At 45.8% G+C, this 527,136-nt stretch overlaps 1 protein-coding gene across 1 annotated transcript; it reads left to right on the top strand.

Moving 5' to 3' along the window:
- The first annotated feature begins 192,544 nt into the window (after positions 1-192,544).
- Positions 192,545-525,133, top strand: TSKS (testis specific serine kinase substrate). The gene is made up of 8 exons (XM_085614340.1): positions 192,545-192,825; positions 282,512-282,737; positions 414,903-415,001; positions 462,369-462,452; positions 466,398-466,729; positions 467,290-467,484; positions 472,268-472,423; positions 524,990-525,133. Exons 1-8 carry the CDS (start codon positions 192,644-192,646, stop codon positions 525,129-525,131), a joined length of 1,416 nt encoding a protein of 471 aa, XP_085470466.1. The 5' UTR covers positions 192,545-192,643; the 3' UTR covers positions 525,132-525,133.
- The last annotated feature ends 2,003 nt before the right edge of the window (positions 525,134-527,136 follow it).

Raw genomic sequence — 527,136 nt, 5'->3', positions numbered from 1 at the left:
TAATACGACATGCTGATAGAAAAAGAGAGCTACTATTACAGGAAATAGACAAACTAGAGACAGAAATCAAAGGCTTAAACTTAGAGGAAGCAACTGCAAAAAACTATAAAATTTTGAAAGATGTGCTGAATACACATCAACTTTACATCAAAGAGAAGAAATTGAGAAAACTAAAAAGGGACGAGAATGACTACAAAAATGGTAGAGTCTTTACGTTCGCTAAAAAGTTTGACGATATAAAACCTTGACAGCTAACTGCCACCAAACCTACTGAGTCAGCAAACATAGTACCCTCAACTAGCGGGTCAGATGTATTTAGCATACACAGTGAGACCACCAATGAAGACGAAACGGAATCCACTATGATTGGAACACTACCCAAACAAACTCATCTTCTTTTTTAGAAGAAATGGCGCGATACCGCAAAAGGAATCGCACAAACTATGGCCCTCAAAATACAAAAAAACCAGGAGGGGGGGCGCAAAACGCAAATCCAAGGGAGGGAGCTACAACCCGATCTGTAGCACGGAATCTGAAGAACTGAGTCAGTCTCCCAATATGACAGAATGTACATCTAATGTTGCTATTACAGATAATGTCTCAATCATAAATTTGTCTGATTTCCATTTATCTGAAAATGATACTAAAGTACTTAGTAAAGGTTTGAGTTTTTGTCCGACCAAATTACCTGACTTTGCTAATGTTCATGTTGATGTGTTCAAATTTGTTCGTAAATTAAAACTGAAAAAAAAATTTGCAAACCAAACTGTACCTGTTTACTCTACAAAACCAGTTTCAATACCTTGCAACAAAACAATTAAAGAAATACAAGACATACATCTATTGCTATCTCTTGATGACCTCTCCAACACACCCCCCACCATGACTAATGTACTCTCAGATCTAGATATTATGCCTGACTATTCTCTGGACAGTGGACTTAAACAAAAGTCCATATTTACGCCCAACCTTCATGCGGACAATGTGGTAGATACCTTCTATAAAGCGGTAACATCCGATCTTTACAAACTTGAAGATAGATTCAATCGTAACCATGGACGCATTTCTTACAATCTAAGCAAGGAGGAAAATAAGGCTAAAGAACCTGATAGCACTTCCAAATGTCATCTTCAAGGAAGCAGATAAGGGGGGCAATATAGTCATCATGCGCGATGTTGACTATATACAAGAGATTGAAAGACAACTAACTGGAGATCAGTCTTATACAAAAATATTGGGAAATCCCCTCAAAGAAATTACATCGCTCATATGCACAAAACTGACAGGTTGGCGGGAATTGGGCCTAATTTCGGAAATTGAATACAGATATCTCTACAATCCCACGCCGAGGTCACCTTGTATCTACATCCTACCAAAGATACATAAACCAAGTATCTTTCCTCAGGGTCGACCCAAAATATCTGGGATAGGCTCCCCTACGGAACACATCTCAGAATACATAGATATCTTCCTGCAACCCCTAGTACATAATCTTCCCTCTTATATAAGGGACACAGGGGACTTACTTAGAAAATTAGAGGATGTGGAATGGACTAATGATCTCTCATTTGTAACAATGGATGTATGTTCCTTGTATACTTGTATTCCTCTGGAAAAAGGCTTACTAGCCTTGGCAGATTGTCTCTCACATAGGGACGCAACTTTTTTTTAACATACCCAAATGCTTTTGGATTTAACACGTCTCATTTTAGAAAATAAAGTTTTTTTACATCAGGACACCTGGTATAAACAGATGATAGGTGTAGCTATGGGCTCAAAATTTTTGCCTTCATATGCCAACCTATACATGGGCCATTTTGAGCAGAACCATCTATGGAAACTGCCAGACACACGTCTTACAGAACACTTAGTTTATTGGGGTCGTTATATAGACGACATCTTTATTCTTTGGTCTGGTAGTGATGAACATCTCTCAGACTTATTAACACATCTCAATGACAACATTTACAACCTCAAATTTACATATAAGATCAGTAAACGAGAAATAGAATTTTTGGATGTAATTCTGTATGTAAAGGAGAACAAAATCATCTCAAGGATATTCAGGAAACCAACAGCCTGCAATGCGGTACTACACACTAGCAGTGCACACCCCAAGTCTCAAATTAATTCTATCCCTATGGGAGAAATGACTAGATTAAAGAGAAACTGTAGTGAGGGATCAGTATTCCTGACAGAACTGGATAACTTACAACACAGATTTGAAAACAGGGGATATTCCAGGACTACCCTGGATCGTGCTAAAAACAAAGTACAAAAAATACCAAGATCGAAATTACTATCAGCAGGACGGAAAGAAAAAAACAAAAACGGGGAACGCAAAATTGCTATGGTGACAGATTATAACACACACAGTCACCAAATTTACAACATTCTTCGGAAGCACTGGCATATCTTAAAATTAGATAAAGCAATAGAAAAGCATGTGGCCAGTAATCCTATGATATCTCATCGAAGAGGTACCACCCTAAGAGAACTTCTCTGTCCTAGCTACTTGCCTCCTAAAAAGAAAGAAATCACTTGGCTACCCTCTAAACCTACTGGCTTCTATAGATGTGCTAACTGCAACATGTGCCAGTTTGCAGCCAATAAAACAACTGATTTCCAATACAACACCACAGTAAAATATGGCATAAAACAATTTATAAATTGTAATACCAACTTTGTGGTATACTGTATCATCTGCTGTTGTGGGCTAATCTATGTTGGCAGCACAATTCGCCCACTTAGGTTTAGAATTCAAGAACATTTCAGGGCAATACGCAATAATCTGTGTAGTTACCCACTTGTGGTACATTTCAATCACAACCATACGTCAGCAGAGATGGCAAAAATTAGGTTCCATGGAATTTCCCACACTATGACTGGTCCAAGGGGTGGTGATAGGACTCTAAACCTGAGAAGAACAGAGACCCAATGGATTATTAAATTACGAACGGTGGAAATGGGTATCAATTTCGACAAAGAGTTACACGTTTTCCTTGCTTAATCATTTACTTGAGATACGTTTCTGTTGGTAACACACCTCAACTTACCATCACTTCGTAGTAAGGAATATGTACTTTTGTCGAAACAAATATGTTTCATGAGTTTGTTCCCCTTGGTTTCCTACTTCGCCAAACAACTTTGACTATGATGTCAACATGCTGATCTCCTTTTTTGTAACTACGATAACAATTACTCTGAGGTTACATACTATGTATCATGTTTATCCTATCAAATGAATTAAATGTTTTTAAGATGTACAGTTGTGTAAAATATTTTTTGTACACGGTACTTATCTTTGTGCTGTACACGCATCAGACAAGCTCCTTTACTCTTTTTTGTCTTTCTCTCCTACTTACCTTTTCTAATTTCTTCTCATGCTCTTCTCCGTGTTTACTTTGTTTCTATTGTACACACCTTATAAATATTGGTGGTGGATTAATATTATTTCGTATGTTACTCAAATACGAATTCTTCTTTAACTAACAGATAACGATTTCTAACTATTTCTTAGAAATCGAAAAACTAAACAATGATTTTGGAGAACACTTAAATACTGAAAGGTCTATTCTTATTCGGGAAACGAGAGCCTTTCTACTCTTTAAAGATGGCTGCCACGCTCCTCCGTTGCAGCCATAGACCAATACTCTTACTATAATTGGCCCATATAGAGAAGGTGACTGTAATATGGCATCTGTGTCGAAATGATCATACATTATATTATTTCCAAATAGAAATTTTCTCTGCTACACAATCACCAGAATACCTTATCTTAATTTCTTCTAAATTATATTTCGTGGGATTTTATATAACTTGACACAGTATAGTATGACGTATTCCTATTTGGAATACGAGGGCACTTTTACCTTTTCAAGATGGCTGCCTTGTTTTTCTCGGTGTAGCCAATCGTCAACACTCTAACAAAAATCGGCCAATCATAGAGAAACTGACTATTGCCCATTTGTTTCTAAGCATTTCCGGATTTTCTACGCCACCTTATTTGCGCATAAAAGAAACAACCACTCGCTCAGTAGCTGTCTATCGTTGTGCTGAAAACACGGGAGTCACATTTTCGGTTACAACCAACTATATCACGCGGTAAGTCTCTGCTCTCGTGTTAAAACCCCAATGATCGTCCTTTTAGTGGGATGATCACGTCGCAACATATTTTACCTATGGTGACATTTGTTACTCGCTTTCAGTAATTCTCCATGCTGTCATATAAAATGACTTTTTACAACGATCGAGTCAAGGGGAACTAGCTTATTTCAGGACTAATATCTGCTCGTAATGTTATGCCTCAGGAGGCTATATCGCTATTTGTTTTTCTTAAACTCAGACACAAATATAGTTGTGCATCTTCTTTCCTTAAGTTCAATTACCTCTTTGAGTCTTTAAACATCCATCTTCACAATATTAGCGCGTAATACTTTAAACCGCAGATACTTGAAAAAACATAGCTATTTTCATTTAGATTTTGGCAATTGCTTCCTATCTTTACGTTTATCTCTATAAAAATCATGGATTGTATTTTTTTGTAATTAAGTTACGTTTGGCCTGATATGTCCTCTCGAGACTAATTACCTTCGTGAACTTTAAAACACGTGTCTTTTTGATTTATTTCTTTCAGGGCTTACTATAGCCAGTCCTCCGACTTCACTTATCATGGCGGAGCCAGTAATCATACTAAGTAAGAAGGCATTAAGAAGGCATTAACATCTTATTTTAACTCAAATGGATATATCGTTTGGGGATCTTACCTTCCTGAGGAAATTTAACAATACAGCACTTCCTTAACTAAACGAATTAACGAAACACAAGACTATTTGATTATTTGTCTTACTATTTAGGGACCACTATTTAGAAGACCATACGAAGATCGTCACAACGACCAATTACCACAGACAGTATAGCCGAGTACCCTGGGTTACAACAATTTGAAATATGGTCAACCTTTCCTAACCATTTGGTATAGTATTTGATATTTTATACGCCTTCGGACCAACACAGGTTTCCTTTCAAGTGATACTATTTTCTAATGTTTTTTATTGTTTTTTATTAGAACAATTGTTGGAGACTTGTTATTCCTCAACGTAAGCTGTATACATATCAGGACCATTTCTCGTGGTTTAAACATCACTTTCCCACAATTACACGGGCAACAATTACGGGTATTTACCTTATCTATTAAACGTCCAATTTTTTTTTGTTAAGCATATATAATAAATATAAAAAAAGTTTTTCTGTCCGTTGCCTATTCTTAATTTTGCTCTCTTTCACATCTTTTTATAGAATCTTCTTGAATTCGTGAGCGCGGTTTTGAAAATTAAATAATCGAAACATCATTGGCACAAGCTTAAATGCATGACTGATATTCAAACTGTTTCAAGACTGACAAGAAAAGGTCAGTACCTATGCCGTATTTGGGGCATTCGGACTTTGTCTTAGCTATTCTTGCTCAATGATTGACTTTTTAACACTTGGTATGGTGATGGGATAAATAAAACTTTTCTTCACTGCCCTTTCCTTCGTTTGGAGTAACATACACTACTTTCTTTTTCTGCTCTCCGTTAGTACTTTTTCTCCTTTTCCCATTCTTTATCCCGCAATTTTTATTCTTCATCACAACAACTTTTTAACCATTTGAAATAACTAAAAATTAAAATATATAAATCGCAACACATATCCTGTTCAGTCAAAGAAGATCTTGATATTCTTTCTCCAGCCCTGAGGAAGTCACTATACGTGACGAAACACGTGTCGGCTGTCATCCATTTGGATCAAGATTTGGAGACTATGAGTCTCTACTCTACAAACTGATGACTAGAACCAAATGTATTAGGGAACTCTGAATTGTGCTTACGATTGCGACTTTCCTTTTCGTGTAAAATTCTCAATTAAATTATTCTTTGTCATATATTACTGTGAGGACCTAATCTGTTCTGTAGCCAGTTTCTTACTGATAATAGTTTGTTCTCTGCTTTTGTGGCTAATAACCAATACGAACAACAACTGTGATTTTGGAGTGCTGGGATATCTTTGTCTAAACTTTGTTCATCACGGGGATTGCCTTGCATGATCTGTGTATTCTAGCACCTAGGTAGTAGGGTGCTTTCTTATCCCGAGTGGCACCATAAACTGATCTTGCTATTTAAATTATCATTTTTTGACAATTATTACTGTATACCCAATCCGATCATACTAACTGTCTTTGATGTGCGCCCTCTCAAACATTACTACCGTAATAATTTTTTTGATGAAATACTTTACGTCCACTTGCTTGAGGCCAAAGTGATGTGCTCTTACAATGGAGGATCCCCAGACTCCAAGTAATTGTAATTGTAAAACATTTGTAAAGCGCATGGTTACCAAAGGCATCCCAGCTCTAGAGGCCAAAGTTCATGAACTACATATCAGTTTATGGAAACAGGAAGGTTTTTATACGTTTCCGGAAGACCAGATGGTTGGTTTCACACCGAATGGCAAGGGGGAGGGAGTTCCATAGCCTTGCTGCGTTATATGAGAAAAGGCGACCCCCTGTCCGTGCTTTACTAATTCTAGGTACAACTGCCAACTGTTTATTGCCTGATCGCAGGGTTCTCGCATGTGGTAGGAGAAAATGAGGGAACGTATGATAGGTGAACCAGAACCTAACAATACCTTATGTGAAATGGAGAGAGCCTTAAACTGCACTCTCTGCTGAATGGGTTGCCAATGAAGGGCGGCCAGAGCAGCCCCTGCTGACTGTCGGCTGGGAATATTCAAGACAATTTGCAATTTCTTAACCGTGGAGCATGGTGCTCCTAGGTATAGGGCATTAGAGTAGTCGAGCCTGGAAAGAATGAGGGACTGGACCACCACTTTCCTTGCAGAGAATCATCCTCATCAGCCCGAAGCAGCTACTGGCAACTTTCCTTGCTTGCTCCCCAAAATCAAGGTTACGATCCAAGCAAACCCCCAAACTCTTAATATAATCTTTGGTGGATGGGGGAGGGCCAAAGCAACTTGGCCAAGATGGTATTATACTAGGTACGGAGGGTTTACCCAGAAACATCAGCTCCGTTTTAGATCTGTTCAACTTCAAGAATAAGCTCTCCATCCATGCTGAGACCTATCATGAGCTGATTAAAAGAGACAATCAGCTGCGTATCATTGGCATATGTAATGATTTGGATGCCGAAAGGCTCCACAACATCTGCCAAGGGGCTCATGTACACATTAAATAGCGTGGGGGACAGGGAGGATCCGTGAGGGGCCCCACATCGGAGTGGCAGAGGGTCAGAGATGGAGTCTTCATGAAACACTTGAAATGACCGGTCGTCCAGAAAGGAGTGGATCCCTTTAAGGGTCAAATCAGTCACTCCTACATCTTTAAGCCTCTGGATGAGCAGCTGATGATTGACTGTATCGAAGGCTGCGCTAAGATCTAAAAGCACAATGGCAGCGCAGCCCCCGTTATCTAAGATTTTCCTAGTAGCCTCAACCACGACTAAGAGGGCAGTTTCTGTGCCCTGTTGGGGTCTGAATCCAGTTTGAGACGGGTGAAGGCAGTTATTGCTTTCCAAAAACCCGGACAGAGCACTATTCAAATGTTTTTCAGCAATTTTGCTGATCCCTGGCAATAATGAAATGGGACGATAGTTCCCTAACATCTCAGGGTCCAGGTTCGGCTTTTTCAGCAAAGCTTTAACCATTGCTTGCTTCCAAAGGGGAGGGACTATGCCTGTCCGGAATGTCGCATTAATCATATCTAAGATAACAGTGGAGACTGTGTTAAAGATTCGATTTAAAATGAGGGGGGGAACTGTATCCCTGGGGGAACCTGACTTCAACTGGCCAAGAATACCTTGCAAGGTGGGTTGATCCAGGAGAGGAAATTCAGTTAGGATACAGTTATCAATGCCTTGTTTGTTGTTGGTTAAGGGAACATTGATTAAGGCAGTGGCCGGTTGAAAGGAGGCATAAATATCTTGAATGTTATTGAAGAAAAAAGTGGCTAGTTGGTTGCAGCGAGATGATATATCATCGCAAGGAGTAGGTGGGAGGGTTTAATAAGAGATTTCACTATGCAAAATATTTCGCGAGAAGAATTGGGGTCTGAAAGTATTTGGTTTTCATAATAAAAGGACTGTGCACGTACTTCTTACACATGGCTCCCTAGAACTGGGGTCTGTTATTCGTCCCTGCAATTAGCAAACAGTCTTCTCTAACAGAGGATTAACTTTTCTAAAATGCCATGGAGCTCCTTTGCTCCATAACCGGGTACCTGGGATAGCCATCCATCATGACTATGGTGAGCCGTCTGTCGGGGAAGCTCCTAAAGTCAATACTTATCTTGCTCCACGCACCCCATATGCTTCTTTGGTGGCGACTTGGGCCAGGTTGTTGCTTCTCCCATGAGCTGACATGACCGACAATTTCTCACAGTCTGTTTGAGGATGCGTCCAGTCCCTGGAACCACACCTTTGCCCGGATGCAGGACTTGGTCGTCTTCACCTTTTGGTAGCCATTATTTTCCAGTTCAAGTATCCTTTGCTGACGATGGTTCTGGGATCACGATTTGGGACCCCTCATTAGGAGGCTGTCTACATTATACTCAGTTTGTGACACTGCTGAGATAGCACAGCTTTGTGTGCTTGTAATCACTGGTGGGTCTTCTGACGGAAAATCTTCCACCTGTTCTGTTGCAGCAGTTCTATCATTCTCTGGAATCCTTCATCTGCTCGAGTTATGCTCTGCATGTCAGCCATTGACATTGCCTTCAGACAGGCACCTTGAGCCACTGTGTCCTCTGAATCCAGCCATCTGTGATCTGGGGCTGCGGGAATCACAACAGGAGCTGTGCTGCTAGACAGGCTGATTAGCCATTTGTGGTCAGTGACTACTTTAAAGTACCCCCAGTACAGATATAGATGAATTGGTGGCACCTACATTTGATTGCCAAAACTTCCTTCTCAATTCAGGCATAGTATGCTTCAGTGACCATGAGTGCCCTGCTGCTGAATGCAATTGTTTCCTGCTTTTGAAGGAGGACTGCCCCCAGCCCCATCAATCTTGCACACACTATTTGTTCCATTGCCTTCTTGGGGTCAAATTATGCCATAGTCGTGTTGGTCAGCAGAGCTACCTCGATGCTATTGAAGGCGTCCTCCTCTGTGGTTCCCCATTCCCATTATTTGCATGCTGTTTTAGTGAGGGCTCTCAACGGTTCTGACAGGGTCACTAAGTTTGGTTGGAACCACTTGCAATATGTTGCCATTATCAAAAAATTGCGTATTTTTGTTGAATTGCGAGGGGCTTGTGCCAACTTGATTTCATTCAACTTCCAGGTGTCTATCTGTAAGCCGTCTTTCAAAAAGATATACCCAAAGAATTTGATGTGTGGTTCAAAGAATGAACATTTCTCACTACAGTGTGGCCCACAATCGGCGAGAATGGTCAATGGATGTTTTTGAATATATTAGGATGTCATTGCTTGTGTTTATGACTCCCTCCAGCCAGAGAGTTTCTCTCTGATGATGTTCTGGATCACCTCAGTGGCTGAAGTGATCTCAAATTTCAACCTCTTGTATTGCAACCTCAAGTGGGTTGAAAACATAGTTATGTTGCGACTTTCAGGGTGGAACATGAGCTGGTGCTACCCAGCATTTAATTTCAATTTTGAGAACAGCCTCACCACATTTAAGTCAGTTATCATGCCATCCATTGTTGGCATAATATGTTCTTTTTATTTTATCATCCGGTTGGGCCGGTACACGTCAATGCACAGCCTTATTTCCCCATGCTGCTTCGGATTCTCCATGATCACCATAGGGATCACCCACAGCATAGGACCAGATACTTTTTCCATAACTTCTATCTTTTCTAACTCTTCAAGCTACTTTTCCACTAATTGGTGTAGATAGAATTGCACCCTCCTGTGACGAAGTGCTGTTGATTGAATGGTCTTGTCAGTGCAAATTCACAGGATCTCCTTTAGACGTTCTAGGCCTTGCTAGACCCGGGGAAGATGGTCCAGTAGGTGACATACTTGTAGCTCATGTATTCCAATGGCAAAGAATATTAGGCCATGGTCTCTGGTGGTCTGTCATCTGAGGAGCATTCCCTTTCCCTCTATGGTAGCATTGAATTTTGTTTGGGCATCCCTGGCGCCAGGGCACACTGTCATGTCGATTATCCCTTCCAATGTAAGTAGATGCTTCCCTCCATACACCTGTATCTTACTCTGCATTAAAGTAAGCAGAGGTACTGTTTTTTTGTACTTGTTCTGGGTCACATTCAATACGTTCACTGAGGCCCCTGTCCCTATGAGGGCATGTACATTTGTGCCTGCTACCACTATTTCACCCACCGCCTGTAGTCATTACCCCTTCTTCCCTGGCCCGTGAAACCACAAAGGCCTCCTCCTCTTTGGTCTTATCTTCCTCCGGACTTCCATATAGCCACCTTCCATGAGTTCTAGAATCAGGCATCTCCTTTTCTCTGAGGGTCTGTGTCTGCACAGTGTTTGTGACTACCATGTTTTTTACTATGTTCAAAAGTTGCCAGTGCCTTTCTACTTGTGAATTTCCCAGTGTTTGTTTCTGTCATTGTCTGCCTATTCCAGGGTCCTTATCTCGCAGTGTTGATGTCCGTCCAGTGTCAGTGACTGCAATATGCCTTCCCATCGCAGAGACTGGCCAGTGTATTTTCATGATTGTGTTTCCCAGTGCTGGTAGTTACCAATGTCAGTGTCTTGCACTGTCTCTTCAGTGACTTCTTTTGTGTACTTGTGTTTAGGTGCTATTGGTCCTTTCAGTGGGAACAGATGTCAGTGAATACTGTTGGCACTGTGTGCTTGTGCCAATGGGTGCAGGATGCCTTTGAGTATCTTCCCAGTGTCATTATCACATTAGTGTCTCCTTATGTGTGTTTCCTCACGGCCATATTGTCTTTTCATGTATCATGGAGTTTTACAGTCTCCCAAGTGTCTACACATTGGTGCCTCAGTTTTTTCCTGTTGGCATCTCATTTGTCCAAGTATCATTCCATGTCTTTCAGTATATTTTCCTCTATTCTCAGTGTCTTGTAAAATCTCCCTTGCGTCTTGCATTTTTTCACCTGCCTCACATGCCCGCTTGTATCAATCCATTTCTCCTCAGTATATTTCCATATTTTCCTGAAGTACTCTCAACCCCTTGTCTCCTACTGTGCCTCTCCTATGTCATTCCCCTTTCTCTCCTGTGTCTTCCCATGTCTGCTGCTTTAGAGTTAGTCAGAGAGACAATACCTATTGTGTTACGCATTTTAGAAGGTCGTTCTTGAAACTCTCTTTTTTATCTACATATTAATCCACTGTTTATGCAGGCAAATGTCAGACTGAGTAAATAAAAAACACCACTAGCCAGAGCTGTACCTGTCTGTAGGAAATTCAGAAAGTCTGTCAGAAGGCTTGTGTCTTTGACAGACTGGAGGTTGGGGACATTCCTAAGTCTGACGCTCTAAAATGACTGATGTTCCACAGGAACTTCCCTGTCCGGTAAGCCATCTATTTCCTGAATGACCCAGTGCCTCCAAAAATCACTCGGCAAAAGCAAAGTTGGTCACATGCTAGGCAGAACATGTCTGAGATATTTGCTACAGTGGTCTTTGAGAGACCAAAAGGAAGTAGATGGTTGGCAATTTTTAGGTCTCGCTTAGGAAGCGCATGATGTATCTACAATATCGGCTTTGAGCACCGCCCAGCTATTTGATTTGGTTCCTCTTACTGCCCTTCGTAAATTCCAGCTTTTGTTTGGTGAATACACTTACTAGTTCCTTCTTGTTTATTTTGTAACCTCCTATGAGGACTGCCCCGGTTACGTGTGCTGTTTTTGTGTGAGTTCCCAGCGGCTCATTTTCATTCCTCGACAATAACACGCTTCAGGTTTATCTGATCTTTGATCACCGGAAGGGAGTTCAAACATTAAACTAGAATAGGTCATAGTTGTTTTGTCGAGCGCACTTCTTTCGTCATGTGCCACAATTGTAAGGAGATGGCAAGAATGATCAAATTGGTGCTTTCTGGTACAGATGCACCCTACTACCATGGATGCATATAGCACATCAGTATAAGTACCTCCGTGCAAGCATGAAAAACCGTAGTACCAAAGACCTCCTAACAAAAGTCAACAAAGAACAGTTTCCACGCCTTATATTATTTCATATTCACATGATTATTTATTCTACAATTAAAGGCAAAAGCCAGATGGTTGTTGAGTGAAGCATGTATTAGAACCCAGGCGCGGTGCGTCCATTGGGGCGTTGGGGCGTAGCCCCACTAAGCCATATGGACCCACCGGCGCAATAATAATGAATAAATTATAAATATATTATACGCGTGTCCTGGTACAAGTAGTACCGGGACACGCCCGACTGAAAATCCGGACGGAGTGCATACGCTGCTGAAGCCAGGGGGTGGGGCTGGGCTGCAGCAGCTGAGTGACAGTCCAGACTCAGCTGCTGCAGCAGTAGACTGTGCGCATGTGCACTTTTGGGCTTTGACCAGCCCGAACATGCGCGCAACAATCTTCCCATTGAGGGACCCAAGGGGGTGCTGCTTCATACAGCAGCCAGGGCCGCAGCCCCGGATCTCAATCTGGGCGAAGAGTACCTGTGCCCCCCTAGCCAATCCTGGCGCTGCATGCAGTGCCAGGATTGGCTGGTCCACCGCGCAGAAGGGCAGGCAAAATGAGGCAATCCATTTATTGGGTGCCGCGCCGCGGGGTGGTGGCACTGCCGCCGCCGCACTTATGTATGGCCAATCACTGTGTGACTTCATGTGAAGCCGTGCAGTGATTGGCCATTTCGGGCCGCTTCCGATTTGACCAATTGTTAACCTCCTGAAAAACATAAGTCTGTCACGTAACGTTCCCCTGTAAATGCGGAGCCTCTAGGTGACAGCACAGCGCCTGCTGCTGCACAGATTGTCCAGTTCCTGCAGGTAGCTTCAGCCTATACTCCCTGACGGCGAAGAGAGCTCAAGGAGGGTGTCTGCCTCTCACAGACAATAAAGCCGAAAAAATCCTCGCATGACTTCAGCACGGAAGCAAGAGCTCTGCTGTGCTTGAAGCCTCTGCAGGTCCAAGGCCATTTTAATCCGTCCCTTGCTACCCTTGGTTAGTTTTAGCAGACTAGTTGCCAGGGTGATTATGGGTAAACGTAGCCATCATTATCGAGGTACATCATGTATGTTATGTTTGTGCGCGCGTGTTTTAATTGTGAATCATTTCGCCTTTACGGTTCGAGATGAACGTACTTAGTTGTCAGCGTGTCCTGGCGGACTAGAACCCCGACCCTGTGCCTATAACTGTACATTGACATTATGACGTCGACGGGCGCGTCCCTGCTGTTGGAGTAATGAAGTGCACTCAATCACCGCCATTTCCGCTTTTGCATAGGACATTATAGCCCATTTTAAACACTCGCTTAGTCGCTTGTCCCCATGGTGGCTGTCGTGGTGGTGACGTCCAGGCATAGGCTCGCAGGCAGCGCAGCAGGCCGACTCGACTCCCTCACGTGTTTGCCACTACTATATAACATGTAGGTTTTGTTCATTTTCCATTAAAGTGTGTTATAAACACAGCGTTGAAATCGAAGAGATGACTCAAAGCTGTGCGGATGACAGGGCAGGCCTTGAGGCCTAGCGTGAGTCCTACGTTATAGTAAATGTGTCCACTGCCGCATGCCTTACTTTGTGTGCCATTTTGAAAGAGAGGCTTCAAGCGTACTGTAATGCAACCGAGAGAAATGATAATTAATTTAAGTATTATCCAAAGACAATATTATGACTGCATGCATTGGCGATAAAACGTACATCTCAAGCACCCTGTTAGTCGATGCTCAGACTCCCTGGGGAAATGTAGGCCATTGATAAACAGAACACAGACAGGGTTGGGGCATAACAAAGTGCACAGCGCCAAACTAATTGTAAACCCTTCATTATTCAGAATGATGAGATCCACGCCTATTAATAAAACATGTTTCTAAAGATACACCATAGAATTTAAAAAGACATGTATGGTGGCAGTCACGGCTGCAATGCTAAGGCCGTACGATTTTCATTGCCATTTGTCTTTAAATCACGTTTCCTTTAGCACTAGTCTAGATACAATCTGCCATGTAAGCCACCTAGGACATTCCTTCGGCTCATCCTATGCTTCTAATTTAGGCAGCGCATTTTGCTGGGTGATATGCAATGATATCCATAAATATAATACCTAATGGCTCATCAATTAATCAGAATGCTCCTCATGAAATGGGAGATTAACCTAGGCCTGTGCAGATACAGGCAGGCAGAGGCTGCCGAAGGCTCGTCAATAGCGCCTAGAAAAGTCAAAAAAGGGCAAACCAAAAAGAGAACAGCACTGCCGGCCAATTCGGTCTGTTTTTTCAGTCCTAAAATTTATTTGTTGTTGATGTTGTAATTGCAACCATTATCCTGTTTTTTTTTCTGGGGGTGGGGTAATAGCCCTAGTAGCCCTCTGTGCTGGCTGAAGTAAGTTCGGTTATGCTGCTTCAGATTCTTTGACTCAGGTAATTTATGGTGGTCTAAATAATATGGATATTTAAGTGCACGTGATGGGACTGCATTTGGGAGCCAATGTTGCTTTGCTTACGTTTTTAAACTCGATACTCCTTTCATCTGCTGTGTTCTGAGTACACTCTTAAAAACATCAGGGAGGGAGCGCAGGGGAAGGGCGACGACATCACAGATTTCTGCTTAACAAATAGAACGCTAAAGTGAATTTTCCACAACTCATGTTCTTTTCAGACTGTTTGCGAAAAAAACAATGGTTGACTCTTTTTGTTTGCTAATTACGGGGCATATTATCAGGAAACTGCCGCTAAAGCGGCGATAATGGGCTTGATAATATGCCCTTGAGAATTCCAATAGAAGCCCATGTTCTCGACATGGGCTTCTATTGGAATTCTCAAGGGCATATTATCAAGCCCATTATCGCCACTTTAGGGGCAGTTTCCTGCCGCTAAAGCCGCGATAATTTTAACACCGGTCTTGATAATATACCCTAAATGAGCACCTTCGAAACTAGGGAAAGGAGCGCAAGAGCGCGGAAAAATACGATTGTAATTCATTTCTTTTTCCCCCCGCTGCTTTTCCGAAGAACAGGTTGAGGAGGGCTATCAATAGCAATGGTTCCCTGCCCCTTCAAGTAGGGGGCAGCATCCCTCATGGCAGATGGTCTCTGGGAGCAGATTTGAATGCACTGTGCCGAAATCTGTTTTCGACTGGGGGTTATGGATTTCGCGGGCAGATCTATGTACAGAGAGCACAAAGGAGAGAGAGAGAGACGCACAAAGGAGAGAGAGACCTCCCCCACTCCCCCTTAACAAAACACTTCAGCAAATCCCCAACAGGCTCTAGTTTATACACAAATCTGACAGAATCAGGACTTGAAAAACAATTGCATTTTTGTTTATTTTTTCTTTGGCGATGCTTGATGCTGGACTCTGTGGGTGCGACAATACGTGAACGAGGTGCACATGGAAAAGGTGGACTATAGCTATAACTATGCCTGCCGCTGCTGCATGCAGCGCCAGGATTGGACGGTCACCGCGCAGCACAGCAGGGGCAATCCATATTGGATGCCGAGCGTGGGTGGCTCAGCCGCCCTGCACAATGGCCAATCACTGTCTCTGACTTAATGTAGTCTGTGTCATGCAGTGATTGGCCATTTGCGGCGCTGCAGTGTCGTTGGATCCGGTTCAGCCTGGTAACGGTTCACTCGCCTCGTGGACCTCGTGGTGTGTGGAGTGGTGGTGGCCAGTATGCCAGGACGGGCACATTCAGCTGATCGGTGTGGTTTGTAACCGGTTGGGGTCCACATAAATCCAAGTGCGGCTGATGTTAAATACTGCATGTTTTGTATTGCATTCTGCTGAGGAACGAGACCTGTAATTTAAGTTAAATTACAGGTCTCGTTCCTCAGCAGAATGCAATGCAAAACGTGCAGTAATTCATATTTTCGGCTAATAGCATCCGTGATTTGCAACGAGAAACAATTGTTTTAATTCCAAAGAGGAACCCGGGGCTTCCGTACGCCATGCACTCAGTCAGGGTAATGCAGGGCTACTATTTTGTGCTGAATTGACAGGTTATTTGATGAATGAGCGGAGCAGTTAAACAACGGTAAGCTTTGATATGTATGTATGTGGTCACTCTCAAGGCCCTCAAGCAGTGTCTTTCAGTGCCTCCAGCAACCACTATGGCACAGAGAGGCAGGAGGCAGTACGGCTGTATTTTATCAGTCATTTTGTGGGAAGGGGAGCTGTTGGAGATGTATTTGTATTTGCACTGAAATTTCATATTATTGCACTGCACCTTATACGTTGTACTTTGATTATTGACAGGTTTATCAGCAAACAACAAGAGGACCCCAACCTCCTTTGCTGCTCTCTCACCCGACCCCGGCTACAACCCAGCAAACACCAGTGTTAAAGGTAAGGAAACTGATGCTATATATTTTTTTACATGGGAGTTAGGGCTATGTATATATGTGGTCACTCTCAAGGCCCTCAAGCAGTGTCTTTCAGTGCCTCCAGCAACCACTATGGCACAGAGAGGCAGGAGCTGTACAAGAGCTGATTACAAAGTCATTCCAGTCACGGCCACTTGAACAAAAACTACAGATAAAACAATTAGGACCTCATCAGCCTGAAATAAACCTACAGCAAACTACCCAGGACAGAGGAAAAATGTCAAAACGTACATTCTCAAATGCCTGGTACACAAAATCTGATTGGCTTACAGGGTGCCCTATAAGAAATTCTCTGTTCTGCTTCCCCTGCTTGCTGTTTGGCGGTGACTTTTCTTGGACACGGCAAGGAATGGTCGACCTGAAGCACATCACTGAAAAAATAAAGAAGCATGCGCTCACAAGAAATCATCTGGAAAACCTGACAAGACTGGGAATGTTGGGGGAAGACGCACCAATTGAGCAGCAGATAAATGATGCGTATCGCAAATCCATTCAAAAACACAATGAAGCTGTTGATAAGAACAGACAAAATCTATCCAAGATCATTGATTGCATTCGTTTCTGTGGTGCTTTCGAACTGGCATTGCGAGGCCATGACGAATCAGAAACTTCCTCAAAACCTGGGATCTTCCGAGGCCTAGTGGATTTAATGTCAACCATAGACCAGGATTTGGAAAGACATTTAGCACATGCTACAGTCTTTAAGGGCACCTCAAATACAATACAAAATGAACTCCTTGACTGTATTCTCGAAATTATAAGAAGCCATATTGTGCAAGAGTTGCGAAACACAGACTTTGTGGCTATTCAGGCTGATGACACCACTGATGTGTCCACTCAAACACAGTCCGTGTTAGTGTTTCAGTACCTTGACAGTGACAGAAACGTTGTGGAAAGATTTTATGGCTTCACGCATTTAAGTGACTCTAGTGCAGCAACCATCACTGAAGCAATACTGTGTCAACTGGACTTAATTTTCCCGGACCTGCCTCAAAAACAAAAACTTATCGCACAAAGCTATGATGGTGCGTCCGTAATGAGTGGAAGCCTTAGTGGAGTACAGAAACGAATTTGAGATGTGTACCCTCATGCTCATTTTGTGCACTGTTACGCCCACCAACTCAATCTTATTATGCAACAGGCGGTATCAAAGATCAGAGAGACACGAGTTTTCTTTCAGGATATCGGAGGCATAGCAGCATTCTTCACACGTTCCCCCAAAAGAACAGAAGCCCTTCATGAGATTGTGGACAAAAGCGTACCAAGGGGATCCTCAACTCATTGGAACTTTCACATTCGTACAGTCAACTTAATCTTTGAACAGAGGGAGGGCCTTGAGAAATGTTTTGTCGCCAAAGCATCCAGAGCAGACTTTGATCACACAAGTCAGAGTGAAGCCCATGGCTTTATTAGAACACTACAAGACAAAGAGTTTCAGTTCTTACTGTTTTTATTTCATGACATAATGATTCCTGTTGATGTGTTATACGATCAGTTGCAAAGAAAAGACCTAGATACTGTCTCTGTGAAAGCCAATACATCTGCATTTGTACAACAGATTATGAAAGTGAGAGATGGGGTTGAAGATTTAGAGAGCAAACTGCCGGAGCATTCTATTTTTGCAAACCGCAGACAAAACATCACCTCTCTGGTTCGAATTGGAAAGGAGATATGTGACATTGTAATTGTGCAGGCAAAAGAACGTTTTTCATTCACAAAACATTTGGTGAGTGCAACTTTATTGCAAAGTAAAGAGTTTGCACAATATGATGAATCCTTCCCTGAGCGTGCTCTGAATCAGGCTGTGGAAGCATATCCTATGCTCAAAAAAGAGCAGCTGAGAACTGAGTTAACTGTACTCTATGGAATGCCTGTGTACCGGAAGGCCAAAAGCGACTTGACTTTGCTGAGTTTAATTCATAAACTGCATATGGAAAACTCACTTACAGAGATAGTGACTTTACTAAAAATTGTGATTACGACTCCAATGACAACAGTAGAAGCTGAACAATGTTTTTCAGCCTTAAAGCGCATAAAGACATTCCTCAGGAACACCATGCTAGAGGAAAGACTAAATGCTTTGGCGATGCTATCTGTAGAGAGCAAGCTAGTCCAAAAGATACCGGACTTCAACATGAAAGTAATTGACAAGTTTGCTACACTGAAAGACAGACGTGCGGATTTCATTTACAAAAAGTGAATGCTGCTACTTGTTTGTTGAATACAAAAAATTCTGATTGAGGTAAGAAATGCATTGTTATCTCTGTTTTTAAAAGTTTTGTAGTGTTTGTTCTATTTGGAGACTACACAGATTTGCTCACCTTTGTTCACTGGCCGGACCTGTCTCCCGCAGGGTGAACGATTTGTTGCTTGTGTTGCCTATCAAACCTTTCCCCTTGGCAAATTGCGAAAACCTTTATACCATTTATATTTGGGGTACTTGCGTGGACCTATGTGAAGTGTGTGTACAAAGCTCAGCTCAACCAGAATCACGGTAACAGCGCATTGCGCTGCCTCTTTTATATTCAGTATATTGTAAGACTGTTTTTCTTCCCCCGCCTTTCCTTGTTTTGTTTCCCTGTTTTCCCCTTGCTTGCCATTCGTTACTCTAGAGTCTAATATTCAGTATGTTGTAAGACTGTTTTTCTTCCCCCGCCTTTCCTTGTTTTGTTTCCCTGTTTTCCCCTTGCGTGCCATTCGTTACTCTAGAGTCTAATAGAGTCGGAAGGCTGTAGGGGAAGTCTGTAGACTTTTCTTCAAGTTCCTGACGCTCCTGCAGAACGAGCCTGGCAACCATTACACTGCTGTGCAATTTCCATGAGTCTTATAGTCTGAATTCAGCACCTGAGCATAATAGGACAGAATGTATGAAGCTCTGTGGTAATACTGAATAAGCAGCTACCTATGTTATGCCATCTATTAATGTAATAACTGCACTTTCACAATTGCTTTATTAACCTTCCTGCTTTCTCAAATTTGCTTGAAAATGCACGATTTTTCTTCTTTTATTTCAAAATTTTCTTGGGGGGGGGTAACCCCACCAACCCCCCCTTTTGGGGTTCGGGCTCGCTCGCTCGCTACGGTACTGTATGCTAATTCGTTTGCGCCCCACCACTTTAAAATCTCACCCACCGCCCCTGTTAGAACCAGGAAAAATAGCAGACACATGTTTCGTCATGCAGTGGTTTCTTCAAGGCTATAATCACATTTATACAAATACATTACTTGTTGAAATGTTCTAAAGACAAACAGTTTTTTATAAATACAGAAAAAATGTTAGTGCATTTCGGTGTCCAATCTCTAGGAAGGAAGATAAATCTTTAATTGTGTCTTCGTGCGAGAATTATGCTATCTTTTATATAACACCCAGATTATGTGCAAAGAAGTAAATGCCACCAGAACATAAGTGTCATAGTGAGTGCTGGTTGTGCGTGTTCCTGCAGAAAATGGAAGAAGAGAAAATTTGTCATCGAGCCCATAGTGTAAGTGATAAACCGAGAGATGAGCGTAGACCCTTCACCAAAAAATGAGACAAAAAAATTCAAGAGAAAAGAAAGCAAATTCTTGCTGGAGAGTGGGAGGGGGCATGACCGGACGGTGATACACTTCACATATTCCTTGGTGTCAGCAGCATCTTCCATTTCCTGAGCCGTGGCAGCCCTTGGGTGACGTGACAAATAGTCTGCAGGGTTTCGAGACCCTGGTTGATAGTCAACTCGACAATTATAATTCTGTAGCTGCAACATCCACTTCTCGATCCGAGGTGGCGGTTTGGTGGAAGTGCCTGAGAAGAGAGCTACAAGGGGTTTGTGGTCTGTCATTACTACAAACGGCTTGCCATAGACATAGAGGTGAAAGTGACGGCACCCCCAGTGGATGGCGATGGCTTCTTTTTCAATTTGGGAGTAGCGCTGTTCTGTCTCGGTAAGGGATCGGCTGGCAAATGCTACAGGAGCCCTATCCTCCTCCTGGTGTTGCCTCTGCAATAAACGGCACCGAGTCCCATTGGACCAGCGTCTTCGGCTATCGAGGTCATCTTCCTCGGGTCAAAGAAAGCCAGTGTGGTCACCTCTGAAAGTGCATCCTTGATGTCTGCAAATGCCTTGGCTTGGTCCGGGCCCCACTTCCAGGGTGTGGAATCTTTCGTAAGGTCCCGTAGGGGTTGAGTGAGTGTGGTGAGGTCTTGTAAAAATCTCCCACAATAGTTTACCATACCAAGGAAGCTGTGGACCTCGGTAACGTTGGTGGGGGCGACAGCATTTTTTATGGCCTTAACCTTTTCGGGGTCAGGGTTGACTCCTTCAGTGGAGAATGTGTATCCAAAGAAATGTAGCTTTGTTTTCAGGAACTCACACTTCTCACTATGGAGAGTGAGTCCAGCATCCTGCAGTCGGCGAAGGACCTGATTCAGACGTGAATTGTGCTCCGGGATAGTCTTGGCATGTACCATGATGTCATCACTGACATTGATCACCCCGGGAATGTCCATTATCAGTTTGTGTATTATGTTCTGAAAGACCTCCACCGCACTGGACACCCGAAACTCAGGCGAGTGTACCCTCGGAGCCCCACGTTGGTTGAAAAGATTGTGATGTTGCGGGAAGCTTCATCCAGTACCAGCTGGTGATGATCGGACCTTAGATCTAACTTGAAGAACCAACAGGCTCCAGCCATTTCCTCTATCAGATCGTCTATAGTCGGGGTGATGTGGCGTTCCCTCTTAATTGCTGCGTTGGGTAACCTCATGTCCACGCAAATTCTCACAGCCCCTGGTTGTTTGGGCTTCCGGGTGACGACTATCGGGGACACCCACGGAGTGGGCCCTGTTACCTTCTCAATAATTCCGGCAGGTTCTAGTTTTTTAGCTCTTCCTCCACCAAGGTACGCAAGTGAAACGCTATTCGACGGTGGCGTAGAGCCACAGGCTGTACCGTGGGGTCGATGTGAAGATGAACCTTTTTGCCTTTAAATTTTCCAATGCCTTTGGAGACCTCCGAGAATTCAGTCAGATTGTGTTGAATCGACTCCTGGTGCACCCTGAATGCAAAAGTCACCACTCCAAGGTCTTCCGCAGCCCGACACCCTAATAGCATGCCTTGCCCGTCTTCAGTAACATACACATTGGTGTCAAGGGAGTTCGTGCCGTGAGAGATGGCCGCCCTGAACCGGCCTCGTATCTTCAAGGGAGTGTCTTGTCCGTAGGCGAAGACCGTGATTGCAGATGGGTGTAGGGTAGGCGCCGGAGACATCCTTTCGTACAGGGCAGAAGCCATAATGTTAATCGTGGCACCGGTGTCAACCACAGCCATGACATCTTGGTGCCCTACTCGAATGTTGCACTGGGGCAGTCGTCGTGTTTTCCGGGTTGTCGTCCCGATCATGTGCACTTTGTGGACTACCCTCTCTTCTTCCTCGTCATCATCCATGTCGCTGGGCTGTCTCTCTCCCTCTGGAATCGTATTGACTTCTTGCAGAGGCTTCCTATATCGCTTGGATCTGCAAACTTTTTTGAAGTGATTGAATCGCCCACACCCGAGCACCTCTTGCCTTTAGCTGGACATTCTGCCGCTTTGTGGGGTGATCCTCCACAGTATCCACAGCTTCTTCCTTGCCCTGAGGGCGTGGCCCTTGTGTCTTTCTTGTCCCACCTGGCTGGCGGCTTAGTTGTCACCGCATTTACCGGTTCTGTCTTGACCGGTGATTGGAGGGCTGCGCGGGCCTTGGACAGTTCTTTGGTTCCGACTAGGGTCAATATGTCGGTCAGCGACTTTCCTGCCTCTTCCAGGATCCGTTCGTGGAGGTTGGCCGACGCACAGCCCTGGATTATCTGTCCCCTAATCTCTTCCGTTTTGTCGCGGAATCCGCACGTGGAGGCTAGGTTCTTGAGCTGTGCATGGAAGCTATCCAGCGACTCTTCTGGTAGTTGGCGCGCTTGCCTGAATATAAACCGCTCATAATCCTGATTAGCCATTGGTTCGAAATACCCATTGAGAGCGTTTATCAAGGTGTGGCAGGATTTGGGCGTGGCCTCGACGAGCGTTTTGGTGATATTATGAATGTCTTTACCCCCGAGATGTAATAGCATGGCTCTTTTCTGGTCCTTATGGACTTTGGTGGCCTCGAAGAAGATTTTCAGCCGGTCTACCCAGTCTTTCCACTTTGGCGAGTGTTGATGGGGACCCTTCCACTATGAATGGTTCTATCGGGGGAAGCGTTGACATGGTTGCCTGCCCTGTGTTTTATGGTGTATCTGGCTTCCGGCGTCTGTCTCCACCCTGTTCACCTGAACCTGTGGCGCACCCTGCACTCCACACCATGTCTTTGTACTTTTCCTTGTTTATTGAGGATGTGCTGTTATCCGTCACCTCACTTGTGTGGCCCCTCTTCTGGATTTTTGTCTGGTATGACTGCTGCCAGAGTTTGTTTATTAGGGGATGTGCCCTTTTTTCCCTTGTGGCTCTTACAGCTGCCAATGCTTGATGGGTGCTATGGGCTGCCAGGGCTTGTAACTTGCTTGGGGCTGCCAGTGCTTATTTTCACCTTGGGGCTGCCAGTGCTTGGTTTTTTCCTTTGGGCTGCCAGTGCTTGTTTGTCACTAGGGGGCTGCCACTCCCCCTTTATGTTGATCAGCCTCTGGCAGTGCTGTACTCATCCACCAGGCTCCTCACCGGCCCGTTGCTCTGGCAAGCCTGCTTGTCTCCCCCACCGCCAGCTGCAGCAGCGTCTCCAGGGCCTTCAGCGCGTTGGAAGCAGCGATAGACACGCGGTCCTGCACGCTCACGGGCGCACGTCTCTCTGCTCCCGCGTGCAGCCACACAGCAAAGCGCTGGTTAAAAGCGGTGCACCGCAGCGGTGAGCGGATGCCTCCCGCTGACAGGAGATGCTCCGAGGGGACCACCCACCGTCGGGGGATACCAGGGCACAGCGCACCGCGGCACGAGCACCAAGGGGTCGATGGGAGACCATGAGGTCATAACTCTTCAATTCATTCCCAGGATGTCTTATCAAGTTTGTCCTTCCATTGTGCCTTTTAATGGCTTTGAAATGTCACGCAAACCTCATTTGGCACACATCGAGAGAGCGTACTCGTGGTAGTTGGGAAATGCAGATTTAAGTTCCTCAGCCTGCTTCACCATCTCCCAGATGGCTAAAGTTTTGTGCGTAATAAAACTGAGGTGAACAAACCAACTGTCTAAAAGTCGAGATATGCCAACTCAGAGTGACTTTTGTCAGTCAGGTGGCAGAAGACGTTTGCACATGGATCAGATGAAGACATGTGCACCCCTGGCTGGTGTAAATAAATTGGTACGAGGACAATAGAACCGCGCCAGAGAATTGCTTCAAGAACACAATGTGGTTGACTGGTTAACTCTATGAAAGTAAATGAGTGTAGGACATTTCATTCAGTTGGTCATATATAAGCTAACTAAAATGCTTCCGACACTTCTTTATTATAACTTTTCAGCATGCTGCAAACTTCTGCACAACACAGCTTAAAGACATAGGCAAAGTCAATATCTCTGGCTAAACACTTATAAGGTCCCAAAGGTGAGACCTATTGGCTATGCCAATGCTTGTTAATCTTTGCTATGCGGTCATTTAGTACCAGGACACCCCTTTAGCCTGGTGCTCTACCCTCCGCCCTGTAACCTTCCTGCAGTGCCCTCCTTGCGGCTTGTTGGCTTATCCTCCATTGCCCTCTGCTTCCTCCTCTTGGAGGTGGCGTTGCACAGCCTGTCCTCATGTAGTGATTGGCGGCGCTGCGGGAGACCTGGGCCCCAGTGCTTTAGCTTTCCCTGATTAGTTGACCCTGTGGCTTCAGGGCACCGACTGTTCCTGTAGGCCACACACTTCTTCCTTGAGTTTGTCATCCTGCTGTGGGTAATGTTACTGGAGACCCGACCCTCACCCAGCAGTGGGAGTTTCATTACCCCTCAACCCGATTGGCAGCCGAATTTCACTGCAACTTGCTCCCCGTTTGCGTTTCAGCATAAGGATACAAAATAGGCTACCTTTAAATTCTACAACCTAGGCCTAGTGGTGTGGGTGGGTCTACCATGAGCCTTACATGCTATACGCACACCGCATGCTCATTTTGCTTTGAAGTCATGGAAGAACTAAATATTTCAATTAATTGCTTACTGTTAATGGTCTGATTTTATTTCGTAGATCACCTGTTTTGTTCCATCAGTGATTGGTCTTGCGGTATAACCCACACTAAAGTTAATGATAGAGGCTGCCACTTCCATGCCTGCAAGCTTCCTTGGCTGCCCCTACACCAATTCAAGGTACCCGACACTATTCCCAACTCCGCCAGGTTCAGCACATTCCCCACTTCTGCAAGCTTCGCTCAGTCACCCCTACATCACTGCAAGCTCCCGCACTGGCCCTACAGTCTCTGTCTGCCCTCCCTCCTGTGAGATGAAGGAAAGACTACAGCGGGAGTAACCACCATATCACGAGCCCTCCATAAGAGTAAACAAATGTGAATGTTAGGGGACATGTTGTGTTCATTGGGCAGGCTGGGAGGGGGCGGTGTGCTACCACTTTTCAGACACTGCACCCGGGATGTCCCAGACAATGCTGGTTCTCTCTGACTTGATTGGCCTGGGGTGATAACTTCCCTTGGAAACTCCTGTCATGAGAAGGGAGTTAGGCTCGCAAGACAGTTTTACCAGTGTCTGCAAATGCTGCGGATCACTCCTCTCTCCTCCTCGCATCCATCCAACACCCACTTTCCCATCCATCCATCACCTCTGTTCTTCTCTCATCCATCCAACCCTCCTGTCCTACTCTCATCCATTCAACATCCTCCTTCTCCATCCATGCATCACCTCGTCTCTCCTCTATCCAATGAAAAACTCTCCATCCACCCATCAGCTCTCTCCTCATCCTTCCATCCGCTTCAATCGATTCTCCTATCTGCTCCAAACCATCCAATATATCCATGCTTCCTCATCTGTCTGCTCTGTACATCCACCCAACCGATCCACCCACCCATCCATCCATCACTTCTGTCCTCTCATCCATTCAACGCCCACCTCCTATCCATCTATCCCTTCATCTCTCCTCTCATCCAACCAACGTCCGTTCGTCTATCCATCGTCAACCTCATTTCTCCTTCTCTCATCCATCAGTTCTGTTCTCTTCCTCCGCACCGAAACACAATGTGCATTATTACTTTGTTCAGGTATGCTTGTGTTTTAATGCGTGTCCCTTAAGCGTCTGTGAGTTAAAGAGCTGTTGAAATCAAAGCGACCATGCTCAGTGGGAAAAAAATACACTGTTAATAAAACTTTGTACTATAGACCACTGTGTCATGGGCTGCGACCACCCAAACATTCCACATCACTGCCAAGTAATGGGCCATTCAGGAATGTGAATACTGCGACCCTAGAGTGGCCCACCCACTGTTTGGACTAGTAAAGATGGTTCTTGAGTGTGTCTGTGCAGAAGGAAAAAAACATAATATAGGCTCACATAGTGATTAAGCGTAGACCAATAATTATTTTCATTAACAGTTTTAAATACATAAACTCTCCATTTTAAATCAAAGTATTCAAAGGTAGGCTGCTAACAAGGATGTTTTATTTTTGTATAGTACGCTGTGAACTGAATTGCATTCAGACACTTCTGAAGATATAACGAACAATCATTAGAACAGGCAGGAAGTAGTTGCCAGCATTGCAGGAACAAAAAAACTAGAAGACATTTTGGTATGTTAATTCGTTTTTAATATGTTCGTTCACTTGTGCATAATGTTTTCTTGGTTAAAATAAAATTTCTTTTAACACTTTTTCGTGATAACTTTTCAACATGCTGCACACCAGCCACTTTGCTCTACAGCATAGTGTAAATACCTTTGTTAAGCCAATTGGCTCTGGCTAAACACTTAGAAGGTCCGAAAGGTGAGACCTTTTGTCTATGCCAATGCTTGTTATACTTTGAAAAACTATTGGGAGGTCATGTGAATAGCAAACGGGCTTTGAAATGCACTTTTCGGCTCTATTTTTTTCAAAATTTCCGTGAGTGAATATTCTTCCATACCAGCACCCTCTCAAAACAAGCCTCAGAAGGCCTGGGCTTGCTTAGCACCACATGAATTATTGCAATATCAATCAATGAATCAATTAGTTTGTTACAAACGTTTCAGTCCTAAAACACATTATGAAACACCAATTATTAATTATAGAATAAATCCCAAAATGTATACAATTCAGTGAACTAACAAGATATATAACCAAGAACTCTCTGACAGTTAACCAAAAAATAAATAAAACAATGGTGGTGAAAACAAGAAAGCAGATCAAATCCCAAGCGCATCTATGTAGAGTAGCGCTCTAGTGTTCCTGCCGCGTCACGGCAGAGAACGCTGGGAGCGCGAGCGGCCATGTTGGCCAGTTAGAATGCAGAGCCGAGGGGCGAGCGCATGTCGTTCCCGGCGCTCTGATAAATAAATAACTCCTTAAATTTACACTCGGTGTCCGCCTTTAATTACCCAGAGCCTCTTACAAATTGGCGACGAGGTTGGGGAGGCGAACACACCCACGTCTGGCCCCGTTACATGACGTGCACGCTGTACGTGCGGACTGCGGGAGCCGGGTTATCGGAGCGTGACAGAGGAGCAGCTGCGGGGAGGAGATCGTTCGAGGGGAGTAAGCACACCACGCTCCCCAACGGCAGACTGACGACGCCCTTGAGGCCACAGAGGAGCGGGGCATCCATCCTGCCCTGAGTCCAGGAAGCGTCTGAGACACAGTGAGTCCAGCAATACCCCTCACAATTAAATGCAGAGGTGGCGCCCGAAGCCACCAAGGTAGGCGCAGGTGCTCCTGGATACAGCGTGAGGCCTGGGGGGGAGGTCCCAGTCCCTCGAGGCTTTCCTGATATACCCCGACCGGCCAGCCCCGCCCCGGCAACACACAGCGACAGCCCCGGGAGAACAGCAGAGTATTTCCCCGGAGTGGACACACATGGGGGCACTGAGCAGGACAGTGGGCAGAAAAGAAAAAGAAACATAAATAAGGACACAAGGTTAATTAACTCACCTGGTGGGCACAGAGAGGCAGAGTCTATAGCCTCATCACTGGCTCATGCTTCCAGGAGGCGGCATTCAGATCAGGCACCAGAGGCAGCACTGAGAAGTGCACAAAAGTAACGGGTCCCTCCACCCCAGACCATTTCAAGATCTGCCTAGGAGCCACACGCTGCAAGCCACACGTGATAGCTGCTAGGGTACGTTAGGCCCTGGAGGTGAACTGATCCTGGTGCACCAAGGACAAGCAAAGGGGGGAGAGGACCTCACGCTACCAGCGAGGGCGACCAACTCGCGTGAGCTCAGTGCACCAGGGAGTCCCCCACCCAGGACGGACGAAGAGCCACAGCAAAGGCGAGAAGCCATGTGTGCCCAAACCTTCTCCCTCACTAATCCGGTTCCCTTCCTGCCGAAGACATACTTCCTGAACTATCTGTCGGCGCTGGAAGACGAAGGGGACAAGGTCTTTCCAAGTAAGCGGAAAAAGAAGATTCCGCTACACAATTTGGGTCCGGAAGGTATCCGGGTGTACATGAACCTAGTAAAACAGACAAGGCCTGCGGACGATGACGATGGGTTCCAGCACGCCATTGAAGACTTGGAAAGCCACTATAAACCAGTGGTGTGCACGGCGATCGATCGCTACAACTTCTTCCAACAGAAACAGAATGCGGGGGAGTCAGTAGATGACTACGTAGCAGCACAGAAGAGGTTGGCGACCACATGTAAGTTCGGAGAACTCCATGATGACTTTATACGGGACCAAATCATCATGCACACGGTAAATACATCCATACAGGAGAAGTTGTGGGTCAGTGGCGATGGTCAAAAAAGCGGAACTCTCGAAGAGGTGTGCAGAGGCCGCCAAAAAAGACAGTACCAGCAGAACCACAGTCCGCAAGGTCACAGAGACCATGTGACGAGATGCAACTCTCCGGGCTTTGGGGGATATAATGAATGTCCACTCTTATGGTTCCTCAATATGGAATTTATTGGATAACAGGGGCTTCTACACCCATAAGGATAACAGAGTCTTTATCCGGGGTCCTTGGTCTTGTTCCTGGCCGGGGCTGTACTCCTGACTAATCTTCGGGTCAGGGCTATCTTTGCTTCTTACACTCCACGGTGAGGGGGGGGAATCGTTCCGGCGAGGTCCGAACAGCCGTGGAACCATAATCCGGCAAACAAAGGGACACAAAAAGAAACCTTGCGTCAGGTTGGAGCTCTTCGGTCTCCGTCTAGCATGCAAACAGGGAAGCAGGTAGTGTAGGGACACCGGTGTGATACTCTGCGGCAGCGCTAGTGGTGAATAGGTGGAGGGGAAGGAACCATCACCATGCTGGATACGCTAGTCCGACTACCCGTCTGTCTTCCTCCCTCTTACCACCCAACCCGTGACCCGGTCCTGTACCGGGCTCCTCCGGGAACGTGGCTGGGCGGTCCGCTGTACCGGTGGCCTCCTGGCTGTCTTTCCTGCAGCGGTCGTGGGTCTTTCGCCAATCCCCTCGACTCTCCGTCTTCTCCTCCGTCTTCGTACTCCACAACGCGTCTTCCGGGGGCGGTCACCCTTTTCTCGTCTGTGTCCTCCTCCCTGGTTGGTTCCAGTTGATACACGTCAGAGGCGGGGGCGGGCACTTCTCCAACCGCGGCTGAGTTAAAGGGGCAGCGTTCGATTTCGTCAGAAGCTCCGGTCCAAAAGGGATCAGTTTCCTCTCTCCAATCCCCGGGCTGCAAAGTAAGGAGAGATCGTGACCTAGGGAAATAGGACCACCACTCCTTGAAGGCTTTCTTATCGTTAGGTGGTTCCTTTCCAGGGGGGTCCGCCGGAAACTCGTGACAGGCCAGTACCCAGGAGCGGAGGCAGCAAGCACCGGGAGGACCAAGACAGCCCCAGAAACATGTCACAAGAACGGGCACGAACCAGAGACCCCAAGGAGAGGAAAAAAAGAGTTGCTACAGGTGTGGAAGTTGGGCACACGCTGCCAACGACAAGCGATGTCCCGCCTTCAGAGCCAAATGCTTATACTGTGGGGTAATGGGGCACTTTGAGAAAGTATGTAGGCGCAAACCCCGGAAGACATCAGTCTAATACGTGGCACTAGACTCAGAGATCGAGGCAGAGGGGGGGTGAAGAAGAAGAAGACTGTGCGCTGTGCATCGATGACCAAGTCCTGGGCATAGATGGGATCAGGACGCGCAAGCCGCTGTGTGAACTTTCCATAGGCGGGATCCAAGTCTCCATGGTTGCCGACTCAGGGTCCCCATACACAATCATACAACGCAGCGTTTGGGACAGAGACTTTGCAAAGAGCATAGATACTCATCTTCTCCCTCCAGACATCCGTCCGGTCACCTTCACAGGAGAACCCATTCCCATGGTGGGGTATTGCCCGCTACAGTTTGAGTTTAAAGGACGCACAGCTGAAGGAAAACTATACGTGGCAGAGAAGGGACCCTCAGTGCTCGGATGGGTAGATCAAGGTGAATTAGGGATCCAACTAAACCCGGGAGGCATAACGCAAGTTCTGATGACAGATCACACACGAATGGATGAAGCCAACACGTGGAAGACAGGTTTCCCAACAGTCTTTGGAGGCACCATCGGCAAGTTGACAAAGTTCACTCACAAGATATGCCTCAAGGAGGGGGCCCAGCCGGTGAGCCACAAGGTGCGGAATATATAGTTCAACTGTAGGGACGCAGTGCAACAAGAATTACAACGCCTGGCGGACAATAGAGTGATTGAACCAATAGAGAGCGCGGAGTGGCTGGCTCCCCTGGTGGTAGCCCGGAAACCCAACGGGAAGGTCCGCTTATGCATAGACCTGAGGGAGCTTAATAAGAACATAATAGTTGATAAGTTCCCTCTGCCCTGGATAAATGAAATGCTGGCCTTGACGAAAGGCATCAAATGGTTCTCCACCATAGATTTGACCTCGGCGTACCACCAAATAGCACTACACCCTACTTGCAAGAAATTAACCTCGTTCATCACGCCGTTTGGGTGCTACCGATTCCGGCGGATGCCATTTGGCCTAGCCTCCGCGGCGGCGGTATTCCAAAAGTTGATGCATAAGCTCTTCAAAGACACGGAAGGGGTGCAATACTTCCAAGACGATATCCTGGTCATGGGGAGAACCAAATCGGACCATGATGATAAGCTGACTAAAGTTCTGCACATTCTGGAGTGGAACGGTCTCACTGCTGAGTGGGACAAGTGCAAGTTCGGAGTGACATCAGACACGTACCTGGGCCACGAGATTAGCGACAAAGGAGTCACTCCCAAACAAGCGAACGCCAAGGCCATAAAGGACGCCCCTACGCCCAGAAGCAAGGACGACGTCTGTTCTTTCCTTGGAATGGCAGAAATTTATAGCAAATTTGTACCTCATTTTGCCACCAAAACGCATAACCTGCGCCAATTGGTGAAGGAAAAGACGACCTTTGCATGGTCGGAGGCGTCCCAAGAAGAATTTCAACAGATTAAGGAGGACATCTGTGAAATGGTACCCCTGCATGGCTTCGACCAACATGCCCTGTCCATCCTCACCACAGATGCGAGTAACAGAGGGCTGGGGGCAGTCCTTATGCAAAGGTCCGAGGATGGTGAGATGTCAACAGTCAGCTTCGTGTCCAGAACTTTAAGCCCAAGCGAAGAAAAGTTCAGTGTCATTGAAAAGGAGATGCTGGAGGCAATCTGGGCAATGGAAAGATTTCGCCAATTCCTATGGGGCTCCAGGTTCCTACTCAGGACGGATCACAAGCCACTCGTAAAGGTGCTCACATCCAGTGGACATGCAAGTGCCACGCGTCGCATAGCAAAATTAACTGGACTATGTATACGATGTAGAGTATATTCCGGGATCCAAGAACAATGTGGCGGTTTACCTCAGCAGGGCAGCGGCGATGGAGGAGGCGCCAAAACCAACAGGCGAGGAGGAATACACCATAGCCTTCATGGATGACCAGGAGGCTGTCATAAGCGCACAGGAGTGGAGAGAGGCTTATGACAATGACGCGAGTCTCACAACACTTAAACGATTCATAATTTCGGGATGGCCAGAAAAGAAGCATCTGGGGGCAGAACACCGCAAATTCTATGAAGTTCGAGAAGAACTGTCAGTTGGGGACAATGATATATTCATACTGCGAGGAGACAAGATAGTTCCTAACAACTAACAGGAGGTGCTCAGTCTATTCATGAAGAACAGACAACCGCTGAGCGCTGTGAAGAATGCTTAGAAACCTCTTCAGATAATTTGCTCATCACAAGGTAGTTCCACCAAGTCAAGTGATACCGAGACTACTATCAATACTGCATGAAGGACGTCTAGGCATTGTAAAAACTAAGCAGAGAGTAAAGCAGGCATACTGGTGGCCAGCTCTAGACAATCAAGTGCAGAAGCACGTCAGGGATTGTGTCTTGTGCAGCATTGCAGACAAGACGCAGACCACTCTGCGTCCTCCATTGGGGAAGTTCGCCCAGCCAGTAAATCCATGGGAAGAATTGGCAGTAGACATTTTAGGTCCCATATTGGATGAACAGAGTATACCCAAATATGCAATTGTACTGGTAGACAGGTACTCTAAGTGGCTGGAGGTAGAGGTGTGCGAAAATGTGGACACTGACGCAGTACTGACATTCCTCACGGCCACATTCTTCAGAGAAGGAATACCAAGAGTCATCACTTGTGATAATGGGCCTCAATTTACGTCAGACAAATCAAACGCTTTCATGGAGCGGAATGGAATACGTATCAAGCACACCCTGGTATGTCATCCAGCCGGTAATGGCTTAGCAGAAAGATTTAACAGGGTGATCATGGGGTCAGTACAGGCAGCGATCAATGCAGGGAAAAATTGGGAAGCTGAACTTAAAAGTATGGTATGGGCATACCGGATCACGCCCACCAAGACTGGATATAGTCCATTCAAAATACTGAGAGGACGTGACTCTTTCACTACAGACAATGTATCATGGAAAAGACGAACGGTACAGAGTAAATGGTCGCCAGCGTATGGCAATTTGGAAAGGGCACAAAAGATTTACACTAACCACTACAACAGGCGACACAATGTCAAAGAGGCGGCATTGGAAAAGGGAGAATAGGTCAGGGTGAAGTTGGCCCAGCTGAAAAGGAAGGGCGACAGCAAGTATAGCATTCCTATGCAAGTACGCGAAGTATACCCAAGATCAGCACGTTTAAGCGACGGGAAGGTATGGTCCCAAGATAGAATGTCAAGGTGCAACAAGGTGCTGAATTGGACTAGGATAGGGGACACCCAACAGGAAAGAGAAGGCGATGAGAACCTGGAGGGGGTAGAACCTATTACGGAAATGGAAGCAGCCAGTAGCGACAAGAGGAGCACCTATACGGAAGAGACGCACGCTGCTGGCGTACAAACAAATGTTGAAGACAAAGGTACAATGGTGCAAGGGGAAGACCAAGGAGCGAGTGCAAGGGCAAAGGAAAGCAAAACACAAGAGACACAAAACCGGGTCCTACCCAGTAGTGACAGAGATACCCGAGCAGGTACGCTGTGAGATACACCCACACCGGTAGGACAGTAATACTGCCCAAAAGGTATCGAGAGTTCGACATGGAAACATAACCTCCTTTTGCAACACTGTTGTTGGACACTGTACATTTTGGGTTGCTGTTTGTTGCAGTGGTAACAAAGGAGGGAGATATGTAGAGTAGCGCTCTAGTGTTCCTGCCGCGTCATGGCAGAGAAAGCTGGGAGCGCGAGCGACCATGTTGGCCAGTTAGAATGCAGAGCCGAGGGGCGAGCGCATGTCGTTCCCGGCGCTCCAATAAATAAATAAATAACTCCTTAAATTTACACTCGGTGTCCGCCTTTAATTACCCAGAACCTCTTACAATCTATTTGGGCAACAGATGTATCAGGAATCTGAGTGTAAATACCTGGGTTATTTGATGATAAGGGCACCTATCTTCCTCATAAACAGGAGTTGCAATGTAAAGGCACAGTCGTGTTCCAAACTCTAAAGAGAACTGTGGTCTGGCCAAGCCTAGAACTGCTGCTAAAGGATGTTGCAGCCAAGTTAAACCCGCTTGAACATTTGGCAGTGGGGTGCAGCAATCCGTGACATAATTACGTCACAAATGTATAGGCAGTTTTTAAAGTACCAGCAAATACATTACCTGCCCAAATCCAGTAGGAGCTAGGGCTGTTAAAGCAATCCTGTGCCAGAAAGGGGGCATGTCTAAAGGCTTGGTACAAATTGAAGTCTGCTCCTGATAAAACCCTAAGTAAATCCTTGTGGCCAGAAACATCAACACACCACTTCGTCCTGGCCAGGCGATATTTAGAATCTGCCATTGATACCCTGGGTCCAAGTTCCCTTTGGGGCCTTAATGCTACCCGCTGCTTAATTGAGATAATTAACCTCTCAATGAAGAGGCTTTCAGTGGCGGGAGACAGCCGAATTGGCAAAAAGATCCCATGGACGGACAATAACAAACAATTAGAAAGTTCTTAACCCTTCACATAACTTGTCTGTGGGTTGGGCTCCATATGTAAAGGGAAAATGTATGAATGTTCGTGTTTTCTGCCTGCTCAGGCAGTCCCACACGCCACCTTGACTATGATCCTTCACGACAAGCATATGCCGCCTATTTGGGGTAGGCACGGAAGATGTGGCTCATTTTGTTTGCATCTGCCCCAAGCTTTTAGCACAAAGGGGAGCCCTCCTAAAACCACATTTTAAAAGAAAGGGTATCAGAACATGCAGACAGGTAGTAATTGCCTGTTTTAACTCTTGGATACACATTTGAAGTTTTGTTTTACAAACAATTTTAAAAATCTAGCTGACCAAATTCTTAAGGTGTTAGAACCCCCCTTATCATCTGATGACAATATCCTGTTTTAATAAATTCATTTTTTTAAATGATCGGATTTTTCTTTTTGTTGTAAAATGTCGGCTTTGTTTTATGTGCTATACTATACTGGAAAAGTGTCTGTTTTTGGTTGTATTTCAGAACCATGCAGGCATTTACCACACCTGCCTTAACAATCCGACCTGAAACACAAATGAGTCTTTACAACGCATCCCTTTACCATGCAAGTCATTACAACTATTTGCCTTAGGGAAACTGCTAAATTTTGGAATAGTATAATTTACTATTCCAACTACAATCTGCGAAACAGTAGGGAAAGTGTTGGACTTAAAGTCCAACATTAGTCCAACGCTTCCCTTAACGCAAGTAATAGTAACAACTTGTGTGGTAAAGGAATGCGTTGTAAAGACACATTTGTGGTTCAGACAGTGTTAAGGCACAGCGTGGTTCGAGCCACAATACAAAGGCTGTTCCCTCTCTTTCTATGCAATGATTTTAATTAATTAGCATAATAACATAACTATTCCACCTACTCCATAAAGCCAAATCATAAAAAATGACAAGTGCTGTCCAGTTCAAGCCAAAAAGTTCAGATTGCTACAGATCTTTCATTTGTTCAAATTACGTAGCAAGCTAAACAGTAGAAATTAGTCTATCAGTTAAATAAAACTAGTAATAGAAGAGCACATATTATTTTGCACCTTTCAGAATATTATTACTCAATAGGTTAATTCATCATTGCTTGCTTTATGTGCACAGCTTATTTCAAACTTTGCTTAACTAAAAATGAAATGAATATAGCACTCTGTATCAAAAGATTTATAAAAGCTTCTTTGCATGCTCCATGACTTAAAGGGGTGATTAAAGTGTGTAGGAAATTGCCCCTTTTGACATGGCTACCCCCCACTTTTTGCCTGGTATCTAGTGCAACTTTGACTGAAAGTGTACTGGGTTCCTGCTAACTAGTTCCCCAGTATCAGTGTTCTATCCCTAAACTGTGCGATTGTTCCACATTTGGCACCCCTTTATGATCCTTGTAAATCCTTAGTATGTGGTACCCCCGGTACTTAGGGCCTTGGCCCTTAAGAGCTGCATCACAAATTGTGCCACCCTACAAGACCCCTCACCAATCTCACGCAAACTGTCATTGCAGCCTGCGTTTCTTGGTGCAGAGAAAACCAAAGAATCAACATGGCACACATCCCTGTGTGCCCTTCCTTCCAGCACAACCTGTGGTATAGGTAATTCACGCCAACGGCAGGCCTTACAGCCCTATGGCAGGGTGCACTATACCCATGTGTGGGCATATCTGCGGGAATGAATATGTCCCGGTGATATCTAAGTTCACCCTTAGATATTACAAGTGCACAGGGAATCCGTGATTATGATTCCACAGCTACATGATGGCTTCACTGTACCCCAAGGTGTTTGGTACCAAATGACCCATATTGATAAACCCACACTGTTGCCAGTGGTATATTTATCAGACAATGCACCCAGACGGCATCTTAGAGGTGCCCCCATGAAAACCTACTGACTACTAGTGTGTTGACTGGCCAGTCTCGACCAACCAGCCACCATAGACCAGTTTCTGAACTCTTGAGGTAAGAGCCTTCGTTCTCAGAGGTCCGGAACAAAGCATGCTGTGGATGTGCATCTCAGTACGGGAAGCTTCAAAGGCCCTGCCACCTGTGTTATGCGACCCAGGCCTCTCTGGATAGTGGAGATGCCCGCAAGCTGATGTAGACCCCACTTCCCAAATTCCTCCGTCTTGTTTTGGGTGGAATTAGTATTCTAGGGTGAGGGTTATGCTAACTTCCCACAGAAAGTGGTCATATAGGGTGTGTAAACCCCCCAAAGGTAGGTAGCCCATTGGCTACTACCTGTCACTCCCCGTTAACCCTCCTAAATTGGGTATTTAGGTGGCATCCCTGAACCCACAAACTCGGATCCGATGGATCAAGAGAGGAAGGATGAAGAAGAGTCGTTACCTGTCGAAAACTGTGGCAGACCTGTGAAACTTTGACGGGAAACCCTTCCCGTCCTCAGCCCGCTCTTAACATTCGCGACATAGCAACTTGTTCTGTGAGCTGGAGAACTACCAAAGCCTACGGTTGCCAGCCAGCACTTCGAAAATCACCTACAGTCTTCCTTGAAGTAGAGGAGCTAGTCCCCTGCAGTCTGCAGGCACTGACAAGCAGAGTTCGGTCCACTGCCTTGCAGCTCCCCGACCCGACTGCTCCTGCATACGACCAGGAGAAGGTACTTGTGCTCTGGAAGTTCAGATCTGTTGCCCGACCGAGTGTGAAAACACCAGGAGCAACCGGAGCCATGCAGTACCAACACCTGGCGTTCCAGATGCCCGACACCAAATACCAACAATGAGAGTTCAGTGCAGATTCTCGCTGCACCACAACCAGCATCCATCGAGGGACAGCAGCATCATTGAGAGTGGCCAAGCTGCCTTGATTTTTCCTCTGCCAGCTTTTTGTCCCTGACCACAAGGTGCATCCTTGTGCACCCAGCCCAGCTGACCAAATCACTCTGCACCTGAGCCTTTCAGCCCGGGTCATGACGAACCGGCTGTGCCCTCTTACTCCGATATCCCTTGCGACCTAAGCCCCCATTTGGAAGCTCTCTGAGTTGTCATAAGTATTCTTGTGCAGCCATTTTTCAGGTGAGCCCCCTTCATCGTAGCGCACCAGCTACCATCCTCCCCAGCACCCTGGCGGTTCATTAAGAACTGCTGGTGGTACTTTGGACCCTGGCCCACTATAACTCCGAACCTCGAAGGTGAACCCCTGAAGCCAACTGTACCTACCTTTATTGATCTTTGACTTTTCCTTCCGTAGGATTGCATTGTGCATAAAAGTGCACTGGTTTGAACGTTGACTATTGCTATTGAAAACAGTACTTACCTTTGAACAAAGTTCTTGGTTTTAAAAACCTATATAAAAAGATGGGTAATTTTTCAAATTTGGTCTCAGATTTGTTCTTTGAGTGTGTGTCTCATTTATTGCCTCTGTTAGTACAACACATGCTTAGCACTACCCTCTGATAAGCCTATCTGCTTGTCCAAACCTCCACAAAAGAGAGCGTTAGTATTTTCTACTTTTGCCTGTAAATTAATTAGGGACCCACTGGACTCTGCACAGTGTACTTCGTTTTAGTACACTATATAGAGAGCCAGTTTCCTACAATACATATAGAAATTAATTGCTCACGGCAGTAAAACATTTAAAAAACAAAAGAATAATGTATGAAGGCATGTGCAGATATCTCAGCTAAAAGTATGCACATAATAATTGATTTCCGTGCCCCTTGAATTAGGAAAGTTCAATAAACTTGCAAGAAGATCATCTTTAAATCTTGTAAGAAGGTAACAGTCACATGATCCAGGCACCAAAAAAAACAAGGTAAGCTTCCACCCCCTAAGATGTTTTTAATGGTATGAAAGCATGGCATGAAAGCATCTTCTGGACAGTTTCACTATCTCGGCTGCCTTATAGTCAGTTTATAAGGCCAAGAGCAAAGTTGGGAAAGTGCTGACTTTTAGAGAATGACAATCAAGCTGACAGTTAAAAAAAACTTTTATGTAACCCAGGCAACTAGTGGCTTCACAGACATAATTAACCCAAGGTACATAGAATGCATCATTCATGTCAATGTAGCGCCTGTGATTCAATTTTACCTATTGGGTGCAGATGAGGAGGTTACACCAAACCGACATCCACAAGTTTTCCCTACTGCCCATTGGTCCCTTTTCCCTGACTAACTGCCTGCTGCTTTCTGCAACCTCTATGCTTGTCTTGTGGCTTGGTAGATTGCTGCTCATTTTGTCACAGTATCATAGTATTGCTTATACTGTGTGGTAAAGCCTCTGTTATTTGCATTATGTCTGCTGTCTGCCACTGTTTTGCCGCTTCTCTTACGTTTTCTGTTTTTGCCGCTCCTCCTCCTGTGATAGTTTTGCACATATTGTCATAATGTTGCTTACATTGTGCTCTTGGTCCTCTGTTTGGAATTGCATTGTTCCTGATTCTGTTACAGTTTGATTGCTTTTCCTCTGTTGCACAGATTCTGCTCATGCACAGAACTATGCGCAGGAAACCAGGACCTCGGTGTATTGTCGTGTACAAAAAAAGCCACCTCAGTGCCCAGAACCCCAATCCGACTAGCAATAGTGTCTCATTCGTTCTCCGTACTACAGCGAACCTACCAATGATTAGACAACCTAGAACATGCGACTTAGTAAACTCTCAGGAATACTGGGAAACAAGAACACTCTTTCGTTCACACTCATACTTGTCCACAACGTGAGTAATCAGAGACACTGTATAGTTTAAAATGTTTATTTTTAACTAACATGCTCTAAGGTGCAGTACTCTAGCCAATATGAGCTGCATAATGCATAAGAACAATACAATCAGCATTGTTACAATTCCATAAAGCACAAAAGGGGAAATCATATTATAATGACAGTGGAAACAGGACTATTGCGCCTTTTACCACCCTCGCCGTGCTCATGAGCTAGTTTAGAATAATTATAGAAGACCTCTGGGCTTTGTCAGCCATACCCCATACCTACGAGATCAGATGCAATGAATTACATCCCAGGATCAGCACAGCTCTTCTATGTTGGAAAGGTTTTCTCCAAGTGCCTTTTCATGCATGTAATGCCCTATTAAAAAGTACCAGAGTTTCATTTGGGCCGCTGTGCTTCATGTTATGTCTATGTGCGTGGGACTGACCAAAATGAATCAACAGCATACATTGTTATTCGACCTTGAACACACTGTGCAGACAGAGAGCACGGTGCCCAGCTAGATATGTTAACGGTAGACAGTTCTCATGTGAAGCAGCGCCAGCAAAGTATTTCGCGAGAACAGAGCCATGTTGTGTCGTGTGCAAAAGTGGCAGTATGGCAGCCAAGCATATACTACTTATGCTAACTTAGCAATGTCTGCAGTTAACCCCATTTCCTCACTACATCTCCTCTGTTTGTGTGCACCGCTGTCTTGCCCTTTTCTCACTGTTTGCACTCCTACTTCCTGCCTCCCTCATGCCAGCACCCCTCCCTCCTCCCAGGATCTACTTAATGGAGGCCGCAGCGCAGGCGCACTGCCAGCGCGCCAAAGGCGCCCTTAAGGCAAGCAGGTTTGCACCCGTCCATGCTTAGACTGATCCCAGTGCCAGTAACCCTGGCTCTCCCGCTACACTGCTACCAAGCTCCTAGCCCTGGACCCCAGACTCCACATCATCAACTGCTGGCGTACCTCTTCACGATCAACGGTAGGACCTTTCTCCTGACCGCACTGTCTCCTCTCCTGCAGCACCGGAGCAAAAGTGCACACAACGTCCACCACCATGCCAACCACGACCATGTCAGATCAACTACACTGCCTCCTACTCAATGCACGATCACTCTGCAAACATGCCAGTGAGATATGGAACACTATCCCCTTCGTTGCCCCCGATGTCATCTTCCTCATAGAGACTCAATCCTGCATCCACACCCAACATCACCTCAGCAATGCCCGACGGCTACAAGATAGAACATCGAAACAGCACCAACAAACACAGAGGTGGAATCGCCATCATCCACCAAGAGACCATCCACTGCACCACCACAGCTGACTCCACCTGGAGCACCTCAACTTCCAACTCTAAACCAATGGCATAACCACCATCAGGGGCACCCTTGCCTACAGACTTCCAGGGCCACATCCCAGCTTCTGCGACGCCATCCCCAAATTCATTGCCCCACTTGCCATCAACTTCAAACATTACATTTTCCTAAGAGACCTTAATTTTTACTTCGACCTCCACAACACCAACACCGCTAACCTCCTCGAGAACATGACCAACATCGGCCTCACTCAACTGGTCACCAACCCCACACACATCTCAGGGAACAAGCTCAACCCCATCTTCACGGCCAGTGACATAGTCAAGTACAACCACGTCACCGAGCGCACCTGGACAGACCACGCCATCATCCACTTCACCATCTCAGGATCCCCAGACACCCCCAGTAAGGCACCCAGATCTTCCCACCGCAGCTGGAACAAAGTATCAAGGAGCCAGAGGACTGACGCCCTCAACCCCTCCGACGCCAAGACCATAACCAAACTAGAAGAGGCGGTCAAGAACTTCTCTGCCTGAATCACCAGTTGCACCGACAGTCGCCCCCGTCACATCCACCAAACACAGCACCGTCTCCAAACGGGACAGCGTAGTACAGCGTGGAACTGAGAAACACCAGAACGCAATTTCAAGCGACTCGAAAGGAAATGGCGCACCAACAAGAAGTCCACGGACCGAGCCACTTTGAAGACATCCCTCAACCAATACCACCAACTCCTTGAAGAGACAACAATCATTTGCAAAGCAATAGTTCTCGCATTAGCAAGAGTTTCAGCTATTGGCATTGTAGATACCAATGTCTTTTATTTATGTGTCTGTTTTTAAAACAGATAAATAAAAGGTAATATTATTTACAATGCCAATAGCTAAAACTCTCCCAAGATGTGTTGCATTGCAAATGCTTTTTTCTGAGTGGTTGCCATCATGTAGGCGCAGCAGCCATTTTGAAGTATAGAAAATAAAACTTTATATACATTCAGATTTAAAGATGGCTGGATCCTACTTTTGGCTTTACCAATGCTGGTGCAATTTTAAACATATTAGTTACTGGCAAAGCAGAGAGTGGCAGGAGAGGAAAGAGGGGGAGGAGGCGAGCGAGGGCCTGACACCGACTTACAGCTGTGCAATGTCAGAAGGAGCTCCCAACCCAACACGAATGGGGGTGGAAACACAAATTAGAGGGTAGGTTGGGAAATAAAATAATCTGTGCTTGTCCACTATACTGAAGCAGTAACAGTATGTCATTAATTCTGGGGGATTTACCTTTTTATATCGACGTTTATTTTATTAACGTTTAAAAAAAAAAAAAGCCAAAGATGGCTGCTGTAGGGGCAGTGTGTGCTAGGAGGAGGAGGGAGGGCTTATTTTCTTGCAGTTTTATATAGAAAAAATTTACCTGAAGACATCGGTGTGCTTTACATGAGTACACACAGTGTTACAGGCGAATACGTCAGTTTTTACGCACAGAGAGATTAATTGATATGCCCTAAATCACACGAGGCTGTGTACTCTGCCAGAAGACAACAATGAACTCCTTTGCCCAGATTTACCTTCCCAGGCATCGTGCAGCGTCGCTCTGCCCATGTCAGGTAAAGACTATAAAAATGGGAGGGGTAACCCAGTATCCCTCAGAATATGGGCATAAATATTTTAAAAAACAGTGGTTCTGTCGGGTATTGCTATTTCTTTGTAATTGAAAACAATCATATAAACAATAAATCAAATAATGGCGCATAAAAACAAAATTCAACATTCATTTACGGTGACATGAAATGGATGATTTAGCTAGATTTTGAGTTTATCAAAAAAGAAAATGTTAATTTAATACAATAATTGTCATGTAAAGTACACAAGGTTTCATTTATTCCCCTTTTTAATCACGTCCGTGCCTTTTTCGCTTCTCTGTGTTGGCAGCGTTAAGAAAGCACTTTTGATTGACACTTTCGATTTAATACGTTTTACTGCTGCCGGGAGGGCAGGGGGGAGGAAGGAAGTCCACGGAAAGAGTATAAATTAAGAAATTGCAATATTTTGAGCAACAATAATCTTTAAAAATATTTTTTTGGGGTATGCTTTAGAACCTATTCTAGTGCGTGCTCTAGTGTCAGCAGCATATAACCCCTACACGGAACGAATTTGAACCCATTGCCTGCGCGTGCATGACCCGTTCTCAGCTCTGTGCTTCTCCACTATAACGCCGATCTTCACATATTGCACAATATTTTCTATTCCGGGCATGCCCACAGCCTATGTATTGTGAACATTATTTAATTGCTCTTTTAACTGATTCTGGAATGCGACCAGGATATGAAGTAACGGCTGCTTGCAAAACGTTTTGCTCAATTGCGTAACCAAAATAAAGTTAGACGAAAAAAGTGCCTGTGGCCGTGTCTTGGAGTAAAGCTCTTCTGTGAATGTAATCTGTAAATCAGGGGACGAGAAAGGCAGATGAGATTTTTTTAAAAGCAAAAGACGACTGCTGCAGGGGCTGTGTGTGGTAGGACGAGGGGGGGCTTTAAACGCGATTAGAGTGTGGAAGCAGAGGCAGAATGAAAACGGGGCAGGAAAAGCATGAAAACGATAAAGATAAAAAAGAGGAAAAGCATGAAAATGATTAAGATAAAAAAGTTCTGTGAGCAAGCAAGGTACAGTGCTCCTGTGCCTTGGGAGGAAGTGAGCGCTCGGCTTCGGAAACGAGACAGGAGGCAGGAAAGACAAGCAGCAAGCAAACGATCCAGAAAGACAAGCCGCAAGCAAACGATCCAGTCCGGGTGGGCGGGGCCTAATGGAGACAGGGCAGTCACCAAAAAGCTCACTTCCAATTGTAGGCTAGCGTTTACCATAAAGGATGATGCCGGCGAATAGAAGGATGGGCAGAGCTTCTACCCCACTTCCGAAATCGCCTCGACGACAATAGATCACGCAGAGCGAGCAGCGCATGCGCTGCAGCGCTAGGCGAGACCTAAAAAGGAGCACCGTTGCCGAACACATCAAAGCTAGTTCCAACCACAGCAGGAAATAACTCTTCAACATTATTAGAAAGTTCTCTAAGCCTGCAGCCACCAAAAACATCATCACTTCTTCCTAGGAACTCTGCGACACCCTGGCGGACGTCTTCCAATACAAGATCTCCAGAATCTACATAAACTTAGAACCCCAACCCGCCGCCGACAACATCCTCAGCCTTTTGATACCACATAGGCTAACCCTGACTGTCTGTTCACCACCTGGGGCCAGCTCACAAGACACCACACACCACAACTCCGTCCACTCAGGAGCTCCCTCTGACCTCTGTCCCCACCACATGTTTAACCTCAAGAGCAAGGCATTCCGCAACAAGCTCACCGGCGTCCTCAACGCATCCATCTCCACAGCCCATTCCCAGAGGAATGGAAACAAGCAATAGTGAAACTCATTCTCATGAACCCTTCAGCGGGCCCCAGCGAACTCAAGAACTACCGTCCGTCTCTTGCTCCCCTTTCCTGCCAAACACCTTGAACAGGCCATCAACTGCTACTCATGGAACACCTGGAGAACAACCGTCTTCTGGCCACCTCCTAATCTGGATTCCACACCAAACACAGCACCAAAACTGCCCTGATCGCTGCCATCGACGACATCAGCACCTCCCTCGACCGAGGACAACCTCATCCTTCACAACCTCTCAGCAGCATTTGACACCACATCCCGCCACACGCTTATCAAGAAGCTTCACCTTATTGGAATCCATTGAGATGCCCTCAAATGGATCGCCTCCTTCCTCACCAGAAGAACCCAAGGAATCTGCCTTCCACCTCGGACCCTAAAAACATTGTCTGTGGTGCCTCTCAAGGCTCGTCCTTCAGCCCTACACTGTTTCACAACTATATGACCCCCCAGAACAACATTGTCAGAACACATGAACTCTACAGCATATCCTATGCCATCAACACTCAGCTCATCCTCTCGCTATCTGTAGACCCCTCCACCACTTTCGCAGGTACATGACGAGCGTCGACGACTGGATGAAAGACAACTGCCTAAAACAACACAGACAAAACAAAAGTACTGATTGTAGGAAGCTGGCTGTGACGAGGTACCCCTCGAAAGCGGCGCCGACCATTCCAAGATGGCCGCCGCCGAAGCGCAAACCGGAAGCGGTGCCGACCATTTCAAGATGGCCGCCGCCGAAGCGCAAACCGGAAGCGGAGTAGACGCTCTAGCGTCTAGACGAGACCGCGCAAACGGGACTGTTAAGAGTCTCAAAACGCGAGTGAAAGTGTGTCCAGGAGAATCGGAGCAGGAGGAGGACGCGACTGGAGCAGGACAGGAGGGAGAAGCAGAGGAGTTGAGCGCTGGAGGAGCCAACCAAGAGCCAAGCACCAGGGAGACAACGAGGGAAAACAGCTCCAGCAGCACTGCCCCCGGGACCCCTGCACTCCCCGACGAGGAGGAGGCTTGGTCTCCCAACACCACGGCCCCGGAGGGTCGTGGAAGGAGGCAAGTACCAACAGCGCAATCGGGGCTCGTTCAGGGACTGTGGGCTTGTCTAATGGGACGGCACTAAAGGTCACCACTTGTTTCTCCCCCACACGTTAGGCACAAACACTAGGGACTGGTGACGGTACACTTGCCCCCCCCTGTATAATTTGCTTCCGAATTATAGAAGCCTAAACCCAGTATTGTTCTCTTTGTTTTATTTTGGGTCCACGCTCACCTACCACGAAACGGAGGAGCTGGGAGCAGAGCAAGGGAGAGACAAGGAGTCTGACGCGGAGGACCCCACACCTGTGTTGTTGTCACACACTATTGACTGCCTACTGACTAATTTCTTGAACCCATAAATAAACAAGAACGCAAAACTTACACCGTCTGGGACTACTGTAAAACAAGGAGGGGAGGGAGTACCGAACGGCCGAGGGTTCCCGACCACACTGGCTCTTTTTATATAGTATACCAAAAAGAGGTATACTGTGCAAGGAGGCCAGGTATCCCTTATAAGTGGACAGGGCCTTGCTCTAACAATCCAAAGGTGATCTTTTAGGGGGTAACATAACATAACATATATTTGTAAAGCGCACGTTCACCCGAAGGGATCTTGTCGCTGAATAACAATGTTTTTGTTACCCAACTCAATGGTACTCATTTTATCAACCTCAGATGGATGAAAGGCTGAGTGGACCCGCTGAAATTTGAACCTGTGGCCATTAGGTCGAATCTAGGCCCCTGCAGTGGACGCATTAGTCCACTGAGCCACCAGACCCGGGTAGTGTGGTAGAGCAGCTTTAGGCTTAACCAAGAGGAGTGTTGGACATCTGCAATACACACACAGTCAATACATGGTACACACGACTTAATAAGACAATCTATATCAATTCATAAAAATAACTCATATCTTTATATATATCTAGGCACCAGAATCAATACGATCAGGTAGGTACGATTCAAAATAGAATTATTTGCAGTTTTCAAAAGTTGACAAGGTGCAATTTTCAGAGGCACCAATATTATCCTATGGAGGAAAAACAAATACTGCATACAAGTTATTTACAGCGACTTACAACACCGGCCTCCTGGACTTAAGTTAAGTGTGGGGCAAGGTCCAAGGGAGCACCAACAGTTCACCTTGGGTAGCACTGGGGCGGATGGGTACAGAGGTGCAATACAGATTTGGGTGCCCTGTTGAAGCCCTTGGGGATAGGTCTGGTCACAACGAGGCTGCTGGTTTGGACTTGGAGACCAGTCTAGCTAAACCAACAGGGGGGGGGGGCTTAGGTCTCACGATGCTCTGGGACTTGAGGACACTTTTGGTCCTTTTCTCCTCGGGCCTGGGCGGCCGGCTGCAGAGGTGTTTTGAGGTGTTGGGTATCTGTCACCAGAGACACTCGCGTAGTGGGGGCCTGCACAAAGAGGCTGCAGGTGGTGTCAGAAAGTCCACAGCTGGGAAGCCCAAAGAAGGTTTTGAGTCTGGGGACCATGCTGGCACCATTGGCTCACTTCAGCTTGGGCTAGGGTGCAGTGGTGCTTTCCAGTGTTTGCTTTTTAGCAGTCGAGAGTCCTCACAGCTCTGCTGGGGTGCATGCAGGATGCAGGGGGACATCTCCACGGTTTACTGGAGTTCCTGGGTCCAGATGGTAAGTTTGAAGGCTGGAAGCTCTCCCAGGCTTTTGGATGCACATGCAGCTGCAGAACTAGTCATCCTTGGTGTAATTGTAAGGCCTGCTAAAGGGGTGACTTACATATACTGAAATGCATTGTCTGTAGGCATGGCACATGGCTGTGTGTCATGTCATGGTTACACTTTTGTCTGCACCGAGACACTCAGCCTACAATGGCAACCTATATGTGTTTGGTGATGTGTCCCTAAGCATGGGGCACAATATATGCTGCAGCCCTTAGGAACTCTCTTTACCCTCCTTGCCCTATGTACCAGGCATACTATTGAAAGGGGACTTACAGGGATTGTTAAAGGTATTGCCAATCGAGGAAACAATTGTACAGTTCTAGGAAAGAAATTTGGCACTGGGGACCTGGTTAGCAGGAATCTGGTGTACTTCCAGTCAAAATTGCATTTACCAGGCAAAAAGTGGGGTAACCGCGTCAAAAGGGGCACTTTCCTACACAGATCTTCGGGTACAACACCTCCCCTTGGAGCAACGCCTGGTAGTCATCGGAACTAGGACCCGCACCCACTCCCACAGATCACACCAGCAACCGTTGCATCATCCTTGGCAAAAATCTCACCATGAGAAGCCAGGTTAATGCAGTCTTATTTTCCTGCTTCCTCACTCTCCGCATGTTCTGCAAGTTCTTCAAATGGCTCCCCGTCAACATCAGACGGACCATCACTCAAGCCCTAGTCACTAGCCGGCTGGACTATGGCAACACACTCTACGTAGAAATCACCTCGCACCTCCTGAAGAGACTACAGTCCATTCAGAATTCTGTGGCCAGACTCATCCTTGACCTGCCTAAGTGGACCCACGTCAAGGAAATCCACTCGCTCCCCTTTCAAAAGAGATGTCAATTTAAGATGCTAACCCACATCTACAAAGCCTTACACAACCAAAGACCTGCATACATCAGGTACCTACTGAACCTCGACCAACCCTCCAGACACCTGCACTCCACATCACTCTTCCTCGCTCCCCCGCATCCACCGAAGCAACAGTGGGGGGGGGCTCCTCCTCCTACCTCATCCTCTCTGCTGGAATTCAGAATAGGACGCGAGACCTGGCTATTCAACTGAACTTTCCCCTGCAGCATGATTCTCGTCGCCTGGATACTGTTATGGGTGAATAGCCATACTTTATAAGTCCAGAATGAGGATTGATTGACCAGGGTAAAGGTGTCGGATAAATAGAGAAGACTCATAGCTTGAGGTCAAGTCACGAAAGCACAAAATGGTTTAAGAAATTCATTCTCAACCTGTAATTGCTTAATATTAGTGCATCCCACAGGCTGGATCCATAACACGCTGCGGTAATACCACAGTAAAAACATATCATCAACATTGAGGGAACATAGGAGCTACCATGTCTGTGTGCAAAACTAAAATGCAGTAAAACAGGAAGGGATTTGCCATCTGTATTAGGGTAGTCAAAGGAACCACGGCTAGTACCTTACCCAAACCGTTAATGTATAGGATGAACAGAAAGTGGTTTATAACACACACTCCTGTGAAGTAGCTTGGTTTGAACTAAAGGCTGTACTATGTTACCCACTGCGCATTCAAACAACCATGAATGTGCAGTAGAAGGTTCCCCATCTCCTGTTCTACCACCAGTGCATTCTTTATACCCTACAGTTTGGACCCGTCCACCCTGTCAAAAGCAGAATACAGGTTCATGTAAGCCAAAATGGATGACACCCTTTTTCAATCTGGCTTATTTATTTGCAGATGGGCAACAACACAGTTAAATATTGCTCTCAGGTGCCCCAGTCCTCCCAAAAACCAAACTATACATTAGAAATTGCATTTCACATATTCTAAAAGCCTGATTACAAGTGCTCTAAACGTTGGTACAATCTCAGATAACAAAATAAATTGGGACCAATCTGAGGTATTAGCACTCACCCAGAATTGTTATCTCGCTTACAGCTGAACTATGAAATAGCCAAAGGAATAAAGGAAGTACTTAGGAATGCTTCTCCTGGCGATCCTAAGAAAGCACAATAAAAAGAATCTAGACTCTGGACTTGACTTAGAGTTTGGCAGATGGGTTACTCGATCACAAGTATGACAGATATCCAGTCCACTTTATAACAATTGCCATAGAGTATAATGCATGTGTATCAAGGCAGATGGAATATATGTAATTTTTGTATCTAAGTAACTCGTCCACCAAAGACTAAATCAACCCTCTGCTCTTCATGGCGATTGAGTTTGACTGCATTAGAAGATAAATAATTACTTTACCTCTCTCATATATATATACTTTGAAAATGTATATAGTATTAAACACAATCTTCCTCTACCAATTGCATACTTCGATATTATAAAAAAAAAGTATAATTACGGTAGACTTCATATAGCAGTCGGTCAAAAAGCCAACGGTTCCATGGGTAGCATTAAAGAGACAAAAATGGATTTGGGATTTCCATCAATATACAGTATATATTGTTCACACTATATGTGTTTGAAGAAATGATAGAATCTCTTAATGTTGCTACACAATCTCAGCCCAATCATTTTTAACCTGGTCTATATTAAACTGATTTTGATACATTTTCTCAAACATTCTAGCTGCTTTTTGGGGAGTTTAATTTCATTTTAAAAATACTGTTTCTATTCTTCTTGTCTGCAATGAACATGAAGCCTGAGTGGTGTATTACAAGAAACAAAATACCTTCTTCCGCACTCTAAAAGAATATTGCAAGTCACCTTGGAGTTCCATAAGCATATAAAGGAGCTCTATATGGTCACGAAATGTATTGGTGACTTACAATGTAGTTATAATGTTATATGGTATATTATATCCCATATATTATACTTCTTCACTTGATTTCCCATCATCCATCTGCATAGCAAGTGATATAACTGGATTTCCCATTATCCATTTGCACAGGAAGTGACCTCACTTCCTGCCCAATCCCTATTTTATTCAACTCTTAATGGCATTGCCAGCAAAGGGCAGACACAGACAAGAGTACTGCCTGTTTGGACCTGTTAGTATCAGGAAGGGCCTTGGGCCAGAACGATTGTTACACCATAACTTACTAGGTAAGGTATAATCATGTCTCCCCCAGTACCACATACTGGCAATCCCACAACCATGCCCAGGCCTAGGCGACCCTAACACTTGCATAACAATCACACAGATAAGTACTTGTTTTTTCCATCTTCAAGGATATTTGCTTAGTATGTTGTGTGTGTGTATATATAGCTTTTTGAAAGTTATACTGATACACATATAGTTGGCTAATAGATTGTGTATATATTGATGGTGTAAACTGATTAGATAAATGTTTTTTTCTAGAAAAACGTTTCCAGTTTATGGAGTAAACTCATAGATTTGCTTCAAGAATCTTTCTTTACTGTAATACTGTTTTTTGGGTATTTTTGCACTGTTAACATGCTGTCAGTGGCAGCAATGGAATGCTACCTGTTTAGATGCTGTAATCGCTAGTTTTTCACAGTTCGTTTGAAAAATGCACTTCCTGGTGCCCACATCTCACAGGGTCAGCACTTGGGGGCATGTTTTGACCTGCTTGGCAGTGCAGTTTAGGCATAAGCACTCACCTTCGCCCACCTCTGCAGTGACTGCCTTTCCCCGCGGGCTCTCTTTGCACCTAGGGGTGGGCGGAATTTGCGAAATTAACTTTCGCAAATTATCGCGAAAATGTTTAAAATTATCGCAAATTATCGCGAAAATGTTTAAAATTATCGCAAACAAGCGGAAATATCGCGAAGATGCGGACGTTTTTTTCCCGCATGTTCGCAAGATTTTCTGCATGGTTGCGGGTCGCCAACTTACCCATGTGGTTGCTTGCGGGCGCGGCCATCTTGTTTTGAGTTGTCTCGCGGTGCATGATCGCGAGAAGAAAGACGTGATCGCGCAACGCATGACGTCACTGCGGGCGCGAACTGTCGCGAGACAGCGCAAATGGCTAAAAACAATACAACATCTCATGGAGAACGCGACCGGATCAAGAAAACTTGTCGGTGAACGCAGGGATTCAGGTAAGGCGATCGCACGCGCGCGAGAATGTATTATTTTACAGCGCGAGCAAGAAACAAATTATCGCCAAGCTGCGTAAACCGGAAATTTTGACATTTTCGCGCTCTCCGCGGAACGCGAAAATGTCAAATTATCGCCATTTCCGCGAACGGAACGAAATTTTCGCCCAGGCCTATTTGCACCCCGGCCTTGGCAGTGATGACGGGCATTGGGGAAGTGAAAGCGTGAGGCATGGAGAGTGAAAATGAAAAATTTCCAGCCACCATCTTTTCTTAGTCTTACTCCCTGCTTTTGTTGCCTTAGTTACAGCTTTTTGTTTGAAAACAAACGCTTGTTGTGCAACCAATTTGCTCTTATGTCACATTATAATCAGCTGTTTTGTTCCCTGCGCTCCCAATCTTCATTGACTAAAAGCCCATAATGTTTTAGAATTTGGCCTTTTTAACTGCTTTAAAGCCATACTATTTTAGAATTCGGCCTTTTTTAAATGCTTATAAGCCCATAATATTTGGTCTTTCACCAGTTCAAGATGGAGGATACTTTACAGGTAAAAGATTTGTTAGTAAAGCTGGACTTGAAAGGATGCATATTTCATGATCCATGGCCGAGAGTTCACAGAAATACCTCCGATTCAGGTGGAGGAGAGTAGTTTTCCAGTTTTGTTGTCTTCCCTTTGGGCTTTCCTCTCTTCTGTGGTGTTTTACCAAGGCTCTAAGACCAGTGGTGGCCTTCTTGAGAAAAAGAGACATTCGGCTTATAATATATTTGGATGACATCCCGTTGATGAGTCAAATAAAAACAGAGCTGCTGGTACAGCTAGACGTAACGAAGGAACTCTTGGAGAGCCTGGGTTTCATTATCAATGTGGAGAAATCAGTACTGATACCCAGTCAGTCTTTGGAGTTTCTGGGTTTTCAGGTAGATACTCTACAATCCCGGCTTCTTTTGCCCCAGAAGAAGATAAAGAAAATAAGGAAGGATGTGAGCAATATTTTGGGGAAAGCGGTTCTGACTCTCCATGATTTAGCAAGGACCATTGGTCTGCTGTCCTCTTTGATCCAGGCCATTTCTCTAGTTCCCGTACATTACAGGATCCTCCAGAGATTAAAAATAGTTGATTCACGCAGGGGCCTTTGGTATGCAGGCTAGATATGTTTATCAGAGGCTAGTTCGGACCTTGAGTGGTGGCCGAATAGCCTAGAGTGTTAGAACGGCAAAGCAATTTCTGGGAATGTCCCAGAGTTTATCTTAGAAACAGAAGCCATCTCTCTAGGCGGGAGAACCTGCCAGTACAATATAGAGATGGGGGATGATGGTCCGGTCTATAGAGTTAATTGCTCATAAATTGCTTGGAGTTGATGGCCGGGCTCAATGATCTAAAGAGTTTTAGACAGTTGTTGGTGAACAGCGTGGTCTTGATTCGCATGCACAACGTCTCAGCAGTTTCCTATATCAATCGCCTGGGAGGTTCAAAGTCATAGAAGTTAGCAGAAATGGGAAGAAACATATGGTATTTCTGTTGGAAACACAGGATTATTCTAACAACGGGTCACATTCCTGGTGAACAGAATCAGAGGGTAGATTGGAATTCTCGCCACTTTAAGGATTTCAGTGATCAGCAGTTGAATTTGGGGATTTTCAAGAGAAGTCGGGAAGTTTGGGGCCCGATAGATTTAGATCTCTTTGCCAGCAGACTCGCATGTCAGGTGCCAAGGTTTTTCAGTTTGAGACCGGACCCAGAAGCCCTAGTAGTAGAGGACTTCGATAGGGATTGGGTCTCGGGGAGTGGGGGGGGCAATTATACCTACCCGCCATTTGCCATGATTTAGAGGATACTCTGGGAGGTTTCGGAAGGAGAGGTGCAAGCTACTGCTAATCAAGTTTGGTTCCCAGGGTTGATGGAACTTGTAATGCAGAAAGCTTTTCTTATACCTATACATCAGGTTCTGCTGAATAGGCCCAGGTGGGGAAGAACATCCTCTGGTGATAGAAGGAAAGCAGGACCTTCTTGTTTGGAGAATATCAGGGGTTCTGCAAGAATCTCAGGTCTTTCAGGAAAGGCCAAGGCTTTACTGGATGAGTTGTTGACTCCAGGGACTAGAAAGAGATCTAAATGGGCTTGACGTAGATTGTAGTTGTTGGTGCGTGGAATGGTGTCTGGATCCTGTGAAGACCCCTGTGACAGATATGGCTATCTAGCCAAATTGTTTCAGTCAGGTTTATCTTATAGGACTATTAATTGCCATACATCGAGGGTTGCAGCTGGCCACACCCTCATGGGTGACATCACGGTTGTGAACGATCCACTGATATGTAAACTGATGATGGTAATAAGAATTAACAGACCCCCTAGACCATGCTACGCTCTGTTTGAGATGTTAATTTAGTTTTCAATTTTATTTGACGCATTGCTAGGTAATTCTCATCTTTCCTTAAGGCAGATTTCATAGAAATTGCCTACTCTTCTCTGTTTGGTATCATTCATAAGGATTTCGGATGTTAATGTTTTAGAAAATTGCAACAGGGTTTATTTATCAGATGGGGCCAGATATACTAAGGTTTCTGTTTGTATTTCTTAAATAGCTATTCTGTAGGAATTGCTATTTAAGAAATGCAAAAGGATATGTACAAAATTTGCGATTCTCTAATAGCGATTCCTACAGATTAGGAATCAATATTAGGGTATCGCAAATAGGAACTGCCAATGCATTCCCGCCTATGGGCAAAATAGGAAATGGTTTGCATTTCCCAAATTGCGAGTTCCTAATAGGAAATTGTAGTTTAAGAAATGCAAAGCCAAGGGTGCCTCTGGGCACAGCCGACCCTGGAGGCACACTGAATGTCCTAGTGTACATGTAAGTGCACATATGCCATAACAATTGTGTGCTTCATATCACAATACAAAAATGCATTTTGAAAGCATTTTTTTATTTTGCACATGGTTACCATCGACTTGAAGTTGAGGGTAAGGCATTTCCTAAATGCCCTATTAGCATTTAGGAAATGCTTTGTATAAGTGCTTTAGGAATCGCCAATAGATTTTCCTATTTATGATTCGTAATTTTGGCCCTTTGTACATCTGAAAAGGCCATTTAGCATTTCTTAATGGGCTAAAATAGCAATTAGGCCCGTTAAGGAATGCTAAATGGGTCTGTACATCTGGGCCGAGGTGTACACTATGATATCTGGAAAAGGACAAATAATATGTCCGGTCATGTTTTCTACCCATCGTACCAAGATTGTCAGAAACTTTGTGTGGTAAGTTGCATGAGTGTACATGAGCATAGAATACTTAAATTTAGACATGGTGGTTAGAATCAACTTTTAATATCTTATGTTAGGCTGCACAAAGCTGTGTCTACAGCTAATATAGCCAGGTGGGTTAGGACAGTAATGAGTAAGGCTGGTATTGACTTGTCAATTTTTGGTGCTCATTCAGCAAGAGGGCCAATGGCCAGTAAGGTATTCTGGATTGGTTGTTCACTTTCTGGGATCCTCAAGTGGGGAGTTGGTAGAATGCCAGTAGAATGCCAGCACCTTTGCATATTTTTATTTGAGACCAGTAAAGTATGTAAGCTATTTATATGTAAACAGCTTTAAACATGCATAATGATAGCCTCCGGTCTTGTAATGAAATGACAGTTCTTCAATTAACACACAAAGAGAATCAGTCGGTAAGTTCATTCAGGATACGTTTATTGCCAGACAAGACAGGAGTTGCCAGACACCCAACTGTCCAGCTCCCGGATAAACTGTCTCTCCTCCCGCACCTCCTGTTCCAGACTCTTCACAATTGGAACTTCACTGACGCCTTGAGAGGCACAGAAAGCAAAACACAACCTAACACATCTTCCCCCTATACAAATTAACCAAAAATAAAACCAGGAACTAAAATTGAATAAACCATAAGGCATAAAATCATAGCAAAGAAAAACATGGAGGAGAAATGCAAAACATATTAATGCATAACATAGTCATGAAACTTATTGGGTAATTTTGTTAACCTGGAGGAAGGAACACGTTTAATAGTGTCATGACAAACCACACCCTGATTAGCACGAGACACAAAATGACCGGGCATCAAATCAAAATGTGACTTAGGAACCGAGATTTTGTTTTTTACCACCATCTGTCATCCTCTTACAACAGTCTTAAAATCAGAAAACTTGGACTCACCCTTGGGCGAAATCCGTGGACACTTGACCTTGACTAGATCTCCAACTTCCACTCTCAACTCCTTAGTTCTTGGCTGAATATATTTGTTCTGAGCTTCCACTCTTTTCTTGCTTACCTCCTTCATCTTTGCTTCTGGTAACTCAAACACACCATTCCACCTCCTTAATAACTTAGAAGAGGGAAGACGACCTCTCAGTAAAATGAACGGAGAAACCTCAGTATCAGAATTAGGAGTGGTGCGCACTGCCCACAATAGGTTTTTCAGTTCAGTTTTGCAATTCAAACCACTGGCCTTAGACAATTGTATATTTTCTTTGATTACTCTATTGAACCTCTCAACGAGACCATTGCTCCTTGGATGATAAAGCGAGATTTTGATGTGCTTAATTCCATGAAGTTCATAAACTTCTCGAATTGTAAAGAAGTGAATTGACAACCATTGTCTGAAACCATCTCATCAGGGACGCCTTCTCTTGCAAATAGAAATTCAACAAATTCTATTAGACAAACAGTGGTGGGCACCTTTACCTCAAGCCAACGACTATAGTAATCCATCAGAACTATTCCATACTCAGGAACACCGTTGATAGACAACGTCAAAGGACCAATGATGTCAATGGCAAGTTTGGACCAAGCCTTAGAAGGAACGTCTATTGCCTCAACGGGACTGGGAACGGTTACTTGGGATTTATCACTAACAGCACAGCACAAACAATCTCTCACCAAGTGTTCCGCGTGCCTATCTAGGCCAGGCCACCAAAAATGTCCTCTAATTCTTCTTTTCATGGCACACATGCCAATATGACCTTCGTGGACTAACGTAAGAACCTTGTCTCCCATGCCTACAGGAACCACAAGTAGGAAAGAACGATAAAGAAGACCATTGACAACAGATATTTCATCAAAGACATGTTTGAACTTGCTGCTATCATCCTGTGAACATTCTCTTGTCCAACCAGTGCACACCAAATTCATAAGTCTCTTAATGTCTAGGTCTGCTTCATAAGCATCTCTCCATTCATTTTCCAAAATGGCACCATCCAGATGAGACACAGTATAACAAAAAATCTCAGAATCAAAATTCTTATCTTCATAATCACAAACCTCATCTAGACAGCTGGTCAGTCTGGACAATCTGCTAAAATGTTTTTAGTTCCAGGAACGTGCTCAACATTGAAATTGTGCTCTAAAAGTCTATATTGCCACTTAGCAATCCAAGGGGTTACCTTGTCATCCCCATTGGTGGTAAAAAGCTGAACTAAAGGTTTGTGGTCCACTCTTTTATTTTATTTTTTTAAATGTTTTTATTAATTTTATGCATAACAAACCAGAGACAATGACATATCATGCATATCTATGACAATTTCTGTGGTAATCAGAAAGAAGTAGCGCCGTACCATGTCTACATACAAGGAAGAATCCATCAATCATTTGTAGTACCCAAAAAAACCATGTCAATTCCCAATATAGCATCAGCCACCCTCTGAGTACAAAGTGCAGAGCTCACGATGTAGTGGAAGTCTGGCAGTGGGGGCCGGTTACTGCAATGGGCTTCATTGGTCAGGGAATGTGGACCGCAACACCCCAGCGTCAGAGTCCACATTAGGTTTAACCGAGTTCGCCACCCTACTCTTATATAGGGCCCAGAAGTTCTTCAAGCGATTACGAGGTGGAAGCAACTCACTATAGTTTTCCGTCTGGGTGCAGCAGAAAGTCATGTCTTTGGTCCACTGGGCTATCGTAGGCATAGGGCCCTGAAGCCAACATATCACCACACATCTTTTAGCTATTAATAATGCCATATCAATCAAGTGTCGGACAGCCTTAGGAAGAGATTTAGAATATCCAATCAGTGCCAGTAATGGGTCTGATACAAGCGCTAGCTCCGTGATTCGATTGAGTTCTGTGAAGACCAGACCCCAGAAGCGGGCAATCCCCGGGCACGTCCAGGCTAAGTGGAAAAAGTCTGCTACGTGTGCACCACATCTTTTGCATTGAGGTTCATCTCGCAATCCATATCGATGTAATCGTTCCAGCGTATAGTACACCCAATGAAGGCATTTAAAATGGACCAACCTGTGCTGGCCATTCAACAAGACCCGTTTTGTGCTCATGCAGCAATAGGAACACTTATCATCAGTAAGGTCTCTCTATGTCATGTTACCAGGCCAACCTAGACTTCGTGTATCTACTCCCCCTGGCTACCATAGAGATATTTTATATCCTGGAGACCATCCTAGTAGGCGTTTGTGCTTTAATAACCGCTGTCAGGGCCATCACCTCAGGAAGTTCTGCCATATCGTCACCCAACAAGTCCTTTAGGGCATTTCTAAGCCTGTGAAATTGAAATTGTGCGAGGAGAGTGGGGGGGGGGGGGGACTCATCGCCCACTATTTCAGTCCATGTGTGTGCTATCCCATCATTGAAGAGATCCCCCACTACCTGGACTCCAAGAGTCTGTAGTGCAGCTATAACGCCCCTATCTCTGCATGGCGCCAGCCAGTGGCACCATTCCAGGCGGGCCACCGGGGGATACAATAGGTTCCCCGCCTGTAGAGACAGCAAATATTGCCAGGCATGTGCAACCGAGTTAAGGGGCTGCAAAATGCCCGTGGTCTGTCAGGTGTCGTGAATAGCAAGGACGGGAGAGGCCTAGGGTTCGCAACTATCGACTCTATCCGAACATGGGGGATGTCGTCCGGTCCATGTATCCAGTGATATGCATGGGAACTTTGGGCGGCACGGTAATATAATTCCAAATCTGGTGCACCCAGACCTCTGATAGAATATGGGAGCGTCAATGTTTGCCAGGCTACCCGCGGTTGTTTGCCCGCCCAGGCCAGATGGACCATGAGGGATTGAAGACGTTGGAAGACCGCGCGGGGTAATATCATGGGAATATTCAGAAAGAGAAAAAGAAATCGTGGCAGTACAATCATTTTCATAAGGGACACTCTGCCCATCAGCGACAAGGGGAGGCTAATCCAGTGCGCGACGTTCTCTTCCAGTTTAGAAATCGCCACTCCATAATTTTCTTTTAGAACCACCTCGGAATCTGTGTGAAGTTTGATCCCCAGATGTGAGAAGTTGGCCTGGCATATGCTGTCTCCTAGTTATAGGGACACCTTGCACCAGTCCAATTCGACTCTTATTGATGATAGGTTTAAGACAACCTTTAAAGAAAGCTATCCTAGTGGTAGCTGTGGAGAGCAGCCTTCAGGCTAAGTCTTGAAGGAGTGTTAAGCTTATTGTTTTACCATAATAACCTCTTGAATAACCAAATGAAAGAGTAGCCCACACAGGTATATATATAAAGTATATGTATTTATTCTAGACAGAATCCCACAGTCTCTTTATGAGGCTAGTGGCAAAGTTACAATTCAAACAAGCATTTATAAACACAATAAATAGCACAGGAATCACTGGGCCCCAGGGGGGGACCAAACCATATATCAAAAAAGTGGTATAAGAACCATGACAATTCTACAGACAATGCCTAGGGCATTTAGGATCGCTGGCCCCTTAAGAATCCACCCCAGGTTATGAGGAAGGGGACCCACAGGTGGCGCGTGCAGTGGAAATAGCTGCTATCGGGATCTCTATTATAGTCTATGGAGAATGTCGCGGTTGAAATTACACAGATTAAAGTCACTTCTAGCAGGAGTACAAAGTTAAAACTTTAGACTTAAGCTTTTGAGGAGCCCACACTACCACGAGAGTACCGAGGTACCACTGTTACCTGCCCCAGGGAAGCCGGGTGCATAGGTCGTTTCTGATGTCGGGTCGCGGGCAGATTTTCTATAGGAAAATGTTCAAAAGTGCTGCTAGCCAAAAGTGTCGATGATGCCGTGAAGATCAAAGATGTGAAGATTGTAGAGAAGAACCTGAAAGCAGAGGGGACAGAGTCTGGGTCACGGCAAAGTGACCAGGAGGCTCAAAGCAAAGAGCCCTTCGATGTCGGGTGCTTCAGGTGCGAAGTGGTGTAGTTTGGATCTGCAGCCACGGGCTCTGGGAGGCTTCAAGGAAGGGCAGCTTCTGGAGCACGACTGTCCCACGTTAGATGAGGGTCGCTGCGGTGTTAGTGTCCGGATTGGATCCACTAAGCCCTGGCAACCCTAACCCACGAAAGATAAACAAATCTGCTACAGTACAGACCCACGAGATCTGGGAGAGGTCTCCTTTGGGGAGACTGTAGAGCAGGCCTGGAGCAACCAGGGGAACTCTTGATTGTTGAAATAGACCTCCGCTGGGGCCCACAAGTCGAGAGACAAGGGACCGCGGGAGGCGGCAATTTGGAGTGCGTAAAAGGGCACCCACGGGCCACCGGAGGGTGCTAGGGCGCTGGTCTTTGGCACAATTGCTGTAGAGTGGTTGGCTCGAAAACGGGCCAAAGCACAACTTCCCCACTGGTCAGGGTCGTGTGCTATGCAAGAGGTGGCCGGTGTCCTGGGGTATTGGGGATCTCGGCACCCACGCGGTCCACGGTGCCCAAACTCGTTGAGCACACTCACTGGCCTCTGGGATGCGCTGGAAACTCACCTCAAGGGTGCTGGAAGTCATCGAAGTCCGTAGGAGCAGCGAGGTTCCAACCGGGTCACTTGCAGTGTTTCAGGTGCCTGCCAAGCAGGGGGATAACTCCTTTATCCCAAGGGAGATTTCTTCCGTCAGCTTGGCAGCAGCAAGTCGAAGGTCAAGACTGTAAAGTTCAAGATTAATCTAGCACCACCTTACCCAGACTACAGTAGTGGTCTGGTGGTGTCAGTTTGTATGGCTGTCCCAGGGTGGCACATTAAGTGCTGCAGCCCTGGTAGGCCTACTGAGGGACCCATGCCCTGGGTACCTAGGGTACCATCTACAAGGGACTGTCAGGGCACACTCAGCATCCAATTGGTTTGTACCTAGGGTACTTCATATTAGTTTTAGGGAGAAAGCAGATAGGCTGGGGTCCTGGATAGCAGGATCCCAGCCAGACTAGTCAAAAACCACTCAAATACCAGGCAAAAAGTTGGGGGCAACCATTATTCAGATTCCACCTTCCTACACCAGATATCGCTCCACCTCTGTAGTCCACTGCAGGGGATATTCAGGCTCAATGGGCTTCGTGGCAGGTGTTAGGGGGAACATGACGGATTTGTGCCAGTTAACCCGTAGACCGGACAAAGAGCCAAAGAGGACTATCTCACTCAATACCGGTGATAGATTGGTATCCGGATCACAGACATAGAGCAGAGTGTCGTCCGCGTAAGTGGAGACGATCAGACGATAATTCGGGAAACATAAACCTCTGTGGCTCTGGTATTCCCGAAGGGCACACGCCAAGGGCTCCGCAACTAGGGCATAGAGGATAGGTGACAAGGGGCAGCCCTGTCTCATGCCTCTCTTTATTCTTATAGGTTCCGTGACCAGGATGCCTATTTTGATAAGCGCTGTGGGAGAGTGATACAATACCGCGATAAGTTGTAGGAACACCTCACCTACCCCCATACGAGTGAGAACCTGTCGCAGGAAGGGCCACTCGACGGAGTCGAATGCCTTCTCCATGTCTAAAAAAAATGCTATGGCGGGAACTTCCGATCTAGTATGTTGTAAGGCCGCGAAGACCGTGCGGAGGTTGTATGTCAAATTCCGGCTGGGTACGAAGCCGGCCTGCTCCGGTGATACTAAGGTCATGACAAGGGGTAAAAGTCGGTTAGCAAGCAGTTTCACAAAGATTTTGGTGTCCACATTCAACAAGGACAGTGAATGATAAGAGGCGCATTACCCGGCTTAAGGATAACAACTATGACCGCCTCCCGCATCGTAGGAGGCATCGTCCCTGATGTGCACATGTCCTCGAACAGCGTGAGCAGGTGTGGTAACAGCAGGTCAATGAACGCCTTATAAAAGGCAACCGTTAGACCGTCCCTTCCCGGCGCACTGCCGCCCTCATACCAGTGAGTGCCAGCAGTATTTCATCCCGCTCTATCGGTCGCATCAGAAACTCACGATGCCAATTTGACAGCCGCGGAAGCTTGCTATACTCTAAATATTCAAGGACTTGTTCGTCTGGGCTACAACCCCTGGAGGAGTACAAATCGGAATAGTATTGCCTGAACTGCTCCGCTACTTGGGCGTCCGACAGGAGATTATCCTCAGTAGGGGATTTGATTTCCGGGATCGCCAAGGCATCCCTGCTCCGCCACTGGAGTTGCGCAAGTACCATCCCCGGCCGTTCCCCTTCGCCGTATGTGCGAGCAGTGGCATATTTCCAGAGAAGTTTAATTTCCGCATCTGCTTCTTCATTGTATTCCTGCAAAGTCTGCACCAGTTCTACTCGAAGCGCGTCATCTCAACCAGTCAAAAATGCGTTTTCCAACCTTTTGATCTTGCGCTCCAGATCATACAGCCTGGTATGAATCGATTTGAGGACCCCCGCATGTTTAGAAATAGCGACCCCCCCGAATGTACACTTTAAAAGCTTCCCATACTGTTTGGAAAGAATCAACAGACCCCACATTCACCTCGAAGAACGTCTTAATAGCAGTGGCGGTCCGTCCATTGGGGGCGTTGGGGCGTTGCCCCCCTCCCGCGCCCCGCGCCCGAGGGAGAACTGTCAGTCAATATGACGTTGGACCGCCCACCCCCTTCTGAGTCTGAAGGGGGTGGGTGGTCTGGCGTCATGTTGACACAAGTGCGCATGAGTGGGGACGGAGGGCGGTTTTTGCACCGTGCCCAGGCATGCGCACTAGTGTTTCCAAAGGCTGGCGCATGCCCATTAGGAGAGCGAGGGTTGAGCCAAGGCTCAAACCTCGGATCCTATGGGTAGGCGGGCAGAGCGTAAGCCTGCTCTAAGCCAATCCTGGTGCTGCTCCAGCACCAGGATTGGCTGAGACTGAGGGGTCTTGCAATGCCAGCACTGATGGGCTGTTCCAGTGAGTAGGCGCCAGAAGTAACGGACCCCAGGCGGCACGGACCCGGACCTGCTCAGGACTAGTAAGTTACCCTGTTGTACAAAAACAAACGTGTGTTTTAGGGATTTGTGTTTAAAAAATAAAAAATACTAACTGGGGCTGCTGTGACATGCCCGGCTCGTGTTGGCATTGTTGCTGAAAGTGGACCGTCGTGTCGGCATTAGATAAAATTCCAAGGCCACGGGGAATATAACACCTGTGAATCATAGCGCTACAAAGCAGCAATACTGCTAGGGCAAGCACTGTACGAAAAGAAGCATATCAGTTCCCAAAATAAATACAACATTATGCTTTTTAGTATGGTTAACAGTTATCAAGCGAAAGAGTTATAATCGTTTTATTAATTATTGTTGTACCTGGGGTTATTCTTATTGTTTTTGTCAACATTTAAGATTGCGATAGCGTTATTATCGTTAATATTGTCGTTGTTGTTATCCCTTTTGTAATTGTACTTATATAGCACTTACTAACCCTGACGAGGCTTTGAAGCACTTTGCGGCGAGTAGCAGGTTACAATGGAATCCAATGCTAGAGGCGAAAAGCTAGTAGATACGTTAAAAGGGATTTTGTTTCATTGTGGATTAGCTATGGTAAGTGTGCTAAATTTAGTGCTCATTGAGATCTCATGTATTTACTGAAGTGATAAATATGTTATTATTGTGTCTAATGGCAGTCATTAACACCAAGATAATTAACACTTAGTGATCGAAGCGCTCCCTGCTGGTTTGTGCTTCTACCCTGCAGGTCAGAAGTTTGAATCTCAGCAGGGCCCATGCAGGCTTTCATCTTTCAATAAGAATGGAGAATTTGAGTTTGGCAATAGTGAGTAAACCCGGGATAGGAAAAGGCACATAAAAACAGAACTCAAAATCTGAGGTGGGGGCGATCTCTGCTGGACCCGTGGAGGGAAGGCCGGGGGTGTTCTGGCAGCTTGGATTCACACGCCGAGGACTAAGATAGCGCCAAGAAGGGTCCCTTCTACAAAGGGAAGGAAGTTGGAACATTTGCATAATTTATGGGAAAGCGTTTCTGCCCCACAAACCAACCTAAGCTTTTACCTGGACCTAAAAGCAGATCCCCTGGAATTATGTGATTCTGCCACCCTGATTTTTTCCGCATAATTATGATTTGCTGCTTTCGCCACATAATCCATCCTCTGCTGTATAATTAGCGTATTTCTTTAAAAAATGTTTCTAGCACTAACGGGTCAAATGTTAGAAAAATGCTGCAGTGCCTGTTGCCACACATTGTCAGGTGTGAACCCTTTGCCCAAATAAAATTAACATGTGTAAAAAACCACAAAATAGTTTAGTAATACTGTCACAAGATGGGCTGCACAACGGCACATCATTTGCTGTTTGTTGCCACATAATTTGGTCCTCTCCTGCTGCATAAATCCAGCGGCCCTGCTCAAATGGAGCATAATCTGATACGTTCTCCGACATACAATACTTTCTGTCCCCTGAGCTGCAAAACTACTCAACTGACTAAAAAGTGGTCTATTTCTTTAAAAAAACAGTCCACACTTCCTGGGGAGAAAGAATCCTGTGCTTATCACAGGGGGTGTAACAGCAGCCGTTATCAGTCAGGTAATAAAAACTGTGACCTCACTTGTGTGGCAATCAAGCTTTCTAGGGCACCTGTCTACAGGGATATTTCCCAGCACCCTACAGGCCAGTTCTTCTATCGACCTCAGACTGGACCTAAATGCAGATAAAAGCCAGGGCACCCGGTCTCTCCTACAGCCTTTTCACACGTTGTTCGCCTTGTATTGTTTTTCGGTGCTTGCATTTCAATTTATTGTCGAATTTTGATTTGGCAAATTGAAAAGGTGCCAACTGCTGACAACAGCTCCTTGACTTGTAAGCGAGCAGTTACTTCAGAAGTAAAAACTAGGATGATAAGGTTCCTGGCCAAGAAAAAAGAATATTAAAAGAACAGTGAACAAAAAAAACATATACAACAGCAATTTTTACACTTTCTGGGTGCCCCTTTGCTTCGACACATAGGTTTTGCGCATGGATTCCCATTTACTCAAAATATGCAAATTTGATAAAAATTATCAATTAATAGCCTTCCAGCTGTGCAAATAGACGGCAGAGCCAATCACATTCCAGGCCATGCCCCAGATATGGTGCTACAAACAATGTCACAACGTTCACTTCAGGTAAAAGAGATACGAAAAGTTCCAAAGCCCTCCTTGGATGCTTCTTGAACGTTTTAAGCCTTGGAGGGTGAATCTCTTACAGGAAAATGAAAGGCTTTAGGTGGGATTAAAACAGAGGTCGAACTTTTTGAGAGTTCCAAGCACTTCTGCTTGTGCATTAACCCTCTCCTGCCTTCCAGTTTTACAGTCTCTTCCCTTAAAAGTACGACTGCTAAACATGCGCCACCCCGTGCTTTTACGCAGGTGGACGTGCAATTTGTAACTGGAAAAATCTGCAAATCCTGATTATTTAAATCGATATTTCATATTTCTCACGGCAAATGCGAGACATGGTAGGTGCGAACAGGAAAAAAGACACAAACCCCGTCTCGCTGACATGCTTCGCTCGCTCACGATGCAACACACATCTTCAACTTTTACGCCCTACCACTTTCAAATGTCACCAGCCGCCACTGCTGAATAGCTGTAGCCATCTCTTCCGCAAAGGCAGCGTCCATTAGGGAGTAGAGCGGGAAGCGCCACATGAAGGGGGGCACCCGCAGTTTAGGAGCAGCAAGTACCAACAAAAGGGGGAAATGGTCTGAATAGGTACGTGGTAAGATCGTACAAGACTGTATGCGTGATAATAGTAGACGAGAAGCGAACCAATAGTCAATTCTGGTATGGACATTACGATACGCCGAATAATGCGTGTACCCACCTTGTCCTGCATGTCTAGTGCGCCATACGTCGCACATGTCTAATCGAATCAACGTAGTATCCACTACACTAGCTGAAGCGGACACTCGCCTGTCCGGACCATCCGACCTGTCAAAAGCAGGGTGTCTGACAAAGTTGAAGTCTCCCCCCCACAAGAACTGTACCATTGGGTGAGAAATGGAAAGATTGGTCAATTTACGGTAAAAATCCGGATTATCATTATTAGGGCCATAAACATTTAGGATGAACATGTCCAATCCCTTACTGCTGCATTTAGTAAGCACATGTCGCCAGGGGTGGCAGTCAGATTGCTGTCTTGGGGTTAACCCACGTCAGTACCCCTCTAGCATGTGTGGTGAAGCCGGCTATATGTACGTTACCCAGGAACCCTTTTGTACGCAGGACCGGGCTGTCCAGTGGCAGGTGTGTTTCCTGTAGTAGGGCGATGTCAACATTATGTCTATATAAATAACCCAGCGCCTTCCGGGCTTTCCTAAAGTCGTTCAGTCCACGCACATTCCACGTTAGTACTGCAAGCATGTCTGGGCCGTCATCTTTGCATTGGGTAGTGCTATCCGTCATGAGGGGGCTGAGTATACGAACAGTAGGGTACATGTCATAGCAGGCCTGCACTCCAACGGTACTTCCCTCCAGGAATAATTGCAACAGAGAACAATGCATACGTCAGTCTCGATACATTCCCTCCCCTCCACCCACTTCAGGCTGAACCCAACATGGCCTAAACACAATAACTCCCCATCATAAACATGTTGGTATAAAACGTCCGGCACTTTTAGCATCAATTCTCCGCCCAGACGCCCCGCTCCCCCCACCCATGTCAGACCAACCCCAACTTGGCCATGACTCAACCCCACTAACCAATAAGACCCACCCTCCCACACCCCAAAAACAGTAAGAACATTCCCCAGTGTGGTTCACGCGTGGGTGGATGTTGCTCAGCAAACAGACAATAGTGTTCAGCCTATCTAAGGCTACACTCCGTACACCGTCAGCAGGATAGTATGCTACAGCAGCGTATCACTCCCAACAGGTACCAACAGAGATTCCCAATGGGCGATTCTGCACATAAGACATCAGTTCGAGAGATATCAAGTTCCTGAGGGCACCCTGGCCGACCAAGTCGCGCCGTCCAAACCCCTCCCATCTTTGGAGACCAAATGCTCGGGCCGAGGGACAGTGCCACTTCACCCATTAAACATATCGCCTCCAGCACAGGCACTGATTAATTTAATTATGACGCAGAAAAGGCCGTGGTCTAAGAACAGACTTAGCGGCCCCCTATGGGTGAGACCGAGGAAACTAAATTCACAGTCCAATGTTTCTCTTCACAGTCCCCATCTCCTTCCATCCCACCCACCCAGGTATACTTATCACAAAAGGATATTCAATTAGGTCTCAGTCTTGTTCCTCCAACGGGCCACCCATCGCTTCATCCGACAATTGCTTCTCCGGGTTATGTCTCTTATCCTTGGACCATCCTTTCATAACCGACTGCAGGGCCTTTGGGTCCGTAAAGATGTGGGATCGGCCTTGCCTGTTGACGCGAAGTCTCGCCGGGTAGAGCATGGCATAGTCCATCCCCAGATCACGAAGCTGCTTCTTCAGTGGGGCAAACAGTCGATAAGCCTGCTGCACCCTCGCTGTGAAGTCCGGAAACAAAGATATCGTGTTCCCCTCGTGTCGCAGTGGTTGTTTCTCCCGGGCCAGCCGCAGCGCAACGTCCCTGTCTCGGTAGTTGAGTAATTTGGCGATGATCGGCCTAGGAGCTGCACCTGGAGGAGGCCTGGGCCCCAGCGAACGGTGCGCCCTCTCCACCACAAACATCTCAGAAAAGGAAGACTTTCCAAGCAGAGTTTTGAGTAACCGTTCGATGTATAGTTCCATGTTACCCGTTTGGGTGTTTTCCGGAAGGCCTGTGATGCGCAGGTTACAGCGCCTAGAGCGTGCCTCCAAATCTTCACTTTTGTCCTGTAAGAGCTTCAGAACCCCGCCCAGCTGTTTATGTTCCATGTCTAAGGCAGTCTGCGCCTCCTCCGTTTCCGTGAGCCTGCGTTCTGACATGTTCTGCAAGCTTGTCCAGCCTTGTCGCCATGTGGTCCATCCTATAGGATAGCGCATCCATCTTGGAGCCAAGGGTCGTGATCCCCCCCTGCAGATTATTTTCCATAGTCAGTAGTAGACCGCGGATGTTGTGCCTAGTGTCGGTATCCGGTTGGTCCCGCTCTCTGGCGCCGTCTTCGGTGGATGCGTCACTGGATTTAGATTTAGACTGCGTCTGATTGAACGACAGCTTCGGCTGTGCTTTGTACACCCTACCCATCTTGGCCACTCGGGGCACCAACGCACTCGTAGTGCTGTGTCGTATGGTAAGTTGGCTCCAACACAGGTAGGCAGAGGCCAGGTGTCGCGGCTGCAAAGGGACCTCACCGTCAGGACCACTGCACGCCAGCACTCCTCGGCTAGGGCTCCTTCTTCCTGCCTGGGACACAGTGCCCCTGATCTGTCCCCCCACGCCCAGGCGATACTGCAGGACCAGTAGACTGCCAGCCGCCACAGCAGAGGGCCCTGGAGCTGAGCACCCTGGTCAGACGCTAATATCCTGTGTCGCCTCTCTGTCCGCCAGGGCAGTTCTATGTTGGAATTCAGACCTATTCAGGTTCTATCGTCGCTAGGAGGATCAGCACCCCAGCACCCCAGCACAGGAGCACCCCCCTACGGACAGCCCGGGAACCTGCACCGGCGCCACAGTGTCCTGCAAGCATGGAGTATCCTGGCCTCACCTTCAGAGTCACCATGGCAACTCAGTACCCCGCAGTAACCAGGGGCATCTCCGGAGGCACACCTGCTGGAACCGCTGACACAGGGGGCAGTCCGTCTCCAAACCCGATGCAGACTCATCAGTTGACACGCAAGCCAGAGAGGCGAGCGCGCAGCGGACCCGTCTGGCCCAGTCCAGGCTGCACGGGATGTTGTGTAGCAGGGCTAACCGTCAGTAGCAATCTTCGAACTTCCTCCGATTCTCTCTTGTCTAGAGAGCGGTGTCCAGTAATTACCGCAGGTCCCGCTCCTCCGGTTGACTCCTGCAGTGGAGCTCGTTCCGGCTCCCGCAACTGGACCGCCCCCCAGCGGCTCCGCGAGGCTCACAGTGCGGTCGCCAGTGACAGTTCGCCAACAGCAGGGGCCCGCCACAGTGGTGTCGGAGACGTGGGGGCCTCGCACAGCCAACAGGCAGCGTCGCTCGGGAGCCGCCCCCTCACCGACTGCAAGAGGTCCTGTCAATCTCCACCTCCGGCCCGTACGCAAGCCAGGCGTCAGAGGCCCAGCAGGCCGCAGCACGTCAGTCGCTCCAACTTCGGACCAGAGCGGGTGAGATCAGCCGGGAGCTACATCAGCGCAGTAGCAGGATATTTGGATGATAGTTTAACGGTTACATGGAGCCCTCGGCTCAAGCGGCCATCTTGGTCGCGAGCAAGCTCCGCCCCCCCTTGTGGTCCACTCTTACAGTAAATTTGCAGCCCCATAAATATTGTTTAAAATGAACAATGCCCCACCAGCAAGCTAGACCCTCGTGCTCCACCACTGAGTATGTTGCTTCGACGCCCCTAGGACCTCTGGAAGCAAAAGCTACCACCTCATCCTTGCCATTTCTATGTTGCGTGAGAACAGCGCCCAGCCCTTTCTGACTGGCATCAGTCATAATTATCGTGTGATCATTAATGTCAAAGGCTCAAGAGGAATGGCATGAGCAATTTCTTTTTTGATTAACTTAAATTCCTCATGTGAAAAGTTTTGGCAGAACAATTTGGTACGCATCAAATTCAATGAGTCCCATGAAGGATCTCAATTGATCCTTATCACCAGGTGCATTAAAATAATCTATTGCTTTAACAAGGCTAGCCTTAGGTTCAACACACTTGGAAGATAGTTTGTATCCTAAATATTCTACAGAACTCACATTTAATTTACATTTTTCAAGGCTCGGGGTAAAACCTTTGCTCTGTAGAATAGAAAAAACAGAATGCAATCTTTGTGTAGATTCCAATCAGAACCATACACCAACACATCATCTTGGAATGCCATCAATGCCTTTGAACATACTCTCCGCAATCCTCTGGGAGACTGCTGATGCGTACGCAAGTCCGAAAGGCATGCGTTTATATTGGAATAAACCTTGCAGGGTAATGAACGCAGTGTAGTGCCTGGACTCGAGATGCAAATCAATTTGATGATAAGCGGAAGTCCTATCTAATAGACTAAACCACTTAACATCCTTCAAGGTAGTTGTCATTTCTGTGATGTTAGGCAATGGGTGTTGATCAACACAAATGTGGCGATTTAAATTTTCGAAGATCAACACACATGCGCAACGCCCCATTGGCTTTCGTGGCCAAAACAATGGGAGAAACCCAATCGGAAGATTCAATGGGTTCTATGACATCGCTAGAACACAATTTGTCCAATTCTTTTTTTAATGCATCACGCATAGCTAGGGGTACCCTGCGAACTTCGTGCACTAGTGATTTCACACCGTCAACCAGTCTAATCTTGTGCTTGAACCCTTTGAATAGGCCTGATTTTTCCTTTAAAATTTCAGGGTACACAGACTCCCATGCTTCTTCCTTGATGCTTTGTACACAGACCAAATCTTTCTTCAATATGACTTGGTGAGGGTCATTGGGGTCCAGTACAATATCCAAATTACCTTGGTGATGCCACCCCAGCAAACAAGTATCATCCTTGTCTACATACACAACACTTTGAGATTTGCTGCTTTTGAAACATACATTTGCATAGAATTCAGCTAACCCCTCAGTGGGCTTACCACCATAACCAACAGGACGTATTGTTGAATGCTTTAAAGAAAGCCCTTGTGACTGAAACAAATCCTCCTATATCTTATCACTAATGAGTGTAAATGGGGATCCAGAATCAGCTAACATCTTAATGTCCACTCCATTGACATTCAGGACACAGGACACACAAGGGTCGTCTTACTTCTTGTGTAATAGCAGTGACTGCATCAGCACATTGAGATTCTGTTACCATGCAAATTTCGTCTTCTTCACTTGAGGATGACTCTCATGTGAGTTGCTCAACGTTGAGAACTTTCTTGGATGATGAGTCTGTATTGTATACTGATTTGATACCAAACACTGAAGTTCTAAGCTTGCCACCTGCCTCGTGTCCCTATGTGCTAATTTTAGCTGGGGTCCCCACTCTTAAAAGAGAGCAGAAAGAATTGTGGTCTAATCTACGGAATAAAACTATTGATTGGTTAACCAAATGTAAAAAATTTTATCCATTAAATATGAAAGATATCCTTATGGTTCGTAGGGTAGGGTGGCTTGGTGATTCCCCAAAGAATGTAAAAGGTGATTGCGTAGTAATAAATTTTCGACGCAGATGGTTCGAAATTTACTAAAAATGCAGAAGGAGATTTCCCCCCAAATTACCTGTATCTGTGCTCTTCCTTTAGGATACTTTTATAGACCACCACCTGGGAACACTGTCAACGACGAGGGCACCCATGTTGTACTTTCAAATAGGTTCCAGGGGTTATCAGTTTTAGACACTTTGGATTGACAACAAAAAACTTTATACGATGGAAATAAAATTCCGGTCATTACCCAGATAAACGGCAATATGGTCCAGACACGTTCTTTAAATGTTCAGTGTCTAGATTAGTTTCAGAACACTCTAAATGTTGACGGGATACAAGAGTCAAATAAACAGGGGGAAGGGGATATAAATATTTCCCAAGTTACCCTCTTAGAGCCTTCCCTTGATTCTATGACTAAAAGCGTCACGACAAGCACAACTAATTATAATATGGGTAATGGGTTGCAGACAGACGTAGAACCTAACAAACAGTCGGTAGTACGACTCACTTCATGGAATATAGCGGGTCTCAATAGGAATCTTAGAGATATGGAATGGCATGAATACATAGAATTGAGTGATATTTGCGTTCTGCAAGAGACCTGGGCATTAGAAACCCCCCATAGAGTTGGGTTTAAGACTTTTAGTGTGAACGCCAGCTCATCGGTAAGAGGCAGGCCATCAGGGGGCCTTGTCATATGGGTGAGAATTACTCTTGAAATTGTTTTAACCCAACTGTGTATAAAGTCGCAGGACTTGATTGGCGTGAAAATTATCACACTGGATGGAAAAGAACTATATTTAATTAATGTCTATAATAGACCAAGCCCAGCTACAAAAGAATCATTAGTAATAGAACAGCTTGATTCCTTTTTAAATACATTAGAGCCGAAGACAAGGGTAATTGTTGAGGGGGATCTAAATTGCAACTTTGAACCAGTGACGGGCTTTGACAACCTCTTTGAGGACGAAGACATAGCATATAACATTCGTGCACTGTAGCAGTTGCACAAATTATGAAACTAATCTCAGGGCAGGAATTAAGAGCTTGCAATGGTCGCCTACCTTCAGATAGACCAAATGCATACAAATTTTGTAGAGGTAACTCCAAGAGCAATATAGATTATATAATGGTATAGATGGAGTTCTGGCCAAATGTTCTTGATTTAATAATAGACTCCAGAACTGAGAGTGATCATCGACCGTTACAATTGACACTTTCAGCCCAGCTCTTTTTTTCCACCTCCTCGAGCAGCAAAGATAACAGCACCTTCACGGACGATACCTTAGTGACCAACAACCATTGAGCTCTAAAGTGGTCGTATATCTTAGGAAATAGTGTGTCCATGTTACATATTTATAACATATGTGCAGACACTACTTCACCCTACATAGATACACCAGTAGAAAAAATTACAATGCTAGACCTACATAATGCCCTCTTAGATGCTTTGACTCCAATTGCGAGTAATATACCAAAGGAAAGCAAGGGAGAAAGGAAAGACCTAAATAAAGGAGCAAACCCCTGGTATAATAAGGAGTGCCGTGAAGCAAAATCTGAACTCATATTGGCAATAAAAACAACAATATAATTGCCATAAGGGAGAATAGGATCAAATATAAGAGAATTCTTGCTAATACAAAAAAAACATGGGACGATGATATCTGGACAGACCTAATTAGTGCGGCTAAGTCTAAGGACCAGCTAGGCTTTTGGAGACTGATAGCAAAAGGAAACAAGATAGGCAGGGATTCTAAGGACCTCTTTCTTGATGCCAATGCTTGGTCGATCATTTTAGCCGCCTCTATACAGCAGCTGAAAGCAAGCAAACCCCCACTGCTGAAGACTTGGTACTTAACCTAAAGGTTATTAATTTACATTTTAGCTTAAAGGAAACAATTATGGCAGTTGATGCAGTCAAATCAGGGAAAGCTCCCGGTCCTGATAAAATCCCAGGAGACTTATTAAAACACGACATCAGTGTCAGGGGACCATATATAAATTGCTTATGTAATGCAATAGCCTCGGGCACACCAATACCCGAATCTTGGAAAAGGGCAGATATCATTACGATTTTTAAAAAGGTAATCGTTACGACCCTGCAAATTATCCCCCAATTAGTTTAATAGATATTTTACAAAACATTTTTGCTACGCATATTTTAAATAGATTAAACAATTGGATAGAGGAATACAATGTGCTTTCAAAATTCCAAGCAGGATTTAGAATTAAAACCAGTACAATTGATCAGGTCTTTAGATTTATATGCCTATGCTGGAAATATATAAATTTAAGAAAGGGCCATCTGTATATTGCTTTTGTAGACCTAAAGGCAGCATTCAATTTTATACCTCGTAATCTACTTTGGGAATCGCTGAGATGTCAAGGGGTGCCAGGCGGGTTACTCGTGCAAATAATAAGACTAAACGAGGATAATTTTACAAAAGTAAGATGGGGCCCGAAGGGCGAACTCACCAAGGCAATCCCTGTACGAAGGGGTGTACACCAGGGATGCGTTCTGGCACCTACCTTATTCTCACTGTACGTAAATGATATCCCAAATTAGCTACACGGATGCTCAAATGATGCACCTGAGTTGGGGAGAGATCTGGTACCAGCTATTTTATTCGCTGACGACACCATATTAATATCACAAACCCCCGAAGGACTACAATGCTTAATGGACTCTTTCCATACATATTGCACAATGAAAGGCCTTGAAATAAATTCCAGCAAAACTAAGTACATGGCAATATATCCACATAGATCCTACAAAAAGAATTTAGTGTTAAATAACCAAAAATTAGAGCATGTACAAAGTTTTGATTATTTGGGTGTAACCCTTGATACAAAATTATCTTGGAAGCCACAATTAGAAAAAAACAAGATAATTTTGCTCCAAAATTCCTTGCCGATAATAAAGAAATATGGGAGCAGTATCTCGAAAGCGGTGTCCCCCGCTTTGGAGGTATTTAAACATAAAGCACAACCAGCATCTCTTTATGGGGATGAACTATGGGGGCCCTACTGTAGAAAGAACTTTGAATTGGGGGAAAACAAATTTTTCAGAAAATTATTAAACCTCCCAATACGAGCACCGCTAATTCCGATTATTATGGATTTAAATGTCAAACGCACTGATCACTATGCTTTATTAAGAACACTTTTATTTTGGGTGAGACTTTGGTCAACCATAGAACTGTCTCATTACAAGGAAGGCTTAGAGGAGATCCTGAAGATTGATCAGAGCGGGAACATTCCATGGCTAAAGCATGTTTCTTCCTGGTTTATGAAGTTGGGTCTACCTCATTACTGGGAAGACCCAACTCGGGTGTCATTATCTTCGAGGAAACTGCTAAAATCCACTTTTTGGGCTTATATCCAAAATAGTGGGTTACATAGCTCGACTACTGGGTCACTAACAACAAGGTTCCTTCTCTTTAAAGATGTAGCAAGCTTTGAGCCTTTCTTGGATGAGGTGCGCCCTCAGTTAACGAAATCCTTATACATGAAGTTCAGATATGGTGTGCTACAAACAAATGCTTACAAATCAAGATGAGTTAGTAACCATGATGGAAATAGAAATGAATTGTGTACATTGTGCCAAAGTGAGACTAAAGAAAACGATTTGCATGTATTATTTTTCTGTTCTTCATATGCCAAACCCAGGAAGAAATGGATTAAACCAGTTTGTAAAAATATGAATACTAGGTTTTGTCAAGAGGCAGAAAGAATATTGAAAACAGATACATCCCAACCAATTGTTTTCAGTGTAAGTAGATACTTATTTAATGTAAGTCTCATAAGGGCTAAATTCGGGCTGAAATTTTAATAGCTCATGACTACGTTTATTTAAGGCTATGATTGTAATAAACCTTGCACACTCACTTTATGATCTACGGAAGACATGGATAACTGTGATCTTGTATTGCATTAAAAAGAATTTGTAGCATTTTGAAGTCCACATATGACTCATGGAAAAGTATAAACAACGGAAGAAGAGGTTAGGGACACAGTATAAATGATTTTATATATTTATTGAATGCCTAGTTTTAATGTATTTATTGTATTACATATGTTTTAATAGTGATAGCGGGGACAGATTATATTACTGCCATCTCTCTATTAATGCACCTACCACGTCGAACTGTATTTAACACAGCTATATTAACTGTATTCAAATAACTGAAAAGTGATTTTATATGTATCTTCTATGGTTTTAACTGAACCGAAATAAAGATTTTTTGATTTGATTTGATTTGTATTGTATGATGATCTGCCAGCAGATTTACAAACTTTGGCGAAATATCCTCTTTTAAACATTTGGCACAAGTTTTATCAATGGCAGGACAGAATCTGGCATTGCCAAGATGAGAAGTGCTGCCGCAACTGTAGCATTCCCAACACTTTTTAGAGGGTCTGGTGCTTGTTCTCACATTCCCACCAGTTCTTTCTTGGCGTGGCTTGTCTTTTAAAGTTTTGTATTTTCTTTTGAAAGCTAAAACATCTTGTGTTGGAGAACTAGTACTAGAAATTGTCATTTGGTCCAGATAAGAAGTGGTGCTTTCAATCCTTGTGGCAATTTCCAATGCTTTTGGTAAAGTCAAATCTGGTTTAGACAAAAGAGCCTCTTGAACTTTTTTATTATTAGTTTTCTCTACTAGTTGATCTCTGATCATCTCTTCCTCAAATGCTTTATATTCGCATGAAACAGCCAAAATACGTAAAGCACCCACATAGCTAGATGCAGACTCTCCAGGTAACTGCGCCCTTTTGTAGAATTTGTGCCTTTCTAATGTAACATTTTTACATGCTTTGAATCTAGTGTCAAGAGATTTAGTTGCTGTAGTGTATTCGTCTTCAACTCTGTCACCCTCACCTTCAATGAATAGAACTAAGACTTTTGGAACATGTTTTATAATACTGCGGGCTTCAGAACCTAAACAGTGCCTTAAAATGGCAAATTTCTTTTTGTCTGTGAACGAATCACCATCAAGGGTATCCAAGTATGCCTCAAAACTTTCTTTCCATTTTTCCCAATCGGATTCTGGGGAAGCAGCTGCAGTATTGAGAGATATTGGGCTGATTCAGCCAAAAGCAAAATGGCCTCCACGTAAGTTGTGAAGGTGTGTCCCGAAGGCATTAAAGTGAAGCTGAGGCTTAAAATGGCCGCTGCGTGGCACGCGTAAATGCGTGTAGGTCTGGAACCAGTCAGGCAGTATGTCACGGCAAATGTGTAGAAAACACAAAATGGCTGCTGAAGATACGCGCATGGTGCACACGTTGGACCAATCGCAAAGCAAAAGGGTCAGGCAAGGATTAGGTACACGCGCCAGAGCTTTCGATGGAAACTGAATCGCAAGAGCTTGTGAAAAAGCTGAACAGTACCTCAAAGTATGGCGATACTTCAAGAATGTACCGGCAGGATTGAAAATCATGATCCCCTTGGACTCGATACCACTCTTGTTGATGAACGGGGCTGGCACAACACCTTCTTTAATGCTGCTCGGTCTGCACGCGTGGACTTCTTGCTGGCAGGCAGGAAACTCGTCGCTAGTGAAAAGATGCCAGTCGGTAAGTTCATTCAGGATACATTTATTGCCAAACAAGACAGGAGTTGCCAGACAACCAACTGTCCAACTCCAGGATCAACTGTCTCTCCTCCCGCACCTCCCGTTCCAGAACTCTTCACAATTGGAACTTTACTGACACCTCGAGAGGCACAGAAAGCAAAACACAACCCTACAATTTCATTAAAGATAACAGAGGCTATCATTTTCCCATCCACCTCATCCTATATTCTGTTATTAATAAGGTGAGGCGATGTAATGATATTACGAAATTTGGCTTAAAAAAAAGATGAATAAGCAATATGAATTTTGTGCCATGTCCTTAGGAATAAAGTGTTGTTCATATTCTAGTCTTAGAATAGTTGATGAATCTATTCTTTTTTCTTAAGATAAAATTCCTGATTGCATCAGACCATGGGGGTATGTTGGAATTCTTCATGGAGTTGCAAAGCAAGTTGGGAAGTTAGAGCCTTCTCAGTGGCTGCATCCACTCAGACAAGACGGAGGTCCTCATTCTCTGACCCACCCTATCAGCCTGGGACGGCTCTTGGTGGCCCACAGCGCTAGGCACAGCCCCGGAACCCACGGACCACGCACGCAACCTGGGGGTCATCCTCGACTCCACTCTCTCCATGACCAGGCAAGTCAACGCCGTCGCCGCGTCCTGCTTCAACACCCTCCGTATGCTCCACAGGATCTTCAAATGGATCCCCCTCGACACGAGAAAAACCGTCACCCAGGCCCTCATCACCAACAGACTCGACTACGGGAACGCCCTCTACTCAGGAACAACAAACAAGCTCCTGAGACGACTCCAACGTATCCAGAACGCCTCGGCCCGACTCATCCTCGACGTCCCCTGCCGCAGCCACATCACACCCCACCTGAGAGGCCTGCACTGGCTCCCCGTCAACAAAAGGATCACCTTCAAACTCCTCATCCACGCACATAAAGCACTACATAACACCGGACCCACTTACCTCAACAACCGACTCAGCTTCCACACCCCCACCCGAAGCCTCCGCTCAGCCAACCTCGCCCACAGTCCCCCGCATCCGGAAAACCACCGCCGGCAGCAGATCCTTCTCCTACCACGCCGCCAAGACTTGGAACACTCTCCCCACCATCTTACGACAGACACAGGACCTGCTGGCCTTCAGAAGACTCCTCAAGACCTGGCTCTTCGATCAGTAGCGGCCCCCCTCCCCAGCGCCTTGAGACCCTCTCGGGCATGTAGCGCGCTTTACAAATGCAGTGATTGATTGATTGATTGATTGATCCAAGTTTTGAAATTTGCTCCTTCACTCTATCTCCAGTCTCCAATCCCATTTTCCATTTTGTAAGGCCCTTAAAACATGGCTTTTCACCCCTTAGGATAGGTAGGAAGTTTAATCTGTTTTTCTATTTCTTGACGCCTTCAAGCAATTGCTGCACTTTAAAATCTTTTTCATTCATTCATATATGCTGTGCCATTATTCCAGAATGGAATTTTTTTTACTTTATGATGTATGTTTGTTCTTTAACGGGCTGCATGTTGGGGCAGCAATAAAGATTCATGCAGAAAAGATAGCCTTAGTTGCCTTAAATGAAGTCAAGATTCTCTTTGCATGTTAATTAGAGAATTGTCATTCTATAGAACCGCTGATATGCCTGTTCCCTCTCCCAGCAACTCACATCGTCATCTTCATCCCATCTATCGTCCTCCCTGATAGAACAAGTATTTCAATGATGAATTCTCAGATCTCCTCATCACCTAGTCCATCCGTCATGCCCTTATCACCCTCTTGGAGAATACAAGTGCAAGCAAAACAAAAGAAGTCATCCTTAGCTCATCAAGACAGTCAATGTGGTACAGCATGTCATACAACCAGCACACTCCGAAAGATACATCATCAACCTTCTTCATCTCTGCATTACCAACAATATATTGCAAGCCACCCATGTACTGGACCAACCACTTTGCCATCCCTGTCTCCTTACTTAGTATCCTACCAACATACCAAGGATAACCCAAATGAGAAGACCAAACCTTCAGACTCTTCAAAGATGTCTCCATAGAGTGACTAATGCTTGAAGTCAGATCTTGCCCTATCAACTCCACTTCCACCGCCAACATCCTTCTACACAACTTCAGTACTTTTTGGGAACACTATTTAAACATCCACACCACAATTAAGGCTTGTAATTGTAAGCCAAAGCCTTCAGCACCCTGGTAGTCTAGAGACCGTGCTGACAATAAACGATGCATCTGCAGATAGGAAAGGAAATAGAAGAAAAACAGATTTCCCAAGGGACCTCATGATACTGAAGTCCATCCTTGCAACGCAAACCAGCTCATTACATCAGCCAAAGCAAAGTGTTGAATTAACACCATCAATGAAGCCACCAACAGAAGCAGAAAAGGTTTCAAGACAACCGAGCACTACATCATCGCCCTGCCGGACCCATCTATTTCTTACTTGACAGAAAGTTCAATGTCATCAACCTATTCTTTAGTGGAAACAACTGAGTTTATTACAAGAATGGAGACTCATGCCATGCTTGAACTTTTCTTGCATTTATTATATAGCAGCCAAGAAGAAAAAACGACATTACCCAGAAACACTGGGAAAATAACTACTAACATCACAATGGGATTACCAGTAGTACAACGAGCACTTAATAATTATCCTTACTGAGAGCAGCAAATCCTCTTTTCTTGCTGCTTGCAGTCAAGATAAGTACTCTGCTCGCACATTTTATTAATCATATGTGTACAAGTTATTATTTTCGTGATATTTGATTATTATATTTGATTTTATTGCTGTTACATGCATTTGTGAATAGCGCACGCTCGTCCTTGTGTGTGGCACTTGCCTGAAACGTTCACTTAACGTTCTTGCATTCATCCTTAGCGAACGCACTTCATTTCTCTCAGCGCTCAGGCCGCTTTCAATGCCCTCTGGGATTCCCTCACATGTGAGCCCGTTGGTACCTCATCGCTGTAGGCCGCTTTCAACTGCGGGGATTACCTTTGCTTTAGAGCCACTGTGGACCATGTCGCTCCTTCTTGTTGCAGTCTGCTAGTGCCAGTTTGGTTCTCCAGCTTGTAGCCTGTACTTTGAAACACCTCTGCACGCAACCCTGAATAGGTATTTTTCGTTTGTCCGTCTTCTGATTAACCCTTCAGCTTCCTTGTTTTTTACAGTTTAACCCTTGTGGCATACTTTTCAGTGGGTCTTTTTTAAGTCGAGCATAAGCGTACGTCCTCTTGTATACTTTAGTATACATATATTTCTGTGGGCCAAATGCCATTCCCTGCTTCTCATTTGTTTGTTTCAATGTTCTTTAAAAATCCTTGCTTACTAGTGGCCAGTCCTGCCTGTTTGTCCCTTATTTTTCCTCCTAGGAGCAGGGACTTAGTACAATGGCAATAGCTCCAACTCAAACATTTCCAATGCTTGTCTTTAATTGCAATGTCTTAGGACGAGGAATCTCAGGTTCATAAAGGATTCAATGCAACACGCACTTTCTGTCTCTGTTAGATGTTTCTAAAACTTTGAAGATCTCTATTTCTAAAATGTTGCAAATACCCTACTGACGTTCCTACTAAAAAAGGAAAGAAATCTGCTGCACCTCAAAGTGTGCTCTCAACAGGCGTTTGTAACAAAGCTGGTCCTCCTACCGAGAGGTTTCCTTTTCAGGGCTCACATCCTCTCCCCTCAATGTTTTTTTTTGTTTTTTTTTTTGAAAAACCTTTATTAGCATTTCAACCAATAACAAGTATGGGCCTACAACCCCCCGGGGCCGGCCGCTAAGCAGACAAAGCAACAGAGATCCAATGTTGACACAGGCAGAACCTCAGGGAGCCGATTCTCCATGCTAATATATTCTCGGCCAGTGAATGGCGCAAGCAGGACACCAGGATTAAGAAGGCTTTCATTTTATAATAGGGAAAGACGAAAGGATCAGGTGCCAAACAATTTCCCAGCAGCGATAAATGGCAGGCAGAATAACAAACGTAAACATTAAACGGCAATCTATCGAGTCAACGGCGCTAAAACAGGAAGTGCAGGATGTAGAGAAGTATCATGACCAGTTGCGCCTGCAGTCCCATGCCCTAAAGCCCAGAAAACACCCCGGAAATTGTGGCACACATGAAAAAGCAGTGATTCACAACAAAGGAGTTGTACCACGCTGATCCCAGAAAAGAAAAACAAAGAAGAATCAGAGAAGAAAAAGGAGGCCATGGAAAAAAAGGGTAAAGACTAAAGAATCCCCTTCCCCAACCCCCCACCCTGCACCTCTGCAGATGAGTACAGCCCCCCCCCCCCCAGCAGTGTGCCTGTCGCCCTGGAACCAGACCCGAAATATAGAAGAACAGAGAAAAGGGAGTAAGAAAAGAACCCCACCAGACGGGGGGGTAGAGAGAGTATTAATAAACTGGAGGAGGGCCTTCAAAACATGCCCCCGGCTTCTCCCTCCCGCACAGTAAGTTTTCCCCAAGGCAAACAGTAAGCAGCACAAAATCGATCATGTCAAAGAAAGATGGGGAGCATTATGCACCAATTATACTAATAGCTATGCCATGAGAGCACGCAACCCCTGAGCCCGCCCGTCTACTAGATGACCACCCCTGAAGGATCAGCCTTATCCTTGACCACTCTTTGCAAATCTGCCCACGCATACCCCTCGACCCAGCGCCATGTCCAATGTTACAAGGTAAAGGAGTGTCCAAAAACGACCGGGAAGCGACGCACACAGGTGGGGTGGAAGTCTCTGAGTACCAACACAGTCCGCATCATGGAGGGACGTCTTTCCCAGTGTTGCCCCAGGATCTGCACTGCACACAAGGTCCAGGAAGTCAGAATCAGCCAAAGTAGACAACTGGTGCTTGAATTTTCCCTGGGTCGCCGGAGGCCGTGCACGGGACGAGGCCACCACCTCCCACTCAGGTCCAATACCTCCGGAACAGATCAGACCCACAGCCAGCCGATCACACGGAAGCATACTGTCCGGAGTTTCCAGCTGTTCACTAATCTCAGGGGTGGCCGCGGCATTGTCCTCCTGTGTGCAGTGTGGGAAGTCCCTGTGTACCTGAGGACAGGCCGGCCGCAACTGTCCCGACGCTGATGCCACACCATCGAGCTTACTCCCCAAGACCCCGATGCCATGAACCAAAGTGGAATGAAGGGCACCGAGAGCCTCGAGGAGGTCGCCGTACCCCAGCACAGCTCTCTGCGATCGCTCCGCCACACTCCCAAAAGTCACACACTCCCAATCCTGCTGTGACCCGGTGGACAGGATGGTAGGCCTCATCATAACAAGATGGCCGCCGGGTAGGCCCGACCCGTATTGGGACCGGGACCCAGGGACAAGCGCCTCAAGGTCCACGTCACTGGAAACAGGGTTCCGGGGGCAGGCAAAAATTATCCGTTGTGTGGTCACGGGCAACAGTCGTCCCCACCACGGACCAGCGCCCGCGAAAATCCGGGAGCAGCCCGCAAGAATCAGGGCGAGTTACGGGCGGCGTCCGGGCAGCTCACCGTCAAAGGCAGGGGCAATCACCGGAGAATCTCAGAATTGCCACCCCGGGCATGCACTCGGTCCGCTACGCTTAGCGGTAGGAACGACCACGGCGAAATGTAGGCCGAGGTGTGCACCGCTCCGGTGGTCCGACTCCACCCAGTCACCACAGGCCGCTGTTGTTGAACTGCCACCCGGCCAAGGCGTCCACTCGAGGTCCTGGCTCCAGGGCTGCACGGGCCGCAAATTTCAAAGGCACATTTCTCCGGCGGTACAGCCGCCAGAAACTTCGGAGTCAGACGGTCGGTTGCCACTCTCCTTCACAAATACGAGCGCGTAGCGCAGGCTGAGGATCTCAGACAGGATATCCGTGCGGGATGCGGAGGTTCACGGAGCCGGGAGTCTACGCTGCCGTCCCGGTCGCCATCTTGGCTCCTCCCCCTCTCCCCTCAATGTTAATGGTTTACCAGACACTGAGAATGATGATGTCTTGAATGAAGCTAGGGCTACTTTTGATTTAATTTCTGACCTCTCTGTTAGTGGGTCTCCAGAGAAAAGGTGTACAATTTCTCCTTCTGATGGTGTGTCACACCCAGTGTCCAATGATCTGTTGATCATTTAGGTGAACCTATGTAAAATCCTGTTTTAATTCACCACTCAAATTCCACAGAATGGTTCCCATCTGATCATGTGCCAGATTACGTTTCTTTATTTTTTTTTTAAATATTCAAATTTTATTAGGTTTTAACAGACAGTGAAAAGAAACAACAGTACTTGTACATGAATTGCTGATGCTTAACTCAGGGCATGTATGAAATGCCAACCAACATGCCTGCATAAAATTAATTAATACGCATACGTAGCCAGTGGAAGGATCAAGGTTGGGGACCCCTCCGCCACCCCCACCTCCCCTTTTCAACCCAGCAAACCCAGCCACTTGCCCGGCACTCATTTGTACTTCTTTGGGCATCCCCGAGCCAGGTATACTGGCTGTTCCTGCAAGGTACACCAGTCCAAGCCCTTCCTCCATTGGGTAATTGTAGGGGGGTGGAGCTTTTCCATTTGGCGGCAATGTCTCTCTTAGTCACCACAAAGGCCGTACCCAAGAATGTCCTGTCTGCCCTAGAGCCTCCTATGCCCAACATGAGCCATAATAGCACAACCATGGGCATACATGGAACCTCCCATCCCAATGTCACGCTCAGCTCCCCAACCACTGCCGCCCAGTATTTTGATATGGGGCGCAGTACCAAATCATATGGTAAAAGTCTGCAGGCTCCTCCGCACAACGGGGGCATTTCTGGGCAGGCAGATATCCGGCTCGGTGTAACCTGATGGGGGTGAGGTATGTACAATGGAGGTAGTAAAGTTGGATTAGTCTCAGTCTGGCTTAGATGGTGAACACTGGGCGGGGGGCATAAGAGCGTCCCTCGTGTCATCATCCTCCATAGGTCCCAGCCAACCCTCCCATCTGGTCAGTAGGTGGTCCAGCGTGGTGGGGGAGTTAATGATGAGGGATTTGTAGGTTCAGGAGAACCCTCCTTGTTCCAATTACCTCATAAGTATCTTTGCTTCAATGGGTCTGAATTCAGGCAGCGTGGTGTCATTAGGTATATGTGTCGTGAGGGCTGAAGGTATTTGTGGAATTGTGTGGTGTTAAGTGATTATGTGTATTGGAGGTCCCGAAATGTTCAGATTTGACCTCCCCTCCAGACGTCCCTGATTTGGGAGATACCAATAAGGTCCCACTTTTGAAATCCGTCCAGACGTGCCACTTCACCCACCCCCGTGCCCTGCCACAGGGGTATTTGTAGTGTCAATTTGTTCTCCCATTGGGTATAGCGAAGCGCAGAATGCCATGCCAGGAGGACAGATATGGTGGAAGAAGGGATACTCTGAGGGATTCATGGGCCATAAAGCATTACTTGGATCTGTGGGAATCCCAACCCTCCAAATTCCAGTTGGTATGCCGGGTCCGCCCACCCTCCTGACATCTACTCATTGATCACCAACAGACGTGTGGCAATATTATAGAGGTATAGGTTTACCATTACCATGCCCTCAACCTACGGGGCCTTGCAAGCTCTTGAGTTTCCCCAAAGGAGCAAGGTTGACGCTTTGTCTGGGGCACGTAACCAGTGTCTTGGGAGGTGTAGAGGGATATTCTGTAGTATGTATAGGAAACGTGGAAGGATCATCATCTTGTATAGAGTGATTTTCCCCATTGGGTTTAAGGGAAGAGTTTGCCAACTCCACAGCTCTTCTTTGGTCCTCTTGAGTAACAGGGCCACGTTAAGGGACCACGTAGGTTCCGGGTGTAGTGCTACCCAAATCCCCAGATATCAGAAACCCAGACGTCGGATTGTGATGTTCATTTGCCAATCCATGCACTCCCAGGAAGGGTGTAGTGGGACCAGTGTGGATTTAGCAGGGCTAGTTTTCAGTCTTGAGGCTTCATCCGAGAGTTTGAGGATCTGTAAGCATCGGGAACCTGAGCACGCAGGGTCTGCCATGTAGAGGAGTACATCATTCCCGTACAAGGCTATTCGGTCATCATGGGATGTGCTCCACCGCCATCCCTGGATTTGGGCGTTGCATCTAATGAGGCGGGCCAGGGGTTCAATGGCTAGGGTGAAGATGAATGTAGAGAGGGTACAACCCTGCCTTGTGCCGCAGCCTATGTGGAACTCCTCCGATAAGACCCTGTTGGTCATGACCCGGCCAAAAGGTTGGAGTATAGCACCTTCAGTAAAGGCCAAAACCCGTACAGACCAGTATGGCCTCCAAGCATCCCTAGTTCATTGTATCAAAGGCCTTCTCAAAGTCTATCAACAAGAGAGCCAGGTACGGTGGAAGGAGATGCTGGTGAGTCAAAGCCACCTCTAGTTATCTCAAGCAGTGTCTCGTGCTCCTGTGTGGCATGACCCACACTGATCAGGGTGTATTAGGGTTGTGATTATCCTCTTAAGTCGAGTCGCAAGGATAGAGGTGTATAATTTTACCTTGGTGTTGATGAGTGAGATTGGGCGATAGGCCGAGCACTTAGTGGAGGGGGAGTTAGTTTTGGGAATGACCACAATCGTTGCTGCATCAATGTCTCACAGGAAGCCTCCTCTTTCCACCGCCTCCGTATATAGGGCTTGGAGGTGTGGGGTCTGAAGCTCCCTAAATGCCAGGAGGTATCCCAGTGGCTAACAATCGGGCCTAGGGTTTTATTTGTGACCAGTGATGAGATGGCCTGGCCGATCTCTTCCAGCGTCGGGGCCTGATCCAGTGACTGGGAATCTGTCTCGGATGATCTGTGGAGTGGAACATCTCGCAAGAAGTATGATCTAGTGTTTGTAACCGAGGTCTGTGTAGTGGAGTAGAGCTGTTTGTACTAAGATGCGAATGTCTGGGCAATTGCGGCAGACGTCTGTTGCGTGTTGCCGTTCTTGTCCACTATTTTGAGGATATTCCTATTGGCGAGGGGGCAGTTTGCTAGCCAGTAAAGGAACTCCCCACCCATATACCCGTGCTGAGGAGGATCTCCACATTTGCATGGCCGATTCTAGAGAGATGTGTTGGATTTCCTCACGAATGAGGGCAAGTTGGCTGGCCGGGTTATCTCCTGCTGCGGCGCCACCAGCCCTTTCCAGGAGTGCTACACGGGCCTTCAGATGAGCGAGGTGGTCGTCTCCGGTACGTCATTTTAACATAGCTTTTTGTGAAGCCTCTAATCGTCGCCTTACCGGCTGACCAGAGCATGCTCGGGGAGCCAACGATCCCTCATTCCGCAGGAAGTATTGCTTGAGTTCCGCCTTAATTTCTCTTTTGCAGCCTCTGTCTTGTAGAAACCAGGCATTGAGGCGCCAGATGGGGCGAAGGGCACTAGTAGTGCGCCCTATGTCAAAAAGTAGCGGCGAGTTGTCCGAGAGACCTCGGGCAAGCGATTGAACGCTTGCGATCTGTCTGAAGTCGGGGGCAGTCATGAACAGGAAATCAATTTGTGAATGGGTATGGTGGGCGGCAGATGTATGTCTGTATTGGCAGAGGCAAGGGTGCCATCTTCTCCAGTGTCACATAGTCCGAGACAGGAGGTCCATGTCATGAGCTTCTCAGCTGACCCAATCCACTGCGGGGAGGGGGAGCCAGATGCATCCCACTTAGGGTTCATAACTGCATTAAAGTCTCCTACTACCACAGTGACACCCTGGGGTAGAGAAGATAATATGTTTGCGTGTTCATGGAGAGAAGGATCAAGGACTGCTACAGGTATGTAAACTCAAATTGAGAGAGTTCCCTCCCACTGCATCTGAGAGGGCCAGAAAACGCCCCTGGAGGTCACAGACTATTTGGCTAAGAACAAACAGGAAGGATCGACAGAGGAGGATCGCCACTGCAAAGGACCCCCCGCTTGAAACCTGCATGGTATACCTTGTTGCAACCTTGCCTGGTGGGGAATAGGCAATAATCACCAAATAAGTGGGTCTCCTGCAACATTCCTTTCTAGACCCAGAGAGAGGACGCCATAAGCACACGTCCCAGGTATTGATGCCGGGCCCATACTTGGGAGCCCCATCATGGTACATTCGCATTTCTCAATATAAATGATACTGGTTCCCACACATGGAACATTGGGCCCTGATGAAGTTCAACGCGTTGGCTGGAGCCTATGTTATGATACAGTTGAAATAAAGGAAATCAAACACAAAGGACTTTTGGCCATCTATTTCATTTTGAAAAGGCAATCTAGTGGTGCACCTCTCCATTGTCACCCACTTATTGCATAGATCTATATCAGATTCCAGTGCAGCGTCACCTGCCCATCCTCTTAGTTTTCCACAGGAACAATTTATCATACTTCAAAAGGTAGTGCAATCCCTTCTTTCAAAGCAAGCTATCGAACAAACGATGTTCAATCCCTCAGGATTCCTCAGCACCCTTTTCTTTGTCCTCAAAAAGAACACAAAATATCCTCCTGTCCTCAGTCTGAAGGCCTTCAAATACTTTGTGGTTTGCCATCATTTCAAGATGGCGCCTATTATTCACTTCAGCGATTTACTTCTTCAGAACAATTGGTTAGTGTGATTAGAGCTTCAAGACGGTTATCTGACAGTTCCTGTTCACTCATCTTACTGGAAATATCTTCAGTTTCGATGGAGGCAATCCTTTTTCCATTTCCAAAACCCTCCCTTATGGCCTCACTTCAGCCCCTGGGTGCTTCTCCAAGATTCTCAAACCAGTTGTAGCCTATCTCATGCCGTCAAACTCCTTCATGATTTCGGCGCAAGACAAATCTTGTCTCCTTGCTCATCTACATCTGTGCCAAGACCTTTAGTCAAACTAGGTTTCTTCATCAATTTTCAAAAGTCTTCTCTCGTTCCTTCAAAACGCCTGGAATTTCTAGGCTTCATCATAGACACCTCTCTGTCGGTTCTCCAACTCCCACAACAACAGATGGCTTTAATCAAGAAAGAGACATGTCACGCCCTGTATCTATCCCTGTGTTCCCTCAGATCTTTAGCTCGGTTGGTGGGTCTGCTGCCTTTTTCCATTTAGGCCATTTTCCCAGTCCTCTCCATTATCGGGCCTTACGGAGATTTGAAATTTGTCATTTGCGCAAGAGTTTAGCTTATTCAGACCTGGTAGCCCTCGATTCATAGTCCAGAGACATACTCCTTTGGTGGCTGAGCCACTTAGACGCCTGGAACTGGAGAACGATTTTCTCTGCTGCCCCAGATTTTGTCTTAGTATCAGATGCAAGTTTGACAGGATGGGGCGCAAGATGTGGTCATCTGTCGACTGGAGGTACATGATCTATTCAGGAGTCGTCAATGCACATCAACTGTTTAGAGATTAGCAACTGGTGTTTGGACAGGGATTCAGATCCCTTTTTAGCAAATGTGACTTTGTTGATTAATTTCCTGGCTTCTTTGGCTTCACAAAGGAAAGCCTATCAAACCTGCATATCAGCAATTTATGCAGAACATGTCAAAGTGGATAGATGATCTTTCGGAGAGCACCCTCTGGTCTGTCATCTTTTAAAAGGAGTACATTTTGCTTAACCTCCTGTACCAGGTAGGGCGTTAATTTGGTTTTACATTTGTTTATTTCATGGCCAGATAATGCCGATCTATATCTCGAACATTTTTCTGCAAAGTGGTCACTCTTTAGTGCAGACCGCTTTAGCCTTTATTTACATCGATAAGAGTAATGTGAGCAGTGCTGACGTTTGTGGGGCATTTATATCACTTGGGACTTAGTATTTGTATTAAATTGTGTTTGTTACCCCGTTTCTTTACTAATTTTAATCGCGCTGTTTTTTACATCTTAATACTTTCTAAGTGTGCTGCATGATACAGTGTTCTTACTTACTTTACTGTTGTCGCCTGTGTCCCCTGTCCGCCACGGCAAGTGCCGATTGTACGGAGGGACGTTAAGGCGCCTATCTCCATTTCCTGTTACCGGCTTGCTAAACGGAACTGCCGGTTGTGCTCTAGTTGTTCTTTCTGCTCTCCATATAAGGCGGGGCTGGCAGCGGACGCGCGCGGTGGTCACTCTTTAGTGCATACCGCTTTAGCCTTTATTTACATCGCTAAGAGTAATGTGAGCAGTGCTGACGTTTGTAGGGCATTTATATCACTTGGGACTTAGTATTTGTATTAAATTGTGTTTGTTACCCCGTTTCTTTACAAATTTTAATCGCGCCGTTTTTTACATCTTAATACTTTCTAAGTGTGCTGCATGATACAGTGCTCTTACTTACTTTACTGTTGTCGCCTGTGTCCCCAGTCCGCCACGGCAAGTGCCGATTGTGCGGAGGGACGTTAAGGCGCCTATCTCCATTTCCTGTTACCGGCTTGCTAAAAGGAACTGCCGGTTGCGCTCTAGTTGTTCTTTCTGCTCTCCATATAAGGCAAGCCCGTCTGCGCCCGTCCGCGCCTGACCGCTGCCTGCTGCCACGTTTTCTGGTTTGTTTTTATTGTTTCTTCCTCTTTCTTGGTTTTTATCTTGTCAAATTTTTAACTTTGTGAGATTTGGTGGTACCTGTTAGTTCTCATAATGACTATGATTAAATATTCAAGCCAGGAGTTGAGGGACCTCAATTTTCCACTATGTAAACATCCTGATATACCGGCAGCTATTATTTCAAATGGCGTTCGCAAGAGTTCTGGCCCTGAAATACTTGTCCCCTCCTGTGAATTGTGTGTCACCAATTTTTCTAATATCCCCAAATCATTAAAAGCTCTTTATTTTAATGCTCGTTCTATCCCCAAACATGCTGTGGAAATCTGGAGTCTGATTGACTCGGAACATCCCGACATTTGTTTTATTACAGAAACATGGCTGCATAAGTATGCTTCCCCTGATGTTGTCACTGCCTTTCCCCCTCAGTATACTATAACTAGAGTTGATAGGGAACTAAACAGGGGTGGTGCCTTACTTATAGCTGCTACCTCGGATGTAAGTGTCATTTATTTAGAAATTATCTGTACCAATTTAATGGAAATGTGTGTTTTTAGAATTGAGGGTCTATTAGGTGGAACTTAGCGTGGTGCTTTGGTATATAGACCCTCTGGCCCAAAATACGATTTCACTCACAAATTGTTGGAGACAATTGCTCCACATGTACTTGCCTCAGATCACTTTTTCCTGTTGGGGGATTTTAACTATCATGCTGAACTAGCACTTGACTCCGATACGGAGCAGCTAATTTCTAGTACAAGTACTCTGGAATTGGTGCAATTGGTGTCGGGGCCAACACATACGGCCGGACATAAGCTTGATTTGTTGTTTACCAATTTCGACAAAATTAAGGTTGAGCTCCCACAGCCATTACTTTGGTCGGATCACAGCCTATTAAAATTTGTTATTTTTGACCACACTGTTAATCCTGTGGCTATGAAGAAAAATGTATGGCGAAGATCCTGGAGCAAAGTTACTTTACCTCTTTTTACTTCTTATTTTAGTGTGCCTCAATTTAGCCCTAGGGAAACTATCGATCAAAGAGCAGTTCTTTTAGAAAAGACAATAACCAAGGTGTTGGATACTATTGCTCCTTTTTCTAGAGTTAGAGTGGAAACCAGAGAAGCTCCATGGTTTATCGCTCAGTTAAGGTCAATAAAGCTCTCTTGCAGGGCGGCAGAGTGGAAATGGAGGAAAACATCATTTCCTTTGGTTTTTGCTTTGTTCGCCATAAGTTGGCAGGGTATGCTCAGACGTGAGTCCCTTGCTCACTTTGCCACTGGATTTATTTATTTTTACAATTTATTAAGCGCAACGTTTGCCCTTAGGCGTCTTGGCGCTAAGACTTCAGCAAAATCAAGGGGATGAGTAAGACTTCAGCAGTAGTCAAAAGGATGAAATATAGCAAAGACAGTGGGCATCGTTATTGGTTAAATAGCCAAGTTTTCAATAATTTCCTGAACTGAAGAAGAGTTTGACTTAGTTTGATGTGTAGTGGTAACATATTCCACAGTCTAGCTGCTGATACCACAAAACGTTTGTCTCCCCAAGATACAGTTTTTGTGCGCGGGACACTGATTTGTAAACTCATCATCGATCTCAGGGATCTGGTGGGTTGATATAAGGTTAATTGATCTTGAAGAACTTGTGGACCTTGCTTGTTTAGGGCTTTAAAAGTAAGACATAAGGTCTTAAATTTGATCCTATTCCTGATTGTAAGCCAGTGAAAATCCCTAATGGTTTGACTGATAGAATCAAATTTAGGGGTTTTAGAAAGCAGTCTTGCCGCCGCATTCTGGATTGACTGTATTTTCGCTATCACCCGAATTTGAGCATTTGCGAAAAGGCCATTGCAGTAGTCTAAAGATGAGAGAACTAATGTGCTCACTACTGTTTTAGCCGCGTTGTCAGGAAGGAACGGAATTTTTTTTTTGAATAATCCTTAATTTCTGAAATGCAGTTGAGGCCGTCTGATTTGCATGAGAGGCGAAATTAAGTTTATCATCGAAGGTGATACCTAGATTCCTAACTTTAGATACCGGAGTCGGCAGCGTTCCCATAGATGGAGGCCACCAGACGGGTGACCACCCTGGGGAAAGTTTTCCAAAGATGATCACCTCAGTCTTCTCAGAGTTTAATTTCAGGCAATTTGCTGCCATCCACTCTCTGATTGCCAGCATACCATCCTGGAACCTTACCGCTACCTCCTCCCCATCGTTCTTAATGGCAAGCACAAGCTGGGTATCATCCGCATAAGAGGTCAGGCTCATCCGGTGTTGTTTAATAACCCTAGCTAAGTACGACACATAGATATTGAATAGTGTCGGGCTTAGGGATGAGCCCTGCGGAACCCCACAAGGCAATGCCAGGCTAGCAGATTTAAAAGGGCCTAGCGTTACCGCCTGTGTTCTGCCTGATAAGAAGGAGGCAAGCAGGTCCCTGGCTTTTGCTTCAATGCCTAGATTTCCGACACGGTCAATCAAGATGGAATGATTGACCGTGTCGAAAGGTCGAGCAGTATTAATACTGCTGTCCCCCCTTGGTCTTTGATGACTCTGATGTCATCTGCGGCTTTCATCAAGGCCGTTTCCGTGCCATGCAGCTTCCGGAAGCCGAATTGTGTATCATCGAGCAATTTATGTTGTTCTATATATTCTGCCAGTTGGAAATTCATAGCCTTCTCAAGCACTTTTGCCAAGAATGGTAGTCCTGCAATAGGTCTGTAGTTCTTAAGTTCCTCTTTATCCAAAGAGGGTTTCTTAAGAAGAGGTTTAATTGTCGTATTTTTTAGGCTATCTGGGTAGATACCTGTTTTAAATACAGTATTACAGACTAAGGTGACCGTCTCTATAATCGTTTCCAAGACTGGGAGAAGAATCTTTGGAGGGCAGGGATCCAGTACCGATCCCGATTTTATCTGCTGTATGATGGTCCTCATATGTGCAGTATCCATATCTTTAAATTGGTCTAAGGAACAGTGCAACCGCCCGTGATTAGAAATATTGTAGTCTACATTGACCTTAGATGCGAACTCTACATAAATATCGTTTACTTTAGTGAAAAATAATTTTGCTATAGAGTCGCAAAAGCTCTGCGAGGAGGGGGGGGCTAGATCTACCACTTTACCGGCCAACTGCTGTACTACTCCAAACAGTTGTTTACTAGAGTTCTTCGCATTCTCTATTTGTTGTGCATAGAACTTTTTCTTTGCCTCATTGATCATTTTTTTATAGTAATGTAAAGTGTCTTTGTATTTCCTTCTGCCTCAATGTCATAGGATCTACGCCAACAACGTTCCTGCGCTCTGCATTGCTGCTTTTTTTTTCTTAATTCCTCATTAAACCATGGGGCAGATGGTGTGGTCCTATTTTTTGATATAGATTTTATAGGTACAAGGGTGTCGATCGCATTTCCAATCCAGGAGGTATATTGATTGGCTGCTGTATTAGCTTCTGGGGAAATCTTGGGACGTGATCTTTCTAGGTGCTGTTTAAAAGCGACATAGTTTAAATCTTTCCAAATTTTAAAATACTCTTGGTTTCTTGGCACGTGCTTCCTACAATATACAGAGTTGACGACAATCCCGGCCAATATGGCATGGTGGTCGGACCACGCAAGTGGCAGAATATCAGAGACCTTTAGTTCATTGATATTAGAAAAAATGGCATCCAACGTGTGGCCAGCCTCGTGTGTAGATGAGGTAATCTCCGAAGAAAGGCCAAAGGCATCAAGGTCTGCCAATAGCGTTTGCGTGTCTGTATCGTTAATTTTATCTAAATGGAAATTCCAATCCCCTAGTATCATACACGAGTCCTCAATAGCTAGGGTTTCCAGCAATGAACAAAAATTAGACAGAAAATCATTGCGGGGGCCTGGTGGGCGGTATATAAGTATACCTTTGAGATTAAATGTAGGTGTCAGCAAGATGTTAAAATGTAGAGCTTCACAGGACGAGGAGTGAATGGGGTTAGTTCTTATAGGGAACTGAGACCGCGATATTATTGCTACGCCACCCCCATTCTTTCCCAGCCTGTCCATTCTCTGAATAGAGAAATCCGGTGGAACTGCAATCACTAAATCCGGGTCCGAAGAATCGTTCAGCCAAGTTTCTGTCATAAATAAAATATCTATATTATGATCCTGGATTAAATCCGCTATTTCATGTCTATGCCTACCAACTGAACGCGCATTGATTAATGCCACAACAATATTTTTGGTTTCATTTCCCTTCTTTCCATATCTTATATTATTTATGAATGGAGGGACGCACTTACATTCTGGACATATGAGGATAGCATCTCCAATCACAGACTCAGGGTCGTAGTGGGTACATCCATTAGTATATCCTGGTCTGAGCTGGAACAAGGAGTCCGAAGAATAGGTGATCTGGGCCCCTTGCGTGGTTGAACCAGGGGTTCTGGCCCACGGCCCGTACCCGGCGCGGATGGGCGCAGACGGGCGCAGACGGGCTTGCCTTTGGCGCGCCTTCGGCACGCTGCGCGGTCGGGAAGGCATAGGAATTTATACTGTGCAGAGGAGGACGGGAGGCGTCCTAGAGCTAGAGCGCAACCTGTTTAGTCCCGGTAAGATGGCGGCTAGCGCCCTTTGACACCACTGCGTCAGCACCTCAATCGGCTGAGCCGGGAGTGAAGGATCGGGTACCAGGAGCCTCTTAGCGTCTTATATCACGCACACGAGTGTCCGGTCTAAAAAGGCAAATTAAAATATTCACAGGTGTTAAAAGTATTAAAAAGCGCTGCCAACAATTCAATCTTTATGATGCAAAGTGCAAAGTAACAACAGGGAGAATATGGCCCCCGGCTTCCGCCTCAGGGGAGATATCGCTAAAGTCTGCGCGCTGCGAGGTACACGCCCCTTAAGTATCCAGGGAGGACGGGAGGCGTCCTAGAGCTAGAATGCAACCTGTTTAGTCCCGGTAAGATGGCGGCTAGTGCCCTTTGACCCCACTGCGTCAGCACCTCAATCGGCTGAGCCGGGAGTGAAGGATCGGGTACCAGGAGCCTCGTAGCGTCTTCTATCAAGCAAGCCTGGCTGAAGACGGCTGAAATGCCAGAAACCGGTCCTAGGAAGCTTGTTTCCGGTCCAGGGAAGACATGGCTTGGCAGTTCGGGCTGGACTGTTCCCATGAGGCACAGGGTCAGACTGATTTGCATATGGCCATGTCTGAACTGGGGTGGCAGAGTGGGCTAAAGAACGGTGATGGATTAAACCCAGATCGGTTGACTGGGGGTGAGTGCTTGCAATGTTCAACACTCCGTCCATCATTTCCTTTGGTTTTTGCTTTGTTCGCCATAAGTTGGCAGGGTATGCTCAGACGTGAGTCCCTTGCTCACTTTGCCACTGGATTCAAGCAAGCCTGGCTAAAGACGGCTGAAATGCCAGAAACCGGTCCTAGGAAGCTTGTTTCCGGTCCAGGGAAGACATGGCTTGGCAGTTCGGGCTGGACTGTTCCCATGAGGCACAGGGTCAGAGTGATTTGCATATGGCCATGTCTGAACTGGGGTGGCAGAGTGGGCTAAAGAACGGTGATGGATTAAACCCAGATCGGTTGACTGGGGGTGAGTGCTTGCAATGTTCAACACTCCGTCCATCATTTCCTTTGGTTTTTGCTTTGTTCGCCATAAGTTGGCAGGGTATGCTCAGACGTGAGTCCCTTGCTCACTTTGCCACTGGATTCAAGCAAGCCTGGCTAAAGACGGCTGAAATGCCAGAAACCGGTCCTAGGAAGCTTGTTTCCGGTCCAGGGAAGACATGGCTTGGCAGTTCGGGCTGGACTGTTCCCATGAGGCACAGGGTCAGAGTGATTTGCATATGGCCATGTCTGAACTGGGGTGGCAGAGTGGGCTAAAGAACGGTGATGGATTAAACCCAGATCGGTTGACTGGGGGTGAGTGCTTGCAATGTTCAACACTCTGTCCATCATTTCCTTTGGTTTTTGCTTGGAAAACTAAAGACCCCATTAACCGTAAAATATATAAAGATTCTCACCATGAATATATGGAAAACATTAGACAGGCAAAAAAAAACATTTCTTTTAAATCGCATTGAGAAGGCAGTCAATTCCAACAGGGAGCTTCACCAAATTTTAAAGGAATTTTCTACTCCAGCCGTGCAGTTGAATTCTTCTATCTCCCAGGAGCGGATTGACTCTTTGTCTAAATTTTTTCGAGGATAAGATTACGGATATTCACAACTCCTTTTCTTCCCAACAGACTGTGGGTGTTGTTTTGGGGCCTATTTCCCCGATTACCTTTGATCCTCCTCACATTATGGAAGAATTTATTAATTGTAGTTCTGATGAAGTGATGAAGGCTATCACGAAAATTGAATCTGGTTCTCCCACCGATCCTTTACCGGCTAGAATTCTTCCCATCCTGGCCCCTGCTCTATTGGTTTGTCTCACTGACCTATTTAATGAGTCATTGTCTAGGTCTGTAGTTCCTAGAATATGAAAACTGCCAGAATTAGGCCTATATTAAAAAAGCCTACTGCGGATCTTAATCTTCTTTCCAACTACCGCCCAATATCGCTGCTCCCCCACTTTGGTAAAATGCTGGAGTTTCTGGTTAACAAACAGCTTGTTGACCATCTTGATAGCTATGGGCTGCTTGACCCGTCACAGACGGGTTTTAGAGCAGACCATAGTACGGAAATAGCCCTGTTGGAAGTGACAGATAACATCAGACGTGCTCTGGATAGAGGTCAGTCTTCTATTCTTGTTCTGTTGGATCTGTCTGCAGCGTTCGACACCATCTCCCACAGTATTCTTGAACATCGACTGTGGGAGATTGGTGTCCGAGGAAAAGCCCTGCAGTGGCTAAAAAACTATCTTTCCGATCATACTACAATTGTCCAGGTTGATGATACCATCTCTTCTAGCAGATCAGTTAAGATGGGAGTGCCCCAGGGGTCTATTCTGGGAGCTCAACCTCTGGCGGAGGTGATTAGATCCTTTGGTTTCGATGTCGTCTCGTATGCAGACGACACTCAGATTATGATCACCATTGGTCCTAACCCAACAGAAACTAGGCTCCGTTTTAAAAACGGTATGTCTCACATTGAAAATTGGATGTGTGCCAATCACCTGCAGTTGAATGGTGGAAAGACAGAGATAATGCTCTATGGTAGGGCTTTAGAGTTTTTGTCCCATGATTGGTGGCCTTCTAACCTTGGCCCTTGTCCCACTCCAACGTCAACTGTGCGCAATCTTGGTTTTCAAATGGACAATAAATTGTCCATGAAAGACCATGTAAACAAGATAGTGAGCACCTGTTTTGGTGTTATGCGCAACTTGCGTAAAGTTTTTTAATGGATTCCGATTGAGGCAAGAAGGCCCTTAGTTCAGGGACTAATTGTTAGTAGAATGGATTATGGTAATGCCTTACTTGCAGCCATAAATGATAATCTACTGTCAAGGCTTCAGGTTGTACAGAATACTGCAGTCAGGTTGATACTTAATCTTCCACCCAGATCCTCATCGGCCCCCACTCTGAAACTTTTGCATTGGTTGCCTGTTAGGAAGCGTATACAATTTAAGATTCTTTGCCTGACACATAACAACATGTACGTAAAAGGTCCTGGTTTCTGGACTAAAAAGCTTAGCTGGTATCTCCCTGGTAGAACTCTGAGATCCAGCAACACAGCCCTTCTTGTATCTCCAAGAATTCGCACCGCCACTAACGGAGGTAGATCTTTCTCTTTTCTGGCCCCTCTATTTTGAAATAAATTGCCTCTCCAGTTACGCGCTACAATGGACCATAACTGCTTTCGTAGGAATCTGAAGGCATTGCTGTTTGACATCTAATTGCACAAATTCCATCTTATTTTAGAGTTATCCACCAGCACCATGAGACTTTTGTAGTGATATGTGCACTCAATAAATATCCCTTGATTTGATTTGATTTGAAAGCTGACTATGCTTTTGTGTTTGGTTTCCCTCAAATGTGTTTCTAATGGTAAAGCATTAGCTGTATCTTCTATCCATTATTATTCTCTAGGAGTTTATTTATAGGTTACTAGGCACACTAATTCTAACTTGGCATCAGTTAATTATCCCTTTTTCTCCTCTCAACCTAAGTTCTGTTTGCTAATTGTTTGAAAACTTATGTTTCACAAACTGCGGATCTCAGTACTTCCTCCATGTCCCAACTCCTTATTTCCTTTCAGAAACCCCATAAGGCCGTTTCTGCTCCAACCTTGGCCCGATGGGTTAGATGGATCATGACCTTGGCTGGCATTAGCACTGATTCCTTTGGCACCCATTCAACCAGAGGGGCCATGGCCTCAGGGCTTTTTGGGCGGGTGCGAGTTTACATGATATTCTCATATCTGCAGATTGGTCAAACGTTAATACTTTTGGAACTTTTTATCGTAAACCAATTACTCATCCGTCTGAATCGTTATATATCTGCTTTGAACACGCATAATATGAGCTTTCAGTCATGTAATAAAATTGTGATTTTCCTAGCCTTAATGTCTGAAAGGATAGATTTTATTAAAGACACAGAGGCAAGTATTATCCCGCCACTGTTGCATTAACTGTTGAAAGGACTACACAACAATTGAATAATCTTCTGCATGAATTTTAATTGCTGATAACAGCTAGTGTCTGTCAAGCCAAGCACCAGTTAACTATCAAAGTTCCAACTGCCACCCTCCTGATGATCTCACCTATGAAACCCCTTTACATAACTCATGACATACAAAACATTCTTTACTGTGTATGAAAAGCTGGAACGCCCAAGTTCACATTATAACTCTAGCCCACATTATAACACATTCCCTCCCTTTTACATAATTACAATCGAAAAAAATATATATATAGAATACAAAAATAATATCATTAAAAAAAGTACAACACAATACATATATCAACGACTTAAAGGTTATTTTATTAACATAAGGAGAACATGGCGGCCACGTAGAACGCCGGTCGTGGCTCCGAAAGAGCTCTCAGCCCCACATAACATGAATCCGGAAACTATAGTCTAATCCTGTTAAACCCTTCGTGAATTTGCAGAGACAGATCGGGTGTTTACCGCATACCGTTTACCGCTTACCGCTTTTGCCTGAAGTGCTTTGATGTGCCTGGAAACGGAGGTCATCCCCGTCCGTCGGAGTTCGGCCCCGAGCTGCTTTCTCTCGCCTACCGGTCCGCGTTGCATTACAGCCGGCCTGGAGCTCAGTAAGAGCCGCAGGGCAGCAGCACGAGGTCACCTCCGGGTGAGTGTAGGCAGCGTCAGTACATGTGCTGTTTTTGCACATCCTGGGGGTTTAGACGCTGACTGCTTACAGCCAGACAAAGGACGTCGAGGACCACAAATATAAGAGGTGGGGGGGAATGGAGGGGGGTTGTACGGACGGGACCCCCAAGGAGCAAATAATAGGAGGGCTCCGAGAGTGTGAAAAGCCTCAAGATAAACAAGAGGAGTTACCTGGAGGGGTTAAAGACAGTGAAGGGCAGGTTCAATCAGTTTTCCACGAAGGGGCAGTAAAAGAACCACAAAAGCCCTCATATAGGGAGAGACAAAGACTGGAAGTAAAAAATAGAGGCAGAACACTAAAGAAAAAAGTAGAGCCCATAGACCCTAAGCTGAAATTTACCCCATCTCTATGTTCTTTTTTCAAAATTCAACCGCCTTTCCTTAAATTAAAAAGGCCTTCTCTAATGGAAGTAGAAGGGCAGAAAGATGACTCGGTTTATCCGGTCAATAGCAGTGAGGGGGTAGCACCCAGGAACCCCAAATCATTAAAGAAAGGATAGATTTGATGGGCAGTAGCAATGGGAAGGACACAGCAGTAACTTCAGCTAGCCCGGGCTTACTGAACAAAAATATAATTAGTAACATAATCACGCCCAAGGTCAGAAATATAGTAGATCCAACACCTTGCTCTTTGGAGGCAATGATGGTGAAATTAACCACAGAGATCAAGAATGGTTTCTCGGTATCAGAGACAAACCAGCGGGAAATACGGGACTTCTGTGAGACTCTAGATAAAAAACTAGATGCTCTATCCAACCTGACAGAAATCCTTGAAAGGTCAGTAGAGGAATTAAGAAAGGATCTCGACAACAGTAGAGCGGAAATACAAATACTCCGTAAGGATGAACAAGGTTTACAGGAGAAAGTGGAACAACTTGAAAATAACTCGAGGAAAAATAATTTGAGACTACTAAATGTACCGGAAGAAAAAGAAAGAGAAGACCGGAAATGGTTTGTGGTAGCCATTATAAAATCTGCAATTCAGATAGAGGAAAGTGAAGAAGAAATTGCTAAGGATATACAGAGAGTACACAGGGACCCCTTTAGAAAAAACCCAGGAAAAACGAAACCGAGAAAAATCCTTATACATTTCAAGACATATGCAATTAAAGTGAAAATCTTGTTATCTGCACTAAAACTAAAGTCCCTAAAAGGCCCGATTTTTCTTTTGAAATATGGTCGGACTTATCAAGAGCAACTTTGGACAGACAATGGGAGTTAGGAAGACGTATGGATGACTTTAAGAAAATTGGGGCCAACGTCCAATTAAAATTCCCCGCATCATTACGTTTTATGTATAACAACAAAATGTATATGGTCAGAAATGTTAAAGAAGCAGATGACCTGTTGGAAAGTATAAAGGGAAGTGGGGAGGATGTAAGGAAGTAAAGAGGCATTTAAGGCAATAGGGAAATCTGCTTGATGGTTTATATAGTAAAACAGGATTATCAAAAATGGGGCTGAGGGGAGTCGGAGCAAAGACAACTGGGACTGACATCATGTCCAAGAGAAGAAGCAGGGTGGGTTCTCCAGGGTAAGATGGGTGGGGGGGTTAGCCGGGGAGCACACGGTGGGGAGCAAGTGGGAAAAAAAACAAAAAAATCCTTCAGATCCTTAGAGTTAATTAAAATAAAAAATAAAATAAAACAGATATGTCCATTCAGATTATAACCTGGAATGTTAATGGGTTACGAGCAAAGGACCGAAGAGATAAAATACTTCAGTACTTGAGAGATTCATCGGCAGATATTTTAGTTTTGCAGGATACACATTTGTTAAAAAAGGAGTGCATTTACCTCTTTGAGAAACAAAGTTAGGTAGAACAAGTCCTCTGTACAAATCAAAGTTGTAATATAAGAGGCGTCGCAATAATAGGGAAAAAACGAGCAAATGTATGGGCTACTGATACAAGAGTGGACAAAGGGGGAAGGTGGGTTATAGCAAAGGTTAAGGTCAAAGATAAATCATTAACACTTATAGGTTATTATGGTCTAAACCACGACGATTGCGAGCCCCTAACAAATCTCTTGCTAACCTGTTGGATTTCCCTGACCCTATAATCATGGGAGGGGACTTCAATGTGGTGTTAAATCTCAATTTAGATAAGTCAAGCAAAACTAGAACAACGCCAACTCCTAACTCACGTATTCTATTAAAGGCTATGATGACCCAACACACACACTGTGATCTCTGGAGAGAGAGAGCAGGAACCTCACAGGGTACATCCTTTCATAATAAGAAATATGGGACCAGGTCCAGAATTGACTACTTCTTGGTAGATTGGAGTCTGAGACAAAATATCTCTGATATAGAGTATAAGCCGGCCCATCTATCAGACCATTCGGCAGTCTTGCTAACACTGGAAAACAGTAATAAAGACGTAGAGAGAAGGTGGACATTGGATCGTACCGTATTAACAGATAGTGGAATAATGGAAAATCTCATTGAAGAGGTTCGAGAGTTTATTGAGGTTAATAGATACACAGCCTCAAATGGAGTAGTGTGGGACACCTTAAAACGTTTATTAGAGGCAAGATCATAGGATTCACCTGTTATAGAAACAGAATATATAAAAGAGAAATATCACAACTGGAGGAGGAGTTGAAGAGAATAGATGTAAAGATCAAAAGGACAGACTCAGAGTAGGAAAAAACAGAGTTAGTGAAAAAACAGTTACTATCGAAAAATCAGTTAGCGGAGGTCCTCCAAGTACGTATAAAAAAAAGATGGGATGCCAGTAAATTAGCACATTTCGAATATGAGGAGGGGGCAGGCAAACTCCTAACATGGAAAGTTAAGGCAGAACAAAACAAGAACAGAATTAAGGAAATTAGAGAAGATCAGTCTGGGAATTTATTGAGTAATGAAGACAAGATTACTGAGGCCTTTGAAGAATTTTTTTGTGATCTTTCTATGGAGGGGAAAGACGAAGTGGTATATGAAGATACAGAGGGCTGGCTTACAGAATCTACTAAACCTATAAATTTTAATCAAATTAGTCTAAATCAAGAAATATCTCAGGAGGAAGTTGTTAAGACCATCCTAATGAATAAAGGGGGTAAAGCGGCCGGAACTGATGGTAGATCAACGGAGCTATATAACATCTTAGTAGAGGTTTATTGACTGTGTTGATGAACGAGATATTGGGACAGGGTAAAAAATTACCAAAGTCATGGAATGAGGCTACGGTCTCTCTTATTCTGAAACCGGGAAAAGATCCAACAATATGTGAGTCATATCGACCAATCTCTCTTTTAAATTCAGATTATAAAATTTTTACAAAACTTTTATCAAACAGACTAGCAAATATCGCAAATATCACAATTCATGAAGATCAGAGAGGCTTTGTTAAAGAAAGACACTTACATGAACTCACATATGAACTTATAGGGGCCATTGATTTTGCCACAACTTTTAATACCCCTTTAGCCATAATAATATTGGACGCCTCAAAAGCTTTTGACAAGGTGAGATGGTCCTACTTATTTACAGTGCTAGAGAGATATAATTTGGGGATAATTTTTGTAGAGCAATTAGGTTAATCTATGATGTACCAGTTGCGAGAGTACTGGTAAATGGAAGATTATCTGCACCTTTTAAAATTTTTAGGGGTACAAGACAGGGCTGTCCACTCTCCCCTCTTTTATTTAATTTTTATATGGAGCCTTTTAGTTTTAAAATTAGACATGCAATGGACATTCCACCATTCTATCAGGGGGATTGGGTTAGGAAAGTTGCGCTATATGCGGATGATCTTATGGTTTACTCATCTGATTTAGTTATCGCTCTACCAACAATTCTAAGTATAGCAACAAAATTTGGAGAACCCTCGGGCTATGCAGTGAATGAAAATAAGACTGAAGTGATGGTATGGAATCATACAGAGAGCAACCCTCTTATAAAAAAGGAGATACATTATCTAGGGATTAGGATTGTTCAGGAAATTAGCAAAATTGCAGAAAACAATCTAAGGAGGGTATTTAAAGAAGTTGTTAAATTAATGAATTGGGCAGATCTCCCATTGACCATCTTGGGTAGAGTAAGTTTGGTTAAAATGACCATCCTACCAAAGATCACCTTTATTTTTAACTCTATACCACTTTACTTTGAAAAAACGAGTATACAAAAAATCCAACAGGCTATAAATTCATTTATCTGGGCCAATAAAGGGGTTAGAATCTCATGGAAGAAACTGCGGAGGAGAAGGGAGAAGGGAGGTCTGACCTTGCCAGATATTCAATACTCCAGAATGCTCACTAGGACACCTGATGGATCCATGATAGGACTTATGTATATAGCAATGTTAAAAGAATGCCAAATAAACTTGAATGGATTTCTCTTCAAATTTGGGGATCCCACATTTTTCAAAAAAGTCAAACTGAAGATACTTCAGTCAATGGCAAAAACGTGGTATCAAATCAGAAGGTTAATGAAGTTGGACTACTATTCCTACTTTGCTCCAATATGGGAGTCACCAGGCACCCCAGAATGTCTCAAGGATAAATTGGCAAAACCTATTAAAGTCGCTGGCATGGAAGTCTGGGGCGACTTGACAAACGAAGGCAAATTATTACCTTGGTTTAATTTAAATGGGATGATGGCAGGCTCATTATCCAAGTTTAAATATTTACAACTAAAAAGCTGGGAGCAAAGTAAGAAATCGCCATTGGGAATAGGCAATTCGCTAGAAGATCAACTGGTAACTAAATCGCCAGGAGGCAAGGAAATAGCACTATGGTACTGGCACCTACATGATATTATAGATGGAGACTTCAAGTTGCCGGAGGAACTGTGGGGAAATTACTTGCCGAGAGAGAAGCTTCAGAATATCTGGCAAGTATCTATGCGTACACTTTACCACACAGTTAAACCTGCTTTTTTAAGAAGGAACCATCTCTTCTCACTCCATAGGGCATATATATCACCTGAGAAGTTATCCAAGATGGGGAAAGGAGGCCGAACCTGTTGTGCTAAATGCAGGCTTGAAGGTGCTACGGATGTGCACATGTTTTTTCAATCTCCCGCAATCAGCGACTTTTGGAATAAAGTGGAAACGACAACATCAGGTATTCTAGGTCGGCAAATAAAGGTAAGCCTCCCTAGTGATATTTGGGGTTACCGATGAACATACGAGTAACTGTAGAGATATGTTGTTTTACACAATGTTAATAGCCAGGAGGGAAATATGTCGAAAATGGGTGAGCAATATTTCACCACAGCATGCAGAATGGCTGGAATCTCTTACATACATGTCTAGAATGGACCTATCAGGGAAAAAAATCAAAGAAGAAAGCATTCTGGAACTTGTTGCAGCTATGGTTGGATAATACAGAAGGGTAAAAGTCTCTCTATTTTATTTGGAATTTTTTTTTTCTTTTTTCTTTTCAATGGGATCTCAAGAATAAAAAAAAAAAGCTAAAAAAAAACGAATAAAAAAAAACATAAGAATTAGCAGAAAATACCTAACTACATACCTTGCAAGTAAATGCCATCAGAAGTGATGAAATAGGAACATTGTACATGTATATCTCTATACATCGTGCCAAAAATGAACAACAGAACTTAACCTCATACATATCCCCCCCTAACCATGCTGGGGGTCAAGTAATGCAAGCAGAACGGGAACCAGTGCTCTGACCTGCACGTGCTGCATCACCACAAAGTACATCACCACAATCACACACTTGAGGTTTGACAAAATCGCCGTCTTTCATCAACAAGCACCCAAGGAAGCCGCCACCCATTTCATTGGGTTTAAACACTCTTTTTCCTTTCTTCTGGAAGAAAGCTACATGTCTGACCATTTTCTAATTTAACCCAGCTTCCTCCTACCTTTCTTACTTTGTAAGTTCATCAAACCTTGGACAAACCACCACTCACACCACCAGGTCTCCCCAGGCCCAATCACCAACTTCAATGAATTGTTTAGCTCTTGAAGTGTCAGTAACACCCTCTATCAATTTCATTTTACTCTCTCACAACCAAGAAGGAACTAACTTAGTTCCTGTCTGTCTACCATTCATAAATTCAAAAGGTGTTTTGCCAGTACCTGATTTAAAAGTAGTTCAATGTGCACATAACGTATATTTGGTTGCTCTCTGCCAGCTTTGTGCAAAAGTTCCATATTGCCCTTCACTAAACGATTCAATCTTTCAACCTGACCATTGCTCTGTGGGTTGTAAAGGGAAGTACAGGCATGTTTCACTCCCAAATCAGACAACAAAGTTTAATATAAAATTAAGTAAGTTGGGTACCATTGTCCTTATTTAACTTGGGAGGTACACCTTCTCTTCTGAATATTTCTCCTAACACTGCTATTGTAGCAATGTTTCTCATGAAAACAACTTCTAACCATCTGTACTTAACATCAGCCAACACTCCTGCATATCTCTCTTGTTCAGGATGACAAAGGAATGGGTCTATGAAATCCAAATATAGTTTTTCCCATACCGTTTATGCATCAATAACTTTCTGATTATGTTCCATTACCCCTAGACCAACTCTTAGTCTTTTCTCTGAGTTCCTGCATACTTCACACTTTGCAACCCACTCTTTGATTTGCCCATCCATTTTTGGCCACCACTTCTCTTTAAGTCTTTTGATGGTGAGGATTTGCACCAAATGACCTTCAAGGGCTAACTGCATGTAGCACATTAGCTCCAGTAAGAACCATTCTTCCGAAAAGATCACTTCCATCCGCCAAGTGGTTTACGGAAGAATTGAGAAACCACAAACTCAAATGTAAGCGTCTTGAACACAGCTGGCGGAGAGATTATAGAGATGCTGATAAGGAGGTGTATAAAAAGAGCTGCCAAATCTATAAACCACATCTGTTTACTGCTAAACAAACAATATTTTGTAAACAAAGTTGACCTGGCTAGAAGTTCATCAAAATAACTTTTTAGAACTATTTCTAGTCTGGTGTTACCATCTCCAGCAAAAGTTCATTCTAGTCAGGAACTCTGCGATGATCTCGCTAACTTTTTTCTAAACAAAGTTGAGATTATTTTTTCAGCATTTAATGATCCAAGTAAGGTTGGTAGGTCTAAAGCTAGGGAGATTTTAAATCCACCCTCTCCACTTCATCCTTCACTGGACAAGTTTACATCATTATCAGTGGAAACCACTCACAACTTGCTTCTGGCTGCCAGATCTGGTTCTCCGAATGACCCCTGCCCAGTGGCAGTGGCCCAGCTTGCTGCATGGCCGATTTCATGTGCCCTCACATCAATTTTCAATATGATGTTGGAAACTGGTCAATTTCCTAAACCTTGGAAGGTGGCCTCACTTTTTCCCCTCTTGCAAAAGTCCAACTTGGATCCTAAAGATCCAAATAGTTTTCGCCCAATATCGCGACTCCCTCTGCCAGCAAATATGGTAGAGAAGGGCCTAAATACACAGCTCAGTGCTTTTCTCCGAGAGACTAATGCTCTGGATCCCACTCAATATGGCTTTAGAGCGGGACACAGCACTACATCAGCCCTCATAAAGGCAACTGAGGAGATCAGGAAAGCTGTAAACCGGGGTCGTAGAGCGGCCTTGGTCCTACTGGATCTGTCCGCGGCCTTTGATACGGTCCATCATGATCTTCTGATGGACCATTTAAGGGCCTGTGGGATCCAGAACAGAGCGTGGAAACTCCTTCATTCGTTTCTCTCGGACCGAGTTCAGGCGGTGTCTCTGGGCGATTACCAATCTAAACCATTTGTGCTGCCTTGCGGAGTCCCACAGGGGTCTTCGCCTAGTCCAACGTTGTGTAATGTATACGTTTCCTCACTGGCCCCACTTATTAGTGCTTATGGGTTGTGGTGTCCCTGCTACCCGGGCTGGAGAAACGTTTTCAGAATTGCATTAAAGCAGTAGGCAACTGTATGGGGGACAATTGTTTAAAACTTAACTCTCACAAAAGAGAAGTGATTTTATACGGTAATGACCATAATTTTTTTGGGCACCCAACTGGTGGCCGTCATCTATGGGCTCCTTTCCTGCACCTAAGAAGAAGAACCTAATTGTAATTGTAGATGACAAACTTAACTTCGGAGATCAAATAAATGCAGTTTCATCTAAAACAGCATTTGTCCTTAAAACCACTTTTAAAAAATCTGCCTTTTCTGCCTTTGGGCAGTCAACAGACGGTGGTTACTGCTTTGGTCCTATCAAAGCTTGATTATTGTAACAGCTTGTACTTAAACATCAAGGAACGCTTCATGAATAAGCTCCAAACGCTGCAAAATGCTGCAGCTAGGCTTCTTACTGGTATACCAAAGTTTACCTCAATTTCTGGAGGAATAAAAAAACTTAATTGGCTCTCAGTGAGAAATAGAGTTCACTTCAAGGCGTTGTGTACGGTTTATAAAGCTCTACATGGTACAGGTCCAGAATTTTTGATGAAACAATTCACATGGTATACACTGAAAAGGAATCTTCGCTCAAGCTGATCCACAGTGCCAGCCATCAAAAAAGCCACTTGGGGAGGTCAGAGCTTTGTACTCGGGGCAGCCAAAGCCTGGAATGACCTCCCTGACTATCTCAGACATTCCAGTGACTTAATATCTTTTAGAAAGAGTCTGAAAACTTGGCTTTTTGACGAAAAGTCCTGTTTAAGTTATAACACATTCATTCTCCCATTACGTCTGCTGTTTTAGGTAATGGAAAGGTAACTAGCGCCAGGACACCCCAGGGTAATCGTGCGCTATATAAGCTACCATAACATAACTGTATTAGCTTTTCTCCAACCATTGTCGGAGGCACAAATGTTTCTCCTCTCACGACCAATCCATTTCCAACTAGAGATAATTCTCCTTGGAATTTTTACAATGGCTTAATAGCCTCAGAAAAAGTACTCTCTCTTCATCTCACCCCTAAGCATCTTTTTTCACAGCATCCAGAATAAGATCTTCATCCATCACTACCATCCACTCATTCATAGATATACAACCATTCAAACCTTTAGTCGCATCGTCTACGTCCGCGACCACTTTATCAAAATCAAACATAGAATCATCAGCTGCTTTTTCAGGTAATCTCGATAATCTACTACTTTGTTTTTCCACCTTGGTAGGGACTCTTTCACAATCCTAGTCCTGAACTTTTACAGCGAACCTAGCTAATCGACCTGAACATTTATTTGCCCCATTAGGCCCTAAAACATGCAATAGTGACTGATGATCCGTTCTTGAAGTAAACCTTACATCCCAAATGAAGACACAGAAGTAGTTAGTACTTAAGACCTAGGACGCCAGCTGCTCCTGAGGCGGAAGCCGGGAGTTTAGTTAATTTTAACCTTGTAGCGATTGTTGAATTTTACCTTGACCTTTTAATCAAATTTTATTAAATTGAATTTTTACCTGTTTTATTTTCGCTCACGCCCACCGCTCGACACCCTCATAGCGCTGTACCTCTGGGGCCATCCTAGCTCCTCATATCGCTGGTTGTTGGTGCCGGCACGGAGAGGGGCAAACTCATCACAGCGGCCATCTTGGGGAGGACGAGGTTGGCGCGCTAGTTGTTGGGGAGGTAGGGTGGGACACGCAGGCAGAAGGCACATAAATTGATACGGTCCACCTACGCGCTAGCGTACGCGTTTGCGGACGCGCCGTTGAGCGCCGAAGGAGCGCCTAAGGAAAGCCCGTCTGTGCCCGTCCGTGCCAGGCCGGAGCAGGACGGGGCACAGGGCCATCGCAATGGATTCTATCCTTCCCAAAACTATTAGTTATAATGGTGAGCAGTTAAAGGCATTTAGTAAGACGGAGAGGCCCAATTGCCCGATAGAGGCTCTACCTGAAGATATTTGCACTGTCTGCCCCCACTGTAAGCCCATGAATCCTGGGAAAGCTAATAACGTTTGTTATTCATTTGCCCTGCTAAATTGTAGATCCCTGCCGAAGCACGCCCTGGAGATCCATCTTTTGTTAGAGGAATGTGATCCTGACATACTCTTCTTAACAGAGACATGGCTGACAGATTCATCTGACCCAGATGTAGTACAGGCGCTCCCGCCCAACTACTCTATCATCAGACAGGATCGCCTGTCAGGTCGGGGAGGCGGAGTTGCAATCATTCATAAAAATGCCATCAGATGTAGAACCTATGAAAGCCCACTTATTGATTGCGAAAGTCTTGGTTTCTCCATTTCCCTTTCACCTACATGTACCTTTTCTGGGATCTTGGTTTATAGACCACCGGGCGCCCATCATAATTTCTGTTTCAACCTTGTAGACAAAATCTCGCACTCTATCAGTAACTCTCCCAACTTCTCCATTCTGGGTGACCTTAACATCCACCTTGATGACAGTGATGCTGCTGCTTCGCAATGCCTGCTTGATTCTTTGGGATTAGTACACTTGAAACAAATTGTGACAGAGCCTACACATATTGCTGGTCACTTATTAGACCATTGTTTCACTAATCTCTCGAACTTGGCATGTGAACAGCCCCTCTTTGTCCCCTGGTCAGACCACGCCCTACTTTCTTTTAGGTGGTTGCCAGATACACCATACCACAGAGTCACCCTCTCTAAGAAAGTTAGTCGAGTGTGGTCCAGACTCCCAGTTGGGGAGTGGGAGACTGCATTGAAGAGCTGTCCGCCTTCTCCGCACGAGGATCCAGTGGTTGCGAATGAAGCCTTTGACAACTGGCTCAATTCCACCCTTGACACCACTCTCCCTAAGAAAGAGATACATCATCGGAAAGGCCAAAACAAACAACCTTGGTACTCCGATAAACTCAAGGAACTTAAGCGGGTGTGTAAACGTGCGGAAAGGAAGTGGAGAAAGGATTTTGCACCAGATTTGAAAACCCAATATAAAGCCTCTCTTAGATCCTATAAAAACTTATTAAAATCTACTCAAGCAGCATACTATCAGGGTAAAATCTCAGAAGCAGCTAATGCTCCTAGAGAGATTTTTAAAATCTTCCAATCTCTGGTGACTACTCAGAGACCTACTAATCCTGCTTTGGATCCCCAAAAACATTGTGAGGATCTAGCCGCTTTTTTTGCATCTAAAGTCTCCAATATCTACTCGAGTTTTGCAACAACTTCACATAGTCTAGATGACTTGGAGATTAGCCCTGATACGCCGGCTGTGGCTACCACTAATTCAGCTGGAGCTCTCCAGATCTTTCCGCTGCTTGATTTGGCCAAGGTAGAAAGGCTCCTTAACCACCTCAAATCGGGCTCTCCACAGGACGTTGCCCCCCCAACGGTTCTCAAACAGGTCTCTGAAACAGTATGCCCGGTGATAATGCAGGTCATCAATGCCTCTTTAGCTTCAGGAGTTGTGCCCCCCAATTGGAAGAAGGCAAAGGTTCGTGCCCTTTTGAAAAAACCTAACTTAGACCCTGAAGATCTGGCGAATTACAGACCTATCTCGCTTCTCCCGAGCCTTGGTAAAATTGCCGAAAAACACGTTAACCAGGTTCTTTCCTCATTTGCTGAGGCCTCTGATGCATTACATTCATCCCAGACTGGATTCAGAGCGAAGCAAGGAACAGAAACTGCACTGGTGGCGGTAGTGGAGGCGACCAGGACTATTGTAGATGCGGGAGGCTGCGCTGCGGTGGTCCTATTGGACCTCAGCGCAGCCTTTGATACTGTAAACCACTCTCTTCTGCTGCATAGGCTTCGTCTGGCAGGGATTTCTGGTTTGGCTCTTAAATGGCTTCAATCCTTTCTGTCAGATAGATACTTTTCTGTCTTTGAGGATGAGGTGGCATCAAGCCAGCTGCAACTGAGTCACGGCGTTCCCCAGGGTTCATCCCTCAGCCCTACCCTGTTTAACATCTATATGAGACCTTTGGCTGAGGTGGTGCTTCCTTGGGGAATTCAGCTGGTCACCTACGCCGATGACACGCAGCTGGTTGTTTCCCTGGTGAGAGATGATATCTCACATCAGGGGATTAACAATCTTACCCCTTGTCTCTCTAATGTACTTGACTGGATGACCTCGTCTTGTTTGAAGCTGAATGGAGCCAAGACAGACATCATGCTGCTGGGCTATAAAGCCCCAATCAACCTGGACCCTTGGTGGCCGCAGTGTCTTGGATCCCCTCCGAAGCCCAAGACCAAAATAAAAAGTCTAGGGGTCTGGCTGGACTCTGCCCTGAATTTCCAGCATCAGGCTAATAAAGTAGCCTCGACTTGCTATGGGCTCATGAGAGTTCTTAAAAAAATCCTAGACCTGCTCCCTTTTGAAGCCAGACGCATATTAGTACAGTCGCTGGTCCTCTCGCGACTGGACTATGCGAATGCTATCTATCTGGGGGCCCCTGCTACTACAATAAAAACTTTGCAAGCTGTACAGAATTGTGCAGCTCGCCTACTCATGAAAATCCCTAAACGTTCATCAGCTAAACCCTCAATCAGACTGCTACATTGGCTTCCAGTCCATGAAAGGATTGTGTTTAAGACTATGTGTTTGTCACATAAGTCCATTCACAACCTTGGCCCATCCATTTTGGATCCTCTCTTTCGGCGCTATCATTCGGTCAGATCCCTTAGATCTAACCAACGCAACCTGCTGGTTGTGTCAAAGGTTAGACTGGCCCGCATGGGTGGTCGTCGACTTTCGGTCCTAGCAGCTAAAGAATGGAATAAACTCCCTGACAACATCAGGCATGAACTAAATCATACTGCCTTTAGGAAGCAACTGAAGACATTCTTGTTTAAGAACATCCTCTAATGCCTGACAGTGTCCTCGGTCTTTAACAGCGCTGGGATGCTCTAGGGTAGCCATGCGCTATATAAGTGGGTATTCATTCATTCATTCATTAGTAGCCCAGGCAGCTCCAAATTCTTCTCGCTCAATGACCAAATATTTTTTTTCTGTGTCAAACAAATGAGTGATACACAGATGTTACAGTTTTTTCTGTTCTACAATGCATTTGTATCAGTACAGCGCCTATCCCAATTTCACTTGCATCAATTGTGAGAATTGTTTCTAAACCAAATTGGAAAGGAACCAATTTTTAGCTTGTGCAATATCCATATTTAATTTCTCAGCGGCTTCTTTCTGTGTCTCTCCCCATTCAATATTTTTCCTTTCTTTAGTGGAACTCTGATTGGACCTGATTTGGTTGTAAAGTCTTTTTTTTAATTACTTTTGTTTATTTCATGTTCCATAGTACAAAAGAAAATATATACACAGAGACCAATCGGGAAAAACAAACATACAGGGATATTCAGTTTGTGAACAAACAACAGCATTAGGAAGAATAATGTCATATACAGCACAGTTGAGACCGTTCTTAATACAGGCGCCATTCAATTATATTCCAGGTAGGGACAGTATCCTTACCACACAAGTACACAGGGTAACCCTGTGTTACATATTGATTTATATTCATTCCGTCTCTTCATGGTGTAAAAGCAGATAAGAGCGGAATGGTTGCCAAATTTTTTTAGGCCTTGATGTGAGTGGTTGCATGGAGGCATGAATGTCACTAGTGGTATCACAATGTATTAGATCCCTCATCCAGGCCTTAACGGCTGGAGCCATGGGGCAACTCCAGTGTTTGGAAACTTGCCATTTGGCAAGAAGGAAGGCAATAGCTGAAAAGCGGCACACACCAGATTTAAGTGGTTTCACATAGCCCAGCAATAATGGGGAGGAGGAGTGGGTCAGTTCGGAGTCAATCATCATAGCGAGGTAGCGAAAGACTTCACTCCAATATGTTAGGATTGGCGCACAATTCAACGCCAAGTGGGAGAAGCCTGCAGACTCCATCGCACATCTAGAGCAGCTATGGGATTTAATGGTGTCCATTTTTGCCAACAGCTTAGGTGTAATGTACGCTCTATGTATGTATTTGAAGTGCAAAATCTTATGGCGATGATTGCACAAGATGAACAGAGTCTGTCCGCAACAGTAGGTCCAGGTTTTATCAGGTATGGGGTGTCCCAGGTCGTTTTCCCAAGCCGCACGCGCCCCCAGGCCCACCTGTGGTCGAAGTGTGAGAGCCAAATGGAGAGAACAGATGGGCACTTGAAGTGAAAGTAATGAGTGAAAGTGGGAGAAACGCTGATGGCTCTGTAGTAGATGTTTGCAGCACTGTTTGCAAAGTCTTTAACACATTTTGCATAGTATTCCAAAAGTCCCATGAATGACCTCAACTTCTCTTTGTCATTCGGAATTTATGCATTTACTATTGCACTGACTAAGTCCATCTTAGGCCTTATTCTTTCCCCAGTGAACACATGACCCAAGTACTCAACCTCCTTGACTAGAACTTTGCACTTGTTTATTTGTAAAGTCATGCCTGCCTCCGCGATCCTAATCAAAACTTCCGGTAGTGTCTCATTGTGATCTTCTACATAAACTAAAATGTCATCTTGGAAGAAGACCGCATTATTGATTGCTGCCAATAAATTAGTCCTAAGTATTTGAAAAACGCTGGCAGAAGAGGAGAGACCAAATGGTAACCTTTTGAACTGATAAACACTTTTGGTAGTAAAAAACGCTGTCAAGTGTGTTGAATCCTTATGCAATTTTACCTGATGGTATGCACTTCTAAGATCTCATTTGGAAAAATTCTTACAATTTGACAATTGAAAAATAAGATCTTTAGTATTTGACAGAGGAAAACAATCCATAATCACAGCTTGGTTTAAACTGCGTAGATCCACACAGAAACAAAGGGAATCCGCAGCTTTCTTTGTGTTTACAACTGGGGGCAACCATTGCGTCGCATCCACTGGTTCGATGATTTGATCCTTGATCATTTGCTCTGGAATAGATTTCACTTCTTTACGAGCGGCCAAAGGAACTTTTCTTACACTATGTTTCACTGGGATAGCATCTTTCTCTAAGATTATTTTATATTGGTAGTGTTTTTGCTTCACCTACCCTATCTTCAAAAACGTTATCATCTTCTTTGAATTATCCTCCCAATTCCCCATCACCAACTACTGAGACTTGTTCTGTAGCACGAGAATTAACAATTATGTGCAAGTCATACTGATGGGACCGACGTCCTATCAGAGGGCCTTCAGCTGCCACATAGACCTTTATTTTTGTAATGCGTGTTTATAATCCAATTCCTGCAGTGAAATACCCCATCACACCAATATCTGCTCCCTGATATCCTTTTGAAATTACATCAGATGCTTTCAGTGTTTCCATAGGCTATACAGCATCAAACATATGTTTTGGGATAATGGTGTACAAAGATACTGTGTCTACCATCAAGATGACTACTTTATCATTAATTCTAAACTCTGCTTTAGGGCATGTCTTTCTGTTCACATGCTTATGTTCTTGATCATCAATTATCAATACTCTATGATCCACACAATCCTTAGCTTCTTCCAGAACTGAAATGCTTTTGTTATGTGCTCTATGGACACAAGCAAAATGACCTTTTTTCCACAAAGATGACACTCTTTGCCGATAGCAAAATTACTCGGCCATGTGCAAATAACTACCACATCTGTGGCGTGAATGGGATCCTTGAATTTCCTTCACATTGGGCAGTGAATTAGACTTCTCAGTACTTTTGTTTTGATTGGTGTTTGACATATAAAGTTGTTTCTTCACAGCATTAAACAATTCTGATTCATTATTAACTTTTGCTACTGATTTAACTTCTAACTTTAACGTAACTTTCATGCATTTCTCCGACTCCTCCTCAATTTGGCAATTTTAATAGCATCTTTCAGTGAAGAATCACTTGCAGCCCAAAGTTTCACTTGTATCTTTTTACTACTCCATTGAACGATCAATCGATCTCTGATTATCTCCTCTGCCAGCAAACCAAACATGCATTTTGCAGCCTGTTCCTTAAATCTAGCCACAAAAGCATCGACAGATTCATTTTTTGAATTTTTATTGAGTGGATTAAAACATAATTCCAATTAATGCAATGCAACAATAAATACATTTAAAAAAATTAAACGGCCAATCATCAAACAAAACTGTCCTATCGAACAATCAATACATGGCATGAAGATAAAGGAATCCCAATAAAGAGCTAGTGCAATAAGGTGCTAAGATTCCAGCAAACAATACAGTATAGATACATCAGAGATGAGCATAAAAAGCCATCATACATTACATCAATAGCAGCATCTTAAGCATTTTTTTTTTTAAATGGACAAAGGCAGTAGGGCTGTAGGACAGTTGCACTAGTACTCATCAGTATTTATTTATTAACTGGACCCAGACACCCAACTGTTTGTGATCCAACTGCCACTGAACCACTACAAGAAAGCTTCTTAACACCTAAAAGACCGAGTACCTATTATCCCAAAAATATAGTCTCTTTAATAGTAAAGGGTTATGCCATAATATCCCTAATCGCTTTTATACTTTACATTTCCATTTTTGAGAAAAATTGATATACAACACATGTATAAATCATTTGACCAAAATCATGTGAATATTCATTAGTGATACACGGGAGTCACGTAATCTTGATGTAACAAATCTTGATTTATTTCTGTTCTTTTGTAGATGCAAACAAACAATCAGCCCAGCCAATGCGTTTCATCCTTGCAGACTTCATCAGGGCTAAAAAACGTATAAAACATATAAAAATAATGCTATCAGATATATATATACACACATATTTACAATCTTAATCATACACACCATACATTAATGAACAAATAATCAATATAAACTAAACACGACTCCATCTGCATTGCCACATCCTATATACATTTTGTTTTTAAAGTTCAGAATTCTACATTACATAATACATAAATTATAGACAAGATTTTGATATATCTTAAAGACAAAACCTCAATCAGTTAGCTTTCGAGAGGTTTTGATATAATAAAGAATCAATTGAAAATACATCAAATACTGTGGCTTAAAGGAATCCATGAAACTCAGATTGACTTGTCATGTTTAGTTGATCACCTCACGTTCCTAAATCCAAATAATCCCTTTGATATCCTCCAGAATGCCCACAATATCAAGTAGGTAGGATTTATTCAGAATTCAATAAAGCTAGGATTAAAGGATATAACAAAAGTAATGGTGCTATAAACAGCTTCTATCGATCGTTGATCAGTTTTTATAGCCACAAAGAGTTCATACTCTTTTTTCCTAAAAACTCACTTGTTAGTATATGCTCTGTACCAGGAGTATCTTCTCTAGCTGAACCTTGCGTTGATAATAAATGGAACCCAGACAATAGTCTGTATTAAATTTAAAACGTAACGTTTAGGATCCCCACAATATTATTTTAATAAATTACAAAAAAATTACACAATCCTAACATATATGAGCCACTTACATCCAAAGTACGTCCTCCATTTTATTGTGTTCAACTTCACTGTATATGTTCTAGACATCCTTCCTCCAAATTGAAAGAGAATTCATTTTTGGGCAACTTAAAAAAAACAGTTTTTTCCAAAGTGAACAAAACCCAGTCCACAACATCCATTGATTAAATTATATACACTCAAGTCTACCTACATAGCACTTATAACCAAATACTATCAATCGCTAGCTTGTGAAGAAAGAAAAAACAAGAAAACTAAGCCATGATCATATAGTTGGGTTAGATTCCTTGATGCTGAATTATTGACCATACCATAATTTGATCTTAAAAAGCTGGTTATTTGATTAAAGCTAAAATAAAGGGCAGAAATCCTAAAACCCATCTGCTCAGTCAACGACTCACAAGTAATCAAGTTTGATAGATTATAAAAATCCCCCAATCATTCAAACCCTGCCTCCTTCCATAATTCCAGGGTTCCCTGGGAGAACTGTAAGCCAAAACCCTGACAATCTGCTATTTTTATATATGGATGATAGCTAGGAATTTTAAGTGATAGAAAAAATAATTGCATGCGATAAGCTAGATTTAATATTGTCTTATATCTAGATTTTTTTCAGCAATTTCGAAAAGCGAAGACAAAACAGGTAATTTAATTGCACTCTCTGCCAACGTGTTTAGCATACATTTTTCAAATTCAGAAGATGTCATTGGGAGCTGAGTCTCCTGGCTACGGGAGATGAAAGCACACTGAAGATATTGTCTTGGAATATCAGGGGCTTGGGAGATTCAAGGAAGCGTAGGCAAATATTGGCGTACCTGGATCGGCAGCAGATACAAGTGATGTTTTTACAGGAAACGCATCTTAACCCGAAAACCTCTACCATGTTTGTGAATAAGTGGGCGGATACGAGATTGTTTGCTTCCTATTCCACATACGCACGGGGTGTTGCTATACTGATATATATGAAAAGAAGGTCCCAAAACATTCAGCAAGGCTGCATGATAATAAAGTTCAAAATTTGGAAGGGCAAGCCCCCCCCCCCGAGTTAGATCTAATTTCAGTCCAATTCTCCCATTCAATGGGTGGATCACCATGTTGCATAAGAAAATGAGGTGGCACAGTAACTGACTGACTTATATTCATGCTGCACTGAAATTACTGATAATATAGGAGATATGCCCAAAAAATAAATACGATTATCAACAGTATAGGGGGCGCTAGGTGGCGTGCGTGCAGAATGGCCGCCATTCAGTGAGGCTCCCGCAGTCCGGCTAAAATCCTTCAATTATCCTGGTCCAATTTATTCGATCTGCCCGGGAATGCATGAGAGGCAGCAGAAGAACTAAGGCGGCGATGGTTTAGCTGAGCGGAGCGGTGCAGGCGGTGTTATTCTGCGGTGATCTGTGGGAGACGGCCATGGCCGGGCGGCACTCCTGGCCTGACTGGAGCAGTGAGCCGGGAGGAGCGTACGCTGTCATGGCGGCGTTGCGGCAGATACTCGTCCCGGTGGCGGGCAGGTGTGACTGCAGAGGCGCCCTTTATTTACTGGCCATACGGTATTGTAATGCTGCTCGACTGAGGCGGTGATTTCCCCCTGCATGCGCACCTGGACTGGGGGACGGTCATGTGTGCTTCCCTGGATGACTTGAGCATTGATGTGGGCACTGATTACAACGGGCACTTTTACAGGATTATGGGCAGATTGAAGCGGCGGCCGTCTGCTTGTGCTTGATACTGCCACTCGCTACGACGCTTGCTGCCCCAATCAACGCAGGATAGTGGCAGCTTCAGCAGTGGAGGTGCATCGCTTGCCTCATATTTCTCACCAGGGAGGTTCAGAGTGCCATTGTTGTGAGGCAGAGTGAAAGCGCGACTAGCTGCAGGCAGACACCGGACGGAGGCACGTCTCTCCCCGCGGAGCCGGTAGTGATCACCGGGACCCGTTTGGGTGGCGGCAAGGCAGGCCGAGAGTTGGAGGGTCCTGGTGGCGGCTGAGCAGTGATCGAGTGTGGGCCAGGGCATAGCAGCTGACTCATATGCACTGGACATAACAGGCTGAACAGGCTCTCTCGTCATTATAGCATTGCGCAGACAACAATAAGAGTGAGCTGCACAGAGCGTCTGTCCTGCTTCCTTTACCCTTGCGCAGTGCCACTGGATGGTTATTCTGTGGTAGAACTTCATCATGGGGAAAACAGACACCCGCCAACCGCGCCTCACGTTTGAGGCGAAAGAGGGCGCCCGGCAGCACTCGGTGGATGATGACAGCGGGGCAGAATGGATACAGCAAGATCACCCTATGGCATCGGGCGCGGATTTTAAATCGGTGCTGGCGGAGGTCCGACAAGGATTTGCAACTATCGCAGACAAGATGGACACGCTGACAACTCATATGGATGCCAACGCTAGTAAAATCGAGGGGCATGACGCTCGCATAAAAGATGCCGAACAACGAATATCTGAGACGGAAGATACTACAGCTCGCATGCAAACCACAGTTACGCAAATGGATAAGCTGTTAAAAATCATTGCCGCAAAGAATGAGGACATAGAGGCGCGCAGTAGGAGAAATAATATCCGCATTTTAGGAATACCGGAAAGTACGAACACAGGAAAGCTCGAGGAGTATGTTGAAAAGCTCATTAGAGCGGCGGTGGGCACAGAACTTCTCTCTGCACATTTTATTGTGGAGCGGGCGCATCGCTCGCTCGGACCTCGGCCGCCCCCGGGGAGCGTGCCCAGGCCTATCATTGCACGCCTCTTAAATTATAGAGACAGAGATACCGCCTTAAGGGTGGCTAGGGAGAAAAAACAGTTGCAATATGAGGGAATGTCCTTCACCATGTACCCGGATTTCACGCTGCACGTGCAAGAACAACGGCGGAAATTTCTCGTGGTGAAACATAAATTGAGACAAGTGAATCTGGACTATGCATTACTCTACCCGGCGCGTCTTCGCATCACCCATCAGGGAACCCACACGATCTGCACTACACCTCAGCAAGCGGAAGACTTTCTTAAAAAGTTCAAGAACCACAAGCGAATGTCTCCCGCACGGGATGAATCTTTGAGCACGCAGACATCGGATGTGGAATGAATACTCCCGGGGTGTGGGGGTGGAGCGTGGGTGTGCATCACCAATGGGCACCATGTGCGGCAGCATAATACTGTGGTAGGAGATCACAATATTAAGGTCTGGTCTCCCAGAGACACCCCGTGCTTCAAGTTCAGCTACGCTTGATTAGAACACACTGTGTATTCAAGCCGGACACCCTAGAAGCTTCCTGGGACACTGGTCAGTGACATCAGTTACCTGGTGAGGCAAGAGGTCTACGTGGGCCACCTGGTGACAAATCCCCAAAAGGGTGTACCCCACTAAGTTTCCTTTGAAATATTTGATTACCTATGTTATCTTCTCCCTCGTAGAGCTCATTCGGGTTCAGACGGAGGCTTGTATTGTACTAGTAGGATTTTGGGGAGTTGGGGAAGGGGGTGGGCTGGATTAACCTGGCATAATTTGGATGCTTCAGTGGGGGTGGGGGGGGGAGGGACAGGGGGAAGTTACAGGTTGTGTTCTCTATGGCGGGTACAGCATGTTCAGGCACAATGGAGGGTTTGCATATCTGTTGCGGAATATTGTCGCACTTGTATGGCATATATATCGAACTGGGTGGTGGCGGGATGGCTACGGGAGATGAAAGCACATTGAAGATATTGTCTTGGAATATCAGGGGCTTGGGAGATTCAAGGAAGCGTAGGCAAATATTGGCGTACCTGGATCAGCAGCAGATACAAGTGGTGTTTTTACAGGAAACGCATCTTAACCCGAAAACCTCTACCATGTTTGTGAATAAGTGGGCGGATACGAGATGGTTTGCTTCCTATTCCACATACGCACGGGGTGTTGCTATACTGATAAAAAAGAAGGTCCCGTATCTGCTGGCGGGGGTAATGGAGGACCCCAATGGGCGATATGTAATAGCTTGGGGGCGGCTGGGGAGGGAGTCGGTTACCTTGGCAAATTGCTATGGCCCCAATGTGGATACGCCTGAATTCTTTACCATGGTATGGGGGAAAATACTCAACGTTGGCTCCACTCATAGTATGGGGAGGTGACTTTAATGAGGCCTTGCACCCGCACTGTGACCGGTCTAACCCTGCACTGCACCATTACAACCACTCTCAGGGGGTGATGCAGGGCATCATGGAGGAGGGAGGATTGATTCACAGTAGGCGCTACCATCACCCACAGGGGAAAGAGGGGACGCACTTTACATCATACATAGGAACATGGGTGCGTATTGACAATTGCCTGTTGTCACGAGGCCTGGGCCCCACTATCCGTAATGTTATTCATCCTGCCAGGACGCTCTCCGATCATTGTCCCGTGAAGCTAACGTTGGCTATGCCGGGATATGCTTGGCCTCGCCCATGTTGGAGATTACAGCCGCAAGCTTTGCTAGATGCAGTCTTTCAGGCTGAATTGGGGGAAGAAATAAAAGATTTCTTCATTAGGAATAAAGGGTCTGTGGAAAGTGTGGAGGTTATATGGGAAGCGTTTAAGGTTACCATCAGGGGGTACTGTATATCCAAGAGCTTTGGAGTCCTCCGGGACATACAGAGAACGATCTATAAATTACACCGAGAACTGAAGATACTTGAGGGGAGGATGGGGGAGCTGGATCGGGGCAGGCACAGAAGGAGTTTAGAGAAAAGCTCTCGGAATATGAAGAGGCCGCGATGAGAGAAGTGAAATTCAAAGGACGGTATTGGGTGGCTCGTAAATATGGTGAGGGGGAACGACCGGGGAAAACGTTGGCAGAAGTAACGAGATGTCCCAGATGTCAGACTCACATACTGGAGATAGATGGACCGGGGGAGATTATTTATCGCGACACACCTGACATACTGGAAGTCTTCACTACACATTATAAGGGGCTATATACGTCACAAAGTCATGGCGCTGTAGAGCTTGATGACTTCCTAGGGGATGTGACGCTTTGGTGGTTAAGCGATACGCAACGGGGGTTTCTTAGTTTACCTTTTGAAATCGATAAAATTAGGGAGGCTATTATACAGCTCCAAAATGGGAAGGCTCCGGGGTCAGACGGGATCCCCGCTGAATTCTATAAGAACTATATAGATATAATGGCTCCGGTCCACAAAGTGGTATATGAGGAGTCACTCGAAATCGGGAAACTCCCCCCTACGATGAGGGAGGCACTGGTTACTTCCCTGTTAAAACCCGGAAAACCCCCCAACTCCTGTGACTCATATTGCCCGTTGTCACTAATTAATTGTGACACCAAAATATTGACCAAGGTGCTGGCTAACCGCCTCGCCCTTCTCATGGACAAGCTTATACTCCCTGACCAATCAGGATGTGTTCCTGGCAGAGCTACCTCCCATAACCTCCGCACTCTATTCTCTCTGCTTCAGACAGTGGCACCAGATTTCCTGGTGGCCGCGGTTTTCTTGGACGCGCCACTAAGGCGTTTGACTCCGTGGAATGGGTGTACCTCTTTGGAGTGCTGCGGCATATGAGCTTCCCACCGCTGTTCATATCCTGGATTCAATTATTATATCGTCAGCCTACAGCTAAAATATTGATCAACGGGCATACGTCGCCAGCGCTTCCCATCTCGAGAGGCACCCGTCAGGGATGTCCATTATCCCCCCTCTTGTTTGCCATAGCAGTTGAACCGCTGGCCTCTAGGCTATGACAGCGCCACCAGGATAAGGCTTTCCGATGCTGCCTACGCCCAATCTTAATCTCCTTATATACGGATGATATAACATTATATATTAGGGACCCCCAACATAATATAAACCCGGTGCTGAGGGAGTTTCTAGTGTTCAGTAAATTGTCTGGTATCAATATTAATTGGGGGAAGTCCCAAGATTTTCCTCTCACGCCAGCGGTCTCCGAATTCCCACTGGACTTTCCGTTGGAGTGGTGTGATGCAGACCTTAGATATTTGGGTATACAGGTGACCAGGGAGAGGGAGGAGACGGTCCGGCTCAACTATGGTACAGCTATCACCAAGCTTCAAAACAATGTTACGTGCTGGATCTCCTTGCCTCTGTCCCTGGCAGGACGGGCCTCCCTTATAAAAATTATCGTGCTACCGCAATTCTTATATCTTTTTTTAAATATTTCATATAATCCTGGGCCTTTCTTTTTTTAAAACCCTACGTGCTGAATTTAGCAGGCTCCTATGTGGAGGGAAACAGCCCAGGCTTCGCTGGACCATTCTCACTAGGCCATACGAACATGGTGGGTTTGATATTCCAGATTTTGAAGTCTATTATTTAAGCACGCAAGCCCACTATGAATATTATTGGATCTATCCCCCCCGTTACATGCCACAGATAGCTACCGAAGACTGGCTTGCAGAGCCGATCCCATTAAATGGCATAATTTATGGTCCCAGGCGCACGAGAGCAACGCCGCCCACTACAGTTACTAGTACAGTTGATGCTTGGCATCGTATAGCGGATATGCTATCTACGTCATTCTTATATTCCTCACGGTTGCCGTTTACTTACCATCCCGAGGTGTCCCTGCTGCAGGAAACGGGGTTCCAAAACTTATGCAAACGTCTAGATGTCACTACATGGGGAGATCTATTTTGTGAGGGAACGTTCCCCTCTTCGGATCATTTATTTCAGGGATTGCAACTCACTCCTCTGGATCTCTTCCTCTATGTGCGGCTGCGACAGGGGATGAGGGCGCTCCTCCCAGAATTTCCTAATGAACCATCTGCGCTCAGCAGGTAATGGCCTCTGTTCCTGCCCGTAGGCGCTGGGATGAAGCGATGGGGCGGGTGCTGACTGATGAACAATGGGACTACTGTTGTGCACAAACATCGGCTAGCTGCCGACTGCGAGTGATACATTACAAATTCCTGCAAAGAAATATCGCTTCAAATTGCAAGATCATGATAGGTGTCATCGCTGTGGAACGGAGGGGGCGGGTTTTTTGCACCTGGCATGGGAGTGTCCAGCGATACAGGACTATTGCAAACAGGTTTTTAATGCACTAGGGAACATGATCAATATTCTGCTGGAGGGCGACCCCAAGGTGGCCCTCCTAGGCTATACTGCACAGATTCCCAAACCACACCGGAAACTGATAGCCATATCTCTGCTACCAGCCAAACGAAGGGTGGTCTGCAGATGGGGTAGAGGGCTGGCCCCTAAGTTTAAGGATTGGATGGCTGATTTGTTATATTGTCAGGAACAAACTACTACCTATGCGGAAGTGCTCCCGAGAGCGTCCAGACCCAAAGATATATGGGGGCCCCTGCAGAACTATATCCTCCAGTGTGCTGTGGACGACAGGGCAGTTGATCCTCCTTCAGATGCATGATAGTTCGATGGGGTCATACACTCCCGTTGCAATGCTGGAAATGTATTTGGACTAGGATTGTATTGTATGCCTGATGTTTTTAATGTGCCTGTAGCCTCTGCTCCCGTAATAGCAGTTGGTTTCACATGTATGTTATGCTTAGCCGGATATGCTTTATATCCTCCATGTGCGATTTCTTCGTCATTGATTACTCTCATATATTAAGATGTACCTGCCATATGTTCAAAATGTACTGTCGTGCTATATGTTGAAAATCAAAAATAAAAGTTAAAAAAAAAAATGTAAAAAAAGATTATCAGCACTAGATGGCCACTAGTAGACACTGTAACTCAACCACAGAACGCCTGAACAACTCTTGAAACTGCTCATGCTTATAACAAGTGATATGAGCCCTAGAAGTCAGAAATCAGTGACTCCCAGCTTCTGTGAACTGTTGAGGAAAGACACGTGACAGCCTAAAACGGTAAGATTTGCTCTTGTCAGTATTTTCCCTGCCAGCAACAGTTTTACTCTTGAAATGGTGCCAACGTTCCCTTTTTAACTTGCTGCAGACATTGGCTTTGCGCAGCCGCCAGCCTATACGTAGACAAGCGCTCCTCCTCCTAACAGCAGTGCGGCACATGAACACAAGCACAGCGGACGTTTTTTGTTTCCCGCAGTCGGCTGGCCTTGCTCTTACTTACAACCGACTGTGTGAACGCTCTCTTAGAAAACATGCTCTCCTAACAGTGGCAGCATTGCATGCACACAGATGCTCTCTTCTCAGAGAGCTTTCCTCGTATGCGTCACCAGATCACAGCAGGTGCTCTCCTCACACGCTCCTGCTGCACACGTGTCTGATGCCAGCAACGGAGGGCTAGGGCTCGCCTCGCACGCTTCACCGGACAGAGGCAGGCGCTGCCCTTATGTGCTCCTGCTGCCAGAGACAAAGGGCCGGCGCTCTCCTCACACGCCATTAAATCTCTCAGCACTTGAAGAGGGGCAAGAGCTGCTTTACTTACTGGAATGGAAGCAGTAGTTTGAAGGAAATACTTTTTGTGAAGGAATCACTTAGCGGCTCCAGTTGTCGATACACCAGGGTGACACAGGTCGTTCTAGCAAACTATCTCACGTCCACCTGATACCTGACGTATATCTCATCATCACATCATCAGAAAAAGTGTTGTAAGGATTAAACAACACTTGAATAATCATCCTCATGAACTTTAATGGCAGATAACAACCTGTGTTTGTCAAGCCAGGCACCAGTTAACTAACAACATTCCAACTGCCACCCTTCTAATGCCCTCACCTATCGAACCCCTTTACATAACTCATGACTTACACAACATTCTTTACTGTGTATGAAAAGCTGGAACGCCCAAGCTCACATTATAACACGAGCCCACATCATAACATTAACTCTCCCTGGGTTTCATTTTTCTGCAGTTCCAGTGCCTTCAGCTAATTTGACTATGTCTACTTAGCTCGCCCAGAGCTTCCCCTGCTCTGGATTATTCCTTTCAGATTTCATATCTTGCGCCTGGATTTTGGAATACGCTCTTTTTTCTCCTCGTGGACATCTTCAAGGATTTGGTGACTGTTATACTAACTTTGAGTTCTGTTTTGCTCTCGGGACCTTATCTTGATTGACTCTCACAAGAAAATAGGATTTGGTGCTTTTAGTCAGGATAATTATTAATGGTGCGCGACATCCTATTGGCTATCCAATGTTTGTAATAGTTTTCCCAGGGTTTCTGGGTAATGTAGTTTTTTTTCTTGGCGGCTATATAATAAATGCAAGAAAAGTTCAAGCATAATAGTCGCCTCCGTGTCTTAAATAAAATCTAGACTTTCAGACACCAAGGCTAGGAAAATGTCAATTTGGCAGCACATTGACAACACCAGGCTTGCTTACTTTCTTACACCCACTCCTTCCCATAGACATCCCAGAATAATTATCCTTGAAAGCCCTACCTCTCACAGATCTCACCAAGATACTCAACTCCCTCAAAGAAATCTCTCTCTCTCTCTCTCGCTCTCTCACTCTCTCTCTCTCCTCTCAAGATAGACTAGATAGGGGGCGTGGCCAAGATGGCGGGGTGAGCGGACGCTTCCTCCCGTAGCTCCTCCGGCCCGGCCAAGCTAAAGCCTTTTTGTTATGCTTTTCTCCCCCCGCTGAGGCTCAGCGCGGGAGAGGAGCGTGGCGGAACATCAGGGGCACACATCGGTGCTGTTTTGGTCCGGATCGCCCCGGGGGAACCCCCCCAAAAGTTCGTCTGAGATCAGGGGACGACGGCGGTGAGCCCGAGGGGCGGAGCGTATTGGAGAGCTGTCCGGGCGCCTCGGTTGGGCCTGGTGCTGAAAGCTGCGGTCTGGAGGGGATCTGGCCCGCCGCTCGACGGTGACTGAAGGAGCCTGGCGGGAAGGGGCCCGACGGTGTGGAGGGCTTGGGACGGGTGCCCCGGCACTCGGACTGGTGACGGCGACACCTGGCACTGCGGAGGCCCTGACCCCTAGCCGAGGTACGGCGGACTCCTTGTTGGGGCCGGATCATCTGGCCCCCTGTGCGTGACTAACGGGGGCCGGTGGTGGAACTTATTTCACGGCGGGGCACCTCGGAGGCCCCGGGGGTGTCGCCGGGCCTAGTCGGTGTGGCTTGCTCCGCCCGGCCGCCATTTTGTCCCCGAAGGAGCAGTGGTGGCGACCTCCGCTGAGCCCTGGATGCTGGCTGCACACGACCTCCCGATATTGCTGTCTTGACTACCGGAGGGATGAGCTGTTGGGACCCCCTCGCTGCGGCCCCCTTGGTTGTCTCACGCTAGCTCTTGCGGCTGACGGTGACCGGGCTCGGCCGCCATTTTGTCACCTGTGACGCAGCGACCTCACTTGTGGGGGATCCCCCGGCCCGAGTGCTTGCCGGCGGCTGAGCATCTCTGGGGCGCCTGGATCGGGGCCCGACTGCGGAGCTGACGATGGCTGGGAAAGGAGGCCCGAAGAAAGGGGACCGTACTCTGCCGGACATGCTTGGCAGGGCCCAGCACTTGCGGGACAGGACACAGCCCTCGCCGGGGCCCTCCCGGGCTCCGGCGGATGTGACTGGAGGGGAGCCACCCGTCACGAGGGCCTTCATGGAGGAACTGTTTAGCTCCCTCAGGGAGGACTTCCAGACACTGAAGCGGGAGGTGGCCAGCGAGGTCCGAGAAGTGCGCAGAGAGGTGGAGGGCCTAGGTGAGCGTGTGGAGGCGGTGGAGACGGAGGGCCAACAGCGAGCGGAGGAGATAGTCCACCTCCAGCAGGACGTTCTTCGCCTCCGGGAACAGTGTGTGGAGCTCCAGGCCCACTCTGAGGACCTCGAGAACAGATCTCGGAGGAACAACATCCGAGTGCGTGGCGTGCCGACTGCGGATGAGGGGTCCGATCTGGGGGGCTATCTGCGGGCCCTGTTCCGAGAAATCCTGGGGGAGGCCGCGGACTTTCCCATCAGCATCGACAGGGCGCATAGGGTTGGCCGCCAGCGCCAGCCATCGGCACCCCCACCGGACATTCTGGCCTTCCTGCCCGACTTTCCACTAAAGGAGCGTATCATGGCTGAAGCCCGCAGGAAACAGCCCCTGACCTTTCGGGATCGGCCGGTGGCGCTGTACCAGGACCTCTCTGCCATCACTCTACAGAAACGCAGGTCCTTTAGGATTGCCACTGACTTTTTGCGCGAGCATGAGACGCCGTACTCTTGGGGTCACCCCTTCCGCTTGATTTTTCGGTGGAACGGGGTATTGCATCAGCTACGCTCCTTGCAAGACATTTGTGGTGTCCTGGGGCTCACGGCAGCGGAGGAAGAGGGAGCTACGCCGTCGTGGAGGTCCTCGGAGGGACGGAATCGGCGGAGGTCATCGAGGCGGCGCTCAGCGACCAGTGCAGGGCGCCCGGACTCCCCGACCATTAGGGCGGACATGGCAGACGCCCTGAGGGCGGCGGCCGGGGACTCGATCGGCTCCTCTAGCGTGGCCTTGACGGCCTAACATACACTCCGGGGGGAGATGTCTTTAGCTTCTTAACATGCTTGGCACGGGGCGGGGGGGTTGGGGGGGAGCGGGCGGAGGTGAGTGGCTGGACGTCCACTTTGCTATTTTCTACGGACTTGCCCGTTTTGGGGCTTGACTGAGACTATGGGGTGTTTGAGTTTGGGGATGGCTAGTTGCCAAGGTTGTGTTTTGGGTGGGGGAGGGGGTTGTTTTGGGGTTGGGAAGGTCCCGTCCGATGCTGTCTTTGCCCGCTTTGTCTTGGCTTGTCCCGCGCTGCGGCCCCGCGCGCCCCACCCGCTGATTCCCTACCCATTGCATGGCGCTCCCGATCCCTGCGAGGAATGCCGGGCCTAAAGGTAGTGACCCTTAATGTTCAGGGTCTGAATAACCCGGTGAAGCGCAGGGCGATCCTGTCGTTGCTGGAGGGGACGCAGGCGGACATTTGCCTTTTGCAGGAGACACACTTATTGCCCCGAGACTGCCACAGGATGCGCTCTGCTAAGTTCCCCACCCAGTTCTTTTCCTCGGCAGCGAACAAGACGGCAGGGGTAGCCATTCTCCTAGCGAGCTCCTTTCGGGGGGAGGTGTTGCATAAGTGTGCTGAACAGAAGGGGAGGCTCCTTGCGTATCGCATGAGCCTGGGAGGCATAGCATTTACGGTTGGCTCCGTTTATAGCCCAAACGAGCACCAGGAGCGCTTCCTAGACTCCGCGCTGGTGGATGTCACTGCTTCCCCGGACCGACACGTTATCTTGGGCGGAGACCTCAACATTGTCTTTGACTCTGGGATGGACAGATCGGCGCAGCGCTTCCCGCAGACGGGGGAACTGTCCCAGGCTGGGAAGGCCCGAATTGCGGACATGGACTTGCATGATCTCTGGCGCTCCCTGCACCCCACGGATAGGGACTACTCTTTCTTCTCGCACGCACACCGCACTTACTCACGGCTGGACTACCTCCTGGTGAGTGGACCGATGCGTGCCGCTGCCACGGCGGCGGACATCGGGGTCCTGACCCTGTCTGACCACTCTCCAGTTATCGGCGTTTTCCAGTGGCCAGCGGCCTCCCCCTCTCGGGGGGTGTGGCGCCTCCGGGACACACTTCTACACAAAAAATCGGTGGTGCAACGCATCGGGGAGGTCATACAGGACTATCTCACTCACAATAGCAACACTGACACCTCGCAGGCGACACAGTGGGCGGCATTGAAGGCCGTCCTACGGGGGGAATTCATCTCTATCTCTGCAGCCGAGAATAAGGAGCGACAACTGAAGAGGGATGAGTTGACGGCTCAAGTTCGGGAGCTTGAGCAGGTCCACCGCCGCACGGGAGCGCCGAGGGTCTGGAGGCAGTTGAAGGCAGCGAGGAAGCTCCTCTCGGCTCTGGATCTTGATAGGGCGGAGTACGCCGCCTTACGTTTGAAACATGCCTACTACACTGGGGGGGACAGATGTGGCAAGCTCCTGGCACACCGGCTCCGGGTCGCGCAACAGCGCAGCGTCGTGAAAGAATTGGTGGGCGCGGACGGGGGGGTTGTCTCCGGGGACGCGGAAGTAGCGGAGTCTTTCCGCGGCTTCTACGAGGCGCTGTATGCTGAGGAGCCCTCCCCGCCACGGGAGACCGATAGCTATTTGGAGTCGGTGACCCTCCCGGTACTGGACCCGGCTCAGGCTGACCACCTGGAGCGGGACATCCATGTGGAGGAAGTGATTTCAGCTATTGCGCGGCTGAAACATGGCAAGGCCCCGGGCCCGGACGGGTTCACGTCGCTATTCTACAAGACTTTTTGCACGGCCGTGGCCCCTGTCCTTACGCGGCTGTTTAACTCTTTCTCCGCACCGGGAGCCATCCCTCCGGATCTCCTGAGGGCGACGGTCGCGGTAATCCCGAAGCCTGGGAAGGACCGGGCCCTTTGCGGCTCATACCGGCCCATCTCTCTCCTAAATGTCGACCTCAAGTTGTACACGGGGATTCTCGCAGCCAGGCTGGGTCCACACCTCCCCGACCTGGTGGAGGCGGACCAGGCTGGTTTTGTGCCCGGTAGACAGACGGTTGACAACACCAAGAGGGTGACACATGTTCTGGAGAAGGCCTCAAGGATCTCGGGGGAGCGGATGTTGTTGTCCGTTGATGCAGAGAAGGCCTTCGACAGAGTTCACTGGCCGTATCTTGAGCGGGTCCTTAAGAAACTGGGAATCGGCGATAAGTTCCGCACCATGGTATTTAATTGCTATAAGCATCCTTCAGCGTCGGTGCGGGTAAACGGGTGTAGCTCTGGTAGCTTTGCCATCGAGCGCGGCACGCGGCAGGGCTGCCCTCTCTCGCCGCTCCTGTTTGCCCTCTACATGGAGCCGTTTGCTCAGAGGATTCGTGACAACCCGGATGCTGTCGGGGTCCGGATGGGCCAGTACGTCCACACCGTCAGTCTCTATGCGGACGATGTCCTGCTGACTTTGGACGACCCTAGGAGGTCGCTGCCTACTTGCCTCCGAGAGTTGGACGCCTTCGCGGGGGTGGCCGGCTTCAAAATGAATATGAGCAAGTCGATGGCACTGGACGTGTCCCTGGCTGCGGAAACCAGGAGGGATCTTCAACGGCTCTTCCCCATGCAGTGGTCCTCGTCCACGGTGCCGTATCTGGGGATTCTGCTGGCGCCTACACTGTCGGAGATGGTTACGGCCAATTATGCCTCCCTCAGCAGGAAGATCAAGGACGAGCTTGGCCGCTGGAACAAGGGCCTGCTGTCCTGGCTGGGACGAATCGCGGCGGTCAAAATGACGGTGCTGCCCCAGATACTATATCTTTTCCGGGCCCTTCCACTCCAACCCCCGGTGGGCTGGATACGACAAATGCAGGCTGACATCTCCCGCTTTGTCTGGCAGGGCCGCAGGCCACGCATGAAGAGGGTCCTCTCCACGCTTGCTCCGGAAGCGGGGGGTCTCGGCATTCCGGACCTCCGTAAGTACTTTCAGGCGGCACAGCTCCGCTATCTGGTGGAGTGGAGCAGGTGGGAGTCCGACAAACATTGGCTCTTCCAAGACCAGGCAGTGGCGGGCCGCACCTTACAAGAGGTTCCATTCCTGCGCCGCGCGCACCGCCCCGCTAATCTTTACGCTTCCTTTGTTACGCGGGTCCCCCTGCGTGTGTGGGACGCGGTCTGTGAGGCCCGGGGCCTTACCACCTTCCCTTCGCCGCTCACGCCCATTGCGGGCAACCCGGACTTCTCCCCTGGGATGGAGCCGGGGGTTTTCTCCCACTGGGTGCAGGCGGGCTGCAGGGCACTCTTCCAGATCTATGGCCCGGAAGGAGTGGTTCCTTTTCAGCAACTCCGCCAGGAGTTCGGCCTGACGGAGCTGGACAGATTGCGCTACATGCAAGTTCGGCATTGGGCCCTCCAGCCTCAGGTGCGTGCCGCCGCTGCCCGTCCAATTACACCGTATGAGCGGTGGTTGGCTACTCGGACCTCCGACGCTAAACTGATCACTGATCTGTACAAACACCTACAACCCCCGCCGTTTCACTACTACAATCCGGGGAGGGAGCGTTGGCACAGGGAATTGGGTAGGACACTCAGCCACAAGGAATGGGACAAAATTGCGTATCGGGCGCGGCACTCTGCATACCACACGGGCCTTACGGAAACCTTCACTAAAGTGTCCACATACTGGTACTACACCCCGGAGAGACTGTATGAAATGCATAGACACACTGACAAGGGGTGCTGGCGGAGCTGCGGGCAGGAAGGTACCCTTACACACATCCTATGGGATTGCCCAGTGCTGACCGCCTACTGGAAGGAAGTTCTGGACGAGGTGGATGAGCACTTTGGCATAGAGCTGCCGCGCCTCCCGGCGTATGTCCTGCTGGGCCTCCCCAATGACCTAATGTACCCACTGAAGTCCCGCAGGGGTAGGCAGATTGCGATAGCGCTGGGGTCTGCGGTTCAGAACATTCTGATCCACTGGCGCACATCCACCGCCCCCTCCATCACCGGTTGGTTGCACAGACTCTGGCATGTGCTGGGGATGGAGAAGCTGTCGCTTACGGTTGCGGGGGAGATAGACCAATTTGAGGAGCTATGGCAACCCTTTCTAGCGCTGCTGTCCACTGAATTCCGGGAGCTCACCTGCCCGAGGTATCTTAGGCTTCTCAGGCTGCGGCCGCCGGTGACCCCGGCGGACTAGCTTACATGTGAGATGGGGACCCCCGGCCGGGGGGGGGGGGGGGCTGTGCGGGGCTTCCTGGTTAGGGCTACTTTGCTGCGGGACCATAGGACGGGGGGAGGGGGGAGTGTTGTTGTTTTTGTACTGGGAGGATGGGGGATGGGAGGGGGGGGACTGTGTTCTGTTGAGGGGTTGATTGGGGGGGGTTTTATTGCTCTGCTTTTGGGTGTCGGATACGCGCGTGGGATTCCACAGCTTGTAATTCTAGCGTTCATTTACTGTGTTCTTCCCTCTGAGCCAACGCTTCACCTATTGCCAACCCTCTGGAGATGCATCCCTTCTTCTTTGACTGTATTCCACGTATCCTGCCTCCTGTCCCCCTCCCCCATGGTTTGTTTTGTCTCAATAAAAACGTTTTAAACATAAAGATAGACTAGATACCCCCAGTCCTACCAAAGAAACCTATGGTGGAGCCTGTGGCCAACTAGGGGCCCATTATTTATGTACCAATCATAAGCAAGGTCAATAAAATAGCAGTCTATGTTCAATTCCAAAATCACATTAATGCTTACCATGTCGTGCATGGCTACCAGTCTGGTTTAAGATCATGCTGCAACACAGAGACTACAACCGTACACTTATAAATGATGCCTTCTTGCCCGGACCTCTTAATATTGATTGACCTTTCAGATACTTTGACGCAGTCGATCATCTCACCCTCATGCACCCTGGAGTCGTGAATGGAATTCACTGGCAATGTCCTTCACTGGTTCACCTACTACCTTTCCAACTTACACATGTTGTTCACATGGGCACCCTAAGCTCCCAAAAGATCCCTATTACCTGTGGAATCGGCCAGGGTTTCAAACTGCCCTGGGTCACCTTTAATTTCTGCACGGAGCTGCTTGGTGTTCTAATCATAGATAACAGCATCACGATTCACCAATACGCCGATGATGCACAGCTCTAATTTAAAATCGTCTGTACTTCAGACATCTGGTGCTCCAGTTAGTACTTAATTTGTGAAAGAAAGCGTGCTGGGGCCCGAAGCTCTGCTCAGAAGCCAGAAGTCAAAACATTTACCCGTCAGCACACCAAATACCAAGGCCGGTAGTGTTTAATCTACTACTAGTCACTCCCTGACCCTTTTCTCGTTCTTGCAGGGTCGTGTTTTCTGTTTGTGATGATTTTGCCATGTTTTTTCTTCCTCTATTTTTGCAAACTATGTTTTTGTTCTCTTGCACTATGTAAATAACTCCTACAGAAAAATAAGTGGCGGTGCTCCCCCAACTGCAACCACCGGCTCAAATTAAGCACTGCCTGCATGTCACCCTTACCTGTATGTTCAGCAGCTTCCTGTAGCTCAACACAACCAAGACATAATTTACCAAGAACACAAACTAGAAACAGCACAAACTTGTTTAATAACATGAACCTTGATTGTTTTAAAGCCCACCTTTCACGAAATGCCAAGTCACTGGAATCCACCATGGACACCAGCCTTATCCTCAAAGAACACATTGCCAAAAAACAAAGATGGCCTGGTCCCAGGTCTCTCCTCTAAAGAAAGTGAAACAGTTTCTTCCAGAAAACAGCTTATAGATCTGCTATTCATGCCCCAGTACTCTTGCATTTGGATGGTGGTAACGCCCTGCTCCATTCAATTTAGATTTGTAAAGCGCAGCTGATCACCCCGGGGGTATCCAGGCGATGGGGATGGGCAGGTCCGTCGAACAGCCAGGTCTTGAGTGCTCTTCTGAAATCTGCGAGGGTTGTGGAGGTCTGGAGGTGGAGGAGAAGCTTGTTTCAGGACTTGGCAGCGAGGTAGGAGAAGGAACGGCTCCATCTTTGGGCTAGGCGAATGCATGGGACGTGTGCGAGGGCCAGATGGGGTGAGCGGATTGGGTGGTGGCTGGTCAGTCGGTGGTTGATGTAGGCTGGTCCTATGTTGTGGAGGGCCTTGAACGCATGAGTGAGTAGTTTGAAGTGGCATCTCTTCTTGATTGGGAACCAGTGTAGGTTGGGGTTTATGTTTGAACGTTTTTGGAGATGCAGTATGAGTCTTGCTGCTGTACTCTTGGTGGTATGGAGTTGTGTCAGTAGTTGGTCTGTGATTTCGGCATTGAGTGCGTAATCCAGTCGATTGGTGATGAGGGCATGTGTTACTATTTTCCTGGTACCGGGTGGGATCCACCTGAAGAACTTACAGAGCATGCGGAAGCTTGAGGAGGTAACTGCGTTCACCTGGCACTTCATGGAGAGCTCGCTGTCCAGTATGATGCCTAGTTTCCTGGCGTGGGTCGGGGGCGGGGATGGGTTGGTGCAGTTCCTAGGGCCACTAGAAGTTGTCCCAGGGGATGAGGGTTCGACCAAAGATGAGTACTTCCATTTTGTCCGTGTTCAGTTTCAGGCAGTCAGACTTCATCCAGTCAGCGACGCGGGTCATGGCATTCTGGAAGTTTGCTCTAGTGGTGGAGGGGTCTTTGATGAGCGAGAGGATGAGTTTGGTGTCGGCGTATGAGATGATGTTGAGTCCGTGGCTGTGGATGATGTTGGCCAACGGAGTCACGTAGATGATGAAGAGGGTAGGACTGAGTGAGGAAACTTGGGGGACACCTCAGATTGTCATTTTGGGTTCAGAGGTGAACAGTGGGGGGTATATTCTTTGAGTGCATCCTGAGGGAAACAAGATGATGAGTTTGAGTGCTCTGTGGCTGATGCCGATATGATGTCTGTTGACTAGGATGTGGTGGGAGACGGTGTTGAAGGCTGGGGAGACGTTGAGGAGGATGAGGGCAGTTGAATCTCCGACAGGATTGTCCTGATGTCGTCCATTGTGGCTATGAGGGCTGTTTTTGTGCTGTGGTTCAAGCAAAAGTCTCATTGGGAGGTGTCCAGCAGGTTGTTTCTCTCAAGGTGGTCTGTGAGCTGGTGGTTGATGGCTTTCTCAAGGACCTTCGCTGTGAATGAGAGGAGAGAGATTGGGCGCTATTTCTTAAGGTCATTGGGGTCTGCGGTGAGTTTCTTCAGCAGGGGGTCTTATTTCTGCATGTTTCCAGGTTTACTGGAAGGTGGCGGAGTTGATGGTTGACTTGAGGATGTGCACGAGTGAAGGGTAGATCTACGTTTGTCCTAGGTTGAAGGCGTGATGTGGGCAGGGGTCCATCAGTGCGCCAGAGTGTAATGAGGTCATGATGGTCGCAGTGGTGAGGAGTTTCCAGTTGATTAGGTGGTTGTGCTGGGTTTCCAAGAGGGGGGCATGGGTTTTGGGTAGAAATTGCCATAGAGGTCTGCTATCTTGTTGTGGAAGTAATTAGAAAGGGTGTCACGGAGGTCCTGGTGGGGACAGGTTGTGTTTTCAATGGCTCTCGTTGTGGAGAATTCCCTGATGTTAAAAAGTTCTTTCGCATGGTTGCTGCTGTTCTGGAGGTGAGTGGCTAGGGTGGCTTTTTTGGCTTCAATCAATCAGGGAATTGTAAAGCACGCTGCTCAACCGTGATGGTCTCAAGGCGCTAGGGGAGGAGTGCATCTCTGGTCAGTCGAAGAGCCTGGTCTTGATGGTCTTCCTGAAGATGTGCAGAGTGGGTGCACATCTGATGTTTATCAGGAGCTCGTTTCAGGTCTTTGCTGCACTGTAGGAGAAGGCTCTTCCACCCGTTCTGGCTCTGCGGATGCGCGGTGTTTCATCGAGGGCGAGGTCAGCGGATCAGAGGTTTCTCTTGGGTGCGTGGAAGTGTTGAAGATTGCATTAATCTCTTAGCATGAGCTGAAAGCCATTTTGTACTTGGCAGCCATTTTAGTTCAGATGGGCCTAGCTAGTAGAGTGCACCTGTTCCTAATATAGAACTAACAGATGTCAGCAACTTATTACTCCTCCTACTTGTTGACTGTGCAGTTTCTGTATGACCATCTATGTGCATAACTCTTCTCATGTGTCCTTGTACCGCCTTCGTTTTAGCCCCTGTGTGGGTATATAAGGCCCCTGTTCTCTGTACTCCTTAGAAAATGTCTCATACAGTGATTTGAGAATACTGTATGACGCATTTTTTCCCTCTTCAGAGGTTAAATAAAAGATGTCTTTTATATTACAGCTTCTGTGCCAATCTCTTCTTTGTTGGTTTCAAAGGACCAGGTGTATCAGTGAAGCCCCTGAGAAGGTTTTGATTTCTACAATTGGTGCCCTCTGTGAGGCTCATCAGAGAAGTGGCTATCCAAGGGAGTGATCTGTATGGGAGACAGGAATCTACTGAGGAGGACAGAACAGGATTCTAGTAAAAAGGTACCCTAAAACTAAGATTCTGTCTCTGCAGCCCAGTATATTTCTGGTCTTCCTGATTTGACTCCTCCAACTGCTTACCACTCCTGACTGAGAACATTTTTGGCGTGAGTATTCTAAAAATGACCCTTTGGTCACTCAGAACTTGGCACTGAGGTTAGAGATTTTTGCGCTTGGTACGGTCGTTTGTTGCGATTTGAATGGAAATTGGCCAATATTTGGAATTTGGAAATATGTACACTGCAGTTTATGTAGGCAGGTAATGAGAAACGTTTGTAAACTTGTACAGCACACTTTGAGTTAAGTGCTACTTTGTGTATAATATTGTATATGCTGCAATATTTTTAGCATGCCTGTTCTTAGCACACATCGTAGAATGTGTTGCTTTCTTGAAGGTACCCTTTTGGAACTTGTATAGAATTAGCCGGCTCCCCTAGAGGGGATACCTAACTAGGTTTAGGTATAGAAACTTATTTCTTCCTTGGTGACTAGTACTCCGAGGAACTAAATATGTACGTAGAAAGGATCCTGGTCTGTGCACTTAGTAACATTCATAAGTGGTGATATGCAGAGCGTTTTTTTCCTGGTGTTCTGCCAGCCAAATCTAGTGAATATGACTTACAACTAGTATTTACAAATGGTTTGGTTTAAGTACAGTCTGTGGGCTGTCTTTTGTTTCTGTCTTAAGTGTTGATCTGTGGGTTAAATGTGTGTTTAACCCCTTCGATGCTCATGACGGAACGGTTCCGTCATGAGCATCGGTTGAGCTGTGCTCATGACGGAACCGTTCCGTCATGACCACGCCCGCGCTAGAACCCTTCAGCACCGCGGGGGAATCCGCGCAGCGCTGAAGGGGTTAAATGTCTGTGGTTTGTCATTAGTGGTACTTGTGTGAGTAAGTAGCGATTGCGCTCTTGGTGCAAGAATGGCTAGCCTTAAGTGCCCTGTATTATGTGTATGACACCGTTTTGAACATGTCTGGAATGAGCTCAATGTTTTTTTTTGTCATCATTCTGTTATGCAAAATATCACTAAAATAAAATATATTTTAAAATAATCCAGCAATGAATTATATAATATATGCTAAATAGCTGCACGCTATCATTAAATTGACAGAGTAAGACACTATACATGTGTGCAAATTGCCACAATGTTAAAGATAAAATTAGAATCCACATTGAATAGGAATAAAAAAGCTTCAAAAAAACGAAATTGTGTGTTTTGCAATAGATAAAATTAAGATACAGAAGGATAAATGCTGTAACATTTTGTATTACGTATTAAAAGGCATTCACATTATCTGAGTGAGTTGGTTGTTGCTGAACTGAATACACATTACAGAACAACAGATTTGTGCTGGCTCGAAAGGCTGACTTGAAAGGTGTGTGAATTCGACACCTTTACGTGTCAAAGCGGTACAAAAGGGGGTGGTGATGGACGGAGCATCGGAACCAATCAAACACTCACACCCAGTCAACAGATCTGGGTTTGATCCATCACCGTTCTTTAGCCCACTCTGCCACCCCAGTTCAGACATGGCCATATGCCAATCAGTCTGACCCTGTGCCTCATGGGAACAGTCCAGCCCGAACTGCCAAGCCATGCCTTCCCTGGACCGGAAACAAGCTTCCTAGGACCAGTTTCTGGCATTTCAGCCGTCTTCAGCCAGGCTTGCTTGAAACCACTGGCAAAGTGAGCAAGGGACTCACGTCTGAGCATACCCTGCCAACTTATGGCGAACAAAGCGGTACAAAAGGGGGTGGTGATAGACGGAGCATCAGAACCAATCAAACACTCACACCCAGTCAACAGATCTGGGTTTGATCCATCACCGTTCTTTAGCCCACTCTGCCACCCCAGTTCAGACATGGCCATATGCAAATCAGTCTGACCCTGTGCCTCATGGGAACAGTCCAGCCCGAACTGCCAAGCCATGCCTTCCCTGGACCGGAAACAAGCTTCCTAGGACCAGTTTCTGGCATTTCAGCGGTCTTCAGCCAGGCTTGCTTGAATCCAGTGGCAAAGTGAGCAAGGGACTCACGTCTGAGCATACCCTGCCAACTTATGGTGAACAAAGCGGTACAAAAGGGGGTGGTGATGGACAGAGCATCAGAACCAATCAAACACTCACACCCAGTCAACAGATCTGGGTTTGATCCATCACCGTTCTTTAGCCCACTCCGCCACCCCAGTTCAGACATGGCCATATGCAAATCAGTCTGACCCTGTGCCTCATGGGAACAGTCCAGCCCGAACTGTCAAGCCATGCCTTCCCTGGACCGGAAACAAGCTTCCTAGGACCGGTTTTTGGCATTTCAGCCGTCTTCAGCCAGGCTTGCTTGAATCCAGTGGCAAAGTGAGCAAGGGGCTCACGTCTGAGCATACCCTGCCAACTTATGGCGAACAAAGTGGTACAAAAGGGGGTGGTGATGGATGGAGCATAAGAACCAATCAAACACTCACACCCAGTCAACAGATCTGGGTTTGATCCATCACCGTTCTTTAGCCCACTCTGCCACCCCAGTTCAGACATGGCCATATGCAAATCAGTCTGACCCTATGCCTCATGGGAACAGTCCAGCCCGAACTGCCAAGCCATGCCTTCCCTGGACCAGAAACAAGCTTCCTAGGACTGGTTTCTGGCATTTCAGCCGTCTTCAGCCAGGCTTGCTTGAATCCAGTGGCAAAGTGAGCAAGGGACTCACGTCTGAGCATACCCTGCCAACTTATGGCGAACAAAGCGGTACAAAAGGGGGTGGTGATGGACGGAGCATCAGAACCAATCAAACACTCACACCCAGTCAACAGATCTGGGTTTGATCCATCACCGTTCTTTAGCCCACTCTGCCACCCCAGTTCAAACATGGCCATATGCAAATCAGTCTGACCCTGTGCCTCATGGGAACAGTCCAGCCCGAACTGCCAAGCCATGCCTTCCCTGGACCGGAAACAAGCTTCCTAGGACCGGTTTCTGGCATTTCAGCCGTCTTCAGCCAGGCTTGCTTGAATCCAGTGGCAAAGTGAGCAAGGGACTCACGTCTGAGCATACCCTGCCAACTTATGGCGAACAAAGCGGTACAAAAGGAGGTGGTGATGGACGGAGCATCAGAACCAATCAAACACTCACACCCAGTCAACAGATCTGGGTTTGATCCATCACCGCTCTTTAGCCCACTCTGCCACCCCAGTTCAGACATGGCCATATGCAAATCAGTCTGACCCTGTGCCTCATGTGAACAGTCCAGCCCGAACTGCCAAGCCATGCCTTCCCTGGACCGGAAACAAGCTTCCTGGGACCGGTTTCTGGCATTTCAGCCGTCTTCAGCCAGGCTTGCTTGAATCCAGTGGCAAAGTGAGCAAGGGACTCACGTCTGAGCATACCCTGCCAACTTATGGCGAACAAAGCGGTACAAAAGGGGGTGGTGATGGACGGAGCATCAGAACCAATCAAACACTCACACCCAGTCAACAGATCTGGGTTTGATCCATCACCGTTCTTTAGCCCACTCTGCCACCCCAGTTCAGACATGGCCATATGCAAATCAGTCTGACCCTGTGCCTCATGTGAACAGTCCAGCCCGAACTGCCAAGCCATGCCTTCCCTGGACCGGAAACAAGCTTCCTGGGACCGGTTTCTGGCATTTCAGCCGTCTTCAGCCAGGCTTGCTTGAATCCAGTGGCAAAGTGAGCAAGGGACTCACGTCTGAGCATACCCTGCCAACTTATGGCGAACAAAGCGGTACAAAAGGGGGTGGTGATGGACGGAGCATCAGAACCAATCAAACACTCACACCCAGTCAACAGATCTGGGTTTGATCCATCACCGTTCTTTAGCCCACTCTGCCACCCCAGTTCAGACATGGCCATATGCAAATCAGTCTGACCCTGTGCCTCATGGGAACAGTCCAGCCCGAACTGCCAAGCCATGCCTTCCCTGGACCGGAAACAAGCTTCCTAGGACCGGTTTCTGGCATTTCAGCCGTCTTCAGCCAGGCTTGCTTGAATCCAGTGGCAAAGTGAGCAAGGGACTCACGTCTGAGCATACCCTGCCAACTTATGGCGAACAAAGCGGTACAAAAGGGGGTGGTGATGGACGGAGCATAAGAACCAATCAAACACTCACACCCAGTCAACAGATCTGGGTTTGATCCATCACCGTTCTTTAGCCCACTCTGCCACCCCAGTTCAGACATGGCCATATGCAAATCAGTCTGACCCTGTGCCTTATGGGAACAGTCCAGCCCGAACTGCCAAGCCATGCCTTCCCTGGACCGGAAACAAGCTTCCTAGGACCGGTTTCTGGCATTTCAGCCGTCTTCAGCCAGGCTTGCTTGAATCCAGTGGCAAAGTGAGCAAGGGACTCACGTCTGAGCATACCCTGCCAACTTATGGTGAACAAAGCGGTACAAAAGGGGGTGGTGATGGACGGAGCATCAGAACCAATCAAACACTCACACCCAGTCAACAGATCTGGGTTTGATCCATCACCGTTCTTTAGCCCACTCTGCCACCCCAGTTCAGACATGGCCATATGCAAATCAGTCTGACCCTGTGCCTCATGGGAACAGTCCAGCCCGAACTGCCAAGCCATGCCTTCCCTGGACCGGAAACAAGCTTCCTAGGACCGGTTTCTGGCATTTCAGCCGTCTTCAGCCAGGCTTGCTTGAATCCAGTGGCAAAGTGAGCAAGGGACTCACGTCTGAGCATACCCTGCCAACTTATGGCGAACAAAGTGGTACAAAAGGGGGTGGTGATGGATGGAGCATAAGAACCAATCAAACACTCACACCCAGTCAACAGATCTGGGTTTGATCCATCACCGTTCTTTAGCCCACTCTGCCACCCCAGTTCAGACATGGCCATATGCAAATCAGTCTGACCCTGTGCCTCATGGGAACAGTCCAGCCCGAACTGCCAAGCCATGCCTTCCCTGGACCGGAAACAAGCTTCCTAGGACTGGTTTCTGGCATTTCAGCCGTCTTCAGCCAGGCTTGCTTGAATCCAGTGGCAAAGTGAGCAAGGGACTCACGTCTGAGCATACCCTGCCAACTTATGGCGAACAAAGCGGTACAAAAGGGGGTGATGATGGACGGAGCATCAGAACCAATCAAACACTCGCACCCAGTCAACAGATCTGGGTTTGATCCATCACCGTTCTTTAGCCCACTCTGCCACCCCAGTTCAGACATGGCCATATGCAAATCAGTCTGACCCTGTGCCTCATGGGAACAGTCCAGCCCGAACTGCCAAGCCATGCCTTCCCTGGACCGGAAACAAGCTTCCTAGGACCGGTTTCTGGCATTTCAGCCGTCTTCAGCCAGGCTTGCTTGAATCCAGTGGCAAAGTGAGCAAGGGACTCACGTCTGAGCATACCCTGCCAACTTATGGCGAACAAAGCGGTACAAAAGGAGGTGGTGATGGACGGAGCATCAGAACCAATCAAACACTCACACCCAGTCAACAGATCTGGGTTTGATCCATCACCGCTCTATAGCCCACTCTGCCACCCCAGTTCAGACATGGCCATATGCAAATCAGTCTGACCCTGTGCCTCATGGGAACAGTCCAGCCCGAACTGCCAAGCCATGCCTTCCCTGGACCGGAAACAAGCTTCCTAGGACCGGTTTCTGGCATTTCATCCGTCTTCAGCCAGGCTTGCTTGAATCCAGTGGCAAAGTGAGCAAGGGACTCACGTCTGAGCATACCCTGCCAACTTATGGCGAACAAAGCGGTACAAAAGGGGGTGGTGATGGACGGAGCCTCAGAACCAATCAAACACTCACACCCAGTCAACAGATCTGGGTTTGATCCATCACCGTTCTTTAGTCCACTCTGCCACCCCAGTTCAGACATGGCCATATGCAAATCAGTCTGACCCTGTGCCTCCTGGGAACAGTCCAGCCCGAACTGCCAAGCCATGCCTTCCCTGGACCGGAAACAAGCTTCCTAGGACCGGTTTCTGGCATTTCAGCCGTCTTCAGCCAGGCTTGCTTGAATCCAGTGGCAAAGTGAGCAAGGGACTCACGCCGGAGCATACCCTGCCAACTTATGGCGAACAAAGCGGTACAAAAGGGGGTGGTGATGGATGGAGCATCAGAACCAATCAAACACTCACACCCAGTCAACAGATCTGGGTTTGATCCATCACCGTTCTTTAGCCCACTCTGCCACCCCAGTTCAGACATGGCCATATGCAAATCAGTCTGACCCTGTGCCTCATGGGAACAGTCCAGCCCGAACTGCCAAGCCATGCCTTCCCTGGACCGGAAACAAGCTTCCTAGAACCGGTTTCTGGCATTACAGCCGTCTTCAGCCAGGCTTGCTTGAATCCAGTGATAAAGTGAGCAAGGGACTCATATCTGAGCATACCCTGCCAACTTATGGCGAACAAAGCGGTACAAAAGGGGGTGGTGATGGACGGAGCATCAGAACCAATCAAACACTCACACCCAGTCAACAGATCTGGGTTTGATCCATCACCGTTCTTTAGCCCACTCTGCCACCCCAGTTCAGACATGGCCATATGCAAATCAGTCTGACCCTGTGCCTCATGGGATCAGTCCAGCTCGAACTGCCAAGCCATGCCTTCCCAGGACCGGAAACAAGCTTCCTAGGACCGGTTTCTGGCATTTCAGCCATCTTCAGCCAGGCTTGCTTGAATTGGCTGAAGACGGCTGAAATGCCAGAAACCGGTCCTAGGAAGCTTGTTTCCGGTCCAGGGAAGGCATGGCTTGGCAGTTCGGGCTGGACTGTTCCCATGAGGCACAGGGTCAGACTGATTTGCTTATGGCCATGTCTGAACTGGGGTGGCAGAGTGGGCTAAAGAACGGTGCTGGATCAAACCCAGATCTGTTGACTGGGTGTGAGTGTTTGATTGGTCCTGATGCTCCGTCCATCACCACCCCCTTTTGTACCGCTTTGTTCGCCATAAGTTGGCAGGGTATGCTCAGACGTGAGTCCCTTGCTCACTTTGCCACTGGATTCAAGCAAGCCTGTCTGAAGACGGCTGAAATGCCAGAAACCGGTCCTAGGAAGCTTGTTTCCGGTCCAGGGAAGGCATGGCTTGGCAGTTCGGGCTGGACTGTTCCCATGAGGCACAGGGTCAGACTGATTTGCATATGGCCATGTCTGAGCTGGGGTGGCAGAGTAGGCTAAAGAACGGTGATGGATCAAACCCAGATCTGTTGACTGGGTGTGAGTGTTTGATTGGTTCTGATGCTCCGTCCATCACCACCCCCTTTTGTACCGCCTTTACGTGTCAAGCAGCTGTGTAAGCACGTGGGTATTTCTGACTCCAGGCCACACAAAGAAAACAGCTGAAGTCGACTACCCCTTAAGTCAGTGCAAACACGGTGTAAAATCCTGCATTTCAGACTGCTGTTTTAAAAGTTAGAAATATAGTTTCATTAATTTTGATAAACAGAGGACAGATTGACAGTAGGGATTTATTTTCTTAATGCCTTTTTAAATAAGGATAAGAGTGGTTTTTGATGTTAAATAATGACTGTCCTTTAAAAGTGGCGCAGACTTTCAAATTAGGTTTCTGTGCTTAGGGCTATGAATGAATGCGTTTAAATATGATAGGCAAGGGATGCAGCTTGCTTTTCATATGTGGACTCATCAAAATGATTAGATTTATTTAAAAATATATATATATTTTGATTATATAAAAAAGTTATTTAAAATAGGCGCATTAAATTCGTTTTTTAATATTTATAATGCCTAATAATGATGCTGTGACCTCCTAGCATCCAAATTGAATTTAAGCCGTGCTATACAGCAATAGGGGGTCACTTACATGTGAAATGTCACTTTACCCAGGCGTACAAAACTTATTTTTATAAGGGTATACATTATACATTTCTGATGCCACATCTCTGGAATATGTAGAGGACATTTTGGGGATGACTATTATGCAAAAACATTGTAGGATATGCATTTTTAAGTGCCCCAAACATCAAAGTCGAAATTGAGTAAAATTCACTATTTAAATGAGGTTATTCCAATATGAGCAGCTTTTAAACTGCCTTAGGCTCCAGTAAATGCACATATGTAAGTATAGAATGAATAGCTGGCATCTATACTGCTAGGCAAGCATTCAGCACACTGCTTACAAATATAAATATGTACAAAAAAAGAAGTTATTAAGCTTACCTCTGAATCGCTGGTAGACAGGAATAGAGTGGGTTGCTGTTGCGCTCTCAGTCTCCAGGGTCACTTTGAATTGGTAAAACTGCATGAAAAACCTTGCACACAAGATGGAACATCTGCGAATAGGTTAAAGGTCGAAGTTCTACATTTAGAAGCCTAGCAGGGCTCAGTGCAACATTTGCTTTGACATTTCGACATTTGAAAGACGAAATGGCAGGGCAGGGACAGAAAGAGGTTTTGCTTACTTTTTTTGCCAAAAGCAAGTTTTTGTTCACTCATATGAACAGATTGAATAATAATGGTATATGTGAGGTCTTATTAAGACAATGGCTCTGCCGTATATATAGCACTAATGCTTTTAGGGCTGAATTAAGGAAGCAATGGGATTTAGTTTGAATTCTTGTGCCCTCGTGTTACACTTGTACATTTGCTAAAGGAATACGTTCTTTAGCTAGCTCAATGTGCTATTTAGCTCCTCAGAGTTTGTTTATGCCCAGTTGCTACAAATAGGTGTTGATAGTGTTGACAGAATGAAACCTGTTACAGGTTTCCTACTGTCAAAAATGGGGGGAGGAGGCTAGCTCCTCTACAAATTAAGGGTAGGCAAATTTATGTTTTCTCTCTCTTTTTCTCAATTTCTTTTGAGCCTGTCTGAACTGTTTGTGAAATAGCCATGAGACATTTAATTGGCTATTCAGTAATACTGTTTTAAACATTATTAGCATTAATAAAATGAATAAATAAATTTGCTATGTTACTGCCCATCCTGTCTGATGAAATTATGAAAGGATGAGTAGTCTAGATTGCTGTTTCCTTATTTGATCTTTAAGGGGAACTAGCTGTGGGTAGTTTTTGTTCTAAAATTTGCAGGTGATAACACCACTATTGTTTGTTATTCTCATGCTACATACAGTTTTGCAAGGGCATTGCTAGTTTTTATTAGCTAGTCTGTGTAAATAATCTGACAGTCCTTACTAGAGCTGATGTTGCATAGTTTGGATTGTGAAAAATAGAATGCAGGGAAGATGCCCATGTGATACTTAGCAAACATTTTTGAGGAAAATATTGTTTTATAGGAGTCTGTTTGTTACAAGATGTTCTGCTGGAGAAAATGTACCCATTATGTTGAAGTTTTTAGTTCTTTATGTAATAGGAATCCCTGCTAAATTAGCAGTTTTAGATTTTCCTGTTGCTCCTATAACATGAGAGCATGGTCCTAAGCATACAATGTAGGTGCTTTTAAGAGAAATCATTTTAGAAGTGTCTGCAGTCCTGTACAAGTAATGCAAAGTCTATGAGTAAAAGTGTAGAACATTTCCTTTTTTCTTGATGGTCTTTAGATGATTAAGATAGGAATATACAGATGTAAGGATTTGGAGTATGTCTGTATTGTTTTTCTCTTTCCCTCAGAATTTAGTAAATGAACACAGACTTCCTTGGCTGCTTGGGATTGGGTGACGTATTACTCTTGTCAGTTCACCAAAGAGTTCCTTTTATACTTGCCAATAGGTCGAGGCTGTTTTTTTTTTACTCTCACATAGATGAAAGTGGTTCTTGGGTGCCTTGCTAATATATGGGGCGTTCCTAGACTAGGAAGTATTCTGAGACTAACCTCTCTGTTGATAGATTATTTCTGTGCCTTGTCTATAGACCTTTTGTTCTGTCCACCAATAGATATTTGCTGCCTTACAACCATTGCCAGAGGGGCGCGGACGTCAGATCTAGCTTGAGGAGTCAGCACCAGTCCAGCTTGAAGTCAAAGTGAAGGTAACCAGCACAGGCATTGCTGGCAACCAGGACCTCAGTGAAGGTAGAAGGCCAGAAGCACTGGGATGTGAAGTGTGTACCCCTGCCACTATCTTGGGCGAAAGACGGGGTCACAAATCAGAAAGGAGAAATCGTGGATCAAATTTTTGATGCCCAGCCGAGAGTCACAGACCGACCAGGAAGGCGAGAAAGTTTTTGCTTGAGGTAACCCCCTTTGAAACAAGGGTTGCTTAAGAGATCCTAGCATCAGGCCTCTGAATCCTGGTCCCAAAGTGGCTGTAAAGTCCTCACCTTTGTTGTTCAAGAGATACCTGTGCACCCTGAATGCAATCTATGGCCCCAACGAAAGAGCAGTGTGCCAGCAGAGCAATACAGGAGTTAGGGAAGGACTTGAGTTCAGGGTACAGGTGCTGTGTCTCTGGTGCCTGTTAGATTAAAGTGAAGAAAACTGGTGCACTGCCTGAGACACTGGACAGGATCGCTAAGAGCATGTGCCCTGGTGGGTGATTGCCCTATCCTGAAAGAAGAAACTTTTCCCTTGAAACTGGGCCGTGATTCCTGAGTTGCGAGTTGTGCAGCTCCACCGTGGGAACAACAAGAGCCTGCCTGTGAGGCTCAAACGGACACAGGGAGAAGACTCCCCTCTGGCTGGTTGTACAGCGGCTTTAATTTCCCAAGGACTTCTTTTTCTTTTTTGTTGAAAATGTACCCCATTGGTCGTCCCATTTTTGAGGAGGAGCAGCCCTTTGCGGCTCCTCATCCTAATTCTCATGGTCCTGTTTGTATTAGGAATAATGTTTATTCTGCGAGAGAAAAGATCATCTGAGCAGTTGACAAATGTTACTTTACCATTTCCTTGATAATAATTGATACTCTAACCCTCATAAAGAAAACACTGGAAAAGTCTAGTGAAAATGTTTTTATTAGATATGTGCTATTGGCTATTTTGAAGTTGAAATTGATGGTCACTGAAATGCATAGGAGCCTTGAAAATGTTTTTACTGGATGGTTCTAGGATTTGCTTAGGACTAGAAAGCTAATAGTTCTGTTTCTGATAATAGTAATTACTCTCTCCTGCTATCTGTATGACCCAATGCTCTGTTCCCTTTGTACTCCTGCTTATACCTTATACATACCCGCTTATCAATATTTAGAATGAGAAATGCACACCTAGCAATGAATTAGGATATTGATAAATTTATGAAAAAAATCTAATGTGCATATTTTCTGTTTTCCTACTGGATTATGGGAAATGTCTTTAGCTCATGCTAAAAGGACCATCTGTTGAAAATTGCATTAATCTCTTAGCATGAGCTGAAATCCATTTTGTACTTGGCAGGCATTTTAGTTAGCTATGTGCTGGCCATTTGCTGTTTCCCTCTCCCAGAGTCTTGCACATGCTCAGGTGGGCCTAGCTAGTAGAGTGCACCTGTTCCTAATATAGAACTGTCAGTCTGTTCTAACAGATGTCAGCAACTTATTACTCCTCCTACTTGTTGACTGTGCAGTTTCTGTATGACCATCTATGTGCATAACTCTTCTCATAGGAGTGACTTGTACCTCCTTCGTTTCAGCCCATGTGTGGGTATCTAAGGCCCCTGTTTTCTGTACTCCTTAGAAAATGTCTCATTTTTTTTTTTTGTTGAAACATTTTTATTGTTTTCCAAATCAATAATCCAACGTTCTGTCCAACTTCCCCATCCCCCCCCCAGGAGTACTGTGCATTACTCAGCGATTCCCCGTGTCCAAGAGAAGTACCGTCCCTCCCAACCCCAACTCGTTCCCTCCCCTCCCCACCCCATGTCAGTGCGCCCCCATCTCCTACCTCTCCCCCGATGTGCCCCCCCTTCCAAGTAAATTATGTACGGGTGCTCAACCCCTCCCTGAGCAAGCAGACCTTCCCTCTTGTCCAGGCCTCTTGTATGTGTCCAGGGACCGCCTCCATTCCCATCTCACTCCCCAGTCCCCCCCGCCTCTTGCCTATCCGACGTGCTCCCTCCTTCCCCAACCTCAGATATCAGCCCCTGGAGTTCCACCACCAACGCTTCCCATGCCCTGGCCGTCGCTAGTGCTTTCTCATCGTCTCTCCGAAAAGCCAACTGCACTCGGAGCGTATCCTCCGCCCCCGCCCATCTCACTAACGCTGCCCTCCACCGCAAAAAGCTAGGCCCCCCCCGGGACTTCCAGTGCATGGTCAATTCTCTCTTGGCAATTATCAACCCCAAATCATAGAACTTGCTAGTGACCTTCGTGCGACGGGTGTGGGGAAACCAAAGCAACAAGCAAGCCCCCATCTCCGGGGCAATAGAGCGGTCCATCACCTGATTCAAGCAGTCCACTACCTCAGCCCAATAGTCACCCAACTGTGAACAGGCCCAAAACATGTGGCGAAAATCCGCCCCCTCTCCCCCACACCGCGGACACGGAGAGTGTGCCCCTCCAAAATATTGCAAGACCTTGGCCGGCGTCAGATACGCCCTATGTAACGTGAAAAACTGGACTAACTGAAACCGTGCGTTCCTCGTTCCCTTCCAGGCCCTCCGCACCAGCGTGGACCACGTGGTCTCAGGGATCGCTTTCCCGAGGTCCGCTTCCCACTTTTCCCTCAGGGCGGCCAGAGGGTGCAAGCCCTCCGTCGACAATCGCCGATATAGGCAAGTAATGGCCTTGGTCGTCCCCGCCGCCATCACTACATATTGACAACCCGCTGCGGTCGGCAGTTCCGACAGCCCCATATTCCAATGTTTCTGGAGGCTCACCACCAGGGCCGCATGAAGCAGGAAGTCCCCCCGCGGGAGCCCGTAGGCGTCCTGCAAGTCCTGGAAGGGCAACAGCACACCTTCACAGAATAGGTAGAAAATGTCTCATACAGTAATTTGAGAATACTGTATGATGCATTTTTCCCTCTTCAGAGGTTAAATAAAAGATGTCTTTTATATTACAGCTTCTGTGCCAATCACTTCTTTGTTGGTTTAAAAGGACCAGGTGTATCAGTGAAGCCCCTGAGAAGGTTTTGATTTCTACAGAAGGAGATTCTTTCGTTGAGATATTGGGGTCCGGTGTTGTGGAGGCATTTGTAGGCGTGGGTGAGTAACTTGAAGGTTGAAGGCTACTCTCTTCTCGATGGTTAGCCAGTGGAGATCTTGCAGGTGGGGGGTGGTGTGTTCATGTCAAGGGATGACGAGGACGAGTGTGGCGGCAGTATTCTGTATTGTCTGGAGCTTGTAGAGCAGATATTTGTTGATCCTGGCTTAGAGGGCGTCTCCGGAGTCCAGTCTGCTGGTTATGAGGGCGTGGGTGACAGACTTTCTTGATTCGTGGGGATCTATTTAAAGGTTTTGTGAAGGATGCAGAGGGTGTTGAAGCAGGTGGAGGCAACGGTGTTGACCTGTCGGGTCATGGAGCAGTAGGAGTCTAGTATGATGCCGAGGTTCCGGGCTTGGTCAGTGGGGGTGGGGAGCTGCAGAGGGCGGTGAGCCACCAGGTGTTGTCCCATGCAGATGTGGAGGGTCCGAGGACGAGGACTTCGGTCTTCTCCAAGTTGAGCTTAAGGCAGCTGCTGCTCATCCAGGATGCAACGTCCTTCATTCCTTCCTGGAAGCTGAGTCTGGTGGTGAGTGGGTCCTTAGTGAGGGAGAGGATGAGCTGGGTGTCGTCGGCAGAGGATACTATGATGAGTGCGTGCTGTCTGACGATGGCGGTGAGGGAGGCCATGTAGATGTAGGCTTCTTTGAGGAACTGGTAATAATTCCTGGGGGTGGAAATTAGCGCTGAATGGTCTGTAGGGTTTCTGCTGGAATGCCATTATATTTCTAGTCATTTGCATTATCTTTTTTCTGGGGTGAACCAGGTGGCATGTTTGTTGGACCTCTTGGTGTTGGGTTGTTTGATGGGGGAGATGCTGGCAGCGCTGGAGGTGTTCCAGTCGGAGACATTTTCGGTGATCTGATTCACTTTGTCCATGGTGTAGGAGTGTAGTGGTGCTAAGGGCGGTTGTCCATTGGTCTTGCAGAACTTTCTTCAAGCTGCATTGCGCAGGGCCGTGTGGTGTGTCTGTGTGTTGGAGTGTTTCTGTGATGATGAAATGAACGATGCAGTGGTCTGACCAGGTGACTTCTGAGGTGTGGCTGAAACAGATTCTGTCACTGGTGGTGAAAATGGCGTTGAGGGTGTGTCCAGCGATGTGGGTGGGGCTCTTAACGATTTGCGTTGGGCCAATGTTGTGCATGTGCTCTAGGAGATTAAGTGGGTGGGTGTCAGTTGGGTCGTCAAGGTGGATGCTGAGGTCTGCCAGCAAGAGGTACTGATTGTATTCAGTGGCCAGGAGAGCGATGATTTGGGTGATGGAGTAACAAAGCTGGGTGGGGGATGAGGGTCTGTAGGCGAGGGTTGTGCTGGCGTTCACGTGCAATTGGAAGGTGAGATGATCCATAATGGTGGTCAGGGTGTCCTCTGTGGTGGTGAGTCTGATGGAGTCTTTGTGGATGATGGCTTTCCTCCTCCGGGTTTGAGTGGGTGGTCTTTGTGGATCATTTTGTAAATGTTGGGGGTTGCTATGGCTATGTCCGGGGCAGAGGCTTGCTTGAGCCAGGGTTCGGTGCTGAAGACTGCGTCTGGTTTGGCAGTGGTGATGATGCCCAAAATTTCCATGGCATGCTTGCAGAGGGATCTGGCATTTATTAGCATGCAGTGTAGCTGATTCTGGGGTTCAGTGGTTGTTGGTGTTGTTTTGGAGGTGTGGGATGAGAAGCTGCAGGATTTGCAGACAAAGGGACCTTCCGTGTTTTTCCTGGTGTCTGGGAGCAGCATGCAGTGTTGGGTCCTTCGAGGTTCAGGGATTTGAGTGCGGTGCTGGAGTAGCTGTTTCTCTGGCGAGGTCCAGGTGTCCCTGTGCTGGGCATGGTTCAGGTGCAGATGGGCTTGCCTTTGGTGCACCAGCGATGCGGCCATGTAGCGCACTTCATTTTATGGAGGAACGGCTGGTCGGGTGGTGAGAGGGGCCTTGTGGGGGGCGGGAAAGGGGGAGTGAGTCCGAGCAACGCTGAAGGCTCGGGCGTGAATCGCTAGGCAACGTGGGCGAACCGCTACGCTAGAGTCAGGGATCAGCTGGCAGAAGAATCATGCTGTTTGGACTGAAGATAACAAAATCCGACAGTCAGGCTTTGGGACGGCAGAGAGCAATCACGGGAAGTGGCTGCTTGGTACTGCAAAGAGTGGGAGTGCTCACTGACGCCAAGCAGCAAGCTTCATTACATGAAGGGCGGGCTAGTCTCGGAGGTGGGCGGAGCCTGGTAGGGGGGCAGGAAACCGCTGAAGGATTTAGCATGAGTCGCTAGGCAACATCGGCGAACCGCTACGCCAGAGTCAGGGATTAGGTGGCAGAAGAATCGGGCTACTGGGGCTGAAGAAAACACAATCCGGCAGTCAGGCTTGAGGGTGGTGGCAGTAGAGAGCAATCTGGAGAAGTGGCTTTTCGGTCCTGCAGGGAGTGGGAGTGCCTCCATGGCCTCCAAAACTACACACTGGCACCTCATAAGTATGTTCGACATGCAGCAGCAATTTCACCCACGGTCTGAAGAAATATTATTACATCAATCCCATCCTGATGGAACGTTATTGACTCCCCTTGCTGACTTGTCCCGTCTTCAAAACCAGCTTCATCATTTACAGCGCCATTATGACCAGCACCCTCGAAGCACTTTGACATTAGAAAGGGGCTATTTCTGTACTTGTGCACAAAACTCCATGAAACATTTGAGTTCCTAACAGCATTGCCAGGCCTAGCTCACTCATACAATTTGGCAGAGGTGTGGATGAGATGATTAGGGACCAATTAATTGTAAATACCAATGCCAAAAGAATTGAAGAGCATTTGTGTATTCTGGTGTATCCCAAATTAGATAAAGTGATCAAAAACTGCTAATGCCAATCAAACAATCTGTATTGCCGGTGAAAGAAGTGAATGAAGATAGAGGAGAGAAGAAAAGTTCTGATATTTGTAGTGCTAATAAACATGCTGTGAGGAGAGAGGGCGGTATAGAAAAAAAACATTAAGTCAAATATATTTGTTGCCAATATGCTAGTCTTTTCATGTGGCTTCACTGAAAGAGTATCCAGATGTCAATAAAGAGTGGAAAGTGTGTGGTAGACCGGGCATCTTGCAAAAGTGTGTAAGAACAGTAATAAATGAAGTAAGCACAGGGTGGCAAAGGTGAGTGCAGCAAGATGGCGCAGGTAGTTCTTGTAGTAAGACGTGTGAACACTGTATCTGATGAGCAAGGAAGGGATCTCTTAGTGTGCATCATTGAAACATGAGACAAAAGCTTAAAGGTTATGGCTGATTCTGGATCACCTTATACTATCAGAACCGAAGAATTATACAGTGAAGTAATACGTGATGAGGTGAATGTGTTGCAGGAGGCTGTTAGTGCAGTGTCATTTGAGGGCAATGTCATTGAATGTATTGGTCATTTTGCATGAGAAGTAGACTAATGGAAGAGTTGCATGTATTAAGATCTATGTGGCTCATAAGATTGTGTGTGTTTTGGGTGGCATGACCAATGCGGATCATAATGAACCCATGTCATCCAGAACAGGTGTTGGTAGTATGTGTCAGTCTGGGCCACGGTATGTACACTAACCTGCAAGATCGTCCAGCAGGGCTGATGGAAAGCTGCTTGATCCCTGATTCCTCTAGGCACTACCACACCGAGCGTGTACCAAAACACAACTGCTCCGTCTGTAAGCACTCCAGGGAAAAAACAGGGAAAGGGAGAAAACAAAAAGCACTGCCTACTGACACGGCAGCCACGTCCAGAAACCCTCTGGCGGAAGCAGGTCACCAATGTGCGGGGAGGGAGCCTCAGCGTCGTGCCTGATGGCCTGTATACAACAAAGGAGGCAGGTTAATAATAGCCTACACGCTTATCCCCTCCCTTTACTTGCACACCCCTAGATAGGAGTACTCACATGCACCTAGCTGCGCACTGCTAGCAGACCACAGGCATACCACTGAGACACTTGGCAGGGAATTGAGGGTAAGAATGTGTGCAGTCGCACACCAGAAAATGGTATGCTCACAAACGTAAGTCACTACTCTTCTTCAGGAGAGTACTCTCGCAATTCAGACAAATAAACTCTGGAGCGATGACATATAGGGAACGCTCCGCAGTCCAACAGAAAATAAATGTACTTCAAATTCCCACCTCACTGGGATAGAACAGATAAGGAAGCTCCTTGTTACCTCACAGGAGCTGTAGAGGCGACGGGGGCCGCCTCCAGAGCTGTGGAGGAGTTACAGGGCGATCTGGAAGCAGGATGGGTACAGAATACCTCTGCATGAGCACAATAGGGGTGCCAGAGCCAAACCTACATGAACCTCAGGAGAGGGTCCTGGAACAATGACGTTGGCACCCCGCTAGTCCGGGGGCTTGCCTTGCTACGCTCCGCCCTGAAAGGGGCGTGAGTAATATGGGACCAATGTGTCACGTGATCCAGTAAGGGGATCACTCCGATAAGGGTAGTACTGGTTGGGGGGGTATTCCCACAGTGCTTGGCTCATCAGGCGGGCAGGGCAGCATAGGTCTAGCTGCCTGCCCTTGGATCGCCCGTAAGTTAACCCACTGTATGTTGCATACTTTGTATGTAATAAACCTGCAGCAATATCTTGTCCAATCCAAAAAATGTGTGGTGTGTTTTATTTATACATGTTATTCTGCCATGTTATGCTGCCTTTGCATGAGGGGGGGTCTGGGCCCATAATGGAACTATGCGGCAGCCCTCGGCCCCCGCAGGGGGCCACCTCGGAGGGCGGCGACCCTTAGTTGCATTTGGGCTCCTCCCCCCGCCTCGCTTCCACGGGACTCGGGGAGGAGTCCCATTACAGGGGGGCGCGCCGGACACGTCATGTCCGGCGGGCCCGGGGGGTCGGAGAAAGGTATTTAGGCCTCTCCCCTCCATCTTGGACCCTCTTTGCTGCCCCACTCTCACGCCGTTCCCTACCCTACCGCTTACCCGGCTTGGGGCAGACAGGGGGAGGGCGCAAGAAGTTGTAATATTTTCTTTGTCGTTGCAGGAGGAGTTACAGGGCGATCTGGAAGCAGGATGGGTACAGAATACCTCTGCATGAGCACAATAGGGGTGCCAGAGCCAAACCCACATGAACCTCAGGAGAGGGTCCTGGAACAATGACGTTGGCGCCCCGCTAGTCCCTAGGGCGGTTGTGGGCCTGAACAACCGGGGGCTTGCCTTGCTACGCTCCGCCCTGAAAGGGGCGTGAGTAATATGGGACCAATGTGTCACGTGATCCAGTAAGGGGATCACTCCGATAAGGGTAGTACTGGTTGGGGGGGTATTCCCACAGTGCTTGGCTCATCAGGCGGGCAGGGCAGCATAGGTCTAGCTGCCTGCCCTTGGATCGCCCGAAAGTTAACCCACCGTATGTTGCATACTTTGTATGTAATAAACCTGCAGCAATATCTTGTCCAATCAAAAAAATGTGTGGTGTGTTTTATTTATACATGTTATTCTGCCATGTTATGCTGCCTTTGCATGAGGGGGGGTCTGGGCCCATAATGGAACTATAAATGTACTTCAAATTCCCACCTCACTGGGATAGAACAGATAAGGAAGCTCCTTGTTACCTCACAGGAGCTGTAGTCCGATGGCAAGGGAAATCCCAGGAGTCTCCACTCAGCACTCGACCGCCTCTGCAGGAAGAGGGGATCCGCAGTGAAGAAGGGAAAATGCAGCTTACCAGAAGCCGCTCACGAACCCAGCGCACAAGAAACTCCGCGTAATGCTGAATATTCCTTTTGGCAGTTAGGCAGGGTCGCACTGTGAGCAAAGAAGCTGTGGGCAGATCCGCACCACAGGAGCAGGCTGAAAACCGGAGACTCCGCCAACGGAGACACACCCTTGAAAGCAAAGCTGAAAGGCGCTCCCTGAACGAGCGCGGGAAGGAACGTCTGTAAAGACTGGAACAGGAGCATAGAAAACAAGGATGTCCTGCTGGAATCACTGGCTGACAACAGTGATTGGCAAGCACCGGGGAAGCGTGCAGGAGGAGCTTATATCCTCCCCCTCCTCCAGGTGTGTCAGCATGCTTCCTATGATTGTCCTAAGGGATTCTGGGGCATGTAGTCTAGTAAACACATTCGCCTGCCAGTCATACTGCATTAGCGCAGAGAGGGATGGGCTAACTTGTATATCCCTCGCACATGCCTGACCTTGCCTTGGGATACCACGTGACAGTAGGAAGAGATTGGCACAAACGTTTGTGCAGTTGCTTCCTAGAGTGTTTTGTGATACTTTAGGAAATGTCAAGGTTTCTGTTGTGAACAGATGAAAGTCCAGTCCATGCAGTTTTCATGTAGGTTTATTTAAGATCAGATGTTACAGGGTTGAGACCCACCAGGAGCAGCCTTCCTGCTGCTCAGCCCATACACCAACTGACATCCTCACTCATCCAACATTCCACAGTCACCTCTCACACCAACATTCCACGCCACAGTCACACTGGCTGAGCAGCAGGTATAACACATCACCCTTTCTCTATACAAATGAGATTCAATTCCAAAAGGATCACAAAATAAATGGTGCATGCAAAAGATGACAATGAAGTAATTACATGCAACCCGGGGCATCAGAGTAAAAGCAATATCATACATGTACAGATGACGAGATACATGCAAGAAAGATGACAATGAATATATACTTGAAAGAAGTAAACACAGCACGCAATCCAGCAATTCTACACATACCACTTCTCCCTTTCCACTAAGCAAAATAACAAATCACACGCTCCCCTTAAACCAGACCAAGACAACACAGACGTTACCACGCCACAAAACACAAACTAATCCCCAACACCAAAACAAGCTGGCTGGCCAGGCCAACAAGAGGTAGAAAGAGTACAGACTAGAAGACGTGGTAGGAAACCATTCTAAGACCTTAGAAGTTGTGGAAGATCATTCCACAGGAAACATACGGCAGAAACATTGCCCTCCACCCTTACCCGTAGTAATGGTAGTAAGTGTGGCATAACATCCACACGAAACCAGAACAGAACAAAGATAGTTCAACCTCGCAGTAAAGAAACATCAATTACATTCAATACCTTCAGCCCTTCCCCCAACAAAAGATGGGGTGGAATGTGTAGAAAACACTCTACACTGAACCTATGCAAGCGCACCACGCAAAACTCAACAACATCAGCACTCAGAAGGAAAAGTACATTCCACACAGAACATGTGCAACACTGCAGGGTTAGCCGACTCACAAACGCACACCCCCAGGTGAAACAACAACAAGGAGTACAGGATCCCTGAACGCACAGCCCTAAGTAAAATACATCACAGGGTACTCATATGTAAACAATCCCCATACATGACCAAAGAAAAGAGTGTACAAAACATCACATCCTTGATAAGCAAACCCATGCAGCACACCAGAAAGATGAAAACACTAGAACATGTTAAGTGCAATGCAAAGGACATTAGCCCACAGTAACACTCTAGAACACTGGTGAGCGACAACTCACCCAAAACTCCTCATGAAAAGCAGAAAAAACACAACACATAACAAGGGGTACAAACCACAACAAGAAAACAAATCCCTGGAAAACAGGGAGAAGCAAAGAGATAAGCATACACATTTTACAATGTGTCACCATTAAAACGTTCATTTTAAAACAGGAGAGAACAAGAAATATAGCACAGACCAATGAAAATTACAGTAACAATTTTGAAGACAATTTTGCCTCCGAAGTCCCAAACAGCCACCCCGAGATGCTGCACAATCACCAATCCATACAGCAGCCCAAAGTGTATATCAAGAGTACCCAGCGCAGCGCAAGAATACAATAATGAGAGTGGTAGTCCGGCAACAAAAAAAACAAAGATACAACACCCCACAACCAGGACATCTTCAAAAACGGCAAACCAGGTTTAACTGTTCATCCCTTGAGTTCTGAGTAGCCCATGGCTGCAACAACACAGCTCCACGAAGATCTGCACAATAACATTAGGAATACAAAAAAACGGCACCAACGTATCTGCAGCGCTTTCACTTAATGTAGGAGAGTAGGATCTGCACTTATGTTGCCCCCACTTTTTTTCTGATATTAACACAGGTATCTGGCTATAGTCAGGCTGGGTCCCTCCTAATCAGGGCCCCAGTCTCTCTGTTCTCTCTAAACGACTTGGAGTGCATATTAGATGCACTAGTGATTGGATACTGTGGTACCTTATGAGCCCCTAGTATATGGTACCTTAGGTACCAAGGGCATAGGTACTTCACAGGCCTACCAGGGGCTGAAGCATGTATTATGCCACCCCTGAGAAGCAGACTAAAGCTAACACCTCAGGCCCTCTAATGCAGCCTGGGTGAGGTGGTGTTAGCACTGCTCACAGAGGTATAGGTTCCTATATCTCACCATACACACACATATAAACCTATCAGTCACCCCTATGGCAGACCCTATCAATCCTGGGGTCAGGGTGCTTGGTTTACAATGTGAGGGGGTGCCTCTGCCTGAGCAGGGCCCCTCTACAACTGGCAGGGTCTATTCCCTGTGGCTGTTTGTGGATGCGGTTAAACCATATACTCTTAAGTGCATTATAACCTCCCAGTTAATGCTAACTTTGGAATGACTGCATCAAAACATGTCGTGTTTGGTGTCAAACATCTTGGAATCATTCCCCCACACCAGTAACTAGTGTGGGAGTATGATCCCACCCTTCTAGAGGGGATGACATGTACCTACTGTGGTAACACGGTAGAAATCTGAAAGAGCCCTGGCATCACAAAATGGATGCCACCAGCACAGACACTGGGCTGCCCTCCTGCTGCTGACTGAAACTCGCAGTGGAGGAGGCCCAACAAAAGGCATCCTGTCACAGGTAGGTGTCACCACCTTCCAGACAACAGGATTTAGTGTATTGGAGCTGGGTGGGTGCACTCTTAGAGTGCTTTGAAGTCCTGCACTGGGGGAGCAGTAGGCTCCTCTGTGCATATGCCAGCTCAAACCGGTTCAGGGGCTACCAGCCCCTGCTCTGGCGTGAATCTGGACAAAGGGAAGTGGGTGTAACCACCCACCCCCCTGACCCTCCTAGAGGAGTGGTCATAGAGCTAGTCCCTCACTTTCTTTCACTATAAGATAGGTACACCTTGCCATTGCAAGTTAGATAACCCTGGACGACGCTTTACAAGAAGAATCCTGGTCCTTCGATGTTCCACTACCTTTGGAAGATGGAAGAATCTCCCTTGGAGTCAAGGAGTGACTCCCCTGCTTGGCAGGCACCAAAACTTGAAACAACAGTTGCAAACTTTCCCGCTCCCGCCGGAGTCCGAAGTCCCTGCAGCCCCGGAAGTGGATTTCCTGACCTCTCGTCGGCCATTATGAGTCCCCAGCGAAGCTGTGGCGTCTGGACCCCACGAGTGACGAGGAACCGCAATACCTGGGAACCGTGCGCTATTGTCGAGTGCAACCCCTTCACGACGTTCTACAAACTTGTGCTTTGGACCACGTGTGGCCCAAGCCTCCAGCAGGTTTTGCAGCGAAAATCAGAGGCCTACCCCGTCCGAGTGACCGTGGGCTCCTGTGAAGCATTTCCTCAAGAGGTGTCTTTGCGATCCCTTGCCCGTTGGCTTGTGGGTCCCCCAAAGACTTTCTTATCAACTCAAAGGGCTCCCCTGGTTGCTCCAGGCCTGCCCTCACTCACCCTCACTGGGTGAGTCCTTCAGACCTTGCTGGTCTGCACCATCGACTTTATTCACTTTCCACAAGACTTGCTGTTGCCAAGGCTTGTTGGCTCCGATCCTGTTGCCGACACTGCAGTCAGCTGCAGACGTCGTGGGACACTCCGAATCCAGCTGCTGGTCATCATCGATCTCTCCTGGACCTCGTGAGCAAAGAGTCAAAACACCCTTGATCACCTGAAATCGCCTGACATCCGTGAGCATCCATCTTCCTGGCCCCGGGTCACTGGCAAGTGACTGTGAACACTGTCCCTTCAATTTTCAGGTCATCTGCATCTTGAATCTAGCCTTGGATTCCACCGGACACTTCTTTAGTCTTCGCAAGCAGCAAATCTTCTTGGGCTTCAATAGAAAACAGCGACGCGACCCGACACCAAAAGACACCTATGCACCCGGCTTCCCTGGGTGAGGTAACTCGTGCACTCCGGTGCCCTAGTGTGTGTTGGCCCTCGAATTACTTACCTTGTAAGTGGTTTGCTTGTAGACTTCCTCGAAGTACCCTAAAACTTTAAAAATCTAACCGCGACTTCCTCTATTGTAATCAATAGGGAACCCGCGGCTGTGTTCTCACACTGCATGCGTCTCCCGTGGGTCTGTTACTTACCTGCTTATACGGCATTAGTGAAGCCCCAGCGATTCTACAGGCCCTAGGTCTTGTCATTCTGCAAGTCGACTTTCCTAAACCTCTTTTTTAGTATATGGTCCGGTACGCCCCTAGGGCCCCAGCCATATTTGTGCTTAACTTATTGTGAAACGTTGATATTTGAATGTGTTCCTGGCTTCTAATCTCATAAAGAGATTAGTAGAGTGTGTCTAGAAATAAATGTATATATATTTGATATATATACCTGTGTGGTGCCCTTTCATTTGGTAATTCAAGAGATTATAAGGTAAAACAAGCTGTTTTACATTCCTCTGAGACTTAGCCTGAAAGCTGCTCTCCACAGCTACCACTAGGATAGCTTTCTTTAAAATGTTGTCTTAAACCTATCTACCATAAGAGTCGAATTGGACTGGTGCAAGGTGGCCACTATAACTAGTCACCAGCATATGCCAGGCCAACTTCTCACACTTAAGAAGATGACTTGAGGGTGAAGGAAAGAGAAGATTTACCGATTAGCCAATCCAGAAGTAACATTCCGCAGAGAGGTCCAGGAAACTGCGTCTGTCTCGGTTACCAAAAAACATAATAGAGGCATGCAGTTTGACGTAGAGCCGGGTGGCTCTCGGCAATGTGGAGGCTGCAGGGAGCTGCGCGAGCTTAAGGAAGAGCTTGTGAAATCCAAAAAGAAGGCGAAGGGAACGTTGGAGGTAAGAAACGGTTGCCATTTGAAGAATTTAAAATAATAAGGCACAGCAATCGGGGGGTGAACACAGGAAAGTAGCAAAACAGTACACAAGAGTTTTCCAAACCTCCTGCTCGTTAAACCAGACAAGAAGCTCTTCTGCACAACCCTCCTCCTTTTAACACAGCGCCGCTCCCAAAAGTTGAAGTGTGAGGAGTGCTGGTATGAAACTGAGCTCTGCTGGTTTACAAAACTGTTAATTACCTCCTCTCGTGGTGGCATGAAGGTTGTAGGCTTGCCTTAAATTTCAAACAAGTAGATCCATCAGTTTACATTTTTACAATACAAAGAGGAAATCCAATGCAATCCCCAAGAGTCGAACGCTCTTCCCAACGAAACTCCTTCTCCACAGTTGTTAGGCAGGGAAAAAAAATAATAAAGGAAATTGTCAACTCCTCTACACAGGTACCTTTTCTAACAGGAACCGGCACGCCTGGGTTGGTAGGCTGTGCCCATGGCCACACAATTAAACCCGTGAAGAAACACAGTTATACACACAAGGTCTTCAGCTTGCTTCAGATAACGCCAGATGACAACAGGCTTCACAGTAGATTGTTTCTTCAGACTTGAATTGACTTCAAGGCACTCACTGACATTTCAGAAGACCACCAAATCCAATTAGTGGTAGGAAAGCCTGCACTCATGGGACATGCTTCAGTGTCGCCATGCGCTCATGGGGATCCTTCAGCGCCGCCATGCACTCATGGGGATGCTTCAGTATCACCATGCACTCATGGGCATGCTTCAGTGCCACCATGCACTCATGGGCATGCTTCAGTGCCACCATGCACTCATGGGGCATGCTTCGGTGTCACCATGCACTCATGGGACATGATTCGGTGCCACCAGGCACTCATGGGACATGCTTCAGCGCCACCATGCACTTATGGAGGATGCTTCAGTGCCACCATGCACTCATGGGCATGCTTCAGTGCCACCATGCACACATGGGACATGCTTGGCTGAAACCCACCCTGCAGTACCTGTAGCTCATGCACCTTAATCACTGACTTTGAAACAGGCCAAACAATACAAATGTTGACAAAGGCATAATACATTCCTGAATATACATTATGGAAGACCCTACAGACTTTATTGTTGCCATGATATTAGTTCAATGCCCTGAGTATGAGGTTTCAGCTGTGAGTTCCCACACATGGTTAAACTCAACCATCCTTTCAAAGCTGGTGTGTCTTTGTGCAATTGCATCTTTTCTCTGGAGAAGGCTCGCGCACTAAAAAAACCTTTGCTCCAGAGGCACCTTTTCATTTTTGCTGTGCTTCGTTGGTCACCATGCATCAGCTTACCATTTACATCAAGTAATCACTTTACTACTGCCCACACGGACAAATCCTGACTTTCAGACCCATTCACTATCATCACATAACAAAGAACGCCATCATGTCATAGGGATTTCTTCCACCAATATGATAGGCATTCCATGGCCATTTAAAAAATGCTTACAATATGCCAAGCATGGGCAATAGTGCGCAAAGCTAACATTATGCCATGGATACCCACCGATAGGTCACAGGGTTCTAACATATCGAGATGCACACAAATATTTTCAGACCACCTAAATATATCAAGGAAGGTCATTATTAGCTTCTGCTCAGCACCATCAACCTGGGTACCACGCTAACTCTAAGGATGCGTTTGGTTGGAAGCATGTTTCTTTGGTGTTGTGTGTGAGGACCGGAATGGTACTTTTATCCTGAAAGAGTAACTGTAATTACACATGTAGTAGAGTAATTTATTGTAGGGCCTGGGAGTAAGGATGTGCGATATGAGTGAAGTTTGTGTTTTGTGAATCATGGGTAATGGAATGCACTTCTTGTGTCGCACTTATGCCTAGAATGGAACAAAGTAATGTGAGAGTTAGTTGCAGATGATGTTGTGTCTATCATTCCTAAAAAGAACTGGTTTCAATTCTTGGGTGGTTATAGTCCATAGTCATCAGATATCTGTACTAATATTTTGTTTACAGATTGGTGTGATTTTGCCTTATTAGTGCAATGCACTTTTGTTTCTTCTGTAATGCAGGCCTGTTTATGTTGGCACAAGAGCTCTCTTCCAAATTTTATATATCTCATGCGTCAAGCCATACATTAAAGTTGCTTCTTTGGAGTTATAAGGCCAACTTTTCAGAATTCTCCAGAAAGTCTGTATTATAGCCCAGGTTGCAAATGTTTGGTACCAATAATAATAGACAAAGTAAGGGTAACATACCTCAAGGAACTATTTATTTGAATGTTGTTCTTGCGATGCCTACATTTTATGTGTTAAAGAGCATGCCACAATGGATCGTTGCTAATCTATGACCGAAAACATTCCCTGCAATCATTACAAATGTATACAAATATCCATCAAAAAACCACACCCACACGCACACACACACTCCTCTCATTCTCACTGTCACTCTCACTGTCACTCTCTCTATCCATCCATAGGTGGTAAAAATAACCTGCCAGGACCAACCTCACAAGGCTGTGACTGGCCCACACCTCCATAAGTGGTCAAAAATAACCTGACAGGGGGACGCGCGAGGCGCCTTTCAAGATAGCCGTCTGAGCTCGGAGCTCCGCGCTATGTCGGGAGATGGTCAGAGTATTTTGTCGGTTCCAGCGCAGTTTTCTGGATTCCATGGGGAGGTTTCCGTTGCGGAACGTCCCCTGATCATGAGGCTGTCTTTTGGACCCTTCTTCCTACCTCTGGACATGTAAAACGTCGTGAGACACCTTCTCCTGCCTTCCGGCCGCCATTTTGTTTCTTCTCCTGACTGGAATATTTCCTTTCAACTCTGCTTCTCGCATAAGGTACCGTGTTTGCGCATTGGCTTTTGAGACTTACTTCTTTTAATTCTTGGTAACTTGCTCCAGCTATTCTCAAAAAGGCCTTTTTCACGCCACAGGTCTTTTTATTTTTTATTTCTCATTAAAGGGAGAACTTATTTATTTATCTGTTCTATGCTGGTTCTACTGAAACTTTGTATTTCATGGGCAGATCTAAACCGCTGTTGCATACTAGAAAAAAGTCTACTACTGGTTTGCCTGTGTCGCACTCCGCTTCCTTGGCACCCTCTATGGATGACTTGCGTAACCCAGTCAATATGGCTCATTCTAATTCTTCCAGAGCAGTTCCTTCATCCATTGTGCCTTCAAAATTAAATTTGCCCCCATCTACTAACAAAAGACTCAAACAAGATCCTCCTTCTCCACCGAAACCTGCTTCCCCTCTGTCTGTTCTTGAGGAAATACGTGCTTTCCTCCAATTTATAGAGGAAAACAATATACACCTACAGGTATTGGACAATAAAGTGTTTACGCTTGATTCCAGGCTATCCATGGTCGAACAACATGTCAGTGACCTTCAAGATACCTCTACGAAAATGTCATCTTTGGAGAGGGAGGTGGTACTCTTGAAGAAATCTGCTGAGGATCTTGAAACCAGAAACAATCTCAATAATCTGCATCTGTATGGTCTTCCTGAGGGTATCGAGGGAGATAACCCTGTGACTTTTTTCACCTCTTTTCTTCCGAAGCTTTTGGACCTCCCTGCTTCGACTTCTCTGAATATCCAGCGTGTCATTAGGCTGGGCCCTCGCCTTTCTTCCACATCTGCTCCCTCAAGACCTCGTGGCGTGATCCTTCTTTTTTTGTAATTAACGGACCTTTTGCAAGTCCTGAATGTGGCCAAACTTAAGAATCAACTAATTTGGTCAGGATCTAAAGTATTCATATCCCAAGACGTCTCTACAGTAACACCTAAACAACGGAAGGAATTTCTAGACCTTAGACCAGCTTTACGTTCCATTGGTGCCCAATATGGTTTATTCCATCCATGCTTGTTCAAAGTAACTTTTCAAGACAACAACTGTACTTTTGAAGACCCTACAGACCTTCAAAAATATCTTCATTCACACTCTTCGACTACCATGGATACAGCTGGTCCTCCTTCCATAACGTGGCCTTTCTGTGAAAGTCTCTCAGATTTTTGAAAGGCTCATGTAATGCCCACTCTAACCCTCATTCATCATTTCCTTTGAAGGTTATGTTTTGGTAATTATATCTGTTTATATTCACCCATGTTGTGTCTTTTACTTTTATCTTTATTACAGATCATCGGGATTACCAACATATCCATTTCCTTCCTTTTTGATTTCCCGACATGGTTTGGTCCCCTTCGTCGGGTGTGCCTTCTTTATTGTCTGTTGCCAGTCCTAGTTTTTGCCTGTTTCCCCTTCAGGTATGTAGTTCAGTCATCATTTTGTGTATGACATGTACTGCCTTCTCTTATTATCTAACTTATTCCTTCTCTTGTTTCCCTTCTCTTTTTCTCTTTCATTTTTCTTAGTGATTTAATTGGAAATTTTTCTCTATAATTCTTTTTTCTCAAGACTCTTCTTCTTTCTGCACATCGATGTTGATCATGTGAGTCTTATATTTAATCCGTTTTACTTACATTCAAAGTTGTTTCGTGGAATGTGAAAGGTTTTATTAACCCTATAAAGAGGCAGAGAATACTATTAGCCTCATATAATCCTGACTTAGTTTTATTGCAAGAGACTCATTTGACAGAGACAGAGACTTTGAAGTTTAAAAGGCAGTGGGTGGTTTTAGTCTTGGTGTCTCCTACGACCACTAAGAAAAATTGGGTAATTATTCTGGTTCATAAACGTTTGAAATGTTCTATTATTTCTAAAGAAATTGATTTAGAAAGTAGATGGATATTAGTTAAACTGCTCATTAACAATATTTCTCTTACAGTTTGGTCCGACTCAACCGGATTATTCCTTTTGGCCAAATATCACAAAAATATTCGTTCAACATAAAGACGAATTCTTTATTTTAGGAGGTGACTGTAACCAAGTGATTGATCTTTCATTGATCGACAATCCCAAGTCCGTTTCATCCCTCATAAGACCCACAAACAATTTCAAAGTACAATATCCCAGACACACCTTGTGGATGCCTGGAGGCTCTGTAATCCTGACAACACAGAATTCTCCCTTTTCTCTCTCCCACATGGCACTCTGACCCGATTAGACTACATTTCTCTTTCTCCTGCTTTAAAACAGAACCTTATTTCCTGCTCAATTGAACCCATTGTCATTTCTGACCATGCCCCGGTTGTTGCTGACTTTGACTTGCTCCGTTCACACCCTAAATCTTCTAGATGGAGGTTTAATAATTCTCTCTGGCAAGATCCACTTTTTTTTTCTTCTTTCATTTCCTTTACGGAGGAATTCTCTACTTTGAATACGTCTTAAGATACCTCTCCTTCACTACTTTGAGACTCTTTTAAAGCTATAGGACATGGTTTCATTATAGACTTTGTTTCCAGGAAAAAGAAACAATTGCTTCATCAGCAGATAATTTTGATAGGCAATATCAATTGTTTAGAACACCAATTTTATACATCCTCATCTGAACCTGCCTTACAGGAGCTTGTTCGTGCAAAACTTGACTTTAAGAAAACATCAACTGATAATGCGTCATCTATTCTTCTCCGAACGAGTGCTCGGTATTATGGTGGACGGAATAAAGCTGGCAAGCTCCTTGCTAATTACATCTTAGTCTCTGAACGAACGTGTTTTGATAGATTCTAATCATTCATCAGATGGAAAACTCCTCTTTAAAGACCAAGACATCTTAAATGAATTCATGGAATTTTATAAAAATCTATATACCCCGGAGTCCTCCTTACATCCCTCTTCTATCGATACATATCTTAACCACGTCCCACCTTCATCTCATGTAAACCTGGAATTTGCTCCTCTGGAATCTAATCTATCCATCCTGGAAATATCTCAATCTTTAAGTCTTCTTAAGAAAAATAAAACTCTAGGCCCAGATGGTTTCACTGCAGAATTTTAATTACATTTCTCAAATCTTCTTTTTACAAAACGTTTACAGCTCTTTCAATATTTTCATACTTCTGGTATGGCAAAGGGTTCTTTTTTAGAAGCTACAATCTGTTCAATCCATAAAGATGGTCGGGATCCCAAACAATGTAAAAATTACCCTCCTATTTCCCTAGTGAATGTGGACTACAAAAGCTTCGCCAAATTGCCTGCGTTACGCCTTAAACCTCTTCTACCGAAACTAATTGGTTTAGAGCAATGTGGTTTAGTTAAAGGTAGATTAACATCAGACACCTCTTGTTTATTATTTAATGTTTTGAATAAGGCCTCAACTCTTCCATATCCTCTAGCTGCAGTCTCCATCGATGCAGAAAAGGCTTTTGATAGAGTAAACTGGCCCTTTTTATTTAAAGCTCTTCATTGGCATGGCGTTGGTCCTAAATTCATTTCTCTAATTTCTCTGTTATACTCCGCTCCTAAAGCTTCTGTTGTAGTTATTGGTCTTGTCTCTAAATTTTTTAATTTACAGTGTGGTGTACGTCAAGGTTGCCCTCTCTCAGCCCTTCTTTTTATTCTATCACTTGAACCCTTTTCATCTCATATGCGTCAAAATACATCTATTTCTGGTTTTGTTTATGGTGATCAACATTTGAAGTTATCTGTTTAAGTGGACGACATCTTACTCTTTATATCTCATCCCGAAACTTCTATCCCTCCCCTTATGCAAGGAATCTAAGACTTCTCCCTTGTTCGAAGTATACAATTAATTCTGACAAAACAGAAATTCTCCCCATTACCAAATTTTGTTTTAAACAACATTTTGATGCCACCGGGTTCCGTTGGAACGGTTCTAAAATCAAATATTTAGGCATTTGGTTTAGTAATCCATATTAAAATCAATATGAAGGAAGTGATTGATCGTATTTCTAAACTTATCTCCTCCTGGAATCCTCTCTTTCTCTCTTGGTAGGGGACGTCTTGATTCTATTAAAATGATGATTACTCCTATTTTATTATATATTTTTTCGATGATTCCCATTCACATCCCGAACGTTTATTTTAAAAAACTTGATTCCCTTCTCTCTAAATTTTGTGGAACAATAAAAAATTTAGAATTTTTCTGTCACATTTCGCACACCTAAATCTGTGGGAGGAGGGAACTTTCCACATTTCCGATTATACCTTAAGGCCTGTTGTCTTCAACTGGCTTCTAAATGGCTTCTTACTGAAGTCTCCCCTTTTACACCTTTGTGTGTCACAATTGAACGTTCCTTACTTGCACCTTTTACTGTTAAGGAAGTCCTCGCCTTCACAACAAAGGTCAATGTTACCTCTCTTCCGTTGTTTAAACATACTTGTTCATTATTAAAACCTCATTATCAATTGGAAATTATCTCTAGGGATGCTTTCCTTCAGTCTCCCCTTTGGTACAATTGTCTCATTACCATTAATAATAGGCCTCTTTTTTGGAAATCCTGGAGACTTAAGAGAATTATCTGGGTTTGGGATATGTTTGATCGTCTATCTCCATGTTCCTTTCCTCAATTTCAGAACACCTTTAAATGCCCACGCTCGTTCTGGCACAAATGTTCAACCCTCATGGGAATAATTCTTGACATGTTTTATTCTCTCCCCTCTATTAAACCTACTCCCGTAGTAGAGCCACTACTCAGAGTCTTAACTGGATTTCCTAAAGCTTCCTTGATCTATAACTATCTTCTTAGCCATGATGTTGTTCGAGCTAAATCTAAGATAGAAACTGCTTGGGAGATGGATCTGGATTGTGATTGGAGCATAGATTTTTGGAACAAACTATGGGCTAGGTCTTTAGGGATTTCTAGATCTGCCCCCACTACTCAATCCTAGTTCTTTCTCTTCCATAGATTATATTATACACCCTCATCCATAGCTAATTTACACATACTAATGTTAAGGATTGTTGGTCCTGTCTTTCTCTAATGCCTGATTTGATGCACCTACTATTTTATTGTTCCGATGTCTCTTCCTTTTGGTAGGATCTTTGGGAGCACCTTTCAGCTATTTTTAACCTACGTGCGCCTTTATCAAATATTATTCTTTTTACAGGAAGTTTATCAGATTCATTGATATTGTCTTTACATGAAAAAGGTTTATTTGACTTTATGTTGGCCTTAGCTTTTCAGCAAATCTCACTTAACTGGAAATGCTCAACTAAACTTTCAGTGAAGTCCTGGTGGAATAATGTCTGTCATCATCATAGATTAGATGTTGCATTTGCCTCCTTTGTTAAACCATATGTGAATAGAGATTTATTTTGATCATCATTAACCAATTATTTAACTAAGATTTCAATGCAGGTGCTGAGAATTTTCAACTTCCATAAATCATTATTGTCTCTGCTTTCTCCTCTACCTTACATTCCCCCTGTTTCCTTTCACTATTGGCTTGCATTTCTGATGTTTTGAGTATTTGCTTCTTCTTTAATAGGTTTACAATTTGTTCCCATGATCTTCAATTATAGAATTGTATTATATTCCCTTTTTCTTTCCCCCTCCCCTTTACCCTATGTTATTGATAAAATTAAAACAGCTTTCTACTCTGTTTACTGCCTGTTTCTCAATTGCTATTATATTACAGATATATTGTTTTTCATGGCCTATCTTTTATGTAACAGTTATTTACTTAATAAAGCTTATTAAACATAAACAAATAACCTGCCAAGTTGCTGCAATTTGTCCCTTACAACGGTGCTTTGAAAATCATTTAAGAGCACCACATTCCTTCTCACTCCTAAGTGACCAGCTTCCAACTGTACAGATAAACACACCACTTTAGACACTTACAAAAGACCTATTAAAGTTTGTTAGACCTGTCAGCCCTTTGGGTGGTCCCTCCTCATCATTATTTATTTTGTCCCACTTTTGCCTCAAACCCTGTTATAATTTTCCTTTTTGGTAACCACCAGACTTTTTAGTGTTGATGCAGGGTCAGGGAGCCATTTTCCCTACCCCTGGAACTTCTGTCTGAGGGCCTGAGACACAAAATGGTGGCCACCCATTGTCACCTGTGACATCACCAGAACCCACTGGAGGTTTCCAGAACATTCTAGAACCCTGTGACAGAGGGAGGCAGTTTAGAATGTTGGGAGGCCATCTCAGAGTGGCAGTTGGCATCTGACTAGAGAGGAGAGAGGACCAGTTCAGAAGGAGGTCGGAGTAAGGCAGCAGGGTTGGAAACCAGTGCTTGGAGTGGGGTCCAGAAACCCACCCTTGATGCTAGTCCCTACTGACCAAGCCCAGCCTAGAGCCCTGTGTGGGACCAAGACCAGAAAAACCATCTTAAGGACCTAAATATTGTGAAGAGGCCTTAAAGAAGAAGACCAGTAAGCTCCTGACCTGTTTAGCGGTGTCCTCCTGGAGTCCTGACGTCGAGAAGCCTGGAGACCTGAGGCCTGAGGTGAAGAAGCGACGCTGACAGAAAGCAGACGTTGTACCCGGAGCCGTCAGAGGTCGAGAGAGGGCGCCGACGGAGGTCGTGTAGAGGCACCGGAGGTCGAGTAAGGAGTCACCTGAGGTCGAGGTGAAGCGCGCCGGAGGTCGGGAGTGGAGATCGCACTCCGGAGTCGCCGGAGATCGAGGTGAAGCGCGCCGGAGGTCGGGAGTGGAGATCGCACTCCGGAGATGCCGGAATCTGAGGTGAAGCGCGCCGGAGGTCGGGAGTGGAGGTCGCACTCCGGAGACACCCGGAAGCGGGGAGACCGTGACCCTGCGACGCCGGAAGGCGACATCGAGCCGGAGCAGCCCAGCGGCATCGAGCCGAAGCCGCCCAGCGACACCGAGCCGAGGCCGCCCAGCGACACCGAGCCGAGGCCGCCCAGCGACATCGATCCGGAACCGCCAGCGACACCGATCCGAAGCCGCCCAGCGACACCGAACCAGAGCCGCCCAGCGACATCGAGCCGGAGCCGCCTCACGACATCGACACGGCGCCGAGCGGAGCCGATCATCGTGAAAAGGGCAGTAAGTGGTAGAAAGGGCATCTGAGGCCCTGTGGAGCCCTAAAAGACCATTCTAGGGGCTAGAGGGGTGTTAGAACCAGCCTGGGAGTGCCAGGGGTGAACTGAGACTGGCGCAGTGACCTCTGTGAGGGGTTGTGTATTTTGGGAGAGCCAGATCCCTAGGTTACCCTTATTCTAACTCAGTTCAGGCCCGGCCTTGACCAATCTAGGTGGGACACCCCCCATGTCATCCAAATGACCACAAGCTGTACTTGGGCATAGTAAAACCAAACTACCTCAGGAAAGTGATGTGAACTGTAATTGTCATTAATTGTGTTATTTAAGTTATTGAAGGTGCTTTATTTATTGACTGTATTTATTGTCTGACTGTATTTATTCCTGCATTGTATTTATTGTCTGACAGTATTTATTAGCCATTTGTATTTATTGTACCCCTATTTATTCCTTGCTTATTTATGACCTGATCCTATTTATTGAAACCCCACTGTGGTATTATTTATTTGACCTGCCCTTTTAAAGGAGAATCTTATGGTACTGTATTTATTTTATGAACCCTGCAACTAAGAGAAAATAAGATAAAGACAAACTACTTTCTTTCATAATTTTTATGGTGTAGTGTCGTTTTTGGAACGGATGAACGCATGGTTATTGTGAGGGTGTGACGTACGCTTAACACGGTGCCTGACCCCCAACCGCTCGAGCCAAGCTACCATTGTGCTGGGAACCTGGTGACTGCTAACCCGGTTGCCCGGTTTCCAACATAAAATTGGTGTTCAGCGGTGGGATAGAGCTGTGCTTGCGTCTACTCGACAATAACTGTGGGTAGTCCATAGGCCTACACCGGGAGTTTTCTCCAAGCGGACTTCCTAATTTTGAGTTTTGTTTTTTCTAAATTTACTTCTGGTGGTGGGAGGAGGTATTACAAAAGGTGCCCCCCTGCATAGCTTCTGTAAGCAACTGTCTTCTATCCTGAGTGGGCAAAATGGAGTTTGTATTGGAAGATGTGGAAACTTACACTGTGGCCCAACTCAGAGAGTTTTGTGAGCGAGAGGGGGTGTTTTGTCCCCAAGGTGCAAAGAAGGGTGAGCTCCAGACCAGCTTAAGGCTTGGGGGGGGGCACGACGAGAAAGTAAGGTTATGAAGGAGGACAGGGATGGAGAGCCTGACAGCGAGGAGGCTGGTTTGTACCAACCTGAGGTGGGGAACCTAGTAGCAGGGCCCAGAACACTTTCAACGAAGGGCAGCAGTGTCTCTAGCAACGGCTTATTAGAAGCAGAATTCACTGACGGGAGGGAGAAAAGACAGCTCACATGGGATTTGGGGAAGCTGGAGAAAGAAAAGGAGGAACGGAGGATGGCTCACGAGTTGAGGCTCAGGGAGATAGATCTCCAGATCCTACGGGTCGGGGCACACCCTGTTCCTCGTGGTGGCAGCGAAGAAAGAGAAAACACCAGGGAACCCAAACCCTATTTGCCGAAAGACATAGTAGCTAGCTATAGTGCGGGTGATGATATCGCCAAGTGGCTAGCGGCTTATGAGATCTCATTAAGAGTCCATGGGGTTCCAGAGAAATATTGGGGAGGGGGATTGTATAAATACATGCCTCCAGCTGGTAGGGATACATTATTGGCCCTGGAGCAGGATGAGCAGACCCACTATTCCACCATGAAAGTGGCGCTCGTGAGGAAGTTTGGACTAACACCTGAGAAGTATAGACAGAAGTTCCGGGGTAGCCACAAACTGGGCACACAGAATTGGGTGGATTTCCTGGACTATGCGAAGAAAGCATTAGAGGGTTGGATACAAGGCAGTGAGGTGAGGGACTACGAGGGGTTGTTTGATTTGATGTTGAAGGAACACCTGCTCGAAAAATGTTTCCCTGAACTGCGTCAACACCTGGTGGATAGCAAGCTGACCAATCCCCGGAAGCTTGCTGAGGAAGCGGACATTTGGGCTAGTACCCGGGTGTCCACAAGGGGGACTGGAGGGGACTCTCAAAAGACCGGACAGGGCGCCCCCCAGAAGAAAGAGGGAGGGGAAAAGAAAACGGAGTTCTCTAAAGGCCCCCAAAATAGTTCCCAAGGGAAGGGAACAGGATTCACCCCTAGGGCTAACCCACCCAGAAACCCTAATCCTGGCCAGAGTCAGCAGCCAAGGGTTGTCCATTGCTACGAGTGCGGTGGTGTCGGACACTATAAGGGAGATGTGAAGTGCCCGAAAAGACCACCCCCTCCCATCGGAGGAAAGGCCCCCGGAGTAGCTAGTGTAGTGCTCGGGGAGGAGATGCCCTTAGGTAAGGGAAGGGAGTGGGCGGGTGTCACTTTAGTGTCCCTGGGAGAACGGGAGATGGTTCCTAAGATCCAGGTGCCCACAAATACCACAAAGTATGGGCAGTGGGTCACCATCAACGGCCAAAGAGGGGAGGCTCTGAGAGACACAAGAGCCAGTATGACTATGGTACGTAGCCAACTGGTGTCTCCAGAGCAGGTGATTCCCCATGTACTCCACCCTGCCGCGATGGCTGACGGCAGAATGGGCCACTATACGGTGGCCGAGGTTCCATTTGAATGGGAAGGGGTTGCAGGGTCACTTCGAGTTGCCGTAAGCCCTGCCGTGCCAGTCGATTGTCTGCTGGGGAATGACATGGAGCATAATGCTTGGAAGGAGGTGGAATACCGGACTCATGCTGAGATGCTGGGTACACCTGACTGGGCCTGTGTCAGCACAAGGTCTGCGACTACCCGGAGGGGGAGTTCGTTTAGGCGGGAGCCTGGAACAAAGGCAACGCCGGCTGCCAATCAAGGGAAGAACCGAGGACAGGAGGAGCCTGCCTCGGCATCCGCGCCCCCTGTGACGGATAGGCCACCAGAGGTGGTGGACCAGGAGTCCGCGGAGGGGGATGTTACTGAACTGGAGGACCTACCCATCCCGGCCGAGTGGCACGTGGAGGGAGGGCCGACCAGGGAGGAATTCTGCAAGGGCCAGAAGGAGTGTCCTACCCTTGAGGGACTGAGGCGTTAGGCCGAAGCCCAGGCAGCAGGGAACGTTGAGGGGAACTATAATATTTACTGGGAGGATGGCCTCCTCTACAGTGAACCCAAGGCACCCATGCACGGATCGTCACGGGCCTTGGTTGTCCCTCAACGTTACCGAGCCTTCCTTCTGGAACTGGCTCATGAGATCCCCTCTGCAGGACACCTGGGGCAAGACAAGACCTTTGCCCGGCTTGTCCCGCACTTTTATTGGCCTCAGATGAAAGTGTCGTCTGACACCTACTGCCGGACGTGTGTGTCTTGTCAAGCCAGTGTGAAAACAGGGGTGAAGCTGAAAGCTCCCCTGGAACCACTTCCTGTCGTTAGCACCCCCTTTGAAAGGGTGGACATCGACATTGTGGGTCCGTTAGATCCGCCTACTACAGCTGGTCACCGGTTTATCCTGGTTTTGGTGGATCATGCCACACGGTACCCAGAGGCTATACCTCTGAGGACCATTACTGCACCTGTTGTGGCTAGGGCCCTGATGGGAATCTTTACCCGAGTGGGTTTTCCCAAGGAAGTTGTGTCCGACAGGGGGACCAACTTCATGTCAGCATACATGCGGGCGATGTGGAAGGAGTGTGGAGTGACCTACCGGTTCACCACTCCTTACCACCCCCAGACCAATGGTTCAATAAAACCTTGAAAGGCATGATCAGAAGTCTGCCTGAAAGCCTGCGGAGGAAATGGGACGTCCTCCTACCCTGTCTATTGTTTTCTTACAGGGAAGTGCCACAGAAGGGAGTGGGCTTCAGCCCCTTCGAGCTTTTGTATGGGCACCCTGTGCGTGGACCTCTCAGCCTGGTGAGAGACGGATGGGAAAGAACTCCCAGAAAGCTTCCCCAGGGCGTGGTGAGCTACATGCTGGCCTTCCGGAGCCAAATGGCTAAGTTGTGGAAGCAAGCTTCTGACAACTTGGAAGCCAGCCAAGCAGTGATGAAGGCGTGGTATGACCACAATGCTCACCCGGTGGAGTTGGAGCCTGGCCAGAAGGTGTGGGTGATCGAACAGGAGAGCTTAGCGCCCTCCAGGATCGCTGGTCAGGACCCTTTGAGGTGTTGGAGAAGAAGGGTAAGGCTACCTACTTGGTGGATCTGAAGACCCCTCATCAGCCCCTACGGGTGCTGCATGCCAACCGCCTCAACCCCCACCATGAGAGGCCCGAAGTCATATTGTTAATGGTGACTGACGGAGCAGAGGACGTGGAAAGCGAGCCTCTCCCCGACTTATTTGCGTCTCAAGAGAAGGATGGGTTGGTGGAGGGAGTGATTCTCTCCCCGTCCCTAACTCCTGAACAGCAGGAGGACTGCCGCCAGGTCCCGGTGCAGAACTCTTCGTTGTTCTCCCTTGTTCCGGGTAGGACTCACCTGTGCGTCCATGACGTGGACACAGGAGACAGCCCACCTGTGAAGTCAAAGATCTACCGGATGACAGACAAGGTGAAGGCCAGCATTCACAGTGAAGTCACTAAGATGCTGGAGCTAGGAGTGATTGAACCTTCCAGCAGCCCCTGGTCCAGTCCGGTGGTATTAGTACCAAAAGCTGCACCACCGGGTGCCCAACCGGAACTGAGGTTCTGTGTGGACTACCGGGGACTGAATTCAGTAACCAAGACTGATGCTCATCCGATCCCGAGGGCGGATGAACTGATTGACCGGCTGGGAGCTGCCCAATATTTGAGTACCTTTGACCTTACATCCGGGTACTGGCAGATCTCTCTGACTGATGGAGCTAAGGAAAGGTCAGCCTTCTCCACGCCCAAGGGCCACTACCAGTTCTGCGTGATGCCCTTTGGGCTCAAGAACGCACCTGCCACGTTTCAGCGTCTGGTGAACCAGATCCTCACTGGAATGGAGAGTTTCTCTGCTGCTTATCTGGACGACATTGCTGTCTTCAGTAACAGCTGGGAGGATCACTTGCGTCACCTGCAAACTGTTCTCCAGGCCCTGAAACACGCTGGTTTAACGATCAAGGCCAGTAAATGCCAGATCGGGCATGGGTCGGTAGTGTACCTTGGACACTTGGTGGGTAGGGGAGCGGTGCAGCCCCTCCAGGCGAAAATCGAGGCAATCATGGCCTGGGAACCCCCCAAGACTCAGACTGAGGTCCGAGCTTTTCTGGGCCTCACAGGATATTACCGCCGCTTCGTGAAGGGGTACGGGACCATTGTGGCCCCCCTCACGGAGCTTACGTCCAGGAAGCAACCTCGACGGGTAGTCTGGACGGAGGCTTGTCAGCAGGCCTTTGTGAAACTGAAGCAAGCCATGTGCGAGGCCCCGGTCTTAAGGGCCCCAGACTTTTCCAAGGAGTTCATTGTCCAGACGGATGCATCGGAACATGGCATTGGGGCAGTGTTATCGCAACTCAATGAAGAGGGTCTGGATCAACCCGTGGTCTTCCTATCCCGGAGACTACTTCCCAGGGAACAGAAGTGGAGTGCAATAGAGCGTGAAGCCTTTGCAGTGGTATGGGCTCTGAAGAAGTTGCGGCCATACCTGTTTGGCTCGCACTTCCTAGTTCAGACCGACCACAGACCCCTTTGTTGGCTGATGCAGATGAAGGGGGAGAATCCCAAGTTGCTAAGGTGGTCTATCTCCCTACAGGGAATGGACTTTCAGGTGGAACATCGGCCTGGAGTGGACCACGCCAATGCAGACGGTCTCTCAAGGTATTTCCGCCTTAGTGATGAGAACTCCCAAGGCGTTGGGTAGCTCTCCCCACTTTCAGCTGGGGGGGACGCGTGTTAGACCTGTCAGCCCTTTGGGTGGTCCCTCCTCATCATTATTTATTTTGTCCCACTTTTGCCTCAAACCCTGTTATAATTTTTCCTTTTTGGGAACCACCAGACTTTTTAGTGTTGATGCAGGGTCAGGGAGCCATTTTCCCTACCCCTGGAACTTCTGTCTGAGGGCCTGAGACACAAAATGGTGGCCACCCATTGTCACCTGTGACATCACCAGAACCCACTGGAGGTTTCCAGAACATTCTAGAACCCTGTGACAGAGGGAGGCAGTTTAGAATGTTGGGAGGCCATCTCAGAGTGGCAGTTGGCATCTGACTAGAGAGGAGAGAGGACCAGTTCAGAAGGAGGTCGGAGTAAGGCAGCAGGGGTGGAAACCAGTGCTTGGAGTGGGGTCCAGAAACCCACCCTTGATGCTAGTCCCTACTGACCAAGCCCAGCCTAGAGCCCTGTGTGGGACCAAGACCAGAAAAACCATCTTAAGGACCTAAATATTGTGAAGAGGCCTTAAAGAAGAAGACCAGTAAGCTCCTGACCTGTTTAGCGGTGTCCTCCTGGAGTCCTGACGTCGAGAAGCCTGGAGACCTGAGGCCTGAGGTGAAGAAGCGGCGCTGACAGAAAGCAGACGTCGTACCCGGAGCCGTCAGAGGTCAAGAGAGGGCGCCGACGGAGGTCGTGGAGAGGCACCGGAGGTCGAGTAAGGAGTCACCTGAGGTCGAGGTGAAGCGCGCCGGAGGTCGGGAGTGGAGATCGCACTCCGGAGTCGCCGGAGATCGAGGTGAAGTGCGCTGGAGGTCGGGAGTGGAGATCGCACTCCGGAGACGCCGGAATCTGAGGTGAAGCGCGCCGGAGGTTGGGAGTGGAGGTCGCACTCCGGAGACACCCGGAAGCGGGGAGACCGTGACCCTGCGACGCCGGAAGGCGACATCGAGCCGGAGCAGCCCAGCGACATCGAGCCGAAGCCGCCCAGCGACACCGAGCCGAGGCCGCCCAGCGACATCGATCCGGAACCGCCAGCGACACCGATCCGAAGCCGCCCAGCGACACCGAACCGGAGCCGCCCAGTGACATCGAGCCGGAGCCGCCTCACGACATCGACACGGCGCCGAGCGGAGCCGATCATCGTGAAAAGGGCAGTAAGTGGTAGAAAGGGCATCTGAGGCCCTGTGGAGCCCTAAAAGACCATTCTAGGGGCTAGAGGGGTGTTAGAACCAGCCTGGGAGTGCCAGGGGTGAACTGAGACTGGTGCAGTGACCTCTGTGAGGGGTTGTGTATTTTGGGAGAGCCAGATCCCTAGGTTACCCTTATTCTACCTCAGTTCAGGCCCGGCCTTGACCAATCTAGGTTGGACACCCCCCATGTCATCCAAATGACCACAAGCTGTACTTGGGCATAGTAAAACCAAACTACCTCAGGAAAGTGATGTGCACTGTAATTGTCATTAATTGTGTTATTTAAGTTATTGAAGGTGCTTTATTTATTGACTGTATTTATTGTCTGACTGTATTTATTCCTGCATTGTATTTATTGTCTGACAGTATTTATTAGCCATTTGTATTTATTGTACCCCTATTTATTCCTTGCTTATTTATGACCTGATCCTATTTATTGAAACCCCACTGTGGTATTATTTATTTGACCTGCCCTTTTAAAGGAGAATCTTATGGTACTGTATTTATTTTATGAACCCTGCAACTAAGAGAAAATAAGATAAAGACAAACTACTTTCTTTCATAATTTTTATGGTGTAGTGTCGTTTTTGGAACGGATGAACGCATGGTTATTGTGAGGGTGTGACGTACGCTTAACACGGTGCCTGACCCCCAACCGCTCGAGCCAAGCTACCATTGTGCTGGGAACCTGGTGACTGCTAACCCGGTTGCCCGGTTTCCAACAAAGTTGAACTCCACTTAGACCTTCTCATGTCTTTTAGCATGACCCAAGAAGACCCCACACACATCCTTCATGCCCACTCACTTGTCATGATAAGATCCCATTCTCATCTGGGCTTCACTGACTTTTGACCCAATACTTTTCAAATCCACCACCTCCCCAAATTTACTGGAAGACTTTTCACACAACCAGGTAGGAAGCAATTCTGAGCGAGACTGTCTGCCCCTAACAAGGAGAAGCGTGACATACTTGTCAAGATGTAAGGTGTGTTATGGTATGCCCAAACTTTGTCCTGAACAAGTTTCTCCCCACACGTCAAAGCTGTTTGACTACCTTCCTTAAGCAGCCGGCTAGCCTACTCAACAGCACCATTAGACTGTAGTGAATACAATGCCACATTATAGTGCTTAATGCCTGTATTACTCAAAAACGATTCCATACTCTCAGACACAGGTTGAACTCTGTTATTAGTGGTCAATTCTTCAGGGTACCCTTACAAAGCAAAAACTGTATAACGACATGAATGGAAGTTTCAGCCAAAAAATCATAGGAAATTCACTTTGAGAACTAATTAATCATAACAACTAAATACTTAGAGCTGCTAGATAACGGCGCAATAGGGCCAGCCAAATCTAAAGCCAATTTCCGCCACTGTCCATGAGGCAATGGTGTGGCAACAATGGGGGTATCCTGTGACTTCCAATGTTGTTGGACATGATACATTCCTTACAAGCCTTAACAAAACTGGGGGGCACTAAAGAGCCTGGCTGCAAGATGACCGCATTCATCTGTGGCTCTGCGGCCAGAGATAATCCGCTATTTATCCCAACAAATTGGGGGCATCGGGTACCTCCGGACCATATTGTAGCTCGCATCTTTGGGCTAAATCTGTCCATTGCTGTGGCTTCTGGACTAGCACAAAAGATTCCACGTGGGGATCATAGCATGGTGCGTCTCAGGCGTGGGCCAGCTCTGCTGCTGCAGCCCCTTGCAACACTGCCGGGGCCAGAATTGCTACCGCCGGGGTACATATGCGGCTTGACTGGCTGTTACTCCCTGTGGAACCAAAGGGGAAGTTGGCCCAAGCATGTGTGACCAGCAGGAGGCCAGGCTGATGCAGTTTCGTTATAGATGCAGACTGCGGCTGCCATCCTGCTGCGAGGGCCGCAAGCACTTTGTGGCATGTAGGTGGGCGCTGGGTGCCTGGACCCACCTAGACCTGTGGAACAGCATGGAGGTGCTGATCCACAGCAGCAGGATTGATCTGGACTGTGTCCTGCCTTGGATTACACTGCCGTACCCTGCAGAGCCTTCAGCTTGCATTGAATCACTAGTGAGTGGCTGGGGAGGCCTGGGCAGTTTGCGTGGAGGAGCTGGGGCCTAGCCGGATTGTGGTGAGACGGGCGGCCTGCATGGCTTAGTAGATCTGGCAACAATAACGTTCCCTGCATTCTGGCTGTAAAAATGAGCAAGCAGCACTGTCTTTGGGAGGGGACTGAGATGCCTTGCCTAACTGGGCCCCAAGCAACGTAACCTTGTTGCACCCTCTAGGCCCAAAGCACACAATTCAGCCACAGTATGTACTCCCTCCCACTTGGCTGATTTCTCCACAACTGTGCAGGCACTCTGTCCATTACTGGCCTGGTCTCAATGCTGCAGAGAGACACTTGTAGACCTACTCATGCCATCCTGATATTGGGAAGTCGCAGGGTCTAGACCGAGAACGCGACTCCCCAGGATAACTTCGTGTTCGTGACCCACTTGGGCTATACACTGTAAGACGCTACCTCACCTTCCAGATCTGTATTGTCCCCACCCCATCTGTGATGTGCCCCCTACAAACCTTAAAGGTGGGGCAGGGTCGGAACGTTGCCCTGGACATGGGAAACACGGTGTTGTTACAATGCAAGCTATTAAATCACAAGTCGTTTCTACGACTTGCTGTAGGGGGCACACTCAACTAAGGAATAGTATAATTTACTATTTCAACACCTTCCCTACTGTTGCACACCCTGGAGTTGGAATAGTAAATTATAATAATCCGAAGTCCAGCGCACCCCCTACAGCAAGACTTGCGATGTAATGGTTTGTGTTGTAACAACACGGTCGTTGTAGCGACTGCGTTGGAATCGCATGCGTTGTAGGGCATGCGCTGTAACATCGCATATTCCCTGGACATACATGATGTACTGCTGTAAGTAAGTTGTTATTGAGTGGTCCCCATGTCCCTGCTGGAGGCAGCGCAGTAGCTGTAGCCCCATTCCACAATACTAGCCTATATTCTGTGGCAACCACTGATGTCCCATTGATACTGGTGTTTTAACTGTGACACTGCACCCAAGCATTTTGTTGGGCTTCTTTGCATCCAGTATGTCTCCCCTGAGAGGATGAGGAAAGGTGACACTAAACAGTCCAAACTCTTATTCGACAAACATCAACAGACACGTGCCATGGAACTGCCCTCGGGAGACACACAGGGAGCGCTAACATTAATGGAGGGCTCATCTTGGACCTTAACATCCGTACAATGTTCTTGGACTTGAAGCAGAGCCTAACAGCAATCAATACCATAATTGATTTTCTCTCTGACAGGTTTGATCAGCTGAAAGAGAAGGTCGATAAACACAACGATCACATTGATCGGCTGGAACGCCGCATGACCGATGCCGAAGATTAACGATTTGGGAACAGGGAAAAGCTCCTGTATATGGAAAAGGGACTTGAGGTGATATGTAACAAGAATGAAGAATTGGAAGCTCGATCCAGATGGAACAATCTACTAATAATTGGTGTGCTGGAGTTGACAGAATTGGGAAGAATGGAAGACTTTGTGGAGGACATGCTGCGTACACTCTTCGGTCCTGAACTATCCCCCATGCTTACAATCGAAAGAGCCCACAGGTCTCTTGGCCCTAGACTAATTCCTGGTACTCTGCCTCGGCCAATCATTGCCAGAGTATCAAATTACCGGGATCAGGACACTGCCCTGCGCCTTGCGATGGAGAGGATACATTGTAATGGAACTGAGATTTGTGTTCCCGGATTTCCTGTTCTCAGTGCAGGCTGCGCGCAGAGACTTCCTGTCTGGTCTGAGAAGCTAAGACAGTTGATCATACAGAAGCCTTGCCTAATCGCGCTGCTTCTGGCTGGATCTTGACTTCAGTCGCTGATGCCACCTGGCACGACTCTTAACACCCGGGGGATCTGCAGTGTCTTCCTCATCATATCTCTGGCCACCCACCCACCACAGTTTGGGTAGTGTGCCGGTCTCCTAGTTCGCCCCTATTGGATGATTCCCAGAAATGTACATTGGGGCTTCCTGGTAGGTTGGGGTGGTGCATTTGGCCCATTTGTTGGGCCAAAGTGGGTGGTGGGTGTTTTGTCTTTATTATGGGTGTTAGATGTAACCTCTTGCTAAATGTTTATGTTGCTTTCTTTCTGAATGTCATTCAGTCTGTACTCCGAATAGCCATCACATACGATCCAAAAGTAGGCCCTCATCGCTTCTTTATCTAGGTACTGAACCACCATGCACTCAATTAAAGCTGTAACCTGGAATATCCGGGGCCTTAGAGAGAGTCGTAAGGCGTGCCAAGTCTTTTCTTACTTACAGAGACACTCCATCAATATCTGCTTTCTACAGTTGCGACACCTCACTGAGGGGACTCTTGTACGACTGAGATCCAAATGGGTTGGGGAACAGCACATGGCTATTTATTCTAGCTTTTGCCGCGGAGTGGCAATCCTCATTAGAAGGGGGCTACCATGACGCATGCGTTATGTCATATGCAATACTCAGGGCAGATTTGTTCTCATCTCTGGTGTTCTACAAGACCACTCTGTCACACTTCTCCCCGTATATGGCCTCACCACTGATGACCCCCAGTCCTTTGCAGAAGAATGGCAACTGGCTGTGACGCTAAGTCCTTGGGCAATTCTATGGGGAGGGGATTTCAATGTTTTGCTTAATCCGGAGATAAACAGATGTAGCTACTCTAGACGGCCTAACCATCATGCAGCGGCTCAGCAGTGACTCATCATGGATAATTTTGCGCTGACTGACCTTTGGCGCTTCCACATGGAGGGTACTTGCATAACAATGGCTCATGCTTCGTGGTCCTGAATAAATTGTTGGTGGGCGTCGCGGGTTGTGCTGGCTTTTATGGACCAGATCTCCCATTTACTAAGGATGCTGTTGGATCATGCTCGTGTTCTACTGGAGTTATTACTTCCGGACAGCCCCCGTGCTTTCACATGGAAATTTCCAAATGGAGCTCTGCAATATCAGGTGTTTCAAGAAGCTATCAGGACTGCAGTAGTGGAATACTTTGAACACAACGACAATGCCAAGATATCGCGGTCTTCCCACTGGGAAGCTTTCAAGGTAGTCATTAGAGGAGCATGAATAGCAAAGCACGCAATGGTGCTACGCGTCTTACGGGGTGACCTTGCACGTCTAGAGAAGAAATTAGGGAACTTAAACTTATGTTTTTTGCTGATCAAGACTTCTCCAAACTTGCATCCCTTTGGAGCAAGTTATCCGAATACGAGGAGGCTGCACAGAGGGAGATGCATTTCCTCGATAGGGAGCCACAAGCCCGACACTTTGAAGAGGGCAATAGACTGGGCAAGTCTCTTGCTCAATTAATTTGGAAACCATGGATGAGCGCTTACATCTCCAAGATATATGACGACTGCTCCTGTGTACACACTGGTACGCAGGCTGTACAAGAAACTATGGTTGATTTGTTTTCATCCACTACAGCCTACTTTGACTCAATTCAACTTCTATGGCTAGATGATGGGCACGGATGATATCTGGAAAAACCTTTCACAGCCGCGGAGATTATCAGGCTTATCAGTGCATTGCCTGCAGATTAGGGCACCTGGCCTCACAGCTCTGTTTTATAAGGAATATGCCCTCCTGCTTTCCCCGCACCTGCTCGCTATGTATGAAGAATCTCCCTCCTCTAGAGTCCTGCCTTTCACCCTGCGCAAAGCCCTTATTGTAACATTTCTTAAATCCTGCAAAGATCCCCACCATTGCGATTCAATTCAATTCAATTCAACTTTATTCGGTACAAGTTAATGACCATAAAAGCATACACAATCACAAAATCAGAATATACAAAATATGAACAACTTATAGCAGACATAATAATACATTTAGAACACTATGATTAGTTAAAACAATGATCTCATTTACACACTAAAATTACATTTCAACAGCTAAAAACACATGTTTTTCCTAGAATTGATGCATTTATTTAAAAAAGTGGCGGTATAAAAACAGACATCCGCAGATTGTAAGTTAAAAATCAATTTCATTGCATGCTCAACCGTACGTGTTCCGTATTTAACAAACATTGGTTTAAGCAAGACAATACGAAAATTAGAGTACAGCTTACAAAATAGTAAAAAGTGCATTGTGCTCTGCTTGGAAATCCCGTCACATCTACAAGGCCCTAATGGATGTTTTTTCATTATCGGATGGGCCACCAGGTAGTGCACTATTCCAAATCTAAGTCTGGTTAGCACAAATGTGTGTGTCGGCCTGGTGACAAGGGTTAAGTAGACAGGAAATCCATCCATAGATAAATATCTGTTATAAAACATAACAGTGGACAAAGTACCAGAAATAATAGTTCTCTTCCTCTCAGCATAAGCTAGGAAGACCCTTTTTAACTCAACTTTGGGGATCAATAAAACAGCGTTCGGATCAGTTACAATATTCAGGTTAAAAATATCTGAGAAACACACAATAATGTATTTAATCCAGGGTATTGCTATGGCTTTGTCTAATCGCAAACAGTCCTGGATAATAGACCTAGTAAAGGACTTCTCCTCATTCAACCAAATAGACCGCCAAATCATCAGAGGTCTAAGTGACAAAAGGTCAAGTAGATAATTCACAGATAGTTCCTGATGGCTCAGAGCATTAGAGGCCGATGTGGGTAAACATAAAAGTTTTTTAAGGAAAAAATTCTCTTCCAGTTGCAATTTATATGCGCAGCAATAACCACAAATTCCTGCCCCATACAATGCAATTGATACACATCTCGCCTGATAAATTTTTATCATGTCTCTGGTCCTACGATCCCCAATTTTCTGAGCAAATCTAAAAATTCCGTGTGCATTTCTAGCCATTTTATTGCATATGTTATTAAATTCATGTGTCCACTTTTTGTCACTAGAAAAGGTTATACCTAGATAACTTGCTGTACTTTTGCATTGTCAATAAAAAACCCTTTCATTGTATGTTTAGATCTCTTTGGGCCACAGGTCATAGTGTACGTTTTGCTTTTGTTAATAACTAATTTTTTGTCGTCAATAAAGGAGACAAAACTATCCATCAGTCGTTGCAATCCTATCGGAGTTCTTGACAACAACACAGCATCATCGGCGTATAGTAACACCGGCACTGATACACCATTTATCATGGGAGCATCTGCATTAACTTCCTTTAAAATAGCATCAATTCCATTAATAAATAAAATAAATAAAAGAGGAGCTAAAACACAACCCTGCCTTATACCTCGTTTTACGCGAAAGTTCGGGGTACATTCTCCCTTCCTACCAAAACGTACACATGTTTTTAATCTCTCATACATCCTGGCAAGGAAATAAATTATGCCCTCTGGCGCACCCAATTTCAACAGGGTTGACCACAAAATTGAGTGGTCAACCATGTCGAAAGCGCTGCTTAAATCAGCAAAGCACAAATATATAAGGCCAGGTTTGGCTTCACTATACTTCCCGATCAATAATTCTAAATTAATGCATTGATCGAGCGTACCCCTGCCTTTCCTAAAGCCATATTGGCTATCTGCCAAAATACCATCCTGTTCTGCCCATTCCTCCAGTCTTCCCAGCATAATCCTGCTCATAACTTTTACGGAAGAATCCAGTAATGAAACTGGTCGGTAGTTTTTAGCATCAGACCTGGAACCTTTTTTGTATATTGGCACAATAATAGACTCCTCCCAGGTCGACGGAGGTTCTGTACAAACCGCGGCATTGAAAACTGCAGCCAACAAGGGGCCCCATACTTCCGGTGCTTCCTTGTACACATCACTTGGAACCCCATCCGGGCCTTGGGCCTTTCCTCCCTTGCTTGCCCTAATCCCCCTTTCAACTTCTTCCACAGAGATTTCAAGTGTTAATATTGGTCATCTATATGAGCCAGCATTAATATTTTTACCTGAATCAAAGATAGTTGAAAAATGGGTAATCCAACCTTCACAGGAGACATTTGCTGTTAACTCAGGTGTGTTTGTCTCCTTAAGGAATGGAGAGTTGACTGTTGCCCAAAATAACGTGCCATTAGAGAGTTCCGCCGCTTGGTTAAGAGAATCCCAGGCCTGATGCTGAAGAACCGTCTTCCTAGCTTTAATGGCATTTTTATACTCTAACCTCAGTATTATTACTAATTTTTTATCCCTAGGCCTTATTGCTAGGGCCTGCTTAAGGTTAGTCAGAGCAGCAGAACAGGTTGGTTCAAACCAAACAAATCCAGGTTTTGTACCACCCCTGTTACCACCTGTGAACTTTGCGTTAATGGCATTGTTGATTCCTTTAAAACTAGATAAGACCCGCTCATGATCCAATCTATTTTCTAAAATAAAAACAATGTCTACTAAATTCATCATTATGATGGATGTGGTCAATTCGGATGCTTTTGCGCCTATCCACCTAAGCCTTACCCCATTAGCCCGGTGGGCTTCTATATTTTCAACTGTGGTCCCTGCCTCTCTATCATTCTCCTCCCACAGAGTCATGGTCACAATAATACAGTTGTGGTCACTAGTATCCATTATTTCCATTTCCAGTGGGGCAAAACAGTCGACAATACTAGAAGATACCAACACATGGTCAATCACAGAATTAGAGCGCCAATTCCTGAATGTGGGGACAGGTAAACCATTACTGTCCCTACAGCAATCCAAAATTTCCAAGTCAAGGCACCCCATTAATGTGTTCACATTTTCCCCATACATATCGTGACCAAAGTGTGGAACCTCCCATCCAGCATTATTAGTAACCCCACAGGCCTTTGTAGATAATAATTCGCATAATGAGGTATTAAAATCCCCACACCAAATAATATCAAATACAACATTGGAATCCAAACTCAGGGTATCAATAGCATTGGCCAAATCGGTTATTATTCTGCCCCTGGTGCTATCAAAAATATTGTTATAATAATTGATCAGAAGGATATTACGGCTTTTGCCTTCACGAATCCAGAGCATCTGGACTAGATCACCCACCGGTACATATTTTCTCACCAGTATTTGTCGGTGGACCGATACAAGGGTGAGTAAGCCCCCCTTAGCTCTTCCCGGGCCCTCTCCATATGCTGGTAAATTATATGAAACAAATCCTTCGTAGTCAATATTACTTTTGCACCAGGTTTCCTGGAAACATAAAATATCGTACCTATTAATAAAAGTTTCCCAACCAGGGTCTCTGCTCTTAGATTTCAGACCAGCTACATTCCAGCACACCAGTCTGGAACATGTACCTATTCTGGCGGTAGTCCCAATGGCAGAACCTCGGACATTTCCCTCAGCGTTGCCAACCCCACTTGTTTGGCCCATATTGCATATATTCACAATTCCCTCGTAAATATTCTCTGCCTCAATCTGATTAGGCGCATATCCTGAGTCCCTAGATATTATTTCGGGAACACAGTCAAGCATATGTTCATCCCCGTCGGGTTCTTCCTCCCTTACTGGACATATCTCCGTCTCTTGTATGCGTCAATCATTAGAGTCCAGGGAACTAAGTGCATGAAATCTGTTCTGTGTGGGAGTATCAAAATAAGGTTTAGAGGTGGGCGGGTAAGTAGAGATTCTAGTATTGTCCCTTCGGTTGGCATTAAGATGATTATAAAAGTAACCTAGTGCTCGGGCACATACATTGCCATCGGAAATTGGGAGAGATGCAGCTCTTAGGAGGACTGTAGTAACATGCTGTGGATGTTTAAAATTTATGATTACACAGTCCCCCTTTGAGCTTTTCCTAGCACTCCCTATCCAATTAACTCTCCTGGTAGTCAAAACATTATCAGAGAAATTCAATGGGAAACCACACTGTCTATTTAGCCAAGATAGACATTTATTTTTTAAGGAATCGTGTGTTTCTTGATGACCCCTATTATCAAGCGGCGGTACATTTGTTAGTACCACCACATAGGGAGCACACTCAGGTGGGAGATTAACAGCATGCTTTTTGTTAGTTTCTTCCCATCTATTTATATTTCCTATGGCAGGCATAGCCTGACTGCCTAAGTGCATGCTCCCTTGAGGTATTATGGTGTTAACACTACCATTCCCTTTATTTCCTATGGCCTCCTTAGAAGGGTCTCCCTGTACATAGTGCTTACATTGATTGCTAGTTGAGTCAGTTGCAGCAGTTGTGACAATGGTTACCTCTCCTGGTTTGTCCAAGGCCTTACTAAGCAATCCACCCAATCTTGCAACCTCTTTTGTTAATTCCTCGATTTTTGATACCAGCGGGTCTATAATGCCTCTAATCTTTAAGTCAATAATCTCCTCTAGGTTATTTACTATATCATCATCTACACCAACCTTGTTAGATTTACTCATTACATTTGCTTCAAGAACTTTAACTGGTGAGGCTGCTCGTTTCCGCACACTACGCAATCCCCCCTTCTTGATAGGAAATTTCCTACATGTTCTAACTGCCCGAGCTACGGGGGTCGGTAAACATTGTTCTACCATATCAGGACAATCTCCTATTTCTGACTCATTGGGGGTGGTTTGTTCAGAATCGAGCTGTCCCATCTCTACGACATCCGGAATAATAATGTTAGAATGATTGTTCGCATCCTCTAAACTAAAAGCTGATGAACCCCTTACAGGGCTCTCTGATTGCGGGGAACTAATTTTCCCTAGCGACTGTCGCCTTTCAGAATTTATCTTGCTGACCTTCTGGACCAAGTAATTATCCAAAGCCCAGAAGGGGGCTTAGATTTCGACATATTATCAACAGGCACAGCCCCCTCTAAAGCTTACTGAATTGTTATAACGTTTACACCGTCTACTATTTGTATTATATTAGAAAACACTTTAAAACAATAGCCAAGTCCTGGCAACCTACTAATGTGTGCCACACCCGGTGCTTTATGTACCATGTATGTTCATGAGCAGCGTCTCTGGCCCAGCCCAGTCTCTTCTGGCCTCTGAGGGCCACAGAGGGCCCGCCCTTTGCCCGGGCTTCGTCCGGCACGTCCCGCACGCGTCCTGCGAAGCGGGCCTCGGTGCAATTTGAAGGCGCCTCCTGGCGCTGGCGCTGCGTGTGCTGACGTCGCGCCGCCGCTGGGGCAGCCGGGAGATGAAGTCCCGGGGCTGCGACGCGGGAAAGTGCCGATTTCAGGAGCAAACTATCCCCCCGTGACTCTTGGCGGTGGCGGCGTGCTGCTCAGCAGGTAAGATTTGAATTAGTTTTCCTCCCCCTGCTCCGCCGGCCTCGGTGCAATTTGAAGGCGCCTCCTGGCGCTGGCGCTGCGTGTGCTGATGTCGCGCCGCCGCTGGGGCAGCCGGGAGATGAAGTCCCGGGGCGGCGACGCGGGAAAGTGACGATTTCAGGAGCAAACTATCCCCCCGTGACTCTTGGCGGTGGCGGCATGCTGCTCAGCAGATAAGATTTGAATTAGTTTTCCTCCCCCCTATCCCCTATTGCGATTCATATTACCCGCTCTCCATGATTAATACAGACAACAAACTCCTTGCCAAAAGTATCGCCTCACACTTTCTCCCACTATTGCCAGCCATGGTGAGGCCCGCTGGTGGAAAAGACAGGGTCGAGCGTGTGTCCCAATGCGTGGGTCGGAGCGGTGACTAGCTGCTTGAGTCCAATGTTGGTGAGGTGCTCCAAAAGGGATGCAGTGTTCTGGTCACCGGGGTTGTCCTGGTGAAAGTTGAGGTCGCCAAGTAGGATGTAATCTGTGAATGTGAGAGCCTGGGATCCGATGAGGTTGACTATGGCATCAGTGAACGGCGGGCAGGGGCCGGGAGGCCTGTAGACGAGGGTGCACCGAAAGGTGATGTTGAGGTTGGTCTGGATTTGGAAGTGGAGGTGTTCCAATGGTTGGCGTTGGGTCATGAGTGTCAGGTGGAGGGTGTTCTCGTCGATGATGGAGATGCCTCCTCCTGGTCGTATGGCGCGATCTTTGCAGGTGATTTTGTAGCCATCGCGGTTGGCGGTGGCGATGTCTGGGCCAGAGCTGGGGTTAGTCCAGGTTTCTGTGAGGAAGGCAATGTCGGGAGAGGCGGTGTCTAGGAGGTTCCAGATTTCACTGGCGTGTTTGTGGAGGGAGAGCATGTTGAGGAAGATGCAGCTGAGCCGGTCGAATGCGCTGTTGGTCGGCTGGGTGGCGAGAGGAGCTGCTGTTTTGAGGTGGGCGAGGGTGTAGCTGCAGTTTCAGCATGAGAATGGTTCTCGGGTGTCCTTCGGTGATACGAGGTGGTAGACGGCATGGTGTCCTGTGTTGAGGGCGAGGAGGGTGCTGACTATGTATCAGTGGGTGGTCCGAGAACCAGGGTCCGTGGCACAGGGCATGGTCCAGGCACAGAAGGTCGCAGACGGGCTTGCATTTGGCGCACCTTCTGCATGCCAGCGATGCAGCTGCCATTAAGTAGTGTGCGGGGGCTGGACAGCTGGGAGGCGATAAATGCAGGTAGTGGGAATGAGTCACTTGAGGGGGCAGGGCCGCAGGGGCAAGGGCGGCAAAGCAAAAGAGCGAAGGAAAATAAAAATGTGCAAAAAGGGATAGAAAAAAGGCAAAAATTAGAAAAAGGAGAGACAGAAGGGCAGCCCAGCAGCAGAGCAGTGACGCTCTACTTCTAGACCACCAGGGATGAGGTGCAGGTGGGAGCCTGCAGGTGGAGGAGGGCCTCAAACTCCTGACCAGAGAGTCAGGAGCAGCAACGGGGGCAGCAGCTACCAGGTGGATCTGTGCAGGGAAGGGAGCAGTCCACTAGTAAGGTCAGTGCTTCTTCCCTACTCATTTTCATGCAGTGCCGTGCAATCATCAAATGGCAATGCTTATGACCCTCAAGCTTTCGTAAGGGCAGATTGATACTGTGGCTAGTACAGTTTGGGCTTGGAACGAGCTTAGGCACAGGCCTGTATTGAGAATCTCTTTGCTCCATCCGTGCCGTTCATTGGACACCACGTTTTCCCCCTCACATTCGACCCCGGCACGTGCTCCAGACAACGCAAACTATACCTATACGAGTGCAATTTACCCTGACAGCACCTTTCTCTCACTGCCGCAAGCCCTAGACAGTGATGATATTAATTTGCTTGGCACATTTACCTATTACCAACTACGCGCTGCGACCCCTGTGATCCATGCATCATTCCCAGAGGCTCTGCCTACATTTCAATTGCTCAAGGCGTCCCATCTCCTATCAAACTCATAACGCGCTAGTACGCTGGGATGCAGAATTCGCCGCCCATTCACGCTCTGAGGATTCAGACTTGACACCTCCACTCACAGATGAACAGTGACGCTACTGCTGCACCCAGGCATGCACGCTCTCCCCCAACTATCACTTCCACCTTATTCATTTTAACTTCATCCACCAACTCTACTGCACTCCTGAGAAACTGTTCAGGATGGGGCTGGGTACAGATGCAAGATGTATGCATTGCTCCTCCCCCACCACCGGTTTCATGCACCTTGCTTTGGATTGCCCAGGAATCTCCGATTATTGGGCTGCAATATTTGCAATAATTGATGAAATCATGGGACAACCAGTCAAACACTCCCCCAGAGTTGCGCTGCTGGGATATATCAGGGAGGTGCCGCCTACGATGTGTAATTTTGATGGAAATCGGGATTGCAATGCGCTTGGGTCGACATGCAGTGCCGCATGCAACTGATAGGCTTAAAGATGCAGCATATTACCAGGAACAGCTCACTGCCTTATGGGAACTCAGGCCTATACGCTCCCGCCTAAAGGTATCGAGTATGTCAATGCTCGAGTGGACGCAGAGGAACACGGGAGAGTTGATGAAGAGGCTGAGACTTCAGCTTAATTAGATGCTGTGTAACAATGACCTATCTTAAGCTGCCCAATAATTATTGTACTCTGATACTCATTGCATGTTTTGGGCCTCACTATATAGCCACCTTGATCATGAAAGCTGTCATGACTCACTGAGTGGCTGTTTCTCACTTTACTCCCTGTTACCCCCCCCTTCTTTGCTCTTTATCTATGCAGCGGACTATTGAGGGCAATGTCTATATCCACATGTTCTGATGTGTGTAACTTGTTATCACTGTGCTCTATGGTTACTGTATGCTGTATTTCCGTTCACTGTTTGAAACTTAATATACTGAATTTTTAAAAAAAGCATACACAACTATCCACGTTCTAATCCATGTATTGCCACCAAAAATAGCATCTAAGGTTTTTTTTGTGGATGTAGAACCTAAATGCCTCTTGTGAACAACCTCCATAACTCTAGATCTCAACCCATTAGGGACTATTCATTTCCCAGCTCTCAGTAAAATATCATTTTCAAAAGAGAGCCGATTTGCTAATTGACAAAACACATACAACTCCCGCTTGAAATGTTTTACAGGAGGCCATCCCTGCTGAACAAACTGTCTGACTTTCCAAACAATGATATTACCACAGGCTGCATTCCATTCTGATTCAGTCACAGCACCAGCACACTGTTTACCAAGTCACTGCTAGCAACCTCGCACCCCACCGCCTGCTCCTTGATCGGAAGTCTGGACAAGCAATCTGCCAGGATGTGTGTTGGTGCTAGCAGGTATGTACATCTCAGCAAAATTGTACTCTTGTAATTTAGACAGGATCCTGATATGGCTTGAAGAAGCTGATGAGGAGCACTTATCACCCAGCAAACACATAAAGGGCTGGAGATCAGTACAAAAGGTGAAAAGTGTGCTCCATACATATGTCCTACATTTGTGTATAGCCCACGCACAGGCAAACGCCTCCATCTCGATGATACTGTACTTTCTTTCAGTGGATGATAGAAGTCAGGAAGCAAAAGCCACTGTAACTTCTGCATCATCCACCCTTTGACACAGAACTACACTCAAGCCTACAGCACTGGCATTTACTGTTATGGTGCATTAGTGACTCTTAACGCAGGGACGTTGATCAAAATATTCTCAATGCTTAGGAATTGTTTTTGTTCTACTGTACCCCAGCAAAATGTCTTAGTCCCAGAAACGATCCTAATTATGCTCCATGACGTTTTCAGCAAAAAACAGGCTACCGTCCTGGAAAGCTAGCACACCAGATACATCCCTAAGCAATGTGAATATGAGCTTTTGAAATCATTGCCACTGATGCAAGACAACACGGCAAGGGCAGATACTTATAACCTCCAAAAGTAATCCTGGTGCACAGTGGAACTTCCTGTGCTCTGTGTTTAACAGCACCGCATATGGCTTCAAAACTATGTCATGCCCAAATCCTTTGAACGTGCTCAATTCTACCCAGATCACTCTCAATCATCAAAACAGGAACAGTGGTCCCTGGTCTCAACGCAATGCCCATTCTTCCTTGATCCACCCAACGCATTATGTCACGGCCATTAACTGCCACGTATATCTTTGTAAATATTGACCTGTCAGAAAATTGCAAACCATCCTCAAAGTACCCTGTTGTTACAATTTCTGATTCTGCATATGCAACGGCTCGAATATCAGGTGCAGAGCTGTACTCCAGTGCAACTTAAAGGATTCCTCAGACAGCATGGTTACTGGTGACCGTGAATCCACCAGAATTTGTAAATCCACCTTGCCTGTTCCTACCTTACAGAACGGTCCATTTCTTTTAGCAGTCAGACCAGCATAATGGCAAACAGTTTGCGTACACTTATCGGGCTGATCCACACACACAGTTAATATGGTAACAGTATGAACTCTCTCCTCATCCTCATTCAAATACTGTTGTACAACATCAGGAACGCAATTGACCTTAACAGCACTAGTATTTTTGCAGACTTTCAGGAAACGCCCAACTTTTTTGCACTTATTCCTTGTGCAGGACATCTTGGACTGTTAATATGGCTGTACGATCTGCACTTATGGCATGTAATAGAGTTATTGAATCTACCACGCTTAAAGTTCTTTACAGCATTCACACTGGTGTTATCCACAATGCTGGACACACCGCCAGACGCCCCGGCTAACACTTTTACCGAAAGAGTAGATCGCTCAATACCCTTAGCAGTTTTGTCTGTTTCCTCCAATGTGGGCTTAGTGCAACAGAGTAGATCCTCTAGAATAACAATTCAATATTATCTGATCTCCCAAGTAACTGGTCCTTTGCATTCTAAAAATAACAAGTGGTGGCTAAAATTCTGAGGGCACTTACATACTGATCAGTGTTTTCCTCAGAAGACTGTTTCCTAGAATAAACATTAAACAATTCTAAAACACTTGATTCTTTAGAAAAGTTCCTCAGAAGACTGTTTCCTAGAAAAAAAAATGAAATTGTTATAAATCAACATTTGGTTCTCCAAAAAAGTGTTGCATACTAGTCTCTTTTCTGCCTCTACACACACGTTCCTTCCAGTAGCATCCCCAGCTGCCTCTACAGGAAGCTGAACTTCTGGTAAGTTGTCAAAAATGTTTTGCCCCACACAATTGTACAAACTTGCAAATTACTTTTCAGGCCTATATCCCACTCCACCAATATCCACCTAGTAGTTCTTGAAAAAAACGCGTACCCAATGTTTCATTCTAACTTGAGTTTGCCTGGAATATCTCAAACATGTGGAGGTTACTACACATTACCACCACCACCCGACATCGTCAAAATTAGCTACTAAATGCCCAATCAACATGAATAATAGTCAGGAGAATAGCTTCAGAGTTGCAGACATAGATACAGTAAGGTATGAACACCAGCAAAAGTTTGCAGAAATGCCATTAATCTGCCCTGCTTAAAAGCAGACTTTACTCTAAACCCCTCGTCTGATGCCTTCATGTCGGAACAGCTGGTAAACAATATGGCGGCACGCACAGCATACACGTACTGACGTGTACCACGAATTCTACAGGCAGGCACGTCAGCAACGATAGAGACAAGCCTGAATGATGCATCAAAAGAATGCTGCTTGGTGATTGGCCAAATGACGGTGAGGCCAATTCCTAATTGGCATCAGCATGGACACAGTTATAGGTACCAATACATTAAATTCCAGAACTTTTTTCGGTGTACCTGTTCTCCGAATACAGCAGCCGGAATCCTGCTAGGAGCAGCTAGACAAATTCCACGATGACCATCCAACGTTGACCAGGAACTGCAGTTTCCTTTGCTTAAGAAAGATCAAAAACCATCTCGTCTCCAAATATGTTGTGGATAGCGCCGGGGATAAATAAAGCAGATCCAAAGGTAAATAATGTACAGTGTAGTTTATACGCAGTTAGGCTCATCGATGGAGCCCATCTTCCAGCGTCCCTCCAACTCTTCCATTCTGCAACTGACTGGCCAAACTGGCAACTGTGTGTCAGCCAATAGGAGAACAGAACTTGGAATGGCGCTCAGAAGATGCACATGGTACACAGAATGAATATCGCCCGCATACAACAAAGCACTGCAACATCGGCGTGCAACATCACACTAAGAATGCCCGAATTACAAAACCCAAGATACAACAGTCTATCCACCTGAAGAAGGCAGGACTCAAAACGTTGCAGTGTCAGTATATAGATTTTTGTCCTGTATCGCATGTGTCTGTTTGACTCATTTCATTATTTCTTTCTGTTAATCATGGGTATACAGTGAATGTCTTAATGCACATACCTAGGTTTCCTGGAAGAAGTACATTTGTGTACTGTAGCTTTGGCAGCCCAGTCAGTGGAGGTGATGTCATGGAACACATGTCTTAGAATTGGAATACATAAGGTCAGCCTTCAGTCCGCCAGATCATTTGTATTCCAACTATGATATCATCTTCTGTGACATCACAAGAATTCTGCTTGGAACTTCCAAGAGAAGTTCACCTGTGCACAGATGAGGCTGGAAGGGATAAATAGAGGCCTTTATTTTTGTGTTTGTTCGCAGAAGAGTGGACTCTGCCTTGTTTAAAATGAAACCATGAATGCTGTTTACCTGAAAACCATTTGGCAGTCTAAGGAGATTAATATTGGGGGCATCCACATACCTGATGACTACCCCACTCCCAAGGCAGAAGAAATACTGATAGTGCACGAAGAGGAACAGAAAATGGAATCTCCAAAGACGTTCTCCAAGAGGAAGAAAGCTGTTTCGTTCCATGGGTAAGTGTCTTAAAATTTTGTGGGGGGGGGGGGGGGGGGTGGGAGAGGAGTCGCAGGTTCTTTCCTATCTTTTTTAGGAGAGAGTGCCTTATGGAGGACGGTTTGGTTGATCTGACCTGAACTGAGGAGGCCAGAGTTACTTGCATATTTTGAGGGATAGCACATGGACCTCAATCAGGAGTATCCATAAGTAGGAAGTGCCATCGTTCACTTGCTGTTTGGTACAGTTTGTAAGGATGATCACACTCCGCTGAAGGCGAGTATGTCGTTTATTAGGGGAACAGGCAGGAAGTATCTACACACCACAGAGGTGACTTCCAATTGTCACTCCTCCGTTCCACCACCCATCTCCATATTCCAGAACCCACAGGTACCCTAGCTACCACATCTTCCTCCTTTAACAATATTTGATTGAAACTACAATCAATAACAGTGTACTAAGCACTATAATATAGTGACATATAGAATAATGGGAAGTTCCCTCAGCTTAAACATGCAATGGTGACAAGGCTGCATAATCTTACATGATACCCACAAATCTAATGAACTGAAACTGCTCTTTAATTCCATGAGCAAAACGCACATCCATACAAAGCGTGGCAGGTTAGATCGTTGATTACCAACCAACACCATGCACCCCCTATATATACAGTCCACATCATTTGAAAATACCCATTATCACAACCCATGAGGGTGCGAGCCCAACAGTGAAGACCCCTTTGAAAGGAAACACCAGCGCACTCCCAATGTGGCGGAGGTGTCCCGCACAACAGTAAGATATACACATACAAAAACACACACACACATATGCACAAACACAGTTGCTTTAGTGCTTGCACGTATGCAACACACCATACCCCTATATTTATTAATTTTGTATTAGTCCAGTACATAATCCTGGAGTCTTACAGGTAAGCATCTTACTCCATTCCTGGGAATGCTGCTGGCATTGCTAGACCCAGCAGACTCCCAATTCTCACCACACTCTACATCCTTTACATCTAAAAACACATTACTTCCAGAATTATCCAAACTCCTCATTTTGCCCTCAAATAAAGAAACTCTGTTAAGGTTCCAAACACTTCCTCCCTCAATGCGCACAGCATTTCTAAAGACTTGAATAACACAAATAGGATCTGACCAGATGCTGCATCCTTTACCATCTGGCCTAGACCTTTTGATCCGTACTACATCTCCAACTTCTACTTCCTGCTTACTTACAAGCCCTTTTTTTCTCCTGTAATCCTGTTTCATTTTAAATGTATATTCTTCCATTCTGTGTCGAATCCCTTTGAAATCCACTTCAGTATCATCACCCATTTTGTCCCGTTTCATTTTTAACCACCACGGTACTAACCTCAACCCCGGTTTCCCTCCCCTCAATAATTCAAAAGGACTTACTGAAGTAACAGAATTAAGTGAGGTTCTATATGCTAACAACATAGACTCTAATGCATTTCTCCAATTAATAACTCCCTTGATAGACAACTGAATTTCTTCTTTAACCACTCTATTAAACCCTTCTACGTGACCATTGGCTTCTGGGTGGAGAAAAGCAATCGTCTTATGTTTCACTGCACACCTGGCAAGACAATCCTCCATACACTTACTGATAAATTGGGGACCATTGTCAGTAACCACTTCTTGGGGAATTCCTTCTTTGCAAAAAACTTCATCAAAAAACTTGATCACCCCTTTCAACGTCACCTCCTTCAACATCTTGAACTCCGGCCACTTAAAATAGTAATCAATAAGTACCAACCCTTACAACTCCTGCCTAGGCAAGACATCAAAAGGGCCAATAATGTCCAACCCTAACTTATGACACGGACACTCAGGAAACTCACTAGGTTGCGGGTCAGTACATAAGGCTCTGGCTGATTTGTCACTGAATGCACACTGATCACAAGTTCTTACCTGGCGTTCAACAAACACATCAACACCAGGCCACCCAAAACTTTCCTTGACTCTCCTTCTAGTACCTGAAATGCCCATATAATCTTCATGAGCCATATCAACAATTTTTTCCCTCAAATTGAATGGGGATGAGGGAATAAATGTAACCCATGTAACCACAATGCCATTCTCCACAGCCAACTCTTCTCGCACTTTGAAATAACCCATGAGATCACCTGTCATCTTCCTTTCCTCAGGCCACCCACGCAATATACAATTCAAAGCTCTCCTAAGCTCAGCATCTCTTTCCATTTCTTCAATCCATTTCTTCTCCTGAACAATAGTGTAGTGAAGACAGGGCTCTGCCTGCACACATTAGCATGAGCGTTTTAGAAGTTAAACGCCATCTTGCCACTTTGCCGCTTTTGCACACAACACCACAGGTAACTGTTAATATAAGTAAAACTGCTTGCTTGCATTTTCTTTACATTAGAATGATCTGTTTTTCACATCCCTAGACTTACACCGCGACCTTAGTCTGAACACTGTGTGCAGAAGCCTTCAAGGTCAAATAACAATGTATGCTGTTGAATTCAGGTTGATCAGCCCATGCTCTAGACACAACAAGCCCACAGCTGTAAATATCTGAAACTCGGGTGCCTATAATATTGCATTGCATGCATGATACTGGCACTTGGAGAAACCCTTTCCATCTACAGAGAGCGTTACTGATCCTGTGATGTGATTCACCTAAGCTGATCTTGGAGGTATGGGGTTCCCCATTCAAACCTAGAGACCTTCTATTATTATAAAACTAGCTTCTAGCCAGGGGAGGGTGGTACACAAGGCGCTATAATACCTGTTTCCACTATCATTATAATATGATTTCTCCCTTTGTGTTTTATGGAATTGTAACAATGCCGATTGTTTAATTTCTAATCATTTGCCTGCTTATGTTAGCCAAAATGCTGCATCTTAGCGCACGTAGACAAAAAGAAACATTTTAAACTTTTCCTTGTCTCTGATTTCTCACGTCGTGGACTGATATGAGAATAAAAACAAAAGAGTGTTCTTGATTCCCACCATTTCCGAGAGTAACCTAAGTCGCTTGTTCTGGGTTGTCTAATGATTGGTAGCTTCGCTGTAGTACGGAGAATGAATGAGACATTGATGCTAGTCGGATAGGGGTTCTGGGTACTGAGGTGAGTTTTTTGGTACACCACAATTCACTGAGGTCCTGGTTCCCTGCGCATAGTTCTGTGCATGAGCAGAATCCCCGCAACATGGCGCACCTAACGTTTGGTCTTTTATTCGAGACGCTTTAGTAGTAGTGCTTATATTTATCAACAACACCCTCACTCCTGTTTCCGGTTGACAGAAGTGACGGATTACCTACCTATAGGAATAAATTATAGGTTCATTCAAGCTTGGCAATTAAAAAGGTTTCATTTCGAATTACTGCCCCTTTTTTGTGCTACAGTTTAGTATAGATTGTTTTTCTTCTCTGCGTCCTTATGGCTGAAGTTAATATAGCAGCGCATAGTCGCACACCACTCTGGCGTCATCTGACGCAGTTTGGGGTGCCCGGCGATGGAGTGTCAGTGATTTTTGTAGTGAGTGCCGATGCATCATTCCCCTATGAGCTTTTCTACTCTTGGGTTACATTTCCTGAAGTGGATGCGGATGATAACACATTCCACTCTTACACTCCTACGGCAGTTCCTGCGAATTACACACCATATAGGACACAGGAGATTTCGATTTCCGCATGGCAGCATCGTATTTGGTTCAATGGCGCCCTCCCCCACACTGTAACTCCGGTTCTGTTACGTCCCTTGTCCATCCCTGGGGCCACTTGGCCAGTCTTGGCCGGGTTCACACCTCATCCAAGTTATTTACTAGCCCCGGTGGATGACTTACATCAGCTACATACCGCCTTGATAGTGGTGCATAGGGCTTTGGTGCAATACGTCTCACGCAATCTCCAGGTGGGGGCACCTGGAGTTGCGACGTAACCAGTTGGACCGGCCTGGATTTCTGTTAGTCCCGTCATGGTTAATTCGGTAATGGGCAAGCGCCCCCAGAATAAGGACGATATGCCTTATTGGCTTGCTGAGAAATTTGACCAGCTGGAAGCAGTATTCCTTAATACGACTCCTGTGGAGAAACACATGATTCTTACGATTAGTTTGCAGAAAGACTTAGTACCTGAGGTGACCGATTGTGAGAACTGGGGTAAAGTATTTGCAGCAGTCTACGCGAAGTGCTTCGCCACTCCGTCTATGACTGTACTGCCCTCCGTCTATGACTGTACTGCCCTCCTTGATTAAGCGTGTTCAGGATGAGCACGGTCCGGAGGTGGCGGTCAAGTTGGGAATGAGGCTTGTCGGCGTGTTTGACATAGTTGCTGATCTCATCCTTGCTAACGTCAAGGGAGATGCAGTTAACTTTCAAGTGTTGAATGAGCTGCGCCTCTACGCCGATAAACCCCGGCAGTTACCGAAGATTATTGCGGAGGCTTATAAGACCACTGGCCGCAATAGTTTGGGTGTTAAGCCTTTTGCTAAAATAACAGCGTAACCGCAAACTCCGACTGTTAAGTCTGCTAAAGACGACCGTCCTGTTTTTCCTAAACAAAATTGGAAAACTAAAAAACAGGGGAAGCAGCAACAGAAACAAGGGTCACATCCTGCCTCACCAATACCAGTGTCTACTGAACGCACATATGAGTTGCGCGATCACGCGAGAATGAGGTCTCCTGATAGATTTCAGGTACCTGATCAACGTTCTCCTCGTTTTTCACAGGAAACATCGGTCTCATAAGCCGGTGGAGGTGAACGCGGCAGAGGCCGGGGTGCCCCTCAAGGATGTGGGCAGCCCCTCCCGGCTGATGGTAAAGGCAAGCAGGATGACTTTCCACGTCAACGACCTCAGTTTCAGAAAAAGAAAGTTGCTGCACTAACAGCGAGGTATGCCACAGATAGTGAGAACACAGCTTTGGAACCTGACATGAGCACTAACGCTGCTAGTCAGCGCAGTGGAGGTTATATTAGTGCGGCAAGCACTGCGTCCGTATCTGAAGGCGACAGCAACTGACACGTTTATTACTGTAGAAACTGCTGACACTGGAGTGGCTCCCCCTGACAGACTATATGATATAGTCCTTTTAAATGAAGGTGACATACAACATACAATAAAAGGGATTTTTTGGGAAAATCTGACCTCTACATATGACATTTTGTTAGCAGAGGCGGACCGGCCCCCACTTTTTGTTTTGGCAGCTCCGAGAGGGGAGGAGGTAATCCTCCCATCTTTCGCGCACACTGTGCCGAAGGAGTAGGCTCAGAACTTTGCAGAAGAATGGGCTCAGGTGCTTGCACCGGCGTTGTACCATACTCAGGTTGGTTGGAACAAACTATCGCCATGCCATGAGATTCCATTGCGGTCAATGCCACAACCACAACCCCAATAGCCCATGCGCCGAGAAGCGAGAGCCCACGTCGCGGAAATCCTTGAACAATTGGAATATCAAGGTGTAGTTGAAACGTGTGCCACCCTTGAATAATCCTTTTTTCACTGTAACCAAACCTGATGGGTCGTACCGCCTAGTTTTGGATTATCGGCATTTGAACTCTCATTGTCGGACGTACACGGTACAGATTACCCACAGTTCTGCCCTCGTTGATAGTCTTGTGAGAAAAAGGCCACACTTGACATTTCATATGGCTTTTATAGTCATAACCTGTCCTCTATTTGTAGTCAATGGACAGCTTTTACTTCTGCCGGCAAACAAAAGCCGTTTAAAATGTTAGCCATGGGCTATAAAAACAGTCCAGGCGTCTTTGCCGCACGTGTTGTCTCTCTGTTAGAGAGCATTGACCCTGATGCGTACTCGTATGTTGATGATATTTATCTCACAGACGAATTATGGCCGCATCTGTGTCGCGTTGACCGCGTCATTGTTATGTTTGCGGACTTCGGTTATAAATTTAACTTTGCGAAATCACACATTGCAGAGTATACAGTGTTGTTTTTGGGCTATGAACTCAACAACGAAGAACGTGGTTTAGCACCTCACTTCCTGGAGAAATGCGCATGTTTGCGCACTCCAACAACTCTGAAAAACCTACAATTCTTGCTGGTTTTTTTTAATTTCGGGCGTACTTACATTCCCGATTATGCCCAGCGATTCAAACCGCTATATGCCTTGGTACAACCTACTTTTACCAAATCTTGCTGGCTGTCAGAACATTCAGCTATACTGCACTCTTTGCAGACTGATCTTCCTGCATCTAAATACTTATTGACACGTGATAACCACACAAACCTTGTAATAAGAATTGTGCCTGGTACAGTGGGTTTCACGTACTTAACATTTAATGAGGGAGACACAGTCCCTATTGCTTACAAGTCACACTTGTACACTTCGGCTGAAATGCGCTTTTACACACTCGAAAAGGTTTTGACTGCTGTACAAATGGCAATTCTAAAGGAGAGAGTGCTATCGCAAGGGAAACGCATGTTGGTTGTCACACCGTATCCTGCCCTTGAGGCAGTAACGAAGGCCAGTGTACCTAATTCTAAAGCTTTGCATCCACGTTGGATAAAATGGGCTACTTCCTTGACGTCTCCGGATGTCACATTGATCTTTGATTCCTCATTGCAAACTCAGGAGTATTTGCAGTATGAATTTGTTCATCCAGCTCTTCAGTCCATGTGCCCGCTTGAGGATTACAATTGTATCATTTACACTGACGGTTCGGCGCAACCGGCGACGGAATCTAAGCATGCCTATTCAGCGGCCTGCGCAATAGTGGCTGGTACCATTGTGAATGGAGAATTCAAGTCCAATGTCATGCACACGCAGACATTAGGGGACTGTACCGCCCAGTTGGCAGAGCTACATGCTCTGGTGCTTGCACTGGAGTTTGCTGATCCCCGTGTGACTACTCTTATTGTAAGTGACTCTTACTACTGTGTTCAGTCTTTCAACGACAATTTATTCTTTTGGATTCAGAATGAATATTGAGATATCAAAGGTAGCACAATCAAACATAAAATGCTTTGGGTTCGAGTCGCAGAACTTAAAGAACGTCTGCCTCTCGTGAATGTAATTCATACTCTTGGTCACCAGCGCGTAGGAGTACACGCTGTTGGTAACAGTTTCACTGATGAAGCAGCGAAAACAGCAGTGGCGACATATCTAGTAGCAGCAGTTACAAGATCCAGAAGTAAGATTGATGATGACATCTTGGCAGCTATTGCTGCAACCGAAAAGGAAGGTAATAACCCTAGAGGTTTCCCTTTTTAAATACTCTTATCATTTAAGTCCTGATAAAGTTCCCTATGTGAGAATTAACGACATTGGTGACAGACTGACTCCCAACGCAGACCGCAGGCTTTCTTTGATAAGAGACGCTCACGAAGGTATGGCCTCGGCTCATGCAGGCGTCTCAGCGACTGTCACTATCTTGCAACAACGATACTGGTGGCACAGATTGTATAAACAAACTCATGACTATGTCCTTACTTGTGACATTTGTCAGCAGATTAAACCTTCGACTGCTGCGCGTCCACCTCAAACACAGTTGTACATGTCTAATAAACCACTTGGGTGTGTTTATTTAGATCACTGCGGTCCTTGTTTCTCTGATACTGCGTATAAGTTCATCTTAGTTGCAGTGGATTCGTGCACAAGTTTTGTATGGGTTTGGCCACAAAGGAGTGCTGATGCTCGAACTGTCATCAGGAATTTGCGTGTCTTTGTCGGAATTTTTGCATGTGGTACCCTCCATTCGGACCAGGGTCTGGTGTTCGCCTCTAAGGCGTACAAAGAAGCCATGAGGTCTTTGGGGGTCCAAGTAAAATTTCCGTGTCCATACCAGACTGAGGGCAATTCTGTTGTGGAACGAATGAACCATGACTTAAAGAAATCCTTGACAGCTAGGGTTTTAGGTACTGGCAGAAACTGGTTGGCCCATTGTATAGCGTACAACGTGCACTTAATAATCTCCCTAGAAGGTCTCTGGGTGCGCAGACCCCATACGAAATGCTCTTTGGCATAAAAATGTTTGTCCCGGACCTTGATAGTCTAGACATGGCGGCGGCCGCCGCACCCTTTGACGTAGATGATCATTACAGAATCTACAGGAGGCTCGAGACAGTCTTGCAAAAGAACGCTTGCCCTCCACAACTGATGCTGCACTTCAGATTCCGGTAGTTGGCTGGCTACCTCGAGTCGATGAGCTGGTCTGTGAGAAGGTGGAGAACAAGAAAGAGTTTGGCCCCTCTTATCGTGCACCTGTTCCAGTGCTTGGCGTGCAGGGTAGAAGAACACTCATTTTACCTCCACTTCCTGGTCACAAGGATAACAGGTACATCTCCATTGACAATGTCAAACTACAACGAGTGGCCGATTCTTCTTAGTTTGACTCCAGGGGTCTCTTGTCCAGCAATGCTGAGAAATTCTGTTTTGGCTCCGGCAAATACGAACAGGCCTGACATTACCATCAAGATGTATACAGTTACTAATCCTTTATTGACTCCACCAGCTGGTGGTCCCCATGAAGATACTGAGTATACCTATCCAACAGATGTGTCGTTGCCTGGTGTGCAGTCAACCAGTCACGTTTTTCATTTGACACTAACTCTACAACATCGAGTGCCCCAATGAAAATTTATATTTTTGCTGTTTGGTTTAAAAGAAAATTTTTAATTCCCCCTTGGACATTTGGCTGGTGCTCATATCTATTTTTTTGTTTATGTTGTTTGGATTTGTGGTTGTCTTTTTTCGTCTAGTGAATGGACATTATCTTACCGAAAGATTTGCAATTAGATTAATTGATGGAACTTTGGCACCCCACTCCTCATCACACATCATGAAGAGGGACCAGACTTTTGTTAATATTACTGCCTGTCCAGTGTTTGATGGGATTGTATGGGATGCTGTAAAATTTCAAATTCATGGCCCTACAGAGGTGATTAATGTCCCCAATGTACTTCGTGTTTCTATGGGGGATGTTGTGAAACAAAACATATGCTCTGATGATTGGGATGTCCAACCCGTGAGGCTCTTTTTTCTGATTTGAAATATTATGCTGCTTTTGATGCTGAAGATTTGTACTTAGACTCAGGGAATTATGGACAGTTGTTTTGTTACCAGCACTATGGCAATCATCTCCTGCATAAAGCAAACACATTTAGAAATATCGTTAATTATACATAATGGGAACATTGCCCAGCTCCCATTGAAGGTAGTTCGAAAACTCTATTGAAAAAATGTACATATTTTACAGATTTCAGTGAATCCAATCCTGAAGCCTTTTATTTCAAAATATCTGCTAAATCAACTTCCAAAGTTAGACTTACACACACTAAATTACTGTATTCAAAGTCCTTTCTGGATGAATTGGCTATAGGGGGCTATGAGCTGTGGAAGGATACCATTGATCTTAAATCTCTTTGGGGTTCTAAAGGCTGGCAAGTGCAGGGCACCGAAGCTTTGCATCGTGCATGCCTTATCCCGAACCACATTTTGTTTTTGAATTCTACTATTTTTTAAACCACTTGCTTTGGATTGGCTACTTCAAAAAAAAAATGAATTCCCCTACCATTCCTGATCTAGGTGCTTATCCTTCCTGGGACAATCACACAGATGTGTCCCTTGATGAATTACAGTCACTAATTACTAATACATACTTCAATATTTCCAACTTAGATCCCCAAGGATGGTTATTATGGCAAAAAACTTCAGATTCATGCCAACATCATTTTCTGGGTCTGAGATGAGGCTATACACAGGTTAGGGTGGACCCCCGGTTTGAAACCTCCCATTCTGTTACTGCCTATTCAGGAGGCAAATTATGTCCAAACTGGCTTAAACATTCCACCTTAGTGTCAGTTAAACTTCATTTGTCCCAATTGACTGACGATGTTGATTTGAATGATAGGAGGCAGGTCCAAGAGATGGGTATATGCTGTTTACAACGAAGTTTGGAAATTATCTCAAATTGAAGCTGCTTCTAGATTCAGGGCTTTGATCAAGCTAATTTGGAAAAAGTGCTTGCTGTCATTGATAATAGCATTAATACTCTTTCTTCCCGAATTTACACATTAGATAATATTGTTTCATCTGTTGTGGATATTGTACAGGATGACATGTCTGTTTTATACCATGGTCAAAATCAATTGTGTTCTATAATGTAGTTTGCATGGACTTTACAAACATTGAATGCTGGGAAAGTTCCCTGGAACTACATAAATACATCATCTTTGTTTTTACTGTTTAATCTGACTGATAAACAACAATTCATGTCCATGAAGGATGCTACATATTCGCTATTGCATATTGAAAAGTTGGAACCTTTACCATTATCTGTGGCCGAATCGAACTCGGCTGTGTGGCTTATTCGTGGGTTAATCACACTACCTTTTCCTTTGTTTAAGTTTAGTTCATGTATGAAACACTATGCCTTAGGCAGGTATGAACCATTGGGTAGCGCTTTTCTCCATGAGGTTTGGTCGCTCCCATTCATATACAGGTGCCTGAGAGAGGGTAAAGAGGTTTATTTAAAAGGAGAGGAGTGCACTTCTACACCTGATCACTCATTAGTTTGCAAGAATATACAATTGCATGGCGCGTGCAACTTTCACGCACCAAATTTAGCTTGCATTTTAAAGGGAAATCCTGTGCCAGCTATTACACCAACTTTCACATTACTAGCTAACGGTAGTTATTTGCTTTTAAATAATGAGGCGAGTTGCGGGATGCTAGCAGGGATTCCGTACATTGTGACTGTCTCACAACTTGTAGTCTGTTTTAAGAATGTGCTTTTCCCCACCCCCGCATGGGCGACTCGATACATCCATCTGGCCTTCCATACCAACCTTGAAAGCAGAGTTCAACAAGATGAGCAGAATAAGGGCTCTATTGTCCCAAAAAGAAGTTGCCCTAGCTTCCTCTCGTGATACATTTCTCCTTCACGTAGCTAACACCTGTACCGAGGTGCATTCGCTTTTGAATACTGATCTCCCACTTCATTTCGGGGCTCTGATTCTCACTATATTCAACGGCTCGTCAACAACTGGCTTGGTGAATTTTTTCAAAGTTGTGGGCTCTGGCCTTGTTCCAAACTATATTTGGTGTGATACCAGAATTTTTTCATTCTATTTTTTCCAGCGTGTTCGGCAGGCTCCCATTAATCCTCGCCTTGACTGCTGGTGTGCTGCTGTTGATTTGTTTGCTTCGCAATGGCTGCATAAACTGTGTCACACGACAGCCGGCCCCGGCTGCTCCAACTTCGCAACCGGATGCTTGAATACTATGGAACACTACCTCTGGCCACTTTGAGTGTAGCCTATGGATTGTCCTTCTGGTTCTCATACTTTACTTGCATGCAAACTGTTTTCCATTGCCTAGATTGTTCGTTTGAATGGGCCCTGGATTTGTGCCACTCAAACACGGCGTCTCCTGCCCCAGATTATGATCGACTGATGAGTCCCATAGTGACTCTTGAGTTGGACTATTCTAGTATCGGGATTATGGCCTGTGCGGCTGCGCATGGAATCCTAGGAAATTGGGATATATGTGCAGCAGCCCATGACTTCCTGGCACGAAGTTATATCGAAGAACGCGCAAGTTTACCTTTGATGGTGCTAGAGGCTCCGGCTATCGAAGAACATGTATGTTCATTTACTTTATTAGATTGGATGGCTGAATCCTTTACTGATGATTACAATGACTTCCTCTTGGAGGCTGTTGCAACATACTGTGCCTATACACTGATGGATTAACTTGGCAATTGTCCATCTTCAACACGTACTAACTCAAATATATTTTTTTTAACTAATTTTTGCTCCAGAATGGGCTGTATACCGCCCCTGCTTGGTCTTTTTTTTTTTTTTTAACCTCACAACTTCGAACTTGTCACTACCAATTATTCGGTTTGGCAAAATATGAACTTGATTCTGTCTCACTCGAACTTGAACTCTGCGTTCCTACATTTGCTTACCTATGTTGTTCGTGGTCCGATCAAGGGAGGGTGTAGTGAAGACAGGGTTCTGCCTGCACACATTGCTATGTTAGCATAAGCGTTTTAGAAGTTAAATGCCATCTTGCCACTTTGCCGCTTTTGCACACGACACCAGAGGTAACTGTTATTATAAGTAAAACTGCTTGCTTGCTCTCCACATGAGAACGGTCTGTTTTTCACATCCCTAGACTTACACCGCAACCTTAGTCTGAACACCGTGTGCAGAAGCCTTCAAGGTCAAATAACAATGTATGCTGTTCAATTCAGGTTGATCGGCCCACGCTTTAGACACAACAAGCACACAGCTGCAAATATCTGAAACTCGGGTGCCTATAATATTGCATTGCATGCATGATACTGGCACTTGGAGAAAACCTTTCCATCTACAGAGAGCGTTGCTGATCCTGTGATGTGGTTCACCTAAGCTGATCTTGGAGGTATGGTGTGCCCCATTCAAACCTAGAGACCTTCTATTATTATAAAACTAGCTTCTAGCCAGGGGAGGGTGGTACACAAGGCGCTATAAGACCTGTTTCCACTATCATTATAATATGATTTCTCCCTTTGTGTTTTATGGAATTGTAACAATGCTGATTGTTTTATTTCTAATCATTTGCCTGCTTATGTTAGACAAAATACTGCATCTTAGAGCACGTAGTTAAAAATAAACATTTTAAACTTTTCCGTGTCTCTGATTACTCACATCGTGGACTGATATGATAATAAAAACTAAAGAGTGTTCTTGATTCCCACCATTCCTGAGAGTAACCTAAGTCGCCTGTTCTGGGTTGTCTAATCATTGGTAGCTTCGCTGTAGTACGGAGAACGAATGAGACACTGATGCTAGTTGGATAGGGGTTCTGGGTACTGAGGTGAGTTTTTTGGTACACCGCAATTCACTGAGGTCCTGGTTTCCTGTGCATAGTTCTGTGCATGAGCAGAATCCCCGCAGCAATAGGACATGTGTTACCAATCAATTCAATTCAATTCAAATTACGCTTTATTCGATTAAAAAAGTTAAATCATAAAAGCCCAGTACATAAAAAGAAATAAAACAACATATCATATGTGTAGGTTTAACAATTCATTAAAAACAAATAACATGTATTACCATTAAAAAAGAGGTGTGTCAAACTCATCCATAGCATAAATAAATTTAATAAAATTAAGAAATAAGGTGGCCTTGCATGATTTCCTGCATCTAACCACCCCTTTCAGGTATTTGGCTATATAATCAGTAAAAATTGCTTCATCTAACAATTATAGCTTAATGACTGCAGGTCGACGTTTTCTCAAACCTTGAGCCTTTAAAATAGGCAGAATCCAGCTTTTCCTAATCAATGAATAAAACTTACAGAAAAAGATGGTATGAACAGTGGACTGTACAGATACATCGTCACATAGACATAGTATGCGTGACCAGTCGTTCATCTTTGGAAAGATAACCATGTTATGAAAGTTGCCTAGACGTAAACTGGTCAGAAGCTACCTATCATAGTTCCCTGGTCCATTTGTTAAATAGGGTTGTATCCACAGTTGTGTCAAGAGCAGTTGATTTTTCTCTGACAGACGGTTTCATGATGTTTGTGGAAAATCTAAGCGCCTCCAGGTGATTAATGCAAGATAACTTTAATTCCTTCCTTGTAACAGAAATCAAGCTGGCAGGATTGGCAAAGTACTCTGGACAGCCTAGATCGTCCATAACATTTTTGACATATTTAAGCCAAGGAATGCAGAGTACCCGTTGCAGGTTCAGGCAATCGTTTATCACATCCCTATTGAGGCCGGTCGCAGTACTTGTTCATACCTTATGCCATAGTAAGACCGACTGGATTTTGATTACATCCGATAGATATGACAGTCCCAATTCGGCGTGGCAGATGTACGGAGCTGTGCTGCTCGGAACAGCTAAGAGGTATCTTAAAAACCTATTCTCAACTTGCTGTATGGGCTCTACATTTGCGTGGCCCCAGATGCTGGCTGCATTCCTTGCTACAGAGGTGCATTTAGCTTTATACATTTTTTAGCAGATCGTCAATAGGACGCTTTCCTAGTTTCCTGGCAAAGTTTATCAAAACTCCTAAGGCTTTAGAAAATAGGAGTTTTCTGGTGTCAATGGCTTTAACCCATGATCCCCTTCTTTCAAAGACGATCCCCAGAGATGAATAGTGGGTTGCAAATTCTAGTTTTTTGTTGTTTATAAAGATACCCCGACACTTAACGTTGACCCTACTGCATTTCATAACAAATGTTTTGGTGATATTTACATCAAGGTCTAGGCTTGACATAAAGGATACTAAGCTCCCCAAAAATTTTGCAAGCCTATTTGCGTACGAGATAAAAGAATGGCGTCATCTGCATATAACAATGCTCCGATTGGCTGTTTACCAATACTAGGTAGATCCTGGCATTCTCTCGATAGGGTAGCACCCAAGCTGTTTATGTAGAGGGTAAAAAGGAGGGGGGCTAACAAGCACCCCTGCCTTATCCCCTTCCTTACAGTGAAATTATGACTGCGTTCACCTGCTTTCCCGTCGCAGATGCTTGCCTGTGCGTCTTGATAGGACTGTCGTAAAAAAATGAGTGGCGTTTCCACCCCCATAGACTCTAATATACTCCATAGTTTTTGGTGGCTAACACAACCGAAGGCCAAATTCAGGTCAACAAAACACAAGAAAAGACTCCCCTTTTTAAATTGTGTATTTTCCCCATACTATGCTCAAGTTTAGGCCCTGCTCCACAGTACCTAAACCATGATGGAATCCATACTGTAGCCACGAGATTACACCAGTGTCCTCTGCCCACATCTGCAATCTGTTTAAAATAACTCGCCCGGCCACTTTCACAAAGGAATCCAAAAGTGATATAGGTCTATAACAGGCCGGGTCGTTGCGTTCACCTTTTTTTAAAATGGGGACAAGTATGGATTCCGTCCAGGTCGGGATGAAACCTTGAGTACAGCTTGCTTTTAGAACCAGGGTTAATAATGGGCCCCACAACAAGGGGCAAGATTTGTATAAATCCACCAGAATACTATCGGGTCTGGGGGCTTTTATGGCTAAAATCACCTCATTCACATTAAAATCAATACCAATTGGGAGGTAACTCGTGGGGCCTGTTCTAGGGACCTCACGACAATTATTGTCTACATTGTCACAGTATACCCTGGAAAAGTGAGTCACACATTGGTCCTCCCCAGTCATAATCTCAACACTGAGAGTGTTTTTGGCGGCCAGAAACGGGGCGTTCACAGCCTTCCAAAAGCCTTTAATATCTTTTGTGTCTGACGCTTGTTTAAGAGCCCACCATAATTCAGTTCTTATGGCCTCTTTTCGTTCTCTAATTTATACGCTGTTCTAGCCTTTTTTATATCTGCCTGATCTCTCATAGGCTTATGTAAGGCAGTTTTTAGTGCTACATGAGCTTTGCTGCAATTGGTGTCAAACCAGCCCGACTTGCTGATAGGGGGCTTTTTAGATTCTATTAGTAAGGTCTATTGAATAGCCTGTGTAATCTTTTCAAAAGAATTCAAAATAACAGAGTCTGCGGCAGTCTCATCAAGGCAGATTAGAAGCGATTTAGTTAGCTTTAGTGTGTCCACACCCTGCCATTTAATAGTGTATCTATTAGTTCTATTTATGGCAATATCTTGTACAGGTTGGGTGGCCGTGTGTCTTTTGGATACCACTTTAGCTGGCAGATCTAAGGTTACACTAATGGGAAAGTGATCACTAGAACCAGGAGTATGAGTTTTAAAATTGTGTACTCTGTCCGCATATCTATTTGAGATTAGTGCATAATCTATGATTGAGCACAACCCACGACCGTTAAATGTACTGCTGAATGGTATGGGTGGTAAACATAGGTCCTTGGCAAAACCCAAGTCCATGGTGTATTTAATCTGATTTAGTTGGTCCCCAAGAGGGGAGTGCTTGAAATGTGAAGTGTCATTCTCGTTATCTGATATTAAACCACAAATACCTCCTTCAGCATGAGTACAAGAGCCATGCAGGGTTCAAACGTTTAGTAATTAGACCGGACACATTCCAAAATAAGATTTTGGTTAGGCTAGACCTGTTTTTACCCTGGGTGTTACTGTTGTTATTGGATTTAACAGTGGGTACATTGGAGTGGACAACAGTACTGTTTAATAGTTATGGATGTGGAATATTTATATTTGTCAGATCTATTACCTTCTCGTTGTTACAATGCACAGTGGTGTTTCCCACGGCATCGCCATTAACCTGAACAACATCATGTGGCCTTGAATGATGATGACTAGGACTAATATATAAATCTTTTGTAATTCTTTGATCGCTGTGATGGATTTCCTTGTGATCAATAGATGTCGGTTCGCAACCCAAAAGATGGTTGGCATTAATCCGGCTTTGGTCTACGTGACTATATGTGGTATTAAGTCAATCTATATCTTCCAGTGTTGGAAGCAAATTGAATCTGTTCTGTATAGGTAAGCTTAAATGGTGTAAAATATTGGGATTAGTAGATCTATGCTGTATGAGATGCTGAGTTTGGGTCATTGGAGGATAGAAATAGCCAAGCGGCAATACATTTATTCCTCTATTTGATACGTAATCACTACCAAGTCTATGAAGAATCTCTCGTGTCGACCTAGGTGTTCTGAATGTTAGAACTATGCAGTCGCCAGGAAGTGTTTTATCCCTTCTCCCCACCCATCCCACTCTTCTCACCATCTTGAACTCACCAAACAGGACCTCTGTGAGCCCGGTTTTTGTACCGAGCCAGGAGAGAGCCTTGTTTCTCAGTGCGTACCATGTTTCAACCACCTGGGAAAAAAGATGCGGCACATTCGCTAATATTATAGTATATGGGGTGGACTCTGGTGGTAGGTTCAACCTCGAGCCCTCCTTGTCCAAAGATCATGCACTGGCTAAGGGTGATGGCTGGTTTACTCTGGGTTCGTTGTAGGACAAAGCATTATTGTGATTTATATTGGTTTTACTCTTGTGTCCTGCAAGTGTTTTAGCTGTGGTTTGGATGGTGTCGACCTGGGAGGACAGGACGGCTGTTCCCAGGTCTGCTGTGGTGTTTGTAGGGTTATTCGGAGGATTAATAGAGCGTACACCGTAACTTTTTCTTAATAAATCCTCTATAGCTGTTATCCCGGCAAGCAATTTCTCTAAAGTGCTACATTTGCATTATGAAGGGCATCAAGTCTGAGGCAGATTTCTCCATAATACTCATTCTGACAGTTATTGTCAGGAATCGAATTTAGGGGCCCTGTTGGTCCCTTATCAACTTTTTTAGGTTTAGCTTTGGTGATTATTTTCTTTTTCTTTCTCCCTTTTGCCTTTGGATTGAAGTAAGATACGTCAGAATCCAGGGACACAACTTTTGTCTCTGGATTTCTGGGGCGCTTGGTGGGTGGTTGATTCTCTCTTTCTTGATCAGACGCATATATATTGTCTAACATATCCCGCACACACCCATTTACCTTTGTGGTCAGATCTTGAGTGGGGTCCTGTATCGAGTGAGGGGGTTGAGAGTCTCCCTATACAGGGTTTATGGGTCCTGTGGGCTCCTCGTTTGTCCTAATCCCCTGATTTAATGTTACTTCCACTGTGTGTATTTGTTTCTCAATGGTTCCTATGGCCCCAGAGAGATATTTCATGAGCGATTTTTGTGTCCCCCCCTCCTGCCCTGAATGAGGTTTTGGCTTTCCTTTTTCCCATTTATACTTCCTCCCCAAGACCAGTCTACCTCAGTGTTACCTGAGATCCCACCCCTAGGTCGTACAATTATAGCCCCCTAGGCTCAATATCTATAGGCAAAGAGTGATCAAATAAATGGTAACAGTTATTAAGCAGATATTTAGAGCACAATCCAGAGAATTGAAGCCCACTGCCAAACACAGTAGAGAAAAGGGTTAATAAAAGATAAAGCAAAGAAATTGTGCTCCTTAAATTAGTAATGAGTAATACGGTCGAACAAGTTAAAACATAATAATAGCACAATAGCTACGCGATTCTAAAACAGCATGCCAGGATAGACTGCTCCCAAGGCTTTTCGCTTATGTCCAAGAAAAAAACGGTACACTTATGTTTGGGGTTTTTGGGCCCGATTCACAGAACTAACTTAAGACAAAATTCTAAACTTACTACCATTTTGGGATTCACAGAAGGCACTTACTCATTTTGGTATTCACAGAAGGCACTTACTCATAGTAAGTGCACTTACTCATTTTGGTATTCACAGAAGGCACTCACTCATCAATGAGTAAGTGCCTTCTGTGAATACCAAAATGAGTAAGTGCGCTTACTCATTTTGGTATTCACAGAAGGCACTCACTCATCAATGAGTAAGTGCTTTCTGTGAATACCAAAATGAGCAAGTGCCTTCTGTGAATACCAAAATGAGTAAATGGTAGCAAGTTTAGGATTTTGTCTTAAGTTAGTTCTGTGAATCGGGCTCATAGTTTGTAGCAGTCCAAGGTTGTACAAGACACGTCAGAGGTTTGGGGAACTCACCCAAGAGTGCGACTGTCCTTCCTGAAGATGCTAGTGATATGTCCCAGCCTGGCCTCATCTGGTCTGGGACAAGCGCAGACAGGCCCGCCCTTAGGCCGGGCACGCCCACGTGCATCCCGTGCTGCGGTAGCACACCCTGGAATTTGTAGCGCCTCCTGGCGCTACTGATGATGTGGAGGCTGCAGTCCGCCCGGTGTTTCTGGGTCTTGTTGTCCTGAACCCTGTGGCGGCAACAAAGAAAGCGTGGACACTAGCTGAAAACGGGCTTCCCACGCTGTGGAAGCCGGCACTAGAATTTGTAGTGTCTCCTGGTGCTACCGATGACATGGAGGCTGCAGTCCGCCTGGCGTTTCTGGGTCCTGTTGTCCTGACCCCTGTGGCAGCAACAAAGAAAGCGTGGACACAAGCTGAAAACGGGCTTCCAATCAAATTGATTTCCCTTAAGTTGAAAGCTATTTCACAATTCTCCTGATAATCTTCCTCATGATCCACAGAAGGTAAGGACAATCTTGACATGCAATTGGCATCTTGATTACACTTCCCATTCACTAATTCCAACTGATACTGAAAACTTTGTAATCTAGTGGCCAATCTAGCCGACGTGATGCGACCACCACCCGGTGCCATCATATAAACCAAACGCTTATGATCCGTTTTAATTATGAATTTAAATAAAAAGGTTCTGAAATGCTCCATACCCCAAACACAAGCCAATAATTCCCTTTCAATCACAGAATAGTTCCTCTCTGCATACCTCAGGCGTTTGACGCATATGCAATGATCCACTCTCTACCGCTATCTCTCTGCATCTACACCCCCCCAACCCACTGTTGCTGGCATCCACCATTACCACACATTGCTTGCCAATCACAAAAGGTTTCAAACAAGGGTCATTCACCACACACTACTACAGCTGCCTAAAAGCTATACTCATAACTTCAGTTCAAACAAATACTACATTCTTCTTTAGTAGACGTCTACTTTAGATGCGTAATTAGAAATGAACTTTGCATAGAAATCTGTCAGGCCAAGAAACACCACCAATTGCTCCTTTGAACTAGGTACAGGAGTGTTAATGATACTATCAACATGGTTTTTCTTTGGTTAGATACCTTTCCCACTAATGTTGTGCCCTTAATATTCCATCTCCAACTTTTTGAATCTACATTTGTCAACTCACAATGTAAGAACCTTCAATGATAAAGCAGCAAGCACCCCTCTTAAATTGTGATCATGCTATTCATCATTCTTCCCAAAGACCAGGATCTCATTTTGGAATGCTACAGCTCCTGACAATCCTTCAAGTGTTCCCTTCATGAGTCTCTGCAATACAGAGGCTGCGCTGGCGAGACCAAAAGGCATACAACTGATTTTGAATAAGCCTTTAGGAGTTCTAAAGGCAGTCAAATGTTTAGACTCATCATCCAAAACGACCTGGTGATAGGCGTTGACAAGATCAATACATGAAAATACTCTCGCCCCAGCCAACATAGTGACTGTTTCGAGCAAATTGGGAAGAGGATGACCATCCGCCTATTTGGCATTATTGAGGCTGCGCAAGTCTACACACAATCTCAATTCACCAGAATGTTTGACCGAAATTACTACTGGAGAAACCCATAGAGATGATTTTACAGGCTCAATAATGTTTTTGTTACAAAGATCATGCAACATATCCTTAAATTTGCCTCTATATGGTAAAGGCACGTTCCTAACTCTCTGTCAAATCAGAACAGCAACATGAACACGGACGCTTCAGATTCAGATTGCTGCTGGCCACCCTTCCTATTCTTGTTATTTCTTTATGAACATCCAATTCAGCCCTGAAGAAGTCTCGACAGAGACGAAACGTGTTGGCTAAAAGAGTCATTTGTATGATCTTTAGATTTTAAACATTTGAATATATTACATGAATAAAGAACAATTATTTCGACCACAAGCAAATTTTGGACCTGCTTCTTCTACTACTTGCTATGGACATTTCATATTTCAATGAATTTTATGAGATTTCTTAAATGATGGGTGCTAATTCCATTCGATGTTTTTGATTGTATTTGGGTTTACCCAATAGGAAGTGGAGAGGGGTGCACTTCCTGGTTTTTCAAGCATCATCGCTATACTATTAGGCCACTATAAGTAATAGGTGCAGGATCTTTGCCTCAACCCTCTGTGTGCTGTGTTAACCGCCACATCTACAACATACATTAACCCCTCCTGTTCTCTTGTCTCATTTCCCTGAACTTGCCATAATTTCTCTGTTTAACACAATTTTTAGGTGGGAAGAATTGTCTTGTTTTTTCACCCTCCTCTGAAACCACATGTACATCATTTTTCTCTGTACCTCTTATTTCCTGTACAATTTTTTCAGACTGTTCAATAGATTTTACAATGTCAATGGCTGCACTGAAAAACACATCCGAGGTTGTCCATAACTTTCCCTGAACTTTTTTATTATTTGTTCTCATTAAAATCTGGTCCCTTAAAACGTGTTCATGTAAAATATGTTCAAAATCACAAGTGACCGCACAAGATCTCAATGTAGAAACATAATCCTCAATAGGTTAATTTATATGTTGTTTCCTAGAATAAAATATAAACCTTTCCAATTTTGGTTTTCTTACCATATCTCAGACTCAATTGTTTGGAGGCATACTGGTATATGTTAATATTTCTAGGATTAACTAAAGCTGGAAGATTCTTGAATTCCTTCAGTCCCATACCACCCAAACAATGTTTTAATAATGCCAATTTTCTTTCTGGTTCTCATTCTTTCCCTTCTAATACCTCTGCATAGGCTAAAAATACAGGTTCCCAAATTTCCCTGTCCACGGGTAGTTCTCCAAAAATTGTGAGACACGAAGGCGGTGGCACAATTCCTGACATAATGTCAACTCAATATCCTCAACACTGAATATAATAATTTCCAAAATAAATCACAATAGCATTCAATTTATGGTAGTCAAAATAAGAAGATTAGCAACGGTTGTCATAGTAGGTAACGATACAACAGGTGTTCGCATCACAGTGTTATAGATACACACTATACGTGAACAAATTGAACAATGAGTCCTTTGGAGAAACACAAGTCACAGTCAAAAATAAAGTGTATATTTATGTAAAAGTACCAGTACAGAAGTACTACCTTCCTTTTATGATGAACACTCAGAACTACAGCTTTCCTTGCACATGAGGCATACATGACTCCGTATGAGCTGTAATTGCTGTTGACAACTCAGGGGCTCAATTGAAGCAAACTGTGTGAATCAGGTGCTTGCAATGCTCAATGCTCCTCGGTTTGAACGAGATGAGAAGTAAATTCAAACTGCCAGTGGAAAACAGGCGAATACATTGACAAATTACAGACGGTGTCAGAGGTTGTATCTTGCCGCACCCACTCCAAGTGAACCAATTATCAAAGTCGCTTATCCAATTGTGCAGCAGTACAAATGAACAGCACTCCGCAATTACTATTTCACTGCAGCAATTGTAATCCTCAAATTAAACCGCGTGTAACTTTTCCCGCTCATGGCCAGTGTGTGAAAAACGCAGGTATTAGGAAACTTCATAACGGCAAGACTCATAGGAGACTCCAGTGACATTGATCCTGCTTCCTAATTCCATGAGCGAAATGCACATCCATACAAAGCGTGGCAGGTAGGATTGTTGAATGCCACCCGACACCCCGCACCCGCAATCTATACAATCCACATAATTTAAAAATACCCATCATCACAACCCACGGGGTGATCCAGCGGGTTACCAACCTCAGGTACTCAACTACCATATACTCACCTGCGCCCATAAACACACACACATTCACATAGGCTAGTAGATACCGCTGGTGTCAATTTGTTGTACTAATACCTGTAAGATGAATTTATCTTATCATTTCTTACCAAACCTTCTGACCGAATGTACTTTCCTCTGGTCAATGGACCTTTTAGTTAACTGTTGTAGGCGGAAATTTACACAGAATAAAACCTTCTTCAAATAACCACAGACTCGGGAGAGTTTTAAATGTTTATCTAGTTAAATTCATGTGAGCCAAGAACCTAAATACAAGTTGTACACCGTTTTCTCCAAGGAAGGAAATCAGATTTAAACAGGAAACCATTAAACAATGTTATTACGATGACAGTACCTGAATAGGGAGAAAATAGAGAGAGCAGTACAATGACATACTGCACAAAATTATAGTTACCTAGGATGGTGTGGAAACCAACCCCTTGGCCAAGGAGTTGGAAATGGATCCCCTGGGACAGATCAGGTGACAAAGGTTCAGGACAGGATTCAGGGACAGGATAGATGACCTCTTCTAGATACGACACCTGCGTCGCATCGCTCTCTGGCACTATCTTCCTCCTCGATTCTTCCACGATCTTCTTCTATTATGTACCTCCTTGATTCTTCAGCGATCTTCTTCTAATTAATTAGGGTTTTGGCTCTGAGTCTGCAAATCGAGTCTTCATCAGCAATTATTCAATTCTCGGACAGCATCTCGGTCTCTCATCATCTCCGTCTCTCTTGGTGTATTCTAACTTACTAAACTACCTCAATTATACCCTTCCAATGGCATGTACCACCCCTAAATGTTTCAAATTTATGAAATTCATAATTCTGATTGGACAGGGAAGGGGGGATGATAATCACACCATGCTAAATTTTAACAATTTTCTTTAGTCTTATTGTTCAGCTTTCCCGCCCCTTAGATTTAGTTTCCCAAGCTTAATTTCCCACCCGCATTTCACATTTTATCAATAAATGTACACATTTAATAATTTTCTGATTCATCAGTCTGGAAGACAACTTCTTTTCCCAGAACATGTTGCGTTCGTGGCCTTGGCTGAAGTTCAAGAACGTCATTGTGGTTCCTGGCGGGTTACAAGTGCGCATGCGTTGGGTATCACATGGCACATAGACCTTAATATCGATCTGAGGCCCAAATACGAACTAAATAGAAAGAGTCAAAGAAACATGTTAGAAATCAAAATAAAATGATTTCACTGTATACCACCTAACTCTACTCTAATCCCATTTACCTATAAAAATCTTTCCCATTAGCATTTTAATAAAGTTGCGGGGTTTAGTTTCAGCAAAAGCATGCGCTTTAACATGTGAGTTTCAAGCGGCCATCTTGAAAGCGATTGCGCAGCTGCAAAGATTTCCCTCCAAGCACAGACTCGTCATTACTACGTAGATGTAGTTGACGCATGCGCAGAATACAATTCTGTGTTAGCAGCCATTTTAGTCGCACTTGGGTTACTTGTTAGTACGACACATATGCAAGCTTCCCCTAAACTTAAATGTGTGAACTGTAATGCACATTAGTATTCACAGACACAATTATTACGATATTACGAGTGATTTTGAGAAGATTGCATCCGAGTAAGTCTCTTTTATACGAGTCCTTGCTCCATCAGGGGAGCGAGCCCAATAGTGAAGAAAGGAAACACCAGCGCACTTTCAATGTGGCGCATATGTCCCCTCACAACAGTAAATATAAACCATCTTTATTCGGCAGTAAATACAGCCAAAAAAGATATAATAGATTAAAAACAATGGCAAGTCAATTAAAACCATATTTCATCATAATATGAATCACAGATGTCCCTATCTTTCTCAATTGTGTCTATAATTACTTGAGCTTAGTATTGCTCTCTAACAAACATAGCAACAAACGATGTGCAGGCATGTAAGATATCCTGTGGCATAAACATGGCCATACAACATGACCAATTCATTAAAACCATATATCATCACAAAACAGATCATAAATGTCCCTCTCCTATCTCCGTCATGTCCAGATTTTCTTGATCTTAACATTGCTTACAAAACGTGCGTAACAACAAACAGTGTGCGGTCATTCTGCGAAAGTTCAATACGAGCCTGCCTGAATCCCATTTCTTTTAAATAAGGTTTAAGATGCAGTCGCCTAGGGTGCGTATAATATTTACTTACAAAAACAAATTGTAAAATATCCTGTGGAGACCTATTGTCGCAGCCACAGGGCCCTCTATCCTCGGCTCGTGAGGCAAAGCCTGGAGGAGAGGCCACTAGGTGATGACACGTATTTAATCTAAAACGAGTAATTAAGAATCGATCATAGGCTCTGGTTACAATGGTAAGATAGGTCTCCATTCCCTGCACTGATTTGACTAAAGCATGTGCTCTTACCATAGGTTTACTGAGCTCCATGCCCTCACTCTCCGCACTAGCTGTTTTAAAGAACAAATCCTTGATCAATTGTTGATCCTGTCTCTTCACTGTGTTTTATTTCGTAAAGATGATTGATTTTCCAGGGGCACAGAATGTTTCCTTAATATATCTTAACCAAGGAATAAAAACATGGTCCAGTGAAAGACAGTTCAAAATTACTGCTCGATTAAAAGATTCCTCCTTGTTAGACCGAACAGTCACCCAGCACAGTAGAGGCCGTAACTGCAACTAAATCGGTGATATACTTAGCCACAAGTTCCTCATGTACAGAGTATGCGGGGGATCCCTGTGGGACTTTTAAAATCCATCTTACAAATGTATTTTGCACTGTCTGTAATTTGGCAGCTGCCTTGTACCCCAAAATCTCACTCCTGTACAAGACCTTGGAAATACAGAAGGACTGGTATAGGTTTTGTGCTCAATCTGTGTGCATAATTTGCAATAGCTTCCAGGGATTTTTTCATGTCCCTTAGCTTCTCTGCCTTCAGATTATTCCAATTTAATTTGGTGTCAAATAGAACACCAAGATATGTGAAAGCCGGGACTTTGGCTAAGTTAAAAGTGCCTAACTTATAAGTTCTTTAACTAGTCCCAATAGTAAGATATACACAAAGCAAAAGCACACACACACACATGTGCGAGCGCAGTTGCTTAAGCGCTCGCGTGTATGCAACAGAAACCTATACATAAATATATCATTGAACGGAAGCCTACGCATAAATATCGCACTCCTTTTTTTCAATAAATTTGAGTCATACAGCTATTCCACAGAATGTAAAAAAATACACAAAGATGTAAGTATCAACACACTACAAAATAATTAAGCTTAGCCTGTAGTATCACTGATTTACCCGTGCGGGTAGACTTGCTTCCACAACTGGGTCCAGGAGTATTTCTGTCTGAAAATTGAACTATCTCACCCCTTTCCAAAAGTGCACCATTAAAATCTCCTACACCTGGATTAGCTGCACATTCCTCCTACAACATTTATAAGATTCAGAAGAATTCACCATACCCTTATTCTGGCTCCAACTTCGTACCTTGTTGCACCTTGACATCCTGCTGAAGTTCCAAACCTTCCTATCACTCAACCGTGCTGATCTAGAATAGACATCGAGGGTTCAGAAAATGTGCTATTCCCGTTCCTACCTTGCAACCCATTTTCCCCTTTACCCAATCGCCAGGTTCCAAGTACACTTCCTTTACCCCATGTTTCTTGTTATAATATTCCTTATACAACCTTTGCATTTTCAATAGATTTATTTTACAACCTCAGGGGACAGGGGACCATCTACTGCACAGCTTTAAATTCACCCAGGCTCTGTTATCTTTTGTGAAGAGTTCTCTTCCTCTTGGGATTGCTATGGATGCAGAAACATTTGCAAGGAACTGTCATTGACAGTTCCTTGCTAACTTTTTTGCATCCATATCAATCCCTGGCCACCAATACCATAATTTTACCTTTTTCTTGAATTTAAAAATACCCAGGTGTCCTTCATGACTAATTTCCCAAAACTTCTCTCTCAATTGCTTGGAGGTAAAACCCTTTCTCCTCTTCGGATACACCCTGTTTCACTAAGTGATAATTCATCTTTGATCTCCATAACTTTTTTGACTCTTTTTGCAACTTATTTTTAGCTGACCACCCATTAGTGATGTACCTTTTGACCCCACTCAATTCTTCATCCTCCAAGTAACCTGTGTCCCGATCTTCCTTGGATATAGGAATATCCCCTTCGCTGATTACTGCTACTCTGTACTCATCCTAAGTGTTCCCAATGTGCTAAAATGTAAAGGTAAAGGAGAGCAACTCAAATAATCAGCCACTTTGTTCTTACTGCCCAACTCCCCATTCCAGAACCCACAGGTATCCAAGATGCCACACTGGTGCCATTGCCACACCGTTGCTATTGCTCTTGCTATGGGCAAGTGTTGCATGAGGCAGGTGCATGAACTGGAAAAAACACAGGCCTTAAACTTCCTTTTTAGGTCTCGCTGAGCCAGCGCATGCGCTGCTCTGCGAGAAATTTAGTGAGTGGCTTTTGAAAGTGCTACCACAGGCTTTTCCTGGCCTCAAGCTTGGGTGCACGTGCGCGTGCACGCGCGCAGCCGCCATGTGGGTTTCTGTCAAGGCTCATTAAGCCTTGCGTGCCTCTCTCCGCGCTTCAATTCCCTCCCCCTCCCCATCACAGATCGTGTCACTCTGCTGGCCTCAACTCCCCCCCTCACACCCGCTGCCACACCATCCCATCCTCTGTCCTGCTTTGATTACCACCAACATTCCTCCCTCAACCCTTGCGTTGCTTGTTTTATACATGAAGCACTTCCATGCCAATGTGACTAGTATGCTCTGCTCTGTATACGCATCTGTAAAAATGCATAGATCTTTGGGGCATAGATGAAACTGAGTGCACTTGAACTGAGCTAATTAGATTTTGATCATGTTAAACTACAAGCGTGCCTGTGAATACAACCCTTTATTCTTCATTCACAATGAATCTGGTAGATATATTGAGTGTTGCATAGAATAATGTCACTCCGCTGCAATATAGAGAGCACAATTCCCATTTACACAACTCTCCCACCGTACACACTGGTGTTTTGTGTAGCTCTCCTACACTGAGTACCAGCCTGCTGAGAAAGTAGAAATCAGAAAAGAAGATTTCTTACCATGAATTTGAAGCTAAATATAGTGTGTCGAGCAACACGGAAGCAACCCGGAAATGGGAGGTCCAGCACCCCGAAAGCCAGGGGCCAGCACTCGGAATAGAAGATGAAGAACGTCTGGTCTAGAAAACCAGTTACAGAAACGCAACCTTCAGTCACCTACACTACCTACTAGAATAGGGCAACGAGCACCGAGCTACATACACGTCATTGTAATTTACAATCAACTGTTGTGTGCATACACTGTGGGCCTGTTTATTGCGGCACTCAGCTGGTAAGAATTCCACAAACATTTCCCATCACTATGCGCAGAGGGGAGTCATTTAATTAAAAGAACTATGTGGTCACGTGCTTAGTGCATCATCGGACTGTAATGCTTTTATTGAACTTACCTTACAAGTGGCCAGTTTTGGCATTATTCTATCTACTTTGCTGGTCGGGTATGGATGTCCGCTTGTAAGGTTGCCCTACTACGTCCTTTTATACTTCTAAACAGAGGCGTGCCCCATCAAAAGAGAAAATTCTAAAAGGGGGCAAAAGCTTGCAAATCTCCTCAAGAGGCGTTTCAGTCCCGCATCAGGTATCTTACCTGCCTGATAGCTCAAAGGCTGCGGCCCATCAGAGTTTGCCCTAAGCCCCATCGGACGTTTAACAAATGTCATGCTTTTTACTGTAACCCAGGACCCTAACTGATTAGGAAGGAGGCATTGGCTGACATGATCATCAGTAAGGCCAACTGAGACTTGTGCCGAAAAAAGATCCTTTCGTTGTGATGCTGTCTGGTGGTGCTATTTGTATTGTCATATAAAATCACTCCTCCTCGCCATCTTCACGCCTTCTAGCTCCTTCCTATTTGAAACCTCCTTCTGTATGCTATGAAATATCATAATGGGCTGAATGCATTACAAAAACATAGGCCCTTAACGGAACGTCATATTGGGCTGAATGCATAATTAAAACGCGGCCCCCGACCTTGCAGCCCAGCTGAACACAGCCAGCTCAAAGGCCTCGGCAGCATCAAGATCTGAGGACCCACACAGTGCATTCCAGGACTCAGTGTGGTGAGCCTTATTCCAAACCATCCCATCCCATTCCTCACTCTGTGGTTTGCTGTTGTGCTCATTTACAATCTGTAAAGGACACAGGTGTTTTCCCTCCTCATCATGCGTCTTAGGCATTTAGTAGGAATTCTGAAGTAATTGGGTCGGAATTGCTACACCCCGGAATTATGTTGTTGGTATCTGCAATTCTGGGGTGCAGGAATTTTTGACCGATTACAAGTTATTATTCCCCAAGTAAGAAATAAGATCAGGAATATGTATTCCCACACAGTTTATCCCCGAATACCAGTCACTTTTCCCCAACTGACATTTCGCCAGGTTTTTCATGGCAATATATCAATGGGGAAACCTGGGAGCCACTAGCATCCACGCATAACTTATACATTTGCTCCTTACTTACCTGGGCTCCCCCCCACCTGATGAATTTAAAAATGCCGCCTCTCCATCAATTAATGTCTAAGGCATATGCAAACTTTTAAACCTACATATATACAGGACCATCCTCTCCAGCACTTTGGCTACATCTAACGTGTGGGCCATGGTACCTGCAGCAGTCAGAGTGCTCAACCTGTCCCTATATACAGGGGTTGTTCCAGATTCTTCAACAAAGGTAACAAGAACTCTAGTATTAACACAAGCATTGGCATAGCCAATAGGTCTCGCCTTTGGGACCTTATAAGTGTTTAGTTATCCAGCACAATATCCTTGGTGCAACAACATCAAGTGTTGCATGGCTAAACACTTATAAGGTCCCAAAGGTGAGACCTATTGGCTATGCCAATGCTTTTTGGTTTATGTAGTGTTGGCTCTTTTCTCTTGCACTAGCCGCCTAACCCCAAATACGTGATGAACTCTTCTATGTGATCAGACGTCAACTGGTATGTAAAGTCACTTCCACTAATGCTGGCATTTTGGTGAATTGATGTCTGTGGGAAACATCTTTGCCTTAAGACCAAACACTTACTTATACAGGCAAGAACTGACATCCATGGAAAAACAGCTCAGCTTTAAAAACAAAGTAAGAAGCATGTAGCAGCACTGGGCTTCTAAGGGGCAGGTCTTAGTCCAGAGTCTTGGTAGATAATAAATACAGCTCGCCCTGTTCATATTGTTGACAAATTAATTAAGAAAATAATATACATAGAATGGGTTTGCATATTTGACAACAGTAAGAAGTAGATTATGGAAACAGAAAGCACCATGAGGGAAAGAAGGTAAAGCACTGGAAGGACGATACAAGGCAAACAACTGATGATCGAGTGACCACCATTCATTCATTATCTGTGTGTAGCTACGTGACATCAAAGTCAATAGCTACGGTTAGCAGCAGATTTAGAAGAGGTGTTATATGATTTATTTGTACTGAACTTATACATAGTCTTTGAACCTTCAAGGCAAACGTCTTTGTCACCCCACACTCACCTCAAACATCTCAGTTGTCCCAAGTGCTCCCGGAGTTTGTTGCTCCACAGCAGATGTTCTACTCTCTCAGGTTTACCCAAGATCTCCCTGGCACCCTTAAAAGCCTGCCTTAATGCTGCCGCCAGACTTCTTACAAGCTCAAAAAATTTGACCATATCTCTCCACACCTGAAAGCTTTGAACTGGCTTCCCCTCAAGGCCAGAATACAATTCAAACTGGCTTGCATCACTGTGAGAAGTTTGCCTGGCATATGCTGGTCACTAGTTATAGTGGCCACCTTGCACCAGTCCAATTCGACTGTTATGGTAGATAGGTTTAAGACAACCTTTTAAAGAAAGCTATCCTAGTGGTAGCTGTGGAGTGCAGCCTTCAGGCTAAGTCTCAGAGGAATGTAAAGCAGCTTGTTTTACCTTATAATCTCTTGAATTACCAAATGAAAGGACACCACACAGGTATATATATCAAATATATATGTATTTATTTCTAGACACACTCTAATAATCTCTTTATGAGATTAGAAGTCAGTAACATATGCACAAATCAACGTTTCACAATAAGTTAAGCACAAATATGGCTGGGGCCCTAGGGGCGTACCAGACCATATACTAAAAAAGAGGTTTAGGAAAGTCGATTTGCAAAGAGACAAGGCCTAGGGCCTGTGGAATCGCTGGGGCTTCACTAATCCACCCAAGGCAGGTAAGTAAAGGACCTACGGGAGACACGTGCAGTGTGAGAACACAGCCGCGGGTTCCCTATTGATTTCAATGGAGCAAGTCGCGGTTGGATTTTTAAAGTTTAAGGGTACTTCTAGGAAGTCTACAAGCAAGTCACTTACAAGGTAAGTAGTTTGTGGGCCAACACCCACAGGGGCACCGGAGTGCACGAGTTACCTCACCCAGGGAAGCCGGGTGCACAGGTGTCTTTTGGTGTTGGATCGCGTCGTCGTTTTCTATGGAAGCCGAAGAAGTTTTGCTGCTTGCGAAGACTGAAGAAGTGTCCGGGTGAATCCAAGGCTGGATTCAAGATAAAGATGATCTGAAAGCAAAAGGGACAGTGTTCACAATCACTTGCCAGTGACCCGGGGCCAGGAAGATGGATGCCCACGGAAGTCGGGTGATTTCTGGTGATCAAGGGTATTTTGACTCTTCCACCACGAGGTCCAGGAGGCGTCGATGACAGCCAGGATCTGGATTCGGAGTGTCCCACAAAGTCTGCAGCTTACTGAGGTGTTGGCAACCAGATTGGAGCCAACACGCCTTGGCAACAGCAAGTCTCGTGAAATGTGAAGAAAGTCAGCGGTGCAGACCAGCAAGGTCTGAGGGACTCACCCAGCGAGGGTAAGTCAGGGCAGGCCTGGAGCAACCAGGGGAGCCCTATGGTTTGATGTAGAAGTCTTCGGCGGACCCACAAGCCAGCCGGCAAGGGATTGCGAGGACGCCTCGTGAGGATTCACTTCACAGGAGCCAACGGTCACTCGGGACGCGGTAGTCCTCTGATTATCAAGGGAAATCCTGCTGGAGGCTTGGACCACACGTGGTCCAAAGCACAAGTTCCTAGAACGTCGTGAAGGGGTTGCACTCAACAATAGTGCACGGTTCCCAGGTATTGCGGTTCCTCGTCACTCGTGGGGTCCACTCGCCTCAGCTCTGCTGGGGACTCACAATGGCCGTCGAGAAGTCAGGAAATCCACTTCCGGGGCTGCAGGGACTTCGGACTCCGGCGGAAGCGGGAAAGTTTGCAACCGTTGATTCAAGTTTTTGGTACCTGCCAAGCAGGGGAGTCACTCCTTGACTCCAAGGGAGATTCTTCCGTCTTCCAAAGGTAGTGGAACGTCAAAGGGCCAGGATTCTTCTTGTAAAGCGTCATCCAGGGATATCTAACTTGCAATGGCAAGGGTTCCCTAACTTATACTAAAAGGAAGGGAGGGACTAGCTCTATGACCACTCCTCTGGGAGGGTCAGGGGAGTGGGTGGTTACACCCACTTCCCTTTGTCCAGTTTCGTGCCAGAGCAGGGGCAGGTAGTCCCTGAACCGGTTTGAGCTGGCATATGCACAGAGGAGCATACTGCTCCCCCAGTGCAGGACTTCAAAGCACTCTAAGAGTGCACCCACCCAGCCCCAATACACTATATCCTGTCTGGAAGGTGGTGACACCTCCCTGTGACAGGATGCCTATTGTTGGGCCTCCTCCACTGCGAGTTTCAGTCAGCAGCAGGAGGGCAGCCCAGTGTCTGTGCTGGTGGCATCCATTTTGTGATGCCAGGCTCTTTCAGATTTCTACCGTGTTTCCACAGTAGGTACATGTCGTCCCCTCTAGAAGGGTGGGATCATACTCCCACACCAGTTACTGGTGTGGGGGTATGATTCCAAGTTGTTTGACACCAAACACGACATGTTTTGATGCAGTCATTCCAAAGTTAGCATTTACTGCTAGGTTATAATGCACTTAAGAGTATATGGTTTAACCACATCCACAAACAGCCACAGAGAATAGACTCTCCTAGCTGCAGAGGGGCCCTGCTCAGGCAGAGGCACCCCCTCACATTGTAAACCAAGCACCCTGCCCTCAGGATTGATAGGGCCTGCCTTAGGGGTGACTGATAGGTTTATATGTGTGTGTAAGGTGAGATATAGGAACCTATACCTCAGTGAGGAGTGCTAACACTACGTCACCCAGGCTGCAGTAGCAGGCCTGTGGTGTCAGATTTAGTCTGCTTCCCAGGGGTGGCATAATACATGCTTCAGCCCCTGGTAGGTCTGTGAAGTACATATGCCCTTGGTACCTAAGGTACCATATACTAGGGGCTCATAAGGTACCACAGTATCCAATCACTAGTGCATCTAATATGCACACCAGTCATTTAAGGGAGTAAGCAGATAGGCTGGGGTCCTGGATAGCAGGATCCCAGCCAGACTAGTCAAAAACCATTCAAACACCAGGAAAAAAGTGGGGGCACCCATGCAGTCAGATTCCACCTTCCTACAATCACACACATTCTTTATACTCAAACTCCCCTGCTTATCTCGCACAGAAACTTGTGGTATCCGGTGGAATGAGAAACTCCCGGTCCGCCAGAGACCTCTTACTCCAACCTGCACGGTTCCATTAAAAAAAAAAACTTTTAACCGGGCTTTCTCTGAAGCCGCCCCAAGAATATGGAACTCTCTCCCACCCGCCATTTGAAGAATCCCTTCTCTGGCACGTTTCAAAAAGGAGGCCAAAACCTTCTTCATGGGTAAATTCCTCTCATAAATGCTGCCTCCTACCAACACAGAGACCCTGACCAACTACCGATTAGCTCCTCCCTTCGGAGTACAGAGCTACCTCATCAAGAAATCTGGGGCCTTATCTTGAGTAACTTAAATGTAAACTGTACATACGTGTCCTCTACCCTTAATGTGATTCCTTGCCTATTGTACACTGCTATGATCCCCTGTAAAGCGCTCTGATACCCTAACGGGTCAAGTTTGCGCTCTATAAAACAATAATAATAAAATAAAAAATAAAAATGTCAGTGTTACAGAACCCCCATTCCTGACACTGGTTGCACTTCTCTCTTCTGAGGCCAGTCAAACCATTCACAATGGTCACTGCTATCAACTCTACGTTTCAATATGATCTCAGCATGGGAACTAGTCATCTTAACCAGAGACCTTTTATTCCACCATCCTTTGTTATGAGGAGAGCTGACCCTTTCCTCACCTGTATCATAGCCACTGGTGAGGAAAATCTAGACTTACCCCTCATTACTTTCTTTGAATTCTTAATAAGTACCCAGTCTCCTTTTTGCAAAGGTTGATTTTCAAAAAGTTTTCCTGCATCGAAGCGTGTTTTCATACCTGCCTGCTTCTGCTGTAGATAGGATCTAGGTGTGTCCAAGAATTCCACATTTTGCTCACCACCTTTTTCAATCAATCAGTTAGTGTGTGCTTTTCTGCCTCTGAGAAGGGCAAAATGTGGAACACCTGTTGTAGAATGCGGAGTTGTGTTGGAAGACCAAACTTTTTCTTAAACTTTATTTTATTATTTTACAACTCTGTGTTAAATTTTTTATATAAAACATTCCTTCCCTGCATTTTAGTATGTATAGCATGATAAATAAATCAATAGTTGCCATTATGTACAACAGTGCGTTCGAAGTCATAGTGGTTAAGGTAAAACTAATTATCAATTGCAGAATATTGACATTAACATAGCACAGTGATGAGTTTGCTCTATACATATTGCCACCTATCCGCTGCCGTGGGTACACTCACATGTTCCTGATGGACCGGTGTCCCGTAATATTACTGGGTTCCCTCTTCACAAAGAGTCCTACGTAAATAGTCTCTTAGGGGCTGCCAAATATCTTTGGGTCGTGACGTAGGAGGCTGCAACATAGCATACAGTTCACTAGTAGTATCACAGTTAGTTAAAGTTTTGATCCACTGTGCCGCCGTTGGCATGCTTTTACGTCCCCATTGTATAGCCATTTCCCTCTTTGCCATGAGTAAAGCCATTGCTACATAGCTACGTGATACCTTGGGGATGTCGGCGACATATCCTAGCAGGGCCAGTAGGGGAGATGGTTTAATCTTTTGTTGCGTCATGTGTTCTAGTTCAACAAATATTTGGCTCCAGTGTTCTGCTATCTTACTGCAGGTCCAGGTCATGTGGATAAAGTCAGCTGTGGAGGCCTTGCATTTAGGGTATCGGGATGTGTGGAAGGGATCTAGGCGGGCCATGGTTAACGGCGTCATATAGATTCTAAGTAGATATTTGTAATGAATCAGTTTGTGTCGATGGTTGCAAGACACTGTGCGGGTGTGTTTACAATAGTTTGCCACATTTTATCTTTAAGTGGGTATCCTAGGTCTGCCTCTGATGCGGCTCTTACTTTGGTGTCATGTGTAGGCATTAAGTCTACGCTTGCAGGGTACAGTTTCGAGATCAGTCTATCTCCCTCACTGTCTGTGATAAGTAGCTTGAGTGGTGTGAAATTGTCAAGCTCCAGCGGGTAAGTGGGTAGTCGACTCCTAAGTGTGTTCTGGAGCCTAGCCAATACAAAGTGTTCTAGGTGGGGGGGGTGCCTACTAAGCGGTGTCTTCCATGCGTTAGAATATGTGGCCTCCGGGAAAAACATCCCTGAATGTATTTAAAGCATATCGCTAAAGAGTGCGCTTCACTAATGGTTCTTTCGTAATGGGTAACCATGGGTTGTCTACCAAGGGAACTGGTGATGCATATAGCGTTGTGCCCCTTGTGATTCGCAACAGTCTCCTCCAGGCCCAGCAAGCGGTGGACACAGTTTGGATGTCGTTTCTGTTCTGCGGTAGTCCTGCCGGTAGGATGGCCTGTAGCGGCGCTGGAGATGCCAAGTCAGTATCCGGTTTGGAATATGGTATGGGTGCATCTGGATGATACCAGTGCCATGCATAGCTACATTGTGGTGCTTAGTAATATAGTTGTATATTTGGGGCTCCAAACACTTTTTTTTCATATGGGAGAACCATGGTGTTTCATCCAGTTCGCGGTTGCCTCCCTCCCCAAATGAGACGTGTCAATTGTGTGCGCAGTTGGGTAAAGAATACATTTGTGAGGGTAATTGGGATATTATTGAACAGGTAAAGTAGCTGCAGTAGTACTACCATTTTAATAATGGCTATCCGCCCCACCATTGAAAGTGGCAGCTTAATCCATCTATCTATTTTGGCATTCAATTTATCACCGGCCCATAGTTAAGTCGCAATATTTGCTCTTTATTCTTATGTAAGGTAACCCCCCAAATGTCATGTTTTTGACTCACACCAGGTCAGTGGGAACCCATCACATGTGCAATCAACCACCTCCATTAGCGCGAAGACCTCAGACTTATGCCAATTAATATGTAGTTTCGGCAAATCCCCAGAACGCACAATTTTGTCCAGGAGTGGTGCTAAGTTTTCAGCAATGTGTCTGACATATGGCCTAGTTTGAACTGTAGCCCCGATGGAGATGGTTTCTGTGCAGTTGTCTCACCAGGGGTCCATTGCTATAATAAAAAGAAGCGATGATGGCGGACAGCCTTGTCCAGTGCCTCGAGTTATATTAATCGGTTCTGTTATCGTGCCGTTTACTGTGATGCGCAGTTGGTTAGGTATACAATAAGTTGATGAATAATATGAATTCTGCCAGGCAACCCAATTTCCGCAGCACTGCTTGCAGGAAGGGCCATTCTAAGGAGTCCAAGACCTTTTCGGCGTCCAGCAGTTCCGCCACTGCTGGAACTGTTGGTGCTATTCGATGAAGAACTGGTTGGTTCTCACCGGCTTGCCCACGTTTTTCATTAACGGGATCTCTCTCACCAATTGAAAAAAGTAAACAGAAAAGTGTGCAGTGTTCAGGAAGAAGGTGCTAAACAAAGATGTGTATGTCATAGATAGATCAGAAAAAGTGCAAAATGGGAAGAAATCTTTCTTCCCAAATAAAATTGAGTTACGGTTCACACACACCAAGTTTCAATTTTAATCGCAATTGTGAACCTCACTCAACATTACAATCAAAATCATGCAATATTGATTTTAATGTTGAGTGAGGTTCACCTTCTTCCTACACACTGGACACTTTTCTGTTTACTTTTTTTCATTGGTGAGAGAGATCCCGATGATGAAAAACGTGGGCAAGCCGGTGAGAACCAACCAGTAGCCCCTCTGGTGGTGCGCACGTGAGGGACTCTCTCACTGTCAAACAATTTTTTGTTTTCACATACTTCTCAATTTAGGGGGATGTTTGTTGAGTGAGGACTGATAAACAATTTTACTAATTCATGGGGGTGGGTGATACTGGATGAAGATTATCTGTATATTTAACAGAGGATTGAAGTACATAAAGTCAATATACTTCTCCTTTCCAGTATCATAAAAGGAAATAGGATAGTATCGACCCCTGTTTGTGTCAGGTCTTTTGTTGTTTTTGCTGTATAGGCTGGTTGACAGGAGTGCATTAGGCGCCGTGCATCGCATACGTTTCATACATTTCATGCAGTGCAATGCGGGAGCGGGGTTTATTAAATGGGGCTGCTGCTGTGCTATCTAAAGCTGGCTCTAGAAGGATGTTAAGGTCCCCCCCCCCCATTAAAATATGGCCAGTGTCAATGAAGTCAATTTGGTTTGTAAATGATGATAGAATTCGAATTGCCCACGTTAGGGGAGTATACATTAACTAACAGTATGCGTTGTCCCAAGAGTAGTCCTAGTACTAACAGGTAACGTTCCTCTGGGTCTGCGGTCGTGGATAAGTACCATAAAGGCAGGGTTTTATGCATCAAAATAGATACTCCGCGTGAGTAAGAGCTCTAGTTGGAAAATAATCAATGGGTTCCCCATGTGGAGGCAAATGAAGATGGATGAGTGGGCGCGAAGTGCGTTTCCTGCAATAATACCAGATCTACTGCGTGTCTGTGTATATATTGCAACACCTGTCTAAATTTTCATGAATTGTTTAATCCCCTGATGTTCCAGGACATGAACACAATGTCCCCATATGCTTTGACATTAGCCTGCATTGCTATATATTATCCATGCTTTCAGCATTCTAATGCAGGAATTTACTTGGAATTGTTGTACACCGAGAGGGTAAAACAATTGTGCCCTACATAGAAAAAACATCCTGTCATTAGCCCCTCCACCCCCCTGGGCTAGGCGACTGTTCACTGGGCATATGCCTTAACCATCAAACACAGCAATTGTAGAACTTTCCATGGCCAACCATGGCTATCTTCTATCTGCAAAGCGAACATCCCTGGGGGGTGGGGGCGGGGAGTGGGACACCCTGTCGACCCCAGCATCCTGTAGGACGTACCTACGAACAAATTAACCGCAGCTACGTCCCAACACACTGCCCCCAACATCACATTCTGAATCATCCTTATTCACATGTATGAAATGCCTTGCTATTAACTCCAGCGGTCACGTTGGGAGTTTGTAGTTATATTACTGTCAGCCAAACGAGAAAAGGTCCATGCTAGCACTGGAATGAATCTCTGGCTGCGATCCCCGCTGGTTATTCTGTTGAGTCTCAGAGAAAGTTTTGCAAAAGTTCTGCACTTCTGTGGGGTTTTCAAAAATGTGCACCTTTCCATTGGCATTCACCCGTAGCCGGGCCGGGTAGAGCATGCCATATCGTAGGCCAAGATTTCGTAGTGTGGCTTTCACACCCATGTATTTGCGCCAGGCCTCCTGCAAAAGGATAGTAAAGGCTGGGAATATGGATAGCGGGTGTGCCTTGCGAGTTAAGGGGGCCCTTTTCCCTTGCCAATCTCAAGGCAGTGTCCCGGTCTTTAAAATTCAGTAGTCTAGCAATTAATAGCCATGGGCGCAGCCCGGATTAGGACGCGGCCCAAGTGCTCAATGGGCTTGATCCACCACAAATGTGGATGTGAAGGATTCCTCGCCCAACAAATCTGCCTGCAGCCGCTCAACAAATCGGTCCATATGCCCTGTATTCGTAGGCTCAGGTAACCCAAGAATGCGTAGGTTATTGCTTCTGCTTCTCACCTCCAAGACTTCACTTCACTCTGCTTCACATGTCTGTCCAGCCTCTTTGCCGTATGGGCCACTCCATCTCCCAGGTCCAATACTCTGCCCTCCGCTGCGCCGAGCCTGTTTTCGTGGCTATCTATGCGCTCATTCAGTTTGCCCAGTCACTTATCTAGCGCATCGAATTGTCCGTCAAGCGCCATGAAGCCATCGCGCAATTCTACTATGAGCGCTTCAGTGCCTGATTGCAAGGTTTCCCCATCTGGTGCCATATCGTCAGCCCTGTCGTTATTTGCTGTCACAGTTGTGTCTTTGACTGCATTGAAGGGCAGCTTGTGTTGCTTAGGATCTTCACGTGCCATGTCTGTCTGCGCCTGTACATGGGCCTCCTTGCCGCCCAGCCAGCCACCGTTTCATAGCACTGCAGTATCACACCACCTGCTCCAGAGCCGACTATAATCAAGCAGTGAGAGCTGACACCGTTGTTCTAGTGCATACCTTTACTGGGAGCAGACCGGGGTGCTAGCCAGCACAGGGGGGGGAGGGGGCAGGCAGCCACCGGGTTCAGGTAAGCTCCCCGGCTCCGGGGGGGAAAAGGGAAGCTGCCTCCAGGTTACGCCACCCGCAGCAACAGTGTGGGTTCAAAGGCTCCACACCTCCCTGGAGGAGCACAGTGCGGTGGTTTGGCTGCGATGTGTGCCTATTCTTTAGATCTTCTAGGGCCTCCGCCCGGGCAGAAAGTATGCTGGATCAAGGTAAGGGGTAGCCGCAGCAAGATGATCATGCATAGGGGCGGCCGGCCTGGCCAGCGAACCGACACAGGAAACCATGGCCGGCCCGCAGACTCCACCCCCGCCAGCCGCCCTCACCTCACTGTTGTGCACAGACACCAGCGGGTCTATGTTTTTTCTTGGCGTTACTCCGCTCTCGGGTAGCCGCACCTCTCAGCAGATATCCGCACAGGCCCGCAACACCCGACCATCGGCCTCCCCCAGCCATGAGACTCGCACTTGGCCACCAGCACTCCTCATCGGCAGCAGCACAGGTCCAGTCGCTCAGGCTGTTTGTTCTACTCAAGTTTCATCTTTGGCATTAGGTTGATTTGTCCCGCTCTACAACATTCCCCGGTACTGTCAATCTAGGCCCAATGTAGGTCCCTGGTCAGGCTCGCCTCTCCCTTCTGGGTCTTTTCCCCTCCACAATCGTTGGGTTCTATATAGGAGGCATCGGGAAGATAATCGCTGGGCTTGTATGCCAGTACAGCTGCATTTCAAGCCCACATGAGCCCCGATTCATGGGGATGCCGATGGAGCTTCAGCTCCGCGTGTCCAAATGCCAGTGGCTTGGCCATACCCCTTGTAAGACCAAACTTTATTGTGTATAAATTCTAAACCGTCTTGTCCAGATGAGATTGCAGTCTAAAATACCCTCCTTCAAAATAATGTTTCCCCTCTCTACCAGGCCATTGGAAGAGGGGGAATATAATGCCACCTTCAAATTACGGATATCATGTTGTTTAAGAAATGAAGACATGGGTTGTGACACAAAATGTGTACCATTATCGGTGATGATGACCTTAGGAGAACCTTCCACAACAAACACATTACTCAAGAATTCAAAAACATTATTAGTAATCGACTCCTCACAAAAACAATAGTACATCCATTTAGTATATTAGACAACAACGAGGAACAATACTATGGGGCAAAATTTCACATGGACCAGAAAAATCTAAACCCACGTTGTCCCATGGATTCTGGGGAAATGGGACAGAATGAAGTGGAGTAGATAATGTTCTCCAGTGCTTGCCTGACAGCAAATATTCTGCACACTTTTCAATCATAGACCTAGCCTGAGATTCTAGTGATGGAGCAAGGACTTGTATAAAAGAGACTTGCTCGGATGCAATCCTCTCAAATAAATTGTAATACCATAATAATTATGTCTTTAAATACTAAACATGCATTACAGTTCATACATTCAAGCTTAAGGGAAGCTTGCATATGTGTCGTACTAACAAGTAACCAGAGTGTGACTTAAAATGTCTGCTGACGCAGAATTCTTTACTGCGCATGCGTCAACTACATCTACGTAGTAATGACGAGTCTTTGCTTGGAGGGAAATCTTTGCAGCTGCACAATCGCTTCTAAGATGGCTACTTGGAACTCACATGTTAAAGCGCATGCTTTTGCTGAAAATAAACCATGCAACTTTATTAAAATGCTAATGTGAAAGATTTTTATAAGTAAATGGGATTAGAGTAGAGATAGGTGGTATACAGTGAAATCATTTTATTTTGATTTCTAACATGTTTCTTTGTCTCTTTCTATTTATTTCGTATTTGGGCCTCAGAGCAATACTAAAGTCTATATACTATGTGATACCCTATGCACGCGCATTCGTAACCCGCCAGGAACCATGATGATGTTCTTGAACCTCAGCCAAGGCCACGATCGCAACATGTCTTGATAAAGCAGTGGACATCCTGAATGATGAATGAGAACATTTTAAATGGGATTCTTTTTATTGATAAAGATGTGACATGCGGTTGGGAAATAAAGCTTGGGAAAATAAATTAAGGGGCGGGAACACTGAACAATAGACTAAAGAAAATTATTAAAATTTAGCATGGTGTGATGATCATCCTCCCTTTCATGCCCAATCAGAATTAGGAGTTTCATAAATTTGAAACATTTAGGGGTGGTACATGCCATTAGAAAAGTATATTTGAGGTAGTTTAGTTAGTTAGAAAGGAGAGATGCTGATGGTGTAGCGGATGCTGCAGAGCTCGTGTTGCTGAGATGCAGAGAGACCGGGATGCTGTCCGAGAACTGAGCAAATATTGAAGAAGACTCAAATTGCAGACTTAGAGCCTAAACCATAATTGATTAGAAGAACATCACGGAAGAATCGAGGAGGGAAAGGTAAAGATCTAGAAGAAGATCGCGGAAGAATCGAGGAGGAAGATAGTGTCAGAGAGGGGTGCGACGCAGGTGTCGGATCTAGAAGCGGCCATCTATCCTGTCCCTGAACCCTGTCCTGAACCTTTGTCACCTGATCTGTCCCAGGGGACTCTTTCCAGCTCCTTGGCCAAGGGGTTGGTTTCCACACCATCCTAGATAACTATAATTCTGTGTAGTATGTCATTGTATTGCTCTCTCTATTTCTCCCTATTCAGGTACTGTCATCGTAATACCATTGTTTAACGATTTTTTCTAACTTAAACTTGATTCCCTTCCTTAGAGAAAACGGTGTACGAATTGTATTTGGGTTCTTGGCTCACATGAATTTAACTAGATAAACATTTAAAACTCTTCCGAGTCTGTGATTATTTAAAGTAATTTTATTCTATGTCAATTTTAGCCTACATAGTTAACTAAAAGGTCCATTGACCAGAGGAAAGTACATTCAGTCGGAAAGGTTTAGTAAGAAATGATAAGATAAATTCATTTTACAGGTATTAGTTCACCAAATTGACCCCAGCTGTACTTTACTAGCTCATATGAATGTGTGTTTAATGGGCCCAGGTGAGTATGTGGTTTGTGAATATCTCTAGCTGGTAACCCGCTGGATTACTAGGGAAGGCCACCAATAATACTGCTTTAAACGTTGACAAGTTTTAGTAACCCATATATGTCCCTGATGAGCCGCCTGAATGATTGCGCTGTGCAAGGTCTATGGAGGAACAAAGAGGTCATGACGCATGACCATATCCTGAACGACAGACAACTCATCAGCCACGTTTGCAAAATTCCTTAACTCTGCAGAAAGAGTTCTGCGTTCAGTCCGACTGCTTGTAATAAATTCCTTGACCTGAGAGTGTCACATCCATAGTATAGGTAGTATTCCATTTAGTTTCCGAAATAGGTGCACATTCTAGCACAGCATCACAGCTGCCACCACACACTCAACATCTTCAGTCTCATTCTGTTCTTCATCCAGCACCATTCTTGACAGACAATCTGCCCTGAAATTCTTTCCACCAGGTATGTGCTTGATGATAAAATGATACTTCTGAAGTTAGGATAACAAGCTAACCAATCTGGCAGAAGCTTTGTGTGCACCACTGTTACTAAGCATGTGCATGAGTGGTTTGTGATCACTATATAACTCAAACTCACGACCCCAAAGGTATGACCTAAATTTCTGAATGGGCCACACACACGCAAGACCTTCACACTAGATGGTACTATAACATGTTTCTACTGGCTGAGGAGTCTTGGAGGCAAAGGCAACAGTGTGTTTCCTACTTGGTACCCACTACCCCAAACCAGCTCCAAAGCCAGTAAGACTGGCATTAACTGTCAGAAAACATTTCTGGCCATCCTGAAATGAGCGTAAAGCTGGAGACTCTTCAATAAGTTTCTTGACTTGTTCAAAGACAAGATGGAGGTCGTCTTGCCAAACAAATTGTACACTTTTTCTAAAAAGTGCCCACAGGGGTTCAATTTGTGCATAACCCTGCCTAATGGGAATATTATTCTGCAAGCCCTAGAAAGGAACGAAGATCTTCCCTATATTTAGGTGGTACGGAATCCAAAAGGGTAGCCTGAGATATTTATCCATGCCAAATGAAGTCACGAAAGTAGTGAGTTTTTGTGACTTAACTTAACCTGAGGTCTATTATGGAAAACCCACATTAGCCAACAGATCATGAATTTTGGGCAGAAGATGGCAATCCACCAAGATGCTACGATTGAGTGAGCACAAGTCTGCCACTAATCTGACCTCTCCTGACCATTTATGTGCCAAAACTATGGGAGAAAACCACTCATAGGACTCACAAGGTGTGATAATGCCCTGATAACACAAGTTTTTCAGTACAATTTTCAACTCCGCCCTGGCACTTAACGGTAAAGGAAAAACTTTATGCATGACTGATTGAGCATTAGGTTTGAGGTGAATCAGATGTTCAAAAACCAATGACACTACCAACTTTGTTGCTGAAGACTGAAGGACATTGACTAAGAATGCCATCGACATGAGAGTCTGAAAAGGAAAGGATATCCACATTCACATTGCATTCATTATTGTAATTGTAATAGTCAGCTGGAAGATTGACAACAACAGGCTGATTTGCACCTGGTTTAAGGTAGAGACCCATTTTGGCTAAATCTTGCAAACCTACAATATTTCTACCTCTAAGAACAACATATACTTTGCTGAATGTATTGCTGCTTAGACATTCTAATCTGCAGGGGAAATTCCTCAGCATGTCAATCTCTGTTTCTCCAAAGCTTTTGGATTAACGTCAGACTGAGTGAGAACACCACTATCACTCCAATTTGCATAAAATGTGACATCTGAAACAATGGTGATCAGCGATCCAGAGTCAGCCATGTCCCGAATGGGATCAATACCAATAATCATCTCTCACCAAGGACCTTTGGCTTTACATACATCAGCTAAATTACATTTGATGGTCAAAACAACATTGTTCAGCTTTTCAGAACAGATGTCTGTATCCTCTGTAATCTCAGCGCGGTTGACTTTTGTGAATCTCTTGCCTCCTCTGCATATCACATGAAAAAGGCCCACTTTCTTGCAGGACGTGCACCATTTACCAACAGCTTCCTGAAAGGTTACTTGGAAGACTTGCTCCCAATGTTCACTGCACACAGAAAGTTGTCTTCGACCAAGTATATGTAATGAGATGCTTGGCTTTCTTGAAGCACTTTAGAAGAAATCATGGCATGTTCTATTCTTTTCGTAATGTCAACAGTTTCCAGTGGTGGAGCAGGTAAAACAAAATTTTGTATACCTTCTCTATTTTGCATGAAAATACTAAATTACGTAATTATTCTAAATATTAACCTATACTAATTGTTTAGAGAGTCGGTATTAATCAACCTTACACCTTAATAAACACGAATTACACGCGGGGCTAAATGCAAATTGCATGGCAAATAACCCTAATGAAGAACTGTGGTACGCATAGTAATGGTAGATTGTGTTGATATAGGAAATTGCATGGTTTATGTTGCTTTGTAATGGTTGCGTTCCTGGAGTGGTGACATGGTGAGTATTATTGCTTTAAATGTTGCTATAAGCTAGGAGAATACTAATATATAAAGGGATTAGTGTGGGTTTAAACATTAGAATCTTAATTATTCTTTGTTTGTTTCGCTTAAGTTGGCATTCGGGCCTACTAGGCCGTAATATCCAAAATGGAGTTCGGAAGTGGCCACCGTCGTGTGAGCGCGATGTTTACTGCGCAGACTCGGATGGCTCTGAAGATCTCCAGGCGTCCTCTGACCGGGTCACAGTGTTCTTCACCAAGGATAGGAACGTAGAGGACTGCCAAAACTCAACTAGTGTGACTGACAGAGAATACAAAGGACACCTGTCCTTAGAGGCCTGCATATTGATACTTCGGACCCTTTCGCATGAGAACTGTCCAAACCATGGGATGACATCTTCGGTCGCATGAGAAACAAGGAACTTTTTGAATAGAGTCCAATTTTGCAAATTTTGATGGCTTAGCCAATCAGAGCCATTCCCAATGTAGCAAATATAGGATGTTACCCAAAATTTATTATAAAAGGGGGGTTAGTAGAGGGGTGTGAGGTTGTTGCGTTCCAGGAGTGTGATCCGATTCCCCGTTGACCGATTTGCTTGCACGAGTATCGGGTCCCCGGAAATCTATGGGACTGTGCCGTGCTGAGCGAAAAGAACCTTTCTCCGGACCGATTGGGGTTGTAGCCTGCATTCGATTGGAGGGTTACATCGGAAGAGATTTGATTTATGCAGGGCTGATAGGTTGTGGGAGAATGGTCGCCAAAATCAGAGATTAGGTCAATATAATTGTCATACTGCTTTATGCCAATGTTATTAATATTCTGATTGATTATAATGCTGATTATGCTAATGAGGGTGAATTGAATTAGATAAACTAAACATTTATTAACGGAGAACGAGTTTGTGATTCTTTAAGGGGTATTGATTGAAGATTCTGAGACTTTAAATGTGTTTTAGCTGGTTCTAAATCACCATCAACCAGTCCAACTAATTGGTCTATCGACCAAGTGGTGGAGTGCCTTGATGTTAAAGTTTGGATTCTATAAGTGCAGATGTATAATATGTAAATACTGTAAATATTTATTTCTATAGGTAATAAGTTACCCCCCCCCCCCACATGTCCAGCGCTTCTCCTCCTCCTGTGTGCAGATTCAAGTGAGACGTATGAGTGTTGGTGTTATGGGCCCCACCTATGAATGTGTGCGTGAATGAGTAAGTGTGATGACGGATCTGTGACGCAGGGAGGATATGTAAATTTGCCCTTTCCCGCTGGAGCACCAGTAAACTAGGATTTCAGCAGCTTAGCAATATTTCCTGAATTCTTTTAGAGAAACAAGAGAAAATAAATTGATCTCTAATGCACACGTCTGTAGTTGCGCCAAAATCACAAGGTGCAGCTAAGATCCTAAATTCTGCAATGCATTCTTCCATGCCCTCATCAGCACTTTGCTTGCATTAAAAAGAATTGTGGCACTCGGGTACGATGCTAGGTTCTTCAGAATATTGCTTGCCTATGTGCCCCAAAGCTTCCTTATAGACATCCCAATCATCAGCTGAACCACATGGTGCTGGAATGCGAGGAAGATTGTCAAACACTTGTTGTGTGGCTGTTCTAATGCAACTGTTCAAAATGGCTTCTTTGCGCACTGGAGTTAATCTCACTGCGTCAATTGCAAAAAAGATGGTTTTCAATTCCTCTTTTAACCACTAATGCCATTTAATTGGAGGTTTACCAGGAGTCTGTAGAAATGAAGGGGGCTGCTAAAATTGCTGTGCGGAAGCCATAAAACTAAAGGTTGAAAATAATTAGTGATAACTTCCTGTGCTGAAAATCCGTACCAGGAGCTCACTGTATCAAAATGTGGACAAAAGTTGAAAATAGAAAATAAAAAATAAATAACTTTCCTTTGGTAAAGATCTGTGACCAAAACTCACTGTGGAGTTAAATATAATGTATTTGCAAGTATATGAAAATATATGGAAAAGTTATTGAGCCAGGTGGTACTTTGTCTTTAGTACTTGGAAACAGGTGCTGTACCTTTAAGAAATCCTTCCTTTCTGCTCCCCCGTGAGCGGCGGCAGGATTAAAGCTGAAATAAGCACAGCGTTGCTGGTTGGTATGGCAACGCGTGTGACTTAGCGCGAGTGTCATGCTTAAGTACGTCGCTTTCAACAGGGGTGCGGTAACATAAAACAGTACCTTGAATTCCTTCTGGGGGGCCGGGCCGCAGACCAGCAAAGCGGATGCTGAGGCGCATGGAAAGCAAACTCCGAACGGGTGGATTGATGGAAGACAAAGCAACGGATCAGCAGGCGGACTGAAAACGTGTCTCCTTAGGGAAAATAAATCCTCAGCAGTGGGTGCCAACAAGTTTGGTTCCTGCTCGTCGCCAAGTTGAAATGAGATGGACGGGAAATGGGTTGAAGAGTAGAAGGTGATTTATTTGCACCCACGACCGTGACCAGGCGCGCAACACCCATTAGACTCAAAGTCATTTCCTTAGTCGGGGAGACACATAAGTCACTCCGGTACGCATTCCATCCGCTCCACTTCTTATCCCACTTCTTCGGACACCCTCTAGATTTGAACACCTCCTTCTCTACAATCATACACTTATCTAGGTCGCGTGACCAAGGTCCTATTAGTGGCCTCTCTGTGACTCCCCACTTTATTGCTATTGCCCGCTTCACCAAGGTATACCCCAATGTGACCAGTTGCTGTTCTACTTCTGTTAAGTCCGTGGCCTCCCAGATGTTGAGGATCCCCAGCTGTGGTGTAAGAGTTATCTGTTTTCCTAGGGCGTTCAGCATGTGTGTGGTCGCTCTGTCCCACAGTGATCTCACTAGTGGACAATCCCATATGGTATGGTAGCAGGTTGCCTCTTGGTGACAGCTGCGTATACATAATGTATCCTGTCTGGCACCCATCTTCGCTAGCGTCACCCCAGTAGGATAAGTCCTTTGTAGGATTTTTAACTGAATCAAATGGAGGCGCAGAGTGATAGCAGCCTCTTTTGGGGACATGAGCGCTGTTTGCCAATCCTCATCTTCGATGTGTCCTACATCTTCCTGTCACCTGTTTCGGAGAGTGTAAAACGGGTCTGGTAAGTGATTGCATAGTTTATGATACGTTAAAGAGATAGCCTTGTTCAAGATCGGTTCGGAAAGCAATCTGTCCTCTAAAGGGGTATGTCACTTAAGTCCGGGAGTGCTGTCGTCAGAGCATGACGAACCTGCAGATAACGAAAAACCTCTCCTTGGGCTAATTCGTACTTCTCCTGTAACTCCTTAAAAGTAAGGATTTTGCCCTTTTTCATTAGGTGGACTATAGTCGATACTCCAATCATTTCCCATTTGTCAAACCCTGGTTGATGACACAGGCTTCCCAGCCTTTGAGTGGACCACTATGGCGTGGCTTGGGTCAGCACACATGTCCAGCCAAGACGTCTAGTCGCCAATCGCCAAATCTCCACCGTGTGAGTTGTCGGGCCCAGGTATCTCCCTTTCTTGGCTTTCGTGTATAGTGCTCCCAAGCATCCCTCCCTACCCATCTGATATCTGTCTAACATGTATGCAGGGTGTATCGGAGAGCCATACACCCAGTGATTGACTACCACCAGCTGTGAGGTCCAATAATACAGTTGTATATCAGGGAGGGCTATCCCTCCATCATACCATCCCTTGGTTAATTTAGTTAGCGCTATACGGGGCGCACCCCCATTCCACAATAGTGTCCTGATTTCACTCTCCACATTCCTGAAGTAGGAATTGGGAACTCAGTCGGGACAGTTTTGAAGGTTGTACAAACAAGCATTTACAATGCAATGGTCTCGGCATTGGTAAAGTTAGAGCTATTGACATTGCTCATGACATTATTTTTGTTTGTTTTTGTTTTTAAAACATTTAAAGAAACGGCATTGTCATGAGCAATGCCAATAGCTCTAACTTTAACAATGCCGAGACCGTTGCATTGTAAATGCTTGTTATCAATAAGCCTGGGTTACCATGCAGAAACTCTTGTAACATGTTAAGCGTATCATCATTTTTGAGCAGCCTTTTTAGTGCTTTTCTCATTTTGCAAACGTAGTTGCTCTGACTTGTACCCAAATCTAACAGACACTGCCTAGCTATACGTACATTCCCCTCTTTAGTTAGCAAAAATTAAAAAAAGTTTAAGCCAACTTCCATTTAAAGTGCTGGGGCCTCTGAATGTTGTTTTGAGACTGATGCACTGGACAGGCCTAAGACTTGGCAAAGTACCCTTTATCCATACCATATATTTTAAAATCGGATGCTTTACCCAGTATTATTCCTGCATTACCGTAATTAAGAATGGAATTTATTTTAGAAGAATAATCTTAAAAATGGAACAACCATTTGCCTGCATAGTGTTGGTTAAATCGGAAAAGACCATAACGGGATATTTTTTCTTGATTCAAAGCAGCGGACTGCTACCTATTAGCCAACTGCAAACTGTAAGACTAAAATATTCCTCTACCACCATCTAAAATGTGAATGACACTTTCTTCAAGCACTTACTGATGGCAGCTGACCAAAACCAACTAATGGCTGAGGTGGGTTGACTCAAAGCCCTCAAGGGTGATTGCCTAGCTCTTTTTCATTACACACACTGTTTCCAGACCCTGACTTTGCTATCATAATCTAAAGCCTTCTGGGTATTGTAGTTGTTTTACTTCAATTGAACTAATTGGACTAACACCTGAAAGGATTGGTTTGATGCGGAACAATTCAGGACTGGAGACAGACTCCGCATGGACTTGGAGAGAAATTATGCCACAAGTCTGTGTATGGCGTCGGTGAGGAACACAAGCAACCAGACCTAAACATGGTGGTGGGCAGAGATGCAGCTTCATATTGCCTAGAATAAAATGCTTTACTCCTTTCCCACATTGTTTCAGGAGTCCACCTCGTTTTGGTCAGGGGAAGCAGCTGACCAGCACACCCAAAAACATGTTTCAACACCACAACGCACACGACTGGCTTAGGCTCAAATCACAAACATTTTCAGGGAGTCCGCCTACCTAGGAGTAATTTGTTAATGAGATTAAAAGTGTGAGGAATTTTGGTGGGTGGGCTTTGTGACTACGACTCTCGACTCCAGGTGCGGAATTCAGAGTCAACTGACAGACTGCTGTTCGCGCACATACGCTTACCACCAGTATGACGCAATTCATTTGAAATATTGTCTCTTTTGAAAGATAGCATCTCCTGGTTTACAGGTTTTATTATAAATACAAAGCAGAGGACCATGAAAAACCTGCAAGCAGCAGCGTCTGTCATTGAACAGATAAGCGCTGCAGGGGAGTGACCTGCCGTTTGAAGAACCGTAGTGAACGACACCCTTGAACACTTCGGGGCTTGGTGGGGAGGGGTAAGTCGTAAGGAACCACACCAGAGTGAGAAAGAAAGAAAGCTACGCGGGGGGGCACGGATTGCACGCCAGGTGACGGTGGGGCGTTGAAATGCAACATGGAGGATTCAGGCGGGAAGGATACCTCTGAACCTAGGACATGTACTGGACAAACAAACATAACACCAAGCTGGCCCATGCCATCATTGTAGCTTTTTACTAGCTCTGGTTTCAGTCCCATACTTTTAATGTGAAAAACGAAACTACGAGTATCCGAGTGCTTCGGTGCTTAATGTAGAAACAGCCCCACACGGGTTCCCTCGTGATATGGGGCTGAACCCCCCTATAAAACAGACCGGAACGAATTAAGCGATGGCATTAGCCTATAGTAAGCCGAGATTCTTAAACACCTCAATAAAGTCTTCTCGGATTGAACTCAGTTTAAGAAGGCACATTGCATACAAAACACCGTCCTCTGTGACAGTTCGGTGTTGCTACCATAAGTGAGCACTTTGCGAGAGCAGTTGCGTGTAAAGTAAGAGAAAGGAATGGAATTCGCCTGCTTTTCCCCTCATATTGACCTGCTCCCGACCACTCACCTGACTAGCGGCCCGCTCCGCTCCAGACCCCCGCAGCCGAGCTCCCATGGGTGCTTCTCGCCGCGCGCCGTCCCTGCACGCGCACTTATCGGGAACTGCTAATGCCGAGCACCTGCTTCCTCCCTTCTACCTGGCCACCGGCCAGCGAACCCCGGGGAAAACAAAGGCCACATACCAAGTGTATTTGCGTAAAAGGACAACAATCAACTAGGGCGGGGCGTGTAGTGGAGAAAGTACACAGATCTCTGCGTGTGCCTAGACGGAGAGCGGGCAGGTAAACAACAAACTCGTTGTTCCGAATCACTACAGCCGAGTAAACATTTCCAGGCTCCTGACTTGCATTGTATTTAAATTGAGCAACGATAGTGGTTGTTCCAAATCTCTACTTATTTTAACTATCGCCTAGACGAGTCAAGCACAAACCACCAGGAAGTAAAACAAGTAAAGAGGAACAAGCCGAGGGCACCGGAAGACACCACCGCCTTTCTCCGAGGCAGAGCAGAAATGCCTCGGAGAAACGCAGCGTCCTTTTCGGATTCGGGGGCGTGTTTTGCTGTTATCTCCTCCAGCCGTTGGCTGGAGGAGATAATTAGACTTTCTGCAAAAAACAAGCCCCCCGATCCGAAAAGGACGGGGCATGATCGGAGTGACGGGACCTCTTCTCCAATGGCTGTCCAGCATTGAAGAGGCCAGCCAATGGAGAACAGGGGAGAAGAGGGGCGGGTTCAAGCCCCTCTTCTCCAAGTCATTAAATCTCGGATCGAGACTGCGCAAGCGCAGCCTTCGAGCCGAGACCTAAAAACGTGGGATGGCCAACATCTTAAATAGGACTGCTAGACCCAACAGAGAAAGGAGCGGGGACCTCCAGTGTTTGACATCCCTACATTGTCTATTCAAAGGAGCGGCTATGTTTTTGTCATGGTAGAGTTGGGTGTCTGGGCTTATAAAAACCCCAAGGTAACGGAATCCATCACGGGCTATTCCCACCTTGCATCCCGGGGGAAGTTACGGATCAGGACCCCGAAGGACAAAAAGCACCGACTGACTTGCATTCTTGACTTTGCCAAAATATTTACCAATAACTTTGTGAACAAATTTTTGGAACAGTGCATGCTATATATACTCTAATAATATTTCATCACATTCCCTAATCAATTAGTCTAAATCCTACCTAAGTTACTAATCGCTATGCTATATTTACTACCTACATGCTGAGTCATGTTTAGCTTCTGCATACCTTGTTGCTATTTACTATGATGTTGGAGACTAGTCTTTCAGCATCCCTCTAGCAACCAGTCTATCTGCCTTGCCCTGTCCCTGTCACTTTGGTCTTTTAATACTTTTTTCACATACAATTGTCTATGGAGCGAGTATAAACTCTCCCTTCTTGGGGTCTATATTTATTATACAGGACAGTTAAACAAAGCCTCCTTTCTGCTTTCAGGATGCTGATGAAGCTGCTGTTTATCTCTCTAGTTCCTTATCAGAGAACCCACACAAGGTCATATTCACTCATAAAGTACCATTGTGTAATGCTTGGAGGGGGAAAACAACTTAAAATGGCCCTTTTATTGTGAGCAACAGAAACATGTGCAATTGAGCACAAAATACTGACAAGCTCACATAGCAAGAAACATGCCTCTTTTCGTAGGCCCTCCAATGCACTAGTCAAGTCAAGTCAGTTTATTCATGCATAGTTAATTAAAACCTTTACGTGTACATATAAAACATGTACAAATATTATTATGATACTTCAATATAGCCACTAAACATGTTCTCAAGTCTGAATGAATACAGTCTGACTTTGTGAATACTATCAATTAATGCTGCACGCTGTATGATAAGAATTGACTAAGGCCTGCTTCATGGGGACACCCCTCCGTCAAGTAATAATAGCATGCCAGCGTGCTGTGCAAACATATTGCCATAAGGTGCTTTTCTGCTGCTTTATGATATGCTAAGTACATTGCTGTTTTACTGACTGGAGAATCTAAGGAAATTAAGGGGTTTGATGTTTGTTGTATAGTAGTCACCGGCCTGGAAGTGTAGGTCTACTAAAATGTTTAAAATACTGACCAGTCCCAAAGTTTACAAGTGCTGTGTGCCTGCTACCTCCAAGATGAGTCACTGATCTAACATTTGGCTGGGAACGCAAGTTAGAGTCAGGTGGTAGATTTTTCCAGCTCGTTAGCAGCTAGGTTCAAGAATTTCACTGTCTTACATGGCCGTTGCACAAAAGCCCCCTCCAATAAAGAAATAACAGCTGGTCGGCATGACCTGATTTGCAGAACTCACAGATGGATGTGAGAGTCTTTGTGTTAACAAACGCACAGCAGATGAAGCAACGATTCATTGTTTTGGCCACATAGCCTGCACACTGAAGTGGCCCAGTGCACTTTCCAGGGAAAGGGGGGCATAAGATCCTTCGGCACACACACGCCAAGAACGTATTCGCATGAGATCATGTTTCTTGGCCTCTGAGAAGAGCGCAAATAGACATGGCTGAGAACCTCAAGCTGCGTATGATGGCTTGATCGCCCACGCATGCCCTTTGCTTGCTCCAATAGTCTGATCGATGACAAATGATGACAATTTGGCAGCTTTGTTTGTGATATGTTTAAAAGTGGCATAATCCATAGGGGTGTGGCAGAGTTCATGTAGGCCTCCCTTTCTATTTCTACCTATTGCAAAAAGAACAGATGATGGACCGAATGCTGTACAAATCAAACAGTCACAGATCTGGGTTAAATCCATCGTTTTTTTGCACGCCATGCCATTCCAGTTTAGACCCAGCCATATGCAAATCAGTCTTGACCCTGCGCCCCATGGGAACATCATACATGAAAAAAGATGAGTATGGAGGAATTAATATCTAATTTATGTTCAGTGTAGGGCACAATTAATTACCCTAACATGAGTATACAATTCTACACAGACCATTTATCAAAATTGATTCAGCACACATACATGTCATGGGACCGATCTTTGACCATAAATCATTCCAGAATACGTAAATACAAAAACATACAACAATACATGTACATATAACAACAAGAAAAAATATATATATACAAAACTCTTGATAACCACTACCCCAACAGGTTATTTGATGGCTGGTGTTCACACATTAAATCTGGGTGATACACTCACAGGTAGTCCTTATAGCACCTTAGGTATAACACCTCTCTATCCTTTCCACTCTATGTGCTGCCGTTATTCCAATAACATTTTTTAATTTTAATAGAGACTCCTCTACAACAAGCTGTCGACGCGGACGCGTTTCAGCTGTCAATTTCTTCTGGCCTCCTCAGGACAAGGGCAGTGAAACCAATCTACAATACTGGAATATGCAACTAAAGTCGCACATAAAGCGCCTTCCTCTGTCGGGTTACAATCCCTGAATACAGACACCCTTACTCGGGTTGAACCTCAACCCGTGGTGAAGTCCCCTCTTCCGATGGTGACCATCTGCTCCTAACGAGCCTTCGTCTCCCGTATAACAGCACCCTTTCCAATTGGTGAAGCAGGCTGCAGCAACAGAAGCCCCGGTCCTCTCCTTAATGGCGTATCCACGTGTCCAGCCCAAACTGCCAGGCCAGGTCCTCCCTGGACCAGAAACAAACATTCTGGGACCGGTTTTGGGGTATCACCCCCATCAGCCAGGTTAGCTTGAATCTGGTGGCATAGTGAGCACGGGACCAATGTTTGGGCATACCCTTCCCACTTAGGACAACAATTGCAACAAGCATTGGCATAGCCAATAGGTCTCGTCTTTGGGACCTTATAAGTGTTTAGCTACGCAACAGTTGCACAACTAAATACTCATAAGGTCCCAAAAGCGAGACCTATTGGCTATGCAAAGCGGTGCGGCTGCGAAAGTGAAAGTGATCGCGATCAAACATCAAAGCGGCCGTGCGGCCGCGAAAGTGAAAGTAATCGCGGTAAAGTGCGGCGCGCGCGCCCTTGCTCATGCACTGTAGCTCTATGCTGGCCTGGTAGCACTTTTTGGAGCCCTCTCAATAAGTCTTGCCAGACCAGCGCATGCGCTGGGTCAGGCGAGACCTAAAAAGGACGGATGATGGACAGAATGCTGAACAAATCAAACATTCATCTCCAGACACAGATCTGGGTTAAAACCATCGTTTTTTTGCACGCCATACCATTCCACTTGTGACCCAGCCATATGCAAATCAGTCTTGACACTGCTCCCCATGGGTACAGTCCAGCTCGAACTGCCAGGCCAGGTCCTCCCGGGGCCAGTAACAAGCATCCTGGGACCGGTTTCGGTTATCATCCCTCTTCAGCCAAGTTTGCTTGAATCTGGTGGAATAGCGAGCACAGGACCCACGTCTGGGCATGCCATTCCCACTTAAGGCGACAATTGCAAAAAGAACAGATGATGGACAGAATGCAGAACAAATCAAGCTTTCACCCTCAGTCACAGATCTTGGCTGAATCCATTGTTTTTGCATGCCATGCCATTCCAGTTTAGACCCAGTCATATGCAAATCAGTCTTGACCCTGCACCCCATGGGAACAGTCCAGCTGACACTTCCAGGCCAGGTCCTCCCTGGACCAGAAACAAGCATCCTGGGACCGGTTTTGGGGTAGCACTGCTCAACAGCCAGGCTAGCTTGAATCAGGTGGCATAGCGAGCACAGAACCCACATCTCGGCATACCCTTCCCACTTAGGGCAACAATTGCACAAAAAAAAACGAATGATGGACAGGCATGGGTCCCAGGCTCACTGTGCCACTGGATTCAAGCTAGCCTGGCTGATGAAGGGTGCTACCCTGAAACTGGTCCCAGGATGCTGGCTTCTTGGGGGACCTGGCTTGGCAGTTCGGGCTGGACTGTTTCCATGAGGAACAGGGTCAAGACTGATTTGCATATGGCTGCGTCTAAACTGGGGTGGCATGGTGAGCAAAAGAACGATGGATTTAGCCCACATCTCTTGACTGGGGGTGAATTTTTGATTTGTTCCACATTCCATCCATCATTTGTGTGTCTTTTGCTTTCCCTAAATGCGCCGGGTATGTCCAGCTGTTGCTCCCAGGCTCACTGTGCCACTGGATTCAAGCCAGCCTGGAATGATGAAGGACAATACCCTGAAACCGGTACAAGGATGCTTGTTTCTGGTCCAGGGAGGATCTGGCTTGGCAGTTCGGACTGGACCATGAAGAACAGGGTCAAGACTGATTTGGATATGGCTGAGTCTAAACTGGATTGGCATGGTGAGCAAAAGAACAATGGAGAAAATTTATTTTTGACTCCCAACAGTTTTGCCGGCGCACCCCATTCTACCTTTTTATTCCATAGCTGGACCCTCAGAACTTTGTCGAAGGCGGCTTTGAAGTCAATAAAACAGGAGAATAGTTTAATGGATTTGGCAAATGCTTGTTCAGCCAAGAGGGTGACAAACAATAAGTTTTGTTAGTGTGCTCATTCCTGCTCTGTAGCCAGTCTGGGTTTTCAAGCTTATGTTTGAGCAGTAGGCCCAGGCCTCCAAATCAATTAGCAAATTTGAGGCTTAGATCTTGGCTTCTACATCTGTTAAGGCGATTAGTCTATAGTTGGATGGATTTGAGCGTTCACCTGATTTGTAGATATGTTGAAAGAGACTGCGATGCCAGGATTCCGGGATAGTGTTTTATACCATGGCATAATTGATTTGTACAGCATCTGATAGATCAAAATAGCATTTATCACAACTCTTCAGGGTACAGTTTGCTTTACAGGTCTTCAGGACTTCAGGTCAGACCACCAGTGTCCCATTTTAGTTCTATGTCGCTTCTTTTCAAAATGGTCCATCTGACGTTAGGTCTACCCATCTGATTGGTGGGTGAGACACATATATTACTTCTATGAGCATTCCATTTACCCCATATCTGTTCTCACTTCCTGGACGACCCTCTCTGCTATCATGCACCAGTCCACGTCCCTTTCCCACTCCCCCAGCGTTGGCACCCCACTGGCTCCCCATCTTTGGCAATGTTCCGTTTTGCAATTCTCACTCCATGAGTGACCCAGAGCTGCTCCATGCGGCTTAAGTCTGTGGTTTCCCATATGTTAAGAAGACATCATTTGGGTGTGGGTCGAAGGCCCCTCCTGCACACTCTTAGCAATTGAGGTGTTCTATACTCCCAATATATTTTAACAGCTGGGCAGTCCTACAGTATGTGATAAAATATACTCTCCTGTTCGCAAAGTCTTCTACACCTAGAATCCTCTTCCTTCTCATTTTTGTTAGAGTACCACAGGTGAGGTAGGATCTGTGGAGCATTCTACGTTGGACTAGCTTTAAGTTTATGTTATGGCTACTTCTCTTGGGGAGGCTAATGCTTCCTGCCAGTCCTCATCTTCTAGGTACCCCAGATCTTCCTGCCAACGCTTGTGAAGACGCAGGAGAGGGTCAGGTAAGTTATTGAGTAGCTTTTGGTATGTCATGGAGATTCCTCTCGGCCATATGATCCATCAGAAGTCTATCTTCCAGTGGAGATACCTCCGGCAGTCCGGTGGGATGGTGGCACGTCTAATTCGTAAGTATCTAAATGCTTCCATATCGCTTCCATATCATATTCTCGCTGTAAGTCTGAGAACAGGATTACCTCTCCCTTTGACCATGTGTCGCCCACCTTCAAGATACCCATGATGTCCCATTTATCAAAGCCTGGGCAGCTACTTAGCCTACCTAACTTCTCCGACTCCCATAGGGACAGATACCATGACATAATTGAAAAGACGAGTTAAAATGGACAAGAAGCAGACATCCTTTTTAAATAAGGCATTTGGAAGGCTGTTGGACCCTGGGGGCCCCTGTGACCTGAACCTATTTAGCATTTGGGAACCTGTTGGTCACTGATGAGCAGGTGATCCGCCTCTGGCTGGAACAGGCTTTGTTGCTTCTCCAAAGCTAAATAATCCAGACTCTGTGTGTGGTATTGGGGAGGAGGGTCTTGGTCTGCTAAATTGTAATCTGTGATGATGTGTGTTGACCAGGCTGCTTCCTAAATGTCGGCGTTGTGGTGCCTATTCTGCCCATTGACCAGTTTGTTTATTTTGTCACTTTGGAACTCGTTTGCTTGCTTGCATGTAATAGTTTGATCCAAAGGCTCATATTGAAGCTATGTTTTGCCGCCCAGACCGCTTTCTTGTAGGTTTGTTTCATTTTGGTTGCTTTGGATAGTAATTCCTGGGAGGGTTTTTTTTTTTTTTTGCATCTTTTATATAGCGCAAACTAGACCCGAAGGTATTGGAGTGCTGTACATGAGCATCGTATTTACATTACATATTCAGGCACGGGGAGATTAAGTGATTTGCCTGGAATCACAGGATGTGGACACGACCTCGAGGCTCGAACCCTGGTTTCCTGCACCAAAGTCGGCAGCGCAGCCGACGGACCACATCCCCTCCCCACAAACCAAGGGTTGACTACCCCACAAACGGGTGCTCCCGAGCTCTCTATTGAGTTGCTTCTTCATGGTGTATAATTGCACTGTCAACCACTCTTACCCACTCTGACATATACCTTGATGCTCTAGAGGATTTGTTGGAAAGAGAGCAGAAGTGGAGATCAGCGTTTCCTGTGAGAGGTGGTCAGTGTTGAAATTCAGGATGTTCTCTGTTGTCAAATCCTTCCATATAAAGTGCCTCAAGTTGAATGTCCTTAGGCCTTTTGCATCTGGGAACCAAGGTGGAGCGAGCTCCAGAGTAAACGTATGAACAAAATGAACACTATCTGATCTTACTTTTATAGAAAAATTGGTAAGTCGCTTGAATAGATTAGGGTCCGCTAGAGTATAGTCTAAAGTGGATCCTGACCTGTCTGTAACTGTAATGAAGGCTGCTGAATTATCCAATGGACTTCACCCATTAAGTGTGTAAAAACCCAAGGCTTCTAGGGCTGTTATGCATGACTTTCCTTGTAGATCCCTTCTAGTTTGATTTCCAGTGATTATTGGGATATGATTTGGAGGTTTAACATCTGAGCCTTGCAATAGATTCATATTAAAATCACCCAATAGTAATATGAAAGCTTGTGGATACATGGCATTCAAAGCTTTTAGTAGACCAATAAGGGTCTGGATCTTGTCAAGTTTGTGCTTATGGGCTGGGTGGATGTACAGGTTTACAATTAATAGTGTGGTATGCAGATTCACTACAATCTTAACACACTAAATCCGTGAGAGGCCAACGTCCACTTCCTCATGAGCCCACAAGACGTCTGTCGAGATGTACATCACCATGCCCCCTTTGGCCCTTTCCAACTTCTCTTTTGTTGCTGCATTGAAATATTTCTTGAATCCCATGATTGAAGTTGACAACTGCTGCCAGGTTTCTTGCAAGAGTACAATCTCATAGTCAAGTAGAAATTATAGGAAATCGTCCTCCCCCACCATTGTGCCAAGTCTGTTTACGTTCCAGGCGTAAATGCTGCAAGATTGCTCCTTGTGGGGTGGGCATTTGGCTATCCCTCATATGACTCTGAAGGGTCTGCTATTTGTGACCCTGCCTTGCTGGAGACTGTCAGGATTGACCTGCTGTTGAACTACTTTAAGTGGAATTATTGACTTTGTTATTTGTAGACCTTTCCTGACTACTGTGGGGTGCTCTGGCCCAATCGCCCCCTTCAACATACCTGTTGTTGGCGGAGGCAGAAGCAAGGGGCTCAGATAGCGAGCTGTCACAAGTTTCCTCAAGTCCATGCCATAAGCTATTAATTTGTCCCTGTACTGCCAGACTTGGGATGCTATGATTTCATCTGACCAGGTAATGGTGTTATTGTCATTCCCTAGTTGCTGAGGATTAGGTCTGAATTCGACCACTTCTATGTTATTAGACTTAATGTGCTGCAGACTTTTTAATGCTTTGAGCAACCTTAGAACTGCGCACCAATTTAAAATCTATTAGAAGCCCCTTGATTTATATTGGGGGATTAACTCGGTCTTTGCGCTTTCTTGATTTGCAATGCCCCACCCCTGACAGTGTTCCTGAATCGTGGAAATTGCCTCCAGTTGAAGAACCGGGCTCATTAAGCCTGGCGGCCCAGGGTACGCCTGAAATCTTCTGAGTTCGCCTTCCAAGTTACAGAGACACGGAACACTCTGTTAGCATAGGAACTTCGATTTATTTAACTGCAGCTAGGTACAGTTGTCCCAGAAGTACATCGTAAGTAGGTTCTTAGGAGACTGCCACTTCAATCTGTGGCTCACAATCTTTTGTAGCGCTGGAATCCCCTAAAGCAACAACCCCCCTGCATGTGCAATAAAAATACAAATCATCCACAAGGACACATTCTTCGTACAAGATGCTGGATAATGGGCAATACACATTCTTTTCCTAAGGTCGTGTTCTCTACCCGACCCGACAGGTCAGGTTGCTTAGCCATTCCTTAGTTAAATTACTTTACGACAGGGCGCGTGTGCATGCTGGAGATGATGATTTGTAAAACAGCTGTAGGGGCCGGAGAACGGTCACCAAGGGTCAATAGATGCTTATCTCGAGAATTGGTTGTTTCGAACCGAAGTTCACGAGGTTCAGGATGGGTTTAGCTCGAGTGAAGAGGAGAGGTCGTGTAATATGTACAACAGCTTAAAATACGAAAGAAACGCTATAGAGGTTTAAGGTGCCTGAGTGAGGGCAACAGCGCAACGATGTTACCAAAACGGGATGGGGTCCAATTTGAATTTCCTCAGACCCTCCTTTTGCTATTACTCAGGCAAAGGAAACAGAGGCTGTTGTTAATGTGAATCGACTTCAATGGCCATGAAATCTACAAGCTGTTGTTGCAACATTATTTTTGCATTCCCTGCTTTCTGGGACACAGGATGTGGAAGACACAGGGTGGCGCAGAGCCCGCATATAGCGGGACCACATTGTAGGCAAAGGCAACATGAGAAGAGAATAGCCAAAATCGCTCCGACAAAGGTAAGGATCTTCCATCCCCATATAGACAGTATTTCCCCAAACCATCCCATCAAAGACCAGTTTCCTTCATCCTGGTGAACGGACTCCGCGATCTTATGTAGCTTAGAGATGGCTTGGTATACTGTAGGGGCGTGGTCTGGAATATAAATGCAGCAGCTTGATCCGATCAATTTGCATACGCCCCCACGGTCAGCAAGAATAATATCTAATACCATTCTGTTCTGAAGCGTGACGAGACGGTCAGCAACGAGTTCTGCAGTGAGATTACTCAAAGCTCTAGCTGTTTCATTGATAGTGGCTTCTACAACTCGAATTAGTTGCCTTATGTCCCTACTGTTAGCTTGCAGGCCCCAGAATGGGAGGAGTCCTTTCAAGACATCCCCGGCTTCCTGTCCTGACGTATCCTGGTCAGATGCCACCCCTCTTTTCTGTAAATGATGTTTGGCATCAGCTATGTATGTAGGGGGCAACAACCAAGCGATATAATAAGTGCCTCTCCAACTACCAGGTAGGGAAATATAAGCCTTATTTCCACATACGAAGTATGTATTACGCGAGGGAACCATGCGAGGCCAGTCTGTCCCATTCAATGTCACAATATGTTGGCATCTGCTTGTACCCTTATATTCTGACCCCCCTTTTCTAATACAGAATGGTGCTAGTCCGGGTACCACTAGAAAAGTTTGTCCTTTTCGAGAGGTTTTATTGGAGGGCAGAAAGTACAAGTCTGTAGATCTGGTTTGGCGATCGGCATATTCTGATTTCTCATTACTCGTCCCATATATCCTTTTTCTGTCCCGCCAACATAAGTGATACAGATGTACTCCCAAGCTTCTTACGTCTTTGGTATCACCATCTCCAGAAAATACCCAACTGGCACTCAGTTCCCACCATGCACTACAAGAACCATTAAATGAAAAAGGAAGGGTAATATATGGCATTCCAGTGTTCACTGAACTTGGCAGGAGGCCACAAACACAACAGTTTGTTGCATTAGTCGCCAATTGATGTTGGTGTAGCATAGAAACAAATGTGTTGTTACGGAATTCACCCCTTCTTGACTCGACCTGAGGTGGTAGAGTGACATATGTATGCATTTCAACGGTAACTTTGGTAACAGGCTGCGTAAAAATTGCATGTAGTCCCCATCCTATGCAAGACAATATAATACACATTACAATCAATACTATTAAGACTACTACAAAACGGTTATGCAATAATTTACAATGCTTCGTGTTCATTGTTCGTGTTTTATCCATTCCCTTTTTAACAGTCATTTCCATCTCTAAAGGTTGCCCGTGACGGGAGGTTGCTTCACTCAGCTGTGATTGTCTGTGATTGTCTGTAGTTTTCTTTGCTTTCCTACAAGTCTCACAGGCCTAGTGCCACAACTTGGGTCACAAGTCTGAGACTTCAGTCACGGCCCTGCAACATGTGGAAATCGGGATAAAAGACAAAGTCAATGAGGTACTATTGAGGAATTTCTATTCAACCTGGGCCTCAAATCGTATCTCTGGGAACCAGGTACAGTTTGTTCTTGGAAAAGGAGATGTGGTCCAGTAGTGCCCAATTTCGATGTCGGTGCTACGGTTGCTTGGAAGGCCTCGCCGTCGTTTTTCTGTGATCTGGCAGAGTCTAGGTGTGCATCGCTAAACAGTCAAATCTTGGTATTCTTTCACTTTCAGAATCGCCAATTGGGTTACGAACCCACTGATCATAAGGCAAAGGTAAGGGCACTTTCTTGCAATGCACCCCATGTACCCAGTTCTTTTTGCCGACGACCTTCACTGCAGTGCGCGTTGTCAGAAGTACTTCGCGGGTTTCTCTCCAGCGAGGTTCCAAGTTCTGCGACCTCTGGAAGTTTTTAACGCAGACCCAGTCTCCCGGCCGTATGGTATGACCTGGATCAGTTGAAGCCTGAGGCAAAGTATCTTGTACCTGTTGGTGAAGGACACGTAGCTTAGTGGTGAGTTCATACAAATAATCAATTAACAATGGATTCTCTATCTCGGAGTATTTCTTGGGCCTTGGGACTCCCCAAACATTTGCCGGGCGTCCGAACACAACCTCATAGGGACTAAGCCCCATACGGGAATGTGTGGTTGTTCTGGTAGATAAGAGAGCCAAGGGCAAGGCATCAGGCCAAGCCAGACCCGTGCTGGCTTGAATTTTCGCTAACTTAAGCTTGAGAGTGCCATTATAGCATTCCACCAAACCTGCTGACTGGGGATGGTTTGCTGCGTGGAACTTTTGCTTGATGCCAAGACCAGCACATACTTTCTGCATGATCTGGCCCACAAATTCACTCCCGTTGTCACTCCAAATAATTCTAGGTAACCCAAATCTCGGCAGAAATTCCTTTAAGAGGACTTTCGCCGTTGATAGAGCAGTATTATCTTTCAGAGGATAGGCCTCTATCCATCGGGAGAAGGCACATACCACAACAAGAACGTACTTCAAATTGTTACATCGTTCCATGTGAATGTAATCTATTTGTAATACCTCAAAAGGGTACGTTGGGGGAGCAAAGTGGCCTGCCGGTGTTGGTGTTCCCTTCCCCGGATTATGCATCAAACATACAATACAGTGTTTAACCAGATTGTCTGCGCATTTAGGTATCCCCACATTTTGCCATACTGGGGCCAGAAGTTTGCATATACCTTTTGCGCTGATGTGGGCTGGACCATGTGCCATGGTCACTATTAGTAGCACGTAAGCATCTGGTAACAACCAGCGTTGATGCTCTGACAAATCTGTCCAGCACCCTGTCACATCCAACCTTCCCATACTTTCTTTCCACGTACTTAATTCCTTCTCTGTGGCTTCCGCCTGGATCATTTTCACACTGTCCACAGTATTCTCACACATCCCACCTTGTGCAACCCATCTAGCGGAGTCCACAACGTACATGCGGCTAGTGGTGTCCTTAGCTGTCTCTTTCGCTGTCTGGTCTGCAAAAGCATTTCCTTGACCTACATCATCAGTAATCTTCCTATGTGCGCTACACTTTACAATTGCTATCTGAGTGGGGAATGTAAGCGATTCAAGAAGTTCATTTACCAATTGGCCATGCTGTATCTTAGTGCCATGGGATGTGAGAAAACCTCTTTCCTTCCACAGGCGGCCAAAACTATGGGCCACTCCAAACGCATACTGACTATCAGTGAACACATTCACCCTTTTTCCTTCAGCCAACACATACGCTCTAGTCAGTGCTATCAATTCAGCTGCCTGGGCTGAATTATGCATAATCCGTGCTGTTTCCACAACAGTGTACAAGGTAGTGACTGCATAGGCTGCAGTTGTTTCGCCATTGGGAAGCTTAAAACAGGAACCGTCCACCCATAGAGTCCCATCCGTGTCCGGGAGTGGAGTATCCTTCAAATCAACTCTACCTCTTGTCTCTTCCTCCGTGCGGAGGAAACAATCATGTTGCTCCGGTGTACTATTTTCTACTGGAATCGGCAGCAATGTTGCCGGGTTCAGGACATTACATCGTTTAATGTGTATGTGGCTAGCCAAGAGTGTCGGTTCATACCCCGAAAGGCGGGCACTCGTAAGGTGTTGCGTCTTTGTTCTGTTTAGGAGGGTGTCTACTGCGTGTGGCACCATGACAATGAGGGTATTATCTAATACCAATCCGGCAGACTGGCGAATGGAAACTGCTGCTGCTGCTGCTGCTCTTAAACAGCTAGGTAAAGCCTTGGCCACTGGATCTAATGTGGCAGAGAAATAGGCACAGGGACGTTGCCTGTCCCTAAATCGTTGCGTTAAAACTGATAATGCGCAACCTTCTTTCTCATGAACATAGAGTGTGAAAGGTTTACTGTAATCAGGAGTACCTTACACAGGAGCAGAGCACAAGGCAGTACGTAAATCAGTGAAACTTTTCTGGCATTCCGCTGACCATGGGAGAGGGTGTGGTGTGTCTTTAAGAGTCAGTGCCAACAAGGGTTTTGCCAGAAGGGAGAAATTGGGGATCCATTGTCTACAGTAAGAGGTAATACCTAAAAAGGCACGCACCTCTTTTTGCGTACATGGAATAGGCATTTGGGCAATTGCTTGGATACGTTCTGGGGTCAATCGTCGTCCCTCCTTTGACAAGAGATGACCTAGATAGGTAACCTCTTGGCAACAATATTGCAAATTAGACGGTGAAACCTTGTGGTGGTGGTCAGATAAGTGGCGTAACAATGAAACAGTGGCCTTTTTACAAGTGTCCTCCGAATCTGCTGCAACCAACAGGTCATCCACATATTGAATAAGAGTGGCACCTGGTGGTAAAGGCATAGTGTCGAGCTGTGATTTTAATGCTTGACTGTAAATGGAGGGGCTCTCGCAATACCCTTGGGGAGCCCTCTTGAACCGGAAGCTTCGGCCTGCTCAGGAGAAGCCAAAAATATCCCTACTCTCCTCAGCAATAGGTATGCTGAAAAAAGCATTTTTGAGGTCAATGACAGAAAACCAGGAAGCTGAGGCAGGTATCATTGTCAATATGGCATTAATGTCTGGGACAACAGGGAATTGAGGTACTATAATCTTATTGACTTCTCTGAGATCAATCACAAAACGATAAACAGGTGGCTGGGAGGGGTCGGTCCGTTTAAAAACGGGCAGAACAGGGCTGTTGCATACATTTCCCCTCGTCTCTTCGACCACACCATTTTGTACCAAATCGTGAACTATAGTTAAAAGAGCCTTTTCGCCGTCACTGGAAATTTTATATTGTGGAATGCGAGGGAATTTAACATTGGGCTTAATGGTTACAATATAGGGTGGAATTTGTAAGAGGCCCACATCATTGGGGCCCGTGGCCCAGAGGGTGGCAGAAAGAGACTGTAATTCAGGAGGAAGCTGGTCTGTGGACAAATACATCGATGACGTCAATTTCTTACCTAGGTTAAGACGCACACCAGAAGGAGAACAGTGCAATGTCGCATACAATTTTTTCAATAAATCCAAACCCAACAAATTTTTACCACAACCAGTTGTTAAAAGAAGCGGGGCCTCCAATTTGTAAGGACCTATTGAAATGGGCAAAGGGCGTGAAACTGGGCTCTGAACTGGGGCGCCAGAAAAACCCACAGAAACATTCGTACAGCCAGACAAAGGTGCCCCAGGGAGTTTAGAGTGAATCATAGAGCTCTTTGTCGCACCAGTGTCTAATAGGAATGGCTCTGTAACACCTAGTGCTTCCACATCAACATAAGGCCCGTTTTGGTCCACTGGAATTGATACTACTCCCTTACTTTGTCCAAGGCTGTCCTAACTAGATTGCCAATTCTGGCTCTCATCCTCGGTATAGTAATCATCATTGTAATAGTTGGTAGACTGAACATTGCGCTGATCAAAATAGTTCGTGGAGTTTTCAGGGGGCATGGAACGTGGGTTATTAGGCTGTGTGCCCCGCCCTCTACCTCTTGATGCTGACTGATAACCACCCGGGCCTCGCGACCCGGGGATGCCACTCGTACGCTGTAACAAAACTGGGTAATTATATTTTAAATGGCCGTCTTCTTTACAATAGGCGCATTGATTCTGGCCCAGCGCCGGTCGGGGAATAAAAGGCCCAGACCTCTGCAACGGTCTCTGAAATTGTGGAGGCGGCTGATATTCCTGTTGGGCAGGGCGAGGAGGATAAGCCTGTTGCAAGAGAACTTTCGTTTTCAGTTCTTTCGTCTTTTTATCTAGTTTCTCTTTTTCCTCTTTATCCCTATTCTCATAATACTGAGCAGTGGCCAGTATCTGGGCAGAAGATGACACGGCCCACGCACTTTCGGAATTCTTTAATTTATTTGATATTTCCAGAACCAAATTAGACACAAATTTATCTACAAACAGTCGTTGGCCACCTTCCGTGCTCATATCCTGACCACTATGATCGATGAACGTCTCCTCAAAACGAGTGAAGAAATCAGAGACATTTTCGTCCGCTTTTTGCTTACAAGCTGCTAGTTTATCCCAATTAACTCACAGAGGGGGCATCATAGTTTTCAGTAAGGCAATAATTCTAGGTGGGAGTTCCGTAACTAACGGCTCCGGTTTAGCACCACCCACTTGGAGTCTGTCTGCGGCAAGTATGGCAGTCCAATTACCCCCCAATTCCGCAGGGTGGTCTTCCTTCTGAATTCTGGCCCATAATGTTTGTGGTACTACATTACCCATGAGCATGTTTATGTCGGCCAAATTCATAACACATGCGTCGACAGTTTGGGACAACTCTTTATAATACCCAGCAGGATTTTTACGGGGGTCCGGTAACGACTGCTTAAGGGCCAATACTTCGGAACGTTTCCAAGGAACGTGCACCCACACACGCTGGAAGTGAGCAGGTATAAGAGGATTGTTTACCTGAGCTGCGACCTCCTCTCTCCACACTGGGGGAACCTCCCTCATAGGGTAGTGCTTTAATTTTCGCCTAAAAGAAGAATCGCGTTTCGGCAAAGACCGGCAAGCAAACATTATTCTGAACGTGACGAGCGTCCCTACCGCGTCCTCGACCTCAGCGCCCACAATCAATCCTTTATCAAACTCGGCCTGCACATCTAGCAGGCCCTGGGGAACTGGCCCCAAACCCAGATCTTCCTATTCTTGACTTAAAACATTACACATCACATCAAAAACGTATCTTTGTGTCGGCGCTTCCCACTGGTTAAAGGTAATCATAATATCCTGCAAATTATACTGGGAGCCCTTCGTGGCCCACCGTCGGGCAAGGAGGTCTAGCACTTCCCGTTCGTCAGGACCGGGGAGCTGGCTACGAGTTTGCCTGCGAGGAGGTACGGGGGTAGTTTGCAAAGTCCCAAAGAGAGGGGACAAAAGGCCGGAAACGGTATCGATCATCCGCTTCCGAGCGGAGGGGGAATTCGTCATTAGGACAGGAAACATAATATTAGGCGGAGCAGGTGAGGGGGTAGCATTTACGAGGGGAGCCGAAGGCAATGGAGAGCTCGGTAATACCGGAAGAGGCTGTAATGGGGGTGCAGGAACCAATTGGGGAGCGACGGGTGGAACAACAGGTGGGGCAGGTACTAACAATAAGGGTGCATTCCCTCCCGGGGGAGGCGGCAGTACGGGAGGTACATTAGTCCCTTGCTCATAGGGCGGTGGTAGTCTCAACAGGTGGGACATTAAGAGATCCTTCTCAGGGTCCGCATTTTTCTCTGCAGGGGGTGTTGGCAACACTGCATAACATCTATTGACTGCCACGATGTTGCCTATCTAAAACCTCAATCGCACGATCGGTCTCGTCAATTTTAAATTGCTGAGCAGCTTGTACAATAGTCATATTTCTCCTATCTTTTTTAGCTTGTTTCATTTCTTTCTGTTTGGCCTCCTTGCGCCATAAGCGAAAGGAGTCAAACATAGCCGGCCGGGCTTTCCGTTTAAACAGGGCGTCTTCCAAATTATCTAAGATATTGAGCTCATAACTGCCGTGCTGCGGCCACCGTAAAACACCATCTTTCCTAGTATAGCGGACCCACGCCTCATTAAAGGCTATGGGCCCGATACCATGTTTCGAGTATACTTCATAAGTGGGAGTCCCGGCCGGAGGAATTGGACAAGAGTCCTCCAGTCGGGAATCCCTATTGCAACCAAAACCAAACCAATTACCAAACTTATTGAAACCAGGCATCGCTAGCTCACTAGTTTCTTACAAACGTCAAGGGGATTAATTAGTCACTTTACGGTACACAAACTGCACTCACCCCTCGGTTTCGGCTTTTGCAAAAGTCGAACCAAACAAAACAAAGACAAAGGAGTGGCCACTATACTTAACTTAACCAGATGTGTCCCACGCCAACAGAGGTCTGTTCTAACGTCTCGCCATACCAAAACCAAGAGGGCCAAAGCGTGGCGGCAGTCAGGGCAGCAGGTCTTCGCAGCCGTCGGAAGGGAGAAGCCACGCTGTAAAAACCTTCGGTCCACTTACGACATGCAGGGGTCGATCACGTGGTGCGCGTCCTCCGGAATTTCCTGGCGGGGCTCCTCACGATCCTCGGGCTGGACCCACGTCCTCTGAAGCCGCCTCACAGAGGGCACCATTTGAAGAACCGGGCTCATTAAGCCTGGCGGCGCAGGTTACGCCTGAAATCTTCTGAGTTCGCCTTCCAAGTTACAGAGACACGGAACACTCTGTTAGCATAGGAACTTCGATTTATTTAGCTGCAGCTAGGTACAGTTGTCCTAGAAGTACATCGTAAGTCGGTTCTTAGGAGACTGCCACTTCAATCTGTGGCTCACAATCTTTTGTAGCGCTGGAATCCCCTAAAGCAACAACCCCCCTGCATTTGAAATAAAAATACAAATCATCCACAAGGACACATTCTTCGTACAAGATGCTGGATAATGGGCAATACACATTCTTTCCCTAAGGTCGTGTTCTCTACCCGACCGACAGGTCAGGTGGCTTAGCCATTCCTTAGTTAAATTACTTTACGACAGGGCGCGTGTGCATGCTGGAGATGATGATTTGTAAAACAGCTGTAGGGGCCGGAGAACGGTCACCAAGGGTCAATAGATGCTTATCTCGAGAATTGGTTGTTTTGAACCGAGGTTCATGAGGTTCAGGATGGGTTTAGCTCGAGTGAAGAGGAGAGGTCGTGTAATATGTACAACAGCATCAAATACGAAAGAAACGCTATAGAGGTTTAAGGTGCCTGAGTGAGGGCAACAGCGCAACGATGTTACCAACACGGGATGGGTTCGAATTTGAATTTCCTCACGGTTCCGCCGCCAGCTGCGCCTGGGGTTGAAAGGCATGAATAACAAATGGGCATGGCTGGGATGCTCTTTGAATTTCAAGGTGACAATCCACTCTCCTGAATGCTAGTCTGTAAATTGGTGATTGTGAAAGGTATTTCTGGGGTGCCGTCAAAACCCCAATGTGACTCTGGTAGGCTTATGAGGCCTACAGAGGAGACCTGTGTGTGGATTTGTCACTCGGGCGTTTTTGAGGCTTTTGGCCCAGCTTGGTGCAGTAGCCACGGCATGGTTCAAGCCTTCTGGGCAATCTGGCGTTGTTGGTGCTAGTGGCCCAGACGACCACTTGACACAGGAGCGGTGTCAGAATCCAAGGCTTCCAAGCGCTCCTCTGGTCGCTGGAATATCATCTATGGAGAGGTAAAAGAATCAGCATTTTGATTCAGCATTGTGGCTATCCTATCTGGAAGGCGTTAATGTTTGTTTTTGAGTTATGCTGTGGGTCAATTTTTTGCTTTTCTTTTTTTCTTGATTTTATTAATCGCTTATGTTCCCTCTTTGGAAGTGAGGGTTGTGGGCTTGTAGGTGTTGTGGCCTCTACCAGGTCATTTTGTGTGGCTGGATGTGTTGACAGGATGATGACTAATTTGTTCATTAGTGGCACCTCTGTTTGCAAGGCTAAATTTATATCTTGCTCCTCCTGCATAGAGTTGGAGTGATGTTCCTATTGTTGTTGGGCTATCTAGACAGCCCTGTTCAGTGATAACACACTGATTGCCGGAAAAGAATCTTGTTTGAGACGCCTTAACTTCTTCCAGTACTTCTGAGAGTATTCTAGGGACTGTGGCAATAGACTCCATAGTGGTGGAGCATTGACAAGTGTGATAAGCAATAGCTGAATCGTGCTGTACTTTTATCATTATAGTGTTTAACTCCTGCAGTGCAAGATCAATACCCTGGACATGCATGTCAAGTGCTTTGAGTAGATCAACTTGAGTATCTAACAGCCTTCGGGACTTTGACAAAACAAATTCAATCTGATCTCACAATCACTGGCAGGAACAATCGCCAGAAGGCTGCGAGATGGTTTGATAGAGCATGCTCAGCAACTCATATGAAGCTTATATTGGCTCCAAACAATACTCCTAGAGATAAAACAGAAATTAGGGACAAAAGAAAGGCCTATATGATAGCAGTCCATAATAGGAAGAAGGATTTAAGGGAACAAGCATGGAATGCTCTACAACAGGCTAGCATATTAAAAGACAGCTCGAACTTTTGGAGGGTAGTCAATAGCCCCTTTCTTTCCGAAACCCCAAATTCCAACTCTGACTGTTTAATTCCAGCAGACAAATGGGTATCGCATTTTGGAAACATTTTTAGTGATGTAAACTTGCAAGCATAGGGAAGGGGGGCATACTAGCACACCACTCCACTTCGGTGTAGAGGAGGTTTATGAAGCACTTGCAATAACATCTGGCGGAAAGGCCCCAGGCCCCGATGGGCTACCAGCCGATCTATATAAAGCAGATCCAAATGTATGGGCTAGCATTTTGACTAATGTTTTTAATGTTGCATATGTACATGGATTCCCAACATCCTGGTGGAAGGCAGTCATTGTTCCCATTTTTAAAAAGGGCGCAAGGGATGAGCCTATATGTTATAGGCCGATCTCTTTTTTAGATTCGGCAGCCAAAATTATGGGAAAAGTCGTACTTAATCGGTGAACGACATGGCTGGATGACCGAAATGTTATCTCTAACCTGCAATATGGTTTCAGGCCAGGCAAAGGAACCTTGGACCAATGCTTAAATTTACACTTAGCGATAGGGAAGTACACCATCGCCAAGAAGGGCATAATACATCTGGCGTTAATGGACCTGACACAAGCTTATGACTGTGTTAATAGATCAAAGCTGTGGTTCACCTTAAATGACATGGATCTTGAACCAGAGCTCGTACATTTTTTACAAGCTATTCACCAAAATAACACAACAGCTGTCAGATACAACAGTAATGGTGATTTGACAACCGCCTGGGATGTCAGAAGAGGGGTACGCCAAGATTGTATCCTCGCCCCCCTCTTATTTACACTGTACATAAATAAATTGGGAAATCTTTTTAATAGCTAGCTGCAAAGACATCCCTAGATTCGGACAAGCGGATCCCCGCACTTTTATATGCGGATGACACAGTCATACTAGCCAGAACAGCAGTGGGCCTCCAATCACTTTTAGATGCTTTTATAACTTTTATGGACTCCTTAGATCTCTCAACAAATTTTAAGAAATCGCACACTATGTCTATTGTCCCTGGTAAGTCCCAAAAAAAGTTCAAATGTTATTGTAAAGGGACAGAATTAACAAAGGTTCCAACCTTCCCTTATTTGTGGGTACTTTTTGACGAGCGTGCGCCATGGTGCCCACAAATTACACAAAAAAAGAATACTCTTGCTAGAGCCACAGGGGCAACACTAAATTTCGCTAAAAGACTGGGGTCAAAACCCATTGAGGCCCTGATGAAGATATATAAAGAAAAATGTATCCCCATGGTAACCTACGGCAGTGACATCTGGGGATATAAAGAAGGAAAGGAGATTCAGCATGAGGAAGACCGGTTCCTACGTAAGATTTTAGCAGTCCCGCATTCCACCCCTGCATATGTAACACACGAAGAACTAGGGGTGGGTCACATATCAGACCAGATTGCAGCGGCTCCTTTAATGCGCTGGCTGAGAGTATGGGCAAGTCCCACTGAAGCAATAAACCAAATAATAATTACTGATTGTCTAGTGCTGGATAGAGCCGAACTTATCCCCTGGTTAAAGTACTTAAGGGAACTGACAATTTGGCTAGGTTGCCCTGATCTATTCCTAAGCCCCAAACCCATGGATAAATTCAAAATTAGAAATATTAAACATCAGTTTTTAACTAAGCGCCAGGGACTAAGGGAAGAAAAGGAGTTGACGAAACCAACGGTAAGACGCCATGTAACATTATCGATGCAAAACCAAGTTCAACCGTATCTTATCAATTGTCAGTAATCACTTCCATCGCTTTGTTTTAACAAGATTTCGTTTACAAATGGCTCCCTGTTTTTTGTCAGTTCCTCAGGGTTTTTCTAAACCTGGCACCTTAGAACCTTGTCCATGTGGTAATTTCTCGGAACAGGATACCCTCCACTGTATCTTTTTGTGTGATTATTGTCTCTTTACGTAAGAAATCTATATTACCATTACTCAGAGATTGTCACTTTGTGCAAGTTATGCCAGCCTTACTGTACCTTCAAATGCTATCCTCCCCTATGGTTTGTTTTGGGGTTGCAAGTTTTTTAACAGGAGCCATTAGGTGCAGGAAAAAAATGTTTTTTTAATTGTTAAAATGCTTTTATAGAATTTATTTAGAGGCCCACTATGTGTCTGAAATTGGGGATTATCTTATTTGATAGAGTTCGCCCTCTTGCACTTTGTACTTTACTTAATGTTATGTGCTGTAGGTATAGCGGGACTTGGTCCTCTGACTGACACCATGAATGCTACAAACGTGGACAATCTAATTTCGAATCTGCTCTTTTCTGCACTTTTGCAGTTTATAAAATGTCCCTGAATTATATGCATCCCAGGGCTTGATTTCTTAGGCTGACTACTGTGAGAAGTTTGCCTCGTATATGCTGTCCACTAGTTATAGTGGGCACCTTGTATCAGTCCAAACAACCCCTTATTGGTTATAGGTTAAAGACAACCTTTATTGAAAGCTATAATAGTGGTAGCTATGGAGAGCAGCCTTCAGGCTAAGTCTTGAAGGAATGTAAAGCAGCTTGTTTTACAGTCTATAATCTCTTGAGTCACTAAATGAAAGCTATCCACACCAGGTATATATATCTAAAATATATGTATTCATTACTAAACATACCCTCCTAGTCTCTTTATGAGGCTTGAGGTCAAAACACATAAGTTACACTTCAATAATCACAGTAAAATAGCACAAATACACGTCAGGCCCTAGGGGCGAGCCAAATCATATACTAAAATAGTGGTATAAGAACCACAACTTCACTAGACACAAGGCCTAGAGCTTGTAGAATCGCTGGGACCCCAAGGAACCATCCAAGGTAGTGACACAGGGGACCCACGGGGTCGTGTGCAGTGTGTGAACACAGCCGCGAGCTCCCGTTAGCTTCTATGGGGAAAGTCGCGTTTACATTTTTAAAGATTAGACACACTTAGAAATGAGGCAGGACCAAACCCTCTAGGACTTAGAAAGTTCTAGGGCTAGCACCCACGGGAGTACTCGTGTTACCTCACCCAGGGAAGCCGGGTGCATAGGCGTCTTTTGGTGTCGGGTCGCGTCGTCGATTTCAATGGGAGCTGGCGAAGAAGTGCTGCTGCCGTGAAGATGCGAAGTGTCCGAAGAGATCCAAGCCTGGATCGAAGATTAGAAGAACCTGAAAGCAGAGGTGACAGAGTCTGGGTCACTAGCCAGTGACCAGGTAGGCGATTAGCAGATGCCCACCGATGTTGGGTGATTTCAGGCGAAGGAGGTGAAGCTTGACTCTTCAGCCACGAGGACCAGGAGGCGTCGAGGACAACCAGGAGCTGGATTTGAACTGTCCCAAGAAGGATGTCGAGTGCTGCAGCGTCGGTGCCCGGATTGGACACAACAAGCCTTGGCAACAGCAACCCACGCAGAAACGAGAAAGATGTTTCGATGCAGACCAGCAAGGTCTGTGGGACTCACCACTTGGTTGGGAGTCAGGGCACATCTGGAGCAACCAGGGAAGCCCAAGGAAATACAAAGTTACCCCCTCAGGGACCCACCAGTCACCGGACCAGGGATCACGAAGGGACCTCGAGACGAAACACAAAATGGCGGCCCACGGGTCACTCGGAATGACCAGGCCGACAATCTTCAGTGGATTCAGCGCTCGAGGTGGGGGCTACAAGTCAGCCCAAGCACAACTTCAAGAGACGTCGAGAAGTCAATGCACTTGCAGAAATGCACGGTGACCAGGAGTTCCGGTTCCACGCTACTCACGAGGGCTGCGGGTCTCAGCTTTGCTGGGGACTCGGGTCGGCCTCTGAGATGTCTGGAAATCCTCTTCCTGGGCTGCAAATACTTCGGAGTCCGACGGGAGCTTCGATAATGCAGACCGGCAAATTGCTTCATTGGTGCCTGCCAAGCAGGGGAGTCACTCCTTGACCCCAAAGGAGATTTCTTCAGTCCTCTGGTCTTGAGCAGAGTGTCGAAGGTCCAGGATTCGGCTTCAGAGGACTGGGGTCCCATACTTATACTAAGGTAGGGGGTTGGACACACTCTGGGCACCCACCTATGGGAGGGTTTGGAAAGAGGGGTGGCTACACCCATTTCCTTTGTCCAGTTTCGCGCCAGAGCAGTGGCTGGAAGACCCTGAACCGGTTTGAGCTGGACTATGCACAGGGACACCAAATGTGCCCCCAGTGCAGGACTTTAAAGCACTCAGAGAGTGCTCCCACTCAGCCCCAATACACATAAGCCTGTCTGGGAGGTGGTTACACCGCCCTGTGACAGGAAACCTATTGTCCAGGCCTCCCCTGCCAGAGTTTCGGCGAACAGCAGGATGCCAGACCCCTGTCTGTGGCTGCAGCATCTATTTTGTGATTCCAGGGCTCTATTAAGTTTCTACCGGGTATACCAGTGCTGTCATGTCTGTCCCTCTAGAAGGGTGGGATCATATTCCCACACCAGTTACTTGTGAGGGGGTATGATTCCAAGGTGTTTGACACCAAACACGACATGTTTCCGTGCAGCCAGTCCAAAGTTAGCATTTATCGTTTGGTTATAATGCACTTAAGAGTATATGGTCAGGCTGCACTACAAACAGCATCAGAGAAGGGTCTACGAACACTGCAGAGGGGCTCTGCTCATGCAGGGGCACCCTCTCACATAAGAACCAAGCACTCTGCCTTCAGGATTGATAAGGCCTGCCATAGGAGTGACTTATAGGTTTATATGTGTGTATATATATAGTGATATAGGTAACCTATATCACAGTAAGGGGTGCATGCACACCTTACCCAGGCTGCAGTAGCAGAGCTCTGGTGTCATTTTGGGTGACTTTCCAGGGGTGGCATAAACCATGCTTCAGCCCCTGGTAGGCATCTGGGGTACCTATGCCCTGGGTACATAGTATACCATATACTAGGGACTTATAAGGGCACCTCAGATCCAATCTGAACTGTACGTAAAGTACATGGAATCATTTTAGAGAGGAATCCGCTAGGCTGGGGCCCTGAATAGCAGGGTCACAGCCAGACTAAAGTAGAAAAACAGTGAAACACCAGCAAAAAGTGGGGGTAAACATGTGAAGCAGATCCTACTCTCCTACAACTACTTAAACAACATAAATGAAGTATTTGTACTTGACTATGTTTTGCCTGTCTGCACTTTGCACCTTTTAAAAGGTTTCTGTGCCGCATGTATTTTAAACTTTGGTTATCTGGTTGATATTAGGAATGCTTTTTAAAAAACCTTTGAAATAATTTTTAAATGTGTTAATGAAATGCATTGTTGTATGACATGTTTACTTTTATGACATTAAGTTGTCGAATAAAGCATTCTTGACTCTTGACTGATTGAGTATCTAACTTGCTGGCGTGATATGTTGGTGCTGAAGAAATCACCTCCATAGTGCTCATTAGCTGAGGCCAAGTGGATGGGCCTGAGGGCTGGTTTGTGGTGGCCGTGGACAACCAATCTGATGAGACAGAGGCTAAATCATTTTGGGCCCTGTTGTCTTTAAAAGCAAATGCAGATGGATCAGTTCGTCCCATGATCTACTCCTCAGTGATTCTCCTGACATGGGAGCCTTCCTCCTCCTCCGATGTGTGTGCCCCTATTGATAATTTGATCGGAGAGAGCAAAGAGTTCTAGTTGTGTTTTGGGGCAAAGGAGGGAGAAGAGCAGAGTTGGTGTGTGGGTGATAAATGTGAATGTTCAAAAGTGCTTAAGAGCGTCTCACGCCAGACTGAGGAGTCTTCATTGACCCCCCCCCCCTCCAATATGACATGGTTTAAGCTATTGTGAGCCTGGTTTGGGCAGGGCATCCCAGGTATATGCTAATCTGCGTGCTGGGGGCTTGTGTGTGTTAGATTCTCATCCAGTTGGAGATCCTGGTCCTGTGTGTACTGAGTGGCTGCACAGGCCATCAGGGAGCTTAAACTATGTGGCCACTGATTTGTTCTGTGTACTAGTACCTCCACCAGAAGATGGCTGTCCGGTTGTGCCGTTATGTGGTCGGCAAGATGCGATGGAGAAAGTGTCTCTGAGATCCTTACCTGAGTTCCTGCATCTCCTGCTTAGCATGGCATTGGCTGTGCTTGCTGTTTGTCCTTGACTATAGTGGGTGGTGGCTCCTTCGCTGGAGGTGGTTCGCTGTCACCACTAGACCCTTACCTGAACGGTAGAGCTGTACGTTTACAGGTGGCTGTTAAATAGTCTCTTATCTTGGCTTTTCTTGGGTTCGGTAGCTTAGAACACTGTGCTGTTGATACAGGAGTCCTCCCTGCAGATCATCCATAAGTCGGGAGATGTAGTTGGGGCCAATGAGTTTAGGTGGAGCGTTATCTTCTGCTTCGCCCTGCCCTGTGTTTTTTATTGACCTGGGGCTTGGGTACCCTATGTATCTTTCCTGATCTCATGGTGCCTGGCAGCAAGTTGGGCTAGTTGGTCGAGGTTCAGCAGCCCTGATTTATTAAGCTAAGGATGAGAGAGAGGTATACAGCTGAAATCGAGGTGGGGAGGTTCTCAGAAGGCACAAGTCACACCTGAACCTAGTCAGACCGCTTCCGCCACAATCTCGACCCTACCCTTGCCAGCAGCATCCAAAGCTGCGTCACGCCATCCAAAGCCAGTCTGCGGGGTAGGTCCTTCTTGTTAGCCTCTCACTCCAGCGCATCTTCTGTGCTTTCTGCACTTGCACCACATTTTATTCTGTGCTGCTATTTGCTCTCTTGGCTTCTTCTAGCCCCTACAAGTTCCTGCTGCTCCACCGGTGGCTCATGGGGGGTGGGCTGGATCTAGCAACTAGGCTATGACCTGAGGGCTGAGGCGCTGCCGCCAAAGAGGAAAGGCCATCTAAAAGAGAGAACCCCTGACACTCATCACTTGCTCATGTCAAGTGGCCACAGGCTCTCAGGCTGTAACTCTCTCAGGCTGTAACTCCCTCAGGCTGTAACTCTCTCAGGCTGTAACTCTCTCAGGCAGGAACTCTGGAACTCTCTCAGGCAGTTCCTTAGCTTGATGGATGACTAACGTGGCCTCTGAGGGTAGTGCTGGGACATTCTTGGGGCAGTGCTGGCAGAACAGGGCGGATAGTAGCAGGCTCCAAGCACCCGGCGGTTTGGCTCCCTCACCACCGTTCCCCGTAATCACTTGTCCACTATTCCATATCTCTGAGACCCCCGAACTCCAGCCGAGCTCCTGCTGCCTTACGGAGTGAGGGAGCTGGCTATCACAGTCCTGCCCCCACTGACGAGGAGTTAGGGGCGAGGGCAAGCGGGTGTCATGGATCTCTTCTTCCATGGAAGGCTCCTACCCATAATGGTGGGCCCCGGGGGAAGCAGAGTCGCAGACTAGTCTTCCCCCGGGGTCTTTCATGCAGGAGGGCCAGGCTGGGGGTCAAGGGGTGGGGTATAAGAATTCAGGGGAGGAAGGAGACTCCCTCTTCCTGCATTCTGGCACCATCAGGAGGGTTCTGTTAGAAAAGGCCACCCGCCCGTCCTACAGTTTAATAGGGTTCAGGAGCTGGGCAGGCTGAGCGTGTCAGTTTAGGACAGGTTGCAGGGTCAGCGGTACTTGGATGCGGTGGGGGAGTCACTGACGGGCGCACCCATCCTTCGGGGAGGGAAGAGTGAATGATGGGGGGGCTGGAGGCATGAGTGTAATGCCAGGTGATGCAGGGGAGGATGCTAGAAGAGAAGTGAAGAAGTGGATGAAGAACGGAACATGTCATGGATTGGAATGAGAGGTGAGTTAGGAGTGGTGTGAAGGGAGTGAGTGGATGAAAAGGTTGATTTGGGGGGTTTGTTATTGGTTACTTGATGTTATTGTTATTTAATATGTTGTGCAGGCTGGTCCTAATAAATGACCTTTTACGCTTAACATCAGCATGGACTGGTTATTGTGCGAAGACCCGCTGAGTAATCCGAGCAGTCCAGAGGCCGCGGCTGACAACGGCTGCTCCCATCTCCCAAACCTATGATAGCCGTGGGCTTACCCGGGGCTCCCGCAGCCCTCCTCGTTACTACGATCTCAGACCTCGCACAGGATTCTGGCGCCTCATGCACCGATACATTAAATGCAGAATACATGATAATTTTAAAATTCAGCAAAAGCTTTGAAGTATGTAACATCAACAAAACATATAAAAGGCCACTCTGAATTCTACCATATGGTGTGCCTATGCTCGATGCTGTGACAATCCACTTAACCGACCTAGAGGGCAAGCAGGTATCCACAGAGGAAGATCCCACACTGACGAAAAGCACAAAATCCCCCGAAAGCATGCACAGATTCCTGGACCTCGCCGTATTACTCGCCAAACAGTGTAAAGCAATGAGCTGGAAATCCCACCTTGCCTCTTCGTTGGCCAGCTGACTCAGGGACCTGATTAGAGGAATGTATGCTGCGCTGGATGCTCTATAATACAAAACAGGGCCCTAGACACAAATGCAGCCAATCAAATGGTTATTTATTCACACCAATAAACATGAGAATATTTCTTTGTAAAAACAATGTAAAGCTGCGCAGTTGCTGTGGGTGAAACAAACATACTCGGTGCTCTCTCAACAGAGATACCCACGTGATGATGGTAATTTAAGGTGCATATGTAAAAAAGCAAGAACAGCACAGCCGATTCATGGTTATCAAACAATATAGAAAAGGGTCAGTACATACAGTTGATGTTTCGATCCCTCAGAAAATGAATGGGCCATCATCAGGACACTCACTCTGAGCCCGAGATTCCTGCTGAAATAGAAAGAAAATAGAAATAGTAAGAAAATAACATACAGAGAAAGTTGTGTAAGGTACAGGAAGTATATAAACTGGTCACAGTACAGAAGGGCCTTTATAGACACTAGGGCGAAGAAAAAAAGAGTGAAATTATAGAGCAAACGTGTACCTCTCGTGAAAAGTAATTGGCATAGGAGCATGCCAAAAATATCTGTGACCGTGGCTCACCTCTGCGAGAATGGCGAGATGGAAAATCCAAGGAATAACTTTGTTAAACAAGCATTAGAAATGCAATAGGTCTCGCCTTTTATTAAGTTAAAGCCATTTGCTTTGGTATACAATACCATTAGCAAAGCAAATGGCTTTAACTTAGTCAAAGGCGAGAACTATTGCATTTTCAACGCTTGTTATTCCCTTACAGCAGCAGATTAGAATTCTGTGTTAAAGTGGACAGTAAGCAGGACAAGGAACGTTCATAAATCATGCACCTTTAGCACAGCACTCAATGTTTTAATAGAAGTTTGCTTGCTGCAGAGGAATACTGCTCCTGGGTACACCGAAATGTTGAGATATATAAAGAGCTCCTCTTCGGGGCTGTTCGTAATACCCACGGCTTTTAAGCCGGTACATTTTGAGAACCTTGCAGTAAAAAACAAATCATAGTCTAGCCGGTTTTGTAAAAAACAATATTTTGCGACCCCGAACCCCTATGGATTACGTAGGGGCTGCGTTCATTGTGCTCGCACTTTTGGGGGCAGCATTAACTTAAGCAGTTTCCATGCCCCCGTGGAAGTTTCGGTAGGACGCCCGCCACCGTAGGATTAATAAATCGACAAACGACCCTAACAGCTGTGAACATGGAGTCTCTGGTGATGGTCAATACCCTACCCCTCTCCCCCTCATTAGGACGTCAGTTTTCCCATCTCCCCTAAATCCATGAAAAGCTAACTTTCAGAACAAAACCGTCATTTCCATATAGCTGTAACTAGCTGGACAGAAGAATTGTGACCAGATACATTATGTAAATTAGCCTGTGTTTTCCCGAACTTTTAGCTTGCCCTCTCTGACCTCGACCTACTGAATGTACCCTGTCTGGGTCACAATAAATGAGCGACCACCAGGAAAAGTGCTCTCTAGGGTGCGAACCCCGCCTCCCTCACCCAGGCACACTGAAGGCTTGTCTGAAAACCGGAGCCCAGCCTCGACGACCGTGAACCCCAAAGCCTTCTCTTGACAGGCCTCCTGGCCTCAGTCAGCTCCACGACCCCCTGGACATCAGTGACAATGAATCCCGCCAGGAGAGGGGCAGGTAAACAAAGCACTGACAATAGCTTTCAATATCCTGCAGTCCGTTCTCGTGCATGCAGTTAGGTGAGGGGCTCAAAATAACCAAATATTTTTTCTGTAATTAACACAGCGCCTGCTTCGTGCAGCGTCTGTGCATTGAATGGAGGGGGGGGCGGGGTATATTTAAAAGTTAAGCTGACGTGCTATGTGTTTGAGGGAGAGAAAGCGAAAGCACACCGCCATGCACGCGCAAGGGAGGGAAAGTGAAAGCATGCCGCCATGCGGGCTGTCCACATGCGCATGCATTTTTTTGTCCCTCCGTGTGTGTTGCCATGACAATACAAAGCTATTTGGTTTGTTTAGCTTTGGCAGAATGGCGAGAGCAGCCATCTTTGTCCATTCGTACGTGTGCATGTAAAGCTTTGGAAGAATCGATTACAAAAGGCACTTGCATGGAGTGAGCAGCGTATGCGCGCTGCTAACGCCAGGCGAGACCTAAAAATGAAACAACAAGGTGATGGGTGGTATGCTTGAATTATTCTCAGCCAGTGGCAATCACTCTGGCTGCATTCCAGTACATCATTCATTTACCTACCATGGCACTCTAGACAGAGGTCGAAGCAATTACCAGTGGCTGAGCATTCAAGCACTGCGTCCATCACTTCTTGTATACCGAAGTACCACAGGCATGCCCATATGTGGCTCCCGTGCTCACTGTGCCACTGGAACCAAACTGCACCTGACTAATGAGACCCAACCATGGTGAAACCAGTCTTTGGTTGCTTGGGTTATGGTTCAGAGAGGACATGGCCTGGCAATTGCAGCTGGGCTGTAGCACCCTACCCTGGAACCCAAAAAGGACTAGTGGTAGATTAGTATAGGGAAATGGAAGGTCATTTGAGCAGTGGACATACTTGGATCAGGGTCAGGACTGATTTGAGTATGGATAGGTCCAAACTGATATGGCATGGTGTGCAAAACAATGATGGACTGAGATGCAGCACCAAGTAATTACCAGTGGCTGAGATTAATTCAAGCAATCCATCCATCACTTTTCTGTATACTTCTGTGTGACGGGTATGCCCAGACATGGGTCCTGTGCTCACTGTTCCACTGGAACAGAGATGCACCTGATTAACAAGCCCTAAACAAGGCGAACATGTCTTGAGTTGCTTGCTGTTCTGGTTCAGGGATACCTGGCCCGGTAATCTCGAATGAACTGTTCCTACCAAAGCAGGGTCAAGACTGATTTGGATATGGCTAGGTTTAAACTGAGGTGGCGTGGTGTGTGAAATAACGATGGACTGAGATGACGTCGTGAATAATTACCAGTGGATGAGATTATTTCAAGCATTACATTCATCATTTTTTTGCATACTTCAGAGCGATCCCTTAGCAAAAGGTAGCCCTGGTAACGTCCATAAATATAGGTTCATTAGCTGGGAAAATAAAATTATCCTATTAGGTTAGAAATCCAACGAGAATTGGATTCTGTTAGGCCATAAATTAATAACATAAAATAAGAATGTTGTCCACGAAAGAAGAGAAGGGCAGCTGCATTCTGAAAACAATACTAATTGAGAATTTTCACCATTCTTTAAAGCTGTCTAAATGGATATGGCAAGGGGAAGAGAATTTACAATAATAAAATAATTTTGGAACTGGAACACTGAAGAAACAGATGTACAACAGGGAGGCATGGGAACAACATCACCTGGTGACACGGCCATAAAATATGCTAGCAGAGAAGTAGAGGCCAAAAAGATATCCCAGCGTGTAATACATCATCAACAGAGATGCATAGTCCGAAAAATATATCTCAGGGTATAATGCACTATCAGTAGGGAAACGCATACCAATAAGATATCTCAGGCTGTAATGCACCCTCAACTGTGATACGCACTCCAGTAAGATATCACAGGCTGTAATGCACCTTCAACTGTGAAACACACACCAATCAGATATCTCCGGGTATAAGGCACCTACAACTGTGAAGCTCACACCAATCAGATATCTCCGGGTGTAAGGCACCATCAACTGTGATACACACGCCAATAAGATATCTCAGGGTGTAATGCATCCTCAACTGCGATACACGCCAATCAGATATCTCAGGGTGTAATGCACCTTCAACTGCGATACACACGCCAAAAAGGTATATCCCAGTGAGAAATGCACCTTCAACAGAGATTGTTTCTTTGCAGGTCACGGGTTGGAGTCAAAGTGGGACAGCGGTTCACTTTTCAGAGGTCCATACGACGTCTGCTTGTTGAACAAACAAAGTTCTACACTTAAATACCTCTAAATATTTTTTAATGAAATTGACCATCTCTGTCGATCTCCCAGGGGATGGAGGCCAGGGGTTAGAAGCCAAGGAATCCATCCTGTGCTGATTCTCCATTTCTAAAGCTTTCTCACCTAATGCCCCTTCGTCCGTATCCATCAGAATAATTAACTTTCAAGCAGATGGACGATCCCTGAAAATGCACCTTCTACAGAAATAACTATTTTCTCACGACTCATATTCCTCTAATGTTATCTGATAATCTGCTTTAAAAATGACCATGTGAACCTTTAAAGTAAAGCCATTTCAAAAGGTCTGGAGCATGAAATAATTTTTGAAGTGAAAACCTACTAACCAGCGAGCTTTTACTTGTCAATTGTACCCACACGACTAGGTTATCGTTGTTGTAAATTGCATTAAAATGTCTGGAAACGTTGTGAAGCGCCAGGGCACTTTCGCTGGCTTTGTTAAAGCAAATATAAAACATGAAACACAAAGTTTTGCACACTAGCACAGCCTGTTAGTTACACCTCAATGAAATAGCACATAAATCAGCAGTTGCAAGTGCTCCGTGAAAAGATTAGCAGTACATTGGAAAACCACAATTAAATAAAAGGGTCCAGGCTGTTCCTATTAGCAGCAAGCTTCGGAATAACCGAGACAGCATGGCATGGTCTCCACACGTCTGCTTCCCGTGCGAAACACGATAAGCACATTTCAGAAGACTGCTCACCCACGCAAGCAAATGCACCACTAATCACACCGGACAGGCTATCATAGTCAGTCTTGTGGAAAACGTGTGGGGCGAGTTTGCTTCTGCAGATACACAAAAGGCCTGTTTGGACAGTCCCTGCCAGACACTCTATCGCTTTCAAAACTGCAGCATCACAAATTCTGCACTCAGTGGCGACTGACTGGGCACTGAGGGCTCATGTTTATCTGAAGACTGTGCACCCACGCCCATCCTCCCCTCGAAGGTGCAGCATGCCTCTGCAGATAACCATTTTATACAATAGGGACCAGATTTACAAATCGCTACTTTTGTGTCACTTTTCCCATGTTAAAAGTGATGCAAAAGTGGCGCAAGGGGCTTGTAAATCTGCCCATAGGCATTTAGTGTGGGTGCGAGTTAAAGATTCGGACGGATCTCAGTGGCACTCAGTTTATGGCTTTCACACATATAGAGCCTGTTGCCTGGCCAGTTCAGCTCACTGAGCTGCCTCACCCTCTGCCACAAGCCACTAAGGGGGTGCGTTTAGACATCTGCTGTGCTTAGAAAGGATGGTCTTGTTTCATTAAATACATGCCATGATACCGAGCGGTGTTTAAAGCTGCGTTGGCTTCACCTCGCTATCCAGGGCTCCGCATACACAATGCTTCACTGAAGTGGTCGGGCGGGGCTGAAGTGTGACTACAGAATGAATGGTGACATCGGTTCGCAAAATGCACAAAGGCTCAAAACTGCAAGTGAAGCAGAATCAAAAAAAGAGAAAAAAAGTCCGACTTGTACAAAAACAGTACTAAAAAGCGGATCTATTAGAACAATACATGGACAGAACATTGTTAACAGCAGGTTAGGCAGGTTCAAACACCGATAAGAAACCTAAACATTATGCTAGGGTCACAGTCCTTAACTGATAAAAGGCGAACTGACCTGGCAGGGTTCATAATCCGAGACCCGCACCCCCACCTCCCAAACTGGCCCCTCGAAGCTGAACCACGGCGCTGATATCAACTAAATTACAAGCGCGTGTCTGCCTTGTATAGTTGCAGCGCGCAGTGAAACTAAAAGCTTGGAACGTGTGAGCGCGCGGTGGGAGCGTGTGAGGCAGAGGAGACGCCATGCTCATGCACATTGCCTGTCCATGCGCACTCATGGTTTGTCTCCCTACGTGCACCAAACTGTCAACAATAGTCTCGCCAAGGCAATGCAGCGCATGCGCTGCGTTCGCTAGGCGAGACCTAAAAAGGGCTGCTAAATAAATTGTGTGTCTAATGCGGGCCTGAAAAATTTAAAGTCAATATGGAGGAAGTAACTGGTAGGGAGATGGTTCATGTGCAAAAACTAAGCATGAAGTACAGGACCGCACAGAGATGTCCTGGCAGAATGAAAGAATGCTTTGATGCTGGTGAAAAAAGCCCCTGCACTGCTTAGGCATAGGAGGATGACAGGAACTGGAGGACTGGGCGCGGCACGATGGGAGCAGCATCCTGGTATCAAGCTGGATGCTCTAATAACAAGCGTTTGCAATGCAATAGGTCTCGCATTTATGAGAGTTTGAGCTATTGGCAATGCAATAGCTTAAACTCTTGCAAATGTGAGACCTAATGCATTGCAAATTACTGCGGCCATGCAGCGCTTTCACATTCATGGAGGCCATAGTGCAGCATGGGGCGCTTTGACAAACAAAACTATCTGTTTGTCAAGTTGACTAACAGATGTTTTTTTTGGGGTGTAAAAGCGCCCATGCCGCGCTTTCACTTAAATAACAGCTGCCCCCCTTTCTTTAGATATGGCTTGTCTAAAGAATGGGGCGCATGGGCTCTAGTTAACAAAAAACAAAAAAACAAAATAAGTAAGCGCGGCTGCTATTCTTAAAGCGGACTGCGCTGCTACAATAAATACATAACTAAATAAACGTGGCCGCGATAGGTGAAGGTGATTGACATTAGTAATAATAATTAAAATAAAAGCATGCAGCGTGCGGCGTGCTGCGACATAGTGGGTGGTATGGGGCAAACCATTAAACAAAATAGTGCTCACAGTAAAGCAGACCATGTAACAAGACAAGTAAAAGGTCCAGTCGTTTTGGGAGGTAACAAATGCAGATAAGACTGTACCAGGGAGGGACTAACAACCCTAAAATCGTCTCGGAAGCCAGCCTTTACGAAGTACAATGACACAAGCCAATTAAACATATGGGCGGAGAGTGTGCGGGGCTTCAAAGCCCTACTCCAATACTGCATGCCTCGCAGAAGCGCATGCGCTGCCCAGGCTCAACCTAAAAAGCACCCATTATGATGTGAAGTCCTCACAGCCAATTAAATGGGAGGGGTATATTAGAGAAGTTGAGGCTAAATCAGATGAAAAGTCACAATATTTCAAACCAGGAGCAACGTGGTATCAGTGCAGCGAAGATGGGTGTCTGAGTCGAAAGTGCGCTGGCAAAGCTAAGTTATTAGCATGCACCTTGCACCTCCCCTCCCTCGTATAGGGTTACCCTCAATCGCAACAGGCATAGTCTGACTTTCTTTCTCACCAGCTGTTTCTTGGTTGGATACCGGTTGCTCTGATCTGGCTTGTTTTGAGGTATGTTTCGTTTTTATTTTTGCAAATCCCCAGTGCTCCCTTTCATTGGCATTTATTTAGATGCTTTACTTTGTATTGTATATCAGGACAATGGGTTGTAACCTCTGTGATGTGTGTATATATATATATATATATATGTCATATTGTAAAGCTATCGTACAGTTGTTGAAAATCAGTAAAGCACAACTATGGGGAAAAAACACCGAAAAACCCATGCAACACTTGTCAGTCCCACTACATCTATTGCCATGGCACTGATATGTTTACCTCTGGCCTTTATCTAAGTCTTCCCAAATTTTTCACATCTTGTATCCAACTCCTCACACACTCACCATCCTAGGAGACATCAATCTATAGTTTAATTTACCCAATATTCCTGTAATTCTGCCATAACCACTCCCATTCCAATTCTCTAGACTTCCTCTAAACTCTAAAGTAGCTTACATTACACAATCCCTTTTCTTTACTTATAATAGAGCTGTTCTTACCCAGAACATATAGCTAGATCAATACGTCAGAATCACCGTTATGTTGGTCTTGTTCTAAACATACTGAGTAATTACTACGCATGGTATATAATTGTTCTTATGTTCATAATTTTTGAGATTGTATATCAGTTTGGACTAAATGCTTACAAATTTTACAGTGGGATATTCCTCTCTCTTTACAAATTCTTTTTCGATTCTTTATGCATTGATTCTATGACTAATAGACCTTTATTCTTGGATCGTTTTTATTGCTCTTGCCTTTAGATGAATACTTTCATGTGGGAAAGATTTAACCAAACTATCTGTAACCAATTGGTGGTAATCTATTTGCGATGAGCATAGAATCTACATTGTATCATCTCTTACTCCATTCCATGATATTAAGCGCCCGAATATGATGCAGGCAGTTGGACCGATGCATGCTCTTCGGCGGTCTCCCGACCGCCGCATGCACGTCGGTGGTCTCCCGGGCGCCACAATGATGGTACAATCGCCGTTATCGTAATCAAGCTCAAAGTCCGATTAATACTGGCTACCTTGCACTAATTTTCTCTCCTTCCACTCATAATTCTCTTAGTTTCTTTTTTTTTATTCTCTCCTCTCCTTTTTTATCCCCATTTCTTCTCCTTTTTCTTTCTTTCCCTTTTGCTTCCTATCCTATTCCTCTCTTTCTATAAATCAAAAATTCTTCTATTTATCATCTTATTTACACTGGATTACTGCAATCTTGTGTCAATTTCTCTGGTTGTAATTAATTCTCTGTATTGCTTTATGAAATTGAATTACAAAGTATTAAATAAAAAAAAGACTTTCCCAGCACATCAATACTCCAACAGAATCACTTGAACAGTCCTGCCACCAGATATTCTTCCACAGTTACTTCTTCAAGATGGAAATATTGTACATTTCTGACTGGAGCAATAGTCTCATTTTGTTTAACCACCTCCAATCAGCAACCAACCTCCACACTATTGCTCCACTCACAAAACCGACACGCAACATCAAAACACTAATCTCACATCTCAAGTTTATTCAAGGCCAGGTTCGGGCTTTAAACTACATCTTTTCCACAATGAATTGCCAAAGCACTCCAAAGTCAAGTTCAGAAATGTAACCGCATGGTAGTCACTGGAAGCCAGGCACTACCACTGACTTGACCGATTAATCAAGAGAGAGGTGCAGCATCTGCAATCCTTCTCGTTGTCCAAAATAACTAACAGAACCCATTAAACAACTGCAGCAACATCCCCGCAGCTACCAACCTTCCATTCCTATGAATTGCAGGTCACACACTTTTCAGCAATTCCAGTGCAGAATGCCCATGGATGCATGGATGCCATTTACGGGTCGCATGGGGTCACTGCTTTCGAACCCTGGCATTGCCCTTGTGACCCCTGGCACTGCCTTTGTGACCCCTAGCGTCAGCAGTGGCAAAATCTGTGCCAGGATCAGAAGCAGCTCGTCCACATGGATGTCGGTGGGGGCTTCACTCGCCTTGTTTTTTGTCAATTTTTCATTATACTAATAGTGAATAATATTACATTATTCGCTATTAGCTTAATACAAAATGAAGTGCAGATAGCTGGAATATAACTTTCCCTGGCAGCTGAAGTAAGTAAAAAGATGCTTTTAAATGTATGTATGTTGTGTGCATGTTTGCAGTTTTGAGTGTGTTTATGTAGGAGTGTGTATGTGTGAATGTGTGTGTTTGTGTGGCTGTGTGAAAGTGAAGGTCAAGGGGCATGTAAAGGCCCTTCCGCTACCCCTGGCATTTTGGTGAATTGACGTCCATGAGTATGTCCCTTATGTAAGCATACCTACACTGCCTACTATGGCCATACAATTATTTATACTTGTTGATAACTCCATCATCACTTGCTCTCTCTAACTAAATCACTGAATAAAGCATTTGTGATCAGTTCTTCGTACAATCTCCAGACATAAGTATATCAACTGTGGAGTTGACTTCTTCAGAATGGACACCTCAAGCCTCTAATCGCTTTTTCCTCACTCTTCGGGAGCACAGCATGCCTACTGTATGCTGAGCACTAACCACCACCTGCCAACATCTTATCATACAGTTTTCCATCCCAGCAGTAGGTCAACTAGAGTAATGAACACTAAATCCACACAAAATAGTAATTGTACAATCCCCTCCAGACATTGTCAAACCAAAGTGTTGTCCAAGCTAAAGCCTCAGTCTTCCCAGACAAGGTGCCGGCCTCTCACACCGCCTTATGCAACCTGTCTGCCAATTTTAAAGACCACTGCATGTTTTGTACTATCGCTAACTCCACCATTTGTGCTACAGATAAGTGTGGCACCTTTAAATCTATCTCGCACATCATTAAAATGGTAGTGCCGACCACAGACCGTCGGCACAGCTCATGTGCGACAAATGGAATACCATGCTATGTTATGTGTATTTGTAAAGCACACTATCACCCGCTTCGGTATCCTGGCGCTGAGCAGGTGTGTGTTCCCAGCCCAGCCAATAGTAAGTTGCTTCATTGAAAAGCCAGGTCTTCAGATTCTTGCAAAATTCAAGAAGAGAGGCTGTTCCACGCTTCAGGAGCTATGTAAGAGAACGCCTGTCTTCCTGATCTGGTACTGTGTATGGGTGCGAGTACATTGTAAGGCAGATATTGTAAGGCATGGGAGGAGCATGAAATATTTTAGGGTTGCTCTCGTCTCACGATTGCCAAAACTGTGTATAACAGGCTGCTGCCACACAAGAGGCTCTAGGTATATCTCCCTCTGGTACCAACATAGATTGAGGCCTGCTGAGGCACATAGCTTATAGTCCCCTTCAGTATATCATATACTTACATTCACGCCATACTATACTCAGACTGCACTCAAACTAAGTGCTACTGGTTTCATAGCCAATCCCACCACTCTTAAATGGTTTCTCACTGCAGTCACATTGCAGCTCACACTTCATTACACTGCCCCCAATGCAGTATTGTCTCTTCCTGGCCTCTCTACACCCTTTCTGCAACTCTTTCTTTTTCATTTCTTGAACTCAATTTCTGTAAACATAGAGGAATATGTCACCTGACCATTGATGGGTTTTAACCTAAGAGGAAATGATATATAACACAGTTATCAAAGCAGTTCTTGAGGCCTTGTGGCTTAATTCAGGGAAGGCCAGCAGCCTGGCAGGAAATGAAGCCTGACAGAGGACTGAATGTACACACACAAGCAAAACATTTTACAAAGAAAGAAATGGATTCTCAAAAATAAGAGGAAGGAAATTCCTGCCTCTAACAAAGATGGACCTCCTAAACACAGGGGAAATGGTTTACTCCACCGTTGGGGCATGTACACATCTAGTGTTTTCTCTCGAGAGTGTTAGGTAAGGCAGAGAACTAAGATATATTGAATCATAGGTCCTGCCAACTTTTTCCTCAGGGTGGAGCCATCCAAGGCCGATGCCTGCATGGAATGGGGTCTGGCACTGAAGCGTTCCTCTGCCTGCACCAATGTGTCCATTATGAACCTCACGGACATGGATAACGACGAATCGACGGAGAGTGAACACACTGAGGAAGAGGCATTGGAGCGCACAGTGGAGGAACCAGAGATCATCCTTGGAGAAGCTGACTCCGAGACAGACCTAGAAAGCCTCCCCTCACTGGTAAGAGTCTGGTCTCAAAGTGATGTCATGTTTAAGAGATCCTCTTGATCAGAGGGAGCTATTGCTGTATTCTGTAAATGCATAGTTTCAGTGAACACAGTAGTTGTCATCACCAATTTTTATTGCTGAATAAGCTTCACTTGTTGAAGATCTGTGCCGGGACAAAGGGGTGCCGGTAAGTGGCTTGTGGGACTTTTTCTGTATTATATATCTAGTGGGCGCCTCTTTCACTTAGGATGAATGTGTCCGCCTTAGATGCCACCGGTCACTGTTGGAAATACTAGGCTTCATGGCCTTTCTTGCTCTCAGGTATGGATGCAGTCAACTCTCCAAAAATACAGCACCCCTAAGCTCTCCCCACCCCAAATTGTGTGAGCCACAGGGATTCCAGAAATTTCTAAAGATAGGCATATTTTTTATTTTATCCAGCTTTTTGAGCGGAACATACAACATGCATGAAGCATGCCAAGTATGTTGGAGTTAGTCATTGTGTTGTGGACTGGTTCTAGTCAACTAGACAATGACGTTTTCGATTGTTGAGGGTAATCAAATGAATTCTGTGTCATTGCTGGTTAGTGAGATATAATTTTATTTCCATCACTAGTGTATACATTTTTAATGTTGAGCCACTGCTGAGTAAATCATCATTTGATCAGATCTCATCCTGAACCTATTAATTATTTTCTTTTATTGCGAGGACCTTATTGCCGCTTTTTCCACTTCATCAATCGCAGGGGTAGTCCACCGTTTGAAAACTGATGCAATGTATTTTTGTCTATAGTAATGACTTATATTATGTAGGTCTAACTGAAAAGAGCTTTTTGTTTAAGTGTGGACCCATTGTGGGAATCTGGAAAAGTGCTGCATGGAATGACAACTCCCCTTCTCCCCCCGCCCAAGGATGCCTTCCACCTGGGCATTCCAGGGATTTGTAAAGATGGGCATCTTTTTATTTTAGACAGCCATATGAGTGGTACCTGCAACATGCATGAAGCACGCTAAGTGTATTGTCATTGATCCATTGTGCGGTGGGCTGGTTCTAGCCAACCAGACAATTAAATTTTCGATCAGGGAGGGAAATCTAATTTATTCTGTGGCATTGCTGGTTAGTGAGTTATGATTGTATTTACATCACTAGTATATACCTTTTTATTGTTGAACCACTGCTGAGTGAATAATTTTTGACAGATTTTTTTCAGATGAAATGTGAACATATTACATATTTTCTTTTATTCCCGAAACATCTTTTTTCCACTTCTTTGATCCCAGGTGTAGTCCAACCTTTGAAAACTGCTGCATCATATTTTTGTTTTTAGTTATGATCAATATTTTGAAAATCAAACTGAAAAGGGCGTTTGGTTTGCGTGTGGACCTATTGGGGGAATTTAGAAGAGTGCTACACGGCATGACTACAAGCAGAGTTACTCCTCATTCTTGACATAATGATCAAAAACAAGTGCAGCATTTTCATTTGTGGTTCGTCCATTTGAGCAGTCCTGGCCTCACATTTCTACATTTTAGTGAAGCTCCAGCCCTCTTGTAGACGCCTCTTAGCTACATCTATGAGCACACTGAGGAAGATGTTTAGCAATAATTTATGATTGGTGAGATGACAGCCACTTTTAGAATATAAAATGCTTTTTCAAAATCCACGGATGCTACTGAGGAATCTTGATCAGTTCCTGGGGAGGCTCTCATCAGTGCAGCAGTCTCCTCAAGTTAGGGGATGTACTCCCCTTGGTACAAATCAGTTTTGAAAGAGATATACAAGCGTAGTGCTTATTGAAAAGATCCTATTTGCTAATTCCTTCGTCAAGATTTTTTTATCTAGTTTTGGCATACAGAATGGTGCATATGAGGTCTTATCTAAACTACCATGATCAGACCTTGATATTTTCACCCAAATTTTGCATGTGAGCGGATGGTGTCTACTTAGGGGCCGATTCTGATCTCGCTCGGAAGGGCTCCGATGGCGATCCGGCCATAAAAAGTATGAGCCGTACGCGTGTTTACCGACCGACTCGTACAGCTGTACAAGCGAGCAAGTACGATGGGAGCAACACGAAATTCGCCGACCGACTCGTTTCCGGGTCCGAACCGCTCCGTACGCCTCGTCCGTAAGAAAACCGTGCCGTGCAATGGAGCCGAATTCCGACCGAGCCAGTACGATGCATGTGTCGGACAGCCGTATCGAGTCGAAGTTTCCTGCTCGCAAAACGTCCGGGAAACTGCCCTTGGGGGTCTGCGTCGGACCACCCCCCTGTCACCCGCAGCCTTACGACTTGGACACAGGAGGTGACCCAAGGGTCTCCCCAACACAGGCATGTACGGTACGGATGGCACCGACGCGAATCCACTGTAGGGGGCGCCCTTGTGTGAGACGTACCCATTCAGTCAATGGGAGCCCATGTACGCGTCGTACGACCGGCTCCCATTGACTTCTATAGGAGTCCGACCGAATCAAGTCCGGCAGCATGCGGCCGCATCATACTCTCTCGGTCGGACTGCAGGAGTCCGGCTCGGTCGGAAAACACTCCGGATCTGGCTTGGTAGGAGAGCTTTCCGACCCAGATCGGAATCGGCCCCTTAGTGTTTGAGCTGAGATATAGTCTTCTAGTCACCCATGGGTGAGTATTTATTCATATTTCATATACAATTCAGCCATATCATCATCATAAACTCGAATATTATTTGTGGCCATCAACCCGATAGCATGTTGGATCTCTATCCGAGTTTTTTGTGCCTCTATCAAAGATCTCTGTTCCTTGGGCAACAGCGGAGAATGTGTTTCCAGTAAAAAAGAAAAATGTGCAATGGAACAGCTAGCAAAGCACTGCACCTAATGTTGCTTGGCTGGTACAGCTATTCACCTTACATTACGGGTCATAAACTTTCATTGTGATCTGGATGCCACCTTACACCAAAATATACTCATAGCCACGGATAACAGTTGCCCCCAATCTCAGTGTGGACTTACTACCCATTTTGCTTCCATAGTTTTAAGCATGACTCCCAAAAATAGAACAAACGAAAGAACACAGAGAACTGCCCTCGTCCCTAGGGCAGAATAGAAAGATCAGCCCACATACTGACAAGATGTATAAGTCATTTGTTTTTCTCCTTCATGGTATCGTTTGTCTAAGAAGGATCAAGTATATGAGAAATGCAAGGGAAGAAAACATTAACAAGGGTGTGGGGCTCTTCTTCAACTCACCCCAAAAGTGGCTAATGGTTTTAGTGTCCATCTTCAATTCTTATACTGGCACTTATAAATACATAATAGAAAGCCTGCTATACTGGAAATCGGCCATCTAAGTCATCTTATTTGAGTTCTGCCGCAATAAAACGAGAGCCTGTTCATACATTACATTGCTGGAAGTCATTGGTTGACCATTGGGCCCATCTGGAGTGGAGGGGGACCTCCAGAATGCCTGTAACATAACAGAACATGTGTATTTGTAAAGCCCACGTTCACCCCTAACGGGGTATCTTGTCGCTAATAACAGATGAATCATCCATTGTTGTTGATCTACCATCAGCAAAGCTCTAACCATGGTAGAGTTTCCAGTTTCATTAAACACTTCTAAAGCTACTCTATCTGCAATTCTCTGCAGAGGTGTAGCTCTATTAGATCCATGAGTTTTTCTCCTTGGCCCTGACCTAGGCTTTGGGCCACCAGGTTGAGGTCACCTGTGTGGGTCCACAGAGTTCCTAAGTGTCGTAGAGAGCTACAATGCCACTGTTACATCAGTAAAAAAGTGGAAACTGCCATTCTTTCATTGTCCAAATAATTCTTTGTTGTTGTACTACAAAGGTAGGCAGGGTTAGTATTTGTGCTTCCTCAATCAAGTATTGATCAGTCTGCCTAACCCACTGGTGGATGATGTCCACCAGTGGGTTAGGGACACCCCCGCGCCGCACGGCCACCAGCTGCTGCGTGTGCCCCTTGCCTGCCCTCTGCCTCGCTGCTGCCTCGTTTTGCCGATCGCCGGCGGGCGCCGCTGCGGTTGTTTTTGCCCTTGTTTTGTCCAACATTTGTGCCTGTTTGATATAACTTTGGTTTTTTTTCCTTGTTTTCCCTTGTTTTGCTGAGAATTTGTGCCCGTTCTGTATAATTTTTATTTCCCCCGTGTTGTGGTTTCCTTCCTTGTTGTCCGCCCTCCGCCCTCCCTTCCCGCCACCGCCGCTTTTCCCCGCCCCTTTTCTATTCTGTACCCTCCCCGCTCCCGCCTCCCAGCTGCTCCGCCCACCCGCGCACTTAGCCTTAAATGGCGACCGTGCGAACGCGCAGCGGTCACGCGCAGCGGGCGCGTCGATTGTGCGCCGAAGGCGCGCCAAAGGTAAGCCCGTCTACGCCCGTCCGCGCCTGGACCGCGCCCAGTGCCAGGACCCCTGGACCTCGAAGACCCCGACCGACCCGCCTGACGTACTCCGCCGCCACCCTCACCGCTCTCAACACCGGCCGACTCCCAGAATGCCATCAAGCCTCTCCACGACGTACCCACGGACCCTTCAGCTGCCACGCCTGCAAGTTCACCTGCATCCGGACCTGCCTCGCACCAGCACCCACCAAGCCGAACACCAGCAGCACCCACCTCAAGTGCATCCTGATCAACACACGCTCCGTCCACAGACATGCCATCGAACTCTGGAACCTCCTCGACACCACAGCTCCAGACGTTGCCTTCCTCACGGAGACCTGGATGAACGCCTCCTCAGCTCCCGACATCGCCATCGCCATCCCAGAGGGCTACAAGATCGTCCGGAGGGACCGAAACGCCAACCAGATGGGAGGAGGCATCGCCATCATCCACAGGAGCACCATCCGTCTCACGACCAGCACCGACAACTCCCTGACCACCGCCGAACACCTGCATTTCCAGATCCACACCAACCCGAACACCACCCTCAGAGGCACCCTGATCTACCGACCCCCTGGACCACGCACACAATTCGGCGAGGACATCGCCGACTTCGTCAGCCCGCATGCCCTCCCCTCCGCTGACTACATCCTCCTGGGAGACCTCAACTTCCATCTGGAGAACAACAACGACCGCAACACCAGCACCCTGCTCGACAACCTCGCCAACCTGGGACTCAAGCAACTGGTGTCCACCCCCACCCACCTCGCCGGACACACACTCGACGCTGTCTTCTCATCCAGCAAGGACATCGACTTCAGCCACGCCACAGAGCTTCAATGGACGGACCACAGCTGCGTCCACTTCACCTTCAAGAAAACAACGACCCACCACCACCAGCAACAGGCCGCCCGCAGAAGCTGGAACAAGATCACAGCAGACCAGCTCGCCACCTCCCTGAGCCAGCACCCTCCTGCCAGCTCAGCGAACCCCAGCCAGGCCGCCGACAACCTCACGAAGTGGATCAGCAACTGCGCGGACGAACTCGCCCCACTGAGGACCCCGCCCAGCAGACCCGGCAGCAAGAAAGCCCCATGGTTCACCGACGAACTCAAGAGCTCCAAGAAGAACTGCCGAGCCCTCGAGAAAGTCTGGAGAAGGGAACCGACACCGGACAACAGGACCTCCTTCAAACTTGCCACCCGGAAACACCACCAGCTGATCCGCGCCGCCAAGAAAACAGCATTCAAGGACCGGTTGGACAACAACGCACACAACTGCAAGGAACTCTTCAACATCGTCAAAGAGCTTTCCAACCCCAGCGCAGGAAACAACGACATCACCCCATCGCAAGACCTCTGCAACTCCCTGGCTTCATACTTCCACAACAAGATCACGGACATACACAACAGCTTCAACAACCAACCAACGCACACCATGACCGAACAACCACCCCCCACCACCACCCTCCACGCCTGGACCCCGATCAGCACCGAAGACACCATCCGCACGATGAACTCCATCCACTCCGGATCACCGACCGACCCCTGCCCTCACCACGTCTTCAACAAGGCCGACGCTGTCATCGCACCCCACCTGCGTGACATCATCAACACATCCTTCGACACCACCATCTTCCCCGAGAGCTGGAAACACGCCGAACTCAGCGCTCTACTCAAGAAACCAACAGCGGACCCCACCGACCTCAAGAATTACCGCCCCATCTCGCTCCTCCCGTTTCCAGCCAAAGTCATCGAGAAGACCGTCAACAAGCAGATGGCCGCTTTCCTCGAGACGAACGGATCCCTCGACCCCTCACAGTCCGGCTTCCGAGCCAACCACAGCACCGAGACCGCCCTCATCGCCGCCACCGATGACATCCGAGCCCTGATGGACAACGGAGAAACAGCGGCCCTCATCCTCCTGGACCTCTCCGCGGCATTCGACACGGTCTGCCACCGCACCCTAGTACGGCGCCTCAGCAACGTCGGAATCCAGGACAAGGCGCTGGAATGGATCATCTCCTTCCTCGACGGGAGAACACAGAGAGTCCGCCTACCACCGTACAAGTCAGAGGCCACCGAAGTCATCTGCGGCGTCCCCCAAGGATCATCTCTGAGCCCCACCCTCTTCAACGTCTACATGAGCCCCCTCGCGGCCATCGTACGCAAACACAACCTCAGCATAATCTCCTACGCCGACGACACCCAGCTGATCCTCTCCCTGACCAACGACCCCGCCGCCGCCAGAGCCAACCTGCACGAAGGGATGAAAGAGGTAGCCGAGTGGATGACGACCAGCCGCCTGAAACTGAACTCGGACAAGACGGAGGTCCTCATCCTGGGCTCCTCTCCCTCCGCCTGGGACGACTCCTGGTGGCCTCCCGCCCTGGGCACCGCACCCAAACCGACAGACCATGCACGCAACCTGGGCTTCATCCTGGACTCCTCCCTCTCCATGACCAGGCAAGTCAACAACGTCTCCTCGGCATGCTTCAACATCCTACGCATGCTACGGAAGATCTTCTGGTGGATCCCCACCGAGACTAGGAAGACCGTCACCCAGGCCCTCGTCACCAGCCGACTGGACTACGGCAACGCCCTCTACGCCGGTACCACCGCCAAACTCCAGAAGAGACTCCAGCGGATCCAGAACGCCTCAGCCAGACTCATCCTCGACATCCCACGAACCAGCCACATCTCCGGACATCTGAGAGACCTTCACTGGCTCCCCGTCAACAAAAGAATCACCTTCCGCCTCCTCACCCACGCACACAAAGCCCTACACGACCAAGGCCCGAGCTACCTCAACAGCCGGATCAACTTCTACGCTCCCAAACGCCACCTCCGATCAGCCAACCACGCCCTCGCCGCCGTCCCCCGCATCCGAAGAGCGACTACAGGAGGAAGGTCCTTCTCCTACCTGGCCGCCAAGACCTGGAACTCCCTCCCGACCGACCTGCGCCTGACCCAAGACCACCTCTCCTTCAGGAAGAAGCTGAAGACCTGGCTGTTCGAGCAGTAGCGGCTCCCCCCCCCCCAGCGCCTTGAGACCCTACGGGTATGTAGCGCGCTTTATAAGTGTCACTGATTGATTGATTGATTGGTCTCTGTCACAGTAGTTTAGTAATTGGGCAATTATAAGACTAGTGGGCCGATTATATTGTCGGTCGGAAAACCATAGGTCAGAGGCTTTCTGACTGACATCGTCGGTTTCAATTCCAACTGGCTGATTACAAAACAGCCTCTCAAAATTGAAACCAGCCCGTCATTCTGGTTGGATTTCGATGGGCTCAAGGAGCCCGTCAGCCAGTCAGCCCGTAATGCATATGGACGGCGTTTTATGCCATCTGGATTAGAAAGCACGTTTTCCGACATGGAAAGCCTGTCGTAAACCGTGTTTGGAGGCCCCTAGCAGGGCCCCCTTCTGTTTGTGGCTTCCGGATGGAGGCCAAGGGGGTACGATACTTGTATAGCGCACTACTCACCCACAAGGGTCTCAAGGCGCTTGTACGAATACCGCTGTGGAACCCATCCTGGCTTTCCCTGTGGGGCATCCACTCCTGGGCACCCCAAGGTGGAGGCCAGGCATCCTTAGCGTTGTGGGGGCCGTTGTGGAGATTAAGCAAGCTATTGCCCAGAGTTGCAGAGTGGGACTCCATGATTGGAATAGGCACCAAGGCGAGAATTATCAGGTCCGTGGAATTTTTGAGCCCAAGACCCGTCGAGGCGGGGAATTGAACCCTGGACCCGGGCTAGATCTCTGCATCAGGGTCTGCTGCTCTAATCATTGAGCCACACTTCTCCACACTTCTACGATCCCTGCACCTTGTGGCAGGCACCTTGAGGTGCCTGCCACGGGGTGCAGGGATTAACACAATCCCCCCATTTCCCCATGGGAACTTGTGCCACAGCCGTAAACTGGCTGTAACATAATTTCCCATAGGGAAATGTGAGTATGCAACCGTACCATGTGCGGTCACATTTTAATTAGGCGGTCGGGACCGCCAAACTGGAGTTTGGTCGGTCCCGACCGACATCATAATGAGGCCGTAGGTGGTGTCGAAGTCAACGACAGGGACTGGGGCCATGACTACCCTGTTGATTGAAAAAAACGTTGTCAATACCTTTGGCACTACTGTTCTACTTAGGCAGTCCTCCAGGAATAGCTAAACATTTAGGCTTTTGGCTCAGAGTGGTACCCCAACAATTTGGATGTTACGTCTTCTGGCCCTTCTTTTGTGTCTTCGGATCTATACTTTAGGAATTTAATTCTTTCTTGCTGATCAGCAAATTGCTTCAAGTTCCACAACATATGGCCTATTCGTGAAAGCTATGCTTCTACCTCAAATACCTTGGCTGCTTTTTGCTTCTAGTCTGCACAAAGCAAATTTACGTATTTCGCTATTGTATCTGTTTTCTTTTCCAAACTATGAGTGTCCTCCTTAGCTAGACAAATGAAGTTCCATGCTGTCTTTCACAGGTGTGTCCCCATCTCCCATCCACCTGTTATGGCCACTGGGAATGGGCAGCACTCACACAGTTGCCAGTGTTTTACTAATTTCTGCGATATTTGGTCGAAATATTCAATAAAAAATATCGTAAAACAAAAATATTGTGTCAAGAATATTCGGATGTCAAAGATATAGTTGACAGGAATATCGAAGATAAAAAAAATCATTTAAAGTGTTGTGTTTAATATCGTAAAAAAATGTTGTTAAGGAAAGTATTGTATATAATATTGCTTTTATGTGTTATTTTATATGTAATTTATTGTAGTGTTTTATTTAAGCTAATTGGAATTTTTTTGTTTGTGTGTTTTGTATATAATTTTATTTATGTCAAATTTCAAATATTTTTATTTTATTAAAGTATGTATAATTATTATTTATGGTACTATGTTATAGGAGCGGGATTTGGGGATTTTAGGTGATGAGGTTTGGGAGAGTTGTGAAAATCTTATTTTGATATGTTACATCTTTATAAATATGCAATTTTTTAGAAATTTAGATTTAGTAAATGATGGTTTTCATTTATTAATGTAAGTAAATAATTAAAAAAAATATTAAACATGTTAATTTTGTGACAATCTGCTACATCAATTGGAAAATAAATGTAATGCATATTTGTGTGTTTTCAATGTCAATTTTATTACAACAATTATGGTTAATTTTAGAAATATTTGGAGATAATTCATTTTGAATTTAAAATATTGAACTTTTTTATTGTTTAATATCATTGTTTATATAATGTACATGAGTATCATTAGTTTAAAAAAATAAAATTGATAAAATTGTATTAATTTTTTTTTAAAGTACATTATATATGTTTTGGTTTCCTTTTAGAAAAGTGGATTCATTTAGTATTAAGTTGTGTATAAAAGAATTGTTATATTTTAAATGTCAATATTATACATTTATAATTAGTATTTTTATGTTAAATTATTTTAATGAAAGTATAATAAATCTGTCTGAAAGTTGATGTATTTATAGAAATTGATATTCATAAATATTTTATATGTATGGTTTGCAAATAAATAAGTTTTATTATTAATAAAACATTAAATCGGGGAGGAGCCAAGATGGCGGACGGACAGGACGTCTGAGCTCCCGGCTCCGCAGCCCGTCTGCTGTTTACATGACATCCTGATCTTTAATCCTGCCTACGGCGCGAGCAAATGTAACCACGAATGCGCTGATACTTCCCGCATTCCTCCGATGTTCCCGCCGGCTTTTTTGGTCGAGGATTCATAGAGTTTGCCGACTTTGGACTTTGCCCACGCATTCTGGCCCGACCACCACCGCCGGACACCGCTTATCACGTACGGTGAGACGACCTGGGGCTGGACCGGCGCCGGGGGAAATGTGACCGGACGTGGAGTGGGCGGCCTGGCGGAGCCTTCTTCGCGACGGAGAGAATTCCTGTACGATTGGGTCCGGGCTGGCGAATCTTCCTTTGTCCTCCTACCAGCGGTCAGAGCGGTGACCGTTTGAGAGCGCCCACCACCCGCATTGCAACACAGCCGAGGGCTCTCCCATCGTGTGAGCCCCGTATAGCGAGCAGCAACTCCTCTTGCCCTCACTATTGTTCCTCCGTCCTATGGAGTCGCCCTCACCCCTCCGAGGTGGGCTGGCGGCGGAAATGGTGTCGGCGCCGGTCTGCTTCGCCGGAGAGGCGGAGGCCGCCATGTCCCTGACGCAGGCTTCACTGCCTGCTGTCGAGCTGGAGTGTGTCCCGGTGGCGCCTTTACATACAGTCGGCATGCTGCAGCAGGGAGCAGACCTGACCTATGGTGATATCCTTCTAGCCCTGGGGGACTTGCGGGCGACATGGTGCCAACGCACTCGAGAACTGGAGTGGAAGATCGATGCTGCTATGCCATCCAGGGAACTACTGCGGTTGTCTGACCCCCCAATGCCTCTCATTCCCTTTGAGGCGGATACAAATTGGCGACAGGGGGGTACTATGGATCGTCCTCTCCCTGGTTACAGTGTCGAGGGTTTGTCTAATGATCAAGTTGCAGATACAAAGCTCCCTTCCACTTTACAAGCTGAGACTCTGCCTCTGCGGGTGTTGCCGTGTCTGCCTCAACATCGCCGGAGTGTGTGCCGTTCGGTGGGGAAAACTGTGTTTGTCACTATCGATGTGGTGATGGTCTATGACTGGGAACTCTCGCTTCTTCTCCCTCTGCGTCTTCTTTGCCGTGAGCGGCCATCTTGCTCCTTTGTTCTGCCTGAGGTACACTCCCAGCGGCGGCCATGTTTGGTGGGGTCTCCGCGTTCAGGCCAGGGTTGATGTTGCCTCCCTTGATGATCCTGCTTGACCGCCTGGCATGACCCGGACTAGAATATTTGCTTATGTATCGGTTGTGCCGCATGTGTGTAAATTGCTACTGTTTACCGCGGGGGTGGATCTGTGGGGCCGCTCAGGATCGGGCCGGGGCTGGGCGATTTTCTTTAGTTTGCTGTACGTATTGGCGGGCGGGGACTAGGATGAGGCTGCTAATTATCTGCTTTGCTCGCACATTTGAAATGGAGTCTCCCCACCTGCCGCTTTGCTTGCTTCTTCAGTTGTGCTGATGATTTTCAGGGTGGGGGATGCTTAATGGGCTGTGGTGACCGGGAGTATGTAACATTTCCTCCTCCTGCCTTCTCTGGGAGTCGGAGACTGGGAGGTTATTTCCCACTCTCCGGACTCTCTTTCCTACTTGGGGTTCATTTGGGGCGACAGGCATGCCTATTGGGGGGGGGTGGGCCATGGCCTTCCGCTGGTATGCAGGGTGGGGGGATGGGATGTGTTCTATGTCTTCTTCGTCTCTATGGCCCTCTCTCTCTTTCTTTCTCCCTTCCTCTTTGGTTTCCTTTTCTTTTATGTTTCTTTGTTTCTTCGGGGTCGGGGTTCAGTGTTAGTAAGGAGCTTATTGTGTTTTATCATTCTGTGGTATAGTGTATGCTCTTCGTCCCTGGATGGTGGCCACCTGTCTCCTTACCAATGCCTTCCTATATAACGCTTCCTTCTGGGTGCTCCGTGAACGGTGATGTCTCTCCTGGTCAGTGATTAGCTTCGACTCTGTTCGAAGTACACTACGTTGTACTCGACAAAACCATAAAATTAAACCTTTTCTTATCCTGACATTATTGTTCTATGTTCTCCAATGTCATAGCGGCCGGCCCCGAGGGGGTTGTAGGCAGACGCTGTGTATTGTGCATCTATCGAAATAAAGGTTTTTAAAAAAAAAAAAAAAAAAAAAAAAAAAAAAAAAAAACATTAAATCTTTATTTATTTCTTATAAAATAGGTAATTGTAAATATAATTAATATTTTATTTTTTTCATTTTTTTACTGGTTATAGTTTTAAATTGTTAAATTCTAAACGTTTATTTTTTATAATGTTAAAATATTTTTATTTTTTTGTATATATTTATTTAAATTGTGGTATATTAATAAATAGTATGTGCAGCTTATTGCATTATTTACAAAATTGGTTAATAAGTCACTGTTTAATTTTAAATATATAGAACTTTTTTTATTTGGTAGCGGTGTGCTATAAGTAATGTTTTTATTTATTTTAAAAATACAAATTTATTGTGTTTGACTATGGAGCATGTATAGCATGGGTACTCACAAACCTTTTGTTGGGGGCCAAAACTACAGTGTGGTTTGTGGCCGAGGGCCACACAGGTAGGGGTGGGGCCAGTGGCGGGTGGGGTCAGTGGGGGGGTGGGGCTTCCCTAGATGTCCACTGACCCCGGGGCCAAAAACACATGGGACCACCCTTGCAAAACCAGGTTGTTTTGTGATAGGTAATTTTGATGTCGCCTCAATAAGTTTTGGGCCCTTGCCTGTCGCGGGTACTTGACCCACCCACACAAATGAGATACCATTTTTCTCTGAAAACTCTAGGGAATGCGGGGAGGGTGGAATTTTGTGGATCCACACAGATTCCAGAACTTTCCACCACATAATGTGAGGAAAATGTGTTTTTTGTTTTACAAATGTTGAGGTTTGCAAGGGATTCTGGGTAACAGAACCTGGTGAGAGCCAGACAATTCACCCCATCCCGGATTCCCCTGGGTGTGTAGTTTTCAGAAATGTATAGGCTGCTAGGTTTTCCTAGGTGCCGGCAGAGCTAAGGTTCAAAATCTACAGCTAGGCACTTTGCAAAAAAAGGACAGTTTTCACTGTGAAAATGTGGTTTGTCCATGGAGTGTTTTGGGTCATTTCCTGTTGCGGGCACTAGGCCTACCCACATAAGTGAGGTACCGTTTTTCTCTGAAGACTTTGGGGAATGCGGGGTGGGTGGAGTTTTGTGGATCCACGCGGATTCCAGAACTTTCTACCACAGAAATGTGAGGAAAATGTGGGTTTTTTGACAACTTTTGAGGTTTGCAAGGGATTCTGGGTAACAGAACCTGGTTGAGAGCAAGACAAGTCACCCCATCCTGGATTCCCCATGGTATCTAGTTTTCAAAAATGTATAAGTTTGCTATATTTCCCTAGGTGCCGGCTGCGCTATGACCCAAAATCCACAGGTAGGCACATCCTGAAAAAAAGTCAGTGCCTAGTGGGCTTTCTGCCACCCTGGGGAGGGGGGAAATCGGGCTATTGCTCTGATATGCCCCCAAGGGGGGCAGAAAGACTGTAGCTATTATTTTGGGGTGTGGGGGTATTGGGATGCCCATTCCGGGAAGCCCCCACCCCTACTAATAGAAAAGCCAGCATAATCGCTGACGCCTAGTGGACTTTCTGCCCCCCCCGGGGGGCAGATCAGGGGCTACTGCCCTCATCTGCCTCCTGTGGGGGCAGAAAGGCTGTGGAATCTCTTTTGGTGGATGGGGGCATTGGTATGCCCATTCCGGGCAACACCCACCCCGAACTTTGGAAAAAGAAATCCCTGTTGGCTAGTGGGCTTTCTGTCCCACCCCGGAGGGGGGGCAGAAAAGGGGCTATTGCCCCATCTGCCTCCCGGGGGGGCAGAAATACTATGTAATATTTTTGGGGTGTGGGTGCCTTGACATGCCCATTCTGGGCAGCCCATACTCCTACCTATATAAAAAAAAAATCCCTGGCGCTTAGTGGGCTTTCTACCCACCCCCCCCAGGGGGGGGGCAGCAGGGCTGGGGCCAGGGCCGGAGGGACCGAAGACCAACAACAGCAGCGACCGGTGAGGAAGTCACAGAGGCGCCGTGGGCGCAGGCGGGGGACCAGGAGACCGACTGACTCCCAGATGGAGGACGGCAGAAGGGCTGCATTGCAGGCGGTGATGGACTTATCGGGCGCGGCATTGGCTCCGTCGGGACGGGCCTCTGGCTCGGAAGACCAAGGCACGGACTCGGAGTCGGGACACTCAGGTGCTGATTCCGATCCTGGAAAAACCGGGTACGAACCGTCGGTCGGAGCGTTTTCTCCGTCCGACTCGTACCGGGAAAAAAACATTACAAACATGGAAGTACGATTCGCACGGAAACACCATTTCCGTACGAGTCGTACAAAACACCGACCGACGAAAATATACATACAAATGTGATCCGGGAAAGCGCCGACGTGACGTCGGGACGCTTTCAGGCAGCGTTTCACGAACCAGGAAGTACGATTCGAACCGACAGCAGTCCGGACGGCAATATTTTTACGGCACCCAAAAAGTGCCGGAAAAGCGAAGTACGCCGCGAAACGACCAGATTGGGGGCCCGGTACGTGCCGTACCCCCCCCCAGCCCCCGTGAGTACGCGCCGAACCCCCCCAGCCCCCGTGAGTACGTGCTGACCCCCCCCCAGCCCCCGTGAGTACGTGCTGACCCCCCCCCAGCCCCCGTGAGTACGCGCCGAACCCCCCCAGCCCCCGTGAGTACGCGCCGAACCCCCCCCAGCCCCCGTGAGTACGCGCCGACCCCTCCAGCCCCTGTGAGTACGCGCGAACCCCCCCCAGCCCCCGTGAGTACGCGCCAAACCCCCCCGTGTATGTACACCCGTGTACGTACGAGTCATACACCCCCGTGTATGTACACCCGTGTACGTACGAGTCGTACCCCCCCGTGTATGTACACCCGTGTACGTACGAGTCGTACCCCGACCCGTGTATATACGGTGCGTACCCACAGCGCTATGCGTATGTGGGCACATGTCTCCATGGTTGCTAGGGGAGTTCGGTGCGGACGGTGTTTTTTCCATACGGTTGTAACATCGGACGCACGGGATGGATCGTACTTGCGCGGTCGGACTTCACTTTTCACATTTGTACGGTAAATCGTCCGGGGACGTGTCGGACACATTTTCCGACCCGAGGACGTGTGGGGAATTATTCCTAATGCGATTCGTATGGACTTTTTCCCATGCGAATCGTACTTGGCAGTTTGTACGGCACTTTTACGATTCGTACGGTAAAAAGACCGGATACGAGTCGTACGGGGACATTTTTTCCAGGATCGGAATCGGCACCTTAGTCTCCAGCAGCACGAAAGGCCCGGTGGTCACACCACAGACGTCGGAGGAAATAGTCGAGGGCTGAGCGTTGAACAAGAGACTCCTGATGTGCAACGGCGGCCGGGGCTCGCCACTACAGACACCTGAGCAGGATACAGTAAGACTGGACTTTCGTGAGTTTCATGAGTATTGTGGGGCGGGAGGGATGAGACGATGGCTGGGATTTTGTGACTAGTCAACGCCCCACAGGGCCCATAAGGCCTCCGTAGTGTAGACTGCGGACTAGCTGGATTGTGAGAGCGCGGTTGCTCGAGCACAGTTTTGATGGGAACAGCTCTTGAGAAGTTAGGTCCTGTTCTGGGGGGGGGCCTGGAGTAGTTGGGGGGGCTCGAGGCGAAGTGAGGGGTGGAGAGGTAGGGGTTGTGTTGAGGGGGGGGGGGAATAGTGCCACCATATGCGCCTGGGGACGGATTGTCTGTGTTAAATGCCGTACAATGTGGGACAATGGCTAATGCGGGGTCGATAAAATGTGTGACTTGGAATGTGAGGGGGCTTCACTCCATGGCAAGACGACACAAGGTGCATGATTATTTGGTCCACAGGGGAGTGCTGATAGCGTTTCTGCAGGAAACTCACCTCACAAAGAAGGAGGGCATAGCCCTGCAGCGTAGATGGAGGGGCCAACTGTTTTACACCACGTACTCTGCCTTTGCTAGAGGGGTATTAATTTGGATACGGGCGGGCACTCCTTTTCAGGTAACCAGACACATAGCGGACCCTGAGGGATGGTACGTAGCGGTGGAGGGCAAGCTCAGGGGCAAGCATATCGCTCTAGGAAGCATCTATGCGCCTAATGTGGACCAGGCGACCTACTTTGCACGGCTCTCTGGTGTGCTGGCTGGCTACCTCGCGGGCCCAGTGCTCTTAGGGGGAGACTTCAATTCCATAGCAGACATTACACTGGATAGATCACACCCGCCGCTGCCCGCGTCCCCGGTGCACCAGTTGGCGAAAACTAGATCGGATTGGCAGGACAAATGGGCTCTGACTGACGCTTGGGGCGCTCAGCATCCAGAGGAGCGGGACTATTCGTTCTACTCCGGCCTCCATGACCTCCATGTCCGACTGGACGCCTTCCTGTGCTCTCCATTAGTCCTCCCTGCGGCGGCCAAAACGGAATATCTGGCGTGTACCATTTCCGACCATAATCCCCTGCTACTAACGCTAGGCTGGATGAACGAAGTATCACAGATCCCGACGTGGCGACTGAGGCCGGACACATTAGATGACCCACCGTTCCGGGAGTCACTAGATGAAAGGATTGGGCACTACTTTGTAGAGAATGACGGTACCGCGACCTCTAGGGCTGCGGAATGGGATGCCTTTAAGATCGTAGTGAGGGGCCATTGCATAGGGAAATATGCGGGGATACGAAAGACCCTGCTGGACGACTTAGACAGAGCCGAACGCGCGCTGAGAGAGGCCGAAGTGGCGCGCCCCAACCGACCCGAGCTGCAGGACAGGGTCTGCGAGGCGCGGGAGGCGGTTGCGGTGGCGGTGGAGCGTCTTCGCAGCTTCGACTACAGAACGTACCTGACTAAATCGCACGCCGAGGGGGATAAGGCTGGGACACTGCTGGCCTGGTTAGCGAACCCTACTAGAAACAGTCATCCTATCTTGGCCATACGGGGCGGGGAGGGCCGCATAGGCACCACACAACCGGCCATTTTGGACGGCTTTCGGTCCTATTACGTGCACTTGTACAAAAGTGCATTACTGGCACAGGGTGAGGAAATAGAGGCATTCCTTGACGAGCTGTAACTACCACGGTTGGAACAGGAGCACGCAGATGCCCTGGGTGGCCAAATAGACCTAGCGGAAATTAAGGGTGCCGTGAAGCAGATGGCCCGCAATAAAACCCCGGGCCTGGATGGCCTGCCCATAGGGTTTTACGGCCGATACCTGGAGCAACTGGCTCCCCGGCTCCAAATTGTCTATAATGAGGCCAGGAACAGCGGACGGCTCCCGTGCTCCATGCGTGAGGCCATAATGATTCCCTTACTAAAGCCACGCAGAGAAAGTACTGACCCTGCGTCCTACCGACCCCTGTCAATGCTAACTGCAGATTACAAGATCCTCAGCACCATACTGGCGACCAGGCTGTTGCGCCACATGCAAGAATTGATCCATAAGGATCAGTCTGGGTTTATACCCACCCGCAACACCACCCACAACATTCGGCGGTTGATCAGGCTTGTAAATGACCCACCGCCCGAGGCGCGGACGCCCCTAGTGTTGTCGGTCGACATTGAAAAGGCTTTCGATAGCCTGGAATGGGAATACCTGTTCACAGTGATGCGGAGATTCGGCCTGGGCGACAACTACATACATTGGACCAAAGTGCTATATTCCTCGGCGAAGGCATGAGTGAAAGTGGGCACTCTGGTGTCACAGCAGTTTGAGGTGTGTCGCGGCACCAGGCAGGGTTGTGCATTGTCCCCCCTGCTGTTTGCATTGGCGATAGAGCCTGTGGCGGCCATGGCTAGAATGGGCAACCACTACGGTGGTCTGGATTTCAGAGGGCGCCGCCATTACATATCGCTATACGCGGACGACCTCCTCCTCTTTCTGGAGAACTCCGACAGCGCGGTGGAGGGCGCGCAAAGGCTCCTGGAGCGCTTCGGCAGGGTGTCTGGCCTCAGGGTTAATTGGAATAAGACCTGTCTGTTCCCCTTGCGGCGAGAGGAGGTGCAGCCCCCCGCCTGCCAATTGACTAGATGGGAGCCTCGTTGTCTGGACTACCTGGGAGTGCACGTATATCATGACGCCTCGGCCTTGCTGGAGGGCAACATAGGGCGTTGCATCCGCGCCCTACAAGGTAGCATGTCTTTCTGGGCCACCCTGCCACTGTCGGTAACGGGCCGCATATCCCTCCTGAAGATGATCGCCTTGCCCCGATTATTATATCTCTTCAGGACACTCCCAGTGTGGGTGCCTGGAGCGACCTTTAAGCACCTTAAGTCGTTGATAACATCCTTCCTGTGGGGTTCGGGCAGATGCAGAATAGCGCTAACGACGTTGACCCGTCCGAAAGACGAAGGGGGCCTGGCGGTCCCGAACTTCCAGCTCTATTATTTAGCAGCACAACTGCAGTCCTTCACGCAGGAAGTAGCGAGAGTATACCGTGGCCCGGAAAGGGAGAGGGACACTGGCACTCCCCGCCATGTGTTGGCTTACATCACCCTTCAACAGAGGTTGGCACTTGGGGACCTGACCCAGGAGGAGCGCACGTTCCGCCTATGCTGGAACAGTACGCAGAGACGAGCAGGAGTCAGACACCCATACGCGCCCGAAATCCCACTGGGCATGGTGACAGCACTCCCTCATGGGGGTGATTGGTCGAGGCTGCAGTTGTGGGAGGAGGCGGGTCTGCAGATGGTGGGGGACCTGTATGATGACGGCGTGCTGTCCCCGTTCCAGACTCTGCAAGATCGCTACGACCTCCCCAGAGGGGATTACCTATTGCATGCGGCGGTAGTGAGAGCCATACAGGCACACTGGGGTGAGGGTCTAATTGAGCCCGCAACGACGCAGGCGTGCCAATACACAATGATGTCGGCTGGTACCTTCAAGGCAGTGACGTGTCTTTACTCACGGATGGTAAAGGAGACCCTTCAGCCCCTGTCTGCGTTAAAAAACAAGTGGGAGCTGGACTTGCAGGTGGACATCCCTGACTATTCTACCAAAAGGTACTCCCCACCACTAACTCACAGGTGAGATTATGAGTTAAATTAGAACAGACCTAGAGTTTTCAGATGTTCCGACCCCTAAATGAAGATTGGAACTAGACACCACTATTCAGGGGGGAAGGAGGCAACTCCTTTTGTTTTATATTCCCTCACACATCCTAGTGGTGTCATGCTTCATCATCGGGACACCTCGACCCCTATAAGTCGAGGTGGGCTCGACCATATCTCAGGGAGCTCTTATGAAGATGTTTTTTGGCCAGGGGGATAAAGATTGAAAGCCACAGCAGTTCCCAGTATCCCTTTTATTCTTGGAACTGTCAGTGGTGAAAATAAAATACAATGTTAGGGTCAAGATGGGATATTATGGTCCTAAGACCCTATAGCCAACATGTTTCAGTCCTGCTAGGCCCCATAAAGGGTGCTGGACTTTCTTCAGGGCGGAAAAAATGCCCCCTGGATTAGTTAAAGGCAGAAGAATTCCCTGCGCTATTCAAGATGAGGGCGACTAACACTCCTCATTTATTCTCATAGACTGTTTGATCTTGTATTTCACTCCCTCTAGGTAGAGAAACAAGGAGACAAAACAAGGAAGAGAAAAAAAAAAAAAAGAGAAAAAAAAGGGGGGGGGGGGAAAGAGACACCACATATAGTTACATATGGAGTTCCAGGTAAGTTCATGTCTGCAGGCGTGCTTTTCAACTTAATCAAGGTGAAAACACCAGACAGTTCCGGGTGATGGGTGAAAAAACACTCTGATTTTCTCACACGTACTTATTTTTGTGTTACCCGGTTTTTTGTGGCGGCTATATGCCGCATCCTAACTCCTTTTATTCCTAGGTGTAGGACTATGGATAACGTACTAACACCCGTGTAATCCTCTTGTGAACAAACACTATAAAATGTGCCAAAAAAACGCCGTGGTTATTTATAAAGATCTATATATATATCTCTCTCTGTACATGTAACATAATCGCGTAATGACATGCTCACCATTCGCGCTCTTACATACATATATGCTTTCTCACTTTCTCATACATGCATTCTTACCCCGTTTTTTGAGGGGTATCGGCTCCAAGTGGAAGACTACCGTAATTGGGGTAGCCCTGTAGTCAAACACTTCGTGATCGTAAGCGTAAATATCAAAGCCCCAATGAGATGTAAGTATCCCCGTTAGTCATGGAGGGATGGTCATCAAGTGAGCGTACATATAGAAAGACACACAAAAACAAACAAACAGGCAGAGTCTATTTAGAGTCATGTTCGGCCCTGGATCCCGCAAGGGGACCAGCTCTCTTCTCATACCTTAGCGTTGTGGTCACTCGGCAGCATTTACTCACGCCATCAAGGGTCCTGCCCCTCGTAACAACCTAGTCGGTGCTGGTTCCACTGCTTGGAGTGCTGTTCAGGTTCTTTTGGACGCTTTTAATCACCACTTCGCTACTGACTGTTGCCCCGCCTACTTCCGTATCCTGTCTCCAAATCCGTCGATTCTACTGGAGACTCATGGGAAATGTAGTTGTGGGCTTGGTGCGTGTCTGTTGATATTTACTTAAAGAGTTTTTTTTCTTTCAAAAAAACGAAACTTTATCACTCTACTGACGTGTGTTTGCCGATTTCTGATGTCGATACAGATTTAACCAAAGTGCATCAGAGGCGGTATGGGTGGCAAAATAGCCGGCGCAATTACCGGTTATAACTACAGATGATCAGTATGAATCCATGTGCCTGGACTCTCTGACGAGAGTGTGTAATCTCGATATGTCTCGAGCTACATTAAAAGTACGGAAATATGTCTCATGGGATACCCGTAGGGGGCCACCACCTGGTTTTTCAATGGTCCAGTTAAGAGGCTAGTTGTTAGATCAATGTTAGTATATATCTCTAATACTTGACCACCCAAGGCACCCAACCTGTTCGCGTCAATGGAGGCGCAAAAGAGTCTCCAAATAAAGATAGATAAACAATTGATCTAGCCATTGGTTGCTACAGGGTAGACTCCTACTCACTTACTGGTATACATTATTTTTTGGTTGCAAGTCAGGGTATGGCTATATCTATGAGGTTTGAATGTGGGGTATGTTTCGGTTGTACTATTCATGCTCAGTATTACCTCTGAGTAAGTTGGTTCCACGGTATTGAATCATTTAATCCAATAATGTGGGTTTTAAGTCTATATACCCATTGTTGTTCACGTTCTAATAGGGTTTTAGACATATCGCCGTCCCCATTTACTTTTTCAATGACTGTCCACCACAAATCTGAATCTGTGTGTTTCTTTTCTATGTAATGTGCAGTCCATTTGGTAGATGTGATAGCCCTTCTGATCGTGCTCCTATGCTCACATATACGTACTTTGATTTTTCTTCCTGTCATTCCCACATACATAAGTTGGCAGGGACATTTAATCAGATAGATGACATTATCAGTATTACAATTCGTGTGTGATCGCTGTTCCCACGGGTATGACATTCCCAGATCTATTTCTCTAGTTCGTTCTGTAAACGGGCACACCACGCAAGTCCCGCATGGGTAATGTCCTGTGACCATTGGTAGATTCCATAGTGTTGTCTGTTTTCTTGATTGTGTCTTTGGTTTCTTCAAATCTGTATGCACGAGAGAATCCCTCAGACTTTTGTTCCGTTTAAAAGAGAACATAGGCTTCTCATATTTAAGTTGATTGGACGTGAGAACTGTCCACTTCTTGTTGATAATTTTTTTGATCTCATTGGACGATCTGTTATAAGTGGTAACACATATGAGAGTGTCTGGTTCTTCCTTCGGGTATGTCTCAAGTAAGGCCTCTCTAGGTGTATTACGAGACCGTTTCTTCGCATTTTCAACAATCTTTCTGGGGTACGATCCTTCATATAGTTTCTTCGCCAGATTGTCCGCTTCTACTTTGTATTCATCCAGATCGGCACAGTTTCTGCGTATACGCAAAAATTGGCCTATTGGGAGATTTTCCCTGAGCGATCGAGGATGTGCGCTGTTGAAGAGCAGTAAACTGTTCTTGTCAGTGGGTTTGGAGAATAATGAACTGGTGATTCCCCCATTTTTTGCACTTAACTTTACATCAAGAAAAGATATCTGATTTTGGTTCGATGTCATGGTAAATTTCAAATGTGGGTTGAGTTGGTTAATCCACGTGTGGAAATTCGTCAGTGTATCTGTATTCCCTTCCCAGATAACCAAGATATCATCTATATATCGCCACCACCCTTTGATATTCTTGGTATATGGGTTGGTGGTCCATATATGTTCCTCCTCCAAATGTCCTACATAGAGACATGCTATGCTGGGAGCAAATGTGCTCCCCATAGATGTACCGTGTGTTTGCAGGTATAGTTGATCTTCGAATCTGAAAAAATTCTCTTTCAACGCCAGACTCATGAGTGTGATAACCCAGCTTATTGGTGCATCCCAGGTCCATTCTCCTTGCCGTAGGTATGTTTCAATCACTCTGATGCTCTCATCTTGTGGAATGCTGGTGTATAATGCTTCAACATCCAGACTTACCATCGTATGTGACATCCCGAAGGACGCTCAGTAGATGTTTTGTATCTTGGATGTAATCCTACATCCAAGATACAAAACATCTGCCCCCTGGATTAGTTAAAGGCAGAAGAATTCCCTGCGCTATTCAAGATGAGGGCGACTAACACTCCTCATTTATTCTCATAGACTGTTTGATCTTGTATTTCACTCCCTCTAGGTAGAGAAACAAGGAGACAAAACAAGGAAGAGAAAAAAAAAAAAAAAGAGAAAAAAAGGGGGGGGGGGGGGGGGGAAAGAGACACCACATATAGTTACATATGGAGTTCCAGGTAAGTTCATGTCTGCAGGCGTGCTTTTCAACTTAATCAAGGTGAAAACACCAGACAGTTCCGGGTGATGGGTGAAAAAACACTCTGATTTTCTCACACGTACTTATTTTTGTGTTACCCGGTTTTTTGTGGCGGCTATATGCCGCATCCTAACTCCTTTTATTCCTAGGTGTAGGACTATGGATAACGTACTAACACCCGTGTAATCCTCTTGTGAACAAACACTATAAAATGTGCCAAAAAAACGCCGTGGTTATTTATAAAGATCTATATATATATATCTCTCTGTACATGTAACATAATCGCGTAATGACATGCTCACCATTCGCGCTCTTACATACATATATGCTTTCTCACTTTCTCATACATGCATTCTTACCCCGTTTTTTGAGGGGTATCGGCTCCAAGTGGAAGACTACCGTAATTGGGGTAGCCCTGTAGTCAAACACTTCGTGATCGTAAGCGTAAATATCAAAGCCCCAATGAGATGTAAGTATCCCCGTTAGTCATGGAGGGATGGTCATCAAGTGAGCGTACATATAGAAAGACACACAAAAACAAACAAACAGGCAGAGTCTATTTAGAGTCATGTTCGGCCCTGGATCCCGCAAGGGGACCAGCTCTCTTCTCATACCTTAGCGTTGTGGTCACTCGGCAGCATTTACTCACGCCATCAAGGGTCCTGCCCCTCGTAACAACCTAGTCGGTGCTGGTTCCACTGCTTGGAGTGCTGTTCAGGTTCTTTTGGACGCTTTTAATCACCACTTCGCTACTGACTGTTGCCCCGCCTACTTCCGTATCCTGTCTCCAAATCCGTCGATTCTACTGGAGACTCATGGGAAATGTAGTTGTGGGCTTGGTGCGTGTCTGTTGATATTTACTTAAAGAGTTTTTTTTCTTTCAAAAAAACGAAACTTTATCACTCTACTGACGTGTGTTTGCCGATTTCTGATGTCGATACAGATTTAACCAAAGTGCATCAGAGGCGGTATGGGTGGCAAAATAGCCGGCGCAATTACCGGTTATAACTACAGATGATCAGTATGAATCCATGTGCCTGGACTCTCTGACGAGAGTGTGTAATCTCGATATGTCTCGAGCTACATTAAAAGTACGGAAATATGTCTCATGGGATACCCGTAGGGGGCCACCACCTGGTTTTTCAATGGTCCAGTTAAGAGGCTAGTTGTTAGATCAATGTTAGTATATATCTCTAATACTTGACCACCCAAGGCACCCAACCTGTTCGCGTCAATGGAGGCGCAAAAGAGTCTCCAAATAAAGATAGATAAACAATTGATCTAGCCATTGGTTGCTACAGGGTAGACTCCTACTCACTTACTAGTATACATTATTTTTTGGTTGCAAGTCAGGGTATGGCTATATCTATGAGGTTTGAATGTGGTGTATGTTTCGGTTGTACTATTCATGCTCAGTATTACCTCTGAGTAAGTTGGTTCCACGGTATTGAATCATTTAATCCAATAATGTGGGTTTTAAGTCTATATACCCATCGTTGTTCACGTTCTAATAGGGTTTTAGACATATCGCCGTCCCCATTTACTTTTTCAATGACTGTCCACCACAAATCTGAATCTGTGTGTTTCTGTTCTATGTAATGTGCAGTCAATTTGGTAGATGTGATAGCCCTTCTGATCGTGCTCCTATGCTCACATATACGTACTTTGATTTTTCTTCCTGTCATTCCCACATACATAAGTTGGCAGGGACATTTAATCAGATAGATGACATTATCAGTATTACAATTCGTGTGTGATCGCTGTTCCCACGGGTATGACATTCCCAGATCTATTTCTCTAGTTCGTTCTGTAAACGGGCACACCACGCAAGTCCCGCATGGGTAATGTCCTGTGACCATTGGTAGATTCCATAGTGTTGTCTGTTTTCTTGATTGTGTCTTTGGTTTCTTCAAATCTGTATGCACGAGAGAATCCCTCAGACTTTTGTTCCGTTTAAAAGAGAACATAGGCTTCTCATATTTAAGTTGATTGGACGTGAGAACTGTCCACTACTTGTTGATAATTTTTTTGATCTCATTGGACGATCTGTTATAAGTGGTAACACATATGAGAGTGTCTGGTTCTTCCTTCGGGTATGTCTCAAGTAAGGCCTCTCTAGGTGTATTACGAGACCGTTTCTTCGCATTTTCAACAATCTTTCTGGGGTACGACCCTTCATAAAGTTTCTTCGCCAGATTGTCCGCTTCTACTTTGTATTCATCCAGATCGGCACAGTTTCTGCGTATACGCAAAAATTGGCCTATTGGGAGATTTTCCCTGAGCGATCGAGGATGTGCGCTGTTGAAGAGCAGTAAACTGTTCTTGTCAGTGGGTTTGGAGAATAATGAACTGGTAATTCCCCCATTTTTTGCACTTAACTTTACATCAAGAAAAGATATCTGATTTTGGTTCGATGTCATGGTAAATTTCAAATGTGGGTTGAGTTGGTTAATCCACGTGTGTGATCTAAGTGTGTTTGTGTGCGCGCCTTTGTGCACCTATGTGTTTGTTGAGGGAATTATGTATGTGTGTGTGTGTAGGGGTTTGTGCACATAGTTTGTGTCCTTTCAAGATCATATTTGTGTGCGAGAGATACGTGTCCTTGATTGTGGGGGAGTGAATTCTCACAGCACTGCACTGTGCTGTTAATGGAAAAACTGCATATTTGTAAGAATCGCCGATAGGGGTTAAGTTAAAGGCCCTGCTCTTTCAGCCTCCTACTGACCTGGGGCATTGTACCTGCACACGGTGCCCGGCGCTGGAGGCATAATTGCTCAGGGCAGGCCTCCGACTCGGTTAACTTCACACACCAAGTAAGTTTGTATATTATCAAGCAGCGTTGGTTTGTAAACTTACAGTCACTGGTGGGCGACACTGCCTTTGCTGCCTGCCCTCGACGTCGAGCGGACCTACTGGTGACTCGTCGGGTGCGTGTGTGCAAGAGCGTGTGTGCAAGGGCGTGGCATTTTGAAAAAAGCTACGCACGCTGCCGCACAGCCCCTATCCCGGCAGAACTAAACAAAGCCCAATCAGTGTCCCGCCCACCGGCAACACTAAATTAAGGGCCCAAGGCAAATTTTCATCATAGCTATGGTTGAAGTCTTTCTATTATTGGCTCTCAAAGCCACAACACACTTCACCGGGGACTCCGGAGAGGAACAGCACTGTCTGCGGTGAGTTGGTGCGGTAATTATATTTACTTTGCACGTCATATGGCTTTGTGGCAAACGCCTAGTGTAGACCCGGCCCTAATTAATAAGTGCCGGTGCTAAGCACTGGAAGGCACCGGCACAAATTAAGCACTGGGAGAGACCCCCCCTGAGTCCACGCCTCTTGAGGATAGACTCCTTGATGGCTATTTACCAACGAAGGCCCTCTTGCTCACATATAAGAAGTTAGTGAATCACTCTGGAGACCCCCTTGTGAAATTGCAGGAAAAGTGGGAAAGGGATGGTATAATACTTGACGACGAAGACTGGGTAACAGCAGTAGCTTCACCACGGGAGGTAGCCATTGCGGCGAGGCTGAGGCTAGTACAGCTTAAAATTTTGCACTGGATCTATATCACGGGACCCGGTATGGTGCAGATGGGAAGAGCAATAGATGTCAGATGTAGAAGAGGATGTGGAAGTGAGGGTACCTTCCTCCACATACTTTGGGAATGTGCATTTGTCCAGAAGTACTGGAGGAAGATACATGAGGTGCTGAGCGAAGTGTTAGAGCATGCACTCCCTCTGGAGGCTAAGAGATGTCTCCTGAATGTATGGGAACCCACGGATCTAAACAATACACGTATCACTTGGGTCACATTGGGGCTAATGATAGCGAAACGTAACATCGATCAGAAATGGAGGGCATCACGGGCACCCGCGGTCTCCGCATGGAAGAGGGACATGGACTGGTGCATGTTTCGCGAAAAATATGTTTGTGTAGCTAGGGAATGTACCAAAAAATGGTCCTACACTTGGAATGATTGGAATGAATATAGAGGAAATGTTTGTACCCCACCACTGGTACCAGCTCAAGATGAACCATTGTAGACATAAAACAAGTCACCAATTGTCAATATATTGCACACTATTATCTGAGTGAGAGCCTTGTCAAGATACAAAATGAGAATGTACTGTATTTTGCCTTGTGATTTTGATTCCTACTGTTTAATAAAAAGATTTACAAAAAAAAAGAAAAATCACGTAAATCTAATGGAAACCAAGTTGGATGCAGATAGAAACCAAACTTTGTCCACTGAATGAGTTCCACCACTCCTTACCGGTTTGGGAATACCGTTGTTGGGTATAATCTGGCCAGAATTTGAATAGAAGGGGAAAGAACTGTGATCTGAAAGGAGGGGGAGTAAAAACAGCCTCTCTTGGGATGTCATTAAAAACTAAAAAAGTTTGCTGTAGCAAAACGAGGGTTATAGAGGCAAGAAAAATTCATAGCAAAGAAGTTTTAATGATGATTGTAAGCTATTCCAAAAGATCAAAATGAGCTGTCCCTATCAGGATAACTAGAAACAAATCCGCTTGGGGACTGAGAATATGTTATATTATTAGGATAAAGATCAGAAATAGGGTGGAAAGCCTATTGCAGAAAAACTGTCCTGCTCGAAATCACCTCAGTTACTTAACCTGTAAGGAAGTTCCCGACTTTAAATACTACGCAACTCTTAAACAGGCAATAGATAGGCTGGTGCTACTGCGGAATGAAATGCTTGGCTGCAATGTCAACGTGCATGCACTATCAACAGTTAGGAACTCTATCCCCTCCTCTTAGCTACGCGGATACAAAATATTCAAGGGACAAGGATTGGTGAAGGGAAGCATAGAAGCGTCTGTCATAGACTATCCTGAGGGAAAATATTTTGTAAGAGAGATAACATAACGTGTATTTGTACAGCGCACGTCACCCAGAAGGGTATCTTGGCGCTGAATAACAAATGTTATTGCTACCAAACTCAATGGTATTTTATTGACTTCAGATAGGTTAAAAGCCTGCCAGGATCTGAACCTGTTACCATGAGGACAAACACTGGCCTCTACAGTGGTCGCATTTGCCCACTAAGCCACCAGATCCTGGAGGAAAAGTATTGCCTCCATCAAACGACATCTCTTGGTGTCCTGTCCTAGTTATTAGGACCCCAGGGCTGACAGGAAGGGAAATCCATGGTGGGAAGAGAAATTATCCTTGCACATACTTTTTTAACTCCACACACAGAACCTTTGAACACTTAACCTTCAGAGTACGAGTCAACAACCTCAACCACTGGCCCACATTGATTCTTTCAAAACAACTGATCTGTTCCTAGGACTTTAAAAAAGATAAATCAGACTTACTTTGGAATCTACTCCTGTGTTTTTGTTACCCAGTGATCTGAAGGAAATTCACCCTTAGCGATAGAGTGTGTCTCGAGTGTAAGTGGGGTTTCCACAGTTTGTGGGACGGAATAACGACCAAGAACCATTGGTAGCATGTCTCTAGCTAAGAGATCTGTCTCTGCGGAGGAGAGTTCCGTCTGCTAGCCTCCAATTGGCCGTGTTCTACAGTCAGTACACAATGGGCGTTACTTACAAGGTGTAATGCGCTTTGGGCCCATTAGATAAGGGTAAACACAAGGAGATGATGGACGGAGTGCTGAAACTTTTCAAACACTCACCCCCAGTCACAGATCTGGGTTCAATCCATCATCATTCTTTAGCTCACTTTGCCACCCCAGTTCAGACACAGCTATATGCAAATCAGTCTTGACCCTGTGCCTCAACGGAACAGTCTAGCCCGAACTGCCAAGCCATGTCTTTCCTAGACCGAAAACAAGCATCCTGGGACCGGTTTCGGGCTAACATCCCTCTTCAGCCAGGCTAGCTTGAATCCAGTGGCAAAGTGAGCAAAGGACCCACGTCTGGGCATACCCTGCCCACTTAGGGCAAACAAAGCAAACACAAGGAGATGATGGATGGAGTGCTGAAACTTTTCAAACACTCACCCCCAGTCAGAGATCTGGGTTGAATCCATCATCATTCTTTAGCTCACTTTGCCACTCCAATTCAGGCACAGCTACATGTAAATCAGTCTTGACCCTGTGCCTCAACGGAACAGTCTAGCCCGAACTGCCAAGCCATGTCTTCCCTAGACCGAAAACAAGCATCCTGGGACCGGTTTCGGGCTAACATCCCTCTTCAGCCAGGCTAGCTTGAATCCAGTGGCAAAGTGAGCAAAGGACCCACGTCTGGGCATACCCTGCCCACTTAGGGCGAACAAAGCAAACACAAGGAGATGATGGACGGAGTGCAGAAACTTTTCAAACACTCACCCCCAGTCAGAGATCTGGGTTGAATCCATCATCATTCTTTAGCTCACTTTGCCACCCCAGTTCAGACACAGCTATATGCAAATCAGTCTTGACCCTGTGCCTCATGGGAACAGTCCAGCCTGAACTGCCAAGCCATGTCTTCTGTGGACCGAAAACAAGCATCCCGGGACCGGTTTTGGGCTAACAGCACTCTTCAGCCTGGCTAGCTTGAATCCAGTGGATTCAAGCTAGCCTGGCTAATGACTGGGGGTGAGTGTTTGAAAAGTTTCAGCACTTAGTCCATCATCTCCTTGTGTTTGCTTTGTTCGCCCAAAGTTGGCAGGGCATGCCCAGACATGGGTGCCTGGCTCTCTTTGACACTGGATTCAAGCTAGCCTGGCTGATGATTAAAACTGTAATAGCTGATGTCACAATGCCTGCACCTAGAGTCTGCAGGTCCCGGAGCAAACTTAAAGCAGCTGTTTAAAGAACGAAAACAAAACATGGCTTTTCTTTCTTCTGTTCTGTTTTATAACTGTGCAGTGGCGATCAGAAAAGGAGATCTTCATGGCAACATGTTTATTTTATGCATTTCTTGGGAAATTTTAGAAAAGTTGTAATCTTAGGCATGTTTTTACATATTCTGACCTACTGCGACTTTTTTTTATTTCTTAAACTGATTTGTATTAAGCTAATTAGGCTATCGTTTTGCAACAACTATCTAAAAGCTATTTTGATTAGTTTAATTTTGAACTAAGGATTCTAGTTTTATGTTTAATGTTTCCAAAAATGCTCTCACTTTCATGAAAGAGCTATACAAGAGTTTAAGTGGTTTGTGGGAAAGATAATGGTGTGACCATTCATTATAAGGAATAAAGTACCCTCTGCCATACATGATAAGCGTATTGCAAGTTACCTTAGAGTTCTATAACCTTAGAAAAGAAATCTGTCTTCAGCCTCGTTCTTCTATATGGTCACGGAACTCCTTGATGACTTGCAATATCCTTATCCTTATCCAATATCCTTATAGATAGATCACAACATTCTTGCTGACATGTCCTAAAGAGTTATGTTTATGCTGGATAACATAATTTGCTCTATGATGGCAAAAGGAGGGCCATTTCTATCTTTTTAAGGTAGCCCCATATTTGGAGAAGCTGGCTGGATAGATGCTGGACCGATGCCTGAGAGTAGACTTTTGTCAAGAGGATGGCGCATTATGTGCACGCTTTACTATTCTTCTTAATGCCCAGTACTTTGCATACAAAGCCCTCCAGAACAAAATTCAGAGGATGCACTGCCAGCCAAGGACGATAATGTCAGTGTTCCCAAATAGCATATTAAGGATGCAGACATTGGTCAGACCATCTGCGTTTTAACACATGCTTTCACATGTCATTGAGGCGGTACACATTTATTTACATCCTATTCATCTTGCCATGTCTAGGTAATAGGTAGTATATGGTTAGCCATTTACAGCTGGGTGTGTTGACCACTAATGCATGAGTCTTGCAGACTGTTCAATGTAGAGACTTACAAGACTCTGTCACAAACCATTAGATCAGGTCCAATCCATTTGTTTTCCAGGAAAAGCGGATCTTGGTGAGTGTGGAGTTGAGGGACCTTAAACAGAAAGGGTCAATAGTGGGCTTTCTTCCCTTCAAATTGTATTCTCATCATCTTCATCATCGAAAAGAAAGGGAAGGGTGTAAGACCAGAGATACACTTTAAAAACTTCAAAAACATCTAGACCATCTATAGCAGGGGTCTCCAACCGGTCGATCGCGAGCTACCGGTAGCTCGCCGAGACCCTTCGAGTAGCTCGCGCTGCATAGTGCTCAATTTAGTAGCCCTTTAGTGTTATTTGGGCTATTAGGTTGTTTTCAGGCTCCGATGCCCGCCCTCACCCAATCCAGCTGCTCAGATTGGCTTGAGCTTAGCTGGGGCGGGGCAGGCCGAAGAGGATGACGTTCCTCTCCTGCCTACGTGATGCGTGTCTCGTGACCATCTCTAAGCGCCGCCTGCCTTTTCTTCACTGGCACCGCACTGTTGAGTCACGAGTGCTACGGGTGCCAGTGCGGAGCTGCAGCAGGCGTGGCAGGGCAGAGCAGCTGGTTTTCAGGTCATGCAAGCAGTAAAACTGCCGGGACCCACGCCATCTACCCTGTTCAGTACAGCCTGCCACCTTATATTAATTTCCACAGAGCAGCAGGTAAGCCGTGTCGAGAGGCCTCTCGAGGTCTTAACACGGATTCGTTACTTTTGGTGCAGGGATACCAATTTAGAGAACCCGTAGCGTTAGGATTCTGGAATGAAAAAAACCCATTTCACAATGTTTGTCAGGCCTGGTTTAAGTTTTCGACTCAGACACTGCCCAGTGCTGGCCCCCCAACCCCCTCTCAAGTTGCTGAACGGCGCCTTTGTGGGTAGGCATTACTGAGGTATTTCAAAGTGTGCAATCTGATTTTCTTTCTTCAGCTTTGTATAATGTTGATTTCCGACAGGAGAATATTTCTCCGGTGACTTTTATAGACTGTTTGTGGCATTTGTATTAAGACTAACCCCACTTGTCCGGAGAGCACAGGCATGTAAGAAGAGGCTGCTCCGCTTGCTGCATGCCTGCTCTCAGCGGTGGGAGAAGAACGAAGGGGCGGGGTTACAATATCAGTTATTTTCAATATGGTGGTCTCTGCAAAAGGAAGGCTGCATGGGAGTGACAACATTAATGCTAAAATCCTATTGTGGAGGTGGGAGCATAATCACAGGTGCGGGTAGCATACGTTCTGCTTGGCCTACTGGCCAACCCTTTCTCTCCGTAATTTTCATTAAGAGTCGGCTTATCACTGTGTATCATCGATTGCTTCTGACACCCAAAGAAACACCCTCATATAACCTCCCCTTTAATGCAACCAGCCATTGAAGCTCTCCAAGTCTATGCTTCACCCTAAAAATAATGCAACTACCCTTTGTAAACCCCCACTTTCACCCTAATAATGAGATCCGCCCCCATAGCAATGTCCCTAAAATACAAGGTCGACTACAATGCCCACTTCTTCCCAATAACAGTCGTATGGTATGCCCCCACCCTATTAGTCCTGAGCGTTCCACTTTGAAATGCCCCCTACCTCATCCCGACAGTACACTGGAAACGTCCATTATTTTCTTCTCAGAAACGTATTGACTGAGGCTAACATCGAGTGACAGAGAGTGTGTTGTGTGTTGAAGTACTGCTGTAACTAGGGCGCCGTGTGGTGCTGCTTCTATCCGCTCTTATTGTATTGTTTTTAAACTGATCTAACTTCGAAGTGTATTTTAACAATGCTCGTCTCACAAGCTGATTCACTTACCCGCATTTAAAAGGAAAAGCAATCTCGCACACGCTGCTTTAGCGTGACGACCTCTTCTGTCTCTTCATATCGCCATTTTGGGTGTATTGGTATTTTACTGTGCCATTTCTAGCCGCCATTTTTGGTCGCACTCTAGTGGTTGGGGCATTCCTGCTGAGACCTTATTTAAATCACCCCATGCAAGCGCGCAGTCTAAATTGACTGAGGCTAACATCGAGTGACAGAGAGTGTGTTGTGTGTTGAAGTACTGCTGTAACTAGGGCGCCGTATGGTGCTGCTTCTATCCGCTCTTATTGTATTGTTTTTAAACTGATCTAACTTCGAAGTGTATTTTAACAATGCTCGTCTCACAAGCTGATTCACTTACCCGCATTTAAAAGGAAAAGCAATCTCGCACACGCTGCTTTAGCGTGACGACCTCTTCTGTCTCTTCATATCGCCATTTTGGGTGTATTGGTATTTTACTGTGCCATTTCTAGCCGCCATTTTTGGTCGCACTCTAGTGGTTGGGGCATTCCTGCTGAGACCTTATTTAAATCACCCCATGCAAGCGCGCAGCGCGCGCGCGCAGCGGGCGCGCCAGAGGCGCGCCAGAGGCAAGCCCGTCTGCGCCCGTCCGCGCCTCGGACGTCGCCAGCGCCAGTAACCCTACACGGTTAAACTGCGAGCTAAAACGAGTAAGCTATAGCAGATCACAATTGCTACAGTTAAATCCTCCAAAGGGCAACAAACCAGCAGGTGTTGATCTTGCCTGCGGGCTAATTAATAGCCGCTCACTTGTTAAACACTTCACGGAAGTGTATAGCCTCTTGGAAGACATGGAATTAGACGTACTTTTCATGACAGAAACCTGGGCTAACACAGAATCTATCACTGCTTTGAGCGGGGCCTGCCCCAGTGGGTACAAAATTATCCACAAGCCTCGTAGCGTGGGCAGGGGGGGAGGAGTGGGTCTGATCTTTAGGGACACCCTAGACTTCAGACTATGTCAAATCGATGCTGTTGAGGGGATAGAAATCTTGGGCTTCTCTCTTCAGTCCCCTGGCGGAAGCCTACTTACGGGGATGCTCTGCTATAGGCCACCGGGCGCGAATACCCAATTCCATCTTCTCGCGGAAACCATCACCAATCTAAAACTTGCCCACACCAACATGGTCATTTTAGGTGATTTTAATCTCAGCGAGGACGGGGGCCTTAGCAGTCAACTGAGAGACCTTCTATTTACATGCTCCACCTTGAATCTCCATCAACTGGTGTGTAGCCCTACCCATCAGAAGGGCCGTATTTTGGATCTGGTCTTCTCAAGTCCAGATATAATGAAAGTGATCAATATAACACCTTTGAATTGGACTGATCACTTTCTTATTCGCTTGAGTCTGGAGATGCCGCACCAGAAGAACTTGCCCAGACAGCAGGGCTTTTTTAGGATGGACAGAGAATGGGCCAAACTGGCTAAGGTTGACTCTTTGATCACCTCTCTCGATGTCAATCTCTTCCATCCCAATAAGTCTGTGGAGGATAACTATAAGTTATTCACAGACCACATAACTAAGGTTTTAGATCATTGTATTCCTATAAAGCCACTAAAGAAGGCAAGGAAGCGATCAGCGCCCTGGTACAACGAGAAGCTGCGCCTTCTCCGACTCTCTCGTAGACAGGCAGAGAGGAAATGGAGGAGAAGCTACTCTGAGGCAGACAAAAAGGATCTAAGACAGGTACAACTACAATATAAAACTCTTATCCTGAGATCTAAGGCAGATTTCTATGCCAATTCCATCACACAGGCATCTAATGGGTCTAAAGCTCTCTTTAAGATCGTCCGAGACCTCACTAACCCAGACTGCACGAGCAATAAAGTCGCCCCCTCGCAAACTCTATGCAATGAAATCGCCTCTTTTTTCCAGGAGAAGATCCTTAATATTGTAAATAATTTACAGGTTCACATCCAACAGCATGGCTCTGAGGAAGCAACCTGCCTGAATAACGGAGATCCTAAAACGACCGCCTTCTTAGACAGCTTCCAACTTTTCTCTCAGGAAACTTTTGATAACCTGACAGAAAGCGTGTCGTCGGGCTCACCTCTAGATCCTATACCCCACAAGATCTGGAAGCTGTACGGACATCATACCTTCCCTTGGCTAAGGATGATCTGTAATCAATCTTTAACAGATGGATCCGTTCCAGACTGCTGGAAACTAGCAGTGGTAACTCCACTGATAAAGAAGCCGAATCTGGACCCTTTGGTGCCAGCCAATTTCAGGCCTATTTCTCTTCTACCTTATCCGGTGAAATTATTGGAGAAATCCGTAAGCAAGATCTTATCTCAGTTTCTGGAAGAGAACCTTCTGTTGGATAGGGACCAATTCGGTTTCCGTCCCGGCCACGGAACCGAAACAGCTTTAACCACCATGCTGGATCACCTTCGAATGCAGGCGGACAAAGGGAATGCCATGATTTTGGTGCTCCTTGATATGTCAGCAGCATTTGACACGGTTAGCCACCCTGTCCTGCTGGAGAGGCTGAGGCAGATAGGTGTAAAGGGTAGAGCGCTGCAATGGCTTCAATCCTATCTAGAAGACAGGCAGCAGGTAGTTACCTTGGCACCGTTCTCTTCTAGCAGGTCTCCAGTTGCGTATGGGGTGCCGCAGGGATCCGCAATTAGTCCCATCCTTTTTAATATTTACCTGCGGCCCTTATTCCCGTTAATAAAATCTTTCGGAGTCAGCTTGGTGAACTATGCTGACGATACGCAGCTGGCCTTCTCTCTTGAGGGGGAAGACGCTCTGTCTATGGATCATTTCCATCAATGCATGAACCAGACTAAGGACTGGCTGAGAAAGAACTCGCTCCAATTTAATAGCGGCAAAACAGAGGTGGTCTTCTGTTCACCATTTAGGATCCCTAAACATCTCCCCTCCGAATTCTGTCTTACACCGGAGGAAGGACCCCTCACACCAGTTAGGAAGGTCCGTAATCTTGGGGTGATCATTGACGACGACCTTCAGATGGTATCCCAGGCAAGCAAGAGTGCTAATGTCTGCTTTGCCTTGCTGCGGCTGCTTCGTCGTATTCTACCTCTGCTCCCTAGGGAGTCGCGAGCCACAGTGGTGCGCAGCACGGTATTAAGCAGACTCGATTACTGCAACTCCCTTTACTTGGGGGCTCCGCAGTATATTCTTCAAGGATTGCAGAGGATACAGTCTGCCGCAGCTAAATTGGTACTTGAGAGGCGACGCTGTGCCTCGTCCACCAGAGCACTAAAGGATCTACACTGGCTTCCTGTAAGGGAAAGGGTCCTTTTTAAGTCCATGTGCATCTCCTTTCGAGCAGTGCATGGACTGGGCCCAGCCCCCCTACAGGATAAGTTCGCCCACTACCTACCAAGTATTCAATTGCGCTCCTCTACAGCTGGCCTATTGGTGGTTCCGAGGTACAAGCGTGTTAGGGTGGGTGGAAGAGCCTTCAGCACAGTAGCCTCCGGCATGTGGAACAAGCTTCCGGTGAACTTGCGGCAGTGCAATTCCCTTCTTGAATTCCGTAAGGGACTCAAGACCTGGTTATATCCCAAAGCTTAAACCAGGCTAGCTGTCATGACTCCTTTTTGTTATCTCTGTTGTTGTTCCTCAGTCTAAGCGCCAGGATGCCCGTAGGGCGATAGTTGCGCTATATAAGTTCCCCATCAATCAATCAATCAATCGTATCCCATTACAGAGCCTTTGATCCGACCCGGGAATGTAGTTTTACCCCCTTAAACTGCCTCTCTGTCTCGCCAGTAGTGCAGTTCGGTTACAGCGGAGTGCCCCCATGGTTCCCATAACACTGTTTGAACTGCTCATTCCCCGTGGTAGGGCTGTTCCCCACCTGAAAATATTTGCCGTTCATCCCATATTGAAGCTCCCATGAAAAAGCCTCATTTTCTCCCCCATCAATAAGTCCATCGACACAAGCCTTTCTCCTTTTGAAAGGACCTTTTTTCTCCACCATAACTCAGCACTACCCATGAAATGCCCGCTCTCGCCCAATCTCGCAGTTCACAAGAAGTGTTCACTCGTCTCTAAAATACAGTTCCGCTCTCTTGAAATGCCCCCTGACGTGCTTCTATTGCCCGAATTTCTCCCCAGTCATGAAATTCTTTGCCTACGAGATGACAATTTTCATCTCGATATGCCGACCCTGTCCTTCTTGATAGGTGACTGGACTTGGGGGTGTGTGTTCCTGCTGCACCAGTGTGTGCTCACTCTCTCGCCTCGCCAGTGCCATACTCTGATTGGAGGACACTGGATGTCACTGCTGGGCAGTTTCATAATTTTATTGACCTCAGCTAGGACCATTAACGAACACTGAGTGTCTCTGCTGCACTATTGTCTGCTTCTTCTTGTACCACGACCAGTGCCATACTCACACAAAAGGTTGGTGACCCCTGGTTCTAACTCTTCGAAGGACATTTTGCTGCGGTCCCCTTCCTTGCCAGCGTAGCGCTGAAAAGTGGTGATCGGTGTGTGGGCTCCGAAGAAATTAGGTTTATCGTCCATGAAACTGGGCGTGGGAGGTCTCTCGGAAAAATGTGCGAGTTGCTTGGGGGTTGGTAGCTCACGCAGATTTTCACTGACCAGAAGTAGCTCTCACTACACAAAAGGTTGGAGACCCCTGATCTATAGACTTTCCAAGGTGAGAATAGACTTGAAGGATTGCACACCCAGTAGTACCAATCTTCCAGCCTTAGTGTAAGGAATTCCTACAGTTGTTTGGCAGGGACAGATCTAGGAATTTGCAGGACTCTTTTGGAATCTGGTTGGTTGACATGATCTTAATGTCAGAGGAGAGGGACTGATTTCAGAGCAGCATCAACAGACAAAAAACCTTCTAGAAAGTCGGGAAGTCATCCTCAATTGGGCATAGTCATATGTGGTAACCAAGCTCAACACATATTGCCTGTGGTTTCTGTTAAACTCAGTCCCAGCAAGACAACAGCTTCTAGGAGAAGAAAAAGTCTAACAAGAAGGACTTTATGTACATGCTTAGGTTGGAATGGATATCATACAGCAAGCTAGCAAGAGTGGGTCTGCCATGCTCCATTTCTGTTATATTCCTCAGGCTAATGAACTACAAGGCTTTGCAGTTCCTCACGATCCTGTATCATCAGAAGAGTCTGATTTCTTGATTTCTTAATAAAGAATAGACATGCAACAGGAGGCCAAGATGGTGATCCAGTGTTGGCTGAACATGTGATTGCATAGAACTACAAGCCAATCTTTCAGAGGGCTCTGGACTATGCAATATATCCAGATGCTAGCATGGTAGAATTGGATGCCCAGTGAAAGTATGTCTCCATTGATGAATAGAGGTGAACTGTCGCTCCACATCAACTGTTTCGAACTGCTTGCAGGTTTAGTCACTGTTAGGTGCCTGACAGAATGTAAGATACACTGTAGTATCCTCCTCCGGATGGAGAACATCACAGTGGTGAGATATATAAGGCACTTGGGCATAAGAACTAATGTTCCAGCTGATCCAGCTTGAGATTTCCTGCAAGACTCTAGTTAAGACACTAATTATGCATTTCCCCTGGTCACAAAGGCCAGAAATTAAAATAAGAACCTGATTTTGGTGAACCCAATCTGGTGCTTACAAGCACAGTCTCCAGTTTTGGAAGTTTCTCTGGATACTTCAATCTGAAATACTTATTTTGTAATGATTCTGGGAGATTTTTCTTAGGAGGGTGATTTCACCCACTGATGAGACAAAATGTTGTATCTTTTGGCATGGTGATTGCAACCCTGTAATTGATTTTTTTTTTTTTTTAAATATCTTTATTGACATTTTTTCCATTTTTCAATAAACAGCATACTCAGTAACAAGCAAATGAATAAGTACATGGTATGGTACAACAGCATTTTTGGCTAGTATGTCCGACCGTACAGGGCTTATGCCAAATATTGCCAGAAGTAAGTTTAACAGGTATACCCAGCGATTGACCAAGTGTCCATTTCAAAACATGACCGTGAATTGCCATGTAATGGCGATGTAAAGGAATTGATGACAGATCACCTCTTATATCATAGTCCACCATGTTCAGCATGGCCACATGGGATGCCAACGCCGACGTATCACCCACCGCCTTGCACATGTGGGGAGTTAAACATCGATGATTAGCATAGTGGACAGAACCTCGGTGGTGGGTAACATTTGTGGATGCTGGTAATGAGTTGTACCAACTCGTCGGGAAACTATATGCACATACCTTATAAGGTGCCAATAAAGAGTCCAAAACACAAACGAGGAAAGCAATAAAATAGAAACAGCAACCACAACAGAAAGAAAAAAAATAAATAAAAATAACACACCTGCAACTCAAAATTAGCCTTTATATCCTCAACCCCTGGGCGTCCCGGTAAGATAAGAAACCGCCTCTTCCCTTCCCCAAGCAACCATGTAATTGATAACACAGATTCTGATTTTATCTGTAGGAAATCGCCCAAAAAAGCAATGGTCTTTCAGGTCATAGATTTTTGTGGGACCTGTATCTGTAGTGGGTGCACTGAGTGGAGAACATCCATTGGTGTGTAAGTTACTGAAATAGAGTAGGTCTAAGAAGGCTCTTATAGGGTAAATATGCCCAAATGTGGGATGAGTAAAGTTTTGAACCTGTTCATGGCGTTGCAGGAAAATGGTGATTTGTCCAGGAAGGCATTGTCAATTAAACTGGTGATACATTTGGGATTCATTTTTTGCCTATGTGTAATGGATGTGTGGGCGTTTGACTTGCATGAGAGAATTTTCACCCCTGAGGCTGTAATGTTCAACATTTTCAGAAAAATTAAATCCAGCACCTGACCAGTCATTTACTCATAGTTTTTAGAAAATCTTAACCTTTGTGTACTCAAATGCTTCCTTAAGATTGCTTATGTTCTTATGAAAATGCTTTGTATTGGAGCCCAGTCCATTAAGGGCAGCGATGGCTTCTGAAGCATTTTTGCTGGTGGCAGGTTTGAAGACAAATTGAATGTGGCCGATTGGTGTGGGGGAAGTCATCTGTCAAAAAGTTGCATTTTAACCTGTTTGTGACATTGCTTTTTTGGTAATGAGTAAATAAGCATAATTAATGTTCAACCACAGTTCATTGTCATTGCTATTGTGAAGAAAAGTTACAGTTTTATTAAAGACACAGAGGTGAGGATTAACCTACCCAGGAATGGAACTTTGTATGTTCGTACTCATAGCTATAGAATTTGTTGCAAATTTTATTAATTATACCCATATCAGTTGGCATTGTGCAGCAATTCTTACCCGTCTGGCATTTGATACAGGTGGATATGGCTATTGACAGAACATTTCATTGGTCTAATGGGTAGTTGTTTTTGTTTGTAGGTTGAGAAACGAGGCTGTCATAAGAGAGGATAATTGTGGATTGGAGATAATTTCATCTTGGAAGGAGTGTCACAGCAATCACACAAAGAAAGCGAATGATGCCAGAAGCACTATCGGGCATTGTTGGCAGCTGATTGGTTGGACTCCTCACCTGGTTTTCTGTATTTCATTGCTCTGGGTGAACTCTAAGGTTCAGTTTCTTTTCCATGTTTGTCTGCTTTTAATTGTAGTAAAGAAGGAGCATAATCCTTGCCTCTGTGTCCTTAATTAGACTTGTAAATTGCAACAAGATCAAATTTACATTTTCCATAACCTTTTTATAATGTTAGACCCGACTAGTCTCTCATAAACCGTAAGATGAGGAGATGCTGCTGCCAAGGTTTTGTAGCCTTTATTTTACTGGTGGATAGATACATGCTAATTTGAACTTGTTTCTATTGATCCTTGAAATTCTCTGGAAAACCATGTACTTGGTTTGTTAAGGTTGACCTCAAGGGCCCATATTTAGGCTGGAATATCGAGTGTGAAATTACCAGAATATTGAAGCCAAAATATCAAGTACCAAATATTGTGGCGGTAAAACCATACAGATAAGTATAAGTTTACTATTGATGACGATAGATTATATTAGAAAAAACCAAAGGAAATGATGGACGGAGTGTTGAACATTGCAAGCACTCACCCCCAGTCAACTGATCTGGGTTTAATCCATCACCATTCTTTAGCCCACTCTGCCACCCCAGTTCAGACATGGCCATATGCAAATCAGTCTGACCCTGTGCCTCATGGGAACAGTCCAGCCCGAACTGCCAAGCCATGTCTTCCTTGGACCGGAAACAAGCTTCCTAGGACCGGTTTCTGGCATTTCAGCCGTCTTCAGCCAGGCTTGCTTGAATCCAGTGGCAAAGTGAGCAAGGGACTCACGTCTGAGCATACCCTGCCAACTTATGGCGAACAAAGCAAAAACCAAAGGAAATGATGGACGGAGTGTTGAACATTGCAAGCACTCACCCCCAGTCAACTGATCTGGGTTTAATCCATCACCATTCTTTAGCCCACTCTGCCACCCCAGTTCAGACATGGCCATATGCAAATCAGTCTGACCCTGTGCCTCATGGGAACGGTCCAGCCCGAAATGCAAAGCCATGTCTTCCTTGGACCGGAAACAAGCTTCCTAGGACTGGTTTCTGGCATTTCAGCCATCTTCAGCCAGGCTTGCTTGAATCCAGTGGCAAAGTGAGCAAGGGACTCACGTTTGAGCATACCCTGCCAACTTATGGCGAACAAAGCAAAAACCAAAGGAAATGATGGACGGAGTGTTGAACATTGCAAGCACTCACCCCCAGTCAACTGATCTGGGTTTAATCCATCACCATTCTTTAGCCCACTCTGCCACCCCAGTTCAGACATGGCCATATGCAAATCAGTCTGACCCTGTGCTTCATGGGAACAGTCCAGCCCGAACTGCCAAGCCATGTCTTCCTTGGACCGGAAACAAGCTTCCTAGGACCGGTTTCTGGCATTTCAGCCGTCTTCAGCCAGGCTTGCTTGAATCCAGTGGCAAAGTGAGCAAGGGACTCACGTCTGAGCATACCCTGCCAACTTATGGCCTTTGGTATTTGCTTTGTTCGCCATAAGTTGGCAGGGTATGCCAGGCTTGCTTGAATCCAGTGGCAAAGTGAGCAAGGGACTCACGTCTGAGCATACCCTGCCAACTTATGGCGAACAAAGCAAAAACCAAAGGAAATGATGGACGGAGTGTTGAACATTGCAAGCACTCACCCCCAGTCAACTGATCTGGGTTTAATCCATCACCATTCTTTAGCCCACTCTGCCACCCCAGTTCAGACATGGCCATATGCAAATCAGTCTGACCCTGTGCCTCATGGGAACAGTCCAGCCCGAACTGCCAAGCCATGTCTTCCTTGGACCGGAAACAAGCTTCCTAGGACCGGTTTCTGGCATTTCAGCCGTCTTCAGCCAGGCTTGCTTGAATCCAGTGGCAAAGTGAGCAAGGGACTCACGTCTGAGCATACCCTGCCAACTTATGGCGAACAAAGCAAAAACCAAAGGAAATGATGGACGGAGTGTTGAACATTGCAAGCACTCACCCCCAGTCAACTGATCTGGGTTTAATCCATCACCATTCTTTAGCCCACTCTGCCACCCCAGTTCAGACATGGCCATATGCAAATCAGTCTGACCCTGTGCCTCATGGGAACGGTCCAGCCCGAACTGCCAAGCCATGTCTTCCTTGGACCGGAAACAAGCTTCCTAGGACTGGTTTCTGGCATTTCAGCCATCTTCAGCCAGGCTTGCTTGAATCCAGTGGCAAAGTGAGCAAGGGACTCACGTTTGAGCATACCCTGCCAACTTATGGCGAACAAAGCAAAAACCAAAGGAAATGATGGACGGAGTGTTGAACATTGCAAGCACTCACCCCCAGTCAACTGATCTGGGTTTAATCCATCACCATTCTTTAGCCCACTCTGCCACCCCAGTTCAGACATGGCCATATGCAAATCAGTCTGACCCTGTGCTTCATGGGAACAGTCCAGCCCGAACTGCCAAGCCATGTCTTCCTTGGACCGGAAACAAGCTTCCTAGGACCGGTTTCTGGCATTTCAGCCGTCTTCAGCCAGGCTTGCTTGAATCCAGTGGCAAAGTGAGCAAGGGACTCACGTCTGAGCATACCCTGCCAACTTATGGCCTTTGGTATTTGCTTTGTTCGCCATAAGTTGGCAGGGTATGCTCAGACGTGAGTCCCTTGCTCACTTTGCCACTGGATTCAAGCAAGCCTGGCTGAAGACGGCTGAAATGCCAGAAACCGGTCCTAGGAAGCTTGTTTCCGGTCCAGGGAAGACATGGCTTGGCAGTTCGGGCTGGACTGTTCCCATGAGGCACAGGGTCAGACTGATTTGCATATGGCCATGTCTGAACTGGGGTGGCAGAGTGGGTTAAAGAACGGTGATGGATTAAACCCAGATCAGTTGACTGGGGGTGAGTGCTTGCAATGTTCAACACTCCGTCCATCATTTCCTTTGGTTTTTGCTTTGTTCGCCATAAGTTGGCAGGGTATGCTCAGACGTGAGTCCCTTGCTCACTTTGCCACTGGATTCAAGCAAGCCTGGCTGAAGACGGCTGAAATGCCAGAAACCGGTCCTAGGAAGCTTGTTTCCGGTCCATGGAAGACATGGCTTGGCAGTTCGGGCTGGACTGTTCCCATGAGGCACAGGGTCAGACTGATTTGCATATGGCCATGTCTGAACTGGGGTGGCAGAGTGGGCTAAAGAATGGTGATGGATAAAACCCAGATCAGTTGACTGGGGGTGAGTGCTTGCAATGTTCAACACTCCGTCCATCATTCCCTTTGGTTTTTGATAGATTATATTATACATATTTGTCGGGTGAGCAAATCCTGGTGCCTCAAGAAGGAGGGGCAGTAGTTATCTATCTATCTATCTATCTATCTATCTATCTATCTATCTATCTATCTATCTATCTATCTATCTATCTATCTATCTATCTATCTATCTATCTATCTATCTATCTGTCTATCTGTCTATCTGTCTATCTGTCTATCTATCTATCTATATGTGTGCACTTAAAAAGAGTAAATCTATTCATACCTTTGTATACCTACCTTTCAGTATTTTGGCCCTCAATATTCTGGTAACAAAAGATTTCACACTCGATATTCCATACCTACACCCATATTTAGAAGTACTCTTCCAAGAAATTTTCCTGGAACTGAAGAACTGCTCTGGAGAATGCTAGGATGGCTAAATCATCAACATCAACATAATATAATAGTTTTATTTCTGAGCCATTCAGCATAAGATCTGTGACCTGAGATTTATCCAGTACAAAGGGAGGTTAATAATCTAGAGTTTTAACAAGGATGGCCTGAGATAGTGCCTTACTGCAGTTGTTTGTTACTACCCCGGTCCACTACTTCGAGGTATAACTACATTGATGACACTATGTTGAGTCACAACAAACCTGATGCACATTTTAGATAATTTTTACTACTACTATTACTACCATGGACCATGCCAGAAACATCGGCATCGTACTCGACTCATCCCTCACCATGAACTGACAGGTCAACGCCGTCGCCTCCAGCTGCTTCAACACCCTCCTCATCCTCCGTAAGACGTTCAAATGGATACCCCCGAGTCAAGGAAGACAGTCACCCACGCACTCATCAGCTACAGCAGGCTGGACTATGGAAACACACTCCACGCCGACATAAACAAGTCCCTACGCCCGCATAAACAAGTCCCTACGCCACAAACTCCAGACGATACAGAACACCATTGCCAGACTCGTCCTCTGCATCCCTTGACACAAGCACATCAGCCAAACCCTACGGAAGCTTTACTGGCTCCCCGTGGAGAAGAAAGTCACTTTCAAAATCCTTACCCACGCCTACAAATGCCTACACAACACCGGACCCAAATACCTCAACGAGAGAATCACCCTGCACGTACCCAAAAGAAACCTCCAATCAGCCAACCTCGTCCTTGCCGGAACCCCACGCATCCACAGAGCCAAAGCAGGCAGAAGATCCTTCTCCTACATCGCAGGCAAGACCTGGAACGAGTTCCCAGCAGACATCAGACGCACCCCCTCCCTTAACACCTTCAGGAAGACTCTCAAGACAAGGTTCTTCGGCTGAACAGCTATGCTGAATCTTCCCCCTTCCCTCCCCAGCTCCTTGAGACCCTCACGGGTGAGTAGCGTGCTTAAAATTCCCTGATTGATTGATTGACTTAGCAAACACATCTGACTCTTATGTAAAATTTCATTGTCAATTAAGAACCTGAGCATTCTTTTGTTGATGATACTGCAAAACAATTTACTTATACTATTGTTTGCTCAGATCCCCTGTAATGTTTTAGACCAAGACATCCCCATACCCATCTTGGTAGCAAGGCATGATGAGCCGTTTAGACTGTGTGTCTGTGACGTTCTCTGTGTAGCAAGTTGTTCAAAAGTTCTACCTTTGGATGTGATCAAAACTATACTTAAGCATCCAGTTTGGATTGTGCCTGGGTTTAAAAATTCAATTTCTTTCATTATTTAAATATCTGTTTGTCCAGGGGGCTCAGCTCGTCTTTGATCATTTTCTCGAGAGGATTCAGTTTCATGAAAATATTCTTCAGGCATTCTGTAAGTTTTCATGGGAGATATTGGTTCCAGTGTTTCAAGCAGTTTCTCTATATCTAACTGTTTGGAATACCTTCATCTGTAACTTTTATGTTTTCACTTTTTCCTCACAGAGATTGCTGTTGAGTGCAGCATATATTTGAGCCAAATGTGTTTGTTGTGAGATTTTTCTTTTTTTTCTTGCTGTTGATTTTATATATTCTGTGAGTGTTGAGATATTTTGATCATTACTCAGTGTTTACTGTTTTTTGTATTTTAGGGTTTATGTCTTTCTGGATTTTCCCTTCCATGTTTTATTGCTATGTTCCTCTACTTGATGCAATGAGGAGGACTTTGTTTATGTCTGTGACAGGGTGATGTGTGTGGTTTGGGGTCACATTGCATGTTTTATTAAGAAAAGTGCTGCCCATTTTTTTCAATTCATTTCATAATGTATTAATACAATTTAGCCTGGGCCAGCAGGGGCATATGATGTGTAGGCCGAAATTAGCTGAGGCATCTTACTAATAGTCTAGCCCTATCCACATTTAAGCGAGCCCATAGTCCGCTTATGGAAATGAGACATTATTTGTTTGAGTAATCCCATGCAGAAATGATACTCTTCCCCCTACGTCTTTACCATTCTGACAATCTGATTTATTTCCAAAAGTATATCTTGCATTGCATCTCTCCCATTATTATCACCACATTTTAATGTACATATTTGAGGACACTCTAGATACTGTTTGCCAAAATGATTTTTCTTGAAAGAATGTTAATGAGTTTCTCAAAATTGGCGCAAATCAGCTTTCTTTGTCTTGAAGATGATTTCTAGCTAATCCCCAGATTTTATTTACAGTTTATACTTTCTTCAACCTCACTTTTTTGTAAACTTTTAGGTGAATATATTTGTTTGCCAATAAACAGTGCACAATTATTATACAAAGCAAGTCATTTCAGTGACAGCAGCAACCAGCACATAGTTCAGATTAATTGAAAACAAGTATTTTGAATTCATGATTTAGGGAAAGAAAATAAGCCTGAGATTTTCACGTTTTTTTTCAAAACGATTTGCTAGTAGTGTATTTATGGATCAATTTTATTTATAAGCATTTCTAAAACAAAATAGATCAAATACATAGCTTTGTAGCCTACAACCCGGAGACCGCATTGTGGTGTTGAACAGCATCAAACTATCTATTCCCCACTCATCTCCACCCCATCAAAACTATTCAGGAGTTTGCATAGTTTTGAGAGACTCTACGCACACAGGTTTCGGTCCCAACCTTAATACCACACTACCCCTTACACTCGTCAGTCTGCTATAGTGTTCTATATGAGATTCGGCTGTGGGGTATCACTTATGGATGATTCTAGAATATGCAGTATTTCCAAATACCTGTGACAGGTGAACTCCCTGAAATCGGAGGGGAGGAAACTCTCTCTGTGCCATCAGTGACATGGTTAGCTTCTCTATGCCCACAGACGGTGGAGCCATTTTTGGTGTTCTATGAGTGAGTTTATCTGACCCCCAGTGAGATAAGATTGTTTGGTGTGCTGCAGAAAAAAGCCAGAACCATTAGTTTTTTTTTAGCAAGTGAAGTGGCCAGGTCTGTTTATTAGGGAGCCCCAGTATGGTTTACACCGGGAAATACTGACGTTCACGGCTGGTGATTCATCTAGATCATCTTCTATTGTGCGCCAGTGCCATGACCGTTTGGGACAGTGCCACTGTAGAGGTGTGAGTGTCCGTGTGTACCCGTAGTCCCTCCAGCAGACCTTTGTTCTCCTAGGGGACCATTTATGCATTCTGGCAGGGCTTTAGTACCATGTAAGATGTTATCTTTGCCATAGTTATTCTGCCAGCCACGACTAAGGCTGGTGTTCATGTTCTACGAAGTATGGAGTCCCACTCTTTATCTATGAGGGTACGACACAGTTCTGTCTCCCATCATATGTGGCATGGGCGTTTAAACTGAGGGAGGGGGCGCCTGCAAGATAGATTATAGCTCTGAAAGAATGTGTTTATTATTATTTGTAACCAATAGCCATCTCTCAAATGGTGCTAGAGGTCTGTTGATGCCTCTTTTACCTCTTTGTTGGACATCCAGTGCCTAATTTGTATGTGGTCTAAACTCTGTTTCCTGGTGGCCCCAGTCTGTTTTCACTTGTTCAAACATGATTATTCTATCCACGTCAATCAATTCCCCTATGTGTTTGCACCTCGCTTGTTACCATGCTTGGAATTGGTTTCCTTTGAGGGCTGGGGTAAACTCAGGGTTATTAATGATCTGCTTGATTGGGGAGGGGTAAGTTGTGAAGCCATATTTTATTGCCACCAAGAACCATGTCTTCAGTGTGGACCTAGTGACCGGTGAGGAGTATGGGCCTACTGTCTTTGGTCTCTGCGCACCTAAGAAATTTTCCAGATATGTCGCGTCACTAATTGCTGGTCCATGAAACACCAGTGCTTTTCTCTTCGATCACGGGACCATTCCACCAAGGGGCTGAGAAGGATTGCTCAATAGAACTGTTTCAAGTTGAGAGTAGCAAGTCTTCCCTTCCTTGGGTGTCAGTGTAACAGCGCAAGTGACATATGATACAAGGTTTTATTTTTACTCCCCAAGTAAAAGTGTTTATTTCTCTTTGTATTGTTTGAAGTGTATTATGAGGGGGTTGTGTTTGGAATGTGAACAGGTTCCTGGCAAAGGCTGTCATCTTGATGGCAGCTGTTCTACTCATTCAAAAATCAAAAAAAGGGAGAAAGAAGAGGCTTAGGTCCACTCAGCTTCCTTGTCTCAATTATCGCAAAAATCAATAGTAGAGTGGATCACTGGTCCTGAAAGAACCAGGGTATTGCAAAGTCAGTACATGGTACTGTTTAAGAAACCCTCATTCACGTTTGGTAAAGGATCGAGTGAAGCGGTATATCTTGGTTCTCCGCTTAATTGTTATTAACGTGATCGCATAATCATTGGGTTAATCCAATGCTTCCTCCACCTGGAGGTTGTACCACTGGTAGTCTCAGTAGTGATCGTGAATAAAAAAGTGAGGTGACTTGTGGTGAAAAAGTGTTTAGTAAAAATCTCGTAAAACCAGTAAATGTCTTTATTAGTACTGGGTTCGAGATGGTTTTAAAAAAAATATATTGTAAGTGTGCACATATAAGACTTGTTATGGTCTAGTGCACTTTTAAAATTGGTGTCCAAAAAAAGGTCGACATGTTTCAGCCCTCATAAGCCCCGAAGGGTCAGGTGGGCTTTCTTCAGGACCTAGTGCAATGTTGAGTAACCTAATATTCAAAGGTACTCTCGTGGAAGTACAGAGAAATGGTAATTGCTCCCTTGTTCTTACGTTCTTCACCGGGTCCTAGGAGGCAGAGTCAGCACTGGTCTTAGACCGACGCCTAATAGAGCGTGAGGCGACCCCCCTAGAGTACCTGCTGTAACCCGCAACAAGGGAGACCAGGTTCAAGTTGAACGTATGAACAAGGGAGCAATTACCATCTCCTGGTTTTCAGATCTTCAAGAAAAAAAGAATTAGTATACTTGGTTTTACGCCTTTACAATCAAGGTTTGAATGCTAGTGTTTGCTCAATATACTGATTAGGTGGCTGACAACTCTGGTGCATGTGGTAATGCCATGGTAAATAATGACATGGTTACTTTTCAGAATAATAAAATCTACAATGTGCTTCAAGATAGCTCTTGCAAAATGCTGAATAGTCAAGGTTTCCCTATTTGCTGATCATACAGTTTGCTTATTCTAACTTTAGTTTATACTGTGAATGCAGTGAGCCATTTCATGACAATATTTCAGCTTTTCCTCACAAAAACTGGCACTCAATATTCAAGATATGTGCACATTAGGTTTGAGCGAATTGTGGTGAAATTCACACATTTGCATCATTCTTTCAAGTGCAGATTTATGCACTGTTATGTTCCAATAGTAACATTCTCATTAAAATGAGCGAAAGCCCATATGTTTTTAGGTCTCGCTGAGCCCAGCGCATGCGCTGGCTCGGAGAGACATTTTGTATGTGAGTTTTCAAAGTGCTGCAGGCTGGCCTAGCACTTACGTTCACGCGACCATGCACGCGCTTACCGCTAGCCTTCAGCAGCACTTTGAAAACTTGTGCGTCATCGCGATCACTTTCACTTTCAGAGCGATCGCGATGACGCACGCTTTCAATGCTTGTTTTTTTAGCCACACACTGCCGGAAGCATTTTACTTGTGCATACAGTTTAAACATTGTTTCGACTCTGTGAATTATTTCAAACCGAGGCTTGGCACGCAAGAGAGGTGTCACTGAACGTACAGGAGCTGTTAGTGTGCCCTGTACGCGTTTCTCCCGCAGTTTTTAGCGCCAACCATAGAGTTCCCGGCGGTGGTTTTCTACTCCTTGTGGATCCATGGCGGGTATCCCACCAGATTCATGGCAACCGCCCAACGTGGTGTTAGAAACCATCAGCATCACCCTGCTGCATACCGCCATGAAATATCCATGAGTAGAATGACCACCCTTTCTCCTGGACGCAACCATACCCGGCATTTGGCTTTATGTCATAGGGAATTCTGGAAGTCGTGTTCTTGTGTTATCTGACTAGATAGTACAGATTTTCAAAATGAAAGCCAGGACTGCTTTAGACACTCATTTGCTAACCACACCCACGTGGGATGTTTTGGGACAGAAACAGCAGCAGTCGCGTTTGAGTTGTATTGTTATTACGTTTGTATAGGAAACATTTTACCAAGCGTTTGTAAGGCTATATTATATTTGGCTTTTGTATAAGGCACACGGGCTGGGAACGAATACGTACATTCTGACCAATTCCTTAATTTGTTGTCGAAAGATTCATTTTTAAGCCAAGCCAGAATGTTCTGACGTTGGAATGTTTATGCATGCCAGCCTTTGGTGGTCTACTCGAGTGAGCTGAGATCCAGCGGCCCCCCCCAGGAGACACCATAGGGCCCTTGTCAGAGTAAAGTAACTATGGATTGCATCCCAGATGTCTTTGGTGGGTAATGGAACAAGCTAGTTGCACAGCATACAACGGGATATGGCCCTCCCCATTGTTCACATTTGGTTGGCTTTATTGTAAATATAATTTGGTGCTTCTTATTAGATATCTTTACTTCCTTTTCGTGTGCTTGTTCCTTCCAGAGCAGTTTCTTTTCCATCCTTTTGATTGGAGAACTTTAATTCCACTGGTTATATTCAGGCGATTACTTTTTTTAGGTTGAGCATGTGACAGCGCAGGTGCTTTCGCTTGCAAGACTAATGTTTTCAGTAAAGGGCTTGGAGCCTGCCCATTGCATACCATTTGTTGGCTTCAGTTTCGCTCTTCTTTGCTGCCTCCTAATTGGCCAGTGCAGGCCAAGTGTCACTTCCGTTTCTTTCAGTGGAGCATGGACCAAGCACAGCTTGATTCAGCTTAATTGGTGTCCGTCTGCTACTAGCGCTGTGATTGAGGTACTAAGGGACATATTAACAAGGCAGTGCTATAAAATGATCGCCACTTTTGCAGCCATTTTCGTCCGAAAAGCGGCGATAATTTTATCGCTTTATCAGCAAGGTCACGCTATCGCGTGAATCCTTGCCTTAGCGCCCTTTCCCGTAACGCCCACCTTTGCATCTCTAATGAGATGCAAAGTGGGCGTTCCTTCCCAAAATAATTGGAGAAATGTCGCTAACCGACATTTCTCCGATTATCAATGGGCACGCTAACAAGCATAGCGATAAGAAAAGTAGCGCTAACCGCGGTTATCGCTACTTTCCTTACGCCTGCTTTTAGTTTGACTTAGCCATGATATCCAATGGAAGGTGGATATCATGGTTAAGTTTGCCCTGCCCTATCAACAAGCTATCGCCAAACCTTGTGCGATTATCGCTGGATTTCCAGCGATAATTGCACATTTGGCAGCTTCCGGCAGGAATTTTATCGCTTTTGAGATGAGTGTTGCTGATAGCACGCTATCTCAGCGATAAAATTCCGCGATAGCCGGCGATAATTATCCTAGCGCTAAGTGCGCTTAGCGATAATTATTGCCGGTTGTTGCTGATATGCTCCAAAGTCTTCTTGTTCAACTCTCTGTCTCCCCCGACACATCTGGTGCGCCCTCCTGCCGCATTTTGCTATCGCCATAGCCCTTCCCCCTTTTTTTGAGCCACAAGCTTTCAAAGGATATTAAAACAACCAAGTGTGTTTTGATTATATCCTGTACTCTGCTACATTGGAAATACTTTGAACCACAGAAGTATGGCGCCCAGGGATGCATACATTGTGTTTTGCCTGCCACATTAAATATTAGCACTCTAGATCTTTCCTTTGCACTTCTCTTAATTTACTAATTTTTCGACACGTGTTTGCTGCTGCCTAACATTAGTTTTGAAGGTTCGCTACGATAATCTTATCTTTGTTTACTTTTGACTGTGCCAGGAGCCTTTTATGTGCCCGGTTTTACACGCAATAACTACTTTAATGCCAGCTGTGGCTACGTTTAAACAGTAGGTCTCGTCCAATCAAAGAGAAAATGTAGAGGAGCTGATAATATAGTGGAGACCAGCCCTGGCCTCCTGGTTGCATGCTTTCCCAGTAATCCGTTTAAAATTCCTATTTGCTTAAGATTAGGGGCTTTCTCCCCTAAGATCTATCTCTGTTGCTTTTGTTATGTGATTGAGTACTTCTTCCTAAACACTCTGTGTTAGTAGTGGAGGGGGAATTTTTTTTCTTCAACCCAAAGGGTGGGTTGTGGACTTGGCACCTGAGGTTTTGAGTGGGGAGATTAGACTGAACTGATCATAGCTGGCAGGATGGCTCATTCCATTGAAGGATCTCCTCTCAGAAGGGCAGGTTAGAATCTCCACAAGGCACGCTCAAACTTCATCCTTCCAATGTCTGTAAATTGTGTTTAATTAATTTTTAGGTCTCGCCTAAGACATGCATGCAATCACTGTCTCTTGCAAGAGATATTGTATACCACTAGAGGCTTGGAGCACGCACATTGCTTATCATTAGTTTGCTCCATTGTCACTTTGCTCCCTCCTAATTGACCAGCGTGTGCTGGCTTCACTTCCCTCCTATCCCACTCGTCCATGCTGCTTCTTTCCCTTCTGACCCTCCCTTATGTTACTACTTCCTTCTACCTCCACACTTGTCCATTTTGCTTCTTGCCTTCCGCCTAACCTTTCTGTTGTCTGTGTTGCTCCCACCTGCCATAAGGAAAAGCTCTATGACGTGGCCAGCACTGGGCGTGCCGCTTTTTTCTTTCTTTTCCTGTTCTTGCTCATTCCCTCCCACACTCCGTCCCATTGTCTGTCTCGCCTGTTCGTCCCAACATCCCTGCTGTTGTCTATCCCACCCGCCATGGGGGAAAAAGAGGGGTCATGACTCTGCCAGTGTTGGCCGCGTCATAACATTTTTTTCTAACTTTTAGCCATGCTGCTCAGCAGCTGTGCTGCTCCACAACGTGGCTTAAAAACATTGGTGAAGTCAATAACTCTCACATAGGCAAGATCCATTTGCTTTGCCAATACTTGTTGTAATAGGAACACCTGTTTACAGAACTTGGAGCATACGTGCAGTATGAAGCAGTACATAAACAAGTTACTATCATCACATCAATAAACTCCCTTCTTGTTTTTCTGTGAGCATTAACAAAAAGCTCTTGCCTATTCTCCCTGTGTGGTCTTCTAAAAATCCATAAGTCAGGAACTCCTCCTGTCGCGCTTAGACTGCTGTAATGCAGTTTGTCAATCTTCTTGCTTACTCTCTTAAGCCTTAGCAACACATTCAAATCGTAGCAGCATATTTAACTCTTGGCCTTAATAACCAGTCTAGAATCTCTAATCATCTATGTTCTCTTCATTGGCTATCTGCCTCCAAAAGATGTATTCTTAAGGCTCTTTTTTTCTTCCACCCCCTCCCAATATAAGGTGATACAGTAGTCTAATCTGGAAGGGGGACTTAATTTATAACTTGAGCTTTAGAAGTAAAGCTGACAAATGCATCAAAGTTCAATTTTGCGATTACCAAATAGCGATTTTTAAGGAATTGCTTTTTGGAAATCGCAAATGTCAATGCATCAAAAAATAAAAAAAAGATCAGCGAATCGGTAAAAACCGCAATCGCTATCAGCGATTGCCAAATACCGAATTGCAAAAAAAGCGAATACGCAATTAGTAAATTACAAATAGCGATTCACAATTAGACGGTTTTCCGGTGCAGCATGATGACATCACAACCAGGAAGTGGTGCAGCCCATGCTGGCACCTGTGTACTGAGAGAGACAGAGGAGGAGACAGACTGTAGTAGCACAGCAGAAGGAAGCATTTTCTCGTACTGAACCTGTGCAAGGACACCAGAATGGCTTCTGGAAAAATTGAGAAGGCAGCACAGCGCAAGAGGAAGCTGAAGTTCAGCGAGAAGGAGCTTGAAGTCCTCATTGAGGACATTATAAAGAGCCATGATAAGCTCTTTGGGAAGCAGTCACTCCACATCCCTGAGTCTGAGTAAAGAAATATCTGGCTTGGAATACAATCCAGGATCAATGCAGTGGGGGGTCAAACAGCATTCGATCGAAGATCTGTGCAAGCGCTGGTATGACCCGCGGAGCCGTGCCAAGGAAAAGGTTGTTGCCAGACTTGCGGATGCTAAGAAGACTGTTAGAGGACCATCAACCCAAACAGACAATACACCCCTGGAGGACATGGTGGAGTCAACCCTTCAGCCTGAAGCTGAAGTTGGAGTCACAGAGATAGACACCTCTGCACAGGCCAGTACTTCACAAGGTAAGATGCATGCAAATGTCCATTCAGTGCTAAATATAAAAAAAAGATCAGGCTTAGAGTTGCAAATCGTACTTTAGTCCACATTTTAATTGCTACACACAAATGCATTATGGGACTAGCAGGCAGTAACTCCAATAGGAAAGGCAAGGAGGGCTCAAAACAGCATAGGTGCTTTCAAGTACAGCATGCAAATGAAATATCTAGACATTGTGTGTTACTAAATAAGTTTATTAAACCACACAATGTGACATACATGTCCAACAACAAAACTTAACTTGCACTGTTTCACATCACAGATGCAGCTGCGCAGGAGTCTGATGAAGGTGAAGACCATGAGACCCTGGAAACTCAGGCCCAGTCAGGAGAGAAGACACAAGTGGCCCCAGCAAACCCAATACCTGCACCCACAAGACGCAGGACCACAGTGCCACCACTCCCTGTCTTTGAAACAGAAGAGGAGAGCCAACCTGACCCTCAGACATCACAGGCTGGGCATACCCCCATACCCAGACCCCAATCACAGTTGCGTCGCAGTAATGTTCTGATGGATACATCTGCCAGTGGATTCCTCACCTTGTGAATATCCCTTGCGCCAGCAACATTCGGAAACTTTTGTAGCAGTCCACGCCGATGAGGCCGAAGACGACGTCACAGAGACACGGCTCCGCTCGCGACTCCGCTGACGTCACCGGCTCCATAAGAGGACCTCGTCGGCGTGATGACGTCAGTTCCCTTTTTTCCGCGCCGTCGAAGCCAACGGATTTCGGGAATCGCTGTTGTTAGCGTCGTTGATACTTTGTGTATTTTCATTGCTGTTTCCTGTCTTCTTTGAAGATGTCATCGAGGAAGTCTGGATTTAAGCCTTGCCGGGAGTGTGGCAAGCATATGTCCATCACTGACCCACATGAGGACTGTGTGTGGTGTTTATCCTCGGACCACGATGTGGATGGTTGTACCAGCTGCCGTAAAATGAGCTCAAAGGCTTTGAAAGAACGGGAGGCAAAACTTTTTATTGCCAGGATGAAGAAGGAGAAGAGAGGGAGGAGGAAAACAAGATCGAGGTCTCGATCGAAGTCGAGGTCGGCTTCGAGGTCGACGTCGGGGCATGCTTCGAGGGCTAAGAAGCACAAGAAAAAGAGAAGGCATTCCTCTCGGCGTCATTCTGACAAGAGTACGGCGCCGAAGTCGAAGTCACCTGATCGGCGTCGAAGGGACTCCGTCTCTCCTTCTCCTGTGCCGGGTTCACCAGCTGGTCCTTCATCTCCAGTGGTCCCTTTGTCTCCGGCTTCGCCAGTTCCGGTCCGGACTCCGACGCCGGTCTCATCCCCGGCTCCGGCTCCGGCTCCATCTCCGGCCCCGGAAGAGCTTCAAGTCCCGGGTGAGCCTGCGACGCCGTTGAATCCACCGTCGGCGCCGGTTGGCCCGAGTCCGGTGGGGCCTGACCAGTATCCTGCCTTTCCTGGGCCAGGTCAGGATCCTTCGCATTATTTAAATGCGATGTATGGGGTATTTGCTCGTGCCATGTATGCCCCTGGTGCACCTACGGGTCCGATGGGTCCTTTGGCCTTTAACTTGGGAGTGCCGCAGGTGTATCCTCAGGCTCCTTTCTACCCATTTTATCCGGCGACGCCGTCTTGGAATCCTCCGGCTCCGAGAACGTCGACGCCGCTTCCATCCTCGCCGGCTCCGGCTCGACCTCGTTCGACGCCGAAGGCTCCGCTGGATCCACGTTCGACGCCGATGGCTCCACTGGCACCGGCGCCGTCGGAGTCGATTACGGCGTCACCGACGCCGAGGATTCGAGTTCGCTCTAGGAGGGAGACTCAGAGGATTATTGAGGAGCAGAGATACCTTCAAGAGGAGGCGGAGGATGGAGAATTGGTAGAGTCGGATGAGGCTTTTGACGAGCTTAAGGAAGCTAGTGGCTTGGACCTTTCTCCTGAGTGGGAGATTACTCCGCCATCTGATGAGCCATCCAAGGATGTCGCACCCTACCATGCAGTCATAAGGAGAGCTGCGGAGTTGCTTGATCTCCAGCTTCCAACAACGGAGTTTAAGTCAAACATCTTGACTGAAGTCTTGCATTCTCCCACAGCGGTGTCAGAGCCTTTGCTTCCATTTAATGAGGCCATTGTGGAGCCTGTATTGGAGGTGTGGCGCAAACCTTTTTCTGCTCCTGCGGTTTCAAAGACGATCGCAAGGAGATACAGAGTGGCCCCAGGAGATCCTGAATTTTTGTCGTCCCATCCGTCACCAGAGAGTCTGGTGATTCAAGCGGCTTGTTCTGGGAAGTCTAAAGGTGCTTTTCCACAGGTCCCTGGGGACAGAGAGGCAAAAAGGCTGGATCAATCGGCAAAGAAGGTGTTTTCATCAGCCAGCATGGCTTTGAAGTCGACTAACGCCACATGTCTCTTGGGACGCTATGTTCACGCGCTGATGGACTCGGCTAAGAAACTGGCGCCGAAATTGCCTGAGGACGATAGATCTGGTTTTAACGACATCTTGGCTGATGCTCAGGCGGCTGCGCGGCAGGTGATTCAGAGTGGTCTGGACACTGCTGATTCTGTGGCGAGAGTCATGGGGTCGGCTGTTGCGACCAGGAGGAGTGCTTGGTTGAGAACATCGGAGTTTTCTCAAGATGTACAGTCGACCCTACTGGATCTACCGTTTGATGGGTCTGGCCTATTTGGGAAAAAGGCAGATGCTGCTCTGGAAAGATTCAAGGAGAGCAAGGCAACTGCTAAATCTTTGGGACTCCAGTCTCAGTCGAGAGGGTCTTTTAAGAGGTACAGGGGTTTTGGAAGATCATCCTTTCGTACCTATAGACAGACTCAGCAGCAGCGGCAGCAGCAGCAGCAAAGTTCCTCGTCCAGAGGTTACAGAGGAAGAATCAGGGGTCGCTCACGTGGCCGTCAACTCTCCTCCTCCTCTTCCTCTTCCTCAGCCCCTCCCACCACCGCAAAACAGCCCTAGATCCGACATTCCGGATCATGTTGGTCCTGTGGGGGGCCGGCTTACCCATTTTCTACAAGATTGGGAATCTGTAACTACAGATCTCTGGGTTCTAGATCTTGCAGAGAATGGGTACGCCCTTCCCTTTCGGGAATTCCCTCCAAATTACCCTCCTTGCCAAGGGGTTTCTTCGGAGGACCACCGTCTTCTCATGCAGGAGGAAGTCCTGAAGTTGTTTCAGAAAGGCGCGATAGAGGTGGTCCCGGAGCAGGAGAGGGGTCAGGGATGCTACTCCCGGTATTTCCTGATCCCGAAAAAGGACGGCAGATTGCGTCCGATATTAGACCTCAGAATCCTGAACTTTTACCTGAAACAGGAAAAGTTCAAGATGCTCACCCTTGCTCAGGTTCTTCAGGCGCTGAATCAGGAGGACTGGATGGTGTCGCTCGACTTGCAGGATGCGTATTTTCACATCCCCATTCTGAAGTCGCACAGGAAGTATCTCCGATACGGTAGGGTCGCAACATTATCAGTTTGCGGTCCTCCCGTTTGGTCTTACTTCGGCACCTCGAGTCTTCACGAAGGTGATGGCAGTGGTGGCAGCCCATCTCAGAAGATCGGGAATTTCGGTTTTCCCTTATTTGGACGACTGGCTGATCAAGGCGGAGTCGTCGGAGAAGGTGCTGTGTCATCTGCAGGATACAACTCGGCTGCTGTACAGATTGGGTTTTTCGATCAACGTGCCCAAATCTCACCTGGTGCCCTCTCAGCGCAACCTGTTCACAGGTGCGGTACTGGACACTACTGTGTGTCGAGCATTCCCTCCTCTTCAAAGGATTCTCGACATACAGGAAATGATTCCTTTGTTTTTCAGCGGAGCGGTTGTTCCAGTTCTGAAGGTCCTTCGCCTGCTCGGTCTGTTCGCCTCCTGCATACTGTTGGTCAACCATGCACGCTGGCACATGAGGGTGCTCCAGTGGTGCCTCCGCAAGCAGTGGTATCAGCACAAGGGAGATCTCAGGGAGTCTGTGAGGATCTCCAGAGAAGCTGCAGCGGATCTATTTTGGTGGAGTGTAGAGGGCAATCTGTCTCAAAGAAAGCCCTTCCATCTACCTCCATCGGTGGCCACAGTGATAACGGATGCATCCACCTTAGGGTGGGGTGCTCATCTGGGGGATCTGGAGATCAAGGGTCTTTGGTCTCCAGAGGAAAGGTTGCTTCACATCAACCTTCTGGAGTTACGGGCGATACGTTTGGCGCTCAAGGCCTTCCTCCCTTCCCTTCGCGGTCAGTCTGTTCAAGTCCTGACGGACAACACGACCGCGATGTGGTATATAAACAAACGGGGAGGAGTGGGGTCTCTTTGTCTCTGCAGAGAGGCCCTGCGTCTATGGTCCTGGGCTCAGGACCATCGGATTTGTCTGATGCCAAATCATCAGGCTGGAGTTCTGAACGTGCGTGCGGACAGTCTCAGTCGGCAGTTCTCTGCCGATCACGAGTGGAGGCTTCATCCAGAGGTGGTTCGTCACGTCTTTCGGACGTGGGGGACTCCTCGTGTGGATCTATTCGCCACTCACGAGAACGCTCACTGCCCGTCTTTCTGCAATCTCCAGTATCCGTTGCAGGGAGCGTTGGGGGACGCGTTCCAGTTGAGTTGGGGCTCACGACTCCTTTACGCTTTTCCTCCCATACCCTTGATTCCTCGGGTTCTGAGGAAGTTTCGCCAAGACCGGGCCCAAGTTATATTGATCGCCCCGGATTGGCCAAGAAGGGTGTGGTACACAGATCTTCTCCACCTCTCCTCGTGCCCTCTGCTCCGTCTCCCTCTGAGGGCAGACCTCCTCTCGCAGTTGGAGGGGCAGGTTCTACACCCCCACCTCCAGAGCTTACACCTTCATGCCTGGAGATTGAACGGGGCAACCTGAATTCTTTCTCTCTCCCGCCAGATGTGGTGGATGTTATTTTATCGGCCAGGCGACACTCCACCAAGTCCATTTACTCCTACAGGTGGTCTAAATTTGTTAAATGGTGTGGAGAGAGGTCCATTGATCCCTTGAAGGCTCGTCTGTCTAATATTCTACAGTTTGCCCTTTCTCTTGCCCAGCAAGGCTTTGCTGTGGCTACTGTGAAAGGATATCTATCGGCTCTATCGGCTTTCCTTTGTTTGCCGGACCAGCCGTCGCTGTTTAAGTCTCCTATTGTTCTTCGTTTTATAAAGGGTCTTACAAACAAATTTCCTCCAACTCCCTTTATTGTGCCTCAATGGGACTTGAACCTTGTCTTAACCTATCTCATGGGTTCTCCTTTCGAGCCCTTACATAAGTGTCCCATGAGGCTCTTGTCTTTTAAGACGGTATTCCTCGTAGCAATCACCTCGGCAAGGAGGGTAAGTGAGCTTCAAGCTCTAAGTTCGAAACCCCCATTCTTGACCATTCATGCTGAACGAATGGTACTCAGGACCAGGGCTGCATTTTTGCCTAAGGTGGTAACTCCCTTCCATCTGGGGCAGTCCATTACCCTTCCTTCTTTCTATCCTCCCCCACACCCTTCCAAGGAGGAGGAGAGACTTCACCGCTTGGACCCTAAGAGGGCGGTGAGCTTCTACCTGGACAGGACAAGGGATTCCAGGATTGATGACCAGCTCTTTGTGGGTTTTGCTGGCTGCAGAAAGGGTCGTGCGGTGCACAAGCGCACCCTTTCAAGATGGATTGTGCTTTGCATCAAGATCTGCTACTCCCTAGCTGGTAAGGAGCCTCCGGAGGGTTTGAGGGCTCATTCTACCAGAGCAAAGTCTTCCACATCTGCCTTAGCTAGGGGTGTTCCGGTGGAGGACATTTGTAGGGCGGCAACTTGGGCCTCCCTCCACACTTTCGCAAAACATTATTGCTTAGACACCGAGGTGAGGAGGGACGGACATTTTGCTCGTTCCGTCCTTCAGGATTTTCTGGTATAGGGGGATGGACACCCTTCTCCGGGAGTGGGGACTGCTGTGGAATCTATTCACAAGGTGAGGAATCCACTGGCAGATGTATCCATCAGAAGAACAAGTTACTTACCTTCGGTAACGCTTTTTCTGGTGGATACAGTATCTGCCTGTGGATTCCTCACTGACTCACCCGCCTCCCCGTTGTCCATCCTTCTATACCAGTGACTCTATGCCTGTAATTCTTTTGATGGGTTTCAATTGTGTTTATCACTGTCAAAGGCATTATGTTATTTCTTCTGCTTTGTTATTTATTTTCCACACTGAGTGTGTTGATATGCATATTGTGTACTGTGTATACTGTTTATGTACATATTGCTGTCAGTCCGTCCGTGTGCCTCGAAGGCACGGAAAAAAGGGGCGGAACTGACGTCATCACGCCGACGAGGTCCTCTTATGGAGCCGGTGACGTCAGCGGAGTCGCGAGCGGAGCCGTGTCTCTGTGACGTCGTCTTCGGCCTCATCGGCGTGGACTGCTACAAAAGTTTCCGAATGTTGCTGGCGCAAGGGATATTCACAAGGTGAGGAATCCACAGGCAGATACTGTATCCACCAGAAAAAGCGTTACCGAAGGTAAGTAACTTGTTCTTCACAACCGGAGGCGCAAGGATGATGGTTCCAATGTCTTTGGTGGGCTGGAGAGCCAAATGTTGAAGGTGCAGGGCCTGCAATGCAATCACATGCGATTAATGCAGGCACAACTTGGTTCCCTAGCTACAAACATGGCAGAGATGAGGGACAGCATGATGGAGCTCACTAAAGCTGTGGGGGAAGTACAGAGGGGTAGCCATGAGTTATGCAAGGTGTTGCAGGAAGACCATGTGTCGATATGCAAAAGGCACCATAAGATGATAGGGCGCTTAGATGGATACACTAGGGCCATCAACTGCATGAGCACAACCACGGCTCTGCTGTCCTGTCGTGCTGCGGGCATGCAGGTGGAAATGACCCATTGCTGTGGGGATGTTGCCAGGGGACTCATACAGGTCACCAATGCTGTGGAGCAATTACAGACTGCTTCAGTTGGGGCAACAATGTACTGCATGGAGGGGAGTTGCTTGATCTCCAGCTTCCAACAACGGAGTTTAAGTCAAACATCTTGACTGAAGTCTTGCATTCTCCCACAGCGGTGTCAGAGCCTTTGCTTCCATTTAATGAGGCCATTGTGGAGCCTGTATTGGAGGTGTGGCGCAAACCTTTTTCTGCTCCTGCGGTTTCAAAGACGATCGCAAGGAGATACAGAGTGGCCCCAGGAGATCCTGAATTTTTGTCGTCCCATCCGTCACCAGAGAGTCTGGTGATTCAAGCGGCTTGTTCTGGGAAGTCTAAAGGTGCTTTTCCACAGGTCCCTGGGGACAGAGAGGCAAAAAGGCTGGATCAATCGGCAAAGAAGGTGTTTTCATCAGCCAGCATGGCTTTGAAGTCGACTAACGCCACATGTCTCTTGGGACGCTATGTTCACGCGCTGATGGACTCGGCTAAGAAACTGGCGCCGAAATTGCCTGAGGACGATAGATCTGGTTTTAACGACATCTTGGCTGATGCTCAGGCGGCTGCGCGGCAGGTGATTCAGAGTGGTCTGGACACTGCTGATTCTGTGGCGAGAGTCATGGGGTCGGCTGTTGCGACCAGGAGGAGTGCTTGGTTGAGAACATCGGAGTTTTCTCAAGATGTACAGTCGACCCTACTGGATCTACCGTTTGATGGGTCTGGCCTATTTGGGAAAAAGGCAGATGCTGCTCTGGAAAGATTCAAGGAGAGCAAGGCAACTGCTAAATCTTTGGGACTCCAGTCTCAGTCGAGAGGGTCTTTTAAGAGGTACAGGGGTTTTGGAAGATCATCCTTTCGTACCTATAGACAGACTCAGCAGCAGCGGCAGCAGCAGCAGCAAAGTTCCTCGTCCAGAGGTTACAGAGGAAGAATCAGGGGTCGCTCACGTGGCCGTCAACTCTCCTCCTCCTCTTCCTCTTCCTCAGCCCCTCCCACCACCGCAAAACAGCCCTAGATCCGACATTCCGGATCATGTTGGTCCTGTGGGGGGCCGGCTTACCCATTTTCTACAAGATTGGGAATCTGTAACTACAGATCTCTGGGTTCTAGATCTTGCAGAGAATGGGTACGCCCTTCCCTTTCGGGAATTCCCTCCAAATTACCCTCCTTGCCAAGGGGTTTCTTCGGAGGACCACCGTCTTCTCATGCAGGAGGAAGTCCTGCATGAGAATGGAGCAATGCTGTGGAGCAATTACAGACTGCTTCAGTTGGGGCAACAATGTACTGCATGGAGGGGAGAGTGAGGAGGCCTCCAGCCTAAGTAGCCTCTTGGCATCAGTAACCACATGGAGGAGGCACAGCACTAGGAGCTCCTCTGCATCAGAGGGCATCACACGGGATGTGTCAGAGCCCACAGAACGGCCCATGGGAGTGCGTGGCCGCAGAAAGTAGTGTGGCTTAGAAAGTAAAACTGTAATCTGGTGAGGTAACCAGTATTGTGCCATATGTCGGGCTGACATTCAAGTTTAATGGCAATGTCATATTATGTAATTTTGACTGTTACAATGCAAGTTTGCACCTGGTATGTGTGCATTAACACTACCTCATTTCCTTCATAATAAATAACAGAATCAAAGAAAGCATGTAGTGTTTCATTACCCACCTTAAAAATAATGCTGTGTAATTTCTGCATGTCTCTGTCTTCCCTCTGCTGCGCTCGTCCTGCCTGCTGCTTGTGTTGGTTGTCCTGGCTGATTGTCAACCTCAGGCTCGCTGTCTGATAGTTCCAGGGGTATGCCTCTTGAAGTTGCAATGTTGTGCAACATGGCACAAGTGGCCACAATTTTGCAGCAGATATCTGGCCTGTACTGCAACACACACAGGTTTTGTGGAGGCAGAGGAACCTACTTTTAAGTAAGCTGAAGGTCTGTCTAATCACATTGCGGGTGGAAATGTGCGCTGCATTGTATCGCTGCTCACTTGGTGTTCTTGGATTGAGGTATGGCATCAGTATGTAGGTGCGCACAGCGTATGCGCTGTCACTGACAGGTTAGATAGCAACAGGGTACTCAATGCTTTGTGTCACCATGACCAGAGAGTCTGCAAGACAGTGCTACATATATTTACATAGCAGGTATCCTTCTCCAAATTCACCCCCAAGTAGATGAGTGTGTATGCCACTGTGTCAGAAGATGTAGGAATCATGTGTACTGCCACGGAAACGAGCCAATATGTCTGTGATGATGTGTTTGGAATTGCAGATGACTTGTATATTCAGTGAATGGTATGATTTCCTGTTCCTGTAAATGTACTCATTTACTGAGGAGGGACATATGGCTACATGCGTCCCATCAATGCAACCAATTACGTGGGTAAATTGGGCTATCTGATAGTAATCAAATTTGGTTCGCTGCAATTCCTGTGATGTTGTAGGAAACCTTATGTCGTGGTGTATCCTCTGCAACATGGCATCTAGGAATGCATTGAAAAAGCGTTATAGGGCACTTTGGGAAACCCCTCTAGCTGCAGCTATTACACCCTGGAAGCTACCTGACGCTAGGAGGTGCAGTAAACATGGGACCTGCACATGAGTGGGGATGGCATTTGTCCTGCGAGTCTGACTCTGTAGTAGGGGATCTAAATCAGCTATCAGATCATAGATCATGTCTGCATTTAACCTATACTTGTCATAGATCTCTTCCTCTGTCTGCCCCAACAATGTAATACGCACTCTAAAAATGCGCTCCTGTAGCCTCCTTCTTCTCTGTGCTGCTGCTCTTAGCCTCATCCTCCTCGCCATGACGTAGAGCGCTGCCATTGTGAAGCATTCTGAGGCATTCTGGACCTGTTTAATACTATGTCAATCGTTCCCACATGATTAGATATTTTTCACCTGGTTACCACCAGCTTTGATTTGGTGTTATTTTGCGAGTGCAAAATTGTGAATCCTTGTTCATTCGCAATTGGCGAATTTTTCATGCGTAGGCATTTGCGATTACCAAATAGCGAATCAGTAATACAGATTCGCTATTTGGCATTCGCAAATGGGTAATCGCTATTTTTGCGAATACCAGGGATATTCTGCAAATTTGTTTGATGCATTGCTTAGGGCTATTTTGCGATCAGAAAAGGCCGATTTTTGCGAATCGCACTGTTTGTGATCGCAAAATAGCTTGATGCATGTGCCCCTGTGTCCTTTGGATATCACAAAAAGCCTACTTTGGGAAACACACACTCACTTTAGTAGAGTTTAACTTAAATAAGAGGAGGAACTGGCCCAGCCCTAATAGGAGTGTCAATACGTTTTCCAAGATATACTGCTGAATTCAAATATCAAAGGTGTTATTGATCAGGTTAGAATGAGTCTGGCCTAAGATTGCATATACCATGCCATTTTGTAATGGCCTAAATTCTTAACTATAGAAAGAGGGCTTTTTAAAAATTCCCCTGATTCAGTGGGAAATAGAGAATCGATGTGCCCCTGTGATTACCATTCTGCACAATCACTTTTGCGCTTTATGTGTTTTTTCTAGATTGTATAGTTTAGCAAGCAGGCACTTTTTGAAGCCTTTGTTACCTTGTTTATGCCTTCTTGAAAGCAGCCGTTCGGGCTAGAAAACTATGGAAGGCTAACTTTCTGAATTATAAGCATGGCATTGGGTTATTAGCTGGTCAATCTCTATGTGAGCTTTTTCCTTTTTGCTTATGTGTTTATGCTTAAATAGTCGAGAGCCGCACTGAACCTGCCTTTGATAGGTGGAGTCAGGCTGAGCTGCTCCTTTTTAGGTCTTGCGACCTGCGTTGCACTGCGCAGCAGTGCTCGCGCAGGCGAGAGTCCTTTTGTCCGGGGCTCAGGAATGGACCCTGGAATCGCACACGCTCGTGCGTGTGCGATTCCTTTTGTGCTACCCCATTGGCCTTTGCGTGCGTCTTTTTATAAAAGACTGCACGCAATTGGCCAAAGGCGGGCGCGTTGCTCCGGCCACGGCCTATTGGTATCTATTCCGCTCTCGGGGCTCGTAATAGACACCAATAGGCCATGTGGTTTCAATTATCGTGCCCAGACACGGGCGCGATAATTGAAAGCACGTCTTGCTGTGGCGCGCGCTCACCACTCGTTCTTAAAGTAATAGAGTATGGACAGGGCGTGCCCCTCAGGTCCCGCCAACTTCAACCCCTGATTAGTAGCTGATCCAAAGATGTGTGCCCTAAACGGCAGTGCCATCCTCTGCGTGTGTTTTTCCGTACCTTACAGGGCTGTTCATCCGGTGCCCCGCTCATCTTAATACCTGCCTGGGTAGGCGCCATTTACAGCGCCTAGATATTCTGGGGTGACTTCTACGGGCTCCGGTTTCTTGTTTGATTTGTGTGTGAGTCCAGATTAAAGGCTATTGCAGTAGTGGGGAACAGAGATGGCTACTGACAGCACCGTAGGTGCTCTGGGGCTGCGGTGGGACCTGGTAGAACTCTTTGGGCTTTGTCCCGCGGAGCTAGAACGCTGACCTACCTGCGGTTGGTGCCCCAAGAGAGCCCAGTGTCGACCCAGTGAGGTACTATTTGAAACAACCCGTAACAGGGGGAATAAGCACAACAATAAGGCATGGTCATACCCCAAAGATGTCCATTTCGGTTCTTTTTGTAGTCTCATGGTTGTTTCCTGCTGTTTTAAAAAACGCATTGGCACCTCCTGCTGAGGGGGCCGGCACCGCCTTGGACACAGCCAGCCCAATCCCCCGGTGCGTGCCCAGTGCCCACCCACCTCTTGGTGTTGGTGCAGCTGCGCCGTGTTGGACAAACCCTGCGCCCCACTCGAGGCAGACACACGTCTTAGCTTTACAATCACCCTCGAGGCTAATAGAAAAGGCACACTTGAGCAACGTCCTCAGTGACATGTGCATAAACAGAACTCAAAGTTATGCCCAGGGTCACCGGTGCAAGTAGATGGTGGTAATGTCTCTGCAGCATCGCCAGTGCCACGTGTGCAATGAACGAGGTTGCACTATCTGCACAACTACACAGGCTCACACACGCTGGCACAACAGGCATTGGCAAATCCAATATGCTGCCACTTTTGATTGCCAATGCCGACCTATTGGCTTTACTGGTGTTCTTTGTCGATGCTGTTTATCATCGTCAAACAGAGAAATCACATGCTTTAGCTGATGATGTGCAACATCAGTAAAATAAACAACAAGCATTTTCAATGCAATAGGTCTCGCATTTACGCGAGTTTGAGCTATTGGCATTGTAAAAGACAATGCCTTTTATTGATGTGATTTGAAAACCTGCAAGTGGTGCTTAAACACACCCTTTGTATTTATAGTTCTTGCTTACGAGAAGCAAGGCTGGCAGTAAAAGAGCAGTTACTGTCATCCTTGCTGCTCGTAAGCAACGACGAAGTACAAAGTGTGTGTTTACGCACGGTGCAGGTTTTCAGAACACATAAATAAAAGGCAGTGTCATCTTGCCAATAGCGCAAAATCTCGTAAATGCGAGACCTATTGCATTGCAAATGCTTGTTTATTTTTGTGTTAGTAGGAGTACTTGGCGGACCTATTCAAGGTTTTTGTTCTGCTTTGCTTTCGCTTACTTCCGTTTAACCTCAGCTAACTGTGACATGATGGGTAGTGATGTTAAAAATTCCTATTACAAATCTTGTCTGTCTTCTTTTTTAAACTTGGTCATATGATGAAATTGGAGACTTCAAGTCATTAATGTGATAACATTTTTAGCTGATTTTAAATTAATGTAAATGTTTGTCTTATTATCCATACACTATGGATTTGTATTGGATTTTATGTGCTTTTATGGTCTATTTTTACTTTGACCGAATGAAGATTTGAATTGAATGTAATTTTAGAGGCCTTATCGTAGTACCCAGTCCAAAAAATGTCTTGTAGCAGCCATCTTTAACTTTGGCAAATGTATTTATTGTTTTTGAAATGAGGATCTATGTTTTTAGAATATTTAAAATTACATTTCTGATTGTTTTAAGATCCCTACAAAAAATGAAAAATCTTAACATATTTAGAAGCTTTACATATTTTACTGTCTGTCTAAATCTCATTACCAATTGTTTACAAAGAAAATAACTGAAAAATCATAAGTAACATATCAAGAACGCTTCTGTCACGTAGTAACATTTTTATAAATGTATAACTTTGAAAAATGTTGTTAATAGTTTTTAGAATGTTTTGAGAAACCAGTGTTTTATCAAATAGTAGAGTCATTAATGAATTATACTAGAATCCTACAGGTAAAAAGATATTACTAGATTTTATAATCTGCCACCACAAGCACTTGTGACAAAATCTCTTAATAGGCCAATTTTCCACCCTGTCAGAAACTTTCGGAGCAAAATTACTCTTAAAGGGTTATCCTTCATGAGATTGATCTATAAGAAGGGACTTCTTATCGACACTTAACAAGAAATCCCTAACACCAAAAATATCGGTGTGTGTTACCCTTAAGCAATTAACTTTGAAAAGTGAAAGTGTAATCGAGGGGAGATGGAGGGTGGCTGCAGAGTGGACGGTGAACCGAGAGTGGAGCACTGCTATGCCTGCTTACAGCCGGATGCAGGGACGGCGGATAGGACAGTACGCAGATGCGAGAGTGATGAGACGACGTGCGCGGGGTGGGTGGGATGGGAGGAGGGGCGTTGGGACTTGTTTTACAGAAACTCAGGGACTGGCTCAGGTTAGCTGGTGAAGGAGGTTACTGGTGGAACCGCCCCACATACATGATGGTCTGTGGCGGGGTCTGAGGGCTGATGCTGCCACTGATATTTGCAGTAATGGCAATGGGATTCCTTGTGGGTAGATCCCCTTGAAACGCCGCCGGTCCTCCGGGATGTCGGCTAAATGGCCGTGTACCTGTAAACTGCACCTCCCTCTTTCCCCCCCCCCCACCTCCTGCGGATCAGGGGGGGTAACACATGGCTATGTGACTTCCTGCTGTGCTGACCTGTATGTTTACTTTTTGTCAAATAAAGGTTTTTGAAACTTAAAAAAAAAAAAAACTTTGAAAAGTGATTAAAACTTTTACAATTTTGTTCAGCTTAATAATGTCCAACCCCAAAATGCCTATTTTTGTTTAAGCTTTTGTTTAAACATGTTTCAAATATATAACATTGGTCTAAAATAACTTTCTGTTAAGCCACCTTCACCATAGATAATTAAATGTTGTAGTCTTCCCCAAGTGATAGTGCACACATTGAAGAATTTATCTGGCCTACCCTACTCCATTCTGGTGGTGTATAGCACATAATAAAAACTGTAAAGAAACTAAATAAATAAAGGATTGGTAACATTTACATACAATGTCCAAAGCTGGCACATCACCTGCAGATGTACATGAAATTCTATTAAAGATGTTTCCAAAATGTAACGAAATTGCAAGCCCATCTACGTGTGAATGGCACCTGGAAAAAGAAGCTTTTGAATCAAGGAGCACTATTTACCTCGCCAGACCACTGGTTGTGTATTTTACTGTGAATAATGTAATAGAACCCTTTCCACAAGGAAGGAACAAAGAAAGCACACTTGATTGCATAATCAACATTGGATCCACAACCTTACCCCCTTAACTGCTGCACCACCCCACCCTTCCCTCGTGCTGAACACTTTTTTAGCTATTTGTGATAATTCGAGCTTTGAGCTCCATAACGTTTTTCCACATTAAGTAACCACGTCAAATTTCTAGCATGTTTTTACAGTATCTAAAGATGAGGGCATAGATCAGGTACTCAACTATAAAACAGAATGGCATCATTTAGTTGTCAAACTCACTGATATCTAGGATTTGGCACCATAGCAGCATCCATGACTTTGTAAATATCAAGACCTCCCCTCTCAGTTTGGATTTTTTGATAGACGTATGCATGGGACCAAGTTTATTACCTAAATGAATCTATCATGATTGCTCTGTAAAAACCTAAAAGTGATTTGGTGATGTCTGTGCAAACATCTCTGCCATTTTATGCCATGATGCTTCATATCAGACACACCATGTTTCCTGTTTGGACAGCACTCATAGCTGTCTCTGCCACAAAGTAACAGGACCACACATGGAATCCCTGTTCTCAACAAAGTCAGAGATTCCCCAGCAGTCAAATTGTAATAGTAATTCATAATTTGTTAACCTGCCTCCAACTAATCCTCTGCGCCATTATTACGCTGTGCAGGTCAAAGCAAAAAAACAGAACATAAATAATCAAGTCGCTCTCCTGATGAAAGTCACAAGAATAGATCCCTGCTGCCCTTGACTGATACATTTGTTGCTATTGAAAAGTCGAAAGTAGATCTGTTTTGCACCTTATTCTCTCCCATCTACAGTTGCTGACAGGAAACTATAAATTAGTGTCTAGCATTGTTTTCAATAATGAGTGCCCTTGCTTGTGCACGAATAACATTTTGTTTGCGTGATGAAGCTGCGCCTCTTAGATGCACTAATGCCCCGGTTACTTACCAGTAATCTTCATTACTCCGAGTCCTAGTCTTCCTCGCCACAGTAATTAACACATAAGCTTTAGGCTCCCACAGCAACTCCAAGCAAAATAAAATTAGCCTACTAATCTCCCATCCCTCCAACATGGCCCCAAACCTTCATCCACCAATAGGATAAAAGGAGGCACCATACCCTCCAACAACCGGCAAACAAAGTCACAGAAACATGAAGCCCCCAACGAATGGCCGGGAGGGATGGGAAACTGTACTGTGGCGAGAAAGACTAGGACTCGGAGTAATGAAGATTACCCGTAAGGAACCAGGGCATCACCTCCTCGCCCGTCTTGCTCGCCACAGTAATTAACACATGAGCAGTTACCAAAGCAAAATCAGCTTCATGGAGAACAGAAGACAGCCCACACACGGAAGTCATCAACATCAGGTTTAATGACACACACATGGGACAGAAACAGAAGTTCAAGAATCAACAGAACCCAGAACAGAAGTAAGCAGAAGCAATGTAAGCACCACCCCCAACCTCAAGCCGGTAATGCGCATAAAGTTATGAGGCGAAGACCATGTGGCCCCCTGCAAATATCCTCCATGGACACCCGCTACAGAACAAGTAGACCATCCCTGAACAGGATGAGTAAGAACCCTGTCCTGGGCCCCATAAGCCAACAGAATGGCCTCCTTAAGCCAATGACTAAGAGTAGAAAGGGAAGGTTTCAAGCCCTGTCTAGCCAAACCGAAAGTGACAAAAAGATTGCCACTTTACAGACAATTAAATCAAGTAAATCAACAAAGCACGCTTCACATCCAAAAGATGCAACAGAGACTCCTCCTCAGACTGGGGATCGGTAAAGAAAACAGGAAGGACCACCTCCGCAGTCCTATGAAAGAAGGAAGCCACCTTAGGAACAAAATAAGGGTGAGTCCTCAACACCACCCTATCCTTCAAAAACCGCAAAAATGGGGCAGATCTCAAGAAAGACCCCAATTTTTCAACACGTCTGGCAGAGGCAATTGCCACCAAAAATACCACTTTCAAGGTCAAAAACTTCAAGTCCACAGATTCCAGGGGCTCAAAGGGAACCGCTTGCAAGGCCCTCAAAACCAATGGAAGATCCCATGGAGGGGGAGACATCGGTTTAGGTCGCAGAAAAGCCAGAAACCTTAACAGGCACACCGTCAGAGGCTTAATATCAATAAAAAGGGAACCTCAGAACGCCCGAATAGCCACCCATTGGGTTCGGATAGTAGAAAGGGCCAACCCCAGTTCAAAACCCTACTTTTAAAAAATCCAGAACATGAGCCGGATCCACCACATCAAAAGACAACCCTTGGCGCAGACACGAACCAGAGAAATTGTTCCAATGCTTAGCATAAGCCCTCAAAGTAGAAGGACGCCTGGACCACTGAATGAGGCCAGCCACCACCTGGGAACAACCCCGCTAGATCAGAGAGTGCTGTTCAAGAGCCAAGACTGAAGACTGATTGATTGGAACACCGGGAAGGGAACCTGGAGACCAAACAAAGGATATGGAGGAAACGGTAGCGCCCAACCCGGACGCACCGCCAACTCCAACAACAGTGGAAACCACTGGTGCCGGCGCCAACTGGGGACCACCAGAAGTACCAAAGCCCCTTCCCTCCTAAATTTCTGGAGAACGCCCAGAATCAGGGAAGCCAGGGGAAAAGCATACAACAGACCCTGAAGCTATGGGAAGGACATTGCATCCATCTTCCAAGCACCCAGGTAAGGCATAATCCTGCAGAAACAATGGAGCTTGGCATTGTCCAGAGAGGCAAACAAGTCCACCCTCTGAGACCCAGACCTCTTCCACTAAATCAGGAATGCCTCCGGAGTCAGAGATTGAGAACCCATGGCGGGAAACACCCTGCTGAGACAGTCCGGCACCACACTCTCCTTGCCCGGCAGATAAACATGAGATAAAGCGCAAAAATATCGTCTCTTCCCAAGAGCAAATGACCCGACTGGTACCCTGCAACCCCCATGATGATTCAAGTAAGACATGACAACCTAGTTGTCCGTCTAAACTTGCACATGGTGACCCACCAGAAGATCCACAAAGGCCAAGAGACCCAAGTGAACCGCCTTCATTTCCCTGTAATTCGAAGAACAGGACATCAGGGTCTGGACCACTCGCCCTGGACTGAAGAGACTCCCAGGGTAGCACCCCAGCCCAACAGACTGGCATCGGTCATCACCAATCAAGAAGGGCCCACTAGAAATTGATAGCCCTGGTAGATGTTTGCATCATTCAACCACCACCCCTGATCCACAATGGCCTGTGCAGTCACTGGCACCCCCGACGGAAATCCTGACCACACAAAAGCCAGTGGGACAAAATATGGTTCACAACTGAGTACGTATGCAGGTGGGCCCAAAGAACCACCATCAAGGAAGCAGGCATCAGCCCCTGCACCCTTAACCAACAGGACATGGACAACAAGGCAAGAATCTCCGACATCAGTCTCAATTTGCGGGCCTGTGGCAGAAAAATCTTCCCCAACAGAGTCATGAATCGAGCCCCAATATAAGTAAGATCCTGAGTCGGAACAAGGTCTGATTTGTTCAAATTCACAAGAAATCCATGGTCCCCCAGCACTTAGCACATATCCCAGAAATTACACTCAGCCTTAAGGAAAGACGAGGCAGAAATCAAAAGAACATCCAGGTAAAGAAAAATCCTAATCCCTCTCCCATGCAAAACTCCAATTAGAGGGGCCAACACTTTAGTAAAAACCCTGGGAGAGGAACAAAGACCAAAAGGCAATACCTTCGACTGATAATGACGGCCCAACACACAGTAGCTCAGAAAACTCTGGGACTCCTTATGGACCGGGACATGGAGATAAGCATCCTGCAAGTCAAGGCAAGCCAGAACATCCCCCTGAACAATCAAGGGAAACATCAGTTGTAGAGACACCATCTTGAACTTGACAAGTGGATGACCAAATTCAGCCATTCTAGATCCAACACGGGCCTTAGCTATCCGGTATACTTTTCGACCAGATAGAGAATGGAATAAACTTCAAGCCTCACCTGCTCTGGAGGCACCAGAAAACACAGCACCCTTCTCCACAAGACTTCAAACCCCTGACAGGAGAGCCTCCCTTCTCAGCCTATCCTGGGGACAAGGAGTGAAAACTGTCAGTGGGGCCTGACGGGCCCACTGATCTGAAATGGAACACCGCCATCTGTCCACAAAGAGAGACAGGCGTCCCCCCCACTCTGACCCCGCTTACAACCATATAGTCAGGGTTTGGAAGAAGCAGAGGAGGAGGAAGAAGTAGGGAACCAGCCCTTGTCAGCGGAAGGAGCACGAAAGGGCTAGTGAGCAGTCCCTTGCCGAGCGAGACCAAAGGCCCTCCGAGCACCAAAGAACCGCAGACTGGCCGACCTCTCCGGGGCAAGAAGCTTGCGATCCTCCGCAGACTTATTAACCATATCCCCCAGAGGAGGCATAGAGAGCTTCACCCCTGGGAAATAAATCTTCATCAATAAACCCTTCTGAACCGCATTCGCCTTCCAAGAACGCAACCACATTTGGCGGTGAGCAGCGACAGAAGAGCCATTCGTAGAGGCTGCTGCCCCAAAGGAATCAAAAGAAATGTCAGAAATTAGCTGCACCTGCTGTTCCATCAGAGCGAGTGTGGGAGAAATGTCCTTGCCCTGGTCCATTAATTCTGCCAAAGACTGTAAGTCTTTCATCAAAGACTGAATAGTATATGAGAAATAGGCTGCAGATCTAATAGAAAAATTGGAAGCAGCAAAAGTACATTTAACAGCTGCATCCACCTTCTTATTCACAGGGCCTGCTGGAGAAGCATTGTCCAAACTAATAGCACCCTGGGAAGTCATCCCAGCTATCAATGAATCCACTTTCACAGAAGCAGGAAACTTATCTGCAGAGTCCTGAAAGGGATAACGTCTTGCCAGACACCGGGGAAACTCATGTTTATCAATATCCTTCCATTCAGTCCCCAAACCTCTAAGAACCGAAGAGCGATTAGGTAAGGATTCTGGCTCTTTCTTTTGATACTGGGAAAATAAATCAGACACCTATGATTTGGGAAACAACAGATTAGAGCGAATGTGCTGAAGGACATCCTTCAAGTCTGAACCCTGTAAATAACGCCTCTTAAGTTCCACATCCTTCCCCCAATCAAATTCATGGGAGGTACCAGAATCCATCCTCAACTTTTTAGAAGGAGGAACAGCCTACCTGTCCTGAAATACAGCAGCCACAGCACCCTGAATCATCTGAGGAATAACTGCCAATGAAGGAAGCGGCTCCGATGGCTCAACCTCTTACACGTTATGGGATTTCCTGAGTACCTTGTCACCCGACTCCATTGCAGAGCACAGTCCACCACCTCAGTAATCACAGGAAGAAACAACCCCTGATTTGGCAAGCACTTAACATAAACAAGCATTTGCAATGCAATGCAATAAGTCTCGCAATACTGAAAGCTTGAGCTATTGGCGTTGCATTATAATGTGCAACGCCAATAGCTAAAACTTTTATTAATGCGAGACCTATTGCATTGCAAATGCTTGTTCTGCGGTAGGCGCTGCAGAATTAACAGATTAACAGCCAGGGTCCTAGCCACAGACTGAAGGGGCAGTGGAACTCACCAATGAGCCAGCTCTGCCATCACCAGGCCCACTGGAATGGTGTGGAAACTCATTAAAAAACGTATGCGCCAAGGAAAGACAAATTATGTGGCTTATTGTAGCACTGTCTGAGGCAGCATGTGTTCCCTGTTTTATCACTCTGAAACATGTGCATACTATTTGAGCAGTTTCCTCTGTAACAGTACCTGCTTAAGTCTTGAATGCAGCAATCAGCAAATAAAAAGTGACCAGCTGACCTTTGCAAAGGGCCTGTCACTCACAGCACCATGTAGAGTGCTTTTTAAAAGAACCTTTGATAAGTTTGCACTAGAGATATTTTTGTTGTGGTTGAAAACAGTACATTATGCAGCAGATTGTGAATTATGTGGCAAGTAAATCCATAATGAGTATGAAAAGTCTCTGATCGCAAAATTGGGCATATTGTGAAGATATAAAGTGGCCACTTGCATGGTAGTGAGCAGACTCATCCCATATGCTGGGTCTGATAGATGTCATCTGCAATATGGCCCTCAGACAATTTAATTATCCTGGGCGATTTTAACTTATGGATGAATGGAAGGCTGGATTCAGGTTACAGTAATCTGATTCAATCCTGCGAGAGTTTGAGCCTAGATCAATGTGTTAACAAAGCCACCCATAAGGGGGGGGGGCACATTGGATTTGATCGTCTCTAAAGCACAGACTTTGGGAGTAGTTGACATTCTTCCGGTTGGCTGGTCCGACCATTATTTGGTCAAATTTCAGTTACTGGACCCTAGAAAGGTACGCTCAACCACTAGGGAGGTAAGGGCGTACAAGAGTAGAGATTGGAATGGACTCTTAAAGAATAAGACCACCTCATCCCTGGTGTTTTTCCTTTGATAAGGATTTTAATAACAGGAGATCAGTGGAGGATAACTATATAGATTTTTGTGACCAGATTGAAACTAGGTTAGACCAGATTACCCTCATGAAAACTTTTAAGAAGACTGGCAGGCCCCGGCCTGCTGGTATAATGATCATCTTAAATACTTAAAATAGATCTGCCGACAGGCGGAGAGGAAATGGAGGAAGGCTTACTTGGACGTAGATAAATCTGTATGGAAGGCTGCAATAGTGGACTATAGGAATGGAATTGACTCAGCAAAATCAGAATATTTCACCAATACTATCTTAAATTCTAAAAATCAATCCAGAACAATTTTTCAGATAGTTAAGTATATGACGGTCCCTGAATGTACACAATCTATAATCCCGCCAACTCAAGCTTTGTGTGACAACTTAGTGAATTTTTTAATGGAAAAAATAAGCAAGACTATTGATGGCTTGAGGGTGACTAATGTTTCTAGGAAAGAAGGCATGGTAACTGATGGGCCACAAGATAGAGGAAAGATAAATGAGATAGAGTCGGACTCTCTGACCTCCCTGAACCATTTTGAGCCTTTCTCGGAGGAGATCTTTAACAGAACTGCTTTGGGTGTGTCATCGGGTTCCCCTTTAGATCCTCTCCCACACAAAATTTGGAAGGATTTGGGTCCTGAGCTCTTTCCCATTTTGCGCCAGATTTGTAACAGTTCTCTAACTTCTGGATTAGTACCAGTGTGTTGGAAACGGAGGGTGGTTACTCCGCTCCTAAAGAAAAAAGCGACACTCGACCCGACCTGTGCTGGTAACTATAGACCAATTTCTCTCTTACCATATCCGATTAAAATCATCGAACGTCTGGTCAGCAGAACCTTGTCTCAATTTTTGGAATCTAACTCTAGGTTGGATGATGTCCAGTTCGGCTTCCGTCCTGGTCATGGAACAGAAACTGCTTTGGTGTCCGTGCTAGATGACCTTCGATTGCGGGCAGACAGGGGCCAATCTGGCATTCTTATTTTGCTCGACCTGTCTGCCGCTTTTGACACGGTCAACCATGACATCTTGCTGACCAGACTAGAAGAGGTAGGGGTGTCAGGGGCGGCATTAGAATGGTTCTGTTCGTATCTTTCCGACAGGTGTCAGGCGGTTTCTCTTCTGCCGTTTCAATCAAAATTCTCCAATGTCCACCATGGTGTTCCACAAGGATTGGCTGTTAGCCCTATTCTCTTTAATATCTATATGAGACCCTTGATTGAAATCCATAAAGGCACATGGTGTGAATTTGGTGAACTATGCTGACGACACTCAGCTCTTCTTCTCCTTAGAGGGGAATCAGTCAATTTCTCTAGCGACTTTTCATGATTGTATGCGTGACACTACTCATTGGGTAAGAGCCAAATCTCTTCAATTCAACTCAGATAAGACTGAGGTCTTATACTGTAGAGTGGGGAAAGTTCCTCCCCTTTTTCCTGATAATTTTTGGCCTTCTTCAGCTGCCCCGATTTTGGTTCCAGCCAAAGCAGTACGGAATTTAGGAGTTATGCTCGATGCTAATTTAACCTTGGAAACACATGTAAATAAGGTGGTGCGGAACTGTTTTTCTTTGATCAGAGCCTTGAGAAAAATCCTTCAGCTGGTGCCTAAGACAGCCAGAGCGTTGATTGTTGGAAGTCTCATCCTCAGCAGGGTGGACTATTGTAATGCCCTACTGTTGGAGGCCCCAAAACTTTTGGTTGAACGTCTCCAAAGAGTCCAGACCTTTGTGGCCAAACTAGCACTGGCGAAACTGTGGTGTGCATCAGGCTCCTTGGCTCTTGCTGAATTTCACTGGTTACCAATAAGGCAGAGGGTCCAGTTTAAGTCCCTCTGCTTGGTTTTCAAGGCTCTGCATGGGGCTGGACCTAAACCTCTTCAGGAGACCTTTGTGTGGTATACTCCATTAAGGTGTCTCCGTTCCTCCACGGCCTGTCTGGTGAGAGCTCCGAAAATTCGCAAAGCCAAACCAGGAGGCAGGGCGTTCAGCTCTGCCGCTGCCAAACTTTGGAACAGCCTTCCTCTGGATATCAGGTAGTTTTAAGACCTTCTGCAGTTTAGGAAGAGGGTTAAAACATGGCTGTTCCCTAGAATATGATTGTTAGGAGGGCTCCTCTATTTGGAACCCCTTTGGCATCTTCCACGGACTGATGTTTCACGTACTATAGCGCCAAGATACCCGTATCGTGATAGCTGCGCTTTATAAGTATCATATACAATACAATACAATACTAAACCTGTCCTTTAGTAATACTTTTTGTAAAGTTATAGATTCCCAGAAGGCCCTCAAGTCACCAACCTCCAAAGCAGGAAAGGCTGACCCGGCCCGGTCAAGACTAGAATCACCACCCACCAAAAAATGAAAGGCCACGTCTGTCCAGTTGAGGCTTGAACCTCTAACCCTGTTCAAGGGTAGAAGCTTTTACCTTGAGCCCTCACGTCACCAGACGGCACCATGTAGAGTGCTTTTTAAAAGAACCTTTGATACGTTTGCACTAGAGATATTTTTGTTGTTGTTGAAAACTGTACATTATGCAGCGGATTGTGAATTATGTGGCAAGTAAATCCATAACGAGAATGAAAAGTCTCTGATCGCAGAATTGGGCATATTGTGAAGATATACGGTGGTCACTTGCACGGTAGTGAGCAGACTAAACCTGTCCTTTAGAAATACTTTTTGTAAAGTTATAGATTCCCAGAAGGCCCTCGAGTCACCAACCTCCAAAGGAGGAAAGGCTGAGCCGGCCAGGTCAAGACTAGAATCACCAACCACCAAAAAATGAAAGGCCACGTCTGTCCGGTTGAGGCTTGAACCTCTTACCCTGTTCAAGGGTAGAAGCTTTTACCTTGAGCCCTCACGTCACCAGCCACCTGAGAATGAATGCCGAGTGGGCCCCGTGGAGGCGAGACCCGACACCCTGAGATGATGGTATAGCCCTGGCTCTGAGGCCTGCAATGAATTCACTCGATAGCTCCTCACCTGTCCTTGGTGCTGCAGGGCCCATGGTGGCATGGCTCAATTGTCTTCTGCACGACCTGTGCCTGGTACAGGGAAAGTGGCATCCACATGTCCAGGGCCCCGGTGGCGAAGGAGACCGTCGACGTGGCGAGGGAATAGAACACGTAGCTGCGTCTGTGGTGGGGAGTGGGGTGGGGGCAGCAGGAGAGAGAGAGAGATGAAATATCAGCATAAGTGCCTCGGCTCACCGTAAATGAAAGAGCAAGCGTGAAGCAATGGTGGCGCCGCACTCACTAGTGATGCACCAGCCGTGAACTGACAGTAAAAAAGAAGCCTGCGAGTGGTGCGCGCGCGTGCCACAGCGAGCCATGTGGTTTCAATTATCGCGCCTGTGTCTGGGCACAATAATTGAAACCACATGGCAGCAGTGTGCGTAATAGACACCAATAGGCCATGGGCGGAGCAATGCGCCCACCCGTAGCCAATTGTGTGCTGTCTTTGATAAAAAGACGCACGCAAAGCCCAATAACGTGGGTCAAAAGGAAAAGCACCTGCACGAGCGTGTACGATTCATAGGTCCATTTTCAAACCCCCTACATGAGGTCTCTCGCTGCGCGAGCAGTGCTGCACACTGCAATGCTAGGCGCGAGACCTAAAAACTCTGTAGTTGCCAGGGAAACATTACCACAATTCACTGTGTCGACTGCCGGCATGTTCCAAGGGCTGCCCACAAATGGGAACCGTCGCTCACAACAAGCAACACCCCCACGCCTGTGACAGGAAGCCGAGGAGCGAAAAATCTAGGTCGACCCCGCCGACCGTATGGCGTGAGGAATCACCGGGAGAACTGATACAAAGGTGAGTCCAACTGCTGAGAACAGACAAGCTTAGGAGATAACAGTGTGGTCTGGTCAAAGGCACAATACACAAGACAAAAACCGTGACTCACCAGCAAGTCCGCTCAGGCAGGACAAGACCGGCAGGGCAAGCGTCAAACATTTTAGAGAAAATGCTGAAACCTCACACCCTGGGAGTCTGCTAAAGCAGGACACGGGGAGCGTGCAACACAAAATAAAGAAAAACAGAGGTCGCCCCCGCATGCCCAGCAAACCTCAACCCCTAGGGACACCAGAGTCCGCTAGAGCAGGACCTCGATCCCACTTATAAACCAGAAACAGCACTCGGAGCAGCGCAGAAACAAAAAAACAGGTCGTTGGAGTGTATAGTGCCTCCTTCTATCTCATTGGTGGATGAAGGTGGGGCCATGTTGGAGGGATGGGAGACTAGTAGGTTGACTTTATTTTGCTTGGAGTTTCTGTGGCAACCTAAAGCTCATGTGTTAATTACTATGGCGAGGAGGTAATGAGGCACAATATAGATAAACTACTGTCCATGCTAATGTTGCTAATTTAGTATGACTGTTAGATTTACGAGCTTGGAAAGGTCATTCTAAGCTCACTGGGCATCTTATTGAAATAAGGAGTAGTCTGTGTACATCTCTTAAGATACGCGAAAGTTAACAAAGGGACAATAAGAATGAACTACATGTAAACAGGTTTAACAATTTTTCAGAAATGCACACTATGTATATCCTGTGATGTTATCAAGAGTCACCCAAACAAAACGAATGGTTGATTGTTGTGTCTGAGAAAAGCACAGTCATATATTATTGCATCCAGCTTACATTACCAACATGTTGATCTTGTTGCTGGTATATCTATTAATTATCTGTCTATTATATCTATGAGATATTCTGTGGTGATGCGTTGCCTTTTATTTTATTTATACGTAGAGTTCATATATCTTTACAGTCTTTCTGAAATGTGTGCAAAAAAATCACACTGATTGAAACGATACTTGCCAGAGCCCGGTTTAGTCACATAACATTAATTAATAACATTATGTGCCAAAAATGAACAAGGCACTCAGGCTTGCAAGTCATGGTGTTCACCTATCTGGAAAATGAAGCCAGGGGATGCAAGCTTCAGGTTGTAGTCATGCAGACAAGTCCAACACAGTGCTACAAAACCACTCAAGTAACAGCAATGTGCCACATAAATAACAATTTACAAAACTTGTATATTTCAAAGCTACTGTTCGTTATGTCAAGATGGATGCTTCAGCTCTTACCTTTCCTTTGCATTGTGTGCTCGGCAGGTGAGAACGCCATCTTTGTATAGGTAGGTGAGCATGTCTGCTGTTCTTTGTCTGTTCTTGAGTGTCATTTTAGCACGGTAAAACAACGGTTTGGCTGCATTTACTGCATTTGAGATATTCTTGTTTGACTATTGTCCAGATATGCACTAATTGGCCACTATTGGGGACTTTGGAATCCGGATTTGCTGGCCACAACCTGAATAATATGTTGTTGCAGCCATTGCAAGTCTCAGGGACATGGTAAATGAATTAACAAGCATCTGCAATGCAATAGGTCTCGCATTTGCAAGAGTTTAAGCTATTGGCATTGTAAATGACAGAGCCTTTTATTTATCTGTTTTGATAATTAAGCCATAAACAAAAGGCATTGTCATTTACAATGCAAATAGCTCAAACTCTTGTAAACGCGAGACCTATTTCACTTCAAAGAAGCGGCCACCATTGTCCTGGCTGCTTGTAAAGTGAAAGCGTGCATGGCGCACTGAAAGTTGCAGGAAAGCATGTTGTGCCTGCAGTAGGAGAAACTCATTAAAGAAAATAGTGCTTACAGACTAAATAAGACATACCATGTAACAACTGAAGTAAAGGGGCCAGTCATCATGGGAAGTTACAAATGAAGACAAGGCGGTACTAAGGAGGTACTAATAAGCCTATTAACAAATCAGAAGCCAGCATTTACAAAAGGCAATGACACAAGCCAATGAAAAATATGGGTGGAGAGTGGCGAAGCTACAAGTCCATACTCTAATACAGCATGACTTGCAGAGCAGCGCATGTGCTGCCTAGGCTCGACCTAAAAATGGAGTACAGTTATCTGGGATATGACCCTGTCTAGCAGCTGAGGTATGTAAACATGTCTTTAAATGTATGTGGTGAGCATGCATGTGGGTGAGGGTGTGCTTATGTAAGAGAGAGAGTGTGAATGAGTGAATGTGTGTGTAAGTATGTGTGAGTGAAAGTAAAGGTAAAATGGCATGTGATGTCACTTCTGTTACCCTTGGCATTTTGGTGAATTGCCATCCATGAGGAATTGGTAACTCTAGATCAGGTTCCCTCGGTAATTTACCATGTTGGGCTAGGCTTACACTGGGAGATTTTGGCTGCTCTCACATTCTGAAATCTGGTGAAAGTTGAGAGATCTGCGCCGTTTCTGCAGATCTCATAACCCAGATGGGGCCGGTAACTGCTGCTACCAGCCCTGTTGGAATTAGGTGGCTACTTATAATGAGGGGCTTGTGCGGTTCTTTTTGTCACATCAACCAGTCTCACCCCAGCTCACTAGCCTGAATTCCAGACACTCCGGAAGCCAGGCCAGAAACATCAAGGAGCAGAGAGCGGTGTGCAGTGAATAGTGGGCAGTGAGTTGTGTGCAGTGTGTAGTGGGCGGTGAGTGTGGGCAGTGACTGGGGGCAGTGAGTAGTGGGCAGTAAGTAGTGGCCAGAGGAGTGTGGGTAGTGAGTGTGGGCAGTCAACAGTGGGCAAAGCAGAAAGGATGGAAAGCAGAGGATTTAGGACAGTACCATTGAATGATCTGCCTTCCTTGTTCCCACACCAAGGGAACTCCTCATACATGTCTAGTGAGAGTATAATTCTTGTTCATGAAGGGACAGTGCAAGCCAATGGGTCGAAATGCCATCTTGTCTTTAGCTACGTCACAAAGGAACACCTCCATTCTTCCAACTGAGAAGTAAAGTAATGTTTCCTGGTTTTAAAGCTTGACTATACCATCGCCAAGGCGTGAGCAGAGACAGTTCAAGAAGTATGTGTGAATTCCCAGTAACCAGGGCAGGACTGGACGCTAATACCAGCCCTGCAGTGCAGGAGGCTGAGACTTGAATGGCGCCATGGTGGCATGGCTGTTCCTGGCACCCCCACTTCCTCCCCCCGGCCTGTAGTCTATCGGGGTAGAGGGAAATGGCCCAGTGGAACGGCCAGCACGGCCCTGAACCCAAAACACAATATCCCCTGTCCTGAGTGAAAAGTCTGAAAAAGTGCACACCCAGGCAAAACCTTTCAAGGTGATCTTATTCCACTGGATCCTTTTTCTATATTTTACTGTACACTCACATTTCCAACAAGTAAAAAAACAAGCGCGCTGGTGGGAGCGTGTGACGCTGGGAGGAGACGCCATGCGCATGCACATCGCCTGTCCGTGCGCGCACATGGTTTGTCTCCCTTCGCTAGCAAAACCCACAATAGTCTCCCCAAGGCGAAAGCAGCCCATGAGCTGCATTCGCTAGGCGAGACCTAAAAAATAATATAGGCGGGCAGGGTGAGCACATCTTGGCCCCTAGGGGAATGTGGCGGGGGCTGTGAGGGCTCTGAAATGGCTCTGAAATGGCTCTCCCCTTGATTGGCTGGCCCCCATATTTTCACATTTGTATGGCTGCCATTACAGGACTGTGATACACGGCCCATTTAAATGCATGTCGAAAAAGCCTATTTTTTAGGGTCACAAAAATGAGAAATGTAGTCTCAATATATATAATTTATTTGTGGTACCATATTAATTTTAGGAATTGTGGGGAAAAAAAGCTGGTCCTCTGCTGGAATTTGATGAACCATATTTGAGAGAAAACTGTTTTCTCTTATAAGTTTCTCATAGGGGTTATGGAAGGTGCTCCAAAAGCTGAAATGAGAGCACATTTTCTATAAGTTTGCATTGTCTTCCTCAGCCATAATAAAGACTGATATTCTGAGTAAAAAATATACTTCCAACAGCAGCAGCCTGTCAGTTGATTCCTCAGTGTTCTACTGCAGCTTCCCACTTAGTTCTAAAGCATTAACATTCATTATTTATGACACAATAGTGGCACATTTGAAGCCATCTGAATGGAATCAAAGCTGTAAAACTTAAACCATTACCTTTAGAACTGAACAAAATGAGGAGGTTTGTTTTGTCATATAAACTATGGTTACTGCTCTGGAAAACTAAAATGAGGACACATTTTCTATGAGCTTTCAAATACCTTTCTCATCCATGTCAGTAAAACATTCCCTACATGCAGACTGAAACATGTGCTTCAAACACCAGCAGCAGCCTGTCAGTTAAGTCTCTAGTAATCAACTGCAGTTTGCCACAGTGTTCTAATGAACAGCTAGAGCACAAACATTCTGTATTATGACAAACATGTAGCACACCTGAAGCCATCTTGCTGGAATCGAAGCTGTAAAACGTGAAGCATTTCCTTTAGAAATTAACAAAATTAGGGGGTTCTTTTTGTCACAGAAATTATAGTTAGTGTTCTAGAAAGCTAAAATGAGGTCACATTTTCTGTACGTTCTCAAATATCTTCCTCATCCATGTTAGTAAAGCACTCTGACATGCAGAGTCAGGGAAAAGTTTTTATGTATAGTAGCAGTAGTACAGTAATATTTAACATGTATGTGAAGCTGAATGCATTTGTTTTAACATTTGGCTACTGTAGGCCTCAATTTCAAAATGGTTGGTGCTGCTTGCAGACTCTTTTCCAATTGTGGTAATCTTTTTGTTTTTGTTTCACCCAGTACGCAGAGTATTCATGCACAAGCAACTTTGTAAAGAATGCTTTGAGATGTAAGGTCACTTTCCCAAGTACAGAGCAATGTTTCTTTACTTTAAAGTCCTGAAGCACAGTGTTCTACTGAATGTACCCAAGGCCTCACCTATTGGGACCACAATGGCTTCTGATTCTGTCCTTGTTTTGCAAATAGCAACATGTGTACAGGAAGGCACCAGAGATGGGAACAGCATAGTGCTGAATAATGTGATTTCAGAAACTGAATAGTTCTTTCTTTGCCCAGTTTGGGGCCAAATCATGGGACTGTATTTATTTATAGTCTTCATACAATACTAATATTTAGTATCATGAAAGAAACCCATTCCTGAGGGTTGTGGATACACTCTCCCTGATTTTTAGGAGGCGACACTAGGTTGACCGGACCTCTGGGTTATACTTTCATTTAGGACCTGATTACGAGTTTGGCGGTCCATCGGACTGGCAAACTTACGGTGGTGGTGCGGTGGCAGTCGTGGACTGCTGCACCAGCGGTCTGACTACTGTATTACGAGTACAGAGGTCTAAACGCTTTGGGACCGCTGCAACCACCAGTGATCCACAATCCCTGACAGTGGTGCGGCGGTCTGGGGAAGCAATATGCATGACGGTGCAGCTGCAGCACCACTATGCATATGAGTTTTCTCAACACCAGCTTTTTCATGGAGGTGAGCCGCCATGAAAAGATTGCCAGTGGGGAAAAAAGGGAGCCCTCAAGTGCCCCCTGTGTGCATGCACCCATGTACCTGCACGGCATGGACTACTCTGTCCAGTCGGTGCAGAAACATCCATTGGCATGCCCAGGGCGATGCAGTTATAAGGCTCACTATGCAATTACTCGTAATCAGGCGGGTGAGTTTCACAGTGTGGGAGCGGGGTCTGGTGTGGCAGCCCACTCCCACACTGCCAAACTCTTAATCAGGCCTGTAGTCTTTAGAGCTGAACAATATTTGGTCCTGATTGTTCATTTCCTGCATTTTATTTTGCACATCATTCTATCAGATGATAATCGAATAATTGACTGACTGCTAACATTTTAAATTTTCTTCTTTAATGAACTTAATCTTTTTTTTAAATTGTCATGATTGTTAATTTTAAAACCCTGTCTTGGTTTCATTGCAAAGCTAAATGTGATTTACTACTTCCATTGTAATTTGCATTATAATTTTGTTTACCAGGTATAGTTGAGGAGCAACAAAACCCTTGGTGGGTAACACCACTCCCGGTACATCAGGAGCACTTTATTATTATTAGTGAAAAAGAGCGCTAAGGCTTTCTGGCATGAGAGGATGGTTATGAGACTAGATCTGGATGGTTTATGACTAGATCTACCACGGAGCTCCATGGCGGCTGAAGCAGGTACCGAGAAGGGTCCTAGACTTTGATGAAGTTCCTCTTATGTTGCCTTATTGTATTGTACTGGACTCGAGGACGGAAGGTGAAGGTGGTTTCTGGAAGTGAGAAGGAGGAGTGAGTAAGCGAGCGAGCGGACGGTAGACACACCCGCAGCCGCTGCCCGAGGACGCCATGGATGCCATGAATCCCCGAATCCGCGAAATACGTGAGTCGAGGCCGCGAACCGAGGCCCGAGATACGGATTGCACCCGTACCTACCGGACACAAGACAGCAGACGCCGGACCCAGCAACCTGTGGTAAGGGGGGAGCGCGCCCATCAGGAGACGGGCAGGGGCCCAGAGCAGGGGCAGGAGCGTGGCCTCTGATATTGGAGGCTGCAGAGTGTTGTGCCCGGGTGCGCTGCGGAAGCGGCCCAACTAGGTTGGGTGCGGCTGTGGTGCCCCAGTGTGCCCTGCTCCTGATCCCTTCTTTGTTATCTCCTCATCTACTCGCCCCCCCTCCCGTAATCGGAGGGGAAAAACCCACCCGCTCCTCCATTCCCACCTACTTCACCACTAGTCAACGGGCCGGATACTGCCCACAGACAGAGGCCATTGACAGCCATTAGAGTGGATTAGACGATCCAGTTAGCACCATCTCCAGGCGCCACCAGTCGCCCTTTAACCAATAGCCATCAATATCACTGGAGTCACCAAGTACTTTTAAACGTATTAAACCTGGCCAAAGAGGACTAAAGAGAACTATCGGTCTTTGCGACTGGCCATCGGAGAGATTGAGCGATTGACCGGGTCTGACGAGTCCGGCGCCAGGTTTTTTTGTTGTTGTTTTTTTCCCAAAACTCCCTATAAGTAAACTATCGTAATCATCTACCCCACAATGACCTACAAAAAATTAAGATCCCGTACGATTGTTACGAGAAGAATCGGAACACAGCAAGACATACGCAAAAATGCATGCAAGAAAGTCCATGTAGGATATATGGCAGGGACCCCCGAGATAACGGCATTCTTTCCAAAAATAAATCATAATGCACAAAGGATTGAACCTAACGACCAAGGAAATGCACTGCAGGTCGGAAACCCCAATAAAGTGACTCAGACTGATCTTAGTAAAGCTCAAAATAACGTTAAAGGGCAAAAAATCAGCAATTCCACCACTGAAGATCAGGTAACTATCGAACCATCGCACGATCATGTAAAAACATCACCACCCCCTTAGAACATAACTTACAACAAATTCCTGCTACTGATTTTACTTTACCGGACATCAACGTCTCTCTAGCGAACCAAGCGCCTAGAGAGATGAAGGACCACTCGACATTTATAAACAGTACCCCTCAAAAAAACTCAAATCATATTTCATTAGGGAATCTCTCCCTATCACCAGAATTTCTTTCTACCATGCACTTACAATCTCCAAAGGGGTCTACACCGATATCAAATTCTTTATTTTCTCTTCAAAAAATCTTAGAATCAATTCTTAACCTTTTGCGGAATATGATGGATAACTCAGATCAGATGTTGGATACACAAATAGGTATGTTGCAATATCTTTTTGATAAAAAAAGGAAAAAGCAATGTATTTGCCAGTCACCACCGCAAAAAGGAATGGGGAAAACTGAGGACAATCTTCCTAACCATAAGGACACTCTTCCAATTAAAGAAATTTTACTAAAGACAAAGCAAACATCAACCCAAACTGGGAGGAACAACTGTAAAGCACCACAGGAAAAGTCTGAGATCACTCAAACATTCTCGCTTAATAAACTCTTTAAGGAATCAGACAATGATAAAGTTTCAATCCAGGTTAAACCCTACTATCCAATCTTTAATCAGATCACTACCAAAGTCGCAGCAGATCAATCAAAAAAATCTTTTACAACTAAAATTAAAAAAAGATCAAAACCGTCTACATCTTCAGTCTTACTCCCCTCGAATACCCTCTCATCAAATAAGGAAAAGAGAATTATTAAGAACACAAAGAAAAGGCAGAAGAAAAGAACAACAAGAAGATTCATGAAACAAAAATTACGAGTGTTAAAATTCCCAAACTCATTATCTCCCGAACCTCATTCATCTGAACAGGAGAATCCTCTGGAAAATAATCCAAATCAAGACACAACGGAGCACATTGATACACATGTAAAAGAGACCAACAAAGCAGTAAACCCTTTGGCAGTTAGCTTTTCAACTGCCTTAAGCTGTAATAATTTCTCCCTCCTAGCGCCCACACAAACAATAGAAAAACTCTGGACTCCTTGTGAAGAGCAGACTCACTTACATACCTTAGAGTTCACTGATCTATTCCCATCAGGGAATGACCCTCTTAACCGGGAGAGAATAACAAAACTCATACAAAAGATTCATGTATTACACTCGTTCTCAAGTGCAGAGATGAAACTAGTACACTTTCCCTTAAAATCCAAAATTACGGTAGCCGTGGTGGAGTTTTGTTCCCCGGTGATCCCGAGCATTATTCTAAAGGAAAGAGAAATCTTGTTTAAAAACGGATATGATGTCATACCAGTTGACCATAAGGAATCCCACAATTGGATTAATCCCAAAAAGAGTATTGATATCAAAAACTACACACTCCTACAAGGCCATAATGGTCATACTAACCTGAAATCAATTACAAATGAAAATCTAACAATATCAATCAGGAACGGCGAACAAAGGATCTGGAATAATTCCATCCCCAAAGTGGAGACCAAAACAGATGAAAAGCACTGGTCCTGGATTGCAGAGAACCTAAATGGTAAATCCCAGGGAAGGGCAAAATTACTTCCTTTTTAACCAAGCTCTGAGTATTACTTCATGGAATATCGCAGGGAGAACACAGGAGAAACTCATTAAAATTATGAAAGATGACCCAGGGATCGTGGCACTCCAGGAAACATGGTCAACTACAACTTTTCATCTAGATAATTATATTGTATATGATATCCCAGCGGAACCAGTCAGTCGGGGACACGCTAAAGGCGGATTAGCACTACTTCTAAGCGAAGATTTCTTATGGGATCAGGAAATCATCTCTGAAAACACCAAATAGCCAATGTATAAAGGTTAAGTGCCGGAATGAGCTAGCAGATATATCAAAGGATTTACTTATTTTTAATTTATATATTCCGCCTGGCTCTAAGCTGGACTTCCTTATGTGTCAGATATTTGAAGAACTAGAAGAAGTGATAGAAACCTTTGGATTCCCGTCAGTCTTCCTAATGGGAGACTTTAACGGGAACATTTCCAATGACTTGTTGGAGAAATGGGAATCCGAAGTGCACGATGAGGCCCAGTTAATTCCAACATCAGTTTTTCTCCCCGGGGATCAAAGCTGATAAACGGGGGAAATTGATACTTTCCTCATTATCAGCTTTCAATGGAGTTATCCCAAATGGTAACACAGAAGGAGACATACCGGCAACAGGTACAAGAACTGGAATATTTAACTCCTCAATACTAGACTACATGATTTGTAGCCAGGATTTATTTAGGAAGATAGAATTCTTAAATATTACTTTCAACCAGGGAAGTGATCATGCCATTCTTAATCTTACAACTGGCTTAATTGTGAAGACTGCCTCTGCGGGCTATAACATCTATTCACAAAGCCCTACATTCGTGAATCAAGTACAAAGAAGAATTATTTGGAATACGAGAGCATTCGATAATAACAATATAGAAAAGGCACTTATGCAAATATTCGATAGTACACATTCTACAGACCCAATAACAAATTTTGAAGTTGTTTTAAAGAAATTGGTGAAATTCCTGCAAGAATAATTTAACCTTCGAACCTCTCAATCAAGAAATTACAAAAACAAAAACCCAGATAAAAATGTAATATTGCTTAACAAATTAATTCGGGCACAATTCCTATGTTATTCTAACAGTAGACAACAGGAAATTAAAATACTTTTAAATCGTAAAAGGAGGGCGAAAGAAAAGCAAAGAAAAACGCAACAGGATAGAAAATGGATGGATATTAAGATAGCGGCTAAACAAAAAAACATACGTGAATACTGGACTCTTTTTGAAAAAGAAACAGGCACAAAAAAACCTTTACAAGCCTCACCAGTCCCCCCAAGGGAATGGGAAGTGTATTTAAAAAATTTATACAAAATAAACTGGAGGAAAGAAATCACGTTACGACCTTCAGATAAGATACAGGTCACTAATCTCAATGATCTCGCCTCTTCACCATCTCTAATCGAACTACATATAAGAAATGCAAGAACATCTGCAGCAATGGGTCCAGATCAAATCCCAATAAAGGTGCTCCAAAAGAATCCAAAGGAGTGGAGCTTGTTTTTAGCCCGCCTCTATTCCATAGCTTCACCACTTGCGAAATTCCCAAATCTTGGAAAAGAAGTATAATTATCCCTATCTATAAGAAGGGCTCCCGATTGATCCCTGTCAACTATCGACAGATCGCACTGCTAGATGCGACAGGAAAGATCTTCACGGCCTGTGTGTTGGACCATCTTAAAGAGTGGGCCTTTTCAACTGGAGCAATTCCACTTAACCAAGCTGGGTTTCGCAACAAACATTCGGTAACTGATAACATCACGATGTTACAAACAATAATTGATAAATATGTGGTTTCTAAAACACAGGTCGTCTACTCTGTCTTTGTTGATTTTTCAACAGCATTTGACAGAGTGGACAGACCAACACTTTGGTCTAAGTTAAAAAATCTGGGAATTCCGGATAACTTATTATATATCATCGTGTCACTCCATTCCGAAACCTGGTGTCAAGTATTATTGGGGAAAGAGAAGGGCCTCACATCCCCAATTAAAACATCAAACGGCCTACGACAAGGGTGTCTTCTAGCTCCTCTATTATTTTCCCTTTATCTTAGTGATCTCCCAGATTGTTTTATGCAGATAACGAATTTTCCGCCGAAAATATCACAACACAAAATTCATACTCTGTTGTATGCAGATGATGTGATTATCTTTGATCTTACTCCATTTGGCCTCCAAAGAAACTTACACGCACTTGCATCATATGCAGACAAAAATTTCTTGGTTCCTAATATAACAAAGACGAAAATAGTTCCTTTTCGAGGAAGACGAAGATATGTCAAATACAACTGGACCTTAGGAGGGCAGTCGTTAGAAATAGTGAACGAATATATCTATTTAGGTCATATTTTTTCTCAAACTTTAAAAAATCACTCTCATCTCCAGCACCTGGCTAACAAAGCTGATGCTCACGCAGGGGCACTCCAAAGATTATACTCTTCCACTGGGCATAAGCACTTCTCAACCCTTTTACAAGTTTATAGTATCAAGATCCCTCCAGTTCTTTCATACGCCCTTGAGCATATTCCAATAAATCATTGGCATCTAATACAACTCAAAGAAAGTAAGATTCTTCGGAAATTAACCAAAATGTCTCAAGCTGTACCTGTGCAGGCCCTGCGCCTTGAATTTTCTCTAACCAGCACATACGCTAGAGGAATCACTAGTATTATTCGATGGGCATATAACATTTTACATGCTGAACAAGGTACTTTAAGAGCTCTACTAAAACTGGAAATCTTTGACGAAGGATCTTCAAAATATGTCTTTTATCGAAATGTAATGTTTGCATTGAAGTTGTCCGAATGTACAGTTGATCTGTTGAGAACTTGGACCCCGGCACATTTGAAACTTTTCTTAAACATTTGACTCCAAGGATATCTTGTGATCTCGACTTCCAGCACTGTACAAAATTGCAATGTTACAAGGTCTATGCTTACTTACTTACTTTTACTTTAAGACATGGTGCCCGGCGTTGTATGATCTTACTTCGGTTTGGGATTCTCCCTCTAAAATCTTTAATTTGTAAATGGACAAATGATGATAATTCTAGTAACTTATGTGACCTTTGCAAGGGAGGAGTTCAAGACTTGATGCACATTTTGTTCGTTTGTCCCAATTCCACAGTAGTAGTCGCCAGAAAGCGATTTTTAAATCCAATTCAAACAAAGTGTAATTCCACGAATGTACAGAGTTTGATTTCCATCCTCAAATCACCCCCAAATGAATTTGTATGCTATAACCTGTTTAAAGTTTTTAAAACTTTTTTAAATTTGTATTAACATCAGTGTTTACAAATATTATTAATTACGAATGTAATTTTAATGTTTTATTGAATTATTTGTTGTTCTCAGTAGAGAACTAAATCAAATAAAATAAATTTGACTGGATCTTGATGCTACAGCTAATTAGGTCCAGAGACTAAATTTCCCTAATTCAGACTATACTCCGAGGTCCAGTGGTTGTATTTGGGTTAATGATGGCGCCCCTGTGTTCCTAAAGCGGATCTATCTTCTAAGGAGAATTTAGCATAGGTAGGGTGGAATTTCGTGGTAGAGTGTGCCATTGCTAGTGTAAAGTTGCATGTTGAGTGGTGCAGTGCGGAATTTGTAGTTTGGGTTTCCAGTGACATGAAAAATATATGTGGGTTCTGATCGTTATGTTATGCAGCTTTGATCTGTGAAATAGTAGAAATCTTGATTCTTGCAATTTTTATGATTTTTGATCCATTTTAACTTGTATTTGTCAGTGTTTATTAACTGTCTTGCATCAATATTGTTGTATTTTTTCATGTGCTGTTTACGTTTATATATGTTGAACTGTGTTATTTAAAAAAATGTTTTGTTTTAAGGTCAAGGTTTGGTTATTGGCTTTTGTTGAAAATCCAAGATCTTGAAATATAAACTTGTTGTTGAAACTCGTCTTTTAAATTTGAGGTGTGTTTTGTGAGGTGCCACACCCACATCATGTTAGGGTCTTATTAAAGGTCTAGTTGTGAATGCATATTATTTCAGATTTGTGGCTTTTTATTCTTTGGTGCACAGGAGTAATTTTGATCAAAAGTAAGGTACCAATGGCCGAGAAACGGCTTCCCCTGTTGTGTGACTTTATTTTGAAGACATTTGATTTCCCTTTTCCATATTGTAAGGTAAATCAGACAAGAATTGTTAACTGTTTAATCGTTGTAAGAGGTTCAAACTCAGATATTTCATCGTGGTAAGTCGTGCTGTGATTTGTTGGTTGTTGTATTGTGCCGCGCAGTGTCACACTGTCATTGTTTAACCTTTGAACTGGACGCGCTCTAACTGGTTGATTGTGCTGCGAGCTGCGATGTGATTTGTTGATTAGGTCATTTGGTGCCGCTCTAGGATTGATCCTTTGGGGAGAGTCACGCTGGGACTGCTTGTTTACCACTAAACAGTGTACATGGATTGGTGGATTGCTGATGTTTGTCATATGTGTTTCCCTTTCCATCTGTAGGGAAGAGATATTACCGCTTTAAGGTACATTCTCCATGACATGGCGCTCAACAAAAGTTTACACAATTGTCTGTTGATGAAAGATTGAATCAGGATCACTTCTAATGACAAGAAGATGAGTGATGTCTGAAATTAAACCCTGAACCCGAACCCCTCAGTTTGAGACACTAAATGCATGGGAGCATGTTGCACATAAAAAAGAGCGCAAAAATATGAAGTCTCAGATTACGCACACAGCTATCAATTGGTTGGATGCAAGATGGGTTTTTAGATGATTTGTTGCATTCAAGACTACCTCCATAACTGGTTGGAACCCCTTTTTTAGGTTCACCACTGCAGAACCAGGAAGACTGAAAAGCCAGTGCCACTGAGAGTGTACCCACTGTACTGTGTCAACCAGAAGTAGAAATAAATAATGTATTTATGCAACGATCACACTTACTATTACCACTTTTGTAGTTGTAGAATCACAGCCTCTCCACAGAAAAAAACCGGTGGCCAAAGAAATTAACATATTGTAATTAAAGACAGAATTTTAAGAGATGGTGAGGGTACAATGGACATAAAGAAACTGAATACATCTGATGAGTCTGAATTGAGATATTTGAGCAAAGAAGCTGCTAGCCAGGCCTGTGAAGCACACAAGAAATTGGAACGTTTGGCTAAGAGTTTGAGTTTTACTTGAATAAGAAGAAAGATTTGCAAGCACATTTCTGAATGGCATGAGATTAAGGAGAAATAAAGGAGATGAGATTGCCAAGTTTTGGTTTAAATTTCTTTATTGATTTCAGCGTGGTTATCCAACATAACATTAATACTTCAAATGCATTTAAGTGCCTCTGGCTTCTGCACTGACGTGGGATGGTTTGTAGGTCAAAGAACCAACATCCCCACAAAACAAGGAAAAAGAAGAAACACAAAGGGGTTCTCCCCCTATTCTGGTCCCTGTGTAGTGCCCCTTACAAAGAATATGTGACTGCTAGGGTACTGCATCTCCACATGGTGCTGTCTGTGGGGGTTCCATTAGTCGTAGTAGTCGCAGGTATCTGGGGCATGTGAGCTCTTTGAATTCTGAGGTTAATAGTGATAAAAAAGGGTTTCCAGAGATACTTGAAGGAGGCTCCTTGGTTGGAGAGATTGAGAGCGATCCTCTCCATCCCGAGCGTATACCATAACAATGAAGCCATCCTAGATGGGTATGAGAGGCAGCTGTTCCCCAGTGTGTTAGAAAATTTTGGAGGGCAGCACCCATGGCCAGCGGTATCTGTCGGCCTCTCTCTGATTTAGCGGAAACGTGAGGGGGTTGGGAAGGCCTACTAAGGTGTACACAGGGAGCCAGGGAGCTGAGTGTCAAAGTGACCATCTATAGCATCCAGTATTTGAGTACAGTATCCCGAGAGTCAAGGGCACTTCCATAGTAGGTGAGTCAGTGTACCCAAAGAACTGCATGCTCTCCAGCATAGAGGGTACCAGTAGATGGCGACTTTTGTTGCAGTCTCAATGCTGTTTACGTTGCACGTCATATGGAGAGCTCTATAATAGATGCCCATCCACTCTTTTTCTGAGAACGTCCTCCCCAACATCTTCTCTACCTGAATTGGCCAGGGGATTTGTATAAAGTTCTGTTATCAAGCGAGAGTCTGAGAGCTTCGTCACAAGCCATTTCTCAAATGGAGTGAGGTGCCTCTGTGCCCCATCCCGAACCCCTGCTTGCAGAACCCAGTGTCTGGAAGGGTCTGAAAAAGAAACAGTATCTTTGGCAGGATTGTCATTTTTATCGCTGCTTAGCGCCCTAACCAGGACCGTGTGTGCGGTTAGAGAAGCGCCGTGTAATTCAGTGAGGTGGTGTGTTGTAGGCTTGCTGTAAATTGGATTACCTAAATAGGGTTTCCTAGGATTCCTGGACCCGTTCTATTTGGTATGCACGCTTCAGTTCTTCTCCTGTGGATGGAGTGAGGGACATGCTGAGGGCTCGTGAGTTGTGGACATTGACCTTAAAGCCAGCCGTTTGCGCAAACTGCTGTAATTCAGCCATCAAGGCCGGCAATGAGACTTTAGGGTTCTCCAGAGTGGCAACTACGTCCTCTGCATATAAGCTAATCTTGTGCTCCTTGCCTCCAAAGGACACCCCGGATATCAGAGGATTTGTACGTACTCTTTGGGCCATGGGCTCCATGTATAGGGCGAACAGGAGCGGGGAAAGTGGGCATCCCTGTCTCGTTCCTTGTTGAATGGGAAAGGGAGCAGTGGTGAAGCCATTCACTCGGACCAAAACTGTGGGTTTAGTGTAGCTACTTAAGACCCAGGCCATGAATCTCTACGGTATACCAAAGTGCTGCATCGTTGCCTCTAAATAAGGCCATTGCACCCTATTGAACGCCTTTTCTGCGTCGATGGAGAGAATAAAGTACTCTGTACCAAAGCGATCTGCCTTGTCAATGAGATGTAAGAGCTGCTTGGTGTTATCAGAGCATTCGTGACCGGGCATGAAGCCCTCTTGATCAGGTTCAATCAAACCTGGTAGTAGGGGGAAGAGACGCTGCAACAGAATTCCTGTAAATAATTTGAGATCCACGTTAAGGAGGGAGATAGGCCGGTAGGACGCACATTGTCGTTTATCCTTACAGGGCTTAGGGATCGCTGTGACCAATGCCTCCAGCATCGTTGACGGGATTAGGGAAGAGATTCCAATGGAGTTGTATACTTTCATGAGTATTGGAGCTAGTATGTGACAAAAGGTTTTGTAGAAAAGAGAAGAAAAGCCATCAGGGCCTGGGGATTTAAGCAATTTCTGCTTAGAGATGGCAGAAATCACCTCCACTAATTTCATTTGGGATTCAAGCTGTTCGGCCTGGTTGGGCTTTTATCTGGCAGTGCGCACATCGTGTAGATATTGGATAGGGTCCCCTGGGGGTAGGTGTTGTGCTCCATATAGTGTTGGATAATAATGGCGGAACATTTAAGCGATATCCTGGTCTGAGGCCTGCTCTTGCCCTCCATATCCTGGGGGCTCCCGTCCTCTGGTGGATACGTTCTAACTCTTGTGCTCCCTGCATGAGTTGGTGTCGCTTATCCCTCTGAGTTTTGTTGTCAAACGCAGCAACAGCAATAAACTCCCTGCTAATTACTGCCTTCAAGGCGTCCCATTGGAGTGCAATGGGGGTTTCGGGAGAGTTGTTTGCCTCTAGGTAGTTAGTGATCGCTTTCGGGATTCGCTGCACAACCCCTGCATACTGGAGCGTTGTTTCCTTTAGGCGCCAGATACTTCACGCGAAACCAGAACTCGGCAAGGCCAGAGTCAAGCACACGGCCGAGTGGTCTGACAGCGAGCGGGAAGTATGTCAACCTGCTTAACCTGCGGGACAACTGCTTTGGTGGCCAGGAAGTAATCAATACTGGCATAAGTCTTGTGTGAATGAGAGTAAAAGGTATACTCTTTGTCTGTCGGGTGATAGGCCCTCCATACATCTACTAGTCCTGTCTCTGCCAACAACTGCTTCCCTTCCACCGTGAGGGCTCCGGACTGCCCCTGTTGCTGCGCTGACCTGTCCGCTTCGTTGTCAAAGGCCAGGTTCAGGTCTCCACCCAGTACCAATGACTGGTCCATTGATTTGGATATCTCTAATACTACCTTATGTAAAAATCCTTCCTGCCCCTCATTCGGAGTGTATACTGTCCCAAGGGTGAGGGTGTGGACCTGATAGGAGGGTATAGGCCAGGAGCCTACCACTGAGTTCTGCTTGTTTGGGCCCACTCTGCCTGTAAACTTGGAGGAGACCAGAATAGCTACTCCTGCTGTCTTGGTGGAGTGGGACGAGAAAAACTGCTGTGGAAATGTGTTAGACTGCAATCTGTGTGTATCCCCGGCCAAGAGTTGCGTATCCTGAAGGAGACATATATGTGCATCGGTATTTTCAAGATATGAAAGTATAGACCGTCTCTTGACCTGATTATGGAGGCCCTTTACATTTAGTGAGATTATCTTGAGATGCGGGGTCATCTAGTTCGACTACTGAGTAGCGGTGAGAGGCTGGATTGTGTCATGAAAACTGCATGGCCTGTCTGTGTCGTGCCCTGCGTGGTGTTCAGGGGTGATGCCGAGGCTGCAAGAGAATCCCTACGATCTGTGTCTAGCGTGTCTGGGCTGGGGGGAGGACTGTACAACCCCATAACATAACAAAAAACGATTAACAAGAACTGATGTACATCGCAGTAGTCCTGGGTGGTATGACCCATGAGAAGGGGCATGAGATGTCAGCAGGATCCATCTTGCCTATTCCCCGCCCAGGCCCCTCCTGGCCAGGAGGATCAGAAATCAGAAAATAAGCCCTCGGGTCCCCATTGCGACAATGCCACATCATCAAGTCTCATTCCAAGGGGTTAGTATCTTTTCCGAAAGAAGCTTTGACAGCCTTCCTCTCTCTGGCGATTAACTCTGGGTCAGGGCGAAGTCGCCACGTTGAACGTCCCACTTTCTGCCAGCCATAGCCTCTCGAGGGACCATCCTTGGTCTCCGCATGGGTGGGGCCCCTCAGGGTGGCCTCTGTTAAGTTCAGCAATTGTTGAGTTTCCTGCAGCGTGCGGAAATAGTGTAGCTTGCCCTCCCATCGAAAGATCAGCAGGAAGGGGTGACCCCACAAGTACAGGACCCCAGTGGACTGCAGTTGGGACGTGATTGGCCTAAACTCCCTCCTCTTTTGCAGTGTAGAGGCTGCTAGGTCCTGATATAGAAGGGGCCGGTGGCCCCGAAATTCGATTGGATTCTAATAATATTGCACCAGGAGTGATTTTCAAGATCCTCTGCATGTACCTAGAGGTCCAGCTGTTAATCCTTTAGGCGGAGGATCTCCTGCTGGAGTTGGTCTATCTCTTCGTCCCTGGTGGAGGCCTGCATTTCTAATGTGTTCACTCTATCTCCCATCGAGTCCATGTCCTTCCGTACCTCCCTGATCTCCTGTGGCAGTTCCTTCTTCAAGCCGTGTAAATAGTCTTTTAGTGAGTCAAACAGGGTTTCAAGGAAGGCCCAAGTAACAGGGGCTTCAGCGTCTCCAACATCCATGCCCGTTGGGCCTCCCAGCATGGAGGATGGCGCGTCTGCCCAGGGGGTTGGTGGCTTGATGAGGAGGTCTTTGACTGAGCACTCCTTCTTCCCCTTAGCTGACACCATGTTCTAGGCGCAAGGGGCCTTTCTGGTCTGGGCCCCCGAACACAACGGTCACCCGCCATCTTTCCGTGGGTGGCTCTCTAGGCCGAGGCACCTGCCCCGTGTGTACTATCCCAGTATACAGAAGAAGAACTTTCCTCTCCCTCCGCCAGTGCCTCGAAAATGTGTTATGTCCAGGTGTGAGGCTCACCCCTGGCTCCCTCAAGCAATGCTTAAGCTGGTCTCCCCATCTCTCACCACGGGAGGCGAGGAGCCCTAGTGCGCTCTGAGGCTCCAGGTCCCTGTGGAAGCCTCTCCTGATGGCTTCACGGCTGTGCCGGGGGTACTTCGAGGCTTGGTGAAACCCTATGTGCCCACCCGACAGCTGAGATCATCCAATCATTCACTATTCACAATGCCCAGGTTTCATAATGCTCGCATGAAGGGTTGCTCGTTTTCCTGCCTGGGCCCAAAACTCTGGAATTCTCTCCCTGTTTCTCTTAGGAATTGTCACTCCCTGCTTACCTTTTGTAAGAATCTGAAAACACTGCTTTTTAGATCTACTGTATGATTTTCTGTCACACAGGGTCGATGTTAGCTGCCCTTCGCGGCTCCATTTCTGTTACCTATGCCCAGCGCCAGGAAACCCTTTTTGGGTAGCTGTGCGCTTTACAAGTTTTACAATAATAATAATAAAAATAATGCCCTCAGTTTTTAATCCCCCGGGGACAGGCCTTAATTAAATGGGGTCTAAGGGCTGTGGGAACCCCGTCCTTGGGCCTATTTTAGCCCCAGGGACCCCATCCCTTAGGGCCAGCCTTAATGCAATGGGGGCCACACAGCCCCTCCTAGCTCGATTTTGTCCGTGAGGACCCCATCCCCCAGGGCACAGCCACAATACATTGGGGGAGGGGCGCTGTGTGGTCTTTCTTCCCGGGACAATTTTGGCTCCGGGGACCCCATCTCCCAGGGCCTGGCTATGTCTGCCCAGTGTGCAGGATCGAGACTGTGGGGGGAGCCTCAAGGCCCCCATGGTCCCAGTTGGCTCCCTGCCTCCTGAGGGAGCCGGATTTGCTGCTGCAGGGAGGGAGCTGCTGGAAAGGAGCAATCGTTTCATCTCTCTCTGTGCCCGCATATCTGTGGATAGGGAAAGAGATAAAGCCTCCACATCCAGCGGGCGAGATCACTTTGACAGCTCTCGCCCACTGGAACAGGAGTGTTTGCTTTTGCTTGGCAGGCGCTGACAGCAAAGCAAACAGCTATGTCCTGGGGGTGAGCACCTCAGAACATAGCAGAAGCCTGCCCTTGGGGGTGGCACTCCCCAGGGCCATGAATGGCTCCAGGAGGGGGGCTGCGCGGTCCTACTCCTTTTAAAATATATATATATATATAGCCCCCATGGTGGGTGGTCCCGGAGCTTGGTGGGGTCTGCGTAGTCCCTCCTATTCTTTTTATTAATAGCCCCGGGGAGGTGGCGATCCCTGGGGCCTGGATGGGTCCATGCGGCCCTAACACAATTATTAATACATAAGCCACGGGGAGGTAGTGATCCCTTGGACATATAAATGACGTAGGAGGGGGACCCGTGCGCCCCCTCTTTTTTTTTAAAAAAGTGTGCACATGTCCCAGGACTTAAACAAGAGCGGGAGATCACACTTGTTTTTTTCTTCATTTTTGCCACAAATTTGCGACAAAAAATAAATTTAAAAAAAGCCAAGACCAAGATGGCTGCCTACACTTCCTGGTTGAAGTATTGGCAGCCAATCAGAGCTCTGCAGATCTTTGCACAAGCTCAGTATTATTCACGAATTAGCTGCGATCGTAGATATACAAATTTGGATTTCCTTTAATTTCTCACAAACTACTGAATCAATTTAAGCCAAATAGCAAAGTGTAATTTGCATAACCAAATCTACCTTTCTGCCAAATTCAGTGTAATTCTGTCCAGCGGTACGGCTGTAGTGGTGTCTAAAGCTCCTATGGGAATTAACATGGGAAATGCACCTTTTTTTTACCCCACCCTTGTTCTCGGCCCCTGCTTGCCTTATCACCCTGAAACTTTCCATGCCCAAGTAGAATCACTGGCGCACTTCTTTGGGAAAATGCCTTGAAGATTCGTCAAACTGCGCCAAAGATGCAGGCAAGTCAAAAAACACTTTTCCTACAGAATCATGGTCCTAACTATAACTAGTAAAGATATGTGGGGCGGAACTCCACCCCACTTCGGACGCACAGCGTTCAAATGGGCACATCAAAAATGCCACCAATTCATCCAATCTTCTCATAAAGTTTTGTTTATTTTAATCCGCTTTTAATGAATCGTAACTCCTTTTCATCCAGTCAAACGTCAGACGCTATGTTTTACATTTGATCCTTAATGCTTGTAGACATGCCAATACAGGCCTTGATCTGCAGCATGGAATAATACATAGGTCCTCCTTAACAAGCGTGTTTCCTTTACCCAATGCATTTCGGGCCTGGTCTGGCCCTTCGTCAGGGGTAGTCTACAAATTAAAACAAATCAATTAACCACTGTTTTTAAACATCTCTGATTTGTCACGTTTCATACTTACAAAAGGTAAAAAATACATTGTTCATGACAACGAATCACCCCGTAATTAACATGATATCCACAAAATTCTGTAAATGCCTAATTTTGCTCCTGCAGCTTCCGTTTTTATCCTGAAACCCCCTGAACACATACTACTAATGGGAAAACCACCCCATTACATCTACGTAAGCTGTTTAACATGAATCCATACCTTCAAGATTTCATTTACCGCTTTCGTTCGTGTTTCAAGACGTTGTAAATGCCTCACAATGTTGTGCTATTTAAAACACCTGCGTACAAACCCCACCCATTTTTGTTCATCCAATAGGCACATTTGATTTTTTCAAACTGCTTCCATGTGTTTACAAAACTACAGAGAGCTGCAGGAGCAAGATTAGGCATTTACAGAATTTTGTGGATATCATGTTAATTACGGGGTGATTCGTTGTCATGAACAATGTATTTTTTACCTTTTGTAAGTATGAAACGTGACAAATCAGAGATGTTTAAAAACAGTGGTTAATTGATTTGTTTTAATTTGTAGACTACCCCTGACGAAGGGCCAGACCAGGCCCGAAATGCATTGGGTAAAGGAAACACGCTTGTTAAGGAGGACCTATGTATTATTCCATGCTGCAGATCAAGGCCTGTATTGGCATGTCTACAAGCATTAAGGATCAAATATAAAACATAGCGTCTAACGTTTGACTGGATGAAAAGGAGTTACGATTCATTAAAAGCGGATTAAAATAAACAAAACTTTATGAGAAGATTGGATGAATTGGTGGCATTTTTGATGTGCCCATTTGAACGCTGTGCGTCCGAAGTGGGGTGGAGTTCCGCCCCACATATCTTTACTTGTTTCCCACGTGGCTGGGCAGTCCACGATTTCGGGCCAGCACGCATTTAACAATTTAAGGAAATCAATTATGGAAAAACTTGTGAATATGAGGTGTGCACTCTGTCATTATCTTTGATATTTCATACGGAACTGCTCGCCGACGAGTTGCACCCATGGATGAAAGATCTGAAAATAAAGGAACCCTGGATCGTTAAAATATTTTTCCTTTAAGTTATATTCATTGACTACGCTTTGAAGCTACGAGGAACTTCTGTTTTATATATTGTCTATTTGGTTTAATGTTATCAATTCACAACGTCTATACATACAGTTTAATTCACATTGAATATGGGATTAGACTAAGGGTAGAATTTCATTGATAAACAAATACTTACGGTGTATCATGGTCTCTGTAGTTTTGTAAACACATGGAAGCAGTTTGAAAAAATCAAATGTGCCTATTGGATGAACAAAAATGGGTGGGGTTTGTACGCAGGTGTTTTAAATAGCACAACATTGTGAGGCGTTTACAACGTCTTGAAACACGAACGAAAGCGGTAAATGAAATCTTGAAGGTATGGATTCGTGTTAAACAGCTTACGTAGATGTAATGGGGTGGTTTTCCCATTAGTAGTATGTGTTCAGGGGGTTTCAGGATAAAAACGGAAGCTGCAGGAGCAAGATTAGGCATTTACAGAATTTTGTGGATATCATGTTAATTACGGGGTGATTCGTTGTCATGAACAATGTATTTTTTACCTTTTGTAAGTATGAAACGTGACAAATCAGAGATGTTTAAAAACAGTGGTTAATTGATTTGTTTTAATTTGTAGACTACCCCTGACGAAGGGCCAGACCAGGCCTGAAATGCATTGGGTAAAGGAAACACGCTTGTTAAGGAGGACCTATGTATTATTCAATGCTGCAGATCAAGGCCTGTATTGGCATGTCTACAAGCATTAAGGATCAAATGTAAAACATAGCGTCTGACGTTTGACTGGATGAAAAGGAGTTACGATTCATTAAAAGCGGATTAAAATAAACAAAACTTTATGAGAAGATTGGATGAATTGGTGGCATTTTTGATGTGCCCATTTGAACGCTGTGCGTCCGAAGTGGGGTGGAGTTCCGCCCCACATATCTTTACTTGTTTCCCACGTGGCTGGGCAGTCCACGATTTCGGGCCAGCACGCATTTAACAATTTAAGGAAATCAATTATGGAAAAACTTGTGAATATGAGGTGTGCACTCTGTCATTGTCTTTGATACCTAACTATAACTACTCACTTGTGACCGAATTCACAGCTCCCCTAACCTCTGAGTCCCGAACAGGGGTAATCGTTGTGCCTTCGGATAACAACAACAAAAAACACAGAATCCAAACATCCAGCACAATGCTCACAAGGGCAATCTGGGTACAATATATGAAGTTTATTATCAGCAGCATCACTCCATGATGCGTTTCAGCCAAACACGACCTTGATCACATGACCGTCAGGGATCACCCCCACACCATTACGTGCATGTATGTGTGAACATGAAGAACAGACTAACATTTAAAGTTTAAAATGAGTGCCATCTCGACATGTCTCCAGCTCAATACAAACAATCAACAAAAAATGATCAGGCGTAAAATATAATGTTGTCAGATGCATAGAATTGATGGCATATATATTTGAAGCACAAACCCCATGAAGTCAGCTCTTCCCTTTACTCCTCTCACCACTGAAAAGCCAATCATCTCACCTCCAATGGCACTAGAGGGAGGTAACACATAGCAGACACACTTGGCAAAATCACACAAATAATGAATAAGTGTATGCACCAAAAAAGTGGGTAGGGTACTACACGTAAAGGGTGGAGGAGGACAACATAAATGAACACATCATAGGGGGCAGAGAACATAAATAAATATTGCAGAGAATGAAAATATAGCTGCCCAACAAACAATGTGAGATGTATTAACTAACAAACCAAAACATATCCACCCAAGTAGGCCAAAAGCTGCTAATAGCCAAAATCAAAAAAGTCAGCCCAAGAGTGCATGACCCACTGTGGAACTTCAGAATAGAACTCACACTGACTAACAATCCAAAGAACGTAAAAATATAGGAACTGAGACGACACAATATCCCTCAAGGATTAACAAAGTGGCTAAGACAGCAAGTGACATATCACGACTTGCCGATATTTCCTCTCTAGTATGAGTCTGTCTCGTTCATTCGCCACGGGACCTCTGATTTTCACAACAAGGGTAAGAGGTGCCTGTTGAATACTTTTAAGTATACATGTTGCTCTTTTGACATTAACGTCTTTCGTTTCGCAACTCTGTCCGCAAAAGCAACATTCCACACAGCGACATTTTTATTTCGATACTGTGATAAATAACGAAGGGGGTTCGGGATGAAAACAGTTAAACAAAATGTGGTCTGTGTTTGTCCCCTTTGGTGAACAGACTGAGGGTCGTGTCCATCGCCCAAAACAACTGACCCTCACACATCATTGCATAGTAGAAAGGCCACTTTATTTAGAACAGGTAAACTCTCAAATAACTTGGCAATTTATTTATTTCTCTTACAATTTAGAATACTGAGCCAAAACCATTTCTAAAATCACATTTTCCCATTTCAAAACTTTAAACCAACCTTCCAACTTCTCTGTGTTACCTTTACCTTAGTTGTATTTTGCCCTGATTTTAATAGGATTTATTGTAACCCCCTCACCTGCACTCTAATCGGTTCCTTCACCGCTGTTTTGTCGGGTCCGGTCTCTGGGGTGGGATTGGCTTTGGGCGCCATCTTGGAGTGGTGGTCACTTTGGGCGCCATCTTGGAGTGGTGGTCACTTTGGGCGCCATCTTGGAGTGGTGGTCACTCTGGGTGGGTGTTGCTGACGAGCGGTCTAGCGCTCCGGCTGAGTGGAGGGACGCCTATTTAAGGCGACCTGCCCTGTGGACTGCCCTGAGAAGGTACTCGCGCTTTGCATCGCGCTATGCGCCTCAATACCGTGCTATCATTTTTAAAGCTACCCTTATAACTATTTGTGTTTTTCTTAGTTGTATTTTGCCCTGATTTTAATAGGATTTATTGTAACCCCCTCACCTGCACTCTAATCGGTTCCTTCACCGCTGTTTTGGCGGGTCCGGTCTCTGGGGTGGGATTGGCTTTGGGCGCCATCTTGGAGTGGTGGTCACTTTGGGCGCCATCTTGGAGTGGTGGTCACTTTGGGCGCCATCTTGGAGTGGTGGTCACTCTGGGTGGGTGTTGCTGACGAGCGGTCTAGCGCTCCGGCTGAGTGGAGGGACGCCTATTTAAGGCGACCTGCCCTGTGGACTGCCCTGAGAAGGTACTCGCGCTTTGCATCGCGCTATGCGCCTCAATACCGTGCTATCATTTTTAAAGCTACCCTTATAACTATTTGTGTTTTTCTTAGTTGTATTTTGCCCTGATTTTAATAGGATTTATTGTAACCCCCTCACCTGCACTCTAATCGGTTCCTTCACCGCTGTTTTGGCGGGTCCGGTCTCTGGGGTGGGATTGGCTTTGGGCGCCATCTTGGAGTGGTGGTCACTTTGGGCGCCATCTTGGAGTGGTGGTCACTTTGGGCGCCATCTTGGAGTGGTGGTCACTCTGGGTGGGTGTTGCTGACGAGCGGTCTAGCGCTCCGGCTGAGTGGAGGGACGCCTATTTAAAGCTCCCTCCAACGCGCAGCGGTTACGTGCAGTGGGCGTGCCTTCGCTGTGCCAGAGTCCTGCCCGTCTGCGCCCGTCCGCGCTAAGGAAGCGCGGCTCGCGGCAGAACTCTGGACCTGGCCATCATGACTATATTTTTGAGAACTTATAGTAGGGCCGATCTATTGGGCCTTCGGGACCGATGTACATGCTGCGAGTTTTCGCCTGTAGTCCCGCTGTGTGGCCCATATCATTGTAGGTGTGGTGCTTGGTCATTGGAACCCCCCGTTCTTATACGCTCCTTGGGGCCTGTTATAAAGAGGGTAGGACAACGGGACCTGAGTATCTGGAGCTTAAACGTCAGATCTGTGGTAAAGCACCATCAGGAGGTCTACGACCTTCTTATTGATGGTTCGCCGGATGTGCTTTTTCTGACGGAAACGTGGCTCCAGGACTCTGACTCCTCGATAATTAACCTAGCCTTTCCCCCAGAGTATGCTATTTTCACTTTAAATCGGACGACTAGAGGTGGAGGTATTGCGATGGCCACCAAACGGTGTTATCCCTGCGAGTGGAAAGCCGCTGAACTTTTGGGGTGTGAGGGTGCCCTATTTAAAATAGCGTTTAGTCACCAGTTTACCTTCTCTGGGTTATTAATTTACCGGCCTCCGGGCTGTGACTCTGTTTTTAGGGCTGCTCTTCCTGAGTATATTAGCATAGAGGCACTAGGATGCGCAAATTTTAATGTTGTGGGAGATCTTAATCTCCATTTGGACTACCCTTCTTTACCCTCTATTAGGAGCTTTCTGGCGGATCTTGAGGCTTTACAGCTCTCGCAGATGATTACTTTCCCCACACATAAAGGTGGTCATATTCTTGACCCGTTCTTCACAAATCTAGAAGGATTCAGAGTTCCTGGTTCCTCCCAGTTGGTCTGGACAGACCACATGCTGGTGAAAACGGCATGCTCTTTGTCTGACTCTCGTTTTCTATCTCAGGATAGACTTGTTCTTAAACGACACTGGAACAAATTAAGACTGGAGGATTTTTACCATCAGCTCGAGAAGGTTCCTTTAGGTCCGCTCACCGAGGTCGATTGTGGATACGACTCCTTCTGTGAATGGTTATCTGGTGCCCTCGATTCTCTGATTCCTATGTGTTGGTCTAAGTGTCATCGGAAGGAGCCGAGCCCTTGGTATGACACTTCCTTGGCATCTCTTAAGAAGGCCTGTAGACAGGCCGAAAGATTATGGAGAAAGTCGTACGACCCCAGATCTGAAAATATGTTATCTGGCCAAGGTCAAGATTTATCACAGGGCAGTGTGTCAAACTCGCGCTTCCTTTTATGCTCAACAGTTTCAGAACTCTGCCAATCCATCAAAACTTATTTTTAAAGTATTAAAGGACTTGATGGCGAAGAGAGCAACTGCAGTGGAAATATGCTCGGACTAACATTGTGAGGGTTTGGCCTCTTTCTTCCATGAAAAAGTGCAAGCCATCTATCGCACTTTCCCAACGGGTTCCCTGATGCTAGAGCAGGTTGGTCGCACCTTAGGTGAGGGGGAATGTCTTTCCATCTTACCCCCCTTATCTCTGGAGGTGTCTGGAGGTGTTTGACTTTCTCAGCGCCAAAATCAAGTCTGGATCTCCGGCAGACCCGCTGAAACCGGCCCAACTCAAGACCCTGGCACCGGTTTGCCGTACCCCGGTGCTGTCCTTGATCAACCTGTCTCTCTCTTCTGGAGTGGTTCCCGTTAGATGGAAGCAGGCAGTAGTCACGCCAATTCTGAAGAAGGCGACCCTTAACCCCCTTAAACCTGAAAGCTACCGCCCTATCTCCCTTCTCCCTTGGGCCACGAAAATAGCGGAGGCCCATGTGAATGCCACTCTTACAGACCATCTTGGTAGGCTTAACATTCTCGACCCTACCCAGAACGGGTTCCGTGCGGGTCACAGCACGGAGACGGCCCTTCTCTCGATGGTCGAGCATCTGCGTTCCGTGCTGGATTCCGGTCGGACGGCGGCACTACTGTTATTAGATCTTAGTGCCGCCTTCGACACGGTCTTGCACGGGATTCTGATTCGGCGTCTTGAGGAGGTGGGCGTTTCTGGCTCCGCCTTGCACTGGTTTCGTTCCTTCCTTACGGATAGGTCATTCCAGGTGGCCATCCCGCCCGGTAAGTCGTCATCCTACCCGCTAGACCAGGGAGTCCCACAGGGGTCTTCACTGAGTCCCACCCTTTTCAATCTGTATGTGAGACCGTTGGCTGTGGTCGTCAAGCGGTGGGGCCTGACCATGGTCTCTTACGCAGATGACACGCAGCTGGCGGTCACACTGAGTGGGGACTCAGACCTGGAGGCTCCCAGGTTCTGTGATGGTCTGCGGGAAGTGGCTAACTGGATGAATTCCAACTGTCTCCAGTTAAACACCAAGAAGACGGAGATTATGGTGGTTGGTAAACAGGTGGCTTTGTGGGATGACAAATGGTGGCCTTCGGAGTTGGGTGTGACTCCCCTCCCAGCGGCAGAGATAAAAAACTTGGGGGTGTGGCTTGATCTTTCTCTGAGTTTCATCTGTCATACCAAGAAGGTGGCGGCTTCTTGTTATGGCATCATCAGAGGACTTCGACCCATCCTCAAATTCTTTGATGCACCCACAAGACAGCTGGCGGTCCAAGCATCAGTGCTGTCCAGGCTGGACTGTGCCAGCTCCCTACTGGCGGGGATAAACCAGTCAGAATTTCTGCGGCTCCAGCGGGTTCGAAAACGCTGCGGCCCAACTGGTGACAGGTCTGCCTAGGCGATGCTCGGTGTCCAATACTCTGCGCTCTCTCCACTGGCTCCCTGTGCAGCAGAGGATTAGATTTAAGGTTCTCTGCTTTGCATTTAAAATCCTAAAGGGTACTCCCCCACAAATCTTGGACAAATTGCTGATCCCCTATGTCCCCTCACGCACTCTTAGATCGCTAGGCCAGAACTTAGCAGTGGTCCCGCGTTTTAAGTTGAGCAGAATTGGTGGCCGCTCCTTTCGAGTCCTGGCAGCGAGCTGGTGGAATTCTCTTCCTCCACAAATCCGGGCCATCGATGAGCTCCTTCAGTTTAGACGGGCTATCAAGACCTTTTTATTTGTTTAGCTTATCTGTTGTGTCTCGTCTCCTTTTGTCCGCTTTTAGTGCTGTGTTGTGTTTACCTTCTCAAAGCGCCAGGACGCCCCTTTGCTGGGGCAGCTGTGCGCGGTACAAATACAAATAACATAACATAACATAACCTTGTCATTCTTTTCTTCCCCTATTTCCTACCCGTCTTCCTGGGATGCCGGGTAAGACCGCTCCTGCCTCACCCACCCCGAACCTTGCCTTTACCAATGAACTTTGCCCAAGAGTAACCTGTCTAATAGTGGCTTTTTTTTTTTTGGGTTGGGAGGGTGGGACTTCGTTTCCTCCTCTCCCCACGCTCGCGCTTCCCTAATCTACGCACACCTGACTAAGAAACGAACTACGCGCGTGAGCGCCTCTTCCTAACGTCCCTAACGTAGCCCGTTCCATTCGGGCAAACAGCCCCAGGGGGAGACTGTTTCTCCGCTCCCCCTGGGGCTCCCTCGCCCAAAACAACTGACCCTCACACATCATTGCATAGTAGAAAGGCCACTTTATTTAGAACAGGTAAACTCTCAAATAACTTGGCAATTTATTTATTTCTCTTACAATTTAGAATACTGAGCCAAAACCATTTCTAAAATCACATTTTCCCATTTCAAAACTTTAAACCAACCTTCCAACTTCTCTGTGTTACCTTTACCTTGTCATTCTTTTCTTCCCCTTTTTCCTACCCGTCTTCCTGGGATGCCGGGTAAGACCGCTCCTGCCTCACCCACTCCGAACCTTGCCACCCAGGAAAACTGAAGCGTTTTCCTGTCCCCACCAACATTGCAGCCGTAACCTACCTTCAGCGAACGTTGCTGTTGCACCACAGGTCAACAGCCAATTCCATTGACAAACAATCCCTGATTTCCAAAATGTAGTATGACAGGCCCAAATCTGACAAATGAACCCCATCTGCTCTAAATAATTGACCCTCTTTACTGGTGAAGTTTCCATGTGACAGATACCTTATGCCCATTCCCGCACAATAGTTTTTCATTTCTTTATTCAGCTTTTTGCGTGCTCTGTCCATTGCCACTTGGTCTCTCGCTTGCCTCCAATGTTGCCGATAAACAAATTCAGTCCACACAATTGTCGTTCCCAACCAGTTATCCTTGATCACCGCTGTGAGAAGTTGGCCTGATATATGATGTCACTAATTCTAGTGTACACCTTGTATCAGTCCAAACAACCCTTATGGTGATTGGTTATAAAGTCAACCTTATAGACCAGCTATCCTAGTGGTAGCATGGACAAGAGCAGTCTTAGGCTAAACTCTGTATGGCTTGTGAAGCCAGCTGTTATACCATATATAATCCTTTGAATACCAAATGAAAGGACACCACAACAGATATATATATATAAAATAAAGTGTATTTATTCTAGTCAAACCCTCAGCACTCTTTATGAGATTCGAGGTAAGTACAACACAGTCTTATTTAAGCATACATTAAGTCACACAGGTAAGTAATACAGTTAGGCCCTAGGGGCCAGGCAAACCATATACTAAAGAAGTGGTATAAGGACCACTGTCACGGAAATAGAATAGGCCTAGGCCTAGGGAATCGCTGGGGCTACACTACACTACCAACAGTTAGGAAGTGGGAGGCCCACGGGATTCAGGTGCAGAGTGGAAACACTCACTCGTAATGCGTAAAAGTCGATAGAATCACTAGCAGGTAGAAATAAGCAGTTTTAGGACACTTCTGGTATAGCTAGAAAGTCGAGACTCGGAAACTAGACCCTAGGATAGTCAATACCCTTGTGAGCACCGGAGTACCCAAGTTACCTAGCCCATGGGCTGCGGGTGCATAGGTGTGAACTTGCGTCGGGTTTCGTCGTGGACTTCTATGGATGCCTGAAGGAAAGTTGCTGACAGGCAGTCAGTGAAGAGTGTACGGTGGATCCCAAGGCCGGGATCAAGAAGAAAGGATACCTGCAAGCAGAAGGGACAGAGTCTGGGTCACTAGCCAGTGACCACGTGGAACCAGGAAGGAACCAGGCGATGTCGTGAAGATGCAGGTGAAGAGGTGAAGCTTGTCGCAGCAGCCACGGGTACCAGGAGATGTCGAGGACGACCAGGACCAGGAGGCGAGCTGTCCCACGAAGGCTCTTGTTGTCGGCGGCGTCGAAGTCGAACTAGGACTCACCAAGCCTTGGCAAGCGGAACCCACGAAGAATGGAGGACTTGCTTCTGGTGCAGACCAGGAAGGTCTGGGGTGCTTCTCTTTTGCAGAGGAGCAGGAGCCAGTCTGGAGGAGCCAAACCAGCAGTGGAAATTCAAAGGTGTATCATCGCAAAGGCCGCTAGCCAACGGGCAAGCAACCGGACAAACGCGGCAAGCAGGAAAATGCAGAAGGGCCCCACGCAGGACTCGTGGAGTGTGGGGGGCTGATCTTCGGTGCAGATGGTGCTTGGGGTTGGGGCTTCTCAATCCCCGGTGCACAACTTCGAGGATACCTCAGAAGCTGCGCTGGAAGATACTCGCCACTTTTCCCAGGTAACCGGTCCCACGTCTCTCGTCGCCTCCACGGATCTCAGCTCGGCTGTGGATGTGGATCAGGGTCGGAGAAGTCTGGAAGTCAAGGCTCTGGTCAGGCTCTGCAGTCGGTCCCTCGTAGAACTTCAGCAAAGCAAAAGGTAAGTCTCTTGATGGTGCCTGTTTGCACAGGGTAGCCACTCCTTGGCCACAAGGGAGATTCTTCAGTCTTCTTCTTTCGTCGAATGTCGATGGTCCAGAGTTTCTGTTCAAGTTGCAGGTTCAGGATAATCTAATCTCCTGGGGCCCAGCTACCACACTTATACTAATCTGGGGGGCTGGGTTGCCTGCTAGGTCACGCCTTATGGGTGGGACCTGGGAGGGGGGTGGTTACACCCCTTCCCTTTGTCCAGTTTCGCGCCAGGACTGGGGCTGGAGTGCCTCAGCACCGGTTTGAACTGGACAATGCATGGGACACCTTGTGTGCCCCAGGCAGTGTCTCGTTTCTTTCATCCCTCCCTGCCCCAATACACTAAGGCCTGTCTGGGGTGGTGCTCGCACCTCCCAAGGCAGGAAACCTATTGTCCAAGCCTCCCGTGCCGGGATCACTCCCAGCAGCAGGAGGTCAGACTTGTGTCGTGGCAGCAGCATCCATTTTGTGATGCTGGGGCTCTGGTTAACTTTAACCGGGTAAGTAGGTTTCAACATGTCTTCTCCCTCTAGAAGGGAGGGATAATATCCTCATCCCCAGAAATGGGATGGGGGTATTATTCCAAAGTGTTAGACACCTTACACGACATGTTTTGATAAAGCCAAACCATAGTTACCATAACCGTTTAAGATTATAAGGCACTTTAAGAGTATATGGTAGGCTATATCATAGAACAGCTATAAGGACATGGTTCCGAAAGCTGCAGATAGGCTCAGCTCATGCTAGAGCACCATCTCACATGTTACCAAGCACTCTGCCTCCAGGATTGTTAAGGCCTGCCATAGGAGTGGCTGATAGGTACACATGTGTCTATATATAAGGTAGGTATATGAATACTACACCTAAGCAAGGGGTGATTACACGACCTTGCCCCAGCTGAGTGATCAGCCAGTTGTGTCATAGTGGAAGGCCAGGCCAGGGGTGGCATAATACATGCTGCAGCCCCTGGTAGGCCTAGGGTACACCTATGCCCTGGGTACCTAAGGTACACTGTACAGGGCCCAATAAGGTGATCCTATCCAATTGGGTTATGCACCTATAGTACATAGTATTAATTTAGAGAGAGAACAGCAGGGCTGTGGGTCTGATCAGCAGGCCCACAGCCACATCTAAGTCGAAAACCAGTAAAGCAAAAGCAAAAAGTGGGGGTGAACATAGAAAGCCGACCCTACTCTCCTACACAACCCCCCCCCAAACTTAGGGCCATTAAACTAACCTTGACCAGTTGAGTCTTCATGTTCTAAGTAGAAATATCGGGAGAGTCCATCCGCATTGGCATGGTCAGTCCCAGGTCTATGTTCCACTGTGAAGTCCATCCCCTGTAGGGAAATGGACCACCTAAGAAGTTTGGGATTTTCACCCTTCATCTGATTTAGCCACAAGAGGGGCTTATGGTCTGTCTGAATCTTGAAGTGAGTGCCAAACAAGTATGGCCTCAGCTTCTTCAGGGCCCAAACCGCAGCAAAGGCCTCCCTCTCAATAGCTGACCAACGTTTCTCTCTAGGGGTCAGCCTTCTACTTATAAAAGCAATGGGCTGGTCTTGACCATCTATATTAAGTTGTGAAAGAACAGCTCCCACACCCAACTCAGAAGCATCTGTCTGGACAATAAACTCTTTGGAGTAGTCTGGACTTTTCAGAATAGGTGCACTGCACATGGCCTGCTTCAGGTCATCAAATGCTTTTTGACAGCTTACTGTCCACTGAACTTTCTTTGGCATTTTCTTGGAGGTCAAGTCATTAAGTGGTGTCACAATGGACCCATAGTTCTTAACAAACTTTCTGTAGTACCCAGTCAGGCCCAAGAAAGCTCTGACCTGAGTCTGGGTAGTTGGAGTCCAGTCCTTTATGGTCTGGATCTTGCTCTCCAGTGGTTGAACCTGACCCCCACCAACTAGGTGGCCCAGGTATACAACCTTGCTCTGCCCTATCTGGCACTTAGTGGCCTTGATAGTGAGGCCTGACTTTTGCAGGGCCTCTAAAACATTCCTCAGGTGGACCAGGTGATCCTCCCAGGTGGAGCTAAAGACAGCAATATCATCAAGATAAGCTGCACAGTAGTCATCCAACCCAGTAAGGACTTGATTCACCAACCTTCGGAAAGTGGCAGGTGCATTCTTCAAACCAAAGGGCATTACCACAAATTGATAATGTCCTCCTGGGGTCGAGAAAGCAGTTTTGGCCTTTGCATTCTCAGCTAGTCTGATTTACCAGTAGCCTGCTGTCAGGTCAAATGTGCTCAAAAACTTAGCAGCTGCCAGTCTGTCAATGAGCTCATCTGCCCTAGGTATTGGGTGGGCATCTGTCCTAGTGACAGCATTGAGACCTCTGTAATCCACGCAAAACCTCATCTCTTTCTTACCATCTTGGGTGTGAAGTTTTGGCACAAGGACTACAGGACTAGCCCAAGGGCTCTCTGAAGGTTCAATGACTCCCAGCTCCAACATCTTTTGTACCTCAACTTTTATGCAGTCCCTGACATGGTCAGGTTGCCTGTAGATTTTACTCTTCACAGGCAGACTGTCACCAGTGTCCACCTCATGGGTGCACCAGTTTGTCTGACTTGGGGTCAGAGAGAACATATGTCTGTAGGATTGCAGAACTTGCCTGCAGTCCTGTTGCTGATGGACAGTGAGGCTGTCAGAAAAGACCACACCATCAACTGAGCCGTCATCAGGGTTCTGAGTCAACAGGTCTGGGAGAGGGTCACTCTCTTCCTCCTGCCCCTCATCTGTAGCCATGAGAAAGGCCATGTCTGCCCTGTCAACATATGCCTTCAATCTGTTGACATGAAGCACCCTGTGGGGGCTTCTGGGAGTACCAAGGTCCTCCAAGTAGGTGACTTCTCCCTTTTTCTCAACAATAGTGTGGGGTCCAGACCATTTGGACCCCACACTATTATGGAGAGGTGTGGCTCACTGGTTAGAGGTGGCAGATCCGTAAGCAGAGAATAGGCCAGGGACCAGGGTTCAATTCCCGACGCGGCAGGGTCGTGGACCAGGGTCAAAACGGACTCGATAATTCTCGCCTCGGTACCTACTCTAACCAGGAACACACTCGGCAACTCTGGGCATTAGCTTGCCTCATCTCCACTACGGCCCCCCACATTCGCCGGGGATGCCTGGTTTCACCTTGGAGATACCCTGGAGGGACCATCTCACAGGGATAGCCAGGACGGGTTCCCCAGCGGTCTACAGCGCCAGGACGCCTCAGGGCAGCAGTGCACTTTACAAGACACATACATTTACATTTACATTTGTCTTGGAGGGCTGCTGGGGCCACTGGCTCCAACACCCACACTTTCTGCCCTGGCTGGTAAACAGTCAGCACAGCCTTTTGGTCATGCCAAGCTTTTTGGAGTTCTTGGCTTGCCTCAAGGTTTTTAGAAGCCTTCTTCATATACTCTGCCATCCTGGAGCGGAGACCAAGTACATAATCCATTATATCAAGTTTGGGTTGTCTGAGAGGTCTCTCCCATCCTTCCCTTACTAAACATCGGGGTCCTCTTACAGGATGCCCAAACAAAAGCTCAAAAGGGCTGTAGCCAACCCCCTTTTGTGGGACCTCTCTGTAAGCAAACAGAAGGCAGGGTAAAAGGATGTCCCATCTTCGCCTAAGCTTGTCTGGTAAACCTTTTATTTATTCCCTTTAGGGTCTTGTTGAATCTCTCAACAAGCCCATTGCACTGTGGGTGATAGGGTGTGGTGAACTTGTAGTTCACACCACACTCCTTCCACATTGCAGTCAAATATCCTGACATGAAGTTGGCACCTCTGTCAGAAATGACCTCCTTTGGAAAGCCCACTCTGGAGAATACTCCAAGTAGGGCCCTTGCCACAACAGGAGCTGTTGTGGTCCTCAGGGGAATAGCTTCTGGATACCTGGTGGCATGGTCCACTATCACCAGTATGAATCTGTGCCCAGATGCTGTTTGTGGGTCCATTGGTCCTACAATATCTATGCCCACTCTTTCAAAGGGAACCCCCACCACAGGTAGTGGTATGAGGGGGGCCTTTGTGGTGCCACCTGATTTGCCACTGGCTTGGCAGGTGACACAGGAGCGACAAAACTCCTTGGTATCTTCTGACATATGGGGCCAGTGAAAGTGAGGGACAAGCCTGTCCTAAGTGTCCTGCAAGGAGAATATCATGGGCCAAGGTAAGAAGGAAGCCTCTGAACTTCAGTGGTATGACCAACCTCCTGGATGCACCAGGCTTGGGGTCTCTAGCCTCTGAATACAGCAGCCCTTCATCCCAATACACTCTATGGGTACCTTGAGCATTCCCTGCAGCCTCAGCAGCAGCCTGCTGTCTGAGGGGTTCAAGAGAGGGGCAGTCTAATTGTGCCTGCCTCAGATCTGCCCTTGAAGGTCCCCCTGTCCCAAGAAACTCAACCTGATCAGGTTCAAGTTCTTCAAGTTCTTCTAGGACAGTTCCTTCAGGGCTCTCAGAATCATCCTCCTGTGAGGGCTGATCCAGTGCCTGAGGCAGGGGAGAAGGCACAACCTTTACCCTACTGCTCTTTCTCTTGTTTTGTGACTGGTCCATAGTTCCAGGATCCAGCACTTGTTCAGTGGTGCACTTTTTGGCCTGTGACCTGGTCACAGCAAGGACATGTGCATCTATCCCCAGCATTTCTGCATGGGTCCTATACTCCACTTCAGACCAAACTGAAGTTTCAAGATCATTGCCCAGTAAACACTCCACAGGAAGGTCTGAACTAACAACAACTTTCTTGAGGCCAGTTACCCCTCCCCAGGAGAAGTTAACAATTGCCACACTATGTGAGGTAGTGGCATTGCTAGCGTTGGTCACTAGGTAGTTCTCACCTAGTATGATCTGTCCAGGGTCCACAAAGGCAGGTGTCACCATTGTGACACTAGCCCCAGTGTCCCTGTAGGCCTGAGCCATCCTGTCATTGATAAAAGGAGTCTGTCTGTACTTGCCCAGGTTACTGGGGCCTATAGTAGAGGACAAAGCTATGTCCCCATCACAGATCAGAACAGCCTGAGTAGGTATCCTGACTAGGCCAGAATCCTCCTCAGTTCCCAGGGTTAACCCTACTCCACCCTTTTGCTGGGAACCACCACTTACAGCTGAACTAGGGGGTACAGTTGCCTTAGGGGCAATGGTGGCTGGGGGCTTATCCTTTTTGGTGCACTCACTAAACCAATGTGAGTTGGACTTACAATAGTTGCACCATGGTTTCTTTTGGCCATCTTTCTTTTTATCCTTTTTGGGACCACCCTCCCCCTGAGCCTTTTGGGGGCCTGGTGAAGACTTCTGGTCTTTTTGTTTCTGATCATTACCCTTCTGGTCTGCCTTTTTCTTATCACCACCCTGGTTCTGGTTTTTCTGCTTAACTCTAGTCCTGACCCATCTATCTGCCTTCTTGCCCAATTCTTGGGGAGAAGTCAGATCAGAATCAATCAGGTGTTGATGCAGTAGCTGGTTTTGACAGTTGTTAAGGATTTGTTCTCTCATGATCAAATTATACAATTCTGTATAGTCCTTAACCTTACTTCCCACTAGCCAGCCTTCCAGAGCCTTAGTGGCACAATCTACATAGTCAGTCCAGTCCTGAGTCTGTGTCTTCTGGGTATCCCTGAACAACAACCTGTATTGTTCAGTGGTTAGGCCAACCCCATCAATTAGAGCACTCTTCAGGACAGTGTAATTGTCAGCATCCTCATCACTAACTGTGAGGAGCTTGTCTCTACCTTTCTCAGAGAAGGAGAGCCACAAGATAGCTGCCCACTGACTTTGGGGTACCTGCTGTACTTTGCAAGCTCTCTCCAAAGCAGTTATCCATTTGCGGATGTCATCCCCACACTTGTAGGGAGGGACAATCTTGCTCAGGTTTCTATTATCATAGGTCCTGTCTCTATCCTTAGGGATATTGCTGCCACCAGTGGGTTCTAACCCACTTAACATTTGCTCTCTAGCCAGAGCAAGCTTCTCCTTGGCAAGGGCAAGTTCTTCCCTCTCAATCCTTAGATTAGCTTCCCTCATTCTGGCTTCATGCTCTTTTCTCTGGGGGGGAAGTCATTCCCCTGTGAGAAGAGGCATTAGAGATGCTAGAGACATGGGAGTGGATGGATTCCCTTGAAGGGGATCTGTCTCTCCTGTTTCTCTGGTTAAGTCCACTTAGGGGTCTGAATGGGGGAAGCCCATGCAGACTCCCATGTAAGCTTAAGTTAGCCTGGCTAAGTCTTCCTACTTTGCCCTGGCTGTCTACCTCCACATCTGAAGTCCCATCTGACTCATCTGTAGTGGGTAGACCCTCCCCTGTACCTAGGGTACCAGCCTGGGAAGCCCTAAGAGCATCATATTCCTCTAGGAGCTCTACTAGCTGAAGGAGGGTAGGGTTTGCACCCTGTTTTAACTTTCTGGAGGTACACAATTGTCTCATCTCCTGAAAAGTTAGGGTATCATATCTAGAGGAGATCTTTCTCAGACCTACCCCTCCTGAGAGAGAATCTACTTGATCTCCTCCCAGAGACATGATCTAGTGAGGGTGTGGTGTGTGCACCTACCTACACTAGTTGTATCTACTAAACCTCTCTAGTAGTTGTAGTCAGGGTGTGTTAGGCCCTTCAACCTACAACAACCAAGTCCAGTAGGACTTAAGTATTATAATCTATGTTATATGTACCTAAACAATATCTGTGTGATCTTTCAATTTAGTATCTCAAGATTACAATGGTATTACAACAGCAAGCTCAGATCCCAACCGCTGCCCACCAATGTGCTGATATATGATGTCACTAATTCTAGTGTACACCTTGTATCAGTCCAAACAACCCTTATGGTGATTGGTTGTAAAGTCAACCTTATAGACCAGCTATCCTAGTGGTAGCATGGACAAGAGCAGTCTTAGGCTAAACTCTGTATGGCATGTGAAGCCAGCTGTTATACCATATATAATCCTTTGAATACCAAATGAAAGGGCACCACAACAGATATATATATAAAATAAAGTTTATTTATTCTAGTCAAACCCTCAGCACTCTTTATGAGATTCGAGGTAAGTACAACACAGTCTTATTTAAGCATACATTAAGTCACACAGGTAAGTAATACAGTTAGGCCCTAGGGGCCACGCAATTCATATACTAAAGAAGTGGTATAAGGACCACTGTCACGGAAATAGAATAGGCCTAGGCCTAGGGAATCGCTGGGGCTACACTACACTACCAACAGTTAGGAAGTGGGAGGCCCACGGGATTCAGGTGCAGAGTGGAAACACTCACGCGTAATGCATAAAAGTCGATAGAATCACTTGCAGTTAGAAATAAGCAGTTTTACGACACTTCTGGTATAGCTAGAAAGTCGAGAATCGGAAACTATACCCTAGGATAGTCAATACCCTTGTGAGCACCGGAGTACCCAAGTTACCTAGCCCACGGGCTGCGGGTGCATAGGTGTGAACTTGCGTTGGGTTTCGTCGTGGACTTCTATGGATGCCTGAAGGAAAGTTGCTGACAGGCAGTCAGTGCAGAGTGTCCGGTGGATCCCAAGGCCGGGATCAAGAAGGAAGGATACCTGCAAGCAGAAGGGACAGAGTCTGGGTCACTAGCCAGTGACCACGTGGAACCAGGAAGGAACCAGGCGATGTCGTGAAGATGCAGGTGAAGAGGTGAAGCTTGTCGCAGCAGCCACGGGTACCAGGAGACGTCGAGGACGACCAGGAGGCGAGCTGTCCCACGAAGGCTCTTGTTGTCGGCGGCGTCGAAGTCGAACTAGGACTCACCAAGCCTTGGCAAGCGGAACCCACGAAGAATGGAGGACTTGCTTCTTGTGCAGACCAGGAAGGTCTGGGGTGCTTCTCTTTTGCAGAGGAGCAGGAGCCAGTCTGGAGGAGCCAAACCAGCAGTGGAAATTCAAAGGTGTGTCGTCGCAAAGGCCGCTAGCCAACGGGCAAGCAACCGGACAGACGCGGCAAGCAGGAAAATGCAGAAGGGCCCCACGCAGGACTCGTGGAGTGTGGGGGGCTGATCTTCGGTGCAGATGGTGCTTGGGGTTGGGGCTTCTCAATCCCTGGTGCACAACTTCGAGGGTACCTCAGAAGCTGCGCTGGAAGATACTCGCCACTTTTCCCAGGTAGCCGGTCCCACGTCTCTCGTCGCCTCCACGGATCTCAGCTCGGCTGTGGATGTAGATCAGGGTCGGAGAAGTCTGGAAGTCAAGGCTCTGGCCAGGCTCTGCAGTCGGTCCCTCGTAGAACTTCAGCAAAGCAAAGGGTAAGTCTCTTGATGGTGCCTGTTTGCACAGGGTAGCCACTCCTTGGCCACAAGGGAGATTCTTCAGTCTTCTTCTTTCGTCGAATGTCGAAGGTCCAGAGTTTCTGTTCAAGTTGCAGGTTCAGGATAATCTAATCTCCTGGGGCCCAGCTACCACACTTATACTAATCTGGGGGGCTGGGTTGCCTGCTTGGTCACGCCTTATGGGTGGGACCTAGGAGGGGGGTGGATACATCCCCTTCCCTTTGTCCAGTTTCACGCCAGGACTGGGGCTGGAGTGCCCCAGCACCGGTTTGAACTGGACTATGCATGGGACACCTTGTGTGCCCCAGGCAGTGTCTCGTTTCTTTCATCCCTCCCTGCCCCAATACATTAAGGCCTGTCTGGAATGGTGCTTGCACCTCCCAAGGCAGGAAACCTATTGTCCAAGCCTACCGTGCCGGGATCACTCCCAGCAGCAGGAGGTCAGACTTGTGTCGTGGCAGCAGCATCCATTTTGTGATGCTGGGGCTCTGGTTAACTTTAACCGGGTAAGTAGGTTTCAACATGTCTTCTCCCTCTAGAAGGGAGGGATAATATCCTCATCCCCAGAAATGGGATGGGGGTATTATTCCAAAGTGTTAGAAACCTTACACGACATGTTTTGATAAAGCCAAACCATAGTTACCATAACCGTTTAAGATTATAAGGCACTTTAAGAGTATATGGTAGGCTATATCATAGAACAGCTATAAGGACATGGTCCCGAAAGCTGCAGACAGGCTCAGCTCATGCTAGAGCACCATCTCACATGTTACCAAGCACTCTGCCTCCAGGATTGTTAAGGCCTGCCATAGGAGTGGCTGATAGGTACACATGTGTCTATATATAAGGTTGGTATAGGAATACTACACCTAAGCAAGGGGTGATTACATGACCTTGCCCCAGCTGAGTGATCAGCCAGTTGTGTCATAGTGGAAGGCCAGGCCAGGGGTGGCATAATACATGCTGCAGCCCCTGGTAGGCTTAGGGTACACCTATGCCCTGGGTACCTAAGGTACACTGTACAGGGCCCAATAAGGTGATCCTATCCAATTGGGTTATGCACCTATAGTACATAGTATTAATTTAGAGAGAGAACAGCAGGGCTGTGGGTCTGATCAGCAGGCCCACAGCCACATCTAAGTCGAAAACCAGTAAAGCAAAAGCAAAAAGTGGGGGTGAACATAGAAAGCAGACCCTACTCTCCTACAACCGCTAGATCTAATTTCATGTTTTTTAACAGTGTAAGACCTGAAAGCGATACGAGATCATTTTCTCCTAAATGGATCAGCAGCAAATTTGGCGGCCGTCTATCATAACTCAATCTTCTGAGAGTCGGGAACAGGTCCTTCCATTTCATGACGCCTTTTCCATGCCAAAGCAACTCATGTCCTGCACTTGGGAGGCCGAGGCTGCATCCATAAATCTGTCTTTCAGCGAAGAGGCCTGGCCATTTGACAAATGAATGTCCGATGATCCATACGTGGCATTTCCCGGACAAAGCGCGGATATCACCTAATATAAAATACAAAGAAATTAGCACGCCTTCCCAACAGTTACTAAATCTACTTGCGTACATACCGTGTACAACACCTGGATTTCCACCTGCCTATTCTCTGAATGGCATCCCACCCTAACCCCAACTTCGCATCGTCCGTCGCTGCTCCTATTCTGAATGAATGAGTCGCATACTCTAAAGGTGATTCTCCCACTAACAACAAAACCTTCCTCAGCACCCCCAACAGCTGTGTACTGGTAACATGGTGGCCTGACTTATGCACAAAAATATAAGCTGCTGTGGTGGTAATGGATTTGTCCTGAAATCCCTCCCACTCTAAAACTGGGCAACACTCCACCAGGCCACTTTTATTCAGAAAAACCCAAACACCCCTCCCCAATTGGTCAGTTTTTGAACTTCGTAACCAAATCCGAAGCCTCTGCTGTTCGCAAATCACTTCGTCATAACGTAGGCCTCCCTTCCCTCTGCCCCCCAGTATCTCTGACACTCGAAACGCTCCAAAAAAGAGCCAGATCATTGCCAGCCTGAACAATGCTGCCTCATGAACTCTATAACAACAATGTGGTAATTGTTGCACCAGTCTCTGCAGCAGCTGAAAAGAAATGGGGGCTCTAGGCAGCCGCCTTGTTACCCTCCTTTTGCTCAAACCTTTCAACATTCTTCGCACCAGAATGCCATCAACAGGGTCAAAGCCCCAGTGTAGCTGTCCATAAAAGGATACCCCAGCCAGTTTACCCGCTATGGTATTAGATGACAACTCTTGTTTCGCTAGCCATAGAACAAAGTGTAAGATAATGTAAGTAAACTGTTGCTTCTTCCACCCCCTGCCGTTACATTGTACATAACTCATGAATTGTAACCACGCTTGTCTGTAAGATTTCCTTGTGGAGTCCGCTACTGAATTTTCCACGAGCCTTTCAATTGTCAGTTCCCTAACGCCCAGATGCTGTCTGACAGAAGGGTTTTGCTGTCGTCCGCCCCTGGCGCCAGTTCGCGAAAAAGCTGCCAATTAAAACGTGAAAGGGCGTCAGCAATGCAGTTGTTTACCCCTGGTATGTGTTTGGCTCTGAACATAATATTCCATTGTAAACTCACCAATATAAACTCCCGTAACAAGCGTAACACTCTCACATCTTTGGCTTTTTGGTGATTGAGTAGATTCACCACAGACATATTATCAATATTGAACAACACAGATCTATTTTGAAGCTCTTTGCCCCATGTGACCAGCGCTACCAAAACCGGAAAAAGTTCTAAAAAGGCGATGCTGCGCCCTTGTGTCATCCAGTGCGCTGGCCACTGCTCCGAACACCACCGACCGCCCCAAAAGATACCAAAACCTTTGGAACCAGCCACGTCCGAATATATCTGTACTTGCCAGATGAAACGGTCTTCAATGAATTGTAACGGCACTCCGTGGAAATCCTCCAAGAAAACCAACCATACTCTCAAATCTTCCTTCACCATTTTGGATATGCGGACTCTATGATGTGGCCGCTAGGCTCCCGACAGCGCCATGCCTAAGGCCCGACAAAACGTCCTACTCTGCAAAGGAACGTCAAATAGCCAAGTAGGCGCTGTACCTGCCTAAGCTCCAATTTCGTTTTTTCCAATGCTTCCTCCACACATTCTCGAATTTCACGTACTTTTCCTGCTGGCAGCCTGGCTATTTGTGCTACCGTGTCTATTTCAATGCCAAGAAATGTTAAACAGGTCTGTGGCCCTACTGTTTTGTCCGGCGCCAATGGCACTCCCAGCTCCTTCATCAATTTACAAAAAACATCCAAGGCTGCCTGGCACTGCCTAGTACCTGCCTGACCCATGAAAAGGAAATCATCTAAATAGTGACAGGAAGCTCCGTGCTGGTAACTCTGCGAAAAAACCCAGTGCAGGAAGGTGCTAAATCGCTCAAAGAGGGCGCAAGACACCGCACACCCCATAGTTAACACTTTGTCAACATAATAGCGCCCCTCAAAATACATTCCCAACAATTCAAAATCGGTTGGATGAATCGGGAGGAGCCTAAACGCCGACTTGATATCACATTTAGCGAGCTGCGCACCTTCGCCTACAAAATTCACCTGCTTCAGGGCCTCGTCAACCGACGTGTAAGACACTGCTGTGTCTGCTGGGGCAATACAATCATTAATAGAATGTCCTTCTGGCCAAGACAGGTGCTGGATCATTCGAAATTCCCCAACTGCCTTTTTAGGGATGACCCCAATAGGCGAAATAATCAAAATAGGTAAGGGACACATCTCGAACGGGCCGGCTACTCTGCCCAATGACACCTCTTCAGACAGCTTAGCTCGAACTATGTGAGGGAAATCCGTTGCGGATTTCAAATTATCTGCCCACCGACCTTCTCTGGGCCCTTGATAACTAATCTTGAAACCCTCCAGAAAACCCCAAAACAATGTGCTAGCCTCTGTCTTATCATGATATGCTTCCAACCATGGTATCATCGCCTCCAAATTATTTGGCGTAGCCGCCTTTTGGCATAAATTGTAATGGTGCCCTTCTACCCCTGGCCCCCCATCCTTGCTCGGGCCCTCTCTGCCCCCCAGCTGCATTAAATGTGGTGAAGCACTGGGTAATTGCATGTCGCCCCCCACATTGTGAATATTCATGTCGAAAGCGACACGCCTGCCTGGTGCATAATCCCCTATTAAAATTCCAGCAGGCTCCAGTCCCAGCCGCCTGTCCCCGCCCCGTGACACCCGCCCCTGATAGAGCGGGACATGGCAGAAAGGGCTTACATGTAACCGGCAGACCGCTGGCAGTATGAGTAGTCGCCAAAGGATGAGCTGCAGCCATCCACTGGAGCCACAATTCTGCGTCTACCTCACCCCATGGTTTATTTGCTGCCATGCTCATCCTGGCCCTAAATTCCTCATCATAATTGAGCCAGCAATAACCCCCAAACTGCAGCTGAGCTTTTCGTACCACATCCATATATTTAAAAATGGACACTGCTCTCTCAGGGTATTTCTCCGTATATATGCTGGCAAAAATGAGAAACGCAGATCTCCAATTTTCCACATTACGTGGAACCCTTAGCCGCCTCGCTAGCTCCCACTCTTCTTCCTTGGAACCTTCTTTTGCCTGGACCTCCCTATGTAGTAATTTAAAGATGTCGACAAACTCATGGTCCCAAATTTTCTGTTTCGTCTTTAAAGATAAATGTGTACCCAGGGGCATCGCTAAACCCATGTAAGGTAAACGTTTAGCTACTTTACCCTCTGCCTGCATCGTGTCCCCCCCTGTCTTCTGCACCGTCGTACTCCCTACTTTGTCTTTGGTTTGTTACACAACTGAGGTCTCTTCCCCCCAACCTTACTCGACATTACCTTTGGCTGACTCGAGCCACTGTGTATATCCCTCACCTGTGATAAATCAAAATGTGTAACCGAAGGGGCCCACACCTCCCACCATGGTGTCGTACCTCTAGGAAGATGTTCTGCTCTGTCCCTCATGCCCACTGGCACACACGCTCGACGTCTTTTCTTTTGAGACTCCTCAACTGGCAGGTCCGCACGTGACTTCTGTAAGGTAGAAACATAGGCAGTTGACCCCTTCCCTCCCTCCCCTACCCCTTTCTCGTTCTGATTTGCTGCAGGATTGTACTGTCCTCCTCTCTAACTTCATCCCAAATCACCTCTTCATCCCCACCCTCTTCTTCATACCCCACATTTTACCTACTACTGCTAGGCAGGGCTCCATCTCCTATCCCTCCGTCAAAAAGGCGCCAATCTTGAACACGAATCTGCGCTTGAGCTCTGCATCTTTGTGAAAAATCCACACTGAACTTCTCTTGCTGAGGCGCTAAATCGCTAGCCACCGCTACCTGTGGCGCTTGTCGAGACCGCTGCTCGCCTTGAGCTACAGTCCGCCCAGAAACAGCTTTCAACCTCCGGGCGCTCTTCCCACCGGTAGTCTGCTCCGCAACTGGTACACTCGCAAAGTGTGATTTTCTAGCAGCCTCCCTCTCCTGCGCCTCGCCTCTTTGCCCTGAGTGTGGCACCCAAACCCACTGCCCTTCATCACACCCTATCTCTGCTAAATCCCCTGTCGCTATTTGACCTGGTGGTAACCTAGGCTCCGGAAAAATACTTTCCTCCATGTCGGGCTCTGACCTATGATAGGGCCAATTATCGCCCTGCCACAAACTCCCACCCAACTGGTCTACGCCATATACCCATTCATCCTGTTCTGCACTGGACTCACCACCTGTCTCTACCGCCTGCGCCACAAAATCCACACCTTCCTCCCCTATACCCAAACCTGCACCCCCCGCTTGCTGCAAACTTACTCCCTTGCTACCAGTACCCCCACCAGGCCTTTGCCTATTCCTTTTCTGCGCTGGCCGCAACATGCCCACAACCTCTTCTTGGTCCCTGTCGCTCCCTGTGTCTGAAGAATAATCCACCAACGGAAAACCTTGTTCCCCCCTAGTGTGCAAAGTCATACCCAGAGGTTCTGTCATATCACTAACCTGTTGGCCTTCCGCTCCCACCTTCGCCACGCTACCTTGCTGCTCCCCGCTTAAAAGGCATGGTGCAGTACCCCTCCCCCCACCCCTCCTGCCCCTCACTCTACTTCTCCTGGAAATGAGCCCCTTAAACATCGCCAATGGGGCCCCCCTCATGCTAACCTCCCGCCCTGCTATGGCACCTTCTAAAACTCCCTGAGGCATTGCTATCACCGGGCGCTGTGCAAGGTGTTTTGCCATACCTCTGTCCTCACTGCTATGTGCATCTCCGCTCCTGAGGCGCGTGGCTCTTCTTGTTCTACCAGCCTGCTGAGGCAAGCAGGCCGCTATTGCCCTCTGCACTCCGCTTGCAGCACGACGCCTCATTGTCCTTCCCCTGGGCGCAGACGCATCCCTCGCCTCAGCTGACAGCAGGTCTTCTCTCCCTGCCTTCTTCAAGAATTCCACTGCTGTCCTCACTTGCTTGTCGTCCTCCATGCCTCTCCTGCTCCTCCCCGTCGATTCCAGTCCGTTATCACCTCAGGGAAAAACCTTTTCCCTCAGCTCTGTCTTCGCTTCGTTTCCTCACTTCGTTTCCTCCTCTCCCCACGCTTGCGCTTCCCTAATCTACGCGCACCTGACTAAAAAACGAACTACGCGCGCGCCTCTTCCTTACGTCCCTAACGTGGCCCGTTCCATTCGGGCGAACAGCCCCAGGGGGAGACTGTTTCTCCGCTCCCCCTGGGGCCCCCGTCTCTCGCTTGAAGAATTTCTAAGATCTTTACAGAATCAACGGCATTTACGATCTACGTGACCCAATAAGGAATAGTTACTTAAGGACTTAAAACGAGATTTAAAAAAAAAAAAAAATGTAAGTTCATTTTTAAAAAGTTCATTTTTAAAAAAATAGACAATCATACTCGATCTAAACTTGCTATCTTTTAAATAACGCACTAATTTCACGGAATTGGTTTTGAACAAATTCTACTGAACTGATTTTGCTCTAACCAAATATTTTAAAGTCCTAAAGATTGATATATAAACATTACATAACCTTAAAAATAACAGATCTCAAAGCCACACACGAAATATATATTATACACACGCACATAACCAATGTATGAATGCCTCCAAGTAAAAAAATAGAGTACGTAATAACTAGCCGTCATTTAACAGTGGATGTAGATGTTCCAAAACTGCATTAATGTTTAAACATTTGCACCACGCGAGGGAAGAGCAAAGAAGGTCGCCCGGTTTCTTAAAACTCTCTCAAGTCAGAATGTTAATGGTTTGTATTGATTGGTGTTTCGCTGCGGTCCTGCAATTACACAAGCCTTTCCAACAATATTGCACCAACTGCGAAACAATCTACGGCCATTGTTTTTCTGTCTACGAGACTTGACTGCCTGTAACACTCCCGGAAAAACTAGTTGACGGGGGCCTACAATATGTGCAAATCACACGGGTGCGGTTAAATGTCTATGCAAAGGCTTAGTTGTCCTATGAAAAATACAGTGTTAGTGCGTGTGTGAGAGACACAACTGGACATTTACGCCGAGGATTTGTACATCGATATTAGAAAAAATATATAACCTCTGCTTCTCTCAAACCCAATGTGCACAATGTTGTACGGGAATGGACGTTTCCTCGCTTTGTTTGTTTCTGCTCTCTCTATATATATTATGCCCCAAATGTGTAGACAAACAAAAAATACATTATATTTCTCACGGAAAGCACAACATCCCACAATTGATTGCGGAATAATGCATACTCCTAAAAACAGGAAGAAACACAATCAGCCGTGTATGGATTTTCTAACCCCTTTTAGGAGTCATTGCAGTTTTACACGGGTGGGTCGTGAATTGTTAGGCTGATGCTTGGAGTATGCTTTTGTGTGTGTGTATGTTTTGGGTTTCAGGTTTATGTTTCTGTACCTATAAGTGGTTGTATGCAGGCTATCCAGAGCCCCCTGTCAAAGGGCATAAACACGTACCAGGACTGGCCTTTTATTTTACAAATGGTTTTCCGTTGCATTTAATCCATAGTTTATTTAGGGTGAACGAGGAATACAACTCCCAGAATGCATCAGTTTGTTAAACAAAAGCCTACAACTGGGGTATGCTGTTCCCTGTGACGCGCATAACGCATCTGAGGACATTGCGTGTATAGTTACGGTCTGGCAACGGTGCGTTTGCAGCTGAGTGCGTGGGGTCAACGTTTGGATACAAAAGAGTATTCTGTTAAATCTCAACCACTGATCCCCGTCTCTGCTTATACTCCAGCCTTAGAAGACCAGGATCCCCCCCCCCCGCTCGTGTCTGGAGACACCCGCTCGTTAATAACGGCACCTGGAAGTGATTCATTTCAAACCTAAGGATCGGAAGTTGGCAACTAAATAACTTCGAAATGTTACAAAGTAGATATATTTAAAGAAAATCAGGTGTACTTCAGCATTGTTCGGGTAAGACAAATTAGTAAAAACGGAGGCAGCTGAAATACATTATTCGAGCTGCAAGCTACGAGTGAAGACGAGAAAAATACGTTCTCATAAGATACGTTGATAATGATGTAACCATACAAAACAGCTCCTTAATGAAGGAAGAATAAGTGACAACCTAGTGACAAAAGAAAGCGTGCAAAGGGGCACTGATTTGCAGAAATCTGAAGAATTTAAAAGAAAAAAAATCTGGCTTATCAGCCTGAAATTTAGCTGATATTTGTGTTGCATTCGCCAGCTTGGACCACCATTGTCACCCCCATACAAAAAAAAAGTGCGTTTACGATGTGCTAAGAATATTCGGGATTGATAACTACTCGTCAGCGGTAAAGGTACACATTCAAATAAAAAAAAAACCTAATAACTGCATAAACAAGCATCGATCTCTTGTCTTTATGAGGCCATGTGTTTCTAATTAGAAACACATGGCCCCATGAAGATAAGAAAGTGCTTTGCGACAGCAGCAAAGCAGGCGACCCAGTCTGGATCGGAGGCGAAAGGGTATCAACCAAAAAACCTTATTTCGAATGGCAGGCCACCGTTTAGCATAAACTGTGACGCAAGCCAATGGAAATGAGGGGCGGGGCTTCGAGCCCCTTTCTGAAAACCCCTCCGCCACAAAATCTCTCGCTGAGCGAGCAGTGCTTTGCACTGCAACGCTAGGCGAGACCTAAAAACCACATCTCAGATGGAAATCCCGATCTTTCCTCCTGTAAAAGAAGGGGAAATAAACAATATCAAGTTAACATCAATAAATTGTGCCTAACAAGGCTGCAGGAAAAATCATAAACAATATACAGTTCAATCATTACCCAAATGTACCCTCAACTCCTCCTTGGTGTTCCAACCCCCAGATTTTTACATCTCCAGGAAGTATAGATATAAACATGTAAAGCCTCCATCCCTGGGTGACGCCTAGCTGCAAAGGGTGGCCTCTTTATGAGCATTGCATGGGTTCGAGGCCATGCTGCTAGGGACGGAGATAAAGGAAAATAGTCATGGGGAATGGGGTCTGTTGGCTTCCAGACTGGACCCGAAAACTTATTCTCCAGCACCAAAGCAATCCTTTTTTCCTCAGCCTCTTTGTCTACAGACAATAACCCTGAGGCGCACTCTCCAGCAATGAAAGTCTGCAGACTTTGCAACTCCTATAATAGGATTCCCTTACTCAGCCCTACCTTCAGGCACTTAGTATGCATAGATGATATACCACCAAAATTGCGGATCCACTTTTAGGTTACAATTGTTTCAAATTCACCTCTAATTCAGATCCTTTAAATTGAAAGCACAAAAATCATAATGGTAAGTCCAAATATAGGGTATTGGGGTAGTAAGAATATACATAACTTGATGAAGTGAAAGGTTTTATTGTACCATTTAGAGTGTTTTTAGCAGGTATTTAAGTGTGTCTCTGGTGACTTGGTAATGAGATACTTTTAAGAGCATACATACAATTTTTAAACTATATATAATATGTTTATACCGGGTATGCTCCCGTTTGGAGTGTACGTATCATATTCTATCCTGTGTTTTATCTTGTGCTTTTATAGTTTTATGATATGAAATCGAATAAAGTTATCTGATATGTTGCCCTCGGCGAGAATGCACTCCAAAACAGGTTTCAGCAAAGTCAGCAAGTGTAATCAGATTGATTCATCAGGCCGTACGCGTTTCGAACTTCAACAGCTCTTTATCATACCGCCCCCAGTGGGCCTCAAGGTGAGTAGCACAGATGTATTATGGTGCCTGAGTTTTGCTGCATATAATTCCCAAGTGGGTTTGCCCACAACCCGACAAAAATGAAAAACAAAATGTCCAAACCCCAGAGGGTGAATCCTAAGACACATTCCTGATCTCGCTGGGTATTCCTAGAGACCTGTTGTCCCTTTAATGGCTGTAAATGAGGCCCGCATTGATGCAGTGGTGCACTGTCATGGCTGGACTAGTCGTATTAATGAAAGAAAAGAAGTTGCCCTTGGCGAGAATGCACTCCCAAACAGGTTTATTTCCTCATTACTCCACAGCGAAGCCAGCAAGTGTAATCAGATTCAATAAAACCCACTTGGGAAGAATATGCAGCAGAACTACAGGCACCATAAAGCATCTGTGCGACTCATCTTGAGGCCTACTGGGGGCGGTATGATATTTATTGGGAGATCGATGTCAGTGTATTTTTATTGCCTCACTCGACATTGGCCTGTGATCAAGAGCTGTTGAAGTTTGAAACGCATATCTATAACTTATGCCCTTGCAGTGCCCTCTTATGACCTCACAAATGACATCACTAATAACATGTTCTATGGGAGCCCCTCTCCCCATTTTACAACATTTCGGCCCGTGTGTGGGTTCCCTGGGGCCTCTCGCCGCTCGGGGACAGGGGCTTTGCAGCCTACCTCCCCTTGTGCACTAATTTTGACCCTGAGGGTGGGCTCCATGGGGCTTCTGATGGCTCAGGGAGGGAGGCCACATGGCCCTCCTCCCAATTCATATGTTCCACCCTAGAGGGGCTCCCCCGTGCCTCTGATGGCTTAGGCATTGAGACCATGCAGCCCCTTCCCCATACGTAATTTGTTCGGCCCTGGGGATGGGCTCCCCGGTGCTTCTGATGGCTCTAGGAGGGCAGACTTGTGTCCCCCTCCTCATAAATATTGTTTTTAGCCATGGGGGTGTGCTTCCCAAGGCCTCAGCAGGCACGGGGAACAGGGCCATGCATCCCCTCTCCCCTTTATGAACAAAGCCCTTGGAGTACAGGGCTTACAGGTATTATTATAATTTTTTTTTTGCAGGATTGTGGCATTTTTTGCATTTTTATTTTTTGCAGCTACGGGTGATCCTTCTGAATTCCTCGTGGGGCCTAAGGCATGAGGGTATCCCTACCCTGCCTATATACATACATATATACTTATATTTCGAAATTTGCTTACCTGAAATGTCTGCTTTTCTGTCTGTCTTTAAGCATAGGAGTAGCACAGTGCCATCCACGCCGAGACAGAAAGGGACAAAGTCTTTTCCATTTCTACAGCAACGTTTTTAGGCATAGGACTAGCACAGTGCTATCCATGCCGAGCTGTGAAATGACAAAAGCATTTTACCACTCCAGGCACAGTATTACAGCTTTGAATTGGTAAAAATACCAACCAAGCCAACCTGAAATTAATAAAAGCAACCCCTGACATGTGTTTTGCTTTCATTAGACCTCTTCAGAGAGGTATAGCTTTGTCCATACACAAGGGAACACCAAGTAGGGAGAGATCAGCCTATCCATTCATTGATAAAATCACAGCAGATCAGGAATGTCATAGTAGAAAGTCATCTACCTAGAGAACAGCTGAAAGGGGTCTCAACATCTGAAAGGCTTTTTCCCATGCGGCAAATGTAAAGCTTGTGCGCATAGCAGCAAAGTATCCACCTATGAGGTTCCAGGTTTAAAAGAACCTAACAGATTAAGAAATTCATGAATTGCCTTTCTACATACTGTTTATTGCCTAATATGCCCATGCCAGTTGAAGTATATAGGAAGCACCATCCATCCGGCAAAAAAACGGATCCTAGAACGCATGACGGCGATCAGTAACAAGGATGCCTCTAATCTTACCATCAAAGCAATAGAAATTTGCTTAAATTCTTTTGTCTGGACCAGATACCCCACGATGTGAGAGGTGTGGACATAGAGTTGAAGCTTCACAGATTGAAATCAAGATATGTAATAGATTTAGTAACAAAAACACCCATGGGTTTGAATTGTAGTGAAGACCTGGGGGTTCACTTATGAAAGATGACATAAGACAAAAAAAAAATGAGCTACCTGTGAAAAGAAATAGATGAAGGTCAATGCATACACGTAGCATAAACATGCCCATACAGGGCAAGATAGCGGAGTGAAGGGATTGATTTCTCAAAAATGCCCATCGGTGGGCATAATAGTAAGGGACTGAGTCCCCCGCGGACAAGGGACAACACACCGGTGATAATAGGAACATGGTTCTAATTTGAGTAGAAGCCCATACAGGGCAAGATAAAAGGAACCGGGTAGAGTTTCCAAATATTGCCCATTGGTGGGCACAACCGTGGAACTGAGCCCCTTTGGATAGGGGACTTAATGTCAAACATAGTGAAATCATTGAAACCTCAAGTGATGATTCTAAAACTAAATGAGTACAAATAATAATGCTGAAACATAAAATTGTGGGAAACATTTTAATATATTGAAAAAATAATTTTCATGCTACAAGATGGTGCAGATTTTTGTTTATAACATGAAGTCTGTCTTTAATGTTGTTTAACATGACGTAATTAAATTTGTTCACATAAAAAAGAGAAAAATGGCGGCCTACAATATTAAAATAGGCGCTTTGCCGAAAAGCGTCTGTTGTGAGTGCACAAATAATCCAATAAAAAAGATAATTCTTCTCCTGTGAGTGCTGGTCAAAGTTCTGTTTGGAGCCTGATATGTGTGCGAGTAAACCCTCGCACGACTTAGCACCCGCTTGAGAGTGCGGAAGCCAGGGTACAACTGGAGCGTAGCGATAGATTGATAGATAGATAGATAGATAGATAGATAGATACATACATAGATACATACATACATACATACATACATATATGTATATATTTTAAATCCAGTGGCGCCCTCAGTTTGAACGTCGGCGCTCCTGTCGTGGCGCTGTGCGAATTTTCTCCGGCAGGGCAGCCGGTTAATTATAAACAAGGTGACTCCTGAGCCCAGGGATCAATTGAAAACACACTCACTCAGAATCCGCTGCTTTTCAAGTTGCTTTTATTGCATATTAGCAAACATCGCCATGCCCAACGCATTTCGGTTCTTCACACAAACCTTGATCACGGGTAGACTGTCCCAATCAAGTGATCAAGTGAGGGCGTTTTCAATTGATCCCTGGGCTCAGGGGTCACCTTGTTTATATGTATATATATCTATATATATATCTATATGTATATATTTCTAACTCCTAAATTAATGCTGCTTCCCTTGCTGGTATATCGCATGCATTATATGACATTTGTATCACATCCACTACAGTCACCTAACCCTGGCATTGCAAGAAAAATCAAAATAAGTCAATGTGGAACAAGGATAATAATTATCTCTTTACCTTGACAATGTAGTGGATGCGCTATGACTGTAGGTCGATATTATTGATCTTGATATTGTCACTCATCTACACTGTGTCCTTGCTTTTAAGGCGCTTCTTATGCAAATATTTTGGGCTGCAGGTTTTGGTTACCACGTCCCGTTGCATCAGTTCACCAGAGCATAACTGTTAGAACCCGTGTTTAGGAAGACTGGGTAAATGTGATACATTGCTAGAGATCTGACGTTCTCTTCTATGTTCAAGGAGGAAGTGAGGAGCGCCGGCCTAGGAAGAACCAAGGATTCTGTCACCGACCTGAAGAGGAAAACCAGCAAAATCAACCGGAATGTTAAATTGCTGCAGGTCCGTCTCAAATACTTTACTATGATGATACACACTCTTATCTTGATAGATACTTAACATTCTTCCATTCACTTGCTTAATACCTCACTTAGTCTCTCCCATTGGCAGGCCAAGATCTTCAACACCTAGCACCAGCCAGCACGAAGACCAAATCTTTTCAGTTACCCCGTTAAAAGTTTCTGAGTGCCTGTAGCTTATCCTGTTTCTCTCTTTTAGCCAAAGAGAGCAATTGCAGAGCTTCATAGAGATGGTGCTTGGCAAATAATCCCAGCACACCCACAGACTTTAATACCACATCCTTCTTCTGACGCTTGTCCCACCCTGACGAGGTGGAATTCATTTGAGCACTCACTCAGTCACCCACTGTTCCCTGGCAGTCAAACATCCAGTAGGTCAGCAAGGCTAATATAGAGAATTAGTCTCCAATTAATGCACTCAAGCTTCTTATGCGGCCTTAGGACCACTCCGCTACCCTCCTTTAGTCAAAGACCGCAACTGTACATTATGAAGAGACTGTGAGTTTTGCTGGCTCAGAAATAGGTCCTCAGCATGCATTCACCTTTGCAAATAAATTATACCATCTCACAAAACATTCACTTTTACATCATCCCAAGGAGCTTGCATTCTTACACGCTCCTTTGACCAGCTGCCACCTAAGGTTTGATGAAGTTAGAAAGCTGTATTGCACAATTGCTCCACCAACCAGTCAGGTATAAACCTTTTGGAGATGATCATCCTCTGCCATGGCCCTTCTTTTTCATTTTCCCTCCGCCATCACATTGTGGCGCCACTAAAACTGCATTATGTGCTTTACAACCAACCAAAAGAGCATTCTCTATTTCCAACCCCGGAGCTGCTGTTGACTTGAAGTAGGACAATAAATAAATTCTCAAAACTAGTTAAAACTAAAAACCAGGATACTGCCAATGCCACGCACGCATATGCTTCAGCCCAGCCCGCTAAGCTGGTTTTCTATCTTCCGGTTGCTTTTTTTTGTGTCTTGGGCCTTAACACCTCGGACGTTTTGCAGAGGGTGTGTCACCTGTTATTTCCCTTGCAAACTGGCTCTTACAGATGAAAGGCTGGAGAAAAAGACAACTGCTGAAGGGGCAAGGGGTGTTTTGCTTGTGTCCATAGGAGGCACCGGCTGTGGAAATGAGCCTTTTTAGGGGCCCACCGGTGCAGGTGTTCACCCTTATTATTTCCACGGGTCCTTAGACCAACAAAGAAGAGATTGGCACTGAAGCTGGAATTCAAAATAACATGTTTATTCACTCATGAGTGAGACCACGTCTATACAACACCCTCAAGTGTTCCAGGAGGTAGTGACTTGACTACACAGACTATGGGCCTTATATACTGTGTTTGTTGCGGAGTAAGCATGTAGACTCAAATAGAAGGTACAAACATACACAGGAATAGCTATCGACTAACATGGGCAAATGGATATCACTTAGTCAGCAAAGTGGGAGGGGAGACAGAACTGCTTACTCAGTAGGATATGATAGACAGTTACATTCTCAAACAGGTGCATTCTAGCAGCTACAGGCCTTTCTGAACTCATACATTGCTTGAGCTTAGAATAGAAGGAGTTAACTAAAGCTGGTGACTCAAGCAGAATAGAAAGGCAAGCAACAGTGAAGACAGAAGAATCACATGGCTAACAAAATGGACGCCACAACCAAGATGGCTTCAGCTCATGCTAACAGATTATCTGCGATTTCCGCAGACGGCCCTTTTAGCATTAGCTGAAGACATCTGTATGCAATTGAAGAAACATGAACGTTGTCAACTATATCTATTAACATCAGTTTTCTTATTTCTTGGTCAGTTACTAGTCAGGAATTTACATTCTGATCATTTCGTTTAGCTGATATACATGAGGTACAGGTAGAAGCCCAAATGGAACAAAGCATCGGGCCACATTGTATTCATAAGCAGCAGGAAAAAAGGTTCGCAACAAATATACATAGGGCTGATAATACTTTCCAGCCCCAAGCAGTAAATATTGTCCATAGCCATCCAGTCAAAGTCCATGTTCCTGAATCCTGATGGATTTCAGTGGCTATTTTATGAAGCTTGGAAATTGCCTCAAAAACTGAAGGGGCGTGGTCAGGGATATAGACACAGCAACTGCTCCCGATGATGTGGCATGCTCCACCATGGTCCGCAAGGACCACGTCGAGGACCATCCTGTTTTGGAGTGCCACAATCTTCGCAGTTTGCAGTTCTTCCGTGAGATTTCCAAGGGCCATGGCTGTCTGATTGGTTACAGCCTCTACAACACGTGTCAAGCGTCTGATCTTTCTGTTGTTTAAGGCCGCACCACCGAAGAAGAAGTCCCAAATTAAAGTCAACATATTGCTGCCACCTCATCATGATTTATTGTTCTCTGTGATCGGCTCTTAGAAATGTCATTGTACAGTTTATAGTCTTTGTGGTAGGATGCAGGAGCCAAAACAACAGGTGGTAGCAAAAAGGATACATAACAGCTTCCAGACCACCCAGTAGGTAGGTGGTAATACCCTTTACTTCCACAAATGGGTTTTATGTGATGACAAAAAACTGCTATTGTTTATTCCTGTAATGTTCAGTGTTCTAATTCAGTTACTTTTTCCCACTGGGATGCTACCAATACTGCTTACACAAAGATCTGCTCGAGCTCTAGTAACAGCAATAACAGGAGGGCCATTGCCTTTGACTGTTCGAGTGTTGGAGAAAACATAGCGTGCGGAGGCATTTCCTCTGTGATATTCCTCCATTTCCCATTTAGTTCCTATAGCTTGCGGATCTCCTTCCTCATCAGGATAGCAGACTTTATTTAGCTGAGCATTGAGTCCTCCTACACGAGCATCAGTGATATTAGCAATTTGAGAAGCCCATAATAGTGCGAACCAAGCTCTGCAGAAGCTGTTATGTGAAAATGGCAAGGGAATGAAAGGCGTTCCTCCCTTTTTAGGTCTCGGCTGGCGATAGCAGCGCGCATGCGCTGCTCTCGGCATTCGAGAGCTTCTTGAAATCAATACGGTTGAGTAAAGGGACTTGAAGCCCCACCCCCTCTTCCCATTGGCTCGCGTCATAGCTTAGGTTAAACGCTGGCATTCTATTGTTAAGAAGGCTTTTTAGTCCCTTCCTGTTGCCGCCCTGTCCACTTTTGGCCCCGCCTACCGGGACTGGATCTTTTACTGGCGGCAGTACACACACTCCTTTAATTATTAGCTAGGCACTTTTTTTCCCATTCTTGGAATGTGTTGAAATAACAATCGGACGCGCTTGTTGCCTTCGGGGTGAAAAAAATAATCTTACCTCTGCAGCAGTGCCACTCGTCACTGCTTTTGAGGTAACTTCAAGGAGACTCGTTATAGTTCTTTCAGTCTCATCATTTCAGAACGGAAGCATTTTCAATGTTATATACAAGGAAGCCGTGGTTGTTGCTGATTTATCTTACACAAACAACAACCATTGGCAAAGCCCATAGCCCTGGCTTGCTGTAGGTGTCATGTTACTTGCTTTATCAGTATTATATGTCTGTATGCAATGACAGAAGCAGCAAAATACAAGTTGTTGTACACGACCACCAGCAAGGCTCTGTTTAATGGCGCTGTGCGTCTTAATCTCCATGTCTGTCCAGCTGCAGGGTTGACTGTGGCGTTACAACCAGAACTGCAGAATTTGAGAATTTGAGAACCATGATTGAATCTCGGCATGCTCAAAATCCTGTGCTTCTGGGCACATCACTTCTCCCTGTGCCTCAAAACATGAATGTGATCTTGTGTAATTTAACCGGTGCTCATGCACAGTGATCCAATATCTTTGTGTGGCATTCGCGCTATATAAAACTGCAATAAATGCTTCTCCATCATGGTATTACATTTGTTTTAATCTTGTTCGTTGGCCTGCTGGGGTTGCCTTCCGTCCTGGCTAATCTTGCTTGTAGTAGCGTGCGCAGAGCTCTAGGCCTCTGTGTGAACTGACCTGCACCAAAACTGACTCAGTGTCACCGTTAGTTGTCCTAGTCTCCCACAGATGCAGGGACACAGCCGGCTAGGGCACGCTTTTACTGCCTGTGTTGTGTGTGCTGCGTGATCACAAGTGTGTCAGGAGCTGTGGTCCCTGCTGGGTTCCATCCTCCTACAGGTGAGAGCCAGGGCTTTAAGTGGGCCGGGTCCTGCCATGCTCTGCACTGGCAGTTCTATAAAGCAGTTGCCAAACCGGGTCTCTATCGGGCTCTCCATTTTTGCCCTCAGGGTGAAAACATTTTTCTTACCTCTGCAGCAGTGCCACTCGTCACTGCTTTTGAGGTAACTTCAAGGAGACTCATTATAGTTCTTTCAGTCTCATCATTTCAGAACAGAAGCATTTTCAATGTAATATACAAGGAAGCCGTAGTTGTTGCTGATTTATCTTACACAAACAACAACCATTGGCAAAGCCAATAGCCCTGGCTTGCTGTAGGTGTAATGTTACTTGCTGCATCAGTATTATACATCTGTATGCAATGACAAAAGCAGCAAAATACAAGTTGTCGTACACGACCACCAGCAAGGCTCCGTTTAATGGCGCTGTGCGTCTTAATCTCCACGTCTGTCCAGATGCAGGGTTGACTGTGGCGTTACAACCAGAACCGCAGGATTTTGAATTTGAGAACTATGATTGAATCTCGGCGTGCTCAAAATCCTGTGATTCTGGGCACAACACTTCTCCCCGTGCCTCAAAACATGAATGTGATCTTGTGTAATTTAACCGGTGCTCATGCACAGTGATCCAATATCTTTGTGTGGAGTTTGCGCTATATAAAACTGCAATAAACGCTACTCCATCATGGTTTTACATTTGTTTTCATCTTGTTACTTAGAGGAGTCGAGCGAAATACTGCGCATGGGTGGCCTGCTGTGCCACTTCTTTCCAAACTCCTAGTACTTGGGCCGGCTCCTCAGGCATCTCTCCCAGCCACGGCTGCACGAAAAACCTCTTGTGTGCCTGCGCAAGTAGCCGCTCTTCCTCACACTTTTCAGGTTACTGCTGCTGCACTTTGACTCCAGGGAGCACTTCAGCTGCATGCTGCAGATCCTCGCTGCCCCCCCTGCTACCCCACTGCCTGGGTCTTTAATGGTGCACTCGTGTGTGCCCCTGACCGAGGCTAACAGAAGAGGGCACCTTGGCCCCAGCACTGCAGCGGTTTGTATTCCTCGAAAGCGTTTGCCTCAGGGTTAACTGCAAACGTTAAGCACTCTTCAAAATGTAACCACGCAGCACACTGTTTATTTGCAGTCTGCACCCATTATTGTGTGCCACTGTGCTTGTGCAAATTAACAAAGCAGTGCTTTCTTTTAGCTACATAAATAAAAACATTCCGATTTTGAAACGCAATGGTCACTTTATTTTCAGGCGCCATTTACGGGTGCTTTTTGTTGTACATGTTTTGTGTTTAACGCACTATTCATTTATTTATAGCCTGTAAGATTTATTGCTCAATGTTTCTAATTTTTGTGCTGGAATGAGGGGAAAATGACTTAATTGGCATTAGTTTAACCCCGATGCGCAGTGGCAGGGCTGTTTCAGAGGTCTCCTTTCTGTTGCTCTTCCCCCCCCCCCATCTGTGCTTTTATGGCTCTCTCGCCAGTGTGCCTCTCTGCTCCGTGCACTTCCCCCACATGACGGACCTGGCATGCTGTTCTGCTCCTCTGTTTATTTCTGCTCTGCCACACTTTTCACACACAACAGCTATTTATTTTCTCACATGAGCGCCTGCCGAGCTGGGCCTCTTTGCTTCGCTAGGTGGCTCTTTTCCATAAATGAGCTGCCTGCCTAGATTTATGGCAGCGTCTGCTACTCCACCCTCCTACAGTGAGCCATTAGACTTCACATGTAATATCACAAGGGCAGTGTAATAAACCCAGCACACTAGCAGATCAAGACTTTGTATTTAGATTACTGTGCACTTTGTATGTCTGAGTTCAAATCCTATTTCAAGGAACATGTTTAGAGTTTGTATTTTTAAACATTTGAAATGCTGCTGAAGCTTTATTCATTATATCTGCATTTGCCACCTAAATTATGTTTAAAAAGTTATTTCCTTTCCAAGTCATGGGCAAGGGATGGTTTAAAGTGCTGCATCCACATTGTAATATGACCTGAAACCCTTCATTTAAGTACTCTTTCTGGCAGCATCTCCAGGATCTGTGTTTATTTACTTTTGGAAATGTTGTTGTGGTTTCGGTCTGGTAACTTTGCATCCAACAACCTACTAAGGCTAAAACTGGCCCTGCAAACACATATAATGTTGACAGTCCTCCTGCAGCTGTTTTTACCGTTATTCATAAAGGATTATAAAGTATATTCAATATAGCCTTTGCACATATGTGCACATTACTCATTGCCACCTAATTACACTCTCCTAAATACCAGATAAATACATCCCACATAAAACCACTATGCCACATAGCAACCATCCATACAAATACACTCCACAACATGCCACATAATTCCCATCAACATAATTTCACTCAAAATACCACACAGTTCCACGCCACGCAATTCAGCTGCACACATTTCCATTCTGCACCACATAATTCAACAACAAACCACATAATTCAAATCAACACACTTACACAACAAATGCATCCAATCCACACCTCAAAATTCAACATCATGTCACACAATTCATCAGTTCACCACATAATTAAATTCCACTACATACCACGCCACAAGACAACATACCAATACACATATTTACACTCCATAACACTCAATCCCATTCTACGTAATTCCAGCTAATTTAATACCACATAATTAATATCCACATAATTCCACTACACAAATACACACACACACACACAATTCCACCCCGCACAATTCCACAACTATCAAGTTCAATCCAATCCATATAATTAAACTCCACACTACATACATCCACACCATAAACAAAAGACATTGTCATTTACAACACCATTAACTCCAACTTTCACTAATGGGAGACCAATTGCATTGCAAATGCTTGTGTTATTGTACTTTGTGGCAGATCTGTTCCACTGTATCTCTTGAGGCTCTACAAACAAATTTGGTGATGAAGAGTAAATTGTATTTTTCTTGACAACTTTTTAATTAAAAAGTTCTTCTCTTTAATTTCCTGTAATTCCCATAGTTGAAAAAACAAGCATTTGCAATGCAATAGGTCTCGCATTTTGCGAGTTTGAGCTATTGGCAAGTGGGCTGCTGGATGCTGTTGGCATAGGAGTGGTTGATCATAAGAACTTGCAGGAGACACATGTGAACTCTCGTTCAACGTTGTGTGGTGCAGTGTGGCAGCAGTGGGTTGAGTGGCAGTCAGGCCTGAAAGCACAGAGGAGTGTAGCATGGTAGCGGGGCTTGGGAAAGAACCAGGGTCCCTGGTGCTGGACACGGTGCAGGTAGGTGCAGCTGTGACTGCTCCACGTATCCTTTCATCATCGTTTTGCAGCTGCCATTAAGTAGTTTGTGGGAAAGAGGCGGAGTGCAGGGTGCCGTGGGCGGGAAACGGAAACCAGTTATGTCACTTCCTGTACGATGATCGGAAATCCAGTGACGTCCCTTTCTGTGCAGATGGTTTATGGGAAATTAAGTTCTCTTTGTAGGTTTCTTCTACTGCCTAGATATAAGCCCTCATGTATTCCCCATGATTGCAGTGCAATACAGCAGTTTAAACATTCACACTACTCATATAGCCAGCGCACCAACTCTCTGAGGAATACGGCTGGGTTACCATGCATGCAGTCGGAACAACTCGCAAAAAAAAAAGCATTACAAATGCAATAGGTCTGCCTTTCATTAAGTTAAAGCCATTTGCTTTGCTTTACAATACGATTAGCAAAGCAGATGGCTTTAACTTAATCAAAGGCGAGACCTATTGCATTTTCAATGCTTGTTCTGATGAGCTGGCATAATTCCACACACCCAACAGTTGGTGATGTTCGTAGCATTGTGGGTGTGATGCAACATTTGAATGAATGTATTGTTGAAGTAGGACATCCTGTGCTGCTGCTCATGATAGGGAAGAGTGAAATAGTGGTGCTCAATGGTGACAGGTGTAGTAGCAGTCAGTAGGTTTCGAGCAGGAGTTACTCTTTCTACAACCCATGTGATTGTAGCAATCAGAACAATAATTGAAGTGAGTCCAATAATGAACATAGTCTTTCGATCACAAAGTCTTGCTGCAATCGATTTCTTCTCCGTAGGCATGTTCATCTCGATGTTGAACAACAAAACAGATAACACACTAAGGTCCTGGGCAGACGTTGGTTTCTTCACTGAGGTTGAGACGAGTAATTACTACTAGAAGACCCCCCATTTGCTACTCAGGCTTTCACTACCCAGGACAGTGACTCAACCAGTCTCTTTCGGCAATGAAGTGTCTCTCTTCCGGAGTCGCAGCTGATATCGCGATTTACCAGGGATCGTGTGGTCTGGGAAGACTTCCTCAGGTTCTTCAGGCAAAGTGGCGTGTCCTTTCTCTGTGTCCAGGATGTCACGATGATCCGCTACCACAGCTGGGCTCACTAGGTCATGCGGAACCCGCCGAGAGTGGGTGGCATGGACCCAGGTCTTCTGGTTGGTTACTCGCACCACAGTCCTGGTAGCCAAGAGCACCTGCTCAGGGCCGCGTCACCTCAGGGCTAGGGAGCTGGCTCTCTGGAAGGACTTCGTCACCACGTAGTCTCCAGGCCATAGTTCATGGCCTTTCACCCTGCGACCTGTCTGGAAGCGTTTCCGGAACCTGTTGATAAACTGTCAGTCAACTGAGACAAATAGTTGTACATCTATACACAAGGTACATCATGTATAGGGCGTGGCGTAGGAATCCCCCAAATATTCATTGGCCTCCCAAAAACCACCTCATACTGTGTGAGGCCAGATCGTGTATGTGGTATCGATCTAATGGATAGCAATGCCAAGGGCAGTGCATCAGGCCATTTCAGAGATGTGGAAGCTTGTATTTTGGCCAACTTAAGTTTGAGGGTAGAATTGTATCATTCCACCAGCCCTGCTGATTGTGGGTGAAAAGCAGCATGGAACTTCTGCTTAGTTCCCAATCCTTTCATGAGGTAATCAACAACTTGCCCAATGAAATGGGGTCCGTTGTCATTCCACAAAACTCTGCAAATGCCAAATCTAGGGAAAAACTCTTTTAGGAGCACCTTTGCTGTAGTAAGAGCTGTATTATCTTTCGTAGCATATGCCTCTATCCATTTACTGAAGACACATACCACCACTAAGACATACTTTAGATTATTACAGCGTTCACGCTGGATATAATCCATTTGCAGAACCTCAAAAGGTGCAGCAGGTATTGCAAACCCTCCTGTTGGAGTTTGTGTTCCCTTTCCAGGATTATACTGGAGACAAATCAGACAAGACTGGACTATCTTTTTAGCTGTGCCGGCAATATCTGGATAATCCCAAACTTGCATAAATAGCTTTGCTATTGAGGATGCTCCAACATGTGCCGGCCCATGTGCCATGTGAATCATGGGATGTAAATAGGCTGCGGGTAATTTCCACTTCGTCATGTCTTTATTCCTCCAACAGCCCTCATCATCCAATGTTCCCTTCTTAGACCATTGGTCTAATTCTTCAACAGAGGCAGATCGTTGCATGTCCAGCACCTCTTGCCTGGCATCATGCCAACGTTCAGCTTGTGACTTGACCACATACATAGATGTAGTACTTTGCTGCATTGCAGTCTCACGGGCTGTGTGATCCGCAAAGGCATTGCCTTACCCTGTTTTATCAGTCACTTTCTTATGTGCGCTACACTTAACAATCGCTACTTTCTTAGGATATGTCAAGGCAGTAAGGAGATTATGTACTAATTACGCATGCACTATTTGTGTCCAATGTGAAGTAAGAAAGCCTCTTTCCTTCCAGAGTTGCCCAAAATCGTGAGCCACTCCAAAAGCATATTGGCTATTGGTGTAAATGTTAACAAACAGATCTGTGCTAAGCTCACATGCTCTTGTTAGCGCTATCAACTCAGCTGCCTGAGCTGACTTCTGTGGGATGCGAGCTGTCTCAACTACTGTCTAAAGTGTTGTAATTGCATACGCAGCAGATGTCGTGCCATCGGGCAACTTCAAGCAGGACCCGTCAACCCACATTCCCCATCAAAACTAGAAAGGGGCGTATCTTATAGGTCAACACGACCCTTTGTTTGTTCTTCAGTAAGGGATATACGATCATGTGACTCTTGTGACTGGGACTTAGTATTTGGAAATGGCAATAGTGTAGCAGGATTGAAAGTCGAACATCTTTTCAGTGTGATATGAGGGGCCAAAAGTGTATATTCATAGCCTGTCAAGTGAGTACTAGTCAAATGTTGTGTTTTTGTTTGATTTAAAAGGGCGTCAACTGAATGGGGCACTAGCACAAGCAATCTATGTGAGAAGACTATTCCCTCACTGTGATGTATGGACACAGCTGTCGCTGCCACCGCTCAAAAACACCCAGCCAACGTATGAGCGACTGGATCAAGGACAGCTGAAAAATAGGCACAAGGATGCTGCTTATCACCGTGTATCTGGGTTAAAACCGAGAGAGCGCAACCGTGCCTCTCGTGTACATAGAGTGTGAAGGCCTTAGTGTAGTCTGGAGTTCCTAATACTGGTGCAGAACAAAGAGCTTGGCATAACTGTTGGAAAGCATTTTGGCATTCAGTAGTCCATGGGAGAGGCATCGGAGTGTCTTTAATCAAAAGGGCCAACAAGGGTTTAACAATGTAAGAAAAGCTAGGGATCCACTGCCTACAGAAAGAAGTAAGACCAATCAGTGCACGAACATCCTTCTGAGTACAGGGCACAGGCGTGTCTAAAATAGCTTGAATGCGGTCTGGTGTGAGTGCACGTCCCTCCTTAGCCTTGAGGTGACCTAAGTAGATAACCTGCTGTCTACAAAACTGCAATTTCTTCAGAGAGACTTTGTGATGATGAGATGCAAGAAATGATAGTAATAACAGTGTTCCTTCTTCACACTGTTCAGGGGTATCTGCAGCCAACAAGATGTTATCGACATATTGAATAAGAGCGGGTGGCTCTTATTCAATATGTCGATAACATCTTGTTGGTACAGGGAAAGAATCAAGCTGTCTTTTTAATGCCTGGCTATAAATGCTAGGACTCCCTGTATATCCTTGTGGAGCTCTACAAAATCTGAATGAGTGATTATTCAAAGTGAAGCCGAACAAATTACGGCTGTCAGGATGAATAGGTATAGAGAAGAAAGCATTCTTCAAATCGATCACACTGAATGCAGGTGCAGTAGGAGGAACCATAGTAAGAAGTGTCGTGATATCAGAGACTACTGGATATTGGGGCACTACCAACTTTGTTGACCTCTCTCAAGTCAATAGTAAATCTATAAACCTTAGTATCAGTGTCTTTTTTCAAAATGGGACGAATAGGGCTATTACAGATATTGTAAGGAACTTCTTCCACAACCCCCACTCTGATCAAATCCTGAAAAGTATGCATGAGTGCTTCTTCACCTTCTCAAGAGATTTTATATTGGGGCAATCGGGGCAACAAAGCACCTTCCTTCTCTTGAATATGTACTGGTGGGATAACTATTTGATCCACATCGGTGTCTGATGTAGCCCACAAGGTACTAGGTAGTGATGCCAAAGCAATATCCTCTTTAATAAGACAAGACCTCTCAACCATTGGATAGTTGTCGTTTAAAATAACACGCACACCTTCTGGGAAACAAAGTGTTGTAGCACGAAAATGTTTAAGCAAACCGATACCCACAATGTTATCCGGCGTGTTAGGGGAAAGCAAAAATGGACATGTTGCAGTGAATGTATCAAGTCCAAATTCAAGTGGTTGTGACAGTGGGTTAATGAAAGGTGTCCCATCAAATCCTATCGATGTTATCGTTGTGAAGACAGGGGAGCCCTAGGAACCAATTGTTTAGACAGAGTGCTATGAGTAGCTCCTGTATCAACCAGAAAGCGATCAGTAGGACCCAAGACGTTTGCATCGACTTAGGGACCCCTCTGATCTACTGGGACCTCAACCGGTTCTTTACCCCATCCTAGGCATTCCTATGCATAATCAGAATCCTTAGGACCATCAGCCAAGTAATCAGACATTTGGTATTGGTTGCGCCTATCAAAGGTATTAAAGAATTAGGATAGTGTTCAACTGCCTCAATTCTAGCACGATTATCTATGCCTCCCCTATTTCCTGTGTTCCCTGGGCGGCCTCTCATACTTCCTCTACCCCGCTGATACTGCTGACCTTGCAAATTGAGGCACTCGGAACGCCAATGTCCAATCTCTTTACAATACGCACACTGATCAGAAGACAAAGTTGCTTGAGGGAAAGGGGGTACCCCAGGGCGATACATTGCACGTCCACCTTTACCACCGCCTCTAAATGATGGACCATAGACTTGAGCCAACATAACTTTCGTTTTTAAATCCGTAACCTTTTTATCCTCCTTGCCTTTTGCTTCCAATTCTTGATGCTCATAATACTGGGCCATAGTCAAAAGGGAGACAGGGGAAGACGTAGTCCATAAACTCGCGCTGGCCTTTAGGCGACTAGCTATTTCTGGCAATATGTTAGCGACAAATTTGTCTACGAACAGATGCTTACCCGTGTCATCTGTCAACGACTGCCCACTAAAGTCCTGGAATGGCTCTTCGAATTGTATAAACAAAATCAGAAGCTGACTCATCTACTTTCTGCTTACAAGACGCTAATGTAGTCCAATCTATTTTCTTAGGGGTATAAGAGTTTTCAACTTAGTCACAATGGCTTTGGGAAGATCTAATATAACCTGTTGTGGTTTCTGCGCAGGCTCTCTATCAGCATCTATTTCCTCTAAATGCACCCAATCTCCATAAGCTACATTATCATCTACCTTCTGAATTGATCTCCGCATATCAGGGGGTAAAATAAGGCCAAAAACATGTCAATATCAGGCAACGTCATAATGCAGGAGCTAATAGCTCCTTCTACTTCTTCATAAAAAGCGGCTGTATTTTTTCGTTGATCAGGCAAAGCAGCTTTAAGAGCCATAACGTCTGCTCTACTCCAAGGGGTATAGACCAAATTATAAATAAAATATCCCTTCGCATTATCTGAAGTTTTATCGTCACTTGTGCCTGTTCCCTTTGGAGGAACATACAAAGGCGCAGCTTCACGCATCGGCTTCACAGTAACTACAGGATCACTAGTGTCTTTATCTGTCCCTGTAGCTTCTGCTTGTCGCGCTGGGATCTGAACTCTTTGCTCAGCTGTAGCTTTACCAACTTCCTTGTTCTCATCCCGTAGACAGAATGCGTCAACGCGTAATTTAACCACTCGCCTAATTAGATCGGACACCTGTGAAAAAAGAAAGGTGCCATCACTTAACTGTTTATAATCTGTGTTTATATCAGATAGCTCTAGAGCACCAGAATGTTTTCTAAAGCTGCTTATTACTCCACAAGTGAACGTCTCTAAACAATATAACTGCTCTAAATCGGACCATTGCTGAACCATTTCTAGAATGTCTGCAGCGGAGGCATCCCCATAAGCTGCTTTACGAGCAGCAGATCTAAGAGTGGCCTTATGTTCAGTAGTTAAAGCAGAGCGAGTTGTCCGCCCGATCTTCATCTTCTTCTGAAGAAAAATGCTCCTCATCAGAACCTTAATTCTCAGGGGCACTAGGGAATTTATACGGGGGCGGAGGTCTGTCTAACAAAATAGAATCATCTTGAGGTTTATTAAGTATGTGATAAATGGGGTGCCTAACAGGGTACTGGGCAGTTACCTCTGAATGACGCTCCCTATCTTCTTTCTCTTTTATTTATTTAATTTCCTTATTTTTTAATTCCAATGCTTTTTCATAAATCGATTTGCGCTGTTCTTTTTCTGCTACAGCTTCTTCTCTCCTCACTCTCTCATTCACCTTTTTCTCCCACATTCGTACACAATCAAACATATTGTGTTGACTCTTTCTCTGAAACAGACACTGCTCAACATACTGAATCTTCTTACAATCAAATGACCCATTTACTGGCCATTGTGGATCAGGATCCTTTTTTGTATATTTGTTCCACAGTGTACTATACATTATGGAAGAAATACCATATTTATTATACATAAACCTATTAGGTGTACCCTCTACGGGAGCCGGCTGACTACTTTCTAGATCCATATTGGTACCTCCAAGACAGCAACACATTCTACGAAGTGGGCTAGGAGCAGGCATGCCAAAAATATTATAACCAAATATAATATTATAATCAAATAGTATTTATCCCAAGTATATCAAAAGTAGAGACAAAAATCTCCTCATTACCTGCCTTTGTTTATTACAACAAACAAACAAATAAACAAAACCAGAATCTTGGCCAAGCAAATTCAAAACAAGAGTGTCGCTTCAGCAACCTTACCAAACCAAAGTCTCCAACCTCCACCTGCCAAGCTCTGGGTTGACCTAATGGTCACTGCAAAACTTACGCCAAATGAGATCTTAGTTGGGACCGGCCACCACCTGAAGGGTCAGATGGGGAAAACTGGAAAAACACGTCGGTCTGCAAAGATAAAGGGTCTCCTCGTACAGGGTACCTCCTCAGTAGATTCCTGTCCTCCATCAAGACCACTCCTTTGAATGGCCGCGTCTCCGATGAGCCCCACGATTCGGGCACCAAACTGTGGAAATGAGCCTTTTTAGGGGCCCACCGGTGCAGGGGTTCACCCTTATCTGTCCACAGGTCCTTAGACCAACAAAGAAGAGATTGGCACTGAAGCAGGAATTCAAAATAACAAGTTTATTCACTCATGAGTGAGACCACGTCCATACAACACCCTCAAGTGTTCCAGGAGGTAGTGACTTGAATACACAGACCATGGGCCTTATATTCTGTGTTTGTTGCAGAGTAAGCATGTAGACTCAAATAGAAGGTACAAACATACACAGGAATAGCTATCGACTAATATGGGCAGATGGATATCACTTAGTCACCAAAGTGGGAGGGGAGACAGAACTGCTTACATCAGTAGGATATGATAGACAGTTACATTCTCAAACAGGTGCATTCTAGCAGCTACAGGCCTTTCTGAGCTCATTCATTGCTTGAGCTTAGAATAGATGGAGTTAACTAAAGCTGATGACTCAAGCAGAATAGAAAGGCAAGCAACAGTGAAGACGGAAGAATCACATAGCTAACAAAATGTACGGCACAACCAAGATGGCTTCAGCTCATGCTAACAGATTATCTGCAATTTCCACACGGCTTGCTTGAATGTTTCTGTCCTGGGGTCTATAAATTAATTGACAAGGGCCTACCCCATCAGTACAGCCTTTATTCTTAGCTCCTCCAGAGGCAAATCCTTAGCTTTCAAAACTTTAAATCCAAAGCCTAGTGTCTCAATTGAACTCAACCCTAATTCCAATGTTAATACTGAGGAAGATGCACATGGATGTCATCTCAACGGTAAGGGCTCCGGCCTTTGTAGAGTGGATCATCTTCGACTGAGCATAGAGTTTGTGTGTAATTTCCGTGTCATGGTGTTGAGGATTAAGCAAAGGTCCAGAGATCCTAAGACTGGATGTTATTGCCTTTATTCAATTAGAGCTTCTTGAGAGGAGCTTTTGCTCGAAGCACTGGACCTTTACAGCCTCGTGTTCATTACAGTTTGTTGAGGTTTTGAGCGTGTGCTCCTCTTTGCGTAATGTAGATAATTTTAGCCACATTGAAACTATTGTTTCTTTTGGTAAATGTTATCCGAAGGAAACAGTTATCCGATATTTGTCTTGAATAAAGTCTTTATTATTTACATGATATAATCATCATGTGTAATTTTTGTGTTTGTGTTCTGGAGGTGAAACAGCCAACCAGCCGACACGTGTTTCGCCATCTGGTCAGTACGACCTGGGCTTTCTCAAGGCTGTAAGAGAATTAATGTGTGATTGTAAATAAAGAGAGATCTCAGAACCCCTATATAGATCACCAGAACCCCTATATAGAGCACATGGATGTGCATTGAGAGAAAAGAAAGAGAATTGCCTAAATTAAAATAAAATAAAAAAGATGTGAATTTTAACAGTGAGTGAGTACTACAAACCAAAATTTAATAGAAATGAAATAGACACAAAAAATAGTATGTTCTATATATCGGTAAAATACCGCTATGACATATTAATTTAGAAACTCTGTTAGATAGTATGGTGCTGGCTATGGAACATTCGGGTTAATAAGCAGCGTTAAGGCTGTAAAAGTGAAGGCGCACACTCCACTGGGACATGTTAAGGTATTGGTCTCAATGTCAGGGGTCATGTTTGTGATCCTTAGTAATCCGCAGAAGGTGAACATGCATTATAATGATATTTGTGTTAAAAAAGCAAAGCTGAATTAGAACAATCACTATCGTATAATACATTCATGTTGTACCTTTCATAGTTGTACTTAAAGTCAATAAAGATCTTGTATGATACAGCTCATAGTTCTTCAGAGCAATAAGACAAATAAATGTTGTTTTCTGCAATGGGAAGGAAGGGAAGAGAACATAGGAGCAATCAAACATATGCTTTTAAAAGTGTCGCAGAGAGATTGACTTTTTCGTACTAAAAATGCATTGTAATTACAGCAAATGGCTTAGTGACATCATTTCGTTGTATATGGTCTAAGAGTAATATGACCGTTTCTCAGGAATCCATAGGGCGGTCTGCTAAGCCGGCATAAGCATGTATATGTCGGCACGGGAATAACCTCGTATCGCATATTTCCTAGGACCTTTGCCTGTTACTTTAGGCACTATAAAATGTAGGCGTGCCAGTGTTCTACAATCGACAGACATGCTATGTCAGATAAGACATGAGGCTGTCTATAACAGCAGAATCGAGGACTTTATAATTTAAAATTACAATTGATGGTACATTCTGCGTGCTAAGTCATTAGCTTTGGTGTGCAGAAGGATGTGAAAACCGTCATTCTTTTAAATCGTGAGCATTACTGAATTACACAGAAGACAGGCAAAATGCGGGCAGAGGACTGAATAGTTGGACATAAAACTTGCTCAGACAGCGGAGCGAAAAAGTCCTGGGTCAATCCCTCATGATAATTTTCAATTGTGCTTTCAGGGTTCTCAACAGCGGCCATCTTTTAAAAGGGAGAACTAAGGGCCTCATGTAGGTAAATACATTTTACCGTTTCTTAAATACCGAGCCGTACCGAATCGGTAAATTTGAATCGGTAAGTTATATGTAGGTAAAAATTCGGTAACAGTTACCGATTCGGTAACATTCGGTAATCACGAATCGGAATTCACCGAATCGGTAAATACCGAGGTGGTATTTACCGAATCGGAAAATACCGAGGTGGTGTTTACCGAATCGGAAAATACCGAGGATACTACCACCTTCCCTTCACTAAGAAGCTAACATTATCATTATGCTAATAGAAGGTATCTTAGGCTTGAATAGGGGACCCCATACCTCAAAGATCAGCTCAGTGAAAGCACATCACAGGAGCATCAGGAGTCTTCTCGCAGGAAGGCTCGTGTTCGGTCTGAATCATACACATGATGTCTGTGATATTAAAAGCACCAACTTTCAGGTATTTGCAGCTGCGCGTGTGTCATGGCTAAACAGTGGGTCGATCAACCTAGAGTGGAAAACATGCATTGTGTAATATTCCAGACTGTTTGTCACACCATGTACAGACCAAGGTCGCTGCGCAGAGCTTGGGATGGAACAACAGATTGCTCTCGTGTGAAGCAAGTCTCGAGTCAGCAGTTTATTTAAGAAATAACATGTAAACGCAGTGTCGTGTGCAACGACCAAAAGATGGCTTTCTAACATGTAACGTGGTTATGCTAACTTAACAATGTATGTACGTATTCAGGGAGAACTCACTACACGCCCCCTTGATCGAAGCACTATTCAATAGGCAAGAAAAGAGAGAACGCAGAGTTCAGTGTCGTCAGAGCAGAACAAGGCGTGACCAATGCTGCGCCAAAGTCCGAAACTACAAAAAATAGCAGCATAGAATTCTAACAAAGAAATGCAAGTATCTCAAAAAACTCAAAACGACCATCAGGAAGAGAAAAATGAGAAATTAAAGAAATAAATGTTGCGCCAGGGTGCTGTCCAGTGGCACAGGCGCAATGGACGACAGTCCAGTTAATCCATGAATGTATAGGCAGCATATGTGGCCACTGCTTCCAACAAAAAATCGTTTGCAGGGCCACTGAAAGTCTCAGCCATCCAATTAAGTAAAGAAAAGGAACATACGTGTTCTCCAACCATCGGAGCCTCTAGCACAATCAGAGGGCACCCGGAATGTTCCTCCAAATAGCTCATAGCCAAGAAGTCGTTGGCGGCCGCTGAGATGTCCCAATTACCCAGGATACCATGCGCCGCACCACAGGCCATGATCCGGACACCAGAACAGGCCAACTCGTGAGACACTAAGGGCCTCATCAGTCGATCGAAATCCGGCACCGGAGACACCATGTTGGTCAAGCACAAATCCAGAGGCCATTCAAAGGGACAATCCAGGCAGTGAAATACAGGTTGTACGCAGGTGAAGTAGGAATACCTGAAGGATAATCCATAAGCCAGGCTCAAAGTCGCCAATGGCAAAGTACCATAAAAGTCAAGCATCCTATCACGAAGAAGATGCAGACGGGACAGGTGCTCGTGTGGCACAGAAGGAGCAGCCATTCCGGAGTATAAAAAGGAAAAGCAGCACACCTGCCACTAGCGCCAGAAGCAGCGGGACACCTCCAAAGATGCTCGAGAAAAGTGAATGAAGAAATGCCGGAATCACACCAAAAATAGTCTGGAAAGAGGTCACGAGACCCGAGCCCACAAGTTTAAAAAAATGAGCCAGGCCGGTCGTGGACGAGGCATTGAATATAGTATGGATCAAAGAGCCGAAATGCAGGGGGAGGTCAGTATTCAGAAGCGCCTGTACCTCAGTGCGCGAATTAGCAACGTGAAGGCCAAATGTTTCACGAGAGGAAGTCAAAGGCACCTCTTTTTGGGACAATAGCGCTCTTATTCTGCACAACTTGTTGAACTCTGCTTTCAAGGTTGGAATCGAAGGCCAGATGGAAACAACCAGCCGCCCATGCGGGGGTGGAAAAAGAACATTATTGCAGCAGACAACTTTCTGTCTGTAGATGCGTTCCTCCCGTCGCCAAACCCTCAGTCCTGCTGCCCGTAGACGTAGGCGCCTTGCAACGACATACATAGCGGCCATGTTGTCCACGCTGTTGCATTTTGGGATTGCTTATATGCACTGTTGATGGTTACCACCTGCTTTCAATCCGTGTTAATTACCGACTCTTATTTACCGATTTTCTTGGATTTCTTAATTACCGAGTGCTCCTACATGTCATTTTAATTTTTACCACTTCATATTTACCACTTCATATTTACCGATTCGTTAAGTGTGTATTCGGTAAATCTGATTCGGTATTTTAGAATTCGGTAAATATGATTCGGTATTTACCGCCTCATATTTACCGAAAAGTCGTTTTTGGACTCCTACATCTCACTTGTCTGAATACCGGTCGGTGACGGCATATTTACCGAAAATCGGCCGTTACCGACCGGTATTTGGCTACCTACATGAGGCCCTAAGTGAGGAATCCTAAACAGATGGCCCGAGAAACATGGTCGCCATTTCTAAGGGGTCAGAGGCGAGCATTATGGAAGGTTGTTCGTTAGTCAGCCGGCGGTGTTGTGACTTCCGTTGTAATAGATTAGCCTTTGCGTGATGTAAAAAGTATAATTCCCCTGTTGTGAAGCATATTTCATATATTAAGAGGTGCTAAAAAATATATGTCCTAACTGTCTTTGTTGGAGATGTAGTACATGAGCGATAGCGAACTAAGCGGCCGCTATTTTTGAACGGGTATAATTGCATGTATATGCAGAAGACATTGTATACTAACGTTCACCAATCTTTGTCAAGGAAAAATATCATGCAGATATTGTAATTAGGGATTTCATTATCTAGAGAGATATTCGACCTTTATTGCAGAAGAGAGAACAGCTAGGGCTCAGCATGGCATTGCTTGTGATCGCTATGAGTTTGACTAAAATACATGAGTATGTCTATTCCGGCAGAGACAAGAGACCCGGACCTACATTGTGCACGGTATTTAATGCTCCTGATGCAGGAGAGATAGCTTGACTTGAAGGTACTCCCAGAAAATAAGGTGTATGGCTATTAAGAGGGTAATTGTTCACCCAAGCCAAGAGAGATAACTCGGTTGATGAGTAGTCTGGTAAGTAAAGAAATTGTCCAATAACTCAGAAGAGGGGAATTAAAAGATAATGCTTATATAATCAAGTCCTGATGATATATGTCAGCTTGAATTCTCTAGTCTGAATCGTCCACCCGCATAGAATATTTTTAAGAGTATCAGAGAAGGACAGAAAATAACCTTATATTTATGGGCCAATATTGTTACCTAGCCTATAAATTGAGTGACGTGTTGGTTTGTATAGGTATACGGCCTATCCTTCATTATCATGCTTGATATATTAAGGAAATTCATTCATTCACAGCATTTTTAAAGTCTCAAAGCCAGTGATGCTACTCATGTTCTTTGTTGAGTCCCTTCTCCACGGTTTTCAGATGAATAATAAGGGCACTTTCTTCCATACGTAGTCTGTGTTCCGAATTTCCACCTCTTTTGTGTTCTTTCAATTTTCTGAGGCCGATGAAAGTGAAATTGCGTTGGTATTGATGATGAGTTTCAAAGTGTTCAACCAGGGGTTGTCTGATGTCCATTTTATGAATATTACGGTAGTGTTCTTGAATGCGAACCTTGAGTGGTCTGGTTGTGCTGCCTATATAGTGTTTATCACAAGGACACGTGATAAGGTAGATCACGTTAGAGCTTTCACAATTGATGAAGTCTCGTATTTTGAGGAAGTGACCATTGATTGTTGCATCTTTGGTTCTGGATATGCCCAGTTTGCAGATGGAGCAATTGGAACATATGTAGATCCCAAGTGGTTGTTGCAGAAAAGTTGAAGGTTGTTGTCTTAGTTCAAAAAAAGATGGGCAAAAGGTCTCCCTGAGATTCTTGCTCCTGGAGCAACTAAATTGAGGGTTGTCTTGCAGTGCATCTTTTACGGTTGGGTTTTCTATTAGGAGATTCCAGTGTTTTTTGAGTGTTTTACATACATATTGTTGGCCTATATTATATTCAGTTAGGAACCGAATGATTGGTCTCTGGTTTGTTGGACGGTTAGACTGAAGCAAAGTTTTGCAGTCTGTTTGTGCTAGTCGGTTCTGTGCTTTCCGGAGTTGTTGTGGTTCATATCCTCTCTGCAGTAATCTCTCCCCCGAATTTTTGGCATATTCTGAATTTTAGTCAATGGCTATGGAACTATCTACAGGAAAATCTCTCCAGAAACATAATAATGTGGGCAAGATATATTGACGACATACTCCTCATCTGTCCCAGTGCAGTGTGCGCCTTCACTTTTGCAGCCTTAACGCTGCTTATTAATGTTCCATAGCCAGCACCATACTATCTAACAGAGTTTCTAAATTTATACGTCATATTGGTATTATACCGATATATAGAACATACTGTTTTTTGTGTCTATTTAATTTCTATTAAATGTTGGTTTGTAGTACTCACTCACTGTTAAAATTCACATCTTTTTTATTTTATTTTATTTTAAGTCAGGCAATTTTCTCTTTCTTTTCTTTCAATGCACATCCAGCACTATTTGGTCATCTATATAGGGGTTCTGAGATCTCTCTTTATTTACAATCACATATTAATTCTCTTACAGCCTTGAGAATGCTCAGGTCCTACTGACCAGAGGACGAAACACGTGTCAGCTGTTTGGCTGTTTCACCTTCAGAGCACAAATACAAAAATTACATATGAAGATTATATCATGTAATTAATGAAGACTTTATTCAAGACAAATATCGGATAACTGTTTCCTTCGGATAACATTGACCAAAAGAAACAATAGTTTCACTGTGGCTAAAATCATCTGCATTACGCAAAGAGGAGCACACGCTCAAACCCTCAACAAACCGTGTCATGGTGTATCTGAGTTCCAAACCTGCTAGCTCCTGCTGGAATAAGCTTTGATTACTTCACCTAAGTACCTAGTGGTAAATGTCAGTACCTACCACTGATGATGCTTGTCACTACCTACCACTGACAGATTGTCCCAGGACCCAGTGAAAAGGCCTTATAAGTACCCAGCTTGCTTTAACTGCAGTATGTACTCGACGGTTCAGATTCATCTGATAAATTGACCTTTGACGAATGCTGGGAATACTGTTTGTATTTTATGAGAGTGTCAAATCCTGTTTTTAATTTGTGATGTTGCCTAGACTTTAAAAGTTATTTTGAGACCATTAGTTCCCACAAAAATACATTCATAACTCTGATAATTAAAGATAATTGGGAATTTCCTACTAGCATGAAATCTCAGAATTTCCAGCAGTCAAACATATCTGACCAGGAAAATCACCTTCTCCGTATACATACCTTCCAACTCCAGATAAGGAAGTTAGTGAACCTAACTCCCTATTATCTCTTGAACTGTACAGATGTTTCACTGGACTAGTGGCAGATCTCCTCATTTACCCATTATTTATTCTGGAAGGTCTCTCATTTCTTTCTATGAATCAAAATATTATCTTTCTAGTTTTGTAGCAGGATTGGGGTTATGGTGGGGAAATGGGGACTGATACTAGACCTCACTTGGCATTGTTTCTGAGGGTGACTGGCCTAACAAAGAACAGAAATCGTGAGTCAGGTTAGTGAGAAGCAACGGGAGTGACGATAAGTGACTTCCAGTGACTTTGGTGTTGGATGTGTGTGGGGTGGGGTGTGCCTCACTTCTGGGCTCAGAACCTGTATGGGGCAGAGGATGTGGTATAGATGTGACAGAGCAACTAGAATAGTGCGTATGGTAACAATTCTGATAATAAATAATACCATAAGCATCATAAATGAGTGCCATATAAATCCTTGGAACCATGAAATATTTACAATTTTCGTATTCAAATGAACAATAATTATATACAGTGCACAGCAGGGCCCAATAAACGCAGAATGAAAGGTATGTTGGTTTGCATTGTACCTTAAAGAAGGAGGAGGTGTCATGAGAGACTGAGAATGGTTATAGGTGTTGAGGCCATGCACCTGCAGGTGACAATGAGTTAATACTTCCCAGTGGTTGATGCTAATGATGTAGGAGCAGAGGATGTGGTATAGATGTGAGAGAGCAACTAGAATAGTGCTTACGGTAACAATTCTGACAATATATAATACCATAAGCATCATATATGAGTGCCATATAAATCCTTGGAACCATGAAATATTTACAATTTTCGTATTCAAATGAACAATAATTATATACAGTGCACAGCAGGGCCCAATAAACGCAGAATGAAAGGTATGTTGGTTTGCATTGTACCTTAAAGAAGGAGGAGGTGTCATGAGAGACTGAGAATGGTTATAGGTGTTGAGGACATGCACCTGCAGGTGACAATGAGTAATGATGTAGGAGCCTGGGTCCCATGTTTAGGATAAGGACATTGGTGGATGCGATCTTGCTGAAGGAAGTGTGGTCCCGAAACAAAAGACAGATTAAAGTGAAGTGAGCAATCTCAAATGCTGCATGAGTGGGAAAGCTAGGGGTTCCCTTTGGCCCCTCTCTGATGAAGCAGAATGAAATCACCACCACCTAGACTAGGATCTCTGGTAGAAGAGGTGGCAGCCCCTCTGCCATGGATTCCTTATTGAACTTACCTCTGCTGTATAAGAATGGACATCAGGCCTCCTGACCATCCTTATGGAGTGGGATGCTTCCCTGCCAATTCTGCCTTCATTCCTGATGTGCCCTCGGCTAACATAATGCTGAGAGCTCTCGGGATTGCTGTCGTATTGCAAGTCAAATGGCAGCTATTGGAAGTGGTCCATGAGAATCGAGTTTCAGGGATGACTACGGGCTCCCTCCTCGGAAGGCAATGTACATCTATGGGATCCTCATAAGTCACTACTGAGAGGCAGATCATTTTCCTGAATTAATGCTGAATAAATTCTGCCTAAGGGGATAAGGAAATGACTATGAAGTCCTTCCTAAACTGGATCAAGGAAAGTGATCATTCTGTGCACAATTTGAAATGTACAGTAGCTCTGTGATGTTCCAGAAAACAAACTTCCAGTTGCTCACTGGATATCTCTGTTGATCCATAAATGCCATGAAAACCAATGGCCAATTGTAGGGATATTTTACTTGTGCAGTTATTTCTGTTCTCCTTGTCAATGAAGTTATTTCCTGCTCTCAAAGTTCACAGTTTTTACGCAGATGCATTCCACTTCAGGCCTACTTGCTCGCTGATAGGCACAGACATGCTTGGTTCAGGCATATGGGGGCTGCAGCACCGGAGTGGGCTGACAACATTGGAGGGATGTGCATGCGTGGTTTCGGCTGTAGCCTTTTTGACCAGCTTTGAGGAGCAGTTTTTGGTCCAATTTCGAGATGACAGCAGTTCCCAACAGTTGCTAAAAGAAAAAGGTACGTGAACAAAAGAAAGTAGAGTGACCATACAAGAAACCTTTTTTACACAACCACAGTTGTAAACAGTAGTAATGGTTTTTAGCCTAAAAACATTTGGTACTCAACAAAACTGTTACCACAGGTGTGTCCATTTTAGCTGTAGAAGGGCTGAACGCGTACCAGAATTAAAGGATATTCTCATAAGATACACTTACATACAGTGTAACTCATTTACGTAGTTACTTGTTATCCTGAAAATATGGCATGGATTCATCCAACCGGACTTCACAGAATAGCGCTATGCTAGTGAGTCTCAAACACCGTTTTTCATTCATATCACAAGAACTAACTCTACTTTCATCAGTGCTTATGATGCATGACTTCTAGTAATATCTCAGTAGTTTCACAAGAACCCATCTGAAGAAGATTCCCAAATGACTTAGGTCAGCAAATCGTATCCAATTCTCTCTAAACCCAACATCAATGTGACTATGCTACCACTCCTAAATGTTAACCAAGGGTCCTTTAGAACAGGTCTTATATTCCTCCTCTGGGGCCTAGACAGCAATTCATAATACCCACACAATAGCCCCTAATGGGAGTCTATGTTGAACTGTCTCCATCTCGATGGCTTCCATTCTCCTCTGATGTCACCTGTCTTCCCTCTTGCAGGACGAGTGTGCAGTCCTGTGTGACCGTCTGGAGCAGCGACGCCAGGAAGCAGATGAACTGGATCAATATTGCAACCAGTTGGAGGTATTCATGAGAAACTCCTCTATGGAGGAAGCAGGAACCTCACATCGATCACAATTGTTAACTTACTGCCATCACATCAAACCCCCAGGCATATCACTTTATGACAAACTTTAGATAAATAATCTTTGACTCTTGGATGTGACAATGATGTAGAAAAAAACAAAGTGCACATTGTTGGATGGAAGACTGCATCATAGTGCACAGGTGCCTTTCTCTCAATACACACTGGCTCAGAGATCAGCACAGCTAGGGATTAGATTGCACTGGCAGAGCAATTTATGAGGAGGAAATATACAACCTCACAAACATGATAAAATAATTCTAGTCATGGACCCGAATAAGGGGCTATGGCATAATTCAGTCTGATATTTGGGGAGATGTAATATCCAAATACTGGAGGGGATGGCGAAGGGAACACTGGAGAGAATGGCGAATGGAGCATTGGCTGTAGTACAGAAATATAGGCCCTACTCTTGGCATCTCTGAAACAATCTAAGGTTGAGCGGTATCACCAAGAAGGCTAGACGGGGGTCAAGAAATTAATATTCATACTAAAGAAACTGTAACACAAAACCTCAAAAGCAGAGGACCATGCAGTGAAAGCACTTTGAACACCTGCTCACTAATAGTTTGAAAGTATTTCAGTAGCAATCCATGCTCCGGGGACCACCATCGACTGAACCTCCACACACCTCTATTACTGGACCATTGCATGAGCACAATAATCATCAGCTCCCCAGAAGACTCAAATACACATGTAGGGAAGCTGGCAGAGCTATTACTGGACCATTGCATGAGCACAATAATAATCAGCTCCCCAGAAGACTCAAATACACAGGTAAAGGAGCTGGCACAGCTTTTACTTAGCAAACCATTGAATGAGTATGCAGGAAGCTGCTGAGATCCAAATTGTGGTTTCTCAGCTCCACAGAGGACGCTCTCCTTCTTTCCTTAAAAGGGTCTGCGGTGGGAGGAGCGCAGATGACAAACAGCTCAAAGCCTCTAAGCAGGTACATCAGTGAGATATATTGAGAATGTCTGCAAAGTATTTGTCTCATAAGTAGGGGTGGGCGGAATTTGCATAAATTCACTTTTGCAAACTATCGCGAAAATTTTGAAAATCTCCGCAAACACGCCGGAAATATCGGAAAGACGCAGAAGTATTTTCCCGCCTGATCGCGGTATTTTTTGCGTGATCGCGGCTCGCCAACTTACCCATGCGGTTGCTCACAGGTACGGCCATCTTGTTTTCACTTGTCCCGCCTTCCCGCGATGCTTACTTCCTGTTCTGGGTCGCACAATGCATGCTCGCGCCCGTTCGCGGTACGTATTTCCTGTTCGCGAACGCTTTTACTTGTTCGCGTTGCTTTTTGCGTGCTCGGGGTGAAAATATCGCGCGAACTTGCGCACGTGGTCGCAATGGGCACGGCCATCTTGTTTTTCACTCTATTGCATGGTTCTGGGGCCTGATTTTCAATCCTCCCTGCATCTTTCCAGTCCTTTGTCTGAAGCCACTTTTTAAAAATCTTTTTTATTTATTATTTCTCTAACTATTTTGCTGCTTCTATATTTTTGGTTTTTGTCTACTTTTTTTTGTTTTTTAGCTACTTTTTCACCCTTTCTATTGCCTGCTATTTATTTCCTTTACTTACTTTTTTAATTTTATTACCTTTTCTTTCCCGCCCCGTCTCTCATCCCCAGAACCATGTCAAAGGGTAGGGCTCGCCCCAGCAAGAGCCGCGACCGCCTTCCTGGTGGAAGGCGGCGCCCACAAGGGGTGCAGGCACGGCCTTATTTGGGGAGGTGGAGTTGGCTGCACTCATTTTCTTTGTGCAGTGCCACCTCCTCTCAACCCCGGCAGCAGGTGGCAGGCCTGTGTCTGAGTACGGCCTCCGGGAGTGTCGACAGAGGTGGGGGAAGGTGCGCCGGGCAGTGTTGCGCTGCTCTGGGGTCCGGCGCACCCAGGCGCAGTTGACGCACTGGTGGTCCGACATCCTGGACCGTGAGCAGGACCTGCTGGACCTGCTAGGCGTGGAGGTCCTGGGCCTTGGTGAGTAACTATTTAATTATTACTACTTTGTGTCTGTTCTTCTGCTCTGTGTTATATATTGCGAATATCTTTTTTTTTTTCCAACCAGCTAGAATGTTGCTGCTTACATTCCAGGTTAGTTACGTTTAAAAGTCTTCTGTGATTGTTATGACACAGGTGCTCCTCTGCGCTACTACTAATCTTACTTGTTTGCAACTTTGCGTTCGCTTAGCGTGATTCTGTAAGAGTTTATTTTAGAGAAATTAAGTTACGTAATGCTATAGTGACTCTAGTCTTTACTTTGTCCTGTCACTAAGAGATAGGGGCGGATTGATACTTAGGTTTAGGTACTTTGTATGAGTTTGTAATTTTTTAGTGGTATGCGTGATGCCCCCTCAGTTACGTCACGTGCTGCTAGTACGCCAGTCTTTATTAGAACCTTTTCTTCAATGAGTGGTGGTAATTGGCTTACCACTAGCAGAACATCAGCATCAATCATTCAACCCAAAATTTGGTGTATACAGAAAATGTAGTCATGTGTCCTTCATTTGACCATATGCATTGTTGAGGACTAAAAGAAGTGGAAATGCATATTTAATGTACAATTGGCACGCCTGGAATAGGTGGGCTAGGTCGGGTGGTACGTCGTACTTAGGCTCAGTTGTAACTTAGTATTCTGGAATCAGAATGGAAGACTGGATTACTGTTGATATATAGTAACTTAAGTAGTCGATCCGCGAATCCCCCGATACTACTTGTTGACCAGATGAGATCGGTCATTTCAGTTATTGCAATTAAATGTAAATGTAAATGTAGTTGAGCTTATATAGCGCACAGCTACCCGCTGTGGGTGTCCCGGCGCTTGCTTAGGGAACCCGTCCTGGTATTCCCCTGTGAGATAGCAGGGTATCCACAAGGTGAAAGTCAGGCATCCCGCCGCGAGGGGCCGTTGTGGAGATTAAGCAAGCTATTGCCCAGAGTCGCAGAGTGTGAACCCGTGAGTCGAGGAGGCACCGGGGCGAGAATTATCGAGTCCGTGGAATTTTAGCCCAAGACCCGCCGAGGTGGGGAATTGAACCCTGGTCCAGGACCGATCTCAGCTTCCGGGTCTGCCGCCTCTAACCCCTGAGCCACACTTCTCCACAATTATTGTTTACATAAGTGTTTTTTGACCGTTCTTTAAAAATATTGTATTTGTTTGACACCATCCATCAATGTTTGTCTCTTTCTTATATCTTTCCTGTTCATCAGCACCCAGGTGCAGGAAGACAGGGAGTGGGCAGTCGGCAGGAGAACAACACCACCAGGAGGACACCAACGAGGGCTCCTCTGCTGGCCCTAGTAAGTATTCTTGTTTTTAATAATAATTCTTATTCCATAACTTTTACTGCACCATATTTTTCACGAACTATTGTTTCAGTTTCCCAATGCTATTTGTTACCAACAATTATCCTTCGATCTGTACGGTTTCAAAAATCTTGTTATCCCTGCCTCTGCTATGATGACTCTCTGTACTACTACTACTATCAGTCTGTCTGTACTGTAGTAGCTAAGCTTGCCCAGTTGGCCACTCTTTATTTGAAAGGTTGTAAATAAAACTCAGATTCACCAGTAGCTCTAGCCATTGAGTCCAGTCCTTTGGGTCGTCCTCTTGTACTAGTTCTAGTCTTATTGATCTTGAGTCTTTGTTAATCTTGAGGCTTTGACAATTCACACCAACAAATGCCAACCAGATTTATTACTATTTTGATATGATAGCCTATAGGACATACTACTACTGTTGTAGGGATTTTACACATACAGACCTTTGCACAAGAAAATAGGATGTTGGTGATGGTAGGTTGGACTTTCCTCACACACCTCAATCAGAAATTCAGAACCCACCACAATCTCCTGCCCGACTATAGTAGTGTCTTGTCATAACTATTAGGTCTCCGAACCCTCACCCCAAGATACCCAACAAGTAGACAACCTAGAACATACCACACCCACCCTCTCAGTCGTGGAAGCAATGCACATGCACACCCTTCCTTTAATTTGCTCACTCGTGTAAGTCCACACCAAATACCACCAAGTCTATGTAAGTTCAAAATGTTTATTTTGAATTGAGAAGCTCTGTACATTGTTCTGTTATTTAATGCAGCACCAACAGGAAAATCAATAACATTAAAACAATAAACATTGTTACACTTACGTACAGTTGGGAATTAAATCATGATAACTGAACAGTGGTGGAAGGCAGCACCACCATCCCCTAGGAATTTAGTTTATATAAATGTATAAATGAAGATCTCTAAGTGAAGGGACCCCTCACCTTAGAAGAACCTAGTACTGGTAATTGTTGCATCATAAGCTTTGCAAAGCTCTGGTTCGTAGAAGGGAATCTTCCGTCTGTAATGCGAAAAATGAAATGGTGCGCGTTAGTATATTGCAACTTGCAAGCATTTCTCAGCCGTGCCAAAAAATGTAGCATTTATGGATAAGCAATATGGACTTACAGTACACCAGTACTTCATAAAAAAGTGGCTTGTTAATGTTTTTGTTGACTGCTTGTACGCAGCGCGTAGACAGTAGCAGTGTGAGGCAGGTCATGTGGGCTCAAAGGTGTCTTATACAACAAGCTGCAAGGTAACGTCACGTGCAAAAATAAAAGACACAAAGGTAAAATGGTTGCATGGCTCGGGCTAACTAAGCAAAGGCTAGAATGACCCTAGGTACCATATATAACTATTAGTGTCTACTCAACTACTACCTGATTTGTACTAGTGATGTATGTTATATACTATTAACTAATTTTTCAGTCTTGCTACTGACCAATAGGGGGAGGTGTATATGATGCCTAATAAATATGTAATGTTTTCTAGGCGCACTACCGACCACGACCACCATTGCCGGGGCCAGCGAAGGCGACGCGGAGGAAGAGGATGCGGTAGTTGCCGATACCGACGATGGAGCGGTAGGGGGAGTGCCAGCACCAGTGGCGGGTGGTGGTAAGTTAGATTCATAATCCTTAACTATTGTTGACACTACACTCACTGCAAGGGTGTACTGTATATATACTGCACTGTTGAGACTTAGGGCCCCATTAGGATGGCGGGTGGATTGCCCCCGTCGGGCTGGCGGTAGTCACAGCCGACCCCGCACTGGCAAACCTCCTGCCATCCCTGTAGAAAAGAGTCAGACCCTTTACGTGGTGGCATTGCCGGCCGCCACGGAAAGGCATGTGGAGTATGCTTGGGGGCACCCATGGAGGGTACCTATGCTATGGTACCCCCCTGCCTTTCAAAGCACAACGTGGGAGGATCCGCGCGGGGCCTGTCACGTTGTGCTTGGAAAAGCACAACATGTATTTTTAGCATTGCTTTTGGCACTGCCCACCAGAATGTAAAAAAAACAGGATGCGCCCACCACTGTGGCGGGCGCATCCTAATTGTCCCCACGGGACACCCGCCCTTTTTAGCGTGAGGATGGCGGGCGGACAAAGTCCGCCCGCCATCCAATGTCCTAAGTAAATAAGAGTTGTTGTGAACGTTTGAAGAGTGAACTAGACACCCTTTAATTGGCATAGGGGCGGGAGTATTGAGTAACCAATGGCCTCATCTCTCTGATTTCAACTCCGCTTTGAAAGTTTTATGGAGAAGACTAAAAGGTGTTCAACTAAAAAGTGAAAGACGGGTGGAAGGAACAAGGACGGGCGAGATTAAAAATGTTATGTACTGTGCTTTATAGTACTACCATGCCACTATGTGTATAATTAACTTGTCTTACTGTTTTTCTAAGAGTATATTTTACAATTGTCTTGTTTTTTTCTTTTTGATACACAGCTACTCCTTCCAAAGTCAATCGGAAGGAGTTGGCCGCCAAGGCACGGCGCCGGAAGCTGGAGGCAATCCAGCAGGAATATTGGCGGCTGGTTGTCTTGGCAGAGGAAGAGGAGGAGACTGCAGCAGCACTTCAAGCCTCCTCCAGTGCCCCGGGCCCCAGCCACCGCCCTCCAGCGGTACGGCGCCACCGTCTGGCGGCTGCCCGCTGCCACCGCAATACCATCTCTGGTGCCCCCCTCACTGTGGCTGCAACTGCCGCGCCCTCGGACGCCGTGTCGCCCGTTTAGAGGAGCAGATGCGTGTCCTCCTGCAATCCCTGTCTTCTGCCCCTTTTTTAATTCTTGTTTGGGTGGGTGGGAATTGGGCGTTGGGTTTTTGGACTGTTTTCCTGGACTTTCTTACAGACATTGTTTGGGGTTAGGGAGGGGGTGGGTCAGCTTTTGTGGGTTTTTAGTTTATTTTTGTTAGGGTCAATTAAATCTATTTTTCTACGTTAATGTTTTGTAGGTGGGGTTACTGTTTTACATCCCACTGTTTCCTTGCTGGTGCAGGCCCGCCCATAGCCAGTGTTTGATTTAAATAATTGGCTGTCTGTGTAAGACACAAACAGATAGATGCGACACCCCTCACTGATTGACTTGTCCTACTAGTACTTTCAGTCTCTCCTCTAGTCTATGCATTCTTTATCTGGACTCAAAGGGGTGTGTGAAATTGAATTAATTGAAAACATGTCCATTATTAATTCTGCCTCCCCCAAACTTCTCTTACCTTTGCTAGATGTTTAACTTAGGCACAGCAATGGCTGCATGGTGAAGATGGTTTCCTTTTTCTAACATGCCATGATTGGGGTGGTGGTGGTAGTATAGTAGTAGTAGTAGACACTGGCAGGGCAGCAGCATTTGCAAAAAAAGAAAATGAGACAGTCAGTCGCCTTTGAGAGACTGTTCGAGGAGTAGTAGAATGAAGTACAGTACAGAACTTACCGAGCAACAATAATATGCTAAAATATTTTACAAGAAAACATAATGGTGGTTGGGATAGCCTGCTAGACAGAGTTACAAACTATAGTTGTGTCGAGTCACTTGACTAGGCCTACAACGTAACAGTTAGTGCTGTGTATGAGGAATGACAACAAATCCAATCAATGCCGGCAATTAATGCTGAGGTATATGTTCCTTTGTTAAATAAAATCACCTCTAAAATATATTACTCATGGGTGGGCAAGCAGAAGAAGATCAACGCTCTGCCTTGAAATTGAAGTACTGTTGCTTTCGCCACATCCGCCCCAGCAAGCGTGTGATTAAGTGTTGGTGTACATTTATTTTAGTCACACCTCGACAATAAGTCACACAGCCCGGGGGAAGAGGGTTTGTTGAATGGATGGGAAGGGGGTTTGGGGAAAGGTTTGACAGTGAAAAACAGTACGCATGGACAAACAAACGACAATCTTTGAAGACTACCATATCCATATGTTAAGGGAGAAAAAAGAAATGCATGCATGATGATGATTGATAAGGAGACCCGGATTACATACACTTCTTGTTCTGTTGTTCCGGCCTTAATACTTTTACAGATAGTAAATAGAAATTTTAAATATTGGTAGGGATGAATCGTAAACAGAGAGCAAACCTAATGATGATAATAACAACAACAAGAACACACAGTTGTAAAGATTGTAGACAAAAAAATTAATCAAATTATTTAAAAGAAGATGAAAGTTGATACTGTTACTGTGTTATCCTGGTCAAAAATGTGGACTGGATTTGCATCTCTGCATTCCTCTTGGTCCTCTCGTCCATCAATCTTGGGTGTCGCCACTCGCCACTGCCCGGCTGGAAATAAATGTCGATTTATTGGTAAGGTAAGTGTACATTGTAATGTTTTCCCAAGTATAGGGCAAGGCCCGGCCTGTAATTGTAGATGGAAAAACAAAGGGGATATTGAGAAACAAAGTTGAAACAAATGCACAAGTTATGGTGTAGTGCAACAAGAACACTTTCCGAGGCGGCATGTATGCATCATCTCTACTCTAGTCTGTTTCCAGCATTGACCTTCAACAACAACAGGAGAGAGCAGGCCCACAGTGACAGGCCTGACGGCACGTTGCTTAGCACATCCTACGTTTAGAGTACTTTTTTTTTTAAAGAGTTGTACAAAGGCAAAGCACATTATCCATTCCAAACATAGCATTTTACATTTTAAGTTAGTAAATCAATGCACCGCAGTCATCCCACCGCTACACTTGACTCCACTTCTACACAGACATTTGGGTCTGCTGTGGTTGTTGTTGACGTGTTTACCTTTAGGCTTTTATGCCACTCATGAAACGTCCTCCTGACTTGTTATTATTCCATCAATCATCGCCGATACTTGTACTGACTGACTGTGAAGATCGGCCTGCAGTAGAAGTAAAATTTTGGTATTACTCAACAAGAGTAGAAATATTATTGACTTGAGTCACTCTTTAGTGTGTACAGTAAGACTATTAGTACACTTTGACTTCACTTTGTGCACAACAAACAAACAATGAAAACACAAACACCAATCGCTCAGAAGGGGAAAATTCACCTTGAGTTACGTTTAGTGTGTACTGTAGAAAGATGATTAGTGCACAATGTCATAACTTCATGCACAACAAACAACAACAAAATCACTCAGTCTGCGACTCTGCGTCCAATGCATGGCATCAATCATTACCTGTTCCATCTCATTTTCAGTTAATGGGCAGTCTCTCTCGGCTCTGAAAGGAGGATAGCTATAGTAGTCATCTGATTCATGCTCCACTTCTTTTGGCGGGACTAGGAAAGTTTTTATTTTTTCTTCTATTTTCCATCATCCAATCATCATTCATGAGGGCAATGGATTTAGGCGGGAGATTCAGTATGATGGAGTGGAGGAGCTGGATTCGGAGGACTGTACTGTCAAATTGCAGACACCTGAAACTTGTATATTAAATAAGAAGAGTAGAAGATGGTGGCAATGGATTTGTTGTCATTCACAAGTTTGTAACCGGAACGACAGACACACAAATAAAGGGGGGAAAAAGGGAGGAAGACAGTAAGTGCAAGCCTAATTGTCAGGGAAGTATAGCTCGTCCTCAAACTCTGGGCGTTCAGCCAGTAGTAGGTAATCATGCGACACACTACTTCCGTCACCTGAGCCGCTGTCCTCATCTTCCTCCATTGCTTCATGTATTGTGTAATTCGGTGGTATGAAGTGCTGATTCATTTTGATCATTGTTAACCTCTCCACGTTTTTGGGCGAGAGACTGGTCCTTCTCACTGTTACAATGGAACCAGCAGCACTGAAAACACGTTCGGAAGAGACACTTGCGACAGGGCAAGCCAGATAGCATATCGCCAGCCTGCTGAGCAGTGGCCATTCAGACCTTTTCCTATACCAATACTGCAATGGGTTTTGATCCAATGTACACCTCTGTTGGGTCGTCCAGATAGGCCTGGACCATCTGCTCAATGTTCAGGGGTGCTGCTGGTAACTTTCGGGCTCTTTTCTCTGTGCATCAGCACTGTGCTTATTAATGCCTAACTGTACATACCAATCATCTAACGATTCTACTGGGCCTAATGATCCAGTTATTGTTGCTGTTGTCGATAGTGATGGTGAGTGTTGTGATCCAAACGCACTGCCCTCAGCCGACGAAGTTGCACTTAATGCTGCATGCCCTGCTGCAGTACTTCTTGTGGGTTGATCTTGCGGGCTTTTAATTAGCAGCCGTTCGTTTTCCAACTTACTCGCTGCCTCAGCTATACAAGTTTTGTAGCGGGCAACATCAATCTCTGAAAAAGCAAAGAATGTCTTCAGTCCAAATTTTGCACGTGGATCCAGAATTGTGGCACAAATGTAATGTTCTTGTGCCAAAATTTTATTTTCTATCCTTTGTATTTTCAGCTAAGCGACGGGCTAAGCTCTCCACCATGTCATAGGCTTCCCTTTTGTCCTCTACACCTTTGTATGATTCAGACACCTTCTTCAGCTGATGCTCTAGCATTTGCAATAATGGGATAGCTTGGCCCATTGTACAGTCCTCCTTGCTGACTTCACGTGTGAAGACCTCAAAAGGACAAAGCATCTCAGTCAGGCATTTAATTAGGCTCCATTACTCCATCTGAAGGTTCATGCCTTTAACAGTAGCATCCCCTCTTTTCCAGACATATTCATTGAGTGGCCTGTACTGCTCAAACAGACGATCAAGCATGTAATACGTTGAGTTCCAACGTGTTGCCACCTCCTGGATGAGTGCTTTGACTGGCATCCTATATTCACAATGAATGATCCTCAGCTGCTTCCGAGCTTTAAAAGAATGGCTGAAATTAGTGCATATTCTTCGGCAGATGGCCAGTAAGTTGCTGACTATGGGTTCTTTTTTCAGAAAGTCTTGAACTATAATGTTTATGCAGTGCGCCAAACACGGAACCCTGAACTAGGAACCAAGATCCATGACCTTAAGTACATTACTGCCATTGTCTGTGGCAACAAAACCAATACTAAGCCCTCTTGGGCGCAGCCATTAAAAAACCTTGCAGCGAAACTCTTGCAAAATGTTTACAGCTGTATGAGATTTCTCCATGGCGAACATGGCTACAGTTGCATGTTTCCGAGTACCTTTAAAAATCGCAGCTGTGTCAACAGCACTTCGTTCAGATAGCTTATCTCTAACCCCCATAAAAGAGACCCAGTGTGCAGTGATGCACATGTAATCTGTGGCTTGGCAACTGGTCCATATGTCTGTTGTCAGGTAGATATCGTGAACAGCACTCTGCTGCAAGGCTTGTCCAACCAATTCCAGCACATCATGAAATAGTGCAAGAACAGCAATTCTTGCGAAATAGGACCGGCTGGGAACCTTCCATTTAGGGCAGATGGCTGACACAAATTCAAGGAAACCCACCCCTTCCACAAATGAAAAAGGGAGAAGGTCCAGCGCTAACATTTTAGCCAGCTTCGCATTGTACAACCGTGCCGTTGGGTGGTTGCGTTGGGACTTCCCCACCAACCTAAGCATGCTGTCAATGGTAGGCTGGATTACTTTCCTTTGTGGTGCTGTTGTTTTCATTAACCCACTTTGGCTCAACGACGCAGTTTGTCTCATTGCGGTACTCGGTCGCCTTGGTGTCTCAGCCTGACTCTGAGTATGGCTCTTACTGCGGTGCCACTCAGATGTTACTGAGGAGGATGTGGGCGGTACCACTACACTACTGGGAACAGGGCTAGAAATGCCTCCCTCTTCTTCACCTTCCACCGCAATAATATCGCCCCTGATTCTTCCTGACCAACTTCAATGGGTTGAGTTTTTCTACTTTCTTTTAACTGAAGTAGGTGATTCTCCCACACAATAGTGTGGTGTATTCTGAGATGACTTGCTTGGCCTCCGGTACCATAGTTTCTACCAAGCTTACCCCGCCGAACACCTTGTCGACAAATTGAGCATATAGCAATGTTCTCCTCCTTGGTGCTAACAGAAAAGAAGTCCCAAACTGGGGAGGAGAACTTTCTGGCACTGCTGGATGTGCCACTTTCTATACCAGATGAACTGGAGGATGTGCTTGGAATGTGACCCTGTGCAGCTACACTGTGACTTTTACTACCACTACCTACTGTGATGGTTGAGCTGGATGTAGGTCCCTGCCGGGCCTTGGAAAATATGGTAGCTGGAGGTAGTGGTGGTGTAACCTGTGTTGGTGATATCTGTGCTACATCCCGCTCAATAGCAGCCTTTCTGGATAGGGTGAGAATGTTGGTCTCCAATCCCTTTGGGGCGGGAGTGATGTGCGTGATGACTGACTCGTCTTCAATCAACATCACCCCCCTCTTCTACATCTACCGCCATAACTCTAAGTTTTTCTGGGACCTTCCTTTTCAGAAGCATTGTCTTGTGGCGTGCATCACTCTCAGACTAAGCTGGTGGATGCCAAGTGGCATCACGATCATCAGACGCGGGGCTTGAAGAAGAAGATGATGGACTAAGCCTCCTTTTCCTTGCTGGTGGTCTGGAAGACAATAGATCTTCCGAAACAGTGGTTTGCTCCACTTTGTCTGCAGGAAGCTCGATTTCCTGAAATGCCCCTACGTCAGGAGCAACAACTACTATGGTGGGCTCTTGTTGCGGCTGCTGCTGTTCTTGTTGCGGCTGCTGCTGTTCTTGTTGCGGCTGCTGCTGTTCTTGTTGCAGCTGCTGCTGTTCTTGTTGCGGCTGCACACTTATCTGCTGAGTTTCCGCCTGCGTTGATTGTGTACTACTTTGCGATAATGACATTTCAACAACGCTGCTCGTTAGTAGACTGGCTACCTCTGCAACACTAAAGGCCTTGGGCCTAGGTTGGTGGGGTTGGACCGCTGGTGCTGAGGTGCCCGGACAACGCTGCTGCAAGCGTAACTTTTTTGGTGCCAAAAAAAACATTGGCCGGCACACCAGTCGTGGTTAATGGCACTTCCTTTTTCTGTTCCTTCTCACCGGCAACTTTTTTGGTACTGGACCTGGTACCTTTCTTTGGGGGCCATCTTCTTCAGATGTCAGGCAGGATGCAGATGCACAACAAGTTATGGTCACACGTGGACGTGATGCACAGCAGGACGTCTGTCTGGTTGGCAGTACAACCGGTGATGATGATGACACCTCCTCCTCTGGCTTTTTGTGCTCCTAAAAGCAAATAAGTCAGGAGAAGAACATCAGTGAAATGTTGCATTTGTTGTTGTGGTTCAGTTACTTACTACTGTACTAGTGCAAACAAAACATATAGTCTAGCCATTTCTGACTTTTTTTCAACAAGGGCTATGTTATACTACTGTGTACAGTCACACACTACACTCTCGGGAAGGATAGGAAAGTTAATAAGAACCACCAAAATAAAAATGTAATGGAAGTGGGGTGGACCCTATTTGCCATTAAATTATTTGAGCATCCCATCATCCATGGAGCTGCTGCTGGCAAAGGGGGTGGATAGATGGAAGCAGTAAGACAATAGGAAAACCATGCAGGCCTATATGGCAAAAGCAGGACACTAATAACTCCCAACACAAAAAAAGGCCACCAGCAACATGGACACTCACAAATCACAAACAAGCAGGGGGCCTGGGAAACACCAGGATCTGACAAAAGGCTTATAAAAGCCAGGTAAAGGATGCATGCTAAAGCACACTGCTCTACCTTTTTAATGCAACAAAATGCAAATACGAACATTCACAGGCCCCAAAAAGGTCTGCAGGGTGCATGCATTGCACACCAACACACACCAGACACACACAACAAAAGCATGTCTTTAAGACAACCAACATCAGAAAGCCCACCCCAAAAAAACACACTTGACAACTCAATCCAATGCCATCCATGCCCTAAATGATGTGTAAATTCAACAGACCACACAGAAACACTTGATTAATACAGCTGTGGCTACCTGCTCAGCCTCTGAGCCTACTGGATGAAAGCAGGCCTGTTGTTGGCAGACAAGGCCAGACAAGCTTGCAGGCCTAGGCTTCAAAATGGCCACCAGCCACATGGCCAGGCCCAACAACATCAGAAAGCCCACCCCAAAAAAGCACACTTCCCCAACTCAATCCAATGCCATCCATGCCCTAAATGATGTGTAAATTCAACAGACCACACAGAAACACTTGATTAATACAGCTGTGGCTACCTGCTCGGCCTCTGAGCCTACTGGATGAAAGCAGGCCTGTTGTTGGCAGACAAGGCCAGAAAAGCTTGCAGGCTTAGGCTTCAAAATGGCCACCAGCCACATGGCCAGGCCCAACAACATCAGAAAGCCCACCCCAAAAAAACACACTTCCCCAACTCAATCCAATGCCATCCAGGCCCTAAATAATGCTTGAAAATGAAATACATTAAAAAAAACACCAAAGGAACAGTTGCTTCATCATGCACACACCCATGAGGCCATGACTAGCTCGGGCCTACTACTGACTACTACTACCCACAACATTTTTTTAAAAAGGAATGATAGTTACCAAAAATAAATTGTAGTTACAACAACTGCAATGCCCCCAATCAAACAGACACAACAACCACTTACTAGTAAAATATCCAATTAAAAAATCCTCAAATCCAATTGCAATGATGCAGCAGACAAAAAGAGTGATCTTTCCAGCTCAAAATCCAAAGGCAGAATGAGCAGGAGATGGACAAAGCACTGGGAGGAGCCTGCTGGACAGGAACAGGAAGTTGGAGATTCTGTGGCACTTCCTCCCTCTCCCCACCTTTTTAAAAAAGGACTCCTTGCACAAAAAAGGACAGCCAAATGTCAATCTGAGGAGTTGTTTTCATCCAAATCATCATTTGCAGAAGGTTTCATGCTGCTAGAGCTGATATTCTTCTCCAAATTGAAAATGTTACATGTTCGAGTTCTTGAGCTTCACATTACTTCCTCCGGATGTCGATGGCGTGTCCAAAATGACTTGATCGCGTTCGCTCGCTCCCTATCGCGTTGGATATGACGTGTTCGGAGTCTCTTTCTCCTTTTCGCGTTCGATATGACGTGCCCGCGTCCTCACGCTCTCGCTCGCGGTGGAGAATGACGTGTTCGAGATTTCAATCTTCTCATACTCTCGCGGTGCATGATCGCGAGAAGAAAGACGTGATCGCGCGACAAATGACGTGATCGCGCGACAAATGACGTGATCGCGCGACAAATGACGTTAATGCGGGCGCGAACTGTCGTGAGACAGCGCAAATGGCTACCAACAATCCAACATCTCGTGGAGAACGCGACCGAATCGGGAAAACTTGTCGGCGAACGCAGGGATTCAGGTAAGGCGATCGCCTGCACGCGAGAATGTATTTTTTTACAGCGCGAGCAAGAAAAAAATTACCGGTAAGATGCGGATAGCTAAAATTTTGACATTTTCGCGATTTTCCGCGGAACGCGAAAGTGCCAAATTATCGCAATTTCCGCGAGCGGAACGGAATTTTGGCCCGGGCCTACTCATAAATAATGGTTTCCGCAAGGCATTGGCAACGGGATCTGTCACGAGAGGTGCCCTGCAAAGGGGACATTCCCTGTCATGGGGGTGCATGGTTGTCTCCCCATCTGTGACGGTAGTCTGGTGACTAGAGCTGACAGAACACAGTCCAGCCAGGTCCACAGCACCTGACGGACTCAGACATACTTGGCAATTAGTGTGATAATTATTGCTTGTTACCCTTAGGCCACAGGGCCTTGGAATTACACCGTGCAGCTAACTGAAATGCCAAGAAGCATACTTATTTTGTATAGTCTCTCAGAGGAGAGTTAGGCTAATCAGCCAAGGCTTATTGTTGATGGATGATGCAGGTTTAAGATTACAGATACAGTTACCTTTGATATAGCACACAATAACATGAATGTCTAGTTGTTGCACAGTCTAAAATTTGTTTTGCAACTCCTAATGCCCATCATTTGAAGAACAACTATGTAATCTCATGCACCTGTCCTCTGGGAGGCAAAAGCCACATGGTCACGTCTCTGCTTACAAAAATGGAGTTCGGACACAATAGTCTTAACAAACTATCACCCATTACACTGCTACATGTTATGACTAAGGTAAGGGAGAAACATCTTGTACAGTGACTATCAAACTTCCTAGAAGCACAGGAAATACTGGATTGGATGCATGCAGGATTCTGCCCTCAGCATGGTACTGAGTCTGAAGCTCTTGAAGTTCTTGATAAAGTGCTGACAATTACTGTTGACCATTCAATTCTGGTTGACCAACTAAGGACTGCAGGCCTTGGAATGGTTTGAATTGGTCTAGTCTGATATGACCGGGTGGTCTCCCTCCGTTCCATTCTTTGGAAACCAAGCTGAGGCGTGATGTACCACAGGGTAATACAGCATTCTCCCTGTGTACAATAACTTGTGAAGCTGATTTGGGCGCATGGTGTTCAGACTTTCTTCTATGAAGATAACACTCAGCTGGTCCTTACATTTGACTAAGTCGCAACTAATAACATCAGTCATTTAGGAGATTGTCTTATGGACACTAAGCACTGGGCGGCAACTACCTAAATCTAAACAGAAATAAGATGAAGATTTTAGTAGTGGGAAGTGACTGCTCATGCTCTTCTAAGCCACCTGCTCTTTGGTGGGACACACCATAAAACTGGAGATACGATCAGTAATCCTGATGTTGCCTTCAATGACCGTCTCATATTTGACAGTCAAGTGAAAAATGGGTGGATCACAGACATTCCACAGTTAAAACATTGCACAAAACTCAGTATGTTTTGCCACCAGCCCTATTTTGGACAGTGATGAAAGCCTGTGTCCTCTCTCATTTAGACAAATATAACTCTGTTCACCAGAATCATGAACAAAACACATAGACTCCAAAAACTAGCTATGAAACTTGCTTGCGATCTCATACATTTTGACCCTGTCTCCATTGAGCATTAGACAGACTTTCAGTACACATACACTTTATAGACTCTCTATTGCTCTGTATGGTTTACCATGCTGACTATCTGTGGGGTTCAGAATTCCTCTGTGATGCAATCACTCCCTAAATCCAAAAGAGGACTTTGTTTGGAGGACCCTCTCCCTGTTTGAAGTCTGGTGGGGTAAGTGTTGTAAAAGATCCTTTAGAGGTCTGTCACTTCAGCGGTAGAATGGCATTTCTCTCAGTTTGCCTTGGCTATCCAGCTTTGCAAAATTTGTAGAAATTTAAATTTTTTTGGTCTGTCAATCTAGTTTCCCCTTGTTTTCTGTTTTGAGGACTTATAGCCACAATAATCTCCTGGGTGTAGTCACACACTGCAAATAATTAAATAAGATAACAAGAGTATATTAGAGGTTGTGAACAATCTCTGTTCTCAGAAAACAACTCAGGGATTGACTTAGATCTTTGCGGGACTCCCGTCGTCCCTCCGTGGCCTGCCGTATTTAGATGTGGGCTGCCTGAACTGCCGCCTGCATCGACAGACTGTTTACCACTGTTTAAGCGGCACACCTCCCTCGATGCGGAGCACTTCATTGCTGGCTAATAGTTCTCTGTCGCTGGCGGGTTTGGGCCAAGCCAATTCAGATTTCAGAGTTGTGCTGGCGGTGTTCTAGCACATATAGGTTGTTTTTGGTGAAAAATATATGTAGGTAATGTGTCCTGCCCTTGTTTTGTACATATAGCATAGCACACATACAACATACACACACTATTGAATGCACACACACATGCACCATAAACTCAACACCCACAACTACCACAGTAAAAATAAAAAACATTTCAGTGTCAAAACAGGTGCCTTCTTTTTACCTCGATGAGTAGGAAAATGAACACTAATGCATAACACATGTGAAATAAATTGCATGTAAGAGCAAAGTAAAAAACAAGAGGCTAAAGCTAATGTTGCCACACGATTCATAGTAAAATATGGTTTTCGTCGTGGTGAAGTCGTAGCAGCAAAGGAGGGACCTGGACAATGGGGTTCAAGACAGAAACAGAAGTGGGAAACAGAAAAAAAGTTAAGGTTTTACCTCATTTCCTTCGATTCTGCCGACTCAAGTATGGAGATATCCCCGCCACAACTGTCCTGATGGAAAGGCACATAGTGATTAGGTCGGCGGAAATCCTGGCTGGACTCCCTTTGACAGCCGCTTTTGCCTATGGTGCCGTTGACGCGGGAGGGAAATCCTGGTAGAGTTGGCGGCACTCGGACGGACTTGCCAACATCTTAATCGACAAGTCAGTTGGTGGTTAAACTGTTAAAAAAGTGACGGCAGAACCAGATCTGTGAAAATCTAAATCAGGTTCTCAGTGTTGAATGCGTCTATCAAAGTACAGGGCAACGTCAGAGTGTTTGTAATGCTCATTCAGCGAGGTGCTGCCTACTTGTTTGGCATGAGCAGATTACAATGATTTCATGACTGCATTTCCGGTCAGTGTTACTTGGTTGTTTGCCAGGCCAAAACCGCATTGCTAGATGGAGATTAGGTGCAACCTTGAGGATCATGTTGGCAGATGCTGGGTGCCAGTGTGTCGAGTGCTGAATGAAGAGTTGAACCGCCAATGCTGGTTGTGCTCATTGAGCGTGTTGGTACTTCTGGGAAGACCTCCTAGCCTGAGAGGATAAAGTTAGCACACCAAAAGGGGATACAAACATATGTGAGCAGGGCGAGGTGCCGCCGAAGCTCAGGATGATGCAGCCTTTGTAGTCAGATTGCTATTTGGGATCCATGTAGCGGGAGTGCAGATGCTGCTGCAAGAAACCCATGGTCAGCTTGGCCGGTGAAATCAAGGCCATAGGAAGGAACAACACCTCAGGCAATCTGCATCAAGGCAGCAGTTTTGCCCTTGGAGATCCCTCGCTGATTTTCTTCCTCCAGTTCTCCCCGGTCACAGAAACAGCATGCCAATTCCTCAATCTTGTGTTTCCTTGGCTGTTAAAGGAGAACAGCAACGCTTACTGACCCTAATCCCATCCTTTTGTTTGGAGCATCACTAAAGTCAAATGGTAAATGGATATTCTGGTCTCAAGCCAATTTCCAGATGATGGTGCCAGTCTAAACAGCCACTTAGATTTTGTTGCAGTCTTGAAAATGTGGCAGAAGCCAATTCTTTATTTTGGGCAGTCCAGTCCCAATGTGATAAAACGTCCCACAGTGTTTTGGGGTCTCTGAATCCATGGTAAACAAGGACTTTCCATAATACTTGCAGGGGTTTTGAATTCACTCCGCACACTTCTCAGTTAATCAAAAGTTGTTCAGGAGTTGCCGCTCATCATTCCAATCTACCATGGGATACAAAGTATAAGCACGGGAAGGGTAGACATTGCAAAGCACAACTCTGCCTTCAGGTGACATCAAGTAACAATGTCCTTGGAATGTTCTTTGGGTGAGTGTCATTTCTTGCAGTCCACTTGCTGGCTTGATGCATTTTTCTCATATCAATGAGGTAAATAAAGAGGTTCCCTCTTTGGACTCTCTTTAGTTTAGTGGATCCAAATCAGACAGACAGCAATCTGAGCTACACTGTTCTGTGTATGGAGAGAGGAGAAAGATCACTGCAGACACAGACGGGGACAAAAAGGAGAGACAGTTGTCAGCAAAGTTTACAGATGTCTGCCATATTAAAGAACCATCTTGAGCTAGACACAGGCATATTTAGATATGGGCACCACGAGATAGCATACCCCATTATGTACCCATATGCATGCACAACAAACGTACTAATACATCTCACATTTAGGGGAAAATTAGAGGGTTCATGTCATGAAAGACAGGCCATATTTTATCATTAGGAGACAGTTGGCATTTCCCAAAAGGATTGCAGCAAAAATGGCCTCTTTGCCTAAACCAAATTCAGCTGTTAGAAAACACCTGTTGAATCTGGACCCACATTTTGGACTAGTAGTCCGTCATGTTGTAAAGTGATATAGGTGGCATGAACAGGTATGCTTGGTCTGAAGTCCCATCGCCATCAGAGTAAGGTAGTCCTCTGTGGAACAACATCCAAGTCACCCTATAGCACCTCATGTGGCATGTAGGTCCGAGCAGGAGATATCCCAAGTGTATCAGGAGCAGGGTGGCACAGGGGTTCTGTGCCGTGAACGTGCAACCATTAAAGTGCCTAATTTATTTCTATACCTTTCTTGAAGGTGTAGAAGAGAAGTAGAGTAGTGTCACTAACTCTTAAGCCCACATGCCACCAAGGAGAACATGAGCAAGGCTTTTGGGGGTCAGTAGATAGCCCTCTCCGCCATCTCCCTTCGTGGGAGTAATAATTGAGAGGGACAGGAATGGAGCATTCAGGGTATTGCCTTTACTCCGTTTGAGACCAAATCATATTGGAGATTTTTACCAAAATTCCCAAAAGGCATTTTATGGGACTCTAGTAGTACTACTTAACTTGTTACAAAATGAAATTCACAAACCTACAGCCCGAAGTTTACACCTGTGCCTCTACTATATTTGCAGTTCTGAGATCGCTGCCTTGGAGGCGGAGATCTCTGCACACATATATCATTTATTAGTAAAGGTGAGAGGGACAAGGGGGAGAGGTGAGAAAATTGGGGATAACCAGTGCTTAATTTGTAAACAAATAAGTGCCGGGGCCTTAGTGATGAGGCCACCGCAGTTTGCACTACACATTTCCCCTGCCAGCGCTGCCAATAACAGAACTTATACAACTACTGCCCATCACACTGCTACAAGTGTGAGAATTCAGACTGTTCAAGGCCCCGAAGCTTTAAAAATGGTTTGGGGGGCTGGCATTAGTTGTTTTAAACATGTATTGAATTAATAAATAACTTTTTTCCTGCTCATCTTTAAATGAGCAGCTGTTCCAAGTGCCGGTGCGAGCAGTTAAGTGCAAGTGCCGAGCACCGGAAAGCAGCGGCTCAAATTAAGCACTGGGGATAACTACTACAAAAATAGATAGGGTTAAGGGAATTTAAGGAGGCGTTTAGGGAGGGACATGCCAATACAAATACCACCCAAATAAGAGTAAAATAATTGCTATTTACAAAATACACTTCTAATTTTACTACAGCCCAAATGGTGACAAAGCAGTCTTAAACGTCCTGTAGGTCAATCTTAGAATAAGTCAAGCACCTCCTCTGATACTGCAACACACTCCCATAGAAAAAAAACTATAGGTGACTATACCACTAACACCCTATAAGAAACAATGTAAAATAAACTAAATTAATTCTAAATAAAATATTCCTATATATTATTTCTTGAAGTTACAACACAAGTATAATTAATGTAACATTTTATTTTTTAAATGTAATATTACATTTTCATTTAAAAAAAAAAAAACATTATATGATAAACTTACATTGAAAAGTCTCAACATTATTAAAATTATTGAAAAAAATAACGTATACCAAATTTGTGACTAATTAAATAAATATAAAAAGGTAGTGTGGGTAGGTGACTTTAATTTTAAAGTATTATTCAAAAATAATATTTGAAAAAATTCATCCACGTTTGGAAATTAATTTTCAATTTACTCCAAAGTTACATTTCGAGAGGGTAAAGCATTGCATCTTTTTCTTTAAGACATCACGGGTTAGTATTATTTGTTTAAAATTACTTTACATTTTTATTTTACAATAAATAATTCCGTTTTTCTTTTTTTTTTAAACTAATGTAATTAAACTTTACTATATTTTCCTATACAAAGATCTCAGCCCAGTGATGGAAAGCTCCACCAACCATTGTAAAGTTACTAATAGTAACTTTAGACTTGTACATTCAGTCCCCAGAGCCTTCAACCTGTCATTTGAGGGAGTGAATGTGTATTGAGCCTATTGCTAGGTGCAAATCTCCACTTGCAAATGGTGAATAGAAAAAAAGTGAAGATTTACACTAAAGGTATAGGAGTAGATCGACACGTGAATAGATCTACACATGCAAACTTATATTTGTGAATTGGTCTTCTCTTTCGTACAGTACATTCTGCCGAGTGCCTGGCGTAACGTAAGACCAATTGGAAGCTCTTCTTCAGGATATTTTGTTGCATTGGAGACTTCGCATTCATTGGATTCTATTTTACATACTTCTCGGTGCATCAAAATTATGTATTCCTTTTCTTGTCCATAAGCAAGTAAAAAAATGAAGTATTCAAGTGAATAAACTTTATAGTTTAATACAAAAGGATACTATTTTCTAATATGTTATGTTAATTTAAATTTGTAAAGCGCTTAATACCAACTGGTCTCTAATAGCACAATGTGTGTTGATCTCACTGAAGCAGGTTTGTGATCATTGATACTTGTGTGTGAAGTAGGTGTGAATGAGGAGAAGGCGTTTTATGGGCATGTTTAGGGAAGTTCCTTTGCCAGGCCATTTTAGCTGGGAGTCAGTAAACCCAGTGGGTTGGAGAAGGCATCTCCCTTGCTCCAGGGTAACGTGGGCCACTGGATAAGCAGTTAGGAGAAAGCCAGTGACTGCACATCGCTAAGATATTGACCAATCAGAGCTAGGGAAGGCTTTGGTTTCCAGCAACTATCATAGAGATGGGACTGGGAGGCCCCCATATCAGAAGCTTCTGGTCCATGATGAAGGGTCATATCTATCAACCTGATGCTTTGAGCTCAATGCATATCTCTCCCTTTTTCTAGCGCATCAGCTATAAGTACCATTTGCTATTTACATCATCTGTCTCATGATAATAGTTATGGAACAAATAATGGGCACTGTCCCCCTCTGAACAGACTTTTCTCTGTCTCTTTCTCTCCTTGTGTTTGAGAGCCGTAACTCAGACAGGGTGTTTGTCCCACAGGACACCTGCCGTAAAGTGAAAAAGTCTGTAGAAGATGCAGAAATGAAAACCAACGCTCTGAGGCAGAATTCTCTCGTCCTGGAGGTAACTGTTGTGTCCAGCGGGACATCACTCTTCACTTTAGCTTATGTTATGTTATTTATTTAGTTGTTTAATGTGGACTAGACTATGCTGACCCTGTTTAGATCACCAATGTATTCTCCTGTTGACCTTTTGGATCTGACATAGACCTTGCACTTGTGATTTATGTTCTCAATATACTCTTTAACTATCAGGAAGCTGTGTCATTTCGGCTGCTTCTGACCCAGCTATGTTTTTCTATTCATAACTGTGGCTTGTAACCATGCTGTGGAATCCTCTGAACACACGAGACCTGTCACTTATCTCTCCTTGTCAAGTGGTCCTGACCCATTCCTAGATGTTGTTGCTCCTCAGTTGTTAGGTGCATCTTTCACACTTGTAGACTGTGATCCTCTGTAATGACTTGTCTCTCTTTTCTTACAATGTCACTGGTCACTTATGAGTATTGCGTTCCTGTAGTGCACTGCCACTCCCAGAGCAGCATCCTGGCGTAGATTTGCCTGATCATTTTTTTTTCTGCTTTTGCTGGTAACATTATATGTATGCAAAAGATGTGTTTTGCACTGAGCCTACTTGACTTGTACTGCAATTCCCAATGATACCCTTAAAGCCTAGTACTTTTAAAAAAAGTAGAATGATTGACACATCAACAGCGCACACCCTGCCGTTATGGTGGTATTGCAGCCCTTTTAACTAGCCGAGGCTATCACTAGTCAAAGGTTTCCATCGCAAACCAGAGTCTAATTTGGTTTTCTAGCGGTGGGTGGTCAGTAGGTAGGCACTAGGTTTTAAGTTTTAAGATGCCGCGTCACAGCATGGAGAAGAGCTTTATGTGGGTTTTGGTGCATAAGGGACACCGAAGAAGGTAAGTCCATACAGAGGCAAATGTAACATCTGTGTGAGTTTGCAAAGTCATAAAGGTTGTGGAGACAAGGTGGCTCTTCCCACTTTATCATAATGATTACAGGGAGAATATTCGAAGTTTCAGATAAATCCTTGCTGGGCTTTTTCTGGTGTCAAAAAGTCAAATAAGGGCTGAGGAAGTTACAGGCTTGAATAGGGCCTTGGCCTGTGACCACGCTCCTTTTTTCATTATTTCCTCAATACAGGCTTCAATCCACGTGTGTGGCTTAAATATATAGGATGTTCCTAGTACATGCATTAGACAACTATAAGAAATTCTGGGAACCAGTTGGTGGCAGAGGTGCATGGGCAGATGGAAGAACAATGACAAGAAGGTTATTTCGCACTTCGAGGAGTTAACATCTACCCAAGGGTTCAACCAAAGAAGGACACTTTATACATATCGTCTGGAGTTGTTGGCTTATCCAAGCATGGTAGATAGAGCAATTGGGCGCACTTGCAGTGGCTGGATGGGCTTCAGAACTCGGCCCCAGCATATTTCATCGGGATCATTGGAAGACCTCAACTTATCTGAGGGGTTGTAGTCTTATTGCTCTGAGGCTGATGACACAAGAGTAGGACATTGCATGTCACTAGAAGCATGTCTCTACTAAGGTAGAGCGACTGAGAAACCAGTTTGCGAGGCCAGAGGCTCCCCACAAAAACACAAAACGTTGTGGGCGGATGGCAGGAACTTATCATGTCCCTTGAAGGATACAATTCCCGAGGGGGTGTGCAAAGGGTAACTTAGAGTAATGAGAAATGCATCCACAGCCACAGAGGTACATGTATTTATGCATGCAGTAGTCGCAGGCAAGAACCAACGAGCTTCTACGTGCATGTTTCATAATGATAGAGATTTCATTAATTTGATTTCTTTTTATGAAAATGAATAAATAGAAGTTAACAAAGTATTTAACTGAATCACTGAAAATTGTAGAACAATGTGCTAGGAGAATGCCAAATGCTTGTAATTGTGGATTTAGGCCTTCCTTTGTCTGGAAGTGTTTTCACTTGACCATTTTTCCAATCCAAATTATAAATGTTCAAATTGTGTTGACTTAATTTGGCAGCTTGTTCTTTGCTTGTTTTATTTTCACTCTTAAGATCTTCCCTACCCCGTTGTCCATCTACACTGTTTCTTCCTCTTGCATTAATTGTCCACTCTTTTTCCTCTGTTTCCCTCACTTCTTATCTTGCTCCTTCCTCTGCTTTCTGTACCTGTACTCATGCTTGTTTTTCTTTTTTTATTCATCCTGTGTATGGCTTCACATAATGCTCCTCTCAATCAACTCCATGTAAAATCTTTTCTGGAAGGAAAATATGGCAGACACAAAGGGGAAGAACTTGCAGCTATTCTTGAAAGAATAAACAAAAGTTTAAAAAGTTGTAGTCCTAAAAGACCACTGAATTATGAAGATGGCACTGTGAAGACTTCTTAATTCAAAAGAAGGCACAATTAAAAGAGAACAAATGCACACCATAAGAAGTACAGATAAATGGCCAAGCCTGAAAGTCGAATAGGCAAAATAACTGGTGCAACTGGCTACCACTAGGTTCCTGGCCAATCAAATCTGGCCTTGTAATTAGGCTCAGAGAAATCATTATTGTCATTCCTAAGACGTATAGCTTTACAGCTTTTATAGCATTGTAGATTTTCAATTAAACATGTTGGTAGTTGAATAAGACTTCAGAAAACATTCGGAGGTATTTCTTCTCCTTTTTGATTGCCCGAAGAAAGAGTGACTCTTAAGTAGCCATGTTGCCAACCTGCACAGAATGGTGAGCATGAAACGTGCCAAGTGACTTCTTAAGAGGGTCTCATAAAGGAGGAAAACCTATAAAAGTTTAAAAAACACTTCCTTGGTCAATCTATAGTTTTGGTTGAAGATGAAGATTTGAACTGAAAATCTGCAAGGACACAAAGTCCACCTGACACCAGGAAGGAGAAAAGAGATAATCAAGAATACGAATCCAAACGAAGTGTGATGAAAAATAAGGAAACAAATGCATTGCAAAGAATCTTCCTCTAATGACTGTCTCAATTATACATGATTCCACAGGAACTGACATCACAGAACATTACTCAAACTCCATCTTAAATTGGGTATCTTGAATAATGTTCTATAGTCAATCTACCATCTTGGGAAGGGCTGGTTATGAGGCTTGTCACTTTGTTTGAAAATTGAAGAACAAAACCAAGTTTGATATCATCAGTTCCACACTAGATTCCAGGACACAACTGCCCTTTTTGATGCCTGGCGCTACAGGCAACTAGCAGAATACCGTTTTGGGTGAATGTGAGCACAGAGAAAACAGAGCCATGTGGGTAGCACAAGTGATCAGCGTTCCTGTGCTCAATGCTTCAAGAACACGCCAGCCTGTAGAACAAAACGCTCTCATTCATGTGTTGAATAAATGCAATCTTCGTCAAGATCCTAAAAAAATTACTCTTTGCACTGCTGTACCAACAGGTACCGTGTCACTTGATGAAACCCAGTTAAGAAGTATGGTTATCATCTATGGTAAAAGATCATATTCATGAGAGCTACACCATTGGCAAGAGCCTCAGACTTCAACTTCTTGTGGCTCTTCAAACTGTTCACTTTGACAGCTGGAATGAAGCAACATCTACTCACTTAATGAAAGCTGAAGATACCAGTAACAGAGAAGACTATCCTTTACAGGCAGATAAGATGGAGGAAAGAATATTGCCCTACTAGACCTCCCACACATGTTCACACTCCTTGTCAACATTACATGTCTCCTTCCCATTTCCTTGTTTTTTTTATTCACTATTAATGGAGCCAAAGGCTCATGAAAGCAATAGGCGCTTATGTTTTCAGAAATGCAGCCACAATGAAAGTCAATGCTTGGTCTTACGTAGAGTGATTGAAATAAATTGATGTGTTATAATGCAAAGCAATGAATGATCTGGTGATAAGTGTTGATCCCAGTAATTCAGTGTAGTAAAACATTGATTTACCTATCACTCTAAAGCACTCTGCCTCTCCCAATATCCACCTTTCTGTCTTTCAATTCCAGGACAAGCTTAATTACCTGCGTTTCAAGGTGCAGGACGAGGACGTGGGCAAGCGGGAAAAAGAATGGCAGGAATTGGAGGAGAGGCTGACAACTGGCATCACTAAGGACACTGCTGAGGAACTTTTCGACCCAATGTCTAGCTTCCAACCACTGCCCCTGGGTCCTGAACAAATCCGGATCCGAGAGCTGCACAGGGCCATCACTGTAATCGTGGCTTCCATTGGGAACCTGCAGTACTCCCTAGAAAGGAGTGCCCAGGAGGCAAGGAGGGAATCAGAGCTAAACGTGCTGCAGGAGATGAAAGTCATGACGGTTTCACTGGAAGGAGTGAGGTACCTTTGAGGAGGCGTAGGATGCTGGAGTCTGTAGCCTTAGCTGGAGGGGAATGGCCTGCATTGACAATGGCCTCTGTGGGTGCAGTTTACAGTAACTGGCGCTCCCGTTTCAGGCTTGATTTAGGATGATACTGACCCAACCAGTAAGCATTGTTTGGGTTAATCTAGAAAGTAGTTTTTTGAGTTACCGATCACATTGTGTTAATGTGCTAATACGGGGGTGGCTTGGGTGACATTGATCCAGCTGCAATTGTAGCAGGGTGATGCAGAGCTAGTAGCCAAAGATAGATTGGGAAAGCAAATATCCTCCCAATGAGGTTTAAAAAAACATACCTGTATGGGGATTTTGGTTCTCCCATACCTACTGTAGTTCTTTATTTCAAGTGTTTTGAAAACATTCTTAAAATAACTACATCTCGCTAAGTGCCTTAATTGACATTGACTGTGGTGGACATTCTTGACAACTGGGAAAAGCAGACCATCATAGTAAGTTAGGTTAATACTGCCCTGACGGACAGCTTGTGGTATTAGTGCTCTTCTGTATTTTTCCCTTGCAGAGATAGTTTGTTGGACCTGGATGGAAAGTGTGAGAAGGACAACTCCTTGCACAAAGAGGTTCATAGGCTGGTCAGTCATGTTAGTAGTCGCTTCGATGCATTCCTGCCCCAGTGGGAGCGATCTCAAAAGGAGCAATCACAGATTCTGCAGACCATCAAGGAACTGCAGGCCAGCACTGATGACATCTTATCCAGGTACTGTACAGCCACTGACATATTGCAAGAATGTTTCTTCTGTACTAGCTGTGAGGCTGATCATCTTAAATACTTTTTTAGTTCCATTTCTTTCTAATTTTGTAGTTAGTTTGGTTCCCGGTAACTTTAGTTTTGTAAAGGGTTTTGTCAATTTGAATCATTTACAGTGGTAAATCCCAGTCCAGTTACATCCATCTTCCTCCTTCATCCTATGGACTGGAGTCTAACTTGAAGCTCATCCTATGAGGTCCCGGTTGTGGACTGAATCACCCTTTTTATTTTCATGGCCAAACCATGGTTGTCTATGCATAGTTCACCACCAATACCCCTGGCTTAGCCTTGTTTTTGGACACTGATTTGCCAGGGTCCTATTGGTTTCTTCGTTGGGCATGTAGCCAAGAAAGGGCTGCACTTGATTAAGAGTATAGTTTATAGCCCCAATATCTTCTCAAATTGTGGGTAGATTCCCAATCATGAAAGTACTGGAAGTGGCGACAGCGGAGGAGGAATTCATGCCTGGACCAACCTAAGCATGTTGCCATATCCAGTAGAGTTGAGGGATGAGTAGCTCTAATACTTAGTTTACAGGTAATGTTGACAGGAATCTGTCTCTAAAACGCAACTGATGCAGTGCTGGTCCATGGACACCTGCAGTGGAATAAGAAACCTTGGAGAGAAGAACATTTCTAAATACAAACTGCAATCCAATGAAAAATTGATGCCTTTTTTCCAGTAGAAAGAACATCTAGCCAAGAAACATAAAAATTGTGTGCAAGTTTAGATAAAACAATACGGCTATATTCTGTAAAAACAGTTCAAATGAAAATCTAATTTACATGGAAATCTGTCAAGACTTTATACAAAAGAGTAACTCCCCTGAGTCACTTTAGCCTCATAAAAGGCTATGTAGGAGTTAAGAGTAACATGTTGCCACTTCCAGAAACTCAGTGATTCAACAAGCTGATGTCCTAGCCACCAGAGAGCCACTTTCCATACCTCAATGGCAAGGTTACTGGTGGCCATGGGTTCTTAAGGCATATGATATAGAATTACTGACCCAAAATTCATAACTCATGCTAGGTGGGGTTGCATGAAGGCCAAGTAAATATGCGATCGGGTTTCAAGATGTTGCTGAACTATTTTACTTTGCAATAAATATAACTCTTCCAGATAATTTCTCACTAATTGCTCAAGGATAATATTTAAAAAGTCAGCTTTCATTTGGGAATTGGCCATTGAAGGAACACATGAAAAAATACTATTTTGACTAGTTGAACAACTGGCCCTCTCACTTTGTTTCCAAAGGAAAAACACTGAGAAATATGCCATGGTTGCCCCGTGCAGTCCCTTTTGGCTGCCTGCATAATGACTAGATTGTCAGTCGAGAGAATGGGATTTTGTGGGATAACACCAGTTCATAAGGATTTATTCTTATCAGCGAGTGAAGGGATGGAAGATAGCACTTCTACCCCTCCATACAGTTAGACCAGACACATGCACAACTAGAAGGAGCAGGGAGTTTTGTAGATTAGGTAATCAGGATCTGCCTGTTTGGGAAACAACGGATTCAGCATAAATGATGTTCTTCTTTTGAATTTGTATAATTTTCCGAATTTGAGTTGTCAAACAAATAGAAAAATGTTCTCCAAACAAGAGAAGAAAACGTTTTCACAGTCAAAGTCTACTCTTTGCCATCCAGTAGCCATTAGGATCCCTCAGAGTTGACCGGAGTATCAGGTCAATCCATTTGGGGTCACACTCATGTTAGGAAGAAAATCTACAATAAAGCTTGGTGTAAGTGCGACTGGTGTTCTTCTGCCTCCTGATTCTGCACACCCCATACTTGTGTTGCACAATGGAGATATCCTGATGTAGACCCCAGAATCGCATCATCATAGTCAATTGGCACAAAGTGGTGATATAAGTGGCACATAGTTCAGTCTCTTAACGCTTGACCTTGAGTATATTTGTTGTAGCCAAGGCATTCTTTACTCTAAGGCACGGTTATCCAGTGTTAGTCCTAGAAATCTGGATCCATTCCAGATTTCTGGATACTCCCTGACTCTGTGAGAGAGTTCTATCTAGATCCAATCTATGTAAATGTATCTCATGATGAAAGCCTAAAAAACACTGCCATTTACTATGCCCTCCTGGCCTTACACTAGTAAAGCATGTTATAAATGCTTGGAACTTGCAGAGTTAGAAACTAACAGTTTGATTCAGGTTGTTGACATGCATGAACGTCCTACTGAGACCAAAGGTTGAAACATCCAAGACTCCATGGTCACCGACTCTATGACTCCATCCAAATTCACTAAATATTGGTGGTTAACTAGCGCTCACATCTTAAACACAGAACAGACCTCCATTTTAATGATTCTGCTGGCAGAGCATGTCAAGACGTCCTGGAAACTGCTGTTCATCTCTCGGTTCGCTTTCCTATACCAAAAAGAGAGTTGATTCATCTGAGTTTCCCTCATGTCAAGTCTGGAAATAGGCTCCTCTTGGTAACTGGAAGGCAAATGGGGCCACATGGGACACATCTCGAAGTACCCAATGGAATGGCAGAATCATTTCTTCCTTGAGTGTTGTGGGAGTCTGGGTGGGAGCAGCTGGTGCTTTGATCTTTACAGGGATGGGAAACACTGTGCCTTTTGGCCTGTTGAGCTGACTCACAATGAACTCCATTCTTGAGATAGAAGCAGCAATGACTCTGATTGATTCACCAATAGACCTTGCTGGTGAAAACTCATGCGCACATATTGTATATTTTGCCAATCTGTGCCCATTGATGATCTTCTTACTAGGCAATCACTTAAGTATGGTAGCTATGAATAACCTGACAGCTCTGATACAGTGATTGGATCTATGACCTTGGAGAAAACCGTAAGCACCAAATTCAGTGCAAATTGCAGCATGAGGTTCTTGTCGTGAACTTTCCGGCCTCAATGTTGAGTAAGTTGGAATGCAATAATTTACTTGGGATGTAGAAATAAACATCTTCGACCAAATCTCTGTTTTGCTGTGATAAGAGAATTTGGGTCACCATTGCTATTTCAAGCTTCTCAAAAGGAGGAATTTGCTCGACTAGTAAATATCTAGGCTGGCATGCAGATCTGTGCTCCTAATTTCACTGAGGAGTATCTGAAATGGAATCCCTGATCTGCCTCCAAAGGTCCATGGTCTCTAGTCCATCACTTGCATGAGAAGAAAGTAAAAAGAGCGGATGAGCGAGTAAGTGGAAGTGTTAATCCTTTATCCACAACCGGGAGTCAGTGGTCTTGGGTAATATCTCTACTGGCTCACACAAAGAAAGCCTGGAGCTTCCACTGAGAAAGGATCCCCAAGGATGGTGAAAAGTACTTTCCCATGCAGAAGTCAGTTCTGTTTCATGACCTTCTGGTAGGAGAGCAGAACACTCTGATGACGCATTATTTGGTTAATTAAAGGAATGCTCAAACCTTGACCTACATTGGAAACAGATTGTAGATGCCTCAGTGACCTAGTCACTGCCATCATAGTTCTAAGGCACCCACTCCACTAGAATCCAATGATAGGACACCCAATTCGTTGGAGTAAACATGGTGAGATGTTGAAATATGACCTACACAGTAACCCACCCATAATTAGTACCTTAATTTCAAACACCAGCACAAGTACAATTAACCAATAACCAGCTGCACAACTGCCACTAACCCTTAGTCTTTTGTGACACCACAAGTGGCGTGTAAGTAGCTGCGTAGCTGCAACCAGTCTAAGACATTGAAACAAGATATACCTGACCACAATGCTACTGTTAACCAATAAACAGCTGCACAACTTAAATCAGTGATGCAGCCATGATTAATGGTGCTCTAGAACTAACAATACAGAGTTAACTACAGAAAGTAGCTTTTATTTTGTGGGTTAAATGCAGCTCTGCAATATATAAATTGACACATTTGCGTAGTATACAATTTTCAATAGAATAAATAAATCTACAAGAGATGCATTAAAACAGCACATACTGAAGTCAGAAACCACTGCCACTGTACACTTTTCACAAGTACTAATCATAAGCAAAGTAAGTGATTCAGTCATTTCCCTGTGTATAAACCAAAACATAAAGCTGGGAGTTTACAACATGTCAGAAGTTGCCTGCATCTGTATGTATGTTCATGGTAAGTTTGCAGCTGGTTGTCCGTTCGCTGCAGGCCAGTGTCTGGGTATGTGTTGGTGATAGCTATGCATCTCATTATGTCAGTTGAATCTGTGGTGCTAGTAATGGATTGCCTTCTGATGTGCACCTTGCAGCTGGTTACAGAGTGGCTGTTGCTTGGTATCTAAATAGGTAGGATGAAGTTGTGTAACCGATTACTGATTGGCAACTAGCATAAGCCAGTTGTAGTATGCAGTTGGTTGTGGTTTGACATAAATCTGTAGCTTGGTGTGCTGTGGATGCGTAACTGGTTATCTGTTCGTTGTAGTTGTGCAGCTCGTCATTGTTTAACTTTAGGTTATGGGTTGGCTTTAGCTAAGTAGCTACATAAATATCAGTTGAAGCTGTGTATTTATGTATAATTGTGCCTATGTAGGGTTGCTCTATCTGTACAGTGGTTTCTAATGTAAATAGAATTTTGCGGTTGGTTATAGGCAGGTTGTAATGTATAGGTTTGTTGTAGTTCATTGTGGCTTAGCGCTAGCTGTCTACTAAATGCTTGTCATGCACTCTCATCAGTCTGCTTCTAGATGATACAGCTTAGATATTTGTTCTGATTACTGTTGTCACAATCTTTCGTTTCAGCATAAAGAGAATTTCTCTGTCCATCAGTCAGCTGCGGACGGACATGGACGGCCTTTCTCAACTGAGACCACTGTTAGACGATGTGTCCAAAATGTCAATGCTGAAGATCCAAGAAGCACCTGAGTCAGTCTTACCTGGATTCTCCAGATATTCCAGGTACCAGAACATATTTCATATTGGTGGAAAGGGATATCATGCAGTCAATGGAAGGCACCTCTGCTAAGGGTGGGTAGGGAAGCAGCGCAGAATACGACAGGTTCATTACGACAGATGAGTTAGGGATGCACTGTGTTTCCCTGACTGCTAGTGCATTACTATCAATTACATATAAGGTGCTGGTGTAGTCGAAGCAAGAAAAGTGTTTTTTGGGGGTTAGGAAAAAAGTTAAGCTGCCTAGCTTTGATCACCTTTTCACATACAGCATGTCTGTAAGTAGCAGGTTTCTTCGAAGATATTTCTAATCTGCTCAGGGAATCTCGGTCTCTGCTACAGCTACGTATCCATGTACTGTTTAGACTCTAGGGAAGCTTCGTACCTTAGAAATATCATAGAACCTGTCATAATAATATGGAACAAGGGTGGACTCAAGACAGTGCTTTCACTCAGTCCATGCGGTGAATATGGATCACTCTTCATGTGTCCAGTAACTTCATACGCTGTCCAAGCAGTAAATAGGAATCACTCCCCATGCATCTACTGACTGCATACTCTGGCCAAGCACTGAATAGTGATCACCCTTCATACGTCCACTAACTTGTCTATTCGAGCAGTAAATATGAATCACTCTCCATGCATCTACTGACTGCATACTCTGGCCAAGCAGTACATATGGACCACTCTCCATGCATCTACTGACTGCATACTCTGGCCAAGCAGTAAATATGGATCACTCTCCATGCATCTACTGACTGCATACTCTGGCCAAGCAGTAAATATGGATCACTCTCCATGCATCTACTGACTTCATACTCTGGCCAAGCAGTAAATATGAATCACTTTCCATGCATCTACTGACTTCATACTCTGGCCAAGCAGTAAATATGAATCACTCTCCATGCATCTACTGACTTCATACTCTGTCCAAGCAGTAAATATGAATCACTCTCCATGCATCTACTGACTTCATACTCTGTCCAAGCAGTAAATATGAATCACTCTCCATGCATCTACTGACTTCATACTCTGGCCAAGCAGTACATATGAATCACTCTCCATGCATCTACTGACTTCATACTCTGGCCAAGCACTGAATAGTGATCACCCTTCATACGTCCACTAACTTGTCTATTCGAGCAGTAAATATGAATCACTCTCCATGCATCTACTGACTGCATACTCTGGCCAAGCAGTACATATGGACCACTCTCCATGCATCTACTGACTGCATACTCTGGCCAAGCAGTAAATATGGATCACTCTCCATGCATCTACTGACTGCATACTCTGGCCAAGCAGTAAATATGGATCACTCTCCATGCATCTACTGACTTCATACTCTGGCCAAGCAGTAAATATGAATCACTTTCCATGCATCTACTGACTTCATACTCTGGCCAAGCAGTAAATATGAATCACTCTCCATGCATCTACTGACTTCATACTCTGTCCAAGTAGTAAATATGAATCACTCTCCATGCATCTACTGACTGCATACTCTGGCCAAGCACTGAATAGTGATCACCCTTCATACGTCCACTAACTTGTCTATTCGAGCAGTAAATATGAATCACTCTCCATGCATCTACTGACTGCATACTCTGGCCAAGCAGTACATATGGACCACTCTCCATGCATCTACTGACTGCATACTCTGGCCAAGCAGTAAATATGGATCACTCTCCATGCATCTACTGACTGCATACTCTGGCCAAGCAGTAAATATGGATCACTCTCCATGCATCTACTGACTTCATACTCTGGCCAAGCAGTAAATATGAATCACTTTCCATGCATCTACTGACTTCATACTCTGGCCAAGCAGTAAATATGAATCACTCTCCATGCATCTACTGACTTCATACTCTGTCCAAGCAGTAAATATGAATCACTCTCCATGCATCTACTGACTGCATACTCTGTCCAAGCAGTAAATATGGACCACTCTCCATGCATCTACTGACTTCATACTCTGGCCAAGCAGTAAATATGAATCACTCTCCATGCATCTACTGACTTCATACTCTGGCCAAGCAGTAAATATGGACCACTCTCCATGCATCTACTGACTGCATACTAAGGCCAAGCACTAAATATGGATCGCTCTCCATGCATCGACTGACTGCATACTCTGGCCAAGCAGTAAATATGAATCACTCTCCATGCATCTACTGACTTCATACTCTGTCAAAGCAGTAAATATGGACCGCTCTCCATGCATCTACTGACTGCATACTCTGGCCAAGCAGTAAATATGGATCACTCTCCATGCATCTACTGACTTCATACTCAGTCTATGTAGTAAATATGAATCACTCTCCATGCATCTACTGACTGCATACTCTGGCCAAGCAGTAAATATGAATCACTCTCCATGCATCTACTGACTTCATACTCTGGCCAAGCAGTAAATATGAATCACTCTCCATGCATCTACTGACTGCATACTCTGGCCAAGCAGTAAATATGGATCACTCCCCATGCATCTACTCACTGCATACTCTGTCCAAGCAGTAAATATGAATCACTCTCCATGCATCTACTGACTGCATACTCTGGCCAAGCAGTAAATATGAATCACTCTCCATGCATCTACTGACTGCATACTCTGGCCAAGCAGTAAATATGGATCACTCTCCATGCATCTACTGACTTCATGCTCTGTCCAAGCAGTAAATATGAATCACTCTCCATGCATCTACTGACTTCATACTCTGGCCAAGCAGTAAATATGAATCACTCTCCATGCATCTACTGACTGCATACTCTGGCCGAGCAGTAAATATGGATCACTCTCCATGCATCTACTGACTTCATACTCTGTCCAAGCAGTAAATATGAATCACTCTCCATGCATCTACTGACTTCATACTCTGGCCAAGCAGTAAATATGAATCACTCTCCATGCATCTACTGACTTCATACTATGGCAAGCTGTAAATATGAATCACTCTCCATGCATCTACTGACTTCATACTCTGGCCAAGCAGTAAATATGAATCACTCTCCATGCATCTACTGACTGCATACTCTGTCCAAGCAGTAAATATGAATCACTCTCCATGCATCTACTGACTGCATACTCTGGCCAAGCACTGAATAGTGATCACCCTTCATACGTCCACTAACTTGTCTATTCGAGCAGTAAATATGGATCACTCTCCATGCATCTACTGACTTCATACTTTGGCCAAGCAGTAAATATGAATCACTCTCCATGCATCTACTGACTGCATACTCTGGCCAAGCAGTAAATATGAATCACTCTCCATGCATCTACTGACTTCATACTCTGTCCAAGCAGTAAATATGAATCACTCTCCATGCATCTACTGACTTCATACTCTGGCCAAGCAGTAAATATGAATCACTCTCCATGCATCTACTGACTGCATACTCTGGCCAAGCAGTAAATATGAATCACTCTCCATGCATCTACTGACTTCATACTCTGGCCAAGCAGTAAATATGAATCACTCCCCATGCATCTACTGACTGCATACTCTGGCCAAGCAATGAATAGTGGTCACCCTTCATACGTCCACTAACGTGTCTATCCGAGCAGTAAATATGGATCACTCTCCATGCATCTACTGACTTCATACTCTGGCCAAGCAGTAAATATGATTCACTCCCCATGCATCTACTGACTGCATACTCTGGCCAAGCAATGAATAGTGATCACCCTTCATACGTCCACTAACGTGTCTATCCGAGCAGTAAATATGGATCACTCTCCATGCATCTACTGACTTCATACTCTGTCCATGTAGTAAATATGGATCACTCTCCATGCATCCACTGACTGCATACTCTGGCCAAGCAATGAATAGTGATCACCCTTCATTCGTCCACTAACGTGTCTATCCGAGCAGTAAATATGGATCACTCTCCATGCATATCCTGACGACATTCTCTGGCCAAGCAGTAAATAGTGATCACTTTTCACGCGTCTACTAACTTCATGCTATGTCCATGCGTTGAATATGGATCCCTCTTCATGCATTTAATAACTTCACCCTCTGTTAAGTGAATTGCATCACTCTCTGCGTCTAGTAACTTCAGACTCTGACCAGGCAGTGAACAGTGATCTACTACCATGTGCTTCACTGCAACTTCTGTCTCCTCTGTGAATTTGGATCAATGTCCATGCATCTACTAACTTCGCACTCTGGCCAAGTAGTGAATAGTGGTCACTCTAAATACGTCCACTAACGTGACAATCTGGCCGAGCAATAAATATGAGTCACTCTCCTTGCACCTACTAACTTCTCCTCAAAGACAAAGCCCCATAAATCTTGAAAAGAATTTAGATGGAGAATGAACACGAAAGAGGCCCTGCAGATGTTGTTCTTCTGGCAGCATTTGTTGTGTTTTCAAAGACGGTCACATATCTCTGGACCACCTTAGTGAGGCATTGCTAATGGCCAGCACCCCACTCCAAAACATGGTAAAGCACCACTGCTGTGATCTATGGTTGATACCGACCGATTACCCACCCTTATGCCACTGCTGGCACATCATTTAACAACCAGCCATCTAGATGTCTTAAATTATTGGCCCCGTAAACGTTAGTTGTGTTCCCCCCTTTACATAGCCCTGGGATAGCTACTTATTTTACCGTCTCACTGGGGAAATCTGGGGTAGTAATTTTAGCATTGAAATCCTCCATCGTTATATAATCATTCCATTAACATGTTCCTACAGTAAAAGTTTAAGTTTCAGATTAAGCTGTTTTTTTTCCAGAGTTTTATATAGCCCGAGCTTGAACCGAAGGTATCTGGTATCAAAGCGCTTTACATGAGCACCAATAGCATTACATAAGGACACATTCATTTTTGTTAGGCACTGGAGAGATTAAGGGCCAGATGTACGACGCTTGCATTTTGCGCCCCGCAAATTGCGTCGCTTTTCAACTCGCAAATTGCGTCACTTTGCAACTCGCAATTTGTGACACTGTTTGCGATTCCCAATGGGGTCGCAAATTGCATGCCTCATCAATATTCATGAGACAAGTGCAATGTGCGACCACATTGGAATGGCTAGCACTCACAGGGATGGTGGCCTGCTGGGGTCAGCAGACCACCATGTCTGTGACTGCTTTTTCAATAAAGCAGTTTTTTTTAATGCAGCCCATTTTCCTTAAAGGAAAACGGGCTGCATTTAAAAAAAGAAAAATTTTACTTTTCAGTTTCAATTTTTAAGGGCAGGCTGTGGTCCCTGGGATCCCTGCCTGCTCTTAAAAAATATTTTCGCACCCATTCACAAAGGGGAAGGAGTCCCCTGGGGACCCCCTCTCGTTTGCAAATGGTTTACCACCTACTTGAAGTAGGTGGTAAACTGCGAGTGTTTTGCGACCACAAATGTGGTTGCAAAACAATGGAACATACCATTTGAACTCGCTATTAGGAAAGGACGCCCCCTCCTAATAGCGAGTCGTAAACGCTATTTTGCGAGTCTGTGACTCGCAAAATGGCATTGGTACATACCACCACTGTTTTTTGCAGTCACAAAAGGGTTGAATACACTTTTGCGACCGCAAAAAACGTCATACATCTGGCCCTAAGTATTATGCACAGGATCATTGCTAAGACACGAACCTGGTTCCCCAGATTGGAGGTCGACCGCCCTAGCCCTTAGACCACATCCTCTCCCCTATGGTTATTCATCTAATTTAAATCAAAAGGTCCTGTTTGATAATATGAATTAATAATGAGAAAGGCTTTAATTATCACCTCTTACATCACTCTTAGTCTTAACATGTATTGCCAAATAAAAATCAGTCCATAATAGCACAACAGGATTTCTCAGTACTTGATTCTTAAAACTTAAAACAAGGGGGGAGGAGCCTAGCCTGCAACAGAGATGGCCGCCTGAGCCCTCGGCTCCGCCGACTCGTCCGCTTCCCTCCCGTACCGCTTCTTCTCCTGATTGCGGAATCGTGCCTGTTGTGCGGTAACGGGTCTGGGAGGCGACGCTGCATCCGATGGTAGGCTCCCCGTCATTCCTCCTGCACTGGGAATGAAGAAATGCCCTGAACTCCTGCAGACGGCTGCTGAGTGGGTCCGGTCCTTTGTTCTCGGCAGCGTCCGGCTAGAAGGCAACAACAGCGGCCATTACATGAGAATCTGAAACCGCCGGCGAGACGCGACAAACCACCGAGACCCTCAGAAGTGGCGCAACAGTTTCTTTTGGAGTCTCGCCGCTACGCTGCTTTACTACCGCCGTGGCAACAAATGTATCCCCCTTTTTGGAAATTTCTCTTTGATTTCTCGCTACGTAGTGTAATGGAAGGGGCCATTTGTATTGAGTGATCGGCGCTTCTACACGGCGCCTGGTTGGACCGTCACTGTGCTGTCCCTGTGCGTGGCGCTGGACTAGAGGTTGCTGCCCTGTCCCCGTGGTTTGGCCCTGTCTTTCTGGGAGCTGACCGACTAAACAACGCCTGGACATGTATGCTAAAGACTGGGCTCGAGGGTCGCCACACGCTTGCGGATTCCGGGGACAGGGAGCTGGCATCTCTTCCTCTCACGTTATGCCCGTGAGCATCGGCGACGTCCTGGAAGCTTTGGCTGCTATGCGAGCTGCTTTTTGTTCCAACGCCCGTGACCTGGAGCGCCGGTTGGACGACGCTGTGCCCGTTCTCTCCTTGGCTGACCGGACGGGCGGCTGTGCGCGGAGCGGATCGCCGAGCCCAGGACTCGGCAGTCGTGTGCAGCCTCTCCGGGGAGACGTAGAGGAACTGACTGTGAGTGCACCTAACATCACCGCCGCTCGGACTGTCGTAACTATGGAGGACACAGTGCATTCTATATTTGGACGGAAACTAGAAGTTCGCCGTCGGATGCCAGGACTACCACCGCCAGCGGGTGCTGCTGACAAGATTGCTCTGCTTACTTTGAACATGTTGCCCGGGAGTGAGTTGCCTAATTTCGGTGGACTATCACTGTACGCCTGCCCGTACTGCACTCTTGGGGATAACACTGTCCGGTTTTGGATGGCGATTACTGGCTGTTGCCATCTCTCTAGGTGGTCACATCGGATGCTCTTCCTACTCTACGGGGCTACGCCGCAACTGCACTTTGCTGGCGCACTGGAACGTAGGGGTCAGGGTTGAGTTTGTCTTTTTCTAGCCTTGATACCGGTAACTACATTCCTGGGACTGTGCTGGACTGACGAGGAAGCTGGACTTTGGGTATGGTTTGCATAGGGGTCCGGGAAGTGATGGCCGGATACACTCCTGTCGATTATTTTTGTTATCATGGGTTGGCCCTCCTCCGTTGATAAATTTTTTGCACCGTTCTTGCGGGTGGGGCAGCCGGGGACCTAGTTCTCTCTGAGTGACCGGACATGTATCGGTGGTGCTAGAAGACTATTGCGGGGGATTACGCTTATCAATCATGGCTTGAAGATTCCTTGTTGATATTTTGGATGTTTCGGTTGGGTGTTGCTGCCTTACTTACCCTGCGCGCTGCTGCTGTGACCCCAGTTTTCTCGTCATATTGGGCATGTTATTATTATCGGGTGTCAGACTACTGTTGCTATTATTGGTGCGAGATGGCGGAGCTGGGGGACGAATAGTGGGCTCCTCCCCACCTTTCTTACTCTTATGAGAGTTTTAGGCTTCTATCCTTTTCTTACTCTCTATATTTCGGGACTCCTTTTCTTGGGCGACAGGCACACTGCTAGGGGGGGACAGGCCGTAGCCAGCTGCAGGGGTGCAGGGTGGGGGGTACTTGGGGGGTGGGGTTGCTTTCTTTTTTGTTTTTCTTTTTTGTTCTATGGGCCTTCTATTCTTTGTCCTTTTTCCTTCCCTGGGGTTTAGACGTTCCTTTCTGGGTGCCACGCAGCGACTCTGGTGTTTTCTTTTGCTATAAGACTATCTATCCTGACTGTCCAACACCAGTATTGACTTGTTGTGCTACGATATCCTGCTTATGTCTATCCTACAAGGAAAACTTTTAAAACTAGACCTCAGTCCTTCTGTAATGTATCCTCTGTGCTTTCAGTAAGTTGTAATGTACCGTATGTGTGAGCCCCCCGGGCTCCTTGTTGACTTGTATTTGCCTTTTTTCTATCAATAAAGGTCTTAAAAAAAAAAAAAAAAAAAAAAAAAAAAACTTAAAACAAATAACTAAGCAACCATGTTGGCCTGACTTCATTTGATTTGCAGTGAAAGAATAATCTAATAATTTAAAATCTTCAACTTACCAGTTTTTTGGAGCAACAATATATCAAATGTGTAATAGGTTTAAGAAATTCCATACAGTTAAGGTGTTTGTTTTCCAGTGTTTCAAGATACCTATTTACTACAAAAGTTAAGGGCGCTGCCTTGGTCAATGACAGTTTTTGTTGGGCATGCTACTAGCTGTGGCCTTCCATTCAAAACCTACATCTTTCAGGACTAAATGGTTATTACTTAATCTGAATCTGGCCCATTTTATTCTAGTTTTGGGCTAGTTTATCTCTTAAGAGAGAATAACATGCTAAATTGTAATTTACCATGGGATTTATTAGAACCCCTAAGGACTGAACACATCTCATTGTTCTTCACATTAGTTTGTTTTTCTTCGTAAAAATGTCGGGGTTCGCACTTTGTTTTCCACATTTGAAGGCCTAATAGTATCTTAACCCAAAATGCATTGCTTTTCTCTATACAACCCAAAAAAGTTGCATATATTTTTCGTAGCTAATTATAGTCTTATAGTTATCAGAAAATTGGCAATCTTACCTTCAATAGTTTATACAAACTGAATATCATTAGATTATAGTACAGATAATTGAGGAATGGTATGATAACTCTATAGCACTATAGTATGATTAATACACTGACATGTTTTTCTGCTTGATTGTTGGTCTCAATATTGGAGTCTCAGTGTAATGTACCTGGTTTTTCCCAGTAATGTTTGGTCTTTTGATGCTTTGTGTCCTTATGTTTTTATTTATTTTTCTATCAGTATACAATATGTGTTGTGTGTAGTTATTTCCTTCTATAGCTGTCCAGTCCCTATTTAGTTCTATTGGTTAGAACTGTGGTCTGCAGAAATGTCTTCAACAACTGTTCCACATTCAACAGCAGTTGTAGCATGTTTCTTCAGTTGTGTAATATACTGTGTAATGCAATGGGTGTTGTGTGCTTTTTGTCCTTTCTTCATTTTCATTAACTTAAGTTGAAAACACAATCAATTTCTGACAGGTGAATAATTTTGAGCAGTGTTCTAACGTGGGGCCTGATTACGATGTTGGGCGGAAACTCTCTGCCCGACAAGTCTCGGATGTGAGAAGTTGGCCTGATTCTGATCTGAACAACTCGTGGTCAGAGGTTATGCCAGACCAATTACGATGCGACCGAACACTGTTTGTTCGGATTCCAATTGATTTCTATGGGAGCCCGTGTCCCACCTGACAACACAGGCTCCTATGGGGAAATGGGGTGTTTACAGAAAACCCTGCACCCTGTGGCGGGCACCCCATTGTGCCTGCCACACAGTGCAGGGTTTTACAGAGGGGTCCCTTGGGTACCTCCTCAGCCCCCAACCGTAGACCGAAGGGTGAAAGGGGCCCTGCTAGGGGCCCCCATAGTCAGTTTCCGACAGCCTTTTCGTGTCGGTTAGGCTGACTCGGAAAGGCTGTTGGAACCCGACATCGTAATCGCTCGCTCGGAAACACTGTCTGTTGAGCTGTACGATGCTGATCCGACCGACACGGATGCTCTGAGAGCCCTTCGGAAGTGATTTGGAAAACCGTGCGGTTTACAAACCGACCGCGAACATTGTAATCGCGGTCAGGCGGATTGTAAACAGACCGAGTCGGTCGGAAGGGTTCTGACAAGGTCAAGGAGATTCCATATGTTGGGAGGAGGCTTTCCGACCGACATCGTAATCGGGCCCTTGGTGTCTCTTGTTTTTTACCTATGTACCTGATATGTCGCTTATGTGCATAGTAGGGTGACTAGCGTCATTATAAATATCTATTTGGGAAATTATTGACATATCAAGAACTGTTAATAGAAGCTCTGTTTTCTTCTTGATTTTGGAATTCAATGATGTGCATGCACTAGTATAAGGCATTTAAGAACTTTATATAACACAAACTTGACCTGAACAAAGGTGGCAGAGTTCTTTACAAAAAGGTAGTTGCTTACAAATTTGAGATTATATATATATTGTATAACGTGGTTGAAAATATAATTGATGACTAGTTGTTTTTGATGGCAAATCTCTATATGTATGTATTTTGTAATATTTCTATAGCACAAAACTAACTGCTTAGGAAAAGACGGCTATACAAAGGACATGCCACAGTGGGGATACATGAGGTGGGCAAAGGGGAAAGAGGGAGAAAGTTAAGCAAGTGAATGGAGTGAGATGTTATTTAGGGGTTGCAGCTTCTTGTAACCCCTGGCACTTCCTTTATGACCCCTGGCCTCAGAGGCTACAAAGGATGCAACCGGAATCGAGGAACAAGCATTTTCCGTCAATCAATCAATAATTTGTAGAGTGCTGATTATCACCCGTTAGTGTATCCAGGCGCTGGGGGTGCTACTGCTGGGAGTTGTCACTCGAACATCCAGGTTTTTAGACCATCTCTGAACTTCTGTGGGGTTGGTGCAGTCCAGAGGTGGAGTGTTAGGCCAGGTCTGCGCGGCCGGGTAGGAAAAAGTGCGGCCGCCGCATCTGCTTTTGTGCAAGCGGGGTAACAGAGGCAGAGGATAGGTGTCTGCCTGGTTGGTGTAATTTCAGTCTGTGGTTGAGGTAGGCTGGTCTTTTTGTTGTGCATGGCCTTGTAGACATGGGTCAGAAGTTTGAACTGGCACCTTTTTTTGGACGGGAGCCAGTGGAGCGCTATGAGGTGTGGGGTAATGTGGGCACTTCTCTGCAAGTTGAGCGTGAGCCTGGCTGCCTGGATGGTGTGCAGTCTATTCAGTAGTTGTGAGGTGTTGCCATGTAGAGGGAGTTGTCTTTGTCCAGGCAGCTGGTGATGAGGGCTTGGGTGACAGTGCATCTGGTGCTGATGGGGAGCGATTTTAATATTTTCCAGAGCATGCAGAGGGTGAGGAAGCAGGGTGAGGAGACAGCGTTCATCTGCTTCATCATGGTGAGCTTGTTGTCGAGCATGATTCAGATATTTCTGGCATGCTCTGTGGGAGTGGGCAGGGGGCACAGTTCCACTGGCCACCATGTGTCGTCCCATGGGGAGGTGTTGCTCCCAAAGAGGAGCGCCTCTGTTTTGTTTGTGTTTAGTTTAAAGCATTTGTTTTTCATCCAGCTGGCTACACTGGTCCTGCACCTGTGGAAATTGGTTTTGGTGTTAGTGGGTTTTGAGGATAGGGTGAGGATGAACTGAATATTGTCAGCGTATGATATGATGTTCATACCATAGGATTTGACCAAAGTGGCCAAGGGAGCCATATATGTGTTGAACAGGGCTGGACTCAGTGAAGACTTTTCTGGAATGCTAGAGATGATATTCTTTGGGCCTGAGGTGTAAGGCAGGAGGCGGTTGCTCTGGGTAATTCCAGTGATGAAGGAAGTGATCCATTTAAGGTTGTTACCTTGGTTCCACCATCTGATGTAGTCCTTGTAGGAGTGTGTACTGTGACATGGTGTGAAGGGCTGCAGAGAGGTTGAAGAGGATCAGGTCTGCAGTCTCTCTGTGGTCTAGGAGAGGTCTGATGTAATGGTTGGCTGCAATTAGGGCGATTGCTGTGCTGTGATTAGCACAGAATCCCGACTGGGATGCATCCAGGAGGTTGTTGATCACTAGCTGGTTGGAGAGTTGGCTGTTTATTGCTTTTTCCAGGAACGGGAGCAGGGAGATAGGCCAGTAATTCTTGACTTCTTCCGGGTCAGAGGTATTTTTTTTTGCAGAGGTTTTACTTCTGCATGTTTCCATCCTTCTGGGAAGGAGGCAGAGGTAATGGATGAGTTGAGGATGGAGGTGAGTTCCTTACTCATTCAATCAGGGGATTTTAATTGCACAACTCACCCGTGAGGGTCTCAAGGCACTGGGGGCGGGGAAATAGCAGTTCCGTTCAGTCGAAGAACCAAGTCGTAAGGGCCTTCCTGAAGGTGTCCAGGGAGAGGGCGCGTCTGATGTCGATCGGGAGCTCGTTCCAGGTCTTGGCCGCGATGTAGGAGAATGCTCTTCCCCCTGTTCTGGCTCTGTGGATGCACGAGGTTTCGGCGTGGGAGAGTTTGGTAGAGCGTAGGTTTCTTTTGGGTACGTGGAAGGTCATTCTCTCGTTGAGGTATTGGGATCCTGTGTTGTGGAGGCATTTGTAGGCGTGGGTATCTTGAAAGTGACTCTCTTCTCGATGGGGAGCCAGGGAAGGTTCTGTAGGTGTTGGCTGATGTGCTTGTGTCGGGTTTTGCCAAGGATGAGTCTGGCTGTGGTGTTCTGGATCGTCTGGAACTTGTGGAGTAGAGACTTGTTGATGCAGGCGTAGAGGGCGTTTCCGTAGTCCAATCTGCTGGTTATGATTGTGTGGGTGACTGTCTTCCTTGATTCGGGGGGATCCATTTGAAGGTCTTTCGGAGGATGCGTAGGGTGTTGAAGCAGCTGGATGCAACGGCTTTGACCTGCTTGTTCATGGAGAGGGAGGAGTCGAGTACGATGCCGAGGTTTCTGGCGTGGTCCTTGGTGTTTAGGGGGCTGCCGAGTGCGGTGGGCCACCAGGTGTTGTTCCATGCTGACGGGGTGGTTTCGAGCACGAGGACTTCTGTCATTTCCAAGTTGAGCTTCAGGCAGCTGTTGCTCATTCAGGATGCGACGTCCTGCATACCTTCTTGGAAGTTGAGTCTGGTGGTGGTGGAGTCCTTGGTGAGGGAGAGGATGAGTTGGGTGTCATCGGCGTAGGATACTATGCTGAGTCCGTGCTGTCTGATGATGGATGCGAGGGGGACCATGTAGATGTTGAAGAGGGTAGGGCTGGTGATGATCCCTGGGGTACTCCACAGTTGATATCCGTGGGTTCAGAGAGGAAGGGTGGCGTTGCTCTCCAGGTTGAGTTTAGTCACCCCAAATATAGGACTTGGACAGCTCAGAAAGCAGTGATCAGTTTATTTAAAATGTTGGGCATGTACTTTTAGTTTTAAATCTTTTATTTCATTTTATATAAACCAATAACCAACAGTGCCAAATAAGAACTTTGCGTCATTTGGGCTGTGCAAAGCCCTGTGCGTACGGTATCTGAACAGAAATCAAAAAACGCATAATCCCACCCCCTCCCGTACCTTCCCACCCCTCATTCACCGTATGGTATCAAGCCTGTTGGAGTGTTAGAAGGGTGCTAATGCCTACTAAGCCTCATCTGGGGCGACAGAAGCACCAGTCTCCGGTAAGCGTAGTAGGCGTAGATATATAGGGCATGTAAGTTCACGGAATTCGAGTTTGAGTAGTGATAAGAAAGGCTGCCACAGCTCGCTGAAGGTCGGGCCCTTTCCAGCCAATGTGAGTGTTATTTTCTCCATCCCCAGTAAATGCCATAGACATTGTAACAAACCCATGTGTGTGGGGATCTGGGGGGATTCCCAGTGCACAAGAATATTTTGTATAGCTGTTCCTAGCGCAATCCCGATCTGATGCCCCTTTCTAGACTTTAACGGATGTTAGTGGGTTTGGCACCCCTAAGAGCACATAAGCTGGAATTCTTGGCAGTTGGGTATCTAGGTGTGTATTGATCTCGTCCAGTATCTTACTCCGGTATTGTTGTAGGTGTTTGCATTCCCACAGAACATGGACCAACGTACCCCGTTCTCGGCAGCCACGCCAGCAATCTGTGCTCTGTCTGGGGTCAACCTTGTGTATTCGCACTGGGGTGTAGTACCAGTAGGTAGCTACTGTCATCAGAGTTTCTGTCAGCCCCGTATTGCTCGCCATGTGTCTTGCTCTGTGATATATTTCTTTCCATTCTTTTTTGCTCAGTTCACTCCCCAGGTCCTTCTCCCAGCTGGCACAGCTCGCATTGTATGAGTGCTTGTGTCTTGAGTTTAGCATCGTGTAAAGATTGGAGATTAATTTCTTATCGGAAGTTCTGGTTATAAGCCACTTTTTATATTGTGCGAGGTGTCTCTGTGCGCGAGGCCTGTTTTGTGGTTGTAACGCCCAATGTCTAAGTTGCAAGAAGTGCAGCCTTTCTGACTCAGGTATCCCGCAGTCCGACTTGACCTTCTGAAAAGAGAGCACCCCGCTTGAGTCAAAAGGTGTCCTATGGTACAGCATTCTGAGTATCGCCATTGTGTGAACGTGGTCTCGCCCACCCCCGGTCCGAACTCTGGATTACCAAAAAATGGGGTATGGGGGAAGGAAAAGTAGTGAGGTTGTGCTTGGTGCTAGTCTGATCCCATGCTGCCATGATTGTGTGTGTTATAAGAGACATGTACAGGTTTGAGGGTCTGTGTTGCTTTTTAAGAAAAGGGATCTTTTGGAGGGATGTGCCTGCCTCCGCCCGGTCTTGAAACAACCAATGTTTCTCGGATTCTGAACAATTCCTTTCAACCAGGCGTCTCCGTTGTGCCACGTAATATTATAGCTGAAGGTTCGGGATCCCCAGTCCACTCTCGCTAGGTGGCAGGTAGCCAACAGTTTTCTTCATAGGCGGTTTGCGGTCCTGCCAGATAAATTGCAGGACCTCCGTCTGCATCCGGCGGATCAGACCGGGGGGAGGCCGCAAGGGGAGGGTTTGATACAGATACAGAATTTTAGGGAGAACAGTCATTTTTATTGCAGCTACTCTCCCTAGCCATGATATTGGATAATGTTTCCATCTTTGCACGAACTTGGTTGTGGAGGTTGCGATAATTGATAGCGATAGTTGCCTGCAGTGTAGGTGTCATTTGGATACCCAGGTACCGTGCTGTGTGACCATTGTATGGGGTATTGAGCCTGCTAGTCATCTACTATGTGAGGCAGGAAGGAAAGATTAAGTGCAACAAATTTCTCTATATTCACGTTAAACCCCGAAGCTCTCGCAAAGGAGTCCAATTCCATAAGGAAGGCTTCCTGTGAAGTGTCCGGGTCAGCCAAAATCACCAGGACGTCGTCAGTGTAGAGGCTTATAGTGTGGACATCTCCCACAAATGTGACCCCGGTAGTGCGTGTACTCTCCCCCACTCTTTGCGCCAGTGGTTCCATATATAGCGCAAAGAGCAAGGGTGAGAGGGGACAACCCTGCCTTGTGCCTCTGCCAATGGGAAAGGGGGTCAATGTGTGCCCGTTGACTCTAACAGTCGCTGTGGGGACACGATAACTGTTCAAAATCTGTGTCCTCATTTTCTACCCTAGGCCAAAGAGCATCAGCACTTGTTCGAGATACGGCCACTGGACCCTCTAAAGGCCTTGTCGGTATCTATAGTCAGGAGCATATACTCTCCGGATGTCTTCGTGTCTTTCTCGATGATATGCAGTACCCATTTAGTATTATTGCTGGTTTGCCGTTGGGGTATGAAGCCTGCTTGGTCAGGGTCGATCAAGCCGGGCACATATGCATTTAGTCTATGCGCCAATATTCCTATATATAGTTTCAAATCTAGATTTAAAAGGGAGGTGGGAGCGGAACGAACCACATCTGGTTTTGTCCTTCACAGGTTTAGGGATTACTAAAATTGCGACATCCAACCTGGAGGTCGGAATTGCACCTGGTGTCGAAAAGGTGTTAAAGTGCCGGGTCAATAGGGGAGCTAACACTGTATGTTTTCTAAAAGGCCGCTGTCCGGTCCGGTGGACTTGGCTAATTTTAACCGCAAGATTGCTACAATAACCTCCTCCACCTGTATCTCTCTCTCTAGGTATTCTGCCTGATCTGGGGTGAGTGCCATGGGGTGAGCCTTCTTTTAGTAACTGTCGCCGTCCGCGCTGTCTAGAGTCTAACCTGTGTAAAGATGAGCATAGAACTCCCGAAAGACCCCTGCTATTGCGGCATCATCTGACATCAGTTTCCCAGTCGGGTCTCGTATCTCTTGAACCCCTTGTGCCTGCCTGCTCTTTGGCAGTTTGTGTGCCAATAGACGCCCGCATTTGTTTCTCCCCGACATAAAAAGAGTGGCGCAACCGCAGAGCAGCAAATTCAGCTCAGTTTTGGTCAATGGCCGCGAGTTGGGCCCGCATTGCCTCTAGTTGGTGCCAGACTCTCGGTGCACTCGTCCTCTGATGCATCTGCTCCAACTCCCAGATCCGCTGAGACAGGTCCTCCCTTTTCTTCCTACGGCTAGCGTTATCTGCGGCGGATACCGCGATGAGTTCCCCCCAAATCACCACCTTAAGTGCCTCCCATAGTGTTGCTATGCGTGTTTCAGGGGTGTCGTTGTGGAGGAGGTAATCTTCAATTCCTCGCTGGATTTGACTGACCACTTCTGGGCGTTGTAGGAGTGTGTCCCGGAGATGCCACTGCCTATTGGGGCGCTGCATAGGGAGAAGCGACAGGGTGACCATTATCGGGGAGTGATCTGAGAGGGACGACGCAAGCATCTCCACCTCTGTGGTGAGTTTGTGTATATGTTTGGAGCCTAGCAAGTAATCCAGCCTGACGTATGTTTTGTGGACGTTGGAAAAAAAGGACTATTCCCTAAGTTGGGGGTGTAGGGATCTCCAAAGATCTATCAGGCCCACCTCTCGCAGCCTGGTTAAACCGTCTGACGAAAGAGCTCTTGTCTGTCCTAATCGCTGAGCTGATCTGTCGAGAGTGTTATCAAATACCAAGTTGAGGTCTCCCCCCAAAAGTATTTTGCATTTGTCCGTGGCCATGGCCTCTGTTAGTGCCGTATGGAACAACTGCTCCTGCCCCTCATTTGGCGCATAGATCGACCCTATTATCAATGTCTGGCCCCCGATTGTAAACTGATGAGACAAAAGCATCCCTTTAATTTTTGCCTCTTTCTGTCCCACCCTGCCTTGAAAAGTCCTGGATACTAGAATAGCCACCCCTGTGGTTTTATTAGGACCAGATGAGAATAGCTGCTTGGGGAACATACGGGATGTTAGCCTATGGCAATCACGAGTGTGGAGGTGGGTTTCTTGTAGAAGACATATATCCGCCCTGGTGTTTTCTAAGTACGATAATATTGCCCTGCGCTTGATGGAATTATTAAGACCCCGCACATTAAGTGAGAGAATCCTAAGTTCTGTGGGCCGCATCAGTGTTTGTGAGTGGAAAGCCGGCAGGGGGGTCCCTAAGTGTGGATTGTCACTGCTGTGTTTTACCGCCTCTCGTCAAATCCTCATGAACCCCAGTGGGAAACTTCACAGAGTAGTGATACGGTGAATGAGAACCCCCAAAAGTAACTCCATTCACTAACAACACATATAAACAAATAAACAGTAAAATGTGCAGAAAGAGTCCGTCAGCCATGTGTGGCTGCCAAGAAACAGTTTCGGGATCTGTAGTGTGGCCAAGTACTCTGTCTCCCAGCCCCATCTCGAGAAAGAGACCAGGGAACCGAAGGGGGTATCAGTGGTCGAAGTCTCCCCGCCCCCACCCAGGCGGCTCTCTGTGTAAGGTTTAGGCAGAGATGGCTCCGCAGCGGCTGCATGTTGCTGCTCATTACTCCAAATGACCATCACCTGGCGACCTCCCTGTAAGGGATGCCAGGACTGCCTGTCATCCCCTTGACATGGTGGCTGAGTCCGGCTTCAGTGAGTCTGTAGGGAATTTGATCCGGGTCCATCCATGACCGCTCCTCCTGTTTCGTTTGGGTTTCCTTGGAGGCACCCCTTCCTCAGTAGTGTCCGCAAAGCGAAGGAGTTTGCTGGCTTCAGCAACCGATCGTACCTGATGCAATTCGCCATTGAGGGAGAAGATCAGTCTGAAAGGATGACCCCATGAGTACGACACGCCAATGGTCCGTAGGTGTGTAGTGATTGGCCGGAAGATCTTCCTCTTCAATAGGGTCGAGGCGGCTAAATCCTGATAGAAAGTAGGTCTTTGAACTTTATATTTGAAGGTAGGGGCGTCTCTGGCTGCGTGCATGATCCGTTCTTTTAGTTGGAAATCATGGATGCAGATTAAGATAACTGCTGGAGGGGCCGAAGTGCCTATGCGAGGTCCTACTCTGTACATATGGTCTAGCTTGATGGAAAACGCCACAGGCTCACCTAGGAGCGCATGAAACATGCCCACCACCATGGCTTTAATGTCGGCATCCTCCAGCCCTGTTTCTCTGCCTTGAATACGTATGTTGTTGCAACGGGACCGTGTATGCTTGAAGATCTAGGTCCTGCTCCCGTAAGCGGATGACTTCCTGCTGAAGCCTCTCTAGTTCTTTCGCCGTGTTCAACTCATGGTCCTCCAGGGAGTTCACTCTCTCCCCCAGGGAATCTATGTCCCATCGTACCTCTCTCAGGTCCGCAGATAGCTTGCGTTTAATAGTAGTGAGGTCCTCTCTCAAGGAGGAGAATAGGGACTCCAGGAAGGAATGGCTGACGGGTCCCTCCGTATCTCCTCCTTCCCCCATCTCTATAGAAGACCCCTGGGTGGGTGGACTCTCGGACCGAGGCGTTTTTAAGAGCATATCCTTCACCGATTTGTCTTTCTTAGGTCGGCCTGTTGCCATAACTGTGAGCGCCTCTGGGCACACGGCTCACCTCACTATAAAAGCTGTGCACGCAAGCCTTGCTGCCTCCCTGGCGATCTTTCTCCCAACTCCGTGTTTTACTACAAGTCAGGTGACCTAAAAGGCAATTCAATCAGGCCTCAAGTGTTGCGGCTGGGGCCAGCCCTGTGAAACGATCTTATTGGAGCCGTAGTTCCCCCACCCCCTAGTCAGACTGCTGTCGCTCCACTATGCCAGGGGCACCCCCCAAGATTTTGGCCTCGCCGATGCTGCTCGCAGAGGGCCCCCACGACAGGGTCCACGTAATGTTTATATAGGCCTTAATTGCAGTGTGTCTGAGCGTGTCCCTTCAGCAGGCAATGTCCGTATGGTAGGGTGTACTCACTATGGCCCACTGATCCCCTCAGCCGTGGGGCCAGGAGCGGTGCAGGAATCAAAGCTCAGACCCCCGCTGATATGCTCCAAGGCTCAACGCCGCCCACTGCTAGCAGATCTGCTCCGGCAGGGGTAGCAGTTGATCTTGCACGAGCTGGCAAGTGGGGGCGTGTCCGGATGTCTGCAAACCGCACCTAGTCTGACTCGGCTGTTTCCGCAGCTCCCGGGGCCCTCACTTGGCGACAGCCTGCGGCGGCTGCCGCACTTGCCGTTCCTGGATACCCTAGCTCCTCGGGATTCACCTCGTTCCCACCGGGGCCCAAGCCCATCTCAGCTGTTAGAGGGATCAGCAGGTCGCAGGCTGCTCTTCAGATGTGCCGATCCGCCCCTTGCCTCAGTGCTGGCCCCCACCGCCATAGGCCCCATCCTCAGATCGAGGCCCCAGACTTCAGACTGGCCACGTCCTCAATGCTAAATGTTGCTGTGGGAGGACGCCGGGTGCAGCGGTCTCGTCTGGCAGTACGGGGCCAGGCCTGGGCCTTTGCACCCTTCAGGACTGGGCTGTCAGCCATTCTCATCGTGGCCCAGCTGCGGGTGCGCTTGGTGCACGCCGCTATCGTCGGGCGGGCTCCGCAGTGACACCTCCACGACTCGTGGGGGGTCGAATCTACCCCAGGGTGTCGTTTCCGTGGCTGGGGCCGCCTGGGTCTTCACCCGGCTCTCACCGTCATTTCTCAGCCTTCTCCCTGAGTCGCAGGAGCCTCCTGAGTCTGGCCCCCGTCTGCTCGTCACTGCTCTGCACGTTGTCAGTGCCGCTCAATCTCTTTGAATGTTTCTTCTGGGGGGGCTCCTCTGCTAAACCGGTCCCCCCTCCGAAGAGTTGTTACTGCTAGCTCCTCTCTGGGTGCTATTTTATTGACGAAGTCGGCCCGGCAGGAGCGGAGAGACAGGAAGAAGCGTCCTATCTCTCCGCCATCTTGGTCACGCCTGCCAGGACATGTACTTTTAAGCTTTACATGTCCTGGCGGTGAAAAACTTTTACATTTGCTTTTCATTACTGCAAAGCCTACCTCTGCCATAGGATAACTTTGAAGTTATATTATTGCATTTAATAAGCTGTAACTTTCAAATGGGAACAGGAAACCAGCTCATGTTTGGAGTCTTTGGAATTGTAATGAAATATCCTCTCTTATCATAAAGTCGGATTTCAAATTACAATTTTGAAAATGTCACTTTTAGAAAGTTTTCATTTTTCTACCATAGCCATTTAGGATCAGTAGTAAAATGTTATTGTATAAGGTTAATTAAAATAATTACAAAAATTGACTGTCAATATTAAAATCAAAACAAAAACTTGTGATTGATTTCAAAATTTACCATTCCACCCATAAAATTCATATTACGTTAGTCTTGAGGCCAGCCTTAGGAGGTGTTTGCGTATCCTTCTGCTGGCTTGTAACCATTAACTAAAAGTTATTTTAAATCATTGTTGTTGTCAAGCCGGTCTTACTAGGTTCCAAGCTTTGAAAGTTCTCTGCATTATACTAAAAAACTTCCCACATCGGGCCAGAGTTGTTAGACCAGTAGAGTTTTTTTATTTTTTTTACATTTGTTTATCGAATCAAAAGGCATAGAGACATACATACATATGCAATGTAGGTGATCATGTCAACGAGAGCAAAACATTTAACCAATCCCCACCCCCCCCCCAACAGTGTGGACTGCAGTACATCCTACATTGGAGGCACATTAGATATCGGATATAGGCATGAGTAGGTGGTCAGTGAACATTCATGGCGGGGCTCTACATCATGAGGAGTAATCTCCCACCAGATGGTAGGAGTGCAGTACAGATCGTTCACGTCAAGTCCGGTTGAGTGCATAAATAGGCCATAAGGGGTGCCCAGAAATCTTTGGGGCGTGAGGTTTCAGGCAACTCCTCAGCGTATATCTCTAATTTGTCTCTGCAATAAAGCAAATCACGAATCCAGTTTTTAACTGTGGGAGTGGTTTTTGCCCCCCAGCAAAGTGCTACAGACCTCTTCACAAACAAAGTGGAAACAGCGGTTATCCGCCTATTGCATGGCTTTAATTGTTTCACATAAACCAGCAGGCAGAGCTTTGGACTGCAATGTACAGGTTCCAACACAACTTCTGTGACAATATTTATAACCTTGGACCAGAAAGCAGAAATTCCAGGACATGTCCAGGACATATGTAAAAAATCGGCGTCAGCCTGCCCACACCTCACACAATTAGCAGTGTCACGCAAACCATACTTATTAAGTTGCAATGGAGTATAATAAAATTGGTGCAAATATTTAAAGTGGATCAGCAGCAGGTTACAATTCGCTGTGAGGCGACCAGTTAGTACACAACAGTCTTTCCACACATCCAGTGTAAGTGCAGGTCCTAGCATACGTTGCCATCTGCAATAAGAAGGCTGCTCTTCAATCTCCCGCTCGTGCAATGAGGCATTATATAGTTTAGTGATTAGGCCTTTTCGCTCTTCCCCCCTCAGCATAGCCTGCAATGCTTGCAAGGTAACGGGTTCCTCCGGGTAGTCTGGGTAAATCGTTTTAATAGCTTGCCGCACTCCAACGTAAGTGAAACCCAGCATGAACCCACGATCTGTGGAACCCTGTATATCATGCAAGGACTTGAATTGTCCGTGTGTGTAAAGATCTCCCATTCGGGATATACCTACAGCCGCCAGTTCCTTCAGGGCTGGTGTCTCCCTCGCTGCAGAGATGTTTGGGTGAGAGGCTAGTGGTAACCGCTGGGCATATATATAGGGAAGTCACGCCCGTTTGGCGAGCATCTTCCAGGCCCAGGCAGTGCATAACACTGGGTTAATCTCAGTTCTGGGACCTCCCGATCGCCCAGAGATGGTCGCTGCCTGCAAAGGCAGTGGTCGGACAGCATCAGATTCAATCGCGAGATGAGGTGTGCGAACTGCGCCTGGGTGCATAAATAATAATAGAGCCGAAAATCGGGTGCTTCAAACCCACCCCGGTCAAATGGTTACACTAATATCTCCCAGCTTCTTCCCACCCCACACAAAAGTAAGAATGGCAGATTGTAATGTCTGGAATAGAGCTATATTCAGTTTGATTGGGATATTAACGAACCAATATAAAAGCTTAGGCAGGAAGGACATTTTAACAACTGCAAGCCTATCCTCAAGGGAGAGTGGCAAGCGCGCCCAACGCTCCGCTTGCTCAGTGATACGTGTAATGACCCAGACCAGTAGAGTTGATGCACAATTATAATGCCTCCTTGCAGGTTCATATTCCATATGCTAAATTACCCTTATGATTGCTTCGCCAGATTAACTATATAACTTTGTGTTTAGATGGCATAGTGCAAACATTACCTTTTAAGTTTTTTTTCCAGTAATCTCAGGTGAAATTGTGGTTTAGTTGTGTCAGTTAGCTATATTCCCAGATAGTGTGAGTAATATTGTAATCGATCTTCTGAGCCGTGTTTCCACACGTTCTTGTCTTTCCCCATTAATTTCCCAAATATCATTATTTCTTTTTTACTGGCATTTGCACCCAACTTATTGCTCATGTTGTATTTATATAGCTCCCCAAGAGAACATTTAATCCTATTTTCTTATGAGCTAAAATTACTAAATCATCTGCATATTGTGGTCGCTAGATCAGCAGTATATAAATTAAACAGCCGTGGGGCGAGAACAGACCCCTTTTTATGCCTTTATTTCTGATGATTGTTTTTGAGGTCTTGTTTTTTTCTCAGTTTATTTGTACCCTGGTATTCATGTAGAGTGCCATAATTGCGTTGAGCAGAATTTGAGGAATGCCCCACTCAGTCAGTTTCTTCCATAATATTTGACGGGCTATCCCTTCAAACGTTGCTGAGTAGTCTACAAAGCAGACATAGAGTGGAGGCTGAAAAGAGTTTTTTGCGCGATTTGCCATGTGTGATAAGACAACAATATTGTCTACAGTCTACACTTAATACCTAAATCCGGTTTGGTAGTAGGGAATCACGTTTTATTTCTCTGCCCAGCTTTCTAGATCTTTTAAGACGATACTTGCGTATGCCTTGGCCTCTACGCCAAGTAAAGCTATTAACCAATAATTTGCAGGATCCTTTGTGCTCTCCTTCTGGATTAGGTGCTGAATTGATCTGCGCCATGAATCTGGGGCCTGTGCATACATAAAAGAGGCTTGATACAAAGGTGTTGAGTGTTGGGTCCAGAAATCAGTGTCTGTTTCAAATAAATGTCCCGATAGACCATTTGGTTCTGGTGTTCCGTCGGCTCATATTGTCATTAGGGTCTGTTTGACCAGCGTTTGATTGATGTGGCTCTCCATGAGTTTAGTTGGGTCCATTAGATTTTTGGGCATCGTGCTTCGTCTGTAGTGAACATATTTTTTTATATATGAAGTCCATGTTCCTTGCGATATGCATTTTCCCATTTTATACGTGGATTCATTACACTGTTCACAAATTGCTAGAATTCAGATTGCATATTGGGTCTCAGTAATGCATGCACTCTGCACTATTGGTCTTCATAATATTTCTTTTTAGCCTCCCAGAGGGTCTTTACTATAGAATTTCCTTGCCATTATTAGCTTGTATTTCTTTTATTTGTTTGCGGATTTAAATTTGAGCATTTTGGTTGTTTTTCTTAATGCTGTTTTGTAAGTGTCCCATTATACCATGATTTCTTCTTCGGGTGGCTGAGCCCCGCTCCTTTGTTGTTCTGTTGTCTGATTGTCTGAATGTCTTTTCCGCCCATGATTTGTGTATAGAGATGATCTTTACTGGCCAACTTTTAGTGTAGTGTTGCCTTGGCCTATGAGAGGTTCAGAGTTTGCCTGTTGAATTCAAGTTGCCATTGTTTAAACCGGACCGTGGATGTGCCATCTCCTACAATTTATTTTATTTTGATATGGAATTACAACGGAGGTCCACAAAAGTGCACAAATAAAATAAGAAAGGAAAACTTTATGTACAATACAAAAATTCTTCCGTATTCAGCCAACAGATATTACAATGTGAAAAAATAGTATTAAAGATTATCTAATAAATAACCAGAAATATTTTTAAAATGTATATATCTTAAAACAGACCATTTCATTTGGAGGGGACAGAACAAATGAACGGGCCGCCTGGGCAGAATGAATATTATATTTGATAAAAACAGGTCTTAAAAACAAATAACACATGATTAAAATCTTGAATTTCCAATTGGCACATTTCACAGATTCTCTCCTTACTAGGAATTTTGTCCCAAATACAGGTAACATCTCTTAGCGGCAACAAATTAATTCTTAATAAAAGTATTACCCTTCTGATTCAATGAGGCAGGTTCCATGTTAAATAGGGCTGAGGTCTATTCCCCAGCGCACTCCCACAAACCACCTCATTACGAGGCTTGGACTGGCTCAAGTCGATATCTCTAGCCAAGCTGATTGATGGTGCGCACTTCTTTATAAACAACTTTAATGCAGTTTTTGACATGGGGGAATCTAAATTCAAAGTAAGCCCAAATAAGTCATTTGCTTGAACGAAGGACCTAAAAAATGTTGAATGTTCTCTCAATTTATCAAAGATTTCCAATCTCAAAACAGCCCTGAGAGTGCCGTCCTAACCCCAACACAGAGAATTACCCCATCTCAAAACTGCAGCACGCAATAGAACATATGAGGAAACTAAACCAAATTCCAGGCGTAAGACATGTGCAGCAGCCTGAGAATTTAGGTTGCAAATTTGACAAAAGACTCGACCTTCAGCACTGTCAAAAGAAAGCCAGTGTTTCGTGTCCAATAGCTCAACTGCGTATATTAATGAGGGGGGAATTTTTACCTTAAATACTGACAAAACATGACCAAGATAGCGTTTCCCACAAGTTTTGTAGAGTCTATTTAAAGATCCCGCCTGGCAGTCAGCCATGCTAACACAGAGAAAATGTGGTCTAGATCTCGCCCAGTTTTCGAAAAGACCTTACCCAGATATAAATAAGAATCCACCAACTCCAGTTCTTTGGGCCCCAAGTCTCTTTAATCTATGGCCTTTCTTACGGAATAGCAAACTTTTGCTTTTAGCAATATTAATTTTAAAAAAGTGGGCTTCTGCATAACTAGTTAGGACATCCAGACGACGCTTCAGACCAATAGGCGTTAAATCAAAGACCGCAACGTCATCCGCATATAATAAAGAGCCAACGGACATTGTGCCAATCTTGGGGGCATCCCCCCGCACTGAGTTCAAGGCGTCGGGGAGATCAGATATGTACAAAGAGAACAATAAAGGGGCCAACAAGCAACCCTGCTTTAGCCCATTGTACATTTTAATCTTACATGATAGCCCCAGCGCACCTCCAATCAGCACCTGACACCAAGTATCTGTGTGTAATTCTATGACTAGACCCAAGAGGTGCTGTGGTATGCCAAGTTGATCAAGCTTTCTCCACAGCGTTTGGCGATCGACTTTGTCAAACGCTGAGGAGAAGTCAATAAATGCCGTATAAACTGGCATGCTTCGCAGGAATACATATTTCTCTACAATGGTCTGGACATTCGCAATGTTGTCCCGAGTACCATCATTCTCTCTATAGCCAGCTTGCTCTGGAGGTAAAATATCTTGATCATGGGCCCATTGTTGCAGATGACTTAAACAACTTGCCCAAAGCATCCAACAGAGCAATCTGTCTAAAACTAGCTGGTGTAGTTTTCGGGCCCTTTTTAGGTCTCGCGCCTAGCGTTGCAGTGCGCAGAGCGAGACCTCTTGTACGGGGTTCTGATAGCTGACCACACGCTCGTGCGTGTGGATTTGCTTTCCCCGTCTGCCATTGGCTTTTGCGTGTTTTAAAAAAAAAAAAAATGCAGCACACAATTGGGCAAAGGCGGGCGCATGTCCTGCCTTTGCTCCGCCCATTCCCGTACGTGTCCAGCACGCGCAGCAGTGCGCGTTCGTATCGCTGCCACGCTCCCTTGCCACCGCTCCTCTGTGGTGCGTGCCCATTCGCGCATTACTGGTTTGTTTTTGCTTAGTTGTTGTTTCCATTTATGTGCAAATGAAAGAAACGCCTTCTTAAACAATAATGCTGTCCCTATTACACCGCTCTTGTCTGCGCAACTTAGTATGAAAACTTAGTTTTAGGGTGGAGGAAGGTTTCGTCAGACTGTAGAGTGTGCACAGTCCCGCTGCATCCGACACATTGTTTCTTTACAGCGGCTGTTTGTGTCAGTCCGCTCGAGTGCCGCAGCGCCTGCTTTGTGTCCGGATTCCACAAACAGCCGATGTACTTCCCCTCCCTTCAGCTGCTTTACATGTTAAAACTGACCCGGTTTGGGCCACTTTTCGGGCCATCTGACCCATGAGCAGGTTGGTGCTCGGGTCTATTTTCTGTCCCACCCGTTTTCTGTTTGTTCACAGATACCAGCCACCCAACAGCCTCCGACTAACCCGGCCCCAGCTCAGCTGGCCTTAGCGGGCACTTATGCCACGGATCCTGAGCTCACACTTATGCCACATGTCCTGAGCTCGTACTTATGCCACGGGTATTGAGCTCCCACTTACGTCACGGGTCCTGAGCTCGCACGTATGCTACGGATCCTGAGCTCACACTTACGCTATGGGTTCTAAGCTCGCACTTATGCCACGGGTCCCGAGCTCGCACCTATGTTACGGGTTCTAATCTTGCACTTATGCCACGGGTTCTTAGCTGGCTTTTATGCCACGGGTCCTGAGCTCACACTTACGCTACGGGTTCTAATCTTGCCCTTATGCTACAGGTTCTGAGCTCGCACTTCGCTATGGGTTCTAAGCTTGCATGTATGCCACGGGTCCTGAGCTCGCACTTATGCTACGGGTTCTAAGCACTTATGCCTTGGGTTCTGAGCTCGCTTTTATGCCACGAGTCCGGAGCTCACACTTACGCTACGGGTTATGAGCTTGCACTTGTCACACAGGTTCCGAGCTTGCACTTATGGCAGGGGTCCCTAGCTTGCACTCATGCGATGTGTTCCGAACTTGCACTTATGCGATGGGCCCTGCCATGAACTAATAGCACTGACATAAACGAAACCTAACATGCGACTGCTCCTGCCCCAGCCCCGCCAGCCTCTCATAGACAGCGGCTCACCCGAGATGAGACCTCCTGCACCCCAGCCCCGCCAGCCTTTCATAGATGCCAGCTCTGTCCCGTACGGCCTTTCAGAGACACTCCTCTGTACAGGTCCTTTCAGAGACACTCCTCTGTTCAGGTCCTTTCAGAGACGCTCTCTCTGCACCAACCCTCTCGGCCTTTCAGAATTGCATAATGACGAAAACTTTCGTAGTTCCCCACAGGCCGGTCCCGGAAACACCCGGCTGGGAAAACCCCCCACGGGTGAACCATTAACTGGCAGGGAATTCACGCGACACCATCCGGGGAAATTCAGGATCACCCGGGGAGTTTTATCTGGAAACCGAGAGGTGGGCGGGGCAGCGCGGCCTTCGCTTTCACTCTGCAGCAGGGCGGGTTCAGTGCCTGCTGCTGCCAAGTCTGGGCGCTGCGGGAACCGAGGCCCACAGACCTCACACACGCCAGCCAGGGTACGGTGCAGGGTAGAACAGCCCCGGCAGGGGGCGCTCCCGACCACTGGAGTATAGCTAACGCTGGCCTCCACTCTTGTGGCTTCAACGTGCTCTAATTATCATTGCCTTAACGGTCAATGAGAAGGCGTAGTGGCTACTGGAACCTGTGAACCGCATGCAGCAGGCGCATGAACCCATTCGGCTACACCTGCTGCTGTGTAGGTTACACTAGGCTCTCTGCAGCAGAAGGATTAACACACGCAATCACCCCTCAAACTAGGATCTGAACCCAGACTTTCAAGTTACGCAGAGATGGCCACAGTGGGTGCATTGCCCCTCCCACCTTTTTGGAAGAGGTGCGTTTTTGGTATGTATATGATCTTTAAGTTTAAATGCTTTTTAAGGGAAAGTACTGAGCAGCATAGACCCAGAGTTCTGTAACCAGTAATATTATTACCTTTAACAATAGCAATAAAGACACATATGGTGAGTATGAAATGCCATAAGAGAGAACTAGCCAATAATAATGTGACCATCACGAAACAGAATACATAATACATGCTTATTTTTGGAAGATTTTGATTAAATACAAAAGAAGGGGTAAGGTTATATAGAAGTGGAAAAGTATCACGGATACCAAAGTATTGATTAACCAAAGGCGGCCAGCAAGAGCTACAATACAACTTATGTATAAATACAGAGATATCAATACGTAAACATAAATATTATAGCAATGTATAAATATAGCAGATAATTCAGATATGTCACGGGGGCTTAAAAGTGCAGAATCTTAAAGTCCCTAAGTAGTATAGGGTGCATTGTTGGCTTTGGCAGGGCTTTAAGTAGGATGAAAAAACTGGGGGGTCTCTCAAAGGGGCGTGGTCAGTGTAATTAAGGGCGTGGCATAAAAACACGTAAGCTAAAAATCCGTGTTTAGCACAGTGTGCCGCCCGACTTGTATTTTGCTGTTCCTAATATTGTGTCCAGATATATGATACAATAAGTCACTTCATACCTACAAGTCAGAACTAATGGCTTGGTCAGTGGTTGTTAGTTGCATAAGATAAATAAGCAGCAACTATGGCTTGTATATAATATTGAAAAAGCTTCCACTTAAAGCCTGGTGACACCAGGACAATGTTGCTGCTCCTGAGTTTCAAAAAGAGAAGGGAAATCCAGAGAGAAAATGACTCTCTTTAAAGGACTTCCCTTCCCCTACAACCCTCACCACGCGCACATCAATGTGCCTGCAGTCACTGAAGTCTGGAAACAACAAGCACTGGCATAGCCAATAGGTCTCGCTTTTGGGACCTTATAAGTATTTAGTTATGCAGCACAATATTCTTGTTCATAGTTTATCCTCGACCCTGTGCTTGGATTGGAGGTGTGGGTCTTGATTTCAGTGTGGTTGAAATCTGCATTTCTGCGAATGTGTGTGTAGTAATTAATGCTGTGTGTGTACGCACTCGTAGTAAATATGATGGGCCCAGACTATTTTTACCATCTCATTTCCATATGCAGTAGCCCTCTAATTTGATTTCTTTTGATAGCCTAATTTAGAAGACATTAGCATAACTTCATTTTGAAGCATTAATGCTCATTACTACTAGGGCAGGCTTCTTGTCTTCATAATAGGGTTACACTACTCAACAAAGCCGATAAACAAGTGGCTATTTTTAGCCACTTATGCAGTTCCTTTGAAACAAACACAGAAACAGTACTTCACAGTAGTAAGTGGATACAATTGGCTACAAATTAGTTCTACTCTGGTAATATATTCATGGCCCTATTCTGGCTGGCTCACAAACAACAAGCATTAAAAATGCAATAGGTCTCGCATTTACGCAAATTTAAGCTATTGGCATTGTAAATGACAATGCCTTTTATTTATGTTTTAAAAAACGAAAACATAAATAAAAGACATTGGGGCATATTATCAAGGGCTGGCGATAATATTATCGCCGCTTTTGCGTCAGTTTTCGGGCGAAAAGCGGCGATAATATTATCGCTTTATTTACAAGGACACGCTAACGCGTGTTTCCTTGTTTTAGCGCCCGTTGTCAGCACGCCTCGCATTGCATCGTTAATGAGATGCAAAGGAGGCGTGTCTGACTATACTCCATGGGAAGATATCTCTAAACCAGCATTGCGATATTTACAAGGACCCTAAATCCGGCGCAGAGATAATTTTATTCGCGCTAACGCACCCTTAGCTCTGGATTTTAACGTCTGTTAAAATTCAGACTAGGGTATACTTTACATCGGATGTGGATTATGTGGTTACGACCACATGATCGCATCAGCAATGTTTTCGCTGTTATTGGGTGAACATCGCTGGTTTTCCAGCGATGTTTTGCTCATTTTAGCGCTAACGGTGGAATATTTATCACCTAGGTTATACACGTTGTAATAAGTTCTTCACTATGGAGCTCACGTCAATAATATTTTAGAAAGTCCAGAAAGAGCGTCCATTTACTTTATTATAGATCACCCTGCCCTGGTCCAAGTTCCCCGAATCCAATATGGGAAGAGCAAAAGCCATTTCCAAAGCCACTATACTATGGTCACTCCATACGGTCAGTAGGACACATACGTTTTCACAAGTCCCAAACATTTGATAAGACACAACTACATAGTCTAAAAGACTCTGAGTGTGACGGAAGTGAAAAGTAAATTGGGCTATTTTTTCAGTGGGCACTCTTCCGTTTAAGATAACAAGGTCTGTGCTTCTAATACTATCCAACAAGGAGAAGCCCCGTTTATCTGTTTTTATTTTTACCGGGAAAAGAATCTCAGGGATATGCCAAGTTTCCTCTTTATCGATATTCGCATAAATCTCTAGAGCAGAGTTGGACATTTTGGCATTTAAGTCTCCAACAATTACCACAAGGGAACATTCTTCCCTGATGGCTATTTCATGAATGAATAAGAAGAAAGTACTCAACAGATGATCAAAATTTCTCCCAGGAGGGATATACAGGTTTGTCACAATAAAAAAGAGGCCTACCAAGGTCTCCCAAACAAGCCAACTTCAAGCATATACAAAGATTTGAAGGATGACAGAACACCTTCTGGTTCCAGTTAATCGAATTTTTAAGCAAAATAGAGACTCCCCCACTAGCATGACCTCTATCGGAACGTTTAGGATGGCTAGAAAAAGTAAAATGCCCATCACACTCAAAGTCCTTGCAAGATCAAGATTCTTGCAAACCGATGATTAGGGGATTCAAGGTTTTCAAATAATTCAATTTCTCCTAGTAACCCAAGCCAGCCATATTCCAAGATAGAAGTAACCCACCCAGGCTACCTCAAAGGAGCGCTTCTTTCTGCTTCCGGACAGGTGTTATTCAATGCTCTTGCAACCCAGGTCCACTGGGCCGATTCGGCTTCTACATCTAAGGTCTGGGGAACAGCAACCATATCAGACACCAGATTTATTGAGCGGCCCCTTCTATCCAGGGAAACCATAATATTTTTGGTGTTGCCCAAAGAGTACTCAAACTCGGGGCCCATCGCATCTTGTACCACAGATTTAACGGCCCTAAAAGCTGTCGGACACTGCATTGGAAAACACAAAGAGGAATATTCCACATATTCAGGAACAGATGCTATGTCAAGCCCTCATTTCAGGAAATGCTCACAATTCTGCATAACCAAGTTGCCAATGATTAAAGAACAAAAAGTAACTCTAGAATAAGAGAAGGAGTCATGTAAATGAATCTTCACATTTAAAATATCCCTACTTGATATCAACCTTAATGCCTCTATTTCTGAAAATAGAAGAAGAATGGATCCTCGATTTACTGGATAAAATTCATTGTCAAATAGCCAGGTAAAATCCACCATGGGGGATAGTGCACTCTGCCCCATAATGAGATTCTTTAAATCATCCCTTGGGGGATCCATAGCGGAACCCTATCACCACGACTGGCCACATGTGAGCCATTATTGGGCTGAATGTTCTAATCCGGCACCATCGTGGAAATTGGGGCCTCTAAACTTCTCATGGGTAAAGAGCTCTATTCCACCAAACCTGCTTGATGCTTCGTATTTGGTACCCCTCCTCTGGATTCTCGACCACTCCAGCCCCAGAGGCCCCGGACCAAGTCTGGAGCATAGAAATCCCACCTCCCATTTGTGGTTCCCTTTCAGAGTGATCAGCCAACTCGTCAATTAGGGGAGTTTGAAATACCTGGATGGACTGCAACATCGAATTTAGTACCGATTTTCCAGATACCCCCGTTTCCCCGGTCATTGACATATGCACTATATGGGGCTCTAAAGGAACACCCTCATCAGACAGGGGACTGGGGTCTCCCTTCTCCTCTAGTGTTTGAGTATCGCTCTGGTTTCCAAGAATCCATGCAAAGCGCAATTTTGACGTTTTTCGTTTAGAAAATCACCTCAACTTTTTGTGTTTCTTTTTCATATTTTCCCCCTTATGATTTGTTGTGGGGCATTCCCTCTTCCATATTTTCGGCCCTCCCTTCTCAAGCAGGTCTGAGGAACAGGCCTGGGAGGTAGAGGAAGTCAAAACCTCCCCCTCCCCCTCTCCCCTACCCTCTTGTTTTCCGGAACCCCTAATTTTCTTAGTTCCTCTTTTGCCCCCTCTTTTACCATTATTAAACAAAGGGAAAGGTTTTATTATAGACTTTTCCGGAGGGGTCCCGATAAAACCTGCCCAAATAGAGTACTTAAACATAACTCTTCTTTTTCAAGATTACACATGGGTTCACTAAAGGGCAACAGATAAAGAGGTATTCCCGCTTGAACATAAACATCTTTCGACTCTCTCACGGGGACAGATGAGGGAAGCCTTCCATTTACCAGTTCTTCCGTATGGGGATGTATCGTAGGCTTGGGTTGAATAGAATCAAGCTTAGTTCCCTTTTGTACTTCAAACAACATTACAGAGATAATTTCCAATATATGATCAGAACTTAAATTTTTTCAATACAAACCAGATATTCGGGAGGCACAACATCCCTCTCATTTGCCACCTTTGGTTGTGTACAAGGCAAAAAAACATCGTGGGCGGATTCCAAAAATGTACCACTCAAATGACTTGTACTACAATACAAAAGAGGCAGAGAGAGACGCCTAGGAGAAGAACTTATAATTGGAGTATTATTTCCCCTGAGACCGCTCGCCGGAGAGACTTCCTTGTGAGGGACTTCCCAGCCTCTTGTGTGGATTTCACTGTCAATGTCTGGGAGAGTAAAGTCTTCCCCTAGGTTTGACCCTTCTCATGCAATTGACTTCTCAACCATAGAAGGTGCATTGTCCAGTATACCATCCGGAAAACACTCTCCCCGCTCATTCGCTTACAAATGTCCCCCAAGCAGATAAAGCTGCTGTTAAAACAACAAACATACAGTCAGACTTTTGACCATCCAAAGAAATATGTTGTTGACCTTGAGGGTTGGCTGGAAAGTCTGAGCACGATTTTGTACATGAGAAAACGTCAGGTGTAACAGATAACCCACCAGACATACAATCTTGCTTTAACCTGTTTGGAGAAGACTGTTGCTGGCTCTGTTGAATGTCACAAGAGACAAAATCCGGATTTGCATATGAGGGGGCGACCAGGAATTGCCCACTTTGACCATCCTCGATAACATCAATCTTCTGTGCCAGCACCCCTTCCCTGGAGCGATTCAAGCCCCCTGCAAAGATGCAAGTGTCTCCCAGTGACTCCACAGAAAAAAGGGGAGAGAGCATTGCTGTGTGGCAGTTCGAAAACTGTCCGTCTTCAAGTGCGATCCGGGGCACCTTGCGAAAAAAGCCTGTAATAGCTGGGTGGGCTTTATAACAAAGTTGGTGCAATTGTCTAGTGCCACTATATGATCTCTTTAATTTATATGACCAACTTGGAGATGAAGAGAGCACATGCCCCAAGCGTACTTTTTTAGAGGTCATAATGCTCGGAAGGGGGGCACTTTTAGCAAAACTCTTAACAGGACTTACTGCAGCCTCAGCACCTCTCAGCTAATGGAGGACCAAGATGATTTAAGGAGTCGCTCCTCACAGCTCCCGGCTCCCAGCTCCGGGCTCCTCACAGCTCTTCACAGCTGTCAGCACTTAGTTCACTTAGGCACCAAACGTCATCAGACTTATAGCTGTTAAATATTGAACTTATTAAAATAAAAAGAAAAAAGAAAAAAACCTCAAAAAATAAAAAGGCAATAACCGGTGAGGTGGGCACTACAGGCGGACGGAAGCTGCACCCAGTGCTACCCAGGCCGCCTTCGTTCCCACCTGAGGCACACTCTTTGCTACCATCAACTAACGGTGGTGCACTCACTGCACTCACCCAACCAAGGGGCACAAGCGTGTGGTTCTCCACTTCTCAGCTCCTCCAGTGCCGACTGGATCAAACAGCGGCCGCCTGGTGGAGTGCCGTGCACTGAGCACAACAACAGGGCACCGAGGGGTGTCAGTCGCGCTCAGCAGCACCCGATGCCTGGCCGGCTGCAGCTCGTCCGTTGGTCTGTGGCAGGCAGAAATTCAGCGTGAGATCAGGAAGCTTGGCGGTAATGGCGGCAATCGCAGGAATCACGGGCGCCAGCAATGCAGCGTCCAACACCTCTCCCTCCTCCTCCTCGCACACTGCGACTGGCAGTTGACGGGCAATGCAAAAACACGGAAACAGGATTCAGAATTCTCCCCCTTCAACAGTCCCATTTTATAATGGAATAATCAAGACTACAAGTCCCAGAATTCAAAGTAAAAAAATCTCAAGCGGCGCAGTCCGGCATTATGTTATTGCAGGTTGTTGAGATTCTTTTTTTTTGTGTAAAGCGTATAGTTCTTTAAATGGACACAGGCCTAGTAGGGGATTGAGGGTACTTTCCAAGTAGAATTGTCCATCCATTTAAAGCAATGCGTGCCAGTCCCTAACCTTCATCAAACCCTTCGGCAACGAAGGCTCCTTTCGAAGTCACAGAATTGCTGCTTCCCGTAGAAGGCGTCTCTCTCCTGGGAGGGCAGCCCTCTGGAGTGGGATGGAGAAGCAGCGCTCACCGCGGACAGGACAGCAGTGCAGAGGTGTAGGTGCAGCCTGGAGGTGAGAAGCCAATTTGTGCTGGAGTAACCTCTTCCTGCCGAGTGATATCTCATTTTAGTCTCCTAATTGGCCTACAAGTTTCCGAGCCATCTGGGGTGTCAATAACTGGTAGAGTTAGACCTATCTCGTGCATTGTCCTAAAGGTGGCAATCACGGCATAGTGGTCGCTTTCCTTGAGTTTCAAAATGGAGATACTTCTGCAGTACTCCCTGAGGACTTGAGATGCAATTATGTACTCAAATGTTGATTCACTCCTATGTGTGACCTGATTGCTCGCTCCATGGGTGGGGCCCGGATCAATAGTTTGCAATAGGTACAGGTTATATGCTTGAAGAATAGTGTGAGTTTATTCGGCTTTGTTTGCACCAGAGCAATCCAACGTATTTATAGAGTGATCAAGGTTTTTTTTTATTGAAATCGCCTAGGAGTAAGACCTCATATGTGGGGGAGGTGCAAAGTAGATCTTCCAATGATTCGCGGAATCTCTCTAGGGTTTCCTCATGAGGTTATTTAAACTGGTTCACATGTATAGGTTCGTTTACTATGCCAATATTGTGTCATTTGTAAACTATTGCTAGAGTTGTTGGGTTTTGCCTCACCATAGTTACTCGTGCATTTATGGTTGTGGCTGCATAAAGTGCCAGCCCTCCCGATGATCTTCCATACTTTCTGTTTTTTCCGCTGGATAATACCATTCCTGCTATGCATCTTTCAGTAACGTGCATATACTCTGTGTTTCTTAGATACAGACTATATCTTCAGATGTAAAGATTTCTAGAGTCTCCTTATGCGGTATGAATTGTTTGAGCCCCTCTAAATTTCAAGAAATTACTGTTATTTGTGTTCCCACCATTTTACTTCCAGACTGATTGTGGGGTCTGTGTTAGGGGTAGTATTCGGTCTTTGAGGAAAGTGTGTTCGCCAAGAAGCTCCAGTCTTGCTCAGGTCCTTCTTTGTGCGCATTGTATAGGATGCAGTATCTTTCCTTGCTTATATTTAGTTGCACTCGTAGTTGGGTACACCCTCATTGCAATGGCGTGTATGAGGATGTTGCGCTTTTAAGCATGCTATACCCGCCTTCCATTTTGTCGATTGGCTGCCTTGTACCAGATAGTACTGTGGGATATCCTTCTGGCACTGTAGCATTGATGTTAATCCTCAATTGTTTGAACTTAGGTGCTTCCCCTATTTCTTGGTTTCCTATTTCCTCTGTTTCCCATGATACTATTGTGGTTTCTGTATATCTTGTCACCCTGGTGAGATGTATGGTGGTATGAATTTAGACCAAGTTGTGAGGGGCTTAGTTCTTCATTCAGGTGGCCCCGTAGAGGTCCATAGCGACCTGGTCTTTCCTGTCTTATTGTTGGATGTGGTCTATGTTCCAGGTTGGTGGATGTTAATATTTTGTTTTGGTAATGCTTTACTCAGTTGTCGATTTGCTGATTATTGGTTGCCTGATTATTTGAGCTAGGAAGATGCTTAGTGGTCCATACATCCATACCTGGTTCATACTGATCCTGATTGTTATTTCCCTGATTATTTGAATTGGGCAAGCGAGTTAAGGTCCAGGCCTCCTTGCTTAGTTCTTTGAGTTTCAATGGAGCGTTGCCCCTCGACATTACAGGTCTTGGCCTGTGCAATAACGTTGCGGGAGATGTGTGGTGCAGCGACCAGGGTGGCTGACTCCGGAGCGCATGGCTCACGGCTCGATCCCCAGCGCCGGAGGCAGATCAGCTGAGTATCATGTGACTCTGGGCTTACTTAATCTCTCCAGCACCTTGAGACCCTTAAGAATGATCAGTTTGCGCTTTACAAATACCTGGTTCTTTGCGGGCTGGAGACTCTTCCTTTGCATTCTCCTTTTTTGGGATCACGTCTACCATGCGTGTATGTGGAGGGGGATGATCCGGGGTCCTCTCTGTGTTTGTACTGTGACCTGCTGGTAAGTTCATTGTAGAGCTTGCATATTTTACTCTTTCCCCATGGTCAGTACTGAATTCAGGTGTTCTCATTGTACGTTTAGTTTGGGTTGGAAGCGGGGCAGCACCTTCTTTACTATCTATTTCAGGGCTTAGGATGCCTCTGATGTTTATTTTTGCTTGTGGCTCCTTATGCCCTTTCACCCCCTTGAAGATTGGATAATATTTCATCCTATCATGCCCTTGTTGCCATCTTGACTCGGTTAATTAATTTGTAGTTGATACCTGGAGCGCATTTTTTTTTTTTCTTCCTCCTACTAAGTAGTCTGGCTGCTTGAGTATGTTAATTTTCTTCATTTGAATCATTGTGTTGATTTATATGTGAGGAGGTTCTGATGTTTCTTCTGTTACTTGCTTTTGATTTTAGTTCTGATTTATTATTTAATTGGACCCTGAGGGCCACTTGTATGCCGTTGGGAAATTGTCAATAACTGTCAAGTCTAAGTGGAGCCTTGTTGGGGGCCTTTCTAAGCTAGTTAAAATATCCGTAGAGGTTGCCATATGTCTCACTGCCCTGTCTGCAAGGTGTTTTTTTATTTATTTAATTTTGTAAATTTATTTACCTTTTAACATACAGATAACAAACCATAGGATATTGACAGATATTAGTCCATACCGTTTACGTTTCAAACAGCGTTGATGACAATTCTTAGTCTATTATCAATGTTGACATTTTACCTGTTTTGCACCATCAGTCAATTCTGTACTCACCGCTTGAGCTAATATTGGCTAATATTGTGAATGTTTATACCTGAACGGGCAGGGGTTCTATGTGCATGTCTGGCTAGATCACCAAATCAGGAGTGTGGTCAGAGTCGTCTTGTGTTTCTAGAAGATATGTTTGGAGGGGTTGCCAAATGTCTCTCGGGCGTGAGGTGGGTAGTTGAAGTTAAGAATACAGGTCTCTGTTGGTACTACAATCTATCAAGCTAGCAGTCCAGCACTACGGTGTCAGTGGGTGCTTACCCCCAGCGTATTGCAATTTCACGTTTTCTAACATCAAAGCTGGGACATTCTGAACAAACCTGAGCAGCGCTTGTAGTGGGTTAGTGTGAGCATCTGGTTTATCATGCATGATAATTCAATGTGTACGGTTGTCCAAAAACCGGCTATTTTAGTGCAAGTCTAGGTCATATGTAGGAAGTCTGCATGGGGAAACTGGCATCTAGGGCATGCGTGTGAGCAAGCGTTGTCCATGCGTTGTACCCTGTAGGGAGTCATATATGCCTGCCATATGAACTTAAAATGTAGCAACTTATGACGGTGGTTCATGGAGAGTTTACGTGTTTGTTTACAACAGCGCTGCCATTGAAAATCTGATATAGCATGGCCCAGATCCCGTTCCCATGCCTCTCTTATTTGAGAATCTTTAGTGGAGAGTAATGTGATACAAGCCTGATAGAGTTTAGATTTGAGATGCCCCCCCCCCTCCCTCCACCCCGAGTTTTTAATGAGTAAAGTCAAGGGAGTGAACTCTGGTAGCTCAAGTGGGTAGCTAGGAATTTGTGCACGTAAAGCGTTTTGTAGCCTATGCAGTATAAAATGATCCATCTGTTTCTCGATGAAATCTATCGTCTTCTGTCTGGGAGAATACAGGGCCTTGGGGGAATAGATCTCCCAACGTGTCGAGAGAGAATTTGGAGAGAGTGTGCTTGACAATTTCTTCCTGTGTGATGGGCAACCAGGTGTTGCACGCCACGGGAAGGGCCGATGAATAAAGGAGGTGACCACCTGTGGATCTAATGAGTTTCCTCCATGCCCAGATAGTTGTTGAGACAGTTTGGATATCTTGGGGTCGCATTTCAGACCTTCCGGTAAAATTGCTGAGAGTTGTCAGGAGTATGAGTAGGGGACCGGTTTTAAGTTGAAGCCCCCTGTGGATATGACGTTCCTGTAAGTGACGCACTAGCGGGTCCAGCGCTTTACCAAACAGCAAGGGTGATAACGGGCATCCCTGTCTGGTCCCACGCGTGGGTTAGAATCCTCTGGTTAGCGTTCCATTTAGTCGAATATGTGCAGTGGGTTTAGTGTACAGCAATCGGTAATAATGGAAGTGAATGTCCCCGGGATGCCCATTCTTTGGAGCGTTGGATGTAAAAAGGGCCATTCCAGAGAGCTGAATGCTTTTTCGACATCCAATAGTACAGCAGCAGCTGGGGTGGTGGGTGAAATTCCATGGAGGACTGCAAATAGTGTGCGTATATTCAGTGCTTTGGATTTATGTGGGACCCTGATTGTGCAGGTGAAATAATGTGATCCAATATGAGAGAGAACCTGGTGGCCAGCATTTTGGCGAGTATTTTTTGTTTTGTAAAAACAGTAAAGAAAATACAGCACTAATAGTTCATTTCGAGCATGGTACATTAAACGACTGTCATCACCAAATATGTTCCAGCACACATTGTGACCCGCGCCCGTCACAAATATCGTGTTCTTACTCCACCCAAGAGGAAAAGAGGGAGCTCTGCTACTCTATCTGGCCCAACCACTTACCCCAGACCCTCCCGTGTTTGGTTGGACATCCCCTAGCCTCACACAGCGGTTTTTCCTGTGCCATGCACCAGTCTATGCCTTTGCAACATTTGGCTATGCTAGGTGGGGTAGAATTCTTCCATGCAGGGGCAATATCCCGCTTGGCCAACATGATAGCGGTGCCCAGAAAGAGCTTATCTGCCCTGATCCCATCCAGACTGTCCATAATACCCAGGAGTAGGTTCAAGGGTTTATGTGGCACCTCCCAGTATGGGGTGAGATGTGGACACGTCCACACCAAGTGATAAAAGTCTGCTGGTTCTAGCTCTCATCGTGTACAAGATGGGGTGGTTCTTAGGCCCACCCGATGGAGGCGACTGGGGGTGAGGTACGCATAGTGAAGTTAGTACAACTGGACCACATGAAGCTTGGCTGAGGTAGTAATGATTTTAGGAGCCATCAAGGCATCCCTCCAGTCCTCGTCATCTAGCAAAACCATCCATGCCTCCCACCGGAGTCTGAGCAGGTCAAGTGTTTTTGGGCTGTTGTTGGTCAGGGAGCGATATATCCTCGATATCCCTCTTTTCCTTAGGTTCCCCATCATGATCTGCGCTTCCATTGGGCTGAACTCTGGCAGTGATGTGCCTAATGGTATGTGTGCGCTAAGAGCGTGGCGTAGTTGCAGATATTTATAGAATTGTGATGGGTGAAGGGAGTAGTGAGTCTGTAGGTCTTGGAATGAACGTAAGTGATCCCCTACCCATACATCTCCCAATTGTGAAATACCAATGAGGTCCCACCTCCTGAAGCCTTCTAGAGCCCCTACGTCCCTAAGCCAGGCGCCCTGCCAGAGGGGAGTTTGCTGTGTCAGTTTGTTGTCCCAACCGGTGTGGCATAAGGCAGAATTTGGTGAGTATTTTATTGTCAAAGCTCAATAGAGACAACGGCGGTAGGATCCGCAATGTAATCGGTCTTTTCCCGGTTTAGGGCGTAGAATTATAACTGCTTCTCGGAGAGTGGGTGAAGGATGCCTTTTTCCATTGCTTTCTGGTATACTTCTAAAAGAGCGGGGGCAAGTAAATGTTTGTGCGCTTTGTAAAAGCAACCCGAACAGCCATCAACGCCAGGCGCTTTGGAGTCATCCATGGCATCAATTGCCTGGGTGACTTCCTCTTCAGAAAAGGGTTCACTTAGAAACTGGCAATGTGCCCTATCTAACCATACCATTGCTATAGCACCCTCAGAGGAGCGAGAAGTGTATAAGTGCCATATATTAGGTGAGTACCGAACCCTGTATGTGGCTCGTATCTGTAGCCCTGGTGCCGTCTGGTTTTTGTAGTCCCGGTATATATGGCTGGCCTCGTGGTAATGTGCGTGCTAATGTACGCATTAGACGATCGCCATCACCATACCTTCTCACAGCTGCGTACTTTCCCAAGTAGTGTGCCTCCCTGTCTGCAGCTTCATGAAATTCTGTCATTAGTTTGGCTCGGAGTGTTGTGTACATTGATTGGGAGTGTGATATTTGTGTTCAATCTATATCCTGTAGTTGTTTAGAGATGCAAATTCCTCTAACGGTTAGAATCCAATTGCCTGAGGGGTACGCATCTGTGCTAATACTGGTGAGTGAGCCGTCAGGGTGCGGGGTAGGTGTTGCATGGATATTGTACAGTTTAATAGACTGGGCAATAAAAGGCAGTAGTCAAGATGAGTCCATGTGTTGTGATATGCCGAGTAGTGTGTGTATGCTGCCTGTTAAGTGTGCAAGTGGTGCCAAGTGTCCTCTAGAATATATTCCTGTTTGAGGTCCGTAATTGTACATCGAGCTCTTGGTTTTGTGTCTGCGGAGAGCCAAGTGCTGTCTCGAGGAAGGTCTAATAAAATGTTCAAGTCGCCTCCCAGGCATATCTGTGTCATCTCCATTCCATCTATTTGGGTCATTAGATCCAAGAAAAAATCTGGGTCATCTATATTGGGCGCATATACGTTCACTAAAAGGATGGTGTGTCCCAGCAAGTGACCCTTTACCATTAGATATTGCCCCTCCGTCACTTTTCACTTCCAATGGGTTAAATGGAACCAGTTTATGTATTAATATGGAGACTCCCCTGGCATACGAGCTGTAGTTCGCAAAGTATCGATGTGAGCCCCATGTCTTGGCAAAAGAATGTAGGGGTGTCAGGAGATAAGTGAGTTTCTTGTAGGAATGCGATATCTATTTGGTTTCGTTGCAAGTGCTGTATCACCTGTTTGCCTTTCCAAGGGTTGTTGAGTATACTTCATGACGCTAATATAAGAGTTCCAAATGGGTGGATTCTGCTGTCAGTACTCATAGTCAAAAAGTGGGAACATGATGTGGATCTGGTTTTGTGGTTGCACGGTATGAAGCAATATCTCAAGTGTATGAAACTGTATTAAAACTAGAACATTACTCACCCACCTCACCCCCCACCCATCCCCATCTCACATACTATGGAGAGATCCCAAACCCAGGTTTCGTCCCTAAAGCATATCAAAAATATCTATTTGTAACACTAGTGTGTCAACACGGGGGAGTGGCAACACCACGCCGGATCCTCCAATATGTAATAAAGACTATTGATTGATAATGGCATGCAAAAAACAAACAAGTTTTAGCTTAATCTACAATGTCCCTCATCTACTAGGATAACCTAAACATTGCGAAAGGTCCACCAGTGTTAGGTTGATGAGATTAGATCTACACTGGCACTGGTCATCTGGCCGGGGAGGTTGATACTTGTGTGGTCTTCTTCTTGGATAGTGTGTGGCAGTACTCCTGCACCTCCGCTGATGTTTAAAAAATCCGAGACCTGTTGTCAATGTATACCCTAAGGCGTGCCGGGAATAGCATGCCATATCTCAGTCCCAAGTTCCTGAGGATGGCCTTGACAGCAGTGAAATTACGGCGGGCCTCCTGGACCATGATGGTGTAATCTGGATAAAAAAAGATTGTTGCACCTTGCCAGTGAAGTGGGCCTTTCTCTCATGACTGTCTCAATGCGGTGTCTCTGTCCCTGAAGTTGAGCAGGCAGGCAATAATGGTGCGGGGGGGGGGGGCAGCCAGTTTTCGCACAGGGCCCCAGCGAGTGGTGGGCTCTCTCCACTAAGAATGCCGGGGAGAAGGTTTCTGTACCAAAAGAGCTGCTAAGAGTTGTCCAAATCTTCATTTTTCATGGCGACAGTCTTTAAAAGTTTTTCAACATGATCCAGCCGTTTGGTCGCTTGCGCTGCGCCACCTTCGAGGTCCGATACCCTGCCTTTAACTGTGTCCATGCAGCCATCATGTTTGTCTAACCGTGTACCCATATCATCCAAGCGTTTGTCCAGATCATCAAATTTAGTGTCCAGTGCCTTAAATCCTGCATGTAGTTCTGTCAAAATGGGGTCAGGGCCTTGTTGCGCAGCCATTTCGGTATTCGAGTTGTCCCCCCCCCCCTTGCTTGTCCCGGTCCGGTAGTGTTGCCTGCGCACCCAGCCTTCTTGAACATCAGCTTACATTGCTTGGGGTCCACTCGAACCATGATCCGAAGTGGCCAGATGTGCACAGCACTAGACCGTTGTCAGTGGTGAGTGCACATGGTGCAGTGTTGTGATGCGCCAGGCCACGCTCTGATAGTGGGATGGGGCGCAGCTGGGTTGCTGGGTGGGGAAGAGTAGGCCGGTTTACAGTTATGGCGCAGTAGCCTGGGATGTCATTGTGAAGCTGGGTGTCCCTGCAGGTGAGCCAGGTAGATAATTCGGCACAGCCTCCAGGACCAGTGTAATAGTCCCAATCAGGGAGTACATTCAGTGCCCAGTCGCCCCGCAAGCATATGGTGCCACAAATAAGGGGCCCAGTGGATACGGGACCCGGTCACATACCTCCACTAATGAGTTGGTGGTGATCTTGCCAGCTGGCCCTTCCCACAGGGTAGACAAACGCTGGGTTAGTGTCCTGCTATGGGCCCCCTATTATAGAGTTCACCCGCAACATGGGTGTGTCCCGGGGAGAAGTCCAAAAAATGGAGGCTGGTGAATGTTTACTGCTAGAGTCAGGTCTGTGTGGCCGCTCGAAGGTCCGGCAGTAGCCCAAGCCCGCCGGGTACTGCAAACAGATTTAGTTCCATTTGTGGCTGCAGAGGCCCTATATGCTTGCGTAGTCCAGTTTTCGTCAGCGCTGGCCTACCTATTGTAATATGCGCTGGGAAGTGAGGGCATGTGAGTGCCACAGACAGTTGGTTAGGGCTGCAGCAGATTCACCGCACCACAGAACAGGGCCCGGTTACTTATTACAAGTCAATTGTGGGAGGCCAGTGTTGTCCAGCGCTGATCCGAGCGCGCTGCCTGGCAAGGTTCCTGGTCGGCAGCCCCGGCAGTGTACCTTGGGTGCTTGGCCAAACACTGGATGTAGACTGTCCGGGGGGGTCACTTGAGGGCCGGTGAATTAAAGGCGCTGGGCCCAATGCAGTGTGTCCACCATTATGCGCCACGAAGGGTGTATGAAGGACGCAGTTGCAGAGGACAAAGGTCTACCATGCAGCAGGTTTCAATGTGTTGGAGCCACCTTCCGAGGCCGTTCCAGCCAAGTGCAGACTCCAGCCGGATGGTGCGACCCGACGGAACGGTCGCTGCGTTGATTGGGATGGGTCACTGGAGCCTTCGTTCTCCTGGGCTGTGCAGCATTTCATTGATGAAGCGGAGGAGATGTCATCCCGGGTACACTCGCAACTCCGGCCGCGGCGCCCACGCAGTTGTGGTAAAGAGCACCTCCCGGGACCTCCGGAGTGCCGAAAATTTCAAGAGCGGGTGCTGCAATGGTTCCACCTCTCTTGTAATTGTTTCGGCTGTTGAAGATATGGCTTTTAAATGAGTTGCATGCTTTTTTATGGAGGGATCCGGCGGAGCTCCGGGACTACACAGCCATCTTGGCCGGCGTACCGGCCACACCCCTGCAAGGTGTGGGTTCACATGCTTCATGCTCTGCACCAGTTGAGATCACAATTCCGGAAGTGTGCTGTTGGGTGGCATGCACAGGATCGTGCACCACCTGTTGTTTCTTTACTGGATTTGATTCCCGGAGTGCTAGGTTTTGCAGTGGCGGCTGCTCCCGGGAAGCAGCAGTGGGGCGGAAAGGGGGGGTGGTTAAAAAATAAAAATAAATCACTTACCTGCCTTGCCGGCCAACTTGTGAGCCGCCACCTCTCCTCCATCCTCTCCGTCCTCTTCCTAGCTTCTTCAATGCAAGAAAAAAGCACCTGGGATCCCAGGCACCCCATAGCCATTCACAACGCTGCAATGCAGTGTTGCGATTGGTCTGAGCGCCGTGGTTCGGTGCTCAGCCAGGGAATAGGAGCCTGGGAATGTTCTCCACCCAGGCCGTAATGCAGCCTGGGTGGAGAGCATTGAATTGCACTTACATAGTGACCACCATGCCTTCCCCTGCTCTGAGAGTAGAGCATACCCGCCCAACCCCACCAAGATGCCGCAGCAGGAAGAAACAAAATTATAATAACGTCAAGTTATATCATTTATTTTTCCTCTTTTTTCACTGAAAAAAAGCAGTGGGGCGACGTTCCTCCGCCTTAGCGGAGGAGCCACAACTGAATCTCAGTTTTGATTTTTGGATTGTAGCAAGTCCACCTGTAGTTCAAGTTTGTGTGACTGCCAGGACAGAGTGTTGAGTGCTGCCAGCAGACTCCTGTTGATAGATGCTGATATTGTTGTATCTGCTGGGTATTTACTAGTCACATTTACTGGTTGCGGTTAGGTCATCCCTCCTTCCTCTAGTAATACTTCTGTTTCATCCAGTAATTTGATGTCAGTTTCACGTAACACAAAAGTTCCAGAATGGTTTATGCCACCATTCAGTAATTTCCCAGCCTTGTGTGAAGTTGAAGATATAGCGATGACCGATAATTCTGGTAATTTCCCTAATTCTTCACTGCAAAGTTGAAGTGAGCTTTTACTGTTTATTGTCCTGTTGAGGATATTGTCCCCCTCTGTTTGTGCTTGCTGTTCTCTGTTGGAGCTATGGGCGGGGTTGTAGTTCTTTTTAGGTCTCGCTGAGTCAGCACATGCTCTGCGAGACATTTTGTAAGCAGGTTTTAAAAGTGCTACCAAAGGCTTGGCCACCATCTTGCGATTACGCGCACAAGCGCACGCGCTCTGCCTCTCCAATGCAGCGTGACTCGCTCCACCCCTCCTCGACCACAGAGTGCGTCCCCGTGATCGCTTTCACGGATGCGTGGCCGAGTCGCGTTGTTTAGCTGTCTTCCTCGTGCATTCCCGGTCTCCCTGGTTGAGAGCATCAACGCGCGGCCAATGCTTGTTTTAGAATAGTTTATGACTGCAAGAAGACAGAACCAAACACACACACGCACATCTGTGTCCATAGTACAGATTTTCCATGAACCTACCTCTTCCTCCTGATTACTACAGAATTCTGATAACGCCCCCTCCCCCCAGTAAACATTTTCCTAGCACCACCTGTGTCGTCTGCGGTGTGGTTTCTTGTAGCCCTCGCCCGTCCTCGGTAGTGCAGGCATTCCCCCAACCTCCTCTGCAGCTTCAGCTTCTGGGCCTGCACGCCCCTAACCCCTGTGCAACAGATATACCCCCCCACGTGCTTGTCAGCGCCACGGCTGCATGGATAACATATTGCTTTTGTGCTTGCAGAGTAATGCATGACGCCTAGCACGCGCCGCTGACAGCCCTTTAATGTGTTTCTCGCATTGCTAAGTGACGTCCCTGCCTTCCTCTTCTGCTTCAGCTTTAAAACCCAAGGGAAAATTGATAGGCAAGGAATGTTGTGTTGTGGGGCGTGTGTGTGATTAATGGGGACTGCCGAGCTGTCCTTAATGTATGTCCTAAGAGGAGGCTATCTTAAGTGCTGCCATTGGATAAGTGCTTAGGATCGCTGTTGGTAGAGGAGCGCACTTTATCCAGACGGCGGGTTGCAACGAGCTGAGGCATACACAGCCCGAATGGTACAGACTAGCACATAACACGGAACGGAAGGCATTTCTTACTCCTCTTGGTCTTTGTAACTGATGACTCCTTGTAGTGAGCCGTGCGCCCTCTGAGACCTCCGTGTCGCAATTTTAAATCCCGGAGCAATTAACACAAGCATTGGCATAGCCAATAGGTCTTGCCTTTGGGACCTTATAAGTGTTTAGCCATGTAACACTTCATGTTGTTGCACCAAGGATATTGTGCTTGATAACTAAACACTTATAAGGTCCCAAAGGCGAGACCTATTGGCTATGCCAATGCTTGTTTGATCAGTTGTTCTGTGCTCCATTAGCCAGTAGCTAGTATGTTTCAGTCGTATGTACTGGGGGTGCAGAGAACCCTTACGGGACTGTGTCCTTGTTTGGGCTAATGTGGGCACTGGATTATTCAATTGGTTGTTACCAACGCAGGGAGCCTGTTCCAATATGGGCTTAATTGTATGTGAATTTCGAGTAGTGGTACTTTCATTGATGGCAAAATAATGATTCCCCTATTGCAGGCTTTTTATTTGTTTGCCTTGTCCTCCGGATTTGTTATTATAATTTTTGGGTTGCGCCTTGTCAATGAGACTTTATGCGGCACTTTACAGTTGCAATCAAATGGTGTTGGTGTCCATCTATATTAAGTTGCTCAGCTTTCTTGATACTGACCACTGCCCGTTATAATTATTCTTAGTTTCGATGTTAGTTTCAGAATTGAGGAGTTATTACCGGATTCAACTCTTAGGTGTCCTAATGTGCAACTTCGCAGTGTCCCATGGCCTGTGTCCGGCTACCCTTTGCTTACTTGAGTTAGTTTGGTGATCAGTCAGCCAATCTCTTCTGGTTCCTAATACCTCCCCCTGGTGCTGTAGGTGGTGACTCACTACCAATGAGGGGGTTGCTGAAGAGTCACTTGAAGAGGTCAATAGAGCCGGTTGTTGTGAGGTAGTAGGCAGTCACGGCCGGCATGACTCGCGGATGGGGGGAAGTAGGTCGGGGGGTCACTGGATCGGTGTGTTATATAAAAAAAAATACTTACCTTCCCAGGTCCCGCGCCATCGCAGCTCCTGGCCAGGTCCCACGGTAAGGAACAGGAAGCAAGCGGCCTCCCTCCCCTCCTCTAAGCCAATCACAACGCTGCAATGGCTGTGTTGTGATTGGTGGGGACGGCGGCCAGCTGGGCATCTATGCAGAGGCCATTTTCTCTATGTAGGCTGCATGCAGCCTACATAGAGAAAAGGGAGAGTGCGCATGACTGGTATGGTCAGCTCCAGAGAGCTGACCAAACAGTCAGGGCCCACGGCATTGGTCTAGCCCACCCGCCGGCCCACCCCCAACCAAACACTTCTGCTTTCTCGCAATGCGAGAAGCAGAAACATAAAATGGTAGTTTTACAATTTTATGTTTCTGCTTCTTGCACTGCAAGACAGCAGTGGGGCGACGCTCCTTTGCCCTAATAGAGGAGCCGCCCCTGGTAATAGGTGAAGATTGTGGACCTTCAATTCCTCTTCTCGCTGTGCCTGTGTCCAGCAGATCATTTGCAAGACTCCCAAAGTGTGTGTGTGTGGGGGGGTAGGGGTGAGGCCAGGCTGGGCTAGGTGGTGGTACATACTGCACTAGGCCCTAAAGCGGCCACCTCCGTACCAATACTTTTGCACCCCCACTTCCCCCGGCACTACTTTCCGTACCTTGTACCGGGTAGGCTCTGCTGCTGTCACTTTTAGGCAGGGGAGAGGGCTGTGCAAAGACTGGGGTGGCCTTGTAAGCTGGGGTGGCCTCTGAGCTGTGACTGAGTCGCAGTGGCAGGTGGGAACAAGCATGCAGCAGGGCAGGTAAGTGAGGGCAGCAGGTGGTATTGTGGCAAAGTGGTAAACAAGAGGCAGACTGCTAGAAGACTCCAGAGGGCACATGTGTTGATGCACTCTGCAGTGCGCCTCTGCACCTAGCTCGCTCCCTCCTATGCTCCGCAGCTCTGTGCCTCTCCTTGTTGCATCCTTGCACCCTTGCACCTCTCCTGCATCTTCTGCCCCCTCTGTCACCTCTGTTCACCAGCCCCGCTATTCGGCTTCTCCACTCTGCTGTACTGCTGTTTCCTTGCTGTCTCCTCACTTCTTGCTGGCCCTCTGCGACGCTCTGGCCCTCCTCTCCTGCTACTCTATTCCTGCTTCCGCTTTCCACTTCCTACGTAGCAGTTTAGAGACTGTAGCCTGTCTCTGCGTCACATGATTGGGTGTAGCCGACAGTCGTGCTTTGTGTATACCTCCTAGACAGCCACACACAATTGAGAGCTTAGGTATGCTGGATGTGCCATCACTGGCAGGATGGGAGGGAGGAGCTGGGCACACCCTTACTTACACTTGGATAGGCTGTATCCTTCCTCCACACAAAGGGCTGCATACTCCCTGTAGTTAGTCTGGAGTTATGTCAGGGGAGGAAGTATAACCTGTGTACTTCAAAGGAAAACCTCTAGAAGCTTCTCCCACTTCAAAGTAGGCACCTGGCATAAATATTAGACCTCAGACACCAGCTCTTCAGTACACTGGACCTGTGGAGACTCTGCCAGGAAGAAGGACTGCTGAGCTGCTGAAAGGACTGTCACTCTGCTGGACTGCTGCCCTGCTGGACTCGTGCCTTGCGAGACTGCTGGCTGACTGGATTGCAGCCATGCTGCCCGCCTGCCTCAGTCAGAGGAATTGTACTTGCATGTGAAACCCAGAACTCCCAGAGTGACTCCAAGGGCTAGTCCGCTGGCCTTCTGTTCAGAGCTACAGGGACATAGCAGGCTCCCAACCACCTGAACCAGGTGCCAGATCCAGTTGGAGTAAGCCCCTGATTGCCAAGTGGTGCCACTCAGGTCCCAGACCCTTGGTGTGGGCTCAGTGGAGTTGATTTGAAGTTTTTGGGCTCTTCACAATCGCGAACAGGCCCATTGGCGCCAAAACCTTGTTGCTCGCACTGCCCGCCTACTTGAAGTTGTGTCAACCCAAACTTTTGTGCTATAGTATTGACCGCATGCAGAGATTGCCACAGTGAAGCTCTAGCCTGAGTGTTTGCGATGAGAACAGGACCTTTGCACTAGAGGGACGACCGTCCGTTTCGCCAGTTTTGCTCTTTGCACTGCATCGATGATGGTCCGTGACACTTCCCTGTTCCTTGTGGCCCCCTTCACCACAAACAGGACTCTTTGCACTAAATTGAGAAGGTAACTTTTCACTGGACTAACATGGCCCCTGTATCCGACCCGCACTCCATCACAGTTGGCCTGCACTGTAACTTTCTCCCGTGAGTGGCTCTTTGGGCTTTCTGTCACTATTTTCACTTTAGTAATTAAAATCGCATATCTCCGGTTCTACTAATTGGATTTTTTCGTTTTGGTCTTGAATTATTTATTAATTTTTACTCTTGTTTTCTAAATTGGTGTTTTCACTTTATTACTGTTTGAGGTGCTGCATAAATACTTTATACATTGCCTCTAAATTAAGCCTAACTGCTGTGTGTCAAGCTACCACAACTTTGAGCATAGATTAATTTGGGGTTTGCTTGTGGCTCACCCTGAAAAGGATTGTGGTTGCTGCTTGAGTAGTGCTCTCACCCTTCTCAACCAGTAACCCAATTTCTCAAAGCGATGTTGGAGTTTTTTGTCTGTCATTGACCTCCAGATATTGTTGGGTTGCTACACAGGGGTCTTGCTGTAGAGGGCTTTTTAAGTGATGTAGCTGATCTTGAAGTTGATCTAGACTTGCAGGGGGAGCCAGTGTAGATCCTTTAGCATAAGGGGGAGCGTGGTTGGATTTCCTCAGCCCCGTGATGAGCCTAGTGGTTGTGTGAAGGATGCCTTTCAGGGGAACAAGTGTGGTCTATGGGGTGCCGTTGAGCAGAGTGATATTGTAATGTAGAGTAAGGTGTTCATAATTAGTAGCCCTGTTCATAAGTAAAGTTTCTCAGATGGCACTATGTCTTCAGAGGAACAGTTTTTCTTGTCATTTACAAACATATGAATTCAGGTGTTGTTGTCTTGGTTAATTTCAGCAGAAGCAATTTGACCTAAACAATAATGATTTTTAAAAGAAAGCCCAGCCCCATATACCTTCAGCAGCAAACAAGAAGCTGCAAAGCGTATACGATATTACTTCCCTTCCGGTACTTCCCCTGCCCTCCCACTAGATTGGTCAGACCACTTTGCTGTTGTCTTTCGTTTTAAAGTTGTTTCAGGCCCCCGAACAGCTCCGGGGGGAATTAAGCCCAAAACGAGGAATTGGGGTAAGCTTGATATTGGTGCTTTAAATAATCTTTTAACCAACAGCACCCCTGCAATTGATCAAATGAAAATTGCTGACCGTGGGGTGATCCAAAGTTGGCTTCTACATTCAATTGATTCTTGTCTTTCTCTCTCTAACAAATTGTTTTACAATCACTGTCCCCCTGCCCCCTGGTTCACGGAGAGGCTTAAAAAAGTAAAAACAAAATGTAAAACTTTAGAAAGAGCATGGAGGAAGAATTATGTGCCCTATATAATGGACCTATAAAAAGGCCATAAGGGAGTACCACTCTCTTTGCAAAGCAGCCCGTGCTGAATATGTCTTCTCCACAATCTCTCAAGCTCAAAATTGCTCTAAGACCCTGTTCAAGGTGGTCAAGGAACTTTCTGGAGCACAAAGTCAGTCCATACCACTCATTCTTAATGAAACACAGTGCGAAGATCTTGCTCGCTTTTTTGTGAGCAAAGTTTTAAAAAACAATTCTGCACTGTCGGTTGACAACCTGCCTAGTATTGCACAGCCAGCTTATGCTTTTTCTAAAATAGTTAATGCCAGAAGATCAGAGTTTGGTGACAATCCTAAACATATCAATATATTGGCAACTTGGTCTTTATTGGATACCAGCTCTTTTTATCTGGTCCTGGCTAATTTAAAATCTGTCTCCCTCAATGATTTACTCCCTATCTCTGTACAAAGACAACTTGAGTCTCCTTCAATTTTGTTAATCATGGAGCTCCTCAACGACTCGTTACAGGAGGAAATAGTCCCGCCAGAATGGAAACATGCCATGGTTCTGCCACTCTTGAAGAAGATCAATGCTGATTCCTCTCAGCTTTCGATCGATTTCTCTTCTCTCGGCTTTCTCCAAAATGTTCGAAAAACATGTGAACTCCCAGCTATCCTCCTTTGTTGAGACCCAGAACTTTTTACACTCTTCACAATCTGGTTTTAGAGCAGGTTTTTCTACGGAAACTACCTTATTAGAAGTCACTGAAATGCTGACACCGTTTGGACATTGGTGACGCCGTGGCCCTCATTCTTCTTGATTTGAGTGCGGCATTCGACACGGTGTCTCACACCGTGTTATTGAAAGCGCTGCAATCCCTGGGTATTGAGGGCCTTGCGCTCCAATGGATTTACTCCTTTCTTACCAACCGTACTTTTCAGGTTTTCTCCTCCACGGCCAGGGTTCGGTCCTGAGCCCTCTTTTGTTTAATATCTATGTTCGCCCACAGGCAGATATTGCTGATGACGCAGGGCAGTCCATTTTTTCTTATGCTGATGATACTCAGCTTACTTTTCCCTTTCTACAGCCAATGAATTTGAATCCTCGACTCTCCAGTTTGGTTTGAGGAAGATAGCGTCTTGGATGTAGGGCAATCTATCCAAAATAAATGGAGAAAAAATGGAAGTTCTGATCTTGGGGAAAAAACAAGGCCTCTGGGGTCCTCAGCATTGGCCCCTGGAAATGAGAATCTTACCCCAGCCTACCCATCAAGTACATAACATCTGTGTGATTATCGACGACCAATTATCTATGAAAAATCAATTAGTGAGGGTGGCCTCAGTCTGTTTCACCATTCTTAAATTGTTGAAAAAGATTCTTTGGATGCTGTCCCTCTCCACTCAGAACTTTGGTTCAGGCCCTTGTTATATCCAGGCTTGACTATAGTAACGTTTTATATCTGGGTTGTAATAAGGATGTGATACAAAGACTGCAGAGGGTGCAAAATGTGGCGGCCAGATTGCTCTGCCAGGTTCCTAGGACGGCCTCCGTTTCAGGCTCTCTTCACAACCTTCGCTGGCTTAAGGTGGAGAATCGTATTAAATTCAAAGCCTTGAGCTACATGTTTAAAATCAAAATGGGCTCAGCCCCGCAGTACCTGCAGTCTTTAGTCCAACCCTATCTACCTTCACATACTCTTCGCTCCACTACTCAGTTGAAATGTACTGTTTCTAGAATCCGACTGAGGCGTATGCATGTTCTATCCTTTGCCTACTTAGGACCTTACCTGTGGAATTCTCTTCCCATCTCTTTACGTAAGGAAACGGTTTATGGTAATTTTCGTAAATGCCTGAAATCTTGGTTGTTTAACCGTTAGGCAATTTTTTCCCCATCTTTCCTCTCAGGCTGGCACCGGGAAACCCCTTGGGGTAGCTGTGCGTCTTATAAACTCAAATAACATAACATAACTTCTGACATGTTGGTGAATCGATGCCCATGCAATAAAGGTGTTGCTCGTGTACCATTTACTTTTGTTCGAAACATGCATATTAAGTTTGTTGCCCAGCTCTTCCTCTGCTTTCTGTTTCTTCTAGCCCGAATTTGGTGAGCACCGAAAGCTTGAAACACATGCTAGAACATGCCATGGCCCCAATGTTGGAGGAGCTGAAGAACATCAACCAGCCGAGCACGTGCATCAGCTGCCAGCGGCTGCAAAAGAGAAATTCGGTACCATGAAATATAAGAGATACATATCTTCATAAATAAAATATGTTTTTTCTCTGGACAACCTAAGCAGTCTTGTCATCCATCACTGCTCCTTTCTACTTTGGAGATGTTGTTGTAGGGTACAGGGCAAGTGTTTTGAGTTGTGTAGACCATCGTTTTCTCTCTTTCCTTCTGTATTTTCTGGGAAGGCTTTGGAAGGGCTCATGATGGAAAAACACATGCGTGCCATGGTGATCGGCTCCGACCTCCGTCTTCTTCAGGATGACACCCTTCGGCTGCAGAATCTTCTTTATCGCCAACAGCTCAAGAACGAGTGAGTTTTTGGGGCTGGTTTATTCTTTTTTCTCACTGACTTTATAAATTACTTTCATTTAAATACGGTTCTGTAAATTTATCTTTCATTAATAGCATGAAATCTGCCATGAATTTGTCGCTCTAGGCTGAACAAATCTCATGTAAAGTGAACCAAACTATGACAGCGAAGTAAAGAAAATTGTGATCAAGTGTAGTAATAGAGAGAAAACCTTCAAGGTTGAGTGCAGCAAGTTAGCCAAAGAAAATATCAAGTGAAGGCTGAGCAGCTGTATCAGCTTTTCCCACCATTGCAGCGCTTCAATTGGTCTTCTGATGTGGCAATCAACATCAGGTAATCACTGACTCAAGTTAAAGTGCTTACCCCTCAAAACTAAGACCATAATCAAGATATGTTAATCATTATGTTCTTTAAGTCTACCATATCTTAATGTTTCATTTCGTTACTATTTGTTTTGTAATCCATGTACTTTCGTCATTCCAATGTAAAGCGCTATGATACCTCAGGGTGAAGCCAGCGCTATATAAAACCTCTTAAATACAATAAAATAAATAAATAGGATCCTAGAAGATATGTTTCCCTTTCTTACAGGGAGAAAACCTATTTAGAAAACAAGGACTGTCCCAACAAATGGCAACTCTTGTTTGGGGGGGGGCTGCCTATAAGCCTCAGTTAGCATAGTTTGAAACTTTCAGAGTTGGAATGAGGTTTCTCTGGCTGTGAAAGGCTGGTACTTCTTGCACATTTATAAGTACATTTTTTGCCAAGTCAAAAATAAGTTGTTGGTCACTGTCTGGCTCAAAGTGAGTGGGAAATTAGGTCTGCCCAGTTAATGTGAGGGTCACTTGAGAGCTATGAATGAGGAAGGGCAAGTGATGAGACTGAGGATGTTTTACATTTATTTTGCGTTTTCATGTACACATCTCCGCTGTTGGACAATTAGCAGTGCTTCTTCAAAAACACAAATAAGCATGGAACATTTCTTAGGAAGAACAGTAAAAGGGTATGATCAAATTGGGAGAAAGAATTGCGATTCTCCTATTACCATGACCAGAGAATCTGGATTTCATTAAAGACACGGAGGCTGACATTATGCAATATCTTTTAATGCAACTTCAAGTACAGCCACTTTAAAGATACATCATAAAGTAAAGTTCTAGAATAGACAAGTAACTAGGCAACATAGATACAGAGATCAGCCTCTTTAAAATGCGGTGAAAGTCAATCATAACTTCTGTGAAAGGTAACGAATTCCAAAGCTCTGGAGTCGTGAGGTGAAGGTCAGTCTTGAGAAGGAGACGAAGAGTCTGGAAAGGTCTTCAACATAACGTGAAAATGAAGCATTCAAGAAGAATTATCTGAAAAGAATGACAATGTATTAGCAAAAGAAAATAACACCCTATGTAAAGGGGAAGGTAGACAAAGTTACATTGAAAATGCAAAATACAGTGTTAAAACTGAATGGTAAGATAAACAATTAAGGCATTACACAATGTAAAATAAGATATTCAAATCCGCTCCGGGAGGGAGGGATGGGATAATGTCAGCCTCCGTGTCTTTAATGAAATCCAGATTCTCTCATCATGGTAATAGGAGAATCGCAATTTCATTACAAGACCAGAGGCTGCCATTATGCATGTTGGTAGTCAAGGAGAACTACATCAGACATGTGTTCAACAGGTTTACAGTAGTGTTTAGCAA

The sequence above is a fragment of the Triturus cristatus genome, chromosome 7, assembly GCF_964204655.1.
Source record: "Triturus cristatus chromosome 7, aTriCri1.1, whole genome shotgun sequence".
In the NCBI taxonomy this organism is placed as follows: domain Eukaryota; kingdom Metazoa; phylum Chordata; class Amphibia; order Caudata; family Salamandridae; genus Triturus; species Triturus cristatus.
Note: the sequence above shows the minus strand (reverse complement) of the source record. Positions and strands in the feature narration are given on the sequence as shown.

Coding starts and splice junctions, on each gene's coding strand:
- TSKS (XM_085614340.1), top strand. CDS start 192,644: ATGAATGCTGTTTACCTGAAAACCATTTGGCAGTCTAAGGAGATTAAT. Junction 462,453..466,397: donor AGAATTCTCTCGTCCTGGAG/GTAACTGTTGTG, acceptor TTTCAATTCCAG/GACAAGCTTAATTACCTGCG. Junction 467,485..472,267: donor ACTGATGACATCTTATCCAG/GTACTGTACAGC, acceptor CTTTCGTTTCAG/CATAAAGAGAATTTCTCTGT.